Genomic DNA, 513,969 nt, shown 5'->3' with positions numbered 1-513,969 from the left:
CAAAAACACTTTACAATGGGTAGTGTTTGGTGTTGCAACTAAGTTCCGTTCATCTATACAGCTTAGGTGCAATACTGAAACAAACAATGGCACTGGTTTTTGTAAACAGCCGCCATGTTTTTCAATCTCCAGGTAACCACTTTAAGGCCATATTCACACGAATGTATGGGGTACGTATATATGGCTGCATGCTTGCGGCCGTACATACGCCCCCCTCCCCCCCCCCCCCCATAGACGGCGATGACCGCACAGAGTGATATGGTGCTGCACACGGTGTGGCCGTACACCGTGCATCTCTATGGAGAGGGCCCACCACTCCTGTATAGCGTGGCAGGTCGGCATACATTCATGTGAATTTGCCCTAAGTTAACAACTTCTACTAGACCAGCACTAATAATAATATATTTTTTTAAAATTACACTATGGATCTCAATCAGAAGGAGCATTTTTATAGCTTTATTATACAATAATGCATCTTTACAAAACGACTATGTACTGTAGGTAATAAAGTGTATATTAATAGAACTTATAGATTTATCCAATAGATATGCTAAAGACATGAACTATAAATAGGAGGATGTCTACACTGGGCTTCTGTATTGGAGGTCGGGCTGTACGGCCTTTGAAGGAAAATTGGATTTTCTACTCCAACCTGGAGGCCCCAATTTGTAGATGTATCAGTAAGATGAGTAATCATGAAAATAAACAGAACTGAAAGTGATACAGCAGGTGGCTGGCAAGAAGAATTAAGTGACTTAAGTGTTGTAGCAAAAAGGAGTGATGCCTTGTTTTGTTTTGTCCATAATCATAACTCTACATTGATATATTTCTGGCACTTACTTAGCTCTGCTAATGTTACATTACTATTCTTCACCCTCACATCACCAAACACAGCCCTATGTATAGCAGATCCCACTATTCATTACATGATTATACAATACAGAAAGTACTGAGAGCACATTCTCTTCTGCTGAACTTTTAAATAACATGGATTTAGATATGTTGCTTCACTTTTCTCTATGCACTTATATACTTTGCTGTGTGTGAATAGAAAACTTGTTTTATGAAATAATCAAGACGGTGCTGACATCATGTAATATAAGCCAATAAAATATTGTCAATAACATGTAATACGTCTTTCTGATTATTTCTGCGGAGTGGTACTGTTAACATTTATGGTGATTCATGTTTCCTAGTCTTTGCCATTTCAAGAAAAATGGTTGGCCATGTATACAAAACTTTACCAGGGTAATAACAAGACTCTAATAGGGTGACGTGTATTACACTTACCTTGATAATGTTTCTTGGTAGCCGCAGGCAATAGGACTCAGGACTTTTTGTGCTATCACGTGTACTGTTGGCTTCTCGCGGACGAAGGGGGCATGCAGTCATTTCTGTATGCACACCCCTTCGACCACTAATATGGGAGGGGTTTTGACAAAGGGGATGTGCATACAGTAATGAGTGCATGGTTCCCTCTATCTGCCGTAAACAAGCAGGACACAGGATGTTACAGGAAGTCCTGAGTCCTGCTGCTGTGGGGTCACATAACCCACAGCTACTGAGAAAATTTACCAGGTTCCTAATAGGGTCACCTATATCATACATATTGCAAGGCTTTGTATAAGTGGCCACCCCCTTTAAGGCACTTCTTTTTTTTGGGAGGCTTCTTTTTTGGCACTACAAAAACAATTTCTTTGTTACTAAGCTGCATAAACACACTGTGACAAGTCTCCCTGTCCCACCTGCTAAAAACCAACCCCCATAACATTATGCTTTTCAGCAAGGGACGAGTAATGCCCGTTTCCTGCAGACATGATCCCTAGAATTGAGGCCAGAAAATTCTGTAAATGCAGTATAAGCACTAGGTTAAGGCAAGGATGGCTTGTAGACCAGAACGCGGCGTGCAGCCTTCACTAGAGTCCTACTGTCCGCTAGAAGGCCCCAAGCGCCTCAGAATCCTCTACCGCATTCTAAGAATTACACAGAGGGTTTGGCCTGAAAGAAGATATTAATAAAATGTTTCCAATGGTCAACCAGCCCCCCACCATATTACCCAAATCAAACAAAACTGGTGCCAATCAATTGTGCTGCTCACATTTTTGTTTCTGCTGCATTTGTTTTGAAGATATAAACCAAATTGCAAAGGTCAAAAGGTCAGCCAGCCCCCCACATTAACCGAATCAAACAGAACTGTTGTCAAAAGTTTGTGCATCATTTTGAAGGTATATTTAGGTGTTCACATAAGTTAAAGGAAACCTACCATTTGATTTGATGCATTATGAAGCAATCAATACACTGATGCAGGATCATATCTTGGTTAATACCCATGCTGAGGGTGCAGTCACACGTTGCAGTTTAAACTGCATCGCAATCAGTTTTGAGGTGGTTTTAGGTGCAGCTTCTCCAAGCACATTAGTTATTCACTGCTTCACAGGATGATGAAATCCCTGGGTCGTGCCTGGAGGCAGCATAATCAATTGCTGCGCCAGCCCCCCAGCTGCTGTGTATGACTGATCCTGCTCAGGTTGATGGACTAAGCCCTGTGTGTAATACAAGCTCTGTAACTTGTGCAGTCATTCAATCCAGCTTTCCCAAGGTCCTGAACGTTATAATTGTTTTTTTTTTTCAGCAAAAACACTCAACTCCGGGATTAACCATGATATGATCCTGCACCAGTGTAGTTACACCATTCTCAAGGTGTGTTTGGTTCATAATGCATCAAATCAAATGGTAGGTTTATTTTAAGGTGTTTAGGATGAACTGGTTAAAAAACAAACCTAAGTGACACTTCTCTGGTCTGACCACCAGGGGGAGCTAGCAAACACAATTACTTTGGAAGGAAAAAAAAAACTCTGCTGACCGCTGTGAAAAATGATCAAAAACGATAGCGGTACAAAAAATTTTGCAATACAAACGTATCACAGTTGATTGGCACCAGATTTGTTTTATTTGGGTAATGCGGGGGGGGGGGGGGGGGGTTGACCTCTGGAAACTTTTAATATCTTAAAAATGATGGGTAAATCCCATTTGAGGAATACAGATGTCTATCACCTGTACTGGTTACAACATGTAAATATTCCCCCTCTTTTATTATGTGCTTTATAATCCTTTTATCCATCTATTGTACCCACAGTGGCAACTCCTGGTAAACCCATTGTTATCTCTGTATAAAGCCAAGGGCTTTAGAAACAAATTCCATCACTCTTGTGTAGGGACAATGGAAGACACGTATCATAAGTTTAGCTTTGTGCACCCGTTTTTTGTTTTGTTGGGCCTGTCTGCTGGTCAGATGCATCTTTCTGATTTTTCCTGTTTCATACAACTGCCATTTGAGGTGAATTTGCAATTTAAAAAAACAAAAAAAACAACACTTCTCCAAAAAGTTGCATACAGCTCTGATCTGTTTCCTATGGTAGCAGGTAAGGATTTGTGGCATAAAGTTTGACTTTTTAAAATATGAGAACTCGGAGAACACTGCAGAAACCTTGTCCGTGGCAAACTTTAAAGGACATCTACCACCAGGATGAAAGAGTGTAAACCAAGCACTCTTACATGCTAGTGTGTGCCTCCTCTGGCAGGATCCGCTCTTCAATTGACTACTTATGTCCTTGTTTTTTTTTTTTAAAAAAGGCTTTTAAAATTATGCAATTGACCCTGAAGGGCTCCTGGCTTCATTAACACCTATAGAGCCTGGAGCCCCTTGGGGTCAATGCATAATTTTAAAAGGCTTTTTTTTCCTTAAAAGCAATGACGTAAGTAGTAAATGGTAGAGTGAATTCTACCCGAGGGGGCACACACCAGTATGTCAGTGTGCTTGGTTTACAATCCTTCACCCTGGTAGTAGATTTCCATTAAAGCGAGAAATGTGTGCACCGCTGCAAATAAAGAAAATCCAAGCCGAAAAGATATGTTGCACGAGGTTATGGTCTTGTTCTTGTAACATTTTGCAAGAAGCACTTACCCTCGCTGTGAGATGAAACTTCCTGTGCTGCTGGGAGATTATATCAGATAAATGGAGGGGGAAATGCTTAAAAGGGGGAAAAAGCAAGAGCCTGTGAAGGTAGAGCACAGAGGAGCTCTGGTAACACCCCTAGGAGCCTTTCTGGATCATTAGCATAATCATAAATTGATTTTAAAAGTGATGCAGCCGTGGATAATACATATAATAAGATTACCGCAGTCATGGTGCCTGGATCTATGAGTAAGTGTCCCTGAGTGGCACGGGTCTTCCTAACCTACCTAGTAGTATTACATAGCTATTCTTATTGGAAGGTGGCTCCAATTGGCTCATCCTTCACGCAGCAAAGTACAAGGAGATTCAGAGTTACAGCTGTCATGGAAGACATCATTTTGTCACATATGACCCAAGCTCCTTCAGTTTGTGGAGGACTTAAATTGGGTTATTTCCCCCAATTTCCCTCACACGTCTGATAATTTACTCACAGTCCGTAGTCTTGATTTGTAACCAGTCACCATTTTTCACTCCATTGTATTTAATTCCTTCCAACTCACCTTCTTTTCCCAATAAGAATATATAAGTAACAAACTGGGTACCGCAATATTTTTCACATTTTTTACTGCTTTAAAAAATTCTTGTATTGTATTTGGATTGTTTTCAGCTTGTTTTTGCAGAAATAAGATATTGGACTTTGTACAACTCCCCCCACTCTTCCAACATATGGACTTGGATCATTACTCTGGGCCTCAAGCTTGCAGGATTCAGGGTCTATTTCAAGTCTGTGTCTCTGCCTGTTCTTACTGCTGTTTAGTTTGTTATAGTATCGTATTTATAATTCCTTATATAACATTTGCAAATTATAACAAACTGTGGAGGTCTGCTTGAAGGGAACCTGTCAGCACGTTTTTTTTTAAACTATTCACCTTGCAGGCAGCTTGTGTTTCCATTGTGTTTTTTTTTTTAACCAGATCACTTGCCGGATGCTTGGAAACAAAGAACTTGTATTTTGCCTGCAGAGCAGCATCATAAAGTCCACACCCTAAGCTCTGACCCTCCTCAGGGTGACACAATTGTTGCTATACAGATAAATATCTAGTACACGACAGTGAAGCAAGGAATTAATTCCCAGCGTCATCATTCACTGTGCGGGTGGTGTGTGGCATCTTGGGAGGCTTAACAAGGGAAACTGCCTTAGTAGCAGGCAGGGCACGAGCGCCGGTGTATGACAAATCTCCCCTGGTTATCCTGAGCCTTTCATGGAAAGGGAGAAAACCCCCTGCAGCGGAGCTGGGGCTGTCACTGGAGCATCTTACATACCAGCCTGGTGCCTATTGTTTGGCCCATTTGTCATCAGCATGCGAGGTCCACTCACATATCCATGATTGTAGAAAAGACAGCAGCAAATATGAAGAGCAACAGGGCCCGCTTTCTAATTTGGATCTCAGGATGTCTGCTCATACAAGGGGCCATGTGTATGAGACCATAGAAGTACATGGGGACGTGTGCTATCAGTTGGATCATCAGCACACGGCCAACATTTACACGGATGAGGCTTTAGATTGTTGGCTGCCATCGTCCAATGAGGGTGTCATCTGTTCTGCACATATCTGTTGATACAAATAACTCTTTGTAGATGGCAAGAACCACATTATGAAGTAACACAAAAAACTGACAGCATCTAAAACCAAAGAATGACGTCTCTGAGCACAAGCCCCTTGTGATGGGCAGCAGTCACTGGACCAGGGCAGCGCCGGGTAACAAGACATAGAATAATCCATAGCAGCACATATACCACAAGCAGATGGGACACATAGCTTTGCTACTGCTTTAATGATAAGACTGTTTCCCCTGTTGAAGGCAATAATTACACATTCTTTCCAGCTAAAATGCTTTTTTTTTCTTTAACTGGCTCCATAATTGACTTTTTATAAAAAAAAAAATTAAAATAAAAGAAGTTCAAATAAAAACAAAAAAATACCTCTGTGCCGAGGCAGGTACCAAGAGAACGCATGGAACATTTTGTAAACTGAATGGGCATTACAGCGCTATACTTTACTTTTATAAAGTTGGGTACCACAGATCATCACAAAGCTTCTTGTGATTTATAAAAGAAGGTTAAAGCAGAGGCACGAAGCAAAAGAGAATTTATATAGGATATAAACATCCCTGTTTAGATATATTTATATATAATATATATATATGCAGACACATATATATATATTAAAAAGTGCATAATATTTTAGTTTGTATCTCATTGACATGAAGTGGCCGCAATGCTCACAGTCCCACCCCCTTCCCGTTTACTCTTTAACGGTTTGCAAAAGGTTAACTCCTGAATGGCCACAGTCAATTCTTGTACCAATGCAATATGCATCTGAGAGGAATAGCGGTGAGACCGGAGCTCCCTTCTTTATTTCCACTGAAAGTCGTGGCATTGTCCGCCGATACTTTCTAGTCCTTGTATCAATGATTCATTTGAGGAGAAGCAAGTTTTTAGTGTTTAGAATACACTATAGGTATTACAAAGAATTGGCATTTTCCAACAACGGCGGCCCGTCTCTGTGAATAGAGGGATGTGGAGGCTCCCTTTTATAAGTTTTTGGTGGGAGCTTTGGGATAGGCTGAGAAGTGCTTTGTCTGGGTGGCACAGGCGGCCCAGTCATCGGAGGGTGTTCTAGGTCTTGCATTATTAAAGGGGGAGACGGCAGATGTCGTCTTGGTCCAAGGGGGGAAGGAGTCTGTGGTGGAGGTGGGGTGAAGGGGGAGGGGCTATAGGAAAAGAACGTGTGTTCACTTTTCCGTCCTAATGGTGGAGGCTGAAGATGAAGCGGAGAATTGGAGAAGACATCTGGGGTGCGCACTGGTTCCCGTGGGGGTAGAAGTGGGGGGCTCTCAGGTCCTTCAGAAACAGACGATCGTTCAGACATTGGATACCGTGGAGAATATACTTTTGATGTAGGTTGTCGAGGTGGAATTGCTGGAGGGCTGTCTGCATGTTTAGACATGATCTAAAAGGAAAGAAGTGCATTAGTGTATGGATTTATGGTCCGCAGATAGTAAAAAGGATGTAACGTGAAACTTAAACCAGAACTGTAAAGTTAGTTAACTAAAAATAGTTTTAGCACGGCTGGAGAGAGCCTTTGACAATATCATGCTTCTGGCTTCTTCATATCCCGAGATATCAGGCTAATAGCTATGAGACTATCTTTTTCTGAAGTGGGCGGGACTTCCTGGTTGTGACATCAGATACGGGCAATAATACCAATAACACTCTGTGCACGTTCATGTGCATTCCCCTAACAGCTAATCAGGATACAGTATCAGTGTTCCTGCTTGGTCAGAGCAAAGCAGGGAAGACAGAGCAGTGGATCCATGCATCATGCAGGAATCTACTACATCACAAAGAAAATGATATATTAAGGGTGCGTTCAAACGTGGCATTAACTCGTTTTCAAACAGCTGAGAAGAGGATAGTTGATTACATAGCTGTTAACACTGTGTTTACAAAATGCATGTGTTAGTAGCCATGTAATCAGGAAATTCTCCTCTTCTCGGCTGTTCTGATGCGTTTGAAATGCAAGATTATGTGAAGCCAACACAGTCATTTCCATGGTACTGCTGCAGATAGCCAAGTATACTCAATATATATCATGAATGCAGAGGCTGCACATCCACAACAAGCCCCTCCACGGATTTGGGGTACACTGGAGCAATGTTTGTGATTGATAAGGGGATCTAGAAAATCTATAATTTTTGGCAATAGAAATGTACATAAGTGTCCAAAATCTGTCTACCCGCATGTACCCACGCCCAATTTAATTAATAGGGGTGCCTTGTAATTTTTTTTTCTATTAACCCTGCATTGTGCTGATCCTCTGTTATCCTCCTTCAAATCAATGGATAATAAGAAAAAAAAAAAAACCGCACAAAATAAAAGGTGCCCCAACCTCTTCATTTGTAAAACGCTACGGAATATGATAACACTATATAAAGATTATTATTTCATGATGAATACAAACATTGAGGCACCTGACAGATCATCCTTAAGAAAGAGGGTAAAGAGACATGTAATATGTTACCTTTGAGGGTGATGACTCTGTTGGGGCAGATTCTGGACGTCTTCGAGGAGGAACAGGTGGTGGAACTTGCATTTCATCACAGTTCTTAAGGAAGTTAATTGAAGATACTGACGCAGAACCTGTAGAGGATTCCAATATAATGCATGAATGCATCTTCTTACCTGGGTCCTGTAAAGCTTTGATTTAGTAAGGTCCAATAATATCTTATCTGGCCACAAGGCGGCAGTATAATATATACAAATATAGCTCACCAGTTCTCGAAAATACAAGATACAATGGATGGTGCCATGTCAGTGGGTTATAACCACTTTGGGTCGCCTAAGGCCTTCGGAAAACACGTATTTCCAATGATCTTATTAACCAAGACACCAAATGAACCAGGAGGTGGGATTGGTTTCCTCCTACTGTCTCCCATGGTCTGCTTCCTACCTGGAGCACGGTGCAGTACCTTCTAGAGTCCGCACTTCCCCTAGTGTGCCCATACAGAAGAGGAGACGGTCATCACACTGGCACACTCAGAGTCTGACCGTTCCAAACAGAGCCACTTACAAAAGGTAGGTACACTTGGTAAAGTGAAGAATTTAGATTTGGCAGGTTATTCATTGCACAGTAATTCTGGGCATCGTTATTAAAGCATTAGTAGGTCAGTGAGCTGTAAGGGGTGTATGGAGAGGACCCAGGGTTGAGCCCTGTCCGTACAGCCAGGGTGCTGCTACATTAATGGCTAACACTTACAATCAGTGCCAGCAATATGCAGCAAACACCGTTCTGTATGGAAAAGGACTCAGCCAGTGAGCCAGTGAGACATATGCAAGTTTGAGGCTAGCGGGTAAGATTGGTCACCTTTGGGTCTTACCAAGAATCATAGAAATCCAACGCAATTCACAGACAGTGGGGAGGAGTTACTCTCGATGATATAAGAGTTCATGATTAAGAATCATTAAAGTAGCAAAATTACAGTTAATTCTATGGCTGGAGGTCACCACAACATGATGAACTGTATTAAAGGGTTGTGGCATTAGGAAGGTTGAGAACCTCTGTACTGTGTGCATAATACAGAGAGATTCAGCAGAAAATGTATCTATTTACATGGTATGAAACCTACGTGAATGAAAGGGGCTTGAAGGGTCTGAATCAAAGACACTGCAGACATCGGTTGTACTGGTTGCGACAGAAGGGGGAGGTGGTGTCAGCGGCGTTCTGGGAGAATTTGGGGCGGACGCTGTACTGTCTGCTTCGCTCTCAGGGATGCGACTGTAGCTGATTTTCCTGGGTTCCTGCTGTAAAGGAGTAGGATGCCTCATGGTACCCGGTCTCGGGTTTGATGGTCGTACACCAGGTGACTTGAGGGGGTAAGTGTACTTTTTTTGCTAAACAAAACAAAAAACATCAAAATATTTTTGAGGGTAATAAAGAATACCTGCAAGTTTAAAGCAAATGTGCATCTTTGTGACTGCAGTTCTTCTATTATGACAGAAAAAGGGAAAGAGAACATCTAGGGGCTTCTGACAATTTCAAGATCTCATAAGAATGTTTCGTATAATTTCTGTCATTGTTCCTATTAATCACTAATTAATCACTCTCTGCTGCTTTGCCTCATACAAATTAATACAATGTAATACAACAGGAAAATTTCATACAATGCAGTTAAGGCCTCAATAAAAATAAACTGCCTAAAATTTTTGACGAGATGGCACTTTTTTCAAGTGAAAAACAATAATTTAACACGCTTCACGTGTGAAGGCAAAAACCACATTGCACATAAATCACAAGCTTTTTTTTTTTTTTTTTAATGTGGTTTTAACCATAATCTGAATCTACCCTCCTCAATTCATATAGAAATTTCAATACATTTATTCACATAGGTCAATTAAAGGGTAATTACAAATCGTGGCAACGTCTTTGCATTTCTTGGCTCAATTTCCAATGACTTCTTAAAGAGATAGTCCTCAAACTCCTTCTCTGTGATGTTCCCCATTGGATTCAGATTTTCAAAAAATCTCTGAAATGAAAGACATAAAAATTTTGATGGAAATTTGGCAGTAGAAAAGTTTTACTGGACAACAGGTACTTACTAACAAAAACAGCCAAATAGATGGCCGGGTGATCCTAACTTACCCGGATGTCAGCCTCTACTTGTAAGCAGTACGGCTGGTTCTGGTACTGTTGGATCTCTCCAGTGATCTCAGCCACTTTCCTCCGTTTGCTAAAGTTCACCAGCTCTTTCCCATGTCTCTTCAGAAAATCGGGATTGCCTTCTTCCGTTTTTAAAATGTTGGTCAAATAAATTCCTGAAATAGAAATAATAATATATTTCAATATTTGGTGGATTCTTGTCCATTTGCAGGGTTTTAAAATTATTTTGTTTATTTTTAGGGACCGGCAGCACAAAAGGTGTCAGAAAGCTCCTTATCTAAAACATAGGGATCCAAATGCCAAACCGCATAACCTTTTCTGGTAAATATTGCTGTATTGCAGTTCTGCTCCTATCCACTACCCAGGCTCTGCTTCTGTATAGTGGACCCTGCCCACTGCCTCCAGCTCCCTCCCATAGCTTTCTGGAGATTAATATGGGGTCCTGTCGCAAGTCCCCTCAACTTTCCAATATTAGTGAGGCTTTTGAGAACAGATGACCGTATAAGGAACTTCCTAGGGACCTGAAAAAAATCCTTTAAAAATGTAGTTATGTTATTGTTAAAAGACATGAAATCCTTACCGCAGAAAGGCACGCATGGTGGATTAATAGACCTGAGTTTAGCCAAATATTTCTTTTGGTGGTCTTCACTCAATTCATGAGCTTCTTCTAGAATTTTTCTCTGTCGACTAGGTATTTGCTATACAGAAATTAAAAAAAAAAAAAATGTATTAATATTAAATTGGGAAAAGGGGAAATTTCCCCTACATTTTTCCACTATCCACCAAGGGGAAGTTCCCTACAGTCAGGCTCCCTAATATCAGACATTTATCCCCCACTGACAGGATAATTATCTTTTATGAGAAAAACATTAAAAGGGTTTTCCCATTAAACCCCCTGTGGCTAGGGCCTAACATGCTGATCGGTGTGGATCTCGGTGATGGGACCCCCACAGATCACAAGAACAAGCTCCCTGAGATGAACAGGCTGCCCCTTTCATCTCTTTGGAGCTGACAGAGATTGCCGTTCCCATGATCTGTGGTGGTACCATAATGAAGACCCCAACAACCAGCAGGTCGGCCATACCCTGTGGATAGGGTCTAACTTGTATTTTGGGAAAATCCCTTTAAGCAACTTTAGATATACCGTACTCAACAAATTTAAAGAGAACCCGTCATGCAAAGTAACCCCCTAATCTAAATAGATTTTCATAAACTGCCATTAGAGAGCATTGCCTCTATCCCTTCATTGTCCCTCTACATGCCTGTAAAACTAAGCAATGAGGTCCTAAAGCTGTATGCAAATGACCTGTGAAATGTCCAATGAGGCATATATAGAAACAATAATGTACAGAAGCTTGGGGCTTGGATTAGTCAGGAATCGCCTGGTCAATGGTGTCCTCTCTCGGTACTAGGTCAAAAATAATAAGCACTCACCTCAAAGGTGTTATCCAGTCTGTAAATTGGTGAGGAGTTCATGGCACTTACAACTTCAAGTACTCCATTAAAATTGTTTAGCTCTTGAAAAACCTGGAGGATTTCAATGATACGATTCACAACAACCACCCGCTCCTCAAGGTTTTCTGTTTCTACAATACATCTGGGGCAAAGGAGAGGAAAAGGCAGGAGAAGTCATAAAGAGCAACAAACAAATGAAGTCAATTTGTAATAGACGGATCATACACAAACTGATCATATCTGCACCAAGAGGTGCAATAGAAGCCATAAGCAGTAGATAGAAATGCACAATGTGTAATGCTTCACTTCTCTTGTCAGGGCGCTGGAATCCATTCCAAATACATAAGGACTAATAAGTAGAGCTCTTAAAGGTGCCAGAACGACACGGCATTGTTGACAACCCTTTACAAAAGTTGTTGATGAACTCTTAAGAAAAGCTCAATGGCACAAGAAAGCAGAAGAGGTGGCAAAAACAGCCTCAATATTCCAAAAACAATGAAATCTAAATGTGTTCATATACAAATAGTGCAACAATAACACAAGAGGATGTGATAAATGCAGGAAACCAGTCCAAGTGAAGAAGGTGCCAGATTTACTGAATTTCCAGGTATTAAGACGTAAACAGCTTTCGCCCCAAAGTAGGTAATTTAAAAGTTCCTCTTCAGCTTAGAATAGGGGTGATGAAAACAGGAGCATTATGCAGGCTACGTATTGGCTCTGCTCCATTAAGGTTCATTACACGACAATGGTGGAAGCACACAGCGGGATACACAATGGAAAGTAAAGCAGGGAGCTGCTAATTCCCAAAATAGCTACATTTTCCAAGATGGTAAAAATCTGTAAACATTTGGCTACAGAAAAAGACATGGAAAACTTGTTATAAAATGGCCAACAACTAGTAACATTATTAGAAGATTTATAAAGTGCAAAACTACACTGACCCCATAAAACTTTTACTTCTCATTTCTTTAGCCAAATATATCCTGTTACACACCTTAAACTACTGTTCTATCTTTTCACTGGGTTTCACGTAGCAGTAAACATTTGTTTATGACCTATAGCAGTGGTGGCAAACCCATGGCACGGGTGCCAGAAGCGGCACGCAGAGCTCTTTCTGTGGGCACCCAAGCCATCACCCCGGCACATCAGACAGGACTTCAAAGAATCTTCCTGCAGTTCCAAGCAACTTAAAAGATGCTGCTTTCAGTCATATTTTGATACTTCGATACTAGGGACTGTAGGAAGAGGGGAATGTGTAGACAGGACCTAATTATTTCTGAAGGACCTCCTGCTGGCCCCATCATTCTCTGTGTACAGAGGCACAATGGAAAGAAGCTACAATGCTGAAAATGTTCCATCTTTCTACTTTGTTTCTGTCCTCAGGAGGCCAATATGATTGAAAGTTGTTGAACAGGGAGCAATAAGTTACTGCTTTAATTTTTGGTTGGCACCTCGCAATAAATAAGGGGGGGTTTGGGCTGCAGTTTGGGCACTCGGCTGCTAAAAGGTTCGCCATCACTGACCTATAGGATGTGTAAATAAATAGAGGGTCTAAGTGTACTGCATGGAATAAGTTTTCCTGTGGGACCCCTCAGTGTTGAATACACAGCATATTCCTATAGGTATATACCAACCCATCAACATCCAAAGTCACTTTTTTTTTGTCCTTTGGCAGTGCAAGAGTCTCTCCAGTGGACATTGCAATACAATGTGAATACATCCTACAGACACTGCTGCTTTAGGGTCATATCGTTCATGTTAAAGGGGTTGGCCAGTAATACCTAAATTTACCAATCCCTAATTGATCCATACTGTACTTACCAAGGCAAAAATTGGCCCTCTGCAGGAATAAGCTGCAGATCCGAGGATCAAGTAATGATATCAGCACTCTGACCGACTGGATGTGCCGTAGGAAGTTGCAAAAGCGGCTGCCGACAGGACAAGTTTACCAAAGTAAGTGCAATATGGGCGACTCTCGTAGGGGATTGCTCTTACCCTGGAAAGCTTTGGTAATATAAGCCAACTCCTTTTAACCACAGAGTACACCAAAACAAAAAGACTTTCTAGAAAATTGAGGGTTTGCATAAAGAAAAAGCATTTAGACATCCCGGAGGGATGACAGCCTCTTGAAGACAGGTCTGTCAATGTTTTAGATGCATAGCCTTAGATCTAAGGGGCTGGCACGTAATTCCACATCCCACAGGGGTGGGCACATGCACTCACTGTAGTCTGCAAACTTCATGTGAAAGATTGCACGCTGCGCATATTGCTAGGACCTGCCGCAGATATATACTCTTTGCAGCCACCCCATTAAATACAACAGGAGGCCTAAGCCTATTGATGTATCCGGCAGTGCAGCAGGGACAGGGATCTTAATTCTGAGATATATTGCGCTGTAGCTACTCCATGCTGTGTAAAGATAAAAAAAGGAAAGAAAACTCACTTTTCAAACCATAAGGTGAGATTGGTTGTGTGTCTGATCATTTTTAAGAGGTTGGGGGAGTTGATTTCTTTATCTTCTTTAGTCCATACACTTCCAACAAGCTCAGAAGACTGAACAGCCCTGTAAGAGATACAAATATCAATTGTCAAAGATCAGGAGAAAAAGAAAGATTTCCGGTCTTACTGTATAAGCTACATGTGGTTGTTAAATTGATTTTAATCTTTTTTACAAACAAAACGGAGATAATTGGTGGTGCCTTGTGTCGGAAGGTTCTACTGCAGAGTTTCTTCCCTTCAAAGAAAGGTTACAGTAAGGAACAAGGACACTTGAAGAAAACCTTTGTCCCATTTGGCTTTATTACCGGCTTCTGATTAAAGAAAACTGTAGTCAAAACAATTCGCCTCGCAGACTCCTTTCACTTAAACAAAAGCTACTCCCATGCAGACATCTAACAAGATTATGGGACAGACGTACACTGCCCCTCAAAGTGACGTCACGAATCACACAAACCCCAGCACAAAAAAGGGAGGAGGATACTACTACAACTAGTACTAAGTGGAAGGGAATCTGTCAGTAAGCCACCATTCCCAAGGGGATAATTCCCGTAAATATATGCTAGGGGAAAAAAGCACAACCAAACCCACTGCCGAATTATAAGAAAATTAACTTTTAACTCTCCAGCAAAAGATAAATTGGGGCACATTTACTAAGAACAGTGCAGTATCTACTATGTGCAGTTTGCCTGTGTATAGTACAGAGGCTGCCAGATTCAGGATTTCAGGCGCCCATTCTTCATGTATATGGTGCCCCCTGCATTGCACAGAACTAAGTGCACCATTTTTTGGTGCACCTTTAACATGCGGCGAGCAACACATTTCTGACTTTGCATGTTAAATCTGGTGCACGGTCCCACTGAGCACCGGAATTCCCCTTCAGTGCAGAATTTAGTGTTGCAAGAAGAATAGTGCAGCCACTCCCCAAAAGGGTCGCATGCACCAGAAATGTGCCCCAATGCTTCCAAAAGTGTCCGCCTGGCTATCCTTTTTATGTAGAGTCTTGTGGTATTGTTAGTAACCCCTTCCATTCGCTCAATACTTACAAATCCTGAGTCTTTCGTTGTAAGAGCAGATAGGAAAGGACATGGGTTATCTCCAGGCTCCTAACAGAGTCTGTGTGCTGTTATTAGTGGCAACAAATAGATCTGTTGCCAAACAGATGCACACAAAAAAAAAAAAAAATCCTGCCAGAAACTAATCTGGAAATACAGACGACACAAAGATGCGTTATCCATACATAGACAGGAATGGGTCTACTGAAATTAAAGGGGTTGGACACTTTACCTAAGTTTTCTGTAGTGTGCGGGGGGGAAAAATATTCAACAACTTACCAAAATACATCTATTATAAGTTATGCACTGCTCTTTTGATAAGACCAGAAAATGCCCTTTACCTCACTCTACCTTCCAGGCAGTGGCGTAACAACCACCGTAGCAGCCGTAGCGAGTGCTACGGGGCCCGGGCGCAGGGGGGCCCGCGAAGGACGGGGAAAGTAAACTTTTTAGGAAGCCAGAGCGCTGGTATTGACAGCCGGCAGAATTATACTTTGCTAATGATATGTCTTCGGGTCCGTCCCACTACTTCCCCTGACTCCAGGCCTCATACCAGGTGGGCGGAGAGGTAGTGGGACGGGCCCAGGCGGGCACATCATTAGCAAGGTATAATTCCTGCTGGCCCGCGCGCTCGCCTCACGTGCTGCCGGCACCTTGCGTCCGTCCCCCGCCGGCGGCACTGAGCTTTGGCTCCCCTGCCGGCCTGCATCAAACTCCCGCATGCCGACCGGCCAGCACCACTTTCCAGCCGGGCACTGTGCTCCCGCCCGTCAATGTGCTCCTGCCCTCCACTCCCCACATATTTCCGCTCCCGGTTCCCCTTGCGCTCCCGTGTCAACCCAGCTCTGCTCCCATTTCAATCCTGCTCCGCTCCTGTCTCCCCTTTCCCCCTCGGCTCCCGGCCCCGACCGCCCCCGCTCAAGCTCCATATCCCCCCCCCTCACCGGCTACCGGTATCAAGTCTTTCCACTCCCGGCTCCCTCCCATGTCAACTCCGCTCTGCTCCCATTTCAATCCTGCTCGGCTCCTGTGTCCCCCTTCCCCCTCGGCTCCCGGCCCCGACCGCCCCCGCTCAAGCTCCAGGCTCCATATCCCCCCCTCACCGGCTATCAAGTCTTCCCGCTCCCGGCTCCCCCACCGCTGCAGGACAAGGCGCCGAGAGAGAGGTAAGGTTACTTTATCTTCATATATATATATATATATATATATATATATATATATATATGTGTGTGTATCTGGACCAATTTTTTACATGCTTTGCGCTATATAAATAAATAATAATAATTATTATATATGTGTGTATATATGTATATGTGTGTGTGTTTATGCTGTATGTATATGCAACATTTGTGATATTTATCAGGGCTTCTATTTTGTACCTCATGGCGGTATTCTGTATGCATTTTATACTACATGGTGCTATGCTGTATGCATGTTATACCACATGGCGGTATGCTATATGCATTTTAAATTACATGGCGGTAAACTGTATGCATGTTATACTACATGGCAATACACTGTATGCATTTTATATTACATGGAAGGACGCTGTATGCGAGGGGGCGTCTCTCTATGCATTTTATACCACATGGCGGTACACTGTATGCATTTTATACCACATGGCGGTACACTGTATGCATTTTATACCACATGGCGATACACTGTATGCATTTTATATTACATGGCAGGACGCTGTATGCATGGGCAAGGGGGGGCGTCTCTCTATGGCTCGCCTAAGTCAGCAGACAGTCTAGGTACACCCCTGAAACCCACCGAGTGACATCCGAGCTGAGCTGAAGGTGGGTAAGTAAAATTACTGCATGTGTGTGTGTATATGTGTATATCTGTCTGTATGTGTGTGTGTATGTTGAGTATAGACTGGATGTGTTAATGTATGTATGCTGTATATCTGTGTGTATGCTGTATATACTGGATGCATGTGTATATATGCTGTATATGTGTATGTATCCTGTGTACACTGGATGTGTGTATATATATATATGCTGTATATCTGTGTGTATGTTGTGTATATACTGGATGTGTGTGTATATATGCTGTATATCTGTGTGTTTACTTTATATACCGGATGTATGTGTATATATACTTTATATCTGTGTGTATGCTGTATATACTGGATGCGTGTGTATATGCTGTATATCTGTATGTATGTTGTATATACTGGATGTGTGTGTATGCTGTATATACTGGATGTGTGTGTATGCTGTATATCTGTGTGTATGTTGTGTATATACTGGATGCATGTGTATATATGCTGCATCTGTGTGTAACCTGTATATACTGGATGCGTGTGTATATATGCTGTATATCTGTGTGTATGCTGTATATACTGGATGCGTGTGTATATATGCTGTATATGTGTGTGTATATATGTGTGTGTGTGTATATATATATATTAGGGAATGGGGCCCCATTCAATTGTCTGCTATGGGGCCCAGCCTCTGCTAGTTACGCCCCTGCTTCCAGGACATTGATATTGTAGATATGAATACCAGGTCCTGGAAGGTAGATTAGACAGATATGGTATGGTATAAATAAAATATATAAATTTATACAACTATAATATATATAATATACTATATACAATGTGGACCCAATGCAACTGGTAAGAGAATGAGATATCTGCTAATGTCTAGGTCTCAAAAGGAAATGTGTAAGGAGTCTAAGACATAGGTACGTTGATACAGGTAACTCCAACAAGGGTGCGGGTCATCAGTGAGAAAGGAGGCCAATCCACCAAGTCAGCAGTCAAAAATAATTTCATAGGGCACTGGAGCAAATAAAATGTGAAGCTCAGAGCTATGTGATATCATGCTTTCACTTTTTCAAGCAGTGAAGACAAGAGTCAATTCCCCTCTATACTCTACATAAATAATAATTATACTATATAAATAATACATTATTATAGAGCGGAAAAAAAGAACCAAACTGTCAACTTTCTAATACTTAAATTTTCCAAAACCTTTGCCGGATGTTAGGTTTTCATCCTGAATAAGGCCTACCTGTATAAATCAGACTCCAGCAAGGTCAGCTGTCGAGCAATCTCTATGGGATGTAACGTGAGCAGGTCAAAGGTTTCCATCTGTCCTGGCCGACTTATGTGCCATTCTATAGAAGGCGGTAAGCTTTCAAATGTTATATTGTGGCTAGGGCCATTGGCTTGCGCTTGCTTTTTACGCAGAATGATCTTTGTGATTGATTCAACCCACTTTTTCATGGCTTTTCCTGCAAAAATAGTGAAAAGATATTACATTAAAATTATTATCCATAATCTGTCCATTCAGAATATAAGGGACAGAGGCAATTTATTTATTTTTAATTTGTGAAGTCACTATCCACATATGTATTGAGTATATACTCGAGTGCAACCCAGGTTTTTCAGCACAAAATTTGTGCAAAATTAACACTGTGCTCAATTTTCCGACATCCCTGTAGGTCCGCTTCTGCTTCAGACGCTCCGATGCCTCCTTGGGTCCTTCCGCTCCTATTTGGTCCCCTCGCAATCCCGGTGTGTGCCGGCCGAGCACGAAGACCCCAGGAGGCATCAGAAGAAGACCTATGGGGGATTTCGGAAAGTTGAGTACGGTGTTAATTTTTTCTTTGTACTACAGGCTGTACACTACAGGGGGGCCGGCAGGCTATATACTACAGGGGGCTGGCTATATACTGGGAGGCTGTGACCATTGCATTTCCAAGCCTCGGCTTATACTCAAGTCAATAGGTTTTCTAAGTTTTTTTGTGTTAAAATTAGGGGTCTCGGCTTATACTGGAGTATATACAGTATGTTTTTTATTTATTTTTTTAATACGAAACTCCTGCAGTGTTCATTCTGATTTAATAATAGAATATCAATACCTTTCTAAAATGCTATTGCTTAAGACTTGGAATTGTCAGTCATCTCATGATCTGCTTTAACCAACAGGTTATGATCACAGTCCATTTACACCCCACTCTCTGCACAATGACCAGAGAGGTCACAGGTCACGTCCACAACACTGTTCAACAGAAGTCAATTAACAACTTCAGACTATTGACTTTATGGTTCAGGCGGCTGCAGTAAGCAACATCTCAAAAAAGCACAATACCAGGCAGTCCCCGGGTTACGTACAAGATAGGTTCCATAGACTTGTTCTTAAGTTGAATTTGTATGCAAGTCAAAAACTGAATATTTTATAATTGTAAGCCCAGAAAAAATTTTTTTTGCCCCAGTGACAGCTGAAGTTTCAAAATTTTTTGCTGTAATGGGACCAAGGATTAATAAAACTTCATTACATACACTTTACAGCTGATCATTGCAGCCTGGGACTAAAGTAAAGCATTCAGAGAGGGTCACTGAGGTCACAGTGGGCAGAGTGCGTCTTTAGCTAGGGGTCGTCTGTAAGTCGAGTGTCCTTAAGTAGAGGATTGTCTGTAAAAGAATATACCTCACTATATGGTTATAAATGATTAAAATAAAACCGGTAATACATTCCCTAAAGATCATACCTCTGACTGTTCCAATAAACTCTTCAAGTCGCACTAGCAGATCTGCGTCTCGCTCAAAGTCATAGAAATGATGCTCCACCCAATGGCGACAAACATTCAGAACTCTGCAAGCGAAGGAACGGATTAATTCATCAGCCCATTTTATATTCTATAATTTAAAATGTTAATAAAAAGGATTATAGTCCTGCTCTCTTTACTACATTATCCTATCCGAAAACCATCCCAATGCCTGCTCAGTCACCTTCTGGCTGCCAGGTCTGGAGGAGCACTAGAACACCCTCTCCCTCTGATTTTGACCATATTCAAAGGATGGAGGAGTTGACCTTCATAACACAGTTTCCCAATACTACGACTGTGGGTCCCCGTAGTTGGACTTCCGTGGGTCTCCTGATCACGAGTCCTTCTGCTAGCACAGCTAGAATGTGACATCTCCTCCTCCTTCCCAATCTTTCCTCCTCCTTTACCCTCCCCCTCCTGACTCTGCCTCCATTTTCCCCAAAAACCCAAATGCCTCTTTTTCTTCCTTTCTACGCCAGCGCTCTTCTGGTATCTAGGCTCACCACCAATTCGTAATTTCATGCGCGAGAGAAATAAAACAAATTAAACGTGGCCATAGATATTAGACCTCTATAGATTAGATGGAAGAGGCGGTCTTGAATTAACCACTTGCCAAAATACTCACTCTTCTTGAGTGCAGCATTACAACACAGTATTAAAAGACAACAAGTAACACCCAAAACTTACCGTAACTGCACAGGTTGTACATATTCTTTTCTAAACCTTTTCAGCTCTGCACTGAGAGGCTGGTCTCCATTTTCCATGGCAATTCTGTCTGCTTCACTGGGCTCAGGCTCTGGAATCTCAAACCTAGTTGTGGACAAAGAATTATTATGTATTACTGCAACATCACATGACCATGGACGGTTTTAATAAGCAGGAAGTAAACAATAAGGCTGCGGAAAGCATGCAATCAGTAATGGGCACCAATAAACAATGCAAACCACCGGGTGAAAATTACCGATCGCATGGAAATGGAAAGAAAATCCAAAGGCTCCAACCGTTACCACATGTTGAGGTAACATTGCATTTACATTGTGTTTTCTAAATGCAATGGAAACTCAATGTTACCTCAACAAGTGAGCATGTTTGGAGACTTCGGATTGCGTTTAAAATGCATCAAAAAAGCAACGTGTGAACTTAGCCTCAGGCTGCTTTCACTCGTTCATACTTACAGGGCATCTACCAAGAGGATGAAGGACTGTATGCAAATGAGCCTGAGGGGCTCCAGAGCTTTTAATGGAGCCTAGAGCCCCTCAGACTCATTTGCATACAGTCCTTCATCCTGGTGGTAGTTGCCCTTTAAAGAGGACCTGACAGATTGACTTGGGACCCTAAATAACCTACATTTCCTTATGGACCTGTGGTTTGGGGCTCCAAATCAACCTGTTAAAATCATAAACTTTAGTACTCACCTAGATGTGAGTCTGAAGAGGCACATCAGACTCACGACTCTGCTCGTGTTGCGTCAAATGAAGCTGTGATAACAACACGGTTTCACTGTGCATGCGCTGTACCACGCTTGTGCACTGAGGCCGAGGTGTACTACGCCAACTTTACTTGTCAGACCGTGCAGGCGCCAAGCAGAAGAAGGGACAATGGAAGTACAACTTTTTTTTTTTTTTTTTTTAATGCGCTCACATAAAAATTATTTGGGACAATAAAAAAAGATTTGGGACACACCTGGGTACACACCTTTAAGAGGTTATTAAAGGGGTTATCCGGGTGTTAAAAAAATACTCAGGGCCGGGCTAGGGTGAGCTAGTTAAACATAATAAACGTGTACTTACCTTGTCCGGTATCGCCGATATCCCGCGCCGTGGTCCGTCTCCTGTGTGTGCCGGTTTGTATACAGCTCCCATCCGACACCATCTCCCAGCGCTTACAACGCTGAGAGATAGGGACGGATGGGAGGAGCCGGCCACATTGCGGACTGGAAGTTCCCTGTGCGCGGCTTCTGTGCCCCTGTAAACAAACAGGGGCACGGATCAAATGGACCGCGTCGAGGGACATTGGCGGCGCCAGAGGTGGTAAGTATTAGGAGGTATGTTTATTATGTTTAACTAGCCCAACCCAGCCCGGACCTCAGTATTTTTTAACAACCGGATAACCAGGTTAATTTCTTTTTATAAATAAATTTAAAAAAAAAAAAAAAAAACATTTTCCAAATGTTCATATCCAAGACAGCAAAAACAATCCCCAAGACAAACAATAACCCCCCAGCACCCTACATACACAGCACACCCCAGCAGAGTGACTATTTCCAATCCATCTGCAAGAATCTATATAATTTATGACAACAAAAGAATGAATACATAAAAATGTGCCGATTAAATGCAATATGGTACCTTTCTATAAGAAGGTTCAGAAGTTCCTGTGGTTTGCAAAAAGATCTATATGTTGTGAGAAATGTTCGCACAAAGTTGGGATCTGAAAACAAAATTTCAAGAGCAGGTGAGGAGGTGAAAGTTACATTAGTATGACACACTGTGCAGCCCAAATGTTATGCACAACATATCTACAGAATTATAAGTCAATGTTTAAAAAAAAAAAAAAAAAAAACATTTAAAAATCTTGATTAAGGAGTTAAGCTTATTATAAAAAACAAAACAATCCAGACAATCCTGATTCCAAATCCAGAAACAGAATGAAAATGAGCAACAAAATTTACTAAAAAACATGCAGCCCCTGTAGATTTTTTTTGGCCCTTAAAGTGCAGATGAGCGTTGTTTTTGTCCACACCAGTAATTTTTCACTGATGCTGATGGGCTTTTTCACACTTCAGTTTTTTTTCCACTGACCTAATGTTGTCAGTGAAATTATAAGGCCAGGGAGCAAAATATTTTTCAACTACAAGCAGTCCCCGGAGGTTTGTTCTTAAGTTGAATTTGTATGTAAGTCGAAACTGTATATTTTATAATTGAAGTTCTAGACAATTTTTTTTCTTTTGTCCCAGTGATAATTGGAGTTTCAAAATTTTTTCCGGATTTGGACCAAGAAATATCAATAAAGCTTCATGACACTTTACAGCTGATTATTGCAATCTTGCAATCTGGGACTATATAGTAAAGCATCCAGAGAGCTTCACCAGAGGTCACAGTGGGCAGAGGGGTCCGTCTGTAACTATGGGTTGTCTGTAAGTCGGGTGTCCTTAAGTAGGGGCACCGCCTGTATACACTAATCAGGGCTGTGGGGGGTGAGGTCCATTGAAAAGAATGATTGAGGAAGGTGTCAGTGAAAGAGAACCAATCTGTACAGTATGTGTCCATAAGCCCCAAAAATACATTATGTAAACAACCTAGTGTGAGAAAAAACCCACCAATGCAAGTTCACCTTTACTCGTAGATCCAGGCAATGAGACTGTGGCAATCTTCTTATATTTGTTTTCCATGTCCTCCTTTCTTCTAATATCAGCTTGTAAACGTATGCTAATGAGCAGGACTTTGTGGGGCGTTATCAAAGGCTGTAGCTTCACAAGTTGTTATACCTGTTACAACTCCCTTTCCCTCTGCCTGCTGTAATCTCACACAGTGGGAGGGGAAAGTGCGCCTGAGAAGATACAGAAGGGAGGGGCTGTGGTAACACCCCTAGGAGCCCTTCTGGCTCATTAGCATACATTTTAAAGTTTCTTTTAGAAGAAAGGAGACCAATTAGAAGAAGATTACCACAGGCACCTACGAGTAAGTAACAATGATTTATCATGCCCGATTTTAATGATAGATTTACTTTAAAGGGAACCTACCTATAAAAGGTAGATCGGGTGGTAGGTGGATCAATGGGACGTGAGGATAGCCCTTTTAAGGGCTAATCCTCACGTCCCCGCACTTTTTTAGTAACTTTTATCAAACTTTTATGCTAATTTTATTATGCGGCTACTGGGGCGTGGAGTAGCCGCATCTGAGGTTACACGAGGCGGCTACTCCACGCCCCAGTAGCCTCTTTTCTCCTCCTACTCACCATCTTCGGCGCGCAGCTGCTCGTAGCTGCGCGCCCTCGTCTGACAGAAACGGCGGCGGTCGGGTCCCGGTGCATGGAGAGGGCTCACGGGCTGAGCCCTCTCCATAGCCGGTAAGTCTTTGCTGCATATTGCAGCAAAGGCTTACCGGTAACACCCGCGATCGGTGCTAGCACCGATCGCGGGTGTTTTCACAGCGATGGCTGCCGGCAGCCTCAAAAAGCTGCCGGCAGACTCAAAAAGACATCGGGGCGCATACTCACCCTCCGTTGGCCCCGATGTCTGCGCGGCTCGTCTTCAGTCTTCCGCGCCGTCTTCTTTCTTCTGCTGGGCGCCGCCATGTTTTTCCCAGCAGCGGCGCGTCATACTAGGTGCCTGCCGGGGAAGATCAATGGCGGCGCCCACCAGAAGAAAGAAGACGGCGCGGAACACTGAAGACGAGCCGCGCGGACATCGGGGGAGCAGCGCTGCAGATCGGGGCCACCGGAGGGTGAGTATATAAGTTTTTTGTTTTTTTTAATGCTGGGCTGTATACTACTGGGGGCAGTGCTGTATACTACTGGGGGCTGTGCTGTATACTACTGGGGGCTGTGCTGTAATGGTAATGTTGTTGTTGTATGCCTTATGACAAACAGGTATATAGCAGGAAAACTGTCGCTCATAAACATAAGAATTTAAATTAAAAAAAGGACCTTGTTAAATTCAAATCTGTTTTTTTAAAAAATTTTACCGGTGTTTTGTATGCGTTGGAAAAGGGGTAGTCTTATACGGCGAATATATCTTAAACAGGAAAGTAGGGGGGTCGTCTTATACGCCGGAATATACGGTACCTTTATAGGTAGATTTGTGGTGGTAGGTTCCCTTTAAAGAGATGTATAGAACAGCGAGTGAATTTTATACCAAATAGCTCTTACTCCATTGACAAAAGAAAGTGTTTTCAATCCAATTATTATTTCGGGATACGGCAAAATATGTTATTATCTAATAAAGAACTTGAGAGAAAATAATGGCCACTCTTTATATTGTATACCCTTGTATTACAATATTTATAGATGGCAAAATAACAATAGTGTGACCTACAATTAGCTCTAAACAATCTCCCTCAAATTCCTTCAGAAAGGAAACAGACTTCTTGCTGACGCACAAATGCTATTTTTGAATACACAGAAAAAAAGAACCAGAAATAGATCTCCTCAGACCTGGAGAACAATACGTGGTAGGAGAGAGTCAGAACTGGATTAATTAAGGAGGACAAGATAACAGACAAGTCATTTCCTTGTAGTGGAGCTGCAGACGCTGCTCATTAAGACAAGAGTAGAGGTTTGGTTTCCAAAAATAAAGTCACCACGACAGATCTTTGTCTTCAGTTTGGAGAAAAGACCCCCCCCCCTTCTTCCGTTATCGTCACTTCTCGTCCAGTGGAAAAAAAAAAACAACTTTTACTGCAAATCTGGAGAGTGAAATGTTTGTCCTGGATCTGAGCCATGGAGTTATTTTTAACAGAAATGTCTAAAAACCAAACTAGAAATTTACAATTAAACCGTTCTGATGAAAATGCTAACAAGTAGGTGAAGTTTTATGACATATTTAGAACCAAGATCCAATACATTATGCAGTCTGGCCATTAAGTCCACTTTATATTATAAATTGTAGGTAGTTATCTCAGAGCGGTTCCATATGGGTTTCCATTAAATACATGCACCTATGCTTTGCTAGGTTACAAATACCACTATGAGTAGTGAGGGTGATGACACACATGGCGTTTTGAACCAGTTTTTGGTCCATTTTTAAGCACGCATTAAACACGCATGCATTTTTTTTGAAAACGCATCAGTTTTTTGACAGGTTTTACCAGTTCTATTAATTAAAACCGGTCAAAAAACTAATTAGTTTTCAAAAACCACATGTGCATAGTAAATACACTGCCAATTAGTTTTTGTATTTAAAAAAAAAAAAAAAAAAAAGGTTTCACAAAAAAAGATATGCTATATAGAAGCTTTCAATGCCATGTGCTCTGTGACTAGGCACTTGTCCCTTGAGAGTGGCTATAGAGGAGCAGGGGACGCCGCTTAGCCATGTTGGGTGTTTTCGTATGTCTGAAAAAGGACACATGGAGGAGCGGTTTCCCAAGACGGTTGGGGGAGGGGAGGACTGCTCCTCAATAGCCACTCCCAGGTGCCTAGTCACAGAGCACATGGCAATGAAAGGTAATATATAACATAACTCTTTTCTGTAAAACCTTTTTTTTTTTTATACAAAAACTCTTTGGCAGTGTATGTACTATGCTCTGTGGGGACTGGGGGTGCTACTCTCCTGGTGACAGGTTCCCTTCAATTCCTGCTCTCAATACACATGTACACAAGAGCCATTTTAGGACCTTTGAAAGTCCTCCAAATGTCCAGAAACCTCAGATTGAAAGCAAGCAGAAGGGACGCATCCTCCAGAAGCTTGATTCTAGTACCATACGTAGGAAGTAAATTATAGACTTGTAGGGGAAATAATATTCATACAGCTCAGGGCCCATGGCAATCTAAATCTGCTCCTGCACAGGATGAGCTGTTATCAAATCTTTTGAGACACTGGAAAGAAAGTTACAAGGACTCTAAGCCCCCAGGGTCTCCATGCCCCCTGTTTCCAGTATAAACAAAGAAATTCCTAATGATTCAGGTTCCGATTAAACACAACATACAACAATATTTACTAGAAAATTATTTCTGTAACAAAAGAATAGTGATAAGTAATAGTAGAAAATTGTGTTAAACAATGAAACACATATTCATATGTCATAGAGATTCTATGACCTCACATAACAGATCCAAAAAAAAAAAAAAGTTTAATAAAGGAGATGATGTGGATCCACCACAAGTGTCTAATCTGGGAATACCTCTAACAGTTTTCCACCTACCGTAAATACTCGAGTGTAAGCCAAGTATAAGCCGAGACCCCTAATTTTACAACCAAAACTGGGAAATGCTGCCTCCGGTAGTATACAGCCAGCCCAGCCTGCCCCCTGTGGTATACAGCCAGCCCACCCATCCTCCTGTGGTATACAGCCTGCCAGCACGTAAAAAAACTAAACTTATATACTCACCCTCCGGCGGTCCCGATGTTCAGCGCGGCTCCCCTTCTGCCTTCGGTTTTCTGTAAAAGCCTGCAGGGCGCGGCCATGTTATCTGACAGCAGGGGCATACTATGACGCGGCCACTGCTGACGTCATAGTATGCGCCAGCCGGGAGATAACATGGCCGCACCCTGCAGGATTTTACAGAAGACCGAAGACAGAAGAGGAGTTGCGCTGACATCGGGAAGCCACGCTGAACATCGGGACCGCCGGAGGGTGAGTATATAAGTTTCGTTTTTTTTACGTGCTGGCAGGCTGTATACCACAGGAGGATGGGTGGGCTGGCTGTTCACGTGTTCAGCAACGCTGAACATCGGGACCGCCAGAGGGTGTGAATATAATTTTATTTTTTTTTATTGACTCGTGTATATACGGTAATATTACACAGATATAAATTACTAGGACAAGTTCTAGCTTTGTTGAACCGATAATGCGAAACCCACATCATTAAAAATTCCTAAAATATTTATGGAGCTAATGGAGGATTTTTGATTACATTTGGTGAAAACAAAAGGACAACACAGTAAGATGTAGCCTTTCTAGCAACGGATTACGTCAGGCTTGCTGGGTAGGCGCACTGGTACCATACCTGCATACATGTGAAAGGTTAGTCTCTCAATGAGTTTCACCACAGTTCCAGCCTTGATGATGGGAATACCAGATTTGGGTTGTACATTTTCCTCAAATATAATATTCTCTTCAGAGTCCGGTTCTGCAAACCTATAGAGCTTGGCGCTGGGGAGCCGTAACTGCTCCTCTTTCTCCTCCTGCATTATAGTCCCATCCAACATTCGTTCTAATGTACTCCTGTACTGCAGCGATATTAAGGCGGCCATCCAGTTATTCTTCTCTTCTGCTGATTTAGCAGCAAAAATAACACTGTTCTCATCTTTTAAAATAATCTCAAACGCATGCCTGTACTCATTAGTGTCATCCTTGTCATTGATCTGTACCTTCCGCATAAAGAACTTCTCCTTTAACCGATACTCCGCGTTGCTCGCACCTGGAAGCCGTGGTTGTCCGTGGTTTGACTTACAGCAGATCATTAAGCCATCAAAGAGGAATATGTGTCTCTCGTGCTTGGCCCCTACCCGTGTAAGGGCGCCCTCCATGATGAATTCATTACAGCACTGTCCAATGTCCTTTCCCTCCCATCCGTCAATGTTTTTCTGAATTTCGTTCATTTTCTTGATGGCTAGCTGTTTTCCCTTCATTTGATGGTTATAAAAACGACATGCAGACTCGCTGTGGAATGAAAAAAAGAACTTGTCACATCTGCATTGACTTTTCCAAATAAACGAAAAAATATTTTTATAAAAGAAACAAAATAAATAAGAAAAATCAATCATAAGATAAATCACAATGGAGATTTATCATACGCTTGCACTAGGTGAACCCGCATACAATGTAATCTCCGTCCTCCAGTCCTGCCCCCCCACTTGGTGTGGAGGTGGTGTGAAGGCCTATTTCAGGGCTTGTACATCAGTCTTGGGGCGTACAAGCCCTCATAAATCTGCTCCTATGATGGAGAAAATTACTTAAGCCATCACATATTATTTGAATGTTGTGGGGAAGAAGATATTTTGGTGTCACATACCAGTACTTTAAATGCAGTGACACCTGTGCTCATTTAAGGGGGAGCACAAATTATTAGATACTTATGCCCTATTCACAAAAAAATTAAAAATGAAAAACAAATACCTATACTGTGATTGGTTGCTTTGAACATCAAAATGATATTTTTTTTTTTTTAGTTAAGGCAACAGTATCAGATAAGTAGTGTTCCAACCATACGGCTGTACAACAATCAGCAGCTTTGATGTTCTGTATGGAGTCAGAAGCAGAGAGCTCTAAATGGTGCATACTGGTGGCACCGAGGAACTGCAGGCAGCACTTGTATATCCAAGTTTTGCAGCAGTTCATCAGGACCTCCACTAACTAGTGGACAGAACCCAAATGTTAGACCCTCACCAATTATATACTGGTGTTCTATCCTTGGGTTGACCATTAATATAAAAGATAAAAACCCTGTAATACTCATTTCTACATCATCTGTATACTTTATGGTTTTATCACAAATTCAACACATGCAAGAAATGCCACTTGATCACAATAGAAAATATATTTATGAAATAACCACAAAGTAAAATATTTCCACAGGGCTGTACAACAAAGCATTGAGAAAACAATCACACATAATAAAAGTAGTAAAAAGTAAGTCTTCTACATATCCCAACCTGAGAAACGTCCACTTCTTTAGCATTCGGGGTTCCCTGTAAGAGACTGTCCTGGGCGGCACTCATCATTTATTATAATAGCTTTGTGGACAATAAGAATTTCTTGCCTTTAATGTCACTTCCTTTAAAAACAAAGGACAGGACTTGGGCTCTCCCACTTCTCTGCAGGATCTACATAATGTTTATACTAAACCCAGCAGGAAAAAGTATAACAAGAAAAAAAATAAACCACTTCAATTATTTTCAAGTGAATAAAAACCTGAATGTTTTTACAGCAGAAAAATAGAAAGTACTAGAAATGTTGATTGCAGTGATTCTGCACTTTTGGGATAGTGCCCTGTGCCACAACATTAATAACAAGTACACATGGCACAGAAAAGGAAACAAATGCAGTGAGTGTAAGAATAAGGAATCTCTTTCAGACTGTGGTAAAGCTGAGTCGGCTCTACCACATGGTGGGAAAGACTAAAAAGCAAATTATAGATCAGATAAAGAAAATAGATGTTTAAAGAGAACCTGCCAGGCAAATTAACCCCCAAAACTAAATATATTTCCATAAACTGCCATAAGAAGGCATTGCCCCTATCCCTACATTGTCCCTGTACATGGCTGTAAACTTAAACTATCAGGTCCTAAGGCTGTATGCAAATGACCTGTGAGAGGTCCAATAAGTCATTATCATATTCAATTTTCCAGCTTATTCAGGATTGATTGACTGACAGCCTGTATAATGATGTGACACTCCTGGTGCTGGCTCCTCTCTGTACTTCCGGGTTCTGGCGCCCCCTGTAGCCTGTGTGTGTATGAGATACTCCTATACACAAGACTGACAGCCTGTATAATGACGTGACACTCCTGGCTCTTCTATGTGCATAAGAGTTACAATAAAGGGTGCTCGAAAATGGTTATTGCATGGAAGATAAAAGTATTTATGGAAATAGGTGAAAGTGAGGACTGGTCTGCTTCAAAGGGCTTCTCTACTTTTAAGAAAGAATTCATATTGTTTGTGCAATGAAAGGTTCTACAATTTCTGTACTTTCTGTACGAATTCCTGACAGTTCCAGATCTCTGCCTGCTGTCATTCTATATAGGTAGCCTCATCACTCACTTCCTGTGTATAAATACCATTTAATGGTCATGTGATGTCACACAGGTGCACAGCTTGTTATATCATACAGCTTAGGTTACTCTCTGCGATACAACAAGCCGTGCACCTGTGTGACATCACATGGACTGGTTTTTATCCACAGGAAGTATACAATGCAGTTCCCTGTGAAATGACAACAAGCAGAGATCTGGAAAACCATGAGGAATTGAAACAAAGTAGATTGTAAAACTTTCCATTACATAAACAATATCAATTATTTAATTGCAGTTTTCTGTTGTTAGTATCATACCACAAGTTTAACCGTCCTCCCCCGCCCCTTTTAAATGTAACTTGATGGAAAAACATTTTATTAGGTTTAACTGTATTTTTGTTTCGTTTTTCAATTTTACAGCTTATGCATCAATGAAATCACTACATACAGGTGAAAGGTAGCATTTTTAGCAAGGTATCGAGGTTTTAACAAAGTATATCAACAGGGTCTTATCAACTGACAGAGACCAACTTGTATAAAACAATAAAAGCCCTTAAGGTTGTTTTCCTAGGGCCGCAGATCCAATAAACAGATATAATCAACAGAGAAAGTGAGGGAAGACAGACAATAGACTGGAAACATGAGGGAAGGGGTGTAGGGTGGTATCTAAGTTAGCAAAATAGTGGGTGCTCCCCATTGTGGAAGCGATCTCATTAGCAAACCGTCCGACCCGTCCAATAATCATCCCATGCGGCACATATGCGGTTAAATGTTTCTACTGTGTTATGTAAGAGTGCAGTAAGGTATTCTAGGGTGCGTATCTCTTGTATTCTTGTACAAAGCTCCACCCGGGAGGGTGCTGTGGTTTGTTTCCATTTTACAGAGATTAGGAACTTTGCTGCTGTAAGGAGATGTAGGAGTATTCTGGAGGTGTGTTTGCGCATTCTTTTTGGGTAAAACAGACAGGTACTCAGGTCTATAGGGATCTGACATTTAAGAACCAAGGATAGGAGGTCTGTAACCGTGGACCAGTATGGTTGTATAGTTGGGCAAAGCCAAAAAATGTGTGGTACATCCGCTCCCCCCGCTCCACACCGCCAGCAAACATCAGGTGAGTCCGGGTATATATGATGTAGTAATGCCAATGTATGGTACCATAGCATTAACAGCTTATATTGATTTTCTTTGTATTGGACGCATTGAGATACTTTGGCAGCCCTATCCCACACTATCTGCCAGGTCTCTAGCGGAAGTTCCCGTGTTTTGGTATTTTTGAGGGGTCGGGGTTAATAGGTAATCGTTTTATGATATGGAAACATCACCATTACCATTTTACACAAAGGAATAATAGAACAGGAAAGGGATATACAAAGAATTTTGAATAATGTGTACAAATTTATCCATGATATAAATTCATTCTAAAGAGATTAGTGGGTACCTGAGACGTCTTTTGGCCAGGCTCTTGGAACATATCCGCTCCATACTGCTCTGAAGGTTGAGTAAGGCAGTGATGGATTGCTTCAAACATTCTTTATCTTCCTCGTCCTCACTTTTTTCTTCTAATTGCTACAATGCAAGAACCAAAGCAGAAACATGTATCTGTATGCATAAGTGTAAGTGCATAAAGGATGCCCACATATTACAATGATAATTATAACAACAGTAAAAAAAACCCTGTTAATTACCAGTAACTGGCTAAAGATGGTGAACCCTCTTACCAGCAATGTTTCATATGTTGTCTAAGCAGTGGTAACACAATGACAAGGGAGCAGAGGGAGTAGCTGGTGTCATGTTAATATTTTAATGGCCTCATACAGACACCTAAAGCTAAGCTAAACTTTTGAAGCTCACTTTCAGCTTTTTGTTTGCTCCTTTCTTCTCCTGTAGTTAGTACTGTATCTGAAAGCTTTCTTAAACCCGTTGACAGCAGATAGAGAAGAGGAGGTTGAAGATTCTACTTGTTATATAACCAGAAAATATATCACTTGACGCTTCAGATCTGCATGGAGATTAGACTATGCAGGAGACTATCAAGCCAATAAACACTCTCGTTATCCATCAGCTGTTAATAGAGTACAGAAAGGAAGACAAAAGGAAAAATTTTCTTCCAAAAAAATCATACTACAGGTTAAATACTAATCATACAAAAGGTTATCATTATCATCTACACTACTTGTTAATTGAATTTTGACCTAAAGTCATAATATATATGAGAAAGGATCCTGAATAGGATCTGAAACGTTGCACTTAGATGAATAGTCTCATTTTTTTAATATAAATTAACACACAAATGTATATAAAATACTTTAAATATAAATGTTTTTATTGTACTTTTAAGGTTATGTCTTTACAATTTAAAATCCAATTCCAATATCACTAGATTATGGGACCACACCTTTAAGTTATAAATGTAATACATAAATTCTGATCACCCACAAAGAGAATTAACCTAGTCTATGCATCCTACACATTCTTCCCATACTTATGGGGTATATAGCAGTCCATGGTAGGGTTGCATGATGCATCGAAATAATGTTACTTGTACCATTCATTCAAAGCCAGAATGGTTCAATACCAGGTTTCTGTTACGTGCGGTACTGAATGATTCCACAGACCCTACAGACCTCTTGTAACTGCAGACATCGGGCAGTGAATCCTTTTGAGAGATGTGTTGGGAGAGCAGGGACGAGTCATCAGGGCAATATCATCATGTGTCCATATTTGGTGTCTATTAGAGATGAGCGAGCACTAAAATGCTCGAGTGCTCGTAACTCGATACGAACTTTTCCCGATGCTCGAGTGCTCGTATCGAATAACAAACCCCATTAAATTCAATGGGAGACCCGAGCATTTTTTCACTGAAAGAAAACATTAAAAGAACAGTGCAGAACAACAAATTACAGATGTTTACTAATGTTTTCCTTGTAAGAACACATTGAAATAACACTATTCTTCACATTGCAGGTGTTCGCGCGTGTCTTCCGCTAAGTTAGGAGATGTGCACAAACATCTGGAATGTGAAGAATAGTGTTCTTTCAATGTGTCCTGCACTTAAATGGTCCTGTTTTCACTGTTTTTATTCTATTCTTCACATTTCAGGTGTTCGCGCGTGTCTTCCGATAAGCTCGGAGATGTGCGCGCACATCTGCAAAGTGAAGAATAGAATAAAAACAGTGAAAACAGTGAACACAGGACCATTTAAGTGCAGAACATATTGAAAGAACACTATTCTTAACATTTCAGATGTTCGTGCAAATCTCCTAACTTAGCGGAAGACACGCGCGAACACCTGCAAAGTGAAGAATAGTGTTATACTCGCTCATCTCTAGTGTCTATATCTCCAAGAGCTTACCCAGACACAAGTTCTCTATTAAATTCAATTACCGGTAAATAAATTTTTGCCCAGCCCAGGATTTGAACCCACAACCTCCACACTCCACCTGCCATAGGGAGACAGAGCCACTATCCACTAGACTATTGGTTTAGTGGCTGTCAATGGGAGGATTTTATGTAACTAAGAGCTCCAATGTTCCATTGACACAGGCTAAATATAATGGGTATATGGAGAGGGATCTTCTAAGAGATTAATATTATTATTGAGATTATAATTATTGAGATGATTGATATAATAATTATTGAGATTATTGATATAATTATTAATACTATTGTGATTATTTATTATTATGGAGTTTTTAATATTTTAAGCATATAATAAAAGTTAAATTAAATGGCAAAAAGACAAAAAATAAGGGGTCATTCAGACAGGCATGTCCGCTGATCAACTGCAAAAAATCCGGACATGATGTCTGTGTTCAGACCATATTGTATCAGTTTTTTTCATGTCTGTACGCCATCTGTTTTTTTCACATATGCAAAAAAAGCTGATGGGTTTCTAATCCAGTTCTTGCCCTGTCCAGTTGGTGGCCTATCAACATTTGAAGATTGCACACAAACATCAACAACACCCGTCTACATGAGCCCTCAATTATACTCTTTAGTATAGTATTTTATATAAACATTCCCAGGACAACCTTTACAACACTAAACTGTCATAAAGCACTAAAGCTTCTCCTGGCAAATCACTGGTGACCATTACAAAGGAAATGCAAATCAAACTGAGCCCCGCCCCCAGACTTATGCATCGTATTTCTAAACGCATTGTAAACGCCCCATGTGACCGCACACTATACATTCAGATAATACTTTTGCCTTTCTTAAAAGTATTGTATCGGTATTGCGTATTGCAATACTTTTCTGGGTATCGTATCGCGCTCAAAATTCTGGTAACAGTGCAACCCTATTTCATGGCGAATAAACTAGTGTTCCACTCTGTGATTTAGATGCTTAGTAAAATAAGGATCCATCCCAATGTACAAACTCACTTACGCTGCTAGTGGTGCTCCGGACCGTTTTTCCTTGATCTGGGATGTGTAGGTGACTGCTCAGACTGCTTCTGGAGAGGAGGAGGGATAGCTCTGTGTGTGTGAGGTGTGAATGGGAGAGTGAATGAGTGTTCTCCGCCTTGGGGAGGGGGTGCCTCCTGTGAGGCAGTATACGGGTTGGTTATTTGTACTGATTTTTTGTACTGCTAACCCTAATTTTATGATTGTGCCTTATACTGCCCCGAGGCGGATGTTGTTGCCTTTTGTACATTGTTATAATTTTGAAAAATGAAAATAAAATCTTTAAAAAAATAAATAAATAAAAATAAGGATCCATCAGACCACTGGAAAATATATCTCTTCCCTTGGCCTTTTCAATGGCCAACACCCAAGACCAGGAAAGCCCAGCATGGTTGCCCAGCTCAGTTTCCAGTATATGAAATATAGTATGAAATAGTCCAAAAACATATAGAGGCCATTATTCAGGTAAAGTGTCTTTGTACAGAGATCTTTCACCTGACACGTACAAGGTTATATATACGATATTCAGAACAAAAGCCAGTATAAAAGCAAAGCTAAAATTCACTGCAATTCTGTATTTAATGTTAAAGGGGGAGTCCCTTCTGGGCAGTGATAATTAATTCATCTGCTAAAGACAAACATTTCTTAAACTGGATGTTATTAAATAAATGTAATAAAGATAATTTCCCATAAATGTAACCATGCTGTCACTTAGAAACAAGATTGTTGTCCATAGATATGATTACATGGGAATACCCCTTTAAGTTAAAAACAAGTGCCATAAAAAAAATAGTAAAATGACAGTAAAATCAACCACCAGCCTGCTGTTAGAATAAACATTAGACTTATCTTCAACAAACCTTTACAATAAATGATTGATTGATAGAGCAGACTAAAAAAAAAAAAAAAGAACCTTTTGGCTTATTCTCACATGTCAGTACAGCAGGTAACACTGCAACCGTCCATTGAAGTTATACACCAGGAGATCCTCTAAATAAACATGAATGAAGAGAAGCAATGAATGTTCTTACCTTAATAAATTCAAAGTAGTGCAGGCAGTAGTAAACAGGAGCTAGAAGGAGCCGCGGCAAAACGTATTGCACAGCTTCTTTAAAACCTTCATTAATAGACTGGAGGTAACACACACAAAGAACCAGGTATAAATATATAATCCAGAGGATGCACTGACATTTAATAATACATAAACCTTGACTACATATTAGACTAACACATATAGAGCCCCTATATAAATGGTTCCTTGTTTATTCCCCTCTTCCCATCCGGGCTATCATAAAATGGCACCTTCACCATGGTGGTCCAGGGAGGTGCAGGAAGCCAATTTTATGGGCCCGATAAAAAATAAGGGTCATTTTTGGACAGACCAGGCTGGGCGCTCGGCTCAGTTAAAGGGGTTATCCGGGTTTTAAAAACTAGTGAGGGCCAGGCTGGGGAGGGCTATTTAAAAATAATAAATATGTACTTACCTCCTCCGGCGCCGATGTCCCGCGTGGCGGTCCCTTCGATCCGTGCCCCTGTTTGTTTACAGGGGCACGAAAGCCGCGCACAGGGAGCTTCCGCTCCGCAATGTGGCCGGGTCCTCCCATCCATCCCTATCTCCCAGCATTGTAAGCACTGTGAGATGGTGTCGGCCGTCCGGAAGCTCCCTACGCGCCCTTGTAATGAAACCGGCGCACAGAGAAGACCGGCCGCGGCGCGGGACGTCGTGAGTATATGTTTATTATGTTTAAATTGCCCGCCCCAGCACTGCCCTCAGTAATTTTTTAAACCTGGATAACCCCTTTAAAATGCATCTATGAGCACGAAAACCTTGAAGGACATACCACCAGGATTGTAAACCTAGCACACTTACATGCATGTGTTTCACCCCTCTGGGAGGAGCTGTTCTTCTTTTAGGTTCTTATGCCCTTGCTAAAAAAAAAAAAAATATGCAAATGAGCCTGAGGGGCCCCAGGCTCCTTTAAGCCCCTCAGGCTCATTTGTATAATTTTAAACAGCTTTTTTTGTAAAAACCAAGGCAATAGAAGCTTTAAAAAAGCGCAGATCCTGCCAGACGGGGACATACCGTGTGCTTGGGGACATACCGTATGTCAGTGTGCTTGGTTTACAATTCTTGATCCTGGTGGTAGATGTCCTTTAAACAAACTAAACTCATAAATGTAATCCCATGCTCTGGTGCTTGACATAGAAGTGATGTCGACTTGTGGCAACCAGACTAACAGTACTGGAGCAGAAGGAGTTAACATAGGTAGGGAGGATGCAAGCACGTTTTTTTTAACAATGTGACCAGAAGGATGAGTTGCCAGTTCTGAGTACTAGAGCACTAGAACAAAAAATCTCACAGTTAGCAGTTACGGCTAGACGAAACGCAGGAGTGCACGAAACGGTCCGTCGCCAGAGCTTTTACCGTGCTACACCTCCCTGTCCTATGTATCGCTTTAAATAAAGATTTATTTTAAGAAGAACTTTTTGTCTTCCTTTACTTCCAGTTTGTGTGCTAATTGTTTACATTTTTGTCTTTTGAGAAGGCTTCTAGAACTGTAGTAGGTGGTTCAGACTTACCTGTAAATAAAGAGCAGCACCGGGTTTTGAAAGCTGACCAAGAAAATGATCATGGAAACCTGGTCGTAGAATATCCTGAGCATAGGATTCGTATGGATCAAAGGCTAATTCCTGGAAAAGAGGAAAAAAAAAAAAACAAAAAAAAAAAACACAACAACTTAAGAAATATGCCATAAAATCATTTATTAATAATGGTATTGCTTTGGCATGGACATAGTTACAATTGAAAATATAACTACATTGCTAGGCCCTTCTGATTTGAATCAAGACCCCAATTGTATATACTCATTCTCTCCTACTGCTACTTTGTATTCACAGGGCGGCACAGTCATCGCCGAGCCTCTATATTCACACACAGACCAGTGGAGAGAAGCGATGAGCACTGAATGGGAGCGCACCAGAGGGACGACATGTATACACTTATTTTTATACCTCTGCAGGACATATATGCACACACACATAGATATATATATATACCGCCATTCCATATATATATAAGCAGATAAGTGTGATTTGTAGAAAATGCCTTTAACAGGAGTATTCACAAGGCAGCCAGAATACGTTATGTTAGAAATTGCCAGCTTTGCGAAACACATCCAACTTGATGATGATATATATTATGCTACGAGGGTGGTTCAATAAGTACCCGTGTTTGACGGCAAAACAACTTGCAGACCGATTGATAGGTTAGTTTTGATTTGGCAGCCATTTGAGTAAGACGCATTTCGTGATTTTCGCTAAGATGGAAAAAAAAGCGGTATCATTTGGCCAATCGCTTCTTGTTTTTGGATGTGAAAAAATGTGAAGAGATAAAACCAAAGTTGGATTCTGTTTATGGGGACACTTCGCCATCTATGACCACAGATATTGGCTCAACGAATTTAAACATGGGCGAACATCTGTTTTTGATGAGGAGCGACCAGGATGCCCGGCAGACTTGGTTACCTAGGAAATTATTCAAAAAGAAGAACAAAAGTGCACGAAGTAGCAGAGGCAGTAGGTGTGTCGACCAGAACAGCAATGAATATTTTACATGATAAGTTGGCAATGAAAACATTTTCGGCCTGATGGCGTCTTCATTTCTAACACAAGTACTTATTGAACCGCCCTCGTATATATAAGTGTCTGAGCGGACGATGAATGAGAACTCACCTCTGCTAAATCCTCGAAGCAGCTTCCAACTAATGGATGCGGACTGCTCTCATCTGTCATTTCCACTGTGTCTTCTATAAGGCCCAAAAGCTTCACGCTAAGTTCATGGATGTCAATGATTCGACTAAAAATATTTTCTACATCCTGAAAGGAACATTCACCGTTGTTAATACACACATTTGAGTTTACTTTTTTTTTTTTAAATTAAGGTCAATGATACAATATGAATCAGCAGGGTAACGTTGCCTCCCTTAGGCAGTATAAGGTAGTGACAGTCACACCAATTTCAGCTTTGCATCTGGTCTAAGTGTCTGTAAATAGATTTTTTTGTAAAATGCACACTTTATTTCAGCACTTGTAAAATGCTGTTATGATTGACAGCTTTCTTCCTATTACCACACAGGGGGAGAAAGCCGTCCCTGAACTCATGAATAGACAAGACTCAGTTTCATATTAGAAACCTACATCCATCTGCAATTAGCTCCATCAAATACCGGTAGTAGCGTCAGGTAAACAGAATCTTTTCTCAAAAAAGACATTGCAACCAGAATGAAGGATTGTAAACCAAGCACACAGCCATGCTGGTGTGTGCCCCGTCTTACAGTATCTGCTATTCTTTAGCTTCTTACACCCTTGTTTTTACAAAAAAAATAAATAAATAATAATTATGCAAATGATTCTGAGGGAGCTCCAGGCTCGATTAACACCAATGGAGCACAAAGCCCCTCAGGACCATTTGCATCATTTTTAAAACCTTTGTTTGTAAAAACCAGAGAATAAGAACGTAAGAGAAGAGCAGATCCTGCCACAGGGGGCACACACTAGTATGTCCATGCACTTGGTTTACAATCCTTCATCCTGGTGGATATTTCCTTTAAGTGTGAAAAGGAAAACCGTGTATTTAAAGGTATGGAATGGAACTGTACTCTTCAAAAATGAATAAAGCAAAATACTTTTAAAGGAAACCTGTCATCAGGGAGGCAATTTTCACCTGAAGACAGGTTTCAATGGCCTGTGGCATGTTCATTTAAAAAACGCCAATGTGGGAAATATCTATAAAATATGCTTTTTAAATCGATTATTTTACATTACCCGGCTCCCTGCGAGCAGCATCTGGTGAGTCGTGGGGAGAGGGGGCAGTGAGGAAGAGAGGTGATGGGATAGAGAAGACAACTCATACAGTTTGAACTGCCCCCATTCATACAACATGTATGCAGCTGGCAAGCCATATAAAACATACAATTAAAAAATGTTGTAATTGACACTTACATGAGCTGAGAATAGTTTTGTGCTGGAGGCAAAAGGTTCTCTGAATACTTTGATAATGAGGTTCAATTCCCTTATATATTGTCTAACTTCTGCCATAAAGGACTTTACAAGGTCATAGTATGTTTGTTCCCCCAAAGTGGATGGCTCTTCGTCGGCTAAGGACAAAACACTTATGTCTTCTTCATCCTGATGGAACATATCCATCAATACCTTGGTAAAAGAAAAATAGAGATATGTTTAATGTCAGATTACTACATGGATAGATCTGTCATCTACAAAGCTACTCTTTCTCCGTGGCCAAATGTGGATCCTTATGAAAACAGTCATTCCCTCAGTAGGAAACAAGATTCAGTTCCTAATTATTGCACCAAATTCTCATTAGGATTTGTATGGGCAGTAAAGAACTGACTCAAGGATAATAATGTTGTGGAGAACCTTCTTTTACACTGTTCACTAATATCTACTAGCTTTAGTCAGGTCCGGTAGTAGCTCAAAGGTGTATATAACTGTTAAAGGACATGTGCCACCAGGATGAAGGATTGTAAACCAAGTACATCGACATACTGGTGTGTGCCCCCTCTGGCAGGATCTACGCTTCATTTAGCTTCCAATGTCCTAGCTATGGAGCCTAGAGCCCCTCAGGCTCATTGCACAATTTTAAAGCCTTTATTTTCTTAAAAACAAGGGCTTAAAGAAAATCAGATCCTTCCAGAGGGGGCACACACCAGTATGTCAGTGTGCTTAGTTTACAATCCTTCATCCTGGTGGTAGGCGTCCTTTAAGACAACCATTACAATGGTGTCATCTTAAAGGAAACCTACCACTTGAAGTGGCAGGTTTCCAATGGCAATACCGAGCACCAGCTCAGGGTGAGCTGGTGCCGGCACTTATTTTTGTTAGTGTTTTAAACCGCGTTATCGCGGTTTAAAACACTTTTTAAACTTTATAGCTGGCGCAGGGAGGTACGCGCTCGGCGCTTACCATGCGCGCGTCTCTCCTTCACTTCCTATGTAGCCGCGCGCACGGTAAGCGCCGAGCGCGTACCTGCCTGCGCCGGCTATAAAGTTTAAAAAGTGTTTTAAACCGCGATTTAAAACACTAACAAAAATAAGCGCTGGCACCAGCTCACCCTGAGCTGGTGTTCGGTATTGCCATTGGAAACCTGCCACTTCAAGTGGTAGGTTTCCTTTAAGGAGTACAATGGCAGAGGTAAGCCTCAGTGTGATCAGCGAGTGCGGTTTGTAGTGAAGGAGAGCTGGGTGGCCTAATAAAGGTCTCCTGCAGAACCTGCCAGAGGTTCTAATAGACTGCCTGTCAGTGCAATCAATCAAATGATTACTAATGCCCAATGTGGGACTAACAAAAAAAACTGACAGAAGAAAAAAACAAAAAAACATACTGGGTATTGCAGATTCCATGACAACCCAACTTATATGTGTTGCACATATTACAAGTCTTTTTTTTTTGGGGGGGGGGGGGGGACCCACAAGAAACCCCACAAAAAAATGATACATTTCATGATGAAGAAAAAATGACAAAAATGACTTCTAGAGCCAAAACAGGCAGGTCACTAAGGGGTTAAGATATAAGACACTGCACGCTCTTACCTTATCTACACACATGGCCACCTTTATGTCTTGCTTGGTAATTTCATAATGCCTGATATTCCGTACATAATTTCCAGCGAGTTTTAAAATATCAGCAGAAATGTATTCTAATACTGCGACTATGTAAACAGATACTTGATGATCAATTTTATAACCTAAAACCTCCTGTAAAATAATAAAAAATAACACTTGGATCAACACAATTAAAACAAACAAACAAAAAAGCTATTGGTTGAAACATTAGCCAAGATCTACTGCTATTACCAAGACTGCCTGCTATAAGGAGGTCATAGCCACCTGTGTAGTTGTCACTTTCCTATCGTTAAGTGTTGTAACGTGTAGTAAGAGTAAGGTGACTATTGCACCTTTTACTCAAATAACTATAGTAATACATTGCTTTACTTCCCGACTTGTTATAGTCGGTAATTACTTAAAGGGACTGTACAGCGTTTACAAAGGGGGTAACAAGGATCCCATTTCCCTGTCTAGATGGAAGAGACACTTTATTCTTTGTAGAATTGGGTGTACACGGCTCGGAAATCTCTCGCAGTCCCATAGAGACTGAATACAGTGACAGCATGCATGAAATACAGTGGAAAATACAATCCACTATGGATGCAGCATGTTATAGAGCACATGAGCTGAGCAGGTTGAAAAATAGGAAGACTATATATACCTTGTATATTTTAGTAAATTTAGATTTCAGTTCATTTAAATCTATATTCTACATCTAATAAGTCTATGTCTATAATGAGCCAAGTGGGGGAGACACAGACACATCCTGCATCAGAAACAGTAAGCGTTTCAGAAGTCTTCAAGTTTTATAGCAATATTCTACCAGATTTTAGTTGTATTGAGCAGCACGAATGTATATAAAACTCTGGTGTGGACACATCCAACTCCTAGAATCCAACTAAAAGCCATGTCCTACCTAGGTCATTTGATTTTTTTTCCCCGTGTCTTGTCTATTGTTTATTATGTCTGGACCACTTTTACAAAAAAGTTTCCCCAATCTAGGGGGTTAATAAAGTTATATCTAATTACATTCTATATACACACACACACACACACACACACGTACTAAACAAATATCAAATTAATTTATTAAGCACCGGGTAGTATAATCATGTTAAATTCACATGGATTAAAATGGTTTAAGCTAGTCCTCATCACTACATGGCTGATTTTTACATTACCTTTAACAAAGGATGGATTTTATCAACAGGGAGAGAGAGCGGATTCCGTCGTTTTTTCTTTTCTATCGCAGATTGTGCATCAGCAATCGCCCATTTGTCTATGGGGTGAGGAAAACTTTTCTGCACACGTTCCTGAAAGTCAAACAAACATGTATTAGTACAGTATGCGGTGTATAAGGCCACAAGTGGGCTCCCCCCTTGTCTTTCGCCTTTGCTTGCTTCCCTTTATTCCACTACTCCCTTATTATTTTTCTTTTATTCCTCTCTACATTGATTTTTTTCTGATATATAATATTTTTTGTTATCCAATAGATATAGATGGTTTGATTTCAATACATATTTACAAAGGCCTATAGGAAAATTCAGCAAGGACCAATGTAGAGCAAATGCAGAAGCATTTATCAGCCAGGACAGTTTTGTAGTTGTTCCTCACAATACATATTATCTGCAGGTAAACTCATGGACATCCCCAACTTATCTGTACCCTAATATAAACCTGTCCTGCATTATCTGCACGGATACACTTACACTATTGGCTTGTATGTGTAATGTGATCCAAAAACGCCACATTGCTAGAAACTATAGCAAAATCGTGTAATGAGAATGAAACTTCAGAACCAGCCAAAAGATGGCAGTATCACACAAGTGGAAAGGAAAAAATATCCCCTTAAATTTCAAGAAAATATAATGGAGGCAATTGTGAAGACCAGCTATTTTTAAGATTTTAATACACAACCCTTATAAATACCCCTTTAACATCTTTTGAGTGTTCAGGTTGCCTGTAGACATTTCAACACTTGTTAATGCATTCTATTTTTATCAACTAAAGGTGATTATTCAATAATATAAAAGGTTAACAATGTCTGCACTATGGATTCCTCAACACCTTGAGGTCACCTTATTGTTTACTACTCAGGGATAAAAATCTGTCGGTAGTCATGTGATAGACACAGTCCAGATGCATGCACTTTAAAGTGAACCTGTCACCAGGTACCAATAGCTTCTTGACATGCAGATTTTAAAAATGCGTCTGTCAGCTTTAGGAATCATTTCAATACTTAATAATAGTTTATTTTACATAACCTGGCTACCTACCAGCAGCATGTGGTGAGTACCAGGGGTAGGGGTCAGCTATAACCTGTAGAGATGGGCTGTTCATGAACAAGCAGGCACAAAGGCGTGAAAGTAGGAAGTCGGTTCCCTTCAGTAAGCGATCCCTCACTTAACCTGTTAAAATCAGGTTAAAAGTGGAGCGGACTGGTTGACTGGACTGAGGCTCCTTATTATATATTTAATCGGAAGCTGTTCAGGTGCCAGAAGAGCCGGCTCTTTTTAGTGAGTGGAGCCCAATGCTCGGAGTTCCCATCAATAATGGCCTGTGTGTGCCGGTGTCTCCTCATGTATTCTTTCTGTATTCCTCCAGCCCCCTCCCTTCCCTGCCTGCCCAATACACATGACAGGATGGGGGGGGGGGGGGGTTGAATGAGTGTGGAGGAGAGGAGACTGACAAAGGCACACACACCGAGAACTCACTACACGCTGCTGGCAGGGAGCCAGGTAATGTAAAATAAACTACTGAGATAATTCAGAATGCTGACATTCTTTTAAAATCAGCATAGCATAGGCTACTGGAGCCCATCACCACCAAAATATGTCATTCCTGGTGACGGGTTCACTTAAAGGCTAGGACCAACAGCAAGCAAACCAACCATAACTAATCCCCTATTCTGTGCACAGAAGTTTTCTTTAAGGGAAAATCCTTTATTACTTTTACAAGAAATACTGGTTTGTTAATTGAGAAATTTGTGGAAGTAAATGTAACGGTATATTGTGACACATGATGCAAAATTGTCCTAATAGCCATTTGTTATTGTAATTCTAAATAGTGCAAGAGAACCTATCCCTAGTGACATGGCATATAGCCAGAGCTCGCTACCACTCGACCATAGCCAAGCTTATGGCGGAACTTTATACAGAAAGATTTTTATGGCAATAGAAGAATGCAGTTGTTATGGTTCTAAAATCAAAAAAAAAAGTAAAATATGTGAATTTTAATAAACCTAATGACAGCTACAATATTTAATTTCTGCAGAAGCAGCTATGGTAGAGCTACAAATACTGTTGCTGCTTTGCAAGGACCTTGATGGATTTTTGGCTGTTGAACACCGCAGTCACTGCGCAGTCCTTTTAAGTGGCATCTTTATGAGCAGATCAATACATAAACTATTTCTGAGTACCTCAACATCCAGGACACTGCGGGGCTGCGCTTGGCAGAGCATGCTTAGTAGCTGCAGGATTAACTCTTCAACGTACTGGAGAGCATCTTCAGCTGAGGCCAGGTTGGGATGGACCTGTACTTGAACCTGCAAAAAAAACCATAGGGTTTGCTTTAGAATTGCAGGCTATCCTCCAGTGACCGCTTAGCCTTGCATAAACGATATTAAAATAATCCAGTATATCACAATATTGAGGCGGCCGTCCAAGCAAATGCAATGTTTAGAATATTATAAAATTATCAAGTAGATTGGTTGCGGTTACATGTCTTTTTGGACAGGTCATTACTAGAGAAGAGAGAACAGAGACCAGAGAGCAGCTTTTCAATAGACATCAATGTATAAAAACACAAAAAACCTAGATCTAGCATGTGTTGAGTAACATAGGGTTCATAGGTCCATTAAATGTCCTTCCCAGCACACGTTAAAAGGACACATAAAAACACAAAAACAGCAGCAATATAAAAGACCAATGGCAACCAATAAAACTACTAAGAATACACATCTTGATCTATATATACAGTTGCATTTGGAGACCCCAAGTTTATCACCAACATCTTATGATGGCCGCTAATAATTATAACAATATATTAGATTCTTTATCTTAATTTGGGATTAAGCTTTGGGCTTTGAAACCACTGACAATTTTTTTCCTAAGAATTCAACTGACTGAAGAGGTTTAGATAATTGACACTTTGGTGACTTCCCCACTCACATGCACAATTTCAATTAGACCCCAATGGTAACAAGTAAACGTCTCGAGAACCAATGATTCAGACTTTGAAATCCAACAATACATCTAAAGTGCGTGGTCAGCTGTATAGTCCCAAAATGAGTTACTACAGCTACAGGTGCCACTAAATCAATGTAAAGTACCTATTTGTAGACACCATTACAAGAAAGTATTTGTACTACAAGTATATATAGATTTTTTAACATTCAGGCCACCACCAAATCATAGTTTTCCTGTATTCTATGACAGCACAAGCTCGTGGAGTAGTATTGTTGCTTGGAGTATTGTTAACTTGAGTCGGACAATCACATCTCTAGTATGGATCCTGTATATTTTTCCCAGTGGTTACTTTGGCTGCAGTTTACTCCCATAACCTAGAGACATGCTCATAGGTTAATGGGTTTCCAATTAAACGGAGGTGTGTGCGTTATAGACTGTGATAACCTTCTCTGTAAAACAATGGGAAATAAAGTTCTTGTCCTTCAATAAATGCTCAGATAAACATTACACAACTTATATGACACCTTACACCAACATGGTGCTCCCCAGATCCCCATCTAAATCCCTAACCTTCCAGTCGTCCAATTCCCCTTAGATCCTAGTAAAGTTCAGAGGCCAATTTAAAGGATATTTATAGGATAGATGAATTTGAACGAGTGTCAGAGGCAAAAATTTCAGTCACGAGGGGGGGGATTTATGATTAGGACCTTTTCACAGGTCAAAATTATCATAGTTGCTTAGGTTGGGTTCACGCCTCATTTTTAGTATGCGCCCAGAGAATACGTTGGGATAGTTTCCGATGTATACGCTGAGTGTACCCATTGACATACACTGGCAGACGGAGGCATAGTCGTTACCTCGGTCTGATCAGTTTACAACGTATCCTGTAAAAACAACAAGACGGAACGACGTAGCAAGCTTCATCGTCCCATCCTGCTACCTCCTGCTTAGCGACATAATACAATTAGTGGAGGAAATAGAAGCGTATGCCACGTCCCCCAGCCTCTGCTAAGTGGATATGTCCCTCAGCAGGAGGGAGGACACTGCTGATGTCACTGTCCATATAAGGACAGTGACATTACTTGGACCCCCCCCCCACCTAACATCAGCAGCAGCCAATTACCGGCTGCTGTTCACTCCTCCCCCTGGAGTAGCCAATGGGCGACGTATGCCACTGTATAAGCATACAGTGGGTTAAGCGTATGCCATTTACTGTAAGAACATGTTAGCAATCCACCGACGTGTCCTCACAAGGTATGTAAAAACCAAGGTGTGAACCCAGCCCTAGACTGCTTGATAAATGTGACATACGAAGTGTTAATGTCTGCAGTAGATTTTACTTTTCAAAGTTTAAAAACCCTGTTCAGCGGCTCGGCACTGTGCTTTAGTTTGGTGCATATATTTCATAAAGAATCTGAAATCTTTAGCACCTGCGACATATATTCCAGCTTTATTTACACATCACTGAGGTTTTCTGGTAATAACCGTCTTCTTACAGGAGATCATATGACCCGCTGCAGTTCCAGGAATACCATTTTGCCCTCTCATAGGTTTGCCCAGTAAGCTACAAGGAAACCTGCATTGAAAGCAAATTTCTGCTACAATAGTCTTATCTGGAGTAGCGGTTTGTTTTGCTGACAGCTGTTCTGTGACTTATGTGGAAAGGTAAAAATCTTAGCCCTTGTTTGTTACCCTTTTATAATAGGGTTAGCTGATATACTTCAGCTCGCTCCCTACTTGTAATCCTTAATGCACAAGCCAAATCCATTTAGTTTATGCAGATTATGAGATCGGCTGAGGATGTCTCGTGTGTTTAGAAGCTATGACAGTGCTGGGTTCGCAGTAACACAGAATGTGATCCATCTATTCATCTTCACTTAGGTGCACTGTTATCTTTTCTAGGAAAAGTGGTTTCCAGGAAAATCCACTGACTATTATAATGAAGCAGACACATCACTTAAAGGGGTTTTCCAGTATGAAAACCATTTATTCTTTATTTATTCTTCCTTCCACCAATTCTCTACTGCTCCTGTTCTGACAGTGTCCATGGTCCTGCTGGAGTCCACTTTCTGCACATGTAGTGATAGACCATGTCACGGCAGGGAAGGACTGCTCATTCAATCAAATACCATAGGCTACATTCACACGGACGTATGATTTCTCCAGTCCCATATTTACGGGCCGTATGAGCCGTATATATGCGACATTTTTCATCCGTATGCAGCATGTATGTAACCCATATTTATACGTCCCCACAGACTTCTAGGGCATACGGAACTGAAATACGTGAGAAAATAGGGCGGAACGAAGTTAACAACAGCAATATAAATGGTCAGACGTATTGTCCATTGAAATTAATGTGGTCATATGTAACCCGTAAAAAAACAGTACGGATACGGCCGTTTTCATACGTCCGTGTGAATGTAGCCTTAGGCTACGTTCACAGCTACATTCTGCATGTTCAGTTACAAAATCCATCATTATTAGCAGAAAAAAAACAGAGCAGAACGGGACATATTTTTTGCACTATTAAAAATGGCAGCATAATGGAAGGTTCATTAACCCCTTTGTGACCGAGGGTCATTGGTGCCTGGATGTTAGGGTCAATTTTCTATTTTTGTTTTACTCTTCTTTAAATGAACCACATTACATATCATAACAAAAAATGTTTTCATAACATGTTAGACTAAAATTGATAGAATTTTTATTTAATGGAATTAGCAGACATAAAATCTGATAAAAAAATATGCATGTACTCTGCAAAGTGTCTTCCGCAGCTTGTTTCCAGGCAAAGCAAAACAAAGATCCCTGGTGGAGTTTCACCTACAAAACACAATCCAGAAATTCTCCCCTTTAATTTCACAGCTGAATAGTGATCCATGTTCAGGAGAGGGGACCATTTATAGTAGGACACTGTCATGACGTGTATATACGTGGCATCTGCACAGGGCATGTTCAAATAGGATGTATGTAGCCGAATGGCAGTTATGAAGGGGTTAAAGGCTATAGGGAATGAAAGGAGAACAGATGACCTGCCGTTCACATTCAATTTTTTCATCCGTTATACTCTCCATAAAATCTCTTTCACAGGTGTGAACTAGGCCTTAACAGTGTAAGTCGGAAAAGGTATATTTGGCAAGTGTGAAAATTTAAGTGGTGATGAGAACAAGGATTAACACTAAAGCTTTATTGCAGACCCTTTCATAACTCTTATAATTGATCATTGCAGCCTGGGGCTATGGTTCAGTAAGTTACCAGCAAATTCACCAGTGGTCCCAGTGGCTAGAGGTCTGTTACTAGGGGTGGTCTGCAAGTCGGGTGTTCTTAAGCGGGGGCCCTCTGTACTCAAGAAGAATATTAGCTGAACCAATTTCAATGGAACGTCCATCCAATGGTTCTTATCAAAATATTGAGGTGCACAAGAAAATCAACTGCCTTTCTTCTTTAGGAGATAGGTTTTTTTCTTTTCAATCCTGGTAAGTGTGAACGTGTATGCGGTAATCGTATGATATACTGGTGACAAACGTAACTTGGTTTATCAAGAATCGCAAGGACAAGTCATCAATCTGTAATTGGAGGAACAACTAGGGTTCAGCTCTTCTGGGCATCATAAAGACACAGCCCAATGCGGTTGGCTCTCTATAATGGTCAAGAGCTGTAACTGCAACCACAGCTCCCACTTAAATAGGAGGGACAGATGGAAGCAGTGCCTGCAGTTACAGCTTCTGTCCACTACAAAAGGAAGCGACCCATTTGCAAGAAAGGTCATCAACAAAATTCATGGAAAACCCAAGTAAATACCCATTTCACATTTTTTACTCTCCCCACTTGTTTTATGAATATAAAAATCATTCACCAAATGGAAAAGCTATTATTTCTCATGGATACACTGGACATATATCAATCCTTTAAGACAAAGTCTTTCCAACCATTTACTCAAATTGCACTGGTTACAGCATATCTGGACAGTATTCTAAAAATGTCGGATAGATGGATAGCCTTATCCCTGCAGGTCTTACGTATGCGACATCCAATGATCATGAGAACATGGGGTCCCCTTGTGAACCCAACCAAATGAAAATGAAAACGGCAGTGCACATTCATGGCAGCCGCACCTTTCAGAGGGCACAGGGGATGCCCATTCTTAAGCTTGCTCAGACCCAGTGACCACCAAGAAGAAAAACTGTGTGATCCATTAGAAGTTGAAGGCCTAGGGCAGACTTTCAGTTTCTCATGAATTACGCTTTGCTGTAAAATGACTAGTTGAGAGTTGCCAATAGCGTGTCATTTCCTTTGTAAAAAGCCACCGTCATCAGTCAGCAAGCGCTGATGTAAAAGAACATGCATAAAACCAAATACAACCTATTCTCTTGCCTAATGTTTAACAATAGATAACTTTATTTACCTTCGGTTTTACTGGAAACCACACGGAAAGGAAAAAGTCTTCTTAAAGAAAGCGTATAAATGGGATCACAAAGCAGTGTCATTTTTATAAAAGAAGAAAACAGGCGGTCCCATACTTAAGGACACCCGACTTACAGACAACCCATAGTTACAGACAGACCCCTCTGACCTCTGGTGAAGCTTTCTGAATGCTTTACTTTAGCCCCAGATTGCAATAATCAGCTGTAAGGTGTCTGTAATGAAACTTTATTGATAATCCTTGGTCCCATTACAGAAAAAAATGTTTAAACTCCAATTGTCACTGGGGACAAATTTTTTTTTTTTACTGGATCTACAATTATAAAATATACAGTTTCGACTTACATACAAATTCAACTTAAGAACAAACCTCCAGACCCTATCTTGTACGTAACCCGGGGACTGCCTGTAATAGGTTGTTGGTGTTAGCATTGCTTTATATTTGTATCAATTTTTTTGTATGAGACAATTACAGCAGACATGACAGATGCAAAGGATTCTTGGCTTTACTCACACTTCAATTACTTCCCTATTCTAGCATTAGATTGCCGTAAGTTTACTAGCATTAGGTTTCCCAACACATACAAGTGGCACACAATTCTCTGAAATTTATCTTGTGGATCTGAATTACTAAGAAACAGGAAACAAAAAAAAAATTCTGGTAGACAAACAATGAACAAGATAAATTTAATACACAGTGTATTTTGGACACACCATGGTCCAGAGTTACTCCATTAAGGTGATTTCATAAAGATTTTTCACAATTCTTTTAAAATTAGAATTGGGAATGGGGCTCCTTTATTGATTGAGGCTCCAGCATGTTGGGTAAGGGACCATTCATGAGGCCATATCCAGGCTGGAAAACATAGCTGTTGTGTTCACCTCATTTCCCAGTCTGACTGTGGTTTAACCGAACTGAATTGTGAGTTGCAGAACCAAGTGCCTCTACTGTGTGTAGTCAAAATGGTGCTGTATATTAGGGACACCTGACAAATGGTAGATCTGAAACCTGCGTTCTCTGAAGATGATGCAGAGAGCCCAGTTAAAGGGTTGTTCAGGAATGACTATCCCCGCATCAATCAGTTGTTTGGCATCATATAAAACGCAGGACATGGAGCTGGATGCCGATTCCCAGAATCTGCCTGTGAAATGTAGGTTTTCATGTCTGATGGACAATATAAAGACAATGGGGCAAAAGTGAGTCATAGTAAGACTGTGCAGTTTGCTGCTCCAGATTTATCCAGTGTCTGATTTTGGATGAAAAATATGGCGTAGTATAAGAACGTGCAAAGTCTGGTAAATGTGCCCCAATATTGTCCTAAATAGATTGATAAATCTGCCTAAAGGAAACATGTTTAACAGCTATTTGTTGGTATAATGTTTACTTTGGCAGATGCTCTTTCAGGGCAGTGGAAAAATAAAAAGTACTTTCACTTTAGGTCAGTAACTTCTTTGGAGATTGTCTACACTTCGTTGTTCATATTTATAGTACAGGTTATCAGATTCAATTAGTGTAATATGCTTTTTAAAGGCATGTGCACACAAATGTTTTTGTCCATGTGCCATCCGTTTTTTTTATACTGACACATTAGGAGAAGTTTTCAGAAGGGTCTAAGAGCAGAACTGTTCTAGCTGCTCATGGCAACCAATCAGAGCTCCAATTTAATTTAAGAAAACAACTGTGGTTGCCATGAGCTACTGGGACAGTTCTGCTCTCGCAGACTTCTGATAAATCTCCCCCATTGCCGTCAATGGACCCAGGAACAAGAACATGTTTTTCACAGATCCATGTGGAAACTGTAGAAGACGGTCTTTCCCACTGAGGTTCTATGGACACAAAAACATCACATGCCGCACGTAGATGAACAAAAAAACTGATTTTATATGAATGACACACAGCTTGGAGACAAGCAGTGTGAAACGGATTTCAAACTGATGACATATGGACCACAAGGATTGTGGATCTGATGTTTTGACCTAAGAACAGCAGCGGGTAGCCCAAATATGGATGCCATAGTGGGTGAAATCTTCCACCCTTATGAAAAATAATGAATCATGTTGTCCTTGTATTTTTACATGGATGACAATTCATCAGAATGACACCGTGTAATTCTACTCTTTGCCCATGTCCTATCCAGAGAATAGTCCCTTCCATCACTTATGGCTGGTAGGCAATATCTGCTGTGTGTTAGATGTACGATGATCACATAATTTTATTTAAAGGTTTTTCTTTGGGGAAGGAGTGCATTTCTACATGATGATAACCATTAATTACATACTTTAAAAGAAATCTACCAGCACACATGAACCAAGGGAGTATCTGCTGCACTAGGTGCCTGTGCGATGTATACTACTACATTGAGAAAAAGGTGAGATGTGGGGAAAGGTTTGGTAGGCTGCTGCCTCTCACCCCATAGCTGGGATAAGCCCAGTGAATATACAAGTTTGAAGAGAAGAAATACCGGGGTAATTAGAAGATGCACACAGAATAAATAGGCATCACAATTGTTTATTTAGGATAAAAGGGCAACACACCCTTCAACGCTGGATTGGGGTCTTCATCAGGTCAATAAAAACAGCAGCAACAAAGAACAAGCTGATTGTGCACAGCCAAATTGTTCCGTTGCCCGCCCCCTATCCCCCCCATTTTCAAACAGGAGAAAAAAAGTCATAAAAACTCTTAAACCAATAAATTATGGAGTTATGGTCCATCACAGCCCAAGGGCAACTACATTTTTGAATTTATCAGGAAATCACAGTGGCCCAGGTCCTGTGGCTCCAGCACCCTTGGGTCCAGAGATCCAAATCTCTGGGTAGGTCCATAGTAAATGGGTCAGGCTTGGTATGAATGTGATGCAGGGATTCACCCGGATCCAATGATACCAGAACCAATTCCCCTTGAGAAGCAATGATTTCTCCAGGGTTCTGGATGTTTACAAGGTAGGAGGGACCCATAACCTCTCCTGTTGGGTGGACACAGGTGTATTTGCACCTGAGATAATCAGACACCTCTATAGCCACATCGTCTTTCACCTGGGGGAAATCTTACCATCACCAAGCACAGGGAGGATCTTAAAGTGTGGACTATCCATCCCCATTAAGCCCACACACAAGGTAACCAACTCACTAAACTGCTGAGACTTGTAGGGCTACCTTTGTATTTTGTACTCTGTTTACTGTACATATCTAGTGTGTGTACTGTAATGTCTAGTGTGCCTTAAGGCAATTAAATATAAAATTTAACCTGTGTTGCTCTTTTATCTCTATTCACGAATCTCACTTCCGGGTTCCTCGCTTCTACACATATAACTGGGTTGGTTCCTCACCCTATATAATCAGGGTTGTGATTTATTGTTGTGCTATATCCGGAAGTTGTGTGGACAATTTTAAATCACTTCCTGCGCCTCTCAGAACCCAAACGTTCAGGGGTCCGAAACATCAGTTTCCTTCACAGCCATGATTAGAGCTTTTTCTGTTCTTGGCATGTATGCAGTAGTAAGGCCCCTGACACCAATATAATTATCACAGGTTGTTAAGGGGTTAACAAAAAGAGCCACTCATATAGATTTCACACAAAATAAAAATAACTCCCAACAAGTAGAACAGATCCCAATTATGTGACAGCAGGTACAGAAAGAATAACAATGTGAAAGTAATGAGGCCTGGTTTACCAACTGCACCCCCACAAGAAAGAGCCCGCTGACTATATGCAAATGTGTCATGGGAACAGCAATGGTGAGAGCGCTTTCCCACAGAAAAGCCCTGCACACATCAAATTCCAATCATGTTTCCATTGCCAAGTTCAGATCATCTTTCATTTGTTTTACTGCAAATGAAAAAACTGCAATATTCCTCTTCCAAAGTAAAGCTTAGCTCCCCGTGTGTCCTGCAGGCAGAGATTGTGGGAAAAGGGATTGTTCGACGCAAGAAAATAAGCCTTTGTTATTGAAAAAAACGTGAGTACAGTAAAAGTAAAGTTTTTCTTAGCATGAATCAACATTTTCATCAGGCCACAAGACCCACACGTATTTATAGAAGGAGAAATGCAACAAAAGACATCGTACTGTACAAGGTCATACTTTGATATTAAGCGGTAAGACTTTCCCCCCTGTCATTAATAGGGCAGTGTACAAGTCGGGGAAGCAATTGTGGCTCATTTAGTATAAGCCTGGAGACATATCTCAAGCTGCCTGCGCACACACAAGCTATGTTTACAGGTGGAAATGTAAATCAGCTGCTGATTGGTGCTTCACATGGTGCTGGGATTTCCTGCTGTGAGTGAGAAAGACCCCACAGGCCAATATGACCTCTGGTGAAGCTCTCTGGATGCTTTACTTTAGTCTCAGGCTGCAATGATCAGCTATTAAGAGTCGGTAATGAAGTTTTATTGATAATCCTAGTTCCAATGACAGAAAAAAAAAAAAAACTTTGAAAACCCAATTGTCACTGGGACAAGAAAATGTATCGACTGGAGCTACAATTAGAAAATATACCAGTTTCGAATTAATCTTTAGTACAAAGCTAAATAACCTAAGAACCTGTCTTGTACGTAACCCGGTATATTGCAGCTTCATAGGGGTTTCTTATAATTGATTTAAGGAACTGTAGTTGGGAGAGCGGGGGGGGGGGGGGGGGAGTTTGGGTTTGGGTAGTATTTAGTCAGCCACCAATTACGCAAGTTCTTCCACTTAAAAAGCTGAAATTTGAAAACAAATCCAGTAAAATTAGTCCGATTTTTGAAGAATTTATTTGCGAATGATGGCATTTGGTCACCTGCTCATTGCCTGTAGTAATGGCTCGTTTGAACTTGTTTTCATTATAAAAAGATACCAGTCCACAACCTCAAACAGTCACACTCCAAACTCCACTATGGTGAAGACTGAAGAGCTGTCAGAGGACAGCTGTCTTGTGAAGAAATTAAATATGGGTGTAATAATTAGAAAATGGAAGACACACAAGACCACTAATAATCTCCCTCAGAGGCTCAATGCAAAATCTCACCCCATGGGGTCAAAATAATCACAAGAATGGTGAGCAAAAATCCCAGCACCACAAGGTGGGACCTGCTGATTGAACTGCAGAAAGCTTGGCCCAAGGTAGCTAGATGCTGCAGTGCCAGTCGTGTCTCAACGCTTAAGGCTAAATTCACACTGCCGTGAGCCCGCCGCGCCGTAACACGGCGGGCACACGGCAGCGCGGGGAGAGGAGGAGGAAGTGAGCGCAGCTCACCCCCACCCCTCTCCATAGGAATTAATGGCGCACGGCGCCGTACTACGGGGAAAGATAGGACATGTCCCATCTTTCCCCGGGCAACGGAGCGGTACGGTGCCGCACCGTACCGCTCCTGTACAGGGCCGTGAGCCCATAGAAGTGTATGGGGGACGTATATCGGCCGTATATACGTCCCCCATACTGTAGTGTGAATGTAGCCTAAGCCAGTACATATCCGTGCCTGTCTATAGTTTGCTATAGATCAGTGATGGCGAACCTATGGCACTGGTGCCAGAGGTGGCACTCAGAGCCCTTTCTGTGGTATCAATGAAAACTGTGACAGAGAAGGGAGTATAAATCACAAATTAAATTTCTGTGTTGCACTTTGCGATAAATAAGCGGGTCTTTGTTGTAGTTTGCACTCAGTCTCTAAAAGGTTCGCCATCACTGCTATAGATGATTTGGATGTTCCAAAAGAGTATCTGGGGAGCATCATATGGTTAAATGAAACCAAAAAGAACTCGTCGTTTTTAGAGAAGAGTAAATGATCCAAAGAAAACCATACCTACATGAAGCATGGGGATAGCAACATTATGCTTTGGGGCTGTTTCTCTGCAAAGGGATCCGGACTTCTAATCTTTGTACATGTAAGGATGAATGGGGCCATAAGAAGCATGCCTAGTCAGTCTCCAGGGCTCAACCCCATAGAAAACCTTTTGAGCGAGTTGAAAGTTTGTGTTACCCAGCAAAATCCCCAAAGCATCACTGCTCTAGAGGAGATCTGCATGGAGGAATGGGCCAACATACCAGAAACAGTGTGTGCTAACCTTGTGAAGACTTCCAGAAACCGATTGACCGTTGTCATTGTCAACAAAGGATATAACAAAGTATTGAGATGAACTTTTGTTAATGAACAAATACTTATTTTCCCATCATAATTTGCAAATAAATTATTTAAAAATAAATGTGATTTTCTGGATTTTTTTTGACATTTTGTCTCTCATAGTTGAGGTCCGACCTATGAGGTCAATTAAAGGTCTTTATGTTGGAGAACTTGCACAATTGGTGGCTGACCAAATATGTCACTGTGGGACAAATATAACACAACTGTGTCAAAGAAGAAAGGATCACGTACAATTTTATCAATGAAATAAAAAAATGCGTTGGCGCCTTTAGTTACATTTAGTCTAGGTTTTCTGATGCAAAAAAAAAAAAATCAGGTGGTAAATTTAAAAAAACAAAAACAACCAAAAAAAAAAAAAACCCACACAGGTAAATACTGTCACCTTCCCTTTAACATGGACATTTGGTATTAGCTTTATAAACTGTATCAAACTAGCAGAAGTTGTACACTCATGTTTGCATTAAGAATCCCAAATGAAAGTGTCATCCAGGTGACTGTTCATTTCCCATAGTTTGCATTACTGTTCACACAACATGTCTGCATCAGGGTGTGTACTATTGACCAATGGTGATATTAAGGAGATGAAGAGACGTGATAAGAGTGGCCATGTACCTGGATCCCTGACTTGCCCCGTGGGAACAAAACCCACCAAGTGATGAAGTGCTGCAGTCAGCCATGGGGTAGGAAAGGGCTCCGGGGGTTGGATAGGGCTTCCATGACCTCCCGGTCACACAATGGAGCCTCAAACCTGTACTATTTCTCTTGCCATGTTCAGGGGCCCTGTGACTTGGAGAGAGAGAATGGGGCAAATCTGGGGCTTCAGTTGTGGAACCCTTATTCTGGAGCCTTTTCCAGGGCCTCCTCCCATGGCAGAGAATTTCTGCCAAGCCCAGGAGTCTCTCAAAAAGAAGCTTACCTCCTCCATCTGTTCTTCTACAACCAACTACCAGGATGCGCACAAACTGGTGGACACTCCCTGGAAACTGCAGCTTTTTTTTTTAGCGGGGGTCCAGCTGGATGGCAACTTTGAGAGACCCCAGTTCTCTGCAGAAATTATACAACAATCAAGCGACAGACAATTTTAGAAATGGCTGCAGGAGGTTGATCACAGCTGCTACGACCTCCCGATCTCTGAACCTGGTACCACAAGGTAATTCGGATTCGTGCAGGATCTAATTTTATTGTGCATTTTATTAATTCATCTCAAGTCATGATCAGTGACAGAGGGGCAAATTATCACTGATCATTGTACAAGGGACACTGTGAGCCATAGAAAATAAAATAGTAATTTCCCAGGCAGGCATGACACAAGTATGACCTAACCTGGAGTAATTAGAAAATATCTACCACTTTAATAATCTGTCAATTTCATATGCCCTCATATTTCATCTAGATTCATTAACTCGTCCATCACTGACCATTATAGAGACTTACTTGGCCACAGAGCAACAGTTATGTATTTACTACAGAATATAATATTCTTGCCAGCCAGTTACAGTTACAGCAGTGGGCATTTGCAGGAGGAATACATAGCGGTGGAGACATGAAGTACCCCTTTCATTTCATGGAAAGAACTTCACTATACATAGAAAACCAAAATAAAACTCAGTGCAGTCACATAAGGACAACGCCAAGAAGCAAGCAGAACGCATAATTATAGATAGCAAGCCGAGCGCCTAATTCACCTTAGCACTCAAATCTTATAAGGCCGACAGTTGAAGCATTGGAATGATATGGCCGACCAGCTGACTATTACACAAGGAATTACCTGCTGGATATTTTTTCCTTTCTAGTTATCAGTCAACATTTACACTATAGAAACACTATTTAGATATATCATAGGACACTAAAGTCCTACTTAATATTATTATAATATATAATACAGTATAGTAAATATAAAAGTGTGACAAAATCTTCGAACCAGAGCAAAGGATAGTAGTAAAGGCTATAATATATTTCTTTAGGTTAAACGCTTCATGTGCCCAAACTACAACCAAAATCCACTTATTTACCATGAAGTGCCAACATGGCATTTCAAGCAGTAACTTATTGCTAACTGTTCTTCAACATCATTCAATTGTATGGCTCTCCTAAGGCCACCAATACAGTTGAAAGAAGGTGGGCAAATTCAGACCATCATTGTAGCTTCTCTTCAGGAAGAATGGTGGGTACAGCAGGAGGACCTCCAAAGACAATGGAGTTCAGTCAACACCTTCTCACTTTTCCTGCAGTTTCAAACAGCCAGCAAAGTGTCGCTTTAAAATTGCGCTGAGAGCAGCATCCCTTAAGTTGCTTGGGACTGCAGGAAGATTTGGTGGATGTGGTCCTGTTTGGTGAAATTGGGGCGATGGCCTGAGTGCCCAAAGAAAGGGCTCCGATTGCTACCTCTGGCACTCGTGCCATAGGTTCACCACCACTGTCCTAAACCAACTATAGGTCCTAATAAACATGTGGTTTAGGGTCCTAAAAAGATCCTTTTGAAGTCATTTTATGTAATGATAAAAAAAATAATAATTATAACAAAAAAATAGAATAAATGTAAAAACTTACCTGCATGTGAGTCCGATGAGCCAATTCAGACTCAGGAGTTTCCGCACCGGCGTTTCTTGTGATGCAGGAAGTGAAGCTGGGTCAATATTCCCCTTCACTGCACATGCGCCATACCTATGGCACTTGCGCAGTAAAGTGCAATACCCCAGCTTCATTTGCCAGAGCGCACAGGCACCGAGGAAATGAGGGACAAGGTTACTATATAAGGTTTGTTTGTTTTTTTTTTCATTTTTTAAATCATTTCCTGAAATTCAAACAGGGAGATTGTCCTGACAGGTTTGCTTTAAATAAGGAAGAAAGACCATGGAAAAATAAGAAGGGCATAGGAAAGTGTCTTTAATAGAGTATATTACAAAGTTTACTTATCTCAACTGCACTATTAATTTATGCAATTTTATAAAAAGCTATGCTTCTTTGACCAAAAAAAAAAAAATATGCCAATAGAGTATTTAGGTCTCTGTTGGTCCAGGTTTGCCACCGATTGGATGTCCAAAGTTTGCTATCTCCTAGTGACAGGAATCGGATCCCCACGAATCAAAGATGGGGGTCCCATTCTCACTAAATGAATAAAGAGGCAGCTCGAGCATGTGACCTGGCACTCTATTCAATACTATCTGAGCACAATAAATGGCTATTTCTGGCATTCCCAACACATCTTCATGAACCCTTGGTCTGAAGATTACTCTTGGTTCCTTTATCCCTAAAAGAAAAAACAAGTTGATATGGTGAACCATCAGGGATCAATTTTAGAACTTCTTAATGCTTAGATTGTGTGCCCCATGGAGACAGGGACTGATTTGGCAAGCTCTGTGCAGCTCTGTGTAATCTGTGTGCACTACAGGCAGACCCGGGTTACGTACAAGATAGGTTCCATAGGTTTGTTCTTAAGTTGAATTTGTATGCAAGTCGAAACTGTATATTTTATAATTGTAGCTCCAGAGAAAAAAATTTTTTTGCCCCAGTGACAATTGGAGTTTCAACATTTTTTTGCGGAATGGGACCAAGGATTATCAATAAAGCTTCATTACAGACACCTTACAGCTCTGGGAGTAAAGAAAGGCATCCAGAGAGCTTCACCAGAGGTCATAATGGGCAGAGAGGTCCTTCTGTAACTAGGGGTCGTCTATAAGTCGGGTGTCCTTAAGTAGGGGACCGTCTGTATTTAAATAAAGAATTATTATTCTTAATGCTCTACTTGCCCAAACCATACCATCACTGTGTTCACTATAGGAGTTTCACTTTTCACAAGAGATCCTATGAGGACATAAATGCTCTTGTGAAAAAAAAAAAAAAGTTCAAAACATCCTATGCAAACTATTGAAAGACTTACATAATTGAATGCCCTTTCAAGCTGTCCCTACCATGTGGTTGAGCAATGCACAGTGCTAAACCGCAGGCACACTTACAACATCAGAAGAAGCAAGCTCTCAGGCACATTGTGGGCAGTCTACAGACTGCTCAATCCATGACTGAAGGTCAAGCTGCCTTCGGAGAGATCAGTTATACCAACAGGCACAGGGCTGCCTCTCCTCACTTTCTTTTTGCTGTGGCTGTTTCCCAATCCACACACCAGAATATAGCAGCTCACCAACCAGGTGCACGTACCAAAGTGACAGTCCTCTCTGTGTCGCACGGCAAAAGATGACCATCTCAGAAGAAAGGTCAGCATTTCCAAGTCTTCGCAAAATCAGCATCCAGTTTTATCACATAGACTGCATTAAAAGTAGTAAATAGCAAGCAATCTGACAAGTCCTTGACAGTCAAAAATTGGTCAGATTGCTTGCCATGTACTACTGTCTATGTGACAAATAAAGCTGGATGTCGATTTTGCAAAGATGTTGGAGTGCTGACCTTGTTCATATGTGGTTGTTTCAGCGAATATCAACCACTGATGTGCCTAAACACCATGAGGCCTTTCAGTGACACACAAAATATTTGTATGCAAATAAGCCCAATTGTGGTTGCATGCTGAACCACAGCTAAAGGAGAGGCTTAGTCGTGATAGTCTTTGGGGCCTTTGGACTCCAATTATATATTGGCTCTATCACTACCATCGAATAGTCTGTTCACTTTTATGAAAAATGGATACAAAGATGAAAAAGCCTAAAGAATTTTTTTTAAACAAAAAAGCAAACAAATACAAAAACACACACACACACACAAAATACCATCTGACCATTGCTAAAGGGCTTTGATCAGTATTTATGGCTATTTTTTGGCTTGAAGAGGTCCTGTCACCCTGAAAATGACCCCCACCAAATGTGCCCCCCATAAACCTCTCCCCAGCCCCCTTTCTCCCCAGCCAGTTTTTAAAAAAATGTATTTGTGGTAAATTTAAACCGATCCGACCTCTCACTAAATAAGAGGTTGGATTCTCGTATCTTGTGCGCTTGGAGTCTGCGTTATTCATAAGGGGGCCGGCAGACACACCTCCAGCACGCCCCTGTCAGCGGGGACCTGTAGGAGAAGCCGGCAGCATCGCATATATTGTGTAATCGCTGACGGCTATCCGCGATGCGGCTGCGCTGCACTAACACTAACTAACTTTCTTCTTCACGTTGCCAGCCGGCCGCTCTGCACCAGGCTTACCCACAGCACCGAAGATTAGGCTAAATATGCGAACCCCCTGAATAGGGGTTCTGTATATAATTTAATTAAGGACTACATACAAGTTCATCAGGGTTGTGTTTTAGAAATTAGTTTATTACGTTAGCACCATTTATTACATTTTTAGGTGGTTATTTTTTGCATAGACTCGAGTATAAGCAGAGTTAGGGGGGGGGGTTGTTGCTGAAAAATTCGGCTTATACTCGAGTATATACGGTACTACTTAGGAGTACAGGTGATATATTGTTTGTGATTGTTGTATTTTTACGGGTGCAGTGTTTAGATCTTACATGGAGCTGAAAACATCTGGCGATGAATTCAACAGGGATTGTCATGACCTGGAGAAATGGTAATGAAGTCCTCTTCCACTAGTCACCTGTAAGGTACTAGATGCCACTAATGTCTGTGTCACTGACAGCATCGGACTGTGTAGTGGCAGTCACAGGGTGTCAGCGATCTTTGGTGCTGTGTGAGGATGTTGTTAGTAATGCCAGCATATTTTACGCAAGCTTTAGACACACATACAAACACTGCTGTATCAAATCTGCAACTATTACTTCCAATACCCAGCACCTTAGTAGCTATGAAAAAAATCCATCTATTTATACTTCATTTATATGAACACAACATCTTACATAGCACTTAACAGAGAATATTTAATCATTTGCTTCAGTTGCGGCCCCAGTGTAGCAATATAATAATCTGGATTTTCCAGATTTTTGAGACACAGGAAGCACAAACTTAAGAAACGTCTATTTTTCACAGATATAACCCTTAGAATTAAAAAAAATTATTGCACCAGGGCATGGATAGTCTACAGGGCATGGACACCAAAATAAAAAAAGGGTTATATGGTTCTGCAGACTGAACCCTCTACCATAGATTACGACATCCAATATCTAGCTATACATTGGCAGATGTCTCACCAACGTCCAACGTCCATGTCCTAGATTGAAATCATAAAGACTCAGGATCAATAAGATTTTACTTTTAGAACAAATTCCTCCTTCAAGGTGTCTAGGGACCTTTCCCCAATATATTTTTTGGTTTTCTTTCCGATTCTTTTGTATTTCAGGTCAAAATTTGACATACAGCAAAGAATGTAAAGATAAGCATAGCTATGAGTCAATGTTAGGCATGTATACAAAACATAAAAAAAAAAACAAGGAATGCACCTAAAATATTCTAGAATTGCTTGGAGGTGTGGAAAGCAGCCCGATACATTACTCATCTCTTAAGGATTTGCCTGTGCGAAAAGCTTGACGTTGTACAGTAAACTACAGCAAAGTAACAAGTTTGCCAAAAAGAGATGAAACACTAACAATTTTACCATGATGTGTATTATACTAAAGGCGAACATTTTATGTTATTTGTTCTGTAGATTTGCTCCTGTCCACCAAAGTTATCTTAACACTCTCAGAAACCCATAGTGCATAATAAATGCTCCTATTCTGGAGGTAAGCATAAAATAGTAGGGCATTAAAGGGGCGCACGGGCTAGGGCTACAACCTAGAATCACACCTTTTATAAACTCAATTGCGCCAAATAAAAAGAGAAACCTGCACTACTGTAATAAACCTGTTCTGAAAACCTGGATAACTTACATTTTCAAAGAGTTTGTATGTTCTCTCTGTGTTTGCGTGGCTTTCCTCCGGTTTCCTCCCACACTCCAAAACATACTTTTAGGTTGATTAGATTGAGAGCTCCATTGGGGACAGGGACCAATTTGTCATGCTTTGTGCAGCGCTGTTAATCTGTGTGCTCTATATAAATAAAGAATTATTATTCTTTTATGGTTATGTAGCCATTGAAGCCAGATGTGTACATGCAGAGGAGGAATATGGTAACAAAACCAAATCCTTGCGTGTTTCTGCATTTATAATCTGTGAATGTAAAAAGACTTTGGGGGTGATTTAGCAGAAGTGTCTTAGAGCAAAACTGATGTAGCTGCTCATAGCAACCAATCAGATCTCAGATTTCATTTTCCCTCAGCAGTTTAGAAATGAAAGCTGAGCTCTGATTGAAAGAGTTTTGCTCTCAGAGTGGAATCTCCCCCTTTATTTCTATAAATCTGTGAGCCTTTTGGGACCGACATCCCTCCCGGGTACTTTCAGGTGCTCTCTGTGCTTTCAGGGGCCAACGATTAGGTCCCTATTTGTTACATATTTGTTCATTGGGATTCCAGGAGTTGGACCTTGACTAATCTAACATTTATCATCTGAATGTTCATTATATAGTCTAAAATAGTCTCTGGATAATTGCCAAAGTCTAGAAAGCTTTTCCCAACTCCTGAAAAGTTCGGCAAATTGATGGCAAAAACCAAAGCAAGTCCAAACAATGGCATCATTTAATAGTGATGTACTCTTAAAGATAAACTACAAAAACCCTATTTCCATGTATTAAGTATTACACAGTATAAAGATAAAATATAGATAAGGCCCTTACGAGTCCAAGTGATTCCTGGATTAGTACAGTAGAATCCTACAACGTGTACCAGAGTAATAAAGTCTTCTCCTCACATTGCCTGTAGTTCTGTGTAATTTTCACAAAACCTGGAAGCCCCCTCGGGAGCACCAGTTAGTGCAACAGTATAATGTTTTCCTTCTGTTGCTGTGGTTGTAATAACTGAATCATTGTTCTGCTCTCATTTCTTGGCTTTACTTTATCAATGGGCAGAGAGCCGAGCATACAGCACAGGCCCGAGCCCGGCCTGCCCTGCCAGTCGCTCTGTAACCATCTCACATCAACTCAGCTTTTCTCCACAGTGCCGAAACTACAAAGTACACGTTGCAATGGGCATAAGCCTAGTCCAAATCTGTCCGGACTCTTCAGACAGATAGCTAAAAGCTATTCCTATTAACCCACCCAGTTGACAGGCTGCTTTTCATCCCAAAATATGCGCTTTAAAATGACAATAAGGGAGTGACACAATGGTCAAACAAATTGGACTGACTGACTTCCTGTGACTGAAGACGGTCATGTAGCTATTATTGTCTGCACACCCCCTCCGTCATAACCACTCCCATATTACTGTTTGGAGGATGAATCTGGATGATTCCTCTGGTGGCAAAAGGTTAAACTTTAACAGGGTAAGTATAATATGGGTGACCATATTAGGGTCTTGTACTTACCCACTTAAAGGGGAAGCAACAAGGGGTCCGATGGAGGTACCTCATTCTCGTGATCTGTGGGGGTCTCATCACCGAGACCCCCACCGATCATCAAGTTAGGCCCTATCCACATGATAGGGCATAACTTGCTTGGTGGGAAAACTGCTTCAAAAGTCATATGGCACCAGGGTCAAGGATTGTAAGCACACTGACCTACTGGTGTGTGCCTCCTATGGCAGGTGCCATAGGTGTTAATGGAGCCTGAGCCCCTCAGGATCATTTGCATAATTTGTAAAGCCTTTTTTTTCTTTAAAAAAAAAACAAAAAAAAAAAAAAAACACAAGGACATAAGAAGGTGAAAGAAGCACAAATCCTGCCAGAGGGGGCACAATGTGCTTGGTTCACAATTATTCATTCTGGTGGCAGATTTCCTTTAATGTTTGCTATAAAAGGCCAACCCCTTTAAGCAGCACATGACTGACCTACAGCCAGTTGTACAATAATGATTGATAGAGGAAATACACGTCCTAACACTGAAAGAACACAATTTATTCAGAAAAGTTCAACAAACACCCCATGCAAGAAAAATTGACAATTCTGAATAAAATGACAACCTCCCTTAGAACAGAAGATGACCTTCTCAAGGAGCTAGCAATCTAGCAGAGACAGGCAGCAACTTAGATTTTGAATATGACTCATGTAGGAGTAATGCTGTAGGAGTTAAGTGAGAACAGAATGGAGGAATTAAAACTGGAAATATAGAACACAATAGTAGAGAAAATTTAAAACATACAGATGCTTCCACTTTATATAGTAACTTATAGACAGTGACAATTTCTCCAAGGAATCTCTAGGCCCAAGAATTGAGAAACCACAAAAAAACACAGCAACCAATCCAGCAATGCCAACAATATAAAAAATTTGTAATATACATGTCTGGAACAATTTTATGTATGCAAGACCTGCAACATTTTTGTCTTTTAAAAGCCACATTTTAAACGTCATAACCTTTTTCATTTATAGTATCTTATGAGGTCTTGTTTTCTGTGGGACAAACTGTACCTTCCTAGTGGAAGGTATGCATTGTATAGGGACGTTGGAAAATATTTTTTTGAAACTTTACTTTGCATGCCGTCCAGATACCAAGTAGAAAACAGTTATTGTTGTATAACTTTAAAAAAAAAAATTTGATTAAAAAAATGCATTTGCACAACATAATTCTGACGCCTGTACATTTTTTAAATAATTTATGGACAATTTTTGAAAGGAAAGTTGCAGGTTTTAACTTGCTGGCAAACTCCAGAGCCAGCATTGTTTTATTTAACAGAGTCGCTGGTGCAGTCCGGCAGACAAAGTGCTTGCATCAGGTTTCTGTAGAACGCAAGGATTCCCATTCGGTAGAAGGTGTGTAGTCTGTGGGAGTAGGCTGACACACAGACTGCACGCGTTTGTGTGAAGGCTGCCTTAAAGAGGACCAGTCATAGTGATTTGGGAATCTAAACCACCCAAAGGTTCTTATGGACCAGTGGTTTAGTGTCCCAAATTGCTTTTTAGCATGTCCTATGTGCCCGCTAAAAAAAATGTTTGTACTTGCCTAGTTCTGATGCTTTCTGCACACACGCAGTCACGTAGTAAAGCCTGGCATCAATGCGCATGCACTGTGGTTATGGCATTTGTGCAATGAAGCCAGGGTGTACAGCTCCGGATGCATTGAAGGACTGCACAGGTGTGGGAAGCACAAGAGACTGATAGGGCCCAAAAAGGGACTTGCTCAAGGGCGATTTTTGACACCAAACCACAGATCCAAAACGACCTGTGGATGGTTTAGTGCCCCAAATAGCCCCGACAGGTTCCCTTTAAAATGTACAACTCTCAATCACAGCCACACAGGACTTATCGTCTCTCCTAAGAGTCATTAACAGTTTATAAAGATTTTCTTTCAAAAATCCTGCTTCAAATAATATAAAACATTGAATTTCTCTCCATCTACAACAGTGATGGCGAACCTTTAAGAGCCTCAGTGCCCAAACTTCAACCAAAAGCCACTTATCTATTGGAAAGTGCCAGCGCAGCAATTTAAGCAGTAATTTATTTCTCTTTGTTCATTGACAACTTTCAATCGTTCAGCCTCCCAAGGACACCAACACAGTTAAAAGGAGGAGGGCAAATTCATCTATCATTGTAGGAAGATTCTGCAGGAAGATTCTTTGAGTTCTGTCTGGTGAACTTCATTCTGGGTTGATGGTCTGAGTGCCCACAAAAAAGGGCACAGAGTGCCGCCTCTGGCACCCGTGCCATAGGTTCGCAACCACTGCTCTACAAGATCCTGTTCTTATCTAGAGCAGCAGGAACCAGACAGGTTTGCATAAAATTTGGTTGACTGAAAGTCTGTGGTGAAATAAAGAAACAAGTGCCTAATAGGTCTAGCAAGTCAAATCTAAATTTTCTGTGTTGCGTTCATCATTTTGATCATTTTGGCACAGTGTCTGTGTCTGGTTTCCTACTGTCCTTAATTAAAGAATGAAGGAATGAAGAGCTGGTGACATATGAAGAGGACTACTGCTCAAGTTTGTAGGCAACCTGGTCACTAGTGCAGCCAAAGGCCTCAGTGGTGACCTTGGCACCAACAACAGTCGCCGACGTTGCGGAGGTCACTGCTCCGGCCTGGTTTTGGCTGTGCCTCTGACCAGGCATGAACTGGTGACAGTTGGGTTAAGTAAACAAAGGGGGAGCAGTGAGCACTGGAAAATGGTGTAACCATTGCTTCCTGGAAAGGCACTTGTAATAGGTTGCAATGGTCCCTTTATACATTCAGTACCACGCTTACAGTATTTCTGTATATCGGAATAATCCAACTTCAAGAAGGTGGCGCACAAGTGACACTGTACTAAGAACCAACGACAACCCTCTGACCCCATGTATTAATTCTACAACTGTCCCAAAGAAAATATGCAGGAAAAAAAATATATATATTGCTGTATATACAAGTCACTAACCCGGAATAATTTTATCTGCATGGACTTAGCCTAGTTTTTCAGCACAGAAAAAAACCCAAAACTTGGCTTATACTCTGGCTTCCCCCGCTGATGGCTATATACTGGTGCAGGGAGCTGGCTATATACTAGGGGGTATGGGCTGGCAGGCTATATACTGGGGGACTGGTGCTGGCTATATACTATGGGGCAGGGTACGGCAGGCTATAGAATGGGCAGGCTGGCACCAATGCATTTCCCACCCTCGGCTTATACTCGAGTCAATAGGTTTTCCTAGGTTTTTGTGGTAAAATTAGGGGCCTGGCTTATACTTGGGTCGGCTTATACTTAAGTATATACGGTAAATAAAGAGTCAGACTCCTCCTAGATGAGAAACGAATATGGCCTAGTGGGGCACTTGTTCATATTTTTTATTTATTTTTAGTGCTTGACTAATCACAATCAAGCTTCTCCTTAAAGGGGTATTCCCAAATTATTGTGTTTTTTTAATGATAAAAGTTATACAATTTTCCAATATACTTTCTGTATCAATTCCTCACAGATATATAGATCTTTGCTTGCTGTCATTTAATGGAAGGCGTCTAGGTTTACTACTAGTAGACAGAAATCTGACCATGGTCACACAGGTGCACAGCTCATTAGTATCACAGAGAGTAATCAGAGCTGTGTGATATAACGAGCCTTGCACCTGTGTGACCAAGGTCAGATTTCTGTCCACTAGTAATAACCCTAAAAGCTTTCCATAGAATAAAAGGCCTGCAGAGACCTAGAAAACAGTGAGGAATTGATACAGAAAGCATATAGGAAAATTGTATACATTTTTATCATAAAAAGAACGACATTCATTTCCTGTAATTGGAATACCCATTTAACTATCCTGTGAGAAATCATAGCACGCCGGGTAACAGTATTGGCTGACAAGTTTTCTTGGGAAAAATGTCATAAGCCTGACACTGTAGATACCTATAATATATTAATCTTTATAGGCTATCCTTTGGGGGGGGGGGGGGCAGAAGATCTCATTTGCACTTACAAAATTAAAGGGGGTTTCCAGTGTAAAGGGAAAACCTGGAAAGGGGGGGGGGGGAGTTGTGGCAGAGTCACATTGTTGACATTCCCACCTGGGACAAAATTGTCACTTGACACATCATGAGGTTGTCACTCAATGTGGAGTCCCACTAAAACTGGCAACACCATTAAGAACAGATAAATAAAGAGCAAGAAAAAAAAATAGTAGAAAAAGTGAACAATCACTTTCCAGTCCCAATTTCAAAAAAAGTTGAAAAACCAATTGTATTGTGCACCATACTGTGGCCCTTGTGGTTTAGTGTTAGTACAAAGTACTCTTGGTTATGTTTCGCATATACGGCTATGGAATAAATCAATTTTTGAAAGTGTTAGGTGTGTTTATAAATACATACGTGTATTTATGTTGGTTATAATATATAATATAAATAAATACAAATAATAACACATATTTGTGTATTTTGCAACAATAGTGGTGGTGGAGCAAAGTCCAAGAAAGGAAACACACTTCAATGACTAATTGCTCCATGAGGGGCATGAAATGTTATGCCCTTTTCACTTTTGGTAAATAAAACAATACTTCCTAAATAAATTAAAAAAAAACTTAGATGGATCGTTTGTTTTTATATATATAAAAAACCACATTTATGACATGGGAATGTAATACACAGTATTCAGAATGCTGTTAAAACTTGGAGTTGTCAATGTACAAAAAAATCAAGTACAGAGAGACTATAAAATATAACAAGGGGTTATAAACTCTAAAATTATACTACTTAGCAAAATACCATCCATGGTGAAAATGTTGTCTACCAGTAAGCACTGCTCTAAATTTATTCAATTTCTCATAGCACATGCGGCAATTCCTATCCATTAGAGGCTGGAATTGTCTCCACAGCCGTCCCATATACCTCCGTGTGCAACTAAATCATCACTTTTTACCAGGGTAAATGCTTCCGAGACACGTAGAGCTGCAATGCAAGCGCTTCCCTCCTTGGTGCATGAGCTCACCACTGCAGGAGCTGTCAGCTTTGTCTTATAGAAGATAACTCATAGTGGAAAATAAAGCAATAACTCACAAGGAGAGATGTACAGGCGCTCACAACCTGAATCAAGGGGCCACCTATAGGAGCTGGCTATATATTTTTATGGCAATGCTTTCCGCTTTCACAAGGACTTCTTATAGACTGGCTGTAATCTTATTAAACATACATAAAAAAGTATTTCCCTGACCTGAATATAGACGTACAGGAGTGTTCCCATCTTAAAAAAGGGCTAAACCTTTGAATGGAGCAGGTATTGATAGTAAACTTAATATGAAATTCTTCATAAAGGAAAGGAGCTTCTGTGGGACGAATTTATCACAACGGAGCCAACCGTTGGTCAGATGTGATAGCCCCCCTTCCCCGCCCCTCCTTCCTCTGTGCACAATACATCTGAAATGCTAAGAAGCTTCAGCTCTATAGTTAAAGGGATTTTCCCAACAAACAGGTTAGGACCTATCCATGGGAAAGGGCCTAACATGCTGATCGGTGGGGGTCTCTGTGATGAGCATATGTTCATTTGATTGAGGCCTAAATGTAGTTCCTATATCTGGGTGTAATTTACAATGTAACATAGTTGAGACTAAATCCACGTCGCAAATCTATCACTGTTCTGAGGGTTTGTTCCAATACATCCACGCAAGTAGTATATGGCGCTCTGAAGTGGAGGCTGCTGGGCACACAAAGGAGATACAGTTTGGACACTAAAGGAAATCAATCACACACAAAAAAAAATTTTTGCAAATAGCAGCGAGGTCACGCAAGAGGCACGAATCAGGCCTGCGACGTCACCACCCTCTTCCACGCTGGTGGCAAGGGGCATGTGCAATCAGCCGCCTGGAGCGCTGGACATCTTGTCCCCGTGCTCCCAATTATAAGTTTCTTTACTAGGTGATCCCAGCATGTTAAGATTAACGACGGACAGAGTCGGAATCAAGGTGAGGAGAAGGTGAGTATTTGTAGCCTTTTTTTTTTTTTTTTTTTTAAGTGGTTGATTTCCTTTAAGTTTTACATATTTAAGTAGTTATATAAAAGGTAAATGATTCTCTCAAAACATTGCAAAAGGAAGTTGAAATGAGAAGGAAGAAACAGACTGGTTTGAGTGCTAGGTGCATTGAAGGGTTTTTCCCAAAAAGCCATCGTCTTTCAAAAGGGGATATATTGCATATCATAACATAAGAAGCCATTTTCATTCATGTGTAACTAAACCTTCAATTTAATTTTTTATTATTATTATTACAGAAACTAATAGAGATGTTGATAATAGTAAACTTTACAACATGCTTCATTAAGTAAAGCAGCTTCTGTATGCTGCTCTTCTCCTGTAGTGAGCAGTGTATCTGAAAGCCTTCTGAGGTTACATTTTATTCTAGAACTCTGTTGCACATATCCTACAGGCTTCAAAATGAAAATGAAAGAAGCCAACTTTCTGTGTGGTAGCATAGCAGTATAGTGGAAGAGCCTCATCGCTGCCCAGTTTCAATCTGTAGTTTCTCCATTTGCAATGGAGGATCTGAGAGCAAAACCACCAATAGATATGCAATCACAAAAACCACTCAATTTCTTAACAAATTTCCTACAGTGCAGCACTGTGTTTGCTGCCATTATACTTGAAAGGACATCTATCACCAGATTACTGGTGGTAGAGTATCCAGCACATGCCCAAGGCTTGCAGGCAGCCGGCTGACATCATCAGATGTCTGCGAAGAGTGTGAAGGCACAAAGAAGTGAACACCAAGTGGCGGAGCGTGCATAACCAGTGGCCGGCAGAGCCATGAAACACGACTTCAGCACGAGTGCCTCAGGCTCATTTACATATTGTTATGGTTAGGTATTCCGGACCCCTATAAATTAGAAAAAAGCCGGCAATCAACTTTCCTAAAATAATAAGCATGATTGTGTGGATAGTCTAACACCAGTAATCTGGTGGTGGATGTCCTTTAAAGGGAACCTGTCAGGGCAATTTGGGACATTAAACTACCCACAGGTTCTTATGGACTGTAGGTTTTGTGGCCAGAATCTACCCCTACACGGTTGCACTAAAAAAAGCCAAAGCCAAACATTTATGTTTAAGCCGGAGCTCCCCCCACCTGCACAATGCGGTTAGTGAAGCCAGTGTAGTGTACCCCGGCTTCACTGTACAAGCGCCATAGGTCTGGTGCATGTGCAGCGACACTGGGATATTGTCCAGGTTTCACCACCCCGCAACATGGAGGGGGCGCTGGTGAGGGATCTGTTGATGCAAGTCCAACGAGGCCCTTCAAACTCACATCTAGGAAAGTACAAAGTTTGTTTTTTATTTAGGCCACAACATAGTGATATACAGGTTGATTTTAGAACCAAATTGCCTCACAGGTCCTCTTTAAGGCAAATCCAAAGACTATACCACAAACCTTGGGAACCTGCACCCATGAGCCAGCTTCCCATGAAATTTGCGCTGTCAGCCATGGTTGGATTTAATAGTAACAGTGTAGAATTGAGCCGTGCTGTTGCCATAGCTCTTACAACAGTTAAATCAGTTTCCTGGCTGTATTGTAAAAGGGATAAGTTGTGCCGCTGAGATCTGAGAAAACTAGGATCAGGTTCTAAGGAAGTGGTGGTTGGGAAACACTGATCCAGGATCACCGTTATAAATTCTAGATAAGGCTGTCATATAGCACAGGCTAGTCATGGTATTTTACAACTTTAAACATGTGGAAAGTTTGATTTGTGTAAAAAGTTTAGGGCCACTTTGACAATGTATACAGCAGAGCTGGTTTACCTCTATTGGGTAACGCTTTAAGGTCATACAAAACAAAAAAAAAAAAACCCACATCAAGTGATAAACTGCCTTAGTGAATACCTCTACACAGAAAAAGACCAATTGGTCGGACTCCAGCGATCAGACATATGGGTCATAAAACCTCTTTAACAGAAGACAACAAAAAAAAAGCAACCAAAGTCACCTAGTAAAAGACAATACAACATACTGAAGAACACTGAATCTTCGCACAAAAAAAAAAAAATATCAGGATCCAATTGAACATTGACACTAGAACAATTTTTTTCAATACAATATTCATTGTATCTATCATTCAAAAATGATAGAAATGCACCAGCCATAGACTACGGCTCGAGCAATGTCAATGTTTAGATTGTGAGCCCCATGGGGACAGGGAACAATTTAACATGCTTTGTGCAGCACTGCATAATCTGTAGGCGCTACATAAAGAATTATTATTTTATTATTGTTATTAATGTGAACAAAAGAGGAGGTTAGTGAAGGAAGGCGCCATGCTGGACCAGAGGCAAGGACTGGGGGAAGCCTACCTTCTTTATTTATTTTATTATTTTTTTTTACTTATCAGTAACCAAAGAATCAGTCATCATCAAAGACCTTAGCAGTCCTAATTAGACAACCACAGCATCCAAACCCTCTGACTGGGGCTGCTCAGTATTTCAGTGATTCTACTTATCTTTATAAAAATAAAAGTGGGCAAGTGACACATATGTGAGCTTACCCCACTTATAATAGACCTGTCATCACTATCAATCCGAACCAATTTTAGGCATATTTAGAGGGGTTGTCCAGTAGTTGGTAAACATGGCTGCTTTCTTCCAAAAACAGCGCCACACCTGAACATGGCTTTTGTCAATATTGCTGCCATTTTTAGAAGAAAGTACAGCAGTTAGGTTTTTCAGGTATTCTACTTGTTACATAAAAATTGGAAATCTGCTTAACCACTTCGGGTCCAGGAGTTGAGTTGCCCTACAATGATGAAGTATAGGGGGTGGCAGATGAGAAGTCTACATGACCCCCCTACCACTGATCAAGGTATCTTTTGGCTGGACCCCTACCAATCTCACAGTTCTATCCATTCCTGTGGATAGAAAAAAATCTTGTAGCAGCTAAAAGCAACCCTGAAAACATGAAGAGCCAAAGCACAGAAGAGATGGAATGCTTTCTCACCAATCAGATCACTGCTTTCACTTTCTAAGCCGCAGTAGAAAAATGAAAGCTGTGATGTGATTGGTGGATATAACCATATCTTGTAGGACACTGTTTCTCACCTTCTTGAGGGAGGAAACCAGCAGATTCCTCCACTTTGGGGCATTCTCTTCACTGAAGAAGTCGTACTGCAGCTGGGGCGCCTGCATGACTGCAGGAGGAGGGGAGGCCCGGTCCTCGGGAGCTGTCACACGTCGCCAGATAGAAGATCCCTTTAAGAGGAGGCAGCAGCGGCCAGTATTAAGGCATAAGATCGTCCATGCGGGGGGCGCCCCTTACTAGGGGCAGCATATGGAGGGAGCTGGGAGACGCAGCGCCCCTGTGCGGGGAGAAGGGGGGCGGCTGCCTGCACATATATGACAGCTGTGTGAGGACATGCAGCCAGGTCACCCCACAATCGCCCAGGCTGTCAGGGGAGACGAGAGGCCGCGGCCGCTGAGCTCTCCCTCTCGGGCCGCCCCGACAGCGCGGAGGACAACGGAATCACCCGCAGCTCATCTCCGCCGCGGGGCATGGACAGCGAGACCCCGGTGCCCCCCGGCCGTGTGATCGGCTCCCCTCCCTTGTGTCTGCCCACTCCGCCGCCCAGGCCGCCTTCCCTTGTCCGCCAGGCAGCAGCGTCAGGTGCCGGTGGTGTCGCCGGAAGTCAGCGGCCGTGTCACTCTCTGCTGCTGCTTGTTATTATTATTGTTGTTGTTTATTTTCCCCCTGCGTTCTCTCCCGTCAGTTGCGCTCAGCGGCCGTTGGAAGAGGCTCGCACCGCGCCTGCGCGCCCCTGGGAGGACAGAAGGGCTGCCTGCCACTATCACGTGACAAACGTGTCTGGCCACGCCTCCATTCCCTGCCTGAGAAACACTTGTGCTTTTTTTTTCATGTAACTTTATTAATCTCAGACACTATGATAGAAAGTTTCTCATACAAGGTTTCTGAGAAGTGTGCTTCTCACTGTTTAGCCAAATGGCTCAATTTAAGATCCAGGAATCGAAAAATATGTCTGCTATTACCCTGAAATAGTGCCACCTCTGCCCATAGGTTATTTGTGGTATTGCAGCTTAGAAATAATCTGCAATACAATACATAGCCTATGGGCAGGAGTGTAGAAGCAGTGCTGTCTAGCACTATATTATATTGTTCTCATTGTATCGCTCAGCAAAACTGAAATAACTTTATGGATACAAAACTGAAATAGGATTATAAAATAATTCTAAATTAAGGGCACATTAACACTATGCGCTGACACATTCCACAACAATGATTACAGGCAGGGCAGGGCAGTGCAGCACAGCACTCCTGTGTCACTACAGACAGCGTGGCTGCCGGCAGGAGAAGAGGATGAGGAGCTGCGGGGGAGCGCTAGGGCTGGAGGTAAGTACCAGGTTAAGGGTGATGCCACACATGGCGTTTTGAACCCGTTTTTAAGCAGTCCGTTAAAAAACGCATCTTGATTGAAAATGGTCAAAAACGGGTGTGTTTTCAAAGACGCATGCTTTTTTTAACGGACTGCTTAAAAACGGGCTCAAAACGCCATGTGTGGCATCACCCTTATTATTTTTGTGGGTGTCATGGCTGTATATACTATTAGGGAAAGGCTGTGTATACTGGGGGGAGGCTATATATCAGTGGTGGCGAACCTATGGCACGGGTGCCAGAGGTGGCATTCGGAGCCCTTTCTGCGGGGACACTCAGGCCATAACCAGAGATGACTCCAGGTATCTTCCTGCAGTCCCAGACAGCCCAGGACTTGCTGTGCACAGAGCTATTTTAAAGTGACAACACTACCTGGGACTACTGGAAGAGTGGGAAGGTGTGGACAGATCTGGATTATCATTGTAATTCCGGCTCCGGCCCTGACAATTCTTCCTGTTTATGGGACCCTGGAGGGAAGCTACAATGATCATCCAAATTCCTTCTATTTTCTGCTTTATTGGTGTCCTCAGGGTGCTGATATGAATGAAAGCTGTGCAGAGCACGGAGCATAAATCACAATTTAAATTTCTGTGTTGGCACTTTGCGATAAATAAGTGGGTCTTGGTTGTAGTTTGGGCACTCGGTCTCTAAAAGGTTCGCCATCACTGCTATATATGATACTACTGGTGCTTTGTATACTGGTGGTGTCATGGCTTTATATACTATTAGGGAAAGGCTGTGTATACTGGGGGAGGTTGTATATACTGGGGGGAGGCTCTGATTACTGGGGGAGGATATATATGATGTTACTAAGGCTAAATTCACACTGCCGTGAGCCCGCCGCCCCGTAGCATGGCAGGCACACGGCAGCGCGGGGAGAGGAGGAGGAGGTGAGCACAGCTCACCCCCGACCCTCTCCATAGGAAGTAATGGCGAACGGCGCCGTAATACGGGGAAAGATAGGACATGTCCTATCTTTCCCCGGGCTACAGAGCGGTACGGTGCCGCACGTGTGCTGCGCCGTACCGCTCCCGTACAGGGCCGTGAGCCCATAGTAAGTGTATGGGGGATGTATATCGGCCGTATATACGTCCCCCATACTGTAGTGTGAATGTAGCCTAAGGCTGTGTATACTGGGGGAAGGCTGTGTGCTGCTGATGGAGTACTGCATATAATTTAATTTGGGAGTATGTATATGGGGGCTGTTATAAATAGAGGCTGCTATAAATAGGGGAACTGTATATGAAAAAATCAGGTATGTATATAAATTAGCAGGGTGCTGTAGTGTGGTATACATAATAAATTATGGCTGCTGTAGACACTATAATTTATTTGGGGGGACTATATAAAGGATCTATTATGTAGTGAAGTCTTAGTTGTGTTGTGAGGATAATATATTTAGCAACACGCTCCATTATACTGTAAGTGACTGTTGTGTTTTAGGGGCGCTGTGTGGAGTGGTGCTGAATGGAGATGAAGACATTTGACTCGGAATTCAGCAGCGATAAACCATGGCCAGAAGAAATAGTAAATAAATCCTTTTCCTGATTGGGCAATTCATCACCTGTACGGTTCTAGATGTCACTAATGTCCATGTCATTAACTGACTTCTATTGTTGTAGGTTGTTTCATTGGGGGTGGGGGTTAGCATTTTCGCCTCGGCTGCATTGTTTCCGCAATCCAACAATGTGGCAGAGCTGTTCTCATCTCAGCAATGAACAGATAGATGATGATAATAGAGCAGGGTTTATTTTCCTCCTCGCTATTGTCTTCTTTTGGTTGTTGTTATTAAAATATCCAGCTATTATTTTTATGTTCCTGTTCTTCGATACATCTTTTCCGCAAGTGTTGACATGTGCAAGAGGCTCCAATAGGTTTTGGTCCAGTAACACAACACACACCCCAACAGATACCTAACCAGTGGGGTAACAAAAAAGACTGCCACCCTGAGGCTAAGGCTGGGCCCCCTCTCCACTTTAGCATTGCAGCTAGCTCAGGGCCCCTATACAGGTCTATTGTGCACAGTAACAGTGTGCTCACCTATTACTGTGATCAAGCCGTTCAGTGTAGCTCCTACAGAGCGGACTTTTTCATTCAGCTCCTTGCCTCTGTGACTTTATGCTGCTCATTTGCATAATAATTCAAAGTTGATTATTTCAATGCTGCGTGCGGTCACACTTTCCATTTTGAAACGCATTAAATAACATTACTGTTAACATTTGCGTTTACAAAGCGCAATGTAAATGTGATGTTAATGCAAGTGTAAACACATTTTACCATCGTGTTTACTTTGCATTTTGTAAACACAAATGTTAACACTAATGTAATTAGGCAAATTACTTCTCCTCAGCTGTTGTAATGCTTTTCAAAACTCAATGAAAACACAACCAAAATGCAGCATTTGACCATGGTCACCTGTACTGCTAGCGCTGTGTTTACAAGCGCAACACAAGCGCAGAGGGCTGTGCCTTAGACCGATCTTGTTGGTGTTTCCAGTTAAATGCGATTGTTTACCGATTACATGCGTTTCACTGCAAATGTGTTCTGGCTGAGGCACGCCTCCATTGTGCTAGAATACGCAGTGCTAACGGTACCTGTGACCGTACCCTAAATGCTGTATAAGGTTCTGGTCTGGGTTTCTTATAGCTACTCTCTGCTGACAAGGGTGCGTGTACATGTTCAGTTTTTCAGATTCAAAAAGTCAAAGGCTGCTGTGGATGATAATGGATTAAGAGACATATAATTCAAAAACTGCATCTGAAAAACTGAACGTGTGGTCGTACCGAGAGTTGAAACTACCGTCAGCCTTTCCATCTATTGAACTCTGTTAGAAAGGGTAAATGAATGATAAATAAACTGAACATAACTGAAGACATGTCATTTAGGCTCATTTCTCACAGCCGTTCCTTACTTATGTTAAATAATAGAGGTTTAATGGATTTATATTTATCATTTAAATCCCATTGACCTCAATGTAAATTTTATGTCCTACGTTATGTTTCGTATAAGCAGAGATCCATGCTTTTTTTGGACAGAAAAAATGGCAGAAGCTGCAGTACTTTTCCCCCATTTTAAAAAAAAACACATTGATAACGGATCCATGCCAAATTGACCATAACGGATGACATAAAATTTACATTGATGTCAATGGGTACGTAACTGGTACGTCAAACCTCCGCTAAAACTCCATTATTCAATTTTTTAAGAGGGAAGGAACGATAGTGTGAATTTAGCCTTACTGTCCATTTTGAAAATTTATTATGACAATAATATATATAATCATCAATCTATATGTCACATCCACGGACATATAGACAGACCTGATAATATGGGACTGTCAATCTGAATTAGAGATGGTTTGGAGGTATGATCACTAGTCGCCACTAGGGGGGGCTGCGTCTATAGATATTTGTACAGCTCCAGATGCTGTTAGTATAGGCCATAGCTCTCTCTGGTGGTCAGCTGAATAATACAATACTGTCTCTATGGATGTCTAGTGAATGCGCTGCTGGTTACAGCCGTGAGCCAGGACACTCATTCAGACAGTGCTTTTCTATGGTGATAAGGAAAACCTATTACAGATTTGACTCTCACGAGCACCCGTTAGTCCTAGCAGGAAGTCCTGGCAGTCACATTGTGCAGTGCAGTGACCTCTGCTGGTGCTGCTAGAGATGGTGGCCATCAATAAGTATGTGCTCGGAGCTTCCATGGTGGGGACGTTCTTTGGAGCTTCTGTCCTCCTGAAGTAAGTCATGTATAGAATGACACTGTGTCATGGCATCATTATGTGTCACTTCTGTAAAATGTATGGAGCTCCAGATACAAGCACAACTACCACACCCAGCATGCGCTTAGAGCCTGCTGCTTTGTGGACATGCTGGATGTTGTAGTCCCCCAGCAGCTAGAATTGTAGAACTCTGTGCTAAGCTGAACCTGTTTAACCTTCTCCATTAACATCAATGGAACTTGGGCATCACAGTTCAGCTATGAAGAACTTAGCCCCCCCCCCCCCCCCCCAATTCTGCGACTGCCTGGATAAGGGATACAGTCAGCTTAGTTTATGGTTTCCTCATGCCAGCCCCTGCAGCACATGTTTGGTTGATGCCATATCTGTCAATCACTGTCCTGCATTGAGCAGCAGATGATGGCAGCTCCTTGATCAGCCAGAAGGGGGGAAGTAAGATGTTTGATGTATGGTGTGTTTTGTTGTTTGTTTGTTTTTTTTAATGATTGAACTGACTATCGATTGGCATAAATGTATGAGTCTGAGGTGGCCCTGGCAGTCCAGGTTCCAGGAGGCTGCTTCAGCCCAGGGCATAGGTGGTCGCAATAGCCTGCAGTGATAACTAAATATCAGGAGCCATCATATCGGCGACATCTGGAAGGGGTTCAAGACATCTTTCATATTACTCTAGATTGCATTTTGTAACAGTCGTTGCTCTATGCTTTCCCCAGGGACTATGTAGGTGGCGGTGTATGTCCAAGCAAAGCAAAGATCGAAGGAAAAACTGTGATAGTAACTGGTGCTAATACAGGAATTGGTAAAGAAACTGCCTTGGAGCTTGCCAGAAGAGGTAAGATTTTGGTTGAACCATTAAATGGTCACTTAAAAGTGCAAGTGAGTACAAGAAACCTGTGTGAATACACCTGTATTGCATTGTATTGCTGTACCACTCTACTATTCACTTTTTGGTGACTGAAGAAGATGGTGAACTACAACAATGTGAGATGTCCCATAGAAGTAAAGGCAATGGTGGTCTTACCATTATTTCTCTTGTAAAGACGATCATTTCAATTAAAGATAGAAAAGCAATATACACCCATTACAATTTCTGGATGTTTAAATGTTGCTGCGCCAGTATCTATTTTTTTTTTTGCCTGCAATGAGTGTGCATTGACCACTGTAGTCTGAGATGGACGGTAGCTGTCATGTGCTAACAGATCATCACTGGAAAGCAGAAAATGAAAATCTCCTGAGAGGGGGGAAATGGGCTTGATAGTTAAGTATACGCACCTTTTTTTTTTTTTCATTATTTTGCATGATCATCTGCAATTACAAATTTAATTGTGATTTCAAAAGTTATCTGCAAAAATATGACACATGACTTCATTGATCTATAGGTGGTAGAATAATCATGGCATGTCGCGACATGGGAAAGTGCGAAAATGCGGCAAGAGAAGTCCGTGGCAAAACGCTTAATCACAATGTATTTGCCAAACACCTGGACTTGGCATCTACCAAATCTATCAAAGAATTTGCAAAGAACATCTTAAAAGGTAACAGAGAAGTCTAATGTATTTGCACCCAGCATTGGCAGTTTTCTAGACAAACGTGAAATAGCTCTGTTTTGTCTCTTTGTAGAGGAGCATCACATAGATGTCTTAATTAATAACGCAGCAGTAATGAGATGTCCTCACTGGAAGACAGAAGATGGATTTGAAATGCAGTTTGGAGTCAATCATTTGGGTAAGAATTTTAAGCCAATGGAATTACTTTCTAAAACTTCTAAATAAGATCTAAATAAGTAATTGGACTGTTGGCCTACAGAGTTTAGTTGTCTTTTTATACCAGTAACTTGTAAACCCACAAATACTTTGTCCTGGTGTAGGCTTTCTGTAAAACTGGATTTATAGCAGGTACATTCTTGTTAGATTATCGGTACCTTAAAGGAAACCTACCATTTGATTATTTGAATATCTGTTTTATCAGCAAAACCACTCAGCACAGGGATTTACCAAGATATGATCCTGCATCAGTGTAGCTACAGCATTCTCAAGGTATGTTTTCTTCATAATGCATCGAATCAAATAGTAGGTTTCCTTTTAACAGGTTTTCTGGTACCCCACTTTTCAACCTGCACTGATTGGCTGTTCTTTACTGTGGATGTGGTCAGGAGCCAAAGACCGTGCACTATGTAGCACTATGCTGCTGTCCAGCATTCATATAGATGAATAGGAGCAAAGCTGTAGTATTGTGACACAGGTTTAATATACTTCGTTTAATAAAGTTTCTGGAGGCCTAAAATGTCTGAGATTATAAAAAATTTAAGATTCTTAGATTTCTGTACTAATACTTAGCTTTTTTGAAATAATAATAATGAAATATAATAACCTTTGATCAGACCTCCATTTGTGATATTTCAGCAGTTCTACATCTGGAACAGTTGTCCTTTTTAAGAGGGTTGTGTCAAGCTGGTCGACATTTCACACGCCAACCACAGTGCAGATGGTGGGACTAAAAACATCATAGTGATAAATGATGTAAGGAGTCCCTTGTTCCCCAGAAAACAGAAGCGCTCTAGTATTATTTATGATTACAGTTCGGCATTGCTGATACGCAGGGAAGAAGGGACTTTTTGTATCATATATTACTATAGTGCAATCATCCGCACTCTGTTCAGTTTTATGGAATGCAGCCATGGCATGGTCCTTTTTTTATTGGATCCTATGACATCTTTAAAATGTAAATAATGACATTTGTTTTTCTTCCTTATTTCTTTACAGGTCACTTTCTCTTGACTAATCTGTTACTTGATAGGCTCAAGGAATCGGGTCAGTCTCGCATTATTAATGTATCTTCCTTAGCTCACATAGTTGGAGAGATTGACTTTCAGGATTTAAATTGGGAGAAGAAGAAATATGACACAAAGGCTGCTTACTGCCAGAGCAAACTAGCCAATGTACTGTTCACCAATGAACTAGCAAAAAGATTGCAAGGTAAGGATTTGACAAAATATAATAATTTTGTGTGATTGTTAATCTCAGTTTTATGGCTGGTTCATAGATACTCACAAAAGATAATCATATCTGATCACTTTATTGTACAATGCCTTTCCCCTACTATTTGGTTATAAACAAGATGTGTATCGGGTACAGCCTGTTAAGACATTACAGTGTCATCAACTTCTGCTTAAAGTAAATCTAATGTCAAAAGTTGATTTTACAAGGAAGGAGATCATGTATAACACATAAAAGAAAATAACAGTCATGGTGCCTGGATCTATGAGTAAGAATCCCTAATCTAACCATGCTTTTTGGTGGTAGATCAGATATGAAACTATGAAATTGTATGTAGACCTTAATGAAGTTTCCCCCTCAAGAAACCATATCATGTATACACAGGATCACTGGGGCCAACTGGTGTAGAAAATGAGGTCCCTGAGTGAATGGATCAGTATTGTGCATGAACCAACTCTGTTCCAATCATTTCTATGGGACTGGCAGAAAGAAGACACCCATCAGTAACAACTGGCCTGGTACAGTAACAGCTGTCAATGAAGAAGTGGCTGTACCTGTTTATTTACAAAACTAAAGTTTGCGTTTTGTTCTAAATGTTTAGAGCTTTCTATTTTTTTTTTTTTTTTTTTTTTTTGCTAATGAAATAACTAATTTGTTTCAGGAACTGGAGTTACAGTTAATTCTCTGCACCCTGGTGTTGCAGATACTGAACTGGGAAGACACACTGGAATGCACCAATCTGCCTTTTCCAGTACTGTACTAGGTGAGATTTATTCAATCTTAGAATAATGTAATGCAATGAGTGTTGTCAGCATTTCTAGCATCTGGGCCTAGTGTCCCCCCATTTACTATAGTTAAGTCGTTAGGGTTTATGTTGCTGTACTATTTTGTCTGGCAGACTAACTTATATGTCTTATGCTGCCAGACAAAATAGTACAGTGTTGAAAACCCTAAAGACCCCATAAAGGCAGCATAACGCATACAGATTTAATGGATCTAGTACATATTTAAAAGCTGAAGTGATTCAATGCATATATTATAACTTTATCCATTGTATGTGGTTTTTCAGCTCCAATATTTTGGTTTGTGATAAAGAGTGCAAAACAAGCGGCACAGTCCAGTGTATTCCTGGCTGTTGATGAAGATCTTCAAGGGACCTCTGGAAAATATTTTAATGCATTGAAAGAAAAAGAACCAGCCAAACAAGCTCTGGATGAGGTCTCGGCACAGAAACTCTGGGAAGCAAGTGCTAGACTTGTACATCTTGATGAAGCATTACAAGAATGTAGCCTATAACACTGCTATGATGTATCTTGGAGAAATTAATCACCTTCAGTGAAGGTTCTGAGCAATCTTAAGTGTGTTACTAACTGTTCCATACACTAATAAATTTTGGTGCTGGTCATTCCTTTAAATTCCACAACACTTTTTTGCAATTCTTGAATTTTAAAATTTCTGTATTTAGTTTTGTTCTTGGTGATGGAGCCACATTGCGGTAAGCTTACAGGTTTTATATAGTGGATCAATGGGGCAGATTTACTTACCCGGTCCTGTCGCGATCCCGCGGTGCATTGTCCGAATAGGATTCGGGTTTGCCGCGATTCACTAAGATTGTGCGGCGGAGTTCACCTGCTTCTTCCTGGTGCATATGAGTGCTTGATCTTGCGACACAACTCCGTTTTAAAAATCCACGGTTTGTCCGCATCCGTCGGGTTGTCCAATAGCCACGCCCCCCGATTTCTGTCGCATGCAAGCCGGCGCCGATGCGCCACACTCCGATCGCGTGCGCCAAAACCCGGCGCAAAATGGAAATAATCGTAAAACCTGACCAAAGTGTGGCTACACCCACAATTTTACCGTGGTCCCTGGAAAATAAAATTGTGTTCACCACAAATAGTCTATATCTAACCCTAACCCATATAATGTGCCATTTCCTGCAGCCCCTGGTCTTAAATGCCCCCTTTCCTGCAGCTGCCCTTTTTTTCTGTAGCCCCCATCTATAGTGTCCCTTTTTCTGTAGCCCCCTTTTAATGTCTTAATAATAAAACAGCTATCACCCTCGGAGGAGATTGACTCCGAATTATTATCTTCTCACACCAAAGTGTCCCCGTCCATAAATAACCGTATGACACAATTCTATATTTTCCATCAGGCATACCTCACTCCGGTCCGCATGCAGAAAATGGACCGGGTACATTCCACTGCCTGTCCTAGATGTGGCTCTTTGGAAGCCGACTTCATGCATACGATATGGGAATGTACCCCAATAGTAAGATTTTGGAAACATATTACAGATTTTCTCACTAGACTTATTACCCTGACGGTCCCATGTGTACCTGAGGTTTGCCTCCTGGGGGTCTTATCAGAAGAAGACTGGACACATTATCACCGCATTTTCCTACGGGAAACATTATAGCAAGAAAATGTATAGCGCTCTGGTGGTATGACCTCAACACGCCGACAACACAAATGTGGAAAGCACAAATCAATCAAATGCTTCCCTATGAGGCAGTCTAATACAAACACAGAAATTATTTAGATAAGTTAGGCCAAATCTGGGGCACTTGATGTGACTCGGGTGAGACACACTATTCTCCTCATACTTCTTGCGGAAGAACAATCTGCAGGTTGACAATGTCTATCCCGTCACTGATAAGTTACTTGGGCATGGAGCAAAAGGTGTGGGCCCACTACCACCCCGGACCCTGGGGAATAGATCAGGGGCACTCAGGCTAGAGCTCACTGCAGGGGCTCAAACCTTATTAACTAAACGGCCATAAAGATACTTTAACGGCACCTACAGATCCAGAGTTACCAGAATCACCTGCAAGTAATGTTCTGTTTGCACTGTAATGTTCATCTGGTTGCATTGTACTATGACATGGCGTATGCCTATGATACTACTGTAACACAATAAACCATAGCTATGGAGATACATATGCTGTAGGGCAGGCAGGTGGTAGAATGATTGAGCAACTACTGGAAGAAAGTGCGCACTCGCTGTTCAAATATGGTTTGGGTAACATTAAAAAAAGTGTTAAAAGGCTGTACCTTTCAGCAGATGATTGATATAGTTTTGTAATGAAAAGTAATACAGAAAGTATAGTGGAAAATTGTATCTTTTCCAATATACTTTTTAGATCTCTGCTTGCTGTGATTCCACAGAAAGCTTCATTGTTTGCTTGTGGTGGACAGAAATCAATGGTTGTGTCAGATTTACGGCTCTTTAGTATCACAGAAAGTTATCAGAACCGTTTTACCGAGCTGCGCAGGTGTGTGACCATGTATGGATTTCTGTGCATTGGAAGTAAACATAGAAGCTTTCTGTAGAAGGACAGCAAGCAGAGATCTAGAATTCCACATGGAATTGATACAGAAAGTACATTGGAAAATTGTATAAATTATCATTACACAAACAATGTCAATTATTTGCTGTAAGTGGCAAACCCCTTTAAGTAATCTGCTGCTACATGGTGCCATAGGACACCTACAGAGGCCTTTATGGAGTCAATGCTTTGACATGGCAAAACAGTTTAGTTGGTACAAAAAGGACCACTCATTATTGAATAGGTGGTGTCACTGTCTTTTATTTATGGTTTATATATAGAGTGTTATACAATGAACTTTTTAAAACACATTTTCTTCTCTTGATCAAACAATATAATCCTATAAAAATTTCTATTACCCACATAAATATTATTAATATGTCCTATGTAGTCATATCTGAAATAAACATGTAGTGATACAGTCTAGATGATAAATATATACATATAAACCATATTACAGAAAATTAAGCCTAATATTGTAACTTTGCTTCTCGTCAACAGTAGGGGATGATGATGATGATGGCCTTTCAATGAGACTTTGTGGAAGGAGCCCAGCTTCCCCAATCTCAGTCTCAGATTCAGTGTTACTGCAGCTTGGAGATAGAAACCTTATCTGTTCATTTACATTTGAAGATGATTGTGGTGGCTTTGGGGTAGAAGCTGTTGGATGATCTATTACCTCTCCATTTTCAAAATCAGAATCTGTGTAACTACTGGTTGCTAATATCACACCAGCTCCCCCTAACCTTCTCTGTTCCATTACTTTTTTTGATGATGATGGCAGCCTTGAGGTGTGAACCTCTGGATGGTTTACATATTCTCCATTCTCAAAATCAGATTCTGTCTTACTATTGGTTAAGGATACCACACCTGTCACTCTAAACCATCTCTGTTCATCTGCAGATGAAGATGATGACTGCACTGGAGTAGAAGCTGTTGGATGGCCCACAGTTCCGCCGTTCTCAGTATTGGATTTAGTGGATTCGTTGTCTAAGGATGCTTCCTCCGACACAATGGAAGAACTTTCATATCTGAAATCCAATTCACCTAAAATGTTGTCAACTAGTTGTGTAACTTGATAATCTTCATCTTCAGTCATATTTTGCATGTTCAATAGTTTCCTTTTAGACCTCGGTTTAATATTCTCAATAACTTTCATAACAATATTTTTTGCATATGATTCAAGATCTAAACTTGTGTTGTTAACATGTGTTAAAAATGTGCCTATATTTTCATCTTTTAGATCTCCAGGAAGGTAGGGCTTACATTTGAGAGCTACTGCCGCAGCAAATGCAGCGGTTTTATCACTTACAGCCGAAATTAACTGGTGACTAAGTAAGCAGTCTTCTACATAAGACTCATCCAAATAATTTGTTCTGTCATTTTGGTTATGAAAACAAGTATTTGTCTGAAAAAAAGTGGAATCCTCTGGTTCTAGTAACATGAAGGGGCAATGTTCCTCATACAAGAGGTTTGGATAGCACAGAATGTCCTGTAGATGTTTTGAAAGCTTTTCAATTATGATATCAACTATGTCCTTGGCCACAAATTCAATATCAGATCTGGTAAATCCTAAGCAGGTCTCACATAGATTTTCAGGTAAACGTTCATTAGGCTGATTGTCAATGATGGGTAGCTTCAGTTCCAGCACTATAATTGTCTGAACTTCATGGAGGACACATTCAACTAGGTGTATCAAAATTGATAATTCAGGTTCTTGACACGAACTACTGAGGGAATTTGAAGTTGTTTCATATGTCAATGTATGGGTGGACGTGCTGTCTACATCATTTCGTGCATTTGTTAAATTGTTTTCATATGAAATACCTTCGACATGAAATTTCTGTAATATAATATTCACTATTTCAGTTGCTACAGCATTTTTATCAATAAACCTGTTTTCTTCCAGCTCTTTTTGTATGAGTGTTAATACTGAACTTGCCAAGTTCTTTGCACAGATATCAAGAGTTATATCAGACAGGTTAATGGTTGTCAGATTATTAATTGTGTCCCTTATGATAATTTCCACCATTTTAGCAATCTCCGTTGCATTACATGAAACATTCTTTTCTTGGATTCCCTCATTGCCTGAAGATGGTAATGTATTTGTTTCTTCCTTATTCTGGAATGTGTTCTTTAAAGACTCAAGTAGGACACTGACTATATGATTAGCAATGTCACTGTTAGATGGTGGCAAGAAACTATCGTGAACATCCTTGATCTGTTCACGTAGGTGTTCTTCTGCTTGGTGGAGAATGCAGTCAGCTAACCCTTGAGCATAGCACTCAAGATTTCTATCCACCGATATGCTTTTTTTGGACTCAGACTGTTGTGGTTCTTGGATTGATAGGCGAAAAAGAGCAATAATTTTTGAAATGACAACATTAATCAATTTGGTAAGAACTGGGTTAATGAATTTGACACCATCCAGTATGTCTCCATTTGAGCTGCTAGTTTGGTCATGCAATTCACTCCCATTTGATGCATATATCACGTCAGATAGGATCTTCAGAATATCTGCAGACAGATCAATAATTTCAAAATCAGAAAAAGGGCAACTATCTGCATAGTGACCACAAGTCAATACGTTTTCTGATAGTAGTTGTTGATGGATATCACAGATCTGACTAAAATGGGTTAGATTAAGAGGTCCACTTAAATCAACCAAGAGCTGTTTAAAGACAATCATAATAACCTTCCTCACTGTACTGGCAATTTCTGGTGTTACTGATTCTTTTCCTTTAAGATGCACACAAAGGTTTTGTATACTATTTCTTTTTATGTTGTTTTCAATTTTCTGCATTATACTTGTATCCTGGGGAAATGTGATACTTTTATCTTTTGAGAGTAAGCTCATCTTTTCCACTTCAAACACAAGCAAGCTGTTGGATTCAGATGTTACATCTTCAAGGATAGACTGTCTTATGTTATTAGAAATGTTTTCTAGTTGGCTCTGTATAACACATAATATTTCATGAGAAAGGTGCTTTGCATATCTATACAGATTTGATTTTGGCCGAGTACTCCTGAGTTTTCTGTTTGGATCTTCAGCAGGACCATAGTTTAGATGGTGTTGGTCAAACATTCCTGGGAAATAGATTTCTTCTGGTATATTTTTGCTTGATGGGTGAATAGCTTTTAGTGCAAGGCTAGTAAATCTTCTGAGCTTCTGGAAAACATCTCTCAGGACTGAGTTACCTATTGTTTCAACAGCATTCTCACAGATTCCTGTAATAGATCCTTGGTAGGTAAAAGAAGACTTATTTCCCTTCAACTTTTGCTTTACATTACACAATATGTTTATAAGATCTTCCAAAATACACTTGGATATCACATTGATTTCCGTTTGTAAGAAATTGACACTGTCTTGACAGCATTTGGAAAGATCGGTTTCTATACTTATTGGTGTTGACTGGAGAGATGCACACTTTTGAGATTTCACCTGTATTTTGTCCATTATTTGCTTGAGCACCTCCTTTAATGCAGATGAAACAATGTTTTGTAGCCTGGAGTTGTCTATATATGCATCTATGGTCTTGTCGTATAATTTGTGCAGGGCACAACCTGAATCTAAGCACTCACGTGAAGTTGAAGTACTCCATTCTTCTGAACATACATTGAATTGTTCATTGCTCATACGGTGAAGCAAAGAACTTATCAATACAAGGGTTATACTTGTGTCATCATTAGAATATAATCCATAAAGTGGCTTGAGTTGGTCATGGGTTTGCTGCTGGGTTATTGACTCTGAAATTTTATCTAAAACTGTAGTTATGATACCTTTGGAGTAAACCTCTAAATCTGTGTAAATTTCTGGAACGGTTCTCAATAGGTCAGTGTCAACTATGTGTCCTGGAGTAAGATAGGTCTTAAACTTCAGCAGTAGGAAACTTTCCATTTTTGCTGAGAGCGTTTGAGCCATTTCCTCCCAAATGTTGTGTTCTGGAGTCGGGTCAAAGTGTGAAGGTGATAAAGGCTGATTGCAATCAGTAATTTCATGGGTATTTTGCTCAGCTCCCACTTGAGAAAAAATGGCTAAGAAAGTTTTCTTCCACTTTTCATAAGAAGAAGTTGCATACAACATTTTTAGAATGTACTCGATCAGGTGATGGGAGAAAGATCTGATATCTGATGGCAACAACAGTGCATTGAAATTATTTGGGTATTTGAGGGCACTATCATTATCATATCTATTGTTAGTGAATTCTGAGAAGCCAAATAGATGCTCAGGGATTGGGTATTTTATGTCTATTAGTATTTTAATTAATGTATCAGTGACAAGCTCATCTATAAATTTGATCGGATGCTTAAATTCATTTTGACTTAGCATCAGGTGGTTACTTTTGAACATATTAAGAAGAAAGCAGTTGTTCTCTAACATGTCCTGGTTCCCTAATGGTTGGGAGACAACACTGGCATTCTCATAATATCCCCTGCAGGGCCTTTTTTTGTTTTCATCCTCATCTTCCAGGCACCTGACCATCCCTGGTACGTTGACTTCTTCAATCACAGCCCTTAAAACCTGGTTCCCAGAGTGTGAAGCTGAATCTCTACCCATATTTGATTCATGTATATTGGGTAACAGCAGCATTCTGGAGTATCGTCTCGGTAGTCCTTTTTGGGATGGTTTATAGTTACTTTCAAGATACTTGTACACAAGGAACTTTTCCTGGGCTGAAATGGCTATTTTCTGCTCAGTTTCTTGCCTTTTGTCATATTCAATGGTTGCCTTTACAATGTTGAGTATTGTTTGAATAAATTCTTGAATGATCAAGAGCACTTTATGTTCTGGATGTTTAATACTTGTTGCCAAATTCTCTAGTTCCTTTTTCAGGAAGATCTGAGGTTGTTCATGTGGTCTGAATATATCACCTAATTTTGTTTCCAATGCATCAGATACATCCGTTGATACATTCATTGAAGATATATGTTTCAATGAAACTGCTACTGCAGAGTCGGATTGTTGTTTAAGTGGCATCACAGACCTTGAGTTGGCAAAATTTTCTAAATGGGCAAGCACAATCTTTACAATTTCTTCACTACTTTCCTTAATGGATTCTGTTGCTATAGGAAGTGTAGCCTTGTACATTTCTTCCTGGTTATTTGTACAAGTGAAAAATTTGTACAGCTGCTTAAATGAAGTTTGCTCCTCAAATATTTCCTGATATTGGGTGCTAAATTTTTGGACAGCAATGTCCTGCCATTTCCTCAAAACATTTTCCACAATTTCACTGGCAGTTGACATCACTTCAAGTCTAGAGATTAAGTATTTGCATGGTGATTTCCCTCTTATGTCTTGCCATGTTTCTTTAGCCACTGTTTTTATAGGTGTAAATCCAATATGGTGCCCAGGCGCTGTAGAAGTTATCTTATTAAATACTATTTCAACAAGGTTTTCAGAAACAGACGATAAGTATTCACTCTGTTCTTCAAATACTTTTTGGAACATCAAGGAATAGGTCTCCTTAAAATATTCTGGATCATAAGTGGAGAGGTCCGGTTTTATCACTGTCTTCATAGAACTGGATATAGTTGAAGAAATACTGATGTCTTTTGATGTTTCTGATTCAAAAACAGTTTCCTCTACCTGGACAAATTGACTATAATCATTATGTTGGATAGAACTGAGTAGATCTGCTAGGCTATGCTGGTCTTGCTCAGGAGAATCAGATTTTAATAATGACGTCTTGGATGTGATTAAAGGCAAGACATTGGTGTCTTTCTTTGATACAGAAGCAGTGCTTCCTGATACAGAAACTGTTTTTTCTTTCTGCACACTTGTTCTAGAATAAGAATATGAACTTGCATCTCCTGAATCAGCAATCATCCTTGACAATGGCTTTTTTATTTCCTGAAAAAAGGAAAAAAAAATGTACCATTAAAAGTATATTGGGTATTAAAACTATTTAGTTACACTTTTGTTACTATTTATTTTAGTCACAATGGGGGAAATGTATCATATATTTTATGCAAGGTTTCTTATGTAAAGTACAAATTTAACCTTGCATCTACACTTGCTACTTGAAACTTCATCAAAGTGGCTGAAACTATTACCATCTGTCATAGATTTCAATTAAATGTGCCTAATTCATTAACCTTTTCCTTGCTCCAATCTGAAGATCTGCACTCTAATTAGCTATTCACCATGCAGTCAGGGCATAAATCTACGGTCACTTTAACAGCTAATTGTATTACATAGGGATATGTCATCAAACGTGGCAATTATAGACCCAAGCCTCATACAATGTAGGGAATTAAATAAAAAAAACTAATCACAGTGCAGAAAATGCAGCTTTGCAATGTGTCATTACCATTTACTCCGTGGTGAAATATATATAAATTTTTATGTTCTATGGAGACCTATGTTTCTTGGAAAATACAAACAATTTCTTTTTTTTTGTGAAATTTTACCATCATACTCCATTCTATGTACTTATTATTCACATATATTTATACGATTAACAACATATACGGGACAGATGGGAAGAGTATTTCCTGTTTGATTTACCTCTATTGGTTGAAGTTTCTGTGACCTCTCCCTCCTCATTTGAGAAAGAAGTTGCAGGTCATTTTTTCGCCAGTTCTAGAAGACCATAAGAATCCATAAGAATTATTGTGTTACTTCTTTTTTATAAATAAATTTGATCTTTATACACATAACGCTTATATGCTATTACTATACACCATGCATGTATATTCATGTAATAAGATAATCATAACATTTTGCCTGCAGATCTACATCTTCTAGACTAGTCTTATTTGTGATGCTGTGCATACTGTAGAACTATTCACTCTGCATGATTACTTTCATAAGATAAGATGATTTGTGAATCAGACACTGATGTTGGATGAGATTGAGGTTAGAGTTGTGATGTGTTGTGTAAGTCCTTTATTGGTGTCCCACAAAGACAAGTTTCTTATATGTACTCAGGATAACAAAATAACAATTCTTTAACAAAAATGCAGCATTTCACAGATATAAGTCCAACATGTCTCTTTCAGTCCTGTTGTACACAATTTCAGTTGCCTTTAGACACGACCCAGTAACTTCTGACTTGGGGCCGGCAACCATCTTGGATGAGATTTCTGTCTGTCTCTGCTATGAGCCTCTAGCCCTGCCCCCTGCACTGCGCTCAGAGACACTCACTGATTCACATCCTGTCATCACATGGTGAGCAGAAAGAGCCTCTGTGTAATCATCTCCTGCATCTCTGATCTGTCTCATCTCTTTTTCTATGTGACAGTATGTTAACCAGAAGAAAGTGTATTTACACCTGTACCCTGATAATAACCCTGATAAACCCAAGAAAAGGACTTACATTGGGGTAGTTTCATCAAATATGTTGCAAAATAAGACAGAATTAGACAGCCTTATGCTGTCCCATATTTTTCATGCTGGATGATATATTTGGTGCAGCATTAGACTATCTAGTTGTACTTTGCACCTCCTATTAGTTGTTTTATAGTATGGCTATGAGGCGAAGGGTAGGAAGTTAATAAGCAATAAAGACTTCAGATTTCAGCCATTTCTTCAACAGTACAGGCAGTTTGTTCTTATGTTGTTCTTAAGTGTGTAAGTCGGAACTATATATTTTATCATTGTAACCTCATTTTTTTGGCCTCTGTGACAATTGGATTTTAAAAATGGTGGATAAGTTAAAGCTTAATTGCAGACATCTTTGATAACTGTTACAGCTGATTACAGTAGCCTAGGGCTAAAGTACAGTAAATTACCAACATCCAGAGGTCCGTTTGTAACTAGGAGTCATCTGTAAGTTGGGTGTTCTTAAGTAAGGGACCGCCTGTAATTTACTTTTATCAGAATTTCACTTTAAGTTTCATGATCATATTAATGTATTGTAGGCTCACCTTCTCCATTTTTCTCAAAAGCTGCGTTTTATATTGTTCCCTTTTTTGGATCTTGTCCATAAGTTTAGCGCTGTCCAATAAATACAAGGAATCACATTAGTGGTGAATGCATTGTTTGGACTGGTGACAAAAATATAAACCCATATGCTTGAAGGGCTTGGTCACTTATAGAAACCAGGGTAAGTGTCACAGGGGTGCCTCAATGTGGAGGTATCTCAGCATGTGGTCTGCGGACAGACTTACCCGTCCTCGCTCCAGCAATGGCTTCTGTAGTTTGGTGTGCACGTCCTTGCCCCCTAGTGCGCCTGCACTGGCTCTGTGAACTTTAAAGGGCCAGCGTGCTGCTAATTGGGCTGGCCGCCTGCTGCCTTGCTATATATCTCTGCTCTTCCTTTGACCCCTGCCTGATCTATGTGCTGTGATGCCTAAGAGAAAGCTTGTTTTGAGATGCTTGCTATTCCTGACTTCGATTCCCTGCCGTCTGTCTTGACCTTCTGCTATGCCCCCGAATCTGATCCTGAGCTGTCTGTCCTGACCTCCTGCCTGACTACAACTCTGATTCAGCCTGGGTTTGGTGGGGCATACGCCCGAAGTAGAGACTGCTGAGTTTGCTTGTACCAAGTCTTCCATGGCAGGAACATCAGAAGGCACAGAGAGAAGAAGAGGTGGGCATGGATGTCGACCATAGACAATCAAGAAGGCAGCGGCATTGGGAGATTCAGGGTCCAGGAAATTCTAGGAGAATTCCGCCCATGGTAATAGGGTGGAGCGGTCGTCCTGTCGAGCATAAACAAAGTGACATAGATAACAGCCTAGAGTCTGATTGACTCTCTGCACTTGCCCGTTTGACTGCGGATGATAGGCAGAAGAGAAGTCCAGCTCCAGTTTAAGTTGACTGCACAAGAAACGCCAAAACCTGGAAACAAACTGAACCTAGATCTCTGCACCCCAGGGTGCCCAGCCACAGGAGCGGCAACAATAAGTCTTTCAGGAGGAACACTATGTCGCGGAGCTTGTTTGTTCCCAATAACATCAGAGACATGAGAGAGGGTATTGGCTTTGACATTCTTCTCTGCTGGACGGAAATGGATCTGGAAGTTGAAGCGAGAGAAGAAGAGGGATAAACAAGCCTGTCATGGATTGGGGCGTTGAGCAGTCCAAAGATACTGAAGATTTTTGTGATCAGTATAAAAACAGACAAGATGACAAGCTCCTTCCAGAAGATAACACCTTTCTTCTAAGGCAAGCTTTATGGCCAGAAGCTCCCGGTCACCTTTGGAGTGATTCTTCTCTTCAGCCAAGAAGGTTTTCGTGAAGAAACTGCAATTGAGAGTTCGGCCCTCGGGCCCTTTCTGGGTGCGAATGGTTCCAGCTCCCACCAAGGAGGCGTCAACCTCTAGGAGGAACGATTTCTCTGTATCAGGCTGAGTAGAGCAGCAAAGGCAGACTTCAGCTTGGAAAAAGCTTATTCAGCTGCCGAAGGCCATAGGTAAGGGTTGGCATTTTTCTTGGTCAGTGCCACAATAGGAGACACAGAGGAGGTACAATGTCGAATGAACTGCCGGTAGTAATTTGGAAAACCAGAAATCTCTGAATGGCACAAAGTCCCACTGGGCGAGGCCACTGAAGAACGGCAAACAATTTTGTGAGATCCATCTGTAGTCCCTTGTCAGAGATGATATACCCGAGGAAAGGAAGACTCTTTTGATGGAATATGCACTTCTCGAGCTTTGTGTATAGGCGATTGGCCCTTAGGCGCTGGAGCACTAGACATGCTTGAGCCTGATGGGACTTGAGGTCCACAGAGAACACCAGGATATTGTCCAGGTAGATCAATTTGGGGAACACCTTGGCTCTACATAAGTGGTCAAAGATTTACGTGATCAGAGGTAGTGGGTAGCGGTTCTTCACCGTAATTTTGTTGAGACCCAGCACCGACAGGGGAAGAGGACTTGTGTATGAACCCGTTCTGCAGATTCTCTTCACATAGGCTGACATAGCTGCGGTTTCAGGCACGGAAAGTGGGTAAACCTGACCCCGTGGAGGAGATGTACCTGGCAACAGGTCTATAGGGCAATCATAGGGACAGTACGGTCGCAGAATCTGATGTTGAAGACAACCGCAAAGTACATGTATGATGCAGGAAGACCAACCAGCGGCATGGAGGACACTGGAGAAGCTGTGGTGGATTCGGGATGAGGTACCACCAAACAGCGTGACTGGCATTCCGGCCCCCAGCGAAGAACCTCCCCAGACTCCCAGTTGTGCACAGGAGCATGACGTTGCAACCATGGGAGACTTAACAGAACAGAAGACATTGACCGAGGTAGCACCACGAAGTTTCCTGCAGAGACGGAATCCAGAAAGGCAGAAGCTTGAAACTAGCTACTCGTTCCAGTGCTAAGTAGGACAGGTCCACAGGCGCAACTTTGTGTGTGGTGGTGGTCAAGGTGAGGTACAGAACCGGCAGGCAGGAGGTCAGGACAGGCAGCACAGGATCGATCGATACTAACAGAATTCTAATGGGTCTGTTAAAATTTCCATTGATTTAATGTTATTCAAAGTCTCCATTTGCACTTAATCCATTGTAATGTTCAAATAATGGAAGCACTGAAAGAAGTGGTCCAAAAGAATACTAATGGAAGCCATAAAAGGACATAGAAATCAGTGGACATTTTAACGGAACAGTCAGACTTTTGTTAGTATTTGTCCAGTGTTCACTTGCAGAAGTCACGGAATCCTTAGCACGCACAATCTACCAGGACCATAAACAAAAAAAGAGGGCCCACACCACTGGAATAAGTAGCTGGTGGGGTGTGAATATTTGCTATTTCATACTTTCGCTTCTCCCCACTTTCTCACGATTTTTTTCTGAAAATCCCCTGTCAGAATTCTGGAGTATTTAGCTTAGCATATTTTCCTAATTTTGAATGTGTTGAATGTGAGAGGAAAGCAGTTCCGAGAGGCAAAATTTGTGGATACACACTCACTTGCTTCTATTGATGCTATCAATTTGCTTCTTAATAATCCCCTGAAAGAAAGAAGAAAAACATAAAGTAACTAGTTTAATAGGTAGAAAAAAGGTAAAAGTAAGAGAAAAAGATGAATACATATGTTGAACATTATCAAACTATTAAAGCCAACCCCTTTCCAGGTACATCCATGTATGTTGAATTGAGTGGACATCTGGGACAATAGCAGGCCCTTAGGACAAATAGGACAAATAGTTGTTCATTGCAATGGGCAGCTTCATTTCTTACATGGTAACTATGTAGTAATCTATCCATGCATTTATATTCTGGGATTGTATATGGACTAGGTGCACTCCTGTGTAAGTTCTGACAGGACAGCCCCTCCCCTCTGCTCTAAATAAAAGCAGCAGCAAGTTTCTGCTTATAAATAACAACAAAGGTGTAGGAGGAGGCTGGGTTGTAGTTTGTAGGAAACAAAGTCCTCAGCAGTTTTAAGACACTCCCACAGTGCCCACATGTTTAAAACCTCATAAAAGATCCCAAGAGCAACAAAAGTAAAGATATAAAGGTAAATGAATCAATGTTTAAATTACAATTGCTCAAAGAGAGAAGTTACCTGTACCCTGTACCTGTTATGAATATGTTTTATAAAATGATTGGAATTTCTCAAATAAGACAAAACTTTTTAAATAACTGGAGAGTTTTGGTGGTGGATCAATCTAACATTTTGCTTCACTGCTCACTCTGGTACGAGGAGGGATGTACAGTACAAACTGCGACAGTAACTGCCCCCAAAATACAGTACAGTATTTGCTACCTGTGATCCTGCATGTTTATATTTTAATCATTATATAATAAATTATACCCACTTGTTCTTTTAAATATTGCTTGTTCAACGCTATCATCCTATGTTGAATATAGTTATGGTATTGATTAAATTCTGCCAAGGAACATTTTACCTAAAAAAAATACCACATATCATGTATAAGAAAATCAACAGAAATAGCTGAATGACGAACAAGCTTGTGAACATCAGCTGTATACAGTACATGAGCACGTAGGTCCCTTTAACAGGATAGTATTCTATTTAGTATTTTGTTTTAGTACAATATTTGTAAGAAAAGACCGAGAGTGGCTCTCTGAGACACAAAAAATGTAAACATTTTTCCAATACATTCACTTTTTTTCCTAATGTTTCCCTACAGAATTTTTATCTTATTTATTATATTATTATACAAAACCATTGTAAGATACTTAATTAACTAGTTCACGGCCACCCACTGTATATTTATAGTAGACTGCCTTAGTCTCTAAAAGTCGCACCAGAGCATTTTTGCAGCAGAGGCTTGAGGAGGCTGCCAGGCGATCAGGCAGCAAAACGTTGGGTCCCCCCTTGGTGAGGCTGCATGGGAACCCTTGAGAGGAGACAGAAGTATTATTTACTTGTGTAATCTAAAATTATTCATATTCAGTGCCCCATGAGTGACAGAAAATAAAAGTAATAGTAAAAAACATAAATAAATTAAATTAAAAAAATTATCACTCAGCCAAATCCAAAAAGTAGTGGAAATAAAAACAACTTTTATTCCATATGATTAAAAACATAAATGGGATGCCATGACACGTTTCAGGTTAGAATGACCCTTAATCGTAGTTTGTGCAAGACGTAAGGCAATTTCATGCTATTTGAGAATTCATTTGTCCAACCAACCCGGAAGTGCGTCATTTCACGTCATTACAGGTAAGTATACATAATACAATAAAAAATGCTGTAAATGACCATATAAATAGAAATATGAATAAGGAATCAGTATATATACATAAGATCTCTGCGATAATTCAGGCCCGCAAGCATTCGGGTATTTAAAGTTAGGATCCAGTAGGCTTTTCTGGATCAAAGTCACTTGTCCTATCACCGCCCCTTTTAGGTTTGTCCACTTGTTCTATGAGCAATATTTTCAAAGGTTTAGTACGGCCTGAGTGCATTTCCTTAAAATGTCTCGATGCCCTAGACATGGTTGAAGAAATGACCAGTGAGGAACTGTGTATGTCAGTAAAGTGTTCCGAGATGCAGGTTTTTAGCTTACGCTTAGTGCATCCCACGTAAGTTAGATTGCAGCTTGTGTATTTGATGAGATAAACAACATGGAGTGATTCACAGTTCAAATATTTTTTTATATTATAAGTTTGATTGTCTGAGGTTGCAAATTAGGATGAGGTTTCAATATACTTGCATAGATTGCATCTGAGACCACCACATTTGTAGCTCCCTATAATATGTAACCAAGTATTTTTGTTGTTTGTATTACAAAAATTATTGGGTGATAGAGTTGCTCCTATGGAGCGTGCATTGCGGGAGATGAAATTGCACCCATTTTGTAAGATCACTACTAGGTCATTGTCTTGATACAGTAATGGCAGATATTTCTGAATTATTTTTATGACTTCAACATTCTGTAAGAAGAGATAAAGTGAAAGTTAAAGAAAGAACGAGGACAAGCAGAATATAAAAATGACATGGATCTTATGTATACTTAACTGTATATTATGTATACTTAACTTTATTGACGCGATATGACGCACTTCCAGGGTGGTCGGACATGTGAGATCTCATATAACATGAAATTGCCTTGCGTCTTGCACAAACTACGATTAAGCGTCGTTCTGACCTGAAACGTGTCAGTTTTTCTACTTTGTGTTGTCATGGCATCCCATTTATATTTTTAATCATATGTAATAAAAGATGTTTTTAATTCCGCTACTTTTTGGATTTGGCTGGAAAAATCTACATCCTCTTCTCCTCGTTTACTGACTCCGACTCAGATACTCCGTGCACCGGCGGGATAAGGACATTCAGAGTTGAGCTGAAAAGAAAACTTTTTTCCTGTATTTTTCTGTAATGAAAATTTGAGGTTTATCCTATTCACTGGCAATGTTTCGTTTTAGCAACACCTTTGTCAAGCCTCATATACTTGTGCCTGTTCTTCAATGTTAAATTGGCTTGCACAGGTACTTAAGTAGTGATGTGATTGTGTCGCATGTGACCCTTCTTGTGGCACAACTGCGCTGGCTTCCATGCGACAGAAATTAGGGGGCATGCCTTCGGATGATCTGACTGATTGGGACTAAACGCGGGATTTAACTTTCGAATTGTGTCGGAAGCCCAAGCATTTAGATGCTCCAATAAAAAGATCGTGAACTCTGTCAGACCTAAGCAGGGAAGTGACACATTCATGATATCGAGCGCACAATCTTAGTTAATCGCGGCACTGTACATTATCGTCGGACAAAAGCACTTTCTGTGAAGTCCGGTGACCGGGCAAGTAAATGTGCCCCACTATGTTAAATAGGGGGCAGACGGATATATTATTATTTATAGAGCAGCATTCACATACATACTGTAATAGTAAGACAAGAACAAAGATAAGTATAAAAGATAGAAAACCACATTGAACTAGAAGAAGTGGAAGGAGCACTTTGGCCATGAGGGCTTACAATCTATGGATAATATTGGACGGAATCAGTGAACTTACTCTATTGTCCTTGCTTATATATCCTCGAGACAAAAGGTGACTGTGTCTGGTTTTGTTATAGAAGTAGGATCTCAGGTGTGGATCATGTAAATTGTTGTATTCTGTTTTCAGCAAATAACAGTTTGGATCTGTCAGATCAAACTCATATGCTGGTTTGTGAAGCTAAAATGAGAAAAAATTGGTAAGGTAAATTTAGGTAATAAAAGACACTGTAGAACATTTTACTTTTTCCCTTTTTTTATGAATTGAGGGAATATACCATCAAAATGAAACATAGTAAACCAGGGAAACATAATCATAGACCTCGGCACCTTGACTGTGTTTAATCTTCATTTGTTATCAATGGCCTCCTTCCTTCTAACATAATTTTAAAATCATGCTAATAAGCCTGAAGGGCTCTGAAGGGTGTTTCCAGAGCCTCTCAGCCTTTCCATTCCCCCTGCACTTTTTGCTGCTGTTAAATCACAGTCAGAGGAAGGAGAGAGAGAGCGAGAGCACAGGGTTGGCTGAGCCATGTTTTGCCCATTGTAACAGCCTGTAAGGCTACAGTATTTAGGGGCTCATTAGCATAATTCTAAAAGTAGATATTAGAAGAAGTAAGGTGATGGTTAACAAATATAAGAATATTACCACAGTAATGGTGCCTGGATCTATGAGTAACTGTCTCTGGGTTATCATGCTTGATTTTGATGATAGATTTCTTTAAACATTGATTCTCTTTTAATTAGGTCTGCCATAATGGGGGGAATTTAATGTGCCCCAAAACTGACATTTCTGCCCTGCACACCTTTATGGGCAAGACAGGGGGCGGAACAGGGCAACGGCAGTATAGACTAGGTGGCATGAACACCCAAAACTGCTGAAGTCAATATAATCTCAGCTGGAAAACCTAGCAGAGATTTTGTTGTGCCGGAGGAGCTTACCTTAAATCCTTTAAGCCGGACTAGGGTTCAACTGGTGTTCAGTCTTAATAAATTCTACCCAAATGTCTTTTTATTTTCTGTCTATATAGCAGTTTCCAGAAATACTGGACTGGACTTTGACAAGCAGAAGGTCCACTTGTTTAGAATAGTCCCATGACCAAATAGAACTCCAACAATAACTCAATATAGTACCATTTCCGTAGTTGTTCCTAGGAATTGTAATTCCTTATTAACGAGTTGGACCCTGACTTGTATTTTAATTCCTCCTTGTGACTTTACCTGCTTATATGCTGTCAATAATAGGATGTAGTCTAAGAAATTTCAACAGACCAAAAAAAGATATTTACTAGCCAAATTTACAGACTATAATGTTGTAAAGTTTGTGGACATTTCCTTGTCTGCTCTGAAACAAATTCTTCTTTTCAGTTTCCAATCACTATTGCAAGTGAGCATAATAAGTTTCCTCTGCGGTATTGCACAAGGGACATGTGGGATATAGATAGATAAAAAAAAATTACCGGTTCACCAAGTCTAGTCCTGTAGAAGGAATATTTGAAGCCTGGCTTGACAGGATATTTAGATGTCATGTCTCCGAGTCTCCCTGCACAAATAGAGTTGCAAAACATGTTACATTTTTCCTGGATCTTAGATTCACAACAATATGTATACTATATGCGCACATTTCTTTAATACTCTAGGAATGTTTGATATACTACTTTTCTAATGATGATATCCTATAGTTATGCTACATGCATACCTTTACGCATTGCCACCAATAAGCAGATTAGTCATGCATTTAAAAGCCTGCTAATGTACTTGATAGCTTACGATGGATTGGTAGGGAGCCATAAGTGTTGGATTTGGTATTGGAATATCGGCAGTTCATATTCTGTGCTTGCACAGGAGCCCTCAGCTGTCTTAGTCTGTCCCAGGCTCATTGGATTTATATACAGGACATAGCCTAAAGTTCACATATTGGTGTCCTGACTTTTCATCACTTTCTTATAGGATAAGCTGCAACAATAAGGGTCTAGTGGTGGCTTTCTAGAATCTTACGGGCCAAAGCCATAGGCATTCTGCCTAATGCATTGCTCTGCCTGACCATCTGTATTGTGCTCCTGTCCTTGCCTTCAGGGTCCTTTCACACTGGGTGTGTGGGGACGTTTATCGGGACGCAAGTTATATGTCCCCATAGACGGCTATGGCTATGGCACATGTGTGCCACCATACCGTAATGCGCATCGTGAGAGGATAGAACATTCTCTATCTTTCCCCGTACGTATGGCTGGGTGCCATGTATCACTATGGCGGTTCACCTCTCTATTGCGCCGCTGTGTGCTCGCATTGGCTATGGCTGGGCAACACACAGCAGTGGGAGAGTAGCCTAAGGGTGCACTAGGGTGCACTCTAAGGGTGGTGCCACACATTCCCGTTTTGATTCTGTTTTGTAACAGAATCTAAGCACACTAGGGCCGCCAGCGACGATCACATATGCGGTTGTATGTCTTGTATTTCCAAACATCTGGCGCTGATTGCCGATTGTGCGCATCTGCATGCAAACACATATGTGCTCGTCCGCAGGCAGTCCAAGTGTGTTTTATTTACAATACAAAAAGGAAGCAAAATGGGAACGTGTGGCACCACCCTAAGGCCACGTATTTCACGCACATCAGGAGTTACTACTCCCTGAACTCAAATCAGTTTACACCTAAATGCTTAGATTTGATAAGTGGCAGAACAGATGTTGCTATTAGCAAACTCTCTTCTTATAATCTTCTTATATTTATTATCCATGGCCTCCTTCCTTCTAAAATCAACTTTTCAAATTATGCTAATGAGCCAGAAAAGTTGCTACAGGCTGTTAGACTGCCTCAGCCCCCCCCTTCCTTCTCATGCTTGACACTCCCCCTCTCTCTGCCTGATGTCATCTCACTGCAGCAAAAGTGAGAGGGGGGAAGTGCTCCTTGATCAGTGTAACAGCCTGTGACTCTGCAGCACAGAGGGGCTCTGTGAACCGCCTGGGTAATCTTGCAGGCTCATTAGCGTAATTTTAAAAGTTCATTTTAGAAGTAAGGAGGTTGTGGACAACAAATATAAGAAGATTATACATTATTTACCAGAAAAACGCTTGTTGCTTATTAGCGATTACAGGTGTTTGGGTTTAGTTTTTAAAAGTGTGAGGGTGTTCACACATTCATTTTTTGAGATGTAGTTTTTGATGTCCAAACAAGGGGTAGAGTGAAAACATAGGAGGAACAGCTTCTATCAATGATACATTCTTAATCATTTTGATCCACACCTGCTTTTGGCGATTCACTAAGATTGTGCGCCCGATATCATGAATGTGTCACTTCCCCGCACGGGTCCCACAGAGCTTCTTTTTAGTGGTGCCTGTAAGTGCATTGGATTGCGACACAATTTGAAAGTTAAATCCCGCACTCAGTCCGAATCAGTCGGATCGTTAGACCCTAAGGGTGAAGACACACATGGCGTTTTTGGGCCGTTTTTACTAAGTGCGTTTTCAGATCGTAAAAAACGCATGCGTTAAAAAACGCATCCGTTTTTGTCAGTTTTTTCATTGCGCAATTTCGGAAAAACGGACAAAAAAACCCCATGCGTTTTCAAAAACGCATGCGTTTTTAAAAAACGGATGTGTTTTTTAACGCATGCGTTTTTTACAATCTGAAAACGCACTTAGTAAAAACGGCCCAAAAACGCCTTGTGTGTCTTCACCCTAAATTGAGTTGCATGGAAGCCAGCGCAGCTGTGTCAAAAGTTGATCACGTGTGCCAAAATCCCGGCACAGACATTTGCTAAATACCTGTGCAAGCCGTGTAATTCCTGAAAAAGGTGCACAGTCAGACAGAAATGAGCAGTGTGACCCTTAGTTAATGAGCCCCAATGTGTGAACTCACCTTTTGGGACTTGCCTTTGCTTCCACCCTAGTCCTGTCTTGCTACTGCAGTTTGGATACAGAAAGTGGATTGGAGCAGCAGATGCCATGAATCATTACTTTTCTCCCAACCTTTAAGGCCTGCGCCACACAGGGCGCTTTGTCTGCGCTTGCAAACGCAAACGCAGACAAAGTCGCGCCCACCGGGGCGGGCCTCGGCCCGATCGCATCGGCGTTTCTATGGAAACGCCTGCGATCGGGAACGAGCCGCCGGTGTTTCGCGTTAAATTAACACCGGCGGCTCGTTCCCGATCGCAGGCGTTTCCATAGAAACGCCGATGCGATCGGGCCGAGGCCCGCCCCGGTGGGCGCGACTTTGTCTGAGTTTGCGTTTGCAAGCGCAGACAAAGCGCCCTGTGTGGCGCCGGCCTAAGGGTGTTGTCACACGTGGCGTTTTTGAACCCATTTTTAGTACGTTTTTAGACATGTGTTTTCAGTCCGCTGAAACGCATGCATTTTTGAAAACGTATGTATTTTTTAACAACTGCTTTTTTAAATTAAGATAATTGGGAAAACCGCACAAAAACCGATGTGTTTTTTAATGGACTGAAAATGCATGACCAAAAACAGACTAAAAACGCCATGTGGGACACCACCCTAAGGCTGCGTTCACACATGACACCATTGCATTTTGAAAAACAACAGCTGATGAGGGGAGATTCGCCTAATTACATTGCTGTTAACATTTATGTTTATAAAATACAATACTAACACAATGTAAACGTGTGCATTAACGTTTGCTTTTTGTAAATGCATCTTAACATAATGTTAACACATAGTTAACATTGCATTTTGTTAAACTCTAATGTTAACAGAAATGTAATTAGGCAAATCTCCCCTCCTCTGCTGTTTTATTGTGTTTTAACATGCGATGTAAACACCACATGTAAATGCAGCCTAAGGGCTCCGATTGCATGCGTTTCCATGGAAACACATATAAGATTGGTCCGCGGCCCTGTCTGTGACTGCACCCTAACACCTTAGCAGAGACACTCTGGGTGAAGTGCATGTGGACATTTCACTTCTGTGTGGGGGAACCACTATGGGGACATATTACTGTGCGTGAATGGGAACATGGGGGTTTAAACTGTAGGGGAACACACTGAAGATGTGGGGGTAATACATATATGTATTACACTATAATATATGTATACACTATAATGTGTGGGGTACAATGGGGACAGTATACTGTGTGAGTAGCACTAAGGGGCAATATTCTCTGTTGGGGGGCACTAAGGAGACTTGTTTACTGTGTATTAGTCAGTATTTGGGGAAACTGTTGGGGCTCTAAAAAATTAGGAGGTTAAGAATTTTCTGGGGAGCCTTGTCTCTCATAGTTGCCCCAGTGGGGCCCCAGTGGGGCTCAGATAATCTTATTTCCTCATCTCATCCACACATAGGTTTAAACTACAGGATTGTAATTAACTTATCATGATGTCTCTGGAGTATGGAGGAACCGGAAAACCAGGAGGAAGCTATAACAAAAATAATAGGCTAAATTTCTTGGCTACAAACCATGACTATCAAATATCTGGAGCTCAGACATGAGCACAGGCTGATTTCTTAAACCACTGCGAAGGCCAGCCATAGCAACCAATCAGATTCCTGCTTTTATTTTATTAACTGCACTAGGAAAATAGCTGTGATATGATTGGTCACTCCTCATTGACATTGTTATCATAATTGTTATCATAATTCATGGCGTTACTATAATGACAGATTTTGTAATCTAATACATGAAATGATTTCAGTCTTTCAATTATTTTAGATTTTATACCTAAAAGTGTGCAGGTTGAGTGGTCCTTGGGACAGGACAGAAAGGGGTTGTCCGGAATCACAATTTTTTTTTTAAATCAGCCCACGAGTTTTAAGTAAGAAAGAAATGATACTTACCTCTGCCCTTATCTCTGGATGTGGCCTGTATTAGGCTGTAGCAGTTATATGCTGTTGACCATCATCGAGACATCTTCGCTGTTACTGATCTGTCAGTGAACGGAGGTGTAGTGCTCGACCATTATTCTGCATATAACCCCTTTAAATGCCCCAATGAACAAAACCACACATTTTGGTAACTATGACATTGATGTGTATATCACATGAGTTTAGTAAAACCATGACAACAGGTTATAGTAAGTAAACATACTGTGGAAGAAATATGATACATTGCTGTCATATCTCAGAGAGGCATACAGACATGCATTCTGGGGCAAATTTACTTACCCGGTCCTGTCGCAATCCCCTGTCCGGATGGTCCGACGAAGATGAAGTCCGATGCGATTCACGTAGTTCATGCGCTCGAGTTCCTGCATCCGTCGCTTCCCTGCCGAGGTCCTCCGGAGTTTCTCTTCTTCTTCCCGGTGCATGTGAGTGCGTGTCTTGCGACACAATTTGAAATGTTAAATCCTGCGCGTAGACCGAATCCATTGGGTTGTCTGACGGCCCGCCTCCGATTCGGGTCGCGTGCAAGCCGGCGCCGATGCGCCAAAATCCGATAGCGTGCGACACAATCCCCGGCGCGGATTGGAAATCATAGGAATATCTGACCAAAGTGCGGCCACAGGACCCTTAGTAAATGAGCCCCACTGTATTTTAAGGCATACAGTTTACATTATAAATTCCACAAAATTTTATCCTACTATTGCTAATTTCCAAAAAGTTGTGAGGCATGTGGATAGTGATATAAATAACAACTCAAATCTGTACCAGTCCATAGCTTCATGGCCAGACTGTAGATGTGCAAAACTTATAGAGATGCATATGCCAGTTCCTAGCTCCAGCAGAGAGCGGGGCTGGACTTCTGTTCTCTGGGTGAAAAGATGAAAGCTGCAAGAGCATGCAGAGAAACCAGGTGGTGAGCTACAGCAAAAACCATCTAAATTTTAATTTCAGGCAACACATTAAGAGAATTCAGCTGCATGTCTTTCCCTTGTGATCCCCTCATTTGTTTCTCTTTAGATCTGCTCTAGGCTGTGGTTGAAAAAAATGCATCACAATTTTCTGATTAGGAAATAACCCACAGTTATTCCCTAACCAGTAGATAGGCATGACAACAAACTTTTGTAATGGCCAAATACGGACAGAAGACGCCGTGCAAGGAGCTGAAACTTTTGGTTCACAAGCGCCAGCCTTGAACTCATCTACTAGTGTGTACACACTGTTTAATACCATTCCCTCCACGTTATATAATGGTTCCTGCATTGCAAAATTTCCCCTTCTTCTACACTCTCCTTCTAATACCTCCTCTTCTATTCGCCTAGTTGAAAATGCTCCACTTTATTGATGGCTCCCATGTGTAATTCCCCCCTTTTGTGCCCCTGATTTATGTTACGTTTACTGTAAAGTCCATGTATATGATGTCCACTTACCTTGCTAATAATAAATGTTCCCTTATCTCTGTTGAATGCAGATAGGGTTGAAGCCCAGGACATACTGATCACCGCCTGGAAAACTAGTGCTATCATTCAACCAAATTGTTGCACACCTTTATAAAATTATTTTATAAGGGTAGTTACCCAAGGGTGAAAATTTAAGGGTTGTTTCACACGTTTTTTTTCTTCAGTATGCTATCCGTGATATTACAGACAGCGTACTGACTCTTTACTCTCTATGTGTCCATTTGCATGTCCGTTCTTTTCCACACACCTGCAGTCCACTGTAAACACAAATTGAGCATGCATTTTTTTCATCATGTCTGCGGACTTCCATAAAAATCAACCCTATGCGGCAGGAGGGCACCACCCATGAGGCAATCTGAGAAAATTGACTCGAATTTCTCCCCCTACTAGATGAAAAGGTTGTACATTCCCCAGAATGATAGCAAGAAAAATGTCAGCTTGTCCCATAAAATATAACACCTTACAGAGGTCTGTATGAGAAAGAAAAAATACGAATTGGATGTCAGAATATGCTGATACAGTAAACTTTATTTTTCAAAAGATTTAAATTTTGTTTTAAAGGTATTTAAATATAACAAACCTATGAATTTATGTGACAGAACTAACCCAAAGAATAAAGTAGAGATGTTGGGCTGCACAGCAATAGCTATTGAAAATTAAAGGGGTATTCCCACAAATTCAAAATTCTTAAATATATTTTGGATAACAAAATAACATAATCTCTTATTTAATCATTTAATCTCAAAAATTCTGCATCTCACAGACACAATTCCAACATGTCTCTATCAGTCCTGGTGTTTACATTTTGGTTGTCCCTGGATCCCCCCACATACTCCTGACTATGGTTGACAGATTCTTCTCATGAATAGCTTCTCTTGTACTGCAGGGGGAGAAGCAGGAGGCACAGAGCACTGCAGCATGCAAATGAAACCAGTAATGATGGGAAGTCCAGATCTTCTTAGTGAACTGGATCATTAGGCTCCGCTCACTAAAAATAATAGGGAACCTCAGTCAGACACCACTTTTAACCTGATAGTTATCGAGTACAGGGGGCGTGGTTAGCTATTTAGGGGCGGAGTTAAGTGAGCCATCAGCTCACTGCATCGAGCCAATTCCCGTCGTTCACACAAAAGAGCTCACAAGAGACTACAGAGGACAAGCAGTGTGTAAATACCTGCTCTACAAACTACAGACAAGATAAGGACTTAATCTGAGGGGAGGGGGAGGCATAGCAGAGATGACTGTGTTTTATAGGTGAGATAGCTACGCTGAGTATGTTATTGTGCCTTATATCCATCTCATGACGCTGATCTGTCTCATCTCTTTTTTTTCTGTGTCAAATATTAGTAGAATCTCCAGAAAATAAATGAAAGTGTTGCTAAACCCTGAAAAGCTAAGCACATTGTCAGCACAGAGCATCTCAGAGAACAGAGGAATCATGAAGTGTTTGCTTAGCTAGTGCGCGCACACACTCCAGAATCTTATGCTAACCATCACTGAGTGATAGGGCCAAAAACAGCAATATAACTGAGTAAAATTGTAAAGTATGGAGAACTTTAATTCATGAGCAAACCCCTTAAATTGGTGTCAGTAGAGAGAATAAAGTGTCCAGCAGATAACAAGCCTCTTACAGCTCCAGAAATTGAGAAAGTTTGGGCTATTGGAAGGCGATGAGTAAAAACAGCAAGGGCTTAAGTGTTCAAGGGCTTGTAAAGTCATAACAGGTTCTCCCCTATCCAGATAATAGGAAATAACTTGCTAATCAGTGGGGGGTCCATTTTACCCCAATGAATGGAGTGGCAGGTTGGACATGAGTGAATTCGCTCCCTTCATTGTCTATGGTGCTGATGGAGATCACTGCCCTAGCCATAAGAAGAGCAGCAGGAAGCATGTGCTACTTGCTTCTCTGTCAATTTGCAATACAACAGACCCATATATGTAAATTGTGGGTACCCCAATTGATTATTACCACAAAACATAACTATTTGACCAACTGCCAGGTTCACCCCTGCCATACGGTCTGTTTTATTTCTCAAATGATGCTGGTGTTTTGCCATCTGCCAGCAAAAGTGTTTTTTTTTTTTTTTTTTGCAGATGTGAAAAATAAGGTGCAGACACAAATCACTGTCTGAAAACTGATGCGTTTTCTTTGCAGACATGTAACAAGGTAAATGCTGTAACAATCATGCAACAATCAAATGTATAAAAACAATTATTATTAAGATGCGACTTTATAGATGCATTTTATGCCACTTTTTCGCCAAGCAATGCAGCCCCTGAAGACACTATTTTCCAGCACCTTCATTTCTAACTAAATCATATTGTCCTGGACTAGTAATTGCACATAGACTCAAATGTCATCGCTAATAAATCGCGTCCTTTTCTATCCTGATCGATCACTGCCCCCTACAGGCGACTTTTAGTTCTGCACATTTTATCAAGACCAGAACGTTCCCAAAGTAAAGATGGCTTCCGGCCACGTAGATAAAACGAGCACGTGACCTGACGCTCAAGAGACGCTCGCCTTCCGACCAACCAATGAATGAGGAGCTGGTCTCCATGCCAACTTGGTCCGGCCCCCGGTCAGAGGCTCTTCCGGCCCCGGGCTCCTGATCATGGTGAGTGCGGTGTATTCGGGGATAGAGGCGGAGAGACGCGATGTGGCGACATGAAGTGGAGGACATGATAACCTGTGACCTCCCCGCTGCCATATTGGCGTCATACGTGGACTAGAAGCTGGAGTAAATGTGTCACATATGGGCAGTCCTGGCCCTGGACATAGTGAATGAAGGGGGTAGTGGTTGTGTACAAACATGTTACCTGACCACCCTCACATAGTTATCAGCCATGTGCAGGGGTTGTCCCATTCCAGCTAATAATTGATATTTTTAAGTAAATAAAGTTCTACAATTTTCCCAAAAATAGTTTTATCAATTCCTGACAGTTTTCTACAGCTCTGCTTGCTGTCATTCTATAGAAAGCTCAATTGTTTATTTCCTGTGGATAGGAATCTCGCCCTGGTCATGTGACGTCACACCAGTGCACGGCTCGTTATAACGCACGGCTTTGATTACTCTGTGTTATAACGAGCCGTGCACCTGTGTGACCATGGACTTGTTTATATCCACAGGAAATAAATGATGAAGCTTCCTACTAGAAGATCTAGTAAACTGTCAGATATTGATTAAAACTAATTTATTGAAAAATTGTAAAACTATTCATTACTTTCACAATCAACTATTTGCTCAACATAGACAACCCCTTTTAAGGCGTTCTCCAGTAAACAGAGTAATCTTTCCATTCCATGAGGAATACCTTCTGGAACACTTGGGTCTCCATTGGTTACAAAAGTGAAGTCTCCTCACGTGGTGAATAATAGTGAGAGTAGAGAACCCCTTTAAGGACAAGTTCAGTCCATTGATTTTTTTTGGTCACAGTAGGCTGTGTGCACATATGTCATATATGTAATAGATGTGATATCTCTTTGTGTTACGGCAAAAATAGCCCTCTATCCCCAGCTCCAGGGGTTATATATGCACCAGTTTTAAAGTTTTGATGGCAATTGTTTGCAGCCAGTCGCATTTAGAATTTTTATGTTGCAAGATGTCTTCTGAAAATGTGTTTGTGATCAACCAGTAGGTCATCGCTGTGTACTAGCCCTGACCTGCCAGTTCATGATGATGGGCATTAGCTGTGTTCTGATTCCACTCCATTGCAGTATTTGTGGTTGAGATTGTATTTTTGGAAATCTCTGCTGAATTCCTCCTTGCTAGTATGGTGGACAGCCACTCACGGTCATCAGGTGATATAGACTTCTGGATGGAGTAGAAGTGATTCACAGGGTTTAGATTGCCAGCACACAGAAGCTCTGAAATAATCTCAATTTCTTGTGCATTATAGTAAATTGCGTTTAGCCTTGCAACTACGTCACCTTCGTGCCTTGTGCGCATAAAGGGGGCGCGGGTGTTAGTGGTCTGTGCCGATGCACTTGGTAAATCCTGGGAACAATAAAAGCTGAATGTTGCAGATATTTACGCAAAACTACTCTAGGTTGTGTCTTTGCGAAGTTTTGCCCAGCGGCGCAGCCACACGACAGATACATCAAGAGTGCTAAGCTTATTGATGTATCTGCCGCTACTTGAAGGGAACGTTGCTCGCATCATATGCCGGCGTACGATAAATTCCCCCCCATAGTCTGCTGCAGTTTAGAGATGCAGACCAGAGAGCAGAAGGCTATTGCTGGTAAATGAATATAACAAACCAAATAATGACTACAGGTTAAATTCATGTGACTTCATTTTTTTTTTTTTTTTTTTGCTTAAGACAATTGAACAAGTTGGTACTTGGCGATAAATGCTTTCAGCTTGTAGAGTATAGAACGTATAGCTTAGACGTGTTGTAGCCTAGAGATGTGCAGGAGATCATAGGATGTTTCCAAGTGTATGGCCTGTGAAATGTCTGTAAGGAGTTAAGTACACATTGGCCCAGGCTTATCATTAGTAAAGCAAACTGCACATCCGTCTGACATAGGCCCGCACAGCGGCTGTGTGAATGCAGCCTTAAACTGACTGCCTCAGTTTTTTTTTATTGTGCACTCTGTTTAATGGGTGTGCGCCACACTTTTGTCAGGCTTTCGAAAATTAATGTGGTGCCAAGTGCGAATCAGCACCGTAACGCACCTGAAGGTGCAGAGGTTTGTGTCCCGGCGGACATAGTGCAGTCGAAACACAAAACAGGCACAAACACTTAATAAATACATGTGCAAGCAGTTTTATGTGTAAACTACGCCTGAAAACGGGTGCAGCCAGTTTATAAAACTGGGCAATTGTCTGCTGCTACTTCTAGTGTATGTATCCCAGTGAATTTACCATACCAGAAATAGTGGGTATAGCTGGCAGGGAGGAGCTGTTATGGCTACATGTTTTATGTATTTTTTAAGGTATTGAACCTCTGTATTGCTTTTTCTTTTTATAGGGGACCATACATCTTTTCCGGAAGACACAGCGTTCGCTTTTGGGCAAATTAGCCCAAGAGTTTCGATTAGTGACATCTGATAGGAGGGTAAGTAGTTGCTTTATAATTATTTATGATCTGTGTTTTTTTTTTTTGTTTTTTTTTTAATCGATTCCTTTCCTTAGTGAGGTAAAATATGCAACTATCTGCAACAACTGCGCCACCAAAGTTTCCTTGGTTTACAATCCTTCATCCATGTGGTAGATGTCCTGGCTATTTTTTATATTGTATTTCAGCCCATGGATGCGGTCGATTTGCAAAAAGGTCATGTGATATATGGAACTGACATCCTGTAAGGTTTAGGTAGCCCTTTCCCCACTTCACAAAGCTTGTTTGCCAATTTGATATACATCACTTACATAGAACTGTGTACTGTACTACTGTGGAAGTGATGGGTGTGCTGACATGCATCTTATGTACATGACCATACACATGTTTGTTTTTCCATTGGTTGTCTCTAGGAATTGTGGAAATTTTAGTTTTCAAACTTCCCACAAGGTGGCACCACAGGCTTCAAGAAAGACTCATAACTATAGAAAGACTCATGTCCTAAGAAAGACTATAGAAAGACTCATGTCCTAAGAAAGACTCATAACTATACAGTCTGAAGTATCACCCTAGTAATCACACGGGGGAATTGTGTGTTTTTTTTTTTTGTTTTTTTTTCTTTATTTTTATCAATGATTTTGCTTTTGCAGTCATGGAAGATCTTGCTTTTCGGTGCCATAAATGTGGTTTGCACAGGATTTTTGCTGACATGGTGCAGCTCTACAAACAGTATGGGTATGTATCTAACATTTTTCGGGGTTTGCATTAGGGCTACAAATTCTCAATTTCCAGGCTGTGCACTAGGAAATGTTTGCATGTGGTTTCAGCTTTTTATCACAGTGAGACTGTATGTATAATGGCCCGGCTGGCAGGATAATGGGATTGATCCTCACTTCATGGATGCCCTGCATATATAGTTGTCTGGAGCATTTTTAATTTTGATTGTGGATAATATTTTTATTATATTTATTTATAATGCAGTGTTTCAACTCTAAACTTTCCAGCACCTTGTAATACTGTGTTTTTTTTTTTTCAGCTTTAACTGCTTATACCTACCTAACAATTTTTGACCTCTTCAGGTAAGGCTCTGTTAAAATGTGGACAATTATTGGGTAATTTTGCATATGACAAAGATTGTATTAACCTCTGTACTGATGGTCTTTCCTTTCCTTTTACTTCTTGTGATCTATAAAGCACCAGACATTCCTGTATCACTATGTGAACCTCGTAACCATTCCAGTCACTCTTAATCTTGTAGGAGTCTCTGTCCATTTTCTATTAACATAAACTCTTAATGGAGTTGGTTCCCTGTAATGTTTATTAAACTTTGAGAAATATTTTTAGAATGAGAAACCTCGGCAACTATAGATAGCCTTACATAAGGGTTTGCTATCTGCACACCAGATTTTTGTCTTTCAAAGGTATTTCGTACAGATTTGTCCATTAAGAGTGTTGCATCTTTTTATGCAGAATTTCTGCATGCCTTTCTTTCCTTTTTTTTTTTTCCCCTTCCCATTAGGCTAAAGGTTCTCTGAAACCCGCACATTAATGCAGATTTTGCACTATTCAATTTTTAAAAAAAACACATGCAAAAATCTGTAGTGTTGCACAAGAAAAGTAACCTGATGATAATTTTATGTTCTACGCTGATAGAAAACTTGCATCATTTACATTACTTTTTCCATATAAAATTCACTTTAATGCCTCTATTACGCTGCAGACTTTACACACAAAATTTGTGCGTAAAATTTGCATGAAAAACGCACCATGTGCAGACAGCCTAAGGCATTCAGATTGAAGTCAGAAAAATCTTTTGGCGTACATCACTGATATAGGCTTGCATACAACTCAATAGCTTGCCAATAGGGATCTGTTGTAGAATATATCCGTTTCTAATGACTTATACACAGGATAGTTAATCCAAATCAGGTTGGTGGGGATACCCTTACTTGAATAGCAGTTTAGTTACCAGCAACCCGAGAACATACATATGGACTTCCTGATATGTTCTGTGATACTATTCCAGCTTTAGGAGGCTACTAATCGTAACTGATCTGCAGAGCTCTAGTTTTCTGAGCACGGCCGATACAGAATAGGCCTCAGTATTAATATTTTTGAACATCCCTTTCAACATAACCCATGGACATGGTTGGCTTTTCCTGACATACATGAAAAACAATGTTCAGAAAAAATTATTTGAGCACCGGTTTTGTTTTACCAACTTCTGCTCCATGTGAGTGCTAAACTATAAATTTGTACATAGATTTTTCTATATTGGCTTATTTGGGTTATAACGACATTCATCAATGTAATCAGGTGTCTGGTATTTCTTATGTATTAAGATTACTGTCTATTAACAGAAGAACAATGTTTTGTCTTCTTTTTTGCAGTTTGATAACGTCTCTGATAAGCTATTGGGTAATGATTAAAAAACCGGGTCCAACATATTCTTTTGGGTGCGTACTCATTGCTTGTTGATGCCTTCCATATGTTTGCAGCAGTGTAGAATTTACTAAAGAAATACTAGTCCTCTTCTTTGGTACCTTACTTAGTGATCATGTTGCCATGGTTTATGGCAGGAGGATATGTCATTACTTTTGCATATGTAAGAGGTCCTACCGCCAACACCCCAACTTATCCCTAAAACAAAGGTACAGATCTGGCAGTCCTCCTGAAGATTTATCTTCCAAAATTTTGTAGACTGTACCAGGACCTGACCCATCCTAAAAAATACTTAACATTTAGTATTTTAGTAATTCTAGAATAATGATGAACAAACCAGTCTTGCAGATCCTTTTTTAAATATACTGTATATTTGTGTTCTGTTCAGATTTGAAAGGTTTGAAGTGTTGGCGGTTTTCGCATCCACAGTCCTGGCCCAGTTGGGAGCACTATTCATACTCAAAGAAAGGTATGTCTCATCTCCTAAGACCATGTTCAAACATTGCTGTTGAATTACGTGTCATGGTTTGCCATGGTTTTGCAGTGTGGTAATTGGCCAATATGGTTATTTTAATATTTTTTATGCTTCATCTGTAAAAAATGGCACAACCACATTGCCAAGTTTTGTCAATTTGCAGTAAATCTACATGCAGCTCAGGCGCAATATCTGTATAGATCCTATTGTGGTTGATGATGAATTCTGTCCTAGTTGGAATGACATTTGCCAGCATTTGATTGCTGATTGATTTGGATTTTCATGTTGTTTTCCTAATTTACTAACTACTTTAGTACATGAGGTAATTTCCCCTAGCAGTCAGCCAAAGCCTTGCAGTAACAACACATACGTTCTGCACTGTCTCAAGCTGGGTTCACACTTTGTTTTTAATTTACAGTGAGTGTACCCATTAAGGCTACATTCGCGCGATGTATATCCGCGGTACCGTAGTGTGGCAGGCATACCTAGGCGCAAGGGATGAGCGCTGTTCACCCCCGCCCCTCTCCATAGGAATACACACCGCACGGCGCCGTATTCTGTCAAAAGATAGGACATGTCCTATCTTTCTATGGGCTACAGAACGGTATGGTTCTGCATCGTACCGCTCCTGTACTGCTCTGTGAGGCCATAGAAGTGTATCGGGGATGTATATACATCGGCCGTATATACGTCCCCCATACGTTCATGTGAAGGTACTCACTGCATATACTCACTGTCTGCACTTCACTGCTATTAACCAAAGAAGGATCCTACTAAAGTCCAAGCACAATTGATTCAGAAAGTATATTGGAAAATTGTAAAACTCAACTTTATGCAAAAAATAAATTCTTTATTAGCTAGAACTGGTTCGATCATTAATCTTCTTAAATTCTAAGTGTTTGGATCATCTGTCCTTTAGAAATGGTTTGATGGACAGAGCATGGTTTCTGCTGCAGCATTGGGCTGTGACTATGCTGTGTGCAGAGCTCAACTGCAGCAGTAAATCGCCTGGCTGTAACTTTTCCTTCATACATATGGGATGGGAGAAAAGTTGTGGGCTGACTGCTGTATCGTGTATAGGGAATTCTTCCTGTAATATATTCGCTGTGAAGAACTTTTCCAGAGGGAACATTTGGAGGAGACTGGACATAATCCAGTGCTTCCACCATTCTGATGCTGCCTGGTCCATGCTGTTCCTATATTGTCCCATCAGGACACAGGTTATGCCTGTTCAGGCCATTACTGACTGACGCGGGTCACTACTACCGTAGCTAAGTGGGCAAACGCAGGTGTTTGTTTATTGAGGACAAGTAAATGGAGACCAGTGAGGACCCCGTAGGGATAGTAGGTGAGTATCTGCTTGTCAGGGTTGTCATGTAGATTAGTTCATTTTAGAAAAAGAACTACAAATTGTTTGCAATTGTTTAATCTGTAAATATAAATATTTTTCAGTGCTGAAAGATTTTTGGAGCAACCAGAAATTCACACGTAAGTGGGATTTTTTATTTTTTGGAAATATTAATTTCAGATATCCTTATACAGAATAATTTATACTGGCCTTTCTATTTTGCAGCGGCCGTCTACTTGTGGGAACCTTTGTGGCCCTGTTTTTCAATTTATTCACCATGCTATCAGTTAGGAATAAACCGTTTGCTTATGTTTCGGAGGGTAAGCTACATCTTTACAAAAAGTTTCTTTGAGCAGCTGTAAATATTAGGGGATACTAGAGGAGGTAATGTTACAGTTGTGTACCCTCCACATATCGAAAAACTGACCACATTTTTTTACTTTCAGATGGTGATTTTTTTTTTTTTTTTTTTTGGGAGGGGGGCTGTAACATTTTTTAGTTACAGTTTTACTTACAAGATGAGTTTAAGATAAATTTGTAAAATATGAGTTGGGACAGGTATGTTTTTTGTCCCTGTGATAATTGGATTTTGAAAACTATTGATAATTATGGGAACAAGGATTAACCGTTAATCCAAAGTGATTGCAGTTTTGCTTCCACTTACATTGATCATTGCTGCCTGGGGCTAAAGTTAAGAAAATTACCAGCATCCTGAAAGGTCTATCAGGAAGGGGACCTTTAAGAAACTTACAGATACAGTCCTTTAAGGACACCTGTCATCAGGTAACTGTCACTAGTCCCGTCACCACTAGCTGTTGGAGCAGCTCACAAGGATCCCATCCCACCCTTTATCTTGTTAATTCAGAAATTAATCATTGTAAAATCATCTTTTCTTTACTGTGTAAATGAGGCTGGTCACATCGAGAGAGGCAGTGATTTCACCCTATAACCATCCCCTCCCCCTGCTCATGTCTGTGTGTAATGTATAGTAAAGCATTGCTAGTGTCTGTGCTTTATCTGCTGACATGCTGTGTCCTCCTATACACGTGTGAGAGACGCAGACGTCAGCTAACAAATGCCTGACATGTTCTGCCATACACAAGTGATAGACACAGATATCAGCTGTACAAGTATCTGACATGTTCTGCTATACACATGTGTAGCTAATGTCTGTGTCTCGCACAAATACCTCACATGTTCTCATACACACGTGTAGCTGATGTCTGTGTCTCTCATGTTCTTCTTTACACATGTGAGAGACAGACATCAGCTACACAAGTACCTGACATGTTCTGCTATGACATGAGCTACATCCTGGAACAGCTGACTACACACACAGGCTACAGGGGGCACCAGCACCAGGAAGCACATACAGGAGCCATTACACCTTTTTACCTCACACCATTATACAGGCTGTCAGTCAAGCACTGGGGGTGTGGCTGTGCCTCCCACTCATGAATAAGCTGGACAGCTGAATATGATGACTCATTGGACGTCTCTCAGGTCATTTGCATACAGCTTTAGTATTTGATTGCTTAAGTTTACAGCATGTAGAGGGACAATGAAGGGATAAGGGTGATGCCACATGTGGTGTTTTTTGTCAGTTTTTAAGCATGCGTTTTCAGTCTGTTTAAAAACGGATGCGTTTTTCCCAATTATCTATATAAATAGATTGTAAGCAGCCAAATGTGTGGTAAGCGCTCAAAAACGCATGCATTTTTAAACGGACCAAAAACGCCATGTGTGGCATCACCCTAAGGGTGATGCCACACCACGTTTTTTGGACAGTTTTAAAGCATGTGTTTTCAGTCCGTTTTAAAATGCATGAGTTTTTGAATGTTTATCATTGGTTGCTTTGAACCTGTTTATCTTCATCTCTAGAAGTGTAGGCAGCTGTTAAACTGATTAAAACCAGCCAAACGCATGATAAACATTCAAAAACGCATGCTTTAACCCCTTCCCGACATTTGACGTACTATTACTGCATGGCGGGAGGTGCGTTCCCGCAAAATGCAGTAATAGTACGTCAAGCTTCTGGCGCAGGCTCCTGAACGGAGCCGGCGCCAGAAGCTGCGGGTGTCGGCTATATATTATAGCCGACACCTGCCTTTAACACCCGCGATCGGAGATTTCTCCGATCGCGGGTGTTAACCCCTAACACGCCGCGGTCGCGCTGACCGCGGCGTGTCAGGGGCATTTAGCTGGAATCGGACCCCCCCGCGGCGCTTACCGGGGGGGTCCGCTGCTTTGATCGCAGCCCCGGGACTGCCGGTGCCCGGGGCTGCGCGATCCTCCTTCCGGGAGCCGGGTCCGTGCCTTCTGGCAGGACCCGGCTGTGACACACTGAGCATGTGCAGCATGCTCAGTGTGTCACATAATACAGTGTAATACATTTGTATTACACTGTATTAGGTGAAGAATAGCTTGAACAAGTGATCAGTGGATCCCTTGTTCAAGCTAACCTGTAAAAGTAAAGAAAAAAGTAAAAAATACTAATTCAACACACTTTTGAATAAAAAGAATTAATTAAATAAAGTTAAAGTCCCCTAAACAGAAACGTTCCCCATACACATCTAATAAAGTGAAAAAAACTGAAAATCACCAAAATACCCCACATATTTGGTATCGTCGCGTCCGTAACAATCTGTACAATAAGTCAGAAACATTATTGGACCCGTACGGTGAACGCCGTAAAAACTAAACGCAAAAAACTCGCCAAAAATGTAAATTTTCATAAAATCCCTTCACAAAAATGTTCCAAAAAGTGATAAAAAAAAAGTTATGTGCACCAAAATGGTACCACTGAAAAGAACAACTCAACACGTAAAAAATAAGCTCTAAACTAGCACTGTCAACCAAAAAATATTAAAGTTATATCTCCGAAAAGATGGCGATGCAAAAACAAATGAGATTTTCTTTATATTCGTTTTTTTCCTGTAAAATATATAAAACACTATACAAATGAGGTATCACCCAAATCGGAGTGATCTAGAGAATAAAAATATTATAGTATTTATAGTGTACGGTGTACGACTCGCAAAATATACAAAAAAAAGAACCCAAAATTGTCAATTTTCTTTTCCTCCAACATTAAAGAGTTAATAAAATCTCATCAAAAAGCTACAGGCCCACTAAAATGAAGTATTTGTAAAGTGCATCTCATGTCGCAAAAAATAAGCCCTTATATGTCCAAATTGCCAAAAAAATAAAGATTGTATAGCCATTATAAAGTGACAATGCATAATCTGCTCTGAATGGCGCAGCTTCACTTCGATGCCCTGGCGTGTGCCCATACAGCAGGTTACCACCACATATGGGGTATTGTTATACACGGGAGAGATTGGGTATCAAATTTTGTGGAGCATTTTGGTATTTTATCCACTGAGAATTTGTACATTTTATGAAAAACTCATTAATTTAGTAAAAAAAAAAAAAATTTCAAAATTGCATCCGATTTTGTTTTAACCCCTGTAAATTAATTAAAGGGTTAACAAACTTCATAAAAGTTGTTTTACGTACGTTGAGGGGTGTAGTTTCTATAATGGGGTAATTTATGGGGTTTTACTTTTATTTAGGCCTCTCAAAGTGACTTCAAACCTGAGCAGGTCCCTCAATAGCAGGATTTTGCGTTTATGAAAATGTGAAAAGTCGCACCTAACGTTCAAAGCCCCATAACAGCTTACAAAAATGAAAGTATGTATAAAAAAATCACAGAGGTATAAAGTAGACATTTGGTGAATGTTAGTTATTACATTTTCTGGTGTTATGACTCATGTGTGGAAAAAGTAGAACATTTTGAATTTCAAAAATTGAGAATTTTTCCAAATTTTCACCAAATATCTGATTTTCTCATAAATAAATGCAAAACATACCACCAAAATTTTGTAACTAACATGAAGTACAATGTGTCATGAGAAAACAATTTCAAAATCACTTGGATATGTTAAAGCGTTCCGAAGTTATAACCACTTATAGTGACACAGGGCAGATTTGAAAAAATGGGCCGTGTCAGGAAGGTGAAAAGTGGATTCAGCGTTAAGGGGTTAAAACTGTCCTAGAATGCAACTTGTGGCATCACCCTAAGGGTGAAGACACACGTGGCGTTTTTGGGCCGTTTTTAGTTAGTGCGTTTTCAGATCGTTAAAAACGCATGCGTTTTTGAAAAACGGCCTAAAAACGCCACGTGTGTATTCACCCTAAGGAGCTGCAGGAAAGACTTATACTTTGCAGAATTTCCGAAGTACTTGCAACCTCTACGTTCAGCGTTTGTAGCTGAACTTAGGGAAAAGGTGATGGAATGATGCCGTATGTTTTTATAACATCTTTTGGTAAAAGTTTTTATTTAGTTTTATTACTTTAATCAGAAAAATGACAAAAAAGCTTTTTTTTTTTCTTTTTTTTTTTTTACATTAGTAGCCATTTATGGGTAATTTATGTAATTATATATGTAAAAATATATGTAATTAATAAAACTAAATAAATATTGTTTGATATGTAAAGCTTTTCCAAAGATATCTTCATTTAAAGAAGCACAGAACAGAATAGAAAAAAAGTGACCTAAACATTCAGGCACCAATGACCTTTGTTCACGAAAGGGTTAAACTCTTAAGAAAAATCTCTTATTTTTAAACCCGATTTTTGGATGTTGTAGTTTTGTGTGTGTGTGTGTGTGTTTTTTGTTTTTCCTTTTTGGATGAAATGTAGCATCTCATTACCGATTTGCTTCGTTCTTGTACTTTTAGACTTTTTTTTTTTTTTTATCTTTTGAATTTGCACTATTATAGTAGCCTACACGCATTCATGCGATTTATTTACAACTTTTTTTTATGCACCACAAATTCATATATTCACATATGTTATGCCATCAGACACTGATTGGTATTATTCTTAATGCAGTTTAGAATTATTTTAAATTGGCTTTTCTTGCGTAATACTTACCTTGCTTTGTATATCTTGCAGCTGCAAGTACGAGCTGGCTTCAAGAACATGTAGCAGACCTGAGCCGAAGGTACAGTGCATTAGGCATTTCTGGCATGGACAGCAGTGATACACTAGTCAGTCACAATACCTGCACATATGTCTTGTGGTCTTTAACCCCTACAGGACTCAGCCCTTTTTTTACGATTTTGAGGGTTTTTTTACGCCCCTCATTCCAAGAGTGATAACTTTTTCAGTTAACAGAGGTGTGTATGGGCTTTTTATCAGCGGAAAAATTGGAATTTTTTTTTTTAATTTTTTTTTTCCAGCTTGGAATATTAAATGGCTCCACTAAAAAGTACAAAATGGTGAAAACAGGAACCACATTCACCAGATTGCTCAGTTCTTGTGATAGGTGGGGGTCCCAGCAGTCGGAAAATCGGCTTCTTATTGCCTATTCTGTGCTTGGGATTAACTAAAAAAGTCTTCACAACCCCTTTAATCTCAATGGCCAATAGAGCTGCTCATTTAAGGTACCATAGATATTGGACATGTACAGTGGACTGTTGAACTCCAGCTTTTTATGTTTTATTGGGGGTTTTGTGTTACTACAACTTGAGCTGGGTTCACATCACGTTTTTTTGTAAATGCTAAGCATATACAGTATTTTTCAGAGTATAAGGCGCACCATTAATAAATGCCTGCTAAAACGTCTAGGTTCATATATAAGGCGCACCTGATTATAAGGATGAATGACCAGCAGGTGGCAGACCTGTGCACAGTTCAAGGCAGCTGTTGTCCGTCAGGATGGTTCATATATAAGGTGCACTGGAAAATACGGTACTTCGGGAAATCACCCAATGTATACGCTTGGCGTATACATTGACAATTAGTTGTTGCCTCCGTCTGACTACTAAACGTTCTGTCCGCCAAAAAAAAAAAAAAAAAGGGTTGATCTTTTCATCCTGCAGCCTTCGCCTGAGCAACTTATGCGCTTAACGGAGGCAAAAGGCTACAGGTATTGGATGCAGCGTATTGTATTCCTCCCCACAGCCCTGCTGAGCACAAATGTCACTCAGGAAGGAGGAGTACCTGGTGATGTCACTGTCCATTTTAGGACTGTGACATGACTGGGGGAAAGCCCTGTTCAGCAGCAGCAGCCAATTGCAGTCTGCTGCTGTACACTGCCCCGCATTCAGCTGGATGTATATATACGCTTGCAGTGGAATACATCTGTGCCATACGTTGTAAGGACCAGTCAGAATCCTCCTGACGTGTGCCTACAACGTATGACACAAAACCAGATGTGTACCCAGCCTTACTGCTTACCAATCTTTAATATTGAGAAGAGATGGGATGGGCAATCTCTACCCATACATACTGGAGCCATAAACTGTGAGGGACAATTTTCATGTATAGAAGCACTGAAAGACTGCATTGCAAGAAATTACGCCACCTCCATGTCATGTGAGTGCGGAGGGGGTGCGACAGCTGGCCGCTGCCACCATGCCTGCAAACATTTGTTCACAGGTTTATAAGCAAAACTACACAAGGATGGGCCTGCCGTGATGTTGTGCGAATCGGCCGTCCGACTGATACATCAAGACGTCTAAGCTTCTTGATGTATCTGCCGGAAAGGGAGGGGGTGCGTAGCCTTTATCATTCCCTGGTGTGTGAAAAATTTCCCCTTATGTGTCTTGTCTATTCTTTTCATCTCCTCTTTGCATTTAGTATTATGGACGTATGTTACTGTATTTCTTGTTCTCTACACAGAGCAAACACCAAGGATAATTAACTGTCTTCTTAATATCTTGTAAATCTATGATCTGTTTTATCCAAGACCTCTGTATTGACCTGATTTTCTAATCTGTGTAAACGGAATAGATCCGCCATTTGAATTCTATATCTTTGTGTCCTTGCAGTTTATGCGGTATTATTCCTGGGCTGAGCAGTGTCTTCTTACCTCGGATGAACCCTTTTGTGCTGATTGACATTGCTGGAGCTTTAGCACTTTGCATTACTTACATGTTGATTGAAATTAAGTAAGTATCCTACTAATTAAATACATTGTCACATATACATTTTTTTGCAATTGCCTAACAGAGCTGGGAATTTTTCTTTTTTCACCTTCTATGAGCCCATTGGCATCACCCAAATGGGATTCTCCCCTTCCTCTGAATTATGGGTTAAAATTTTGGATTAAACTTGATGGTCTTGAATCTTCATGTAACCTAATCTATTGAGCAGGTTTCTGCATGGAAACTGACAAGAAGCCACATAAGCACTGTTTAGCTAAATTGATGGGCCCCATAAATATTTACTTACTGTAACACATCTAGCAGAAATCTGGGGAAAAAAATGTGCAGGTAACCAGACTGCTGGCATCTTGGTCAGCTGCAATGTGGAGCCCCCTTCCTCCATCCTGCTGTAATATTGTCCCAGTACAGTCATGATTTTAGTAGGACAGTAGATGAAGGGACACCCAGCATATCATAAGTTTCTAGGATGCTGAAAGTCTATGTTGAACACTATATTTCATTATATTATCTTGTGTTTGCAGCAACTATTTTGCGGTGGACACTGCATCAGCTGTCGCCATTGCTCTTATGACATTTGGCACCATGTATCCAATGAGTGTTTACAGTGGCAAAGTTCTGCTCCAAGTAAGATATTTTGATATACAATGTATTACCATATTTTTCTTTGTATATTTTATGATCTAGAGTTGTTTATTTTCAGGTAACTCTAAAAAAGGAACCCATATGTTGGTCTGATCTCACTGACTGCAAACATTGCACAGGACGGGAGTCTTTGAATCATACAGAACTATGATCCCAGAACTCGTTATTTGCTGGCAGACGGGGAGTCTGTGCATTGTATAATGCAAGGACTTCCACCCAGCGCAACGTGTGCAGTCTGTGGAGACGGGAAACTATATACAGGCAGTCCCCGGGTTACGTACAAGATAGGGTCTGGAGGTTTGTCCTTAAGTTGAATTTGTATGTAAGTCGAAACTGTATATTTTATCATTGTAGATCCAGACAAAAAAATTTTGGTCCCAGTGACAATTGGAGTTTAAACAATTTTTGCTGCAATGGGACCAAGAATTATCAATAAAGCTTCATTACAGACACCTTACAGCTGATTATTTCAATCTGGGACTATAGTAAAGCATTCAGAGAGCTTCACCAGTAGTCAGAGGGGTCTGTCTGTAACTATGGGTTGTCTGTAAGTCGGGTGTCCTTAAGTAGGGGACCGCCTGTAGTCTCATGTCATTACACTATACTTATGTGAAAATTAGGTGAGAAAAGTCATACTTGGCTGACTTTGGTGGAGATATTTTAATAGAAAAACTTCTAGAGATTTCACATATAGGGGAAATTCTAGAAAACCATTTCATACCCTACCTGAGGGGGCCAGTAGTTTAGTGGGCTAAAACCTGGTGACAGGTTCCCTTTAAGTAAATATAAATGACACCTGAGTAATTATAGCCTGCACCAGGAACACAGCGATGAATGATGGGTGCTCCATCGAAGGTTTTCAGCAAAATGAATGTTGGGAAATTATGGCTCTTGTTTGCTTGAATTTCAGTTTTGTCCTGTACTCTCCAGAAACTACTGCAAGGGATTTTGCCTTCATTGGTACTTGGCTCCAGTATGTTTTGTGTGTGTACACATCTTGGATGTCGGTGACTACCAGTGCCACGGAATGTGGCCTTGCTTCATTTTCACCATTAATTTGACCAAATTGTTTCTGTATAAATGTAAATATATACACCTACACATAGTACCAGACATACTTTGGATGCACCATCCTTGAAGGGGTATTCCCACGAAGACAAGATTCTTACATGAACTCAGATCTTTATAGCAGGGGAAGGAGGCATGTAGCAGAGCTGAATCTGTGTGTTTTACAGCTGAATTAGCAGAGTCATTGGGACAGATTTATCAAGTGTCTGAAAGTCAGAATATTTCCAGTTTCCCATGGCAACCAATCACAGCTCAGCTTTCATTTTACCAGTGGCCATGAATATTTTAAAGGGGAGCTGTGATTGGTTGCCATGGGCAACTGGAAATATTCTGACTTTCAGAAATGCCACTTTTTCACTATTTTGTAATACATAAAAAAATATTTAAAAATTGCACCATTTTGGGGACTGTATGATCTTTTGGTCAATGAAAAAAGTCCTCATCCATTCTGTAATGTAGGCATGTGAAAACCCTTGCATGGTACTGTATATTCCACCTGAATGTTCTGAATGGCATATTCCATGCCTCTTGAGTACAGTTTTGCAGTGGACTATAATCTTGTAAGATCAAGGTGTAAACACTGGCACATCACATGCATCTGTGTTTACCACGAGAGTATCTTCTATCCTATTACTTGTGGGTGTTGTAGCAATAGCAGTGAATTATAGGTCTGACAAACACTTATCACATGAAACGGAGCCAAATGCAATGCATGTACAAACAGATCCCTGTATTTTCTATAAACAACTGTGCTTCCGCTATGTATCGCATTCACACTCTGTTGTGCCTAAAATGGTTATTGGGGATTACATAATATTATAAGTGTATAAATAACACTTTTTTTTTTTTTTTTTTTTTTTTTCCCCCCCATCCTAAAGACTACTCCAGCCCATGTCATTGGTCAGCTGGATAAACTGCTTCGAGAGGTAAGCCAAGCAAAGGGGAAAAAAAAATTAATTCCTTGCCTTGTTTATTTTACCGTAAATCCTTTTTGGGTACTTACGGAGTGACAACTATTCTAAAAGTTTGACCGACCAAAACCTTTGTTATTCTGGCTGCTGCCAGATCGGAAGGGGTCCGCGGCCCTGTGATGACATCATCACATGGCTGTACATCCAGGTTCATAGAGCGATGTTGTCTTCCAGCCACATCACTCCACCTGCAATAACAGTGCTCGAGCGGCCGCATCAAGCACCATACACTGACAGGCAGGAGCTTCCTGTCAGGTTGGCCGGAGGCCCCTGCCTGACTTCTGAAGGCTGCGGCCTAAGGCTTAATCATTGACGCTATTGGAGCGCCAACCCGGGGGCCCCCAAGCAATAAATCCGGGGACAAATAGAAACGGTCCACGGGCCGCATGTGGCCCGAGGGCCGTAGTTTTGGGACCCCTGCTCTAAAGGATGATGGCTTTTACTGTACTTACTGGTTTTCCTAAATGGTCGGTGCATAAGACAGAGATAAATATCATTTGCATAATTTGGAACGTAGTGTAATGTGCAGAGTGCGCCAGATTATTGAATATTGGCGCACCCTGCACTGCTCAGAAACTGTGCACCAATTTTTTTTTTTTTTTTTGTGCACCTTTTACTTACAGCATGTGACACAATTCTGTCAAGGCACAGTAATACATGCGCATGGTCCGAATCGTCACCAGAATGACCCTTTAGGTGCAGAATTTGGTGGCGTGGCGGAGGACATTTATCACCAGATTACTGGTAATAGTATCTTAATTAGGCTGCTCGTTCAGTCTGTGGGGACTGTTTTTTTTTTTTGTTTTTTTTTTTAGACTTTTTTTTTTGCATTATTATTAATGAAATATTAACTTTGTAAAAGTGCTGTAGGCGCTCAGCCTGACGGCTTACCTGGCTTTTTAGTTTATGCATGCCCCCGCTGCAAGCCACCACCTGGTCCCGAATAGATTGTAATTACAATCTAATTAGGTAATTAGTGATGGATGTCCTTTTTATAAATGTGGACCATTGGGTATTTACACGTCTCAAAATGCCTCATCTATCCTGATGGAAACTCCATAACGCAGAAAATAGCGCCCAAATATCCAAATTGACACTTTTTTTTTGCCATTCTAAAAATCTTAAAAATTGAAATAAAAAGTGATCAAAAGGTAATACAATCTCCAAATTGGCTGCATTCACACGACCGTACAAAAACAGCCTTATACGGGCAAAATACATTGCCATTCATTCCTATGGGCAATACGGTAATACATTGAATGGCCGTATTTGTCACCGTATTTATGCGAGCTGTTTAAAAATATAGAGCATGTCCTATTTTCTCACGTTCTTGTGGCTCTATGTCCCATTGAAATCTATGGGAACATGTAAAATACGGGTGTCATCCATTGTAGCCACCGTATGCTGCCGTATGTACATTTTGTATCTAGGAAGACCAGGAGCTATACGGATACGGTGCAATACATGCGCATACGGCTGAAAAATGTCACTTATCTATGGGCTCATACAGCAGTGAAATGCAGAACTGGAGAAATTGCACGTTCGTGTGAATGCAACTTAACACGGGTCTGTACACCAAAAAGTTATTGGCATCAGAATTTGCAGAAAAAAAGAATTTTATATTGTACAAAAGATTTTAATTTTTACAAATGTTATAAAACACTTTTGCTGTTGATACCATTATGATCATACCAACCCAAAGAGTAAAGGGGTGATATCATTTGGAGCACACAACGACAGCTGTAAAATCGGAGGCCACAACAAAAATGGCCCAAATGAGGTGAAATTGACCATACCAAATACAGACAGAAATGTTGCTGTTTTTTGGACCCCTCTGTTTTTATTGGTATTTTCTGCAATATGGTAGAAATGAAAGGATCCAATTCCAACAAGGACCTGTCCTTGTTCAGAATGTGCTAATGTTTTATAGTTGAGGAGTTTTTTTTATGTGTGTTACTCATAGTATTGTCACGATGCAGGTATCTACATTAGATGGAGTTCTTGAAGTCCGCAATGAGCATTTTTGGACTCTTGGATTTGGAACCATGGTAAGTATATGGGTACGAAAATATGCTTCTTGTGTAGCTGTTATTTTGCAATTATAAACACATCAGTTTTTTTTTTTTGTTTGTTATCCCTTTGGTATACTAACTGTAATTTTCATGGACAGCATACTGACCCATTATTTTTCTCTGGAAAGAAAATTTTAGCCTTTTTTTTTTTTTTTTTTTTTTTCCCTACATTTGTGGATCACAGATGACAAGTCCCATGGGCTGTGCAAAAAAAATAAATAAATACTGACATTTGTCATTAGAAAAACTTATGAATGAATACAATACAATACTGGTAAATAACAGACTGACTCAAGACTGTCTGTACGCTGCTCATCCCTCCCCTCGCCATTGAAAGCTGAGCAGCCACCGACTTGGTCACAGTGGGGTGAGACAATGTGTGCCCAACATGCTGTGACCGGGTCCCATAGACACCTGTGGAGTCACGATCCACCCACAAGTTGTGTGGCTGTATAATGTTCCCCCATTGTTTCGTGTATTTGGGGCCTAAGAGGAGAGGTAACATTTGTTATTGCTTGTTCATAAAAATTTACAAACTAGTATACAATTTTTTTTTTTTTTTTGCTAAACTTCAATGTAGTTTTTCATTTGTCTTTTAGGCAGGATCAGTTCACGTCCGGATTAGAAGAGATGCTAATGAGCAGTTGGTTCTCGCTCATGTAACAAACCGACTCAACACGTTAGTCTCCACTCTGACTGTTCAGATCTTCAAAGATGAATGGGCGAGGCCTGTCTTGTCTTCTGGTCCCATGCCACCCAACATGCTGAGCATTTCAGACCATCACATCATCCAGATGCCCTCTCTGAAATCTCATACTGATGAATTGAGCCCTATGACGTCTACACCCTCAAAACCCAGCAGCCCACCTCCTGAATTTGCCTTTAATACTCCAGGCAAAAATGTAAATCCTGTAATTCTTCCAAATGCACAAGCACGGCCGTATGGCCTAGGACTTCAGTATGGCTCTGCACCATATGGTGCTCCGTTCAGCCAAGCACTTGGAGTGCCAGGCATTGGCAGCACACAGGGTTTGAGGACTGGCTTTACAAATGTTGCCAACAGATACGGAACATACACTCCCGGACAGTTCACACAGTTCAAGCAGTGACTTTTTTTTTTCTCTCCTCCTCCTCTGTGGTGGTTTTGCTGCCATTTTGAAAAGTTTGCTAAAGGTGAAACTTTGCGATATTTGGACACTTGGACCTATCACAGTTTTAAACTTTATTATGCTTTTGAATGTCAGTGATACATTCCACATTTTTTAAAAAGATATTTTACATTATTTTCTTTTCCCTATAAAACCTCTGCAAGTGTTTGCAGTATAAAGCGACAGACCTATTTTAATAAATTTAAATGAGCGCCATCTTGTTTTCCCACATGCACATAGTATTCACTTTGGGCTTTGGCGAACATTGTAGTATTGGACTATGGTAATTTACACGTGTGCCTACACTCCCTGGGGATCAATGAAGAAATTATGCAAGGGTGGAGAGAACAAATGATCCTATCAATAGTTAAAAGCTCTAGAACAAATTGTAACTAGGATGGAAAATTGTACACACCTTAACAGTAGCAACTTTTTACTATGAAAGGGCAGCCTATAGATGATATGAGCACTATCCACACACTTTACTTTATTTCTATTTGTTTACATGTGTCTGATTATATTATGTGACATTGCAATACATAAATATTTTCTAAATATGCCGAAGATGGCTCCCATACTTCTAAAGACTTTTCCCAAATGCTCATAATATCCACACTAGAAATGCAAAAAAATGTTTTGTTTTTTTTTTGTTTTTGTAAACTATAGAAAAATTCAATGGTCCGTTTTTAAGTCCATGTAGCTTCCATAGCTGTATAAAGCAGAGAGTTTTCATAGTCCATACTCTTGCTCCCTACTGTATTCTCCGTGCTGAAAGAGCAGGGAGGAGGGTAAGTGAGTGTAACCGGCCTGTAATGCCGGAGGGGCTAGCTTAGCCCCTCAAGATCATTAGCATAATTGACAATTTTAAATCAATTCTATTGCAGGGTGGCTGTAATTTTTATTTATCCTCTGGTTTTCTCTGTCTTTCAGCCAAATTGGCTCCAGTTTGTTTATTTTGGTTACACAGAAACTGAAGACAGGGGTTGATAAGGGACTAAAATTTCTTTATTTTCAGGAGAAAAAAAAAAAAAAAAAAAAATCTTTATTGCAGACAAACAAACCCTAAAAAAATCGCTCAGTGAAACTCCTTCTGGAGTTTCTGCCTTTGCAGGACACCTTTTATACAGACATTCTTCCCTGATCTACGTTGATGGGCACCTAGCAAAACCAGTTTCCAATACTTATGAGATGTGAAATATTTATCATCACATGTAGGTATGTAACCATGAAAAAGTTGCTGTTCCTGGCTAGGACTTGCAACTTTTTCCCCGACACCTCCATGTCAAGTGAGTGGGGACGACCTGGGCGAGTTAATAATGCAATAACTAAAGCCTGCATCAGGACCAGGTGTATGATCAGTCAGTGCCGTGACATGTTCCAGTGAGGGGAGGTTTCATGACAGACACCCCCCATTGTTTTCATTATCCCTCCCTGGAAAACTTATTTGCATTTCTCTTTCCATGATTCTATGAATATAGAAAAAGTTATTCATTTGTGAAGGCAGAGCGTAATGCAACAAAAAAAGTGCTTACAGCAGTATGGCGCTAACATGGACTCCAAAAACTATGCAGCCCACAAAGCTTCCCTAAATACAGACCCCAGGAAAAATACAGATCCCTAATTAAAAAAATAATAATGGGGGAGCAGAGGGAATTGGAACTAAATATGATCAAGGACAAGTACCTGAGCCCCATTATACCTGTCTGTAATATTTGTATGCCTGGGCGATAACCCAGATTTGAAGTCTTTATATTGGTTGTATATAACTAGAGCGTAAAATCCATTTTGCAGCCCAACATGGCGGGGCCAAGCACTGCCAGCTTTTTATTGCCGCCGACAGAGAATGCAGGGTTAACACCCACGATCGGTGCTCTGTGGCTATAGAGAGGGCTCAGTCCGTGAGTTCTCAGAAATCACCCACAGCAGACGTGCGATGCAGTAATTCATCATGCGTCGTTAAGCTAGTGCACAGGGGGTGGGCCTCTGCCCGATCGCATATGTGTTTCCAGGGAAACGTTTGTGATCGTTAACCAGTGCGCTATCTTCGCATAATGAACGCAACGCTACTGGAACGTGTGAACCCAAGTATTGTACTTTTCTCAGGCTAGCCACACAGTAGCCAAGTATTATTTATCTTTCCTAAGGGAAACACTTGTGCAGCGAGTGATGTCATATCACAGCAAATGATGTAGCAATTCCTCTAGACTTGCCAACTCATAGTTATCATAGTGAAATGCTTAGGCAGCAGAATAAACACCATTACACATAAAATAAACAAAACTCTTCGTATTTATTATATAATGAATTGCTTAGTGTTTATTTCCACAATAATGGCAAGATGGATTAGGATGTAGATGTGTAGCGTTTTGACATAGTTTCTATGAAACTAGGAAGTATGTAGGAACGCCCACAATGAGTGTCCGTAATCTGGTTAGACTCGTCTATAAATATGTTTAGAGAGAACATTTCAACTCCCTTTATCATTGAAATGCAGAATGTTTCACATTGCACATGGAATGGTTCAGTGTTTCAGAATATCGAATATATAACTAGCAGAACATGTAAAGTATGCAACTCTCCTCAGAAGTAGGGGTCCTATATGGGAAGTGATGGTTTTTATATGTATTGGTTTCTGAGCCATTAAAAAAAAAAAGTTAAGTGACCAGAAATTCTTAAAATGGAGCAACCCTGGTTCACACCTAGTTCTATTCAACATATAACTCAAACTTTGGGGGACATTTATCACATGACGGATCATTGTGCAACGGATACATCATCAGGCTCCGACCACCTGATGTGTCTGGCGGCTGCTGACGTACAATTCTATCAGTGACCTTCAGGCTGGAGCTGTCGTGGGTTATGATGAGTGCGCAGGTGCAGTGCAAGTATGCTCTGTCCTGGGCCATTCTCCCGCTGACCAGGCACCCTCTGCCCACTTGGAGTGGAGGTAGCATAAAGGGGAAAGGTTCCCAAATAATCATGATTACTTTATGTTTGTACACCAGAAAACTGACATACAAGCCTTTAAAGATTGGATGTAGTAGAAGCATACAGTGGCACATTCAGACGGGAGTTTTTTGGAGCTATAGAACGGCACCCACTGCAGATGTAATATATTGGGTTGACTCTTTTTTTTCTGGGGGGGGGGGGGGGTAAGTGGGTTCCTCCTGCCCTGTCTCACTATTTTTAGGTGTCAAGTCCTTCTTTGTAGCAAGTGACTGACCCTGATGCTGCCCCCCCCCCTTCTGCAAGTGGCTCAACTTGCCTCATGAATAGTGCACCCCTATTAAATGGAGAGTTCCTTTAAACAAATGACCCACAAGACTCTTTCTGATATATTTTAGGAGAGGGTCTTTGAAGTGTCACTCATGTCATTTTTGTAGCCGCACATCTTAATGAAATGTGCACATTGGTTGTCCCACACGTCATGTCTTACAGTTTGGCCAGGTGATGTAATTATTAAAATTGTGAACTGCAAAAATGGTTCATTACTGTGACAGGTTGTGAGAGAAACTGTATAACTACTTCTGTTGGATTTCAATGGTCAGAGTGCAGATAACTTGGCACAGCAAGTCAATAGAAAGATCAAAGGTATCGCTACATCATGACCAGAAAACTTGAACCTCAACACTTGTTGTACATGGGTGATGCAAATTTCTTCTGTAATTACCAGTTTGGTTACTCCGAACCTATAGTATTTCTAGTGCAATAATACAGAACATGTTATTTGAGATCAATTTCCCTTTTATCATTAGGGAAGCAGCACCACAGTCTTCAGAAGAATTCTTGACCACGGCAAATCAAAGGCATGGACTTAGACAACTCATTCTAAAGGTAAGGCATCTTACAGTATGACAAAGTTCTTCATGTGCTCTATGACACCACGTGACTATGGGCACTTCTTCCTGGCCATCACCGTGACACTATTTTCACTTTATTTGAGTTTGCAAAATCAATACAGTAAAGCAGAGTCTTGCGAACAAGGAGCCCTACAGAACTTGTATGTGTAACATCTGTGCCCGTTCAGGTTTCATCTTCTTCCTCAGACTGTAAAGCATGGCAGAAGTGACCTACCTCTTCACACACACTCTCTACACCTGTTCTTGCTATTATTGTGTACTCTGCCTAATGATCCCTATGGCCACTTCACCAAGACACTGCTTGTCCTCATCTAGGGTGAGGCTTAGACAATGCTCAGGGTACACTGCAGGTGTCCATGCGCCGCATACCTAGTGCTCCCCTGCCCTCTGGCTTAAATAAACCACGTGAACATATCTCTCTCTTGGCACCATGAGCTGCATAATCTGATCTGATAATCAGTGGGAATAGCTTCAATGCAGAATGATAAAACTAGAAATTCAGTTAGGTTGTGCTAACACTAGCCTGGCCTTTACTTTATTAAGGTCAAGTGTGGAGAATACCATGATAAAGCGAATGTGATATCACAGCAAAAACCTCACCTCACAACCATTCATTCCACAATTTCCCTAATTTAAAGAGACCCAGGGGTCTGGGTGTGTACATGTTGGTGGGATTGAAATCCAAATTTCAATATTAATAAAGAAAAATTAATAAAAGATATAGAACATGTGGGCACTATAGAGAGTGGATGTCAGACTATTTTATACATAAGTTCCAATTTTTAAACAAATGTTGTTAAAGCACAAGTTATAATGCATCTCTTATTGTTAAAACTCACATATACCTCTAAATTTCATGTGATTTTCCATAGCATGCCTTATCTGCTCATGTATGTGGCTTATGATAGTGTGGATGTTTCATGCAGTTGACACATTTCTTTTCTTGACATTTGCTTTTGTATATAAACCCAGCATTCAGCATTGTATTCCTGTTCTACAGTTCATGAGTATAATCCCAACATCTCAGTTGTCTGGTTACTCAGCAGTCATGTTTTTATAACACACGTAATAGTCTGATTCACTAAGACGTTTCCACCATCCTGTTATGACAACCTTTTTCTTTACAAAAATTGTGTACAGGCAGTCCCCGGGTTACATACAAGATAGGGTCTGTAGGTTTGTTCTTAAGTTGAGTTTGTATGTAAGTCGGAACTGTATATTTTATCATTGTAATCCCAGCCAGAACTTTTTTGGTCTCTGTAACAATTGGATTTTAAAAATGTTGGGTTGTCATAAGAATCAATATTAACACTAAAGCTTCATTACAGACTCATTTGATAACTGTTACAGCTGATCATTGTAGCCTAGGACTAAAGTACAATAAATCACCAATACCCAGAGGTCCGTTTGTAACTAGGGGTCGTATGTAAGTCGAGTGTTCTTAAGTAGGGGACCGCCTGTACTTGATATTTAAAGGAAACCTACCATCTGGTATCTACCTATTCAGGTATATCTGATGGTAGGTTTCCATTAATATCCTAAACCCTAAACTATGCTTTCCTATCTCTATAACAGTTCCTAACCCAATCTACAGTTTATCTTATATGCTAATTTTCCAGAGAGGCTACTAGGGTGTAGAGTAGCCTCTCTGCGGAGAATGAGCAAAGGCTACTCCATGTCCCAATAGCCTCTGCGATTCCTCTCAACATGCATGTAGCCAGGTTGAATCTGGCGGACCGACATGCTCTGCGCATGCACAGCAGCTCCAGCTTCCGTGCCGGCGCGAGCATCAGTGCACAAGAACAATTTGGCCATGTACAGGTAGGGAGGGATTGCAGAGGCTACTGGGGCCTGGAGTAACCTTTCTTCCTGGAAAGGCTGTTCCATGCCCCACTATCTAATTGTCGATTTTCCAGAGAGGCTAAACTGTAGATCGGGTTAGAGATTGGGGGAATTACTGAAGGATGGTTTAGGGTTAAGCTAAACATGTTCCCTACGCTGTACTTAAGAGATACAATCACATCGAAACAGTGCTTTCTACAACTGGGAATCTGTTGCTTATGGAATTGATATGCTGGTTTGACTTTAATCCCACATCATGTCATTAGGTTTCCTAAAAGTCATGCATGATGTTAATGGGGCTGCCATGTTTATCTTATACCATCCAGGAAAACGTCTTTACATATTTCCCAGAATCCCCTAGTGAAGCATAAATGGCTACACAGCAACAGAGGAAAAGAGAAAAGTACCTGGTGTTTATTATTTTCTTTGATTATTTGGCAGCAAAAAGGAGAGCGGCTTAAGAGGGGGTAGCTAATTATCGGGGGAGTTTCTGGGGGTAATATAAGGGAGAGCTGCCTGGGGGGGGGGGGTTAATATGGGAGGCACTAAGGGGGATATTATACTGTGTGGGATAGAGTAAGAGGTGGGGAAAAGGCGGGAGTTTAGTGTAGAGACACTATTTGTGCTACATCTTTTGTGCTTTCTGTACTGTAGAAGTTGGGAGGTAGGACAGATGACTACCTCATGAAAGTGATTAGGAAAATGCCAACTACCACTACATAACAATATCCACAGACTGAAAACCATCCCTTTTTAATGTAATTTAAAAAGCAACTCACTAGTCACCCACATTCATCAACGCAGGAGCCCCCCACCCTGATCACAGTGTAAAAAATTAGAATTGTTAGATGGCTCACTTAAGGCATATATATGTTTGGGCCTGCCATAGGGCTGTGTAAGCCCCTCCTGGACAACACTGCCTCTGAGCAGCGTGCCAAACAAAGGAAGAGGGGACTGCTGCTTTTATGAACTTAAATTATAAAACGTATAAAACATATTCTGCTTTCACAAACCCACAGAACCTAAAGGTGTGCACAACATTTTCACTGGTAATGATACATGTATAACATGGATGTAATAACATATGAATACATTGTGTGCTCCTTACCCACCCTGTTTTGTTTAAAGAGACTGTCATGTATTATATATACTGAATACAAGTGGTTTACAAGCAGTAGACCTCAATGAGTAATTAATAAATGTATATTCATGCTGTATAATCATTGTTTATTTTACCATAGACAATTTGTTATTTTCAGAGTATTTTATTTTACTGGGTTATACATCGGCATTCATTGAATTTTTAATATATAACTCATAGTTCTCGCATACTTATTCTAGCGCTTTTATTGTTGGTGAGTAATCTATTAACAATGTATTCTCAGTCTTTATTACATAATTTTATGTGTTTCTGGGTAACGGCAGTATATGTAACAAAATGTCTTGACATGTCTCCCATAGTGATTTATTTCAGGTACTACACAATAAATCTGAGAAAATATCACTATATTTATATGTAGGAATGCAAGACTATGGATTCTGTATTCTCTATTTTCTGTGAGTCAACAGGGCAGAACTGCAATGCCAGGTAGAGAACATGGCCAGGGTAAAATTTTAATTGGGACTACCATTTATTCTATATTACAAGAACTGGTTATCAGCTGCCTGCCAAGGTTTTTTTTTATAGATAAATAATAATAATCTTTATTTATATAGCGCCATCAAATTCCGTAGCACTTTATAAATCATAGGGGACATATACAAATATAATATTACATTACAGTACAAACATTCATATGGAACAATAGGAGTGAGGGCCCCGAGGAGTGAGGGCCCTGCTCGCAAGAGCTTACATTCAATGAGGGAGCTTACATTTTTATCAGATGCAAATAGATAACAGTATTTCTAGCACCAGACACAGGTGACTACTCTTTAACACAATGTTCAACCCTGTAACAATGTTCAAGAGCCTTGAAACATGACTAGCCATAATAACTGATATTCCTAGTTATGTTTAAAGGCTCTTGAAAAGGTCGGACATTTATTGACAGGGTACCTGTCTATAGGTGACACTAGTTTTTACAAGTAAGGTAGTACCTGTAATTTCTTTTCTTATGCAACAATGGGTCTCCCAGCCCAGCCACTCTTATATAAGACACAAAATATTATTGGTTTAAGGGACTGATGTACACCGTATATATAAGCAGGTACCATTTCATCTTGTGTCAGTTTCATTCCAAAAATGTTTACTTCGACAAAAATTTGTCCTCTCTGATGCTAGTCGGTACAGTTAATACCCATAAAATGACAGCATTTTAACCTCTGACAGAATATTTTTATATAACCCAGTAATGCCAAAAATAGGTTAATAATGTTTGACTCCATGAACAACGCAAATAAATAATGCACCTCTTAACCTTTATAGTGCAATCTCGGCAACCTAAAAAAAAAACTCCTAAGAGGCCAGCATACAGGCGGGAGGAAAAGCAGGGGTAGAGGGCTCCCCATGTGTATCGTCGTCCTCCTCGTTACCGAGATTGCACTATGAAGGAAAGCTCTGGGATACTCTTTCTTTCTACCTTGTAGTAACTATGACTTGCTCTAATCACTGGCACTTTAGGAATACACCAAAAAACTTTCCAGCACAATTTAATATTTCTTTGTTTACTCTTTGGCCCCCTTCTTGGACTTTGTATAAATAGAGACTTAACTTGATACCTTTTTGATATTGTTGGCTATATAGGATTTGACTACTTTGTAATCTATAACTAACCCTTTTGGGGGAGGAATTTCACCAATGAGTGATTTTGCATTACTGTGTTGACCTACACCCTGGTCGCCAGTTGTATTATATGTATATTACATATTTTAGATGTTTTTAATTGTATGTCATACATTCTCTCAGTTTAGAAATGAATAAAGCTTTGATTTTTTTATATACATCGTTTTTTTGCGATTTTTGATTGCTTTTTATTTTAATGCTTTGGAATATACAAAGCACAAAAATTTATCTTTTTGTCACAGTTTTTTATTTTGCATTTTTAGTTTACTATACAAGCAAATTAATTGCATATTATTTAAACTTGGATTGTTACAAATTCCATGACACCCATTTTGTGTTTATTTGAAGAGGTAAAATGGTGATTTATGTTCTTTTTTTATTATTTTATTTAACTTTTTTAAATGTCCCAGTAGGAGACTTACATATGCGATAAAATGATCACTTCTATAATTGCACTGCAAATAACTTCTGTACTGCAGTGTATTATATCTGTCAGTTTTACACTACCGTCAAGCCTATTAGACCTAGCCTGTATCTGGGCCTAATAGGCTTCGATTTTGCCGAGGCAACCCCACAGCACCCCGAGGTCTACAGTATTTGTTTCTTAAGTTTCTAATAAACATTGGGGCACATTTACTTAAAAGTCACCGGAGTGCACTAAAAGTGCATTATCCGTCTATTATTGCTGCGTCTATTAATGTGTCGCTTCCCCACACTGATCCAACAGAGTTCACCATCTTTTTTGTGGTGCACCTTTAACATGCAGCACAATTTGAAATTTAAATACGGCGCTCGGTCCAAATCAATCGGTGTCCGTGTCGCATGGAAGCCAGTACAACTGCGCTGCAAAAGGGTCGCGTGCGCCACACTTCTTAAATACCTGTGCAAGCCGTTTTAGACATGAAAAACATGAAAAGTCCAACTAAAGTGTGGCGCAAAGCCCTTAGTAAATGTGCCCCATTGTGTTACAAATCCTAGCAAGATTTAGTTGTATGCATCACTGGAAGATGAAATCAGTCAATGCATTCCATAGAAGAGATATCAGAAGATTTAAAAGTTACATCCAAACTCCATATATGGAAACCTAATACATATGAATGTATACACCCCAAATTTAGAATATATTCAGGAAGACCAATTATTGTCTTTAGAACTATACCATGAGTCAACTGATCTTTTAACAATGCTGCATCTATTAATAGGCCGGTCCCATTACACCCATCTCAGAAATGAATTAGGCGTGCATATCTACTGTATTGTAACCAGACTGAACAGACACATTTCCTTCATCACTGTGGGAATGTTACAGTCATTTATTTCTCCTCCCTCCTTGGTTTTTGACGTAGATTGTCATAAAATATGATGTCTTTATACTGATGTACTGCATGGATGTACCTTACAAACTAGTTATTTACAGTTATGACATGATACCTGAAACAAATGATTAGGTCAGCAACATTTTGTATATTTTACCAAGGTCATACCAAGAAACAGTTAAATTGACCCTGTCTCCAGATTTTACTCCAATAAACAACTATCTCCCCAGGTAGGGTATGAAAAGTCCTTTCTAGAATTCACTCTTTTATTCTTACCTTAAAAACCAAGAAAGTCATGTTACATAGAAACATCATATTTGCCTGAGATGCGTCAAGTTTAGAGGCTGCACAGGAAACTTTCAGATAATATTGTGGTGAGATATCTGAAGGAGCTAGAAGGATAATGGGATAAAATCTGTTGACAGGTTCCCTTTAATACGTATAACTAAGGTTCAATCTAATTTAATATGATGTGATCCTAATCCCTATATTCATTGAGAAAAACCTGAAGAATACCCTTCATTTACCCCCACAGAAGAGCCAGGGATGCTTTAAAGGCAAAATTTGGACAAGACAGACATACGGTACTTTTTGTTTTTCTCCCCTTTAAAGGCCTTTTGATGAACCTCTAGCTAATTTTTTAAGTGTCAATAGCAAAGGAGATATGAACAACCAGTGTTGGGTCCCCTCTCTTCAAAGACCCCATAGCAGCAGACTTTGAAACCAGTATAGCATACATTACTGCTACACTGTCAGGACAGTGATTGATTTAGGATGGAACCTGTGCATACCTGGAATATCCGTTCCCCAAGACCTGAACGTATAATGAAGTGGTGCCATGTATTTGTGTGGAAGTGACGTGTTGAAATAAAGGGAGCCTGGAGGAAAGGTGTGTAAAGTACTAAAACTAGAAATATTCATGATGAAGAAGAAAAGGATAATAAATACCTAAGCCCAAACAGTTGAGGTATTTTACTCTGCCTAAGGCTTAAAAGTGTTAACTTTGACACTGTAGCAGTATTTTATGCCACATTATAGTTAGTGTAATTATCTAAGCATTGCACTATATTCTATATACTGGCCCTGTGTAGAATATTTTGGAGCAAGTAAATAGCATGACTGCTATTTCTATTGCAAATCACAAATTGAGTGATTCTAATGTTTTAGAGCTTTTTGATGAACTATTAAAGAGCACATTTTTTAAACTAGTGATTTTGCAAGGGTGCCATTGGTGACATGGAATCTATATGCTACTGCACCATTACGGTTGTATTTCTAAATGTCATCACCAGTATCATCAAAGTGGCTTATAGTCACATGAGCTTTAATAACATCACAAGCAATGAGGTAACTAGTTGGGCCTTTATAAATGTGTTTCTATCTGTGTTCACTGTTGTGATATCACTTGTAATTTTCACTTTAGTCAAAAAATATAATATCACCCTTTTCTGTTTTTGCATTTCCATTTCTTATTCCCCTCCTCCCAAATGCCAGAACATTTATTTTTCCATTTATATAAATGTATTAGGTCATCTTTTTTGGGGGGAAGCCGGGACATAAATTCCACACACGTTTGTACGATTTTCTTATGCACAGCCCCTCCCTGAGTAATAGGTGTAATATTCAAAAAGAAGCCTGCTACAGCATCAGGGAGGAGGTGTACAGCAGTACATTGAATATATATCACACACTAGTGCACATCTAAATCCAATCCAATACATGCATTTTTCACAGTCCCGCTGCTACTAACAACACACACAGAGGTATGGTTACACAGATTTCCAGGGCCAATACTTAACACTGTTTACAAATTTGTATGGTGAGAACTGCTGAAAGATTCCCTTTAAGGTGTTAACAGGGTTGTTTGGGAATGATATATACATGATGTAACAAAAAGGTTGAGGCAGTGAAATATTTTGGGAAATACACATTGGATCCAAAAATGTAAAATATATTTGTCAAATATTTTTCACAATCTACCCAATCATATCAAACTCTGCCTCCTACCTCTACTCCCTGGGGTTGGGGCAGGAAACGTTAAAATCTTTTTAATAGGAACCACTTTTTTTTTTTATTATTATTATTGTGGATTAGGATTCTCAAGGAAAAATGACATTGATTCAATATCAGCGAAAATATAAATGGTAAAAATTATTCAAACATAGGGATACCTCAATAAATACACATTGGATAGATAAAACAAAAATGTGACAGATGTTTATTAAAAATCTATGAAACGATACTAAAAGTGACCTTGTGGGGGGGGATCAAATTTTTTTTGTAGAAACTACCGTAAGTGTAACCGAGGAAGAATGAGGTGGACTGTACTAGTTTTCTGTTGTCTTTGTGCTTCTGGTTTGATGTGAGTCCCCTTGCCTCTCACACATTGGAAAGCTTGAGTAACTTAAAGAGGATGTGTCACCCAAATTTTCGGCAGTAAGCAGCTCCTAGTGCTTGAACAAACGCCACAGTGTTAGATGGCGTTACCGGAGGTTTCCGGTAACGCAATCACTCTAACACTGTGGCGGGATACAGTGTAATTGTCGGACAGCTCGCAAAGCTGTCCAACGTATTCATGAGGGGGCGGGGCGTGGCTAGGGGCGGTGACTGCCGCCTGGCGCTGCAGTCAATACCGGCCTATGGAGAGCGGGGTGGTCCAGGGTTTACCTTAGTAAGCAGCTCCTAGTGCTGAAAATTTGGGTGACAGGTCCTCTTTATGTCTCATCCTCTAAAGATGGGGATTTTTCTTGTTGCCTTCAAAATTCTCAAATTTTTTAACATTGGATAGCTTTAAGGAAAATATTGCATATGAATATTTTCAGATTTTGGATCTGATGTTTATCGAAATATCCCCTTTTTAACATTTTTGCCCAAATTTTCATTTTGGGCGATTACAATACCATTTTTCACCTCAATTAAAAAAAAGATCTAGGTCAAATGAATAGATATGGAGTACCTGGAGAGTGGGGACAGACTGAGTGATCCGTTTGTCCAGCCAGAAGGAAACAAGCACAAAAGAGAGACGCTACCCTGGTATAATAACGAATGGCAGGAGATGATAATAAAAAAAATGATAATTACTCTCACCTTAGGGCAGGTGAAAAATAGTCAAGTAGAAAGCCATATTTGACCCAGGCCAGGATCCTGGATAATCGCAGTGGAAATGCACAATACCCGTTGGAGGGAGAAGGACCGGGCTTGGTGTGTCCAAGGAGTGGAAGGAGCCTCGTTAATAAAAATTTTATTGGAAATTTGCAAAGCATTTCAACCCCGTACCGGGCTTTCATCAGGCAAATTAGGTCAAATGAATGTAACCTTTCCTGGGGAATCTGAATCTGCAATAAAAATTTGGGTTTCTATTTAAGATTTTTAAGTAACCCCCTGCCCCACCCCCAGGGTATCAATAGATGTATTTTTAAATCTATCTGACAAGAATAGTTAGTTTTGTTATTTTTAAAGCCCCACCAGCCAGATGTGTAAAAACAATATATCCCTGGATAAGCCCTTTAAAAAGTCACTCTTAGATCACAATGCTGCCTGGAGCATCACAATCTGATGGAAGTCACAGGCTACTTTGGTATTTCCCATTCACTATAATTTGGGTTGACTATTCGCAAGTGTATCAGCTGCAATTAGGAACTTGGCAGTCCTGTTCTCTAGGACTGTGATCAGACTCATACTGATCTCCTAGCAGGCACACCAGCTACTATATGTTACGTCTTTGATAGGAAAACTATGAGAAGAAACCTGAGTCAGAAGTTCTTCACGTAATCCATAGGTCCACAAGCCTTCAGTAATATTTGATGTTTAGTTGCTCTATTTTCTACAGCACGTTGTAACAAGTTATGATGGATGCATAAATCTTCAAGAAGTGTTTTTATAAATGCATACATCCAGGGTGAATAATTTACAAGGTGAATAAGTAGTGCAGAATTGTAAGAATTGTGTAAGTCGTGGGTTAGTTCGGAGTTACAGCTACAGTACTTGAAAAGTAAAAGGTAGAAGTGTGGTTGGAAAATATACAGTAACTTGCATATTTTAAAGGGTTTTGTCCATGAATACAACTTATCCCTTATTCAGAGGGGAATAGGGGTAGGAATACATAATTAGTAGGAATATAACTGGGACCACACCCTTACAACAGGGGTCACTTGTAGGCACAAGGACATTCCATTCAGATATACAGTAGCCCAGTGCTTGGCTGTCTCCAGTAGTCCTATAGAAATTGTGTGACCTGTGTACTCTGTTTACTGAAGATAATAAGAGCAGGAATGTTAATGTCTAATGATTATTTCACTCAGGCTCTGTGGTGTTATTGTAGTTATTAGAAGTGCAGAGGTTGCAGTATCAACCGAGTCCTTGTGCCTACAGATGCCCAAAGGCCCCTCTGCCACATCCGAGGGCACCAGCATTAAAAAAGACACAATAAAAGTTTACCAATTTTCCTTGGTCCTTAAAACCCACATTACCCATATATATAATATATATAGGCTACACATATATTAGGGTGTAAGCTTAGCATCCACATGAAAAGAGTGAAGTTCAGAACTGCCGGTGTCGAATCTACGTTTGCCTTTTGTACTGTATTTTACTTGATTTGTTACATTTAATGGAACTATTTATTCAAATGTTCTGCCTTTTTTCACAATTATTTCCGTCTTGTGTGGCAGTAACTTATATGTAAGGATTCTCTTTCCAGTAATGATGCAGCTATCCTATATGCAGGTATCTTGTGATGCTTTCACAGACCCTGAATACTACTATCTTTTGTTATATGTAAAAAATCAAGTACATTCTACTGGGATTTGAAGCAGATTTATATGTGTTCCTTGCATAAAAGATTGGGTAAAAACTTAGAAAAGTGCATTGCTCCTTACACCTATTGTTATTGTAAAAAACATGAAAACCACCCAACCAAATAGCTTTTCTCTACACCATGTAAAATCTTGGGTCATCCTGGATCACAGAGAGACCTGTTTTGATTTTCGCATGGGAGCTGGATCTCTTCTGTGTACCACCCTAGCTAAATGGATTGACATTAATTCAATAGGAAAGTCATATTAGTGGTTGCCAAGCCCAGTCCTAAATTAAGAAACGTTCACCAGGTAATTTCACAGGCTGATCTGTACGGAATAAGGGAGAGGTGCATCTCATTGGTGACTCCTTTGTAACTTGTGTAGTTTCGCCGTGTACATCTCTGCGTTTGCATGTGTTACTGATATAATTTACTGGGGACCTGCTTCATATTTTTCAGCCCATCCCTTTGTGTCACAAAGTTGTCACCGCCCCAGCATATTTCAGCTTGCAATACTTGTTTGTCTTCTTTAAAGTATAGTCCCAATTGTAAAAGGTGACAACAGCTCATTCCCTTGTGTCAGGATCACCAGAGACTTCACCTTGGGCATCTTTTAAAGGTAAATATGTAAACACCTATATTCACGCAGAGTAAATTATTCATTTTTAATTCATTTACTCCTAATATGATTTAGCTGAGTAGATGATTGTATCTGTATTTGGATATATATTATAGTATATGTAGATAAAATATTGAATGTGATGTACAAATGTTCTCTGAGGATGTTTTAGATAATATCTTACAAACTGGCATTTTGTTAGTTGGGGCAGCTAAAATATTGCATGTATACAGGCATTCCCCGCAATAGGTTCTGGAAGTGTGAATTTCAATGTCAGTCGGAAGTGGCATTTCTTGTAAGTGTAACTCCAGACAAATTATTTTGTGTTCCCTGTGACAACTGTATTTTATCAATTTTGGGTTGACAAGGGAAAAAGGATGAACAATAGAGCTTCACTGCAAACACCTTACAGTTGTTCATTACCAGTATATATGTGTGTGTGTATGTGTGTGTATATATATATATATATATATATATATATATATATATATATATATATATATATATATATATATATAATTATTATTATTTTATTATTATTATTTGTACACATACGACAGATAAATGTAAACACAGAGCCCTGGACCATTCATTCAACGGGGTTCTTGATAATTACAGGTCCTGTAGGTTCTCCACTCCAGTTTATAAAATAATTGAGACTTTATTTTAAGGATTGAATTCTATCAACACAGAAACATGATAATATATTCCGTGTCAGCCTTTAAGTCTGAAACAGTTACATGAAGTACCAAATTCTTCTATATTTTCACCGATGAGGGTAGGGTGGTTATTATTTTACCTGGTGGGGTTATTGCGAGGGTTGTTCAAGCATCTTATCTGAATGGGGGTTACCAACTTCTTCTAAGGCCATATTCATTTGCAAGCAGCCCCCTTAACACCAAGTATAGTAGATTTCCTTTAAGGCTTTTGAGTGATTAGATCCATCGTAGGAATCACCTTAACATTTTTCTAAATGCCCTATATGCCAGAGGTGGCACTCAGAACCCTTTCTGTGGGCACCCAGGCCTTCACCCCCTTAACACCAAGTATGACCTACAAGAAATCTAAAAACATGATGTGCGATTAAACATGATGTGATCTGTGTTTGACTAGGGTCAGACAGTAGTTGTTCTCCTTAAGGAGAGATTGCCAATTAAGGCAACCTTAAAGGCGTGTGGAGACTTAAGGCCATAGATGGTCCACTAGGGAATTCTGGGAAGAATGCAAATAAGTTTTCCAAGGTGTTAAATGGAAAACAATGAATCCTTTTGCTACCCTGAAAGGCAGCCCCCTTAACACCAAGTATGACCTACAAGAAGTCTAAAAACATGGTGTGGGATTAAGCCAAACCAGTATATCTATTCCAGAAGGAGCAGACTCTTTACATCTGCAAAGAGTTTGTATGTTCTCTCTGTGTTTGCGTGGGTTCCTTCCCATAGGGACAGGGACAGATTTGGCAAGCTCTGTGTAATCTGTGTGTGATATATAAATGAAGGAATTGTTAACCAGAAATACAGACAGCCAAAGAAATAGCTTGAAATGGAATCTCGGATAAAGTCCGATTCCTGCCTTTTGAAAACCGCATGAGCCTTATAAATTTGGAGTGGCATATACATATTATCTCCATTGAAAGCTAAACTCCCATGTCGTTCTATGGCAAAATATAGGACGTGTTCACCACACTGTGGCCGGGTGATGTCTATGGGGGCCATAATGTGATTGCTTATTGTGCGTGTACGTATGGGCCCCCATAGGTGCATGTATGTGGGGAGTAAGGCTGGCTGCAGATGAATGTGGAAAAGGACCTGTATGTTGGTATAATACCACTGACTGCGCACACTGCACAGTACAGGAGTCATTGGATCATACAGAAATATGATGCAAGGACTTTCTGTCTGCTGGCCGAACAGCAGCTCCGGTATTGTAAGAACTGACACAGTACTGTGGCTGCAGTTTGGTCGTCAGGCAGGGAGTCCTTGCATCATATATCAGTATGATACAAGGACTCCGCTCCTGTGTAATGTGTGTAGTCCATAGGATTGGACCAGCATAAATGTCCGTCTTCAGGAACAGTCAGCGTTACTATCAAATATAGACTCTTCCCAACTAGTTGCTTCAGCTTTGTTCCCTGCACCCCTCCTACTCTTCAGAGTTTGGGTGACTCACTGACCGGCCTGGCTGAGACAATGAAGTGGAAGTTGCAGATCCAACCACTAAAGTTTATCTCCACAGCATCACCTGATGTATATGAACATTTTACCCATAGTTTACAAGTACCATAAAAGCCCCATTGGCCTCTTGGCTTCATGACGTTTCCGGCCCAATGGGATTACTTCTTGTACATCAATGGTCGTTCCGCCTCTAAATATAAGAGAAGTGTTATTGAGCAGTGCACAATTAACAGGACTAGAGAAATGCTAATGTGCAGTGCCCACATATACAGTATAATAATAAAACCACTCTCATAAGCATATAGAAAACATAGACAAACACACCCCTGGCTTAATGGAAATCTGCTACAGAGATGTATCATTTTACACCATCTGCACCGCTGCTGTGTATCCCCTGAAACAGAATCCATCTTCTAATGGCCCTTTCTGGCTCCCTCTTCTGCTAATTCTGTGCGCCTCTCTGCGGCGTTACTACTCACTTCCTTACACCCTTCCCCAGCCAGAGAGAAGAGACGTCAGATGGAGTTTCTATGACTTAGTCAGGAGCTCCTGAGGCTCATTTGCATAATTTTAAAAGAAGATTTGATCCAAAACTATGCCATTAAAAGCTAAAGGAAGAATGCATGCTGTTTCAGGAGACACACCTCATGTAAGTGTGTTTGGTGTACAATATTATATCCATGTAGTAGATTTCCTTTGAAAGAATTTGAAAGAATTTTTAAACTTAGATGTGTCCTACTAGCCAGTTCCTGAGGTACTATTTTTCTCAGGATTTCTTTTATTATAACTCTATAAGCCAAGATTTTGGCAATATGGAGTTATAAAAATTATGCTAATCAGTCTGGGGCACCTTTGGGCACCTCGTCTTATTTATTAATTTTCCATTACGATAGAAGCACTGTGGACGGACGGGGCTTGTATTGTAACAGGGGACTGAATAAATTATAAGACAAGTCACTCTGAGGAGCTCTGGTGATGTAACCGGAGCACCCCAGACTAATTAGCATAATTTGTAGAACTCTATATTGCTCAAATCTCTGCATATACAGTTAGAATAAAAGAATTCCTGAGGAAAATAGTTCCTCCGGAAGTGGTTAAAAGGACACGTCTACCATCAATTAAATGTCCTCTAACATGCTTTCAGGTTGCCATCACTTTTGCACAGTTTTGCTGAGGCTTGAGTACCTTTGAAGGTCCTTAAATGGCTCCTGTATAAATATATCAGACTGGTTTCCTTCTCATTATATAGTGCAGCCAACATACTTAGTCTGTGACTAAGGTGACCATGCTATCCACGCTACTCATATATAATCCACCATTGCAATATGTGAGCTAAATAAGAATTTTTGATGTGCAGGAATTTAGTGCTGAAGCCAATTATAAATGTATTCTTATACACAGATCTGATAAGTATAGGAAATAGTGTAACTTACTGGTTGCTTATAGGATACCGCCCATGCACTGCTTATTATCAAAAACCCCAAATGAGGTAAATATGGACGACCAGCAATAAAGTAGTAGTATTCAGAGTCTCTAATATGACAAAACATAAGACATAATGGGACACATTTACTAATAACAGTGCAAACTCCACTGGCGCACATTCTTCATAAACCTGGCGCTCCCTGCATTGCTCCAAAAGAGTGCAACACTGTTTTTTTGGGCGCAACTTTAACATGGGGTGTGCAACCCGGACTTGCATGTTAAATCCATCTGAGCACCAGAACTTTCATTTCAGTTCAGAAATTTGTGTCACATGAAGACTAGTGCCACAAAACAATTGCGTGCAACACACATGTGGTGCAGGCACTTCTAAAATGCCTATGCAAGCAGTTTGCACCTAAAAGAATGTACAACATAGTGTATGTTTGGTTGGAAAATAAGTTGATAGTTCTGTTCTTATTTACCCCAGTGTACATGCAAAATAAAGGCTAGGTTTTAGCCATGTGAAATATTCCATGTTAGGTGTGACATACACAAGAATGCCTGATATGTCCAAAATGGACATGAAATATGTGTCACAATCTAGGTAATGATGAGTAACTAGTGATAGTTAGGCCTCAAATATGTGATCAATGCAGAGACAAGGAAGGGGGGTGGAAAGTGAGAATGCATGTATGTCACTGGAGAGTCATTGCTTGGATTGATAAGTGAAGTAGAGAGGTCAGGAATGTTGTCAGGCAAGTCCATACCAACATTACCAAACAGATATCGTCTCTTTGTACAATAAAGAGTTAATTAAACTCAGTGAGTGCTAATACTACTACATTGCTTTACATACAGCCTAACATGATAAGTTGGATACAACGGGTCGTGGTTTTAATCGGTGATGGATGGACATGTATGACATGTAGGTGGATTCATTGCATGGTGGATGCCACTGCTGCTTGAGACGCCACACTGGTTTATAATGGAGTCTAGTTACGCTGAGTTGTCAAACAAGAAGGAATCTGAAATTGTGGTTTGTTTTCATATCTCATATTTTTATAGTTCAACCCTCCAGGCCACAATCTGGTATGCACTTCATGGTATGTTTCACACTGCTCTCACTTATATATAATAGGGCATGTGAAATGGGTTGTTTTTGATTCAAAAGGCCAAAAAGCTACTATGACAGCTACTATGTGTAAAAATAGGGTCTGCTGGATGGTGTTGGTGTCCATCATGAAAAGGATCTAAAACTGCCTTTAATTGCATTTCTCTGTTCCAATAATGTTATTGAAAAACAGACATTCAATGTCTTAAAAATGCAAACCCTACAAAATAAATTGGTGTGCAATCTTAAAAAATTGTTGGAAAATAGCATCTGTTATATCCAATTGTTGAGGCATATGAGATCTATATCCATTATATGCAGTTTGCGAGGTGCAGACTTTTCATACTTTTCTACTTTTTATATAATACACATGTAGTAATAGTTTGTAAAAGTGTGAATTCATTTGTATGTTGCCTCATACATTGTTTACCCATTGCCCTGTACTTTCCGACCAAGGTATCTTGGCATGTGAAGTATTTGGCTTCATTTTTAAGAAAAGAAGTCAGTCTTGTTGGACTACATGTTAGGTGGGGTGTGTCTGTGATTTCACGAACTGATAACTTTTACTAGAACTATTATTTTCTATAAATTGTACAAGGTCACTTGCGTTAACTCTCTATATTGACCAATATTTGACCCCAACCATCATTGCTTGATGGAAATATTTTATGACTACTGCCAAAAATGCTGCATTTGGGTAAGTCTGGGTTGGGTATGATTTGATTCATCCTAAATCCATTTCAGCTTTTTATTAGGAAACTAAACCTTCAGAACCTTCCCAGCATATTTCTCTTACCTTTATCATCAGCTAGAAGAGAAGGTACCTTTAATGTAATATTAATGCAAATCAATTGGGGAATCAAGTTAAGTACAATGTTCACTGTCTTCATAGGTTTTCACTCATAGATCAGGTCTGTAGTTTTTCAATAGATGACAAAAGTAAATGAAAATAAAATAATAAAATCAATATAATTTATTATAAAAAAAAGAAAACAAATATACTTTATCCATATAGCACCATCAAATGTGGCCAGAATAGGTTTGAGGTTTGTAATAATACTGTATCTTATAAATAAAAATTAATGGGAACCTTTTAACTTGAAACCTATGCAGAGGTACAATTATGTAAGTATATTATTTAAGCATACATGTGGTGTAATAGTTACGTAGCGGTAAAGCACATTTTTCTATAATTACATAGGGCTCCATTTTATTCGGTGCCAGCAGTTTTGGATATATTTAGTCATTGGCTTTAAATAGAAGGATATAGGTCATGACATGAAGCATAATTTTTCTCTATATGATATAGGAATTCAAGGGTTTCTTCATATTTGGAGACAAAATCGACAAAGCAGCTGACTAATAGTTGGGAGGTCAAAACCCAACTGATAAAATGTTAAATACTCAGAGAACAGCTTTATTTTGGATATATACAATACTTCCATACAGAGCTCCATATAAAATTAGTTCTATGTCATGATTAAACTCTAGAGCATACAAGAGGAGCAAAATGAAATATTTGCAGTTATTGCATTGTTACAGTATATGGTGTTGGCTTAGGACTAGTTTTTATCTGTTATTCTATAACTCAAAGGAAACTATAAAACCAGTAATGTACACAACGTAGTAAACCCCCAACCTGCACATAGTCAAGTAAAGCAAATAACATTGAAGTTACTTATGTTGAGTTGTCTCATCAATGTCTGCCTACAGGCAATGGTCCCGTATCACGACTACATACATACAAGTCTGAGTATGTTATTGCTGTACATCTCACAACATTGAAGTGGTACAAAAGTACAAATCAACTTAGTTATAAATTAGTTATAAATTCAAAGAACTGAAATCTAAAATGTTTGTAATTTAGGTCCCTGATGACATACAGCAATAAAACCCATTTATTGTGTCAACGTATTAAACTAGGCTCTTCAAGGGGTTATCCAAGGAATTCAAGAAGGACAACAATTCATTGGCTTCAGAAAGGATCAACAGCCTAATTTCCTATGCCATGTCTGTCCATTCAGGGAGCCCAGTTCTGATGTTTTAATGCTACTGCCAAACTTTTGGGAGCATGTAGTGATTTCAAGATCCCATGTGAAGTATGAAACCTGACTTGTATTACAGTGTTCATATATATACTCTATTCACAAAAACCCCCAAAAAATCAGATGAAAGAAGACCCATCAACTCACCAATGGTAATGTCTGTTTTAGAAAAATATATTTTCTTCATAAAATACAGATTCTAGAGAACTTTCTTCAAAGTAATTTTACCTGTTGGACCAAAGGAACCCAGTACCACACCACCCTTTTCAGTAGGGTGTGTTTCCTACCTGCACAACTTGTCATATTAAATATTGATGCGTTAAAATGTGTAGGTCACACCCCAGTGACAAGGGGAATTGGATTATCTCAGTGTAATTCATCACAGAATTTAAGGAGGAACAAATAAGGAATGGTGCAATGCAGATTTCTCAAAATTATTCTATAGGATTGTTAATAAGTCTTTTTTGAGCTACTTCCAAACTCTAAACAATTGAGCTCTAAAACATAAAGTGGTTGCCTGACCCCATCCTTATGTTTCAGTAGTTCAGCTCTGGACATAGTTTTTTTTGGAAAGTGCCATTTGAGAGTATGTTACCGATGCAGCCAATCACAGGCCTCAGAGAGGACCTCTGTCCAAATGCTGAGGCTTGTGATCAACTGCAGCAGTGTCCTCAACACAGCACGTCCGGAGCTGAACTGCAGCAATTGTTTAACTACAGAAATTAAACTGCTTGTGGAGATTTTGGCTTTTTCAGGCCACCCTTACAGGCATACAGAGACTTAATGGCCATGCATGACTCACTGGGGATTCTCACAAGGAATCATGCAATACTTTGCCTTAGTGTTACCTTGAAAGGCAGCTCCCTATGCATCAATGCATGACTTACAAGAAGCCTAGTTAAATGATCTGGGATAAAAGAAAGCTGTTCCTATGTTTTTGTATCTCATTATACAGTGTTGCAGGTTACGAGGTTTTAAAAAGCAATGATGGACGGGAAAGAATTAGAAAGGGAAATATATGCTATATATATACATATGTTCCAGGCACACCCCTTAAGAAATTAAAGAAATAAAAAGTATCCTACAAATCAGCGGTGTAGCTCATCAGGGAGGTCTAAAAGGGTATGTGTCAATAGTGCCGGGTGTAAGGGGGTGGACAACAAGCAACCTGGTAAAGGTACTTAAATGAAGCAATCTTAGTCTTGTTGTACTGAGTTAAAGAAAGCTTAGTTGTTCTGCAAAATAGTGTACAAAAATTTAAAGACAGTACTTGAGCTCTAATGCTAAATCTAATGTTAAACAGGGCCCAAACTATTCTGTATAATAAATAGTCAATTGGCTTACTCACACTGTATGTAATAGTGATTTTAAGGCTAGGATCATGTTTATTTATCTCCATTATTAGGATAGTAAAATACGTTGTTCGGTTTGGCTCCATCCCCATGAAAACAATAACAGGAAGCTGCCAATGTCCTTATATAGACAGTTACATCACTGGGGAAACCCCCGGAGTGTATGCTCAGCGGAGGACAGGAATGTATGCAATACAGTTGCATCCATCCCCAAAAGGCTATTATGACCTCCGCTGAGCATATACTGCTCCTTCCAGCAGGAAGCAGGATGGATATACATTTGAATTAATGTTTGTTCATGTTTTTTTTCAACCCATTTTTTTTTTTTCTGTTGGATACAGCTTATACTTAGAAGACAAAGTCTTAAAGTATGCCTCTTCTGCCAGTATATGTCTCCCTGGTTACGCACAAGATAGTTTACGTAGGTATGTACTTAAGTTGAATTTGTATGTAAGTCAGAACAGGTACATTTTATAGTCATAACTCCAGAAAAAAAAAATTGGCCCAAAAAATATTGTCCCTGTGACAATTGGATTTTCAAAATTTTATTGCTGTCATGGGAACATGGAATATCAATAAAGCTTCATTACCAACACCTTACAGTTGATCATTGCAGCCTGGGACTATTGTACAGCATCCAGAGGTCACAGTGTGCAGAGAGGTCCTTCTGTAACAAGAGGTCGTCTGTAAGTCAGGTGTAAGTTGGAGAGTGTGCTCAAAATATTGGGGCACATTTACTAAGGGCCGTGTGCTACTTGGACTTTGCACCTTAATTTCTGTGCAAACTATTTGCACAGGTATTTGAGAAGTGCCGCACATTTGTGTTGCACGCAACTCTTTTGTGGCGCGGCTACACTAGCCATCATGCAACACAAATTTCTGCACTGAAGGGGGAGCTCCGGTGCTCAGTATGACCGTGCACCACAATTAACATGCAAAGTCTTGACAGAATTGTGCCACACTCCCCATGTTAAAGGTGCACCAAAAAAGTGGTGCACTCTGTCGGAGCAGTGCAGGGAGCTCCAGATTAATGAAGAATGTGTCCCAGAAATCCTGAATCTGGCGCCTTCTGCACTATACACAGGCAAACTGCATGTTGTACACACTGCAATGTTCTTAGTAAATGTACCCCATTGTGTTTCATGCTCTCATACAGGCCTTGGTGAATTACATAGTGTTTGGTGAATCTTTTATTTTTAGACCTTGTATTTTAACATGCTGTGGATGGTATTAAAATTTGATGACATTTCCAAAGTTTACCCTGTTCACTTTTTAGAGAAACAAAGCATGTATTGTCTGTCACACATCTTGTGAAAGTATGCCAAGCCTATGCCAGAAAAGAATCACTACACCATTGTTTTCTGGGTGGAAAGTATACAAACTTTATGGGCCAACGGTAACATCCAGATATATAGAAAAGGTTTTGAAGAATATACTGTAATGTTCTCCTATCTGTCTACCCTGATGTCTGTGTATGATTCTCTAGTCAGTGTATGAGGGCAACCATAGAGTGTGGTGTTAACGCTTAGCAGTTTGAAGCTCTTTTTCACCGGAGTAATTGATAGTGGGGAAGGCAATAATTCATTGCGTTGTAGCAGCTTAGATAATCTAGTCCTTCTATTTGCTACAGTAAGGTGTGTTGTGTATTTGTAATCACAGGGTGCCATTTTGTGAAGCTTCAGGAATGTAGAATGGTTACATTTCTGGCCAGGATTTACTTAAAGTGTATAAGCAGGGGGTGAAATGTCCTCAAGCTGAGGTGGATCTCGCTAAGAAATTCACACTGTAAGTAGTAAAGAATGTCGTGTGTCAAAGTGACAAGAACGTACAAAACTATCTAATAGAACCATGGTATATCCTTTACAAATGTGCCATGCACTGCAAACATTGAACAATACAATGCAGGGGCACGACTGAAAGAGGGTCCTTAATGCAGCATCTGTAACAGGGTCTCATGAGCCTGCACTAATACTTGTGTCATTCAGGCTGGGGTTCCAGGATACAATTGCTGTCTATACATTCCCTATAGCTATACTCTTGTTGCTATCCACTGAGAATAAGAGTGACAATATAGTCAATATGACAAAACTGTCTTTTTTCACGATAGAAACCAAACAATCCCAATATTTCACCCATAGGATAGTTTCTAGGTGTCTGATTGTTGGGGGTCAGATGAAATTGATCATGATAACTGCGCTCTTGTGCCTATCTTTTTAATTGAGCCAGAGTTGTGACCATAATAAATCTCTTTGGAATCACTTATTCACTATTACGGTTTCACAGACAGAATAGCAACACAAATATGTGACTGTCCATCCATTCCCTTGATCGGTGGCTCTCCTGATGGTGGAATTAAACATTTCTGGTGGTAAATTGTGATTGTGGGGAAAGACCTATTAATAATGAGGCCATCTTCTATTGATGAGGACTATAAATAATTATAGAACTTTACGTTAAAGGACATCTATCACCAGGATGAAGGATTGTAGACCAAGCACACAAACATACTGGTGTGCCCCTCTGGCAGGATCCACTCTTCTTTTAGCTCCTTATGTTCTGTTTTTTACAAAAAAGGCTTGTAAAATTCATTTACATAATTTGTAAAGCTTTTTTTCTTAAAACCAAGGGCATACACCAGCATGTTTGTGTGCTTGGTTTACAATCCTTGATCCTGGTGGTAGATGTCCTTTAGGCATTCAATTCTGTTACCAGCAGTGAGGGTTTAATGGATCCAGGATAATCTCTATCTATTATAGGAGGTCTACACTGAAGACTGTAACTGATAAATGAAGAAGACATTACAAATATATCACCTTGGTGCTTAGTGTTCCCCATGATGGAAGCTACCTCCCCCCATCACAGCAGATACATCAGGAGGTTTAGACCCTGATGCCCTGCTTGGCGTAGTTTTGTGTAAAAATCTGCAAACATTCAACAGCGAATGTTTGCAGGCTTTAGAAAGTATTCAGCCACATGGCATTCACTTTCCATCCATGCCCACTTGGCATCGAGGTGGCGTAAAGGCGAAAATAATGGAGTAATTACAATTATTTCAGGACTTTGCAAAAAAATGGGGTACAAGTCCTGATATATCTCTACCATAGGTTTATAGGTAAAAATTTTGTGTTACCTTTTATTTAAACGCATGATATAGTGCAATATGGCTTATAAGAGCAATCAGGGACTACAGAAAACCGGTAGTTTATACTCCTATAATATTCAGTGCCCCTTTACTTCTCACACTTGTGTTGTGTGTAGTTGTACAGCAGCCCACTGTTAGTATCTGTGGTAACGCAGGAGAAATCTATATGTATTAATATTCCAAGCAGACTATTTCTAAGGAATATTAGCCAATAGGAACAATCGTAGGAGAGCCCACCTCTTCCCAAAATCTGCTGTCCTTATAAGACCACATAGTCTGCTAAATGATCCCTGTCAACATATAATTAAGAAAAATATTTGTTAAATAACTTTAAAATCAAGGTAGTGTAGAAAGTAAGTGTACTATTTCATCTTGGATGAATAATTTACAAATATTCCAACACCCACATATTCAGAGATTAAAAGACGTCTTTTGTCAGAAGGCCCATTAGTACATTACATTTGCTATGAGATTATTAAAGATCACAGTGGTTGAAAGGTGACAAAGGATTGTGGTCATTATAGATTGCAGCTTTCAAGTAGTCACCAATAAAGAGTAATGTCTGAAAGTTGTGTATCCATAAATCATCTTTATGTTATAAGCATCATATAGAGCTAATAAAAAGGAGTAACAGTATGGAAGGAGAAGTCAGGAGGACTTTTCAGGGCAAATCTGGAATGTACATTTCTCTGTTATGTGAGAGTACACTGTTGGGTATAACCAACATCTATAGAGAAGATGTACGTATCCACTGTTAAAGCGGCTTTCAAGTCGAAATAATCGTATTAGTGTTCACCCAGTGCTCCAGTTTTATTTCCTTCCATCCTCTGCAGGAGACCAGAATACAGGGGCAAGCAAAGTAATTACTGCAGCAAATTATTGCCCAAAGCGTTGACCTGACAACACCACTGAGCTTAACGCTGTAGTCAGTGAGTGGCTGTAAAAATAAAATTATATATTTCCTCTACTTCATCTGTTTTTCGGTTTGCCATGTCGTAGGAAGACGTTGAGGAAAAACAGTACCTTTCAGACTCCCATTCAGGATTTCTAAGAAGAGATCTATTGCGTACCCATCACATCAGAGTAGTATACCACTAATTTACCGCCTCTTCCAGAGCTTCCTGGAAGAAGCCGTCTTCCCACCTTCCCTGGAAGAAGCCATCAGGGCAAAACTCTGAGTCGGGCAGCAGCCGAATTTGCCTTTTGTAATTGTTTTTATTAAAGGCCTTTTTACCACTACAGTGGTAGCAGCCATAGCAGCTGTTATAGGGCCGTAGTGTTAGGGGGCCCAGGCATCTGTCAGAGTATATATGTGCACATAAGTGTATAAATCTGTGTATGTATGGAAGAGTATATTACTGTGTGAGTATACAAATATGTAGAATTTTCTAAGGGGTAAGGGGGCCAAATTCAGAAGTCTGCTTTGGCGCCTGCCTCTCTTAGTTACGCCCCTGAGCTGATCAAAGCAGTGTCTATCATTGGAAACTATAAAGTTGTTAGGAGCTGAAAGCAGATGGATATTTTCATTGTATGTGTATTGTATGTGTAACGATTCAAATGGCTCTAGTGTCAAACAGCTGATAGGAAGAAGGAAAACTTGTGAGACCCCCCAACATTCTGAAATGTCTGATCTTGTAAAAATGTACATCATTGAAGCTTTACCCAAATGAAAGTGTTATTATAACGCTATGACAAGGACAATATCTAATATGCAGATCTAAGGTCTTCTTCTTTGTTTTGACAGATATGTGAGAAGATCCAGCATAGTATGAAAGTGTGACATTGTATACAAAATGGTGAGTATGCAAACATGAGACTAGGAGACTAGTATGTTATGCTGGAAGCCTTATTTATACAGATTACACGCATATCTCTTACATGCTTGTAGATTTGTAGATGGTCGAGGTGACAACTCTGTGAAACCTGAATGACAAGTCACGTGAAAGAATAGAGAATGCATGAAGGAAACTTTCAGCAGTGTTTTGATCCCATAGCAATACATGAAAAGTTAATCACTATTAAATAAAAGTTTTCTGACAGTTTTGCTGACTGTTATTAGACACTAGTGGTTCAGTTGCAGTACTAGTTATATAGCCTATATCAGATAGGGGCACTGTTTTTAGTAGACTTTACTTCACCTAACCAATTTGAAGGGAATCTGTCACCAAAGTTTACCAAACTTAACTAACTGCTATGTTATGTGGGGCTATGTACACACATACATTTTTTTAATTTTTGCAGGTTCTATGTCCGTGTCAAAATGTCACTTGAGAAATATGTAAATGAGGCTAAAGTGCTTCGGGGGGCATTAGCTGAGCATCTCAGGGTTCCGCCTAAACAGCAATAACAACACCCTGCTACTGATCTACCATCCACTGCTCTCTGTCATCCTTCCTTCATTTGCCTCACTCCCGGGTTCAGACAGAGATGGAGCCAGAGCCCTGAAGGGCTCTATGAAAACTCTTTAGCCTCATTTACATATTAATAAAGTAAAGTTTAGCTTGAAAGGAGCAGCTGGACAATAAACTCAAAGGTAAGTGTGACATATGTGACATAACATAACAGTTAGCTCGGGTAGATAAATTGTGGTGATAGATCCCCTTTAAGGAAGGAAACAATCTGGTAGTATTCTTTAGTATGTCTTAAATCCTAGTAACTGCTTTTACATTTTCTTAAATCCTATTAATTATATTTACATACTTTGATATTGGTCAAATGACATTGGATGATGTCATGGTTATGTCTACTGCTGCGCCTGTTTACTTTTTATTCACATTATTATTCACATTCCTGGTGTACTAACAAGCACAATTAGCCCCTGGTGCACCTAGAAGCTCATTTGCATAGAGATAAAATAGAATTTTCTCTAAAATTAGAGATTACTGTAAAACAGGAGTACTTTATTTGGACAGCTTATGCAGTGCACTACACAATGCCATTTTTACTTTTGGGATCATTTGGGTTCTGGGAAACTCCCTTTAAACCGACTTCAATGAACTTTGATTAAGTTTTATATAAAACATGCTATTCCATCTTAAAAACAAATTACTGCTCCATAAATGTATTTATTTAGGATTTATTCCCTCTAATTCTTTCAGAGTTACTTGTTGGAAAACAACACTAAGTTGGTCCGCACAGGACGCCCAGGAAGCATTTCTGATCTGCTGACCTTGGAAGAAGACAATGGCAGTGTTGTAGTCTCTGGGATCAAACACAACGACCCTGCTGCTAGTAATCTGGGGCTCAAAGAAGGTATGTCAATATTATTTCCCTGCAAGTAGTTTTGTCATACTGGTTAACCATATACTATTCACAATCACACAATAATGTACATATGAAGTACAAAGTCCGGACAACAACCCAAATACTTTACCCAGTTCACGTGTTAATAAAGCTTTTTCACTTTCTTTCAGGAGATGAGCTTCTTGGGGCCACCATATATTTTGACAACCTACACAAAACAGACGTGCTTAATATTTTGAAAGCTGCTGAGCCTTATAGAACTAATGTCCAGCTGCTCACTAAAAATGACCCAATGGTGCCTCAAGTTGGTCCATATTCTCTAAGAACTGATAATTTGGTAAGTAACCCCTCACCGATCAGTTACACTAAAATATTTCTCCAAGAATTAAATTCACAACAGTTTTTTTATTTTTGTAGGCTATGAACAGTTCAGCATATGATGAAATCTTTAACACAAAGATCCGAAGATACCTAAAAGGTTCAGTCTCGATGCAAGATTTGTCAAGACAAGGCATCAAAGAAGGACAATATAAATCATCAGCTACAGACAACAAAATGAGTGTATATGGTTCATCTGATATTTCATATCCTGAGTTCAATGCTCCAAATGTACATGGGCACATTAATGATGTACAGATCAAAGCACCAAAAGTCAACCTTAAAGGTTCACCAGTTAAAGGGAGTCTACAAGATTATCAAATGCCCCCTGTTAATGTTTCAGGCCCAAAAATAAATACTTCTAATATAGATGTAGGTTTAAAAGCACCATCATATAATATGTCACAGAGACTGAATGGTGTAGCAGATGTTGATATGAATCTGAAAACTCCAAATGTGCAATTTCCTAACCTTGAGGTAGATGGTAAAACAAATTTACCTGAAATTGATATCAAGACACCAAGTGCTTCAGGCAGGCTTAATAGTCCTGAAGTCAACTATGGTTTCACAAACATAAAAGGACCAAAATTTAAAGCACCCTCGCTAAACCTTGATGCTGATCTCCCAAGTGTCCGAGGTCCTGACCTAAATGTGACTCTTCCTAAAGCGGACACACAAGGCCCAAATTTCAAAAGTCCACAGGTAAATGTTGACCTTCCACACCTGAAAAGTTCAGACATAAACATGCCCAGAAGTGACTTAGGTGCTCCACAAATAAAGGCACCAGAGTTTAATGTAGACCTCCCTAAAATGGATATGAAGGTAGGAAAGTTACCAGATGTCAGCATTGATGTCCCTAAAGCAGAGCTGGGCATTCCAAAGCTGAGAGGTCCAGATGTAAGTGTTGACCTTCCTACTGCTGATTTTCAGGTTCCAAAGCTAAAAGGCACAGACATGAATATTAACCTGCCCAAAACAGATGTCAAAGTTCCCAAATTAAATGGCCCAGATCTCAATGTAAATCTACCAGATGTCAACTTAAATAGCCCTCAACTCAAAGGACCTGAAATTAATGTAGACCTTCCAAAGGGTAATATTAAGGGTCCTAAATTTCCTGATATGAAGGTTGATATACCAAAACCTAATATAAACCTACCAAAAATGAAAGGCCCAGAGTTCACTGTTGATCTTCCAAAAGCAGATGTGCGATTGCCAGAGCTGAAAGGTCCAGATGTTAACATTGATCTCCCTAAAGCTGATGTCAAAGCACCAAAAATTGACGTTAATCTGCCGAATGCTTCTATGAAAATTCCTGATGCTGACCTTGAAATGCCTAAATTCAAGGGACCAGAGATGAATATTGATATTCCTAAAGCTGATATCAAAATTCCAAAAGTTAAAGGACCAGATCTAAGCATAGATATGCCAAAAGCAGATTTAAACATGCCTAAGCTTCAGGGTCCTGATGTGAATGTTGACCTACCTACTGCTGATATAAAACCTCCAAAGATGAAAATTCCTGATGTAAATCTTGATTTCCCAAAATTGGACATGAAAACTCCCAAACTTAAATCCCCAGGATTAAATGCTGATGTTCCCAAAGTAGATGTAAATCTTCCAGAATTAAAAGGTCCAGAATTTAGTGTAGACCTTCCCAAAGCAGATTTAAAAGCACCGAAAATGAAGATTCCCGATGTTGATCTTCCTAAATTAGATTTAAAGACCCCAGAACTAAAAAGCCCCGAAATAAAATTGCCATCAATAAAAACTCCAGATGTCAACCTCGAGGTTCCAAAACCAGAAACAAAAACAAAGTTTAAGATGCCATCTTTTAACTTATTTAGCAGCAAAAAAATACCTGATGCAGACTTAAGTTTGAAAACTCCACAAATCAAAACTGGAACCATAAACGCAGATCTGAAAAGCCCCAGCCTTGATGTAAATACCCCTAATGTTAATGTGTCAGTCCCAAATGTAAAGGCAGATCTCACAGGACCAGATGCAAATATTGACCTTCCAGAAGCAGATATAAAGGGTCCTAAATTTAAGTTGCCTACTTTCAATATTAAGGGTCCAGAGACTAAGTTGCCTTCACTAGAAATGTCTGGACCAAACATTAAGACTCCAGACATGGGCATCGATGCTTCCTTGTCTGCTCCAAAAGTTGATTTAAATGCGCCACAAGTAAACTTAAAAGGCCCTGATGCAGATATAAGTGGTCCAAAGTTTAAAAAACCCACTTTTAATTTTCCTTCTTTTCAAATGAAGAGCCCAAATATAAAAACTCCTGATTTAAAAATGGATGGGTCTTTAAAGGGTCCAGAGGTAGATGTTAATGCTCCCGATATTGATGTTAAAGTACCAGATGCAAATATAAGTGCCCCTAAATTTAAACTGCCTTCTTTTAATTTGTCTGGGCCTCAAGTAGACACCCCTGATTTAGGAGTTGATGCCTCTCTAAAAACTCCAAAAGTTGATCTAAATGCACCTAACATCAATGTTAAAGGTCCAGATGCTCAGCTAAAAACACCCACATTTAAAATGCCAAATATTAAAATGTCAGGCCCGAATGTGCAAGCACCTGATGTAGATGTTGATGGGCCTAAACTAGATATTAAAGGTCCTGACGCAAAGATGAATACTTCAAAATTTAAAATGCCTTCATTTCAATTACCTTCATTCCAAACATCTGGTCCTAAGATCGAAACGCACGACTTAGAAGTTGATGGATCCATAAAGCCTCCAAATGTGGACATGAAAACACCAACCATTGATGCAAAGGGTCCAGAATTACAAGTAAAAGCACCAAAATTTAAAATGCCTTCATTCCAAATGACAGGTCCAAATTTGCAAACACCTGATGTAGATGCTAGTGGCTCTGTAAATGTACCTAAAGTGGATATAAATGCCCCAAATATTGATGTTAAAGGACCCGATGCACAAATGAAAGAGCCAAAATTTAAATTGCCTTCCTTCCAAATGAGAGGGCCAAATTTGAAAGGTTCAGATGCCCAAGTGGATGGGTCCTTTCAGGCTCCTCAAGTAGAAATAAATGCTCCTCAAGTAAATTTGAAGGGAAAAGAACCAAAAATGAACACACCTAAATTTAAAACGCCCACATTTAATATGTCAAGTGGCAATGTTGAACCCCGCATTGAAACCAAAGAATCAAAATTTAAGTTTCCAACTTTGCGAATATTTCAGACTAAACCTACTATTCCAGATGTGGACTTAGGCCTTGATTCTGGCAAGTATGATGGTCCTTCCTATCCCAAAGGAAGTGCAACCTTGCCAAACATAGGTGCTAATGCACCAAATGTCACTCTTAAATCATATGAAAAAAAATCGACTATGCCAAAATTTAAGATGCCAACATTTGGAAAACCTAAAGCGGAAGATTTTGATTTCAAAATGAAAAAGCCTGATGCATCATTGCCAGATGCTAGTGTTCAAGTTAAAACTCCAGAAGTAAGTGCAAGTTTACCAAGTGCCAATATCAAACCTCCAAAATTTAAAGGACAAGAAGCTGATTTAAAAGTTAGAGTGCCAGAATTAGAAAGCGCAGTGACTGTACCAAGTGTCCAAGCAAAAGCACCAAAAATTAGCCTAGAAAACTCAGAGGGTAATATTTCACTTCCTACTGCTAAAATATCAGGCCCTAAACTTGACATACCTGATAGCCAAGTAAAAGTACCTGGTGTCGAAATTTCTCCAGTTCAAATAAAGGGACCTAAGTTCAGCACAGGTTCACCATCTGCCAACATCAAAACACCCAGGTTGGAAAGTGACGGGTTAGATGATATAGATATAGATGCTGATCTTCCTTCTGCGCGAATGAATGCCCCAAAGTGGAAACAACCATTCTCAGGTCAAACAGAAGCACCAGGAATTGATATTGATATTCCACAAGTAAGAGGCAATGTTAAAGCTTCACCACCCAAGCTACAAATGTACCAGAGTGATGATGCCTCCTTGGATGTGAATCTGCCTTCGGTACAAATGAATGCTCCCAAGTGGAAGAAACCTTTTCCAGGTCAAACAGAGGAACCAGGAGATGACATAAATGTTAGAGGGCCTCCAGCTGATGTGGACGTAGACCTTAGCTCACCAAGGACAAGGGACAAATCTCCGTCAAAGTTCTCTTCTTTTTTCTCTGAAACAAATTTCTCATTACCCGATATTGGCTTTGATCTGTCACCTCCCCGTCTACACTCTTCATAACTCTGTTCAGAGAATTCACAACTCTGTAAGGCCTCCTGCTCACGAATCTGTGCATAAATTCATGTGCATGAGGCCTAAGGTTGGAACTAATCAGACACATCAGTTTATGATATGCTGGGTAGACTCCTAGAGGTACACATGAAAATTATGTATATATTTTAATAATAAAATAAAAAGCAATACATTTAGAACTGATATACAAAAATACAGTATATTGTAATCTTAGGCTTCACTACAAGGGATATTTCGGAACATTGGGGAACTATATTTAACAATGTATTGTAGTTAATGCAGCCTGAAGCATTACCATTTTTTACCATGTGGGTTTCATTTTGTAAGAATTATTGTACAGTCATTTTATTTACCACATTTAACATATGTATAAATAGTATAGTATATAAATAGTAATATAAATATATGTAAGTAACTTTAATCCCTATTATTGAATGGGCTTGTAGTAGATAGCAGTAGAAATAGCTACATTATTGTTCATTTGTTTGTCTGGTATTGCAGCTCATTAATGTACAAGTGTATTGTAAGAGTAGTGCCGTTTTGGGGAAATATGAGCCACTGAACGACCTTTTTTACAAGGCTCTTAAATATCCTGAAAAAATAAGGGTTTTTAAAGAGAATGTGACAATATGACTTATTATCCAGTGAGAATATAGGGATTTCTACACTCACCCCCTCACTATAGGTCATATAAGTTCTGAAACTTATATTAATAGTCAACCTATCTTATCTTATGGTTAAATGACACATAGATGTCTCTCATAGCCGTCTTTTTACCACAAAGTAATGAATTGGAGAATATTTAGCAATAATTGACAGTAATTTTGTGTACTATGTATCTTTATTTATTACTAGTTACATAAAGGTATATGGGAAAAACAAATTCCTTATAGATGGATTGCTTAATACAAAAATATCTTTCACCTGGCATATTTAAAGGGAACCTTATTCAGAGGAAGTATTATGATGTTTTCCAAATCTGTTTGACTATATAGTAGAATTGTAAAATTTCTAATAAATTTGTCACATGTCCGGTGGGGCCCATTGCTGTCAAATCCACCATTACTATACTAGAATTTAATCTAAACCAGTAAAATGTGTAAAACTGCTTTATACTATGTAAAAAAACACATTGCTAATGTGCAATATGATTAAGCATGAACATAACCATCATGTACTATATTTTTATGTTGTACTGTGTTATGTGATATACAAATTTTACATTTTGCCCACATTTATGTGTAAGCATATCAATAATTAGCTATGCTATAAACGTTATAATCTGACTCATAACTGTAATGGGGTTGAGCAAATAAATAAAGAATAAATAATAAATTATTTTGGCTATGAAATTTCTACATTGAAGCAGATGTTGAGTTGTGAGCTTGAAAATGGTATCTAATCCACAGCTGATAGGGTACTATTACTCCAATTTATTTTTCCTTTAACTGATTGGGTACTTTTAAGCTCAGCTCCATTAGTGCCATATTCTGTTGGCTCAGCTTTATTGCAGTGCCTATGTGGGTTCTGGGATAGTCTGAGACACGCCAACACTAAAGGTCAGTGTGTACAAATACAAACCTATCAAAAGATCACTAGAAATTCAGTGCATGAAGCATTGATTACTTAACAGTGAGAATACAATAGTTAGAGTGTACAGTTACTAAATGGCAAGTGATTGAAGGGGTTGGCCCCTTTTTAATATGAGTTTCCCATGTTCCTTTACTACCTTAAAGGAGTTTTCCAAAAAAGCAAGTTAGGCCCTATCCTGTCGCGCCCCTCTAAGCACCAACAAGATGGCCGGAGCAGCTGCTTGCTCATGGCTAGGCTGCTTCGTTCAGCTTAGCAATCTCCGTCAGCTCCACAGAGATAGAGGCCTCCTGTGTCAGTTCCTGTGGATAGGGCCTAACTTGCTTCATGGTCAAACCCCTTTAATAATAATCCATGAATGTTCATCAGGTGATTCAGCAATCCTGCTACTTACTTTAGTGCTGTCTGCAAATTCTCTGTGGATCTATTTTTATATGTTTGAGGAAGGTTTTTGGAAATTCATGCTTAAAATACACTGTGCCACATAGCATTAAAGGTATTTTTAGTAAAATCAAAGAGCACAACGATGGCAATTATTATCTGACAGCACCCAAGGTCATTAGTACAAATACACTCACCGGCCACTTTATTAGGTACACCATGCTAGTAACGGGTTGGACCCCCTTTTGCCTTCAGAACTGCCTCAATTCTTCGTGGCATAGATTCAACAAGGTGCTGGAAGCATTCCTCAGAGATTTTGGTCCATATTGACATGATGGCATCACACAGTTGCCGCAGATTTGTCGGCTGCACATCCATGATGCGAATTTCCCGTTCCACCACATCCCAAAGATGCTCTATTGGATTGAGATCTGGTGACTGTGGAGGCCATTTGAGTACAGTGACCTCATTGTCATGTTCAAGAAACCAGTCTGAGATGATTCCAGCTTTACGACATGGCGCATTATCCTGCTGAAAGTAGCCATCAGATGTTGGGTACATTATGGTCATAAAGGGATGGATATGGTCAGCAACAATACTCAGGTAGGCTGTGGCGTTGCAACGATGCTCAATTGGTACCAAGGGGCCCAAAGAGTGCCAAGAAAATATTCCCCACACCATGACACCACCACCACCAGCCTGAACCGTTGATACAAGGCAGGATGGATCCATGCTTTCATGTTGTTGACGCCAAATTCTGACCCTACCATCCGAATTTCGCAGCAGAAATCGAGACTCATCAGTTTCCTGTTCTTAGCTGAAAGGAGTGGCACCCGGTGTGGTCTTCTGCTGCTGTAGCCCATCTGCCTCAAAGTTCGCCGTACTGTGCGTTCAGAGATGCTCTTCTGCCTACCTTGGTTGTAACGGGTGGTGATTTGAGTCACTGTTGCCTTTCTATCAGCTCAAACCAGTCTGCCCATTCTCCTCTGACCTCTGGCATCAACAAGGCATTTCCGCCCACAGAACTGCCGCTCACTGGATGTTTTTTCTTTTTCGGACCATTCTCTGTAAACCCTAGAGATGGTTGTGCGTGAAAATCCCAGTAAATCAGCAGTTTCTGAAATATTCAGACCAGCCCTTCTGGCACCAACAACCATGCCACGTTCAAAGGCACTCAAATCACCTTTCTTCCCCATACTGATGCTCGGTTTGAAATGCAGGAGATTGTCTTGACCATGTCTACATGCCTAAATGCACTGAGTTGCTGCCATGTGATTGGCTGATTAGAAATTAAGTGTTAACAAGCAGTTGGACAGGTGTACCTAATAAAGTGGCCGGTGAGTGTATATTACATATAAAAATTCGTTGGGACTAAATTATTCATGTTACATGGTCTAGAGGCAAATCAATTTTTAAAGAAACATATATACATTATATGTTGAACTAAAAAAAATCCAAGTTATTAGCAGCAACGCTTTTTTGTAGTGGTAGTTTGATTCATCTACAGGGTCAAAAGAATGAACATGGTAGACAATTTTACATTAATCCAGGGCAGTTTCTAGGTCATTTGGTGGACAGGGTAAAACTCAAGATTTGAGCCACACCCCTTGGCTTAATAATGTTGACAGATGTAGCAGAACTTCATAATGAAAACCTCTGCTGCCGCAGAACCTCACAATACACAGATACGCTGCTGCAGAACACCATGGTACACACCTCATCTGTGGATTTCACCCTATACTTCTGCTGTGAAAATCAGCCACACATGATTGATCTGTAGTTGTAAAATCTCCACTGGTTGGTGTTGTGCAGAAGTGTTTTCTCCAGTATGTGGATTAAATTTGTTAAACTTTTTATTACTTCTATGTAAAATCCTTCCATTATGGAAGTGAATAACAGAAATTAAATACAGAAAGTGAGCAGAAGCTTTTCCATTCACTCTACCTTCCCCAAAGTGGTACACACCTAGAAGGTCTTCATTCACTCTACATTCCCCATAGTGCTACACGTATAGAAGTTCTTCATTCACTCTACATTCCCTATAGTGTTACATGTACAAAAGGTGTTCATTCACTCTACATTCCCCATAGTGTTACACGTATGGAAGGTCTTCATTGACTTTACATTCCCCATAGTGTTACAAGTATTGAAGGTCTTCATTCACTCTACATTCCCCATAGTGTTACATGTACAGAAGGTCTTCATTCACTCTACATTCCCCATAGTGTTATACGTATGGAAGGTCTTCATTCACTCTACATTCCCTATAGTGTTACATGTACAGAAGGACTTCATTGACTTTACATTCCCCATAGTGTTACAAGTATTAAAGGTTTTCATTCACTCTACATTCTCCATAGTGTTACAAGTATGAAAGATTTTCATTCACTCCACATTCACCATAGTGTTATAAGTATGGAAGGTCCTCATTCACTCTACATTCCCTATAGTGTTACACATATAGAAGGTCTTCATTCACTCTACATTCCCCATAATGTTTCACATATAGAAGGTCTTCATTCACTCTATATTCCCCATAGTGTTACACATCTAGTAGGTCTTTATTCACTCTACATTCACCATAGTGTTACAGATATATAAGGTCTACATTCACTCTATATTACCCTTTAGTGTTTCACATAAAGAAGGTCTTCATTGACTCTACATTCTCCATCGTGTTACAAGTATGGAGGGTTTTCATTCACTCTACATTCCCCATAGTGTTACAAGTATGGAAGGTCTTCATTCACTCAACATTCTCCATAGTGTTACAAGTATGGAAGGTCTTCATTCACTCTACATTCCCCATAGTGTTACACGCATAGAAGGTCTTCATTCACTCATGTTTATCATTTATAGCAGAAAAAAATTTTTTATACTGCTATAATGTGAGCTGCAACACTATTTTTTCACTTTACATAACGGAAAGACAGGTAAGAAAAGTAGAATCCAAAAGATCGGTAATCCTGTTCTGCCAGGTGTCCACCACCAAATAGTAAATTATTCACAATGGGGCCAAGGAATTTGTTAGAAAGAAATGAGTGGCAGATAAAATATAACTTTTATTCTTGTAAATTTAAAATGTCTTTTTTTCTTATTATTATATATACACACAAATGAAAATGTACACTTATTGGACAAGAACAAGATAATCTCTTCTCCTATATGCATGTAATGACCCCTGTCTTTTTTGTAGCATGTCATCCCTTTTGGGTTGAGGGAGTATAGGAGGGTATGGTATAAAGGTCACAAATAAATTCATGTAGGAAATATAATGGAGAAAGGGGCGCTCCTATAGTGCAGAACCCTTTGTTAACGTATATACATATACATCAAAACAAATAAATTCAATCTGTGACCACCATTGTGGTTAGTTATATGGCTGTAATTTATGTTCTTCTCCTTGCTTTCTCTTTTTAAGATGTGTAATAGGCCAAATGTAATGTTCATTACTGAAGTAGGACAACATTAAAGTTATATCTTTTTTTTATTATTGTTCCAACTTGGAGCCTTAAATCACCACTTATATTTTCACAACTAGAAAGTAGCATATAATATTGTATTATACTGTGTGTTTATATACCCCACATACACAGATGAGCACCCCGCTGCCAGCAATGATAAGCCGGCACCAGCAGCGTGTCTATTCAACACTGCAATCCTGTAGTACAGCTTTTCAGTTGCATGACAAGGTTACCGTAATCTAAAGCATATATCTCTGTTGCCAGACTTCGCTACCAGCCGCATCAAGCTGACAGTTGCGGCATGCCTGTTTCACAATCTGCCTTTATATTATGGTTGCTCATTTGCTATGATAGAACCCCTATAATCAATTGTAACCAAGGTAGGACTGGCCCAGCGGAGGACCAGAGGATCCTCCAGTGGGCCCCAACACTTGTGGGGGCCCCTTTAGTCACCATTTACCACCATAATTTGTAACTGTGCCGATTAGTCCTATTTGAGCCTAGATTATAACTGGAAAACTCATCTTGTCCCTCCATACATATGTCTTGCCCTAATGAACCCTTTTTCATAATGTACTAATGCAAAAAAAAGCATTGTAATGAAAAATGGGACAGCGTGTATCCACATGTTCAAGAGAGGCCTGGATGCCTTTCTGGAGAGAAAAAATATCACGGGTTATGGGGATAAAACATTTATTTAATTCTTGAAGGTTGGACTTGATGGACTTGCGTCTCCTTCCAGCCTTATAAAAAAAAAAAAAAAAGAAAACAAAAAAAAAAAAGAAAAAAAAGAAAACATTACCCTGGATCGGAAGAAGGAGGCGGTGTCGCTCCAAAATGCGTAATCCATAGTAAACGTAACATAATAAATATATTTAAATAAATAACTATTTTTACAACAACTATCACAATCCAGATAAGCGCTTTTCCAGATCTCTCTGGTTAAAACTCCTCTGTGTGTTTGAGACATGCTCATATGGGCACAAATTGGCACAGCCATCAAATGTACAAAAGCTCTCAGGAAAGGGTCTTTTAACATTTTTTTTTCCTCAAAAGGTGTTCCTTGTATATCTATTTACATGGCACAGTTTGTTGATGGATGACTTTTTTTTTTTTTTTTTTTTTTTTTTTTACTATGAACCATTTTAGAAAAACAAAATGCTGACACTTAGTGGCAAGTTGTGGAATTGTCTATATTCCAATGCAATGTAAAGTGTATTATTATACTGTATAAGTACCTTGTGTGCCTTGTTAGTAAAAGAGGGAGAGGAGCATGGGTGGATGCCTGCTCACCTTGTTGAGTTATGCCGAGTGCATAGTGACTTTCATTGCCAAATCATATCGTGGTCACAAAAGCTGCTGGCCCACTCTGTTGCCCGTAAAGCCCATCTAGGTCTGTCAAATTGAATCTTCACATCAAGAAAAAAAAGGTGCCATATTGAAGATACCAGAGCTGCTATACGTACCATCAATGTCCGCCGGATAAATACACTTTGTATCGTCTTTTGTAAAAAAGAGCTTTATATTTAATTAAAAATGTTATAAAGGACACACCAAATGTTATAAAAAAAACACACCTTGTTATTCAAAAAGTTTTCTGTATTTTCATGACAATAAAAATTGTAGCTTCACACTAAAGGCATCAAAACTATGAATTATGTTCTTGAAAGTGACCACCTTTTGCTTTGATTACTGCTTAGCACACTTTTGGCATTCTCTTGATGAGCTTCAAGAGGTAGTAACCAAAAAAGGTTTTCACATCACAGGTGTTCCCTGTCAGGTTTAATAAGTGGGATTTCTTGCCTTATAAATGGCATTGGGACCATCAGTTGTGTTATGCAGAAGTCAGGTCGATACACAGCTGATTGCCCTACTGAATAGACTGTTAGAATTTGTATTATGGCTAGAAAATAACAGAGTAAAGAAAAACTAGTGGCCATCATTACCTTAAGAAATGAAGGTCAATCAGTCCGAAAAAGGGAGAGCACTTTAAAAGTGTCCCCAAGTGCAGTCGCAAAAACCATCAAGCTCTACAAAGAAACTGGCTGACATGAGGAAGACCAAGTGCAACATCACCCACCGGGACCTAGCCCTTTCTTGCGAACAGCTGGGGCCCAGGATACCAGAGTGGCTGGCTAGTGTTGCCTTGGGTAAGCTGTGGTCACGGTGCTTGGTATAGGGACCGGAGGGCTGTCCTTCAGCCTGGCAGGTCTCCAGCAGGTTGCGTGTGCAAGAAATAAGGAGGGAGAGGCTGATGCAGAGGTTTCTCCTTGGGGAAACCCCTGAGTATCTGTAGCATGAGTCCCTGGGTAATGGATGGGGATGCCGTGGTAGTAAGCAGCCGTATCCAGGGATCAGACGGAGGCAACGTTGTGCAAATCAGTTCTTTATTCAACAGCAGACAGAAGGCAACAGGCCAAAAATTATCACAAACAGCAGATTTTGCATTACTGGAGTGGTCAAGGAGAGGGGTCCACAGGAATGGTGTAGCCTGATAGTAGATGCAGGAGGGGATAGTTGAGGTGGAGTTGTGTCCAAACTGTGGAAGCTGCAGCTCTGGGTTGAGAGTCTCCTGACTCAGTTCCTGGGATTAGTATCTGTGGCAGCACTAAAGCACTGGGGCACATTTACTTACCAGTCCCTGGCGTGTTCCCCAATCTGGAATGTAATCCCTGGAAGCTCTTGACATCCCAGATGGTGGACGGGGTAGGCCAGTCATGGACAGCTGCGACCTTCTTTGGGTCTGGGTCAATTCCATGAGTGCTCATCAAATGTCCTAGGTTTTTTACACTCGACTGTAACAGATGGCATATGGACAGCTTAACCTTCAGCCCATCCCAGGTCAGGATTTGGAAGACTTCACCCAGATCTTGGAGGTGATCCTCATAGGTCTTGGAGTAGATGAAGATATTGTCCAGGTACAGTAGGACGGTCTCAAAGTTTTGATGTCCCAAACATCTCTCTATTAACCGGTGGAATGTGCCTGGGGCATTACATAGGCCAAAGGGCATGTTGTTAAACTCGAACAGGCCCATTGGGGTGGTGAAGGCCGTCTTCTCCCTATCTTCAGACGTCATGGCCACTTGCCAGCAGCCACTGGTCAGGTCAAGGGTGGAGAAGTCATCCCTAAGGCTGCAAGGTATTCCTCTATTCGAGGCAGCAGATAGGCATCCTTGTGGGTAATATTGTTGAACTTTCTATAGTCAATACAGAAGCGAAGAATACCATTGTTTTTCTTCACAAGGACCAGCAGATGGCTCTCCCGGGTAACATTTCTTTACGCTTGTACAAGCCTCTTCACCTCTTGGTAATGGGCTGGAGGAATTGGCCAATACCTCTCCTTGATAGGAGGATGAGAGCCAGTAGGGATGGTATGCTGGATCAGGGTAGTCTGCTTAAAGTCCAGCGGGTGTTTGCTTAAGGCCTGTTGGTGCTGCATGACGACTTCCAGGACACCTTGTACTTGGCCTGCTGGAGTGATATTGTCGTCTCAAATATTGAGCTCAAACCACCGGGATTGCTCAGCAGGCTCACCTTCAGTACTTTGGTTAACCACCAACTGTTGGGAGGCAGACAGGGAAGTTTCCAAAAGGTCTTAAGGGTGGATGGTGAAGAGAGTGGCCATGGCTTGGTATCTTCTCAGATCTACTGGGGAGTTCCCCACATTCAGCAGTCTGTTGGGTACATGTCCTCAAGATACTGTGACTAAGTTTCCAGCTGCCAAACTGGGTAGGTCTTCATCAGCTGGTAGAGGTTCTACCATGGCCTGGTAGTCTTGACCTTGAACACCCATGCAAGTTCAGTACCATATTAACGTCTCAGTCCCAGGTTGAAGGTGGACAGGTTGAGGATCTTTGATCCGGACTCTGCAAATTTCTCGACCGGGGACGGCAAACTTATGTTGCACTGCCAGGACTTGCAAGGTCACTTGAATCACCTGGGCTTCGTTGGTAGGGAGTTCTGGAGAGTCTTCAGAACTTCAGGATAGCAGTGGCTATAGCATAGAGGACATTGGTACCCAACATCAGGGAGAAGTTACCACCTTCAGGCACTTGTGTTACCACTATGCCCCAACTGGTTAACTCAGTATCACCAATTATTAGTGTGGGTTCCCAGTAGCCGCGGATGGGTACAGTTTTCCCATTAGTAGCAATAATGTTGGAGGCTGCAACAGGGATATTCCTCTTCGGCATTTTTCAAAGGTTGCACTGGGGATGGTGATCACTTGAGAGCCGGTATCGATTAAGGCCAGTAGGGTACCTAAATTTATGGTCACAGGAACCATTGGGCGAGTCCCCACAAATCCAACAGAATCTCTGGGATTTGGTGGCTCTCTCTTTGAGGAGCGTTCTTCATTTCTCAATTCCTGGTATCTCAGTTGCCGACAAGTGTCTTCTTGATGTCCAAAACAGTGACAGTATCCACATCTGGACCTTCTAGGACTACTATAGCCAGAGTCTGGAGATCTTGGTGGCGTATAACACTCTTGATCTCGGTCCGCAGGTAGTGTTGGAGACTTCTCATTTCTGTTGCCAGGATAACACCTCTAACTGTTCCAGACATTCTGGGAGTTGTTGTAATGTTTTAGTCAAGTAGGACACTTGGTCCGCTAGGATGGCAACTTCCTTAGGCATCAGAGATTGGGAGGCCTGTTGTACCGAACAGACAGCTGAGACAGATTATTTGCCAGTCAGGGGTGCTCATTCCTCTTGTACATCAATGGCCATCACTTTAAATTCTAGGAAGGAAGCGTTAGGATGATGAAGGGCTAATATTTTCAGCTAACATTTGTGGTGGTTAGAAACACCATGAAGGAATTGCTCTCTCAGGGTTGGTCCTTATTCTCTGCCTCTCTGGGCTCTACATGTGTAATAGCCTCCCAGGCTTCTTGCAAAGAGAGGTCAAAGTCTCTGAGGGACTTGGGGCTGTTGTCCCTTCCTAAAGAACCACTGTTTTAGTTCACATACAGTGCGGTTCTCAAAGGTAGTTGACTGAAAATTGTCAATCAAGATGGTTATCTGCTGCTTTTCAGTCACAGGGTTTAAGGTGCAGGTAGCTAGCATCTTTGCCCTAAATTCAAGGAGGGTGCTAGGTTTTCCATCATACTGGGGTAGCCAAGGAGGCCATTGTAAAGGCATGCCTGCCTTTGCAGCGGTAGATAGAGCAGATTAGTTGGGACTGGCAGGGGTACTTGTCAGACGCCTGCGCATGGGTGAGGATAGTGGAGATAGGTGGCACTCCAACGTGGCATTCTCTTCCTGACCCGAAGGTGTAGGTTCTTTTTCCTCTCTATGGTCTAGGGGGATATGCCGATCCCCCTAGACCAGTGATGGCGAACCTTTTAGAGCCTGAGTGCCCAAACGTCAACCAAAAGCCACTTATTTATTGCAAAGTGCCAGCACAGCAATTTAAACAGTAATGTATTTCTCCTTGTTTATTGACAACTTTCAATCCTTCAGCCTCCCAAGGACACCAACGCAGTTGAAAAGAAGGGCAAATTCATCTATCATTGTAGGAAGGTTCTGCAGGCAGATTCGTTGAGTCCTGTCTGGTGAACTTCATGCTGGGGTGATGGCCTCTGTGCCCACAGAAAGGACTCCAAGTGCCCCCTCTGGCACCAGTACCATAGGTTCGCCACCACTGCCCTAGACCATAGAGAGGAAAAAGAACCTACGTGTTTCAGGTGCACGCAGCACCCTTAACCATGATTAAGGGTGCTGTAGGTTTGTTCTTAAGTTGAATTTGTATGTAAATCGGAACTGTATATTTTATCATTGTAATCCCAGCCAGAACTTTTTTGGTCTCTGTGACAATTGGATTTTAAAAATGTTGGGTTGTCATAAGAACCAGGATAACAATAAAGCTTCATTACAGACACCTGTGATAACTGTTACAGCTGATTATTGTAGCCTAAGGCTAAAGTACAATAAATTACCAATATCCAGAGGTCCGTTTGTAACTAGGGGTCGTATGTAAGTCGAGTGTTCTTAAGTAGGGGACCGCCTGTATATGGCATTTTTGCAGCTCATTCATTACAATGAGCCACTGGCTCATTGTAACGAATCTGCAGAAGCCAGATAGCCTTGGGTCAAATGAAGACCTGAGGCTACCATGGCAACCGATCGCCGCCCCCCGATGACTTTGCCGGCGGCAATGAAAGGGTTGATAGCCGCGATCGGTGCAAGCACCGACCGCGGTTATTAGCGGTGGGGGTTTGCTGCAATGTGCAACAACCCCCACCCTTGTATGAAGAGGACTCAGCCCGTGAGCCCTCTTCATTCATTCCCTGTACCTCGTTAAGCGTTAAGGGGTTAAATAAAGTCTGGACGGACACTTATTCTTTACCTTATCACTGGTGCAGACCCTTTTCCTTTTCTTTATGCTGAACAAGCATATTTACCACAGCATTTTGCAGAGGCATGCTATTCCATCCGGTTTGCGTTTAGTTGGCCAAATATTGCATTAATGATTGTAAGCTCTTGCAAGCAGGGCCCTCCTTTCCATTGTTTCATCTGGCAATGTAATTTTTTTGTAATGTCTTATTTTATGTAAAAATCACATTATAAAGGAACCTTTTAAGGTCAACACTTGTTTAAACTTGTGGTGTTGCTAAAAGAGATAACCCTCTGCTATCACGAGGGAGGAAAAGTAGACAAGAAAAGAATACAACCTCCAGCACAACTCTATAAGTGAAAACAAATAATAATATTTATTCATTGCAATATAAAAGTAGTAAAGAATTAGTTGTCTCTATGGCTATAATGTAGAATATAAAGCATACCATACACACGCACAAAGGTGTGACATAGCAAATATTTCCTGGAGGGCAGAAGTATGTATAGGGGTATCAGGGGTGTCAAACTCATTTTTTCACGAGGGCCACATCTGTCTAATTTTTGCCTTTGCCAAATATCATTTTACTACAACTCAGGCTGTTTAGTAATTATGTTTAATCAGCAATACCATTAAAATCAGCCATTTCAGGGCACACAAAGCGGAACATATTGGTAAATAACTTGAGACACCGGCATGGCAAGTATGTGCTACCAAAGCTGCCAGTAGTCAGGGGGGACCCAACAACAGCTAGAGTGCCCCTCATAGTAGCCATTGGGTGCCCTTCCATATCAGCTATCCAGAGTGCCTCCCATAGCAGCCAGCCATAATGCCCCCAGGTGCCTGACCTTTCTCTGCTCCCCTGAAGCAGTGGCAGTCTTTTTCTCTTCTCCTGTGTGTGGCATCACATCTGATATCGCAGTGCCCCAGTCAGAAATTACCCCCCAACGCTTTGCTGATTTTGCCTGTGCCTGTACATGTGATAAGTCGCCGGCTGTTTTTATTTCTTGGTGTAGAAATAAACGTTGTGCAGGACCCTGCCCGCACGAGCGCTGGCGCATGATAAATATCCCCCATAGTCTCTGTTTTATCTATTAACTCAGCATTTTGGACTCTTTAAGACCCTTTTATAATTTAAATACACTTTTCCATAAATAAAGGAATGAATGAAACCAAAAACAAAACATTTATTAAAAAAATAACTCAAGCAAAACATAGTTCCATTAAAGTCATTTAACGTTACTTACATGAAGCTATGGAGTATTAAAAAAAATCTCAATATGCTGTACACAGATTTATAATCCACCCAGAGCAGACCAAGACTGATCTAAGCAAACACATTTTATATAATGTACGGTATTTTATATCTTTAGGAAGACCATCATTACTTTCAAGGTTGCATTTCACAAACCAAAACATCACTTATAAAATATAACTGCTATGTGCAAAGCATCTCACCAGCACAAGGCAATTTTTATTTTAGCATTTTCTTCCTGTGTGTTTTATAAACTATATCTCAGTTTATTTCTAACTTTAAGATTAATCTTGCCAAAAATAGTTTAATAGTATTTTAATGGGTTGTCCACTTTTAGCAAATAATTGATATTATTTGTGATATAATAAATTACACAATTTTCCAATATACTTTCTGTATCAATTCCTCACGGTTTTCTAGATCTCTGCTTGCTGTCCTTCTATAGAAGCTTTCATTGTTTACTTCCTCTTGATAATAATCTGTCCATGGTCATGTGATATCACACAGGTGCAGGGTCTGTTATTTCACAGAGAGTAACCAGAGCTGTGTGATATAACGAGCCCGGTACCTGTGTGACATCACATGACCATTGACTTATTTATATCCAAAGTACACAATGATAATTCCTATAGAAAGATACCAAGAAGAGGTCTAGAAAACATGATGAATTGATACAGAATAGAAGTGCATACCAAAATTATAAGTGCCTTAAATTGATGCATGTAACTCTATCAAGTTTAAGGGTAGGTTCATTCATAAGCTGTAGTACCATTTTAAAGTTATTATATGGATATAATCAGCAAAAAGAAAGTTAATGCATGTACAGTTGTATCAAAATGCTCCTTTATCTGCCCCCTATGTTTACCCTCTTGCCTCTACACAAATGGTACTCAATATGATAACAGCGGAATGAGAACTATAGAAGCCAACATTGGGTGACAGGCACAGGAATGGAGGCGACAGTAAGTTTGATTTAATTATTTTGACAAAAACCTGCAATAAAGCAGCTTTGTGCTAGAAATGGAGAACCCTTCTAAGTACATGTATATGCATTGTATTCATTGTTTAGATATTCTTTCATGTTATAACAGTGGATTTACCTTGATAACCATATTATATATACTTACTGAATTTCCCCAATGTCTTTTTGTTACTAGCAATGTTCCCAAATGTCTGGGTCTTCTTCTTAAAAGGGGAACTGTCAGAAGAAATTGACTTAATAAACCACTACCAGGATGTTGTCAAGCAGCTGAATACCTTCTAGATCAGGTTTGTTTCATGGTCAAGTGTGGTGGCATCATCCACATAATCTACTTTGAAGTGAGTCAAGGAAGCGGAAATTTTAACACTAAAGTCAAGCTCTCTCTTCCTCAGAAAATCCTCTTCAATGTAATTGATGGTCCTTCATCCTTGATTTTGATTACAGAGGAGGAGTCTTTCATAGCTCCCCACCTCGACTTCAATGTTGAATTCTCCTCCTCCTTCACAATTTACAGATCACTTCAACGTTTATTTTCTGGATGATGCCACCACCATGGACCATAAAAGAAACAAAAAAATAAATGGTGTTACGCTGCTTGACAATATTCTGGTAGTGGTTTATAAAGCCAATTGCAGATGACAGGTTCCCTTTAAGAAAACATCAAGGAATTCAATTATATATATATATATAATATTCTATTGTAAACACTGGGCTTTCATGACATGACATACATTTCTTTTTGTTCAATTTTTTGTCATGCACTATATGTTCACTATCGACGTATATATATGACGTTGTAGAGCACATTTTCCTTGGTGTAATTGGTCAGGGTTAGTTCCTTAGCCTTTTACAATCCTACGCCCCTATCTGGGGGAGCCAAACCTAGAATTTAAAGGGGTTATCCAGAGGGTAAAAAACATGGTTGCTTTTTTCATAATATAGCCTCTTTCCTGACCATGGGTAGTGTAAGGTATTACAACTAAGCTCCATTCATCTCTATTTAGCTGAAATGCAATACCGGCACAAACCATGGTCAGGTGTGGCACTGCTTTTCAAAGAAATCAGCCATGTTTTACAATCCCATTAAGCTACAGGAATATAACAGCAGTTACACAGATGCAAAAGCAAAAACAAATATGGGTCTACCGTAGCACCCAAATGGAGGTCACTAGTACCCATTATTTCAACGCTCTCTGGGGAAAAAGTTGGGAGGTCCTTTTTTGTAGAAGATCCCTGGGATATAATCATTTTATTGACCTTTTTAAGAAATATAAACTCCTCATACAGCTCATCTATTTTTATCAGAGAAACAACTATCCATCCATAAGGCTGTTTTTGCATTACGAATATTAGAGATGGAGTTGGAATGTTCCCCTCTATACTCTCATCTACAAGTCATCGATTCCTCTTTTAAAATTGCCAGTGTTCCCTGGTTAACAAAAACTACAATCAAGTGAGACATTCTGCAATGCTAAAGATATCCCCAGTCCACGAGACTCTGTGTGATCAAACGTTGTTCCTGTATGGTTTATGGACCCTCATTGGCCAATCCACATTGATCCATTTTAGCAAAACCTTCTGAACATCAACTCTTTTATAGAGTTTACACAAGTCGATCAGTTGCTCCACAGTCCTCTCACTGTTCCGCAGTAAGAACCCAATGGTTGGACTTTGCTGCTTCTGCTCCAGGAAACACAATTCATCATAACTCATTCCCCACTTGCTGGCAAAATTTCTCCAGTTTTTGACTGTTGGATGGCATGGATCCAATTTTATCTTGAGAATATACAGCAGGTCCTCATCATTCAGTAAGTCACTAATTGTAGGTGATGAATTGCTTTCACTATTTTCTTTGTAGGAATTGGTTAAATCTATGGAGAACAAGAAATAAGAATTCATGAACCATTCCACTCCCTAAACCGAACCGTGGTGATGATCATATTTCAGAAAAAAAATTGTTGAGCTCACAGCTAGTTCTGGTGACAGTTTCCCATCATGTCTCTCTGGACCAGACTTATTGGCATAATGGTGTCTAATTCACTAGTGACATGGGTGACATGGCAGGGGCAGTGACATCCACTCCTTGCTGTATCTTTTGTCTGTTTAGACCCATAATTAACAAAACTATCTATGCCAAAAAGTGTGGTTACAATCAGTAAAATTATTAACTTTCTGCCCCATCTTCTCTAAACAGCTAAGATCTACATTTGAGTTCCTTGGTATCTTCAAAAATGGAGAACCTATTTATCTTACCTGATAGAGCATTTATGGTTGTAACAGGGTAGTCATTTTCTTCCGGCTGGAAATAAAAAATAATAAATTATTATTATTCAGTCAAGAACCTTATTTAATGCTTTAGACTTGTAAATAAATATGGCCTAACCTGTTTTATTCTATCAGAGTTGGTTATTGTGGCAGGCATGGGATGGCCTGGATTCTCTATTATGATTTTATCTGTCACACATGTGTCCTCCACAGGAGAATTGTTTGTAGCAGTCTCTGCAACAAACATAACAAAGTATTATAACAATAATTGTTAAATCACAGATCCAGATTTTGATACAATATTGCTTAATAGAAGATACTGCCAATTAATAAGAAAACACCACTTTTAAGTATATCGACCACTTAAAAAAAAATAAAAATATCTAAGGATACTCACCTCGGTTCCTCTTCATTTTGATCCTGGTGTTTGTCTTTGCTAGTCTTGACACACTGGGATCACCTAGAAAAGAAACTTATAATTAGCAGCATTGAGCGCGGGGACACGATGTCCGATGCTACGGGCTGCTAATTATGCACGCCCTCACCACCTCCCTCTCATACAGGAAGAGGGAGGTGGTAGTGCATAATTAGCAGCCCAGAGCACCGGACATCTTGTCCCCGTGCTCTGTGCTGCTAATTATACATTTCTGTTCCGGTATGTCAAGCTTAGTGGAGACAAGCAATGGGATCAAGATGAAGAGGAGAACGTGAGTATCCATTTTTTTTGTTTTTTTAAATAGTTGAATTCTTTAAATGGAGAGTGTAAAGAAAACCCAGACTTGCCCTGAATTTAGCTTTATTCATCTCCCCATCAGTTGTAACCAAGTTCCTAGTCCCAACTGAAGCAAAACATCCCCAGAGCATGATGCTGCCACCACCAGGTCTGAAGAAATGGATGGTGACTTCATGGTGATGTTTAGTGTTGGCTTTCCTTCCCACATAGTGTTTGGAATTTAGTCCAAAGATTTTGATCTTCTATGACCAAATGTTTGCCGTAATCAGGATCCTATCATCAGGAGCCCATTTTCTGGCTCACCTATGTCCCCATAGAGAATAGTGTACACATTGCCAAAGAAAACATTTGTTATAGTAAAGCTGGCTATTTCCCCCCAAAAAAAGATGTTAGATCAAAGTTTACCTTTCTGTATGCAGAGCTGTGTCCCTAGTCCCATGGGATGGCCAGTGAGGAGTGGGGTATGACCAGGGCCGGATTATAGGCGGGGCTCCCGGGGCTCGAGCCCAGGGGCCCCCACCATCTTGCCCCCCCAGGGGGCCCCCACCAGATCACGCCCCCTGGGCCATGGCTCCTCAGCCGCCACCTCCCAGAGCTGTCCACCCGACCACGGCACACGTGACCGCCTCCCCGCATATCCCCCTGCATGGCCGAGGCGTCCGCCCCCCGCACAGGTACCCACCTCCCTGCCTGCCCAACTCGCTGCATGGCTAGGCCTCCCCGCCCGCTCGTAATCCCGCTCGCGCTCGTCCTCCCCAGCCCGAACAAGCGGCCGCCCTCCGCAACCCCCCCTCCCCCGCCTGAACAAGCGGTCGCCCTCCGCTCCCCAACCCCCCCAGAAATGTGGCCGTCCTCCGCTCCCCAACCCCCCCAGAAATGCGGCTGTCCTCCGCACCCCCCCCCCACCGGCAGAACAAGCGGGCATCCTCCGCTCCTCGCACCCCCCCCCCCTCCACCGGCGGGCCTTCCTCCGCTCACATCCCCCCCCCCACTGTAAGAAGCGTTCATCCTCCGCTCCTCCCCCCCCCCCCCCGGCGGAACAAGAAGCAGCGGTCGCCCTCCGCTCTCCCTACCCCCCCCCTCCCCGGCGGAACAAGCGGCTGCCCTCCGCTCCTTAACCCCATCCCCCCCCCCCTCCGGCGGAACAGGCGGACGTCCTCCGCTCGGACCGACAAACCCCCTCCCCCCCCCCGCTGGTAGAAGCGTCCATCCTCCCCCCGGCGGAACAAGCAGCAGCCGTCCTCCGCCCCCCCCCCCCGGAACAAGCGGACGTCCTCGGCTTCAGCCCCCTCACCCCCCGCTCTACCCGCCCGAACATGCGACCCCTCTCCCGTCCAAACCAGCAACCGACTGACCCCCCTATGCCGAAGACCCGCCTGACCCGACAGCCAGTCATCCTAAAAGGGTAAGTATACACTACACATGTATTTATCTGTGTTTATATATGATGTATATACTGTGTATATGTGTATATATGCATCTACTGTGTGTATATATGCATCTACTGTCTATATATTAATATACTGTGTTTATATGCATCTACTGTCTATAAATGTATATACTGTGTATATATGCATCTACTGTGTATATGTGTATATGCATCTACTGTCTATATATGTATATACTGTGTATATGTGTATATATGCATCTACTGTGTATATGTGTATATACTGTGTATATGTGTATATATGCATCTACTGTCTATATATGTATATACTGTGTATATGTGTATATATGCATCTACTGTGTATATGTGTATATACTGTGTATATGTGTATATATGCATCTACTGTCTATATATGTATATAATGGGGGTCATTTACTAAGGGCCCGAATCGCGTTTTCCCGACGTGTTACCCGAATATTTCCGATTTGCGCCGATTGTACCTGAATTGCCCCGGGATTGTGTCGCACGCGATCGGATTGTGGCGCATCGGCGCCGGCATGCGCGCGACGGAAATCGGGGGGCGTGGCCGAACGAAAACCCGACGTATTCGGAAAAACCGCCGCATTTAAAAACCGAAAAAGTGTCGCTTGGTGACCGCTTACCTTCACCTGGTCCGAGGTGGTGCATTCCGGCGCGTGGAGATGATTTTCAGCGCAGCAGCGCCACCTGGTGGACGGCGGAAGAACTGCCTTCATGAATCCCGGCCGGACCCGAATCCAGAGCAGAGAACGCGCCGCTGGATCGCGAATGGGCCGGGTAAGTAAATTTGCCCCACTGTGTATATGTGTATATACTGTGTATATGTGTATATATGCATCTACTGTGTATATGTGTATATACTGTGTATATGTGTATATGCATCTACTGTCTATATTTGTATATACCGTGTATATGTGTATATATGCATCTACTGTGTATATATGCATCTACTGTGTATATGTGTATATATGCATCTACTGTGTATATATGTATATACTGTGTATATGTGTATATGCATCTACTGCCTATATTTGTATATACTGTGTATATGTGTATATATGCATCTACTGTGTATATGTGTATATACTGTGTATATGTGTATACATGCATCTACTGTCTATATATGTATATACTGTGTATATATGTATATACTGTGTATATATGCATTTACTGTTTTTATACACGCATATATTTGTATAAGCATATATATGTGCACATTTAAATATATGATGTATGTTTATGTTTATATGCTGTGTATATGGTATGTATGTATATGCTCCGTATACTGAATGTGTGTGTATTTCCCGTATGTCTGTGAAAATGCTGTATATACTGAATGTGTGTGTATTTGCTGTATGTGTGTATATTGGGGGCGAGGCGGCTGTATGTAGGTGTGTTACTGGAGAGGCATGTGTATGTAGCGGTGTTACTGGGGATGAGGTGGCTGTATGTAGCTGTGTTACTGGAGAGGCATGTGTATGTAGCGGTGTTACTGGGGGGTGAGGCGGCTGTATGTAGCTGTGTTACTGGAGAGGCATGTGTATGTAGCGGTGTTACTGGGGATGAGGCGGCTGTATGTAGCTGTGTTACTGGTGATGAGGCGGCTGTATGTAGCTGTGTTACTGGAGAGGCATGTGTATGTAGCGGTGTTACTGGGGATGAGGCGGCTGTATGTAGCTGTATTACTGGGGGGTGAGGCGGCTGTATGTAGCTGTGTTACTGGAGAGGCGGCTGTATGTAGCAGTGTTACTGGGGATGAGGCGGCTGTATGTAGCTGTATTACTGGGGGGTGAGGCGGCTGTATGTAGCTGTGTTACTGGGGGGTTAGCCGGCTGTATGTAGCGGTGTTACTGAGGATGAGGCGGCTGTATGCAGGTGTGTTACTGGGGGCGAGGCGGCTGTATGTAGCTGTGTTACTGGGGGTGAGGGGGCCGTATGTAGCTGTAATACTGGGGGTGAGGCGGCTGTATGTAGCTGTGTTACTGGGGATGAGGGGGCCGTATGTAGCTGTGTTACTGCGGGCGAGGCGGCTGTATGTAGCTGTGTTACTGCGAGCGAGGCGGCTGTATGTAGCTGTGTTACTGGTGAGGCGGCTGTATGTAGCTGTGTTACTGGGGGTGAGGCGGCTGTATGTAGCTGTGTTACTGGGGGCGAGGCGGCTGTATGAAGCTGTGTTACTGGGGGTGAGGCGGCTGTATGTAGGTGTGTTACTGGGGGCGAGGTGGCTGTATGTGCTGTGCTACTGGGGGCGAGGCGGCTGTATGAAGCTGTGTTACTGGGGGTGAGGCGGCTGTATGTAGGTGTGTTACTGGGGGTGAGGCCGCTGTATGTAGCTGTGTTACTGGGGGTGATGCGGCTGTATGTAGCTGTGTTACTGGGGGTGATGCGGCTGTATGTAGCTGTGTTACTGGGGGTGATGCGGCTGTATGTAGCTGTGTTACTGGGGGTGATGCGGCTGTATGTAGCTGTGTTACTGGGGGTGATGCAGCTGTATGTAGCTGTGTTACTCGGAGTGAGGCGGCTGTATGTAGCTGTGTTACTGGGGGCGTTGCGTCTGTATTTAGCTGTGTTACTGGGGATGAGGCGGCTGTATGTAGCAGTGTTACTGGGGATGAGGCGGCTGTATGTAGCTGTATTACTGGGGGGTGAGGCGGCTGTATGTAGCGGTGTTACTGGGGACGAGGCGGCTGTATGTATCGGTGTTATTGGGGATGAGACGGCTGTATGTAGCTGTGTTACTGGGGGTGAGGCGGCTGTATGTAGCTGTGTTACTGGGGGTGAGGCGGCTGTATGTAGATGTGTTACTACGGATGAAGCGGCTGTATGTAGCTGTGTTACTATGGATGAGGCGGCTGTATGTAGCTGTGTTAATATGGATGAGACGGCTGTATGTAGCTGTGTTACTGGCGGTGAGGCAGCTGTATGTAGCTGTGTTACTGGCAAGGCGGCTGTATGTAGCTGTGTTACTGGGGGTGAGGCAGCTGTATGTAGCTGTGTTACTGGGGGTGAGGCGGCTGTATGTAGCTGTGTCACTGGGGGTGAGGCGGCTGTATGTAGCTGTTACTAGGAATAAGGTGGCTGTATGTAGCTGTGTTACTGGGGGCGAGGCGGCTGTATGTAGCTGTGTTACTGGGGGCGAGGCGGCTGTATATAGATGTATTACTGGGGATCAGGCGGCTGTATGTAGCTGTGTTACTGGGGGCCAGGCGGCTGTATGTAGCTGTGTTACTGGCGGTGAGGCAGCTGTATGTAGCTGTGTTACTGGCGAGGCGGCTGTATGTAGCTGTGTTACTGGGGGTGAGGCAGCTGTATGTAGCTGTGTTACTGGTGAGGCGGCTGTATGTAGCTGTGTCACTGGGGGTGAGGCGGCTGTATGTAGCTGTTACTAGGAATAAGGTGGCTGTATGTAGCTGTGTTACTGGGGGCGAGGCGGCTGTATGTAGCTGTGTTACTGGGGGCGAGGCGGCTGTATATAGATGTATTACTGGGGATCAGGCGGCTGTATGTAGCTGTGTTACTGGGGGCCAGGCGGCTGTATGTAGCGGTGTTACTGCGTGGATAGTGAGCAGGAAGACGTGTATGCACGCTGCACACAGTGGGGGCCTCCACCAGATTTTGCGCCCAGGGGCCCCCACCAACCTTAATCCGGCCCTGGGTATGACGTCCTGAGGGGGAAAACACTGGGCAGGAGATATGGGGGACATGGGAGGTTATTTTAATTTTAAATTGATGCGTGTTGGAGTGGGTTCCAAGGGGTGGGGGGAAAGCACTAGTCATTAGTCACTCCCATGGGACTAGTAGGGACACGTAAAATTAATATTTTATCTTTACGCTTTACTCTCTGTATCCCGATTACAGTGATACCTCACTTATATAGCTTATCTTTGCTCAATTTTACTGAGCAGAACCAATATTGGAGAAAATCTATTTTTTAGTATCAACAACTTTTCAAAGCCATAACTGCTGTATTTTTCTGTTGACAGATCTGGTTGAGGGCTTATTTTTTTGAAAAAAAGAGTTTGTTGCAGTTGCATCATTTTAGGGCATATAACTTGTTTGATAGCTTATTAGAACATTTTTCGTGAATGTATTTAATGAATAATTATATATTGCGGGAAGGTTTTCATGTTATTTTATGCCATTCACTATGCTGGTTCATTATTGCCTAACAAATTAATACAGTGATGGCAAATATGTATTTTTTTTTCTTTTCTTGTGTTATATACTTTTGAAACATACTTTATTTGTTTTTTTATAAGTAACTGTGGTGATTAGGAGACTTTTATTTTGTTTATTTATTTTTTATTATGAAATGATTTTGACTTTTTTGTTTGCAATTTTTTATTTTTTTCCAAACTTGAGCTTGAACAAGGGTTGGGCGATCACTTGTTCAAGCCATTACACACTGCAATACAAGTACATGATCCGGCTGTAACTATGTACATATGTAAGAAAATAAGTCCAGTGCAGCAGTGTACTCCACCCCATGCTCGCCAACAAGTTAAAAACTGAAAGAATATGATCCCACAGGGTACATATATGGATTCGAAAACAAAATGACTTTTGCAACTCAAGCAATGCAAAAATGTATCACAAACCCTTGATGCATTATAATAGTGACACATGGGGGCAGTGTTGAAACATCTCATAAAGTAGTGATTTACAATTATTTTTCTTATGGAGAAGCCAGAGAACTGTAGAAATTGTGAATACCCCTTTTGACAAGATCACTATTGAATTGGAGAGAAAAATCAGTGTTTATGTGTATGACAGCGACCAGAATGTGCTTGGAATGTTTTCCATGTTTTTGTCTCTTGGAAGACCTGGTACAGGACTCTAATTGCTGGAGTGGAGACAGAAGTGTGATCACTGCTCCAGAACAAAGCTTCCAGTTTCTAATGGGTCTAACAATGCACCAGGTGTGCAATCCCTTAAAGAAGGGTGTGGAGCAGTCAGAAGTCGCTCTCTACCTGGAGACACAGAGGCTGGACTGTGTGAAAGCCACACGTGAGTGACACAGGGCTACTTAACGTATATTTCATGCTAGCAGGGAGAAGCCCTCCAGTGGCTCGTGAGAGCCGCCAAGTATATAGTTAGAGCCGGACAGGCAAGGATTTTGTTTGATGTTTTGTTCGATACTGGTGTTTTTCTGGAATAAATGCACAATTTCAACTTGAATCCTGCTGTCCATGAGTGCTTTGTCATTGCCGACCCCCACGTTTGAGCTGAATCCCTAATCCCTAGGGTTTCTAATTGTTCTGCTTTAAAGGGAAACTGTCATCAGAAATCGGCCTTATGAATCACTACCAGTATGTTGTCAAGCATCGGCGCCGTCTTCGGGGACTGCCGATCATTTCCCTGGGCTGTGCCTGTGAGATAGCGTCTATGACATCATCTTAAAGGCACAGTGTCAGCCTATGCATGTGCATAGGCTGACACAGCTAACACCCTGCTACTTCCCTCCTGCGCCTCGCTGTGCGCCCTTAAAACAAGTAACAGCTACATGTGGGGGGTCTCTGTACTCAGGAGAAATTGCATAACAAATTTTAAGGTGGGTTTTCTCTTTTTTCTTTTGGAAATGTGTAAATTTTAAGGCTAAGTCAACGTATAACTGACAAAATTTCACCTCCGTTTTGATTTAATTACTATGAAGATCTCAAGGGGTTAACAATCTTCCTAAAAGTTGTTTCTGATAGTTTGAGGGGGGCAGATTTTAAAATAGGTTTATTATTTTTTGATGTGAAATAAAAATACGGAATTCGATTTTTTTAGCCAAATAAATAAATTATCCAGACATTTCAAAAATTATGAAAATGTAAAGTAGACATATGGGAAATGTAATTCAGCAACTTATTTAGGGGGTAAATCTATCTGTCTGAAAACACGGCGATTTTGAATTTCGCACGTTCGCTCATCCCCAGGTTACTTCCTGGAGTAGATAAATGTGAATCAAGGTCAGCAACATCATGTTACTTTATTTCAACGTTAGTTTTTGTATAAGGTCACATAAGTCTAAGTAACAGATGAAAGAACTTGACTGCGTCTATACATGTCCTGAGCAGCTCCTCCCATCAATCCCCTGGGCGTAAAGCATAAAAACATGGCTTACATCCAAACAGATGAAGGGGTTACAAGCGATTATCACTAATCAAATGAGGTGCTTCCAATTTACAAAGAAAACATCCCAGTAAAATCTATGTGCAGGTAGAAATCCTTTAATCTTCCATGATATTGCACTATTTGTACGACGCTATGGTAGATGGGTTTAACTCAAATCTGACAATTTTAATGAGGCGAAATATTAGAACTAAACTTTCTGCCAACATTGATAATTTATAACTAATTAATTCCTTTTCAAAATGATTTAGAAATTTTTCATGGTAACACTTCCCAATTCTGACTATATGACAATTGTATGGCTGCTGGTGTTTTCTAGGACTCTCTCTCTCTCTCTGGGGCATTTAGCACGACTTGTCAGCCAGTTTGTATGAAATAATCGCAATTACGTGTGTAAGGCTAGGAATTGCAATTATTAGCTCATTTACGCCACTTTCACACCAAGTTGGCGTGGAGGGGTGCAAAAGGGACATGCCGGCAGCAGAGCTATAGGTCAGGTCTGAACAAGCGCAGGATATAGAGCGATCCCTGGTGGTCGCCTAAGCCAGTGTACAATTCTACCCCTGGCTCAGAGATGTTCGCCAGCGCAGTCAGACGCCTCTGGCTCTGGCCTCCTGATTTATCTGGCGCTGTGGAAGGGCACGGATTTCATCATGCATAAACTCATATGATAAATTCCCTCCACTGTCTGCAATATCATTTAGTAACAGTTAGTAAAAACTGCAAATCCCTTTATCATGTAACACTGCTCCCTATAAAATACAAATCGCTTTACTGTTTAATTCATGATGAAAGCAACAGCACTGTGACAGGTTGTATGGTTGATCCCAACAGTGCAAGGCAATCCTACTTTTCAATTCACATGAACATAAGAGTTAAAACACAAGGCCCTGGTGAGATTGTGACGTGTCCTGTTTCACAAACTGACCACAGTTTCCAGAACGGGACTCCATGCATCATAGCGAATTATGATCAAAGGACTCGTTTCTACTTCCCTGCTAAACAGCAGCGCTGAATTGTGTGAGGCAGAAGCTGTTATTACTGATAATTTCTACTCCTCTGCTGTAGTGACTAGAGTCAGCGGCACACAATATGGAATAAATGTATGTAAATTTTGGGTTAATTTGAAAATCAAAAAAGAACTATACCATTGCAAAAAAGGCATTGTTTGACTTTTTGAAACCTTAAACCCAAATAAAACACTGGAAAAATGCAGCATAAAATTCACAACAAAAATTCACTAAAATTGTCCAGTAATTAATCCCGTTTCAGTCCTCGTTATTAAGGGGTTATTGTGCTTTAAACAAAAGCATTCTGCAGTCCATTATGGTGTCCATGACAGGCCTTTTACACAGAATTTTAGAAATAGATAATCTGGCTAGAATATGATGTCAACACTAAAACACCTCTGGGCAAATCTAATATTTCAGGGAAAGTCCTTTTTTTACATTATTTAACTACGATGCTATGAAAGAATGTCACCTTAGGGGTCAGATATTTGTAATGATTTCACATTCTGTATATGCATGTTTCATATGACCTTATGTGACTGCAATTCTGCAATTGTGACACACATATATATATATATGTGTGTATGTATGTATATATATATATATATATATATATATATATATATATATATATATATATATATATATATATATATATATATACAGTAAGAAAAGATCCAAGCAGCACTATCAAAATAGACAATGGGTAAACAAAAATAAAAAGAGGGTGCATGCCTAAGAGGGCCGGGCATCAGGTCCTTCAGTTATAGAGACAAAGGAAAAAAAAGGCAGCACACCAGATGGTAGTGAAAAAATACCTTAGTGGATTTATTTCATGTGAAAGAGCTCTTTCACATGGAATAAATCCACTAAGGTATTTTTTTCACTACAAACTGGTGTGCTCCCTTTTTTTCCTTTGTGTATATATATATATATATATATATATATATATATATATATATATATATATATATATATATATACACACACACAGTGTTTGAATGTGTATATATATATATATATATATAGACAGGTCATATAAATTGCATATAATCTTTTATAGCATGTGAGCTTGGATCTCCAATTCACAATTCACATGATAACTCCTAAAACACGGTCTGGGGATGTCTTTACTTATATTTGACCTCAGGTCCTACTCTAATTTATGTATCCATACACTCCTAAATAGAGAAGGAATACACTTAAATGCATTCAATTTATTAAACTAAACTAAGGAAGAAGTATGAAGCGTGCACCATTAATTCATGTGCAAATCCCATCAGAAAACTGCCCCTCCCCCAATTCATCTGGACTTCTTACCTTTTGGAAGTTCTGTGTCTTGAACTGGATACTTGTCTGTCTGTTAAAAGGTACAACACAAAAATATTATAGTCTTAATCCATAGTAAGTTGTACCCGATGGATATAACTGTATACAAACTGTACATTTGTTTGTAACAGATCTATCAAATGTATTCAGAAAAAAATACTATAAAGTTGTTATATAGTTGGTATTTGCTGAGTGCCTTCTGAATTTTTACAATTCAGATTGATCCCAATGAATACTGTATTATGTGTGCATTTTGGTCTGTCTGCTATTGCTCTCCATAATAATAAAAAAAAAAAATAGAATAAAAAAAACATTTTAAATATAAAAAAAAATATTTTTATGGTCATCACACTGCAAATCTGCAACAAAATTACTACATATAAAGCCCTATTTAGGCCCAATTCACACTATCGTTTAAAACTCTGTTCCTTACGGAGTAAAGTAAATGACAGAGATTTAAGGTTTCAGCTAAAAGTCCCATTGACATCAGTGTAATTTGAATGTCATCCATTATGTTCAGTGTGAACTAAGCCTTACACGGATTTTACAAAACTATGCTGTGGATTCCAAGGCAGCACCTAACCTGTCCCCTCCAAACATTTCTGATCTCTCCTATTTGTTGTTTCCTGTGATTTGCCTCTTCCTCAAAAAAAATGTGTCTTCTGTGCATCCCCCATTCTCTAGAAATCACTACTCTATCCTCTTTCACCCCACATTCAAAATCTGAAGAAACCGGAAAATACAACAAAAAATTAGATTGGGGACTCTCACTGACATGCTGTCAAAAATTATTTCCCCTTTATTTCCCTTGTATTGTGTTTCTTTATTTTCATACATACATTACTTTATAATTGTTATTTTAAAAAGCATAATTAATTCCAATGTATAGGCATGACTGTGGAGTTCCTGCAGTTTGTACCTCGTGGCATGTTTACCTGGAACTACATTATATTTGAAAGATTCCTGTTTGAACCACTCAGGATATTTTTTGAAATCATAACTTAATAAATCATCTATCTTTCAGGTAGACAGGTAGTTTTCTGGGAAAGAACATCCAACATAAAAAAAAAATCAATGCAAAGTCTGCTTACTGTTTCAAAGAGTAGTGTGCTGGGCTCTGTGTCTTCAACTGGTTCTTTGGCCTCATGGTCTGCTGAGAAAGCAATCAAGCAAAAACAATATAAATACAACAGAAACTTATTGAATATTTTGTTATGTAGTTTTCAATATGCATCACTCTTATACAATTAATCATATAGCAAGTAGTATTATTTTCAAAAAACAAAAGTAAATCCAGCAGCAATGGATGAGAATAAACTCCATATGGAATTCTGGGAACATTATTATTAATCAATAATACTATACATTGGTCTTTTAATCACAGTGATGATAAAACATTTTGTTCTTCAGTTGAGTGACTTCCCTGCAGTCTAAGACCTAATGGACTCATCTGGGAGAATTAGCCGCAAATACAGCAGCTAGCTTATGTCCACCATAGACTGTCGAATGTGAATGGTGCACCAGATTATTGAATACATGTGCATAGTCTTCAATTATCAGATGCACCCTGCACTGCTCGTGAAGTGTGCACCATCATTTTGGTTCTTTTCTTGACCTTCACCGCTGTTGTACATCTATGACCTCTTTTATCAACATCTCCAGTTCTTAACAACACTTTACATCCCTTATGATTGTGCGACCGTTGGAATTTTTCCTTTGGGCCCCATCATTCCTGATCAATCATTTCTGTTAGGCTCTTGATATGCAAATTAGTCCCTCTATTGCCAAGTGGGCGGTGCAAGGCTGTAACCTTACAAACATGAACTGTAAGACATTCTAGTGGTGATGACTGATCCAGAGGCAAATTATTTGGATTTATAAAAGTAGAGTAAGCAGCAAATGAAGCAACATATTCATAATTCACAATTCAATCTAATGGGTGAATATATTAGATTAAATATAATATATGGATTGTGACAAAACATTGCTTCATCTATACACATGATTCACATGAAAAGTTGCATAACTGTTTTAGAACCTATTTGTAACACAATTCATCAGAATGCTCTGATCCCTGTTCCTGATTCACAGGCATAAATGCTACAAACTTGCTTCCGTATGGAACTAGTACTTAAGGAACATCTGACAATATTCAACTACAAACATATACAGCTTCCTTTACTTCCCCTGCATGGGCTGTAGGAAAGGTAGGAGATTCTACACAATCCCTTTATGAAACATTGTGAGAGAGAAAGAGGCAGACAGACAGGGGTTGTGTGTGACTCAACATTGCTACATCATTAACTACTCCCTTGGAAAGGTGGGGGCTGAGATACACCAGGCTATATGTTGTCCTCAGGAATTGTCTTCAGAGAGTCATATGTCTTATTCATAAGGGGGGCTGGGTTAGCTGTGTCAGCATCAGTGAGGAGGTGGAGCATACAGACTGTATACAGCAGCTCTCCCACCTTTATGAATGAAACATAGGACATCAATAAAAGTCATTTTAGAAGAATGGTGGCTCTAACCCCATGGATAGGGGCATCAGTGAAACATGAACTATGTAAAAACATCTAAAAGGCACTGGGTGTGGTTTGCGGAAAGGTTCCTTGTGATAAGTTCTCTTTAAGATACTTTGAGTGTTATACTTTATATGAAATCTTTTATGAAGGTGTTTCTAATGCAACACTGGGGATTTGGGGATAAATCCAGTTGTAGGACAGCTCTTTTAATACATACTATTACTGAACTTCAAGAAAATTATACTATATTGTAAACTTCTTCCACAGCCAATAAATAATGATAGTTACAATGTATCACATCACACATGACCTCACCAAATCCTACACCACACATTTCTACCACACCTTGCTCTATGATGACAGTTTTATTTTAGTTTCCCGTTTATGTGCATCAAACTAAGTTTTATTGCTTTCATTTTGACTTTTATTGGTACCTAAAGTGAAACATACAAATGTTACGCCGGAAGATTGTAATTTTCTAGTATATAAAATATATATTTAGTCATCGAAAAAAAAATTGTATATTATGGTTGGAAAAACATCCTGTCCTAAAGAGTACAAGATTTTTGGGTAATCATCTCATATACAATATATGATACAGCATATCCATACCATTCAAGACCATTCTTTGTCACAAAAGATTACAACTGCTACTACAAATTTAGGCAGGAAGCATTTTAATGGCATAAATCAAATTTTGGGAAATTAAGTAATCTACCATTCCTGAATACCCACGTAAAAGTGCTTTAAAGGGTTTATTATCTATTTTTATAACTAGGCTTCATGTTCCTGCAGAAAGAATTTCCACAAATACTCTCCCATAGACATCCACGAATTGACCTCAACTAAATGCTGTTACTAGGACTCAGCCAAGATGGCAGAAACCATAATTGTGAACAAAACGTAGAAGGAAAATCAAAAATTAGGAAATAAAAAAATATTAATCTCAGAAATGTAGTATTTGTCAAAAGCCTTAGGACTACAACAGATATCCATTAAAGCTGCAGAAAATGTGCAATTTTAGGGATCTAGACATTACACATCCACTCTCATAAAATAGAGAGATGTCTTACTGCCAGGTTGCAACAACATAAGTGCCTCACAGAGTGATCATGATATTGATAAGTATCCTATGATGATATGTGAGCAGTGACTGAGCTGATTTTTTTTCCTGTGGATTTGCTCTAAAATGCAACCTATTTTATCATTGATTTATCTAGTTCAGGAGCTTTAATCGCAAGGAACTTGGGATAATATATGAACATGGGTAAAGAATTTGGGGAGGGGCATTTATGAATATGCTCCATCGCTTCGGCCTCTTAGTATAACCAGTGTGTGCCCAGCGTACAGTTACAATACAGGCAGTCCCTGGGTTGCGGACAGCATATATTCTGTAGGTTTGTTCTTAAGTTGAATTTGTAAGTCGGAATTGTATATTTTCTATATATTTTCTATATTTTCACCTGAATGTAAACTGAAGTCTCATTGATGTTTAAAATTAGTCTATAGCTGGTTTCTGTTCTGGACCAAAAAAATCAGGATATCATCCATGTAGCAAGGTGAAAGTCTAGGATATCTTCCTACAAGGCAATGCTCATTCATGGCAGCACAGGGGCTCCGTGTATTAGTGTTTCTTAGCTGGTTGTAGAAACTTTAGTCAAAGGTAAAATAGTTATAGGGGTTAATGCAAACACTATGTTAAGCTGTTCCTCTAGTAACTGAGTGTTACCATTTTTGTTAAAGGGGTACGTAGCTACACAGTCTGTCATTGTTAATACTCACCAAACAGGGAAATACCCCTAACTGGTAACATTCAGTCATCATTTTATTCATAAATTTCTATTAGGAAAAACCGAGGATGAGTTAAAGTAGAACACTACAGCTATACATGTCCTGACATTTGGGGATCTAAAGTTTTTTTTTTTCTTTCATTTTAATAGCATTTTTAGGATAGCTACGGCTCTTGTGGATAACATTCTATACTATTTGGTGGTGCGTTAATTTAAAAGCATATTATGATTTTCACTCCAAACATTGCACATATAAGGATTGCTGATGGATCACACACAACCAAATAAATTACTATATATAAAAAGCTTTTATATTTATAAATAATTTAATTTTTAATTTTATCGTATTATCAGTGGAATGTATAAATATGTATTTACCGTAGCATACATGCTTTTTAGAAGAGATGCTGTACAGCTGATTGGGAATGCAAGTATTTCCTCAGACAGACATGTCAGGAGAGATGACAGGTCCTCCTTAAGCACTTATGGACAGGGTCAAGTGCAGGTGTGTAGAGTGTAGGTGAACTATTTTAATTACTAGGAAAAACCTTTCACCAACAGATGATTGAAGACAATAATTGTCAATCAAGTACTTCCTTTAGAAGGAATGAAGTGAACGTTACACTGTGCCAAGAGGATGATCATTTAACCATAACAGGACAATTTATAGCTTTATTTCAAATGATTAACATTTTTAATATCATATATATATATATATAATCACACATAATAGTATGGGTGTAGCTGCAAGCTGAGGGCCCTGTAGCTACATTTTGAAAGAACAGAACTACTCAAAAAATATCTAGAATCTATGAAGAACACAGCATTCAGCAATGGCCAATACCATAAAGACATGGATTGACACATTGTCATTCTCTGCTCCTCAGTTAAAATACAGTTTACCGTATGGCTAATTATTTTGGGGTGTTCATAAAGTCTTTTTGAATAAGACTGCTGGTCAAGGAAATAAGTAACAATCTGAAAGTGACCTTGAGATAGAACCATGTCATGTATCATGTCAAATAAATTATTTAAGTGTATCAAACCCCTCAACATACTTCGCAGCAATATGTAGTTCAGTGAGTGTGCATGAGGAGTAACACTGTTTTCATATGTTTCTTAGGAAATAATGAGTGCAAAATACTCAAAGCCACATTTAATTTTTTGCAGATTTTTGCTCACACCAAACTGTGTAAGTGATGAATAAAAACTATAGTGAGAAAAAGGGAAGATAAAAACCACGGTGGCATCGTGGTTAGCATTACAGCCTTGCAGCGCTGGAGACCTGGGTTCAAGTCCCAGTGTCAACATCTGCAAAGAGTATGTTCTCTCCGTTTTTGCGGGGGGTTTGCTCTGGGTCCTGCGGTTTCCTCCCACACTCCAAAAAACATACTGGAAGGTTGATTAGATTGTGACCCCATTGGAAAGGGACCAATTTGGCAAGCTCAATACAGCGCTGCTTAATCTGTGTGCCCTATATAAATAAAGGAATTATGGTGTTAGTGCCACCCATAGCGCCTGGAAGGTTTATATAAATCGCTCACCGGTTTTGGTTGTGCAGAATTCTTTTTTATTTTTACGACAACTGTATTATACAGCTGAGAGCCGTGTTGTATGGAGAGACCCTCAGCCTCTCCTTACACCCCTTGCATCACCAGAATGTTATAGTATATCTTGGTGCGCAAAGGGGTTAAAGGGAACCTGTCATCAGAAACTGGTCTATAAAACTACTTCCAGTATGTTGTCAAGTAGGTTTACATCTTACAGATCATGAAGTGAACTTTGAAGTGAAATGTAAACTGGTAGTATAAAGTCAAGGAGGCGGAGAGTTTAACAGTGAAGTCAAGCTCTCCCTGCCTCCTCCTGTGACTTTAAATCATGTACCAGACTTCAGGAGATCTGGTTATTGATGTCTCTGGGTGCAGGACCATCAATTACAGTGAAGGGGGCTTTCTGAGAGCTTGAATTCAGTGTTAAACTCTCCACCTCCTTGACTTTATACAACAAATTTACATCTCACAAAGTTGATTTTCTGGATGATGTCACCACCTGCCATGTTTTAACTTCATCTTTGATGTCTTGAGAGGTTGCTTCAGTATTGCCACATAATGTTCTTAATGTTGGGCCCTCATACCCCCCTCATGGAGTCTATTTCAGACAGTTGGAGCAGGCACATGGATGTCAGTGGCTGATGGAAGTCCTTGCACAAAAAAAGGAGATAGCGGTCCTGCTGCTGGGTTCTTGCCCTCCTATGGCTCCTCTACACCTCCTGGTGTACTGCCTGTCTCCTGGTAACTACTCCATGCTCTTGACACTGTGCTGACAGACATAGTTAGCTTTCTTTCCACAGCTCGCATTGATGTGCTATTCTGGATGAGCTGCACTACCTGAGCCACTTCTGTTGGTTGTAGACACCGACTTATGGTACCTCTATGGGTGAGATCAATAACAAAAGTAATCAACACAACGGTTAAAAGGAAGAGAACAGAGAAAAAACATCCTTTATAGGGGTTGTCTTGTTAATTAATCATTTCTACCTGTTGTCTGTTACCATTGCACAACAACAGGAGAAATTGATTCACAATCAATGTCGAGTCATAACTGGTTAGGCTTATTTCACAGACATGTGACTGACTTGGAGTTAAATTGGAGGAGATTCATCAACTAATAGCTGGTCTAAAGTACAACACTACAGTTCTAAACAACTCCAAATACATCATCCAGCATGATTTATCTAGTGCAGAATAAAACGTTGGAGTCTAACTGTGCACAAGTCCATTCACCAAAACTTTTTATACATTTCTCTCATTGTGTTGTTTAAGTTTTAATAAATTTTTTGACAGTTTATGTATACCATTAAAGTGTCTGGTTGGCAGTCATTGTTATACCAGTAGTGGTGACATCATATTCATTATTACATAATCTTTTGAATAAATAAACAAAGAAGGGAGCAGCTGGTAGCCAATTCTATTTGTGTACAATACATGGAAATAAATTGCATTAATCCTATAATAGTCCCAGATTAAACAGTTCACCATGAAAAGCCTAAAGGTAAGACACTATAACATATAGATCAGAAGCTGTGCCTGTGCAAAGACTGCAAATGATGTGGTTGATAATATCTGTTGTGATCATTTAATCCCATGGTTGGCAATTGTAATTTAAAAAAAAAGCTAAAATATTATTTAGAAATTATTTTTATTTGTCCTTTAAACATTTCAAAATTGACATGCATTTTATAGATCTAGAAGACTATTTAGTAAAATAATGTAAATAAATCCATGTGTTTTAAAGTTCATTACTAGTGTAAAATACATGTATAGTTTTAAATTATTTTATATTATTTTTTTAAATGTTCTATAGCCAAAGTAAAAAACTGGAAGTGTCTGCTGACATGAAACTTCCACATCAAATAAATATTACATGTAGAGACTTGAGCTGCATGGCAGACACGCATGTTAATCCTGTATTTGTTGAAACATGAATTGAATTATGGTTTGTACTTGCTCTTCACATTTGGCAAGTAATGCAGAGTATAATGGGCCTGGGTGTTGCAAACCATAACCAGTAGTAGAAGCTTGTCTTAAACTTTTTTGTAGTTATCTAAACAGCAGTGACGCAGCAGACAGCATATAGCACGGATAGCTGACATATCACTGCTGACAGTGTGAAACTTTATATCAGGACTCATCTAACCTCCGCAGATAGATTATATATATATTCTATACCTGTTTTAAAATTTTACTCATAGAGCTGTACTAAACAATTAACCCTAATGTTATAGGCAGCAAATCCTTTCACTGCAACAATTTATTTTAAGGAAAGTTACAAATAGTTTTAAAATAATTATCTTTGTTTGTATAATGTATGTTTTGTTGCAAACAGCTTAATGGGGCTTTAAAGTTAAAATATTCTAAAAAAGAAACTGAACATTGGGGTCATAACAAATCGCATCACACCTCTCTTCCAGATCACTGCTCTTGTACCTGCTTTTCTCCATTTCCTGTTGTCTTCCTGTTGTCTCCTGACACAGTCGGTGCAGAAAGTATTCAGAACCCTTTAAAATTTTCATTCTGTGTTTCATTGCAGCCAATTGGTAAGTAAGATCAAAAAGTTCTTATTTTGCTCATCAATATACACACCATCTTGACAGAAAATAAACAGGAATGTAGATATTTTTGCTAATTTGTTAAACATGAAAAACTGAAAAATCACATGATCATGGTATTTAGACTCTTTGCTGTGACACTCATATCCTTGTCCATTTTCTTCTGATCCTCCTTGTGATGAATCCTCCTTCACTGGAGTACAGCTGTGTTTAATTAAACTGATTGGACTTGATTAGCAGAGCCACACACCTGTCTGTAGATCTTTTATTTTATATAAAAGTAAAAAACATAACAATACAAACAAAACATAATATACACTATATACAATCTCTTACCTGCTGGTCCAGCCACATTCACACCTAGTAAAAACAATAACTTAAAATACACCGAAATGAACACCAATTACCACAACCCCCACCCAACCGATTATCACAACCTAAGACCTCACAGCTTACAGTGCATGTCAGAGCAAATAAGAATCCTGAGGTCTAAGGAACTGCCCAAGGAGCTCAAAGACATAATTGTGGCAAAGCACAAATCTGGGAAAGGTCACAAAAGAATTTCTGCAGCACTTAAGAGAGCAGTGGACTTTATAATCCTTAAATGGAAGAAGCTTGAAACAAGCACAACTCTTCCTCGACTTGGCTGTCCAGCCAAACTAAGAAAATTGTGTGAGAAGAACCTTGGTGTGAGATGTAAAGAAGAACCCCAAGATCACTGTGGCTGAGCTCCAGAGATGCAGTATGGATATGGGAGAACCTTCCATAAAGTCAACTATCAATGCAGCCTCCACCAGTCATGACTTTATGGCAGGGTGTGCTGACAGAAGCCTCTCCTCATGGCAAGATGTATGAAAGCCGCTTACAGCTTGCAAAAAAAATACATGATGGACTCCCAGACTATGATAAATAAGGTCCTGTCTGTTAAGACTTTTTCATCCTTACAAGCCCTTACCCCCAACAACCAGTTCTCATCATGTCTGGAATTGTGAGCAGGGCTTTTTTACTTATATTTTTAGGATTTTTAAAAATATGATTTAAAACACCAGTAAAATCAAAGATTTAAAATTTTACTGCATCACAATGTATTGAGAATATTCTGTATTGCATTCCTTAAATATGTTTTTGTTATTACTTATGTTATAAATTATGTCTGTGATACTTATTGATGGTATGATTTAGTATTGTTTGGTATTGTATTCTATTGGATTCAATGGGGGTCATTTACTAAGGGCCTGATTCGCGTTTTCCCGACGTGTTACCCGAATATTTCCGATTTGCGCCGATTCTACCTGAATTGCCCCGGGATTTTGGCGCACGCGATCGGATTGTGGCGCATCGGCGCTGGCATGCACGCGATGGAAATCGGGGGGCGTGGCCTAACGAAAACCCGACGGATTCGGAAAAACCGCAGCATTTAAAACAAAAAATCTGTCGCGGAGCTTGCACTTACCTTCACTCAGCCCGAGCCGGTGAACTCCAGCGTGTTCCGATGCTTTTCAGCGCAGCAGCGCCACCTGGTGGACGTCGGAGGAACTACCTTAATAAGTCCCGGCAGGACCCGAATCCAGCGCAGAGAACGCGCCGCTGGATCGCGAATGGACCGGGTAAGTAAATCTGCCCCATTGTTTGTGGCTCCCTTATGGTTAGATTTGACGGAATTTTTCTTTGTGTCAGAGAGATAATCTGTCTACACCAGATTACTAAAGTAATTTGCACTTGAAATGCCATGTGTCAAATTTATTGAGGGATTTAGATTATTTTAGGCAGTTTTCCAACCTGCCTACAAAATGAACATGGACCTGGTAAAAAAAGGGGGCGTGGCCATGCATGCAGAAATAGTCTACTACATTTGATTATCCTATATTTTATGGGTTTTACACACAGTACATTGCAGCTCAATATACCCTGTTTCCAAGAAAAAAACCTGTTGTATATTAACTTTTTCTCCTAAAGATGCACTAGGTCTTATTTCAGAGGATAATTTTTCCATTAATTCAAATTTATTGTTGAACAAAAAAATTATATTTATTAACCCCTTAAGGACGCAGCCATTTTGTAGCTTAAGGCTCAGCCCGATTTTTTGGATTCTGACTTGCGTCTCTTTATACGGTTATAACTTTTGAACACTGTTACTTATCAAAGCGATTCTGAGATTGTTTTTTCCCCACATGTTGTACTTCATTTTAGTGGTAAATTTTGGCAGATAAGTTTTGCGTTTTACAAAAAAAAAGAAAATATGATAAATTTTTGGAAAAATTTGCCATTTTCGAAATTCAAAATCATTGCGTTTTCAGGCAGATCGATTTACCACCTAAATAACTTGCTGAATAACATTTCCCATTTGTCTACTTTACATTTTCATAATTTCTGAAATGTTTGGATAATTTATTTTGATGTCACGCGGCTTGCAAATAGAATCTCGCTTTTCCGGATTTTCAGAATTGACTATTTTGGGGATAAATACAGTTTTGAATGAAATTTTACATATTTAGCATTAAAACCCCTATATAACCAACCCATTTTCAAATCTGCACCCCTCAAGTTATCAGAAACAGCATTTACAAAGATTGTTAACCCCTTGAGATCTTCATAGTAATTGAATCAAAATGGAGGTGAAATTTAGAATGGTCATATTGTTCCCTTATACGTTCATTTAGCCCTAAAATTTACACATTTCCAAAAGATAAAAAGAGAAAACCAGCATACAATTTGTTCTGCAATTTCTCCTGAGTACAAAGACCCCCCACATGTGGCTGTGACTTGTGTTATGGGCGCACAGCTAGGCGCAGAAGGGAAGGAGGGCCCTGCAGCTGCCAGGATTTTAGTTTCCTCATTGGCCCCTTTTGAAGGCTATAACATTTTCGCTTTTTCGTTATTTGGGCCATGTGATGCCATTTTTTTTGCGGGATGAGATGCTTTTTCCAGTGTTACCATTTTGGGGTTTGTATCACCTATTGTTGAAAATTTAGGAACTTTTTTTGAGGACATGAGTAGAAAAGCATCAATTCTGTACTGGATTTTTTACTTTTTTTTTTTTTGTTGTGCACCGTATAGCCTAATAATCCTGTTATCTTTATTCTATGGGTAGATACGATTACGGGGATACCAGACATGAATATATTTTCTTACGTTTTACTAAATTTGTCAAACAAAACCCTAATGTGGGGAAAAGTCTATCATTTATGTATTGCCGTCTTCCAAGTGGCATAACATTGTTACTTTTTTGGCTATGGAGCTGGTTGATGGCTTGTTTTTTGCGGGACATGTTGTACTTTGCACCAGTATCATGTCGGAGTACACATGGTTTTTTGATCACATTTTATAGCATTTTTTGTGGGATTGAAAAGGTAAAAATCATAATTTTTGGAGGTTTTATAACAGTTTTTTTTTACGGCGTTTATCGTGGGGGTTCAATAATGATTTACTTTTATTCTACCGGTTGTTACGGACGCGGTGATACTATATATGTGGGGTTTGTGTTATGATTTAGACTTTTTTTTGAGTTATATGTCTCTTTATATGTTTTGGGGCTTTTGGGCATTTTTAGTGATTTATTACTTTATTTTTTTATTGAATAACTTTTTTTTTTTTACTTTTTCACTTTTATACCATGGGACATGAACAAGCAATCATCTGATTGCTTGTTCATGATAATATTCTGCAATACTCATGTATTGCAGAGTATTATCAGTGTCAGCCTATAAACTTGCATAGGCTGGCACTGTGCCAGTAAGATGACGTCACAGACGCCATCTTACTGGCAGTTCTTGCAGGTAACTCTGGGGTCCAGATCGGATCCCAGAGTTACTATAGCAACGATTGGCGCCCCCCGAAAACGGTTCGGGGGGGTGGCGATCGTGGGGGAAAGACCCCCCAGCTGTATGTTAGATGCCGCGGTCGCGCTGACCGCGGCATTTAACGGGTTAAGCACCCGCGATCGGAGACAACTCCGCTCACGGGTGTTACACTGGGGTGCCGGCTATCAGTCACAGCCGGCACCCCGTGTTTCCCGATGCCGGTTCAGCTCAGATCTTGAGCCGAACCGGCATCAGCTCAGCGTCCGATATATCGGACGCTGAGCGCTAAGTCACTGCGCTCAGCGTCCGATATATCGGACGCTGAGTGTTAACAGGTTAATATACTGTAGTCATGTCATCACATATATTAGCATAACCAGCCAAACTCTTAATTCCATCAAGAATTTCGTGTGACTCTATTTCCATAACAATCTATGGTCCATTTACCAAACCCGGTATTTTGCCAACATTTTTTTAATTTAAAGTCATGTCAATAACTTCTTTAACAATCTTACAAATGTGCAAACTCTGAATTCCATCATGAATTTATGGACACATAGCAAAATTTTGTCAAAGACAATTATATCATCATTGTATGAAATGTCATCATAACTTTCCAAACCCTCAGTCTCTCGTGTTTAGGAGTGGCATTTTCTTTTAAAAAAATCAAGCATGGATAAACCATGGGCACTTACTCATAGATCCAGGCACCGTGACTGCGGTAATATTCTTAGATTTGTTATCTATGGCTGTCTTCATTCTAATATAAACTTTTAAAATTATGCTTTTTTATAATGATACAGAAGAGCTCTGGGGTTGTTACAGAACTCTGTTTGCTGTAAGTTAACTGACTGCTACACTGTCTCAGCCCCCTTCCCCACCTGCTCCCTCTGCACTTCCTCCCTCCCTCTGGCTGATGTAATCTTATACAGTAGGGGGGGAAGAGGTGTCCCTTGCAGGGTGTAACAGCCTGTGAATCTGCAGGGTGCAACAGCCTGTGAATCTGCAGGGTGCATTGGATCGGGATTTAGAAGGAAGGAGGCAATGGATAAATACAAGAAGATCACCAGTCACAGTGCCTGGATTAGCATGCTTGATTTTTATGGTACTGCCGCTATGTTTATTTTCAGGGGAGGCCTTATATTTCTAACACTGAAAAAATGCACTGCTTCTTATTTTCCAGGGGTGTCTAATTTTAGAAAAACAGGCTAAACATTTATAACATGGAGTTTACAGAAAATAGAAGCGTGCAGAAAACTGGCAGCTTGCCTCTTATCAAGAATGACACATGTTCCACTTTGGAAGGAGAAACACTCTCTGTGTGTATACAAACACACAGACTTGTCAGACAGAAATTTAAAAGGGGGACAGGTTGTCTGATGAGTACCTCAAAACTTTTTCAAACTGGATACTTTAATGGAGTTTCAATAAACAATGGAACCGAAGAATAGGTACATGCAAAAGTATCATAGGTAATCAAAGATCATTGATACATTTTGGCAGCCCATGTGGTATTATCCCAGAGATGAGGTATTGCAGCACAAGCGGCTGAAAAGTTATTTCTATCGCTGCTTGCTGTGCTTTGTATGCGGCTGTGTAGTAGTGATATCCATTACTTGATGGATCATACACAATAGAAGTCATTTATCATAATTCTGTTTTTCATTATGTGCATCTATTTTTGCCCATGTTGTTGCAAAGAGACAACTGTGCCTGTATATTGAGGCTTTTTAAACAGGGTTGTGGAGGCAGTAAGCCAGACCTCCGACTCCAACTCTGACTTCTCAATTTCCAGAACATCGACTCCAGTTCTACCAAAATGGTCATTGATTCAGACTCCACAGTCCTGTTTTCCTGGTCATCCCTTCCCAATGCCTTATTCCTCTAATCTAAAGCAGAGGAGCTTCACTCCTGAGCATGTACATAAAGTGCAGCCACATTCATCTCAACTAAAAGAGAAATCAGGGGTGCTCAAGCCAGGCCTCATGCAGCCATAAGCCATCTGCACCCTGCTGACATTTACGGCTGTGAAGCTGCAGTGCATAGAGAAGAAGAAGAAAGGAGATGATTTATTAAGACAGTTTTATTAATTTTATGCTCTAGGGGTCTCCAGTATTTTCTTCTGAGGGATCTCCAATATATATCTGCACTGGGGTTCTCCAGTATTATTCGTTTTATGCTCTGGGGGTCTCCAGTTTTATTGTCGGCTCTGGGGATCTTCAGTATTGTTAGTCTCCTATAGGGTCTCCAGTGTTATTGTCTGCTCTTGGGGTCTCCAGTATAATTAATAACTTAGAAATCCCAACCTTTCCATAAATAATGCAGTAATTTCAATAAATACCATAATCATAATTCATCATAAATTTTATAAAGTACAGACACCAAATGGCATAAAAAAAATATCCAGTCTTGGGGTCTCTAGTATTATTGTCTGCTCTTGGGGTCTTCAGTATTAGTAGTGTTATGCTCTGGGGGACTCCAGTATTTTAAGCCTGCTATGTGGTCTCTATACTATTATTATTTGCTCTGAATGCAGTATTTGGTTTCTGGGGTGGTATTTATTGCTGTGATGTGGCATTTTAAAATTTCTGTGGTGGAATGTTGTGCTGTAATTTGGTTTATGGTGCATCTAGGGTGCTGGTTACTGAAGTGTTTAAAATTGAGTAGTGTAAAAATGTGGCACTTGGACCAATAAATGTTGCTCACTCCTGGCCTATATCCTTCGATCAGGAATAAAACAGACATTTAAAAGGAAATAACATTTTTTATAATTTGTTATAAGTTTGTGGAATTGCAGTCAGTCCATTTTATCACGACTCTGACTCCACAGTCCTGTTTTTAACCCGTTAACGCTCAGCGCTCAATGACTTAGCGCTCAGCGTCCGATATATCGGACGCTGAGCCCATGCCGGTTCAGCTCAAGATCTGAGCCGAACCGGCATCGGGAAACACGGGGTGCCGGCTGTGACTGATAGCCGGCACCCCAGTGTAACACCCGCGATCGGAGTTGACTCCGATCGCGGGTGCTTAACCCGTTAAATGCCGCGGTCAGCGCGACCGCGGCATCTAACATGCCTCTGGGGGGTCTTTCCCCCACGATCGGCCCCCCCGAACCGTTTTCGGGGGGCGCCGATCGTTGCTATAGCAACTCTGGGGTCCGATCTGGACCCCAGAGTTACCTGCAAGAATTGCCGGTAAGATGGCGTCTGTGACGTCATCTTACTGGCACAGTGCCAGCCTATGCAAGTGTATAGGCTGACACTGATAATACTCTGCAATACATGAGTATTGCAGAATATTATCATGAAGAAGCAATCAGATGATTGCTTCTTCATGTCCCATGGTATAAAAGTGAAAAAGTAAAAAAAAAAAATGTTATTCAATAAAAAAATAAAGTAATAAATCACTAAAAATGCCCAAAACCCCCAAAACATATAGAGACATATAACTAAAAAAAAAGTCTAAATCATAACACAAACCCCACATATATAGTATCACCGCGTCCGTAACAACCCGTAGAATAAAAGTAAATCATTATTGAACCCCCACGATAAACGCCGTAAAAAAAAACTGCTATAAACCTTCCAAAAATTATGATTTTTAGCTATTCAATCCCACAAAAAATGCTATAAAATGCGATCAAAAAACCATGTGTACTCCGACATGATACTGGTGCAAAGCACAACATGTCCCGCAAAAAATAAGCCATCAACCAGCTCTGTAGCCAAAAAAGTAACAATGTTATGCCACTTGGAAGACGGCAATACATAAATGATAGATTTTTCCCCACATTAGGGTTTTGTTTGACAAATTTAGTAAAACGTAAGAAAATATATTCAAGTCTGGTATCCCCGTAATTGTATCGACCCATAGAATAAAGATAACAGGATTATTAGGATATACGGTGAACACCAAAAAAAAAAGAGTAAAAAATCCAGTACAGAATTGATGCTTTTCTACTCCTGCCCTCAAAAAAAGTTCCTAAATTTTCAACAATAGGTGATACCAACCCCAAAATGGTAACAATGGTAAAAGCATCTCATCGCGCAAAAAAAATGGCATCACATGGCCCCAATAACGCAAAAGCGAAAATTTTATAGCCTTCAAAAGGGGCCAATGAGGAAACTAAAATCCTGGCAGCTGCAGGGCGCTCCTTCCCTTCTGCGTCTCGCTGTGCCCCCATAAAACAAGTAACGGCCACATGTGGGGGGTCTCTGTACTCAGGAGAAATTGCAGAACAAATTGTATGGTGGGTTTTCTCTTTTTATATTTTGGAAATGTGTAAATTTTAGTGCTAAATGAACGTATAAGGGAACAATTTGACCATTCTAAATTTCACCTCCATTTTGATTCAATTACTATGAAGATCTCAAGGGGTTAACAATCTTCGTAAAAGCGGTTTCTGATAGCTTGAGGGGTGCAGATTTGAAAATGGGTAGATTATATAGGGGGTTTTGATGCTAAATATGTAAAATTTCATTCAAAACTGTATTTATCCCCAAAATAGTCAATTCTGAAAATCCGGAAAAGCGATATTCTTTTTGTAAGCCGCGTGACGTCAAAATAAATTATCCAGACATATCAAAAATTATGAAAATGTAAAGTAGACAAATGGGAAATGTTATTCAGCAACTTATTTAGGTGGTAAATCGTTCTGCCTGGAAACGCAATGATTTTGAATTTCGAAAATGGCAAATTTTTCTAAAAATTTATCATATTTTCTTTTTTTTTGTAAATAAACGCAAAACTTATCAGCCAAAATTTACCACTAAAATGAAGTACAATATGTGGGGAAAAAACAATCTCAGAATCGTTTTGATAAGTAACAGTGTTCAAAAGTTATAACCATATAAAGCGACGCAGGTCAGAATCCAAAAAATCGGGCTGAGCCTTAACCTGCAAAATGGCTGCGTCCTTAAGGGGTTAAAGAAGCATGGTGGACAGCTGGATTATCAAAAGCCACATACATAGACAGCAAAAGTAGTCACTATATGTAGATTCTTACCAATACTGCCATGAAGTTATTTCACCTAATGTACAGTTATTGTGACTATTAAGAAATACATTTTATATTTTTTCAAAGCTTTGATGCATGTGTCCTCCCCTCAGGTGGAACCATCTAATTCTCAAACTAGATGACAACATTAGGTCATCACTGTAAAAAGACTCCTCATGCTATGAGAAGAAAGTACTACATCACAAGCAGTGTCAGCTCCGGTTTCCTTGGGCTCACAAAATTATTTCAAGCGCCAACTTCTGTCAACCTAAAGAAAATAAACCCTAATATCCTCCTTCTACTGGGCCACAAAGATGGAGTATTGGGTAAACCTTGGACCAACCAGAGCTTGAGATTTTAAGATGAACAATATTCAACCTTATCTTTGAACCAGCTATGTACCAGTATTGACAAATCCAGCCATAGACATTTAAGAAAACTTTGAAGTAAAATAAGGTTTTATATTAAAAAACATAATAATACCCACTGTCAGTTGCAAAGTTCAGAATTTAGTCTATACATTCTACTAGAATATAAAAGAAACATAAAACTACAATATAATAGTAGGTGTCAGATATGAAAAATGATCAGATCATTTCTGACAAGTTTGAAAGGCTTGTATTATTATGTGCAGGATAAATATGCAGCTCCAGGGTGTTAAAAAGAAATAGATGTATAAAAAGACACAATTCTTTGAAAAGTGGTAAAAGAAAATTAGTTCTGCTTGTCACTGGCAGGAAATGTATGGACTGCTACAAGGCATTGAGCTGTGTCCTCTAATAAGGAATATTTGCTATATTATTCATAGTATGATTGGTTAATTATCTGGGTTGTTCCTAGATGATAAGTGGAGCCAATAGTCAAAACTTGTAATTTATGTGTCAAAATGGGTCTATAGTGAGCTCTTGTGTATATCTATTTGTAGATTTCATACATGATTTTTATACAGTGATCAGCCATAACATTAAAAAATTGAGCATGTCCACTGTAAAAACTAAGTGCATCCAACAATCAGGAATTAATTCCAATGACTTTATTTAGGAAGACACGCAGAAAATGTTAAATCCAAGCTGTATCTATGTTTCAAGTGTATAGCACACTCTTAGTCATGGCATAAAATCGCGTAAAGCCCACAGATCTATGTGTCTGTCATCTCTGGAGAGACTTGAAAATGGCTTCCATCAAGGTTCACCATCTGACCGAAGGAACTGGAGAGGATCTGCAAATCCAGGTGTGTAAAACTTGTTGCATCATTCCCAAGAAGACTCATGGCTGTATTAGCTCAAAAGCGGATATCACAGTTTTTCTTGATTACTAAGTTAGCAAAAATATCTACATTTCTGTTTTCTCCTGTCAAGATGGGTTGCAGAGTATACATTAATGAGCGGGAATTTTTTTTTTTAGCTTATCAATTTGCTGCAATGAAACATGTAAATGGGTCTGAATACTTTCCTTACCCACTGTATTTCATGTTATCTCATACAGTATGTATATGTGGTTTCCATGGGGAATTCCATTATCTTTCTTCTTCAGCCAAAATAGAGTGGTTATCAGAAAACACACAAGTTTTTCATCTAGTCCCTAATTATTTGCTAAGCTGACAAAGAAGCTGTTCAGGAAGCTGTGAATTTCAAGATGCGGCACTGATTATACTTACAAAAGAATGTGTGTTAGTAAAGTTTACAATCATACAAGTGTTATAAGTTTATAAATATATCTAAAATATTATTGCTATTCACTGCACAAATGTTTCAGGGTAGCTGCTATAGAAGCAGATTTTGTACAAATGGATCGGAATTTCTCACAGAAAAACTGTGAAACTGGAAGTCTGAGAAACCTAAATTCCCGATTTACTAATTGATGAGTAATAGTTTTCATTTGTGTAACATATTGCAGTTGGGGTAGCATCTATGCCAAATTTATTAAAATGCCGCACAATTCTTGAAGAATGAGGAAAACCAACAAAAAAAAATGATACTACTTAAAGGCAATCAACAACTCCAAAAACCTAGAAATAATCACTTCCGTTCCTCTTCATCTTGATCCCGGCGCTGTCGGTCGCTTGTCTTGACATGAAGGGATCATCTAGATGAGAGACATATAATTTGCAACAAGAAGCACAGGGACAAGATGTCCGGCACTCCAGACTGCTAATTATGAACAACCCCGCAACTCCCTCTCCCATGCTGGGAGCATGCAAGAGCGAGGTGAAGTCACATGAGAGGTATGAACTCACGCCTCTCGCGGGACATCATCTCGCTTTTGCATGCTCCCAGCATGGGGGCGTACATTAGAAGAATCTTGCCCCCGCAGTCTGTGCTGCTAATTAAAATAAATGATCCCGGCGTGTCAAGACAGGTGACGGACATTGACAGGATCAGAATGGAGGGGAGTATTTCTAGGTTTTCTTTGTTTTCGGAGCACTTGATTTCCTTTAAGGCTTTTTCTGCCCTTGTGTGACCAAAATCCAAATGTTGCACAAGATGACGTTGAGACCTGGTAATTTTTTGAAAGCAGGATGGAAATATCTCACTTAACAAATACCATTTACCACAGAAACATTGAACACTGTAAAAAAACCCATTTACAGTACCTCACATCATTGAATACACTCTTCACATTTGTGGAAACATTTTATTGCATCTTTTCATGGGACATCACAGAATATATGACACTGATATAATGCAAAGTAGTTATCGTACAGATAGTTACACTGATACACTGACTACTTTCTACTGTATCAAAGTGTCATATCTTTAGTGTTGTCTATGAAAATATACAGTATACTATAATATAGTACAGAATTACAGAAGAAATACTTAATGATTTTTCTAAACACTAAGGTGTCGTGCATACGTGCTCACCCACAGCTGAACTCGGGCGACGAACAAGGCAGGGTAGAGAAAGGGGGGGCTGAACGCTCCAAGCCTAACCGCGTCCTATCTTGTGTGGTGCGGCTGCCCAGTCAGGTTATGGTGCAGTGAGACACAGTGTGCTATAGACCTAAATGGCCAGATCATGGCCACAATTACGTTTGGGTCCATGGGGTTTAACTGGTGAATCCTTTCCCTAAGGCTCCACCTTAGGAGAGAAACAGGCCAGTCGAGCCACAGTCACCAGAAGAGTCTGATGTGCTTTGTGTAGCTATGGGTGCTAAAGAACTTGCTAGGTACTATAAGAATCAAAGTATAATTAAATAAATAATGCACTAACTTGCTTAATGGTCCCTATAATAACTGAAGACCCTCATTATAAAAAGAAAAAAAAATGAAAGCATAAAGACTATATGGGGCATAACCTGGTACAAGGATGACACATCTATAATTGCTGTCTTGCCCTTGAGTCCTTCAGTGTTCCAAGAGGCCAGATGCAATGATGCATATGCAACACCCCTACCAACGCATAGGCAAGGTGTTAGTTGCGAATAGCACCCTCTCCATGTCAGGAGCTGTTCGTGAGACTGATCACCTCTCTAGGAGGTCTCTAGATATTGGAGAACTTTGTAGTTGCAGCTGTATCCAATGCAAGAAGTAACAATACCTAATGCTATTGCCCAATGATGTTCTTGTAAAACAAGCTGGAAGCCGATTGGATGCTACGACCTGACAAAGGGAGTATATAAACACTTGGTGTGCGGAAGCAGATGGCCTTATGTCTGATGTCATGGTCTTCTGAGAGAATCAGAGCTCGTGGTCTGTCAGATCAGTGAGCAAAGGAGTGAGCAGCACATGGCAGTGCTGCACCAGCCGGTGTCCTGAGAACCAGAAACCAGAGCCCAGAGCCGAGATCCACCCGGACTCAGCTCCATTTCTACCAGCCCAGCCTGATGCTAATACCAGGCTGCGTGTAACCTTCCTGTGGACCAGGTCTCATCAGCTTGCTAAACCTGCTGTTATAGTTTGGCCGTTGCCTGCTGTTGACTACAGAGCATTGCCTCCAGGCTGCTTACCACCACGAGCTTCCCCATCCATCAACAAGGGGTTCATCCTACAGACACCTCAGTGGTTGCCCCATGGAGAAACCATTGCATTATCCTCTCCCTCCATATTTCTTGCACACACCGTCTGCTGGAGACCTGCCAGGCTGTGGGACAGCCCTCCGGTCCCCATACCAAGAACCGTGACATCAGTGTGCCCAAGGTCGCACTAGCCAGCCACTCCAGTATTCTGGGAAGGGTTTTAAGGAAGCACCTATATAGATATATACATATATACCATAATGTATAATCCATATAGATTATGGGTGATAATATGATATAACCATTATACTTCTTTAAATAAAAAAAATACAGTTTAAGAGTTACTGAACCTCTACAACAAAGAACAGTTTCTAGATGGCTAGCATGCATGTGGTTATATAGTCTTTTCAGGTAGTCTTATATACAGCTCCGAAGTCAATCCAAACAAAGAGGGTTTGTGAACCTTAAGTGAGCAGACGGAATGTAGAACAAATGATCAAGGAAAACAACTGCATTCCTGTTCCACACATTTCTCCTCAAGTCACAATCCGCTCATCATTTCCATAATAAATAACAGCAAACCAAAGACAATGTGGATCACGGTTTCCAACATTCCTGAAGCAGGTATTACGTACCTGTGTATGCTTACTATAGATGGAAATCACCAGTGACTGCCTCTTACTTCGCTTTTTATTGGCACTCGGTGTGCAAGACAGGAGAAGGTAAGACTTGAAGGAAGGTAAACAATAGAAAATGTTATTGAGAATCAGTCATGTCTGCTGAGGCGAGAAGGATAGACATAAGAAATACATGTGATGCTACACATTTATGTACAAACGTAGGGAAATCATTTTCAGTATCTTACCAAAGAGAACCCATCGCTGTGTGAGTGGACTTTATACTCCAATTATACACAAGATACAAACAATGGACACTGGATCAGTTGTTTCCGGCCCAATAACAGAACACATTAGTGTACATGTAGTCTGATACACATCTGAACTAAGCCTAAGGTGCGAGCAGAGATGTTTGTCAAGGTTGCCCCCGGGATGCATGTCACGGATCGCGGGCACACCCGTGCCCCTCTCTGTGGAGCTGCCCAGGACCCCTCTCCAAACTTACCTCTCCACGCTCCTGCTCCCATTCGGCCTAGGCCCCGCGCACATGCCCACTCCCTGGGGCACGCAGAGATTTAAAGGGCCAGCGCACAGGTGATTGGTGCTGGCCACTTCCGGTTCTACTATGTAATCCAGCGGCTCCCATCATTCCCCTCCGGATCTTCAAGCTACTCTTGTAAAGTGAAAGCCCCTCTGTGTTCCTGCGTTTCAGTTCCTATTCCTCTGTTCCCGCTCCTGTCTTCCGGTCCGTTCCTGTTGCGGTGTTACAGTCTGTTCCAGCGTTCCTGTTCTGTGTTCCTGCTCCTGTGTTCCTGCTGCGAGTTCCAGTTTTCCTTCCAGCACTGTTCTCCCGCTGTCACCCCGGGCTTGGACTGTGTTCTGCATTTCTACCTTGGCTGCCACCACTGGCTAATCGCACGTGTGGAACGACCTAGTGACACCCCGCCGCAGCAAGATCATCCCACTTTGTGGCGGGCTCTGGTGAAGACCAAGTGCCACTTAGACTCTGGTCCCAGGTGTTGGCTAGTACCATCTCTCAAGGTGGTCCAGAGGGTCCACAGACCCAGAACCCTGACAGTAAGATCCGGCCGTAGACCCCGCCAAGGAGCCACGTCGGTTACTGGCTGATCTTTCCAGAAAATAGAAAAAAAGGGCAGCAATCCACAGCAATTCCTCCTAGGGGTTGGTGCTCGCAGCTGAAAGTTGTGGCGTTCAAAATTTCTTATATGGCATAATGGAAGGAGAGAGCCACAGCACCAAAGAATAAAATGCGAAGAAGTCTTTATTGGTACATCATCCAGGCATAAAAAGCGCAACGTTTCGATTCCAATGCGAATCTTTTTCAAGCATTGGAATTGAAACGTTTGTCTTTTTATGCCTGGATGATGTACCAATAAAGACTTCTTCGGATTTTATTCTTCGGTGCTGTGGCTCTCTCCTTTCATTATGGCTGATCTTTCCAGCATTGTCACCCGGCAGTCTCAACAGATTGCTTCCCAAGGAGAACTACTAGGCCAAGTTGCCTCCACACTTAAACAGCTGCTTGACTCCCAGCACCAGCATCAGGCTCCTGTGACTACTCCTGCGGCAGTTCCAGCGACTGCTCCTGCTACTTCTCCAGCCACTCCAGCCTCTGGCAGCAGAACCAAGACTCAGACTTTCTATGTCTGATAATTATGATGGCGATCCCAAACTGTGCAGGGGCTTCATTACACAATGCTCGCTGCATATAGAGCTGTTGCCATCTCAGTTTGTTACCGAACGCTCCAAGGTGGCATTCATCCTCAGCCTCCTTTCCGCAAAAGCCTTGGTGTGGGCTACCCCTCTATGGGACAGACACGATCCAGTCACGGTCACCCATACTACCTTTCTGGCTGAATTCTGCTCTGTGTTTGAGGAACCCGCAGAAGCCTCAACAGCTTAAATGGCACTGCTGAACCTGCGCTAAGGAGACTCGTCCGTCGATATGCTGTCAAGTTCCCCACCCTGGCTTCTGAGTTCTCCTGGAACAACGCGCCCAGTCTTCACAGGTCAAAGACACACTGGTCGCCCGTCACCTGACAACTACTCTGAGTGGTTTCATCACCCAGGCCACTTGGATAGACGTGCGGTTCATGGAGCGTGTTGAAGAGTTGCATCACGAGCAACCACAAGTCCGGCTTCCACGTCTACCTCGCTTGGCTCCAGTGTTACAAAACCAGCTCCAGCCTCCGGCCACACAGTCTGCAGTGGAGCCAATGCAGGTTGACAGAGCCCGACTCACGGCTAGGAAACGTGCCAGACATTGTCAAGAAAACCTCTGCCTGTACTGTGCCAGTCCCAAGCACCTCAACGGGGCTTGTCCAATCCGTCCCCAACATCCGAGAAACGCCAGCACATAGGGCTTCTGGGAGAAGCGTCCCTAGGTGTGAATTCAGCTTCTCCATGCCTGACTGTTACAGTGCTTCTCAGTGTCGGTACCAGTGCTCCAGTGCAAGTCTCAGCATTCTTGGATTCTGGTTCTGCGGGGAACTTTGTGGATGCTCTTGTCTCCTGGCATCACATTCCGGTGGTTCTCCTCAAGCAACCACTTATTATTTCCTTTGTCAGCAGACAGCTTCACTCCGATCCGGTCCAGTACCGCACTGAGCCTATCTATCTTCAAATTGGAGCCCTGCACAAAGAAAGACTGTTCTTCTATGTCCTGCCACTCTCCACATCATCTCTTCTCCTGGGTCTTCCATGGTTGTAACTCCATGCTCTGGTCCTCAACTGGAAAACTGGTGAGATCCTGTGTTTGGGTCCTGAATGCCACTCACGTTGCATGGTGGCACCACTTCCGGTTCTGACTTCTTCTGTGTCTCCCAAGTCTCTGGAGGGTCGGCCAGCTTGCTACGGGGACTTTGTGGATGTTTTTTCCAAAAAACAAGCGGAGATTTTACCACAGCATCGTCCCTGTGATTGCCCAGTGGATCCCCTACCAGCTGCCTCTCTTCCCATTTCTGTTCCTGAGATGGATGCCATGTCCGAATACATCAAGGAGAGCCTGCAAAGAGATTTCATACGCAAGTCCTCCTCTCCAGCTGGCACAGGGTTCTTCTTTGTCACCAAGAAGGATGGCTCCCTATGTCCCTGCATAGACTATTGCGGACTGAACAAGGTCACAGTTAAAAACCGCTAGCCCCTGCCGATGATTGCAGAACTCTTTGATCACCTGTGCTGTTCCTGGGTGTTCTCCAAGCTGGATCTCCGTGGTGCTTATAATCTCATCCAGATCCACAAAGGTGACGTGTGGAAGACGGCGTTTAATACCCAAGATGGCCACTTTGAAAATTTGGTGATACCCTTTGGACTGTGTAATGCCCCTGCTGTTTTTCAGGAGTTTATGAATGACATTTCCCCGAGACCTTCTGTATACATGTGGTCTACCTCGATGACATCTTGGTGTATTCTCCAGACCTTGAGTCCCATCAGGCACACGTACGTCAAGTTCTTGACCGGCTCTATGCAAACCGTCTCTACGCCAAGCTGGAAAAATGTCAATTTCACCAACGCAGCCTTCCATTCCTCAGCTACATAATTTCCGACAGAGGTCTCCAGATGGATCCTGCAAAACTGTCTGCGGTTCTACAGTGGCCACAACCAGAAGGTCTATGAGCCATACAGAGGTTCCTGGGTTTCGGGAACTATTATCTGCAATTTATTCCACGTTTTTCCACCCATAATGGGACTCACCAAGAATGGTGCCAATCCATGTGCCTGGCCTCCTGTATCTGAAGGCTGAAGTCCGCTTTTTCCTCGGCATCTGTGCTCACTAGGCCTGATACACATAAACCCTTTTATCTCGAGGTGGAGATGGAGCGGTGCTCACCCAGAAAAGGACTAAGGTCCAAACTCTCACATGCGGCTTCTTCGCTAAGACTTTTTCTCCCGCAGAGAGAAATTATTCGATTGGTGACAGAGAACTGTTAGCCATTAAACTTGCTCTGGAGGAATGGCGATATCTACTGGAGGGAGCTCTCCATCCCGTTTGTATGTACACTTATAGAAGCAAATGCCCTAATGAATTATATAAAACTTAGCATTTAATAAATCAGGATAAAAAAAAATGGTCTCAGCATTTACATATACAAACAAACAGATGCAATTGTATTGTATGTCAAACCTAGTCCGGGACAATCAACACAAACCAGGACAGTTATTCCTGGACAAATACATAGTGGCAGATTTATCAAGCTGTCTGAATATCAGAATATTTCTAGTTGCCCATGGCAACCAATCACAGCTCCCCTTTAAAATATTCATGAGCACTGGTAAAATGAAAGCTGAGCTGTGATTGGTTGCCATGGGCAACTAGAAATATTCTGACTTTCAGACAGCTTGACAAATCTGCCCCACAGTATTTGAGGGCATAGAAGTCCTTCAGGCATAAATTACGGAAGAAAAATGGGGGAAAGAATACAGTTGAAAAATAGGTTTGGTCTCACCAGTCTTCATCCCAGGGAGAGAGATACAGCAATCAATTTGGTTTTGATCTCACCTGTCTTCATCCAGGGGTAGGGAGTAAGGGAATGTGCTGTGGCGTTTTACATGCATCCTCTATTTTGAGGGCATAATAGCCGTTCTTAGGGGCAGACTGGGGACCGCCCTTGTAAGGACCGGGAGCTATTCCATGGGGCTAGGGTTTAGATATAGTAGTGTGAATTAGGAAAACGCCACAGCAGACAGCACAGAGACCAAACCTATCTTTCAACTGTATTCTTTCCCCCATTTTTCTGCCGTAATTTATGCCTGAAGGACTTCTATGCCCTCAAATACTATGTATTTGTCCAGGAATAACTGTCCTGGTTTGTGTTGATTGTCCCGGACTAGGATTGACATACAATACAATTGCATCTGTTTGTTTGTATATGTAAATGCTGAGACCATTTTTTATCCTGATTTATTAAATGCTAAGTTTTATATAATTCATTAGGGCATTTGCTTCTATAATTTGACTACCATTGATGCCTGGTCAATGACTGGTTCCCTATGATTGACTAATCATTTAGCTAGAACTGGTTACTGCTGTGTAAACGTTTGTATGTACACCGACCGCAAGAACTTACCGTACCTTCAGACTGCCGAGCGCCTGAATCCGAGGCAAGCCTGTTGGTCATTGTTTTTCTCTTGCTTCAACCTGCTGATTCATGTCAAGTCTGATGCACTGTCCCATGCTTCGGATGTTGCTGGAGAAGAACCAGTTCCTCGGCACATCATCTCTCCTGACCAGATTGTTGCAGCTCCACTGGATCTTTGGCAGCTACCTCCCGGCAAGAAGTATGTTAGACCAGCTCTCCGGAAGAGGATTCTGTCTTCGGGACATTCTTCACGTGTGGCTGGGCACCCATGGGTGCCACGTTACTTGGCCCTCATCTCCAGTTACTATTGGTGGCCAGATCTGGTCAAAGATCTTCCGGCTGCATGGACTTCCGCTACACATCATGTCCGACCAAGCTGTCCAGTTTGTGTCCAAGTTCTGCCGTTCCTTGTGTAACCAGCTACAAGTCAACCTTGACTTTTCTTCTGCCGACCACCCTCGAATGGCCACGTAGAAAGGGTCAACCAGACTTTAGGCTGTTACCTCCGCCACTTCGTCTCTTCTTCTACAATTCCCTGGACTCTGGGTCTGCTGGCACGGCTCCGTTCTTTGTGGTCTACAGACAAATCCCTCGTCCTCCTCTTCCGCTGTCTACTCCCTCTGATGTCCCTGCGGTAGAGGATCTGGTGCAGGACCTCAAATCTATTTAGGACCAGACCCGCTAGTCTCTTCTTTGACCCACAGACCGCACCAAAACTCAGGCTCATAAGAAGCGGCAAGCTCCTCCTGTCTTTTTTATGGGTGACAAAGTGTGGTTATCTTCCAGATACATCAGGCTTAAGATACCAAGTTACAAGCTTGGTCCCCAGTACCTTGGTCCCTTTGAGGTAATCAAGCGCATTAACCCAGTGGCCTACAAGCTCCGCCTTCCTCCTTCGATCCGCAAACTCCTTCCATGTCTATCTCCTGAAGCCAGTCGTTCTGAACCGCTTCTCTCAGCAATCTCCTCCTCCTGAGGCTGACTCCCCAGATGTCTATGAGTTTAAGGAGGTTCTGGACAGGAAGACCGTGAGGGGTAAGCAGTTATTCCTTGTAAACTGGAAAGGGTTGGTGCCTGAGGAGAGATCCTGGGAGCCTGAAAAGAACATTTTTGGATCGGACTCTTCTCCAAAGGTTTCTTGGGACCAAAAAGAATAGGGAGAGGCCAAAGGGGGTACTGTCAGCCGTGCCCCTCTCCATGGCGCTGCCCCGGGCCCCTCTCTGAACGTATCTCTCCATGCTCCCGTCCGGCCTAGGCCCCCGCGCATACCTGCTCCTTAGGGCACACGCGCACCTGCACACGGAGATTTAAAGGGCCAGCACACAGATGATTGCCGCTGGTCACATCCGGTTCTGCTATTTAGACCGGCGGCTCCCATCGATCCCCGGCGGATCTTCAAGCCATTCTTGTGAAGTGAAAGCCCCTCTGTGTTCATGTGTTCCAGTTCCTGCTCCTGTGTTCCTGTTCCTGTGTTCCGGTCCGTTCCTGTGTTCCTGTTCCCGTGTTCCAGTCTGTTCCTGTGTTCCTGTTCCCATGTTCCAGTTTGTTCCTGCGTTCCTGTTCCGGGTTGCTGCTCCCATGTTCCTGCTGCAAGTTCCAGTTTTCCTTCCAGCGCTGTTCTCCCGCTGTCACCCCGGGCTCGGACTGCGTTCTGCATTTCAACCTTGGCACCCTGCCGCAACAAGACCATCCCGCTTTGTGGCGGGCTCTGGTGAAGTCCAGGTGCCACTTAGACTCCGGTCCCAGGTGTCGGCTAGTACCATCTCCAACGGTGGTCCAGAGGTCCACAGACCCAGTATCCTGACAGTGTTGAGAACACATGCATACTCATCCAAGCCAAACAGGCATGTGTCTGGTCAGGGCATAAGTTGGTGCCTTGTAGCAAACCAATTCTGACTACAACATGCTTCACTTTTCCATGAAACACTACCTGAATGGAATGAATAAATTGAGAAGTATTGCATGAAGAGCTTCAAATACAATTTGTCTTCAACCTAAAGGCCTTTTCATGCGAACTGTTTATAGCGGGTAGAGATGAGTAGACCCAATGGACCAAGTGGTCCAGGGTTCAGGTTTGGCCATGTGACCCGGACACCCGAAGAGCAACAACCACAGCGATAGGCGGACACCACTGGCCAGTCATAGCCATGGCTACTTGCTAGGGGCCTCAATTCTCTGGATTGGCTCTTCAGTCACGTGGCCAAACCCCACGGAAATATCAGGTTCACTCATCTCTAATCATGTGAGTTCTGTGGCCTTTTTCAGATTGACACATGTTAAAACAATGCATAACTGACAACATGCTTTACTTTTGCAGTAGACGCATACAAGTCTATGGGGATGTATCAGAAACATATGGCAACGATCTGCTTTACCCGATTATTATATACAAATCTGTGAGCACGCACTCAATGCCTGACAAGGGGGCCCTGAAGTTTAGGGAAGGGGATACACGGTGGCACAATCCCTCAGCAATGTGGTTTTTAATGGTTAATCATCTTATACTTGGTTTGGCAATGAAAGGATGGAACTTATCTCTGAGGTAAAAACTGTGTTACAAGCTTTCCCTAATTTTTACTGTTATGAAAATATTGCAGCGAGCTGATTCGCACTCACTTACAAATAAAAGGGGCCGCCAGCTGGGTCACGGTGCTAGTTTTCAAGAAGAAGAGATGTTCAGTGCTTCATCGGGATGGACGAGCTGATTCGGGACCTGATGCAGACAAAGGCATCTGAAGCTGGCGGCGAGGAATGGCTGCGGTGCTACCTACAAGTGGCAGTACCTGCGGTAAGAAGAGAGCTGGAACCAGGGGAGCTGTCAGACCCTGAGGAAGAAGAAGTAGTCCTGGATGTTCGGTGCCTAGGAGCGGCGCACAGTGAGGAGCCAGCCGGGACATCGCGTGGTGCTCACATGGCGGAGGAGCTTCTAACCGTGCCGGAACTTCCGGCGAAGAGGAGCAGGAAGAGCCGGAGCATATATACCCCGCCTCCGGATAGCATCAGGAAGAAGTTCGCTGGCGTAAAGGAGCATGGGTGGACCCAGAAGAAGACAGGCAGGTCACAAACCGGGAATCGCTCAGCAGTGGCTAAGGGGGCGGAGCTTGGCAGGAGGAGGAGGCTTTCAGCAGCAGCGGTGAGAGGTTCTCAGCGGACAGTCTCTCACTCAGGGATTGAGGAGGTATCTCTGTACCACAGCAGTCAGCCGGCCCGCACCATGAACAGACCCTGGAAGAAGCAAGGAGTGACGGTGGCCCGCTGATACATCAGCCAACAGAAAGAAGGCAATCCATTTCCTCTGGTCCCAGCCAGGGGGCGTCAGCCTGAAATGTTTAACTCTTTCTTAAAATCAATGCGAAATCATAATCCCTCTGTAGCCAGTGTATGGCCGCAAACTCCGTCTGTTACTTCTGTTCGGGTGTGGTGGAGGCAGCGCTAAGAGAACCTATTTTATGTGAAATTAGTGGCGTAACTAGGAGACACAGGGCCCCCTAGCAGGCCCCCCTTCCCACTTAAAAAATATACACATTAGTATACTCACACATGCAAGTTACAATCACATATAAATACATGTGCATATACACACACATACAGTGCCTTATACAACATACTCACATACAGTGTGTACAGACACCATATACACATCACAGATAATGCATATATACATCACAGTATATGTTATATGCCTATTATACTGGACAATGTGCAGTACAATATAGATATAATGGTGCACATCCTCCATTCTTTATTGTGTCAGGTCGGATGACGGGGCCCCCTGACACTGTGGGCCCCATAGCGGCTGCTATGGCTGCTACCGCTGTAGTTACGCCCCTGTGTGAAATGTCTCCTTAAGGTTTCCATTTGCTGTCCTCTGTTAAGGAGCGAATTTGGAAGAGGGAATTTATTGACATTATGTCGCTGCTGCCGTCTACCAAGGATCATATCAAACATGAGAAAAAAAGATGAAAAATCAGATGAGGACAGGAGGTGTATAGTGTCAAAATCAATTTTCAATTGGTTACAGGCATTTTGTATATACTCTGCTGTTCTTACTGAAAAATTTCCTGAGGTTGCAATGGGAGTATTCCAGCATCAGGAAATCATTTTAGATGCATATCGCAATTTTGGCGGTATGGCGTGGTTTCATTACGATGAGACTTTCCGCCAAAAGCTGGCGGTATACCCATCCAGGGCCGCATCTGCCATGAGGCCAGATGAAAATTCTCGGCAGAATGCGGGTCCCTGTAAAGGGCGGCGAAATTTGCCGCTCTAAAGTGGGCGATTCGGGCGTCCATTAACGCCCGAATCGCCCACCAGCTAAATAAATCGCGCCTGTCTCTTTAAGACACAGGCGCGATTTATATGCGGAGCGACGCAGCGCCTTTCCGGCAGCTGCGCGCTCCGTCCTAAGCAGTGACACAGGCGTCATGACGTCATGCGCCTGTGTCACTGTGCGGAACCGCGGCACACAGGAAGACCGGAGTGAAGGCCGCGTGAAGACCGGAGCCGCGCCGAGGGAGCAGCTGCCTGCAGGTGAGTATGATTTTATTATTTTTCATGTACTTTAATTAAATGTGGGGAGGTTTCATGTTATACTGGGAGGGGGGGTACTATATAGGGCTAGAAAACGTTTAATACTGGGGGAGGGGGGGACGCTATAGATATCATATGGGGCCATAATTATTTTATACTAAGGGGGGGTGCTATATGTATTATTTGGGGCCATACTTATCTTATACTAGGGGGGGGGGATGCTATATGTATTATTTGGGGCCATACTTATCTTATACTGGGGGGGGGGATGCTATATGTATTATTTGGGGCCATACTTATCTTATACTAGGGGGGGGGGATGCTATATGTATTATTTGGGGCCATACTTATCTTATACTGGGGGGGGGGTGCTATATGTATTATTTGGGGCCATAATTATCTTATACTAGGGGGGGGGATGCTATATATATTATTTGGGGCCATAATTATTTTATACTAGGGGGGGGATGCTATATGTATTATTTGGGGCCATAATTATTTTATACTAGGGGGGCGATGCTATATTTTATTTGGGGATTTGGGGCTATAATTATTTTATACTGGGGGGATGCTATATATATTATATGGGGCCATAATTATTTTATACTGGGGGGGATGCTATATATTATATATCACTAAGCTGAGGGCTGTATATGGGATACAGTATATTACTAAGCTGGGGCTGTATATGGAGTACAGTATATCACTAAGCTGGGGGGCTGTATATGGGATACAGTATATTACTAAGCTGGGGCTGTTTATGGGGTACAGTATATTACTAAGCTGGGGCTGTATATGGGGTACAGTATATTACTAAGCTGGGGGGATGTATATGGGGTACAGTATATTACTAAGCTGGGGGGATGTATATGGGGTACAGTATATTACTAAGCTAGGGGGATGTATATGGGGTACAGTATATTACTAAGCTGGGGGGCTGTATATGGGATACAGTATATTACTAAGCTGGGGGGATGTATATGGGGTACAGTATATTACTAAGCTGGGGGGATGTATATGGGGTACAGTATATTACTAAGCTGGGGGGATGTATATGGGATACAGTATATTACTAAGCTGGGGGGATGTATATGGGGTACAGTATATTACTAAGCTAGGGGGATGTATATGGGGTACAGTATATTACTAAGCTGGGGGGCTGTATATGGGATACAGTATATTACTAAGCTGGGGGGATGTATATGGGGTACAGTATATTACTAAGCTGGGGGATGTATATGGGGTACAGTATATTACTAAGCTGGGGGGGACTGTATATGGGAAACAGTATATTACTAAGCTGGGGGATGTATATGGGGTACAGTATATTACTAAGCTGGGGGGCTGTATATGGGATACAGTATATTACTAAGCTGGGGGGATGTATATGGGATACAGTATATTACTAAGCTGGGGGGATGTATATGGGATACAGTATATTACTAAGCTGGGGGATGTATATGGGATACAGTATATTACTAAGCTGGGGGGATGTATATGGGGTACAGTATATTACTAAGCTAGGGGGATGTATATGGGATACAGTATATTACTAAGCTGGGGGGATGTATATGGGATACAGTATATTACTAAGCTGGGGGGATGTATATGGGATACAGTATATTACTAAGCTGGGGGGATGTATATGGGATACAGTATATTACTAAGCTGGGGGCTGTATATGGGATACAGTATATTACTAAGCTGGGGGGCTGTATATAGGATACAGTATATTACTAAGCTGGGGCTGTATATGGGATACAGTATATTACTAAGCTGGGGGGCTGTATATGGGATACAGTATATTACTAAGCTGGGGGGATGTATATGGGATACAGTATATTACTAAGCTGGGGGCTGTATATGGGATACAGTATATTACTAAGCTGGGGGGCTGTATATAGGATACAGTATATTACTAAGCTGGGGCTGTATATGGGATACAGTATATTACTAAGCTGGGGGGCTGTATATGGGATACAGTATATTACTAAGCTGGGGGGATGTATATGGGGTACAGTATATTACTAAGCTGGGGGGATGTATATGGGATACAGTATATTACTAAGCTGGGGGGATGTATATGGGAATCAGTATATTACTAAGCTGGAGGGCTGTATATGGGATACAGTATATTACTAAGCTGGGGGCTGTATATGGGATACAGTATATTACTAAGCTGGGGGTATGTATATGGGATACAGTATATTACTAAGCTGGGGGGCTGTATATGGGGTACAGTATATTACTTAGCTGGGGGGATGTATATGGGATACAGTATATTACTAAGCTGGGGGGGGCTGTATATGGGATACAGTATATTACTAAGCTGGGGGGGTTGTATATGGGATACAGTATATTACTAAGCTGGGGGCTGTATATGGGATATAGTATATTACTAAGCTGGGGGATGTATATGGGATACAGTATATTACTAAGCTGGGGGCTGTATATGGGATACAGTATATTACTAAGCTGGGGGGATGTATATGGGATACAGTATATTACTAAGCTGGGGCTGTATATGGGATACAGTATATTACTAAGCTGGGGGATGTATATGGGATACAGTATATTACTAAGCTGGGGGGATGTATATGGGATACAGTATATTACTAAGCTGGGGGGATGTATATGGGGTACAGTATATTACTAAGCTGGGGGGATGTATATGTGGGGCAAGATTTTATTTAAGCTGTAGGGGATCTGTATATGGGAGCTGTATATAATTTAATTGGGTGGTGAATAATGAGGCCTTTAAATATATGAGAGCAGGGATATTGAAGGGATGTGTTATATGTGGGGAGAGTGCGGTCAGTTGTGTTGTGAGGGGTATATATTATTTAGGAGCACAGTGTTGTTATCCAGGAGACTTCATACTGTAAGTGACTGTGGTATTTTTAGGGACGCCGGGTGGAGATGCTGCACGGAGCTGAAGATATCCGGCCGTGAATTCACCTTTGATACGTCATGGATTGGAGAACCTGGAATAAAGTCCTCCTGATGGAAGAGATTGTCATCTATAAGGTACTAGATGCCACTAATGCCTCTCAGATCCTGTAGTCAGTCACACAGTGTCAGGGAGCTGTCTGTAGGGTTGTTAGTAAAGTTTAAGGATTTACTTAACAAGGAGCGGGGGGGGGGGGGGGGGCAGCATTTTAATATTCGCCTCAGGCAGCAAATATGCTAGAATCGGCCCTGTACCCATCAGTACGCTGGGGTGTAAAGGTTCATTGGAATATGGGTAAATTAAATGTTGCCACAAAGGGTGGTTCCTTTAAGGCAGGCATCATCCAGCCAAACTTCTATGAGAAAAGGTGCTGTAGGTACTCTGAAATAATCCCACGCCTATCATGGCAGGGGAATGGGATTTTCTGGGAAAAATAAGGAAGATAATTAACAGGGTAATGCTGAAATACTTACCTTGTATATATATTTTCTCTTACAGGCATGTAGATTTGAACGGTTTCATAGAAGGTTTGAATAATGCAGATTTGGTTCATTTATCAGATGTGGGTATAGATATAAATACATAAGCATGTTTATTTATGTATGATTAATTATTATGTTGTTGTTATTCATTACTATAATTAAATAAAGGTTTATATCATTGGTTACCCCTTAATAAAGCATCCTGGCCTTTTTATCCCACAAATGGTTGTCTTCTGTCTTTGTTAATTAATTGTGGGTTTTAGAGTTTAAATATGTTTATTGCGTGAATGGGATTTGATAGTATGTATGATCGGCACTCAATTTTTATGGATCTTTTTGGGGGAATTTATCAAGAGCAGGCACATAATTCCCACAGGTCTCATTGTATATCTGGTGCTCAACTTTGTGTACAGATTAATTCTACGCAAGATCCTGTCATAGGCTACAACACAGCAGTTCACAGGCGACAGCACTTTGCTTTGAGGTGGCATGAAGGGGAAGAGGATGCCGCAGGGATCACCGATGCACGGGAGTGTAAGTACTGAGGTATATATATGATGAGGGGCTCTGCTGCTGGACTTATAATTAGTAAGGGGAGGCTGTTGCATATTTCATGAATGAGGGGCAGCTACTGGACATTTTATTACTGTGGGTAGGTTGTTGCTTATTTTATCAATGATGTGAGGCTGCTAGATATTTCGTTAGTGAGGTGAGGCTGCTGAATATGCAACACCCCTGCCAATGCATAGGCAGGCTGGTAGTTGGGAATAGCGCCCTCCTCAGGTCAGGAGCTGTTAGGGAGATTGATCACCTCTCTAGGAAGCTCCTAGAATCTGAGAATTGTATAATTGCAGCTGTAGATACTGCCAGGCAACAGTTAACTGGTGTATGCGTGAATGGGATTTGTGTTACTACCATGTTATTATGTTTGATAGTATGTATGATCGGCACTCAATCCAATGATGTGTCTGTTATGAAAGATGGCAGGTGATTGGAGAGGTGTTACCACCTGACCAGGGGGAGTATAAAAACCCCTGCTGGGTGAGAGCACATGGTCTGCTCAGGTCACAGTGTGCAGCACACCTTCAGTGTTGCCACAGCCATTAATCCCAGGAACTACTAGTGCCTCAGGCCTACTGCCTGGTACACAGGGCAAGTCTGCAGCTTTCACCAACCACCAACAAATCTGCAGGGAATATGTGCATATAAACAGATCAAATTTAGTGCAGATTTACATGCAGTTTTTTTTCATAACATTTGCAATTAGCCTAAGGGAGCCTGCACACAATACAAATTATTTGAATGTAGTTTGATGATGCTTAGAAGACATATGCATACAAATAGAGTTTGAAAAACAGTATTAATGTATTAGAAATGCAACATTTGACCTCCGCCTCAGGGTAGTTTATTGTATCGTATATAACAATGATGCAACAAATGGCATCTCCTGTGGTCAATGGATTGACTGGGGCATTGTGTGGGAGCTCCCTTAGTAGGTAAAGTTGACCTCACACAGTGCTTTTTTGTTGTGTATCTATGTTTTCAACATAGATTTCAACATCTGGATTGGTAAAATAATTCAGGTGCAACACAAGAAGTTCGGTGGCGAATAAAATTGTAAAATCCACAAATGTGCTACAAAAAAGTTGCAGAAATAAGAGCAAAAAAAGAAAAAAAGAATATGAAGGGGCACTTACTCATAGATACAGGTTCTAGGACCTGTTATCCATGGCCTCATTTCTTCTAATATAAACTTTCAGGATTATGTAGGATGTACTACCAGAGCCCCTCGGAGCTGTAACTTCATAGGCTGTTACAAGGTCTCCACTCCCTTGCACTTCCTCCTATTGCTAGATTACACAGAGAGGAAGGAGAGAGTAGGCGGGTGGTTGATGCTCATTGTAACAGCCTGAGAATCCGCAGCAATGAGGGGCTCTGGTACCACTCCTAGAGCCCTTTATGCTCCTTGGCATAATTTTGAAATCAGATTTTAGAAGGAAGGAGGCCATGCATAACACATATAAGAAGATTATCACAGTCATGGTTCCTGGATTCATAATTAAGTGTCCCTGGTTTATCATGCTTGACGATAGATTTTCTTCAATCTAATCAGGTTCTTTGGAGAACTATGAAGTCCGTATTTACATGGGTCCAAAACACTGAAGATGTACAAAACTTTAGATTACTATTTTACTCTATATGATCCACTTCTAGTTTTTACTTCCACATTCTAATGTAAAACACTGAGCAGAACAAGAGTGAAGCAAGCAAAGATGTATGTAAATAACAATTAAGAAAACAATTAAATACAACTTTCAAACAATAACTACAATACATGTACAAACAGGTAATGCACATTATTTTTTAATCCCTAAACAAGGGATTTTATGCATTTTAGTATCAAACAATACCTATGTTCTAAGACAAAACTTTGTTTTAAGTAACACCATTACTTTGCATAAGACAATAAATTAAACTGAGCTTGTCAGTGTTGCCAATTCCCTCTATTTGTCAGCCATTCAGCGCACTACTAACAGGTTGTATCAGTAATATTAACATACACATAGAAATAAAACACCATTACCTTCCGAGAGAGGCTCCTCAGAAGCCATGTGTCTGTATTGTCACAGGATTCCTTGTCTGGATCTCACAACAAGTAGCGAAGGCTCTGAACTCCTTACTTCCTGCTTCTACTATTAGCAACTTTATGTTTTTTTTTTTCCTTAAAAGAAAAAGTGACGTTTCAGAAGCATATTCACACCACCTACTGGATATGGTGATTATCTGGATGTAACACCTCTCCCCCCTCCTCGCTGCCTCCCCACCCTGCTCATAAAGAGGCCCATTCAGACATACCTTTATTGTATGACTGCAGCAGATCTCCAAGTGAGAATAGACGCCTCAGGCCATTATCCACAATCATCAACGTCTCTATAATTTGCTACATTTTTCGGGATTCTTCCAATCTTTTATGTATTTTCTGCAAACACCTGTGGTATTGATATTCTTGAAGAAGAAGGACAATATACATTTTTGTATTGAATCATACTACCTACTTATTTTTGTTTAGAATTTGCTTTATTAGTAGCAGGAATACAGATCAACGCCAGGAACGCAGTCGTCATCAAATCAGACAATATGTAAGGGCGCGGTCAGTGCGTTTTGGTTGCGTTTTCATTGCATTTTGAAACGCATAACAACAGCTGAAATGAGGTGATTTGCCTAATTACTGTTAACATTTGCGTAACAAAACGCAGTGTAAACGTGATGATAACGCTTTAACACATATGTAAACCCCGCTTTTACATTGTGTTTTGTAAATGCAAATGTTAACATTAATGTAATTAAGCAAATCACCTCATCTCAGCTGTTGTAATGCGTTTCAAAACGCAATGAAAACGCAACCAAAACGCAGCGTGTGACCGCACCCTGAGGGCGCGTTCACACGTTGCGTTTTGGTTGCGTTTTCATTGCGTTTGGAACGCATATGCAACAGCTGATGTGAGGTAATTTGCCTAATTACATTACCGTTTACGTTTGTAAACGCAATGTTAACGCATGCGTTTACAAAACGCATGCGTTAACGCTTTGTTAACGCATGCGTTAACATCGCGTTTACGATGCGTTTTGTTAACGCATGCGTTAACAGTGATGAAATTAGGCAAATCACCTCTCCTCAGCTGTTGTATATGCGTTTCAAACGCAATGAAAACGCAGGTCAAAACGCAACGTGTGAACGCGCCCTGAGGCTGTTCATAACACGACGCTAGCACACAGGGAGCAGTCCTCGGCCCGAACGTACGTCTAGCACAACGTGTGACCGTGGCCTAAAAGTAAAATTGTACACAAAAGTTTGCAAATAACTTGCTAATTGCTGAGGGCGCGTTCATGCGTTAACAAAACACATGCGTTAACGCTTTGTTAACGCGTGTGTGAACATTGCGTTTACGGTGCGTTTTCTAAACGGAAATGTTAACAGTGATGTAATTAGGCAAATCACCTCTCCTCAGCTGTTGTATATGCGTTTCAAACGCAATGAAAACGCAGGTCAAAACGCAACGTGTGAACGCGCCCTGAAAAGGAGCCATAGGCCCCTTCCACACTTGCGTTGCAGATCACATCAGAGTGTGATCAGGGTGCGATCAGGATTGGGTCAGTGAAAAACTGACCAAATCCTGAGAACTGAGTTCAATCAGTTTTCAGTCAGTTTGTTCAGTGTCTGTTTTTCACTCACATTTTCAATGTAATTTCAATGCGTATTTCACGCACAGGTAGCGCAGGACTGAGCTCTATCTTTTCTATGGCAAATGATGCATGAAAAACGCATTGCACTTGCATTGGACTTGGCAGTGTCTCAGAGTGCAATGCGTTTTTGATGCATCTCCATAGACTTGTAAGGTGCATTTTTCACGCGCGTGACTTGCAAAAGTAGAGCATGCTGAGATATAAACGTGCGTTAAAAAAAACGCGCACGTGTGTGAAAAAAAATGCAAGTCTGGAAAAGCCCATTGATTACAATGTGTCAGAGTGTAGTGCAAGTTCGGCGCGTCAAAAGCATGCGCAGAAAATGCGCATGAAAAACGCAAGTGTGGAAGGGGCCTTAGGGTGATGACACACGTTGCGTTTGAAAACGCAAACGCAGACAAAGCCGCGTCCACCGGGGCAAAACACCGGCGGCTCGTTCCCCCGCAGGCGTTTCCATAGAAGCACCAATGCGATCGGGCCGAGGCCCGGCGTTTTCAAGCGCAGACAAAGCGCTACGTGTGGCACCAGCCATAGTCTTATGAAACTTGGCATATGTGCCATGGAGTGACGAGGTAAAGTCATGCATGTGCATTATGTCATTATATTAAATTTAAAGGGGTTGCACTTTAGTTTGTGGAACGAGTCAAAAAATATGATATATATGTAATTAAGCCTTGAAGGAATTCCTCTTTATCTAACCATTATTAATGTTGCATATATCAGCAGACTCTGCAGCACATAATGGACTGTAGCTGTTCACAAAAATGTACAGTATGTCTCAGTGGGGCTCACAAGCTATTTGAGTTCTCACAGAAGTGCTGGAGTTGCGGTGGCAGTTGTCAGAGGACCCGTGTGGAAACAGTAGGAAAGTAAATGTGATATAAATGGGGAGAGGAGCATATCAGAACTCTTTGGTTTTTCATTTCACCATGGAATATACTTCAATCTTCTTACTTACAACATCATTTGTAGTACTGCCTGCTGTTCTATAAGAAGCTTCATTATTTACTTACTGTAGATAAACACCGGTCCCTGGTCATGTGATGTCACACAGGTGCATGGCTCATTATATCCCTGGTCATGTGATGTCACATAGGCGCACAGTGTAATCAAAGCTGTGTGACACTGATGAGTTGTGCTCCTGTGTGACATCATTTCCCCATGGACTGGTGTTTATCTACAGGAAGTAAATAATGAAGCTTCAGGTTGCATGACAGCAAGAATGCAGCAAGCAGAGATCTAGAAAATCGCAAAGAATTGATAAATTGAGTATATTAGAAAATGGAATAACTGTCTGTTACATAAACAATATTAATTATTTGCTGGAATGTGATTAAAGTGGACAATCACTGAAATAAATTAGATATACTAAATATATTTTAAATGCTAAATTATTTATACAAACCGTGCCCCTCTTATTTTATTATGTATATATTCTCCACAATTTAAACACGTTTGGCACTCCCAAATTTAAATTCAGCACCCCCTCATTAATTCATATGCAGAACCATTGCCCCCCTCATTCATATTTCACACCAGCAGCCCCCCTTCATTAATTTATATTCAGCACCTGCTCATTAATTTATATTGAGCACAACCCCATTAATTCATATCCAGCACCACCTCATTAATTCATAAGCAGAACCATTAACCCCTTATTCATATTTCACAACAGCAGAACCCCTTCATTAATTCATATGCAGCACTTACTCATTAATTTATACTGAGCACACACGCATTATTTCATTAGCAGTAGCAGCACCCCCTCATTAATTGATATGCAGCATCAGCACCCCCTCATTAACTTATATTGAGTACATCCTCCACCTGTGGTACCATCAGTGTACACTGATACCACCTGCTGCCAACCCACACCTACAACTTGCCCTCAATCTTCTGCTTACCATGCACATGGCCTATAGCCACCCTACCCCAAATACCTTCCACACTGCTTATGGCTTTTCGCCCATACCCTCCACACTGACTGAATTGGGATGTAGACCCACGTTTTCCTCTTTAAACCATATCTGTGTCCTCAATATACCCTGCTCTGCCATTCATATTGGAGCTGGACATGACAGGGGCCTCCAGACATAACTGTGTGTATATATTTTGTACAGGTCCTTGTGGAGAGGGTCGTTCTCTGTATGCACTGCACATGTAATCAGCCTGCAGTGTGCACGAGCTGCCACTAGATGGTGCCCTTCCCACTCATTTTCCTCCTGTAGGTAAAGAAGTTCAGTGACGTCAGGACGGAAAACTGGCAAGTGAGGCCGCTGCGCACATGACTTTTTCCCTTACTAGCAGCTGTCTGTAGATGGTGGCTATGGCCCCTCCACGTGTGTCCGCGTTTTCGGTTTTTCAGCAGGAAAAGAAGAAGATGAAACCTCAGGTGAGTGATCTGCCGCTGCGCCGGGCTCCCGGTAATGTCATAGAGTTGCAGGGGGATGTGGACTGCAATGGCCAGGCTGTCCTGTCACTGCTTGTACTGAGCAGAAATAAAGGGGTTAACATGGGAAGTTCCGAGATTTGATAATTTTATTATTTAATAAAGTTCCAAAAGTGAACGTTATTTAGAATGTCAAAGAGCAAAAAGTTATGGAGGGAGGATATTTGCACATTTCAATATTATAGGTATTGTCCAGGCTGAACAGAACATGGATGATATTACATGTGTTAGGGATTTTTATGCAGGGCCCCAACAGCCCTCTTGACTTTTGTAAGGTGAGTCCTAATTAACCCTTTGAGGGAGGATGAGATAGCTGCCGGCAGCGAGCTGACAGAGTAAATGAAAAACACAGTCGGTCTTCCAATGCACTCAAATCAAACTGTTTATTTCCAACAAATACCGCTATATTTTAACACATGAAGATCAGCATTTGGGGTGTTGTATGAATAGAGATAAGACACTTAGATTCTATTGGCCATTATGTTTTTGTACCAGCACATTCTGGGAAAAATGACTAGGCCTTGTTTACAGCCATGCTTATCTACACAATGGCTCCTAGAAGCTTCTTCATAACCAAAATAAATAACAAGAATACAGAGGCCTGAAGGACGGTAAGAAATGCCAAGGATATAGTGAAAAGGCAAACAACAGTTTAAATGAGAAAAATAGCTGAATTAAAACATTTAACTCTATAGCTTCTTAGAGGGAAGCATACCCCCCCCAAGGTGGCCGCTGTATCTAAGATGGCGGACAGTAGTCAAGATGGCGTCCGAAACCAGTGCGACCTCCTTAACAATTCCCCCCTTTGAGCTTTGCTGGCCTGTAACTCCATCCCGAGCGACCTCCTCAAGCTCCAGGTACCCACAGGTAGGCTAAGCCCGTACCTGCTGGACTTGTTAACTCTTCACCAGATCCCCTGGAGGCTGGTCACTCAGGGGTTACAGGCCCGCACACTCAAATCACATCACTGAGTTCCCATAGTCCATAGGTTTGTAAACAGGCAGCATCATCCTCCGCTCCGGGCACTTCTCCTGTCGTGGTTCTTACCACCTGGACGGACATCTGGGACATGGTGGACTTGATGAGGGGGACCACACAGCACGCCATAAGTGACAAGAGCAAAATCACAATCCCCTATATCACCCCCACTTAAAGGAAACCCTTCCAATCCCCCAACCACAAAGTGAAGGGCAAAGTGTCCACCCCAGAGTTTCTCTTGAGGTCCCTGGACAGTCCTTCAATCTTTTCACGAGCATGGGTAATGGATCCATAGGGGGCGATGTCATCTGGGATGTATATGCGACAAGCCACTCCCACCATCTTACAGACTCCTCCCTTCTCAGCAAGGATCATGTCCAAAGCCATGCGGTTCTGGGAAGCATCTCGGATATAATTCACAAATCTCTGTTGATTACAATAAAAATAGTTAACCCAATCCAATCAACATCTTTACTCATAGCTCTCTGGGGAATAATGGACTCTAGACCTGCCCATATCTGATTGTGGGCCTTGTACTCATCTGGGACCCCCCTTGGTGCTCCCACTGTATCCATATAAACGTTGTCATCTAGGTGCTTCTCTCTCAGACCTCCAGAATCCTTTGGGATTCTCTACCTTTTCTTATGTGTCTGATCAACCTTATCCCTGGGGATCACGAGGAAGGAATGCACAAACCTTATCACCGTGCACTCACCTTCCCAGCCTCCAGGCCTGACCTGACTCTCCTATCCCCACAAATCCAGTACACATCAGACACTGCTAATACTGGGTTACCTGTGCTGTCAATGTTAAAGAAAGTCATTGTCTTGTTGCACCGCCCATTGGTAAAGTCTCCTACCCTGGGGGCATCCTGGTCACCCCTATAGATACAGTGATAGTCATGGTTGGGGTGTCCCTGAGCATACAGTCAGCCCTATAGATACAGTGATAGTCATGGTTGGGGTGTCACTGAGCTTACAGTCAGTCAGAAGAGACCAGCTAGCAGGAAGAATAAGTAAGTTTGCAATAGAAAGCGTGGAAGCATGCTGACTTCCCTCTAGCTTTACAAACGTGGCACTTGTCAGCAAGACTTGGAAAGGACCATCGTAGCGAGGCTCCAGACTCTCTCCCTGGTGTCTCTTTACCACCACGTAGTCTCCAGGCTTCAGGTTATGCGTCCTGAGGTCTCTGTCTGGATCTGAAAAAGGAATCAGAAACACTTTTGCGGACCTTTTCCAAGGCCTGGCTCAACTGTGGCATGTTCCACCTGGTTTCCTGCCATCAGCTATAGGGTCTGTGGGAAGTAGGGGCCTTAGTCTGGGTGCACAGCCAAAAAGTACTTCAAAGGGGGACAATCCCATCTTTCTGGTGGGTGTGGTCCTAACTGAATGATGGTCAGCAGGAAAGCACTCGCGCCATGGTTTCCCTTTTACTTCCATGGCCTTCTGGATCTCTAACTTAAGAGTGCTGTTTGGTCTTTCAATCCCACCACTAACTTGGGGATGCTAAGGGGTGTTCAGGGCCTGTTCTACACCCAGGAGGGACAAGGTTTCAGTATTTACCTGTCTAGTGAAGTGGGTTCTGCGACCGGACTCTTTGGTCTCTGGAAGTCCAAACCTGGAGAAAAATCTCACTCACCAACTTCTTTTCTGCAGCTCTGGCAGTAGCCTTGGTCATGGGAGAAGCTTCTGGCCACCCTGGAAAGAGATCAATGCACACAAGCACGTACTCCTACGTACCACTTTTTGGTAGCTGGATATAATCCATCTGCAGTCTCTGGAAGGGATACAGCAGCTTGGGTGTCACCTTCTATGGGGACTTTACCACCTTACCCGGGTTGTGGCGGGCACAGACTATACAGGCTTTCACTACTCTAGTGACAGGGGTAGTAATGCCCGGGGCAAACCACTGGTGGTTTATGTGCACTAGCATGGCCATTTGGAATATGTGTGTGTGTCCGTGGCCTACTTGACTTACTGTCGGGTGCAGGGCTCCGGGCAGGCACACCCTCTCTCCCAGCATCCAGGTCCCATCGGCATCTGGGCTCCAGCTTTCCTCCACACTTCCTTCACTTCTGATGACACTCGGGCCACCAGGGACTGGAACACCTGTGTATCAAACTTTTAGCTCAGAACTCACCGCTGAGACTTCAGGACAGTCTCTGGGCTCCATCTGCGCAGCTGCCTTCGCCATCCCGTCATCCACATACTTGCCCTTGGCTTGTGGAGTTACCAAATTGTGTGTGCTTTTACTTTTATTATCCCCACCTCTTGTGGAAGTAAGAGAGCATCCATGAGCTCTATAACCAGCGTGCCATGCTTAAAGGGGGTCCCTGCAGAGGTGAGGAAATCTCTAGCCTTCCATAAGGGTTCATAGTCGTGTTTAGACCCCAGAACTATACCTGGAGTATAGATGTTTGCCCTTTTACCTTCCACCAGCTGTAGTGCTTCCCTGAGTGCCGTCACTTCACCTCCTGCGCTGACCTGTGTGGAGTGGTTCTGCTTGTACTACCTCATGTGCGCCACTGACCACTGTATATCCAGTGTAGAACCGTCTGTCTTCTCCTGCAGACCTGGAGCCATCTATGAGAAAAAAACTCAACATCTGGGTTAATCACCCTTCTCTCCCCCTCTCTGAATCCTGGAAGACTGGCGATAGAACGAAGGATTCAGAGCTGTGCACCTTATCAGTGTATCCTGGGGCATCTGGAGTGCACACTGGAGTCTGAGCTGTCTGGCCTTTGCTCAGATGCTTGGGCTGTACTTGGGTGAGGACACTGTGCAAGGTATGTGGGGTTTGCACTGTAACTGAGTGATCTAGGATCAACTCACTGGCCTTGCTGAGCAGATTGCTGGCTGCAGCTACTGACACATGAGGGGTTCCCCTCACAGTCTAACCGGGCCTAATAGTTGGGCCACTGGGGAGGCCACCACGTTCCTGGACTAAGACACCTGTGGCCTACATACTCCGTGCAAAATAAAATAAAAGGTCTGGTTCCGTGGCATGTGCCTAGGGCCGGGGCAGACAGGATTTGCCAGCTTAAGGCTATGGAATGCATCAACTGCCTCCTGACTAAGGGCAAATGGGGAAGAGGCAATTCAGTCAGAAAGGGGCAGCATTGGGCTGGAGGCAGCAGACCTTATCCCAGGCCTGCAGGAGCTGGCCAGTCCTAGAAACATGTGAAGAGGCTTAGGGCCTCAGGGCAGGGGCACATTCTGGATTGCCAGCTTTCTTGCCTCTGTCAGGTGTCTGCCTGTGGCTGAGAAGCAGTGGCCTAGGAAGACCACCTTCTCCTGGCAGTACCGGAGTTTGTCTCTGGGAACTTTGCAACCCTTCTGGAACAGAAAACACATAAGGTCAATAGCTGCATCCTGGCAAACAAAAACAGTAGATCTTCTGCATACTGAAAAGGAGAACATCCAGTAAGGGGCTAGTCTGCCAGTCTACTCCCTGTAGGGCCGTGGGGTATTGGCTGGGTGAGTTTCACCCCCTTGTGGGAATCTACATCAGGTATACTGGAATACTGAACTGGTAAAGGCAAATAGGTCCTGGCAATTTTCATGTAGGGGCACAGAGAGGAAAACATTTGCCAAATCAATAACAGTGAATAATATGTCACTCTCAGGGACTGCTGCCAGTTTGGGCTAGGGACCACTGGGCTTCAGTGCACTCATTGGCAGCTTGGAGGTCATGGACCATGCTACATGTATCCGGCTGTTCTTTCTGAGTCTTTTCTTGACCGGAAATGGGCTAAAATCATCATCGGACTAGCAGGGGAGAGTTCTACAATGAAAGGCGATAACTCTGTGTGGGGGGGCTGTTCTCGCTGACATCCTTGTCCGTAACCACCCCCCTTGTCTTGCCCTGTGGGGGCCGTCTCCGCCACTCACTACAGTAATGTCTCCTCCCCGCAACGCCCACTTGGGTTGGTCGGTTGAGACTTCCGGAGATGTTGTCAATCTCACTTCGGCGTGGTCTGTGAAACATCCTCTATTCCCTCTGTATGTCAATGTCAGAGTCCCTCCACCACATCTCCAGTCCAGTGTTCTGTGCTACCTATAAAGTTCTGGCCAGACTCCAACGTCTCAATAAAATCCAGGTACACTTGTGTTGATTGTTAATCAAAAAGGAACAAAAGTCAGTCATCGGCTCTGTAATACAGTTGGGGGGCTCGTTCTTGCTTAGTCTGTTCATGGGGTACACAGGAGGACATCACATCATACTGTATCCCTGTTCCACAATCAAATTAATTCCTTCAAGTCTTTTTTAGATTGTCAAGGAGAAGTCTAAACGCAGCGATCTACCCCTCCCAAATGTAAATGTTCTCACTAGCCTGTAAACCACGAGATAACAGAACACAGATTCCAAGCAACTCAATATGGAGAAATTCAGTTTTCCGAGAACATCAAGGTCACTATCGTCTCTCTCGTAGATAAGAAAGACACAGCACATGTCAGTTCTTCACAAAACAAAACGCAGCTCCAACAGCCCCCACCCTTTTGTTAACCCCGTAAATGCCAGAAAGCAGGTACCGGAGACATTGTAACACTTTTTCATAGTAATTTTTCTCTAATTGTCGGGATCAATAAATTTTAATAATACTCAAACAACCTCTCACACTCCAAGACCCCTAGCAGACGCCCCAAGCATGGTCAGCTGTTATCCTACAGAGCCCCACAACAGCTTTTATGGCTGCCAACAGCAATCAACTTTCAGGGACTTGAAGGGAATATAACTTAAAATGGCCGCCACTGAAAAATAAACTGACTTAAGATGGCCGCCACTGAAGAATGGTAGGGCGTGTCATCTTCTCTAACCACCAGATACAGGGGTGGAGTCTGGATTACAGGGGCCATTTTTCACTCCAAGGAAAATATAATTAAATCTTTTTCTCAAATTCTTTCCACATCAAAAACTTTGAAATGTCCCTTATCGCCTGTCTCTTTCTTCATTGGGCACTCAGAAGAATCCCAGTCACTCTGTCCTGGTCCGTCCGTCAGTCAGAGGCTCTAAGTGTCTGTTTTGCAAATCTGATCAAGTTTTCTCACTTGTACAATCATCAGATCATCTGACACATCCCAAAACCTTCAAACCTTCAATATTACTTTTCATTTCAACACAAAACTACCAGCCCTTATGTCCGATCATGTCAACTTGCACTTTTCCATCAGTCCTACTTAACTCAACAACCTTCTGTCTCTGTGCATGTTTCCCCTTCATGTGGGACACAATCTTCCTTCTTGCCTGCAATGCACTTGGCTCTATTCCAATTCACTACTCATCATAAGCGTCCATAACCACAATACTGTCAAAGGAACCTGTCCCCACAGACTCAAGAGGGTCTCACAACGGATGTCGACACCTCGATTTACTGACCCCAAAGAAACTAGACACCTGAGTCTTCCACAAAGGACCCAAGACTAAGTCACTGCCTGACTGGACTGACGCTAAACTAAGTCACTGCCCTCAGACTGACTCTGCAGGTCCACAAGGGACTCTACACTAGATCACTGCCTGACTGGACTGACGCTAAACTAAGTCACTGCCCTCAGACTGACCCTGCAGGTCCACAAGGGACTCTACACTGGATCACTGCCTGACTGGACTGACGCTAGAATAAGTCACTGCCCTCAGACTGACCCTGCAGGTCCACAAGGGACTCTACACTAGATCACTGCCTGACTGGACTGACTCTCAGGTCACTGTCCTCAGACTGACTCTCCAAGTCGCTCTCCTTCAGACTCGACTAGTTCTTAGTCATACGAGACCGCTCAGACTCCCAAAGAAAGTCTGTGGGCAACCCTTAATGACAAAACTGTATCATTGACACTATGACAATCACAACAGAATATCTCCCACTCTAGCATTGCAGACATCTAAGGGTTACTCTTCCCTGTCCCACAGCTCCAACCAGATAACACCACAGACTGTCTGTCCATCCGTCACTGTCCAGTCTCTGTCCATCACCTTACAAAGTGGTTCTTTGCCAAAAACTATGAGCTTAGGTTACAGTGAACAACAGTGGCAAATACATAACACAGAGACAGTCTTACCCGGTCCGTCCAACCAGTGACACAGAAGTGACATATCAAGGTAGACAAGAAAAATTAATATCTTACCCTGAGAGCGCTCTGGTCAGTTCTGTTCACCGAGCCGGCTGGGACACTTCACGGAGGCTGTCTCGGTGTTGTTGTTGCTTACTCCTAAACCCACCCAGATGGACGCCAAATATTGTTAGGGATTTTTATGCAGGGCCCCAACAGCCCTCTTGACTTTTGTAAGGTGAGTCCTAATTAACCCTTTGAGGGAGGATGAGATAGCTGCCGGCAGCGAGCTGACAGAGTAAATGAAAAACACAGTCGGTCTTCCAATGCACTCAAATCAAACTGTTTATTTCCAACAAATACCGCTATATTTTAACACATGAAGATCAGCATTTGGGGTGTTGTATGAATAGAGATAAGACACTTAGATTCTATTGGCCATTATGTTTTTGTACCAGCACATTCTGGGAAAAATGACTAGGCCTTGTTTACAGCCATGCTTATCTACACAATGGCTCCTAGAAGCTTCTTCATAACCAAAATAAATAACAAGAATACAGAGGCCTGAAGGACGGTAAGAAATGCCAAGGATATAGTGAAAAGGCAAACAACAGTTTAAATGAGAAAAATAGCTGAATTAAAACATTTAACTCTATAGCTTCTTAGAGGGAAGCATACCCCCCCCAAGGTGGCCGCTGTATCTAAGATGGCGGACAGTAGTCAAGATGGCGTCCGAAACCAGTGCGACCTCCTTAACACATGTCCACGTGATAGGGGAGAATGAGGTGGTTGCAGAGGGTTTGACTGTTGGGATCTGCAACTTTCACAAAAATGGGACCTCCAGCAATTCGGATAACGGTTCTGATCTCCCTGATGTGTGGAGCGGCAGGTTCAGACTCCATTAATTAGTATGAGTGTAGGACATTGGATAGCACAGAACTCACATAGAGAGTAATGTCAGAGGTAACTAAGCGCTGTGTTCTGCAATTTCTGACATTCCCATGTTATTTAAATAGTCGCAGGACACATGCTTGAACTACTGCTCCATCCATTAGTGAGAACAGGTCCAACATTCTCTGGTCCTTACTGATCACTTCGTTATCCGCTATCCTGTTTATAGTGGATAACATATAAACTTGTTACATCCCTTTTAATTTGAACTGAGTTGCAGTAACACACACAACCTGTAAACAACCACTGTTTCCCTGTGTAAAAAAGAAGTATGTAAAATTGTGAAAGTAACCTTTGGCTTGGTTTGTTTTTGGGTAAGATTTTGCATGGAGATTTCTCAGGAGATTTATCACTGCCAGTCTTAGAAGCAGTGAAATAATCACAAATTCTTGCAATATGCGAATATGCCACATCCACTCCATGTGGGGGCATTGAGGAGAGGGCGGGCACAGGTCGGACCTGGCGTTTTTTGCCTGACGACCACACTGCCCGCTGGATACATCAAAAGGCCTAAACTGGAGCTCCTGTATATGACAAATCTCCCCCCCCCTCCACTTTATTCTGCTAGAAAAAAAAATTGACCCTTTTTTTTTTTAAATTCATGTTGCTGAAAAAAAGGTGAAGTAAAGATGACGCTTCATTTTGTTCCATGTGACAAGCAACTGTTACTATGGGTTCAAAAGCATATCTATGCCTTTCACAGCCACATGGGTGAGTTGACTACCTGAGCTGCAAAATTTGGAACCGGTCCTGTTCCTTCCTGTGTTTTTGTGTCAGTGTGTTGATTTCACACAGGCTGCAGACAATGCACCACGTGCCTGCTGTTTGCAGCCTTATGTTGCACAGTTACAGAGAGTTAAGTGGGTTTCGGTTTAAAGGACATCTACCGCCAGTATGAAGGACTGTAAACCAAGCACCCTGACATACCGGTGTGTGCCCCTTCTGGCGGGATCTACTCTTCTTTTAGCTTCTTATGCCCTTGTTTTTAACAAAGAAAAAGCTTCTAAAATTGTGCAAATTAGTCTGAGGGGGCTCTAGGCTAGGCTCTAGCTGGCACACACCAGTATGTCATTGTGCTTGGTTTGCTATCCATGATCCTAGCGTAGATCTCCTTTAAATCATGACCCTCATTTCCAAAAATCTGTGTTATCAGTGTATTTGCTGTAGTTGTTCAATAGCAAAACCTACTCTGAACCTCTTTTGTAAATATATGTTCACAACTCGGTTTGTTATGTTGGGCATTTTTGTAAATGTAAAATAATCTTGAATTCTACTAGTTACACAGATGTTTTTTTTTTGTCTTAGTTGGGTTTGAAGAAGGGTACAGTCTCAAAGTCTTCACAAAAGCTGCATAAAAAGAATAAGAAGTCAAAGAGTAAATCACCGTTAAGAAATTCTGAAGCACAAGAAGATGCGTCCGGTAAATTACACCCAATTACTTCCTCAAACAAGAAAAAGAGCTCAAAAAATTTAGGAAAAACGCCTTGCAACGTTTCCAATGGGAAGGGCCTCCAAAATCAGCAACTGAAGGTAAGCAGCCTCGCCATTCATCATATCATGTAACCTGAGGTAGAAGCCTTTTTATGTAATCCTCTCAAAATTGTGGAGATTTATGAAAATGCTCTAAAAGTAAAGTTGTTTTTGTTGTCCATAACAACAGTCACAGCACAGTTTTTATTTATAATTCCATAAAAAAATTAAAGCTCTGCTACCGTATTAATGGTTGATAGTGGGAACAAAGACTGTTGCTAATATTACTTATTGCTAAATATTGCTAAAGTTTCTGTTCTGGTGGAAGAAACTTTATAGGTACCACAGGCACGATTCAGTCCTGATTTGTTATACTATACGCCTTTCATCTGTATAGCCCATTCCCATCTCCCTCATGGTCCCTTCGCATGGCTTGTTCGCATGGCTCCTACGCTCTTATCTTTCTCCATATGTTACTCCTGGTAGCATTTCGGGCTTTGGAGATGGGAGGAGCACTCGCCCCTCCACCAGCTGAACGTAGTAGGCTACTCACGGGTCCCGGCAATTCCTGTGAAAGAAGCCTACGGTGGAATATGTTGGCACAGTTACAGAATAAGATGATGTGTGGTTGGAACGGCCATATACATATACAAATCTTTAAAATTCTCTTTATCTTATTCCAGGGTTCAGAAAACGGCAACAAACAGCATATGGGCCCTCCGCTAGCCTCTGTGCTCCAGAATTTAGGACAGATACAGAACAGTAGGGAAAGAGCTAATACCCTATTTGAATGGCTTATTTCTCCTCTCAAACCAGAGGAATTTTTCAGGTAAGTCATAAATATTTTTATGTATATTCATCTTCTTTTGTTTGGGACACAATAGGGCACATGTCATAAGTCCGGCTTTGTCTGTCTTTTAATTGGGACTTTTCTTTGCTTTTCTGCTGGTCAGGTGTATCTTGACGGATTTTCCTTATTGATGCATGTAACGTTTGGTCTTTAGCAAATGTGCAACTTTTAAAGACAAAAGTCGCAAAAAGCCCCTAAAAGTCTCAATCGGTTCCAAGCTAATTACTACGCCTGGTCAGGGTCAGCCGCAGATTTGCGCTGTGATAACTCGGGGGATATTGCAGAAAACTAGACAATGGTGAACATTGGCAAGCCCTGATACATGTGCCCCAATGAGATGAGAATTGGTTTTTGAATATTTTTCTTGGATGCCCCTGTTATGTGGTCTCTTTTTTTTATTTTTTGAGTTTGAAACACCTACCCATTTTTTTTTTTTTTTACAGATGTATTTGGGAGACTAGGCCCGCTTTGCTTAAGCGGCACAATAGCAAATACTATGATGGATTCTTTTCGACTGCAGAGTTTGATCGTATTCTCAGAGAGGTGAGTTGTCGGCTTAGTACTTGGCTAAGCTCAGTGAAATTTACCCTCTTACCGACGTGTGACATAGACCTGTAATGGAAAATAGCACCAAAAGTCGAAAATGTTGAAAATCTTTCAACATTTTACAAAATATAAAACATTCAACAGGCTGTATAGTCCTAAAAATGGTAGCATTGAAAACTTCATCCAAAGTCGAAAAAAATGATACCCCACACAGCTCCGTACACTGATGTATGAAAAAGTTATTAGCGTCAGAACATGGCAAAATTAGGATTTTTTTTTTGTACAGGATGTTTTCATTTTTTAAAATGTATGAAAACATTATAAAACCTATTTAAACTTGGTATCCCTGTGATCGCACCGACCCAAAGAATAAAATATTAAATGTCATTTGGGACACTCTGTGAAAGCAGGAAAATCCAAGCCTGCAAGAAAATAGTGGAGATGAATTTTTTCACCAATTTCACTACATTTGGAATTTATTTTCCGGTGTCCCAGTACATGGCATGGAATATTAAATACCATCACTTTGAAGTGCAATTTGTTACTAAGAAAACAAGCTGTCACACAGCTCTGTATAGGAAAAATAAAAAGTTTCATGGATTTTTGAAGGTGGGGAGTGTAAAATAAAAATGTGAAAACCAAAAAGGGCCTCAGAGTTAAGGGGTTGAATCATAATTTTTTATTTATTTATTTATTTTTTTTGTGAAGTTGACATAGTGAATATGTAACTAATATGAACTCTAAGGTTTTAACATAATTCAAACCCAGTGGTGACACTAGGTTGTATGACAAGTGATCGCTACGCCTGGTGCTTCCCTTATCACATGAATGATGTCCCTGATGCCATCACTGCAGGACCAATATAGACCAATCCAAGGGTGTTTTTAATGGAAAAAAGTACTGCAAATTTTTTTTATTGGATACAATTTCATGAGCTTATAAAAGTTTCTGCTTGATAGAAGGTTTGGAATTTTTCATATGAATATAGAGCTGTTTTATTTTGCTTCCTGATACATACTCCATACCAAGGAAACAATAGGAAAATAACTTTTGGTTGTCCTTTAAAATATAGTAAGTCTGTTTAATACATTTGTATGTGGCTTGCAAATTGACGAGACAGCAGGAGAGGGCATTGTGGGACGTGCCCGGCCTCTGATAACTAGCACACTTGTGGCAGAAAGCCTCAGGCGGGTAAAGCAGATTGTTAGCTGGAGAGAAGTTATCAGTCACAATCTGTTCCGTCTCCTTCATTCCGGGTCAAAAGACCACGGTACACTACTTGTTAGGATGTAAGGTTTTTACTTTGTCCAGCTCTCTGCTTTTTAACCGGTTAACGACCTGGCCCTATTTTCACTCCCCACCTTCGAAAATCTATAACTTTTTTTAATTTTTAGATGTAAACAGCTGTGTGAGGGCCAAATGAGATATCTACTTTATTCTTTGGGTCGGTGTGATTACATGGATACCAAATTTGTATAGGTATTATGTTTTCATACATTTACAAAAATGACACTAATAACGTTTGCATACTTTGTTGTATGGAGAGGTCAGTGGTGTCATTTTTTGCGACTTTTGATGCCAGCAGCGATCGCCGGGATAACACCCACGATCAGTGCTAGCACCAATCGCGGGTGTTACTGGTAAATCTTTGCTGCATATTGCAGCCCGTGATCCCTCTCTGCGGGCGGGCGCGAACCGGTTGAAAGGAACCTGTCACCATATTTTCACAAATAGAGCTAGTGTCTGGTTCCAATAGAGCCTTAGTAACTAACCAACACCCTTATTTTAGCTAAAAAGAGTTTCCCTTAGATCACCCAGCAGTTGGACCCCTATCAATCAAATTGCTATCCCTTTTCCTATGGCGAAACCAATAAAACTTGGTTCCACTCCTTTAATCTTGACAGTTTTTTGTTACTTTGCTCATATAATTTATAATGCTCATGTTCTTTATTTTACCTTTTCACATATAGGATAATGTGCAGTTTGGGGTCAACTTGGATGTTACCAGTTATACTGATGGGGTACGAGAGACTCACAATCCTTCTGGCAGAGCCTTACCGATGGTTGTTTGGGACTACTACAAGGTGAAAATATTTTCTGGGATGTCTAGCTGGTCAAGTGACCTCTACCAATGATGTTAAAGGAAATCTACCATCAAAATCAAGCCTGATAAACAAGGAACACCTACTCATAGATCCAGTCATGGATAAAAAAAAAAAGTGCCTGCAACTATGAGTAAGTGTCCCTGGTTTATCCTGCTTCATTTTGATGGTAGATTTTCTTCAATTCCATAACCTGAGCCCTGAAAAATTTATGGCCTGTACATCCTTTGCTTGTTTTTTTAACTGTAATCTGTGGGTTTTTTTGTCCTGTATTTGCAGAATGGATGTTCACTGAGGTTATTGAATCCTCAAAGCTTCTCCTCCCCGGTGTGGAATGTTTTGTCTGTGCTACAGGAACTTTTTGGAAGCATGGTTGGCGCAAACACGTATGTATACAGCTTTTCCTAACGCAATCCACGCTATATTTTACTTCATTTAGTACAGTTTGTCTTCTGTGTGATTGGCTCATTTGTGGCTATAAAATGGTCTATGTCTACAGAGAAAATGCCTTTTATCTAGATGCTGCTTTCTCCATGTAAGTCAGCTGTTTTCTGTGGGTATGACTCCAAGCGCACCTTTTGGATTTTACTTTGTCTTGTTTGTTTTTAAAGGTACCTCACCCCACCTGGTACTCAGGGGTTTGCTCCACATTACGATGACATTGAGGCCTTTGTGGTTCAGCTGGAAGGGAAGAAACACTGGAGGGTCTACAGCCCAAGGTAAGTGCTGAAGATCTGTTAGCCTAGATTCACACTGCCGTTGCCCACCGTACCGTAGCATGGCGGCCACACGGCAGCGCGCGGGGGCTGCTCACCCCCGCCCATCTCCATGGCGATGTATGGCGCCATAATACGGGAAAAGATAGGACATGTCCTATCTTTTTTTCCAGGTATGGAGCGGTACAATGCTGCACGTGTGCTGCACCGTACCACTCCCGTAGGGCGCCGTGCGCCCATTGCCGGCTATGGGGGGGGCGTATATTGGCCGTATATACGTCCCCCATGCGGCAGTGTGAATGTAGCCTTAGTCTGATTATTTTATCATTGTTTGGAAACATTGGGGAAATGTATTAACCCTTTAAAGACCTGGCACTTTTTTTTTCATTTAAATTTTTCACTCCCCACAATCAAAGATCGAACTTTTTTTTTTTTTTTACATGTAAATAGCTCTGTGACTGCTTATTTTTTGCATAACAAATTGAACTTCGTAGTGACTGTATTTAATATTCCATGAGCCGTTTTTTTGTGGGCTTAGATTTTACGTCTTTCACTGTGCGCTCCAAATGACATGTCTACTTTATTCTTTGGGTCGGTACAATCACGGAGATAACATATTTATATAGGTTTTATGTTTTTATACATTTACAAAAATTAATTTTATTTTGCCATCTTCTAGCACTAATAACGTTTTCATACTTTGGGTTATGGAGCTGTGGGTGGTGTAATTTTTTGCAACTTTTTCAATGCTTCTATTTTTAGGACTGTTTGACCTCCTGATCACTCTTTGCTGAATTTTTTATATTTTTCAAAATGGCATTTTTAACTTCGGGTGCTATTTTCCGTTATGGGGTTAAACACAGTGAAAAACGGTCATTATATTTTGATCGGGCATTTTCGGATGCGGCGATACCTAATTTGTTTGATTTTTACTGTTTATATTTATATCCGTTCCAAGGAAAGGGCGGGCGATTTGGATTTTTAGGGGGTTTTTTTAAATATAATTTTCTAACTTAATTTTTATTTTTACTATTTTTCAGACCCCATGATACTTCTGTACGACAGCATATGGGGATTTTCCTCCTCGTTCATTACAATGTGCGAATCACACATTGTAATCAATGGGCAAAAATGAGACAGCCTCAAGTCTTCGGAAGCCCTTGAGCTGTCATGGCAACCGATCACCGCTCCCCGATGTCACGGGAGCGATGAACGTCACTGAGATGACTGCGCCTTCTTTTTGAAGGCGCCCGCAGCTTTGCCGGCAGCGGTGTACGGGATAACACCCGTGATCGGTGCTAGCAATATGCAGAAAAGGCCCTCTCCTTGCATCCGCAGGCGACCTGTGACATGCTATTACGTCACGGGTCGTTAAAGGGTTAAGATGTATGTCTTTACTGATTTACTCTGCATTGGTCTAGACAGTTCTCTGCTGAGCCAGATTTATTATTATGTCTGATGCTGGATGATTAATTTGCTGCAGGATAAGACTGATGACTTGTACTTTGTATCCTGTGTGCACCAAAGTACGAGATGTAGTGTATATGATGGGGCTGACGTGTTATGTAGAATGCCTTCTGAGACAGGATTTGCTCACTCTAAGATCTGCATTAATCCTGCACAATAGTTAGGGAAGGACCTTCTATTTTTCAAGCTTTTTATTTCTATTTTTTTTAAAATAGATTTTCCTTTTTGTGTGTCCAATACTTGTCTAAGGCTTTGTAGGAATCTTGGCCATCCTAGACATAGAATAGTGGATGACTTACAAGGACTATCACCTAACCTACCCTTTTCCTGATCGTTTGTCCAAATCTTTTGTACATCAGCTGTCCCCCAATAGGAGTAAGAAAAGCCTGCTCATAGTGACTTTAGGTAAGAAAAGGTTTCCTTGGAGGTTCATAAACTTACTTTAACCGTATTGCATTTCTGTTACAGGAACTCATCGGAAACCCTTCCTCAGTTCTCAAGTGGTAAGGACCCATCTCTTATGGCGTAGATGACATTTTTCTTACTATATGCCATTAAAAGAATCGTATTTATGTAATCCATTTTCTACCCCCATCAGATTTCTTTTTATTGTGCTTTGCATTCTGTGTTTTATATACACAGCTTTTGCAATGTAGCCTCTACTTTACTTTAAAAATGACTTTCTTTCCCCGGCTGCAATCCTCTCCTACCATAAGTATACAGTCAGAGAGTCTAAACTGAGAGCTGTTTTTTCCTCTAAATTATAATTGTGTGATTATATCTGTCTATAACATATTGGGGCAGATTTACTTACCCGGCCCATTCGCGTTCTCTGCGGTGGATTCGGGTCTTCCGGCGATTCACTAAGGCAGTTCCTCTGACGTCCACCAGGTGTCGCTGCTGCGCTGATGTCCGCCGAGGCCCGTCGGCGTTCACGATCCTATACTTGAAGTTAAGTGCTTGTCCCGCGGCACTTTTTTTTTTTTTTTTAATGCGGCAGTTTCTCCAGAAAAATTCGGGTAACACGTCGGGAAAACGCAAATCGGCCCCTTAGTAAATTACCCCCATTGACTTCAGACTACCCTGCATTTTAAAGGGGTTGTCCAGTTAATATTGTTTGCAATTAAGTTACAAAGTTTTAGATTGTCTAGAACTCAAAATTTAAAAACATTGTTTTTGAAATGCATTTATATTCAACAGTTAATTTTAATGATGGTGACATTGGGGAGCCCATTCTTGAAACCATTTTGGAAGCTGGAGACCTTCTGTACTTTCCTAGAGGATTTATTCACCAAGGTGACTGCCTTCCTGATGCTCACTCCTTACACATAACTGTGTCTTCATTCCAGAGGAATAGTTGGGCGGACCTGCTGGACAAGGTGAGGATGGCGCAGCTTCTTTAATAACTAAACAATAACTTAAATGAAAAGGATGAGTGTTTGCTGTCAGCTAGATAGAAAGATTATCATACTTGTCCCCTAGCAGGCAGAGATTGGGCTGTCTGTATTTGCCCATGTGGTGCTTTGCTGAGGGGTCGTAGGATTGATAGTAGATCACATCAGAAGATAAATTTAAAATTCATGAATGTGCCTGATGAGAGCAGCTAGGATTCTGCACTTTAGGTATATTTCTATAAGAACTGCAAAATGTGAAAGATTTTGGAGTGAGGGGTGAAGTGATGTAATATTGGGGCATGTTTACTAAGAACAGTGCAGTCTGTCCTATGTGCAGTTTGCCTGTGTAGTTTGCAGAGGGAGCCATATTCATGACTTCTGGCGTTGGCTCTTCATGCATCCGGCACTCCCTACACTGCTTCGGAAGAGTGCAGTTCTTTTTTTTGGTTTACCTTTAACATATGGTGTGCAACACACTTCTGTCAAACTTTGCATAATAAACATGGCGCACGGTCTGACTGAGCACCGGAAAGCCCCTTTCAATGCAGAAATTATGCCTAGTGCAGCTGCTCGACAAAAGGGTCGCGTGCGACACAAATGTGGTGCAGACACTTCTTAAACGGGACGTTTTGTGCAGTCCTGCGCTTTGTCTAGCCGCGCAGGACTGCGTGAAATGGCCCGTTGCCGTGAGCTATGCTCTGCCATACCTCCCTGTCCTATGATCTGTAAATAAATGAAGATGTTTTTCGGGTGAGTGCCGCTTCTTCTTTCTATTTTTTTCACTATTTGATAATACTTGTCATTACTAGTTGAGTACCTGTGATTCTTCAGATACACCCGGTAGATGTTATATGTGTCCTTGCCATATTATCATCATACATTGGCCTGGTAGTGCCGGTGGTTTCCTTGGATGGTGGGTAGACTCTATTGAAGATCAGTTTTTAAATACCTGTGCAAGCAGATTTCACCGAAAAGAACAGGAAAAGTATGTCAAAAACCTGGCGCAAGCACCTTGGTAAATGTGCCCCAATGTGTTGAAGTTGGATTATCAATTTAGATGAGCTGATACCTGTGTCTTCCATTGCATTCTTTATTTCCTGACTCTTTTTTTTTAATGACATTTTACCCCAGCTCCTTCCTGCAGCCTTGCAAATTGCTGCTGAAGATGATGTTGAGTTTCGGAAAGGTCTTCCTTTGGATTACCTCGATTACATGGGCGTACAGAATGCTGAGTCAGTAAGTAGTTTTTATTTCTGTTTTCACCTTGACAACTTACCAACCTCTATCATTTGTAGACTTTCATCAAAGTTTAAGAATTCATATATTAATGGCTCTGACAGTCAGTTTTTTTTTCTTTTGTTTATAAAAATAAAAACCTAAAGTGGTGTCATGCTGAGCCTGTAAGTGCCTGCCATTATGGTGAAATTGAAAGCCACAGGCAGCCAGTGCACATAATGCCATTTGTCATACTGTGAGGCGTTAGGTGATTCAATGTTCCTCAAGTGTCTTGAAAACTTATGGAAGCATTTGTGTCTAGGAAATTGCATGTTCGCCTGAAATAGGATGTTTATAGGGATATGAAGTGAAAACCTCCAATTTGGCTGCAATCTAAAAGGTTTTCTGTAAAGTGAAACCTGTTAAATATTTTTGTAAGTTTCAGACTTAAAGGGGATGTTCACTTTAAGCACATTACAGAAAGTAATTTGATATTGTTTGTGTAATGAAAAGTTATACAAATTACCAATATACATTCTCTGTCCTTAGGTTTTTCTAGATCTCTGCCCGCTGTTATGCAATAGGAAACTTCATTCTTTACTTTGAGTAGATAAACACTGATCCATGGTCATGTGACGTCACACAGGTGCACCGCACATGATATCAGAGACACTAATCCGAGCTCTGTGATGCTTATGAGCTGGCCACCTGTATGGCATCACAAGATCACAGACCGATGTTTATCTACAGGAAGTAAAGAATGAAGTTTCCTGTTTTCCTTGCATGACTGCAAGCAAAGATCTAGAAAAACCGTGAAAAACGGATACATATTGGGCATTTCTATAACTTTTCATTACACAAACAATATCAATTATTTCCTGCAATGTGCTTAAATTGGACAACCTCTTTAAATATATTCATATACTTTACCCCTTAAAGGAAATCAACCATTTAAAAAAAAAAACAAAAAACCATCTAAGGATACTCTCATCCGCTCCTCTTCATTCTGATCCCGGCGCTGTCCTCCGCCAGTCTTGACACGCCGGTATCACTTAGAAAAGAAACTTCTAATGAGCAGCATGGAGCATGGGGACAGGATGTCCGACACTCTCGGCTGCTAATTATGCATGCCCTCGGCACCTCCCTTTCCCATGCTGGGAGCTTGGGAGAGGGGGGTGACATTATGAGAGAGGCGTCAATTACTCCAATTGCTCAACATAAAGACCTGCAGCATAAATACCATTCATTTTGCTGCAACTGTAAATCGCTGCAAGCTATAACCCCCTGTAAAGTCACCGCTTGTGCCCTGAAACTTTACAAGTGCTTTCAGTGGCATAAAATATAAAGATTGATATATCGCATTGTTATTTTATTTGATTTTTCATTTCTTTTTTTTAAAGTTGGACCCACGGAAACAAAATTTCATTCAGAAGGCGAAGGAACTGATAAGGAAGTTAGCGGAGTATGCACCAGTTGACGCTGCGGTGGATCAGAAGGCTAAGGCCTTCCTACATGACTGCCTACCTCCTCTTCTGACACCTGGTATGGTCTTATCATTTTTGCCTTTGCATACACTGCATTTTGTTCCCATATTTTTTAAAATGTATATATATTATTTCTTTGGAGATGTGATTTATTGCTTTGTCACATTGTTTCTGTTGCTCGTAGCCATTTTCGTTCCATTATTATCTATTTTGTGCTGGAAAACTTGCCTCTTACTGAGGCAAGAGCAGCAACCAACACTTCCCATAAGGCTAAGCTCTCCTCACATGTGCGAGCAGCCCAGCCGATCAGAACACATTAATCTCAGACTGAAGCCTCTCCTCAGCGTTCTGCTGTACAACACAGATGTGACCATAAGATAAGTTTAAAGGGAACCTGTCACCACATTTGCAGATATACAGCCATTAACAGGTTCCTATAGAGCACTATTAACTGACTGACGCCCTTCTTTTAGCTAAAAAGTTTTGCTTACATCCCCATAAATCCCCTTTTATCTTACATTACCTGGAATCAGAGGGGGGCATGTCCTGCTTGGCCAGCCCCACCAATCTAATCCACCTTATGCCTCCTTACTGGTTACACTTCATGTCATGTGACTGACATGACATCTGACATGACATCTTTGGTACTTTAACCTCTTCATAATTGCAAACTGTACCCCATGCATGTATCTGATCACATGAAGTCTCCACCCCCCCCCCCTCCTGTGCCTGATGTAATCTTACAGCGGCAGCACACAGTGGGGTGGGGAGGAGAGCTCTGTCCCATATAACAGCCTGTGAATCCATGGAGGAGCTCTGGTAACACCCCATGCTCATTAACATAATTTTGATTTTAAAGGACATATACCACAGGATCAAGGATCGTAAACCAAGCCCCCAGACATACTGGTGTTTGCCCCCTCTGGCAGGATCTGTTCTTTTTTAAGCTTCTTATGCCCTTTAAGAGTAAAAGAAAAATAATTAACCTTCTGATTGGGTGCAGTTTTTTTTTTCTTGACTCCAACCATGTTTTAGCAATTGGTAATGGTAATTGGTTTTCTGCACCCAATATGTCAGTTGGACTCTCAGGCTGTGTTCACATGTGCTGTTTTTGCTGCGTTTTTTAAATGCAGGAAAAACACAACTGGGATGGCCTTGGCCAAAATGCTTATGTGTATCTATCAAAACATATGTAAGTAATGCAAAACTTGTGGTCCTCATTCCAAAATGCAAGCGTGGAAACAGATGTGTGTTTTGACCAAGCCCCTCCCAGTTGTGTTTTCAAACGCAGCCTCAGAATCTCTTCTCCAGCAAATTTTCAACACTGATGTCTCAAACATTGAAGGCTGGAGAGAAAATTGCAGCTGCAGCGGAATGGGTGGAGCAATGCATACTAAAGTTTGAGGCGGTCCTCTTTAAACCTCCAATAAAAGTGCAGCTGATTGTGACCGTCATACCTAGTAGCCATATTTCTTTTCCTCTTCTTTGTTGCAGCTGAAAAAGACCACAGTGTATATGGAACTCCAGCCCGGTGGGAGAATGGAGCTGTGAGAGACTGCTTGATACAACTAGAGAAAGACTCACACATACGATTCCTGAGAGGCGGCATAGCCAGGTCGGTCTGCGTCACTGAGTGATGTATGGAGTGCTAATGCATTGTAAGACGTGTAGGAGGCAGCCTATGATCATTGACTGCAGCATCTAAGGGGTGAATACTATTTTTGATGCCATCACTTTACTATAACTTTATGCTCACAAGGGGTAAAGCACTGTTAAAATCGATGTACAGTTATATCCTAATATTGGGCAGGGTCAATTCAAGGGACAGCACAAGGAGCAGGTCCCCTAATAAAATATATTACGGTTTCCATATGTACTACTGATTTCTACAAGACAGTATATAGAATGTGTTACATAAATGGTGTTCGCAGATATCTGTGCAGTGTTTTTTCTGTGTGCATTGATCTCCCCGTAATGATTCAATAATTGATGTGCGCAGCAGGAAATATTGCTATTAGACAATCTAATTTAGGAGATGTCTGATTCTATATTGGCACATAAATGGACTGTGAACTGAAATAAAAGGAAGAGAACAGGAGCAATGTATTTCTCTAAATGGCTCCTTTGAGAATACCAATTTAATCTTTAACCACCCTGCTTTTCCCCTGGGACATTATACAGCATATTACATGTGGCAAACTGCAAATACATTTTCCTGGATGAGACAAAACTTTGCCTCTTTTTCTGTCTTGTAATGCAGCCCTCTTATCATCAAGCATGACTTTCAAGAAGCCTAATTATATGATGCAGGATTACTGCTAAACCAGTATATCTATTCCAAAAGAATGAGATGCATAATATCGGAACAGGGCTGTCTACTCTTTATGTCTTTTTCTTATGATGCAGGATTAAAACCAAACCAGTATATCTATTCCATGTCCTGAAAGTCATGCCCGATGATAAGGGGGCTGTCTTACAAGGTAGTCAAGTTCTCTTTGTCCCATCCTGGAAAATGTATTTGCATATTTCCCATAAACTCCCAGTGGAGCCTCAATGTCTGTAAGTCTCCACACCGTTGCATCTTTTACTACACTTGTGCTTTTACACACTTCTTCTTGTGCTTTTTATTGATCCTTAAGAACATTTGAACTTTATCAACGCTTTACATGAAGTTTGCAATATTATATCTAAACTATCATTCTCTGGCGGGTTGTTGACCACCCTAACTTTTACCTTTTCGTATAATCTATTTCCTACAGACACCTAGTTAATGGGAACCTTACCTTGAAGGGGTTTTCTGTTTTTAGGAAAATCTACCAAGGAGCAGTACAAGTAGAAAAATATTCGAATACTTACTTGCCCTCCAGAGAGCTGGTTTTAGCAGCCAGTACTTTGTTCTCCATTGACCTCTAAAGCCAGGGATAGGCTCAAACCCCATGAGCACAAAGAACCTCAACTGGTATTGAGGGGGTCCTTCACAATTTTTTTTTTTTTTCTTTATTCTATTTCTATATTTAAAAAAATCCAGTATCAGAAAACAGGGAAATTTACTCATAAATTCAGACACTGTTACTATGGTAATCTTCTTAGATTTGTTATCCACGACCTACTATTTTTGTAAAATCAACTTTTAACTTTATGCTCATTAGACATAAGTGCTACCCCAGCCCCTCCAAGTTGTAGTGTGAGTGTGAAGGAGCACTCCCCACCCCTACTGCGTGCTCATGGCTGCTGAGATTACAGGAACTGCAAGGTGAAGGGTGAAATGGCACACTGTAACAGTTTGTAAAGCCAGAGCACAGAGAGGCTAGGATAGCCCTTCAGGCTCTTTAGCAAAATTTTAAAGGTTGATTTTAAAAGGAAGGAGGCCGTACATAACATATATAAGTTTACCACAGTCCCGATGCCTGGATCTTTGAGTAAGTACTCCAGGTTTATCATGATGGATTTTGATGGTAGATTTCCTTTAATTTGCTGCCCTTTGGGGATTGAAAAATGTTAAAAGAAACCTGTCACCAGAGACCTGCTGCAATCCCCACACAGTACGGTTTTACAGATCTTTTTACATGTTTCACTGATTGCTTTATCCTTGGAATTAGAGCCACCTTTCTTCTAAAGAAAAAAAACTTTTAGAATGATGCCCTCTGTTACAAAAGATCCAGTAATGGAGGTGGTGGAGCTCCAGTAATACAGTCAAGCTATCTCTTCCTGACTGACACTGATAACCCAGCCCCCCTCAGGAATGAGAGAGTTGAAAGATTTTAATGACTTTTCAAGCTTTGATGTGTTTTTTCCAACAAATTGAACCCCAACTGTTCTCAAGTTGCATCTAACAGTAATAGTCAATATACATAGAAAATTATATACAAGGTTAGAGGTGGTTAAGATTATTGCTGCTTAACTGGTTGCCGCCATGTGACGCTATAGATTGTCCTAATTGGTACTAATAAGGACAATCTATATAGTCTTCAGGGTAGCGCTGGTGCACTGACTGCAGCAGGAGACAGGCTGTTACATACAGCCTGGTCCCTGCGCCGCAGCCTTTTTGTCTGGGTAGTTTAACCCCTTAACTGCCGCTATCCAGTATGTTTGCAGCAGCTAAGGAGAGAGACAGAGGGAACAGGGCTCCCTCTGTCACTCCCCTGGCCCACGCAGCGCGATTGCGGAGTGCCTGGTGGTTGCCATGGCAGACGGAGGTCTGACTTGTACGGTGGCCTCTGAAGCTCATTCAAAGACTGTGCCTTATAGGGATCAAGATAACCCCAGTAAATAGAAGTAAAAACTGTATTAAAAATTTTAATGCTTCCTACCACCCAAAAATATGTAGTAGAAATAGATCAAAAAGTCAGATGTACCCTATAATATTATTAATCTATCCGTTACCTTTTCCTGCAGTAAACAAGCCCTAATAACCCTTTTTTGGGAATAAAAAAGTTACAGCTCTGAGAATATGGCGACACATAGGCAAATGTGGTTTGCTTAAAAAGGAGTTTTTATTTGCTAAAGTAGTAAAATATAAGAACCTGTACATGTATGGTATCGCCTTAATCGTATTAACCTATAAAATAATTTATTATGCTTTTTATACTGTACGGTGAACTGAATTAAAGTTTTAATTTTAAAAGGTGGCAAAAAAAACGAGCTGATTTATTCTGTTCTGTTGCAGGAAAGTGTTAATTTCAATCATCATGCTATTTGTACCATACAAATTAACCCATTGTAAAATACAAATCCTGCCATAAAAAACAAGCCCTCATATGCCCATGTCAGATATATATAATTTTTTAATACCTTTTGGAATTTGAGCAGAAAAATTTTTTTTTAAATAAAAGTCTGTGTCCGGAAGGCCATTTAGGTTGTCCTTAAGGAATTAACCCCTCATATTTTGCTTTCAAATGCAACCATGGCATATGGTCAAACCCTGTTTTGACTTATAAATAAAAATAAATGTTATTACAAAAATAATATAGTGGGGGAAATAAAATACAGTTCCTTGCATTGCCAAATAAATGTAAAGTACATCTCTGCTGTGGATGTTGTCGGGACACAGATTAACTCTTTATTACATTACTGCTGATGTAGGAAGATGGTGTCCTGGTTATCAGGCTGTATTTCTGACCATTCTATGTGTTGTTCTATGCAGGTTGTGTAGTGAAGGAGACGCTTGCCTGTTGTATTATTCCACAGATAACTCCAGAGTCTACCACAGGGAGGAGCCGAAGTCCATTGAAGTAGATGCTGAGGTAAGATGGTCTCCTCATGCTTTAGGGGCTGCTCGTGTCTTACAGATGATGGAAATGTGGATGTGCTTTGTCCTTATAGATTGTAGAGTCTGGCGTTATTAACAACACAAAATCAGATTCACATATGCAAGATGCACATATGTACAATAAATACATGGCTCATAAAGCAACACAAAAGTTATTTTTTCTGGATCAGTCAGCACATTGTGAAAGTGGTCTATCCTCTAAAAAGCTCCTACAAAAAGTTAAGAAACAACAGGAGCTGAATAGAATTCAGGCAATTAAAAATAATTTTGGGGAAATTGTACATAGCCAGAATGAGATTAAAGAGGTATTTTTACAGCTTTTTCAAGGCATTTATTCCTCAGATCTTGATGCCACCGAAGAGAATATTAAACAATACTTAGACGGCATCAGCATTCCTAAACTCTCTGAAGAGTGGGAAAGCTGTATTCTCTTTTCTATCACGGTCAGGGAGTTAGAAGAGACATTGTCCTCCTCCAGACGCAATGTGTCCCCGGGATTGGACGGGCTGCCCTTGGAGATCTATGATAGATTCGGCTCCCTTCTCCTCCCTCTTATGATTGAGGTATGGGAAGAATCGCAGGTAGTGGGTAGACTTCCTGACTCATGGTATGAGGCGGGTATAGCTTTAATTAAGAAAAAAAACAAAGATCCAGCGGAGGGGGAATCCTATCGGCCTATTTCTCTTTTGAATGCTGATGCCAAGCTGATGGCCAAATTGCTGACTAATAGATTGAAGCTAATGGTCCCTGCCTTGGTTCATAAAGATCAATGTGGTTTTGTGGGAGGGCGTCACATTGGCACGAATATCCGACGGCTGTATTCAAGTATACAGTTGGGTGGAGGGGGGTCTCGCTCCATTCTGTCGTTGGATACCTCTAAGGCGTTCGACAGGGTGGAGTGGGACTTCCTATGGGAGGTACTGGACAGATTTGGACTGGGTAAGAGGTTTGTGCAATGGGTGCGTTTGTTTTACATCGATCCTAAAGCTCGGATCAAGGTAAATGGTGATTTTTCTTCCTTTTTTTCCCTGACACGAGGCACGAGACAGGGCTGTCCTTTATCTCCCCTGCTCTTTGCTTTGTTCATCGAGCCTTTGGCAATTAAGGTTAGGGCATGTGAAGAGATCAGAATCCCAGGTGTTGGGGGTCCGGCCGACAAGATCATACTGTATGCCGATGATATCCTCCTCTGCTTTAAAGATTCAGGAACCTCAGTTCCGACGGTGCTCAGTAAGATCAATGAATTCGGAAGGTATTCAGGATTTGAGATTAATGTAAAGAAATCTGTTATGGTTCCCTTAGAGGAGGATTCACTGGTTAATTTAGAACTTTTAGATCTAAGGGTTTCTCAATCTCTGGAGTATTTGGGCCTAGTGGTCAGCTCCAGGGTTAGCGATTACATCATTTTGAATTTGGTTCCCCTTCTAGCAAAACTAAAACATAAGGTGAACACTTGGAGCTCTCTTCCGTTAAATCGAGCGGAGAGGGTTGTCTTGGTTAAGACCATATTACTGCCCTAAATTCTCTATGTATTGTGCAATTGCCCGTGCTGGATTGATAACAAATGGTTTGGACTTATTCGTTCCATTATTAATAAACTTCTATGGGGGAGGAAAAAGGTACGTATTAAGCAGGAAATTTTAATGAGAGACAAGAAGAAGGGAGGTCTTTCTCTCCCTTCCTTTTTTCATTACTTTTTGGCGGCCCAAATCCAACTTCTTATAGAAAATAAGGAAAGTTCCCTTTTCCTGGCATTATCTAGCATGGTTGGAAGACGATTTGATTCTATGTTCACTCTATTAGAGTCGGGACATCTGAGGTCATGGGATATTAAAAACATTCCTTTGGTCAGCCTTTTGTCAAATACTTGGAGGGAAGTGAAGAAGTTGTTAAGGATCGAGGGTGGATTTATATTTACACCCCTGTGGGATAACTATAACATGCCAGAATTTCTTAAAATGGAGGATGTCGAATTTTGGAAAAAAAGGGGAATTATTTCACTAGAGCAACTGGGGGTAAATGGGGAATTACCATCATTTCAACACTGGGTTAATATGGGTTTTCTTAAAATTGTAGATTTATTTAGGTACAGGCAATTATCACATGCCTACAGACACGAAAAAATAAGGTTGGTTTTAAGACTGAAAAGAGTGGGGAATTCACAAAATTATTAGAAGCAGGATTGACATTTACTAAATTATCTAAGTTGTATCGTTTTTTACGTAAAGACTTAGACCTGGATTTAAGTCACCCCAGTCAAGTTAAGTGGAGGAATCAAGTCGGTGTTATTACTGAAGCACAATGGGGGGAGATATATAAAAACGTGGTTAGAAGTTCAATAAATTTAAATCACAGATGCACAAAATTAAATATTTTGTATAGGATTTATTTTTCTCCACAGTTACTGTATAGGGCTGGATTAAAGGATAACTCTAATTGCACGAGGTGTAATAGATCCAACGCTGATATCCTCCATATTCTATGGGACTGTCCTACGATTGAGAAGTACTGGTTTGAGATATTTAAGACCATTGAAGGACGGGTAGGTTGCTCCCTGGCGCAAACACCTACACTCGGCCTCTTAGGCTTAATTCCTCCTACCATAGGCTCAAGATCCAAGTGTGATCTGATCTTGAAGGTTTTGTGCTTAGCAAGATTGGTGTTGATTAAACACTGGACAGCATCGCATTTTCCAGGGGAGTATCCGTTCTTATTCATAATAGGGTGGATATTAAAATTTTAGCGGTTAAGACAGATAAAAGGGGGAGGTTTATCTTCCTATTTTGTGCATTGTATAAAATCCTCTGTGTCTTGGCCTTCGTATACATTCCGCCTCCCTTCTCAATGGAAGTTTTAAATGAATTAACCCAGTTTACTAGAGACAGAGAGGACATTCCGGTTCTGGTCCTAGGGGATTTTAACGCAGTTTTCGATGGAGATTTGGACAGACGTAGCCTGAGTAGCTTTACCGGGCATAGGGATAGGGGGTCCTCGGGCTTAAGAACTTTTTGCGAGAGTTGGTTACTTAGGGATGTCTGGCGTACTAAATATTTGGATAAACCTGCGTTCTCTTGTTTTAGTCGGACCCACTCATCTCTCTCTAGGATTGACTTATGTTTGGCTAACGACCCCTTCCTCGGCTTTATATCAAGAATGAAGTATGAGCCTATACTTAATTCAGAGATTAACTGGAAGAAAAAGGAATTTAGGCAGATGGAGCTTAAACTTAAAAAAGAATTAGACCTTAACCAGAAAACCTGGGCTGCCACCTCTACAGAATCAGATAGAGATAAGTTTCTGGAGTCCCAACTGGCTTTTACCACCTTCATGACAGAGAAATCCCAACATAGAGCATTTTTTAGGGGATATAGAAACTATGCGGAGGGGGGTAAACCGGGTAAACTTTTGGCTAATTTTCTCAAAAAAAAAGAGAGCAACCAAGGGGTTCATGCTATTTTGGACCACACTGGGAAACTGGTCCAAGATCAAGGAGCAATACTGGAGAGCTTTAGGCTCTTTTATGAGGCGCTTTATGCATCCGAAGTAAGGTACATGGATGGTCAGTTAAATGGCTTTCTGGAATCGATTCCTACCCCTAGTCTGTCAGAAGAAGAGAGGCTCCCTTTGAATGACCCTATAGGGGTGGAAGAGATTCTGGAGGCCATTAGGACTTCTACATCAGACTCAGCACCCGGACTAGATGGTTTACCCTCCGCCTTCTATAGAAAGTATCAAAAGGTTTTGTCTCCAATATTAGAATCGGTGTTTACAGCAGCATTTGCAGAGGGGGCGATACGGGGATCAATGACGGAGGCCGCCATAGTATTGATCCTTAAGAAGGATAAAGATGGAACTGAGATGGGTTCTTATAGACCAATTTCTTTATTGAATTCCGACATAAAAATCTTAGCAAAAATCCTCTCCTCCAGATTAAAAAAGGTAATCTCCGTCATTGTTCACCCGGATCAAAACGGGTTTATCCCGTCAAGGAGCACGGGACACAATCTCCATAGGCTGTTCTCAGATATGCAGTTGGGAAGCAAGGGGGACCGCTCCATCCTGTCATTAGACGCTGTTAAAGCGTTTGACAGGGTGGAGTGGCCTTACTTATGGAAGGTGATGGATAGATTCGGGCTAGGTGGGGACTTCGCTAGGTGGGTTAAGATCATGTATCATTCCCCCATGGCGAGGATGTGTGTTAATGGTTTGCTTTCCGAACCTTTCCAATTGTATAGGGGGACAAGGCAGGGATGCCCCCTCTCCCCCCTCCTCTTTGCCCTATTTATTGAGCCGTTGGCTATTCTGATCCGGGATTCCAACCATATCAAGGGCTGGGGGTGTGGGGGAGAGAGGGACAAGATTTCGCTCTACGCGGATGATATTCTGTTGACTATCCAGACCTCAGATGATTCGGTTCAGGAGGCCATAAAATTGGTGGATGGATTCGGTTTCTTCTCAGGATTAAAGATCAATTGGGGCAAATCAGTCCTTTTACCGTTGGACGGGGGGGGGGGGGGGGGGAGAGAGGAAGACCTCCCTATTTCCCGGTTAGAAAGGGGTGCTTCCTTTAAATACTTAGGTATATGGGTTTCCGGGGATTTTGGGAGGTTTGTGGAATTAAATATAACCCCGCTCATTAATAAGTTAAGAAGGAATATTTCGGGGTGGATAAAAATGCCCTTTTCTAGAGCTGATAGGGTAGCTATTGTCAAAATGATCCTTCTCCCACAGCTCCTTTACCCTCTAGCGGTGTCCCCAATTTGGCTCTCCGGGAAGTTGTTCAGAACTCTTGAAGGTTTGGTCAGAGATTTGATTTGGGGGAAGAGGCGGGCCCGGATTGGGTTACCCTCTCTCTATTGTCCTCTGGAGGATGGGGGGTTGGGGGTTCCCTATTTTTTTGGCTACTTTCTGGCCTCCCAACTTGCTTTTCTGGTTATAAGAAAGAACTGCAGCGCATATGGTAGGTTAATAGAGTTTAGTGTGGGAAGTAGGGATTCCATTTTTTCTCTGCTAGAAAGTGGGGAATTTAGATTTAATAATTATAAGAATATTCACATGGCGAAGTTATTAGATAGATGTTGGGGAACATATAAAAAGCTAAAGGGTATAAGGGGTATTTTTTGGTTTACCCCAATATGGGAGAACTTTCACTTTGATGAATTTAAATCTATTCCAGATAGTGAGCACTGGTTTAAGAAGGGGGTTCGATTTTTCTCACAGATTTTAGATGGGTCTCAATTATGCGATTATAGGGTGTTTGGGAATCGCTTCACAGGGTTGGATTCGAGTTTTTTTCGATTCATGCAGTTGCAGCACGCATTTAATGCAGTGAGGGGTAAAGATAGATTTACCTTATGCACAGATGTAGGAATAGAATTTTTGATCAGCACTAGTCTTAGGAAGAAGGTGACTTCACAGATGTATAAATATATTATGCACGGGTTTGCGAAAGGGGTGGTTCATCCCTCGAGAAATAAATGGCATATGCAAGTTGGGGAGATATCGGAAGAGCACTGGAAATGGTGTTATAAAGGTATCGGATTGTCCTCTCGGTCTTGGAACCATAAGATGGTCCAATTTAATTTTATTCACCAGTTATATTATACCCCCAGGGGCTTATTTAAAATGAAACTTAGGGCCGATTCTAGATGTCGGAGGTGTCCCCTGGAGAATGCGGACTTTTTTCATGTAGCTTTCGGTTGCCAGAAGTTGAGGGACTATTGGAGTGAGATACTGGACTTTATAAATAGTACCTACAATTTGAGACTTACTTTCTCAGCCCAAGTTCTGCTCCTGGGCCTTATAGACTTAGGGAGAGAGAGTTCATAAACTTCTGTTCCTGGCTAGACTGATCATTGCCAGGAAGTGGGGTAGTGCAGAATCCCCGTCCTGCGGAGAATTTATGGCAGAGGTACAAAAATGTAAGAGCTATGAGAAACTTACTGCAGAGAGAGGTGGATCTATGGATAAGTGGAGGAAGATCTGGGGCGTGGGTATGTAAGACAGTATTTCTATTACTGGCAACATTTTATCTTGTTTTTTCTTTTTTTTTTTTTCTTCTTTTTCTTTCTCTCTTTTTCTCTCTTTTTCATGCTTAGTTTTGGTTTGGATGGTCAGCTTCGAGTCTCTCCATCATCCTCCTGGTAGGGTGGGAGGGGGTGGGGATGGGAGGGTAGGGGGGGGTGGTACGGGTTTCATAGTTCAGATCGCACTTTAGTATTATGTGCAATATTGTATATTATATATGGTATTTATTTATTGGTACATACGTATTATTTGAGGAATGGTATTGTACATGTTTATGAGAATTGAATAAAGAAAAGTTTTTTTTTTTTTTGAAAAAAACACTGGACAGCATCGCTCCGGGGTTGGGAGAATGGCAAAGTACAGTGGAGCGTACTAAGTCATATGAATGTGCATATGAAAAAAGATATAGAGGTACTAGAAAACTTAAGCAGCTGTGGGATCAATGGGAGTCTGACAAAAGCCAATAAACTTTTCTGAGGGTTTTTTTTTTTTTCCCCAGCTCCAGTGGGTTCTTAGGGGGAGGGTCTTGTGATTTTTATAATAATAATGTATAATGGGGGGGGGGGGGGTCAGGGATGTAAATTGTATATAACTGGATTTAATGTGGTGTGATGGAAAATATGAACAATGTAACACTATCAAGTTTGTTATTTGTATATTTTGCAAAAATCAATAAAAAGAAGAAGAAAAAAAAAAAAAAAAAAGATTCACATATGCAATCTTTCCATTACAGCACGTGGATGCGATTGAATACCTCCTCCATTGTTATCCTCAATATGTGACTGTAGAAAGCCTTCCCTGTGAAGACCTGGATGACAAGGTAGACTTGACTATTTTACGCATGCATGATTCAGTATTCTACATGATTCAGTATTCTACATGATTCAGTATTCTACATGATTCAGTATTCTACATGATTCAATATTCCATCTGACTATAGGAATGCCATGCTTTAAAAGTTATAGTCACAATTAAATAAAAAAAAAAAACATTTGACTTTGGCCATATATGCATTGAAAACATTCTCTGTGATAAAACAATAGCATCAGCTTTCCACTACACAATGTAGTGTTTTAGGTTGTAGAGACACTGGACGGTTCAACTGTCACCATACAGGTGGTCCCCTACTTAAGAACGCCCAACTTACAGACCTCCCCAGTTACAAATGGACCTCTGGATATTGTAAGTTACTGTACTTTAGTCTCAGGCTACCATAAACAGCTATAACAGTTATCAGAGGTGTCTGCAATAAAGCTTTATTGTTAATCCTGGTTCCGATGACGACCCAACATTTTTAAAATCCAAATTTTACAGAGACCAAAAAAAGTTTGGCCGGGGTTACAATTATAAAATATACGGTTCCAACTTACATACAAATTCAACTTAAGAACAAACCTACGGAACCTATCTTGTACATAACCTGGGGACTGTCTGTACCAGCCACATACTGGGGAAAAACCTGTAGCTTTGGGTATAGAACAAGTGAATTGTTATGGATTTGGGGGAGTAATTCAACCACTGTAATACAGAAGTTGAGTTTCAACCCTCATCTCCATTCTCTAAAGTGTAACAGTAATTTCCGCTATTTTTTGATAGTGTAGGGGGAGTGTTGTGAACATTTTTGGAATATACTTCATTAAGAAATTCTCCATAGTTTGTTAAAAAACAGACTGTACTTCTTAGTTGCTTCTTAGTTACAATGCTACTTTTCCAGGGCCATAACAAATCTGTCTACAGGATTGAAGAGGAGCCTCTCCTCTCCTGTTGTTTACACAGCTGTGAGCGTTAACCCTTCCTACTCTCTCCCTGGCTGCAGTATGCTATGAACAGTATATTCAAGCATCAAGCTGAAAGTAAAAGGGTTAATCCTCCCAGACTACAGATCTCTATCAAAAGGAAGACCTTGTTTTTTTTTGTTTACAAATTAAAGGGAACCTGTCGGCAGAAATTGACCTTATAAACCACTACCCAGAAAATCTACTTTGAAGTGATATGTAAATTGATTGTGTGAAGTCAAGGAGGCGGAGATTTTAACACTGCAATCAAACTCTCTCTTCCTCAGAAAGCCCACTTCACTGTAGTGATGTTTCTATATGCAGGACAATAAAATAAATCTGCTGAAGTCCAATGCATGATGTCACAGAGGAGAAGGCGTTCAGAGCTCCCCACCTTGACTTCAGTGTTAAAATCTCCACTTCCTTGACTTTATACAACCAATGTACAGATCACTTCAAAGTTGATTTTCTGGATGATGCCACCACACTGGGACATGAAAATCTAGGAGTGCTTGACAATATACTGGTAGTAGTTTAATAGGGCAATTGCTGATGACAGGTTCCCTTTAAGCTGAATTTGTTAATGACGTGCTTTAGAAAAATGTTCACCTCAACCCCCCCCCCTCCCCCCCCCCCCACACACACAAAATATTAAAAATGATCTCAAATGACTGTTACGCTTCAAGTGAATTTAGGTCTTCTACACCTGGATGCATGTGAGAAGCAAGTGTAGAGCAAGACCGCACAAGCCTGTTGACTATAATATGCACTACCACACAAGGCAAAGTTCACATCTGTGTTCTCATTCAGTGTCAAAATTATGCTAATAATAAGTGATGCCTAGAAGAAGGTCTGATGAGGAATGGATGACCTCCACACCTGAAATGGGGTTTCCAACACACTTTCCACACTAGAAAGCGTACTGGGCCCAACAAGGGACACCTGTATGAATAAGCCATAAGTGTCCACGTTGATAGGGTCATCGAATATGGTCCTGTTTTAAGTTATCTACTCTTGACTAACAGCGTCATGGTACCAGATGTCGGAGCCACATATAACCTCTATTTCGGACATATAATGTGGATATGTCATAAATAGACTAGATGGGAAAACTCTTTTAATTGTATGGGGCAATAGAGCCACTGTTGTTCTTGAACTCAAACTATTATGAGGTTACTTTAGTTCAGGTAAGTTGTTGGACTCGTTCCTGTCCCATTGTGAATGGGTCGTGATAGTGTAAATCAGCTGTGAATATGACAAGACCTAACAATACATTTAAATGTAATTCTCTCCTCTTTGTGTTTTCTCTAGCTTGCTGTGGCCAACATGTTGTTTGAGAAGGGTCTGCTGATCAGCAGAGAGAGACTGGCCCCAATTCCATGTTCTGGGGAGAATGAGTGATTGTGATTTTGGACTGAATTCTTTAGAGACTGAGCAGAGAGACTCCTGCGCCCTATGAGGCTGTGTTCATAGGACCCCTGTAACCCCAGGAGTGTGTCAGAAGATGGATCACCCACAAGCTAACATGGTTCTGGAACACGGCAATCCTTTTGAACTAGTGGATGTCCTAGTTTCCACCTTGTTAATACAAACATAAGGAGTAATGATAATAAATACTTTCTTACATCTCGCTCTGATTCGAGATGTTCATCTACAGTAATTTAATATTTCTTTGAAATGGAAATTTAGGGAACTATTCTCTGTAATAGTGAAGTTTTATTTTTATAGGCTTAGAAACGGTATAGAAATACTGTAAATGCTTTAAAGATATCGTGCATTTCATTTTCACTGCTTCTTTCTTATAGGAGGCGAATTAAAGGGAATGTCTTACCAGAATGTTAGCTATTTTTTAAACAAAGTTTTTGTTGCATATTTTCACAATAAAAAGTACATGTCCCCCATATACATTTAATATAAAGTAGTATATCCTGCACTTTTCATGCAAAGCATATCCCCAAATGCTGCTACCAGAGTTCAGGCAAGATGGCAGCCCCTATAATCATGTGCAGAATAAAAATTATATATTTTTTTCTATTTTCCCATAGTAGATTTTTCTTTTTTGCTTTTTACAATGTGATTTTAAGGGGTCAAAACGGTTATTAGTAAAACATATCCTCTCCATTATAAAGGTAGTAAGATTCTAGCCATGATGCTTAAGTGCCTTTTCTTAGAAAAAAATAAAAATTTACTTGGGATTTTTGTGTTGGTCTACAATACAACTAATCCTGCCTTCACATTCTGATCTTGCCCACCCCTTATGTAGGAGCTAATATTCTGTGGGTTTTTAAACTGGGGTTTGTTTCATGATTATGTGAGTAATAATTCCATAAACCATGTTTCCATTGATCCATCTGCTGCCTATACCCCAAGTGATCTTCGGCTTCTGTGCCGCCTAGATTGTGGAAACTCATTATATCATTATATCGCACTTCCAATCAGATTGGAGGACTATAATAAGTGATAGGTGGCTTTTATACAATCATCAATAGTCCCTTATTATCAGATTGGTTGGGCTTCAACTAGCCAGCACCCCAGGCCCAAATGAATGGGGAGCTGACCAGCATTCATTTGGTCTTCGCACTTCTACAAGAACGGTCTGCTTTCTGGTAATGACCTGCTGAAAACTGCTAAGCTGTGGAAATGTTGGACCCCAACCACCTGATCATTGTTGAGTTGTTCTATCGATTTGTTATCAATATTTATAGCTTGGGAAACAATTTTGAGTTGTACATTTCGTACCATTCATCACACAGAAATATTTTAGCACACCATACAATAAAGGTAGTTCAGCAGGTTAATGACCTGCTGAAAACTGCTAAGCTGTGGAGGTGTTGGACCCCAACCACCTGGTATTATTGAGTTATTCTATGGATTCATATCAATATTTTGTGCTTGGGGAAACAATCGTCAGCTATAAATTTATGCCATTCACCACACAGAAATATTTTACCATACCATAGAAGAAAGGTAGTACCTTCATTTGCTTATGTTTTATTGATCGTTTAATGGAGCTTCTGAGGGCTTATTTTTAGCAGGATAACTTGATATTTTCATGATCATATTCAAGGAGATGTAGCAGTCTGTCTATGCCAGAATTCTGGAGTAATTTCCACCTGAAATTCTGTGTGCTACAGTTGAGGGTTTTAGAACATCTTCAGGGAGTTTATCTATTTGTCTGAAAAAGCGGCCTGGGCTCAGTAAGAAGGGGCATAGACTTGTAGGAAGTGGCACTTGAGCAGCAAAATAGACCAACTAAAAGGAGGTGCAGAGTATGACTCACCCAACTTGTATTACACCAGATTAATCAATGTGTCTAATTCTACTCTGCACTGGTCGAGGCATTCACCCAGCATTAAAGACCACCAGATTAATACATCTCTTGGTGTGTTTTTTTTTATTTTTTTTATTTTGGGCTAATAGGAGTGATCAAAGACAACGGCTATGTATGTGCTGTAGTTTTTGTGATCCCTTCTCATCTCTGTTAGTGGCTGTGATCAATATAATTGACAAATTTTAAATAAACAACTTTTATTTTCAAACAAATTGTCTAATTTTTTTTATTTTTAATTCTCTACTGAGATTTTTGTAATGCATGTGCTGACCAACCCCCATATTTTCTTTTATACTTTTAGCTGGTTTTCTTAGATTCTGTTTTGTCCTTTGCTGTTTTATCCAGAATTGTGGTTGGACTTGCAGTGCGTTTTTGAGAGTGCATATATTCCACAAATGATAAAAATCCATCCTTATCCAGATCGTCGACCTCAAGAACCTCATCGGTCATTTCTGTGTAGAAATTGGTAAAAGGTTCATAAAGGTGAATGTAGTAACACTAAAAATTACTGATAGCTAAACATATTTTCTTTAACCTCAATATATCAGTATCAACAGGGCAGATGCACATGACGGTGAAAAATTGTTTGCGGGTTGCTCATTTTTAAAATGGGTGATGCACTGCGGCATTAAATACAATGTTTCGTGTGCTCCACCTCAGTCTTCGGGTCCCCGCGCGTGGTCGGCACACACAATGACGTCCGCCACTTGCCGACGCCATCGTGCAAGAGGGGGGCGTCTGAAAGGTGAATACAGAGTTCATTTTTTTTAATACACTCAAGTATAAGCCGAGTTAGGGTTTTTTCAGCATAATTTTTGTGCTCAAAAACTCTGCTTATACTCAAGTATATACGTTAATTTAACAATATATAAATACATTCTACTGAAAGCAAAACTGCCCTGCTATTTTATACGTTTTTCCTACCTGGTCTCCTTTTACTGATTGCAGTAAAAATATGGCCATGGGCGCCTCCACAGGACTTCAAATCCCATAATACTTTTCACCACTCCTATTAGTTAAAGGGAGGCCCCGCTGGCAAAACGAGGCGATTATATATATGTGAAATTAATTATTTTGATAGCTCTAAAACGGCTAAATATAGCAAATTAGTAAATATAACAAATTGTCAATTTACACTAAGAAAGTTTATCAACCCCTTAGTGACCAAGCTCATTTGCACCTCGATGACCAAGGCCTATTTTTCAAAACCAGCATGTGTCACTTTATCCGGTTATAACTTTAGAACGCTTTAACTCAAATGTGTGTGTTTGTTTGTTGGCATCTCTGATATATTCTTTGGTTCGGTACGATCACAGGGATACTAAATTTATATAGGTTTGGGGGGCGGAGAGTGTATAAATTAAAATATGAGACTCCCTGTGTGCCCAGGGTAATTGGCATAACTATTATAACTCTATTTTAATGGTACATGTTTCAGAAATATAAAAGAAGTCCTGAGCAATTTCTTATTAATACGCATCTACCATAAGTAAAGTGATAGTAAACTTGATTGATAATTCATAAATGTTTTTAATTGATGCTCTTTATTCCTGATATGAATGTAGGTGGCAAATTTTGCTTTCCTAATTATAGATCTTACAGAATTTTGGGGTCCAGTAGCCTATGGGGCAATGTTTTCACATTGAAAGCCTGATAAATACATAAATAAAAGGTAGAATTTCAGGTACAGAGTTTTTATTTTCACTAGGAATGACATGAAGTATGAACACCAGAGCTGACATTCTTCTCCAGAGCGGTGATCTGGTGAGATGAGCAGTGACATGCGCGCCTCCCTGCTACAGACAACTCTGCTTTCATCTTCCCTTTCAGAGATGTAACCTAGTTTTCAGATCACTTTGAACTCTACGCAGACAACTTTTTGTTTTGCATCTTGAAAAAGGAAAATTTAACTATGTGGTAACTGGTAAATAAAAAAACAGACCTAGAACTGAACACATATTCAAGGAACACAATTCCTATATGACTGTTTGTAATCCTGATCCTGTTGGCTAGAGAAGCTAAGGCGAAATCATTAAATCTATATTTTAAGGCAGTCTTATTGGTAAGGGAACCTGTCATGGAGATTTAGGCTCACAAAGCCAACCGTTTACCCAGGACAGTGACAAGGTCAGAAATATATTCTTCTATATTCAGCATTTTGCAGAAAAATAAAATTCTGTATTCAAATAGTGTGTAAGGAGTCATGTGGATGAAGAATAGTTACGCTGACCTGTCTTCCCCTGAATTAGCCACTTAGCAGTTGGCTTGTAATGAAGTACCTGTGCTATGAGACATCGACTGAGCCAAGGGGAGACCTATCAGCAAGACTCTTCTCTGTCTCATGAATCCTCATAGATCATGTAGTGCAGTCACGTGGGTGTGTCCCATCCTGGTCCAATGTATATCTACAGCTCCATAATAAAAGTATAGTTTTTCTGTAATAAGATTTGCAAATCAAAACATAAAAATAATTTTCTCTATCTCAGTGATGGCAAACCTTTTACAGGCCGAGTGCCCAAACTACAACCAAAATCCACTTATTTACCATGAAGTGCCAGCATGGCATTTTAAGCAGTAACTTATTGTTCCCTGTTCTTCCAAATCTTTCAATTGTATCGCCCCCTAGGGCCACCAATACAGTTGACAGAAGGAAGGCAAATTCGGACCATCATTGTAGCTGCTCTGTACAGGAAGAATGGTGGGTCCAGCAGGATGACCTCCAAAGATAATTCAGTTCTGTCAATGCTGTCAGGATCAGGGGTAGTGGATCCTCTGTACCACCGCAGACAATGATGAAGTCTAAGTGGCACCCGGTTTTCACCATAGCCGGCCGCAAAGCAGGTACGACTTGTTGCAGCATGGTACCACCAGGACATTCCACAGGCGCGACTTTGTCCGTGGTGGCGGCCAAGACGAAGTGCAGAATCGTAAGGCGTGGTCGGGGACAGGCAAGAGTTCGAGGGAGGCAGCACAATATCAGAGTCGGGGACGTAGCGGAAGGTCAGGACGGGCAGAACAGGAGTTAGGTCGGGAACGGAATCAAGGTCACAACGGGAAATCAGGATAATCTTTCTCTGAGACTATGAGGCACAAAGATCTGGTAGGGTGTACAAGGAGAGGCAGGTTTATATACTGTAGAATGCTTGGAAATGGCCAATGCCAATTAACGATGCGACGGCCGGAGGAGCGGGGACAGGTAAGAAGCGCAGGTGCCACGCCAGCAAGCATGGAGGTGCACGGGTGAGCCTGTGACCTGAAATATGGAGATATGGGTTGCGGGAGCAACCGGTACAAACACCTTCTTACTTTCCCCACAGTTCCAAACAGCCAACAAAGTGTCGGTTTAAAATAGCGCTTAGAGCAGCATCTCTTAAGTTGCCTGGGACTGCAGAAAGGGCAACCGTGCCATAGGTTCGCCATCACTGCTCTATCTATTCTAGTCGCAATATAGTTCATCAATATAGTTCATCAACCTACCTATATAATGCTTCATCTTTTCCTCCCTTGTGAATACGTTTCCGATATGATCGTCCAGAGACTCCTGTAACGCTGCCAGTATTTCCAATCCATCAAGGAGTTTATTGTGATCATAGTCATGTGTTCTGCAATGTACACAAGGGAAAGTGATATCTTGCCAACAAAACCATGACATTATGTTGTCTCCTACGTTAGAAGAAAACCTTCTATGAGGAGGGTAACAGGATGAGGAAGAGGGGACATGGGTGGGTAATGAATGAGGAAGAGGGGACATGGGGGGTAACTGAATAAGGAAGAGGGCTAGCTGAATGAGGGATAGCACTGAATGAGCAGAGGGACATGGGGGTAGTTGAGGAGAACACAGTATAAGTGAATATATATATATAATTTTTTTTTCTTTTTCTAAGCACTTAGGGAGGCAAATTGAGAGGGCAGTGGAGGACATTTGTTAGGACATGTTCACAAGTGGCACTAGCGGTGCGTTTACAAATTCAATGCCAGCTACCAGGGACGGGCCTCAGCTTGGTCGCATATGTGTTTCCCGTTAAACGCACCTACTTGGTAACAGTATTACGGTAGACTGTTAGGGGTAACAGGAGAAGACTGTCGGGGAACAATGAAGAACCTAAGATGTCTGTATGGTAAACTTCAGATGGAGGACACGTGGCTGAAGAAGAGACCTGGTGATGCCGGACCTAATGGGGAAGATGGTGAACAGCAAGTGGGAGTGGAGGGGTGTGAAGCGGTGCCAAGTGCCTGTGCACTAGCTATAGCCTGCACCCAAAAACACTGCAATTCTTCGCCAGGCCGGACCTGAAACATTGTTCATTTCATGTTGCAGTGAATGCTGCCATACACACTAAATTAATTTTCTTGCAGGGCTTTACAACTTACGTAAAGTAATAAAACTCAAGCTCATCTTCTGAAGCTTTCTCAAGGTCAATTTCTCCCAGTTCATGCTTGAGATCCTCTTCAAGATGACTAAACAGTTACACAGAAAGAAATGATGAAAAGAATGACTGCTGGACTAGTAGGGAAATATATCAAAAATAGAATTTATACTGCAGTCCAATGCCAGCCAAAAACATACTATAACAAATAGGGTAAAAAACACCTATGCTGCTACATAAAGGTGGCCACATTTAAGGATGCAGGCTTTTACTCCACTAATCTACTAGCCATGTAGGGTATCATTTCTCAAATTCCCTCTTATTGGGTAAAGTGAGTTTTCACATTAAAAAAAACAGCTCTAAAGTTGTATGTAAATTAGCAGAGAAGTCTCATCTTCGAAGTATCACTTCTGATGCCTCAATTTCCCCCGATGCGTTCCATAGTACCTATATACTTGCTTTTTTGTATCCTATTAAAAATACTTTTCATGTTTTAGATCTTTAGATAGGGGTGTATGAAGTCACACTCTCAGCAGCCTCCAAAGTTGACTCTTCTTAGCTCATTTGCATCTGACTTTGGATCCGTTTTTGTTAATGGGTAAACAAATGAGTGAGTGTTAACATAAGAGGGAATTTTAGAAAGTATTTTTCATCATGTACTTGAGGGTGCTGCTAGTTTGGTGGGTTAAAAGCTGGTGACAGGTTCCCTTTAACAATTTTTTGCCAACCTTAATCGCAATATTAATTTACCCACAATTTAGGCAAGAGCTGGACATCTCTGGTGTTTTTCAGATTTGAATCTTAATGTCTTGTCATGAGATGGTAATATTCAATACTGGATCTACCCTCACTGTGTGAACACTATGCTTAAGCCATGTGTCTGTATTACCATAGGCTAAATGGCTGTTTGTGGGTAAATAAAGCCCATGAATAACAGAGGCATAAATTACATTTTTGTTGTCCCAGTTATATTTGTAGTAATTTTTCTGATCTATATGTGCAAATGAAGCCACGTGCAGAGTGTACAGAGCCCTACTTTGCAGACTACATACAGTACATCTCTATGTAATGACAGACAGACAGAAGTGGAATAACTTACTGATGGTCGGTGATGATTGTCTTGTTGTGAAAAACATCTTTAGGAAACTCGACTTTTACGGTGCTCGGGGTCCCATTTACAAGACCCCAAAGTAGAAGGAAGAAGAGACCAAAATACAGCATGTTCCTTGTCGCTCCCTCCATGATGAATGAGTGGTAGTAGCTCAGTGCTTAGGTGTCCTTATCAACACCTGCCTGGTTCCCCAGAGAACCTGACATTACATGGCAGCATGGATTGACCATTCACTCAAAGCAAAATGACAAAGAATCAGGATAGAATATTGGTTCAACTTCTTGTGTGAGCTGCATAATAAACCATTGTGAGAAACCATTGTGTAAAATATCATTGTGATACCTTGCCTGTAAAATTAATTAATGTTGGCTTTAACTCTGAAAAATGTGAGCTGGGCTGCAATTGGATGCCATATGTAAGCAAGGTTTGTAGTCACGGGGGGTGGGGGGATTGACTGATGACAATCACAGGGTACCATGAAGGATCCCATGGTAGACTGAGGTCTGGTGAAGAACTCTGCCTGCCAACAATGGAAGTCTCTTAGCAAAAAAAAAAAAAAAAAAATATATATATATTTAGAATTTACCACTTAAGTGTGTCCCCAAAAATGCTATGAAAGAGATTAAAAAGCAGGATATACTCCAAAATAGTACTAATCATAGCAGACTATAAAACTTTCACTGCTGGTTACTACTACTTACATTCTCCATGCTCCTCCATGTAATGAAAGCTGCCAGGCTAGTCACTATATACAGTGCCTACAAGTAGTATTCAACCCCCTGCAGATTTAGCAGGTTTGATAAGAAGCAAATAAGTTAGAGCCTTCAAACAAGAGCAGGATTTATTAACAGATGCATAAATCTTACAAACCAAAAAGTTATGTTGCTTAGTTATATTTTAATACATTTAAACATAAAAGTATGGGTTAATTATTATTCAACCCCTAGGTTTCATATTTTGTGGAATAACCCTTGTGTCTGGAGTTATCTTGGCCCACTCCTCCATGCAGATGTTCTCCAAGTTATCTAGGTTCTTTGGGCATCTCATGTGGACTTTAATCTTGAGCTCCTTCCACAAGTTTTCAATTGGGTTAATGTCAGGAGACTGACTAGGCCACTGCAACACCTTGATTTTTTCCCTCTTGAACCAGGCCTTGGTTTTCCTGGCTGTGTGCTTTGGGTCGTTGTCTTGTTGGAAGATGAAATGACGACGCATCTTAAGATCCTTGATGGAGGAGCGGAGGTTCTTGGCCAAAATCTCCAAGTAGGCCGTGCTATCCATCTTCCCATGGATGCGGACCAGATGGCCAGGCCCCTTGGCTGAGAGGCAGCCCCACAGCAGGATGCTGCCACCACCAGGCTTGACTGTAGGGATGGTATTCTTGAGGTCGTATGCAGTGCCATCCAGTCTTCAAACGTCACGTGTGTGGTTGGCACCAAAGATCTCGATCTTGGTCTCATCAGACCAGAGAACCTTGAACCAGTCTGTCTCAGAGTCCTCCAAGTGATCATGAGCAAACTGTAAACGAGCCTTGACATGACGCTTTGAAAGTAAAGGTACCTTACGTGCTCGTCTGGAACGGAGACCATTGCGGTGGAGTACGTTACTTATGGTATTGACTGAAACCAATGTCCCCACTGCCCTGAGATCTTCCAAGAGCTCCTTCCGTGTTGTCCTTGGGTTAGCCTTGACTCTTCGGACAAGCCTGGCTTCGGCACGGGAGGAAACTTTCAAAGGCTGTCCAGGCCGTGGAAGGATAACAGTAGTTCCATAAGCCTTCCACTTCTGTATGATGCTCCCAACAGTGGAGACAGGTAGACCATACTTCTTGGAAAGGGTTTTGTACCCCTTGCCAGCCTTGTGACCCTCCACGATCTTGGAATGCTCCTTTGTCTTTCCCATGTTGACCATGTATGAGTGCTGTTCACAAGTTTGGGGAGGGTCTTAAATAGTCAGAAAAGGCTGGAAAAACAGATGATTAATCCAAACATGTGAAGCTCATTGTTCTTTGTGCCTGAACTACTTGTTAATACTTTAGGTCAGTGATGGCAAACCTTTTAGCAGCCGAGTGCCCAAAAAGCAACCCAAAACCCCCTTATTTATTGCGAGGTGCCAACCAAAAATTAAAGCAGTAACTTATTGCTCGCTGTTCTTCAACAACTTTCAATCATATTGGCCTCCTGAGGACAGCAACACAGTAGAAAAATGGAAAATGTTAGCTTCTTTCTGAAAGCAGCATCTTTTAAGTTGCTTGGAACTGCAGGAAGATTCTTTGTGTCCTGTCTGGTGTGCTGGGGTGATTGCCCGGGTGCCCACAGAAAAGGCTCTGAGTGCCGCCTCTGGCACCAGTGCCATAGGTTCGCCACCACTGCTTTAGGGGAACCAAACAGAATTCTGGTGGTTTGAGGGGTTGATTAACCCATACTTTTATGTTTAAAATGTATTAAAATGTAACTGAGCAACATAACTTTTTGGTTTGTAAGATTTATGCATCTATTAATAAATCCTGCTCCTGTTTGAAGGCTCTAACTTATTTGCTTCTTATCAAACCTGCTAAATCTGCAGGGGGTTGAATACTACTTGTAGGCACTGTACTGTACATCCTCTATGTACACTATGTAGTATTCAGTGGATTTACTTGTGTTATCTCATTTAGTAATTTGGCATCAGATCGATCCAGTGAGATTCACACAAGGCATCATTTGAAATGTGGACAACCTTAATTTGGAAGAGGTTATTCTCCACCCACTTCTCTGGTGCTAGGGAAGATCAATATAGGCATAATTTTGTTTGTTTTGAAAGAGGGAAATCACATAAGACTATTTGGTAAAACTTATTATGATATGGGAGTTAGGGTCTAAGGTGGTAAAGAAGTTTTTGGGGCTGTGGGCCATTTTTGATACAGATTACCTTTCCTTTGGATGGATCCATTGTATTAGGTCAGTAGGGTAAGACTCCTGGGGGTGGGGGAATTATTAGGAATTCTGACTTTTTCATGCCCAGTACAAGACATTTAATCCCTTTCACAATCCTCAAGTCAGTGCCAAATTGAATTTACTATAATCTTTATCTGAAAATGGGGGCAGGTTATAGCCAAAATCTACATCTGCATTAGTCTTAATAATGCACCCCCTGTGGACTGTGTACTGATCAGATATTCCAGGTAGCTTTGTTGCTGAAAGCTTTTGAGGGGACTGAGTGGAATCAAAACACTGACAGTTGTATAATGTCCGCACCACAATAATGTAGTTTTCATCATGTGGAGTCCAGTACCCTGGAAAGTCAGCCAGACAATGGGCAGGGACTACTTCTTCCAGCACTTGAGGCTACCCTGAAAAATGTGGCATACAAGTGTCAGCCTACCCACTAATCTGAATGAATATCTATTCCTGAGGTCAGGTCTTCAGCATCAAATAACCCATTGTTTTATATACACATTAATATTCTGATCTTTGGTCGGTTAAAGAAATAGAATTTCTCTCCATTATTTATTTTCATTATTAAACAGTTGAAAATAAATAAATAAATAAACTTTTATAGCCGCATATTGAAGTCAATGGGGAATGGAAGGTGAATGAAGACCTAGGTTTCTGTGACCTTTCTCAGAACAGAAAGTTTAATGGAAAGCCCAGACACAAGTGTGAACTAGGCTGGGTGAAAACATTTTTTTTCAAGAAAACACAGAACACTATGACACATTTATTTTATTTTGGTTTTGCTTTATGTTCCATAAAGGAAAAGATAAAACGCACAAAAAATACACATAATGGAGAAAGTAGTAGCAATTTATGCAGGTTACAAAATGGAAACAAATGATAAATTAAAAATCAGGCAGCAGCATACAAAATACTTGTTATGTACAACTTTTTGTATATGGGTAGAAGACGCTGAAGAGTTGAAGGCTAGTCTCACTAGGACTAGAATTTGAGCTGGCTAGTTTTGGTGGACAAAGTCATATCAGCTGGGGTACTTCCATAAAGTGTAATGTGTCCAGCATGCTGCCTTAATTGTCCACACGGTGACCAGACACATACAGGGAACCTATGGAGCACTTTAAATAGGAGGCGTTCACATCAGGGTAAGAACTCCGTGTTTAAAATAGGTGTTTAATGTTAAAGGGGTATTCCCACAAAAACAAGATTCTTAAAATTTACTCAGACAGGTTGGACTTGTATCTGTGAAATGCTGTATTTTTTTATTAAGAACAGTAAATTAGAGAATGTGTTATTTCATTACCCTATCAGTCCTGGTGTTTACAATTTTGGTTGTCCCTGGGTCAGACTGTAAATCTTCTGATTTTATTTCATGGGAAAACCCCTTTAAAGGCTATTAGTATTCTGATTGCAGAAAGTCCCTTTAAGCGCACAACATTGTGCTACAACCAGAAATATCAATGTTACAGGATGCGTACACTAAATATAATGTATGTTGCACCATAAATGTAGCATGGGTGACATAAACATCAGCCTAACTAGTCAAACCATTTCCAAACCCGTGTATAGGAGGTCCTCCTAAGCCATGCACGGCATCATTAGCATTAATTATTGCACGCTAGCCTATATTGTTGGCTTTCCAACACAGTGACCCCTTGCTGAAGTGGGTTTTATTATCACTGCAGAATTCTTCCTTATGTAAACATGCATTGACTAACATTAGTATTCCCTTTACAACAATATATTGATGGATTGGATATTAAGTGCTACTGGCAGTCATAGTATGTGTAATAGACAAAAAGTATAATTCTTGAGGGTTCATTTTAGTAGATGCCCTTTTATAGGCTTTAACAAACAAAAATAACCCCCAGATGGGAAGGGGGTGTCACAATTGGCCGGTAAGTATAGTATCCCAAATGGCTTCAATCACAAATATTAGGAATTTTCAGTATTATGCTGGGTATAATGTCCATGACATAACAAGAGGTGTTATTGTACAATGTTCCCCTACTATCTTTTGAAAGATAAAACCAGATGAAGACCAGCTCACAATAGAATCCAGGATTTTCATAAAAACATGAAGATTTTCTTTATTTCATACTTTTAAAATCCATAGTGAACAAGATCTAGGAAATGCACGACTACAGCTCACGTTTCCAAAAGATTCCTTAATCAAGACCTGGTCAATTGATAAATTAAAAATCAGGTCATGATTAAAGAATCTTTCCGAAACGCGTAGAATCTTTCCTATGTCTTTTTGTCTTATGAAAATCTTCATGTTTTTATGAAAATCCTGGATTGTATTGTGAGCTGGTCTTCATCTGGTTTTTGCTTACTTGTGGACTTGGAAAAAAGTTTCTCCGTGCTCCAATCTACCAGGACCTATAACATAGCCCTCAGGTGAGCGGACGCTCCTTTCCGTATTTACGTCTACTATCTTTATCCTCCACTGTGGTAAACAAGTTCCTATAACAGAGCTGCAGAATCTGATGTTCCCTAGTTTACTCTTATTACAGGAATTGCTCCTGAAGGGCATTTAAAAGAAAATCAAATCCTCCCCCCCCCCCCCCCAAGCCCCCATCAACCAATCACGGACTGTAATTGGCGGCTGCAGCTTTGGTGATTGAGTTATAGAATTACATTATCTGCAAATCCCTTACATACTCTCTAATACACAAGCTTTTGCTCTCACACCAGAGGAACACTGTAGGTTATTAATATGACTATACCATATATTCTTTATCCTAGGCAAATATAGCAATAGGGCAGTAAAAATGTATTTTAAAAGTTCATTAAACTAAGAAAATATGAAGCATAGCCTTCTGATCGTAAGCCTCGGGAACAGCAGCTTTACTGCTACTAGACAAAGAGATTGACGCTCATGGCCCTTCTCCAAACGTAATCCGAATATCCAATTAAGGTAATAGGTTTTCCCGCTTTTAGGTTTATCACTTGATTGGGAATCCGATAAAGGAATTGCTCCGATGTTGATGAACTTGCAGATACTATAAGTTGGGTTCAGAGGTGGCCAATACTATATATAGAGGATGACGTTCTACCATGTGCACACAAGCCACCTGGTTATCTCCTCTCCAGGGAGGCTCAGACGCCATCATGTTTACATGGTGCAGAATTCCATCCCAGCTTTTATGACGAATTGCAGAGTGGCTGTGTCTGGCATAGTTTTGCCTAAAACCTGCAAACAGCAGTGAATGTACGCATGCGTTAGCGCGTGTGCAGGCACGTGGCTGCCCCTACATGCCCATGACGTAGAAAACTGTATGTAAACTGGGGTAGAAGCACCAAAAATTATCATCCCCATAGTTTTTCACTGCGTGTAATCCACTGATTAAATGGAGGGAGCACGGACAAATTAATTTCTATGGGTTCATATACATAATTCTATGGGTTCATTTCCTGTATTCCTCTGTGTGTGAACCGACCGCCACCCCTTCTCCTCTCCATGGTGCCAGACATATGCCCGCCCGGCCGTAGCATTGCCGGCGTACTCAGGACACTTTCCATAAATCTGCCCCATTGTCTTCTCCATGATTATACATATAATACTGTAAATTGGAGGCCTTATTCACAGATCTATAGATTTATCTATAATAATGCAATGATCAACCCTACAAACACACAGCTCTGCTAAGAAAACACCCCTTGTAGTAGGGTTTTAGATGCAATACCACACAAAAACCATGCATATGAGGGGCGCTGTTTGTGCCGTTTGATTTCAGTTAAGTTATTATGGGATCTGGGCAATATAAGAAGTGCTCCTCTCGCTGATTCCTTCCATTTATCAGTCTATGCAGAGAAGTGTGAATGGAGGGAAGATTATTGCAAACATCTAATAATCATAATACTTATACAAAAAGGTAAAGATGAATGGGTTAATAGGGTAAAAAGGAAGTGCTACGACAGGGTGTCATACCTGTTAGTCTGTTGGCCATTTGGGGCGTCCTTATACTTTTAGTCTTAGGGTTAATGTCACCAACAGTCAAAAATGGAGGATAGCACAAGGATGCACCAGATGCAATACTTTCTAAAGGATCGATGCACGTTAAAAAGGAGAGCATGTCCCGGATGAACCGTTTTTCACATATTACTCAGATTACATTTCATGAGGTTCCCTGAAAATTGGGTACAACTCGGCCGTGGAAAAATAAAGAAAACCTGGGCATTTTTTTGGTTAATTTACATAATTAAAAAATATAATGCAAGGTAATACGGGAATTCTGAGAATATGTCACAGGCTATGCCCCAACGTGCACCATTTCTGAAGAGGGCACCAGACTGTTGATAAGAAGCCATAGCATCAGCCTCAGGTACCCAATGCTGGGCCAAGGTAAGGGGCACTGAAGGCAATAATTATGGTGAACACCCGCCCCTAACCAAGTCTATTGGCCCAATTATTATTGGGGGAGTGCAAAGGCAGATGTCAACAGCTTCTTGCAGATAATTTCCATTTATAGCAAATGCATTGCAAAAATTATTTAAAACAATAACACGAGCTTGACTTTACACCTGCTGACTATATAGTAAATGGCGTAGCTTTAATTTAAAGACAAAGGCCATCACACTGCAAGGAAAGAAACATGCATCTACACTTCTATCCTATACTGATATAATATTGAGAATCTTGGATGTCTGTAGTGTTTACAAACTGTATTTTATTATTTGGAAAAGATTGAGAAAAAAATATATATATATTTGTGCAATTAGCATATGATCCCTTTTGTACATTACGATTAGATACATCATATTGCTGTATGGAGCTAGAGGACCAGCAGAACGATTTGCTAAAAACAAAGACCTCTGTCCTTCCATCTTAAAACCATTAAAAGTGACTTTTTTGTCTTTGCATGTATTTACTGTAAAAATAGAATTCAAAACACATAAAAACAGGCTAAAACTGTACATTTGTTCTAATCTCAGGTCGCACATTGGACTATTTTTGGGAAGAGCATGCCCGGACTGGGGATGGACAGATTCCCTGTATTTCGCACTATTACAATTGGGATCTTAGAATACTCCCGAACACAGACAACATGAACAGCTGGTTACTTATATCAACATGCTCAAAATACCGAATGACGGATAGAAATGGGACGCTGATGAATGCAGATTCAGCTACAAGGTCTGCCGACGAAGAGGAACGTCTGTGATCCGGGGATAATGCATCTTGTACGGAAGTGATTACCTCCTCGGGAGACCTTTAGGTAGGACACAGAACTGTAAAAGGAACAAAGCAGAATTACACAAAGGTGCCACAGCGTAACAACCGGAAAGTTATAAAGGCACAAGACACAGAACACTTGCCTACTGCACCACTCTGCTACTACACACCACCAGACTCACCAAGGACATACACTCTTTGGGCATTGGTTCATAACGCCAATAGAAAAATTCTATTTGTTGCAAATACATGTCATTACCTGTATCAGCTGCTACAAATGTTCACAGTGACTGAAGATCAATCACAGTGCATTTTACAGTGCAGGTTTTTAACCCTTGAAAAGTAGCCACATTATGGTCTCAATAGTTGTACATTAAGGTATGGGTTACATGAACTGGTCACTTTGAAATGTAGTTAAAGAGGATGGTCCAGAATAAGTAAATAGGACCACAGCTGTCCAAATGTATGTAAAAGATATTGCAGCTCTGTCCTGTTCACTTTAATAGAGCTGATTGTTTGTAAGATAGAATCCAATGACAGGGGTAGCAGCCATGATCTAATCCTGTACAGGGAGTATATATCAGTAGGGTTGGCACTAGGTTGCACCCTGGAGATCTGTGTACTCCTACCTTTGTGTGTGTTATTAGTAGCAGGACTATGAAAAGTGCATTTATATTCCGGGATTGTAGCTAGAATTGATCTCACACTGCTTTGCTCAGAGATCTCTGCATTATTACTGTTTCTCAGATCCGCCCTAGAACACCATTAAGGTCGATGCAAAGGGAACTTCTCACCACCATTAACCACCAGTCCTGTTAACGGACACGCTTATTTTAGCTACAACTTTCCCTCACACCGCCACAAATCTACTTTATCTTACGGCTTTACTAAATTAAGCAGCTCCTAGCGCTACCCAATTTTTAGCAGTAAACTGCTAAATTAATCGGAACCCTCCAATAAAGCTGGCAGACACCGCCGCGTAGTAGTACCACGCTCAAAGCGGTCGGGCGTATTCCGAGATGCTGCTTCTACCTCGTACCGCCCCTCCCACTCCATAGGCCGGCAGTGACTGACAAGCTTCATGTGGCAGTCACCGCCTCTTAGTGTCGCCCCCTCAAGAATACTCCGGACCGCTTTGAGCACGGTCCGGCGTTCCTACTAGCTTTATCGGAGGGTTCTGATAACGCTAGCAGTTTATCACTGCTAAAAATGGTGTAGCGCTAAGAGCTAAGCTAAGTAAGCAGCTCATTATGCCTTTTTTTTTATGGGTGACAAGTCCCCTTTAAGTATGATTATACACTTCTCTAGGACTGCTACTAAATGCTGTCTGCGGTTTTCCATAGTCAAAAATCCTGATGCATTTCCTTTAAATCTCTGGAATGTGAAAATAAAGGACCTGTCATAATAAATATTTTTCCCTCCAAGACTAGATATCAAACTTGTAATTTATTATTATTATTATTTTTTTTAAGTTTTACTGGAACCTCCCTAACTAAACCATCACCGTGTTAATCTCCTCCCGCTCTGTGAAATCAATAGGACTGGTTAGCTTTAATATTTCCCAAGAAATAGTGACATAAATGGCCAGATTTGAATTTCACAGACAATAACTGGAAATCCAAAATAAACCAAGAGCCAAAGACAGTCACATTCTCAGTAACACACCTTAACAAACCTCAGCGCCATCCAGTATTACACCAGGGCTGGCACAACACAAAGACAAGAGAAGTCAGGTGAAACAGAAACAAGAACATACAGAAAGGTGAAGGACATACATACATGGGCGATTCTTCCAATGTTTCAGGTGTTAAAGCCTGCAGTGGATTTAAGACTTTTTGGTGTAAAAGACACCAGAGTTTTTCTAAGTAACCAGAAAACTGCCATAACTACAATGATAGTTTCCTTTAAGTGGGTGCACAATACTTTGAAGGAGAAATTTAGTTTTAATAGGTAAAAGGGTGAGATTTCAGATAAAAAAAAAGTTCGAGAAGGGACATTTTCATACCCTAACCCAGTGGTGGTGAACCTATGGCACGGCTGCCAGAGGTGGCACTCGGAGCCCTTTCTGTGGGCACCCAGGCCTTCACCCCCAACACAGAGTTTGCCAGATAGGACTCAAGGCTTTCTCCTGTGGTCTAATAGAGCCTAGGATGCGCCATGCTCACCGCCATTTTAAAGCAACATCCTTGGCTGCCAGGACTACAGGAGGAGCGGGAAGGGGTGGATAGAGATGGATTGTCATTGGAGCTCCTGCTCTTGGGTCTCCTGATTCTTCCTTTTCAGGGGATCCTGGAGAGAAGCTACAATCTAATTTTCCCCATCATCATCTTTCTATTGCATTGTTGAACTCGATTAAAACCTGTGATACAGCAGAGATCAATAAGTTACTGCTTAAATTGTCATGTTGGCACTTTGCGACATATAAACGGGTTTTGGTTGCAGCTTGGGCACTCGGTCTCCAAAAGGTTCGCCATCACTGCCCTAACCTGTGGGGGCCAGTAGTTTAACCTCTTCCCGCCGATGCCCTTTTTCATGTTTGCGTTTATAAGGAATGGTGGGGGGGGGCAGCTGTACTTGCTCAGAAAATGTGTGCCGTTTTTACGGCACAGCCGCTTTATTCTTTGGGTGGGTGCAAAATCACATTTATGTAGGTTTCATTAAGTTTAAAAAACCTTTATTGCTAAAAATTTTCCTTAATTTTGCAACAACTTTTTCATATGGAGTGGTGTATGATGGCATTTTTTGCAGGACATGGTGACATTTTCAAAGATACCATTTATGGAACTGTACGATCAGTTCTTATTTGAATTTTTTTCTAAATATATTGATAGATCAGGACTTTAGGGACACAGTGATAGCTAACAAGTTTATGACTTTTATTGTTTATTTTTATACCAGTTGTAGGGAAAGGGTGGCAATTTAAACTTTTTAAAATATTTTTAACTTTTTTTAGACCCCCAATGGTACTTTAACCCTAGGTTGTGTGTTTGATCCTACCATATACTGTAGTATATGGTGGATTTTTAAATGATCTGTTACAAGGTGCCACCGGCACACTCATGGGGCCCAACAATCACAGACAATATTGCAGTGACCACGTGCAGGTGGCTTTCACGTGCTACCAGCATTAACTGCAGTAATCAGCGCTAGCACCGTTTGCAGGTGTTGATGCTGGGTGTCTATTGCAATGTGCAACAAAAAACCAATTTGCATGGAGAGGGCCCTGTTGGAGCCCTCTCCATACACACCTTGACTTACGCCTGTGTACTCGTATGTCAGTTTTCTGCAGGGGGTTCATGGGGTCAAATGAGATGACACGGTCCCTTTAACCACCAATGACGTAATAGGCCATTAAGGGATGGAGAGGGCTCACGGGCAAAGTCCTCTCCATACAGCCCGCGTGTTTGCTGCATGTTTTGTTTGCCCAACCCCCTCCCTGGTAGGTAGCCTGGTGTGAGAAGGGTGAAATCTAACTGGAGTTCTCTGGATAGCCATTCATTGTGTAACAGTGCATTATTTTACCAGGCAAATTCAAGAAAACCTATCATCCTGCTCAAACATGACTCGGTGGGAGCAGGCAGCGCAAACAATTATATAGTAAACACTTGGATTAGAAGCTCAAATTGGGATTTCTGTGTCGCCATGACCTCGGAGGCTGGGGCTGTATACTGCAGGACGGACTGGTGACTGACAAACACGACTGTGGGGGAAGTAAAGTCCCTGCTCTAGGTCTAGGCACAGACTGAATTTGTATCGGATTTATTTTAGTAAATGGAAGTGATATAGAGGGTTAACGTCTTTGGGTGTAGATTTTCTTTTGTTTAATTATGCATCCACCTCCTATAATGAGCGCAGAACTATCAGATGGCTTATCAAGAGGAGATGACAAGAGCGGATGTGATCGCTACATCCCATTTCAGGACATTTTCCACATCAGGTCTTGGAATTGTTCTAAGAAAAATGTGAAAAATTTATCTCTGCAATAACACGGATATAGAGAAAAATGAAAAGCCAAACATGAAAACTGTGCTGTGATTGGTCTTAAGGCGACAAAATAGAATTTCTTTTACATCGTTTAATATCCAGCTAGAAGTGTCCACTGTTGCTTGTGCTGTCCTGTTGTTAAGGGGGTGTATTTCGACAATCACTGATTGGACAGTGTCATCATGTAAATGGCCACCCACCCAACTGTAATCACCCAGTTGACAATTTAGACTATTCAAGCGGTAACAGCACAATGAAGCGTTAGAAATTATTATTTTTTTTAACAGTAAGAAAGAATGCAGATATTCACTATACTAGATATCCAGAGAGCTGACAGGTCCTTTTAAACCGAAATGCCAAGAGCCTTTCCAGGATATACGAGGAGAGAATATAAAACAGGCCTAGTTTGTCATTTACCATTTTGGTTTTTATAATGGTTTTCACTAATATAAGTAAATGTGCCCTTATAGGTTATTGTACAGCAATAATGATCAGGGGATTTACCTTTTAAAATGTAGTCTGTTAGCAATGTTGGGACTTTTTCGCTGTCATCCTTCATTGCATGAAGAACTGGAAAGGAGGAAGCACATAAATCAAATTTATATCTCCCACACAAAGCACTCATGTATAAATAGCACCTAAATAGGCGGCTGTAAATATATTTATATCAGTCCATGAAGGTTGCAATCATCAATCACAGACCAGACAAAATAGCCTTGTTAATGTCGGGAATACATTCGGATGGGACATCCAGACTGCAGCAGAAACATGAACAGCTGGGATTCCACCACCATTTACTTCCATCGGGAGAAATGCAGAACTCAACCCATTCAGTAACTACATGCAGTGGAAATCATTCTGCAATTTATATTTAGGAATTGTGTACATGAAATCTACAATGCTGTGAGTTAGCTGCAGGCTACTGTGGCCTTTGTGTCCCTCCTTAAAGCGCTATTCTAATATTTGTTTATACATCTTGTAAATGTTACAAGTCAGGGACATTTGGACGAGTAGAGAGGGGCAGCTCACAGCAATGTTCTGAGCTGTTCTGAGTCCTATCCACAGGGTAGGGCCTAACTTGCTGATCAGTGGGGGTCTCAGTGCAGAGACCCCCGCAGATCGTGAAAACGAGCGGTCCGACCAACCCCTTTAAGTACAAACCTTAAGAACCTATTTTGTACATAACTCAGGAAATGCCTGTGTATATCATGTATATTTCACCAAAAGACATGACTTATACTGTGCAAGAACGGGGTTCTACCCATTATTGGACATTATTTACCCTTTGCGTCTGAATTTGTGGGTTGAGACAACTTCTCTGACTCACTTGGCCCCCTGCTCTTTTGCATCAATCTTCTATGAAATCCGACAACCGTTGCTGAATTCTGTATTGCACGTAAGATGGACAGAAGCAGCGATACTCCAGAAGAGGAGCCATGCAAGTCTACTTTCTACTTTAAAAACTTTGTAAGAAAGTTAGCTACTATATATCACCGAACCCCAGTATCGCAACTAATGGAACCTGAATGTTTGCGAACCCTAAGCTACGCTGATCTTCACTCTGCACAACCACAGTAAGGCTGCATTCACTTGGACGTGAGCTTGCAGACACCAGGACGCTAGAGAAAGAGGGCTCTTCCCGCCCTCTCTGTAGAAAATAGCGCTGCTCACCCCCCCCCGTAGGAAATAGCGCTGCTCACCGCCCCCCACCCCCGTAGGAAATAGCGCTGCTCACACCCCCCTAGGAAATAGCGCTGCTCACCCCCCCCTCACCGTAGGAAATAGCGCTGCTCCACACCCCCCCCCACACACACGTCCCCACTACGGCTGTGTAAATGTAAAAGTTGAAGATGAAGTTTTTGTCTAGGATGTGGAGAGTTGATAGGAAGAGTACACCTTCTGGAACACTGCTTAGACATGAGGGAAGATGGTATTGTTGAAGGTTCATGAACTAAACAATATTTTGTACTCACTTTTAGTTAGTATTTGGAGGTCTTCAACAGAAGGAGGAACACTTTTCTTTTCGTACGGAATAACAGTTGTTAAATACTGTGAATAAAAATTAAACAAAAAAGGTTTACAAAATTATTGCAAATGTTCACTTATGGAAAACTATTGAGTGTTAAAATAACATAGAAACAAAAAAAAATGTAAAAATAGTTCAACACCTCCTTGCTGATTAAACAAATAAATAATTCTATGTGCTCCAAGTTCATAGCCATATTTGCCCGATTGGTTCTTTATCTGGTACACCACACCAAGACATCCAAAACAATAGGAAAATGTTAAAAAAAAAAAAAAAAAAGAAATACAAGCAGCAATACAGTCACAGCAAATCACAGCTTGTCCTGCAGCTGTAGCAAGGACATGGATGGATGGCAGATGGCTAGTCAACCTGGAAATGGCACTAGATTTAGATATGCCTATACAACACATCTATCTCATCAGCCTACAATATGCCCCTTCCAAGCAGTGTCAAAATAATTTTGAAAAACATCCATACTACAGAAGGTTATACATTTTAACTGTATGTGGAGACAGAAGAAAAAAAAAAAGGAAATAGGAGTCAATTCCCAGTAATAATTAGTCTTACATTTCAGTTGGAATAATAATAAAGTTAAAGGAGTATTCTAGGAATAAGCATAAATTCATATTTAAATGGGCCATTAAGATATGAGCTAATGTGTAATTAATTATTATTTAAAATTTAGCTCCCATTAGCAAAAAAATGTTGTGGATATAGACTATAATATAGACCAGTGATGGTGAACCTTTTAGAGACCGAGTGCCCAAACTACAACCAGAATTCACTTATTTACCATGAAGTGCCAACTTATTGCTAACTGTTCTTCAACATCATTCAATTGTATTGGTTCCCCTGAGGCCACCAATACAGTTGAAAGAAGGTGGACAAATTCAGACTACTATTGTAGCTTCTCTCCAGGAAGAATGGTGGGTACAGCAGGAGGACCTCCAAAGACAATGGAGTTCGGTCAACACCTTCTCACTTTTCCTGCTGTTCCAAATAGCCAATGAAGTGTCAATTTAGAATAGTGCTGAGAGCAGCATCTTTTAAGTTGCTTGGGACTGCAGGAAGATTTGGTGGATTTGGTCCTGTTTGGTAAAATTGGGGCAATAGTCTGAGTGCCCACAGAGAGGGCCCTGAGTGCCACCTGATATAGACTATAATGGAGAATTAAAATGCTACTGGCCCTTTAATCAGTCCATTGATTTGATCGCTTTGGAAAAGAACACAGGTCATGTGATCATCACTTTGTTTGGCTGTAGCAGGTTGGTTTCAGTGCATCCAGTTTGGGTAGTGTTGTGGCGATGTTATCCAAGTGAGGCAATGTGAGGTGATGGCAGTTAAACACGTTACTATGGTAACAGAGCAGGACAGTCCGTCACTGGGAGCAAAGCATAAGAGGAAGAATTGTGACTGAGAACTGAGGGACCATGGGAATCGTAGCATCTTGCGGCGGCCATCTTGGAGATAACTCCGACTGCTTTTATGATGCACAAAACTTTATTGGCTCTCTAAAGTAAACAATTTAAGCTCCATTTTGTGATTAATGACATTGAGTTTTGTTGTATTCATTAGTTTATAGCATTAAGGGTTGAGGTGTCAGACGTTCATATTCCCTGAATACCCCTTTAAACTTTCCCTTTTATCACACTTATGTAGCAGGGCCATCTCGGGGGAGTTGAAGATTATATTTTCAATGTGCTAAAGTTAACCAGACGTCTGCCCACACAAAAAAGGCCACTATTTTCTTGTGTTAAATGGAGACCTTCTCATTTATCAAAAAATATTTAGAACGATTCTTCAGTAGTGTAGCTACACAGACAATCTAGTATTCCATGAAAGACAGACTCTTAACTCTCTGAATCAAAAAGAAATCTTGCCTAGTAACATGGCAGGGTTGTAAACAGTACCAGTATTTTTTTTTCTGCGTCAGACTTAGAACCTTTATTATTGCAAGGAAACCTTCCAGAACAAAACAAAAATGTATACTTACCCGGCTCCGGGGTCTTTCTGGTACTTAGCGGTTTAGAGAACCGCTTTGGCCAATTTCTGGTCCTAAGGGATGTCACAAATGATGTGCCGAATTCAATTGAATTCTAAAGATGATTGCAAATGAAACTTGACCAAATCTGGTAAACCAAATACATTCCCATTTAAAGTGACCATACAGAGGACTTCTTGCTCAGGTTACCTGGTAGTATGGTTGCAAAATTTGGATGGACATTTTTTGGGGAAGGGGAGGGGAGAATTAATTATGCTTCTATGCCATCTTTCTGCCACACAAGGCATTTAAAAGTCACAAATCTGGGTGCACGCCACAGATTTTGCAACTTCGAGGTTTTTACGGGACACCACAAAGAAAGTGGGTGTGGTGGGGCACAGGAGGACTGGGTATGCCATGGTCTCCTAAATTTACCATGAACCAGAACCTTTTAGTAAGGCTACATGAACACGGCAGTGTGCACTGTGCACTGTAGTAAGCTACAGCCAGGGGAATGTGAGCGCTCCTCACCCCTCTCTATTGAAAGCAGAGTGGCCATGCCATAAAAACTTTTCTCTGATTGGGTGCCATAGACCTCTGTCGGGGCTATGATACACAAATTAGACAGCAGCATCCCTGGCCCCCATACACTTGTGTGCATGTGGCCTAAATCCGGTGTAGAAGTTATTGAGAATGGCCCAAAACACAACAATCTTGATTTTAGCTGAAATTCTAGTTTTGATTAAGCATAAACACACAGAATTCAGCAATTGTACTATGCACAGTCAAAGGATATTAAATAATCATGAGAGTAGATATTTCTATAGTGACACTTAAAAGAAGGGAAGACAGGAGGAGATGAAAAAGAAAATCCCAGCACCTGTTTCTCTCCACCCGAATTTCCAAAAGTCTGACGAAAGCTATTCTGTATGACGTTTGACAAGCCTTCCATGCTGAAACGCTAAAGAGGCACAGAAGCAGTAAAGGAAGGAAGAGAAAGAAGGAGGTTAGTAAGATGTTAGACAGTATTGAAAGTTAGATGTAGTGAAAGAAAAGCCCACAATAACAAACACAATACTGTTACTGAGAAAAATGAATTTTATTCTGGGATTGTAGCTGGACTCGGGAGGTTCTGTGCTGTGTTCACTGCTCCATCTGAATAACCACTGCAGCATTCAAACAGAAGCTGCAGCAGCATTGACAGAGCATATGATAAGGGCTGTGCAGCAGTACCTTGAAGAGCTCTTACACATCAATGTACCAGTGCTCCAAATCCAGCTACAATCCTGGAATATAAATGTATTTTATAGAGTCCTGCTGCTACTATACTACCACATTTAAAGTTAATGTGACATATCTCCAAGACATTCATTTTGCAATATCAAGTTCTGAAGCTAAAAAGAAAACAACATTTGAGCACCTAGTTATAAATACAGCTCACGTAAAAGTGAATGTTATGTGTATGCTCAGCTTTGACTTTGTACAGTAATATTCTCATGTCTGTTCCAGATTCTGGTACTACTTTTATCCCTGCCTCAGGTCATTTCAGTGCAAAGCAGGACAGCGTTCAGCCAGAAGTGATGTGTCCCCTTCTCAAAGACAAACGTACATGCGAGGTGAACCAATGTCTCAGCCAATACGAATAACCAGTTATAATCCAACCATGGACACATATAAGTGGAAGTTGTTAAGCAAATCTGTTTAGTAGTATAAGACCAAGTATTCACCATATATAAAAAAATACATTAAAAACAAATAAAAAAACAGTATATGATGCTTTTATAGTCATTTGAAAGAAGACTATCAATATTATTAACCTAAAAGCTACAAAATCAATACACACAGAATTAACTCCTTAAGGACGCAGCCATTTTACAGCTTAAGGCTGGATTCACACGACCGATGCCCGCGGTACCGTAGCACGGCGGGCACACGGCAGCGCGCGGGGAGAGGAGGAGGGGGAGAGCGCTGCTAGGGATATATGGCGCACGGCGCACCCATTGCCGTCTATGGGGGATGTATATCGGCCGTATATACGTCGGCCGTATATACTTCCCCCTTGCGGTAGTGTGAATGCAGCCTAAGGCTCAGCCCCATTTTTTGGATTCTGACATGTGTAGATTTATATGGTTATAACTTTTGAACACTGTTATCAAAGCTATTCTGAGATAGTTTTTTCCCACATGTTGTACTTCATTTTAGTGGTAAATGTCGGCTGATAAGAAAAAAAAATTGGATTTTTTTGAAAAATTTGCCATTGTCGAAATTTGAAATCATTGTGATTTCAGGCAGATATATTTAGCACCTAAATAAAATTGCCAAATAACAATTTCCCATATGTCTACTTTACATTTTCATCATTTTTGAAATGTCTGGATAATTTATTTTGATGTCACGCGGCTTACAAATCGAACACCGATTTTCTGTACTTTCAGAATTGACTACTTTGGGGATAAATCCCGTTTTGAATTAAATTTTACATATTTACCATCAAAAACCCCCAATATAATCAACCCATTTTCAAATCTGCACCCCTCAAACTATCAGAAACAGCTTTTAGGAAGATTGTTAACCCCTTGAGATCTTCATAGTAATGAAATCAAAATGGAGGTGAAATTTAGAACGGTCAAATTGTGCCGGTTATACGTTCATTTAGCTCTAAAATTTACACATTTCCAACAGATAAAAAGATAAAATCCACCATACAATTTGTTCTGCAATTTCTCCTGAGTACAGAGACCCCCCATATGTGGCCGTGACTTGTTTTATGGGGGCACAGTGAGGCGCAGAAGGGAAGGAGCACCCTGCAGCTGCCAGGATTTTAGTTTTCTCGTTGCCCCCTTTTGAAGGCTATAAAATTTTTGCTTTTCCGTTATTGGGGCCATGTGATGGCATTTTTTTTTGAGGGACGAGATGCTTTTTCCAGTGTTACCATTTTGGGGTTGGTATGCCCTATTGTTGAAAATTTAGAATTTTTTTTTTTGAGGGCAGGAGTAAAAAAATAACCAATTCTGCACTGGATTTTTTCCTTTTGTTTTTTTTTTGTGTTCACTGTATAGCCTAGTAATCATGTTATCTTTATTCTATGGGTCGATACGATTACGGGGATACCAGACATGAATATTTATTCTTACGTTTTACTAAATTTGCCAAATAAAACCCTAATGTGAGAAAAATCTATCATTTTTTAGTTTTATTCTACGGATTGTTATGGACACGGTGATACTATATATGTGGGGTTTGTGTTATGATTTAGACTTTTTTTTTAGCGTTATATGTCTCTTTATAGGTTATGGGGCTTATTGGCATTTTAAGTGATTTATTACTTTATTTTTTTTATCGAAAAACTTTTTTTTACTTTTTTACTACTTCCTCCATGGGACATGAACAAGCAATCATCTGATTGCTTGTTCATGATAATATCCTGCAATAATCATGTATTGCAGGGTATTAGCAGTGTCAGCCTAAGCACATGCATAGGCGGTCACGCCGACTGCGGCAGATCGGAGTGGGCTCTGATCACGGGTGTATAACCTGTTAACTGCTGCAGCAGTGTTACAAGAACAAACCAAGGGACACATGCGTATAGATAGATCCAGGCACTGTGACTGTGGTGATCTTATTATATTTGTTAGCCATCATCTCCTCCCTTCTTAAATCAACTTTTAAAATAATGCTAATGAAACCAAAGAACTCTGGGGTGTGTGACCAAAGCCCCTTAGTGCTGCAGATACACAAGATGTTACACTGTGCAAGGAGAACCCCCCCCCCCCACTGTGAGCAAGATTACTATCAGGTACAGGAAAGGGGGGAGCTGAGGGAGCAGGGGGGGGGGCAGTGTAACAGCTGGAGAAGCATTAGGGTGTAGCATGCATTCGGCTGGAGAGGTGAGCACTTCTTAACCCTCTCCTCTCCATAGGGAAAGGTGCTGATGGGCCATTATTACAGCAAAAGATAAGCTCTCTCTTTTTTTCTGGCAATGGCATGCTACCGTGACACACGTGTGTGCTAACCGTTCCATGCAGAATGAACTCAAATGGCAGCCATATGTTAGCTGCCGTTCGTGTGGCTAGCATTCAGCCATGCAAGAGGGCTACCTTTACAAATACTGCAGGTGTACACAGCTTATACCCGGCCATACAAACCAACCAGGTCTCAACACCAACTCAGGTCACATTTTGACACAAGTTTGCACAGTTGCCTTGCAAACACCTTGACGCTGCCCACTTTAAAAACGGGCTCCCAAAATAAAAAAAATTGGGATCTCTTTATAGAAGTGCAATGTTTGTTTTCTAAAACTGCAAATGCCCTATGTAGATAAAAAAAAATATATCCATTTTTTTTAATATATGTAACTGAACTTTAAAAGGGTTTTCCCACAAACTAAACTTAGGCCCTCTCCACAGGATAAGGCCTAACTTGCTGATCAGTGGTAGTCTCAGTGCAGAGACCCCCAGAGATTGCAAAAACAAGGGGTCCGATGGGGTCTCGGTACCTCCGTCTGACCCACCGCTTCGTCAGACTAATGGAGCAGAGGGGCACATTAATCTCTATGGAGCTGACAGAAATTGCTGAGCGCTGCGCTCACTGATCTCCGTCAGCTCCATAGAGATTAATGGAGAAGAACGGTCTTATGTGCCCCTCTGCTCCTTTAGTCTGATCGATTTTGCAATCTGTGGAGGTCTCAGCACTGGGACCCCCACCGAACAGCAAGTTAGGCCCTATCCCGTTGAGAGAGCCCAACTTTAGTATGTGGGAAAACCCCTTTAAGACGCCATGAAGATATATTGACTTAGCTACTGTTTCCATTTAGCTCTGTAACATTAGACCAACTCTCTGATCCATGGCAGCAGATGAACTGCAGGCGGCTTTACAACTTTAGCTCTGCAATACTGCACAAGGCCAGCTGGAAGCGAATGCATGAAGAGCTTGTCAGCAAATCAGCCTCAATCATGGCAAACTACAGATCTCGGCAGTGGTGTGCGCACAACTGCAGTTCAGCCTGCTCAGCGTTGTAGAGGATTGCTTTCCATTCTGAAGCTTCATTTGGTGCAGTTATCAAGTTTGTAGGAAAAAAAAAAAAATGGTTAAAGAAACGCGATACTGTTAAATAAAGAAAATTAACAGTGAACAACTGGACGGCGGACAGCGACATCATTTATAAAAAAAAAAAAAAAAAAAGGCAATGACAAGAGTGCAATTCCTATGAAATTTTAAATTTGCTCCAGATCTGTAATAAAATGCTTGCCAGCATTTCTTTCCTGTACTTTGCAGGAGAGAAGTAAGATCATTTTTAACCCCTTACTTTACAATTTTACTCAGTGATGGTCAGTGTAAGATTCCAGAGTGTGGACAGGGACTCTAAGCAGACACTTCATGATTACTCTGTGCTATGAGATGCTGTGTGCTGACAATGTGCTTAGACTATCAGGATACAGGGTTTATCTACACTTACTTACCTTCTGAACATTCTACAGATAGAAAAAGAGAGATGACAGAGAAAGACATAGGAGATGAGAGTTGAGGAGATCCATGAGATGGATGTAAAACACAATAACAGCCTCAGCTCTGCACACTCACCTAATCAATAAAACTCAGTCAGCTCTGCTATATAAACCTGTACCTCTAGAGCAATTGTCTGCACACGGCTGATTGCCGACAGAAAGTGCCTGTGCCTGAGCTGGTCTTGTAATGCAGGGGAGGGGCAGGAGACAGAGTGCACTGCATCATGCAGGCAAGAGAAACTATTCATGACCATAGTCAGAAGATTTACAGTCATATCAAGGGACAACCTAAATGGTAAACACCAAGACTGATAGAGACAGGTTGGAATTATATCTGCAAAATGCTGTATTTTGTTAACAGTAATTTGGAGAATGGGTTATTTTGTTGTCCTGAGTATATTTAAGAATGTTGTATTCATGGGAATACCTCTTTCAAGAGAGCAGAGTTAAATTGGAGAATCATTAAGCTGCTTTCGAACTGTATTTTATTTTCTAGACATGAGGGAGAAAACATCATGCTGCTCCTGAGCTGAGCAGCTGGACCAATTCCCAGGGACAAAAAAAAAAAAAAAAAACACTAACCATTGGAATACAGCCACCTAGGATCCTAAAGACTATAATGGTATTTACAGAAGAGTTCACAATCCAGTCTGTTGAGCCCCAGCTTCACAGCCCAGCAGACCTTTGCCCTTACCGTTCCTGGCACATGACTTTTCTCCTGTTTTCCATTCTGTGTGCTGTTAGTTTTCAGCTTTCGTTTCTTTTTGACATTCTCCTTGTGTTCTTTCTGTTTGTTCTGCACTTCGATGAGAACAGAGATGAAGCTATTTTTCACTTCTTTCTCAAACTCTAGCTCATCCCGTAAAGCCAGCTGTTGCACCAGCTCCTCGGAGTAATCCTTAATAGCCATCTCAATTTCCTCTAAAAGATCATTTAACTCCGCCACAGACATCTGCTTCACCCCTATGGAAACAGAGGAGATGAAACTGAGAACACAAGTAAGAGAAAATAAGAGAAATAAAATTTAGAACTTATTATAAAATAATGGCAATAATATTAGTAACTACATATTCCATGTGCAGAGATCTTCTCCCCTTCTTTCTACCTGTTATTTTTCAACCGGGCGTTACTGGTTGGGACCTGACAAAAATTAGATGCAGATCTCCAGGCTCTTCAATGGTATCATCTAACTCTATGTTGTTTGTATGATGTAGAAGGATGACGTGAAGGACATGACTTCGGTCACTAGAAGAGGCAGAATAGGCTACATAGCTCAAATGCACTCCGACTCCTTCATGGTGTGTTCACAAAAAGGGTTTGCATTATGCTTACAAATGCAATGCAAATGCCCGAGGCGGCCCCGTCACTTCTATGTTCCCAGTTAAATGCAAGCGATTGACAATAAGCACACGGGAAGATTTATCACCACTTCTACAGCAGTTTTCTGGCATAGAGGCAGTGGAATAATGGAAAATTCTTGTGCAGTTCAAGAATTTGTGATTAAAAGTGAGCACGCCACCTCCACCCTATGGGTGTGGAGACGGCAGGAATGTGGCGTTTCAGTCTCTGGGTTCTTTTAAAAAACAAGTGAACTTTCGATTGGTGGTTTTTGTGCAAGACAAGGTTGGACCTGGTATGGTTTTGCTTGCCGGCTGTTAAATACATCAAGAGGCCTTAGCCCCTTGATGTGGCGCAACACGGGAGGAGGGGGGGTGGGAGGATGGCCGTCCTGCACCTGTATATGATAAATCTCAAACAGCATTTTGCATTGTCTACCGAGCTACAAACACCATGTGTGAACACACCTGTAGGAGTGTCACTGATCTTATACCAATGAGGTATCCGGGCTTTCCCTCTCTACTGGTCATATTTGCACATTTATAGAAGCTTAGTGTTGTACCACTCAAAGAACTGAAGAACTTCGAAGTCACATTTGTTCTTGTCCCCAATGGCCAAGTTTCTCTTTCAATGACAGAAGTGCAGGAGGATCGTATCTCCGGGCACGTAACACTCAAGGACGGAGAAGCTGCCTGGTGAATAATCTCAAAGCAATTAAAGATGCCTTTCATGTAGGATGTTCAGCTGAAATGCATATTAATGAGCTGGATTCAAGTTTTATAATCCTCGTTGTATTACTACAAACCGGATAGAAAGGCCAATGTGGTGTAATGTGGAGCTCAGACGCCACATACCATGAGGTCTGAGGTGCTACATCTTCTCTTATGACCTCAGCTGCTCTGCCTCTTCGGAGGGAGTTGGGGGGGGGGGGGGGATACAGGAAAAACAAATGTGCAATCTGTTACAGTGAACATTAAGCTGGGCGATTATCAAGTTCTGCACACTATGGGGATAGCTAGCTAATCAGAGGATCACAGTGATGGATCCCCATGAATTAAGCAAACAGGGGATATTGAAACCCCAATCTAATGGATCGGCAGGTCAAGGAGGTACGCGGACACTTCATACCCTTTTTATGGCACTGAAAGAAGTAGTGCTGTGCTCTTCCATCTCTCTCAGCATCATAGACAATTAAAAAAAAAAAAAACTGCAGCACAGCAAGTCATGGTTTGGGTGCTAGAAGCAGGCCAATGGATGTGGTGAGACATAGTAAACAATACAGCCTTTATCATGCACCATAGAGATGCATAGAGCAGCAGGGTGCATGGGTGACTAGCTATACAATTAATTTGGGGCACAACCAACCCCATTCCCGTGATCTGTGGAGGTCGCACCACGGCACCCCCAAATAGAAAGCCAACCCCTATCCTCCGACTCCAGCGATTACAAGCCTCTGCGCCATCAGGAAAGGAAAAGCAAAATGAGATTTTTACAGGATGACTTACTATCTTCATGGCTACTATTGGTGGAAGACTTTTTGAGCGTCTGGATCTCTTGTGAAAGCATAGACAGACGATCTGACTGAGATGGTGTATCATCCTCTTCTGGATCAGGGGACTCCTGCATCATTTCCTCAATTTCTTCAATAACCTACCAGGAAGAAATCACAGTTAGGGAGTTTCTTATAACATCATAAAACCTGTGCATCAAGGTAAGGAAGACATATCACACATAAATCCTTCACACAGAAGCAACTAGCCATTGCTCTCAACTTGTGCAGTATTGGTAAAATACAGTATGTAGAAGATAACATGTGTACAGGGTTCTGAGACTACCCCCGGGAATCATACATTTATATTCATTTCTAACATTTTTCAGCCATTGTATTCTAAATGTACTGACACCAAGGGCGTACTGTAAGTTTATTTTCTCAGCAGGAAGAATATGGTATTCAGCAAGCAGTTATTTACAACAGGACCCACCAAGATTCAGCAAAGAACCTGGTTGCAGACAAATTTTGTGCATTTCAGTTTCTGTGAGGACTAAAAGTGCTTTAAAGAGTGACTGTAAAGGTTTTTTTATCCACAAATCAATAGCTCATCAAATCAATTGGGATGTAAAACAACTTTGCCTATTATCTTGTTACCTATATTCAGTAGTTTCTTGCTATAGCCCTCAGATTACCTCAGAGCTGCAATGGCTGCCTCCTCCCCATGTTCTGATAAGTCCTATGAGACTGTGCTTTGTTTACACTTGGTTGGTTTCATGGTAGGGGAGGAGCTGCTGCTCCCTGTTACAGAGGAGGAGGTCATGTGACAGTGCCTGTAGAAGAGCTTGATTGTGAACAAATCAGTGAATGTAGAAGCCTCCTGCACAAAATAGTGAGGTACAAGAGCTCTCTGTTCCCCATCAGCCCCTCCATCCCAGTCTGTGATTCTACAGAACTTTCTCTGTCTCTCTCTGCACCTCATGCTGCTCCCCTCCCCCACCTTGTCATCAGCAGCATCAGCTCCGTTCAGAAAAGCCATTAACCCTTAGTGCTCACACAGCAAAGGCATGTAATAATGATTTCAATCACTTATTACATGTTCCCTGCTCCTCCATGTGGTGGAAGCTGCCAGGCTGTCACCATAAACATCTTGTATTTGCAGTGTTCACTGGATTTACTTGAGGAAAACTAAATGGATTTAATGCCAAATGACTTTGAGAGAGAACACAAGGCATCATGGGATCTGTAGGCAAGCTAACTGGCCTCAGCCTGAGGGCATAGACTGACAGACATTAGTCTCCGCCCACTTCACCTCAGGTGAGAAAGATTTTTATCAAACACTTTCAGAACAGAAAATGACATAACTTTGGAAAGAAAAGGGCGAGCAGCACAAAGTAGGCAGCTTTCTGTTTTTTTACCAAATTATTATATGTGATTCCTCCTTTGAAAACAAACACTATAGCTTTACAGTTACGCTTAAAGTTGAGAGAAAGCATCCGGCAACAGCTCGGCCTCATGCATACTTAAGGGGGTATTCCAATTTTGTTAAATTAATGTTCTGGTTTCTATAAAATTTTCCTATTTAATTTCTATATTAAATCCTCACAATTTTCTAGATCTCTGCTTGCTGTCATTCTATGTTTATTTCCAGTGGACAGAAATCTGACCATTGTCACACAGCTCGTTATATCACAGACAGTATTTAGGGATATAACAAGCCTTGCACCATGGTCATGGTCTATAGAATGACAGCAATCAGATCTAGAAAGCTAGAAAATAGAAAGTATATTGGGAAATTCATTACACAACCAATAACATTTATTTGCTAAAATAGGAATTATTCCGCTCCTCCTGCCTGCTCAATGCAAATGACAGATAGTAGGGAGGGGGGAGGGAGCATAAGTTTGGAGGAGAGAAGATACAGGCACACACAGGCTGCAGCTGCCCCCTTTCCCTGAGATTCACCACATGCTGCTGACAGGGAGCCAGATAATGTGAGTTATACTTACGGTATATAAAACTACTGAAATTATTCAGAATGCTGACAAAGACATTTTTAATCAGCTATTGGAACCTTTCACCAGCTATAGATTCCATTTCACCTCTTGACACCGCTGTTTCCTGTTTCAGTTTCCATTTTTTCTATGTACAGAGCTGTATAAGAGGTGCTTTCTACGCAACAAATTGTCCTACCTAGTGACGGTATTTGATATTCCATGCCGTGCACTAGATAGCTGGGGAAAAAAAATTCCTAACTGTGCAATCCAAATGTATTATTTGGTTTGGTACGATCACAGCAATGCCAAATGTACATAGATTAAAAAAAAAAAAATTCAAACCTTTTATACAAAAAAAACATGATTTCGCCCAATTCTGACACCAATAACTTTTTTATAGTTGCACAGCACACAGCCCTGCATCATCCAAACACCGGGTGCTAGATACTGCTCGCAGCTGCGATTTGGCCGAGCTACAAACACCATGTGTGAACACACCTGTAGGAGTGTCACTGCATCATCCATAGTTGCACAGCACGCAGCCCTGCATCATCCATAGTTGCACAGCACGCAGCCCTGCATCATCCATAGTTGCACAGCACGCAGCCCTGCATCATCCATAGTTGCACAGCACGCAGCCCTGCATCATCCATAGTTGCACAGCACGCAGCCCTGCATCATCCATAGTTGCACAGCACGCAGCCCTGCATCATCCATAGTTGCACAGCACGCAGCCCTGCATCATCCATAGTTGCACAGCACGCAGCCCTGCATCATCCATAGTTGCACAGCACGCAGCCCTGCATCATCCATAGTTGCACAGCACGCAGCCCTGCATCATCCATAGTTGCACAGCACGCAGCCCTGCATCATCCATAGTTGCACAGCACGCAGCCCTGCATCATCCATAGTTGCACAGCACGCAGCCCTGCATCATCCATAGTTGCACAGCACGCAGCCCTGCATCATCCATAGTTGCACAGCACGCAGCCCTGCATCATCCATAGTTGCACAGCACGCAGCCCTGCATCATCCATAGTTGCACAGCACGCAGCCCTGCATCATCCATAGTTGCACAGCACGCAGCCCTGCATCATCCATAGTTGCACAGCACGCAGCCCTGCATCATCCATAGTTGCACAGCACGCAGCCCTGCATCATCCATAGTTGCACAGCACGCAGCCCTGCATCATCCATAGTTGCACAGCACGCAGCCCTGCATCATCCATAGTTGCACAGCACGCAGCCCTGCATCATCCATAGTTGCACAGCACGCAGCCCTGCATCATCCATAGTTGCACAGCACGCAGCCCTGCATCATCCATAGTTGCACAGCACGCAGCCCTGCATCATCCATAGTTGCACAGCACGCAGCCCTGCATCATCCATAGTTGCACAGCACGCAGCCCTGCATCATCCATAGTTGCACAGCACGCAGCCCTGCATCATCCATAGTTGCACAGCACGCAGCCCTGCATCATCCATAGTTGCACAGCACGCAGCCCTGCATCATCCATAGTTGCACAGCACGCAGCCCTGCATCATCCATAGTTGCACAGCACGCAGCCCTGCATCATCCATAGTTGCACAGCACGCAGCCCTGCATCATCCATAGTTGCACAGCACGCAGCCCTGCATCATCCATAGTTGCACAGCACGCAGCCCTGCATCATCCATAGTTGCACAGCACGCAGCCCTGCATCATCCATAGTTGCACAGCACGCAGCCCTGCATCATCCATAGTTGCACAGCACGCAGCCCTGCATCATCCATAGTTGCACAGCACGCAGCCCTGCATCATCCATAGTTGCACAGCACGCAGCCCTGCATCATCCATAGTTGCACAGCACGCAGCCCTGCATCATCCATAGTTGCACAGCACGCAGCCCTGCATCATCCATAGTTGCACAGCACGCAGCCCTGCATCATCCATAGTTGCACAGCACGCAGCCCTGCATCATCCATAGTTGCACAGCACGCAGCCCTGCATCATCCATAGTTGCACAGCACGCAGCCCTGCATCATCCATAGTTGCACAGCACGCAGCCCTGCATCATCCATAGTTGCACAGCACGCAGCCCTGCATCATCCATAGTTGCACAGCACGCAGCCCTGCATCATCCATAGTTGCACAGCACGCAGCCCTGCATCATCCATAGTTGCACAGCACGCAGCCCTGCATCATCCATCCACATATATACACACACAGCTCTGCATCATCCATCCACATATATACACACACACAGCTCTGCATCATCCATCCAGATACACACAGAATAACCCCCCGCCCCCCATACACACACATACAAATACTTCCCCCATTCCCCTTCTTCTTACCCTGTCCCAGCAGCATGGCTGTATCAGACCTGTGTTGATGTAAGAAGCATGTGATTCAGACATAACTGCAGGTCCTGTACCTGGAGGCAGAGGGAGAGAGCAGTATGGAGGCTCCTCTCTGGGAGATCGGGGGAAGCTCTACATCAGGGAATCACCCGATCTCCATTACAGCGATCAGCAGGGTCTGGCAGTGCTGGATCCTCCTGACCTTCGCTCTATAAGACACAGGCACTTTTTAGCAAGATTTTGTTTAACTTTTATTTAGGCCCCTTAGGTACTCGAACCCTAGGGTGTGTGATGACTCCAAGGATTTTGCAGTGTAACTGTAATTTGACAAACTCTAGGCTGTCTTGGCAACCAATTGTTGTGCCCCGATGAGGAAGATATTCCCCCTCCCACAACAGGATGTTCAGGAACATCCAAATGCGGTAAGGGGTTAAACAGAACGTAGCAAAGTAACCCCGTGTTGAAGCATTGGGATACAGATTCTTCCACAGACTGCAATCAACAGGAGTGGGAGCGATCATCAACAGTGTTTAGTTGCTGTCAATGTTGAGGGCGTCACTCTTAACTTACAGATCATATATGTTGTTATATCACCAAGGTGTCCATGTAAATACGACGCTCTGCTAACACACACACACCTCTGCTGTACCTCCTTCCCCGATATAAAGATCTAATTTTTCCTGTAGCTTGTAGATTTCGTCTCCTCACCCTATTGTTTGCCAGCCAGCAGGAGGTGCCTGTGAGTGTCTGTGTGTTTGAGCTTGTCTTGAAATGCAGGGGAAGGGGAAGATGCAGAGATATTGTAGTGTGAGACAGGAGAATCTATTCATGAGAAAAATCTGTCCTGCCCGACCCTAAAGTCAGAAGATTAATGGTCGGATCACAGGAGAACCAAAATTTCGTACACCTGGACTGATAGAGACAGATTGGAATTATATCTGAGAAATTCTGTATTTTTGTTAATAACAGTGAATTAGAGAATGTGTTATTTTGTTATCCATTTCACAGAATACATTTATGGGCACACACAAAGAATGTTATGTAATGAAAAAAAAAAAACAAAAAAAAACAAAGTGTGTTGTAAAGATTCAAGAAAATAAAAAAAGGAAATCTTTTTGCTACCCTGGTTTGGATATCAGTAAACAAAAGAAACCTTTTGAACAGTTTTATGGAATAAAGTCATCTTCATGAGGTAAAAAGGCATTATTTACCTGCTCGGCTGTGAAAAGAGGCTCGTCATTTATACAAGACACGATTATTGAATGCATATCTAGCTGTTCCCTCAGCTCCTCATCGTCAGATAAATCCAGGTTTAAATTATTGTCCACCTGAAAGACAGAATATTCCATCAGTCAGCTTAATATTTATAAACATTATTAACCACCCAGAACAAAATATATTATGTATAAGCTAGACTGCTGAATATGATGGGTGGGAGGCACAGCCACCCCCCCCCCCCCCCCCAGTGCTTGACTGACAGCCTGTATAATGATGCGACACTCCTGGTGCTGGCTCCTCTATATGCTTCTCGGTATTGCGGTCCCGTCCCCACACTTGTGATTGTGGCTGCAGCACAGGCAGTGAGCGATGACACATCTGTCTGCGCCGGGTCAAAGGCCTATGGCTGGAACTGACCCGGCACAAGTCATCATTCATCGACTGCACTGGAGATGTGAAGACGACGTTTGGAGGATCTTTTCAAACAAGACAGTGGGCAGAGAGGTCCGTCTGTAAGTCGGATGTCCTTAAAGGGGTTTTCCCACGAAGGTAAATTAGGCCCTTTCCACGGTACAGGGCCTAACTTGCTGAACAGTGGGGGTCTCAGTGCCAAGACCCCCGCAGATCACGAGAACAAGGGGTCTGACCGACTGCTTGTCGCTCTATAAGAGTAGTGGAGAAGACAGCTGCGCTTGGCGATCACCGTCAGCTCCATAGAGATTAATGGAGCAAAATGGTCATGCACGGCCGTCTGCTCCAATAGTCTGAGGACCAGCATGAGGTCGGTGAGACCCCTCGTTCTTGCGATCTGCAGTGGGTCTCAGCAGTGATGGGGCCTAACTTGCCTTTGTGGGAAAACCCCTTTAAAAGGGCATCTGTCACCAGATTAAGGATTGTAAACCAAACATACAGACATAATGGTATGTGCCCCCTATGGCACGATCTACTGTTCTTTTAGTTTCTTATGCCCTTGTTTTTAAGGAAAAAAAAATAAAAAATTAACTCCTATGGAGCCTGGAGCCCCGAGCCCCTCAGGCTCATTTGCATAATTGTAAAAGCCTTTTTTTTTTTTTTTAAAGGGCATAAGAAGCTAAAACAAGAGCAGATCCTACCCCACACACCAGTATGTCAGGGAGCTTGCTTTATTATCCTTGATCTATTGATAGATGTCCTTTAAGTTGGGGGCCCGTGTACTGCTAATTTTGATAGATCACATGTCGGTTTAACACCCCTCTCACATACACGTATGCTACGTGCAGGTCCCGGTTGGAGAGGGGGGGGGGGGGGGGAGAGAACATGGCATTTTCTACTTTTCATGGCGACTGTACGGTACACTGCAGGAGGAAAAGCAAAAATCTGCTTTACTTAATGAACTATTAAAAAAAATAAATAAATAAATATCTCATTAAACAGTTTACAGGTTTAGTTCTACTTTAAATTCATTTCCATCTCATTAATGCCGGCTGTTCAAGTACGTTCTTGGTCCATGGAAATGGACCCATGTGCTGGTCCAATCCCATGGACTGGACAGGAGTCCTGGCATCATGCAGAAATATGAAGTAAGCACTCTTCATCTTTCCTGGATGAACTGCAGCATCTTCACTGTTACAGTTTGTGATCCAGCCTCAGTGATAATGATATTGCTAAGAATTTTTAGATTATCAACAATTTGAAGAAGGAACAAGAGGTGCAGCTTTCTACATACCTGGGTGGGAAGGGACACCACACAGCAGGAGAAACTTTATTAAGGAGCTCAAACTGCAGCCCCTTCATTCTCAGCATAAATTGAGATTTTCTCAGAAAGAATTATTATTATTATTTTATCTTAAAGGGCACCTACCACCACAAATCTACCTATAAAGGTAGATTGGGTGGTAGGTGGATCAATGGGACGTGAGGATAGCCCTTTTAAGGGCTAATCCTCACGTCCCTGCACTTTTTTAATAACTTTAATTTGGTATTTATTCAAATTTACTTATGCGGCTACCGGGGCGTGGAGTAGCCGCATATGAGATTACACGAGGCGGCTACTCCACGCCCCGGTAGCCATTTTACCCCTCCTACTCACCCATCTTCGGCGCGCAGCTCCGCGTAGCTGCGCGCCCTCGTCCGGCGATCCTGCCGTCTGCGCATGCGCAGAAGAGCAGGCCCGCGCCTGCGCGGTCACAACTCCGAAACAGGCGCGGGCCTGCTCTTCTGCGCATGCGCAGACGGCAGGATCGCCGGACGAGGGCGCGCAGCTACGCGGAGCTGCGCGCCGAAGATGGGTGAGTAGGAGGGGTAAAATGGCTACCGGGGCGTGGAGTAGCCGCCTCGTGTAATCTCATATGCGGCTACTCCACGCCCCGGTAGCCGCATAAGTAAATTTGAATAAATACCAAATTAAAGTTATTAAAAAAGTGCAGGGACGTAAGGATTAGCCCTTAAAAGGGCTATCCTCACGTCCCATTGATCCACCTACCACCCAATCTACCTTTATAGGTAGATTTGTGGTGGTAGGTTCCCTTTAAGGAGTTAAAAGTGCAGGGAAATCTGGATTCTGCATTTGCATTGTCCCCTTTTTCCATAAAGTAATTTTCCTAGACTGAAGCTTTTCCCCGGGCTTCACCAGTCCTCCCGCAGTAACGAGGGGAGAACACGTATTAAAGAGACATAAGACAGAAATACTAACCACCAAGACTATAGCCTATTTATTCTTACAGTCTGCTACTCATGCATCAGCTTTATCTCACTGATCCGAGCAGACATTTATTTTCCCTGGAAGTTTCTCTCTGAAATGCTTAATAATAATCCTCCCGGTCTAATAGGCGGTAACACAGGCTACATACAGGTCACCTCCACTAGGAGTAATTGCTTTCTCCATGTGTGTCTAAATAGGAATATTTGTGACTGCTTCTGGTGACATCTGTATTCAGAGGGAACGGATGACCTATTTACGGTTAGATAACAATTTTTACACTAATTCAATTTAGCGTCAATAAGAAAGGCCCCAAGTGTCTACTGTGATTCCCACTCATTTTATGTTTGAAAATGTACAATTTCTGAAACACAGGACCAAATGCTATCGCCATCTACCATCCATTATACTACATACACTTGTTTGTTTTCATTATATTTTTTATAGCACCATAGACTCGCATATGAGAAAATAGGATGTAAACTAAAGCTCTCCTCATGTTTTGTATTGTATAATGTTTGAAACTAACTGTACACTACACAAAGTGTTTATGATCTCTGTATGCTAAGACTGTAAAGTTTATATGCTTAAATAAAAGTTACCTGATTTAAAAAAAAAAAAAAAGCTCTCCTCATCAGGAGAACCCATGACAATCTTATAGCCTAATCCTATAGACTGTAGGACTGGGGAGGACGTGAGGGGGATACGAGCAACACTATACTGTGCAGTGCCATCTCACAGCCCACGGATAGGAGAGGAAACGTGTTACTTCATTTTCACGGATGACTTCTTCTTAAAGGTCAGACCGTTCTAGACACTGACACATCATTAGCTCTACATTGTATAATATGTATATTAAGGGCGGTATTCACATATCAGATTTATATGCAATGAACCTATTGAATTAAATACTAACAAAGAAGAAACATTTTTTTTTTTTAAATCACATGTCTTTTAGATACTTTTGGCAGTAAAGTAATGATACAGTTATAATATTATAGTGATAGTGATAATAATACAGTACAATTTAGGAATCTAGTCCCAACAATTAAAAAAAAAAAATCCATTGTAAATCTTAATATCCCGTGTTTGAATAGTAAATTAACAAAATAATTTGGTTATAGCCATGTTCACAATGCGAAAAAAAGACCAGCCAGCATCCTGCTTATGTAGATGATAAGTAAACCTAGGACTTAAGGCTTCATTAAGAAGAGGTTAATTTTCATGAGCAAGTATGCCCCAAACAAGGACTGCACAAAACTTGTATGGAGGGAACTGTATGGGTAAACAAATGGGGTTCTCAGCTGTTGTATGCCATGGTCAGTACTGAAAGTGGCATAGAGGGGGTTAAAAAGTGATAGTCAGATCTATTTTAGAATGTAGGTGGGTGAAGTGCATAAAAACCATAGGGGAGATTATTGTGCACCACTGTATGATAGTGGCCACGTCCACCAGGACCGGGAGGGCATACATCAGCTACGATGGAGAGTAGGAGGGGTGACGCCTCTCCATTGCAATGCACAGCATATGGTCTGTAACACAGGGAAAGCTAGGACATGTCCTATCATTTTCCCCATACACGGAGCGCCACCGTATTTCTCCTCGTGGCCATTGCCGGTCTATGGGGGACACATGTATGCGGCCTTATAATCACAAATTTGTGAAATGCGCAAGAATTTGCGATTACTTCATTAGTTCTATGACAGAAAACTGGTGTAGAAGCAGTGATAAATCTCCACCCATGTGTTTCAACTGTACTCACTGAGCAGCTGCAAACTGCATTACTGCAAATGGTTGTTAAATTTTCTGATGGTGCATTCTCTAAGATGACAAGGATATACTGATCAGGTTTTTTCTCCCCAAAAATGTTTTACACTACAATTTTCCATCTCTCTCCAGTCCCGTCCAGTTCCTACTAAGGCAGAAAATGAACAATGTTACTGTAGGGTTTCATGTGTTAGTCAGATAGTGACTACATGCTGAGTAATCCTATGATATCACCATTATGAAATGTACCAGAGAGCAGCCAGAAGCTCATCCATCTAGTCACAGGGAGCAGATCTACCACACTGCGGTCAGAATAGCAGTCACTTCCCTTTCTGCTACAGGGAACAAGGACCATAAACCCCGCCAAGCTTTTCTCCAGGACTAACAGATAACAATGTCCTGCTATACTCAGAAATTTAGAGTCATGCTGAAAAAGAACTTTGTTCCATTTATGTGTCTTGTAAAGAGTCACAGGGGTGGGAAGAGTCATGTGAGATGTGCCCTATTGACTTAATTGATGTTGTATGGGTCAGATACATAATCACAAGTAGCTCCCTAAATGACCTCTAGAATCACCATTAAGAGTGTGGAGGAAGATCTGCTGTGGAGCAACCTGCTCATAGTACTAAGAGCATAGAACATGGATGGACTGCCCCCTGGGCACGTAATATGGGGATCATAATGTGGATTGAACCAGAATTGACATCTACAGTAATATACAGCAGAGATGATTAGTTATATCCTGCACAGTTTTCTTTGGCTGCATATAATTTTTGATGAACTATGTACTTCTGCACTCCAAACATGACCTGGCACTCCACACCGGTATCCCCTTGCCCGTTATTACCACTGCCGGACAAGCAATTCTAGAAATTATTCAGTATATGAAAAGGAAAAAAACTACTTGTATGAAAACACTGAACATTCAATTACCTATAAATTTACCAAAATGTACACTGCAAGATCAACCCAGCGATCTAGAGGTTATCTACCGTCCCTAGCGCACAACTGGATGAAGGTACAGCGAGACACAACACAGGAATGATGCATGAAGGGCTCACCGCTTTTTCCAAAAGGTTAAGCGTTGGTAGGTGCAAGGCTCTGGTGTGAGACGTCTTCCAGTCCACAGGCATCACATTGCCATAGTTGTCAGTTAAAGCGTTCCAAATCCTAAAATGAAAATAAAAGGTCACTACAATCCCAAATAATAGAGGAAACCCCACACATCTGACTCTGCACGGCATTGCCCACTCACTGCAATCCCAGGGATGACAATGTGGAGCTTTTGTTCTTGTACAGATGACAACAGCAAATTTCAGCCAAAAGTTTAAATTCCATATTAAAGAGGACTCCCTCACACCACCAATACATGCTGATAAAGGGTTAAAAGTTCTTTCCAAATCACCTAAAATTATCTGCCGCCGAGGGACTGTACCTTATTTACAGGCATTTTTTCTGATTTGCAAATGAGTAGAGAGGAGTCAACTTCTGAAAAGAAGAGTCAAGTTTTCTCGTGCCAGTGAACCACGCCCCCTTCTTTTGACTGAAACCTCAGTGTCTCAGTGACTGCATAGTGTATTTTGGAGTGAGAATTGAGTGAGAAATTCCAGTCTTCTCACCCAACTGAATTTGAAAAAGCCAAGCCACAGGGCTAACTTAGACAGGGGCATTTAATACAGTACGCCGGTACTGCGCTTTTCAACAAAGGCACAGTGCAGGGAGGTGTAAGTAAGTATTGTGCCTGTTCTTGATGACAGGTTCTCAAGCCTGTAAAAGCAATAAACACGCAAGATACCAAATCCATAATGATCAACCTACATGTACCCCACATGTGAAGGTATACATTGTCAAAGCCTTATATAAAGGCCAAGTCCCACTACAATAACTACAAGTATCCACTTGTCGCATAAGTGGACATGATGGAGCAAGTGCTCTACAACCAAAGGGTCATGTTGGCAGTGCAGGATCCACTACAGCCCAAATCAGAAAGGGTGTAGCTTCTTATTCTTACACCCACTGCAGCCAATGGGAAAATAAACATGCTGTATAATAAGTAAACTTTCACTTTCCCCTTATTCCATATGCCTGCCGTTCCAGGTTGTAGCTGTAGCCATTGAGCGGAAAGTGCTACAGGTGGATGACCACCTCCGGAAAGGAGGGAAGTTTATTTTACTTAATCACAAAACTGAATTAGTACACCTTTGTGTTAAATAAGTTGTACAATCCCTTTAACGGCTTTAAAAGATCATAGGCCAGAATACATTTTGATGAGCTTGTGTGCTCAGGCTCGGTTCACATCTCGCCTGTCTTTTGTCTGGGAAATGTGCATGGCTATGCACCATCGTGAGAATCTGATAAAAGTACAATAAATTACAGCAATACAGATTCCCTCATTAAACATACCCCCCTGTCCATGTGAGATTTCAGGATCCACTGCAAAGTGAATAGAAATATATAAGCATAACCGGTATCTATAGGTCTATGCAGAAGCGGAACAAGGGGCAGCGGTGGGGTTGATCGTAGCAAACAACTTGCCGAGTTCTGCAATGCAGGGAAAGATCTCTATTGCAGCCAACAGATGGCACTCAGCAACACTGACAAATGTGGTGCTGCAGCTTGGAGCTCCTGATACAGGCTGGGGAACAAGGGGTTAACCCACTCTCAGTGTCCAATTCATAACATGAAATATATCGTCACCTTACAAGGGGTCTGCCTGGGTTTGACGCTTGGAGTCGGCAGAATCTTAATTAGGCCTCTTTCTCTGCTAATTTCTTCCATCCCACTGCAGGATGGAGTGGCCTTTGTGCCGTCCCCATGTCATCACTTCTCCACCTCACAGGCACAAAGCTCCATTATGACCAAACAAAAAAAGGGTTTCTAATCTCCAAGTAGTCGTCTGGGAAGTCCCATACATGCGGAAACCAGAGTAAACTTATAGATGCTGGAAGACTATAGTGACACTAGTTAGAAATAACTACCCCACAACCTCAAAGGGGAACCTGTCATCCGAAAGATCATTTTTAAATGACAAAAGCCTCTGGCATATTGATTTTCAAAAATTCCTAGTTCCAGTGCTTTTTAATAGTTTCTTCAACATTACCTGGCTCCCTGCCAGCAGTGTGTAGTGAGTCCCAGGTGGGGTGCCAGTTGAAATGAGAATTGGTTTGCAGCGGAGAGTGGATGTAAGCATGAGAGGAGCAGGGGAGAGGCTGAGGAAGGGGAGAGCATTGAGTGAAGAAGAGGGAGGCATTAAAAGGGGTATTCCCATCTGGGCATTTACATTTAATTGAATTCATTTGCCACATGTAAACATTTCTTCAATTGGATGTTATTAAAAGAATGTTCCTGTGTGAAGATAATTTCTCATAAATGTAGTCATGTTGTCCCTTAGAAACCAGATAGCTTCCTCAGATACGGCCACCTCCGCTGGAAATGTCCGGGAGTTACTGCAGGTCCCACAGCCGTCCTGTGGTAATGATTGCTGAATCCAGGAAGTCAGGCAGTACTCAATAGCGCATGTCTGCCAGAGTGTGGGGTGGTCGTATCCGAGGAAGCCATCTCATTTCTAAGGGACAACATGACATTTATAGAAAATTATCTTCACACAGGAAAGAATTTTTAATAACATCCAATTGAAGAAATGTTTACATTTGGCAAATTAATTCAATTAAATGTAAATGCCCAGATGGGAATACCCCTTTAAGGTGATGATGACTTGTACCATTTGAACTGCCCCCCTGGACTCACCACCCACTGCTGGCAGGGGGTTGGGCAGTACTAATGAAACTTATAAAAAGCAATGAAATATTAAGATACACAACACAGGCATTTTTGAAATCACCATGCCTCCAGGTCCTCCAGTTTCCTCCCATACTCCAAAACATATTGGTAGGTTGATTAGATTGTGAGCCCCATTGGGGACAGGGACCAATTTGGCAAGCTCTGTGCGGCACTGCCTAATCTGTGTGTGTGCGCTATCCAAATAAAGGAATTATTATTATGCGGCAAGTGCTATGCATTAAGTGAATATTTATACGGTTTATTTTCAGATTTGCTGTGATTAGTAATCTGCTGCTGGAAAAACCTCAACACGTGCAGTTTTTCAGTGTAGTTTTAAGAACCTAATCATAATCCACCCCTCACCGAGGAGCAAATAGAAACTTATCTCTATGAACCAAAGTTCACATCTGCTCTGGTAACTCCTATAAATAAAGACATAAACCTTTACACACATCAGCCATAAACTGCTGTACTTTGATTCATTAAGGCCTTGTTCACACCTGCGGTTTTTATCTTCCGTAACCATAACAATAACGGAAGTGATGCAGGCAGACACCAACTGAAGCCATTAAAAAGTTTAATGAAATCAATTGATCATTTTAACGGATCTGCTATCATGTTCCTAGTGAAAGAAGATAATAACTGAGGGTCTGTGAGATGATGCACCAACTGTTTATTCCATAGTTACACAACTTGCAGCATATTGACACTTGTTTATGACCCTGTAAGGGTATATTCACACTGTGCAGAGTATACAGATAACTATGCATTTGGTGCACTGTGGTGATGTCGTCCGCACTTCATTCTATGTAATCAGTTCTGTTCCTGACTGACAATGAAGTTGCATAAAGGACCTACAACGGGCATTTAGACACCAATCCACTATTAGCAGGGAAAACAAAGCCACATAGTTTATTAGAATCTCAAAATGCAGAGATTTATATGCAAAACAACAGTTTTCCAAAATACGGTATTTACTGAACAAAATGATAAAATAGTAAAATAATTACTGAGGGTCTAAGCCAGCGATGGCGAACCTATGGCACGCGTGCCACAGACGGCACGCAAAGCCGTTTCTGTTGGCACGCGTACCGTCGCCAGTAAGCCTCTGCCCGCAAAAATTTGGTCTATGCGAGCGGCGGAACTACGCGCCGCTCCATAGACAGAACCGCAAAGTTTTTGCGCATGCGCGGTAACTTGGGAAGCGCTGAAAGTTTCAGTCGCTCCCATAGAAACCGCGCATGCGCATTAATTATCCCGGGCCGCTCCGCTCTCTCCCTGTCCGCTCTACTTTGCTCCCTCTGTCCCGTTCCGTGGCCCCCCCTCTCCTCCGCTCCGTGGCCCCCCCTCTCCTCCGCTCCGTGGCCCCCCCTCTCCTCCGCTCCGTGGCCCCCCCTCTCCTCCGCTCCGTGGCCCCCCCTCTCCTCCGCTCCGTGGCCCCCCCTCTCCTCCGCTCCGTGGCCCCCCCTCTCCTCCGCTCCGTGGCCCCCCCCTCTCCTCCGCTCCGTGGCCCCCCCCTCTCCTCCGCTCCGTGGCCCCCCCCTCTCCTCCGCTCCGTGGCCCCCCCCTCTCCTCCGCTCCGTGGCCCCCCCTCTCCTCCGCTCCGTGGCCCCCCCTCTCCTCCGCTCCGTGGCCCCCCCTCTCCTCCGCTCCGTGGCCCCCCCTCTCCTCCGCTCCGTGGCCCCCCCTCTCCTCCGCTCCGTGGCCCCCCCTCTCCTCCGCTCCGTGGCCCCCCCTCTCCTCCGCTCCGTGGCCCCCCCTCTCCTCCGCTCCGTGGCCCCCCCTCTCCTCCGCTCCGTGGCCCCCCCTCTCCTCCGCTCCAGGTGGGAGTGGAGAATGCATACAGCGTAACCTGCATGCATTCCTGGAGAACCTTCCTGTAGAATAAAAGAAAATAAAGTAAGTTTATATGTGTACATGAATGTGTACATGAATGGAATGTGTACATGAATGTGTACATGAATGGAATGTGTACATGAATGTGTACATGAATGGAATGTGTACATGAATGTGTACATGAATGGAATGTGTACATGAATGTGTACATGAATGGAATGTGTACATGAATGTGTACATGAATGGAATGTGTACATGAATGTGTACATGAATGGAATGTGTACATGAATGTGTACATGAATGGAATGTGTACATGAATGGAATGTGTACATGAATGGAATGTGTACATGAATGGAATGTGTACATGAATGGAATGTGTACATGAATGGAATGTGTACATGAATGGAATGTGTACATGAATGGAATGTGTACATGAATGGAATGTGTACATGAATGGAATGTGTACATGAATGGAATGTGTACATGAATGGAATGTGTACATGAATGGAATGTGTACATGAATGGAATGTGTACATGAATGGAATGTGTACATGAATGGAATGTGTACATGAATGGAATGTGTACATGAATGGAATGTGTACATGAATGGAATGTGTACATGAATGGAATGTGTACATGAATGGAATGTGTACATGAATGGAATGTGTACATGAATGGAATGTGTACATGAATGGAATGTGTACATGAATGTGTACATGAATGGAATGTGTATATGAATGTGTACATGAATGGAATGTGTATATATTCTGTATGCATTTTATACCACATGGCGGCATTCTGTATGCATTTTATACCACATGGCGGCATTCTGTATGCATTTTATACCACATGGCGGCATTCTGTATGCATTTTATACCACATGGCGGCATTCTGTATGCATTTTATACCACATGGCGGCATTCTGTATGCATTTTATACCACATGGCGGCATTCTGTATGCATTTTATACCACATGGCGGCATTCTGTATGCATTTTATACCACATGGCGGCATTCTGTATGCATTTTATACCACATGGCGGCATTCTGTATGCATTTTATACCACATGGCGGCATTCTGTATGCATTTTATACCACATGGCGGCATTCTGTATGCATTTTATACCACATGGCGGCATTCTGTATGCATTTTATACCACATGGCGGCATTCTGTATGCATTTTATACCACATGGCGGCATTCTGTATGCATTTTATACCACATGGCGGCATTCTGTATGCATTTTATACCACATGGCGGCATTCTGTATGCATTTTATACCACATGGCGGCATTCTGTATGCATTTTATACCACATGGCGGCATTCTGTATGCATTTTATACCACATGGCGGCATTCTGTATGCATTTTATACCACATGGCGGCATTCTGTATGCATTTTATACCACATGGCGGCATTCTGTATGCATTTTATACCACATGGCGGCATTCTGTATGCATTTTATACCACATGGCGGCATTCTGTATGCATTTTATACCACATGGCGGCATTCTGTATGCATTTTATACCACATGGCGGCATTCTGTATGCATTTTATACCACATGGCGGCATTCTGTATGCATTTTATACCACATGGCGACATTCTGTATGCATTTTATACTACATGGCGACAAGCTTTATGCATTTTATACTATATTACGTATATGGGGGGGGCGTCTCTCTATGGCTCGTTTTCTCAATTAAAACCTTGTTATTCTAGTTAAATTTTTGTGTTGGCACTTCACTTCAAGTCAGAAGGGTTTGGGTTGCATTTTGGGCACTCGGCCTCTAAAAGGTTCGCCATCACTGGTCTAAGCTGTGAGGTGATGTGCTAAACGTTTATTCCATTGTTACACTACTTTCTACATAGTGACCTTCTGCCTTTTCCACTCGTCCATTGTGGGGGCTTAGTGATATTCACACAGTGCAGCAGGAGCTTGCTGATAACTGTGCATTGGGTGCATACTTTGTACATATGATGTGCTTTATAGTACACCCCACATTACTAGCACACTGTATGATATGAAAAGGTCATGCATCTCCCCAAGGCAAAATCAATGTGACCGCAATTCCCAGCATCACCACAACTAGAATCACAGAAGAGGAATAATCAATGGGAGCAGCACACAGCATCTGCAGCAGCGATGCACCAACCACGAGAGACGCCTGCATGGTATACACACCAACTACTACTACACACAACACGTTTATTAGTAATGACAAGCAGCACTGCACTAACCAGGAAAGAATATAAGCATCTGATATAGACCGCACAACTACGGCAGAACATTTATATGACAGAGATTGTCCCATCCTGGAAAATATATTTGCATATTTACCAGAATACCCCAGTGGAGCATCAATGGCTCTAAGTCTTCACACACCAGGAAGGCGGCATTCATTGGCAAAGTCTTCATAAGGAGAAATCTTACTTCCCTGGCCTAGATGGACAAATACATGTCCTTCAGAAGCCACAATTCTAACTGTTATAGACTATAAGCAATATTTAGCATTATGCAAGAATTTAACTTTTAAAGAATAACTGTAATGTTTTTTTTCTTTAAATCATAGCTCTTGGGATGTAAAACAACTTTGCCTATTATCTTTGTTACTTCTATGCTTCCTCTCCATGTGCTGAAAAGCACAGGAGTCCGTAGTTTGGTTACACTTTGTTTCTCAATGGCTTCTCCCTGCTCACAGAGTAGGAGGTCATGTGACAGTGAATGAACCAGAGCTGGATGTGTGCAATTCAGTGGATACAGATGTCTCCTGCTCAGAGTAGTGAGGTACAAAATCTCCCCATTTCCTATTAGTTCCTCCATCCCAGTCTGTGATTCTACAGAACTCTGTCAATAAGCCTTATGGTGCTCCCCTCCAACACGTTTTTTTTCACTGAAGAAAAATTGTGTTGTATTATTTAAGTAATCGCTCCTTGATTGTCTCAATTTCACTGTAGATGGAGGTATTTTCAATGGGTAACCCATCTACAAGCCCTCCTACACCTTGTTACCGGCAGCTCTGTGCAGATAAGCTATTAACTCTTAGTGTGTACACAGCACGGGCATAGACTTCATTTATTGATAATTTCTACCACTCATTACATGTTCCCTGATCCTCCATGTGATGGAAGCTGCCAGGCTGTCACCATATACATCCTTTTGTTATACTTTGTGAGAGAACAGAAGGCATTGTGGGATCTGTGGGCAAGCTAACTGGCCTCAGCTTCAGAGCGTAGGCAGACACACATTAGTCTCCACCCACTTCACCTCCAGTGAGAAAATTTTTTATTAAACACTTACAGAAAATGCCATAACTTTGGAAAGAAAGGGACGAGCAGCACAAAGTTGACATTGTTCAGTTTGTTTTAAAGAGGGAATCACATATAATAATTTGGTAAAAATCACTATAGTTTTACAGTTATGCTTTAATCAAAAAGTAAAATTGAATAACCATATTTGTTAAGAATATGTATGGCTTCAATCTGTCCCCCTTCCCTAGACCCACAGAAGGTGCATGTACATCTCCAAACTGTCAGCTCTGTATCCCTGCAGCTGCTTCTCCATTCTGCATTCAGCTGATGAAGCGCCCAAACAACCATATCATGTGTACACCACGGGTTATAAGGGCAAGCCAATCTTTCCCTTTTTGACCCACTTGGCATAGAGGCATGTGAAGGGGGTGTGCCTGCTGGTGCAGTGGGGTCTTTGTCATACACTATATATTTTGGGCCTAAATAGTGAAGTCCTAACCATTTTACCTCCAAATAATCTGAGCAGAAGAGATCTGTAGTGTTTCTTGCTGTGAGGGATAATTTTGGCACTGATTTGCCAAAAACAAGGCTGTCACTACATATTAGCCTAGACTGATCAGGGAAATGACTGCATACTCCTATACTAACTCCTATAAACTCTGAACTCCTATGAACCAGTATACAGTAATATTTATTCACTACATATAAGACTGATTCCTAGAAGCAAGTCATTTGCTGTATATTAAACTGTAAGCTCTTGGGTACCAGTCATTATTTATATATTGGCACGCAGTTAAGGTACAGGCAGTCCCCGGGTTACATACAAGATAGGGTCTGAAGGTTTGTTCTTAAGTTGAATTTGTATGTAAGTCGGAACTTTTATTATATGTAAGACTGTAAAGTCCTGTTCACACCTGCATAGGGGCTTTCCCTTACACATGTCATTATCTAGACTACATGACTACTGGCACAGGTGTCTACCATTGCAAATGATTTACGTGCCACCACCTTGGGTCGGATTGATTGCTGTGACGGGGAGTCTATGCGGGATTCCAGGGATGTCATTCTGCATCATATTTAAATAGTGTGCTGATGCAACACTTATGGATCAATAGGAAAATCTCCATATCTCTATAATTACAGATTACACATTTTTTACTGTATTTTTAGACCCTCTAGTGAACTTAAACACTAGGTCTAAAAATACAGCAAGAAAAGATATAAACCTAAAAGCTCAATATCACCCTCATACCCTTAGAACGGATATAAAAAAATAAACATAAATATGTTAGGCCCACAATGCCTGATCCCATCAAACTATAAAAACGATTATTCCCAGTGGTGACCCCTGTATTGAGAGAATATCCCCCAAATGTCTGAAACTGCACTTTTTTTGCTATTTTGATTCAAATAAAAAGTGATCAAAACGGTAGCAATGACACAGTTATCTTGTTCTGCAAAGAAAAAAAAAAAAAAATGACACCTTACACCGCTCTGTGTACTGAGGTATGAAGAAGTTATTGGCCTAGTAATCTGGCAAAATGAAGATTTTGGGGTTTTGTCGTCAGTCGCTGAGTCTGATAGAGATGTAATATATAACATGGGAGATGCATTATTGTAAATACTGAAGCATCAAAGAAGGAATCGTATGTAGATACAACTCAATGGGAATGGATGGTAAATGGAGGGAGTTCTGTACGATCAATATTAGATGCTTACGGTTCTCTTCCATTACATCACTTTCTTGCTCTATATTATCCCTGGTAAGTCCAGCTCTATGACTGGTTTATGGACAAGGATTCCAGTGGCTGAGACGCAGGTTCTGGTCCTGGTCCTGCTGGTTAGCGTTAGAACCAGTAACATGGATTACCGGCAAACCATAGTATCAGTAAGATAAGATGGTGGGCGGTTTAGCTCAAGTAAACCCGAAACGGGCGGATTTTCTTGTATATTTGATGCCCTGCACAGCCCCCTCCCTCCCTTGGCATATGTACGGTAAGTTACAGTGGTGACCGTTCTGCTACAATCTTTCATCGTCTCAGGGAGCTGAGCACTGCATTTTGGGGAACTTATGCAAATAAGAAACCACTGTCCAAGTTACCACAAGAAGGTTGGCAAAGTTGTTCATCTATGAGAAACAGTGAGCACACAAATTCTTTTTTTTTTGGGGTTTTGTTACCTATTGCCGACTTGTATTTCTATCCGGGCAGTAATTTTCAATTCTCCTTGGCGCGGGAGCATACCCTCATCTACGCATCACACACAAGATGCAAACAATATTATATACCCCCCCTAGCCATGGGCACACTACTACCCCCCCCCCCCTAGCCATGGGCACACTACTACTACCCCCCCCCCTAGCCATGGGCACACTACTACCCCCCCCCTAGCCATGGGCACACTACTACCCCCCCCCCTAGCCATGGGCACACTACTACCCCCCCCCCTAGCCATGGGCACACTACTACCACCCCCCCCTAGCCATGGGCACACTACTACCCCCCCCCCCCCTAGCCATGGGCACACTACTACCCCCCCCCCTAGCCATGGGCACACTACTACCCCCCCCCTAGCCATGGGCACACTACTACCCCCCCCCTAGCCATGGGCACACTACTACCCCCCCCCTAGCCATGGGCACACTACTACCCCCCCCCTAGCCATGGGCACACTACTACCCCCCCCCCTAGCCATGGGCACACTACTACCCCCCCCCTAGCCATGGGCACACTACTACCCCCCCCCTAGCCATGGGCACACTACTACCCCCCCCTAGCCATGGGCACACTACTACCCCCCCCCTAGCCATGGGCACACTACTACCCCCCCCCCTAGCCACACTACTACCCCCCCCCCCCTAGCCACACTACTACCCCCCCCCCCTAGCCATAGGCACACTACTACCCCCCCCCCCTAGCCATAGGCACACACTACTCCTCCCCGACATGGGCACACACTACTCCTCCCCGACATGGGCACACACTACTCCTCCCCGACATGGGCACACTACTACCCCCCCCCCTAGCCATGGGCACACTACTACCCTTCCCCCCCCCCTAGCCATGGGCACACACTACTCCTCCCCAACATGGGCACACTACTACCACCCCCCCTAGCCATGGGCACACTACTACCCCCCCCCCTAGCCATGGGCACACTACTACCCCCCCCCTAGCCATGGGCACACTACTACCCCCCCCCTAGCCATGGGCACACTACTACCCCCCCCCTAGCCATGGGCACACTACTACCCCCCCCCCCCTAGCCATGGGCACACTACTACCCCCCCCCCTAGCCATGGGCACACTACTACCCCCCCCTAGCCATGGGCACACTACTACCCCCCCCCCTAGCCATGGGCACACTACTACCCCCCCCCCTAGCCATGGGCACACTACTACCCCCCCCCCCCTAGCCATGGGCACACTACTACCCCCCCCTAGCCATGGGCACACTACTACCCCCCCCTAGCCATGGGCACACTACTACCCCCCCCTAGCCATGGGCACACTACTACCCCCCCCTAGCCATGGGCACACTACTACCCCCCCCTAGCCATGGGCACACTACTACCCCCCCCCCCTAGGCACACTACTACCCCCCCCCCCCTAGCCATGGGCACACTACTACCCCCCCCTAGCCATGGGCACACTACTACCCCCCCCCCCTAGCCACACTACTACCCCCCCCCCCCTAGCCACACTACTACCCCCCCCCCCTAGCCATAGGCACACTACTACCCCCCCCCCCTAGCCATGGGCACACACTACTCCTCCCCGACATGGGCACACACTACTCCTCCCCGACATGGGCACACACTACTCCTCCCCGACATGGGCACACTACTACCCCCCCCCTAGCCATGGGCACACTACTACCCTTCCCCCCCCCCTAGCCATGGGCACACACTACTCCTCCCCGACATGGGCACACTACTACTCCCTGCGGGCACACTCACTCGTCCTCCTTCATGACGCCCTCCTCGGTGATGGGCCGGACCGGAGCTATGTGTCCGGTGTCGGTGCTGTAGTTGTGGAAACACGCCGTGAGCTTCTCGTCAAAGTCGTTGACCAGATCCTCCATGGACTTGAAGCCTCCCATGATGTCCCCAGAGAAGTTGTTGTCCAGCTCGGAGAGGTCCTCCAGGGAGTTCAGGCCGCTGTCAGGGGGAGTAGCTCGGGGGGAGTTGGAGTTCACGTTATCCAGTCGGTTCTTCGTCCCGGGAGAAGAGGAGGGAGGACGGAACTCATAGAAGTCCTGCCAGTCCTCATCGAACTGTGCGAGCGGCGCCGCCATGTCCGTGCCGGGGGTCCCGGGCTGTCGCGCTATAGGGGGCCCCCTGGCTGCAGAGGCTTGGTCTCTTCTCCGCTGGACTCCCTCTGCGCATACACGTCCCAGCAGCCAGTGATTACACTGGGAGCCTCATACTTGACGTCCTTGCGGGATCTAAGCCTTGAATGAAGAGGAACGGGGGAGGGGCCACTGTCACGTGACACGGTAGGAGGACGCGCCGCCGGCCATTTTAGTTTTTGGCAATACGTAACCAGTGTTTACAATTCTACAACTGCGAGAAGTCATGTGACGTGCGGAGGGGGGAGGGGTTAGGGGTAGTGTCCTCATTTACTACAGTAGTGAGAAACTCACTGATATGGAGCGTGTGGTGCTCACTCATTCTGCGCCAGGATTCTCGGGGTGCATTCACACATATTGCATTTTGAAACGCAGTACAACAAGCGATGAGATTTACCTCATTATATTGTGTTAACATTTTCCTTTACAAAACACGGGGACATTTATTAGTACGGCGGTTTTCTGGCAACGAGGCACTGAAATAATTGCAGTTTCTTGTGCAATGTGAGAAAATATGATTATTATTGTGACTACGCCACCTCCACGCTATGCGGGTCTATCGGAGCCGCCAGACTGGGATTGCAGAAAGGGTTACAAATGTTGCAATTTAGAACAATAACATACATCTATTAACCCTATAGTCATGGGCATATCATGCTGCACCCAGGCTTAGGCTCATGTTTAGTAACGACCGTCCTGCGGGCCATTACACATGTTTGTAGGTACTGTGGAACAGATGGGGGCTTTTGAAGTGACACTACCGCTGCAACTACTATTTCACCCATCTCATGTGAGAGGTTTGACTGCCTGGCTTTGGGATAATTCTTATTTTTTATAGGTAAACGGGTGAGATTTCACATAAAAGAGGGAATTCCAGATAGGATATTTCATTATCCGAGGGTGCTAGCAGTTTCATGGGATAAAACATGTAGGTTCTTTATAAAATTTGCAGATAATTGACTACAAATGTGTGTTTTTTGTAATTTTTCCCAATTAAAGTTTTTTTTTTTTTTTTTTTTTAATTGTTTCTACATGCTAGGGTTCAGGGGATATGGCCACTATCATGACTTTTATGAACGTCCTTTCTGTACGGGACATGGTCAAATAGGAAGTGTAGTCGTGAAGGGGTTAAAATTACAAAGTTGTATCTGAACAAACCACAAAACTTCTGGAACAGTGTCCTTTGGACAGATGAGACCAGAGAGGAGATTGTTGGCTCTAATGCACATTAGCACATATGATGAAAACTCAGCGTATCAGTACTAGTATGAATGCTGAAGATGGGCAGATGATCGGGTCTTGTTTTGTAGGCACTAGTGCTCGGCCCCTTGCAGTTATTCAGTTGATATGAACTCCTCTGTTTACCAAAGTATTCTAAAGAATGACAGGATTGCCAAGGCTCAGTTACCATTTAGACCTCAACCCTATTGAAAGGTAATGGAAATGAAAGTGGCACCAGAAAAGAACTTATTTTTTTCAGGAAGATGACAGTCCCCAAAATACGGGGGGGAGGGTTGTTGACCAGAAGCAGTACACCACAGGGAAAGGTGATTTACTATGAAGGAGGGGAGTTACCAGGTATTTAGGAGGGCCACAATGTATGGAGGAGGAGTGTGGCACAATGTATTAAAGAGGAGGGGCACTATGTATAGAGGAGGAGGAGTGGGGACACACTGTATGAAGGATGAAGCCACAATGTATGGAGGAGGAGGAGGAGTGGGGGCACAATGTATGGAGGAGGGAGCCACAATGTATGGAGGAGAGCCACAATGTATGGAGGAGGGGGCCACAATGTATGGAGGAGGGAGCCAGAATGTATGGAGGAAAGGGCCACAATTTATGGAGGTGGAGTAATGGGGAGCACAATGTATGGAGGAAGGGGGGCACAATGTATGGAGGAGGAGAGGGAGCACAATGTATGGAGGAGGGAGCCACAATGTATGGAGGAGTGCAGGGGCGCGGCTAGGTCAAAAGATCCGGGGCTCGTGCCCCGGATCTTTTGGCCAGTGCCCCCGAATCTCCTCGGGTCAGCAGATCATCTGCCCCGCTGCCCGGGAGATTCCTTCCGTCTCGTTCTCATCACGATCTGTGTCCTCAGATTGTGATGAGAACGAGTGCAGGCGCTGCTTTCCCCTGCAAGGACCTAGCCTCCGGGAGTTCCAGAGGCCGAAGGACCTGTGATGATGTCATGATCACATGACCTGCAGGTGAAAGCAGCGCACAGAAAGAGAGAGAGAGAGCTGCATCTGTGAGGTGAGAAACATGATAGGGACTAGGGAAGGGGGAGAACATTGTGGGGCACATTATTTACTGGGGGGATTGTGTGAGGCACATTATTTCCTGGGGGGCTGTGTGTGAGGCACATTACTTACTGGGGGACTGTGTGAGGCACATTATTTCCTGGGGGGCTGTGTGTGATGCACATTATTTACTGGGGGGCTGTGTGTGAGGCACATTATTTTCTGGGGGGCTGTGTGTGAGGCACATTATTTCCTGGGGGGCTGTGTGGGGCACATTATTTCCTGGGGGGGACTGTGTGAGGCACATTACTTACTGGGGGGCTGTGTGTGAGGCACATTATTTACTGGGGGGCTGTGTGTGAGGCACATTACTTACTGGGGGGCTGTGTGGGCACATTACTGGGGGGACTGTGTGAGGCACATTATTTCCTGGGGGGCTGTGTGGGGCACATTATTTCCTGGGGGGGGACTGTGTGAGGCACATTACTTACTGGGGGGCTGTGTGTGAGGCACATTATTTACTGGGGGGCTGTGTGTGAGGCACATTACTTACTGGGGGGCTGTGTGGGCACATTACTGGGGGGACTGTGTGAGGCACATTATTTCCTGGGGGGCTGTGTGGGCACATTACTGGGGGGACTGTGTGGGCACATTACTGGGGGGACTGTGTGAGGCACATTATTTACTGGGGGGACTGTGTGATGCAAAGTGATGGGTAACGAGCACCTGGTTTTGTTTAAATGCAAGACAAAGGTGTGAGCGCAGCCTTACAGTATTTGGGGAGATTGTTAGGGGCGGCAGCAGGATAACACTGCCAGGGAACAAAGATGTAGGGACAATGAGGAACATAAGGCGTGGTGATGGGGATTTCTCCTTTGTTCTCTGTAGCTGTATATACCAGAAGTAACCTTGTTATTGGCACAACCACGTGTGAGGGGTTATGTACAGGAGGGGGCATTACTGAAATTGCAATACACATGCATTGAGGCCCGTGCCCCGGATCTTTTACCACCCTAGCAACGCCCCTGGAGGAGTGAGACACAATGGGGGACATTTACTATGGTGTTTCCGCCAGTTTTGTGGCGCTTTCACCGCATCTTCTGCTCTCCTACCTATTTATTAGCTGTCCGGGACAGAAAAAATGACTTTTTCCGCCTGCTCCGACTCTTCTCCGAAAAGGGGCGTGGCTTTGGCGGAGTGGAAACTCAGACACAATTAATATGTGTCGCAGCCCTTTTTGGGCGCTGTAAACTGGCGGAAAGTAGACCAAAAGAAAACTGGTCTAGCAGGGACTGTTGGACACATTTCTGGTGCTCGGGACAGATTTTGGTCCAAGGGACAGAAAATGGTCTCGGCGCCAGAAATGTCTCTGCACAGCTCCACAATATTAAATGTGTGTCTTCTTTCCCAGAGCAGGTCGGTAACAAAGCCAATGCAGACACCGACACTTTAAGTAAATGTCCCCCAATGTATGGAGGAATGAGACACAGTATATGGAGGAGTGAGACACAATGTATGGAGGAGTGAGACACAGTATATGGAGGAATGAGACACAATGGGGGACATTTACTATGGTGTTTCCGCCAGTTTTGTGGCGCTCTCACCACATGTTCTGCTCTCAGACCTATTTATTAGCTGTCGGGGACAGAAAAAATGACTTTTTCCGTCTGCTCCGACTCTTCTCCGAAAAGGGGCGTGGCTTTGGTGGAGTGGGCGCTGTAAACTGGCGGAAAGTAGACCAAAAGAAAACTGGTCTAGCAGGGACTGTTGGACACATTTCTGGTGCTCGGGAAAGATTTTGGTCCCAGGGACAGAAAATGGTCTCGGGGACAGAAAATGTTCTCGGCGCCAGAAATGTCTCTGCACAGCTCTACAATATTAAATGTGTGTCTTCTTTCCGAGAGCAGGTCGGTAACAAAGCCAATGCAGACACCGACACTCTAAGTAAATGTCCCCCAATGTATGGAGGAGGAGGAGTGAGGGCACAATGCATGGAGGAGGGGGCCACAATGTATGGAGGAGGGGGCCACAATGTATGGAGGAGGAGGAGTGATGGCACAATGTTTGGAGGAGGGAGCCACAATGTATGGAGGAGAAGGAGTGGGGCCACAATGTTTGGAGGAGTGATCCACAATATATGGAGGAAAGGGCCACAATGTATGGAGGAGGAGGAGGGGGGCACTATGTATGGAGGAGAGGGCCACAATGTATGGAGGAGGGAGCCACAATGTATGGAGGAGGAGGAGTGGGGGCACAATGTTTGGAGGAGGGAGCCACAATGTATGGAGGAGAAGGAGTGGGGGCACAATGTATGGGGGAGGGAGCCACAATGTTTAGAGTAGTGATCCACCATATATGGTGGAAAGGGCCACAATGTATGGAGGAGGAGGAGTGGGGGCACAATGTTTGGAGGAGAGGGCCACAATGTATGGAGGAGGGAGTCACAATGTATGGAGGATTGGGCCACAATGTATGGAGGATTGGGCCACAATGTATGGAGGATTGGGCCACAATGTATGGAGGAGGGCCACAATGTATGGAGGAGTGAGCCACAATGTATGGAGGAGGGAGTCACAATGTATGGAGGAGGGCCACAATGTATGGAGGAGGGAGTCACAATGTATGGAGGAGGGCCACAATGTATGGAGGAGTGAGCCACAATGTATGGAGGATTGGGCCACAATGTATGGAGGAGGGAGTCACAATGTATGGAGGAGGGCCACAATGTATGGAGGAGTGAGCCACAATGTATGGAGGAGGGGGCCACAATGTATGGAGGAGGGGGCCACAATGTATGGAGGAGGGGGCCACAATGTATGGAGGAGGGAGTCACAATGTATGGAGGAGGGCCACAATGTATGGAGGAGTGAGCCACAATGTATGGAGGATTGGGCCACAATGTATGGAGGAGGGAGTCACAATGTATGGAGGAGGGCCACAATGTATGGAGGAGTGAGCCACAATGTATGGAGGAGTGAGCCACAATGTATGGAGGAGGGGGCCACAATGTATAGAGGAGTGAGCCACAATGTATGGAGGAGTGAGCCACAAGGTATGAAGGAGGAGGAGGAGTGGGGCCATAATGTATGGAGGAGGAGTGGGGCCATAATATATGGAGGGGGGGCACAATGTATGGAGGAGGGAGCCACAAGGTATGGAGGAGGAATGGGGCCACAATGTAAGGCAGAGGGGATACAGAAACGTAGGTGTGGACATAATTTAAATGATCAAAGGGCCTTATACATCGTGGGTGCACCTTAAGCAAGGGGGCATTATATTATGTGGGGGCCACATTCCTATGACTGTAAATAAGACTAGATAAAGTTATCTTGCTGGGATTGGTGGGATGTTATTCTTTTTTATCATTTTATAGCACAGCTGTAAATGGTAAAAAGAAAAAAATCAAATGATGCATTCCTACTTTTGGAAAGTCTCTAACTCTCTCAGGCTCCATTCACACAACCGTCAGGGGAACATATAGACGTCTATGGCACCCAGGCTTGGTATGGTGAGCACAACAATTTCTCACCATTCCGAGCCATGGCAGAAAAGACAGAGCCTTCTCTATCTTCAGCCATATAAACCGAGTGCTGCATTATTTCCTATGGAGAGAGGAAGGAGGGGTGAGCAGCGCTCCTCCCATATACCCGTCTGGCTGTAGCATACGTTTGTGTGAGTGCTCCCTTAACCCCTTCCTGAGGCGCATCGTAATAGTACAGCGTGCGTCAGGTGCAGGAGCATGGAGAGGGCTCACGGGCTGAGCCCCCTCCGTAGCCGGTAAGTCTTTGCTGCACATTGCTAGCACCGATCGCGGGTGTTATCCCGTCCATCGCCGCCAGCAAAGCTTCCGGCGGCTTCATGGATGGCAGCGCATGGATGCCGACATCTTGGTGAAGATCGTTGCTCCCATGACGACATCGGGGTCTTCGGAAAACCCGAGGATGTCTCGTTTGTAATGAATGGGGAGGAAAATACTGTAGAATGGCAGTATATGATAGGATCAGACAACCTAGCGTTAAAGTACCCTAGGGGGTCTGAAAAATAGTAAAAATAAAAAAAAGTTAAACCCTGTAACGGAAAATAGTGCCCAAAACGAAAATGGCACCTTTTTGTCATTTGATAAATATAAACAATTCAATAAAAAGTGACACCACCCACAGCTCCTACACCAAAGTATGAAAAAGTTATTAGCGCCAGAAAATGGCAAAATTAAAAAAAAAATTCAGTAAATGTATGAAAGCATTATAAAATCTATACAAATTTGTTATCCATGTGATCGAAAAGACCCAAAGAATAAAGTAAAATCCAAGCCCACAAGAAAATGGCGCAAATGCATTTTTTCCACCATTTTCACTGCATTTGGATTTTTTTTCCTGCTTCCCAGTACAGGGCATGGAATATTAAATACCGTCACTGTGAAGTGCCATTTGTTAAGCCCTCACAGAGCTCTTTACGTGTAAAAATAAAAAAGGTATAGATTTATTTTAATGGGAAGTGAAAAATGGAAATAAAAAAACAAAAAAGGGCCAGGTCGTTAAGGGGTTAATGTGGACAGGCACTAAATGAATATTATTCAATGCACTGGAGATTCCAACACAGGTTTTGTATACATAGTGCTCCCCCCCCCCCCTGAATCTAGGTGCAGATAGAGCTATACTGCTACCACCAGGTTTCAATGAAAATTGGAGCTATATTAGGAAATATTTACCGCTATTATACTTTGAGCACCTAATATACTGCAGATGTAATGCAGAATACACTTTGACATTTAGTTTACATTAGATGGCCATCAGATAGTTTGGTTACATACTGCCACCTAGTGGATCTTTACTCTTGTTGTACAGAAATTGGTGATCATTCTATTCTGCAGTCACATTGCTCAGTCATGTGCCCCATGGTATCATTTTAAATGAGCTCATAAATTAACCTGTAAACTGCTTCAAACCACATGTGGTGCTAGGAATAATCCATTGTGTAGTGATTAGAGCTTTTGCATAGACTGAAGTGCTGTTGCGCAGAAAAAAAGATACAACATAGTGCACTAAGGCCCCTACCACATTTGCGTTGCAGATGACGTCAGAGTCTGATCAGGGTGCGATCAGGGTTTGGTCAGTGAAAAATTGACATTTTGCATTAGAGTTCAATCAGTTTTCAGTCAGAGTTTGTTAAGTGTCTCAGTTTTTCATGCGCATTTTCAATGCAATTTCAATGCGTTTTTCATGCGCAGATTATGTTTGTGAAAAAGTTTGGTTGATGTGTTTCACATGTATTTCAATTCAGTTACGAAGATGTGAATAAAAGGGGCACTGTCTGTACTCTCCTGGTGTAACCGCTGATTCAGAAGTGACTTGATGGGAAAACGAACCTGGGTGGTGCTCAGCATTCATAGACATAGGCAAAGCAGTGCAGTAGAAAAGAGTAAAAAAAACTGCGGCACTCACCCAGAAAAATTTTATCTTCTTTATTTCATGCGAAGTGAAGGTACATTCAGCATTTATGCCAACATGGGGTAGAGAGGGGAGCAGGGGTACATACAAAGGCGACAGCCATTTCGCGCCGTCTGGCACTTTTTCTAACTTCAGGCTGTGCGCCGTTTGTGCAACTCCATAATTTTATTTTATTGTTCTGACTGTCACCATGCGTCAGACCATAGTCCACAGAGGGGCTTCATTCAAGGCTTCATTTTGGCAGGTGTTGATGCACGCATTATAATCTGCAGGGAAGTGGTGGAAATCAGAGTGCATTACTCTACAACATACCTTTTTTTGTCTGTTATATGGTCTCCAATAAACTCCAATTTGAATCCAAATGCTAATTAGGGAATTTCCATGTGCCCGTTTCTTTTTTTTTTCTCCGCCTTATGGAAAATAAGCCATAACCAGAGGCAACTATATCACTCTAATGCACAGAGTCTGTCCCCTTCTCTGTGGTCGGCCACTGTTGTTATCTTAAAGGGGATGTGAATACATTTTTACATAAATGGCGTAAATAAACTTCCAACCACAGTTTGTTAAAAAAATTCTTGTTTATTTTACAGTATATACAATCATCAATTTATCCAAAAGCATTGCCTTATCCAGAATGTACACCATAAGCGACTTACTGTTCTCTTCTTTAGTGTTTTTGCGCATGAAAAACAGCAGGGAAGAAGTAAATGCTAAACTGTGCATCGTGGTCGAATGTTACAGTCACCGCTCCCGAATGGTGTAATGTGCAGAAAGTCCAGGAGGGTCCCGGATCCATCATACTAAGTCTCTGGATGAGCTGCTATGTTACAGGCCTGTATCATTAAGGTGCACTCATATAATGGTGGAATGAAGGGCTGGGGCCGTCCATTAAATAAAGATTTTCTACATAATCAGTCGCCAAAGTAAAACCAAATGCGCAGTCTCCTTTAGTCTATTTGCGTGAGGTAGTAACTAAATTATTTTGGCCACAAGTTCACAAGCATCCTAAAGGATGAAAATAAGGCAAAAGACAAAGTAAAATCTTAGAAAGTGGAATGTTAGAGGAGCTCGGTCTGGCTGAAATGTTAAGAATTTGCCAATTTCATAGCAGACACATCAGATTCTAGCTATATGTCAGACAAAGGAAGCATTTCTGCATATATTAACCTATAGCAGATTCTATAGATGCAAACAGCATGTACACCCGAATACATACGCATGACGAGTGATGCCAGATTAAAGGGTATAAATCACAACATTGTTGGCCACTTGTGGGATGACAAATGAGAAACAATATTAGACAGAACCCACCAGATGCCTGGCTGATAACATTGTAGGCCGTCTCTACAGTGTAAAACCGCCATACACCGCCACTGCTGTACAAGCCACTGTACGTTCCCTTTCAGATATTAAATAACTATACAAAGTGTAAATTATTTGTCATAAATATATTATTACTGGATCTATTGATCTTTCCCCCTAAATCATCAACAATGCATTTGTTCATTTGCTGTTGCACAGGCCAAAGCGCATAAAAAGAAAAAAATCTTCTGTATCTCTAGGTAAACAAAATTTGTTGATTTTTATAAAAAAAAAAAAGCAAAGGTATTAATGGCTGAAGCCGAGGCATTTCCCAGCAGTCGCAGGGTAACGCTGTGGTGCAATGCGTCACATGACAATACTTTGTGCAAATCGAAACACCAGTGTACTTGCATTAAAGTTAAGGATATCGTAAAATGCTTACATCCTCTCTATAGATTACAGTATCTTTTTTTTTTTTTGCTTAAACTTACAAAATTTATATTGGCATTACTAAATTACATGGAATAAAAAATACAATAGTGTTAATAAACTCTTGGTGTCCACTCTAACTAGCTAGAACGAGACGGGGACACGGGGCTTGGACCAACTTTACATCTGTACAATTAAGACACTTGTACGTCAAAGGTTTCACTATCTACAGTGGGGTTTCCAGGAAGGGATGATGGAGATTGAATACTACCTGTGTGTGCAGCACTTGTGTGGGAAGAATGTGTCCCTACCACATAGAAGCAACATTTTCCTCATCACTGACTCATGCCACAATAAATTATTTGTATGTATATATAATATGTATATAAAATGATCATGTGAGGCTGCGGCTTTGTTCTTTGCAGGAACATATAACCCTGCCATGTAACGCTTTTCCCCATTCCTGTATCTGCAAGCACATCATTTACTGCCTCCCGAGTAATGTGGTACAGACAGATTCTTTGCCTTCACCGCAGCACAGACGCGTTTGCGGTTAAGAAAACCGCGCATGATTCTCCGCCACTGTCTTCCAGTCTTCTTCCTGCCGTGCCGGTAGACCCTCAAGTAAAAGTGTTATCTTGGCGACATGAACTATTTTGGCCGTTGCTTTTCAGTAGCTGTTTTCATGTCCTGCAAGAATGTATAGGTTGCTGTTGGCTGTAGGGTTATCTGTAGGTCTGCTTTCCAAAACCACGACCCTGTAACAGACGCAGCAAAAACACAATCTGTGAGAACAGGTAGGTGAGCTGATAGCAGTGACTACATATGTCTGCCTAGTTTACTGTATACTGTAACACTGGGGTTGATCCAATCTCTTCTTATAGGAATATCAAGTGATTTAAAGGAAACCTACCACTTTAAAATTAGCCTTCTAACCCACAAATACCCTGCAACAGCTCAGGATCAGCTGATACCGGACCATATCTTGACTAGAAACTGAAATCGCTGTATTCCTGGAAAAAGTGTTTGTAGCTGTATATTCAAATCCCCCTTTGGCACACCACGATATTGCTGTTCGCTCCATGCGCGAAGCCGCCCGAAGCCGCGGTCGTTCGCGCAGCCGCACTGGAAGCCAGCTGCGACAAAAGGCGGTGGTGCGCATGCGCGCATGTGGCCGAGAGCTCGGTGACGTCACCGGATCTCCGGCCTGACATAATAATGCGCACCAACGGTTGCGCGCATGGAGCGAACAGCAATATAGTGGTGCGCCGAAGGGGGATTTGAATACCGCTACAAACACTTTTTCCAGGAATACAGCGGTTACTGCTTCTAGTCAAGATATGTTCCGGCATCAGCTCATCCTGAGCTGTTGCAAGGTATTTGTGAGTTAGATGCCTAATTTTAAAGTGGTAGGTTTCCTTTAATTGATGTTTTTTTGAGCATATGCAGAGCTTTTTGGAGATCAGGTTGAGTGATCAAGACAAATATTCATGCATCCCAGTGTTAATCAGTTTTCCTGCTGGGGTGAAAGTCAGCATAATTATTCAACGAAATCTGGCATCTGCAAAGCAGAATTGAAATCTATGCAAGTCCTCAATTTAAAGGGGTTGGTCACAAATAAGAATGTTTAGCAGGGTAAGTAAAATCCTCTAATAGGGTCACTTGTAGCTACCCAGGTCAACTTTCTCTCTCTCTCTGCTGGAAAGAGCCGCATGACATGTGAACGACCAGCAACTACTCTGCTACATCCTGTGCCATGTGGACTTCCGGTGGGTCAGGGGGCAGTGTGATAATTACTCAATGCACACCCACCGTTACACCACTCGCAGGTCACTGCTACAGGAGGGTGTCCCAAGGACATCCTTCAGTATTCAGTAATGAGAACATGGTCCAATGTCCCACTGCTAGTCCAAAGGACGTCTCCAAAGCAGCTGCCAGTGGGTCATAACCTAAGGCTCATACAGGCAGAAGGTGAAAGTTTATCAGGGCAACAACAATATGAATGACCATATTTAGGGATTGTTCTTACCCTGGTAAACTTTATTATATGTGCCCAATCCCTGTGGTGAATAGATGATATGATAGACACCTACCCATTCACATCGGGTCAGTCAGGATTCTGTACTTTTGAAGGGAAAATCACAGTACACACCAAAATATAACTACTCCAACATTGAGCCACCAAAAAGTATTGGGATCACACGTTTTGACAAGACCTGGCCACAATGGGATTCATGAGGTTCAGTAGCATGCAGCATTATATTAAAACTTCAATGAATTCTAACCACATTTAGCCATAACTACCAAGTAATGCTTTATTACAAATACTGTGCATTTAGCTAATCTGAGATTCTAAAAATGACTCACTGCCATAAATGAATCAGCTCTCCTTTTATACACTATAATCAATAAGTTGTTGTACAGTCCTTATAGATGCTTTGCTGTGTGTGTGCGGATAACAGCTCAATAGTATTATAGTACATTTGCTCTGTATAACTAGCACAATGAATCATTTCCTCCGGTGGGCGCTAGTTTCTCCAGTCTGACAGCTACACAATTACCTGTCAGATCCCAGCAGCCGGAATATCCGAGTGTTGTCTGAGATTTCCTGTGTTATCTAAAAGAAGAAAGACATGATGTATTTCACTGACATAAAAGTATACAATTTACTGATGTCAGTTATTACAACTAATAGGATTTATTATATGCTTACAGATCATGTCCGTGCTAGGGAATTATGAAATATATAAACAGGTATACAAGACGTGTCCTAGAAGTATTGAAGTTGTATACATGTTATAGAAATATTCCATCCTATGTCTACAGTAAGAGTCGATTAAAGGGGTTGACTAAAGAACATAAACCCTGTCCATATGCCAAACGAGGAGCATATGAAAGTCATCTAGCAGGGTTCTCCACTCAGGGCACCATTCTGTTTGCCAGAACAAAGATGGAAGACGCATGTTCACCTATACTGCTGTTACTGGTCCCAGAATGAAACATTGGGGAACATTTACGAAGAACAGTGCAGTGTGCAGTTCTTCTGTTTAGGCTGCAGAGGGTGCCAGATTCAGGATTTCTGGTGCCCGTTCTTCATGAATCTGATGCCCTCTCCACTCTGCTCTGCACTTTTTTTTGGTTCACCTTTGACAGAATTGTGTCGCACGCCCAATGTTAGACTTTGCATGATAAATCGCTCTCTTCAGTACAGAAATTTGTGTTGCATGAAGGATAGTTCAGCTGCACCACAAAAGGATCATGTGAGACACAAATGTGGTGCAGACACTTCTTGAATACCTGTGCCAGCAGTTCGTACCTAAAAGAATGTCCGACAGAAAACTGGTGCACGGCCCTTCGTAAATGTGCCCCAAAGTATCTTATGTTTTCCTCTAATAGGAATTGTTAGAGTACCATGAGGCAGCCAACTCTACTACACAGGGGCCCAATCTCTCGGCAGGAGGCTTTAAAGGGGTTGTACAGAATCACATTTTTTTTTTATTAGTGGCCTGAACAAAAGAACTGATACTTACCTCCTCCCATTGCCACAAGCCTAAGTTGTTATAGAGAGGCTCAGCAGTGATATCACATGGATGCTGACCTATACCAGCAACAGACTGTAGTGGAAGCACGGTGTAAATATGACCCACCACTAATCCTCTGTATAAAGAAGCCAGCCGTGACTGGAGGTAGGGACAGAGGTAAGTATACGACTGCAAGGAATACTATGGTAAAGATTACATGAGTAAGTAGATTAGAGGAAGGGGACTCCATGAGTGTCGATGACTGCCCCTATACTAGAACGTTGTGTATTTTCTCCCATTTCCTCTACTTTTGTACACATTTGCATTGACAGACTTACCTCATTTGATCGGAAGCTTCTTCCTTGCATACCGTGCTTCCAAAAGGCAAGGACGCTGTCTTGGAGGCAAACTAGAACATAAGACATAACCGCAGTAAGTGGACAATTCAAGCAAGAACAATACACACATTATATGTCTTCCTGTAAAAAAAAAAAAAAAAAAAAAAACGTAGAAAACTTTGTCTCAGGCCTCATTCACACGGTTTTGTGCTTGCCTGGAGCGGAGGCCATGTGGAGAAGAAAGGGGGTATGGCTGCTCCTCACCCCTCCCTTCGCCATTGAAAGCCAAGCAGCCAAAGTGTTCCCGGTGCGGAGACGTGTGTGCTAATCATACCGTGACCGGGTGCCACAGACTTCTATTGGGGTCTGCACAAATTGCAGCCACAATTAAACCGTGTGAATGGGGCCTTATACTGAGAGCACATGACAGAGTGTACAGAAGAGCATGGGTGCGGAGGAAAACGCCTGACTGCGAGGCATATTCAAGTTCTCTTCTACTAATAAATATCGCAGCCGTTAGATGTACACAGCGTGTAACAGTACTGTAATAGACAAATCACAGCAATGCTACAACATTGTCACTTTAGTCTCCTAGCTGTACCTATTATTAAGCAGAATATATTAACCACCTCTATGCTGCAGCCAATTACAGGCCTCAGTGGTGAAGCTCAAATGTACAGCACATACAATCGCTGAGGCCAGTGATTGACTGTGGTGGTCACTCACTGCAGGAAGAAAGCAGAGATAGTACCATATAGGATTCTTTTAATGTCATCTCATTCTTAGGCTATATTCACACACACACACACACACACTTATGAGGGACGTATATAAGGCATATACATGCCCCCCCATGCATGGCAATGGCTGCACGGCCCCATTCCGGAGCGGTACAGTGCCGCACACGTACGCCGCCGCCATATATCGACATGGAGATGGGCAGCGCTCCCCAGCGCTACGTGTGCTTGCCATACTACGGTATGGCGGGCAACGTCTGTGTGAATATAGCCTTATTCTGAGCACTGGCCAGACACTAGCTCTTTAGAGTATGAAACTTATAAAAGTAGAGAAAAGAATGCATCTTTCTTACCTATAGACTCGATCTGAAAATCAAATGTCAGCTCTGAAGACAACTTGCGGCTGGATTTTAACCTTCCTTGAAGATTTACTATTTTAATACAACCTTTAAATGGAAAAGAAGTTTGTTTTTATGACCTCATAGGGGACATATTAAGTAAAAAAACACACACATTAAATAGTACTAAAAATTTAGAAACATTCATTTTCAAACAATTTAAATAAGAAATCTCCATCTACACTATAAAAAAAAAACACATTGCAACAGTCGCCCAGTTTGCCTGAAACTATATGTATTATATATCAAAACGACCAACACAAAACAGGAAATTCGTGTATAATCTTCAATTGACAAAAAAAAAATATATATATATTTTAAAAAAATAATATAGGTTTAGGCCCTTAAACTTATATGTATGAAAATTTGTCAAAAGAACTCCTTGGTCTTGGTCGTTAAAGACTTTTTGGCCTCATCATTCAGGGGTTAATCTACTGTAATGTTTTGCAATCCACTCTGTGTTGGTGAGTGGAGACCTATCCGCTGTGACTCACCCCTCCCCTCTCCATACAGCTTCTATGTCATCTGTCTGTCTTCTAGAGAGACAGGCTCCAGGAGACTTCACAGTGAAATGCAGATTAGGAAGGAGAGAGGATGATAACAGCTAAAGTAAGAGGCCAAAGTAGCACTTTGCTCTGATATTATATATTAATCAGAATATATTTTATGCAATATTAAAGGAAATATACCACCAGGTTGATTACATGCTGGTGTGTGTCCCCGCTGGAAGGATTCACTCTTCTTTTAGCTTTTTGTGTCCTTGAAAAAATGGTTTAAAAATTATGCAATTGAGCCTCAGGGGCTCCAGACTCAATTAAGAGCTATTGAGCCCAGAGCCGCTTGGGCTAATTTGAATAATTTGTAAACCCTTGTTTTGTAAAAACAAGGGCATTGTAAGGTAAAATAAGAGTGGGTCCTGCCAGAAGGGGCACACATCTGCATGTAAGTCCTTTTGTTTTACAACCCTTATCCTGGTGGTAGATTTCCTTTAAGATATTGGGGCAGATTTATCAAGTTGTCTAAAAGTAAGAATGTTCTTAGTTGCCCAGGGCAACCAGTTACAGTTCCCCATTAAAATATTCATGAGCACTGGTAAAATGAAAGCTGAGCTGTAATTGGTTGCCATGGGCAACTAAGAACATTCTTACTCTTAGACAGCTTGATAAATCTGCCCCATTACGTTTCTAGTATTCACTTGTACTATAGATTTATTTGGTTCATTGAAATTCAACATTTAAACAGTAGCTGCAAATACGGTTTATTGACTTACGATCCAGGCACACTAGAATGGTATCCCTCTCCAGCTGTGTCACATGGACAACATCCGACTGCGGGGTGTCTGAGGATGATAAAAAAGGAAAAGCATTCAATTTAGAGCACCACAGCATAGTCTTAAAGGGGAAATAATAATCTTTATTTATATAGCGCCATCATATTCGTAGCGCTTTACAAATCATAGGGGACATATACAAATAAAATAAGACATTACAGAGTAACAACATAGTCATATGAAGTAATAGGAATGAGGGCTCTGCCGGCAAGAGCTTACAGTCTTTGAAGGGGGTGACTCAAGAGGTATACAATGCCATTCTTTATAAGAGAATGGAATAAAACTACCGTATATACTCAAGCCCCTGCCCCAGTGTATATAGCCTGCCAGCCCCTGTGTATATAGCCCCCCCCTCCCCGTCGTGCAGCACAACAATACCAGATGGATCGCACAGAAGATCTACGGGTGCCGCCAGAAAGGTGAGTTTTGATTTATTTATTTTTTTGACTCGAGTATAAGCCGAGTTTGGGTTTTTCAGCACATTTTTTGTGCTGAAAAACTAGGCTTATACTCGAGTATATAAGGTAATTTAATAAATAAAAATGCTGATGCTTTGAACCAATCATCAGCCGCCATCTTATATACAGAGCCCAAGGTCAAGGGGACTGCACAGAAGCCTGTAGTTTGGTATCTGGTGTTGGCCAGACGGGAAGACACAGGATGGGTTAGTAAAGAGAGAGCTAAAGTTTCATGCAGGAAGCGAATGTGATAGGCTGCCTAAAGAGATAGGTTTTTAAGAGCATGTTTGAAGCTTTGGAGGGTGGGTATTAGTCTGATAGATCGGGGAAGATCATTCCTGAGAATTGGTGCAGCTTGGAAGAATTTCTAGAGACGCGAGTGGGAGGTTCAAATAAGGAAGAGAATAATATAAGATCACTGAGTGATAGACTGAGATAAGAGAGGAGAGGTAAGGAGGGGCAGCATCATGCAGAGCTGTGTGGATGAGGGTGATTATTTCAGCTGTATTCAGAAGGAGACAGGCAACCAGTGCAGTGACTGGAAAAGACTTGAGGTATTCGAGTAGCGTTTGGTCTGAAAGCCAAGTCTGGTGGCCACATTAAGAGTGGATTGTAGTTTAGTAAGAGGAAGACCTATTAGTTAGGGAGTTACGGTAGTCTAGTTGAGAGTGAATCAAAATAACAATTAGCCTTTTAGACATTTACATTGTAAGAAATGGGTGGATTCTAAGGTGTATGCAGCAAGAGATTGAATACACGGTACAAAAGAGAGGTCCTAGTCCAGCACAACCTCAAGACAGCGGGCCTGCTTCCTTAGGATTATGGTGACATCACAGACGGAAATGGAGAGGTCACGGTTTGGTCAGTTAGTCGATGGTGGATAAACAAGAAGTTCCATTTTGGAAAGATTACGTTTCAGGAAGAGAGAGAACATGATATTAGGGACGGCTGAGAGACCATCACTAGTGCTCTGAAGCAAGGCAGGGGTGATGTTATGTGCAGAAGTATATAGCTGGGTATCATCAGCATAAAGATGATACTAGAAACCAAATCTGCTGATGGTTTGTCTGATGAGGGCAGTATAGAGGGAAAAGAGAAGAGGACCCATTACTGAGGAACCCCCACAGTGAGAGTAAGAAGAGAAGAAAGAAATCCAGGGAAGGAGCCGGTCAGAGAGATAGGAAGAAAACCAAGAGAGGACAGTGTCCTTCAGGCCAATATCGTGAAGCATCCTGTGGAGGAGCTGGTGGTCCACAGTAATAAACGCTACCAAGAAATTCAGAAGAAGAAGAGAATAGTTACTTTTGGACTTAGTGGTGAGGAGATCAATGAAGACTTTAGAGCAGTTTCAGTAGAGTGCACAGAGTGGAAGCCACATTGTAGGGGATAGCTGAGAGATAGCGGGTTAGTTGAGAATAGACCAGGCGTTCCAGGAGTTTGGAGATGAAAAGGAGATTACAGATTGGTCAGTAGTTACTAGCACTGGACAGGTCCAGGAAAGGTTTCTTTAGAAATGGGGTAGCAACGACATGCTTCAAAGAAGAAGGAAAGACACCAGAAGAGAGACTGAAGATTTTAGGGAGGTATAAATGAATGCGGGGGAGAGGGGCTGTACAAGATGTGAGGGGATGGGGTCACTGAGCAGGTAGTGGGGGGACCAGGGTGAGGGAAAGGATTAATTCTATGTAATAACAATGTACTCACCTGTTTCTGTAAACCATGAGGAAGTGGAATTAGGATTCACCGTCTCAAACCGTACAACCTGGTTGAAATCCGTGCCCTTACTGACACTCACACAAACTAAAGGATATTCCTGTTCAGGCACAACCAGCATCTCCAACATCATGAGTGGGCATGGTAATGGGAAATCTATGTGCTGGGGAAAAAGGAAAAATACACAGTTATATATACAACAATATCATCTAGTAGCTTGAAAAAAAGGTAGAAATCTACTGTTTATTTCACCTTCATGTCCTTATACTGTATTATTGCTCTAATATTATACATCATAATGTCTATGGCCACCTTTAGTAGTCATAAAAATATTAAATCAAGCATGATAAACCAGGAAAAAGCACAGTGACTGTGAATCTGCAGCATGGAGGGATTTCTGACTAATTAGCATAATGTTGAAAGTTGATTTAAGGAAGGAGGCCATGGACTATCAATATAAGAAGATTACCACATTCGCTGTGACTGCATCTATGAGTAAGTGTCCTTGGTTTATCATGATGGATTTTGATGGTAGATCTATTTTCTTTAAATGAAGGGTGCACATACATGTGTGTACTGACAATAGCATATACAGAATCTGCAAATCCGTACATGCAAATGAGGTTTTATAGCCGCTGTGAGAAAAAAATTAGCCTCTGGAGGGCATGCCGTATGCCAATCTGTTGTACAAATATATGCAATTATAGATTTTAGAGTTAGGTTCCTGTTTTTTCAATTGGACCATATAGAATGGTAAATATATATGTATACACCCAAACAACCTAAATATAGTGTAGAATAAAATGAGTGATTTTTTTAAAATATAAATTTAAGCAGAAAATATTTGTATTTTACTATCGCTATTCAACTCTTCTTCAATGTTTTCGCTCAATCTTCTCAAACAACACAGGTTGTCAACATCTATCACCCATGGACATGTAAAATTCCTCAGTCCACTGACCTGTCACAAATATCCAGTTATTTATAGACCAACAGTGGCAGAATCGCTGAATATCTGCTATTTACCGTGCAAAAACTACCTCACACCATAATAACATGAGAAAGATAGCAGCTATAGAAGTAGAAAAGCATAAACCCCAATGTGTATAATATTACATACAACCAAGTAACAACCCCATCAAAGACTATTAGGAGTAACCATGCAGATTTACCCCAATAGAATACCAGGCACGTACCTTTATTAGCATGAATTTCTGCATTTGTTCCACCCACTCAAGGAGTATAATGCTGGACTGGAGGGCCCCACACAGATATTTATGGCTTGTATATGGATTCCTCACTAGACAAGTCAAACAACATATATCATTAATAGATGTCAAAATATCATTTTGATTTCAATTCTTTTATACAGTATATTTATAAAGATCATTCAACAATTCAGGTTCCTTTACCTCTTCAGTGGATACAGGACAGAAACAACTTAAAGGGATTGGCCACTTTGCAATCGGTTTAATTAGACTTGTCTCTGCATGTATATGTACCTATGTCTTTGCCCTCCTTTAAGATCTTTAGCCTTTCCCTCTTGCTCTATGCTTTCATCTGCATATATACAGAAAATACAGTTTCTTGTTCCTTCATTCCATCCTAATTGTGCCTCTTTCTATTACAGTCTGTCCTCACTGGAAGAGGGGAAGGGGAAGAGCAGAATAAATCGTAACTCTTCTGCCTCAGCAACTCCTATTCATCAGAGCTCAGACATGTAAACAAAGAGACAGACTGTAATACAGAACCAGTATTGCAGGATATCATATGTGTGATCAGACACTCTAGGGTTAAATTACCTTAAGAGGTCTGAAATAATAGTAAAAAAAAAAATTAAAAAAAGTTTAAAAGAACATAAAAATTCAAATCACCCCCCTTACCCTAGAGCACATATAAAATTATATAGATAATTATTATATAGATAATAGATAGGTATTGCTGCGTCTCAAATTGTCCAATGTATCATAATATAAAAATGATTATTCCCGACTGTGAACCCCTTAGCGGAAAATGACGGCCAAATTCCAAAATTGCCATTTTTTTGCCTTTTGCAACACATAAAAATGTGAATAAAAAATTATCACAAAGCCGTACAGTCCCCAAAATGGTATCAATGAAAACGTGTGACCGCACCCTCATCGAAGTGTTTTTTTTTTTTTTTTTCCCAAATCAAGTATCGTTTGGTATAGAGTATTGTTATCAAATTCTCAATTCTGGTATCACTGAAACTGTATGAACAGTAGGTGTTGGCCAGGATTAGTTCATTAGAAACCCTGAAGCTGTGTTTATATGTGGCGTTTCCGCACGTAGTGCACTGGCTCCTGCTGTGATCACCTATTGAAGTAAGATTTAGTGAACGCAATGCAAACACAATCTTACTTCAATAAGTGATCACATTTGGAAATGCTATGGGGCTTATGTACTAAGGGTCCGCGGCTGCACTTTCATCGGATTTTCCGGCGTTTTCGGGATCTGCGCAGCTGTAACTGGGGATTGTTTTGCACGCGATTGGTTTGTGGCGTGGCTGCGCTGGCTTTCATGCGACAGAAATCAATTCAACTTAATTCAAATTGTGTCGCAAGTTCAAGCACTTACATTCACCGGAAAGAAGAAGGTGAACTCTGGCGGACCTGAACGGAGAAGCGACACATGCAGGGTGCACGATCATAGTGAATAGCAGCAGAGTGCATTCCGGTCGGAAATTGCAGTTTCGGGGAACTCGACAGGACGGGTAAGTAAATGTGCCCCTCTGTGTGAATGTGGCCTCAGGGTGCAGCCATATTTGGTGTTTGCATTGTGTTGCCAAATGAAATGCAAATGCCTAGGGGCTGGGCTCGGCCCAATTGCTTATTGGTAAATTGTTTAAATGCAAAACACCGGCTGCTGGTTCCCTTCACTTGCGTTTTCATGTTAATGCAGATGTGATGGGGCCCTTCCCCAGGTGTTGGCATGGCATTTGTATTGTGTTTATAAACCCAATGCAATGTTTTTACATGTTACAATGCGTTTGTCTGGCTTAAAATTTTTTCATTATCGCAATGTTATCACAGCAGCTTACACTTCCAGCAATAATTCAATTATTATTATTCAATAATTGAATTCATTGAAAACGCATGTGTTTTTACATATTTTACATATGTTGGCGGGTTTGAATAATTTTTTTTCGTCAATTCTGGAGGTGTAAGCAGCTGTGTTAACATTTTCACAGATGCTTACACTTGCAGCAAAAAGGCAACAGGTGACTGCACCCACTCAAACCATCCAAGCGCACGGTAGCATCTAAGGGTGAAGACACACATGGCGTTTTTGGGCCGTTTTTGGGCCGTTTTTACTAAGTGCGTTTTCAGATCGTTAAAAACGCATGCGTTAAAAAACGCATCCGTTTTTTAAAAACGCATGCGTTTTTTGAAAATGCATGCGTTTTTGTCCGTTTTTCATTGCGCAATTTCGGGAAAACGGACAAAAACGCGTGCGTTTTCAAAAAACGCATGCGTTTTTAAAAAACGGATGCGTTTTTTAACGCATGCGTTTTTCACGATCTGAAAACGCACTTAGTAAAAACGGCCCAAAAACGGCCCAAAAACGCCATGTGTGTCTTCACCCTAAGGGTGATGCCACACATAGCGTTTTGAACACGTTTTTGGGCCGTTTTTGAGCAGTCCGTTAAAAAACGCATCCGTTTTTCAAAAATGCTTCCGATTTTGGCCGTTTTTAATTGCGCGAAATCGGAAAGACCGGACAAAAACACATGCGTTTTTAAAAAACGGATGCGTTTTTTTAACGGACTGCTCAAAAACAGCCCAAAAACGTGTTCAAAACGCCATGTGTGGCATCACCCTAAAAAGCCAATGTGTGAATGCAGCCCTTATCTGTTATCTCATAGGTGTTGTGTTGTGTGGGTTAGAAGTAAGAAGTTTGAAGTGTCGGACTATGTTCATCTAGCATATACTATAAACTTAACAGCAACCTCAATATACATTAGACTCGTGTTGGATGAACCCCAGTTTCAGTGGGATCTAATGTGCATTACATAATTATCAGATGGTCATTGTTTTGTTCCCATGGAAGATGAGCTGCTACCAGAGCATGCATGTGTGTAGAGAGGACTAGCTGTTGGTCCAACAAGCGTTTGACAGACATTTATTCCACCTTAAAAAGAAGCTAAAGGTGATCTCTCAGGAGCAGAAACCATTGTGTTTCATGTAGATGTCTCTGTCACCCAAGCTTCTTTATCCCCAATATTTATTCCCGTCTAAAGGTCAAGATTGGCAAGAATTTGATGCCTGGATCAAATGTTCCTTTTTTGGGCAATAAGATAGGTTTATTATTTTTGTAGGAAGCCAGCGTGTTCAGCAGCCTCATCCTTGTGCTGCAGATTATTTTCTTCACTGTTAACAGGAACTAATGAAAATCATAATCAAAGGATTTGTGTCATTTGTAACCTCTGGAGTTCCAGAGGTCGTTGTGTCTTACAAATAAGGCTCTTCAGATTGGAAAAAATTACCTCCCACTTTTCCTACAGCATAGGGTCTGAGGACAACTAATGAGAACGGCTTTAGAGCGGAGACACCTTTCTCTAGACAGCATATAATTGAAGGTCAAGACATTCTACTGACACGGCTACAGATACACAGCCCAAAAATTCTTCTAGACGCATCCGTCCATGTTACATGTTAACTTTTAGGGTGCTGTCTCAGAGGGTGTTCTTGGGCGGTTTTTAAACGGATTAATAGCTGGCGCCACACGTAGCGCTTTTGTCTGCGCTGCCCCGGTGGGCGCGACTTTGTCTGCGTTTGCAAGCGCAGACAAAAGCGCCACGTGTGGCGCCGGCCTAAAAATGAAATGTTTATCATGCGTTTGGCTTGTTTGAACCTGTAGGCAGCTGTGAAACGGATTAAAATTAAAAACACAAGCTTTTTTAGTTCATTTAAAAACAGACCAAGAACGCGCCATGTGACAGCACCCTTAATATAAAAGGCAGAGGCAAGCGTTGGGAAGACAATATCCTTTAAGGTTAAAGGAAACCTACCACTTGTAGTGGCAGGTTTCTGATGGAAATACCGGGCACCAGCTCAGGGTGAGCTGGTGCCGGAGCTTATTTTCGTTAGTGTTTTAAACCGCGGTATCGCGGTTTAAAACACTTTTTAAACTTTATAGCCGGCGCAGGCAGGTACGCGCTCGGCGCTTACCATGCGCGCGGCTACATAGGAAGTGAATGAGAGCCGCGCGCATGGTAAGCGCCGAGCGCGTACCTGCCTGCGCCGTCTATAAAGTTTAAAAAGTGTTTTAAACCGCGATACCGCGGTTTAAAACACTAACGAAAATAAGCTCCGGCACCAGCTCACCCTGAGCTGGTGCCCGGTATTTCCATCAGAAACCTGCCACTACAAGTGGTAGGTTTCCTTTAAGGCCCCTGCATGATGCTTAGTCATAAGTTAAGTAGTTGGTTGAACCGTGCCCAATAATGGGGCACTGAAACATCAAGCTTACATTACTCAACATAGCAGAATATATATTCATCATGTATCTAAGTGGAGCAATGGCAAATAACTCTTTGGTTGGAAATGCATCTTCAGGGTGCGTTCACATGTGGCATTCTGACGCATGCGTTTTCATGTTACTGCTTTGTAGCAACCAATTGCATAGTTTGCTACATGATTACGAAAATACCTCACTTATATAGATTTTATTTTTTCCCCAATTTTACTGAATAAAAAGTAATTAGGCGAAAATGTTGTCAATTTTAGCATCACTGTCTTTCATATGCATAACTTTTTTTTTTCCGGCTGACAAATCTGGTTAAGGGCTCATTTTTTGCGAGAAGGTTTGTTCTTTTTAGTGGTCTTATTTTAGAGTGCAGAACATTTTTTATCACTTTTTAGAGCATTTTTTAAAGGGTATTAATACATTTTTTTTTCTATTCTGTTTTATTGTCACAGACGCAGCGATACCAAATATGTGGGTTTTGTGTATTTTATTAAATTTTACTGAATAAAAGCCAGTTTGTAGAAAATCTTGTACATTTTAACATCACCATCTTTTCATATGCATAACTTTTTTATTTTTCAGATGACAAATCTGGTTAGGGGCTTATTTTTTGCGCGAAGAGTTATTTATTTTTTTAGTGGTCTTATTTTTGAGTGTGTTAGATTTTTTTGTCACTTTTTAGAGCAATTTTTAAAAAAAGCATTAATTAACCGTGCCGGTTCAGTAATGATTCTCTTTTATTATACAGATTGTTACGGATATGTGGGGTTTATTAGTGTGTATGGGTTTTTTTATACTTTATTAAGTGTTTTTATGGGAAAGTGACATTTAAAGAGAACCCGTCATGCAAAATAACCCCCCTAAACTAAATATATTTTCATAAACTGCCATTAGAGATCATTGCATCTATCCCTTCATTGTCCCTCTACATGCCTGTAAACCTGAGCAATGAGGTCCTAAAACTGTATGCAAATGACCTATGAAGCATTAGCATATTCAAGCTGTCCACTCTATTCATGAGTGGGAGGCACAGCCACACCCCCAGTGCTTGATTGACAGCCTGTATAATGATGTGAGGCTGTATAATGATGTGCTTCCTGGTGCTGGTGGCCACGCCCCCTGCAGCCTGTGTGTGCATGTGTGTGTGTATATAGGACAGATACAGCAGCTCCAGGCAGCCATGTTACAGCAGAACATGTCAGATTCATGTGTAGCTGATGTCTGTGTCTCTCACCTGTATATTAGGAGGATGCAGCATGTCAGCAGATGCAGCACACACACTAGCCATGCTTTACTATACATTACACACAGACATGAGCAGGGGGAGGAGAGGGGAGGGGTAACAGGCGTGACATCACTGCCTCTGACCATGTGACCAGCCTCATTTATATGATAAAAAATAGATGATTTTACACTGAATAATGTATGAAATAACTAGATAAAGGCTGTGATGGGATCCTTGTGAGCTGCTCCAACAGGTAGTAGTGACAGGACGAGTGACACAGACCTGATTGATGATAGGTGTCCTTTAAGGGGCTTATGTTTTTATGCATTTATTTTTTATTTATTCTACTGTTTAAACTTTAGTGTTTTTAACTTTTTTTTTTTTTTTATGTATACATACTTGAACTTGAAACAGCGATGCTCTGATCGCTGGATCAAGTCCAATACACTGCTCTACAATACTCATTCACGGCGGCGTGTAAGGGGGTGTTATAGAGTGCGGTGCCAGCTGTAATACACAGCTGACAGCCACTGCATTTAGTGCCAGCTCCGTTCGTGAGCCGGTGCCAGAAGCGGGACATTATAGAACGTCCCCGTAGGGGGGTTGTGCTGTACATGTATTTGGCCCTTTACTACTCCACTGCAGGATGTTCTACTGGTTCTGGACATTACCAGAACATAAGAACATCTTATGGTGAAACAAGTGGCTGTAATATATAATAAGGGCTGTGTACTCTGGTCGTGCCGTGTAACTGAAGACGACTGAAAATGGAGACGACTGAACGTGGGTTCTTTTACTTTTTGGCTTAGACACCTGCTCGCACACATGAGCTAATAACTGGAATTCGGTGACTTGTTTGAACACGTTAACAACCTCCGAGAGCAGCACAAACGTTTCCCCGCACCCTCACAGTACTCGAATAGCAACCTGTTTCCTGAAATACTGAGCAAAAACACATAGTTTTTTTTAAAATTTAACGTTAGATTAGAGGGGTCCCCAGTCACACTCTCTAACACTGGAAGGAATTAACTTCTTATTACAATCACACATTATAACTATTAGAGTGGTCAAGGATAAATCTGCATATGCTTATCTTTAGTTTAACCCTTTAAAGGAAATCTACCACATGATTTAACCTCTACAAAGCAGAACCAGTACTTTGTAGAGGTATACACACCAGCATACTATCTTTAATCTTTATTTAAATAAGCCTGAAGGGCTCCAGGGAAGGCATTAGAAGAGCCCCTCTGGGCTCCAGCTACACAACTGCTCCCCTCCCCCCACAGCCCTTCTAGCTCACTCGCTGCTCCCAGACAGCAGAAGGAGAGGGCCAGCGGAGATGGCAGGCGAGTTAGAAGGGCTGATGAGGGTCTGTAGCCAGAGCTCAGGGGGGCTCTGCTGACGCCCAAAGAGCCCTTCAGGCTAGTTTCATTAATAATGAATAAACTATTTTTTAGCAGCAATCAGACGGCGTTTATCTTTGATAATAGTATGGCAGCGTGCAGCTATTTAACCTCTATAAAGCATTGTTGGTGCTTTGTAGGGGTTAAACCATGTGGTAGACCAGTTCTTGTTCATTTTTGTGGTTGCTTTCACACATAGTGTTTACATGTGTAGAGGAGATTTGCCTAATTGTGTTAACATTATCGTTCTGTAAAAGCAATGTTAGTGGAATGTAAATGAATTGCACTATTATTGTGTTTTGTAAACGTACTGTTAAAAGGGAACCTGTGACCACTGTTTGAAACAAATGAGCATTAGACAGGCATATAAGGCTCTATGGGAACCTAAGGGCAGAATTCTCGGGCTTGCGCATAAGCTGCATGCGGCTGTGATGCGCAGTAAGCTTTTGAGCGATCCGTGGCCGCGAGCGCTCACTGCGCATGACAGCAGCATGCGGTTTATGTGCCAGCATGAGAATTCAGCGAGATGGCCAATTGACATTTCGGAAAGAGGAGTGGAATGAGGAGGAGCTGATGACGTGCTGAGTCTTCATAGAGCTGTAACTCATTATCTTTAACAAACTAAAAATGTAATTATTTATTCATTCAAATAATAATGGCTTCTTTTTTTCACATTTATGTTTATTTATTTTTAAATGTCTCCCAAGGGCAATTCGCTGCTACAGGGTTCAATCCTATTTCACACAAAACTTAGATGTAAAAAAACTGGATGATAACAGGTTAAGATCCACTAACACACAATCCGTCCTTTTCCGCCAACGCCATGCTACAGCTGAATGGGTCACACTGCTCAGAAGATTGGTGCTGACAAGTTCATCTTCATGATTTGGTTACATTAGCAATTTTACTTTAGAAGTGTAGAAACCGAGTCATTGTATTTGCCAGTGGAAACACAAGAATATGCACTGATCTATAACCTAACACTTACCAACGCAGCACTTTTGACACCATTTTGTATCCGGTATTTTTGCAGAAACAGCGAACTTTCTGTGGAAGGCAATAAAAACAGGAATCAATAGACTATAACCATATAGCAGAGAGTGATTTGCGCTGCACAGTATATAAATTCTGATAAATACATTGTATTTTAACTGGAAATCAATGCTTCTAGAGACAGCACAATAATTCCCTTGGCGCTGCAGATCGCCATAATCTGTCGAGTCCCTTTCTGCACGCTGAGCCATAAAACACAATTTGTATGAATAGGTCTTAGTAAAGTGTAGCAGATGAGGAGACTATTTATTACTTAATACTTTGCAATGTTTTTGCACAGAAAGGAACACATAAAAAGCCAGCAAATTTGAGAACTATACAATACTGTAAAGGAAGGGAGGAAACATTATTAATATTATTTTTCTCAACTTTTTTTAAGAAAATTTGGTTAGAGGCAATTGTCAGTTTTGTGTTTTTTATATTGTCAGACTGTTCATGCTACTGAAGCTGAGTTACTGAGCATGTGCAACCACTGTCCTAGTACCGTATATACTCGAGTATAAGCCGATCCAAGTATAAGCCGAGGTACCCAATTTTAACACAAAAAACTGGAAAACTTATTGACTCAAGTATAAGCCGAGGGTGGGAAATGCATTGGTCACAGCCTCCCAGTATATAGCCATCCAGCCCCCTGTAGTATATAGCCTGCCGGCCCCTGTAGTTTATAGCCTGCCAGCCTCCGGTAGTATATAGCCATCCAGCCTCCGGTAGTATATAGCCATCCAGCCTCCGGTAGTATATAGCCAGCCAGCCTCCGGTAGTATATAGCCAGCCAGCCTCCGGTAGTATATAGCCAGCCAGCCTCCGGTAGTATATAGCCAGCCAGCCTCCGGTAGTATATAGCCAGCCAGCCTCCGGTAGTATATAGCCAGCCAGCCTCCTGTAGTATATAGCCAGCCAGCCTCCTGTAGTATATAGCCAGCCAGCCTCCTGTAGTATATAGCCAGCCAGCCTCCTGTAGTATATAGCCAGCCAGCCTCCTGTAGTATATAGCCAGCCAGCCTCCTGTAGTATATAGCCTGCCAGCCCCTGTAGTATACAGCTTGCCAGCCCCTGTAGTATACAGCTTGCCAGCCCCTGTATTATGTAGCCTGCCAGCCCCTGTATTATGTAGCCTGCCAGCCCCTGTAGTATACAGCCTGCCAGCCCCTGTAGTATACAGCCTGCCAGCCCCTGTAGTATACAGCCTGCCAGCCCCTGTAGTATACAGCCTGCCAGCCCCTGTAGTATACAGCCTGCCAGCCCCTGTAGTATACAGCCTGCCAGCCCCTGTAGTATACAGCCTGCCAGCCTCTGTAGTATACAGCCTGCCAGCCCCTGTAGTATACAGCCTGCCAGCCCCTGTAGTATATAGCCTGCCAGCCCCTGTAGTATATAGCCTGCCAGCTCCTGTAGTATACAGCTTGCCAGCCCCTGTAGTATACAGCTTGCCAGCCCCTGTAGTATACAGCTTGCCAGCCCCTGTAGTATACAGACTGCCAGCCCCTGTAGTATATAGCCTGCCAGCCCCCGTAGTATACAGCCTGCCAGCCCCTGTAGTATACAGCTTGCCAGCCCCCGTAGTATACAGCCTGCCAGCCCCTGTAGTATACAGCTTGCCAGCCCCTGTAGTATACAGCTTGCCAGCCCCTGTAGTATATAGCCTGCCAGCCCCTGTAGTATATAGCCTGCCAGCCCCCTGTAGTATATAGCCAGCCAGCCCCTGTAGTATATAGCCAGCCAGCCCCTGTAGTATATAGCCAGCCAGCCCCTGTAGTATATAGCCAGCCAGCCCCTGTAGTATATAGCCAGCCAGCCCCTGTAGTATATAGCCAGCCAGCCCCTGTAGTATATAGCCAGCCAGCCCCTGTAGTATATAGCCAGCCAGCCCCTGTAGTATGTAGCCAGCCAGCCCCTGTAGTATGTAGCCAGCCAGCCCCTGTAGTATGTAGCCAGCCAGCCCCTGTAGTATGTAGCCAGCCAGCCCCTGTAGTATGTAGCCAGCCAGCCCCTGTAGTATATAGCCAGCCAGCCCCTGTAGTATGTAGCCAGCCAGCCCCTGTAGTATGTAGCCAGCCAGCCCCTGTAGTATGTAGCCAGCCAGCCCCTGTAGTATATAGCCAGCCAGCCCCTGTAGTATATAGCCTGCCAGCCCCTGTAGTGAAAAAAGAAATTAACACTGTACTCACCTTTCCGACGTCCCCCCATAGGTTTCCAATGCCACCTCGGGTCCGTCAAGTTCTTCTGCTCTTTTCCTCGGGATGCTCCGCTCCTCTTGGGTCTTCGCGCTCAGCCGCCACACAAAATGACGTCAGCCGCTTGCCGACGTTATTGTTTGTGAGCCGCCGGCTTGAAGAGGAGCGAAACATCCCAAAGAGGAGCCGAAGAGGAGCAGTAGAACCCGAAGGACCCAAGGCAGAACCAAAGCATCGGAAGCAAAAGAGGATCTATGGGGGAAGTCGGAAAGGTGAGTACAGTGTTAATTTTTTTTATAGACTCGGGTATAAGCAGAGTTAGGGTTTTTCAGCACAAATTTTCGAGTATATACGGTGCATATTAGGTGAATATTCTGAGAGGGAATCAAATACACCGAAGGGCACCATAAAAAATAGTAACAGTTATAGATTTTTACCAGGTACCGCCAACATGTTATGGACCAAATGATACTAATAATTCCATAATGATTATTAAAGTGACTTGTAACCTATTCGTGACATTGTGACAGTTTATTATTATTTTTTTAATTTCAATTGAAAATTATTTCTGTGTGACCCAAGAGTCTAAATTAATATTTATTCATGGGAAAACCCCTTTAAGCCTTACATAAACAGAATTATTCCCCTAGAGCAGGGGTCAGGAACCTTTTTGGCTGAGAGAGCCATGAACTCCACATATTTTAAAATGTTATTCCATAAGAGCCCTACAACATGCCTCCCAGTAGCTTGGTAGCCCCAGCACATGCCTCCCAGTAGATAGGTAGCCCCAGCACATGCCTCTCAGTAGATAGGTAGCCCCAGCACATCCCTCCCAGTAGATAGGTAGTCACAGTACATGCCTCCCAGAAGATAAGTAGCCCCAGCACATACCCCCAGTAGATAGGTAACCACAGCACATGCCTCCCAGAAGATAATTAGCCCCAGCACATACCCCCAGTAGATAGGTAACTACAGCACATGCCTCGCAGTAGATAGGTAGCCCCAGCACATCCCTCCCAGTAGATAGGTAGCCACAGTACATGCCTCCCAGAAGATAAGTAGCCACAGCACATACCCCCAGTAGATAGGTAACCACAGCACATGCCTCCCAGAAGATAAGTAGCCCCAGCACATCCCTCCCAGTAGATAGGTAGCCACAGTACATGCCTCCCAGAAGATAAGTAGCCCCAGCACATACCCCCAGTAGATAGGTAACCACAGCACATGCCTCCCAGAAGATAAGTAGCCCCAGCACATACCCCCAGTAGATATTTAGCCAAAACACATGCCCCCAAGTAGATAGCTAGCCGCAGCACATACACCTCAGTATAAAGGTAGCCACAGCACCCCCCCCCCCCCAGTATATTGGTAGCCACAGCACATGCTTCCCAGAAGATAGGTAGTCACAGAAAAAATAAATGAATATTCACCTGCGCTCCCTGCAGCCAGCTCCTCATCGCTCCCACATTCTTCTCTTTGAGCCAGGCTAAACAATGGCGGCTGGGTCACACAAAGATAACATAGCTGCCTGTGTCCAGTGATCAGTCTAAGACACACACAGCAGCCATCATTGCAGCCACCTGTCTGAGAGCCAGAAGCAGCCAACAAAAGAGCCACATCTGGCTCCCGAGCCATAGGTTCCCTACCCCTGCCCTAGAGAATGTAGAGGAGCAGGCTACAATATTTTCTGTTGGAATTGGAATAAATCCAATTGAAAAAAAATCAGTTCAATAAATAAGACACACAGTGAAATATCAAGGGGCTCCTGCACCCTTATGGCATATGACGCAGAAATGATACAAATCTTACTTACCTGGGTAGAATTCTGTCTGGGAGCTTGTGAGCTGGAATAGCAACAGGCAACTTTTGCATTTGTCTTGCATAATCAAACAGGCCAGGTAGATTATGAGAATACAGCTGGGAGGCTTTACCTGCAGAGAAGTAGTATCCTAGTATCACTTTACATGAGGCAAAAGCTACACAAACAACATAAAAAGCGATTCAATAAAACACAAGCCATTTACCATAATACATAATAATCTGGTGATGCAGAAGAACCAACAAAACATGTAAGGGCGAAGGTTACAATTCATTTTATTTTACTTTTCCATGTATACGGCCCTGTTATTTTACAACAGTACATTGACCTGCATATAGCAGGTTTCTTGTGGCAATTGCAATAATGTTTAAACTAAAAAAGGTATTACCTTTTGATCAATTTTTAATGGAACTGAAGCACCTCTAATAGATAGGGTCTTGCTTTAGCATTTATTGATTGATCAGCAGAAATAGACATATAGAAGACAATCATTGCATACCAGATATTGAGAGGAGGCAGTTGTTCATTACATACATCCATGTACATCTTCTTGGGAAAAGCTGAAGGAGACAAGATGGGAACATAAAAAGTTGCAATTATATGTATATAAAGCAAATCTATGTTAAAATAAGTACACGCCAGAGAATATTAGGGTGTATCAGACATTGGGTAATACCTGTTCCATTGAGGTTTCATGTAACTCATTCAAATTCAAGGTGTAGATGCCTTCCTCCGCTCCAAATATCAGATACTGATCTGGAAGGTAAAGACATGGATAGTTATAAAACTTATGATCTTTATATCTGAACTGAAAAAAAATATTCTTTAAAAAGATCCAAGAGTGGTTATTTATTCTAGAAATATATTACGCACATTCTAGAAACGTTGTACTAGATAAAGCTGTATTGGTCAGTTACCTCCTTTCACACCTCCTCCCCTATATATATATCATCTGTAAGGGTAAGCCCATGGTTTTTTCAAAGAAGAAATATAAGAATGATTTTTGGGCACACTGGAACTTACTCTAAGAAGGCAAAACTTACAGTAATGTATAGCTATATGCACTACCATCCTTCCTTTTCTAGAATGACAATATGGCTATTAGTCACAAAGAAACCACATGCACCCAATCGGAGGATTCCCCCATCTCGGAAATTTCTATAGTGAATATCATATCTGCAGGATATTGGTTGCCGAGTTTTAAAGACATACCTCTCGTTTCTGGATTTATCCATGATGTTGCACAATAGATCTTCAAGGGACAGCCATTAAATACTTTTGAAAAGCATGCACCCATCTGATAAAAAGAAAAGAAGGGTTAATACTAAACAGCAGCATAAACCCAATACACATAATGGCTATATGCAACATGGTTTATACAGATGACAACTCATGACATGACATTGCCCATACTAACACGAACGTAATTTTTCTGAATGTTCCTTAAAGTGGTTGGCCACACTACTTCATGTTTTGTTGTAATGTGTGTGGAAGTGTGTGTGTGTGTGTGTGTGTGTGTGTGTGTGTGTGTGTGTGTGTGGGGGGGGGGGGGGGGGGGGGGGGGGGGGGCGCGCTTATTAGGTAAGTTTTAAAAGTTCTGCTCTGCTTTCTTGATATGTAAAGTGAACCTCATCAGCCACAGATTCTTAACCATAAAATGGCCGCAGATGGAGGATCATGTGATCTCTAACTGTCCATGAACAATCTTATGATACTATTCATGAATATAAGATTAAGGTCCTGACAGGGCAGTTGCTCATGGACAGATAGAGATCACATGACCCTCCTTCTGTGGCCATTTTATGGTCAGGAATGTCTGGCTTATGAGGTAAAAGACAGGAGGATTCACTTTACATATCAAGAAAGTGGAGCAGAACTATTAATAGGTGAATATTGTAAAATTACTGAATATCTCCCCCCCCCCCCCCAATCTTACACACACATTACAAAAAACATGAGGTAAAGTGGCCTACCCGTTTAACTTTACATTACCACTACATACATCCTTGGCACAGTATGTGTAGTAGAAGGAGAACACCATTTCTGGTTATTATGTGAAACAATATTTCCCCTCACATACACTCAGCACCACTACTGTCCATGGACTGGGTCTGGTACTGCTCAAGTAGACATCGATAACCAACCAAAGGGACACACAGACTTATTTCCTCCATGATTTTGACTGAAAGGTTTGTCTGTGACATCAGTACAGTCTATATATAATTATAATTAGACAACTGGGGGTCAGAGAAGGAACAGGAAATGACGTGTTCCTGCAGCAATGTCCCCGGGCAGCGGCTCTGCTCTCCGCGCTGCTGCTTTTCTTAGCCGTTGTTTTGCTGTAAGTAAGTGGCAGCAGTGAACGTGTTGCTGACAGCCTGCAATTAATGAGTCATTCAGGCTGCAGCCCTCCAGAATATACGCCATCGCTCATTTCTGCGCTGTCTTGCTTAGCTGACTCGCTGAAACTCAAGCACAGATGCTGCTTTTATGCAAAATATTCTTAATGGTGTATTTCAGTGAAATGAGCTTTGCAATGAATGTTTCAAAACACACATCACATAAATTTGCCACATCTAATTCCAGATCTTTCTGTCTATATTTGTCGCCTGCATTTCCTCGTGCTCCTGTAATTGAGCAGAGGCTGGCGGTAATTCTTCTCCCATTCTGCCTCCAGCGTGTAATCAACAGCAAAACAACAACTTTCCTCTTGACGTGTCGGATGAAGAGGCGGTGAATCAGAGGCGACGATCATTGCGAAATATTGTTTTATATTGTAAATATTTTTAATAAGACTCCTCACTTTGTACAAATGGCCCACTTCAGAAGGTACTTTACCCACCTGTCCGTAATCAGAGATTGGCGCAAACGCATCTTATACAATTCACTAAATTTTATTCCTTGTTTAAGTCATATGGTATGAGGAATAAATCTGTCACTGATGATGGATTTATAGCTAGCTAAATAGCATGGGAACCATCACAAGCTTTTTACAAGTCTCTTAACGCTCATGGATATAATTAGGGTCCTATCTCAGACTTTAAACAAATCATTTTGTTGAATTTTTTATTCATTTTATCATTCTTTTCTAGTCAAAAATATGTTTAAAGGAAATCTACCATTTGTTTTTACGCATTATGAACCAAACATACCTTGTGAATGTTGTACACTGATGCAGAAACATATCTTGTTTAATTCCTGAACTAATTATAAAATTCAGGACCTTGGGAAAGCTGGGTGCATACTGGATGCCGTAAATAAAAGAGCTGCCTGAACTGTCCAGACAGCACTAATCAACCTGAGCTGGGGGATAGTGCAGCGATTGATTACTTCTGCCTGTCAGGGACATAACAGTGATTAGTATTCTCGGTTTATACTGGGCAGGACAAGTTTGGAGAAGTGCATAATTACGGTGAGGAGAACACTGGGGTAGCCAGAGAAGCGACATAGCTTCATTATCATAATTTTATAATTGCTTTTTCAGCAAAGCCACTCAGTTCTGGGATTAGACGAGATATGTTTCTGCATCAGTGTAGCTACATCAATTCTCAATGTATGTTTGGTTCATAATGCATAAAAGCAAATGGTACATTTACAAATTGTACTTATTCAAAATCTATGTTTGGTGCACAAAACCCGTATGCAAACCTAAGTGTCTCCATGGTCACCTATACACTTCCTTGAATCGTATAACTCTACCAAATGAAGAACTAGACTACAAAGGCTTTTTCTGTAGTCTGTTGCTATGGAAACTCACAGGTTCATGATGTTGTTAAAGACACAAAACCGTAGAATAATCTAATATATAAAGCTGAATGTGTGTGTGTATGTCCTCTAAAGGAATCTGTACCGTCGCCTTTACAATCACCAAATTTAGCACAGATGCTGCCTGTGACTTAGGGAACATCATAGGTTTTGAGCCGAAAATTTTCACCCCACGCTTTCCAAAATTCACTTATTACCCACCATAAACAGGAGCAATTTTCTGTTGCGGCAGTTGGAGGCTGAGCTGTGATTGGTTGTTGTTCTGCCACAGGTCATTAATATGAGCTCTGAGATTTGATTGGTTACTATAGGCAATGAGCATAAGACAACTTATGTGTGAGGTAAGAGGGATAGAGGGAGATTTATCAGAAATGTCCGAGGTAAAACTGTTCCAGTTGCCCATGGAAACCAATCAGAGAACTGTAATTTTATAAACATCTGTGGGAAAATGAAACTTGAGCTTTGACTGATTGCCATGGGCAACTAGAGCAGTTCTGCTCTCAAACACTTCTGATAAATCTCAGACAAAGCAACAGTCGGAGACAGAGCCAGTCGTTGGAATGAGAGTGTCAGAGACAGAGCCAGTCGTTGGAATGAGGGTGTCAGAGACAGAGCCAGTCGTTGGAATGAGAGTGTCAGAGACAGAGCCAGTCGCTGGAATGAGAGTGTCAGAGACAGAGCCAGTCGCTGGAATGAGAGTGTCAGAGACAGAGCCAGTCGCTGGAATGAGAGTGTCAGAGACAGAGCCAGTCGCTGGAATGAGAGTGTCAGAGACAGAGCCAGTCGCTGGAATGAGAGTGTCAGAGACAGAGCCAGTCGCTGGAATGAGAGTGTCAGAGACAGAGCCAGTCGTTGGAATGAGAGTGTCAGAGACAGAGCCAGTCGTTGGAATGAGAGTGTCAGAGACAGAGCCAGTCGTTGGAATGAGAGTGTCAGAGACAGAGCCAGTCGTTGGAATGAGAGTGTCAGAGACAGAGCCAGTCGTTGGAATGAGAGTGTCAGAGACAGAGCCAGTCGCTGGAATGAGAGTGTCAGAGACAGAGCCAGTCGCTGGAATGAGAGTGTCAGAGACAGAGCCAGTCGCTGGAATGAGAGTGTCAGAGACAGAGCCAGTCGCTGGAATGAGAGTGTCAGAGACAGAGCCAGTCGCTGGAATGAGAGTGTCAGAGACAGAGCCAGTCGCTGGAATGAGAGTGTCAGAGACAGAGCCAGTCGCTGGAATGAGAGTGTCAGAGACAGAGCCAGTCGCTGGAATGAGAGTGTCAGAGCCAGTCGCTGGAATGAGAGTGTCAGAGCCAGTCGCTGGAATGAGAGTGTCAGAGCCAGTCGCTGGAATGAGAGTGTCAGAGCCAGTCGCTGTAATGAGAGTGTCAGAGACAGTCGCTGTAATGAGAGTGTCAGAGACAGTCGCTGTAATGAGAGTGTCAGAGACAGTCGCTGTAATGAGAGTGTCAGAGACAGTCGCTGGAATGAGAGTGTCAGAGACAGTCGCTGGAATGAGAGTGTCAGAGACAGTCGCTGGAATGAGAGTGTCAGAGACAGTCGCTGGAATGAGAGTGTCAGAGACAGTCGCTGGAATGAGAGTGTCAGAGACAGTCGCTGGAATGAGAGTGTCAGAGACAGAGAAAGTCACTGCAATGAGAGTGTCAGAGACAGTCGCTGGAATGAGAGTGTCAGAGACAGAACCAGTCGCTGGAATGAGAATGTCAGAGACACTCGCTGAAATTATAGTGTCAGAGGCAGTCACTGGAATTAGAATGTCAGAGACAGTCACTGGAATAAGAGTGTCAGAGACAGAAACAGTCGCTGGGATGAGTGTGACAAAGACAGACACAGTCACTGGAATGGGAGTGTCAGAGCCAGTCGCTGTAATGAGAGTGTCAGAGACAGTCGCTGTAATGAGAGTGTCAGAGCCAGTCGCTGTAATGAGAGTGTCAGAGACAGTCGCTGTAATGAGAGTGTCAGAGACAGTCGCTGTAATGAGAGTGTCAGAGACAGTCGCTGTAATGAGAGTGTCAGAGACAGTCGCTGTAATGAGAGTGTCAGAGACAGTCGCTGGAATGAGAGTGTCAGAGACAGTCGCTGGAATGAGAGTGTCAGAGACAGTCGCTGGAATGAGAGTGTCAGAGACAGTCGCTGGAATGAGAGTGTCAGAGACAGAGAAAGTCACTGCAATGAGAGTGTCAGAGACAGTCGCTGGAATGAGAGTGTCAGAGACAGAACCAGTCGCTGGAATGAGAATGTCAGAGACACTCGCTGAAATTATAGTGTCAGAGGCAGTCACTGGAATTAGAATGTCAGAGACAGTCACTGGAATAAGAGTGTCAGAGACAGAAACAGTCGCTGGGATGAGTGTGACAGAGACAGACACAGTCACTGGAATGGGAGTGTCAGAGACAGACACAGTCACTGGAATGGGAGTGTCAGAGACAGATAGTCACTGGAATGAGAGTGTCAGAGACAGAGCCAGTCGTTGGAATGAGAGTGTCAGAGACAGAGCCAGTCGTTGGAATGAGAGTGTCAGAAACAGAGCCAGTCGTTGGAATGAGAGTGTCAGAGACAGAGCCAGTCGTTGGAATGAGAGTGTCAGAGACAGAGCCAGTCGCTGGAATGAGAGTGTCAGAGACAGAGCCAGTCGCTGGAATGAGAGTGTCAGAGACAGAGCCAGTCGCTGGAATGAGAGTGTCAGAGCCAGTCGCTGGAATGAGAGTGTCAGAGCCAGTCGCTGGAATGAGAGTGTCAGAGCCAGTCGCTGGAATGAGAGTGTCAGAGCCAGTCGCTGTAATGAGAGTGTCAGAGACAGTCGCTGTAATGAGAGTGTCAGAGACAGTCGCTGTAATGAGAGTGTCAGAGACAGTCGCTGTAATGAGAGTGTCAGAGACAGTCGCTGTAATGAGAGTGTCAGAGACAGTCGCTGGAATGAGAGTGTCAGAGACAGTCGCTGGAATGAGAGTGTCAGAGACAGTCGCTGGAATGAGAGTGTCAGAGACAGTCGCTGGAATGAGAGTGTCAGAGACAGAGAAAGTCACTGCAATGAGAGTGTCAGAGACAGTCGCTGGAATGAGAGTGTCAGAGACAGAACCAGTCGCTGGAATGAGAATGTCAGAGACACTCGCTGAAATTATAGTGTCAGAGGCAGTCACTGGAATTAGAATGTCAGAGACAGTCACTGGAATAAGAGTGTCAGAGACAGAAACAGTCGCTGGGATGAGTGTGACAGAGACAGACACAGTCACTGGAATGGGAGTGTCAGAGCCAGTCGCTGTAATGAGAGTGTCAGAGACAGTCGCTGTAATGAGAGTGTCAGAGACAGTCGCTGTAATGAGAGTGTCAGAGACAGTCGCTGTAATGAGAGTGTCAGAGACAGTCGCTGTAATGAGAGTGTCAGAGACAGTCGCTGGAATGAGAGTGTCAGAGACAGTCGCTGGAATGATAGTGTCAGAGACAGTCGCTGGAATGAGAGTGTCAGAGACAGTCGCTGGAATGAGAGTGTCAGAGACAGAGAAAGTCACTGCAATGAGAGTGTCAGAGACAGTCGCTGGAATGAGAGTGTCAGAGACAGAACCAGTCGCTGGAATGAGAATGTCAGAGACACTCGCTGAAATTATAGTGTCAGAGGCAGTCACTGGAATTAGAATGTCAGAGACAGTCACTGGAATAAGAGTGTCAGAGACAGAAACAGTCGCTGGGATGAGTGTGACAGAGACAGACACAGTCACTGGAATGGGAGTGTCAGAGACAGACACAGTCACTGGAATGGGAGTGTCAGAGACAGATAGTCACTGGAATGAGAGTGTCAGAGACAGAGACAGTCGTTGGAATGAGAGTGTCAGAGACAGAGCCAGTCGTTGGAATGAGAGTGTCAGAAACAGAGCCAGTCGTTGGAATGAGAGTGTCAGAGACAGAGCCAGTCGTTGGAATGAGAGTGTCAGAGACAGAGCCAGTCGCTGGAATGAGAGTGTCAGAGACAGAGCCAGTCGCTGGAATGAGAGTGTCAGAGACAGAGCCAGTCGCTGGATTGAGAGTGTCAGAGCCAGTCGCTGGAATGAGAGTGTCAGAGCCAGTCGCTGTAATGAGAGTGTCAGAGACAGTCAAAGTCACTGCAATGAGAGTGTCAGAGACAGTCGCTGGAATGAGAGTGTCAGAGACAGAACCAGTCGCTGGAATGAGAATGTCAGAGACACTCGCTGAAATTATAGTGTCAGAGGCAGTCACTGGAATTAGAATGTCAGAGACAGTCACTGGAATTTGTAAAACCTATATATTTTTTACTCGAGTATAAGCCGAGTTTGGGTTTTTCAGCACATTTTTTTGTGCTAAAAAACTAGGCTTATACTCGAGTATATAAGGTATTTACTATCCTGGACAACGCTGGGAGCTACAGCTAGTGTGATTATAAAAGACTTTATTCTTCTTTTAGATTAACACGAGCAAATAAACCCTTAAAAGGAAATCTACCATCAAAACTAATCATGAAAAACCAGGGACATTACTCATAGATCCAGGCACCATGACTGTGGTAATCTTCTTATATGTGTTATGTATGGCCTCCTTCCTTCTAAAATTAACTTATACTAATGAGCCTGACGAGCTCTAGGAGTGTTTCCAGCCACAGATTTGTAGGCTGTTACAGTGTTCTGAAACTTCATCTGCTGCAGTGAAATGGCATCAGGCAGAGTTAGGTTAGGTTAGTACTGAGGGAGCAGAGGGGATAGTGAAACAGTGTAACAGTCTGTGAAGGAGGATGGGCTCTTGTAAAACCCCCACAAAGAGCCATTCTGACTCATTAGCATAATTTTAAAAGTTGATTTTAAAAAGAAGGAGGCCATGCATAACAAATATAAGAAGATTACAGCAGACCAGGTGTAGGTGTCCCTGGTTTATCATGCTTCATATTGATGGTAGATTTTCTTTATGGGTCATTTAACTACTTATGACTCTGCACCATCCTCCATCAGCTGCATTCAGCAGGGTCACACAGTCTAGATTGGTTAGACCACTGCAGTGCAGACACAGCTCTTCCAGAAGCTTTTTGTTCCAATCTAGGTTTAACAGCTGCTAAGATAAGCTCATCTGTGGGACTGCTGAGTGTCAGACCTGCACCACTGTGATACTGATGACTTATGATAGCTTATCAATATTTTTAGGCCAGAAAACCCTGTAAACACCCAGTTGTCAATTTTTTATATATATTTTCCAAAAGAGTGATGGCCTAAGGCTACATGCACATGAATGTATGCCCGCCTCGCTATGGGACTCGCGCTAGAGAGGAGGAGGGGTGAGCGCTGTGTACCCCTCCCCTCTCCATTAGGATGCAGAGTGCACAGCCCTGAACATGGAGGCAGATAGAACATGGTCTATCCTTTCCCCCTATGCGGTGCAGCACTGTACTGCCGCTGGGAGCTTATTGCCATCTATCGAGACTTATATATTCGGCCACAAGCTTGAATGTAGCCTAATACAGAGTTCTTCTAATACAGTCACTAAATAGTTTATGGAAATACAAGAACTTCCTAAAACAAGACCTGTCAGAAGTAGTGCAAGACCCTCTTTATGTAATGGCCTTAAATATTTTTAAACTTTTCGATAGTAAACCTGTAAACTTGAATCTAGAGAATGGGGCATTTACTGAGGGTCCGCGGACCGCGATTCTGTTGGGTTTTCAGAATATTTCCTTTTTGTGCCGAATTGCCCCGGGTTTTGGCGCACGCTATCGGATTGTGGCGCATCGGCGCTGGCTTGCATGCGACAGAAATCGAGGGGCGTGCCGTTGGACAACCCGACTGATTTGGACAAATCGTAAAATTTACAAATGAAATTGTGTTGCACTCACATGCACCAGGAAGAAGAAGGTGAACTCTGGCGGACCTCAGTGGGGAAGCGACACATGAAGGAAATTGAATGCACGACCTTAGTGAATCGCGGCAGACCCGAATCCTCGTCGGACAACGCACAGTGGGGATCGCAACAGGACCGGGTAAGTAAATCTGCCCCAATGTTTATACCAAATATGTCTTCTAGTGTAGCTAAAAAACATATTACAATTACCATGTAATGTATGGAACTGAATAATGAGGTAATACAGTACATACCACAAACTGCTGTGCCGTAGTAGGGTTTTTACAGCATGTAATGAAACTGCCAGTTTATGACAGTACAGGAATCGATATCAACTGTACTTACAGATGCTACAACATTATTAGCCAATAAGGCTACAATCACATCCCGTTTCGGACTCCTGATTTATCCTCATCAAGGAGGGCCAAGACATATCCCACTGTAATGGCCTCTCCTGAGTGTATACATTGCTCAGCAGGTGGGAGCAGGGTAGAAATACGCAGATTGCTCCGTCTTTCCATCCTGCGTTTCACTCAGGATACAAAGTAAGTTGGTCAGGCAGGAGCTAAAAGGATGCCTCCCCTGCGAGTATATGTAACACGCTTTCCTGAAGTATACAAAAATAGGAGATGTGAATGTAGCCTGATATATGTTGAACTGATGGGAGTAAAACTGCTAATCCTGGTCTTGCTGTGTAAAGGGGTTGTTGGGGAGGTCCAACCAGTCATGTTATTTTTAAGATATTCTACATGTAATTTGAGCACAATATATGATAATTCTGCTGGGGCTCCTATAAGAGACAATAATAGTCCTGCTTACCCCCTGCCAGGCTCTGTCCTTACAAATCCTCCACCACCTGTCCCCCACCTTATGTCTGACCTAACTACCCCATACTATCCCACACATAATCTCTGACCCTCACAAGACCGCCTGTGTAACTCTCTTAATAACCACTCTTATCACAACCTTCTCAAGACTTCTCCCATGTGTTCCCTTTATTTCAGATCTACCTTCCATCTCACTCCAAGGTAGATTGCGAGCCCTCATGGGCAGGGACTTCCTTCCACTTGTACCAGAACAGATTTGTGTCTTCTAAACTCATTTATGCTTGTTTTCATGGGGGATAAAACACATGATTTAAGTCGCAAGCTTAGGTGTAGGGTCTCTTTTGCCTCTAAACTTGCAACGTATGCACCATTTGCAACCTTCTAGAGGGGAAGGGGGTAGGAGTACAGAAAGCAAGAGAAAAATAAGTGTGAGGGGCCAAAATGAAGAGGGAATATTATATGTGGCCATAGGGGCGTTGGCCACAAGAAGTGGGCATTATACCATGTGGAGAGCCACTATGCTTCCGGGTGGAGCAATAGTCGGGCCAATGGGTGTGCTCTATGGCATAAAATGGCGCTGACCCCTTTCTCTCCTCCAAAAGTTGAGTGGTATGCAATACTGATAATAAATACACAGAAAAGGGTCTAAGTCTGGGCTAGTTGTGCTGATAATTGTGAACTAGTAGATAAACTGGATGCTCTTATGGATTGAAGAATGGTCCATCTTGAAAAAAAAAAAAAAAATCGCAGCACAAGTTACAACAAATTTTCTGAAGAGGACAGAAGCTGTTGGAAACGTGACAGCGCTGTTCAGGGGTTCATCTCAGTTCATGCAGGGAAAACACTTCAACAGGAGTGACAAGCAGACCGAGCAGGGAGCTGTGCCGACTCATCACATTTTAGAAGCAGAAAATACATGAAATAGAGAATAGAGATTACGGTATATGATGAGCAGAGCGCTAGGGATGTGGTGGCACACTCCAAACGTCTGCTACATCAAAATCCAAGGCATCATATGCACATTATGTAACAGAAGCCACCACTAGATGGCAGTACTTCCTATGTTACATGAATATTTGCAACCATAACAATTTGCAAGATGTTTCAAGCCTTAAAGAAAAAAATCTGCTATCATGCCATCCTATCATTTCTAACAGTCTTCTTCAATCCCCATAGTCGCAAGAATTAGACAGAAAAGTCAGGAAAAACACTTCAATCCCCTGCCACGTACCAGAAAAGATGAAATCATATATACAATACAAAAAGCTTATGGGAAGATTGTTCCATTTACTGTCATTTTCTAATACATCATAATGAATCATTTCTTTCAGTTGTTTCTCAGATGCATCCGCTTCTGGTAAAGCTGGGTCATAGCCATTGTGCTCAGACAGCTCCCACACCTGAATGACACAGATATGAAACCTGCTGCAACCCATCTGCTCTATACTTAGACAACTGTGCCATTGCTATAACCTTCTGATATGGGTTACATGCGTTATGTACCACTGTCTCTGTGCCATATGGCCAATCACAAGTAACTTGTGTGACCTACAGAGCTTGGCATGGCTAAGAGACATACAATTCAGACCATTTGGCAAATGTGGAAGAATCTTCATGATGAATGATTTGCAGAACGACTTGTACTTTTAAATGGCACCAGTAACTGTACAATGTAATTTACTAAAAAGCTGAAAACAATTATTTGTTAAGCAGAATGAAAAATAAGAATAACTATCAGTAATTTCATCGTAGTTTTTCTGTTTAGTTTTCAACAGCGTTATTGTTAAAAGGGATTTTCATGAATTTGAAAAACAAAACCCACGGGGTCGAGGGATGGAACTCTTGGAGGACTGGAAATCGGAGAGAGAGGAGGGATATGTTTTTTTTCTGCCCCCAGGGTATTTTCCATATTCATGGAAAACCCTTTTTATTTTAGTCTGTGGGCAAATATGAATATGGAAATCTTTCTAAGAGGAGAAGCAATGTCTGTCCACTATAGCTCGCGACCAGGAGTCTATTCAGAAAATGAGAAGTATCATCTGTTCTATACAGGTTATTCATCTCTTTCCCTCTTACTGATTTTACTTTCAAAACTGCATCAAAACCTGTTGGTGAATGAGAACCTGAACTTAGCAGCTACTACTGCCTCTCTCAGAGCAGGAAGTCCCAGTACAAGCTCAATAACACATAATCCAACAGCAACCAGAGTACACAGTTTTGCATCATTGTAATTGTAATATAAGTTACTTACATGCACTTTTGGTGTAGGTGGAAGTCCATTACTTATTGGCTTCTAAAACAGAGCAGAAATAGTCACATACATGTTTTTATTGCTTGTATAAGTAATAAAGCAAAAATGGGATGAACTGCATTAATGGCCTACATTCATTGTAAAAATAAATAGCAAATAACTGCTGGAGTAAATTTGGTCGGTGTGCTATGAGACATAGAGCCCCATGCCATAAGGCTTACCGGCACATCTTTCTTGTCTTTTCGTGTAGGCACACTAAGTGACTTGGAAATCCGGCTCTCTACCTGTTGAGGAAGTGAAGAAGTGTCCCGGTCTCCATTCAGTTGGAATGAACCCACTCCATTACCTATAAAAATACTCAATTATATAAAACTGAGATTTTATATAAAATGAAATGACAGACACACATGATTTTTAAAGCTTCCATAGAGATGTATATCAGTTTACATTTGGAAATACCTAATGCATTGGGTTTATTGGGTGGTAATCGTGGAGGGGGTGGTCTTGGAGGTACATAGGAAGCAGGCCGTGCTGGGCTTTCTGAGATCGGACATCTCTTAATTGTTCCTTGGTTATCGTCTTCAGAAGCACTTGACTCCTGGGGTATGAATATTGATTTTGGCTGCAAAATACATTTTTGGAATAATAAGCAAAATGTAATTTTCCAATTCAGAAAATTCAGAATGTAGAAGTTGCCATTACACTGTGTGGTGTCAGAGAACGTGTCAGAGCAATTTAGGCCACTAAACCAGCCACAGGTCTTTCTGAACCGGTGGTACTTACCTTGGTCTGCACTGTGCCATTGAACTGTTGCATGTCCTACAGAGGTGCTAAAGATTGTGAATCTCTATATTCATTACGTTACTATTTGGAGCCTATGTGTGTGGGAATTCTTCCTTACAAGCACTACAGTGATGTGAGCATATCAGGAGAGGGGGGCAGATTTATCACAAGTGTCTGAGAACTGTTCAAGTTTCCCATGGCAACCAGTCAGAGCTCAGCTTTCATTTTCCCACAGCTGTTTATAAAATTAAAGCTAAGCTCTGATTGATTTCCATGGACAATTAGAACTGGGTTCCAGTCCCATTCAGGTCAACACCTGCAAAGTGTTTGTATGTTCTCTTCGTGTTTACATGGGTTTCATCCAGGTCCTCCGGTTTCCCCCCACATTCCAAAACATACGGTTAGGTTGACTAGATTGTGAGTCCCATGGGGACAGGGACCAATTTGTCAAACTATGTAGCGCTGCATAATCTGTAAGCACTTTATAAAGAATTATTATTAATTAATTGGAACAGTTTCACCTCTGGAAGTTCTGATAAATCTCCCCAATAGGTGAGACTTGAATTATACTTCATTAGAATTATGAAGGTTTCCAAAGCTGCATGAATAATCTGTGACGTTATTAGACTGTCTGTCTTACTGTATAACTCATTTTATGGGGCTTAATATAGGCCATAAAATGCGGGTGCTTTTTTTTTTTTTTAGGAGGATTGTATCACAACTTTTTCATGTCAAGCCACACTTCCTCCCTATAGAGCCACACTCTTTTTTTGTGCAGGTCAAAAGAGGGTCTAAAAAGTCCTTAAAAACTTGGTGAAAAATGTGAAGCAACATGGTGTAATAGCTGGGAGCTAACATGCAGCAACATACATGTTCTATTTGTTTTCTATTAACCCTTTATGGCAAAAGTAGATATTACATGCATGAAAAGTACTTTCAGATCATCAGCTAAAAAGTAAAAAAAACAAGTAAAAGTGAGAATCGCTGGTAGTCCATCACTGTCAGCTGCTCCCAGAAGCTGTGAGGCATTATCACAAAGCATCAGCTCAGTTCTGGTAACACAAGTAATGAGAAATGACCGACATTTATCACTGCAAAGGATAATACTGGGCAAAGCTGAGCTTACAGCACCGTCCAAATCTCTTATTCACTGCACAAAGGAAGAGATGGATTATTATAACAAACTGAGGCTGTGTTCACACGTTGCATTTGCTAATCACTGTAAACACAATTCAATTGTGTTTAAAAATCTCAAAACATATTTGTTACCATTCCGTTAAAATAGGTTTACATCCCATTGCTGTAACCACCATGTTAATGCAATGTAACACATTGTTAATGCAATATAATTACAATGTGTGTACACAGTCTCAAAGAGGTGAGACAATAAAACAGTCACACAAAAAATGTTATTGTTGGGGTTTCTATAGCATTTTGATTATCTATTCTATTAATATCACTACCAGATTGGTGTGGATCAGAAATATACGAGAACACAATCCCTGTGCCACGGATAATCGGGAAAATTATCAACCTGTCTATGCGAGAACTGTGGAGTAACCTGAAATGGCTTTTATTCCATTTTTAGGCAGTTTTCCGACTTGTCCGTTAAAGGGGCATGGGAAAAAGGGGAGTGGTTTAGCGGTGCACCAAAAAATTCAGTGGTTGGAAACTAGACTAATAGCTAAAAAAGACCACTAAAGCTATTTAAAGTAAAACTAAAATCCAGATAAATAATCCAACATGATATAACTGGTGTAGAATACGATTGCATTGGTCTATTCACTGTCACTTTCAAAAATCCCCCCAGTGTACGCAGCTGGAAGCAGATTGTGCCATACGCTGTGTAGTGAGTGGAAAGGCAGTGTTACTGCAACTGAACTCTAATTTCCTGACAGTACACAGTGAGGGGAATTTATTTCTGCCGCAGAGACCAACAGAAGAAAATCAACTATTTGTGCCAGAAAACACTTTTAATATACAATTTTCTGCCGACACACCAGACAGCACGATGAAGACAGAAGGAAGCATCTTACACAAGAAATGTATGACAGCGAAACACCAACAAGTTCAAATTTTGCTACAGATAGCAGAGATGAGGCCCTTTCCACACAAAAAAAATGTGACACAAGATTCAGTCACAGTGGAACATGAAGATACTGATAGTGATGCCAGAAGAAGAGAAAAAGATCATTTTGTAATTACAACTTTTTAAATTAAAGGACATCTGCCTCCAGGATGAAACACTGTATGCAAATTAACCTGAGGGGCTCCTACCTCCATTGTCACCTTCATCCTGGTGGTAGATGCCCTATAAAACTTCAACGTTGTGTTCATATCGCCTTATAATCACAGAGCCTGCAACCACTAGTCACAGTGCCTTGCCCTCTGAAGCCAGTGGTCACGGTGCCTTGCCCTCCGAAGCCAGTGGTCACGGTGCCTTGCCCTCCGAAGCCAGTGGTCACGGTGCCCTGCCCTCCGAAGCCAGTGGTCACGGTGCCCTGCCCTCCGAAGCCAGTGGTCACGGTGCCCTGCCCTCCGAAGCCAGTGGTCACGGTGCCCTGCCCTCCGAAGCCAGTGGCCACGGTGCCCTGCCCACTGAAGCCAGTGGCCACGGTGCCCTGCCCACTGAAGCCAGTGGTCACAGTGCCCTGCCCACTGAAGCCAGTGGTCACAGTGCCCTGCCCACTGAAGCCAGTGGCCACAGTGCCCTGGCCACTGAAGCCAGTGGCCACAGTGCCCTGGCCACTGAAGCCAGTGGCCACAGTGCCCTGGCCACTGAAGCCAGTGGCCACAGTGCCCTGGCCACTGAAGCCAGTAGTCACAGTGCCTGGCCACTGAAGCCAGTAGTCACAGTGCCTGGCCACTGAAGCCAGTAGTCACAGTGCCTGGCCACTGAAGCCAGTAGTCACAGTGCCTGGCCACTGAAGCCAGTAGTCACAGTGCCTGGCCACTGAAGCCAGTAGTCACAGTGCCTGGCAACTGAAGCCAGTAGTCACAGTGTCTGCCCCCAGTAGCGACAGTAATGCCACGTGGTAGCTAGGAGTCACAGTGATGCCCCCGTTATTATATTGAATGATTAAATTGCTGAGCATAAAGTTTCTACAGAATCAGGATTTAATCTAGACCATTCCCAATGTTGTCTAGCATAAAAGCAGTTCTCACGAAAAATAGTGGTTGGAAATGCTGGAAAAACTGGCTCAGCTTGTATATTTTAGCTCTTCACTTTAAAACTGTGACAGTAAATAAATCAATTAATAAATTAAAATCATGCGGAGTCCAGTGAAACCGTCGCTGAGACAATAATAAATTCCGCTCAGTTAATGCAACTATATTACTCTGGCTTCAGTATGAGCTGATTATTTTGGGGCAGTAGTTACCGTATATACTCGTGTATAAGCCGAGTTTTTCAGCACAAAAAATGTGCTGAAAAACGTCCCCTCGGCTTATACACGAGTCAATGCACACATATATATATACTTAAAAAATAATAAACTTATATACTCGCCCTCCGGTGGCCCTGATGTGCAGCGCTGCTCCCCGATGTCCGCACGGGTCCTCTTCCGGCTTCCGCGTCGTCTTCTGTCTTCTCTAACTTTGTGCTGGGCGCCACCATTGTTTTTCTCTCAGGCGGCGCCTAGTATGACGTCAGCAGCAGCGCGTCATACTAGGCGCCGTCCGGGGGAGAACAATGGCGGCACCCAGCACGAAGTTAGAGAAGACAGAAGATGGGCACGGAAGCCAAAAGACAACTCGCGCGGACATGGGGGGAGCAGCGCTGCACGTCGGGGCCACCAGAGGGTGAGTATATAAGTTTATTATTTTCTTTTAATGCTGGGCTGGCTGTATATTACTGTAGGCAAGCTGTAAACTACTGGGGGCAGGGCTGTATCCTACTGGGGGCAGGGCTGTATCCTACTGGGGGCAGGGCTGTATCCTACTGGGGGCAGGGCTGTATCCTACTGGGGGCAGGGCTGTATCCTACTGGGGGCAGGGCTGTATCCTACTGGGGGCAGGGCTGTATCCTACTGGGGGCAGGGCTGTATCCTACTGGGGGCAGGGCTGTATCCTACTGGGGGCAGGGCTGTATCCTACTGGGGGCAGGGCTGTATCCTACTGGGGGCAGGGCTGTATCCTACTGGGGGCAGGGCTGTATCCTACTGGGGGCAGGGCTGTATCCTACTGGGGGCAGGGCTGTATCCTACTGGGGGCAGGGCTGTATCCTACTGGGGGCAGGGCTGTATCCTACTGGGGGCAAGGCTGTATACTACTGGGGGGCAGGGCTGTATACTACTGGGGGGCAGGGCTGTATACTACTGGGGGGCAAGCTGTATACTACTGGGGGGCAAGCTGTATACTACTGGGGGGCAAGCTGTATACTACTGGGGACTGGCTGTATACTACTGGGGACTGGCTGTATACTACTGGGGACTGGCTGTATACTACTGGGGGCAAGCTGTATACTACTGGGGGCAAGCTGTATACTACTGGGGGCAAGCTGTATACTACTGGGGGCAAGCTGTATACTACTGGGGGCAAGCTGTATACTACTGGGGGCAAGCTGTATACTACTGGGGGCAGGCTGTATCCTACTGGGGGCAGGGCTGTATCCTACTGGGGACTGGCTGTATCCTACTGGGGACTGGCTGTATCCTACTGGGGACTGGCTGTATCCTACTGGGGACTGGCTGTATCCTACTGGGGACTGGCTGTATCCTACTGGGGACTGGCTGTATCCTACTGGGGACTGGCTGTATCCTACTGGGGACTGGCTGTATCCTACTGGGGACTGGCTGTATCCTACTGGGGACTGGCTGTATCCTACTGGGGACTGGCTGTATCCTACTGGGGACTGGCTGTATCCTACTGGGGACTGGCTGTATCCTACTGGGGACTGGCTGTATCCTACTGGGGACTGGCTGTATCCTACTGGGGACTGGCTGTATCCTACTGGGGACTGGCTGTATCCTACTGGGGACTGGCTGTATCCTACTGGGGACTGGCTGTATCCTACTGGGGACTGGCTGTATCCTACTGGGGACTGGCTGTATCCTACTGGGGACTGGCTGTATCCTACTGGGGACTGGCTGTATCCTACTGGGGACTGGCTGTATCCTACTGGGGACTGGCTGTATCCTACTGGGGACTGGCTGTATCCTACTGGGGACTGGCTGTATCCTACTGGGGACTGGCTGTATCCTACTGGGGACTGGCTGTATCCTACTGGGGACTGGCTGTATCCTACTGGGGACTGGCTGTATCCTACTGGGGACTGGCTGTATCCTACTGGGGACTGGCTGTATCCTACTGGGGACTGGCTGTATCCTACTGGGGACTGGCTGTATCCTACTGGGGACTGGCTGTATCCTACTGGGGACTGGCTGTATCCTACTGGGGACTGGCTGTATCCTACTGGGGACTGGCTGTATCCTACTGGGGACTGGCTGTATCCTACTGGGGACTGGCTGTATCCTACTGGGGACTGGCTGTATCCTACTGGGGACTGGCTGTATCCTACTGGGGACTGGCTGTATCCTACTGGGGACTGGCTGTATCCTACTGGGGACTGGCTGTATCCTACTGGGGACTGGCTGTATCCTACTGGGGACTGGCTGTATCCTACTGGGGACTGGCTGTATCCTACTGGGGACTGGCTGTATCCTACTGGGGACTGGCTGTATCCTACTGGGGACTGGCTGTATCCTACTGGGGACTGGCTGTATCCTACTGGGGACTGGCTGTATCCTACTGGGGACTGGCTGTATCCTACTGGGGACTGGCTGTATCCTACTGGGGACTGGCTGTATCCTACTGGGGACTGGCTGTATCCTACTGGGGACTGGCTGTATCCTACTGGGGACTGGCTGTATCCTACTGGGGACTGGCTGTATCCTACTGGGGACTGGCTGTATCCTACTGGGGACTGGCTGTATCCTACTGGGGACTGGCTGTATCCTACTGGGGGACTGGCTGTATACTACTGGGGACTGGCTGTATACTACTGGGGACTGGCTGTATACTACTGGGGGCAAGCTGTATACTACTGGGGGCAAGCTGTATACTACTGGGGGCAAGCTGTATACTACTGGGGGCAGGCTGTATACTACTGGGGGCAGGCTGTATACTACTGGGGGCAGGCTGTATACTACTGGGGGCAGGCTGTATACTACTGGGGGCAGGCTGTATACTACTGGGGGCAGGCTGTATACTACTGGGGGCAGACTGGCTACATACTGGGGGGGGGGGTCTGTGACCAATGCATTTCCCACCGTCGGCTTATACTCGTGTCAATAGGTTTCCCCATTTTTTGATGGTAAAATTAGGGGTCTCAGCTTATACTCGGGTCAGCTTATACTCGAGTATATACGGTAGTACTCCTACTAATCAGATAACAATCATCAATATAAGTGTATAAATTGTATAACAAATGCATTTGAAACTTAAGACATCCTAGAGCATTGATGGCGAACCTTTTAGAGACCAAACTACCACCGAAAGCCACATATTTTTCACAAAGTGCCAAATGCCAATTTAAAGTAACTTATTGCCCCCTGCTGTGTCACAGATTCGAACGTATAGGAGCCTTGAAGACACCAATACAGTAGAATGATGGAGAAATTCGGATTATTATTGTAGCTTCTCTCTAAGGTCCCCTTAACAGGATGAATCACAGGCCCTGAGAAGTGGCTTTAATGATAATCCAGCTCTGCCCACTCCTCCTTGCTCCTCCCTTACTCTTCAAGTCACTTTAAAATAGTACTGAACAGGGCACGTTCTGGGCTATGGCGACTGGAGGAGGAGTCCTGAATGGTGACCTTTGTGCTGGGTGATGTCCTGTGTGCCCAAAGAGAGGGCTCCGAGTGCCACCTCTGGCACCCGTGCCATAGGTTTGCCACCACTGTCCTAGAGTGACAGCCGGGAGAGGAAACGGACACACAGAGATCCACTACAAGGTCCTTATTGGCTTTGACATGAAGGAAGCAATACTTTAAGAAGAATTTCTCTACAATACATCCTATGAAGTAGCAGACAAAGTCTTTGTAAGCCTCAAAGGTAAAGCAAGGCCTGGAACAAGTCTATTACAGGCAGTCCCCGGGTTACATACAAGATAGGGTCTGGAGGTTTGTTCTTAAGTTGAATTTGTATGTAAGTCGAAACTGTATATTTTATAATGGTAGATCCAGACAAAAAAATTTTTTGCCCCAGTGACAATTGGAGTTTCAAAATTTTTTTCTGTAATTGGACCTAGGATTATCAATAAAGCTTCCTTTACAGACACCTTACAGCTGATCATTGCAGTCTGGGACTAAAGAAAAGCATTCAGAAAGCTTCACCAGAGGTCACAGTGGGCAGAGGGGTCCGTCTTTAACTATGGGTCGTCTGTAAGTCGGGTGTCCTTAAGTAGGGGACCGCCTGTACTGCCCTACAATGATGCCTATTCCATTGTCATCTCCTAACAAGGCATCTAGGTCACTGTGTAATTGGGTTTACTTTCACTGGAAACAGCACATATACTGTGATGCATCCTGATAGCATTGCTTTAGAAAGGGGGAGCATTAAGAAATCAGGGGCTTTCAGCAATTGCCTTGGAGCCAGCGCTAGTTCCAGCTCCTTTCCTTTTTCTCAGTGTTATTTACAGGCAGTGGGAATATTCCTAAGCCCATGCACATAGAGCTCCAGGCGCTCCATTCTATTTTCTCTCGGACAGGCGGCTAATGCACATTTTTGTGCTTGATTTGTTCTTAATTCATTAATCTCATCTTTAAATGTTTAGAGGTAAATAAAAGACGTAGGAACAGAGGGCAAGCTCGCACGAAACAGCTAGAAATGTCAATTTAGCAATGGGAAAAGCAAGAAAAATGTTCAGTCTTCAGGCAGTTTCCATTGCAAAGGAGTGGAGCAGAATTGATGTAATAATCAGTAGACACTGCTGGGCACCACGGTCAGCTGTCACATCCAGGTATGAGATCTACATCTGCTCTCTTATCAGGTTGATAAACAGAGTATTGTAGATGTAACTTAAAGAAATATGATGTGAAGATGTGCCAGTGCCTTCTCATTATATCATATTGAAGACAGCATAAAGATTCACTTCTTTTGATATGTTTTACTATTATTTATATACATATTACAGGGATTACAGCACTCACCTTTGGTGGTAGAGGAGGTGGCACTTTGGGTTTTATGGTGGAGCTGCAACATGAGGGAGAAGCACAAAAACAATAATTTAGACAATGGCATGGTAACTTATAACTACCCTTAAAGGAAATAGGTAACATACTTAAAGAGGACCTGTCACCCTAAAAAACGGCACTAAGAGTTGCTTACTAAAGTATGCAGCTCCTAGTGCTAAAACAAACGCAGCATTGTTACAATGATAGCGTTATCGCAAACCTCCGATAACGCTAACAAACACTGCTGCCCTGTACACTAGAAACGCTGGACCGCTCTTAAAGCGGTCTGGCAAATTCATGAGGGGGCAGTCCGATGCGCTGCCTCTTCTACCGCCGTGATCAGTCCTTAGGCGGCAGCGACTGCCGCGCGTCATGTGGCAGTCACTGCCCCCATTCCTGCCCCCTCATGAATACACCAGACCGCTTTGAGAGCGGTCCGGCGTTTGTAGTGTGTAGCGCAGCAGTGTTAGCGTTATCGGAGGTTTCTGATAACACTATCATTGTAACACTACTAAGTTTGTTTTAGCACTAGGAGCTGCTTACTTTAGTAAGCATCTCCTAGTGCCGTTTTTAGGGTGACAGGTCCTCTTTAAAATCTACAATTTCCTATCTCTTTTACAAGGTAAAACTAACACTGTAACAAATGTAGTTGTAAACCCCCAAACACTTGGAATACAATTATTTTAGGAATCAGTATTTAGGTCATTCAATATTTGCTTATAGTTGAACATGTTGACATCATATTTTGTGCTGTACTTGCAGTAATACTTTTTGGTAAAAACTCACTTTTCGTCACAGAGTTTTGTAAATCCCTGTTCTATATTGTATTATTTAGACAGAACCAGTAACATTTAATGTGTAGCATTTGGGGACAGACTGTTATACAGCAAGAGGAGCTTTGTAGAATGATATTTGATTTGGTGGTAAAGTGCCCATATACGGGCCAGTTTACAACTCAATTGTATAAGGTATAATGGAAATGAGCTGGAGTAATCAAAATAATCTATATAATCTAAAGGTCTTAATAATCTATGTGATGTGGAATGGTCTTGCAGTTTTAGGTTTGTCTTTATATGTTTTGGTCACTGTTTATTCTGGGCTTAGGAGACTAGTGGGTGGTCTAATTCACAGGTTGTCAGCTACATGTGTGCGTATATTTATAGGAAAACATGCAAATAAGTTTTTAGCTAAGTTGCCTTATGACATGATGCGGACAAAAAATCAAAACCAGAATATCTATTCCAGAAGGTACAAATTCCCATCTGTAGACAGCACTGTTTCGTCCTGGTTGGGTCTCTTCAGTACAGTGTAGGGAAATGGTTTGGCTGAGAGAGAGGCTTGTGATTAGGCAGTGTATATTTATAAAAAGAAGGCTGTCAATCACTATGTAGGACCACCCACTGCACGCTATAGCTCAGAATGCATGTAGGAATGACAAGTTATAATGAATTTTTTCCCATAAAACTACTTAAAGTGATCCATTGACTGCTTCCCCGGACAAGACAGCATGTTCAAATGGACAGGCTCCCTTTAATAAAAGTATGCAGAAATCTGGGAAGCAGGAGAAACAAACTTTTTTGTCACTGTTTAACCCTTTAACTGTTGTACATAGGATGCCTTTACTTTATTTACATGACAGGTCTGACCACATCCAATCTGGAAGGAGGTTTCTTTGTAGATAGATGTGTCTTATGAGCAAAACCTATAAATTCCTGCCTTGGCAGAGAAAGGACACCGAGTAATGCTTTAGCAAGAATGTGACATTAAAAGGAACCTGTCACCAGGAGACCCATTTTTAGCACTCTCCCAGTCCCCACAGAGCATAGTACATATACTGCCAAAGTGTTTTTGTATAAAAAAAAATAGGTTTTACAGAAAAAAAGATATGTTATATTGTACCTTTCATTAGCATCTGCTGTGTGACTAGGCAGTTGCCCCCTGGGAGGGGCTGGAAAGGAACAGTTCCGCCCCACCCTTGGGAAACATGTGACCTTTTCAAAAATATGAATAACTCCCCTCACTAGGGATTGGCTGTAGAGGAGCAGGGGGCGTCGCTAAGCCAAGTGATGGCTGTTTTCATATATTTGAAAAGGTCACATGGAGAAGCTGTTCCCCAAGGGTGGGGGGGAACTGCTCCTTTCCAGACCCTCCCATTTGGCAACTGCCTAGTCACACAGCAGATGCTAATGAAAGGTACAATATAACATATCTTTTTTTCTGTGAAACCTATTTTTAATACAAAAACACTTTGGCAGCATATGTACTATGCTCTGAGAGGACTGGGGGAGTGCTAAAAATGGGTCTCCTGGTGACAGGTTCCCTTTAAGAAATGACTCCAGGGCAAAGTGTGCACCCAATTTGTTCCTTCCTCTTCTCTAAGAAAAGACCATCTCTTTTCAAACTGACACGTTTCTCTCTATCCTCGCGTGTGCAACCAGAAACTAAGATTATTTAAGAATTTCTGTGCATATTTATCCGTCATATAATCTATATTACTGTTACCAGATCCTGAGTGTTTCTTTACCAGGTCAGGTGACACTGTGCTATCTCCGCAACTCTCACAGCTATGGCCCTGGATCCATACTTTATGGTAATCCATGATCCATGAATGGACACCAGACTGGAGACCATCACAATTACATGCGTCTGCAGAATTTTTTGGTCAATATAAGCTGGTTTTCTTCACAAAAATGTCCCTATGTAGTCTGCTGGAGATGTTGTGGTAAAGAACCATGTTGGTCCAGTCCTCCACCTATAAAGTCTTTTAATTTAATTTACAGCTGACAAGTGAACACCATGTTCACATGATGCGCTTTTATTGCATTTTGAGACACATTTGAAGCACATCAGGATTTACTCCTCCTTAAAGGCAAATGGGCTTAGATAAATGTAAACGCTAATGTGTGGTAAGTAGCAGGTAACATGGCCAAACACGTGTTGCTAGTTCCTGAACTCAAGAATTTAGGTCTAAACCCATATGCGTTCGAGGAGAAGTAAATCCTGATGTGATTCAAATGCGTTTCAAAATGCAATTCAGGTGCGTAGTATGATCACGGCCTAAAATGTATTGTTTCTTATTTAGAAAATGAAGGGTTATGAAAGGTTTTATCCATCCCATGCAGTACATGAGCAAAGCTGAGACAGCAGAGAAGTTTTCTGACTTGTAATAACTAATACCACTACTATTATAAAGTACAAAAAAAAAGTTAGATCAGTTAAATGCTGTTGGAAAACATTTGGAGCAGAGCACATAAAAAGCCGGATAGCACAGACCAAGCTGGAACAAGATTGCCAGAAGACAGAGTAGAACGTATAGCATGAAGGAATGTGACATAACTACAGAAGTCACAAAACACACCACCCACGTTCAGGACAGAATTCAGAAGAACCGGGGACATGATATCCACAGCAAAGTGTTCCCATAACCCCTAGCACACAGATCAGCTGCCTAGTTCTGAAGATACAAATATGTAACAATAGGGCTGTGAGCCTAGATGTTTTCCCTCTGTTAGTAGCATAGTCTAAGAAAATTTATGATCTATAAAGGAAAAAATAAAGCTAATACACAGATTTGTGTTGTGCCAAATGCTGTGTTGTGAAAGCCAGACTGAGTCCCATTCTTAAGATGCATCTGAAGCAGAGACCCAATAAGCTGAGATACGAAAAGAACTTACTGTTTAGATTCATCATCATCCCCATCATCATCATCTTCTAAATGTGCCACATGTCCCCTAGGGAGATGAACAAGGTACCATGGCTGAGTGGTCTTCACTGTTAGAGCTATACTAAAGCTACTACAAAAGGACTATGGCATGCAGAACCTACGGGCTACATCTTTTGTTTTGCTACAGAGTATAGAGTTTGTTGGTGCTATTGTTTGTACTGTGAAGCACAGATGCAGGTCACACCAAGTAAAGCTCTGATACATCTGCACAACACACACTGAGGCAGGGAAAGGTTACAACTGGACAGAAAAACGCACAGTTATAGCAGACGGGGGACACGGGGGACTGGGAAAGGATATTAATTACCGTTGGTGCAGCTCCTCTTCCACCGATTTTAGAAGACTCCTAAAAAAGCAAAATCGTAACATTTAATACTCTTTCGTTTGGTTTTAATTATTATTATTATTATTAATCCTCTACTTTAATAATGACATAAACCCTATTAACATATGGTGATGGGAAACCGACAAGAAGAAATTCATGCGTATTTATGGCATATATTTGTATTGTTATGAATTTTGTAATTATTGCATTCTTTGTGCTGCTTGACACGCAGATGCAAGTAAAGGTACCCTATATTAAGTCTTTCGAATAGCTAGGTGTGCAGTTTATACTACAGACCTATTATTGCACAATGAGAGGGAGTTATAAAACAAAGTTTGAAAAAGACATCTCCAAGTTTCAGCACAACTGTTAGCCCTGTTAATATGATTCTTGAACACACAGATTGGTTTACCAAGTCTACAATTCCAGTGAAGCATTGCACAGCAGGTTGTGTGTTGTGAGACCCTCTGCCCTGTAAAAGAAACACTTTTCCCTACAACCTTCTCCTTTACCAGCGATTCTACTTCCAGCACTGGTGTCCTGTGCAAACAACCGTGCTCCTACCCATTGCTCAACTTACATGAGCTATACATTACAATGAAATGTGCTGCTGGATTTGTTTTAATATCATTTGTACCTCAATAAAAATTAAAAACCATCACTGCATATCTACAGCCATGGCCAAAAGTTTTGAGAATGATACAAATGTTAATTTTTACAAAGTCTACTGCATCAGGTTTTATAATGGCAATTTGCATATACTCCAGAATGTTATAAAGAGTGATCAGCTTAACAGCAATTAATTGCAAAGTCAATATTTTTATTTTTTCCCCCAAAAAGCTAACATTGTTTCAGTGATTGCTCCATTAACACAGGTGTGGGTGTTGATGAGGACAGAGGTGGAGATTATAGATGAGCAAGCATACTCGTCCGAGATTGATGCTCGTGCATACTCAAAACGGCTCGTTGCTCGGACTAGTATTTCGCCTGTTCAAGATCGAGCTTTTACTTGATCATTCAAGTGAGGAACACAGTGAAGACAGTGAACACAGGATCATTTAAGTGAAGAAAAAAGTGAAGAACACAGTGAAGACAGCAAACACTATGAAGAACACATTGCAGATGTTTCCATACATCTGCTAACTTATCAGAAGACATTGGTGCAGAAAGGTGTTCTGCACAATAGTATGTGAAGAACAATATGTGTGAAGAATCTTCACACATATTGTTCTTCACATACTATTGTGAAGAACACCTTTCTGCACTTGTGTCTTCTGATAAGTTAACAGATGTATGGAAACATCTGCAATGTGTTCTTCAGTGAGCAACTTCTCCCAACCGTCCAAGAGCAGTTTGGTGATCACCAATACCTTTTCCAGCATGATGGAGCACCTTGCCATAAAGCCAAGGTGATAACTAAATGGCTCCGGGAACAAAACATAGAGATTTGGGGTCCAAGGCCTGGAAACTCCCCAGATCTTAATCCCATTGAGAACTTGTGGTCAATCATCAAGAGACGGGTGGACAAACAAAAAACAACAAATTGTGACAAAATGCAGCATTGATTGTCCAAGAATGGACTGCTATCAGTCAGGATTTGGTCCAGAAGTTGAATGAGAGCTGCCAGGGGGAATTGCAGAGGTCCTGAAGAAGAAGGGTCAACACTGCAAATATTGACTTGCTGCATTAACTCATTCTAACTGTCAATAAAAGCTTTTGTTACTTATAATATGATTGCACTTGTATTTCTGTATGTGATAAAAACATCCGACAAACACATAAAAACCAGAGGGCAACAGATCATGTGAAAATATAATATTTGTGTCATTCTCAAAACGTATGGCCATGACTGTACTATTTACCAGAAACCATGTCACTCCATGTGCAGTCTAGATCTTATTACCGCTAAGGCTACATTCACATGGCGTCTTTGTGATACCAGGAAAGCTCCTGGCATATACGCTGAGCACATTCAAAGACTATACTGGCAGACAGAAGAATCCTTTTTGTGTCCGTTAGCACTGTATACATCTCTTCCTTTAGGAAACAGAGGATAAAAAGATGTGGCGAGCTACATCTTTTCATCCTGCTTACAACTGAGCAATGTATACACTGAGCAGAGGTCACTGGAGCTTATGGGGGATGGATGCAACATATTACATCCATCCCCAGCCTCCTCTGAGGTTATGCTCAGGGACGTCCCTAGTGATGTAACGGTCCGTATAAGAACAGTTACGTCACTAGGAGGAAACACCCAAAACATTGGAGGCAGCCAATTACCGTCTGCTGCCGATGTGTCACTCGCACTTACGTCCCAGTCCTCTGTTGTAAGGACACGTCAAGTATCTACAAAGTATCCCTACAACATAGGATAAAAACGTGATCTGAACTTGGCCCAATTCCTATTCAATTGAATGCAACTGAGCTATAATAAACCACAACAGTGCATGGGACAACCTTATAAATTACAATATAATATTTATATAAAATAATTGCTAGTGCTTTTTTCATAGATTTAATATATGACAATTTAGTAAAATTTTGCGCTTAAAAGTTATATGAAAGCGAAAAGAAACACAAAAATAAGGCTCAAATTGCCTTAAGGTATAATGTTAGAAGCAAACTAAATAATGCTATAAAGTTGCCTGTTGAGCATAGAAATAATTGGCCTCTGTAAAATCTCAATTTCCTTTTGGATTCAATGTCCCAATTTGGGCAGTAAGAAGCACATGCGACTCTTTCATCTACAGCATTTCCACCTTATTTTCAGCAGTGCCTCAGCGTGATCATCAAATGAGCCAAAATAAACTAAAGCAAGGTAGGCGCAGGCGAAAAAGAAAATACACTATATCCTCTGCTTAGCTTTACTTGGGGATAATTTGTCTTGTGCGCCTGCAATACAAAAGCTCGGCATGACTCCCTCCTACCTCCCATGGAATAAGAGTGCTGGATTTCTCACACTGCATTTTCTTATGATGAAAGGAAATTGCTGCTGTCCCCAATATTTTACGAATTCTATTCGGCACATTATCCTAACATCTGAAATAAATCCTCTGGATTTTCCATTAATTTATTATTTTATATAGGAAACATTGTGGTAGCATTCACCTACTTGCTATTGTGGCTTGTCAGGACAGATAATGATGGGCTTTGTATCTAAACACGAGCGGACAAACATGCAGCAATGTAGTCATTTTACGGCTGAACAGATATGCTGGATACACTGGCAGGAACAATCTCCCCAAACACACTGAACCCTGATCTTAATTTCTGCTCTTTTAGTGTAAAAGATGATGCCAGTGCAAATCTTTTTACACCATCTCAGACCGAACATTTGTTTTCAGGCAAATTAAAGGGCATCAGCTGCATGTAGAGCACTGAAATAGCTGCAAGGTGATGTATGTACATGACAACTATTAATCGGGTTTATAATTTACAGTTTGTGTTATGAAAAACTAATAGTAAATGCCTTCTGACTTTTCTATCTAGATAGTTGTCAGCACGATCCAAAAAAGGGATAATAAAAAGTTAAATAGATCTATATGTATAGGAATGTCATAACTACAGTGATACCTGTAGATCACTGTACTGAGGACAATCTACCTAAAGAGGACGGAATGTACAGGATGGGACTGAAAATCTGACACTGGACCTCTGAGCTAGATAAGGTAATGTACTTCGCCAGAGGTTTCAATGTAGAGGTTTCCCATGGATCTAGCACATTACACTGTATGCGAATCCCTGCATCATATAGAATATGAAGCAGGGACTCTCTACCTGTCAGCTGAACAGGAGCTTGGACAATCTAACAACTTTTACCGCCTACAAGGGGTGATGTGCTGCCCACAAACAAGTACTTTTTATGCTGCATAATAATTGTGATCAAGCAGCAAATTAGCACAAGTACTTGTCAGGTGATCATCTGCAGCTTGAAATGAGCCAATGATTTGGAGTGATGGTGGATAGGATATACAATAAACTTCGGCCCATTACACACAAGCGAGTGTGATGCATCCAACTCACAGCGTGTGCTGTCTGGAACGTCCGGCCCGAACGCTGACCACCAGAACTGTACTGACATGCCGGGTTCAGAGCAGTTGCTCAGCGTTCCGGGGAGCACACACTACACATTGAATGCATCACACTCGCTTGTGTCTAAGGGGCCTTATACATAAAGAATTTACATCTTCCAGTGGCATGGCAATGGGAGTTAAAAAAAAATACATTAATACCATGTCTGCAAAGGAAGGCAGAAAATATAATACTGGCTGCACTGTATTTAGGAAAGCAATGGATTATCTGACCTCTAGTACCATAATTATAATCATGGTGTTTGTATTGCAAGTGACATGGTTGGTTTTTGGTGGTGGGTTCAGATGTGCGAGCAATATGCCTACCATGTGTAACATTCAAAACTGTAACTTAACCCACAATAAACTTTATACACATAACAATAGCATTAAGGTTTCATTTTCTAGAAAAAGAACAAAATAAAATATAATAAAAAAACCCCATTACATTGCTAAGGCACATTACATTCATATGTTCCAAAATTGTGCCACTGTTTCAGCCATCTGAAACATCCCTACAGCATAACACGCACAAGTAAAAGATGAAGTGTCTCAACATCTGTATTAACTCACTTGTTTCCCCCAAGGAAGTAGCCACTTTGAGGTCCTTGTCCATAGTCTAATTGTAGATCCTAATAAAAGGAAAAGATAAAACATTGTTTCACATAAGATAACTTTAAAGGTCCTCCCATTGCAATGTCAGCGTTAATACCATTGTCGTACAAGGTATATAGTATATTATTTATGCTTCATTCAGGGGCAAATGAGCTGGGACCTCCCAGATATGTATTTACAAACAGCAAATAAATATAATACTAAGAAGATATACAACAAACAGGATTACAGCCCCAAATGAATATACTTAGAGGGGAACAGGCTTCAGCAATTTAAAGAATGATCATAAATCTGGGTGAAGCCGTGGATACACAAATTTTTGCTCCATGTACTATGGAATATTGAAATGGAATAAGCTACATACTCGAGTTCTCGAGAACGTTAACAATTTATTAGCACACTAAATTTGGTTATTTGTCACCAGACATTTTGTTTAATTAACAAAACACAAAGATACGTAAACCACAGAACGTCACGTGTATATATTAACTTTACAGTAACATTATATTCATTATGTACAGGACACGCTGACCAAGATCAGTAAAACTGATATTAATGTATACAAAGACAATAGAGATGTTTATGGCTATTTGACTACAGAAGAAAAAAGGATAGTGAATCCTGGAGTTTATCACATTGGGGCTATGAAAACTTAGCTTCCAACATAATTTTAAAACCCAAAATCTAAGAAGTTTCAGAAGATACTTCATTGTATCCTAACTTTTTACCATGTTATATCAGAATATGTTACTATGCAGTAGTGTACCTCCAAAGCCAACTTTCAAATTAAAGGGGTTGGCCACTATTACACTTAATTTACTTAACTTGGTGCCGAGAGAAGGATTTGGGACCTCTTGTATCCAATATCCTGCTGCCTTCTGGCGGATGGAGGGTGTATGTGTAGACATTACTAGAACGCCCCCTCTGTCATAACCACTCCCACACCAGTGGTTGGAGGAGAGTATCAGAGACATTCACACTAATGTCTGTACACCCCCCTCTTTCCCCAGAAGGCAGCAGGACACAGGAACCTGACCTGCAGCAGCTTTACACAAACTTTATCAGGGGAAGGATCCTATGGATGACCGTACTGAGGTCTTGTACTTTCTTCCTTTCAAGTTTTTTTCATAGCGGCCAACCCCTTTAATCTCTATCCATAACATGTACGACAACTATCCCTTTTCTCCATTTCTTCCACCACCATATATTGAATATTCAAAACAAAAAAAAAAATCATACTTTACAGGAACTTTTAGAATTATTCAGCAAATATGTTAAAATTTTTTAGTAAAGTGTGGCAAAAGATAATGAAAAAAAAACAACAACAGAAAGCGCCCCATGTAAACCAAAGAATCTAGATTACTGAATACAAATGTTAAGTGATATAGGGGTGAAGAGAAACTGTGGATCAGGACCTGCACATTGTATCATGCACTTAGTGCTAAATACAATACAAAAACAATTAGGGATATACCGGTATGTGTTGGGCAAAACATAACATCCCCCTAAAAAAACAATACAGAGTAATGCAAGAATAGAATGAACTTTTTTGCATATAACCTTTATTATTTAAATAGAATTAAAATATAGCATTAAAATGTTGCAGGCAATAAAGAACAGAACAGAACGAAAAGGGTACATTATACACCGAATATTAGTGCACTGTAAACAAAACTCCATCCATAGGGTTTCAGCTCATAGTAACATTAGGGGTGGAATTTTTTTTGAAATGCACTAATACCAGTTGTATAAAGTAATATTTTCCTTCTGTTTGCTGCTCCTTCATTTCAATACTATATTTTAATTCTATTTAAATAATAAAGGTTATATGCAAAACATTTTCTATTTTTTAATTACTGTGTATTGTTATTGTCACTTTAAAAGTAAAGCAAAATATCCATCAGTTTTTAATATATGGCATAAAGCAACATGGATGTATAAGCTTTCACCCAGGGATCTAGTTAGAATCGCCAGAAAGGAAAACATGCAAAACAACTCTGGTTATGATAGTTATAAGATGCAAGTGATCAGCAAATGCAACAAAAGGAGATGCCCCCAGTAGCTGATAAGTGAGTACATGTAATATAGACCTGGAAATCCTGTACATGTACACTATTGGCAGGGGGAAGAAAAGCCCCTAGGTAGAAGCAAAGGTGAAGGGCTTTATTTGTCACTTGCATCTCCATGTCACACTGATAGTAAGCAATTAAATCACCCCAGTCAATACAACTAACGTTACAGTCTACTAACAGCATCTACTCTGTAGTACAGGTGTGTGGAAGAGATACAAATTATCAGCAGAGCGCTGGGCATCACACCCCACTGACCCAGTCTAAGGCCCAGTATACACCTTGGTTACCTTCCATCACTAAAATGATAATAGCACAAGTCTAACGGATCCGTTAAAATGTCAAAAGATTTCAATGGACCTTTAATGGCTTCTATTAATGTCCATAAGCATAACTTCCATTACTGCTTCAGTTATCCGAGCGGAAAATTGTTGCATCGTCTCAATTTTTTCCGTATCAAATGAGGAAAGGCTAATGAAGGTGGTGCATATGGATACTAACGGAAACCATTAAAGGTCCAGTGAAATCAATGGACACTTTAACACATGGGTTAGACTTCTGTTATCTGTTCAGTGAGACGTTCCACGGCGGAGCATGGCCAGATTGCTTATGCATTTCCATTGACACGCTGTGATCGATAGTTGTTTTGTTTACTTGGAAGACATAGGGGTGCTGGTTACCGCTTGTTACCGTGCGCTAGTGTGGCAATAGGAAATGCAACGCTAGTAGAACGTATGACCACAACCTGGAGAATAGTAATAACGAAATGGCCCTAATGACTCAACCTATGAATATGCCATTAACCTGTTTTAGCTGAAAAAATCCTTAACATCTGGAAAGAATTGGGAAATTTATTTCTGAGCATTAGGCCCAGCTCTACGCTTAATGATCACCCAAAAACTTGGGGGGCTGTCAGTGTGAGCATGCATAAAGTTATGGCTATGACTAATTATCACAGATAAACACCTCCTCCTGGACTCCTACGAATTTAAAGGAAACCAGTCACCAGAAACCACTTCTCATTGGCCACTCCCATGGGACACTGCTCTCCAGAGAGAAAGGTAGACTTTTATCTAACTTTTCGTTTTATTGGAAAAAGACAGTTTTATTATAAAAAAAAAAGAAAAAAACACTTTGGCAATGTGAACACTATTCTCTATGGCAGTGGTGGCGAACCTATAGCACGGGTGCAAGTACCTATAGCACCAGGGTAGAGTTCTCCAGACAGGACTCAAGGCCTCTTGCAGTTCCAGACAGCCCAGGACTCTTCTCCTTCATTCTACTGTATTGGTTTCCTCAGGTGCCTATACAGTTTAAACCTGTGATGAGCAGGGAGTAATAAGTTACTGCTTAAATTGTCGCATTGGCACTTTGCGAAAAATACGTGGGGTTTGGCTGTAGTTTGGGCGCTGGGTGTCTAAAAGGTTTGCCATCACTGCTCAATGGGAACATGGGGATCCAGAAATCAGGCTCCTGATGACAGGTTCCCTTCAATCAATCAAGCCACAAGTTATGCTGTATGTTTAATAACAATCTTCGTATCTTCAATGTTACAGTATCCTTTTAAGAATTTAGTAACGTAATAGATGGGTAAAGCTGGCAACCTAGGGGCAGGTAGAGGAAGCCTAAAACAATTACGCTGCTTAGGGCCCCATGCTGCTAGAATTCCTGTCACATCTAGGATCTTTATCAGTAAGAAACAGATTTTTCCTGACAAGCAAATTTGTAGTCTATACAGGTTTTTTTTTTTAATTTAATGTGATTTACAGATTTCATTAATTCACCTGCTCTGTACTTTTTCTAAACATTGTCCAAATAGTAAGGCTCAGACTAGCCTACAAGGTTTCAAGATGACTAGTACACATTCCTTGGAGGCCTAATATATTGGTATAAATGGCCAGTGGGCATCGGTGTATCTGGATCTGTACCTGACCTCTGGCATAATTCGTGCCAAGTCCTCCTCGCTATAAACTGCGTAACTAATGTTTAAACCATTATGTCCCGGCTAAGAAGGTCACCTGTGTATTTGGGAATGAACCCAAATCTGTCTCTTTGAGGCTTTTACTATTTGTCACAATTTAACTGCAGAAAGTAAAAATCTTGCAAACGTGAGAGATTGTTCGGCTGCCACCCAGGGAATCCAATCTTATGTGACATTCTCATGAACATGACTTCTGTCAGTGCTGCTTAAAGTGGTATCAAGGGCTTACAAGGAAAACTGCATCAACTAGAAATGAGAGTTTTGGGGAAGGCAGGGAGACTGGAATTAATTTCAGCATACTATATACTCTATAATGATAAATATGCTATTTGCCAGCATTAGCATAATTTTAAAAGTTGATTTTATTAGAAAGGAAGTAATGGATATTATAAGAAGATTAACACAATCACAGTGTCTGGATCTAAGAAGAAAGGAAGCAATGGATAATATAAGATTAACACAATCACAGTGCCTGGATCTAAGAATAAGTGTCCCTGGTTTATTATGCTCGATTTTGATGGAAGATTTAATTAAAATGAGATTGCAGAGAATATGAGCTGCAAAACCACACATGATTTTAAGGAGGAAAATAAAATAACCATGGGCTGCTTATCTTCATATCCCAGGTGATATTGGTAGCCTAATTCTGATCTCAGTGATCCTGGCAACCAACTATGACAGACTTGTGACTGCTGCAGCAATAAATGTTAATTAAAGGGTTTAGCCACTAATAATAAACTTCATCTGGGTAAGTCCAAGCCCCTATTAGGGTCACCCATATTGTACTTACCCTGGTAAAGTGTCTGAATAGTGAGCGGGAGCTGCAGACATGTGACATCCCGTGTCCTGTCGGCTTCCAGTGGATGGAAGAAGCCATGCACCTTTTACTGGAACCATTTCAATGTTAGTGGTTAGAGTGCCAAGGACTTCCACAAACCCCTCTAACCATATATATTAGAGTTATCATGGACAGGGTGTGCATACAGTAATGTATTCATTCTCCTTTCCATCCACAAGAAGGACACAGGAACTCACAGGAAGTTCAGAGTCCTGCTGCCTTGGGGTCATGTGACCCACAGCTACCATCAGCAACAGACAAACTGTAATGTGGCCCTAGTAGGGTCATGTACTTACCCCAGTTAAGTTTATTATTATTAGTGGCCAATCCCTTTAAGGTAACTGGCAACAACAGTCACATGTTAAGGTTTGCTGTCTTGAGTATGCATATGTTGTGCATGGGTAGAGATAAATAAGCCATTAAGACATTATGGGTGGTAAGGTATCTTCCTTGAAACCAAAAAGGTTGCAATGCAACAGCCTGACCCTTCACCCTCCCAAATTTACCATTAGGAGATACTTGGGACACTTCCATACGAGTTAAGATTGTAATAAAGGAAACCTGTCACCTACTTTTACCCCACTAAACTAGCAGCCCCCTCAGGAAGAGTATGATATATCCTCTCTAGCATTGCCTTTTTTACCTATGGCATATCTACAGAACCGAATATATGGGTTGGGAATTCTAGAAAGGATAGTTCATAAAAAGCTGATGTGGCCAACTTTATTCTTTTGCTAAAACACATCTTGGTAGTAGACTCACTGAACTTGTACCCGGTATGAATAACTAAGCTTCAATCGGTTACGACCTCAATGACTTTTCTGACTCGCTACTCAATACCGGAGGTTGTATGACAAGCCGCAATAGATAAAGCTGATCCAATCATACCTGTACCTATACCACACTGTACATGCCACTCATCTTCATTCATCACAATATAACTGGAGCTAGAGAGCTTTATCGTGCCCACTACTGTACATGCAACCCAGAGTATTCATCTGCAGCTCGACAATAGATAATATCTTATGGTCTTCTGAAACCAACTACTTGACTATATAGCCAGATTATTCTGGAAAATGTTACTAGTTTACAAGGGAGACAGAAAGTGCAGGACAGAGGCTAACTAGTAGAAACGGTGATAGAGCACAGTACAAGTACTAAATAGCATTTTGTTTTATATTTAAAAAGTAAACTTTTTTGTTGTTGGATTAGGAAGGAGAAGAGAGAACGTACTACAGATTTTAGGCTGTGTATGGTAAACAACACAGGACTAAAGCACATCCCATACTGTGCAGAACAACAAGAGAACAACATATAAACTAGTTAGAAGGCCAATAAAGTAGACACAAAGGTAAAATTGACAAAGAAAAAGAATATACCAGATTAGATCTTGCAGTGTAGTATATTTCTTCTGCACTGTCCAAAAAATCGTCCCTGTCGAGCTGTTTAGCAGACAGATACCCAAGTTATTTACAGTGATTGAAAGCGGCACATATACAAGAGGGAATATCACTTGCAGGCTCTGGAAAATAAATCTCATAAGCAAGCGTCTGGCCAGGTGACAGCACAACACTTTCACTCTATATAGCGTGCATCATGTAACACACCAGCCCAGCACTGGCTGATACAACACATTAGTGGCTAGTAGCAGGAACTGCAGATTTCCATCACTGAATTTTAGTTGGAGAAATATTATATAAATGGAAGAGAAAGAAACCAAATCACTGAAGCATTCTCCAAATTGACCACAAAGAGTTAGTTAAACACAAAGTAAAAGAAAAAGAAAAAAGCATTAGTACAATGGATGCAGTCTGTCTGACCTTCCTCTTAAATCAATTGCCACATGCAGGATCTTTTGAGAGAACAAAAAAGGGAAAAAGCAAGAAGCTAAATAAGAGCAGAAGAATAGATCACTGACATTGTGTGCTGCCAATAGTAATCTGCATGAGGCGTATAAGCGCTTCCATACAGCGACACAGTGTCCCGTCTATCTAGTACAGCAGCAGCAGCAACAAAAACCTGGAAGGTGCTGGTGGGGTCCATATCATAGTTAATGGTGATTCACTGTGATGTGACAGTAAGGGAGGGAGAATAGTCAGCGAGATCAACATAGGACTGCAAATTACTCACCAAATCATGATGTGGCTCCGTTTCCTTCCTCATTGGTGGATCAAACTTTACTTGGCCAACTACAATAAGGAAGAGATTATATACCGTAATCTGTCCATAGATGTGTTATATTCTATCTACTACCACGAGTATTTTCATGCGGCAAACATTTTTAAAACACTAAACAATATTCTGCACTAGACAATCAAATATTTGCATAGAGAGTGAAACCTCTTTGAGCAGAAAATTAATATTTTAAAGGAGTGGACTGCTCATAGGGGACAGCTTCCATAGAATATAATGGAGGAAAAAAAATCTGTATTTTAGATGGAGGGTGTTTTGGAGAGTTTTCACAGCATTTAAGGTTTCTTTTTAGTGAAAATGATGGTAGATGTCCTTTAAGACTGTGTGCTATCCATTGTTTTAACTGCTAGTACATGGTGCTGTGTCTTTCTATGGGCTCTTACGCTGGGCCTTACTTTCCAATGCCCCATGTGTGAGCTCAAAAATGTTAGAGCAGGTCCTATTCCTGCCTTTGTTTGCGGCCTGTGCAGTACTTGTGCTGTAAGAGTGGACCTCACATCCCAATGGCACACAGGCCGAGGAATGGACTTACAATCTTACACACTTATATTCTTTTAATATAGAAAATCATACCTGTCGGTCAGGCCTATCTTACAACTATCACCATTTACGTTTCAGAGACAAACCTTCTGATGTGGAAGAGCCAACAGCCAGATCACTACACTGTAGACTGACCACGGTACATACTGTACTTCTGCATATCTATACATTTTACGTGTAATCCATCAGTATAAATTCTATTTATGGCAATGTAAATGTGCAGTCAACAATATTGTGTCTGTACAGATATGATGAATTCCAAAAGATTTCATATACATGGGATAGTTTGGAGGATCAGAACACCTGAGGAAGTCACGTATTTATTCAGGCAAAGTTAATATTTAATGACAGACAGCGCAAGAAGGAGACATATTGTGGCCCTTGGGCTTCAGAGTAAACAGAAATGTAGGAGCTTGTAATCTTTTATCAATCCAGAATTCAGTACTTATTATTTTTTTTAATATTTTGCTGCTACAGAGAATAACAAAGTGGTGCATCCGTATAGTAATGCATGTGGGAAGGAAACCAATAAAAGATGGTGATAACAGATTACTTGAGAATATAGCAATAGATTCTTACAGTTAATTTCTGAACGCGTCTTCTCCTCTCTGACGCTCCGACTTGTCGAGTGAATTCTGTGCGGAACGACAACTGGAGGCTGAAAGAGACAAGTAAAATGACTATAATAAAAAATTCTCTCAATAAGGCCTGATACTGCAAAATGAAATAATAGGCAAGGCCCGGCAAGGGTCTGACCTCAACTTTCTAATTCAGGTCCCTTTATTTCAAGTGAAATAAACACCACTTTACAAAACCATTATTATAGCTTAAAAACTACTTTTATGACATTCTGTTCCCAAAACAAATTATTTATTGTGCAGAATACAAAACCAATTTTTGACAGTGATTTCCTAAGGATCAAAGAGTTAATTTCATGTTGAACAAAATAACTTATCCTTGACACTAAATTATTCTACTATTATAATGTTTCATGCATTAGCATGTAATGTTGAACATCATTAAAAAAGTGAATTCCAGAACACGTATCCCCCTCCCATTGCCTGTGTAATCTAGCAACAACCTGTGAAGCCAAAGCACTGAGGGGCTCTGGAAACACCCACCAGAGCTCTTCAGATTCTTTAGCATAATTTAAACTTGATTTGAGAAGGAAGGAGCCCATGGATAAAACAAATAGAAGAAGATTATGATACAGTGTCCCTAGTTTACTATGTAGATTTTCTTTAAATGGTTAACAGCCAGGGGTGTTTTCTCAATAATAAGGCAAACTTCCACCCTGTATGCAGCCTGTGCCCTCTCCATGAACACCTTGTTCAGTCATGGGTCATTAAGGGGCTAAGAAGTTTGTGTAGATCAGCTTTCTGTTCAGTTATCCACTGACAGCTGAGAAATAAAAGTTACCTGATAAAGTGTCTGATGACTTAACTTTACTGACAGTCCCTAAATAGTCTCATGTCCTCAGAAGCTGAATTATAAAGGAAAATATTCTATAGACATATGAAGAGTTAAAGGAAACCTACCACTTTCCAATAGTACTTCTAAGCATCACATACCGTGCAGGGTGAGCTGGTGCTGGAGCATATCTTCGTTATTTCCATAAACTGCTGTATTGCTTTTAAACACTTTTTCAATCTTTATATTCGAAGCAGCTTTGGCGCATGGTGGTACGCGCTTGCCGCATCATGCGGACGGCGAGCTTGATGCGCCGAGCGCGTACCACCGTGCGCCAAAGCTGCTTCGAATATAAAGATTGAAAAAGTGTTTAAAAGCATTACAGCACATAATAAAAATAACGAAGATATGCTCCAGCACGGTGTGTGATGCTTAGAAGTACAATTTGAAGGTGGTAGGTTTCCTTTAATCATTATCCTCCTTATCCGTCTGAAGTGGAGGGGCTTTAGAATGCTTTCAGATACACTGCTTTCTAGAAAAAGGTCACAGAGAAGCTTCTTTACTACTGTTTTGTATTTTGTAGATGGTATATGCATATGCATTGTCTGATTTAATCTCCTGCTCAATTGACAACGGAATTAAAAAATTTGCTTTAAAACTTTAGTTTGCTGGCCTTGCAAATATGGCAGCTTTCAACCAAAGAGAAGCTGGAAAAATCCATGAATTGTGGATGATTTTAAGTGTGAAGCTTGTACATCAGAACTGTGCAAAAAAAACGGAAATGACTCTTCTCATCCATAAAGAATATAGTAAATTCACAGAGGAAGATGAGGACACGGCAGGAGATTGATTACTATTGGGAAACGTTCATAGCTCACCAGTATGTGATTATATCCGGCTTCTATAATCCAAAGTCGACGTTTCCTACTGCGAAGAAATAATAACTTAAAAGGGAAACTGCTACCGCTTAATCCTCTTACTGATAGACAAACCAATGCCCCATTAGGTAATAGTGCCTAGGTGAAAGGTTAGAAAGGGCACCTAAACAGTTTCCTTTTATCACATCCCTACAATTCTGCTACTTACACAACTTCCAGTGATATGTTAACCTTTACCATTGGTTGTGGTAAAAGGTTATTTGGGAAACACTGAAAAATGAATAGGGCTGTGTTTATACCCTTGGCGGGGCTCTACAACATACATTATAACCAATGGAACTCAACCATCGGTTCTTAACCAAAAATGCATTCCTCTTCTCTCCTCTAAACATTTAAAACTAAATCCAACGTACACAATTCATTCACCTGCCAATAGGAAAGAGATGTGCCATTCACTGGAATTGGGTGTCCTTTCCTGTAAGGGCACATTAGGGTTACGAGGATCCTGTTATCTGTGCACATCTCACCATTACTTATATCACCTGATTCCCAAGGTTTTACAATGGACAAGGCAGTGGGAGAGGTTGCTGCTCCAGCCATTTGTCTTCCACCCTGTACAATGACTGGGCCGCGCTCTAGGTGATTTACATAGAGAAATATATACAAGTGTATAGATAAGAGAGAGATAGAGTTGATGGAAACCTGTCAGCACATTTTCACAAATACAGCGGGTGACAAATTCCCATAAAGCCCTAATAACTAAATGCCACCCTTCTTGTATCTACATATAGTTTCCATCACATCCACAAGAAAAATGTACTTTATTGTTTTTTGAAAACATATATTAGTTTTCTTAGTTTACCATATACAGCAAATAGGAATAACAGTTATAACTGATGTATCTTCATCAAAACAGAGTGAGTATATCACAAAAGGCAGTGCAGATACATAATATAAATTCCACCCTCCTCTTCCCACCCCATTACAATGTACCTTATTTTATATTACCTGGCATCAGACAGAGCATGTCCTGCTCAGCTGGCCCCTCCCATATATGCCCTCTCAGCATTCAGCACTTCATGTGACCAGGGGGATGTCATCTAAGGTCCTTTACCCAGTAGAATTTGTAAAGTCTACCCCATGTATGTATCTGTTCACATGAAATCACAACTTGTCTGCCTGGTCTTCAACTACTCCCCGTACCTCCATCAAGGCATGCTGTGATTTCATGAGGTAGATTTTGCAAATGTTGGGTAAAGGACCTTAGATGACATCACCCTGGTCATGCCAGCGCTAAATGAAGTAACAGAACCATCTCTCAACATTCCAGAAAGGTACTGGTACAACATTTGACACAGCTTATACTACCCTTAATAATAAACAGTGCTGTACATGTTTGTATTTAAATATTGGCAGACGGTCATGAAGTATTTCGTTTGGGTAAGTTAATTACACGTAACGCATGTGAAGGGAAACACCACTAATACCCGAAATCGGTATTAACTCCATGATTGCGGCCGGCGACATTTAAGAAACGGCAGAGCATGGGCACCGCCATGTTTGTTGAGATTGTCGCTCCCCGTGACATAAGATCCAAGGCTGCATGGTTTCAGTCGATTTGTTACAATGAACCAGTGGCACATTGTAATGAATCCTATATAAAAACGCCATATACTGCAATACAGTAGTATTGCAGTACTGTATATGGAAGGAACAATTTGATTATCTAGTGTAAAAGTACCCTAAAGCGGTGGTCCCCAACCTTTTTGTATCTGGGGGCGGGCTGCAACCAATTTTTTTTTTTTACCAGGGGGAGGGCCAGTTAACCCTGTTACCATGGTCCCTGGAAAATAAAATTGTGTGCCCCAAAAACATTTCATACCTAACCCCAAAGCATATAATGCCACCTATAGGACCATAGGACTAAGGTGGGAAATTCCGCTATTATTTTTTAATATAATGTCCCAACAGTGGCCTCCCCTCCCTAATAACATGTCCAGTAGTGACCTCCCCTCACTAATAACATGTCCAGCAGCGGCCTCCCCTCACTAATAACATGTCCAGCAGAGGCCTCCCCTCACTAATAATAACATGTCCCAGCAGCGGCCTCACCTCACTAATAATAACATGTCCCAGCAGCGGCCTCCACTCACTGATAATAACATGTCCCAGCAGCGGCCTCCCCTCACTAATAACATGTCCCGGTAGTGTTCCTCCCCCCCCCCATATGAAATGTCCACATTGGAGGCCCCATTAAAATAGAGAAATCACATACCTTCCGCGCTCCTCTTCACCCCATGGTTCTGGCTTCTTCTATCCTTAGATTCCCTGCAATGCCGAAGAGGCACGTCTATGCTCTCTGCCGTGTGCACCCGGTATGAAGCAGTTGCGTCGCTACCTGATAACATCATCAAAGTGGGTGCGTGTGGCTTGGCTCTGCCGGCAGTGCAAGGAATCTGAGGACAGAGGAAGACGGAGCTGTGCTGTGTAGAGGAGCGCTGGAGGTAAGTTCCGACTTTTTTTGTTTTTTTCCCCCAATGTTACATATACTAGCGCTCTTCAACCGCCGAACCAAAAAAGTTAGGTATCGCCGAATCCCAAAATCCCAATCTATCAAAATAAAAGAAGGCGGCGATCCCCATAGTGGAAAATAGCACCCAAATGACCGAAATGCTATATTTCTAGCATTGTACATCACATGAAAAAATTTATAAAATGAACATGGGGACCAAAAAAATTTACAAAAAAAACACTGTTTGATGCTCGGGGTTAAATCCCTGGATTTCCCTACATTGGATAAGGACTGCTGTCATAGCTGTAAGCACATGATGGCAAGTTGGAAATAACACCCACAAAGCATCTGAAACTTATTCATAACACTTCTTCCTGCATCAATATTTCACTGCAGGTGAAATATTACGGAGGTAATAATAATTGCTTGGTTGTATATTGCTGAATTTAGGAAAGAGTGGACCAGTCTGCTTCATCAGCATCTGATTTATTTCTATCCCAAAAGTGTACATAATCCTGCTGCACAGAAGTTTGCTCTAAGACGTCTCGATAAATTGTTATTACCGAAATACAGACCGCATCGTTCCATTTTCATAAACAAATAGTTGGATTTCCAAACCTTATCTCCCGTCCCACACATCGAACCTCACTGACGAGCCCAGAGCAACCATTCCGATTTTTTTTGTTTCCTGCTATTTGTTGACTGAATAACATTTTATTTTTCTTCTCCCTGCTTCAAGCTCGAAGCTAAAATAAACATAGTTTTATGTATCCTCAAACAACCTACGGTAGTTTTTCCAAATTTCGTTTCATGATACTTGAAAACATAGATTAGCTTTGCTCTGTGTTTTGAGAGAAATGGAGAAAACAGAAATAAGACTTTGGAAGAGTAACCTTATTTCATGCACATAAAATAACAAAAATAATAGACTCTCAATGATTCGATAACAAAAATGATTGAGTTTTCCGCAACAGGATTTTCAAGGTCTGCGGCTTGTAATAATATACAGGGACACAATGCAGCCTGACAGCTGGGTATGGGTGTATTATTTGTTACAGCACTTCAGGAAAATGGGCTTTCAAATCAAATAATAATACATGTCCTACCAAAGCAGGCAAGAAATGACAAGGAGAAGACACTGCAAAATGACAGATTAATATCTAAGTACTTGGATGGAAAGAGGTTTAAGGGAGAAATGATACCTTTGCGGAGCAATTTCCAAGCAAAATAATGGCACAGGTTTCAGAAAACATCCGCAGTGGCAAGGAAGACGTCCGATTGTCTGGTATCCGTCTGCCAGTCACTACAGGGTGCTTTATTCAACAGATGTAAAAGCACCTTATTTGCCCAGGTTAAAGAGATATTAAGCGTAGGCTATAAACTTTCATCAGCCGAGAACCAAAATCTGTGTAACTTCCCTATAACAGAATATGAATTAGACATTTCAGATCACTATTGCCAGTGATGTTTCAATGGGGAAGCTGCACATGTGCAGGAAAGGTTCTTGGATGGGTACTATGGCTAGAATACAAGAATTCCTCTAATACATGGCAGCCATGTACTTTTTTTTTTAATAAAACTTTTAGTGGCCCAGAAATTAATAAAAATCTTGTTGTATCTATTCAAATTGTGGAGTAGCCGTGCGGTGGAGAGGGAGCTGCGGCTACGCCATGCCACAGTAGCCTCTCTCGATCCCTCCTATGGCTTCTCTTCAGCACACAGCTCGTCTGTGGAGCCGGAGTTCTGTCCATGCACAGTTCGCATTATTTTTAGTAAACGTGCGCCATGTTGACACAATAGCACAAGTATATAGTTTTCTGCCATATAAATCTCCCTATCCAAGCCACTTTTGGGGTTCTACGACCTGCATGCCACTTTGGGCATATATCGGGCAGGTTAAAGGTCGGAACTGGCAGAGTTTGTGTCCATATTTATGCTGTAGCGTTCTAATTAGTATATTAGTTTAAATCACATGGCCTGACTCCCTGCCAGCAGTGTGTAGGGAGTCCTAGTGGAGGGGCAGCTGCAGCCCATGTGTGCCTGTATCTCACTCCTCCTCACCATCCCATTCTCCCGCCTGCTTAATGCACATGATAGGAAGTGGGGTGGAGGAGAGGAGACTGACACAGACTCGCCACATGCTGCTGGTAGGGAGCCAGGCGATGTCAAATAAACTAGCATAAACTACTGAAATGATTCAGAACTGTAAAGTTAAATTTATTTTACCAAATTATTATATGTGATTCCACCTTTAAAAATAGAAAGATGCCTACTTTGTGAAACTCGTCCTTTTCTTTCTAAAGTTATGGAATATTCTGTTTTTAAAGTGTTTGACAAAAATCTTTCTCACTAGAGGTGAAGTGGGTGAAGACTAATTTTTGTCTGTCTATGCCCTCAAGCTGAAGCCAGTTAGCCATCCCACAGATCCCAATATTTCCCTGTGTCCTCTTTCAATTTAGCATTAAATTAATTTAGTTTTCCACAAGTAAATCCACTAAACACTACACAGTGCACATACAAGATGTATATGGTGACAGCCAGGCAGCTTCCATCACATGGAGGAGCAGGGGACATGTAATAAGTGGCAGAAGGTAACCAGTTACATGAAGTCTATAGCCTGTGCTGTGTGAGCAATAAGTGTTAATAGCTTATCGGCACAGAACACAAAGTGCTGATGACAAGGTGGGGGAAGGGCTACAGCATGATGTGCAGAGAGAGACAGAGAGAGATCTGTAGATTATGTCCATTTGATATGTCCATTTTTAGTCAGAAGAAGGGATTTCTTTCCCGAAACGCGTCACTTTTCTGGACCAATTCTCATATATATTCATATATTTTAAGCTTCCATTGCTTCATTTTCATTTTATTTCATTTTTATAAGCACTTGTAGTTTTAACTCAATAAAACTGTCCACTGCCTAATTTTTTTGGTGTGGGTTGAATCAGTCATATACATCTGCTGGTGTAGACACTCCACCAACTCAGGCCGTCCAGCGCCCAATACTTGAGCCCCGATTTTTTCCTCCTTTCGTACATTTCCACTACTGGTCCATCGGCCGATGGTACCTGTCATCTGGGGTTTTGTGGAGCTGCAGGAACGTGTTGGACCCTGAGGACCTTATCTCTTGGATTATACACTGCATACCACCAAGTGGTAACCAGGTGAGCAATATTGCTTACTCCTTACACCGCATCTGTGACGGTATCACACGAGGCGCCGTCCTCCCGCTGTTCTTGTTTTCTTCTCATTGCACTCTTGTGATCAGTGGGTGCCCCAGCAGTTGGACCCTCACCGGCATGTATTTGTTATCAACAAGGGATGACAAATACTTGGGATAACCCCTTTAAAGCTCATACACTTGAGATTGAGCAAATTTGGATGGAAGCAAATACAAAAGTTGAGTGCAACCCCTTTAAACTACATCTATGGCTTTGATGCACGCTCTCTGTGCAGAGCAGTTTCAGCCAAGCTTTAGCGATTGGACAGAATTTTAAGACCTTCTAAGGACAAAAAGTTTTTTTTATTAAGTCCCAATATGTAAAAACCACATTCAAATACAATGTACTTTATATCATGACTGTACATGATCCTTCTAGATTACAAAACAATGCCGACCCCAGGTAAAACGTATTCATTGTCATAACTCTTGCATAAGTCTGAAATTCCTGATCTTGTTTCCTGGGGGCATCACAACTTTCCAACATATCCATACAGGCCAAATTCCACATCAAAGTAATTTGCTGAAGAAAGAAATCAATGTTTGTTTGTTATTAAATTAATTATTTACAAAAATACTTCTTTTTATTGATACAGACTGAGCCCTCTCCATACAGGGCAGGTATCTTCTATAATATGCAGCAGACACCTGCTGCTAACTGCCGCAAACGGTGCTGGTAACAATCATGGCAGATTATCAAACCATTTCTCCTAAACAGTGGCTTCATATGGCGCCGATATTTTGTGGCCATGCAGCACCTCCACTTACATTATCAGGGGGTCTCTGATTAGTTGCCATGACAGCTGGGAGTCTCTGAGCCTCCATCAAAGCATACAGTAGTACTTTAGTGCATTGCATGAGCGATCGCTCCCCTAGGGTTCATATACTGGGCTCTCCTAGATACTACTAGCATATAATAAAATCAAAACAAAAGAGAGAGGTGATACGGGGTAACATGTGTGAAAAATGTTTAAAATTGGAATAGGTGATGTTCTGAGAATTATTCTCACCTATCCTGGTTGTACAGTCAGTGGAACCACTTTTGGTGTTGAGTTGTTTAGGCGGCCGTCAACTCCTAACAATGGTGGTTTCCAGGAATGTTTCCGGTGCCAATGACTCGAATGTCGAATATTCATTGTTCAATTCCGTTATTGACAAGCTGTGTAATACGTGTTTGAAGCCTCAGCTAGGCTCTTCCTCAGTTACGTGAAGCTTAGAATCTTGAAGCTTCCCGTAACTGAGGAAGAGCCTAGCTCAGGCTTGAAACACGTATTACACAGCTTATCAATAAAGGAATTGAACAATGAATATTCGACATTCGAGTCATTGGCACCGGAAACATTCCTGGAAACCACCATTGTTAAAACTATACCACTAGCAGTTCTAGCACACAGATTGTTACACACATATATACACAGATATACCTATAATCTAGTACAGCTTTATGGCTACTATATACACTACTGGCTAATATGGATGTGTCAGCCAGGCTGTTAAGCAGCTGCTATCACTCTCCCCTCATCAATGGACAGTGAGGGATGGGGAGTAAAAAGAACGGAGAAGACATAGCACACAAAAGTAAATGGCCTCTATCCTACGTATCAGACTGCTGAACTGATCCTACACTCTTGATACATAGAAGATCGGCAAGAAGATCTTTTATATGGAATGTGACACATGCATCAATCAAGCCGATTCTTCAAAACTCCCTTGTAAATCATCCACAATAAATCAAATGCTTTACCAATTTATGAGGACTTATCTTATGTCTTATATCTCACAAGTCTAATGGACTTGTGACTGTACTGCCAATCTAGTGGTATGTTCACCAGCACAATATCGTCGATCCTGCTCCCTTTCTCTTCACTGATCTGACTATAGCATTGTCAAAACCTAGAGAAAAGTTGTTGGTGTGCAGGGATAACTTATGGATCATAATAGAGATTACACAGAGCAGACACAACATTGCTGCTACCGCTTCCTCTAATAACTGAGCAGAGGTGAGAACAAGCTCAGTGCACAGCCCACCCCCTAACCCTTCTGTGACCGCTTAGTCCGTACACTGCATATCCTTTCACTCTATGGATCCTTCTTAGAAACCAGAATGCCAAGCTGACGAGAGAGGGCTAAAACAGGAGCATGAGATGAGCAGAGCATGAAATGAGAAACGGCAGCAATACGGTAATGAATGTATATTGGAACAATTTTAGTTTTCAGCTGTTGCAACTATAGAAAAAAAAACTTTATAAACTTTACAAAGATGCTGTTTCATGAACCATCATATGGTGAATGAATGGTTGGCAGAAGTGTTTATTCACATCATAAATGACCTGGGTATGCTTTAGTAGAAGATGTATGGACATCTTTACAGTCATCAATCCATCTAATAGTCTGCTTCCAGTATCTTCATACACCTCCAACAGAAATGGATACAATTTCTATGTGCATTTTAACATTTTTGTGCTATGTGAAAATTTATCCAAGCACCGTTGCAAAACTTTATGCAAAGTATTTTGCCAAATATCTGTTTTCTTGCAATCTCATTCACCGTAGGTGAAATTCATTATATTAGAACAAAATCTCTCCAAGACGAGCACCAAAGTTGCACTAAAAAGTCTTCCGGGGGTGGATTTTGCAAGGTCTATTTGCATAAAATGAAATAAAAAACAATTTGATCTGATCATGGAAATTAAAATCTGGTCTGAATAAGGGGGTGGTCACAGGAGCTTCTGTTTGCTCCATCTCCAAGCCAGTGCTAAAAATAGGTTGAAATAGTCTGTTTTCAAAAAGTCCACTTTATCCCTTCATCCTTGCCACATAAAAATGTGCTTGAAATACCAGCATTTCTTTTAAGATAATAAGAATTTATGCAAAAAAAAAAAGTCGGTTGTCACATGGACAAGCAAAGCCAAGTACTGTATGTACCATATTTTTCGGACTATAAGACGCTTCTTACTATTGGACGCACCCCAGATTTGGGCTTCCAAAAAAAGGAAAAATATATTTTCACCAATTAAAATATCCCTGTTTTTCGCACTAAAGCACAGCACACACAGACATACATTTACACACTCAACTCTGCATCATCCATCCACATACACATTCAACTCTGCATCATCCATACCTATACACCCACACTCAGCTCACCTATACACACTCAGCTCAACTATACACACTCAACTTTGCATCACCTATACACACTCAACTCACCTATACACACTCACACAGAACCACACACACATATACATACACACACATATTTCCCCTATTTCCCTTCTTCTTACCCTGTCCCAGTGCAGCATGGCAGTATGAGACCTGTGGTGATGTAAGAGGCATGTGATCAGTCACATGATTCTGACATCACTGCAGGTCCTGGACTTGTAGGACATCGGGGAGAGGAGAGAGTAGTACGGAGCCTCTCCTCTCTGGGAGATCTGGTGCAGCTCTATATCAGGGCATCATCTGATCTCCCTTACAGCAGTCAAGAGGGTCTGGCAGTGCTGGATCTGGGCCAGCGCCAATTGAAGTCATACCTTATTTGTAAAATATTGTATAAAAACTAAGCGTTTCGGTTCTGGGCCAGAGCCTTCATCAGTTTAAAAAGATGTAACTTGTTGCAAGCTGGTTATAAAAATGGGTTTTTATACCAAAAAGAGTCCTATTTAGCATGAGATTAATCTCTCCATCTCTCTTCAGTTACATATTACCAGAAAATATGCTTCTGACATTATACTAGATATAAGAATCTCATCTTTCTGATCACATCCAGCTTGTGTTTCTGTGATCTACAGAATCGGAGATACTTGTAAAACAAATAAGCAGGAACTAAATCTATTTTTGTGCAAAATTTAACATAGAAGAGCGAAATCTAGAAAGGACATTTCCTGAGTTACTTGAGAGGGCATATAGTTTATTGGGGTAAAATCTAGTGATAGATGGGGGAATTTATGCGCACTGTCAGAATGTGCGATTAATATGTGACCATGTTACCACCATGCCATGTGGGATTGGAGGGGCATAGATGGCCGCAGCTGCTGGAATAGTGTTCCTGCCATGTGTCTGCATACTTTTTAAACACCTGTTTGCTCAAAACTACGTCTGGTCTGACTGGGCAGTGCAGCCAGCCACCAGATACATCCAGGGGCCTAAGCCTTGATGCAGTGTGGAGGGGACGTGGCTTCGTGCACCGGCGTTTGACAAATTTCCCCTCATGCCAATACATCTAGCCACCATGCTAGTATAACTTGTATTAGACGGGCCACTGCTTGTTTTTTGATTCATTTTAACCCCCTGATGTGGAGCTTTTGCAGCCATACTTATTATTATAAGTATACTTCGGGTATACTTGTATAGTCCACTACATTACTTTATTCCCCTGATGAGTGCGTCACACGACGTATGAAACGCGTAGGGATTACATATTAGGGACTAAAAGGGTCTGTAAGGGACAGTACTGGGACCGTCCTTGTCAGTGCGGGAGCAATATTGAGGATACAAGCTGATTGTAGGGCTTAATAGGTCCTGTACCTCCGGACCAGTACCGATCGACCAGGAGACGGCACATTGAAGACTGGTAAGATCCACCCTATTATTACTTACTGTCCGGATTAATGTTGGTCCGTGGTTTTGAGATGATGATGACCGTGTCATATGCTATACAGGAATGCACTAAGGCACAGTAAGGTATTAATGGGGACAGTGTCAGACGAGACATATTGGAGGTCTGAACGAGCTCCCTTTCTGATGTGTTTTTGCTGACTAGATGGTTGATGTGCATACTATTGTGGTTCACTGTGAACTTATTTTATCAGTAATTATTAAAAGTTACGTTTTACTTATGGTACTAGTACATTCTGCTGGATTTCTGACAAATTTCCCTCAAAGCCTCTGTAGTGTTATAAAGTTTCTGGTGCATAAAATAACCAAGTATGACTGGATTCACATGCAATACAAAATTGCTAAATTTCCATACAGAACCAAAAAAATCATCAGAAATAATTGTCATGCTGCACTAGAAGCCGGCAAATCAAACACAGAGAATGGGGCTTATCCACATGCAGATCCACTGCTCATCCAGATCAACCTGTGAAACCTGTAGAAATTATTTGCAGGAAGTAAATTTGACATATGAGAGTAGACTCTTATGTTGTCTCTTTATAGGATTTTTGGAGCATCTCTGTTTGTAACCATAAAACCGTCAGATTTGCGGTCTGTAGTAAAATGTACATGTATATGTGTTCAGACATCAGATACAAGTAAACGCTTATAAATTGGTCAAATAAATTCATTAAATGACAAAATCAGCTCCAACACAAAAACTCAGTTATGCTTAAATGAAGGGAAAATTACATGAACTGAAGCAAAATAATTGGATTTTCATGGAGGGATGAACAGATATATGGTAAATTCTGATCTGAGCCTACTGATGTATTTGTCCTAGGAGTTAGAAGGCAATAACGGGTTAGTACTATTCCACATCACTGTATAGGATGGGAGTTCATCTACAGACCTGATGACATGAGCGCAGAGGGCAGAGCTGGACAAGCTGGGTAAGAGCAGGGTTATTATATACTGCCTCAGCTACTGCGGGTTTAGGAAGCCAGCATATGGGTCATAGTTAGGTGATACACTCAGCTTGCCGGGACAAGCAATTGTACCTTGGGACGGGCAGCAAAACGAGGGGCCCGACGCACAGGAGGAGATGCTGGAGAAAAGATACCCCAAAACTTAAACTACATGGAAAAACAAAAAGGGACCAACGCACACAAAAAAAACAGAGGAAAAAGATGATAAATATAATGACAAAATAAACACAACAGACCAAATTTCCTTATCAAATCTATGCTATCAGTATATAGACAGGCCGGGCACTTGGCATAACACTGTGTATATGCTTTGCCCAGTTTCTTAAATGCTGTGTATTAGTGGATATCATGTTACTTTGGGGTGTTTTGTGTTTCTGCCTTAACACGTATTGGAAAAACATCTTTATCGTCCATCCGCTGCCTTGCTTTTTTCTATTTAGTCTTGTCCTTTTACACAATCTTACTTTTTATTCTCATTCTTCAAAGTCCATTCCTGTACTAGCGTTAAAATGACAGCTATATATATTTTCCTTTGTTCACAGATATGAGTAGATATTGAAGGCCTATCCTTAGTAAAGGTCAATAGCATCAAAATGCTATGCGCATGCGTACAGGCAGTAAGTTCTGAATGTGGAGTAGTTGCGGGGCCAATACTTTACGTCGAAGCACATATGTGTTCAGAAAGGAATCACTCTTTATGTGCTTGATATGCATTTCTAAATGCAATTCAAGTGCATTGTGTGAACACATCTTGAAGAATTTAGCTTTGGATTGTCCCTTAGACTGCTTACAGTCTCGTTACAAACAAGCCATTTTCTTATTTTTTTGCTGTGTTTTGAAGCCAAAGAAAGATGTTTACATTAAATGGAGAAAAATCATACAGTTATAGATTAAATTTAGGCCTCATGCACATGAACGTGTACTTGCCCGGGCCGTAACCCTGATGAGACCACAGCCTGGTGCAGGAAAGCAGAGGGGGGCCGCTTACCCCACTGCATAGAGAGCAGAGTGATAGACCTCTATGGGAGGGGCCCGTAACCTGGCTGCCAATTTCATGGACAGATCATTTAGACATTAAGAAAAAATATGTAGACTTTAAGATAAAAAGTTTTAGATGACCCTTATATGACTTTCTATGTTCATCTTAGTGAAGACACTCATGTCAATTTTGCTGACCAGTTATTTATATACATATATAAAAAAACACTATAAGACTGTATAACCTTACCTCTGGATCATCATCATCAAAATCATGGTAACTAGAGTGGTCAGGATTATTCACTTTATCCAACAGTTCAATAGCAAGTGTGCGATTCAATGGTTGTGTAACAAAAGGATGCTACAAAGCAAGGAAAAGTAATGTTAGAAAAGAGGCTACAATTCTTATTAATTTACAATGTATGTAAATGTATGTATGACATTATCTTGTTCCAACCTGGTGCTTGATTTGTGCAAATATTTTGGCTTTGTAGCAGTGTGGTGCGTTTGCCACAACAAGTATAGCATCCAAGAACAAATCCAGCACTTTCACGGGAGATGCAGATAAAATCAATGATTCTTTATTTCCAAGCTTTAAAATCCATAATACAGCAAAGTGAAAACGGCACACATCAGACCACTTAGCTTAGCGACGCCCCCTGCTCCTCTACAGCCAATCCCGAGTGTGGGGAGTTATTCATATATTTGAAAAGATCACATGTTTCCCAAGGGTGGGGGGGGGGGGACTGCTCCTTTCCAGCCCCTCCTATTGGGCAACTGCCTAGTCACACAGCAGATGCTTATGAAAGGTACAATATAACATATCTTTTTTTTCTGTAAAACCAATTTTTTATACAAAAACACTTTGGCAGTGTATGTACTATGCTCTATGGGGACTGGGGGAGTGCTAAAAATGGGTCTCCTGGTGACAGGTTCCCTTTAATAAAACAAGTTGTGATTTCATCTGTACATCACTCCAGCAAAATGCTCAGTGGTTATAAGTAAAAGGCAGCGCTGTCTGTGTCCGTGGCCATTCAAGCAGGACTGTCAGTAATCTGTAATAAGTGCATATTAAAAAATAAAGGAGAAAGACATTATCATCCTATTATTTTAATAAATGTTACAAGAATTTGGGTACTTTGCCTAGGATATCGAATTTTTCAAAGTATGTAAAAGTTACCCAAAATATTCAACAATACAAAGCAGTTCCTTGTTTCCAAATCCTGAACGGCAGGAATACATGAGAGCATAAATGAGAATGAGCTTGATCCTGCTATTCTACCAAATGCAGAGTCATATGTAAAAGGGATTCTTCTGTTAAAGAAACTTCTAAAATGAACAGTATCACATTAGACCATTACCTGTAACAGTTTTTCAGCTGTAGGCCTTTTCTTAGGATTTTTTGTGAGCGCCATTTTGACAAAATGATGAAAACTATTTGACCTTTAATGGAAAAGGAAAGAAAATATAAGGGCTGACTGAAAATATTTGTGCAAGGAATAAAAAGAGGATATCTGTGCCTTACCATTTCATCTTATCTTTTAACTTTGGAGGCTGAAAGTTGCTTTTTGTCATTAAAAATAAGGCCCTGAAAAACAAATAACCATAAATGTCTAAAGAGGAGTAAAAGCAACAGTGACAAAAGCATCTAATGTGATGATAAAGGCATAAAATTATTATGTTCTTTCTGGACTGAAATTCATTCACAGAAAGAGCACAACAAATAGAAACGCTGCAGGCAAATGGTGAAATCCGCAATGAAAAATATGAATGGAAATTGTTATGTTCCAGATTTAAGATCCACACCACAAGGCTCTAGAGAGTGGAGAACATTGAGTGGATTCTCACCGACTCTGCTAGAACTGCAATAAAACAGAAAATATACAGCGTTCCCATGATAACAAACTACAGCCAGACACGGTGTGATCGTGCACAATAGACGTCTATGGGGGCTGAGAATTAGGCAGCATTTTTGCAGCTACCAAATGTCCCGAAAATGTCTAGAGAGCTGTATAACCATATCTTTATGTCGCAGCAAGATAAAGTGCATTATATTTCAGGATTGTAGCAGGACTTTGTATACTGGCAAGCACTGCTGTGCAATATCTCAACGCATAGCTCCTTTGCTCCAAGTCAGTGCAGTACAGGCGGTCCCCTACTTAAGGACACCCGGCTTGCAGATAACCCATAGTTAAAGACAGATGCCTCTGAACTCTGGAGAAGCTTTCTGAATGCTTTACTATAGTCCCAGGCTGCAATGATCAGCTGTAAGGCGTCTGTAATAATTATTGGGTGCAGTGGGTCGGAGATAAATAGAACAATGGAAATGAAGAAATATCATTGTCAAGAAGTGTAAAAGAGGAAAAAGATGTAATGGAGATTAAAAAAACAAATTATACAAATTCTGGGTTTGGCTCATAAAATGGAATGTGAAATTTTAGCCGAGAAGTTACAAAACTCAGCAGAGTATAGGTATCTACGGTAAGAGGAAGTGATGTAATGTAGTTATTTGGTTATAGTAATTGAAAATCATCTCAGACCAGTGGTTCTAACTGGGGTCTATGGAACTCTAGGGGTTCAGTGAGTCGGTCTCAGGGGTTCAGCGCAGCCTCCGCCACGGAGGTTGAGATACACTGATATTTAATTTATCACTAAAAAACGGTTTGGTGAATGTACATATGAAACTGGTGGGTTTGGTACTCAAATAAGGTTAAGAGACACTGTCTTAGACCTCAAGGGTAGCATGTAGTAAAGTTTGCTTTTAAAAAAAAATAACTTTTGTAACATAAAAAGTTGTATAAGCTTTACCTCATTGGATGCAAGTCAAACATAGGAGGCTGAAGCTCGGCCAGCTCTATGGAAGTGATGCCTACTGCCCAGATATCACATAGCTGGTTATAACCCCCTTTTCTCTCCACAGCAGCCACTTCAGGAGCCATCCTAAGAAGAGAACATAGCTTCATAAATTATAAATGGGGTTTCCAGCATTTAAAAAATATGACTGCTTACATCATAAAATAGCACCTAACCTGTATACAGATTATGTGTGGTACTGAAGCCCATTCACTTCAATGGAACGGAGCTGCACTACCACAAAAACCATGCGCGCCGCTGTTTATAAGAAATCAGCATCTAATTGTGGAAACCCTTCAACCATTTTATACAAAAATTAATTTTATTCCTAATGCCATTAATACACAGAACTGATTTGAATCTGTCCAGCCCTGGGCAATGTATTCCTTCAGGTTCATAACATTTGGCTCTAAGAACATTAAAACATACCCAGTGATTAAAATTCAATAATGACAGAGAAATAATAACCCAGTGACAATACAATGACAAGATAATATATGGCTAAAAGAATGCAGTCATTATCATGATCACAAAAAGCCACACTGTGTGTACAGCGCTGCAGTATATTTTGGTGCATTATAAGGAAAGTAGAAAAATAAATCAAACAAAAAAAAAATCTTACCAGTACGGCGTTCCAATGAAAGACTTCCTTTTGGCTATGGTGGCTGTTATTTGAGCAGACACTCCAAAATCAGCTTTATAACAAAAAAAGAAAAAGAATGTTAAACTGAAAAGCTTTTATTCAGTCAAAGAAGAATTCAAGCAAAAAAAGAAAATTCAATCCTATACCTCGCACTGTCCATGATACTAGGAGATGGTGCAAGACACCTCTCTGCTCTGGTCAGACACCATCTGGACTGTAGATTGCTATATCTTCGTGCTCTGTGTTACTTTTTTTTTTGTTTTTTTCATATTTGTTTTGAAACACAAATCTATGGGAATGGGGAGGGGCTTGTCCTGATCACATAAGTGATGACCAGATGTCTTGCAATTTTGATCACATGCGTTTCAGTGGAAACACATATGCGAACGGCCAAGCCACATCCCGATGTGTTTGAGCAAGTGGGAAAATTTGTCACTATGCCCACAGTCACGGTATTACTCACAGGCTCACACTATGCTTAGGTAAAGAATATCTGATTGAAAGAAATGTTCTTCTAATATATACTTGCATATACAGTGGGTACGGAAAGTATTCAGACCCTGTAAATGATCTACTCTTTGTTTCATGGCAGCCAACTGGTAGTAGAGCCATGCATGAGTCTTCTTGGGAATGATGCAACACGTTTTTGTCCTCTGCCATTCTTCCTTGCAGATCCTCTCCAATTCCCTCAGGTTAGATAGTGAACACTATTATCAGAGAAACTTGGCACTCCTTGATGAATAAAATTTACCAATATGAACATTTTCTTAAGTGAATGTAGATGGCAATCCAGATAATACATGCAACGTTTCGGTCTATATATATTGGACCTTCATCAGACATAGATTGCAAGGTATATAGGCATGAAAGATGCGGTGCTGTGACCACTGAGGCGCTCAATGAGAGTGGAAACGCTGGTACGTCCGATCACATAAAGTAGCGCTTCTTCATCCTGGCTGGATGGGTTGTGGGTGGTGTCATTTTTTGTCACTTTTGATGACCTTTTCAATGCCAGCATTCTTAGGACTGTACGACCTTTTGGCACTTTTTATTGAATATTTAATATTTTCCAAAATGGCAAAAAAGTGTAATTTTCAACGTTGGGCGCTATTTTCAATTACGCGGGAAAACGCAGTGAAAAACTATTTTTATATTATTATATTATGATACGTCAGGCATTTCCAAATGCAGCGATACCTAAATTTTACTGTTTATTAATATCAGTTCTAGGGAAACGGGGTTGATTATAATTTTTTTTCTAATATATATTTTTCTAACTTTTTATTTTTACCATTTTTCAGACACCCCCCCCCCCGCCCCCCCAAGGCCCACATTGCAATGTGCTAATCGGACATTGTAATCAATGTGTTAAAACGAGACAGCCTCGGGGAGCATGGAGTATGAGCCAAACAATGCTGTCCATGAGCCCTCTCCATGTCCCCGCTGAAAACCTGAAGAAATTTGAACCTTGTAACCTTTGCCAGATCTGTGCATTACCACAATTCTGCCATTGAGATCTTTGGGCAGTTCCTTAGACCTTGTGATTCTCATGTGCTCGGACATGCACTGTGAGTTGTGAGGTTAGAGAGGTGTGCGTCTTTCCTAATCAAGTCTAGTCAGTTTACTTAAATACAGCTGGACTCCAATTAAGGAGTAGGACCCTTTCAAGGCGCATAAGTAGAAAATGGACATGGCATGTGAGTGTCACAGCAAATGATCTGAATACTTTTGACCATGTTAGATTTTTTCATTTTCCTTATTTAATAAATTAGGAAAAATTTCTACATTTCTGTTTTTTCCAGTCAAGATGGGGTGCAGAGTATACATTAATGAACAAAACAAAAATTACTTTTTTTGCAGCGAACTTACCAATTGGTTGCAATGAAACAAAGAGTAAAAAATCCAAATGGTCCGAATGCTTTTTGTACCCACTGTATGTGTATTGTGCATTTCTACAATCTGCTTGACACAGACGCTGCATTGCAATTGCATTTGAAATGCAGCACAAGAGGCTGTTTACTAAAAGACTGGTTAGCTCTAAGCCAGGTCCTGCTAATTGTGGAATTGCACAGGGAACCTGGCACAGGCTATAGTTATTCCGCGCCCACTTGGCCAAGCGGCAGGAATTGCATGGATATTCACAGGGGTTCAACATGAGATCACATTACCCAACTGAAGAGAAAATAGAAATAATCTTTGGATACAAACTTGATACGGTAATACAGGGTAAATTTTTCCCACACACATAAATACCATATATACTCGCGTATAAGCCGAGTTTTTCAGCACAAAAAATGTGCTAAAAAACATCCCCTCGGCTTATACACGAGTCAATGCACACATATATATACTTATGTATAAATAATTAAAAAATTAATAAATATTTAAAAAAATAATAAACTTATATACTCACCCTCCGGTGGCCCTGATGTGCAGCGCTGCTTCCCCGATGTCCGCGCGGGTCCCCTTCTGGCTTCTGCGCCCGTCTTCTTTCTTCTCTAACTTCGTGCTGGGTGGCGCCATGTTTTTCTCCCAGGCGGCGCCTAGTATGACGTCAGCAGCGGCGCGTCATACTAGGCGCCGTCCTCGGGAGAACAATGGCGGCGCCCAGCACGAAGTTAGAGAAGAAAGAAGACGGGCGCAGAAGCCAGAAGAGGACCAGCGCGGACATCAGGGGAGCAGCGCTGCATGTCGGGGCCACCGGAGGAGTATATATGTTTATTCTTTTTTTTTTTTTTTATGCTCGGCTGGGCTGTATACAACTGGGGGCAGGCTGTATACAACTGGGGGCAGGCTGTATACAACTGGGGGCAGGCTGTATACAACTGGGGGCAGGCTGTATACTACTGGGGGCAGGCTGTATACTACTGGGGGCAAGCTGTATACTACTGGGGGCAAGCTGTATACTACTGGGGGCAGGCTGTATACTACTGGGGGCAGGCTGGGGTGGCTGTATACTACTGGGGGAAAGCTGTATACTACTTAGGGCTGGCTGTATACTACTGGGGGCAAGCTGTATACTATAGGGGGCTGGCTGGCTACATACTGGGGGGGTCTGTGACCAATGCATTTCCCACCCTCGGCTTATACTCGAGTCAATAGGTTTTCCCCGTTTTTGATGGTAAAATTAGTGGTCTTGGCTTATACTCAAGTATATAAGGTAGTTCACTTGTTCAGAGATTGGATTCTAAGTTATACAAGGGCTACCAAACCCCATCTGTGCAAAGAATACAAATTAAACTTGCTTAGATTTTGTATGATTTCTTGATTCACAGCTGTTTTCTTGCTGGGATGAATGGCAGGTCTTGATGCCCTACATGGCAGCCTGGTAGCGGTCATAAACCACCGTGCTATGTTCTTTCTTCATCTGCTCTAGAATACCGCTTGGCTAATAATCAGCTACAAACATCTGTGCTTCCAAGAACGTGATCATTAAAATCTCAAGACGCGCTGCACTGTGCAAACTAGCCACCAGCTCCTCAATAGGATGTGCTATAAATATCCAAAATAAAGCAATGGGGCGCTGCTGCTATGTGGGAATCAGCAATGGGCAGGACCACAAAAACATCCGCCATGGAGCTGAAATCTCTTTGGACATGGCTTCTCTTTGTCTGAATTATTCAAATCAAAATATTTGTTGCAGTGCATTTAATTGGTGATTAAACCTTGTTTTCTTCAGACATAGACAATGCCCCTTGTCTTTTGATTTGATTTAATCTGGAACAACTTTCCACAATATTTTGTTGTAGGGACCATTCATATATTTATATACATTAATCATGTCCCGTCTTAGTAAATAAATCTAGTTGTTTTAATCTCTCCATAACTGAGACCCTCCATACCCTTTATCATTTGTGTGGCTCTTTGTTGTTCTCTCTTCAGCTCCAGGGCATCCTTTTTATGGACTGGTGCCCAGAACTGGAAGAAATATTCAAGGTGAGGCTGAACCAATACCTTGTACAGTGGTAATATTACATCCCTATCCCGAGAGTCCAGACCACTTTTGATACATGCACACTTTAGAGACAGCTGTTTGACATTGCACGCTGTTATATAATCTACTAGTACACCCAGGTCCTTCTCAAAGAGAGACACTTTACCCCAACAATGACACAAGTTTCCTGTGGATTATTAGCAGTCGGGTTCATAACCTTACATTTATCCACATTGAACCTCATTTGCCAAGTGGTTGACCAAACGCTCAGTTTGTCCAAGTCACCCAGATAGAAGCAGGACTCACAGGCTTTCACATACTTATACATAAAGCCTGTAAGTCCCGGTACCTACACACATATAACAATAAACTTCAAGAGTCCTGCTCATCTCACACTTATAGATAAAGCTTTTGAGTCCGTATAGCTACACACATATAACAAAGTTTCAGAGTCCTGCTTCTCACACATTTATATATATATATATACAGTCTGTCAGTCCTGAAATATACATGCACTCATATAGTAGATACAGTGGGAGGGTTTAAGTTTCCCACAAACACTTCAAGTATTCAGAACCTTGTTGATTTGGACCCCTCTGATACTCTGTAGCTCTGTGGTGTCACAAGGGGTAGGAATCCTTTGTGAGACTTGACAGAGTTAGAGCTGCTGCCCGAAGCTCCTCTGTTTACCTCCATTCACTTTGCTAATAGACAAAATATCCTTCTCATCCGCAGCCACCACTGGACAAGCAAGTAAGACATTTATTGTGTATTTTACTGCAAGGTGTCTGATCACAAGTGTCAGGCCATTCCACTGCCACCGCCTGTACTTTGGTACAATACTTTATCTTACTCAGACCAGCATGTTTCATGTACAAGTAGGTTTTTTCAGGGTATGTTATATCCATGCTATATGCCCACATATTGGCTACTTATCAGTTTCCTGTTTCATTTCACTAATAAGGACGAGCGCAGTAAGGACGAGCGCAGGTGGATTACCAATGGTTTTGTTCACTTCTAGATAAGGCCTGCGAGTCCTGCACAACTACAGTAATGCTATATGTAAAGCCTCTGAGTACAGCTTCCTGCACACTCTTAATGCATAGACTCATTCTGTATGTACAGCATACACTCCCTGTATTGGTCTGTACACCAGTACAGCCATCTTTAGGTGGACAGAGAGTAGCAAGACTGCAACGCGGTATCAGAAACATTTTATTATACAGCTTCATTTACGAGACAAATAAAACCCTTTTAGGAACCCAGTGGATCCAATGCTCATTGTATCTCATCTTTGTAGAATATGCAGCTGTCTCGATGGTTCAGCCAATGAGAATATCTAAGTTTGATGAGAGACCCCGCTAAACACTGTGAAGACCACTATTTCTTCCCTGAAACGTACAGTGTAATTCAGACAGAACAGAATGGTTCCTTTGTGGACCCCAAGGATTATTTTCCCATAATCTTTTTTTGGAGTAAACTGTAAGGAACAGTAAAATCTGTAAGGTGGGAGATAAAGGGGATAATCGTTTTAAGAGTCATGGACGATTTGCATCCATTGAACTCTACAGTCAGTTCCAGCATTAGACTGTAGACACTAGACCTGTTTTTTTCGCTTGGGCATTGGCGATTGAGATTAAAGGATTTGTTAAACTGTTAGCACCCATCCAACAACAAGAAGAGCCTTCTGCAGCCCTGTATCCCCTGCTACACAAAGTGCTGCAGACCTTCATTTAGTGTTTGATTCCAACAATAAGTGCATTTTCCTAATGCTATACACCATATGTAGTTACATGTGGGGCTTCCCCTGCACAGTAATGTTGTTCTGTGGATACAAAAATAGGAAGTCACCAGAAGAGAAATTTAGCGCCATGTGATTATAAAAGAAAATATATTTATTTTATATGTCCTATTTTTTCCTCCCGGTTTTCTGCATTTAGGAGTGTGTCTAAATCTGCTTTTCCTGTTGCGTTCACACAGAGATGCTATATAAGGAGACGCTGATAAAGTTTCTAATGGCTCAACTCTGTACAGACAGTCCCTAAATAGAATTACAGAGCTACAGTATCAAGTGAAATACTATCCAGGTGTGTAAGGAGTTAATGTTTAGTCTCTCTATATGCTTTGTACAGAAAAATGGAGCCTTTTTGTACACTCTTGGGGAAATTTAACAAGTTGTCTGTTGCAGAATTCTGAAGTAATTTGAGTCAAAAATACTGACCTGAAATACCTTTCACCAGATTTATTAAGTATTATGGACCGTTTTAGTCACTTCTCTGACTAGTGTGAAATGGGGTGTGGCCTGTGAAAAGGGGGCATAAAATCTGTGCACCAAAAATAATGCACTTGCGTCAAAATTTGGTACAATTTTCAAGACTAAACCAAACCAACTGAGATCCTATCCATTAAGAATGACTTCACAAAGTCTTATAATATGTCAAATTTATGATCCAGTATAATAAATCGACCACAGAGTAAGACTGTCTAGTCTAATTCTGCACTGGTCTACACTGCAATACTTTGATAAATCTCCCCTTTTGCCTTTGGTAGGCGGTTCTGTATGGTGAGCCAGTGATCATTAGACCTGCACTGCCCCCTATAGGCGAAACAAAGCATAACACATTGTCTAGGAAAATAATTGTACGAACTTTATGTCCGCTCTAAATAATGAATGAGGGCTTCTTTTGTGTAATGCACAGTTAAATAAACAGTATCAGATTTTACACTTTCTCTAGTCTCTTCCATGGCTAAATCAAGTGGTTAAACCCACAAACCACATGCAAAGGAAAATTAATTTATTCACTTTATTATCATTTCATGAACACATATGTCTGGAATTCAACCTTAACAGAAGATACTATACTAGGACATATACATATTATATACTTAGTTTATAGTGATGGCCACCATTATCATTACTCTGAACTCACAATAAATCTGTACAATAGACGTGGCTGAGAGTGTATGTGATTTCAACACGGGTAACAGTGAAATTTACTGATAAGAATTATGATGCATTTTTCATGTTGAGATCCCAAAAATAAAACAGACATACTGGAGTCCAGGATGAAGAGGCTGCATTTTTTTGCCACCTTGTAAAATGAAGTGTTCATGCACCACAAACAACACTAAAACCACAGTGATGGCCACACATCGATCAGGATCACGAAATAGAACTGATCTGCTGCAAAACAGCCTGCAAACATCCAACACAATGATCCATGTACAATGATCTATTCAAAGGCATTGCTGTGTCTATGGAGTTCTAGGCTTTTCAATTTTCAAAACTCCCTTACCATTGAATGGAGCTCCACCCATTAGTGAGAATGGGACCCCCACTGCCTGCATTGGGGGTCCTGTTCTCGCTAACTGTGGACGTCCCCACAGTCGGAACCTCTGGTGGATTAGGTATAACTTAAAGAAGTTGTCAAGTTAGGCCTTATCCACAGGATCGTGATGGGACTCCCATGGATTGCAAGAACAGGGGTCTGTTGTGCATCAGTTGCACAAGATGACTAGGGCAGCTGACTTCTTGGTTCAGCTCTATGGCGTTGATGGAGAACTGAGCATCTTGGGTGCAACAGGGGTACAATGGACCCCACTCTCATGGTCCGTTGGGGACTCATCAAAGAGAGGCCCACCGATCAGCTAGTTAGGTCCTATCTTGTGGACAACCATTTAAAATAATTGGTACAACCCCATTAAAAAGTCAACCATACACATGAGATAGTTCAGCGTTCCCAAAAGAATCAAAAAGTTTGGCTCACGATCAGGGAGGATAACATGGCGAAGGTATGGTTGCAAGATGGGTCTAAGAGACTTAGGGGGTCCTATAAGTGGTCTTTACACATAAAACATTATAATAAAGGGCCTGGTATTGAATCAAGGGCAAGCAGCTTCTGGTTACCCCTCTAATGTGTTTAGCCATCCTAACATAAGATATGACGATATACATCACAACTTACCTAGCTTTACATGACCATTATCTGTCAGAAGGATATTTGCTCCCTAAAATAAAAGAATAAACAGTCAATGATACTTTAAAGGTTTCACAAGACTGAAAAGAGCACAGATCCATCCAACTTCAGGGAAGAGAAGTCTGGTTACACTGACATTATAACGCGTCTATTCACACCTATTAATCATATAGCTACATGCAAAACCTTACAAGATTCTTGCCCTTATTCTTTCACTTCTAATCCTGTCCAAAAACCAATATCCATCTTTTTCACTCATTCTGCTTGGATGCACTGTCATCATCCCCTGTACAAGTAAAAATGTGGTGGAGAAAACATTACGTATGAATATGTCACAATGACTGGCAGCGCGGCCCTGCGAGTATCTGCAGTAATTACACTTTGTCCAGGAACACAACATTTACTCTGCTGATGAACAGAAAATAATTATTTGGAAAAATAACAAAGATTAAAAATCTGTCAAATAAAAAAAAAAAAAAGATGAGAAATGCCGCAGTAGCTCCACAGATCCTTCACTTTATATTATACACAGTCCTGCTTGACAAAGTGTAATTGAATGTATGTATCCGGATTCATTAAAGCGAGATTGTAGGAGAGAAAAGTGATTTTAATAACGCTCAATAGATATCCCCAGGATACAGACCAAAAACTAAAAGTCATTTTAAGAATCTTTACAACTCATTTCTTAAAGGGAACAGGTCAACAGGTTTTGACCTGGAAACCTAATGACAGGTTCGTCCCAAAAAAGCCTTCAGTGCAATTTAGTATAAAGCTCATTGGCAAAGAAGCAGCAGGGAATGGGAGATCATGCAAATTCTTACGTCTCCCTGTTCTTGCATCTCCCTGTTCTTCCTTCACATCACCGAGTTTCCTTCCACATAACATAGGCTACCCGGGGAGCAGTGAGGTCTACACCTCGGCTTCACGGTCTCTATGTGCATATCAAAAACCAAGAGGTAGCCTATGATATCTGTGAACGATCAAGTTTTGAAAAGCACAAGAAAACTACATGAGAAGGGATGAAGGACTCCAAAGTAGATAAGGATGGGAAAAGACGCAGGTCCAGGTGATGGTAGGGCCGCCTCTCCTCTTGGTGTAGAAGATGCCCCCTGTCTATGGTGATGGTAGAACAGCCTCTCCTCTGGGTGTAGAGGATGCCCCCTGTCTGTGGTGATGGTAGAATCGCATCTCCTCTAGGTGTAGAGGATGACCCATGTCTATGGTAATGGTAGAACCGCCTCTCCTCTAGGTGTAGAGGATGCCCCCTGTCTATGGTGATGGTAGAGCCGCCTCTCCTCTAGGTGTATAGGATGCCCCCTGTCTATGGTGATGGTAGAGCCGCCTCTCCTCTAGGTGTATAGGATGCCCCCTGTCTATGGTGATGGTAGAGCCGCCTCTCCTCTAGGTGTATAGGATGCCCCCTGTCTATGGTGATGGTAGAGCCGCCTCTCCTCTAGGTGTAGAGGATGCCCCCTGTCTGTGGTGATGGTAGAGCCGCCTCTCCTCTAGGTGTAGAGGATGCCCCCTGTCTGTGGTGATGGTAGAGCCGCCTCTCCTCTAGGTGCTCTAGGTGTAGAAGATGCCCCGTCTATAGCGACAGTAGAACCGCCTCTCCTCTAGATGTAGAGGATGCCCTCTGTCTATAGCGACAGTAGAACCGCCTCTCCTCTAGGTGTAGAGGATGCCCCCTGTCTGTGGTGATGGTAGAACCACCTCTCCTCTAGGTGTAGAGGATGCCCCCTGTCTATGGCGACAGTAGAACCGCCTCTCCTCTAGGTGTAGAGGATGCCCCCTGTCTATGGTGATGGTAGAACCGCCTCCCCTCTAGGTGTAAAGGATGCCCGCTGTCTATGGTGATGGTAGAACCGCCTCCCCTCTAGGTGTAAAGGATGCCAGCTGTCTGTGGTGATGGTAGAACCGCCTCCCCTCTAGGTGTAAAGGATGCCCCCTGTCTATGGCGATGGTAGAGCCGCCTCTCCTCTAGGTGTATAGGATGCCCCCTGTCTATGGTGATGGTAGAGCCGCCTCTCCTCTAGGTGTAGAGGATGCCCCCTGTCTATGGTGATGGTAGAGCCGCCTCTCCTCTAGGTGTAGAGGATGCCCCCTGTCTGTGGTGATGGTAGAGCCGCCTCTCCTCTAGGTGTAGAGGATGCCCCCTGTCTGTGGTAATGGTAGAGCCGCCTCTCCTCTAGGTGCTCTAGGTGTAGAAGATGCCCCGTCTATAGCAACAGTAGAACCGCCTCTCCTCTAGATGTAGAGGATGCCCCCTGTCTATAGCGACAGTAGAACCGCCTCTCCTCTAGGTGTAGAGGATGCCCTCTGTCTATGGTGATGGTAGAGCCGCCTCTCCTCTAGGTGTAGAGGATGCCCCCTGTCTATGGCGATGGTAGAGCCGCCTCTCCTCTAGGTGTAGAAGATGCCCCGTCTATAGCGACAGTAGAACCGCCTCTCCTCTAGGTGTAGAGGATGCCCCCTGTCTATAGCGACAGTAGAACCGCCTCTCCTCTAGGTGTAGAGGATGCCCACTGTCTATGGTGATGCTAGAACCGCCTCTCCTCTAGGTGTAGAGGATGCCCCCTGTCTATTGCGACAGTAGAACCGCCTCTCCTCTAGGTGTAGAGGATGCCCCCTGTCTATGGTGATGGTAGAACCGCCTCCCCTCTAGGTGTAAAGGATGCCCGCTGTCTATGGTGATGGTAGAACCGCCTCCCCTCTAGGTGTAAAGGATGCCAGCTGTCTGTGATGATGGTAGAACCGCCTCCCCTCTAGGTGTAAAGGATGCCCCCTGTCTATGGCGATGGTAGAACCGCCTCTCCTCTAGGTGTAGAGGATGCCCCGTCTATAGCGACAATAGAACCGCCTCTCCTCTAGGTGTAGAGGATGCCCCCTGTCTATGGTGATGGTAGAATTGCCTCTCCTCTAGGTGTAGAGGATGCCCCCTTAATTCTATTTGCTTAATCAGCTGATAGCTGTGGTCACTAACATTAAAGGGCACCTACCACCACGAATCTACCTATAAAGGTAGATCGGGTGGTAGGTGGATGTATGGGACGTGAGGATAGCCCTTTTTAGAGCTAATCCTCACGTCCCCGCTAGCGTAGTATAAACTTTATTGCCCTAATATGTTAATTTAATTAAGCGGCTACCGGGGCGTGGAGTAGCCGGACACGAGGCTACACGGCGCGGCTACTCCACGCCCCAGTAGCTGCTTTCCCCCGCCTACCCTGTGATCTTCGGCGCGCAGTTCCTGGCAGCTGCGCGCCCTCGTCCGAGAAGCCGGAGTTCTGCGCATGCGCAGTAACTCCGGTCGAGATGCGCGATCTCGGGAACGAGGCCGGAGTTACTGCGCATGCTTCTCGGACGAGGGCGCGCAGCTGCCAGGAGCTGCGCGCCGAAGATCACAGGGTAGGCGGGGGACAGCAGCTACTGGGGCGTGGAGTAGCCGCGCCGTGTAGCCTCGTGTCCGGCTACTCCACGCCCCGGTAGCCGCTTAATTAAATTAACATATTAGGGCAATAAAGTTTATACTACGCTAGCGGGGACGTGAGGATTAGCTCTAAAAAGGGCTATCCTCACGTCCCATACATCCACCTACCACCCGATCTACCTTTATAGGTAGATTCGTGGTGGTAGGTTCCCTTTAAGTTCACATCCCCCAATACCACTAAGTCAATTTCTGATGCATTTTTACAAAATAATTGACCATTTAGAATTAAAGGAGTTGGCCACTATTTAATAAATCTCTTCCATTACACACGTCTCTGCATGCATATGTACCTGTACCTTTCCCTTCTGTGAGAGCTTCAGCCTTCCCTGTTCTCTTCATGCTGCACTTTGAAGGAGTGAGAAACAGGAAGTTGTGTAGAGATGCAGTCTGTCATGGCAGCCTCCATCGTGTCTTTTTTCTCTCAGTCCGTCTCACTGACAGACACAGGGAGAGGGGAGGGGGAGCAGCAGGATGAGTCATAATCGTCTTCTGCAGGTCCCTCCTAATTATCAGTGTTCAGACATGTAAACAAACATCCTACAGCGTGCACAGAGAGTCTGCACACAGCAATAAAGGAAGCATCAGGGATGACGAATCAACTGGTGAGCATTCAAGGATTATTATTAAGGCAGTAATAGCACATGGGCAATTTATGTAAAAGAGTAGCCAACTCCTTTAAATGTAAGGGTGTGCACTTTGGCCATTGAAACACTTGATATACATTAAAGCTCAGCCATTTCTCAAACTTCCACAAATCCCTCTGCAGTGTTATACTATCTGCCCCTGTATTAATCACTTTACAGAGCTACACCCTTACAGCAGTACAGATGGACTTTCCCTTGGTGCATATATATACGGTATTACTTATCTCTCCTCACAATTGTGATCTGTGTGTTTTGGCTATAAGTAAACTGAAAGGTTATACAATAATTTATTTTGACCATTAGGAAAGGCGTCTCTATATTCACCATAATAAAAAGGAGGGCTCATTACTTCTTGTGAATATTTTAATAAAAACTCTGTAGGAAAATACTTTTTTAAATAATAACTTTAAGACACTTTTAAATGGATTGATCCAAACAAAGGTAAAGAGCATTTGTCTGACAGATGCCCTTTAGATGTAGTTATGCAGCGCTTGTATTATAGCTTTATCAAGATTTCATGATGCACTGGTACAAAATCTGTTCAAGAGAACAGATGACCTATAATAAGTGAAATCTTCATTTGTTATGTTTGCAGCTGGGGAGAAGATGAGCTGAAGTTCTTGAATTTCTCATCAGAATGGGAACACCAATAACTAACTGTCATTTGGGGTTCGCTCCAAAACTTACTGACAACTGACATTCCAAAATTATAAATGATTTAAAACACAGCAAATTACCACCACAAAAGTGTTGATGGAGTCAATCTGGAAATCCTCCCAAATATTTGGAATGAAACTAAAATTCCAACAATTTTTTAAGAAAATTATATACATTCAGTGGATCAAAACAACCAGCTGCATCCAACTGTGAAAGCAGTTATTGTCCATATGGTCCTTCCTATAGATGCAGGGTCAGCTCCACAACATTATGCAGGATAAAGAAGGTCACCCCTTCTGACTGTTTTAGAGAATACATTTATTGCTCATGAAATAAGAAAAATCGGTGCACTGTGGTGTTCTTCTGTTATTACTCCTGGAAAATGAATTGTCAAAGAGGTTTGCCCCTGCCCTGCCAACACAGAATGCCAATGACAGACAAAGGGCACTTTCAAACAACCTTGGTCGGTCCTTGAACCATCACAGTGCTGGGAATCAGACTGCATCATACTGTCCCTTCTTCCCCATGGAACAGGAGCGCCATACTGTACTCATGATAATAGTTTGGAGCTGCTGGGAAGAAGCGACTCCTTGTACCATAAATCACTCCCATCCCCTGCACTGTGTTCTTCCGTGATTCTCAGCAAGCGCACGGTTCGAGATTCATTTCATTTCCAGGCCCCTATACAGAATCTCCCAGTTGTAAACTTGTTGTGTTGCATTCAGTGTTAGTGACGGTCAGGACAGATGAAGGATTCTGTCTAGATACTAATGTTTCTTACCTTTATGTCCCTGTGCATTTTTCCTTTATTATGTAGATAAAATAAGCCCTAGGAAAGAAAAGAAACACAAGAGCATAATTGTAACTAGATGAACAGAAAATTTATCGCTGCTCAAGTACAAAATCATCTTTTACTGCATACATCCAATACCAATATTTTACAGAAGTGGAAGGAGCAGAGATTGCACTTGGCTGCTCGCGCCGCGCTCACCATGGCCAGTTGTAAAGATGTTAGTACAAGGAGTTGTGTACGAAATTATAACACTATGGATACTATCTGCTACCAGCACAGGATAATACAGGGGCAAATAGTCCTTTTCAAAGGGAACCTGACACATGGTTTATCCTTCTTCCTTCTAAAATTAACTTTTATGGTAATGAATCTGATAAGCTACCAGAACCTCTGTGTTCTGGTTGAACAGGTTGTTACATTGGGGGTCATTTACTAAGGGCCCGATTCGCGTTTTCCCGACGTGTAACCCGAATATTTCCGATTTGCGCCGATTTCCCCTGAATTGCCCCGGGAATTTGGCGCACGCGAACGGATTGTGGCGCATCGGCGCTGGTATGCACGCGACGGAAATCAGGGGGCGTGGCCGAACGAAAAACCGACGGATTCGGAAAAAACGGCGCATTTTTTTAAAAAAATGTGTCGCGGAGCTTGCACTTACCTTCACTCAGCCCGGCTCGGTGTATTCCAGTGCGTTCCGGGGAACTTCAGCACAGCAGCGCCACCTGGTGGACGTCGGAGGAACTGCCTTAATGAATACCGGCCGGACCCGAATCCACCGCAGAGAACGCGCCGCTGGATCGCGAATGGACCGGTTAAGTAAATCTGCCCCAGTGTCTCCCCCTTTTCCTGCTCTCCCAGTACTTCACCCCTCTCCTCTGGCTGTAATCCCACACAATGGAAAGGAGAAGTGCTCCTGCAAAGCTTAAAAGCCTGTGAAGATACACCATGAAGGGACTCAGGTAACGCCCCCCAGCATTATTATATATTATCCTGGCCGTCTCCTCCCTCTAAATGGAAACGCAGAATGGAGGCATGAATAATTAGCAAACTATAGTATTATAATTTCATTAGTTAAATATGTACTACGTACCTTGCTGACATTTTATCGAGATCCGATTTTGATGATCTTGTGACCCTTATCATCAGTTCTCTCTCATCCGCAAACAATAGAGAAGCAGACTAAAGGCTGCATATTAAGGATTTACTCAGTACTTATTTGTCACTTGGTCTTGCAGGACCTTTGCCTGTATTAAAGTGCACTCAACAACTTTTAGCTTTTCTTTGCTGGATGTATGTTCTATATCTCGTTATACCAAAACACCTTTAATAAAGATATTCTGAATATGATTAGCAGGCAAAAGAGCCAGAATAGGCACCTGTGACGCATAAAAGGAGCCCCTGAGGCGCATTTGCATAATTTTAAAAGGATTTTTCTCTAAAAAAATTAAGCTAGTAGAAGAAGATAGAAGAATGGATTGTGTTTCGAGAGGCACACAACAGCATGAAAGTATGCTTGGGTCAGAAGCACTACATCCATGTGGTAGATTACCTTTAAATGGCCACAGGAATACCATTTATACGTGTATAGAACTAGGCCTCCGTGTAGTGGTTTCTATTGAGGGTTTTAGGTTTTGTTAGTTTTTTTTAAATAGCATGGAATAGTGCCGCACAGAGTACCAGTAAATAAATGTGTATTTTTGTTTTTGTAGGTTTTCTTTTTACATTTCGATCCTTATGGGTGATGGACGGCATCCGTCACAGCCATCCATTTCCCCTATGTGCCCTGGTGATGAAATGTTACAAGAGAATACGCCCCAGTATCATGCACATGTTGATGGGAATCATCAGGCTAAAATGAGTGTAAGAAAGTAGTCCAGTAATGAAAATGCTTGTGCACATAGTCTGCATAGCAGAAAGAACAGGGCACGTCAACCTTTCCTGGAGCTCTAGAACAATCTGTTTCCTTTCTATTAACACAGGAATGAGGAAGCTGAAGCTCGATGTGGGATTTTGTGATTACCGCTGCTTCACAATGCACATGGGTGGAAGTGTAAAAACTACCCTAGGAGCGTCAAGGAACCTGCTGAGACTTATTAAGTCATAAGGTGCAGCCAAACATAGATCCGGCTCTGCCAGATACAAGTCAGGCTTATACAGTGCTGGGAGCTTGAACTGCCTGTGTATTTTACAGAAACAGAGAAAAGAGAGTGCGGGTTAATAGAAGAAAACTGATATTCTGTATCCTACAGATCTTCTTATCAAAATAGTGAAAATGAAGCAGGTGATCCATAGGAGCAAAGCGCCATCTGTTTTAGGCTATAGTGGGTATGCACACTGTTGGTGTCGCATCACCGCTGAGACTCTGTCCGGTGCCAGGCTGACGTGGGGTGTCATAGACAGAGGTAAGTATACCCGTTTGGGCATTTTCTTTTTTAATAATATTAATGACATGGATACAGGCAAGAAGCAGGAACTCAGTCCTCAATACATCTAGTGAAATATAATATGTACTGAATATTTCTTTATTCCGTAGCGGGGATATTGGAAGAGACTAGTGACCCCACAGGGGCTGCAACAGGGCCTCCAAGGAAGTAACAGTGAAGAGTGGGGTAGAGAAAAGAAGAAGTAGACATGGATACAACGAAGGGTGAGGGGGCGCACCCAGTCCTTATATTCACTGGCCAAATTCTCATAAGGAGCGTCTTTCCAGATTGCTGTCAGGTCTTGTAGAACATGGCTCTTGTATTATGGACAGATGAGGCAAGGTCCTCCATATGCATGTCGTCATTCACTTTTTCTACCCACCAGGCTATTGTGGGAGGGGGTGGTCTGTTTCCATAGAATCGGGATGCAGGAGAGCGGGAAAATGATCAAAATGCGTAAGAGGGAGCGCTTAAAAGTCCGAGCCGAAATGTCACAGTGATGGAGGAGGAGTGGAGGGTCCAGCTTACCTCCACAGATCAATGCGATGAGACAATGTAACTGCTGCCAAAATGGCTTGAGAACACCACAAGACCAGAATACATCGAGGAAGGTTCCCTTCTCCTCTCAACATCTCCAACACAAGGCAGGGACCTGCTGAAATATCATGTGTGACCTAGCCAAAATTTTGTATCCCTATTCCTGAAACCTGGAGCTAGTGGAGGGACTGTGACTCAAAAATCCTAGTTATTTGTTCCGTTTGTGTGATATTTAAATCAGATTCCCATTGCATTAGGTATTTGGGCCCGGGATCCTCTGGAATAGACATTATTCATGAGTATGCTGATGAGGGCATGTGGTGCAGAGTCCTAGTAGTAGAGTCTGTTTGAGCATTTTCATACCTCCTGGGCCAATAGTAACAAAAATTATCCCTGTATTTCAACCTCGTTTTTCCATGGGTTAGGTCAGTGGTAGTGAACTCGGAGCCATTTCTGTGGGCACTCAGACCATTGGCCCCAGGACAGAGTTCACCAAATATGACCGTCAAACCACCAAACCTTTCTGCAGTTCCCAGGCAACTTAAGAGATGCTACGCTCAATGCCATTTTACAGTGACACTTCATTGGCTGTTTAAGACTGCGGTAAAAGTGAGAAGGTTTTGATAGAACTGCAATATCTTTGGAGGTCATCCTGCTGGACCCACCATTCTTCCTGTACAGAGAAGCCCTGGAGAGGAGATATAATAAGAGTCTGAATTTGCCCTCCTTCTTTCAACTGTATTGGTGGCTTCAGGGGGCCGATACAATTGAAGATGTGGAAGAAGAGGTAGCAATAAGCTCTTAATATGCCATATTGGCACTTCACGATAAATAAGTGGATTTAGCTTGTACAGTCATGGCCAAAAGTTTTGAGAATGATACAAATGTTAATTTTTACAAAGTCTACTGCATCAGGTTTTATAATGGCAATTTGCATATCCTCCAGAATGTTAGTGATATTAACCTGTGAAGCGAACTGGGGCTAGGGGGTTGTTTCAACTCTGCGGCTCCAGTGGCAGTTAGAGAAGAGGAGACAAAAAGACAGGAGCGCTCTCCTAGTGTAATATTGTCTAATATAAGACTATGTGGTAGATTATACAATCATGTGCTCACCTTGTCGCACATTGAATGTGCATGTAGAAGTAGTCGGGACTCACTTCCTTTTCTACCTTGAACAGTCCAGGGATAGACAGGTCGATGCTCTGAATGCTCTGAACTCCCGGCAGCAGCGAGTGGAAGTCACGCTCAAAATGATTTCAATTTGTGATATAGTATTGAAGTAAATATGGATTTATTGTAGTCTACACGTTTCGGTCCGGGAAACTGACTTTCGTCAACATGCCTGAAATCGTTTTGAACACGACTTCCAATCGCTCCTGCCGGGAGTTCAGAGCATCTGCTGATCACTCCAGAATGTTATAAAGAGTGATCAGCTTAACAGCAATTAATTGCCAAGTCAATATTTGCCTAGAAAATTAACCTTTTTCCCTCAAAACATATTTCAACTTCATTGCAGGCCTGCCTTAAAAGGAGCAGCTAACAGTGATTGCTCCAGTAACACAAGTGTGGGTATTGATGAGGACAGGGCTGGAGATCAATCTGTCATCTGTTAGTAAGAATGACACCACTGGACACTTTAAAAAGGAGGCTGGTGCTTAGCATCATTGTTTCTCTTCTCTTAACCATGGTTATCTCTTAAGAAACACGTCCAGTCATTATTGCACTGCACAAAAATGACCTAACAGGGAAGAGTATCGCAGCTAGTAAGATTGCACCTCAGTCACCAATCTATCGCATCTTCAAGGAATTCAAGGAAAGAAGTTTCATTGTTGCCAAAAAGGCTCCAGGGCGCCCAAGGAGGACCAGCAAGCGCAAGGACGTCGCTAAAAAGTGTTTAAGATTCGGGATCGGGCTACCAGCAGAGCAGAGCTTGCTCAGGAATGGCAGCAGGCAGGTGTGAGTGCATCTGCACGAGCTATGAAGCGGAGACTCTTGTAGGAAGGCCTGGTGTCAAGGAGGGCAGCAAAGAAGCCACTTCTCTCCAGAAAAAAACATCTGGGACAGACTGATATTCTGCAAAAGGTACATGGAGTGGACTGCTGAGGATTGGGGTAAAGTCATTTTCTCTGATGAATCCCCTTTCCGATTGTTTGGAGCATCTGGTAAACAGCTTGTTCACAGAAGACAAAGTGATCGATACCACCAGTCTTGTCTCATGCCAACTGTACAGCATCCTGCAACCATTCATGTGTGGGGCGGCTTCTCAGCCAAGGGAACCGGCTCTCTCACAGTCTTGCCTAAAAACACATCCGTGAATAAAGAATGGTACCAGAATGTCCTCCAAGAGCAACTTCTCCCAACCGTCCAAGAGCAGTTTGGTGATCAACAATACCTTTTCCAGCATGATGGAGCACCTTGCCATAAAGCCAAGGTGATAACTAAATGGCTCAGGGAACAAAACATAGAGATTTTGGGTCCATGGCCTGGAATCTCCCCAGATCTTAATCCCATTGAGAACTCGTGGTCAATCATCAAGAGACTGGTGGACAAACAAAAACCAACAACTTTTGACAAAATGCAAGCATTGATTGTGCAAGAATGGACGGCTATCAGTCAGGATTTGGTCCAGAAGTTGATTGAGAGCAACCAGGGAGAATTTCAGAGGTCCTGAAGAAGAAGGGTCAACACTGCAAATATTGACTTCCTGCACTAAGCCATTCCAACTGTGAATAAAAGCTTTTGTTACTCTATATAATATGATTGCACTTATATTTCTGTATGTGATAAAAACATCTGACAACCACACATAAAAACCAGAGGGCAACAGATCATGTGAAAATATAATATTTGTGTCATTCTCAAAACTTTTGGTCATGACTGTAGTTTGGGCACTCTGTCTCCAAAAGGTTCGCCATCACTGGGCTAGGTCATCATTATCAGTTTGTTGATGCCCCATTCTCGATGTAGTGCAGGGGTCTCAAACTCAATTTACCTGGGGGCCGTTGGAGGTAGATTCTGGGTAAGGCTGGGCCGCATCAAGTTTTCCACACAAAATGCGCTTACAAAATATCATTATTCAGATTCAAATGTCACGGCGTCTCCCAGCGCAAGGAAAGCCCCAAGCTGGGAGACGTGTTTTCTCTATGAACGGTCCTGTGCACCGAGGGGTCCCAAGCTCCTACCGCACTGAGCCCAGTCAGGGACACTCCATCCGACCCCCCCCCCCCCACCCGGTACTTGCCTCCCCGTGTCCCTCCCATCGAAGAAGATGAAGTCGCCGCTCTGACCTGCACCAAGCGCGTTCAGAGCGGCGACTTCATCTTCTTCAAGTACCGGAGGGAAGGGGATTAACCGGTTACGGGCCCTTTCTTGTTTTTTCATGTCCATTTTTCACTCCCCACCTTCAAAAAACTATAACTTTTTTATTTTTACACGTAAAGAGCTGTGTGATGGATTGTTTTCTGCGTAACAAATTGCACTTCATAGTGATGGTATTAAATATTCCATGCCATGTACTCGGAAGCGGGAAAAAAATTCCAAATGCAATGAAAATGCATTTGCGCCATTTTCTTGTGGGCTTGGATATTACGTCTTTCACTGAGCGCCCCAAATGACATGTCTACTTTATTTTTTGGGTCGGTACGATTAAGGGGATACCAAATTTGTATAGGTTTTATAATGTTTTCATACATTTACAAAAATTAAAACCTACTGTACAAAAATATTTTTTTTTATTTTGCCAAATTCTGGCGCTAATAACTTTTTCATACTTTGGTGTACGGAGCTGTGGGTGCTGTCATTTTTTGCGAAATTTGATAATATGTTCAATGATATCATTTTTAGGACTGTACAACCTTTTGATCACTTTTTATAGATTTTTTTATATTTTTCAAAATGGCAAAAAAGTGCCATTTTCGAATTTGGGCGCTATTTTCCGTAACGGGGTTAAACGCACTGAAAAACCGTCATCATATTTTGATAGATCGGGCATTTTCGGACGCGTCGATACCTGATATGTTTATGATTTTTACTGTTTATTTATATTTATGTCAGTTCTAGGGAAAGGGGGGTGATTTGAAATTTTAGGTTTTTTTATTATTATTATTTTTTTAACTTTTTTTTATTTTTATTTATACTATTTTTCAGACTCCCTAGGGTACTTTAACCCTAGGTTGTCTGATCGATCCTATCATATACTGCCATACTACAGTATGGCAGTATATGGAGATTTTCCTCCTCATTCATTACAATGTGCTATCAGCACATTGTAATGAAGGGGTTAAAACGAAATAGCCTCGGGTCTTCGGAAGACCTGAGGCTACCATGGAGACGGATCTCCGCCCCCCGATGACGTCACGGGGAGCGGCGATCCCAGGTAAGATGGCGGCGCCCATGCGCCGCTATCTTTTTGAGGCTGCCGGCAGCTTTGTCGGCAGCCATCGCTGTGAAAGCACCCGCGATCGGTGCTAGCACCGATCGCGGGTGTTACCGGTAAGCCTTTGCTGCAATATGCAGAAAAGACTTACCGGCTATGGAGAGGGCTCAGCCCGTGAGCCCTCTCCATGCAGCGCGACCAGGTGGGGGCCGCAAAATATTGTCCCGCGGGCCGCAGTTGGCCCGCGGGCCGCGAGTTTGAGACCCCTGATGTAGTGGCTGGACAGAGTTACTGCCGCAGCTTAATGGGGGCTAAGCTGCAGTAACACAGCTAGCCCACTACACGGAGAATGGAGCTGTTCTTCAGACTCTATTATCTGTGTTGATTTCTGCACAGCCAGTATACACTGATCAATATCAGTTATCCTCCCATCCTACCCTATGGATAAGACCTACCAAGGGCAATCAGATTGCAAATGTCTTTTCAGACTTTGGATCTCCACATTCCTCTCAGTCCTCCCCCATCCCCTTGGCTGATCTTGAATGACAATCCTACAAAGTACGACACCATGCAAATATGTGAATCCCACAATGGACAGCGACTAATGTGAATATAACCTTTGTACTACGTTATCGACCAAGTTGGCCCCGTAGAAAGAAGGTTAATATATTTGTTTTTTGCTTTAGGGCCCATTCAACTTTCCATGTCCTTTGAAGGGATCATTTTAATGGATTTATTCTTTATTTTCAGGGGGATTTACTTAATGCTGTGATACACTGACTGCGGTGTAGGATGCAGTTTTCCGCTTTTTCTGGTTGTACTGGTTATCTGTGGTTTGTATGTAACACTTTCTCTCAGGATGAGGTTTCCAAGCCAAGTACTTATAGTAGTGTTTACATAAGCCGCTCTCATCTCATCACAATGACAAAGCAAACCATTTTTAAGTCTGAATGTAGATGGATTTAGCTACAGTTTCGGATTGTTAAAGCAGCATGGCAGTGAAGTGTTAATGTGGATATAGGGCTGTGTTGGGTGTGGAGGGGTCCGCAGCGCACAGGTTTCAGGATGCTGCATTGTCATTGCTGTGAATGCTATGACAGGTGACACGGATGTGAATATCAGGATGCAGCTGCATGAACAAAACATAGAAGTAACAAGTGCAGCCTGGGCAATAAACACATTTATCTCCAAGAACTACACACTATATAATAGAAGGGTCACTAGAGGGGGTTGTATTATTATGACATAGTAGCATATTGTAGAACTGTAAAAAGGCTGAGAATTTCCAGCACTAGTAAAGTAGGGCAAATAGGTAAAATTGCATAAATCAATAACAAAGCTCATAATAGAAAACTTTATGATGTACTTTATAAAATAAAACCCCATGTCCTATTTCCTCTGCCTATATCCCTGGTTATAGCAGTTTCTGTAAGGGTACATGCACACTAATGTGTGGTTGCCCCGCCGTAGTTCGGGCGAGCACATGTCGGGGAGCTGGAGAGAAGGAAGGATGAGTGCTGTTCTTCATAGGAAATAGTGCCGCACGGCTGTTCTTACGGCCTAAGATAGAGCACCATATGGCAAGCTCACTCTGTTCTCACCTTACCGCGCCCAGCGCCATAGGTATCTTTTGGGACGTATATCTGGCTATACGTATAGCCAGATATATGTCTCCACACGGCCCGTGAGAATGGTGCCTAAATCAGCTTTCTGCCCTGTATCCACATATAAGATCTCCAAAACAATATGTAAATGAACTGAAAAGAGCTGAGATGGGTCAGGTTGAGAGGCTCTATTGTTAGTAGTTTGGTATTTAGACCCGCACTTATTTAAGATAAGAATGTCATTTTTAAAATGTCATTGTTTTTGTGGCTTGTGGTTCTGTGACCTACATAACTGGAGGAAAAAAAGATTGAAATGAGATTTTTAGTTGCGGCTCATACTCCGAACTGTGGGGGACATTTATCAGGGCTTGTATGCCAGTTTTCTGGCTGGCAGCGAAGTGGACTGGTGGGGGTGTTCCTGCCCTGATCTTGCCCTGTTTAAGCCTGGCTATAATAGTGAGATTCAATTGTACGCCAGCACATCCGGTTACAAAGCAAAAAGTGACCCTTGTCAGCTCATTTGCATATGATTTTGCAGGTTTTTTTTAGTTCCCTTGCCCATGAACTATTTTATTTTATGAGTCTATAGAATTTTGACTCATCGATAACCTACTGCGCTATAAACATGCCAGATCTTCTTCATGGTCCATTGATCAGAGGCAATGAAATTGCAGCATGCAATGCTGTCCTTCCAGTTGTGGGTGAAACTGACCCATTGAAGTCAATAGTTGTGTGAAAAAAATACAGATGGGACTCGGTTTTCGTGTGGTCAGTTTTTTGTGCACATATTTCAAGGAAGTAGCTTAAGGTGTGAAAATCTGACAACTTGGATGACACTAGGAATACAAAAATGAAGTTTGGATAGCAACAGGACAACACTAGGACCAAACCCCAATCACCACTCCACACTTGATTTGTGGGGAACTGGCTTTATTGGTAAAGGGGAAGGTTTAAAAAAAAAAGGGAAAAAAAAAAAAAACTTATTGAGTATGCTGGTTTACGTAAGTTTAACCCTTTAAATCCCTATACATTGCCTTCCTGTCCAGAAGAGCGATATGTTCAATTTATTAAACCAAAGTGTATATATTATATATAAATTACTTAAAGCTTATTCAGTAACCGTCATTCCTACAAATTTTAAGTACTAGAAAAATCCAGCAGCTCTCAGTGCGTGTCCTTGGTAACCATTATACAAGTAAATCAGCAGAGTGCACAGTACGAGAGGTTAGCAGTGGGATGTTATGGAAGGTTACGCTGCCTCCTCGCACAGTGACAGGATGCAATTTGCCTTTAGAACATTGATGTTAAACACGGTGTACTTGCAGGATTGAATTCTTAGGACAGAAAAACCTCCAAGGTTACTTGTGACTCACAAAACCCATCACACATCTGACAGCTCAAGTACCTGCAGCGTTTCCCGGGAAACATATGCGATCTGTTGTTCTGAGAGCGGCCCGGTAACTGTGCGGGGAGAGAAGAAACCGTTACCTTGTATTATCCAGTAATGTATGGTAAGTATACACAGACGGGCGATACATAGCACATGTACAATCCTGCACACTCACGGAGAGGGACAAGACACTGCTTTTTACTTGCTTGCTGCATTTTTATATGATACATACAGTGCAACAAACCATATAAAATTTGTGATATGCAAGAATTTTTTTTTTTTTCTCGAGACGCTGGTACAGGCATCAAATAAAAAGAACCTAAAGGAAACCCATGTCCTTCTGGGGATGAATGACATGTATTGTAAGAGGTCTATTATTATATAAAGTAGTAATAGTGTAAATTGTACGTGTTGTGAACGAGTTTGTTGACTAATCAGTATTCTGATTTAAAAAAAAGGAAGCGAAAGTGGAGGATTATCCTCAGCTAGGATATCTTTCCCAGAGGTTATATGCAGATAAAGGTATGACACTCCCAGGCCACAAACAGTGTATGTTATCAGCGTGTAATCCATAGTCCAGCCATATGTCTGCAGAAGTCTTTGGGGCACATATACGGTAATTTTTTATTTCACTTGGCTTTTTTTTTTAGACCTTTTAGTTGAATGTGCCTGATCCCTGATGTAGACGCTGCAACTTTTTCCAAAAGTCGCTCTTGCCAGCCTTAGGAAATAGCTTAGCACTGTATGCAGCTTTTTGGTTTTTTTTTTTTTTTACTTTTGTTCAAAAAGGTAAAAAATTAATTAACCCCCTAAGGACGCAGGGTATTTTCGCTAATTTCTCGCTCTCCATCTTCAAAAATCCATAACTTTTTCATTTTTCCGTGTACAGACCTGTGTGAGGGCTTATTTTGTGCATAACAAATTTTACTTTCCCATGATGTTATTTATTATTCCATGCCGTGTACTGGGAAGCCGCAAAAAATTCCAAATGTGGAAAAATTGAAAAAAACTGCATGTGCGTCATGTTCTTGTGGGCTCCGTTTTTACGACTTTCACTCTGCGCTCCAAATAACACCTCTACTTTATTCTTTGGTTCGGTACGATCGCGGTGATACCAAATTTATACAGGTTTTATTGCGTTTTAATACATTTTCAAAAATTAAACGAATGTGTACAAAAAAGAAAAAAAATGTTTTGCCATCTTCTGACGCGAATAACTTTTTCATACTTTGGCGCATGGAGCTGTGTGAGGTGTCATTTTTTGCAAAATGAGCCGACGTTCTCATTGCTACCGTTTTGAGGACTGTGCGACATTTTGATCATTTTTTAGGTCATCTAAAAAGGTGTAAAAGTCGCGTTTTGGACATTTGGGCGCCATTTGCCGTTCCGGAGGTCACTGCCGTCAATAACAGTTTTTATATTTTGATAGATCGGGCATTTTGGGACGCGGCGATACCTAATGTGTCTGTGATTTTTACTATTTATTATATTTTATATCAGTTCTAGGGAAAGGGGGGTGATTTGAACTTTTAATATTTTATTATTTTTTTACATTTTTTAAACTTTTTTTTTTCTTTTTTTTCCCACTATTTCTTAGACCCTCTAGGGTACATTAACCCTAGATGGTCTGATCGCTCCTGCCATATACTGCAATACTACTGTATCGCAGTATATGGCATTTCTGCTCACTATACATTACAATCATTGTAGTTTTTATTCAGGAGTCAGAACAATGCAATAACGGCAGTCTGTATTTTCTGTACAGAGAGCCGGCATGCAGGGAGAAATCCAATGTCACAATAGATGCATTCGATGCCAAAAATACTCTTAGAAAAAAAGATAGGATCCGTCCTGGTGTTAGTTTCCAACTGGCATTTATGTCAGATCAATATGGAAAAGATTCCTTACCATGGTAGATATCTTGTAAGGAGCCTCCACCACAAAATTCCATGCAAATCCAAAGCTTATCACGCCTAAAGGAAAATAAAAAACAAATATGAAGAACTGAATAAAATTAATAAACTCAGAGGTTTGCACAGGATTAAATAACAAAAATTCTGCTTAGTTCTGGAATTTGTATTTACCGTAAGTGAATGAGACAGAGCTACAATACTGCACCCATTCTGCGGACTGGTGTGGGGCTGGTTTTCCTTTAATTCAGTAACTATGCTCTCCAGCTTCTGCTGTTCCCACTCAGAAATTGTTAGAAATAAATCTCTTTAAACCAGATCATATTGTGAGTGTTTTAGATTATTTTATTTTTGAAAAACAGTGAAATATTTCAGGACACATATGTACTTTATCATGTGAAAAGTCACAGCGACAGTAGATAGTCACCCCCCACCATAGAAAGACTTCAAGTGATATCAAACATTAGCTGTATGATCACTAGAACTCATCAATCAATATTTAGCAATTTTTTCAAGAGGCAACAAAATATATAATATAGGGTTGGGTAAAAAGGGGTGTTACATTGTATTTAGAAACACAATGCAAACACCTGGGGTTCAGCTCGACCACACATGCGTCTCTATTGTATACGCATGTGGGATATGTGATCGGGCCAAGCCCTGCTCCCGGGTGTTTGCATTTCTAAACACAATATAAACGCCCCGTGTGACTGCACCCCAACACTGCTAGATGGTAGCAGTCATGATGAGAAAACTTTAGCCGTAAGTTAAATTAAATGATGTACAGGGAACCTGTAGACATCATGATACACAGCTAGAGGAAAAGATTTTGTACAACTTATTAATTATTTTATATTTTTATATTAATTATTAATAATTATTTTATTAATTAAAATTTCAGCTCCTTCTTATTTTAGAAGTCCAGTGAGCAGTGTGGGACAGTGTGACTAGCAGCACTCTCCGTGCGCAGGATGGACATTGCGCTTCTAAACACAATGTAAACACAAGGAAATTGGTCAAATTTACAATCAATGATGAGACTGCCTATTGGGCTCCTAGACGTGGAATGATCAGAGATATAAATGAATAATGTACAATCTGCTCAGCTCCTCCTGCTCTATAACACACTGCCTGCAGATAAGTTGCTACACTATTTCTAATTTTCTAAAACCATCCTGCTCTAGTCACATTTAAAGGGACCGGCAGAGAGTCGAGTAGAAGCTCTCATCATCGGTCTTATAGACTTGTGATACAAAAGAACAAAAGAAGTCCCCCCCCACCAGTCATATGGACCTATTCCCTAAGTGGGAAACCGCATTTACTAAAGTAGTATACAGTATGCTCCTAAGCTCCACCTAGTGGTGACTTTTCAAAATTAGGTAAAACATACCTTTCCTGTTTAAATATTATATATATATATATTATATATATATATTATATATTTTTCCTTTCCCACAGAAAACTATGACCATGGCAATCTACACCCTTTAGGACAGTTCGTCTGACAGAAACTGCAGCTTTTTCAAAAATTGAGGAAATTGGTTGAATGCCTAATAATGCTTCAAACTTTTTGCTGACCTTTCAACTATGATTTTTCACTTATTGGAAGCAACCTGAACATCAATAAATGTTTTTGTGAATGCTGATAAAGCTGAAAATGCTCATAAATGTCATATTTAAAAGACGTAAACCCTTTCAGGCTTGAAAGAAGAAAACAAGACTGAAATGGATGAGATCACTGATGCAGATGTGTCAGTGCTCAGAGCTTTTGATGCAGTCTTTACAATGGCAGCTATTTCCAGATTGTTTACCCAGCATGCACCAGGAGCACAGATCATTTTACTGCTGATATTACAGCCGGGCTGGTTTGCCTTAAGCGCTAACTTTGCAGGTCGTTACAAATGGAGAAAAAGGCAATTGGTGTTTTGCATATTTGTTTGGTTTCTGTTCCACCATCTGGAAAGACATTTGTTGTGATTTATGGAATGTGAAATATTTCATGTTGTCTCCAGCCACGAACAGACACTCACAGGAGATACAGTGCTGAAAATGTTTACTAGATTCAAACTTATGAAATATATGATGCATAACCTATGCATTGTAATGGATGCTAAATTTATACAGGTTTTATAATGTTTTCATACATTTACAAAAATTTAAATCTCCTGTACAAAAATATTCTAGCCCTAAAAACTTTTAATTAAACTTCAGTGTACGGAGCTGTGTGTGTTATCATTTTTTGTGAGATGAGATGCCTTTTTAATGTTACCATTTTTTATTTTTACATTTACTTTTATTAAAATTTTTTTTATGTTGCAAAATGGCAAAAAAGGGGTTTTCGCCTTTGGGCACTATTTTCTGTTACAGGATTAAATAACAGTTGTTATATTTTGGTAGGTCAGACATTTTGGGATGGTGATGCATAACATGTTTATGATTTTTACTGTTTATTTTTATATCAAGTGTAGGGAATTGGACTTGTTTTTTTTTTTTATTATTTTTACTCATTTATTTATTTAAAAAAATATTTATTTATTATTTTGTTCTATTTTTCAGACCCCCTAGATCTGTGGTGGCGAACCTATGAAGCTCTGAACCCTCTTAGTGGGATATCTGATTATTACCCCAGCACAGAATTGGCCAGACAGGACTTAAGGGATCTTCCTGCAGGCCCAGGAAGCTCAGGACGCACTCAACGTTATTTTAAAGTGAATCATCCAGGTCTACCTCAGACTGCAGGAAGATATGGTGTGGATAGAGTCAGATTATCATTGGAGCTATTGAAGCTCCTGTTTTTGGCCCCACAATTCTTCCTGTTCAGGGGATTGTCAAGGGAAGCTTCAATGGTAATCCGAATTTTTCCTCCTTCTGTCCACAATATTGGTGTTCTCAGGAATGTTGAAAGCTGTGCTCTAGCACAGAGCAAGAAGATTGCAATAAGTTACTGCTAGAATTGCTGTGTCGGCACTTTGCAATAAATACAGGCGGTCCCCTACTTAAGAACACTCGACTTACATACGACCCATAGTTACAAACGGACCTCTGGATATTGGTAATTTCTTGTACTTTAGTCCTAGGCTACAATAAACAGCTGAAACAGTTATCAAATGTGTCTGTAATGAAGCTTTAGTGTTAATATTGATTCTTATGACAACCCAACATTTTTAAAATCCAATTGTCACAGAGACCAAAAAAGTTCTGGCTGGGATTACAATGATAAAATATACAGTTCCGACTTACATACAAACTCAACTTAAGAACAAACCTACAGACCCTATCTTGTATGTAACCCGGGGACTGCCTGTAATTGGGTCTGGGTTGCAGTTTGGGCACTCGGTCTCTAAAAATGTTCGCCTTCACTGCCCTAGGGTACTTAACCCCTAGGTTGTCTGATCGCTCCTACCATATACTGCCATACTACAATATGGCAGTATATGGGGATTTTACAGACCATTTATGTCCACAAATGGCCAGAAAAAATACAGCCTTGGGTCTTACAAAGACCTGAAATTGTCATGGAGAAAGATCATTGCTTCTGGTGACGATGCAGGGTGCGATGATCGAAGCCAATATGGTAAGTAATGCGAAAATGGCTTTTAATCGCCACTGGTAGCTTTGCAATGTGCAGTATACACCCACAGGCTGAGCCCTCTTTATACCTTTTAGTTTGTCGCTCTGTCGTGTCAAAAAGCTGAGTTTGTTTTTTGCAATGTATTGTAAAAGTCCAAAATAGCTATTAAGGGGCAGTCTATAGACAATTTGTGTATTGATAAAATAGTCAGTGGTGCAGAGGGCTAGTAAGGCATAAGCTACCTATGCTATTTGCCCATGGAGCCCAAAAGCTACTAAGCCCCAGTCACAATATTTAGCTATATGGACAGGAAAAACTTTTTGTTATATTTTATCATTCTGAAAGATAACGGAAGATTGGAAGCTCGTGATTGGTTCAGATAAAACTTTGTCCAGGGATGATGTGCAAAACCAGTTTTATAGTTGTCAAATATCAAGTAAAGGTCTCTAAAACAGCATGTACACCTAGCCGAGCCGAACGTGAAAGAGAACTGGGTAATAAGGGCTTATAGCCCTCAGCGGTGCTCTAACTTAACAGTCTGGGGTCATAGTAAATGTAACTCAAAAAGTGCAGTGCAGAGGTCCCAGCTTAAATCTGCCTCCTCCCACTAGAAAAATCGTTCCCCAAACGTTTTCTGCCTTTGTCTATGTCGGCTCCACTGACTGTGTGTGGTCTTGCCCAATGCGGGGTGCGTGACATGGTGATAAGATCTTCAGTTTCCCCTCACAGTGTTCATCTCCTAACATATGTAAAACTGAGATACACCACTATTAAGCCACAAAGTTGTCCCAATCACCATTAGGCATTCTTGTATAGTGTTTGGTATACTATTTAATGTATGATTCTGTACAAATCCTTTTAAAGAATTGACATAGCAAATACTCAACCTCAGATAGCTGCCAAAGTAAGCCACAATGTTCGTATGTTTGCAGTCCTTCATCATAATGATCTCCTGCTGGACCACCGCAAAGTCTTCACCTACAAAAAAGGTTGAGCACAAGTTAATCAATCAGTCGATATACGAACAATCTGATTTCATTAATAAAAATCCCTATATAAATCATACACATACACAAACAAAGGGGCTCAATAGGTAAAGCCAAGTAGATGCAATAAATTACATTCCTCTTCTTCCAAATCTCAAGGGGAGAGGTAAATAATAACTTTTCTATATTAATAAAAAGGTTATTTGTTCGTGGATTTATACTTCACAGTACATAATATAATTAACGTGTTATCCATTAAAAGGAGCAATTCATAAAAAAAGACACAAAAATGATTAAATATTTTGTACAAAGAAGAAAAAATGTAAAAATGAAAGATAGTGTAAAACAATGAGCTGCAGAGTGAACCAACATTGTCTGTGCTGCCAATCAGGACCAGAAGCTCATTGCTGCGGCGGGATCTTTACTTCATACATCAACCATAAACTTTTCAATGTCAGCTGCAAAAACTTGTTCAACTTTTAGAACAAGAAAGTGGTGGAAATATATAAGTTCCATACAGTATAACGGGCTACGCTACATAGAAAATCCAATACAGGCAGTCCCCAGGTTATGTACAAGATGGGTTCTGTAGGTTTGTTCATAAAGGGTTTTTCCCATCTCAATCCCCTAGTGTTGTTAACACAATAAAGATAATTTTAACGCTTTACTTTACAATTTTTCTGTTTTATTGCTGTTTTATCTCCTATCACCCCCAAGGCTGCTCAGTGCAAAATTCCCGGGTGTGGGCGGGGGCTCTCTGAGCAGACACATTATGATCCATCTAGTTCTATGAGCTGACAATGTGGTTAGATTATCGGGGTACAGGTGTATATACACTTTCATCTGGCTTCTGACATTGTACTTACACACTGACACATAGAAGGAGAGATGAGACAGATCAGAGAAGGATGAGATGCATGAGATGCCTATTACACAGAGGCTGACAGACTTTTACACTGTCATCTCTGCTACATCTCTGTTCTCACAGATATGTGCCTGTCTCCCCCTTCCCCAGGATCACTTATCTGCCTGGAGTTTATAGCTTGCAGCTTCTCTCTGTTCTCTGTGTTTGCTGGCACAGGGCAGGGCTACAGGCACAGAGCAGAGAGAGACAAAAATCTCAGCAGCATGGAGTCACACAGGAATCCAAGATTGTGGCCACCCGACCCAAAGTCAGAAGCTACAGGGTCACGTCTAGGGGCAACTTAAATTGTGTACACCAGGATTGATAGGAGAGCAAAAAAAACTATTCAACCGGTCCCTGAGTACATATAAGAAACTTGTCTTCATGGGAATACCCCTTTAAGTTGAATTTGTATGTAACTCGGAACTGTATATTTTATAATTGGACCCCCGTCCAAATTTTTTTTGGTCTCTGTGACAATTGGATTTTAAAAATGTAGGATTTTCATAAGAACCAGGATTAACAAGATGGCTTAATTGCAGACACCTTTTATAACTGTTAGAGCTGTTTACTGTAGCCTTAGGCTAAAGTACAGTAAATTACCAACATCCAGAGTTCCCTTTGTCTGTAAGTCGGGTGTAAGTAAGGGACCGCCTGTACATAGGTTACACTTTTCTTAGAATAGAATATGTACTAGGAGGTTAGAGGGTTGGTGATGTTCCAAACCCTTTAAGGAATGCAAGGTTAATTTGCTATTCCCTCAACGCACGGCCTGTCAAGCACAGTATTTTCTGACACCAACCCTCATTAGATATGTTCGATCTGTAACGGCTATATATCAGGCCAGAAGCCAGGACAGGCAGCGTATATATATATAACTGATACACGGACATGGGGTTTCATTATCGCGATAAAGGAACATTGCAGGTTAAATTTATATATTAAATTGCCTTAAAGGGGTATTTCAGGAATAAGCATAATTCATATACAAATGGGTACTCAAAATATAAGCTAATGTGTAATTAGTTGTTATTTAAAATTTTGCTCCCATTAGCAAAAAATGCTGATGACATACACTGCAATGAAGAATTAAAATGCTACCGGCCCTTTAACCAGTCCGTTAATTTCCTCCGCGCAGTCCGGACAGGACAGAAGATGGCCGCTGGTCACATGTCCACATCACATGGCCCGCACCTGCCTGGGCAGGTCATGTGATCACCACTACGTTTGGCTGTAGTCAGTTGGTTGCAGTGCATCCAGTATGGCCAGTGTTGTGGTGATGTGCAGGGATGGCAGTTACACATCATTACTATGGTAACAGAGCAAGAAAACCTGTTATATTATCACTGGGAGAAGAGCATAAGAGGGAGGAGGAGTTACTGAGAACTAAAGGATCATGGGACATGTTGTTTCCAGTGGCGGCCATCTTAGTGATAACTCCACCTACTTTAGAGAGGCCATAAATTTTGTAAATCATAAAATCTAACTATTTAAAGGGGTATTCCAGGAATCAGCATAATTCATATACAAGTGGGCACTCAAAATATAAGCTAATGTGTAATTAGTTGTTATTTAAAATTTTGCTCCCCTTAGCAGAAAATGCTGATGACATAGACTGTAATGAAGAATTAAAATGCTACTGGCCCTTTAATCAGTCCGTTAATTTCCTCCGCGCGGTCCGTTGCAGAAAAGAAGATGGCCGCTGGTCACATGTCCACATCACATGTCCTGTACCTGGGCAGGTCATGTGATCACCACTACGTTTGGCTGTAGTCGGTTGGTTGCAGTGCATCCAGTATGGCCAGTGCTGTGGTGATGGCAGTTACACATCATTACTATGGTAACAGAGCAAGAAAACCTGTTACATCATCACTGTTAGCAGAGCATAAGTGGTAGGAGGAGTTACTGAGAACTAAAGGATCTTGGGGCTTGTAGTTTCCAGTGGCGGCCATCTTAGTGATAACTCCACCTACTTTAGAGAGGCCATACATTTTGTAAATCATAAAATCATATTATTTTAGCCCCGTTTTGTGACTAATGACATTGAGTATTGTTGTATTCATTTATTTATATCATCATGGGTTTTTGTGTCAGACATTCATATTCCCGGAATACCCCTTTAAGGGCAAATTAGATACACACAAGTGAATATATGTACAGCTTACAGAGTGTAGATTATAAGCGGAGTACAACAAGTCTAAGCAATTTAATGAAAGTTAATTGTTTTTGCTAAAAGCCTAATGACATGCTACAGGACTGGCTTCTTGGAAGTCATGCTTCATGTTAAGAGGGCTGCCTCGAAAGGTAGCCAAATGATACAATGTTTTCTACACAACACCCAACAAAAGGAAAGGATGGCATCTAACTTAAGGCGCGTGTCTATTCCGCATACAAAAAAAACACATCCATTTTCAGTCCATTTTGTGTAAGCATCCACATTTGTTTTATTTTCATATCCGTATAGAATCTGTTGACCTGTTTTTTATTTCAAGACGGCATATTAAAAAAATGTATGGTTTGCAAAAATTAGATCAGAAAACACCTAATTCTACAGCATCATCTGAGAAAAAACGTACCACACACGGAAGTCAAGTGTTTACCTAGGTTTTGATATTTTGCAGACCCATTGGGGGGGGGGGGGAGAGAATCTACTGTGGCTTGAACGTCCGTTACCTTTTTATTTATCTACAATATCTCCACAGCGAGTGGGCACAGAGAAAAGAGGTGGGGAGTTAGCCGAACCTGCCGTTCAATATACCAGTACCACAACTGGCACACAATCGTGAAAAATCTACCTCTTCCCCTGACTGCTTTTAAAGTCCATGATCCAGAAATGTGAAAAAAATAGAGCATACTCTAAACATCAGACATGTGAATGGGAGTAGATCACAGAACCACAAGCACAATATGGTGTAATATTAAAGATGAGATTCTTGTAGCTTTATCAGAGCTGTCAGAGCAAACCTGTTCTAGTTACTAATGGCAACAAATCAGAATTCAGCTTTTATTTTATAAACTGCTGTGGGCAAATGGAAGCCGAGCTCTGATTGGTTTCCAACATAAACTAGAAAAGTTTAGCTTTTTACACTTCTGATAAAATCACTCCCTTATATGACACCAAAATGTTTCTAGTTACTATAGAAACAGAGATAAAGGCATCTGAAGCGACACAGCCTCTACATTTGACTTCTATAGCTGAGAGGAGGACACTGTGTAAATTGAAGTCTGTTCTGGAGAATAGCTCCCATCCCTTGCATGAGACTGTGGTGGCATTGGGGAGCACATTCAGTGACCGACTGCTTCACCCCAAATGTGAAAGGGAGCGTTATTGTAAGTCATTCCTCCCCGCTGCCATCAGGCTGTTCAACAAACAAGGCCCAAACAGAAGTAACCTGCACCCCCCACCTAACCAGTCCCTGCAAGTCCCATCCACAGACTAAACATCAAACTGACGATCATTCCTTGTCTCTTTTTATCCCTCTTTTCTTTTTGTTCATTTATCCCTAATATTATTGTTGTCATAGTTTGTACTTCACTCTCTGTACCCTCTCTGCTGCTGTAACGCTGTGAATTTCCCCACTGTGGGACTAATAAAGGAATATCTTATCTTATCTTAATAAGAACCTTTCATAGCCTACCAGAGGTGGCTATTAGTTTAATAGGGTAAAATCTGGTGACAAGAGTCCCTTTAAACCAACTTGGTAACATTTTCATACTTGAAACCTATTCTCTGTACTTTAAAGAAAATCTACCATCAAAATCAAGTATGATAAACCAGGAACCTACTCATAGATCCAGGTACCGTGAAATTGGTAATCTTCCTATAATTATTATCCATGGCCTCCTCCCTTCTAAAAGAAAGTTCTACAATTATGCAAATGAGGGATAGGGGCTCTAGGGGGCATTACTAATGGCCCTCCATCCTGAAGCTTCACAAGCTATTAAACTATGCACTTCACCTCCCATTGAAGAATATGGGAAAGGTAGATGTGCCCCTGCACAATGTAACAGCCTGTGAAACTACAGCACAGAAGGGCTCTGGAAACACCCCTACTAGAGGCCTTCTGCCTGGTTATCATGATTTTAAAAGTTTTTTTTAGAAGAAAGGAGGACATGGATAACAAATCTAAGAAGACCATTACAGTCACAGTACCTGGATCTATGAGTATGTGATCCAGGCTTATCCATGCTTGATTTTAATTGTAGATTTTATTTAAAATTAATGCCACTGGATGAACATAACATGGCATCCCTGCCTGCACTACAATTGTTAATTTCAAGGATCCAGACTCATTCCTGAAAAGGACCCGAGCATATGCTTAGGAATATGATTACCCCAGCTCAGAAATGACTTCAAAGCTCTAATCTGTATGAAAGTGACAAGCACATGCTTTTATTGTACCTTATTGTCACAACACATTGAGAACATGCTTGATGGGATGGCACACTTTACATGTCTGGTAAGCCATGGCTTTTGTAGTTTCCGACATCTGTAGGAGGCATGTTGTGTCTGAGAGGCTGCATCACACATACAGAAATCCCTCAATATAGCAACAAATGTCAACGATATTTTTACTAGACTATTTTTATTTATCAAATTTTTGCTGCACTACTGGATCAATGATAGATCATTAGAGAGATGGAATAAAGATTAATCCATTAGAATTCAGGCATTTATACTCTATTCTAAAGTTGATAAAGATATACCAAGTGTACAGACCAGATTAAACTTGGGGACAGAGATTTGTAACATATAACCATTACAATGATTGAATTTAATTAAAAAGAATTACTGGAAGGCCCCATGTAAATGCCCACATATAGTGATGGAGAGCTTTCTGTTATTTTTGTGGCTAGCCAATACTGCCATAGAGGTGTATTATGCACAGCATGGTGAGCATGCCATGTCAGAGCCATGCGGGCGCACTGCAAAAGATCGGGCAGGTCCTACTCCTCAGCAATTTGCGCTGCAGCCGCTCAGCTCCCTATGTAGAGGGGTGAAGAGCACTCATCCCCTCCTTCTCCACCTGGGTCATGGCCCAGTGAGCCCGACACTAATAAATAGCACCATTCTAAGTAGAAACCTCCTTTAAAGTTAATAAAAGTTACATACGGTCCCTAACTAAAAGACAAACGACAGATGGACCTCTAGTTACAGACGGTCCTGTCTGCCAAAGTGAAGCTTTCTGGATGCTTTACTTTAGTCCCAGGCTGCAATGATCAGATGTACAGTGTCTGTAATTAAGTTTTTTTTGATTGTTTCCCAAGGCAGCACAAAATTTTTAAAATCCAAAATTGTCACTGGGACAAAAGAAAAAAAGTTTTGTCTGGAGCAACATTTATAAAATATACAGTTCCGACTTACATACAAATTCAACTTAAAAGGGGATTTCCCACGAACAAAAGCTAGGCCCCATAGGGCCTAACTTTCTGATCAGTGGGGGCCTCGTTTTTCCGTCAGGCCAATGTAGCAGACGGCCGTGACTCCATTAATCTATTTGGAGCCGACAGAGATCGCGGAGTGTGGCCTTCAGCAATTTCCGTAAGCTCCATAGAGATTAATGGATCTGAATGGTCATGTGCCGCCGTCTGCTCCATTATACTGACGGAGCGGCGAGGGGTACTGAGACCCCCACTGATCAGCAAGTTAGGCCCTATCCTGTGGAAAACCCTTTAAGTACAAACCTAAAGAACCTATCTTGTACTTATACTGCCTGTATTGGAATGTGAGCTACTAAAAACTCTGTAATATAGTCCTTATACACATGACATTGAAGTAACAAGTTAACATAACATTCAGGAAATATTTTTATATAACTAACTATTGATTCAGATTGTGAACCTTCACCTGCTTCCATTACATTGCGAGAGAGAGACTCAGAGTAAACAAGGCAACACTATCCAAGCAGCGAGCGTCCTGCGACTGATCTCTCTCGTGTGCATCAGTCTGACCTGACATTACCGCTGATGCCAGAGACATGTGCGCACAGCAAGTCCCCCTGGGCCCCAGCCATCTACTCCTGGAAATGCCATCCTTATATCACAGCACGCAACCCGGGAACAGAAATGACGAGGATACACAAGGGTCACACAGGAACATAATGCTCTGTGATCTATAGTTTGGGGGGAGGGGGTGATTGCTAACCAAATGTTCTGGACAACTGTATGAAATGCTACAATAACCACATCTATTTCACTACTTAATTAGCTTTTTTTGCCTATTTCAGCATACAGGATATATTGGCTATTATATACCGTAATTAGTTTTTACAATTTGCATTTTTCTCCTCCGCAGGTTTTCTCTCCAAATTCTGATTTGGTAAGGACTAGTTGCTATGACGTCTCCCATACACTGTACACAGCAAGAGTAGGTGCTGCTCTTAGCACCCACTAACATGAAACATGCTTCTTGCGCTAGCTTCATATCTAGTTTTTGTCATCCATTATAAGAACAAGGAAGAAGGATTTATCCTTACAATGGAGGACTGCAGCATACCACATCATAAGCTTATGTAATGGATATACCATCTACAATTTAGCTCCTCCCCCTGAAAGAGGAGGAGCAAACATTGGCAGCAGCCAGTGATTAGCTGCTGTCAATGTTCCAGGGGTCCGTTCATATTTGTTCACAGTATAAGCTCAGCAGAGGCTAGGGATGGATGCCATACATGTCACATCTCTCCTCCAGAGCCTCTTATGGCATCTGCTGAGCATATATGGCTTCTTCAGCAGGAAACTGAATGACATATTATAGGAATACTGAGCAGGCTGATGCAAAAGAGATGCCCCTGCCTGCCAACATAAGTCTATGGACATTTTTAGGATAATATATGTGTGAAAAAGACACCATGTGAACCAAGTCTAAGCACCCACAGTCAGTGTCTGTCTCTATAGGTCATTCTACTCAAACACAATGCAATCTCCCCATGCAAATGCACCCAGAATAAACCACTTTTTATTAAGTTTTTAATTTATCAGAAATGTTTTGAGATCTTCTTTTTCCGTTGAAGTTGCCTTTTATGTGTATTTTCCTTTAAGACAATTACAGGTTAGATTGCTTTTAACTGTCTCTGGGAGATCCTGGGTTCTCATAAAGAGTTTCCAATTAGTTTATGTGAAATTGAAGATTTGCTGCAAAGCAAGTGGCGAAAACATAATGAACAACAGCGCAGCAGGGAGCAAGCGACAATCTGTGCCACAAGAAGCGTCGGCTAGAATCAGCCCCCTGCTACGAGGGAGGACGGAGATGTGATCCTTTCATTGCTTTACATCTCCCTCTAACTAGGAGCACTGATCCGGGCTGTTATGCAGAATGTTATCAGGAGATGGCACAGAAGAATCTAGCCCAGAAGATACAGCCTGGCACTGGTGGCTGGATTTATCAGAAACTATTCCTACACAAATTTAAAGGTTTTTTTCAATGCCCGAATAAGGAAAACCTGATAAAATGAGTAGCAAGTTGAGGCGGAAAATAGATGCATATTTGGAAGATAATGAACGAAAAATAAGTTGCCATGAGAACACTGGAGTTGTAGATACATAGAGGACACAGAAAGATGGGCATCTAATTCTCCAGCTAAAATGTCAACATGCATAGCATAGCAAGTAATGCAGGGAAATGTAAGGGAAATTATAATGACACCGATTCAGAAGATTTTTTACAATTAGGTTAGAGATCACAGCAAAAGTAGGTGGAGGTCAGCAAAGTGAACATGGCCCCATAGACCACATATTCTATAAATTCATCAAAATTATTGCACAAACCTGAGACCTGAGTTCTTGGTTGTACAAAAGACTTGTGATGCTCGAAATTTATTAAGACCATTCAAGTGATTTCTTACTTTTATCACTTTACAAAAAGCAGGAGGTGCCAGGGTCACTGCATTCTGACAAATTGTTATACTATATGCTAGGTCTTCTTACTAAATCTATATCAGCTTCAAATTGTGATGAGCATCTGGCCCAGAGATGCTGTAAATTAATAAAGAGCCATGTAGATGTTACTGTGTAGATCTCAGTACTAACACTGCCATATAAAACTCGAGTCTTGGTTAACTGATTCCAATATGCTACAGGATTACATTTATAAGCCAAAGAGGTGATGAATGTATGATTTCTAGGGCTCTGTACACTGGACCCCAGTGATCATGAAACCACATTATGTAGACAGCCTAGTCCCTTTCCACAGAGTTGAATGACTTGGTGTTTCGGTACACATAGGTGATACATAGCAATGACCAAGGGTACCTACCAGAAATGTGCAGGACAATGGGGCAGATTTACTTACCCGGTCCGTTCGCGATCCAGCGGCGTGTTCTCTGCGCTGGATTCAGGTCTGGCCGGGATTCATCAAGGTAGTTCCTCTGCCGTCCACCAGGTGGCGCTGCTGCGCTGAAAAGCATCCAAAGGCCCTGAAATTCACCGAGCCAGACCAAGTGAAGGTAAGCGCGTCCCAAGCGACACTTTTTTTGTTTTAAATGCGGCGGTTTTTCTGAATCCGTCGGGTTTCCGCTCGGCCACGCCCCCCGATTTCCGTCGCGTGCATGCCGGCGCCGATGCGCCACAATCCGATTGTGTGCGCCAAAATCCAGGGGCAATACAGGGAAAAAAAATCGGCGCAAATCGGAAATATTCGGGTAACACATCGAGAAAACGCGAATCGGGCCCTTAGTAAATGACCCTCAATGTATTGGGTCATGTTTTTAAAACTTTTTTGATTAAAGAAGTATGTTTTATTGGATGGTTCTGTATGACATTTTCCTTTGATGATTACCTGCCTTCCACAGCCATCAAATTATGTCCTGTGTACCTGTATCCAATCCGGAAAACTAAGCTTGAGGCTGCGCTAACACGTTTTTTTGCGTTAACTGCTGCATTTTCAAACATCACAAAGGCTACGAAGAGGAGATTTTCCTAATTACATTGCTGTCAACAATGCGTTTACAGAACGTATGCGTGTATGCATGTGTTATCAAAGGGTTAACAAATGCATGCGTGATGCGTTCATGGAATGTGTGAATGCAGCCTAAAAGTGGAGTATTAGAGAAGGATGGTGAGCGGTTTCCTTACTATGAGAGGATTTCACAATCTTTAAAGGGGTTGGCCATGTTTTTGTGATATGTGTGTAAATGTTGAGGGAGCAGGATATTAGGTAAATTACCAATATACATCTATTTAGAGTGCAGTCACACGTTCACAATTAGTTTTGAGGTGGTTTTAGGTGCAGTTTTGTCAATTTCACATTTGAAAGACATGAACTGAATGAGTGAATTTGATTTTGAAGGAGAAAGCTGTTCCACAAATGTCATTCACCTGTTGATTTGATGTCTTTCACTTATTTTAACAAGTAATAACACCTAAAACCACCACAAAACTAATTGCGATGCAATTTTAACTGCAACGTGTGACCGTACCGTAAGGGTGATGGCACACATGGAGTTTTGAACGCTTTTTTGGGCCGTTTTTAAGCTGTCCGTCAAAAACCGCATGCGGTTTTTGAAAAAGCATCTGTTTTTGACCAGTTTGAATTAAGATAATTGGTCAAACCTGTCAAAAATGCATGCAATTTTTGACGGACAGCTTAAAAACGGCCCAAAAACGTGTTCAAAACGTCACGTGTGCCATCACCATAAGGTGATGGTGTTTTTGACAAGTTTTACCAATTATCAACGCATGCGTTTTTGGACGGACTGCTTAAAAACAGACCAAAAATAGGTTCAAAACGCAATGTGTGGCATCACCCTTAAAGTTCTGCAATACTTTGTAAAGTGAAAGCTCCTGGTTTTACCTTATCAGCCAGACATTCCTGACCATAAAATAGCCACAGATGGAGGATCAAGTGATCACCATCTGTCCATGAACAATAGCCCTGTCCGGACCTTAATCTTATATTCATGAATACTATCATGAGGTTGCTCATGAACGGATAAGATCACATGACCCTCCATCAGCGCCCATTTTATGGTCCGGCATCACTGTCTGATGGGGGAAAAGTACAAGAGACTTCACTTTACATATCAAGAAAGTGGTGCAGGACTATTCATATATATTTAGATTGGTAAATATTCTGCACCCCCCCCCCCCCCCGCACTTACACACATTACAAAAAAGGTAAAAGTGGCCAACCCCTTTAATATGGAATTCAGCTGCAAAACTGACCAACATATCTCAAAAACCTGCAACGCCTTTACTCCTGTGACTACATACAAGATTGGTAGTGCATTGGTTGGGCACACGTTGCACCTTGCAATGCATTCCAACATGTCCAAAACTCCAGGTGACTTATCCATAGCAATCTATCCCTGCTCCAACAAAGCAGAGTATACACACAAGGGCATATACTGTATATAGCTTCAGAGCCGGATTAAAGGGGGGGCACGCGCTCCGGGGCCCCCACCAAGTGTGGCGATTCGGGCTGTCCCATTGCCTGCCATTGCTCGCCCACTCTGTGCTCCGATACCCAACCCGCTTGGCGCGCGGTAGCAGCGGCTGCCATAAAACACAGCGCATGGGATGTCGGCTTCGCTGTACAGGCGGCGCGGAGTGTGACGTCACACTCCGCGCCGCCTGCAGGAGGATGCAGATGTCCCGTGCGCGGTGTTTCATGGCGGCTGCCATAGACACAAATGTACTGGCGGCATCCCGAAAGAAGAACAGGAACAGGTCGCCGCGCATCGTGGGAACGGGAGGTGAGCACAGATTTATTATTTTACTGGGGACTTGTTATGAATTAAGGGGGTCTGTTTACACTCCTGGGGGCGCTGTATGTATAACTGGTGGGCTGTATATTCATGAGAGGCTACTGTATATTCATGGGGGGCTATATGTATAACTGGGGGGCTGTATATTCATGGGGGGGTTGCTCTTTATTATTGGGCGGCTGCTGTATAGTCATGAGTGGCTACTGTGTATTCATAGGGGGCTGCTGTATATTATTGGGGGGCTTTATGTATAACTGGGGGCTGTTTATTCATGGGGGGGATGCTGTATATTATTGGGGGTTTATGTATAACTGGGGGGCTCTATATTCACGGGGGGTGCTGTATATTACTGGGGGGCTGTAGGTATAACTGGGGGCTGTGTATTCATGGGGGGATGCAGTATATTCATGGGAGGCTGCTGTATATTATTGGGGGATGCATATTCATGGGGGCTGCTGTATATTACTGGGGAGCTGTATATACATCTGGGGGATGTGTATGTATAACTTGGGGGCTGTATATAACTGGGTGGCTGTAATTATAACTGTGGGGGCTTTATATATCACCAGAGGGCTGTATAAATAACAGCAGGCTATATATATATATATATATATATGTATATGGGACTGTATATATTAATTACTGAGGGATGTACGTTTATGAATTACTCTGGGTTGTATCTATTAATTACTGGAGGTTTTATATTTAATACTGGGGGATGTATATATTATTACAAGGGACTGTATATCTATTAATTACTGGGGGAATGTATATAATAATTACTATGGAATGTACATTTATGAATTATGAATGGGGGCTGTAAATGTATGAATTACTGGGGGCTGTAGACATCTATGTCAAATTCTGCGATCATGTACCCATTTACATTTTTGTGCATGATGCCTAATGGGGAAACTTGTCTTACATGGATTACTGACTAAGGGGGGATATTATATGGATGCTAAATGTGTACCCTGTCTGCGCTACATTCTGTAGAGGGGCCCCCACCAGGTTTTGCGCCCAGGGGCCCCCACCAATCTTAATCCGGCCCTGTATAGCTTAGATGTAGATCCAATAATGGCCATATTTATAAGGTGTTATTTGACCCTCACATTCTGCTCAGGATATAGGGCATGTCACTTTATTTTAACTCAATAGGATAGATACAATTTCTGCCATGTCCCCCAACACGTATAGATCTTGGTTCTGGACAAACATCATACTCCAATGGTGTTGTATTTGTGACTAATTGTAATGTGATGTTTCCCATGTTTTGTCTGACGTCCATGGAAATAATAAATGCTTAAGTCATTGCTTGTCAGCATATGCTGGTACAGAACAACCCCTACTGGAAATCAGTTATGTGACTTTACCTAAATGTACAAACCTACTCATAAACCTTCTAATTTATTAACATATATTACGTTGAGTGCTCTACAGACACAAAAATGCTACTATACCTTTAGGTAGAGTCCTGATACATTACCCAGAGCTTATGTAGAGCTATCGTTGATAAAAGGGGTATTCCGGGAATATGAAAGTCTGATACAAAAACCCATAATGCTATAAATAAATGAATGTAACAAAACTCCATGTCATTAGTCACAAAATGGAGCTTAAATAGTTTGATTCTATGATTCACTAAATTTTATGGCCTCTCTAAAGTTATCACCAATATGACCGCCACTGGAAACTACAAGTCCCATGATCCTTTAGTTCTCAGTAGCTCCTCCTTCCTCTTATGCTCTGCTCCCAGTGATCATCTAACAGGTTTTCTTTCTCTGTTACCATAGTAATGATGTGTAACTGCCATCACCACAACTACGGCCATACTGGATGCACTGCACCCAACCGACTACAGACAAATGTAGTGGTAATCACATGACCTGCCCAGGCAGATGCATGACATGTGATGTGGACATGTGACCAGCGTCCATCTTCTGTCCTGTGTATGCTCTGCAACGGACCGGAGGAAATTGACGGACTGATTAGAGGGACAGTAGCATTTTAATTCTTCATTAAAGTCTATGTAATCAGCATTTTTCTGCTAATGGGAGCAAAATTTTAAATAACAACTAATTACATATTAGCTTAGATTTTATTATTAAGAACCCATGGTGGTGGAATGGGAGTTCAGGTATCTTCCAATTCAGCATGCCCAATCATTTTGATCTGGATAATCAGACAGAGGAGTCATCCAACGTCACCCTCTACATGGAGAACATATGCACACCCGGCTATTGTGTACAACCAGAACTACCAATCTGGATGGATGTGCCATTCAATATTTTAAGAAAGTTCAAGGATTTGTATCCGTCAACACAAGATTCTTTAAAACTTCCAAAGACTACATATGGAATCCATGTTTTCCATCAATCAATACGTATATCAAAGGCTTCCTTTAGTCCTTCTGGATGCATCTCTTCTGTTCATTCAAAGTTGAATTGATCTGTGTGTATTAGATTGCTTGAGGTCTGTGAAACGCGTCTGCATGAAAGATGCTTTATGCCGGGTCCCTCTATGTACATACCTTTATCCTAGTGGGTAACTATGGGATTCGGAGCCAAGCATCTAATCTTGAAATAACCTTCCTTCTTGCCTGACGACCATCAAGTCTCCGGCTCAGCTGAATGCTTTCTAGAACATAACCCTGCGCTTTTTAAGATGCAAGAATACTCCCGGCACAACAACATTTTCAAGGGCACCATCAATAAAAGATAAAGATCAACACATTCATATCACAGGCTCCATTTCCCTTCTGTATTCATTAGGAAGAAGGGTTTCTAAATGCTTTATCAAAAGACTGCAGCAGGATATAAGTCATGGAGTATCTCCATTAGACCCAGTGTGAGAAATTCACTCTAATTCCTTGCTTGTACCCATTATATATTAAATTACAGGATGACTGGACCTGTAGAGATACCATATTCTAGCTAAGTGTCAAGTAACAGAGCCAAATCCATATTATATTTTACTGGGCTGTAGAGGTTCAAGAGAGGAGTCTGAGGCTATCTGCAATGCCCTTAACAAGTCTAACTAAAATCTACTGCTGTCGATTCCATTTTTACAGCCAAGACTTATAAGGGAGTGTATCAGCAGTTTGAACCATACAAATCTGCAGAATGTGTGTGTGTTGTTATGAGCAGCCAGAGTGTAAACATACGGATTCATATTCCAGGGTTGTAGCTGGGGTGTCCTCACCCTGCTGTGCTGATCGATCTCTGCATGGAGCTGGACCACAGGAGCTTCCCCTGAGTGACTTTTTTTTACGTCTGCTATGGCATATACAAAGGGGATAAGCTCAGTAGCAGTGAAATGTGAAGTCTTACATTACAACCCCCAGTGCAAGTCCAACCACAATCCTGTTATATAAATCAATATTTAACAGTCTTGTTGCTGCTATTAACATACACTAAGGAATGATTATTTTGCATGGATAACTGCTGACATATTCCATGTAAAGGAACAATTACCTCTGCTTACTTCCATGATCTCCTACTGTCACTTGGTTCAAAAATGCGGAAATTGAAACTGGAAAATATATGAACTCTGTGAGTCACACGAGCACAGGCATGTTCACCCTTCTCATATCTGGGACCAACAAGCTGGAACAGGAGCTTTGCCCAATTTGGCTCTATGATGGAAGACAAAAGATGGCCCTTTGTTCAGTTTTACTAGATCTCACCCCAATAAAATACTAAAACCTTCAGGTAGGATATGAAATGTCCTTTGTAGAATTTAAATAAAATCTCACCCTTTTACCTAAAAAAAAAAAAGTCCAAAGTCATGTGAAAACAAGCAGAGAAGAATCATATTGTGCCTGATGAGATGAGTCATGTTTAGAGGCTGCCAGGGGAGTGCACTAGGACCAAGAAACATCCTTTATAATATTTGAATGTCATAATAAAAGATAAAACATCCAATTCCCTTTTTTTTTTTTTTTTTTTTTTGCTTGGCCAAAAAAAAAAGCCCCAAGAAAGGAACTAACTACAGGACACCCTTGCCCTAACTACCTAAATGCCTTTAAGTGTAAATGCACTTCGCTCTGAATCATGATTCTTCCCTGCTGAATTCTGTCTTGCTAATAGGACGCACAGTATCTTACTAGCTTGGTCGTGGTGGAGCGAGCACACAGCAGCTCGTCTGTGAATGAAGCCTTAGATTACAAAAAGATCTATGCAGGAAGAAGAGAGGATCAGTGAGTCACAGCTGCTATGTCTCTACACATGACACAGAGAAATGTAATAAAATGAGAAAAATGTAACAAGGTTTAGTTGTGTTCTTAACAGTCCGAGTGTTTCTTTGTTCCCCGTCAGAGGGTCGATCCTCCAGCCATCCAGATCACATCATGGGTCTACCATTCACTCCAGAAAATATCCCGCACGTTATAAATGATTCCCACATTTCACATTATTTTCACATAGTTTTACAAAACAGACAGGCAAGGGTTAAACATACAGGGATATATTAAAAGAGATTGGCACACTGGACACATCCTGCCCTTTGTCAATGTGTTCCCTTACGTACGTATGGCCAGAGCCCTAAATTCTTGCTGTTTCACAATTCCCCGTTTCCATCATATTCCTTTTATCATTAAAGGGGTCTTTGAGAAGCCCCAGAAAGAATGATGTTAAATCTTCAAACCTCCCTTTAAAGGTTGTGTGTTTGGACAGGGCTGGATTTCACCACATTCTCCTTTGAATAACTTATCCCATTAATCTTTCAGGCGTCTGCAATGTAGCAAAAGACCTAGTTGCACAAGATAATGGTGGCTACAGAAAAGTGACTTGGGAAGGGGATAACAAATGGGCATGTAAGTAAGAATCGGCCAGCGACAGGTTAACCTGGGAGTGATTAATGCTGCGAGATGTGGCCGGACAGATAACATGATGGAGCCCGAGAACTTGGTGTTCCAGACTCTGTAATAAGGCGTCACTGTACAATATTCTAATTCTACACAACACAAGCACAGATATGTTCTGTTGGTATATTTATTGTGTGTCCTATTATATTGAAGACACAAAGCTGAATTGCAAAGAATAAAAAAAAAGGGCAAAACAAGTTACATTTTTTTCTAGAATAACTGGAAGCCATTTATAATGTGTAGTGGGTCGTCTCAAAAATAACAAAAAAAAAATCCCTATTCACATAAAGCGCTTATACCTGGAACCCACGATGAGGTTACCGAAAGTCCTTCTAAATCCTCCAAGTGATTGTATATTGGAATTATAAGAAAATGTGTAATGTATCCCATCATAGGAGAGTGCTTTCCCTCCCTGCTGAATTCCGTCTTGGTAGTAGGATGGACAGGAGCTTTCTAGGAGCCGCTGCTCATGTCCACATTCTGGACTATTGATTTGTTGACTTGTACCACTTTGAGTCCGTTTAGAAGCCGAATCCAATCGCATGGGTTCATCCAATGGCCCAGATCGCTTATGTGTTTCTGTGGAAATCTAAACTTTTAATTCAGCAGAAGTAGTAGTGTATTTCAGTGTGTGTAAGGGTGCGGTCACATGTTGCGTTTTCATCGCGTTTTGAAAAGCATTACTACAGCTGAGGAGAGGTAATCTGCCTAATTACATTGCTGTTGACATTTACGATTACAAAACGCGATGTAAATTTGATTTAAACGCATGTGTTAACTTCATGTTAACGCACGTGTTAACACTGTGGTTACGCATGTGTTAACACGTTTACATTGTGTTTTGAAACCGCAAATGTCAACCGTAATGTAATTATGCAAATCACCTCTCCTTAGCTGTAGTAATTCGTTTCAAAACCCAATAAAAATGCAACCAAAACACATGTGACGCCCTAAGGCAGTGATGGCGAACCTTTTAGAGACCGAGTGCCCAAACTACAACCAAGTCCCACTTATTTATCGCAAAGTGCCAACACAGAAATTTTTGCGATTTATACTCCCTCCTCTGTCACAGCTTACATTGATACCAGCACCCTGGGGACACCAATAAAGCAGAAAATAGAAGAAATTTGGATGATCATTGTAGCTTCCCTCCAGGGTCCCATAAACAGGAAGAATTGTCAGGGCCGGAGCCGGAGTTACAATGATAATCCAGATCTGTCCACACCTTCCCACTCCTCCAGTAGTCCCAGGTAGCACTGTCACTTTAAAATATCTCTGTGCACAGCAAGTCCTGGGCTGTCTGGCACTGCAGGAAGATACCTGGAGTCATCTCTGGTGATGGCCTGAGTGCCCACAGAAAGAGCTTCGAGTGCCACCTCTGGCACCAGTGCCATAGGTTAGCCACCACTGCCCTAAGGGGTAAAACAGTATCTGGTCACTATGTGACTTGTAATCCTCTTTCCTCTTTAAACTGGATTTTTTTTTTTAATTACAAAAGATGAATGATTATATATGATCCGTTCCTGGCTGCCAGCCCCCAGAAAGATTGTGGGTCCTTTATAAAAGAGGGGATCATCGTCTCTACAAAATGACTGTACATTACATTAATTGATCACTCAATCAATAATTCTTCAACTATTGACCAGTTTTCCATATTCCTCTGTCTACATCTACACACACAGTTACAATCTGCATGTAGTAGGTAGTTCTTGATCCCAAGTCTCCATGAGGTGGCCTCTTCCATGCAGTGTCCCCTGCTCTAAAATAATCGGCAGTTCTGGGAAGTCGTGGAGTCGGTGACCATCCATGCTATCCATACACAGAGATCTGGATACTGCCCATGAAGGTTTCACCTGCTGGGCACCTGTGATTATGTAGTAAAACATTAAAACATTAATTTTTTTAAAAGCAACTTGCATGGCCTCAACCCCTTGTATGCTTACACCGTTGTTCCCATCTTCTACATAGAGCTGTCAGGGGTTTGGAGGCATCATAAAGCCTCATAGACTTCCTTCAACATACCAGCGCTACCAAATTAACAATTTAGCATTCCATAAAAAGGAATGTGATTTGCTATTAGTCTACACAGGAACCTAAGACAACTAGAGAAATAAATCTATATAGTTCCAAGTATGACCAGTTCAACAAGACCATGATGTTATACACTCCGCAACATGAACACCGTCATTACTGATGACCCTTTTAGCATAGATGTCACATCTTCTCTTATGTGAAATCAATTCCTTTTATGTGAAGAAGAGTTTTTCTACAAAATAATGGGCTTAAAAGCCTCAAAGAAAAAAAATGCTGCTGACTGGCTGGCACGTGAGTACCTAAGGTGGTGCACATGAAGCCAGCCCCTGGGTGACCCAGTAGAGATGGAGAGCAGCAAACACCTATAAATCAAGTCAGCAAAGACAGATGAGCTCATGTTGTCACCGTCAGCCCCAGAAGTGACCAGAACAATTAGTCACCACACAATACGCGTTTCCTATGGATCTGCATAATGACAACTGGAAGAGAAATAGAGGATTTCCAGCTTGGGGAAGTGGTTGCTCATGATGTGAAGTCATTGTAGTATAATAATAGCACCTGATGATATATGGCTACAGAGTGCAAGAAAGAAAGAAAGATCGCATCGAGGCATACGTATTGTCATAGTCAGAATGGGTCACACACCAATGTCCACCACCCCACAAATAAGCCTACCGCACAAGCTGCAAATTTCAAAGCTTGTCTAACTGGAACCCCTGTTTTTAGCATGGGCAGTCACCTCAGGGTTGTGGAAACCACTGCAATGTATATTAGCCCACACAAATACATGGAGACGTGTGATATCTGCTGTTTCAACAGCCCACAATCATCTAGTGCAGTGATGGCGAACCTTTTAGAGACTGAGTGCCAACTTGGCATTTTAAGCAGTAACTTATTGCTACGTGTTCTTCCACATCTTTCAATTGTATCGGCCCCCTGAGGCCACCAATACAGTTCAAAGAAAGAGGGCGAATAGCTTCTCTCCAGGGTCTCTCTGTACAGGACAAACGGTGGTTCTAGCAGGATGACCTCCAAAGATAGTGTAGTTCTGTCAACACCTTCTCACTTTTCCCGCAGTTCCAAACAGCCAATGAAGTGTCGCTTTAAAATAGCACTGAGAGCAGCATCTCTTAAGTTGCCTGGGACTGCAGGAAGATTTGGTGGATTTGGTCTTGTTTGGTGAACTCTGTTCTGCAGTCATGGCCTGAGTACCCATAGAAAGGGCTCTGAGTGCCACCACTGGCACCCGTGCCATAGGTTCGCCACCACTGATCTAGTGCATGAGCTGGAGTTGTGGAGGTGATGGCTACAATGTACTTGGATGCTTTATTTCCCCTACAGTATTAGGGCTCATTCACACGCCCGTCTGTGGGGATATATATAGGGGAGGGATAACAGGGGTGACATCACTGCCTCTGACCATGTGACCAGCCTCATTTCCATAATAATAGAAAAGATGATTTTACAATGAATAATGTATGAATTGACTAGATAAAGGCTGGGAATGAATCATTGTGAGCTTCTACAACATGATGACAGGTGCCCTTTAATTTTCGTGTATATTAGTGGTAGATTTCCTTTAATATCTCTGGTTCCCTGGCTCCCAGAAACACAATCTTAAATTTATAAGAAAGAGTAGATTCTTACTGATGTTGAGCATTGTTGTATATATAAATCGGCTAACTTTGACTTATTATTTTTACATTCCTATTTTTGTGTAAACCTGCACTTTGATGTGAGTTTCTGCTTTTAAAGGGATGCCTTTACATTTTAATCTGTTTAATCGCTATATTTTGCAGGTCTTAAACTTTCTAGCTGAAAAGCAGTTTTTTTGTTATAAGATAAGATAAGATAATCCTTTATTAGTCCCACAGTGGGGAAATTCACAGCGTTACAGCAGCAGAGAGGGTACAGAGAGTGAAGTACAAACTATGACAACAATAATATTAGGGATAAATGAACAAAAATAAAAGGGGGATAAAAAGACATAAAAGAGACAAGCAATGATCGGCAGTTTGATGTTTAGTCTGTGGATGGGACCTGCAGGGACTGGTTAGATGGGGGGCGTTTTTCAGTTTTATTGATTTTATAATGATTTCTTCATGTGAATATATAACTATGAGGCATCTATGGATTCTGCACACGTTCATCTATTACATTTAGGAGTTGTGAAGCTAATTATTTACTTTTTAGGACACATTCCTCCCCATTCAAGGCTTACATTTCCCTAAAGTAACAGTCTGTCCAGATTTCTGAAAATGGCTCACAAGGTTAATAGGAATGGAAACCAGTGACAATTCCCATTGTCGGAGCGGTACTATTTCACAGGGACATGCCCAGGAGCATTACAGGAAGCACCTGACATATTCTAGAGCTGGCTATCTGACGACACAGCAGATGATGAAGACTTTCTTAAGGAAAAGAGTGGAGGAAAAGGAAGTACAGAGTTGTTCTTGGTTGCTCCAGGATATTGACACATATGTGGTGAAAAGCAGGACACGTATAGAGAAGTGTATTTTAACAAGCCTAAACCAGATGCTGAACTTATTAATAAGAGGCAATACACAAGTCATCTGTAGTAGGAGAAAGAAGCTCCAGAAATTACCCAAGCTTTACACTAGCATAAAAAATAAGTTGCCTGAATCTAAACTATGAACCTTAAACTATGGCAAGTGACTGAATGCAAAGAAGCCAATTGGAAAAGGCTTAAAGAATCCGGAGTGAGAAAAAAAAACATACTTCCCTGTTATGGCTCTTCCGGTTTTGGGCCTGCACCCAAAAAGAAATTTTAGGGGAACCACAAGACCAGCTTGATCGAATGACTGGCCTTCCCAGACATGAGACAACATCACTTAAAAGTAGATTTTAGAAGGAAGGAGGCCATGGATAACAGATATAATAAGATTACACAATAGTAAGATTGTGTATCTATTCTCCATTGACAATCCAACCTCATATTTCCCTCTTTGGCCAAGTTCACACTACACTTTTCCCCTTCTGTCCACGTCATCCTATGTGGAATAGTAAGTAAGGAAGATCTTCCATGTTTAGTTTTTGTCATGCCCTTCTAGTACCATGGATCTGGTAAACTCTTGTTACTAAGATTCAGCACAGACAAGAGGACAGATCTGCCCTGAAGTGGGAATATATTTGCTATGTGTGATTTGGGAGCAGTGTAATGAGAGAAGAAGTGAGAGTCTATTGCTATTCCTATATCAGGCAGGGTGAGCGGCCATAAGCACACAACGCATGCATGTATGGTAATGAGACGACCACTTGTCTCCATGGAAACCAAGAATTCCATGCTTCTTGGATGTGACTGCAGGAAACCTGTGATCCGCAGTTTCTTCTTTTCGATGTGATGAGCCAGAGGCATTGCACGCATCACTTTATATCTATTCTGAAGATTTGTTGTGTACCATGGTAGAAATTTCAGAAATATGACAAAAGAGGAGTCTGACAGCTGCTGTACTATGAACTTACTGGGAACAAGGAGCAACACGGAAATGACAATGTAGTGCAAGTCTATATGAATCACATATCAAGACCAACATTGTAGTAGTAGTGAATGTTACAGAAGATAATAAAACAAGAATAACATACATAACATTCATGATATTCCGCCTAATTAATAAACCAGGTCAAAACCAGGTAGACTTATATACTGTGTGATCCTTTTAAACTACTAGACCCCTGAGGTAGGGTATGTAGGTAGGAGGTAGGGTCCTTTCTCAAAATTCCCTGAAATTTTGGCCATTTACCAATAAAAAAAAAATCTCATCAAGTCATGTGAAAATGAGCAGTGAAGAGTCATATATGTCCATGGTGAAAAAACTTTAGAGGCTACAGGGGAAGCGTCACTTCAGATGCTTCCAATTTTGGTTCTATAGTACCTAAAACATTTGGTGATCTGAAATCTTGTGGTTCTGTGATTAGCAGATACAAATCCAATTCCTGCCTTTTTTCCCCAAACGTATTTACCTCTGGTTCTGAAGATCACAGAACCAAAAAGTCAATGTGATTTGAAGGATGACTCTTCTTAGAAAAACTCCTCTTAGAGACTCCTCTCTGCTCATTTTCACATAACTATGGAGATGGAATCCTAGAAAGGATATCCCGCGGGGGCTATTTACCCTATTTAATATTATTTAACCTAATATATATTACCCTAATTAAGAAGATTTAAAATTTGGTGACAGGTTCCCTTTAAAAGGTTGGACACCGACAGGAACACTTGGATAATGTCCTTTGGATAAACTTATATATAGTGGTAGTCACCACTGTACAAGGAAAATTTAAAAGGGGTACAGTGTTTCCCCTCTATTTTCTGAATCAATACAGAAACACCCCCAATGTTAAAGGGAGGGCATATACTGTATAAACTCGAGTATAAGCCGACCCGAGTATAAGCCAAGACCACTCATTTTAACACAAAAACTGGAAAAACCTATTGAGGAGTATAAGCCAAGGGTGGGAATGCATTGGTCACAACCTCCCCAGTAGAGTGCCAGCCAGCCCCCTGTCGTGTATATCCTGCCATCCCCCTGTAGTGTATAGCCTGTATAAGCCGAGGTGAGGTTTTTCACCACATTTTTTGTGCTGAAAAACTCTGCATACACGGTAATTGCAACAAGGTATTGCGTATTCATTTAAATCAGTATTTCAAATCCATAAAGTGACTGCATGTATTCTAACGGTGTAAGTACAAAGTGAAGTAATATTTTTATACCAGTAGTTTGCAAGGCCCGGGTAAGTACTACAGATACAAAGAGCTAAGCTACAATGGAAAAATTGCACTTGTGTTTGATCACTATAAGAATAGTGAAGTGTGAACAAGGCCTAGCATTGACTCTTATCTACCACTCTCCATTTACCAAGCTATGGTCCTGCCAATATGGCCTACTACGATGGAAATTAGTCAATGCAAATTTAGGAGTATTGCAACATAAGAATTCTGTGATTTTACGTCAGGAACTAAATCCAGCCTGGGAATTCTATCCAAGGAATTTGCCTCACAGAAGTAAATACCAAAGACCACCAGTGATGACATAGATCCACCAAGAGATCTTCAAATTGTGACTTACACATTGTCTTAGCCACATCTGGACATGATGTACTAAGACAGATAATAACAAGCCACCACACAGCCTGCATTCAACAGCCTGCATGTACCCACCCCATACAGTCAGTCAGACAGATAACACGCACCATTCTCAGAACGCTGAAATTTCCGGGCAGAGATTTAGAGAAGGAAATTTACTACTCCGGGGTCATATCCTGTAACAACATTCCATTTAAAGGATGGAGCTGCAAGACACTGCAAGAATCTGCTTTACAATCCATAAATATCCGACTCCTCCACCTTCCATCTGGAGATCCCGCTCCTTCCTCATATTTGTTTACTTGAAATGGGTCATCTGATAATTTTTTCCTTTATGAATAAGTATGGCTTTCTTCTCTTTACACTGCCCAAAACCACCTGGCATTGAACCTCTTCCCCCATACGAGGCACGCCGGCGGGCACCCCAGTACTTGGTGCATAGAGGAGCTTCCTTGTATAAAGATCAGTAGGAAATATGAATGGTGGGGGACATTTATCAGTTCTAGTACACCAATTTTTTTTTGCCTACAACCCCTAAAATAATCGCAACTACTGACAAACCGCCAATAATTCTGATTATTTTCTCCTTCACGCCACCTACACATCAAGAGGGCCTTCCTGCCTGTGACTGCGTACTCGCTATAGCCTGTAAACGCTCACCGCTGCACTGTTGCAGCTATTTGCACAAATCTACACCACCCACCAGATACATCATGAGGTTTAAGCCCCCTCATGTGGCAGGGAGCATGCATGATAACTTGGATAAATTCCCCCTCCCCATAATGCTTGTGATTTGGGAACTGGTAGACCCCGGTTAACCATTAAAAATTATGTAACTGTACTATGAGAAGATATCAGTAATAAAACACAAGTAAGGGGCAATATTAGTAAAACACTTCTGTTTAGCAGCAGTAGACAGCAATGTACTGTGCTATTCTTAGCATCCTCCACTTACTGTACCAGAACATGTTACTTAAAGCAAACCTGTCACGTCGGGCCTGATTTCCTATCTGTCAGAAGCTGCAGAACAGGAGATGAATAAAATGATATTTAGTCTTGTGGGAAAATAATCAGCTTAATTTGTGTCTTATTCATGTAAATCTCTGCTTTTTCTAGGCTTAGTCTAGTAGGTGGTCGTGCTCAATGGCTGACAGCATGAGAAACCGCTGTCACTAACAGGACCGCCCACAGACTCCTAGGGACAGAAATTTAATTATAAAATGATGCTTTTGTTATAAAACTGTATAATAATCTGTACAGTTCCTGTGCTTAGTAACATGCTGAATATTTATTCATTGTATGATCAATGCAATTTCCACACCCCAGACTATAATCTGTCTACAGAACAACGGGGTCCTCCAGACCCTGCCCTGCCTGCTGCTAAGTCCTCCACATCCTGGAAGAGAATGAATGAAGTGGTTGCTGCCCCTCTTTTGCACCGACTTGTAGTGAAGTAAGTGTGATCCTACAGTAGGCATCAGCTACCTGGAGGAGAATTGGGTGTTTTCTATTGTGGAGGCCAATGTAGGTCCCTCAGGTAGGACCTCCACATAGTTGAGAATTGTGGCAAATATTCAATAAATGCCTAAGATGGGAAAATACTTTTAGGTTAAGTTGACAGTGGGAAAAACTGTGCCTAAGGCTGTGGAAATGGACCTGTATGCTGGTCTGATACCACGAACTGCACACATTGCACAGGATGGAGGTCCCTTTATAATACAGAGATATAATGCAGATCAGCAGCCATGGAGTTTCCGCATCATATTTCTTTATAATACTCTTACAAAATATGGACCAATCTTAAACATTAATCATATCTTTATTGTGTCAATATCATAAAATTGAATACACAAAATAAAATGAAGGTACATAGGAATCTGATATTGGAATAAGCGGGCAGCAAGTGGTGACGTTTCGGTGTTCGACACCTTTTTCAAGCCTTACACTGAAACGTCGCCACTTGCTTCAATTAAGATCACCAACTTCTAATCTGAATCTCGGAGTGTTGCACGCTTTTTCCAGTATCTATCCATGTAAGGACCCAGCAAGGACCTTTGTGGGCGCTGCACCCCTCCTTCTAAGGGGCTTCACAAAGTGCGCAGACTTGAACTCTACTACCTTTACAAAGGAATCTGGTTATATGTGGCTAGGATACTTTGCAAGGTACCCTTTACCAACCAAGACTTTAGTACAGTCTCTATATGTGTTTGAATTGTTTGCATGATGTTATTGATGTACTAACATATGCATGAGCTGTGTTATTGATATACTTTGACTTATTTACTCCTATATTGAAGTCCTATACTTTTCATTTTTGGTATTTTATATTTCTGTATGAGGCAAGGACTCCTGTCCTGTGCAAATGACTAAATGTTGAAGTTTGACCTCCTGGTCACAGTCATTAGTATCCTAGGAAGATGTAGTAAACATTTGCATGACTGCTTTTTACCCTGCGGGCAGCCTTATCGTACAATCTAAACTCACCTATCCACATGTGCCCAAAACAAAGGCAGTGGAGGCAGTGGTATAAGATATGAATAAAGGTATGGATATTTGTGATGAACCCCCACTTTCAAGGCCAGTAACGGGGTACACTTACACTAGGGAGCCTCCGAATTTACAACATAAAACCTGCCCAGCTATCCAAGATGGCGTATCCAAGATGGATGGCTAAAACTACTCCCCTGCTCTCTCAGCATCCACACAAGCTGCCACCACCTACAATTCACGCATACTAAGAAAGCCATAGGCGTCTCATTTGCACAGAGAACTCACACTAGTAAATCACACAGAATATACAATAACTAAATGTGCTATTCCATAAGAAACCTGGTAACGTAAATCTTTTCAGAAACTTAAGATTATCTAAGGCTGCAAACAGAGACTTGTTAAGTTTTAAAATGTTATATACAAAAAGTACAGTGCAAATATACACTTGTCAGATAAAAAGGTTACCAAACAATATACCTACAACACATACAAACAGCTATGAAAATAAAATGGGATGAAAACCCTTACTATGAAATAGTCAGAATTAATTGGCAAAGGCGATTCAGGCTGCCTTCCAGTGGAGATGGATATCCCAAGACTGACAAAGAGTAGATGTTGGCATAGTCTTCAAAAACCTCTACCTAATCCTGCCGCCTTTGGGATGGGAGAGGGGTGTGGGTACACCTGTACCAAGGCCCAGCACATTTCCCAAGATCAATTTACAAATCTAGCCATAGCAAACGCCACTATGAAGTATTTAGCCAATTTCCTAATGTGTATTTCCATTTACTTCTCAACTCTGACACCATAAAGGTATCTAAGGACCCTGATAATAGTTTCATTGACAAGGAATTTAAATCTATGAATTATGACCATGCTAGTTATAGTTATGCATAATCTAAGCCAACAGTTTACAGACATGGAAAACATACACATGGGAACTGGAATCGCAGCATCTACATCAATTGAACTTTTCTATTCATGGGACAGAGTACAGAGAGGAGCAGAGTAAGCATTTGGCCGTGTGGGTAGGTGTTAATTCAATTATATTATATTAAAAGTGGTTTTAGCTGTGGGGGGGGGGGGGGGGACATAACCCATAAGTATCATTTTTTACACAGAAGACACAGAAATAGTAGGAAACTATTTGTGAGCTGCTTCACTTCTTAATGCAGAACGAAAGTTGTTTAAACTTTTGGAAGATAAAAACATTATACTGTCATTATAAGGTATTCATGCTTATTCTTTCCACCCCATGCTCAAACACACCAGGCACTAAAAATCCCAGCGCCATAAGCTTCTTACCCGGTTCCAGTTTGATAACTTTAATTGCTGCCAGTTCTCCTGTGTTGACATTGCGAGCCTGCAAAACAAAAAGCAAACAAATCCTTTAAGATAAGTTCTAAAACCCAAATACAGAATGACTCCAGGTGCTCTGCAATGAGGAAGTAGTATAAAAGGAGGATTCACAATTCAATTATATAATAATTCTGAAAGCCAAGTTGTTTCCCACAGTGAATACCAGACATATACCTAAAATACAAAGCGGAAAGTATGAATGTAGTGTGTCTATTACTTATTTGGCTTTATTTGTGCGGTTTCACACATAGGCAGTAAATCGCCATGTGGCCATATACAGCTACGTTAAGCCGTGAGCATGTGCAGCACGTATGTATGATGCAAGGACTCCCGTCCTGTGCAATGTGTTGAGTCTATGGGATTTAACCAACATACGGCCGGGCCTTAGGCTGGATTAGCTGACCAGCTCATGTGCATGTAGGAATTCCACTCTGGCAGTAGATGTCAACGAAAAGAAGGGTCAAGTATTCTTAAATCCCAAAGGAAGTAACTTCTATCTACTTCCTGAAAAAAACTGATTGTAGACAGCAATTTATAATAAAATGTTTGAGTAAGTTTTACAGAGATTTGGCTGTACACTATCATTGACCCATCCATCAGATAGATTATTGATAGGTAATGGGCGAGTCCAAGACCCAGCACCTCTGCAAATCGGTTGATTTACCCTATGAACAGAGGCTAAGGAAGAAATCTCTATCAGGTGATTATCCTATCAAGTGAATGTTGTTGCAGGGTGAGAGAGAGAGAGAGAGACACATCTTTTTCTGTCTCAATCCATACGGTCATACAACTGATCAGCACCCCACCCATCACCTATTATAGTTAGCTTCCTTTAAAGAAGCTGTCCCAACTTCGGAAGACAGGGGACAACTTCCCAGTCAGCGAGGGGTTAGCAGCTTGGATCCCCAGCAATTAAAACAGGGACCCAGTTCTCAGTAATAAGTGGAACAGCAGGCCAAAAAAGCGCCCTGCCACTCCATTCAGTTCTATGAGAGCGGTTGAAGATTGCCAAGCAGAACCACACATTAGTAGGAATGGGATCCCCATTGCCTGGATTGCCGAGCATCCCATTTTCTTGATTGTTAGGGGTCCCAGCTGTCAGATCCTGCAGAGTGAGTATGACTTCTGCAGTTGGAACAGCCCCTTTAATGCCCCCTACAAGTGCCCAGGGGGCAGTTTCTTCATGTGCACAGTTTTTTATACAGAACACAACTGTGTGTCTTCCCTCTGATATAGAAAAGGAGAAAAAAAGGCAAACAAGGAGAGACCGGGTCGCGCTCATAGAGTAGTAGTTTTAAGTTAGTTAAACATAGCTGGTGATATTACGTATAATCAAAAGGACTGAGGCTCACCAGATGTAGTTGTGCTAAGTTAGGCACAACACTAGTTATCGCTCAGTTGTGATAGTAGGGGTGCTGCCCTCAGACAGTGGACATCGAGACGCGGTTGCCAGGACGGTCAGGATGGAGGTAAAACGTGGTGGGTTGGATGCTGTCTAATGTGGCGCACACTCAGGTTCAGATGGATACGTCAAGTAAGGTAAAGTATTTATTGGTAATCTCGGGACACCGAGTGTCCCGAGATTACCAATAAATACTTTACCTTACTTGACGTATCCATCTGAACCTGAGTGTGCGCCACATTAGACAGCATCCAACCCACCACGTTTTCCCTCTGATATGGTCTTGTGATATGGTGCTTGAGTCATAACAAACAGTAAAGGAGAGGCAGAACCCAATGCAGAGAGCTGTGGGCCTCCTCCTGGGCTCTTGTAATCGTGGCACAAGGGGCATTGATACATTTAAGTCCCAAACATAAGGTCACAACCACCTTGGAGGTGGCGCCATTCAGAGGAGGTGTACCCTCCACTTTTTGTCCCCCACCCTTGCCGGCAGGCTCACCTATTGAGGTCTTTAAGGATCGTGTCCTGGAGGAGGTGCATGCGCTGATGTATCCCGTAGCACCCAAAAACCTCACAGAAGAAGAGCTCCGGGCACTCCATGATCTCAGTGCACGTACCGACCTTGTGGTGAAGCCTGCCGACAAGGGGGGAAATGTGGTAATAATGACCAGGACAGCCTACGAAAAAGAGGCCCTGCGCCAGCTGTTGGATACGGAGACGTATGTAAGATTAGATGGTAACCCCACCTGCAAGTATCAGGATAAACTCCGGTCCTATCTGCGCTGGAGCGTGGAGCAGAAAATTATTTCCGAAAAAACAGCTTCTAGGCTGTTCCCTCCCAATCCACGGCACTCCAACTGGTATTTCCTCCCCAAAGTGCATAAGACCCTTGTCGATCCCCCGGGCCGCCCAATTGTGGCAGGGATCGGCTCTTTGTTCGAACCCCTGTCACAATACTTGGATTGGCTCCTCCGCCCCCTCTTGAGGGACATCCCTTCGTACCTCAAGGATACGAATGCCTTTTTGGGGATATTGGAAGATTTACACTGGCAGGAAAACTACAGCCTTGCATCGATAGATGTAGAGAGTCTGTATACACGGATCCCCCAGGACTTGGGAGTAGATTGCATCAAGGAGGTATTGATCAACGCCGGCCGGGAGGAGAAGTACATCGACTTTGTATGTGAGGGTCTGAGATTATTGTTGTCCCATAATGCCTTCACATTCGGTGGCAAGTGGTTCGCCCAGAGGACAGGTACGGCCATGGGCACCCCTGTAGCGTGCACCTTTGCCAATATTTTTCTGGCATGTTTTGAGAGCCGCTATGTCCTTTCCCTGGGCAACCACTATGCACAGAATATGAAGGCATACCACCGATATGTGGATGATGTGTTTATAGTGTGGGAGGGATCTGAGCTGGAGTTCCACTCATTCGTACAGTACCTCAATACAGTTAATACGATGAACATGCGATTCACATCGGTGTTTGGAAACAAAAGCATAGATTTCGTGGATGTACGGGTTACAGTGTCTGAGGGTAGGCTCTCCGTAAGCATTCCGTAAGCCTACAGCCACCAACTCCCTGCTGCATTTTGGTAGTTTCCACCCGGAGCATACTAAGACCAGCCTACCTTACAGTCAGTTCCTCCGACTTAGACGAATTAACAGCGACGAAAGCAGATTTCAAATCCAAGCAGAGGAGTTGAAGGCCAGGTTTAGGGACCGGGGATATCCAGCAGGACTACTAGAGGAGGCACAGGGGAAGGCAATGAATGTCCCTCGGAGGGACTTGTTGAAGGGCAGGAGGAGGACCCCTGGGGGGATAGAGGGAACAGAGAACAGGTTTTCCTTCTCCTTTAGATACTCCCCCTGTGAGAGGGCCATACGATCGGCCATTCAAAGGAATTGGCATATCCTCACTCAGGATCCAGATTTAGCCAGTATTTCAGGTGCTAGACCGCTAGTCGCTTTCAGGAGAAGCACCACTATTAGAGACAGATTGGTCCATAGTAAACTTCCATCAATGGGAGGGACATGGTTATCTAGGGATTCACCCACTGGCAATCACAGATGCGGTCACTGCAACTACTGCAACCTAAATGGCCAACTAAAGGTTGCAGAGTTTGGAGGGGTGAGACAGGTAGTGAAGTCGCTGATAACTTGTCGGTCGGACTTCGTGGTGTATGTGGTCTACTGCCCCTGTGGTCATTTCTACATTGGGAAAACCATTAGGAAATTATTTACCCGATTTAGGGAGCATCGAAGATCCATTACTAAAGGTAATGGAAGCCCCCGTCTGATTGAACACGTACAACGAGTACACGGGGGCAACCCAGATGTTCTCAAGTTCTCTGGCATTGAGAGGATTGAGCATAAGGGCGTGGGAGGGGACCGTGCAAAACTCCTCCTTCAGCGTGAGAGCAGGCTCATTAGTAAATTTGGGGCCCTGGGCCCTTTGGGACTCAATGACCGCAACGAGCTCAATGTATTCTTGTGATATTTACTATCTCTTCCTTTTTCTTCTTTCATACTGGTCAGGTTACCTTGGCCACCTAATCCCAAGCCACCATTTTTACTATAACTTGGAGCATATGCTCATACAGTATTCCGCGACCTGCGCCCCTTACCATATAGCACCCTGCGCCCTTTATAGCACCCTGCGCCCCTTACCCTCTTCAAATTGTAGGGTAGTATTAATAGTTCGCTGTACGTAAGTGCCATTTAGCATGGATCGACGATCAGATCGTCGCAGCTTTAGTGTCTTCTTGTTTTTAGCTTCAGCAGTGGGATTGAACCTCCAGTCCGGGTTTTGGAAGGACCTCCATGCCGGGCCTGACGATCTATCATCCTCCCACTTACCTGAATAGTTTTAATTATCACCTGGTTGTCACATATACTTTGTCTCCTTGTGTGTTTATATAAGGATATTCATGTGCATCACTGAACTATTGTTGCGGTCTCATTGTCACAGGTGTTGTAATGCATTGCTTGTTACTAGGTATGGCCACGCCCACTAGGCATGGCCACGCCCACTAGGTTTAGTCACGCCCACCCGCTGTCATATGTATTTTAGCGATGATGCGGAGGGGCGTGGCCATCGGCTTGAGAAAGCGCCACAGTGCGTGAAACGGCCCCGTTGCTGGAACCTGTCTGTTTACCCCCCTGCATGCTTCCCCACCAATAAAGGACGCTTTTCCTGCTTTTTGAACCGGTGAGTGCCGTCATCTTTCTCTATGTTTATGTATGGATATCCTCTTTTATACATTGATTGAGCACCGCTGGAAAGTCCTGCCGTGATCACCCCTGCCCCTGGAGAGTCGGGCACGCGTTGGGCTGTCGGCGGTATCGTTGGGGCTGTGCCCGCCAGAGACTTTTTTCCATTTAATATTCCCAAACATAAAATCTGCATTTGATTTTCACACACACACATATATATATCTCAGACTCCCTAAACGTCAATGATATTGTGGTAACCATGACCAAAAGGTGATTCTTTCCTAAATAAATGTGAATAACTGCTTTTATAATAATCTTTATTTATATAGCTTTGGGATTGACACGTTTTACCCAAAAGCTACAACAAGATCACAGTGTGTTCTCTAAGCATTTCTGATGACCCGGGGCTGGATCTTGTGGACTCCATGCTTACCATTTTTTAAGCCCAAGGTTAGTGTATTACAAGGAAAAATGGTAAGAAACAACTTCCATCTTTAATTTCCCCATGTCCCGAACCCATGCCCCCTTTTGTGAGAAGCCTTTTGCCTGCAAGTAAACAGTGTGCAGTGAAATGAATGTAATACGTTAAGCATCTTAGCTGACCTCACTTGATGCGCTATGACAAAACTGTCTGTTCTGTTAATGTCATACTGAGGTGTTCAGACTCCAACACGAAGAAGGTACAGAAACCATTGTGGTGACAAGTTCCCAGGCGTCAGTCAGAGACTGGCATAGATTATACGCATAAGTTGCTCCCGTCCAATTACTGCCTTGATTATCACCCACTTTTCTTTTGCAAAAGTTGTTAAATCTTGTGTTAACTAGAGAAAAAGTTGGTGTGAAAACTTTTGTTTGAGTGTAACACGCTCAGTTCTAAGGTTTACTTACTGGTCCCTTACTTGTACAGTTTGTGCACCCCAGGTCCTCATACTCTTACTAGCAAAAATATAACTTGGGTTTCCATTCCATATAGTATTATTCATGAGGTAGAGAGAAGGTCGCATTGACCAGTCTCGGTATATACACTACAAGCAATCTGATGGGCACCGCCGGTCCAGAAGGTCTCCTTTCATCTTCTCAGGTCCTTTTATTGTGAAGCGGGTGCCTGTGCAGTTGTTCTCAATTGTTTCGCGACTTAGAGAAGTCACATGAACATCAGCCTTATTCGATTACAATGCTTTAGATGTCACAGTCACCTTGTTCTTAAAGGGTGACACAATCGTTACATGAAATCTACCAGCAAAATAAAGCAGGGACACTTACTCATAGATCAACAAGGTCCCTTAACTCTCATGTGTCTGGGTCCGAAGAAGAGGGAGGTCCTCCCTTGAAACGTGTTACCCTTGGATTTTACACTACCCCTGGTTTTTACCAATACAAATCCTTAATCTACCTATTGGATTGGCGCCTCTTCTCACTGATGGTTTATTATGATGGATTTCCTTTAACCACAGGAAATGCATTGTGACCATCACCCAATAATTCCCTACATGCAGTCTGGACAATGCGTTTGTTAGAAACGCAGTGTCTGCGTCAAAGTCTATAGCACAAATATACTGTGTTATACTTTGTTTTTCAAAGTTCCTGTGCGAGAAAGTAAAGTAAAGAAAAATTGGCAAACAACAGGCAAATCACAGGAAGAAGTGGTTATTACAAGTATTCATGAAATCCTCACAATGACTAAGGCTTTTCATTTTGTCTACACGCAAGCTTCAGTTTTTGTAAAAAAGAACAAAACCTCATTACATTAACAAAAAAGTTATCTTTAAATAAAAGTTGAATATCATTGAATTTTGAATAGATTTAAATGGGTTTTCTTATAGATGTCACTTATCCCTTATGGACAGTTATAGGTGACTTTATTTAGGTGTCTGGCCTTTGAGTGTCCAGTGGGACACCTGGAGATCACAAGAATGGGGAATCAGACATGAACTTGAGCTTTCCAGGTGTATGAAGCATTGGTCTGTATGCAGACATGTGCTCCACATGCTCATATGCTGTCCTTAGGCAGTTAATGGAGTCTTGGCCACGTGTGCTCCAAGAAGGGCAGGGGAAAAGGGAAGCATTGGTGCTGTAGTACAAATAGTATTACTCCTTCTGATTTTACAATATTGTCTGCTATATGTGGGGTGGTGTAGGCTTTCCTTATAACTAGACTTACAACATATGCTGATAAATATTGTAAGAGGTTTCATGACGTAGAAATGAGATGCCGCCCATCCCCCATGATTGTATAATGCTCCATGCACTTTGGACTTTTTACATCATTTATATTTATGTGAACCAACGTACCCATAGGAATATCTCAACATACACAGGCTTTTCACACTACTAAATAGGAGCCTGAGGAGCTCAGATACATGAGTGGATAGACTTCAAAGATCTTAGGTTTCCCTACGTCCACAGAAGCTGGCTCAGTTCTGCCTCTTGTCAGAAGACATTGTAGGCTTCAACGATATCTTCTCACCATCAACCCGAAAGGCCATAACCTGGGTTGCAGGAACCTAAGGCGATAGATCAAACCTAACGTTCTCAGGTTCATGTTTACCGTAATGTGACTTCTACCTGAATCACCTGCATCTGTTGGTGGCATTACCATAATGTTCAGGCTATATTCAAATCACTTTTTTACGGCACATTCTGTGTATACACCAGGAAAGCTCCAGGCTTTAATGCTAAACCTGTCCATAGACATATACTGGCAAAGGGAGGTGTCATTTTTGTCTCCATCTGCACCACAGATGTTGGATCCTGAAGGAAAAAAACACTTTCCATTCTGCTTCCTGCTGCAAAGCTTCAGCAGAGGCCATTGGAAACTACTTACTGCATCCATCCACAGCCTCTGCTGAGCATATGTTATGGGAGGTCCTCAGTGTTGAAACGGTCAACATAATGACAATGACGGCACTGAGGAAAAACCCTGATCATAGGCAGTAGTCGTTGTTCATTCCTCCTCCTGCTTTAAGGGGAAAGGGGACGATACAGGATGATATATCCCCTGCAGGAGAATACAGTAGCCCTCCATTGAAAGTCAGTATTGCACCCAAAGTATCATGCAATGGAGGCCTATGTAGCGTAACTTATCTAGAGGAAACAGATACATAATTTAAATGAAGTGTCAAAATGGGTTAATATTTTGAGACATTTTGTTTCAGTTCAAGGTAAGAATATGTAAATGTTCGCTATCCATACACAAGTTCTAGCCTATTTATTTGTTGAGGGTAAAAAGGGGTTTTTATAATTCTTAATCCCTTGGATCACATCATTCGGCCCAACCTTGGCCTCAGTGTAACGACCTACGCTTCCGGTCTACATGGAAGGCTGCACCGCAGGCGCATGGGGGGTAGTATTTGGTTTCTTTCCTCTTCTCCAGCCATCTAAGGGTTTTCTGGTATAACTGATATTTACACTGAAGAAAATGACCACTAAGATGTCCAAATCAGCCAACAACAGCATGGGATGCCCGCAGGTATACAGGAACTGACTACTGTGCAGCGCTAATGGCGAATGTTGCTTACTGCACCTGTAATCATTTTCTGCTGAATGTTTTTTCAGAGACAATGAATTGCATTTGTAAGAGAATAGAGTTATAAATGAGTCATTTCCACTCTCAATATTAAGGTGTTATTACTGAATATACTAAGAATGCGAAATAATGCAAAATGTCAAAAAATGTCTTATTCAGGAAACCAAAAGTGGAAGTGTAGGAATAACAAAGAAGAGTAGCCGCAGACTTTTGTGAAATCCTGTCTCTCATATTCTTAAGACTGGGATTCAGGCACTGATGGCAGATTCAATTCTGCGGCAATTCTCTGGAATTCATGAAGTTTTAGCAAAGATAAATTTACATGTTAAATTATGTAGAATGCTTATCGGAAAATATCAATAGCAACTGAACCTCCACTCCTGTATGAATGGAATGGGCGCAGAATGCTTTGGCACTCCTTTTTGTTAGCTGTATAGGGACAGGCAAAATAAGTAGTGACCTGAATAGAAGATAGGTCCAATGCCTTCAATAGTCACTTCTTCACACGGCCTCCGTAACCTCCAAGCAGAGGAGTCATTTTCTTACTTTCACTTTTAATTAATAGTGTGAGAAACCTCTCAGATGCTGTGGTCACATCCAAAGTAACTGAGGGGTAAAAAGTTTGGGACTGGAGTTCTGATAAGGCTTCCTAACGACAAATCTCTTCTGTGTAACACAGCACAGAACCAGCAGCTATTGTTCTTCTTTATTCATTATTTTCTACATATCCCTCAGTGACGGCCATGCACAAATCACAGGATTTTCAGGGATAGAAGAAGGGTTTACATATGATGACTAAACGTACAATTTTGCCAGTGTAATGTATGAAAAATGTAGAATCTTTCAGAGAGAATTGTACACTCATAGGGTAGGAACTGTATGATCTTATCGTGTTATGAGACAGCCATGGAGCTACACCCAAGATCTAATAGGTTTATTGTGCTTCTCAGTCCTGTAATACATCTTCTCCACTGCATGTTCTCCATCCTTTACTATTAGAAAAAAGCTCCTTGTATCTATGGGGGGAAAGGGAGGTAATTACTACCTGCTTTTAAATTTTCGAGTAGCACAACTCAGGCTGGGCATACATTTTACATGTGAAAGCTCACCTGGACCATCTAGTGCCCCTGTACACAGCAGACGTTAGTCCAGGAATTGGCATCAGCAAATGCACATCTAAAACTGATACCAAAGTCAACTGATGGAAACACCAACTACACGCGGTCCCCTACATAAGGACACCCGACTTGTGTCCGTTATGCCAGATGTATGGCTGGCCTGTTGGTCTATGTTACTTTGTACCTATGGTGTAAGTGGATAAATGTATGTGTTGTCACACATAACCTTATTGTTTCAAAAAACCACAAAATTATCAATAAAAATATTTTGATCAAAAAGAAAAAGAAAAAAGAAAAAGGACACCCGACTTACAGACGACCCCTAGTTACAGTCAGTCCCCTCTGCCCACTGTGACCTCTGGTGAAGCTCTCTGGATGTTACTATAGTCCCAGGCTGCACTGATCAGCTGTAAGGTGTCTGTAATGAAACTTTATTGATAATCCATGGTCCCATTACAGAAAAAAATTTTGAAACTCCAATTGTCACTGGGGCAAAACAATTTTTTTTGTCTGGATCTACAATTATAGACTATACAGTTCCAACTTACATACAAATGCAACTTAAGAACAAACCTATGGAACCTATCTTGTGCATAACCCGGGGACTGCCTGTACCAAGATTCTGTTCATTATTCCTGTCCAGCAATTATGCTAAAGCTAGTGATGGGGACTTTTGCAGTTTAGCGATGGAAATAAAGTGAGAATTTTATAATCTCATTCACAGTCATGTAACATCGGGATGACAAGTTCTTTCCACAGCACAGAAACACAGCGGAAAAACCAAAGCATGAACATGGTCCAACAACAAAGCAGAAATCACCCAATCCCTCAGCCCAGAGATGGATTACCTCTGTGCTAGCGCTGGCAGCCGACAAGGAGGAAAGGTCAGGCTGTGCCAGTGCCCATCTCAGATTGCATGGCGTAACCTGGCTCTGTACAGCAGCCTTATATCATATAATAAGAATACAAAATGTGGAACGGGTTCCCAAAGCTTTTGTTATGGGAAGGCTTTCCTGACATGTCAGTTTTAATAAACATGAAAATAACTATCCCGGAGCATCTTTTCTTACAAATCTCTTGATTGGTTCCCTGGTTTCTCATATTAGTATGGTGGCTGTCACTACATGTGGGTGTAACTTGTTGGACTCTTTCTCGTCAGCACTGAGTGGTCAAAGACATACCCTAAATCCACTTGGGTAACTACTCAGAAATAACTAGTAGGAGAGACACAAATTGTATAGGAAATATACTCCAGAATTGTTAGATCATAGAGAATGCAATTTTAAGACCCTTATTGTTATTAACCGATTACGGTAGATGAAAAATGTAGATGAAAAAACAAATGGAAACATTTAAAGTATGGATGTGTTTCAAGTACAACCACTTTAAATAACCCAGATCACATCATTTTATATGAGACTTTCCTCTCTTTCTAAAAAAGTTGACTCGGCTAAGATTTACCAAGCGAAAAAACTGGGTGCCACTCTTCATTGCTGCGTACAATAACATCTGTACTGAATGTATTTAAAGATGAGCACCTAGCAAAGCGGCTTGTTTGTCTGTGGGCCTGTCTTGAATTCCTGGGGATTATTTCGGCTTTAACTACATTACATCTCCCTGCATTTTAAATGGCTTTGTGATCAGTGGATTAGGAGGTCTGTATACAGCCTTGTTAAGCTATACAACACCAGAATGAAGACTGTGTAAGAAAAAGAAACCTCAGAATTATAATAAATCTAGATGAAGGCACTGGCACTGACACATCCTGTTTAATATCTGCTAACATGTATATGTGAAGGAGGGGAAGGGAAAATTAAAATTCCAATAACAACATGGTCTGCAACTGTAATGAAAAGCCGAGCCGTATCCTTATTATACAAAAGGATAATAACTTCTAGAGCATTTATGGCAGATCCACAAGCAATATATGTATATATTCTACCATATAGCTCTAGAAGTTAATACCCTTTTATATAATAAGGATATAGCACACACACATACACACAAACAGTTGTAGACTGTAGACTAAATATTTTACATTTATGCAAATGATCCAGAGGAGCTCACCACTCGGCTAGCTGAGTACATTCTGGCTCTTTCAGAATCTAATTTATTCACGCCCCTTCTCTTAACCTCCCCCCATGTAGGCTGGCCGCAAGCGCTGTAGACAGACGGTGACGTCACCCAGCTGTCTGCTAATCTTGCGCATGCGCGGTAACTACCTTCCTTGCGCAGCCGGGTGACATCCTCGGCTGTCTGCAGAGCTTGCGCCAGCCTACATAGGGGGAGGAAAACATAAATTTTATAAGTCGATATTTCATTATAGAAAACATGCCAGCAGGAGTCCCCCATCACCCCTAAGGTAATGAGCATCCGTTTGGGGAAAGTCTACCACCCCTAAATGTGGTGGTAGATGTCCTTTAAGCATGATGAACCAGGGACACTTAATCATAGATCCAGGCACTGTGACTCTTTATATATTTGTTATCCCTGCCCCTTTAAAATCTGGCTTTACAAACTGTTATACTGTCTGCCCCCTGCCTCCCCCCTCAGAAGCAGGAAGTGCCTAAAACAGGGGAAATTCCAATGAATTAGTTACAGGTAAAACTGAATCTCTTCCCAACAAAACTATACATCTTCTCAGCTTCACTTTTCTATAAAATGCTTAAGGCAAATTGAATGCACATGCTTTATGTGATATTTTTCCCCTTTAACGGGAGACCTTTTTTTTTTTTTACTTAAAAAAAAAAATCTTATAACAAATGATATGTTATTTTATGATCACACATTCCCTTTCATATCTGGACAGAGGGCACTGTGATAGGCACATGTTATGAAAAATTCAATAGCAGAATAGTGTATATAGGCAGCAAGCAGAAATCTGCATACCAAAGCACAGTACATAGCCCAGAAAAAGACCATATAATGACCGCAGTTACCATGGCAATTCCTGTCATATCAAGGAATAATCCTAAAATGTAACTATTTTTGAGCTAAATTTTACTTAATACATCATTTCTTAGCTTTTAACCTATTCGGTCTTCTTAAGACCATAAACTGAGAAATCTACTAAAAATTCTTCATCAATTTCTACTATGATTCACCAAGATGTATGGCCCAACTTAAACGGTTGGAAACTTTTCAACAAACTTCCTATCAATCAAAAGCCTGAGAACTGACATATTCAGCAAAAAAAAAAAAAAGTGATGGAATTAGAAACCAGGCGCACCAGCAGACATGGCCGCCTCCCCGGTGCACACAGAATTTACACTAAAATAACAACTTACGGTATACAATGCTTCTCTAGCCTGTACTGATACCTTCTTTTACTCTACTTTCTATTCTATTTCAGTAATGTAAGTGCAGGCGATAATAGTAAACTTTGTAATTTTTCTTTCTTAAAACACCTGTCATCAGGTCTGTTGGAGCAGCCCACAAGGATTCCATCCCAGCCTTTATCTAGTCAATTCATACATTAAAGGGGTATTCTCGGAATATGAACGTCTGATACAAAAACCCATGATGATATAAATAAATGAATATAACAAAACTCAATGTCATTAGCTACAAAATGGAGCTTAAATAGTTTGATTTTATGATTCACGAAATTTTATGGCCTTTCTAAAGTAGGTGAAGTTATCACCAAGATGGCCGCCACTGGAAACTACAAGTCCCATGATCCTTTAGTTCTCAGTAACTCCTCCCTCTTATGCTCTTCTCCCAGTGATGATGTAACAGACTTTCTTGCTCTGTTACTATAGTAATGATGAGTAACTGCAATCACTGCACATCCCCGACCATACTGGATGCACTGCAACCAACCGACTACAGCCACACATAGTGAAGATCACATGACCAGCCCAAGCATGGGCAGGACATGTGATGTGGACATGTGACCAGTGGCCATCTTCTGTCCTGTGTCTTCTCCAGGCAGAGGAAATTGACGGACTGATTAAAGGCCCAGTAGAATTTTAATTCTTCATTACAGTGTATGTCAACAGCATTTTTCTGCTAAGGGGAGCAGCATTTTAAATAACAACTAATTACGTATTAGCTTATATTTTACTGACTTATTTGTATATGAATTATGTTTAGTCCTGGAATACCCCTTTAATCATTCTAAAATCATCTTCTCTTTATTATGTAAATGAGGCTGGGCACATGGAGAGAGACGGTGATGTCACCCCTGTTACCCTCTCCCTGCTCATGTCTGTGTGTAATGTATAGTAAAGCAATGCTAGTGTCTGTGCTTTATCTGCTGCCTGTGAGAGACACAGACATCAGCTACACAAGTACCTGACATGCTCTTTCCCCATACACATGGCTACATCCTGTAGCAGTTGCATCTCATACACACACAGGCTATAGGGGACCCCAGCAACAGGGAGCACATAGAGGAGCCAGCACCAGGAGTGTCGCATCATTATACAGACTGTCAGTCATGCACTGGGGGTGTGGCTGTGCCTCCCACTCATGAATATGCTGGACTGCTGAATATGATAATGACTCATTGGACCCCTCTCTGTTTATTTGAATAAAGCTTTAGGACCTGATTGTCGAGTTTACAGGCATATAGGAGGGACAATGTAGGGATAGGGGCAATGCTTTCTAATGGCAGTTTATGAAAATATACTTTGTTTCGGGGGTTAATTTGTAGCTTCTCTTTAATCTTTTCGCAATGCAGGACAAGTATGCTAACAGTACAAATGAGCAGCAGGTATTGGCTGTAAGAAGGCTCCCAGCGTACACGCTGAACATATCCATCGACTTACGCTACATTTACAGGAATGTAGCAAAACATGTGCTCACCGTGCCGCAGCCCAGTCAAGCACGCATTGGTGGTGGAGAAGAGGAGGGATGAGTGCTGTAAACTTGTGCCATATATACGCCCCCACAATGGCCGTCTGAATGAGGCCTTATACTGACATGTGGCAGCATCCTTTTTGCCTCAGTCTTCTCGCTTCCACCAGGAAACACAGCAAGCTTCATTTCCAACAAGCTTCAGAGCAATACCCATGCTCAGTGGAGGCCATAGGAGCCTATAGAAGACGGATGCAACTGTATTGCTTTCATCCTGCTTTAATCCTGCCTCTGCTGACTGTACACTATGGGTGATTTTCCAGTGATGTAACTCTCCATATAAGGACAGTAACATCATTAGGGGGGAACACGGTGAACATCAGCAGGAGCAAACCACTTTCAGGGCTGTTGCGGTGGAACAGAAGGATGTCGAGCATACACTGGGATCCGTTCTATCCCTGCATTGTAGGGATACATCGGGAATCTGACCAAAGTATCTCTACAACAGAGTGCCAAAACGTGATATTAATGTAGCCTTATGCTGAAAGCCAATGTTACCTCAAGTCATTCTCAAGGTGAGGAGGTTAAAGTATGGACAATTACAAATTACAAAGTTTACCATTTTTATCTACCCTATCGTTTTTATCGTTGAAAAAAAAATTTTGCTTAAAATTGTAATTCCAAAATCTTTTCTGTATGAGAGGGATTTATCAGGGCACCAACAGAGCAAAAGTTAAGGCCAAATGAATTCGCTAAGTAAAGATGTTTGAGCTGAAATGAAACTAGAAAGAAATTCAATTACCTTCCATTACATTACCGATGCAGTCTGCTGCACACTCTTATTAGAGGCTGGAATAAATCACATGATTAACTGGACCATTACTGCCACCGTACAAATACACAATACGCCACATGCCGAAATCTTTTCTACCCCCACTATAATGTTCTCATGAAATTGAATCAATCTTACTAAAAGATCTGCAATGTAAAATTAAAGTAATAAAAACACAGAAACGGGGGCAGCCAACATTCACAGCTTGATATCTAACACAAGCTGCATACAGGGCTTCTGGACAGTAAGCCAAGAATATCATTGGGAAACACTCACATTGCACATACAGTCTCATCTGCCGGCAGCATGTTATAGAGCAGGAGGGGCTGAGCCCATTAATATTTTTTTGAGAAAACAATCCCACAAACTATATTGAAATCTGTGCTCTCTGTACTTAGAAGTCCTATTCTGGTCCTATTGGTGGTCCTATTACGCAAGTTACTGTATATACCTGATCATAGAGTTAAAGGTTCCCAGTCATTAGACCGCGCAGTGGACCACCTAAAAGTGCAGTGAAAAAGGGCTTCCTTTTCTAATAACTTTGCTAATGCTCCCTACCGTCCTATGAACATTGACTGCCACTCAAAATTCCCTCTTACTAGCAAGACAGACAGAAGCTCACAAAGAAATTCTTTGCAGGCGGAGGAGTAAGGTCCCTATATACAGATGGCGATTTTGCCCATGTGTTAGCCATTGAATCAATGGATTGAACACAGACCAATTAATGTCTATGGGCTCATACACACAGCTGTGGTTTCCAAGGTCCTGTTTGTGAGCGGTCTACCAGTCTTTTCTACAGTTATTTCTAGGTCGGCTCACACAATGATGAAACCCGGGAGGCAAAAACGGCACAGGGATCTTTTGACAACCCACCTACCCCACACCTAGAAAAGATGGTTCACAGAAGTTAATTCCACCCAGCAGCTCACTGAGAACGGTAAAGCATGGAGACTGTAGAGGGGAAAACTGGACAAAGCAATCAAGAAAAAAACACTACCTGCCAGAAATTGTGTTCCTAACATACATACATTGTATAACTGGTGGAGGAAAAACATTTCAGAAAGCTTTGGTATAATAACCTTATAGCATATATAAGGTGATAGTTTATGTGAGATTTTGGTCAGGAATTGTGCCCCACCCAACTGCTGCAGCCCCTCTTTAATACGCAAGGCTCTGGCTAGAAGATTCATCCAAAGTGGTATTCCCGATAAAGTTATGTGATCCACCCATAAGAAACAACCACCATGCTTCCTCTTAAAGTTATCACACACAGTGTAAGGTTGTACCTTCATACTCTTAAATGAAGAGGAGATGAGAAGGAAATATTTTTCCTCTCATTTACATGAAGCATGAAAAATAAACCATCAGTGTTAAGTATACAAGACCGGACATACTCCATGGAAGAAGTATTCTCAGTTAAGCCATTAACCCCATTGCAACAAGTTAAGAACTATGGGGAAGATTCATCACTACTAATACGGCTGTTTTTTTTTAGCAAAGAAGCAGCTAAATAATTGCAATTACAATTGCGACAACACCACCTCCACACCATGTGGGCATGGCATCCTGTGGAGTGGGCGGGCACTGGTCAGACTTGGTGTAGTTTTGGCCCAAGCCTTTTGTATCCAGCGCGATAAGGGGGGCATGGCCGCAATCATACGCCAGCGCAGGAGTACCGGCATATGATAAATCTCCCCACAATGTCTGATCATCAAAGGTCTGAGAGTGGGGAACCTTACCAGAATGAGCGACTGCAGCGTGACATTCAATGAGAAAACCTTGTAAATGTCCACCAATACCATAAACATGCTGAAAATGTCATCAAAACCTGGTGCATTTAAGGGATATGAAAAATGATTAGATCTTACATCTGAGCAGCAATGGAGTATTAATAAAAAGGACAGAAGGTGATTGCGGGGGCCACAAAACCACATGACATCCCTTTTCTTCTATATTACAGCATTTACTGTTCTCTGTATTTATTATTTTATGTGTCATTTCTGATCATATCACAGGACAGGGTCATTTTGCATTGGTAGTCGGTGGAATTGCAACCATTCATTCTGAAATTAAAAGTAAACTATTTTCTGCATGGAAAGGGTTCTTGAATAGGACTGTGAAAAGAGACCCCTTGCACACAACCGTATTAGGTGACCATATGTTAGCTGTTTGAATGGCAGCTAGCATACGGTTGCCATAGGAGTACATTGTGCACAGCACAGTGAGCACACACTTTAGTCACCACACCATTCCTTTGCCGTAAAAAAGGATAAAAGGTGCTCCATCTTTAGCCATCCAGACGGCCGGGCAGCACGCCTATGCATGTACACGTGCTGGAAGCTGAACCTTGAGTAATCTATACACTGACACTTCGTTATACAGAAGTAAAGGAGAAACCAAATGAACCTAGTCCCTGAAAAAAATAGGCATCTATTTTTGCTGATTCGTTAAAAAAAAAAAAAAAAAAAATGCCAAATGATGCTACTAGCTTGTCTTGAAGGGTCACATGATTGTGTTACCTAGCAAGTGATTTGAAAATAAGGACCACATGCGGATGACACCTGAGTAGCTTATGTTTTGCTCCATCCGCAAACATGGGCAGGAATAGGACTAAGAGTTTTCTAAAGCCTTCGTACAGATCTGTGAATAGTCATGTGCCTATTGGAATTAATTTAGGTATGCCATCCACATCTATTAACGGTCATCGGGGACACATGGAAACGGGGAAACCTGGAGATTACTCAAACCGCAAAACACAGTCGTCATTTCTTTATCAAACACTAATCAAATACTATTCCAATACTAAACAAAGCAGAGATAGGCCGAAATAACTTTGTATTCTCCGATCAGTGGTATGTAATAATGTGTCAGGAAAGCAATCAATCTGCTAGGAATGGCGATGTCAGCATTTCCCCGCAGAATGACTGTAATAACTGGTGACAGGTTTCTGGTCTGTTCTTTTATGTTGTACTTCTGAAAAAAAAAACTTTGGCCATATAGCAGACTGCTGGCTCTCCAGGACAACTGAAGTGTAACAGATGATGTTCTTTCCTTAGAGTTAGATACTCGCTCCTACCTTACGATTACCTTGTTCTCAAGGTTGGTCAATGCACAAGATTGCACTTTATGTGGGTAAATCAGCAAAAAAATCCCCTGGGCTCTTTAAGCCATCTGCAGCTTTGGGAAAAATATCTTTCTTTTCCAGCTCAGTTAACGGAGCCAGATGATGGTCAGAATGTATTACGTATTCTCAACTCAACAAGGTAAGAGTCAAACAATGAGCATCTTATAATAATTTCAAAACCCAAAAATGTTTGTCTTGAAAGGGATATTCCTACAAAGACAATGTATTTAAATATACTAAGGATAACAAAATGACACATTCTCTAATTCACTGTTATTAACAAAAATACAGCATTTCACAGATATAATTCCAACCTGTCTCAATCAGTCCTAGTGTTTACAATTTTGATTGTCCCTGGATCTGACGGTAAATCTTCTGACTCGGTCGCATTCGTGAATAGCTTCTCTTGTCTGCAGTGCAGTGCTCTCTGCCTCCTGCCCCCCCCCCCCCCCCTTGCATTGCAAGACACTTCCTGCCAGCAAGCAGCAGTGTGCACAGACTTACTCTACAAGCTACAGGCAGATCAGGTCTTTATAGGAGAGCTGACTGTGTGTTTTATTGATAAGGGGAGAGAGCAGAGCAGAGTGTGTCATTGTGTTTTATATTCATCTTATGGATCTCATCATCTCTCATCTGTCTCATTTCTCATATCTCATAGCACAGAGGAATCATGAAATATCTGCTTAGAGAGCCCTTGCCCACACTAAAATTTGAGAACTTTCTTACATGGGGAAACCCCTTTAACTAACCATGAGACACCTTTAAATTCAATGGGATCGTTTGTGCTCTATATACTGCAGGGATACAGAACATGTGGCCTCTAGTATTTACTGTCCATAGGTTCTTTCCTGCTACAATTGCCACTGTGTTCTGGTTCCTGAGGGTAGTGCCTTGAGTGTGAAACGGGGAGAAAAAGAGGACCAATGAGAGATAATTATTTATTATCCATAATTATAGACCGCTCTGGAGTCTTAGTTATTACTTATTGTCTAAACACAGTTTCTGGTTTGGGATTTTGCGCTGTATTGTGTAAGTTGCTACTTTTAGGGTGCTAGTTACTAATGTGGCCCCTTGAAGTTGAGAGTTATGACAATAGGATCTTTGGACCGATAAAGGCAGTGCACCCCTTGTCTAAAGTATCCAGTGATTCCATTTTTTTTGCTCCCATAACAGAAGTAAGACAACGAAAAATATATAGAGAAAATGGCAAAGCAAACCATAAGGATCCAAAACATCTCCCGCTGCCGGCCGCTCAGTCTCTTCCTAATGCCGTTACACTGCTCATTGCTGTATACGAGTACAAGCTCGCCATGAATTCTGCACATGCAGAGATTACTTCTTTTACAGCAAAAATTATTATAGAACAGCAACTATGGTAAATCAATAGTAAATGTACGTTATTCGTTAATTATCCTACATATTCTGAACCTCAGTAAGAGGTAACCCTGAAGTTGTGAGTACCTTTTATAATATGGAAAGCAATCACACTATTACTAACACAGCTATAAATGTAAATTATATGTACTGCTGGCAGAAATGTTATGGCTAACCTGTGGTTTTTTTGCGTCATACTATTCATTTTACTGCTACAATTTCTTTCCTTGTTTTTCTCAGAGTAAAGAGCTTTTCTGTAAGCGCTTAGTCTACCAGATGCCCCCCACTTTTGTACTCCCCATCTATTCACAGCATGCAGTCTCACATGCACACTAAAGGAGGAGCACTGCACCCATACCATGGCATTAGAAGAGCATTGGCTAGGTCCCCTTTTTCATTTGTATGAGAAGTTATATGCCATTGTACACAAACTCCCATCTGTGTACATCTGTATAATGTGACAGCAAAAAGCTATAAAAGTCATAAAACAATAAAAATACATTCTCAAGACTGCTTTATGTAATTTTGTTTAGAAAAAAGCAAGTACCACAAAAATATAGTAAAAAAATGTTAAAGCCTACATGTTGGTAGGATAAATATACCCAGATGCATGGTATAGAGAGGAGCCACTGAGCAATTTATAAAAGGTACAAAACCACTAAAGAAATCAAACTCGCCTCTACAGATACCGCACCTCTACAACACTCTTAGGGTTTCTGCAAGTCTTTGCTTTCGGATCCCTCTCAACATACAGGAAATGGCAGCTAAGTGACAGGAAGTAGCTGTGACAAGACAATGTCAGTGATTGGCTGAGCCGTACTTCCCTTGTGCTCAGAGGGACTAGGAATCGGGGACCAGGGCACATTATAGTGGGAGTGCAGGCAGTGAGACATTAAGAAAAAAAATCCACTATATAATGACCTTAGATGAAAACCTCCTCATTTATCATTAATGAAATTTTAATGAGCACAAGAAAGTTCAGCTGTATATTGTTAAATTTTATTAAAAACCGGTAAAACAGCAGTAGCAGACTTTAAACATATGCTTGGAATGGAATTTCACTTTAGACCATATGTTAATATATCCTACCACTATGTATGAGAAGAAACAACTATGACAGGTGGAAAGTGGAAGACCTACACGTCTGCCGTGTCCTTGTTACAGTGACCTGGTGTCTAACAGGGGTGGGGAAAGTCTTATTCTTAAACCTTTTTTTGCCCAGTAAAATTAAATTATGTGTAAAAAGGGTATAAAAGGGTGAAAAAAATAACAAATCGCTACTCCTTACCAATGCTCCTAGGCCCTGTTGCAGTCCTCTTCCTGGACACAACAGGAAAGAGTAGGAGGGGCTGCCGAACCAATCCCTAGTTGGAGGAGATGGCCTTTGGCTAGGCTCCTCTCCTAGTGCTTCCTCCCAGGAAGGAGATTGCAGAGTTGACCGGATGCATCACTAATGGGGCGTCAAGTAATAATATAATTATTTTAGTAGTTACCTCTAGACCCCCAATACAGATGTATAAAATGTTTATTAAACTAGACAACCCCTTTTAGCTTCTGTGGTTCTCTTAACCGGTTAACTTTAATGATTTACAATGAGGAGTGAACATGTAAAGGTAAAAGGATGTTGTTGGGTTTCATCCTTTGCCTTCAGAAAGCATGCATGACAACACGGGTTACAAGAAGTGAAGTCACGTAATGTGTCTGAAAAATTGTAAATGTCTGATTGTTGGGGCTCTATACGCAGTGATCCACAGCCATTACTAGAATAGGGGTCCCAAGTCTTCAGTTCCTCCTCAATGCACCACCACAGTGAAGAGCAATTTTAAACTAATGGTGGTCACAAGAGCATCTTGCCACTGCCTTTATTGTCTATTGGACTAATGGGAACAGCCACAAATAGCATTGTTCTAGTGATCACTGAGAGTACTAGAGCGCAAAGTCCTTTGGATGGATTGCCAGTCCCTAGGATACAGGCAGTCCCTAGGATATGTACAAGATAGATTATTTAGGTTTGTTCTTAAGTTGAATTTGTATGCAAGTCAGAATAAACACATTTTATAATTGAAGCTCCAGTCAAAATTTCTTTTCCTGTGACAATTTTGAAAACTTTTTTGCTGTGAAGGGACTATGAATGAACAATAAAACTTCATTACAGACATGTTACAGCTTATAATTGCAGCCTGGGACTAAAGTAAACCATCCAGAGAGCTTCACCAGAGGCCACAGTGGGAAGAGAGGTCCGTCTGTTACTAGGGGTCATCTGTAAGTCAGGTGTCCTTAAGTTGGGGACCAACTGTACATAGATTTCAGGACAAAGCTGTAGATTGCAAAAATTCAGTTGAGGTTTTTTTTTAGTGCCCTTAAACCTGTTTTTTTTTATTTAAACTAATGCAGAGGCCATATAATACCTATAAGGATGCATTCACACAACTCTATAGTGAGGTTATTCCTGTTTATAACAGGACTGGATCCCAAAAAAGAGAAGCAGCAACATTCAGTGAGACTTATGAGGAATGCACTGAAAACGGCATCTCTTCACATCTCGAGTCTATTTTATTTTTATATCTTCTTGGCTCTCATGCTGTGAACATGTCTTTGATGATAATACGCACCATTTGCTTTCATTATCGGTACAGTATAATTGCCTATACCCTGCTGCTCCCTGGCATTAGTGCCCACTATAAATAGCCATGATGACGATCACCCCCCAAGTTATTACTATACTTGACTGCTTTATACATGATTGTTTACACCAGTACAGCTCACATTTTAGAAAATCAATTAGCACCTTTGAAGATAGCACCAAGTGACTTATGAAATATATATTAAACACACTATAAAGATATGTATTATGTCATATACATATAATTTACAAAACAATGATTAACATGTGATAAGAAATAAAACACATTCCAGTAGATACAATTTGTTTCTTAAGACCCCGGTACAAGAAGCGAACAGGGTCCATGTGTTGGCTGAGATTAGTTCCATTAGAGTAGCTGCACACGGTCAGGATTTGATCAGTATTTGTCATCAGTATTTGTAAGCCAAAACCAGAGGTGGAACAAATATTTTTCCTATGTGTAAGTGATCTGTAATTCTTTAATGTTTTGGAGCATCCCTAGTTTTGGCTTACAAATACTGATGCAAAATACTGATCAAATCCTGACTGTGTGAATGTCCTTACACCTTTTGAACATGTCTGGCACTTGACAACCCCTGCTAGTTACTAATAACCTAAGCTGTGACAGAACACAAGAAGGAGTTGCTGGGGCACTTCACTTCTTTGAACTCTTGCACTGCAGAGCTGTAGAGGTGAAAAGACTGCTAGGTGGCCCATTAGTTTCCCATTTACATCCTACTTGGCAGAGCCGGTGCTGACTTCACACCCTAAGGCAGTGATGGCGAACCTATGGCACTGGTGCCAGAGGTGGCACTCAGAGCCCTTTCTGTGGGCACTCAGACTATCAACCTAGGACAGAGTTCACCAAACAGGACCAAATCCATTAAATCTTCCTGTAGTCCTAGGCAACTTATGAGATGCTGCGCTCGGCACCATTTTACAACGACACTTCATTGACTGTTTGGAACTGCTTGAAAAGTGAGAAGGTGTTAAAAGAAGTGCATTACCCTTGTGGTCCTCCTGCTGGATCCACCATTCTTCCTAAACAGAGAGACCCTGGAGAGAAGCTACAACGAGAGTCTGAATTTGCCCACCTTCTTTCAACTGTATTGGTGGCCTCAGGAGGCCGATACAATTAAAAGATGTGGAAGAACAGGTAGCAATAAGTTACTGCTTAATATGGCACATTGGCACATCAGGGTAAATAAGTGGGTTTTGGTTGTAGTTTGGGCACTAGGTCTCCAAAAGGTTCGCCGTCACTGCCCTAAGGGATCCAAGAAGAATGGGCATGTCAGCAGTCAGAACACAGTGAAACCTTACCACTCCAGGGTATGGGGAATGAGAGAATCTGGAAGAGTTTGGGAGAATGCTCTGCTCCTGAATACACTAGACTCAAATTATGTGTCTTGTTTATTCAACATTTGAGCACTACAACTAAGACAATTATACTTATTTTCTCATTTCTCTTGTCCCTTCACACTATGTTTATTTAGGGATGCATTGTCTAATGACATATACTTTACACTCACCGGCCACTTTATTAGATACACCATGCTAGTAACGGGTGGGACCCCCTTTTGCCTTCAGAACTGCCTCAATTCTTCGTGGCATAGATTCAACAAGGTGCTGGAAGCATTCCTCAGAGATTTTAGTCCAAATTGACATGATGGCATCACACAGTTGCCGCAGATTTGTCGGCTGCGCATCCATGATGCGAATCTCCCGTTCCACCACATCCCAAAGATGCTCTATTGGATTGAGATCTGGTGACTGTGGAGGCCATTTGAGTACAGTGAACTCATTGTCATGTTCAAGAAACCAGTCTGAGATGATTCCAGCTTTATGACATGGCGTATTATCCTGCTGAAAGTAGCCATCAGATGTTGGGTACATTGTGGTCATAAAGGGATGGACATGGTCAGCAACAATACTCAGGTAGGCTGTGGCGTTGCAACGATGCTCAATTGTTACCAAGGGGCCCAAAGAGTGCCAAGAAAACATTCCCTACACCATGACACCACCACCACCAGCCTGAACCGTGATACAAGGCAGGATGGATCCATGCTTTCATGTTGTTGATGCCAAATTCTGACCCTACCATCCGAATGTCGCAGCAGAAATCGAGACTTATCAGACCAGGCAACGTTTTTCCAATCTTCTACTGTCCAATTTCGATGAGCTTGTGCAAATTGTAGCCTCAGTTTCCTGTTCTTAGCTGAAAGGAGTGGCACCCGGTGTGGTCTTCTGCTGCTGTAGCCCATCTGCCTCAAAGTTCGACGTACTGTGCGTTCAGAGATGCTCTTCTGCCTACCTTGGTTGTAACGGGTGTTGATTTGAGTCACTGTTGCCTTTCTATCAGCTCGAACCAGTCTGCCCATTCTCCTCTGACCTCTGGCATCAACAAGGCATTTCCGCCTGCAGAACTTCCGCTCACTGGATGTTTTTTCTTTTTCGGACCATTCTCTGTAAACCCTAGAGATGGTTGTGCGTGAAAATCCCAGTAGATCAGCAGTTTCTGAAATACTCAGACCAGCCCTTCTGGCACCAACAACCATGCCACGTTCAAAGGCACTCAAATCACCTTTCTTCCCCATACTGATGCTCGGTTTGAACGGCAGGAGATTGTCTTGACCATGTCTACATGCCTAAATGCACTGAGTTGCCGCCATGTGATTGGCTGATTAGAAATTAAGTGTTAACGAATAGTTGGACAGGTGTACCTAATAAAGTGGCCGGTGAGTGTATAATCATTGTTATTTATAATAGTGCAAAATAAATTGGGTTCCAGAACTTTTACAGAGATTCTATCAGCAGTTTTGACCTTACATAGCTACAAACAGTGTAATGTAGCAGTCCTCAAGATCTGTGTAACCTCTGTGTATTCCAGGACTGTAACCAGATTCTGAGAACTCTGGTGCACTGGTGTGAATGCTCTCTTCCCTGTACTGCTGCAAAGTGCTGTTATTCACAGCTGTAGCAACAGCTTAACCAGTTACTTAGGTGGGAGGAGGGAACATGCAGTGTAGAAATCTCACACACCAGTGCACCAAGTCCAGCTAAGGCTGTAAATTAACAAGGGATCCAGACAAGGTGCAACTTTTTTTAATTAATATTAAATGAAAGGCAGAGCCCAATGATGCTATTTTTACAGCACTTGAAACCTGCTTTAAAAGGTGGATAAATCCAAAAGTAGCCAGAATGCCAGTTTTATCAATGGTTTCATACTATAGTTCAAACAAAAGAAAAGTTGAGATATCAAGGACCACAAAGTGGTGTATGAATGTAAAAGAGATGTGCAGTCAGTGTGTTATCTAGTCCCCACAGTCCTTCTGCCTTCACAAGTTTAATATCATTTTCACATATCCTTGTGAGGATCTTCCTAGAGCAGTGGTGGCGAACCCATGGCACGAGTGCCAGAGGTGGCACTCAGAGCCATTTCTGTTGGCACTCAGACCATCGCTCCAGGACAGAGTTCACTAAATAGGACCAAATCCACCTGCAGTCCCAGGCAACTTAAGAGATGCTGTTTTAAAGCGACATTTCATTTGCTGTTTGGAACTGCGGGAAAAATGAGAAGGCGTTGACAGAAGTGCAATGTGTTTGTAGGTCATCCTGCTGGACCCACTATTCTTTCTCTACAGAGGTACCCTGGAGAGACGCTACAACAATGGTCTTTCAACTGTATTGGTGGCCTCAGGGGGTCGATACGATTGAAAGACGAGGAAGAACAGGTAGCAATAAGTTACTGCTTAAAATGTTGTGCACTTCATGCTAAATAAGTGGATTTTGGATGTAGTTTGGGCACTCGGTCTCTAGAAGGTTCGCCATCACTGTCCAAGATTATAGAGGCCATAACTTTGGATCCCTGGCACCAAAAATCTCTTTGCTGCTTGGGACTGAAGAAAAAGCGTGAAGGTGTGGAGAGGACCAGTTTATTTTTAAAGGTCCTCTTGTTCCCATGAATATTCCTGTACAGCGGGACCCTGGGGAGAAGCGACAGTGATAGCCCAAATTTTCCCTCCTAATTTCAGCTGTATCAGTGTCCTCAGGAGGCTGGTATGATTAAAAGTTGTTAGAGAACAGTTCAACAACAAATAAATTACAGCATATATTGGCACTTTGTGATAAATAAGTGGATTTTGGTTGTAGTCTGGGCACTCAATCTGTAAAAGGTTCACCATCACTGTCCTAGAGGGTCTTAAACAATAGGCTGATTTTACAGTCCATTATCGCAGCAATCCAGCCTCACAAGTACTCAAGAGTATATGTAAAAATGATATACCACTATACACTGTATATAACAAAGCAGCACAATCTGCAAGTTCTTATCCATATGTCTGAGCCTCCAAAAAACAGTACCTGTGGGCCTATAAGATGTAATTTCCAATGAAAGCAGAGGTATTTGTTTCCCTCAAATTACATAATTCAAGTGACTAGTCAAAAATTCCATAAAACTTGGTCCTCCTCTAATTTACAATAGCTAAAAATCACAAAAACAACAGCAACACCTCATGCATTCATGTACAAAGGCTCAGTGACAGCCCCTACCAAAGATACACTTGTTTCCCTGCCAAGTATGAACCATGCTGAACGAAGCCTATGTTTAATGACTCTATGACTAATGCCAGGCAATTGCTTTGTGTTGCACTCGTGAGTGATTAGGGACAATAGGTCCACTGTGAAATAATGGGTTTGTCTGACAGAAAACCAATGCTCCTTAGCTTGAAGAAACAGTGTCATGCTGTAAGTCACAGGCTATGGTGTTCAGTCATTTAATAAGATGCAGGTTAGCCTTATATGCCTTGAGAATCACAAGTCTCTGTCATAAAGTTAAAATATAGTGTCCAAATGAAGGCTTCATCCACGCGTAGTGTGTTCTGACCCTCACAAAAGAGACCTGGCACCTATACTAATGCATATACACAGATGTCACACATGGCTGGGCTAAAGTCTACCACAGTGGTTTTATATATTTGCTAGTACATCAATGGAGGCTAAAATCTTAAAATTGCTCAGAAATAAAAGGATTTTTACTGGGACTGTCCAACTATACACCTTCAGAAGAAAATTAAAGGATTTACCATCTTGAAGACTCCCCTTCTCCCAAATCTGCTATCCACAGAATAAGGGATAACAATCTGATTGGTTTGGGTTTGACTACTGGGACCCCCACTGATCACAAGGTCATGGGTAGAGTTCTAACTAACTGAATGAATCGACAGGAAGACCATGCTTCCAGCCACTCCAGTGAATGGTCACCCATTTTCAGCACACCCATTCAGTGCCGGAGATAGCCAACTGCTATGCTTGTCGATTTCCAATGCTCCCATAGTATTGAATGGAGCACTATGATGAATGGTCGACTTGCCGCTACATAAGTTAGTGAGAAGAGGACCCCCTTTCTTGTGACCGGTGGAGATCCCTGCTTTTGGAGCGACACCTCTCAGATATTCCCCTACTCTTTGGATAGTGGATAACATCCATACGTGGTCAGAAAGCCAATGAAATGCATCATCCAGACCTCCTTCGTCTGTTGTTGACTGCTAGACTTTCTTCTCGGTTATGTTTTTTAACTTCTTACTCAATATTTCAAGCTGTCCTCGTGCACATTAAGACAACTGTGCTCTAGTACAGAAGAGGAGCTGCTAGGAAAGACCCTCGTACCGTCCAGGATGCAGACAGAGCCCGTGCTAGGCCTTTCTGAGGGCATCTATATTAAAGTAATACAGTGGCCTAGTGGAAAGAGGCAGCGTATATTCATCCGGGCAAGCCTAGAGGCTATCTACTAGAACCCGATAAAGGGCTAAATGGCATTTGTTTATGACGACAGACTGAACATTTAGATATTTCACCACATGTCTAGATCTTTATTCATCACCACAAGGCTGTGGTACCACAACACGTTCACATGCAGACAAGCAAAACAATGAAAAGCGCATTTCTCTTTTAAAACTGTCCATAGGAGAAACAATTAAAATCACAAAGCGAACGAGTGGGATGCGGCCCACGAGAAATGACAGACTTGGATGCTGAACACCATTTTTAACTTTCTTAAATACCTGTGTAGCTTTGTCCAAACAACTTCATTCAGCAGAATGACTATAATTATCTTAGCACGCCTGGAAATGTCGCCTTTTCTTCTGGACCAGCAAGCCTGAATTAAAGCCACAACTGCAGCATTACAAAGATGTGCAGTCATAAAATTACAAGCAGAATCACAGCCTTTTATATTCCAATAGGAGCGGAGAAACAGGAGGAAACAAAAAAAACAATATAGATAATATACTAAACAAAAGGTTCATTTCAAGAATATACAAAACCATAATCTGTCCATAAATCAGGAAAAATGGTGCACCCACAAGAACATATGTTTAGTTTATAAGTGATCCGATTTCCTTTAAAGTGAGTCTGATGACATGAAATCACAGCAACCTCAATTGCCTTCTACTTCCCCAATCCTCCATGGAGGCTGCCGTGATTTCATGTGATCAGATTCAAACATGGGGATTTTGCAAATGGAAGTGCTGAATCATAAAGGAGGCGGCATGGGGAGTAGTAAAAGTGAGAAAGAACGGGAAGAGCCACTGGACTTCGTCCAAGCAGGACACGTCCCCTATGACTTGCTGGCTGTATGCCAGGTAAGATAACAAAGTTAATTTTATGGGGATGTGAGGGAAATAATTTTTTGTTAAAGGAAACCTACCACTTCTGATGGTAGGTATTAGATGTAAACACCGGGCACCAGCTCAGGGTGAGCTGGTGCCGGAGCTTACCTTAGCTAGTGTTTTAAACCGCTATATCGCGGTTTAAACACATTTTGATTTACAGCCCCGAGGTAGCTTCGGCGCTGCGCCGTTCCCGCGTGACGCCTCCGGCACTTCCTATGGTGGCGCGCGCAGCGCCGAAGCTACCTCGGGGCTGTAAATCAAAATGTGTTTAATCCGCGATATTGCGGTTTAACACACTAGCTAAGGTAAGCTGGTGCCGGTGTTTACATCTAATACCTACCATCAGAATAAAGGTGTTTAGTTAAAAGGGATCTATGGCAGGTTCCCTTTAAACTGATCATTTATTTCTGAGGACAGTTAGATGGAAAAATCCTGCCTGCATTTTTAATCTGTCATGTTTGTCCACAAAGGGTAGACAGAAATCTGGATCTTCAGCTATCAAAAAAGGTAGCAGCAAGTGATGATAGTTTGCAAAGCTGAATCTACACCTACTGCTATGTAGTCTTGTTACACTACATCAATGAAAGACCTTCATAGGCACTCGGCACTGTGTACATATGCAAACCGGCAGTCTGGCCTGTCTCTTACCCCTGACACACAGAAAGGTATGAAAGGCATGAAGCAGGGAGGATACATAAACACATGTCAGCAGTTTCACAGTAGCTTGGGAGTAGCTTCCCAAGCCAGAGGTGAGTCACGTGTGCCCTTTAACAATTCATTTTCCATGGCGTGAGGTGTGCCAGGTCTAACATCCCACAAATAGGAACTCTTCTAAAAATAATGACTTGCGGATATTAATTTCCTAAATAAGGAGTAGCTGGAAATTAATTAAGTAATCTCAGACAATGGGAGGATCGTGAAACCGAGCAGTCAGAATATGGATTATGTCCAAACTACATATTTCTTTGTTGGATTTAGAAAACCGGATAAAGCATATGCAAATAATTACTATGGGTTTTGTTAGGATTGTCACCATGACCCAACAGTGTCACTACTCATTGAAGTACCATGCAGTGGTAAAGAGATTGAATAAACTATACACAATGTGGTCATTTTGTAAATATTGTACCTAATCTTAAATTATAGCCAAACTATAATCACAATTCTGCAGTATCCAGAGCTGAAATCTCCATGTTTTCCCCACAGGCTCCACCCAGCCCATGCTCTATATAGGGTATATATATAATCTGTATATTAATGTAATTTAATATGTTAGGGACTTGCCTTGACAACCAGCTCATTACAGCTTTCCATCTGAACCTAGCAGTATTATAGGCTGACAATTCATAATTGTATATGATGCATGGAGTCACAGGAGCAGCAGTCTGGCATTTTTGACCCCGGGGAAAGCATAGACTCTGTTTATTATATATCACCATGGATGAGTCCCATCCTCTGCACTGTGCTCACTCTGTGACTCAAGGAACAACTACAGCAATGGGCTATAGATTTATTAATGTATCGACAAATGGGTGCTGCAAAACAGTCTCATATTTTTTTTTTTTTTTTTTAAAGTGTTGTCAAAGACAGGCGCCGAAAGGGAATGAGGAAGTAGATATAATGGGATTTTTTTATATGGCCGTTAAAAAACATACAGGATAATTTGCGACTCTAAACCCCCGGTCCATAAAGGTGGCTTCTTGTCCCAAATCATCATAACCGGTTCCCTTTAGGGTCTACATATACAAGTTTAGGAATTATTCTATTGGAAATGCAAAAATATTCTAAAAAATCTATCATGCCGGGTCTTGTCAAGTCTAAGATGAGTCTAGAGAAGTCTGAGAATGGAAGACTTATCTTCTAATAAAATTCCTTTATAACATATCAAACCATAACACAGAATCCATTCTGAACATATCAGGTAATACACAGAATACTTTTTTAGTATCACCTTGCAAGGATTTGTTTGAAACATTAAACAGATGTAAACAACTCAAATAGGATTACTTATCTGTACAGGGATAGGGAGGGAGGGGTAGTATAAACCTGATCAGTCTGACAAATGATTTACATTCACTGTTGGACGGCTGTTACTGTAAAACACTGAACGGGCATTAGCTACACTGATGGGAAAAAACTCATCTGTGGGGTCTCCTAAGGCTCCATATAACCTATGCTGAAGAGTTTGCATAGCTTCTGAGCCTTTAAAGGAAACCTACCATCATACCTGCACATAGGTGTAGCTGAGATGATGCAGGAACATATCTTAGTTAAGCACATCATCCAGCTGTTTAAGTTTATAAAATTGATTCTTATATTATGCTAATCACCCACTCGGCGCGTCCCACGGGCCGATCTGTGCTTGGGCATTAGTATAAAAGGGCAGCCATGCAGGTGCACTCCCCCCACCCTCTTCCTCACTCCCGAGAACCGGTGACGTCACCGAGCCATCAGGAGCTGTACGGTATGCGCATTGCTGGCTTGCATAGCGCACCTGCCGGCTTGCAGGGCGGCTGCGCATACTATCGCCCTAGTCCCTAGTACTCTCTGACCTCTCTCTTTTTTTTTTTTTTTTTTTAAATTAAAAATGGTTTCCCTGGCAACCCAATAAAATCAGAGTTATAAGCTTGGCTGGTATCTAGGGGTCTATAGAGCAAGTCAAGGGTGACATCATCACAGGTCCTTTAGCCTCTTAACATTAGCAAACTGTACCCTATGCACATATCTTAAAACATAAAAAAATCACAGCAGCCTATATGGACTTCTACTCCTCTTTTCTGCTGTGATTTCATGAGATATATGCTTGGTGTACAGTTTACTAATGTTAGCAGGCTAAAGAACTTGCAATATTGTCACCCTGGTCACATGACTTGCTGCATGCAGAGAAAGCATGGGGAGGAGTTGAATATATGTGAATTTGTGGGGAACAATTTTTAGCTAAAATAATGGTGTCAGTTACTAGGGCTCTATGGAACCTGCCACTTGCGGGTGTTGTGTCAGTGTCCCCTTAAAACCAAACGAGTATATCTATTCCAGAAGGAACAGATTCCCAACTGTACACAGTACTGTTCCTGGGTGGTTGCATCTCTTCAGCACAGTGTAAAACTGGTTTGGCTGCCTTACAAGACAGCTAAGAGGCAATATTTTCTCTTTCTCCCATCCTGAAAAAAACATATTTGCATATCTCCCCGAATCCCCCAGTGGGGCATCAATGGCTGTAAGTCTACTAAAGCCCGATTTGTACAATTTTTGGCGTACCATCACTGGAATAGTGTTTGGCCCAAGAAATGAAGCCACAACCCGGTCCACATTTCACGGACCAAATTGGTTTGTGTGCTTTAACCCTAAAACTCAACACACACAATAAAAAAAAAAAAATAAATAAAAAAAAAAAAAACAGTAAGAAGACAGCTCCATTCTATTTATAGTGGTTGAACCAAGCCGTTGCAGCTTAGCGCCTATTCAAAGAAACACAGAATGGAGCTATCCGCTTCCTCTTTTTTTATTCTTTGTTTATTAGCTGCTGATAACAGATATTCAACCCCCAACAATCTAATTTAACAATCTGTTTTTTCTTAGTATTTTTACATAATTTACACAGGGGTCAGTACGCTATTTGTTTTTTCACATAGAAAGTATCTGTATTCCTTTTTTTGCCCTTGCACTGCCTTGTTCTTATTAGGCTTCTTTGCCTTCTTTTACATGTTCACTTTGACCAAAGTTTGTATCTCCATGTTCCTAGAGAGCAGATTCTCACCACGTTATGATAGAGGTGTCTGTGTAAGTTGATATAAGTTGGTTTGTGGTTGTTTGGAACTATGTCAGATTTATTATTTCATTCAACAGTAAAATTCATTGAAGGATCACAGACAGATTATGCTACAGAAAAGCATATACGGGTTGGTCATACAAGAACTGGTAGAGCAAATGGTGAAGACCAACACAAAGCCAACATCTCTCTCTCATTCCTGATGGGGTGATGGAGCTGTGTGTTTAGAGAGTTTACAGAAGACACACCATTTGTGACTCTCCTGGCAAGGTGCCAGCAACTCTTTTAAAAGTGATTTTAGCTAGATATAAGTTGTGGATTTTTATCCAAAAAAGCATGGGGCACAGCATGAAGACCTCTTTGGGAACCTGTTATTGGCTTTAAAGATGAAAAGCTGATAACCGGTTCCCTTTAAAGTCCCTGAAACATGTGAACCTTTTAATACCAATAGGTTATGCAATGGGTTACAACAGAACACAATACACAGTTCCAGCTTTATAAGTAAACATGGCTGTCCTTCAACACCCTGCAGCAAATCTATAATACACAGACAGCACAATATAGAAGAATGTCTTGCCTGCGGAGAGTTACTTAACCTCGGCTTACAAGCTGCAGGAACAAAAACCACATCTCTACCTACACTACATTTTTAAACCCACTCATTGCTTTTATGTAAGTACCTGTGGTATGGCGGTTGTGAAGAAAATCGGAGCTGAAGCGTGAATTCAATAGCAGTTTCATTATGAAAGGGGATCAAAGACTGATAGGTTTGCCCTTAAGATGGTGTTTCCAATAAATATATGTAAATATACAGCTATTTTTGCAATACTTTCTAAAAAGTTGCCTGTAGTAGTGTTTTTTTCTCTAGGCTCCATCCATGTATGTGCAGTTATTTAGACTTAAAAATGACAAATCGGGAACATCAATGTGCCTTCCGTTATAAGCAGGGACCACAATACATATGTGAACATAAACTTTGCCACATCTGGTAGAGGTAGACACACCGCACCTTAAACAGTCATGGTATATTCATAGAATATGGGGAAAAAAAATCACCTATTTGGAGAAGAGTGTGTGGCAACCACCACATGCTTGGGGGGTTACAAAAAGGAATGAGCAATGAGGTGGAATTCACAGAGCAGAATAGAATTCAAACATATAATCTTCAATGTACAGACTAACACACACCACCGCCCTTGTGAACGGTATGGAGAGTAGGATTGTACATGTCGAAACCTTGGTACTTGTTCCATATTTTCATACTCAGAACGGATCAATACTAGGTTTCTGTCATGTTCGGTGCTAAATGACTTGTGTCGTTTTACAGACTCCTAGTATTTGTCTGCAGGAGAATCCTCAGAAGAGACATGGAACAGGGGATCCTTTGATGCATCTGTTCAGGGAATCCAGTGGCAGAGCAGGATGTTTCTACATCTCCCAGGGCTTTCCCTGACACAAGGGGGCTTATTTACTAAGGGTCAGCGGACCGCAATAATGTTGTATATTCCGATGATTACCATTTTGGTATCGGATTTTGGCACCGGCCTTCATGCAACCCAAATCGGGGGGCGGGCTGTCGGACTATCCGACGGATTTGGACTGAACGCAGGATTTAACATTTGAATTTGTGTCTCAAGCCATGCAATTACATCAAACAAAATGAAAGAAGAAAAGTAATACGGCTCACCCAGATCTTTAGCAAGTCCTCACACATGGGTGACAATCCATAAGGAAATCCTCAATCCTGCAGAGTGCTGTGCGCGTGGCCTGCTAGGACTAGAGGTGAAAGTAATCCAAAGAAACTGAGGGTCGCGCCACTTCTTAAAAAACAATGTTTTTTAAAATTTATTCATTTTAATGTTGCAGGGGACATGGCAGAGGTTTTGCCTATTACATGCACCGGTAAGAAGATGGTGAACTCTGGCGGACCTGAGTGGGGAAGAGACACAAGCAGGAAATCGGGCGCACGATCTTAGTGAATCGCGCTGGAGTCCATTATCGTCGGACAGCGCACAGCAGAGATCGCGCAAGGGATGGGTAAGTAAATGTGCACCAAGGTCTCTAAATTTGAACTCACAATCTCCACTCTCCACCATGCCATAGAGATATAGAGCCTCTATCCACTAGAATGTGGACTTGCCAGTTGTTAACGGGATGACTTTATACAACTAAGAGCTTCACTAGAGCTTCCTCAGAGTTACACTGTTACACAGGATTAATGCGCTGGTATATAGAGATGTGTCTTCTTTTTTTTTTTAGTGGATCCAGTGACTTCCATGGAGGTGTGTGGTCTGCATGTGAGTAAAACTAATAGTGCAGGCTGCAATCTTTTTCTCACTGTCCTTGGACCAATGAAAATACAGACATGTGAACAGTTAATAACTTGACGTTATAAATATGTACAGCATTATTCCATCCCCCTTTCCCCAAGTTCAGCTACAGATGCAAAGGGTGCAGGCACTTCTGAAAATGTACAAACTGTAAGCCAAGTCTTTCCCGCAGCTCCTTCTACATTCTGCCTTTAGCTGACAGGCTGGTCAAGGACTCATTTCAAACGGCTATATCTCCTGAACCCTGGCACCTAAAAACAATTTTGGTGTCAAATTAAACAGGAGAATTTCCCCTTATATAAGTGTATATTTGTGTATGGATAGAACCGGAAATATCCACTCTTAAAGTTACAATCGGAACTCAGAAATAGAAAGATGTATATAAAAATCAAAATGTTTTACTATAAAACTTTAAAAATGGATAACCCCAGTTCTGTGAAGCTTCCATACACTATCCACCAGAATAGTGTTTCTAGGGTTCAGGAGATCCAGCCATTTGAAGGCCACCGTCATGACATTTATGAACGTCATTTTTACACAGGGCTTGTGCAGATAGGATGCATATAGCCGGCAGTCGTGCAGGAGTTAAAGGCTGTAAAAAAGCTAAAGCAAATAGACGCAGCCTATTGTGTCTTTTCATAAACTTGTAACAACGTTCGGTCAGAAGAACACTATGTAAATATTGTTTTGCATGTGGATTGTATGACTTGCTATAACCTAATAAATCCCAATGAAAACTATTCTTTGTAATGCTCTTAGTTTGGGAATTAAGAGGAGCTTGGAGGGTTTGGAGACATCAACTTTGAGAAGTTTTACCAAGTTTGTATGTTATCTCATGTTATGCAGAAGATAAGGCTTAATTAGCTGATCATGAGAGTCCGACTACTGCAATTTCTACTAATCACGAGAACAGACGTTAAGCAATCTGGGGAATGGAGGTCCTGTACTCACCAACGAAGTGATGGAAATTGCTGAGCATGGCCCTCAGTTATCTCACCCAGACAGGGCTTTGATTGGAAATTTCCTATATTACCCTACTAATGAATGGAGTGGCATTGGGTTGCAGTCACTTCTGGTTTCAGTTGGGTTGCAGTCGCCATCATCAATCAGATAATTATCCACTATACCATGAATAAAATGTAAGATTGGTACAATGCCTTAAACTAATCTTTCCACAGAAGTTCAGTTATCTTTTAAATGGAAATGTAAATGCCCCATTAAAACATTCACAAAATTATTTTCACTTAGCAAAAGTGCTAAAATAACCAAGCACTGTACTCAGCAATCTTCCACAGTCCCGGATAGATGAGTGGAGAGTCAGAAGACTTGAGCAAACAACACTTTATTTATTCAAACAAGGGGACTTTGAGCCCCTAATGCCTGAGATTACGAATGAATTGGTATTTGAACACAGGGGCATATGAACTATTTGTACCGTTCATTTACACTAAGGTATGCTTGCCTGGCCGGGAGACCATATGGCGGCACATTGTAGAGGAAATAGCGTGGCCCCCGTCGTATGTAAGAGGAGAGATGGAAGATGCTTCATTCATTCAAAAGTATTGAGTGTAAATACATCACACACAACCAGATGATAATGACCTATAATAATAATCTTTATTTACATAGCGGCTTTAAATTACACAGCGCTTTACAAATCATAGGGGACATATACAAATATAATATTACATTACAGAGTACAAACAGTCATATGGAACGATAGGAGTGAGGGCCCTGCTCACAAGAGCTTACAGTCTATGAGCTATGAATACACACCTTTTGATTTTCTATATAATCTACAAGTTGAAGTGAAACGAGTGCTGAGAAGAATATAAAGCTTATTAAGGAAATGGGGGGACTAGAATACAATCACAGATTGCAAAGATTTGTGATATTCACCTTAGAAAAAAGATGACTCGGGGGAGACCTCTTTACAATGTACATATAACTGAATGAGCAGTAAAGATCCCAAAGATCTTTTTATACCCAGTCCTGTGGCCCGGACCAGAGGGCATCCTTTACTCCAAGAGGAGAGGCGGTTCTACCATCACAATAGATGGGAGCATCCTCTACACCTAGAGGAGAGGCAATTCTACCATCACCATAGACAGGGGGCATCCTCTACACCTAGAGGAGAGGCAATTCTACCATCACCAAGGACAGGGAGCGTCCTCTACACCTAGAGGAAAGGAGATTCTACCATCGCCATAGACAGGGGGCATCCTCTACACCTAGAGGAGAGGCAATTCTACCATCACCATAGACAGGGGGCATCCTCTACACCTAGAGGAGAGGAGGTTCTACCATCACCATAGACAGGGGGCATCCTCTACACCTAGAGGAGAGGCAATTCTACCATCACCATAGACAGGGGGCATCCTCTACATCTAGAGGAAAGGAGATTCTACCATCGCCATAGACAGGGGGCATCCTCTACACCTAGAGGAAAGGAGATTCTACCATCGCCATAGACAGGGGGCATCCTCTACACCTAGAGGAGAGGCAATTCTACCATCACCAAGGACAGGGGACATCCTCTACACCTAGAGGAGAGGTAGTTCTACCATCACCATAGATGGGGGGCATCCTCTACACTTAGAGGAGAGGCAATTCTACCATCACCAAGGACAGGGGGCTTCCTCTACACCTAGAGGAGAGGCGGTTCTACCATCACCATAGACAGGGCAAAATTTCTAATTGATAGGTTGGACTTGATGGACAAACGCCTCTTTCTAACCTTATTTACTATGATGCTATGAATAATCCAACTTTCATTAAATCATGGCATCTCCAACCATGAGGATCCCTCCCACAACCACATGCATTAAAAAACACTGCTCTGCCTTAGCTACAAATTAAAAACTATATTTCCTATAAGAAAGTGAGCCAAGTCACACAAGATATGAAATCATATTAGTCTCCAAACATGGCAAGAAAAACAGAGCTGAATGTCAAGTCAACTTTCAAACTTGTATGATAAAATTCCTTTCCAACAAATGCGGCCAAGAAATGCGGCTCTATCAATCAGGCAAATGCCTCTGATCAAGTCTGAACACACAGCTCCTCGCTGTCTGAGGATCCAATGCACAAATACAAAACTTACACCATTATATACATGTTTGATCTGTGGCGAGACGCTGGTGGCTGCAAATATCAAGTATATGCTTGAAATGAAAGATAGAGAAAAACATTCAGAGTATTTATAAAGGAATCCAGACAGATAAGAGAAGATTAGCTTAAAGCGCATTTCAGTGAGGTGGACTACAAGCATTAGGCCTTGTGTACTGCTCCATACTGTATTGTGTACTGAATGAATGTTGGTTATGATCAATGTGCATTATTTGTTCATCTGTTGCACTTGTGGGTCAATTTGCGACACTAAATTGGATCAAAAATTCTGTAATATTAAAAAGTTCATTGTTTGGTCGGGGATGGGGTGGTGGGTTCAGGGATTGCGGGTTTATAAAGGGGGGGGGGGGGAACCAAGCATTTTGACTTGTGCAGTATACAGGAGCTATTTATTCTGTACGCTATAATGTGTGGCAACATAGAGCTTTAAAATAATGCTGTACTTTAGGGGATTGTATTTTAAGGATTGATTTGTACTGTTGAAATGGAAATGTTTAATAAAAATTTATTATAAATAAAAAAAAAAGTTCAATTAGGATGCAATTATGAGATCATCTTCTTTTATTAAATATCCTGCTTTACAATAGCTATCACTTTCAATTTCAGCTGTCTGAAGCAACCACTAGGGGGAGCTACTTGAAGACAGATTTTTATAAAACTCCATTCAGCAAGTTATCCTCTAACCCAGTGGTTCTCAACCTTTCTAATGCTGTGACCCCGCAATAGAGTTCCTCAAGTTGTGGTGACCCCAAACCATGCAATTCGCAGTAAAAACACAATAAAATTGCGGCTCCGATGGCTTTAGGCGACCCCCAGTTTTGGTTGTTCGACCCCCGCTTGGGTCCCGACCCACAGGTTGGAACCGCTGCTCTAACCTGCGGATATCCAGCTGCTCCAGTGCATACACAGGGGGTTATCACAACCGTGGTTTATCAGCTGAGATTGGCTTCCGGCCAGCTGCGGTGGCTGGCCACCCCAACACGTCACCATATCTCAGTGCATGGTATATTTTCAAATGTTTTTTAGATGTCTGTTAGCTGTCATCCTATGGGGGATCTGTCTTTACTTCCAGTGGATGGAAATATGTCCATGGTCACACAGGCATTATAATGCGTTATAACACACTGCAGTGTGTGGTCCTGGGTTCAAGTCCCACACAGGTCAACATCTGCAAAGAGTTTGTATGTTCTCTCCATGTTTGCATGGGTTTCCTCCGGGTCCTCTGGTTTCCTCCCACACTTCAAAACATACTGGTAGGTTGATTAGACTGAGAGCCCTATGGGGACAGGGATTGATTTGGCAAGCTCTGCGTAGCACTGTGCAATCTGTAGGCACTATATAAATAAATAATTATTATTATTATTTAAACACTGTGTGTAAAGCTTCTCGACCCAGCACCTGGTGACCTGCACTCACACTGGATTTTCCAGGAATTCTACGTACACTTCAATTAACACACAAACCTAAGTTTTCTGCGCCCATTCCACCAGGTATCTGTCTGGAAGAGTTATCTAGAATTTAGTTCCCAGGGAGATTTGTCAGTGTAAGGTGGTGGAGATGTTGGAAGATATCATGGAAAGACATGCTTGTAGGATGTGTGCTTGGCCCACTGACAGAGATAGCAGCTACATGGGAGCTCTTGGGTCTGACAGCAGAAAGAAAGCCAGAAGAAGCCTAGTGTTCAATCTGTACACATTACTAAGCAAAGACTGCACATAGCAGGAAACATGACAATTGTGGAACAATGTCAATGCTGGTAGGAGATACACCTAAACCAGGACCAAATTAACACAAATGTAGCAAGTGCACCCACTGAGATCTGATAAGTAACTAAGCAAACACTACCACTTACCACTTTATTAAATATTCACTCCGTATTACAAACATGACTAAAGACGTTTGTGCATTTTGAGCAGTGGCTGACCCATAAGAGGTAGCACCTGCCAATATGGTTTGGGCCACTTAATATCTCTTACTGCTTTAAGGGGTTGGCCACTTTACCTCATATATTTTATGTGTGTTTAAGTGTGGGGGGGCAGGATATTAGGTAATTTACCAATATACATCTATTAAACGCCCTGCTCTGCGTTCTTCATATGTAAAGTGAAGCCTCTTGTCTTTTACCTCATCAGCCAGAGATTCCTGGCCATAAAATGGCCGCAGATGGAGGGTCATGTGCTTTCTGTCTGTCCATGAACAACTGCCCTGCCAGGACCTTATGATAGTATTCATATAAAAATTCAATATAAGATCAAAAGCAGGGCAGGGAGATTGTTCATGGGCAGATATAGATCACATGACCCTCCATCTGTGGTTCAATTTATGGACAGGAATCTCTGTCTGATGGAGGAAAAGACAGGAGGCTTCACCTTACATATCAAGAAAGTGGTTCAGAACTTTTAATAAATGCATATTGGTAAACAACCATCCCCAAAAAACATGAGGTAAAGTGACCAATTTCAAATATTTATGTGAATACCTTTTATAATGAAAAGGTAGGTGCTTGTGAGACTGCTTCCAGGATAAACAGCTGTCAGCTCCAGTAATGGTTACTATAGAGATGTATGAATCACTACTGGGACCGTGCAGCTCACTCCACATTACATAATAATCAAACATAAAGAAAAGAACCTGTGACCAACCTGTATAATAGAAGTCACACTCATAGAAAGGGGTGGCTAGTATAGATACTGTCCGCTCAATAGTCTGGCTTGTGCAGGAATGTTAGCTATGTATACCAAAAATGTAATGGAACAAATTATGAATATATTAAAAATGATAGCAGCACAAATAAAATTTTTGCTGCACAAACCAGCACAAACGTCTGAAACCAGTTTTGTTTGATTCGGTGAATGTGTGTGTGTGGGGGGGGGGGGGGCTTGCTGACCTTTTGACCTTTACAATTTCATTAATATCCTTAAAACAAAAGCAGCACAAACAAAAATTGGAGCAGCACAAACGCAGAATAATTGATTGACACCAGTTTTGTTTGATTCAGACAATATGGGGGTTGGGCTGGTTGACCTCTGGAAACTTTTATTAATATCTTAAAAATTACAGCGCCACAAATGAAAATTTCTGCTGCAGAAACCAGCACAAGTGTAGCAAAAACATTCGACACCAATTTTGATAGATTTGAACAAGGTGGGGGCCAAAAATAAAGTACACACAGTACCCTACTTAAGAACACCAGACTTACAGACGACTTAATCCTGGTTTTTATGAGAACCCAACATTTTTAAAATGTAATTGTCACAGAGACCAATGATGAAGAAATCCCTCCAAATGTGGAGCTACCTCACAAGTAGAGGCCCTTTAAGCGATCATTCCAGACTATTCCAATATGGGACCAGGAAAAAAAGTAATTGTCATTTCTTGGCAGTACTTTTATTAATATAAAAAGTGCACGTGCTGCTAACATATTAACAGAATGGAGACAATTTTCATATGGATCGTCCTCTTCACATGCAATATGATGATTGTTGCATGTATATGGTAGTTACAATCAATTTGCTACATAATCAATTGGACCTCATGACAGGCAGAAGATCATATTCATACGGCCTGATAGAACTGCGTCACACACTCCCAAATTTCTCCGAATAGTCAATTTATTTATACATTTCCATTAGAATTAAGCAAGGAATGGCACAATATACAACTGCATCAGACCCCATTGACTTCTATTATGCCGTTTGGTGCACTGCAAACCACTACATCGGTAAACGCTCACTGTCAAACTACCCACATCGCAAATAATAGGGCTGGACGTATTCCTGGACGTTTTTGTAAGACATGTCCTCATGAAGCTACATTTTTATGCAGTATTAGACCACCGAAGCATTAAAACTCTGTAATGAAAGGTCCACATCGTACACATATGTGCAGCATCAGAAACAATGACATATGTAGCTTTGCTGTCCCATGCCTGCCAGATTTCATCAGGTCTATAACATTTTGATACATGAACTAATTAATTATGTAATGAGTATAATTTTAGAAGCAGCAGCAGAGCATCAGAAAACGCCTAACATTGTAATACATTTATACAGGCGGCAAATCATTTGTCTGTGGACAGAAGGTTCCTTTTTCACAAGAGAAATAAAACTATTAACATTTGGACTAGGGTTTCACCAACACCAGAATTTTGATTGCAATATGATATCTGAAGTAATATCCTGATACTCAATTCCCATACAATATATTCAAGAAAAGAAAAAAGTATTATCTGAATGTAAAAATGTTTAGAAATGCTATAACGCCTGGGGCGGGAATCGCATATGTGTCTCCATACCAGGGCCTCTGGATTCTGTTATTATAGTTGGTATCCTAAAAGTAAGGTTTCTAATGATCTCACATTTATCAACTTTAGGCCTCATGCACACGACTACATGCTTGCCCGGAATAGATACAGGGCCTGGCACACTGGCTGGTGAACGTTCCTCACCCCTCCCCTCTCCATATAAAGCCAAGCTGAACTGGCCAGCACATGGGCCCACATACAGTCATGTGCATGGGCTTTACTGTGAAAGGAGACAACAATCTCTTTAAAGCAAGCCTGTCACCAGGAATATCATTTTTAGTTGGTGACAGCCTATGCCATGCTGATTTTAAAAATGCCTTTTTCACAATTCTGAATAATTTCGGTTATTAATATAAGTTTAATTCGAATTACCTGGCTCCCTGCCAGTAGTGTGTGATGAGTCCCAAGGGAGGGGCAGCTGCAGCCTGTGTGTGACTGTATCTCCTCTTGCATTATTCCTCTCCACCACACCGTCCTTCTACCGAGGCTTACCGCATGCTGCTGGCAGGGATCCAGGTAATGTGAATTAAACTTATATAGAGTACTGTCATGATTTAGAACAGTGATGGCCAACCTTTTAGACACCGAGTGCCCAAACTACCACCAAAACGTGTGTGTTTTTCGCAAAGTGTCAATGCGACAATTTAAGCAGTAACTTATTACTCCTGCTCTGTATAGGCAGGCACGTGAGGACACCAATACAGTAGAAAGAAGGAGAAGAAGTTTGGATTATCATGATAGCTTCCTTCTAGGGTCCTGGGCTGCCTGGGACTGCAAGAGGCCTTGAGTCCTGTCTGGCGAACCCTGCCCTGGGGTGATGCCATAGGTTCGCCATCACTGATTTAGAATGATGACAAAGGCATTTTAAAATCAACATAGAAAAGGATATTGGAACGTGTCACCAGCTAAAAATTACCTTCCTGGTGACATGTTTGCTTTAAGTCTGCTTTTTGATGCGCTATTCAAGCAGAGAGGAGTTTTTCCCAATTGTAGATGCATCTACACTGAATCGACGGCTGATTGCAAGCTTTTAAGTGCATATATATCACACACACACACGATTGGGCTACGCTCCTCCCTATGAATATGCAGCATTGCATATAGTTTAGTGCAGATCTCTGCTATGGTGATCATTCAATTGAAGGGGCGTATACACTATTTTATACACAGACGTGCAGGGGTTTATTTTAAATTGGGCACTGTTAAATTAATGCCTGGCATAATCCAATTCTATAAATATGGCATCTTAACAGACATCAAAAAGCAATACAAGGAATGTAATATAGTACATAAGACGTAACAACCTTTTTTTGTACATCATAACAAGCTACACATTCCACAGAATATAACAAATATGCATAGCGTCGCAAATGATACATTTGGTGTAAGATAGATATTACCATTCAAAAAAAAATATTTTTAGCAAGTGCAAAAGTAAGCAAAGCCATAACATTAACATACTGTCCAGTGCTGCTATAGCAGTATCGCACAAGTACAAGGTAAAAAAAGATGCACAGCAGAGATTCCCAAGAAGCAAGAGGACTACGTCACAGGAGATACAAGGATAGGCCTGCGGAGAAGGACGAGTCCTTGCTGCTCCTGTCTCTGGGAACTGCCCATCCTCCCATTATCAAAATGAAGTAGGGAGCAATGACACATGGGATCCTGGCTTCTCCCAGTGACTATCCCCATCCCTTTCTAATTGCTTATGGAATTCAGACTCTGACAATGGAAAGTGGCTGATTGGACATACAGATACAAGTAAATCAGACCTGATCAGCAGCCACTGTCATCCCCTATCAATAGCAGGGACACATTGTTACAGAGCTCCCAGATCTGCTTTGCTTACCATTAGGGCGAGTGGATAAAGCCCAACTAAAACTACACAGACATACTGTATAATACCAGCAAAACCATATGGCCATCAACAAACAATGAAAAAATGGTGTTCTATAAAGCTGCATGTCACATACTCTCTGCTAGGCCAAGAATGAAGAGGACAATATATGGTCTTGTAGATATAATAAGAAGTAACAAAGCTGCAAAGATTTCTTCTGACCACATCTGTGGTCTGTGGTCTCACGCTCAGCATCCATGTCACTGCTCACCACAATGTATGGCCAGGTTTCCTAAAACATTTTGTTATGTTACAGCCCATGATGTGTGGATTAGGAGTAGCAGCTTCTCTTATCATCTGGCATAGGCCAGGTCCGTGATCCGTTACAGTCCTACACTTTGTATGACCAGGTTCCTAAAAGCAGCATTTGCATATAGATTTTATGCATACTGGTAGTATAATAGCATGATACATATACATGGATCCACATTAGACAAATTTCTGTGATGAATCTGGACGTAATACAAATATAATACAATATGTCCGGATTGGACTGTGATTCCACAGAGGATGTAAACATTGGGATAGGAGGGAAAATCCTTTCTGCAACATGTACCCATCTCTGTAGTCACATTAAAATGTTCTGTATTCTGCTGCGGATATAGATCATCTCCCTTTACCCCAGATGTTTCCAGCTGACAAGAACTGTACACAAGTCTTACCATAGAAACTGGAGATGGACTGGCTGCAGTTTCTGCCAGTATTAAAGTGGTTGTCTGCTTTGTATGTTAGTTACAATGTGACCCCCAACAATCGCGTGCAAGGGAACCTAGCAACATCACCGCTGCAATGACTATCCATGCATACTGGTTCTCAACAGAAAGGCTATATCAAACACTTTTATGCTCTAAAAGTCATGAACATGCATAAAATGCAGTCCCATGTTTAATAATAATAATATTTAAAATAAAATCTAAAAGGACCCCTCTTGTTTTTTACCTCATCAGCTAAACATTCCTACCCATAAAATGGCCACAGACTGAGGGTCATGTGATCTCTATTTGTCCATGAACAATCGCCCTGCCAGGACCTTATGATAGTATGCATAGATATAAGATCACAGGGATTGTAGGGCATTTGCTCGTGGACAGAGATCGCATGACCCTCCATCTGTGGCCATTTTATGGACAGGAATCTCTGGCTGATGAGGTAAAAGGCAGGAGGCTTCACTTTACATATGAAGAAAGTGGAGCAGGACTATTCATATATGTACAGTATATTGGTGAATTACCTAATATCCTGCCTCCACACTAACACACACATTACAGAATACATGAGGTTAAATGACCAACCCCTTTAAGACCACAGTAAATAAACACATGCCCTTTTTGATGAAGTAGAGCTATTTTCAAATAAAGGCATGGCATATCAATTATACCCCCCAGTATAAGATCAGTGAGGGTCCTAGAGGTCAGACCCTGCTAATTCTAAAAGTAATGGTCCGGAATGATGACTTGGCAGTGTAGCCCTTTTAGGGTGCACCAAAATAAAAATATATGGATTTTATGAATGAAGAATTTTCATGTGAATTTTACAGACAATTCCTCCTTTCCCTTTAAAGAGAAGAAATATGGTTCCGGTCCGCAGCAGAACATTGACATGATATGTCACCACTTGGTCGATGGGTTACAGGGACACTCAATGCCTCAGTCAGGACTCCCAGTGATGATAAAGTGGTGGCAAATCATCTTAAAAATGTACAATAAAAAAGTTGATATATAATTGGAAGTTCAATTTTTTTATCCTCCACATAATATTATTATCCTTTAGGAGAAGCCATAACAAATGAACCATGAAGGAATCCTTCTCGTGAAGATGAACACCAGTAAATAAGACTAGTATGAGTGTACAACTTGGCAGCTATGGTCGTATGTGCCAGCATCTATTTCAACAACAGCGCTCATGTTTCCATCCCCATGTCAGAGCACTGTGTGTACTCGGCTCACATTTCCCCTGCATTAACATTTATTACTACAAACTCCATGTAACACCTTGTGGACCTACACTTTCACACCAGGCCCCTAAGCACAGCAGGTACGCACTGTCCTTCCAACTCAAGATCTGAAACACACAGTTCTAAACGCAGTTACCGCAATAGGAATGCATCGGATACTACATATGGACATGAAATCCTTCAAAACCTTTTTCCCATCCCAAAATACAGATAAACAACGTACATTGCATTTACAGCCTTTTACATGCTGGGCTCTGTCACAGAGCAGAAGTACAGGTAATATTACTGCTATAATTGTGACTCTATTATACGAGGAAACAAGCCTCCTTTAGGCACTGCCTATGCTCACATGTCTACAGCATGAGTACATGTCTTATCATAGCTGTGACCGAAATAATGACTTATCTGCAATCATTAAAGGGAGCCAATCTGACGATGTGTCCCCATATATTCTACTGGCCATACAAAACTTCTGCACTGCCAGTAAATTATGCCGATTAAGGAACAAGTTCCATGAGGGTGGTCATAAAACTGTGCTAGCCCTGGCCAACGCTTCCCCTGACCAGCCTTTTCCTCTGGTGATCTGTGCTCCAGGCCTCTCTGACACCTCTTCCTGTTGGACCAATGACACAATAAGTCTGTGAAACTGGAATAAAGACACATTAAGAGGCAAAAAAGCATAGTCATTTAATTGGCCAAAGGAGATTGCAGTGGTCAGAGCTTGCAAATGAGACTCAACTTGCCAGGATTTTTATCTTTAAAGGGGTTTTCCCACAAAGGCAAGTTAGGCCCTACCCACGGGATAGGGCCTAATTTGCTGATCAATGGGGTCTCAATGCTGAGACCTCTGGAGATCACAAGTAGAGGTATCAACCAACCCCTTGCCGCTTCTCAGACTAATTGAGCAGACCGCCGCCGACGACCGTTCGGCTCCATTAATCTTTATGGAGCTGATGGAGATCGCCGAGATCACAAAATGAAGCCGACGTACTACATCCCAGGGTGTACTTCTCCAGCTTCATTGAATAACTGTGCAGTCGAAGTAAGTATATGTAAGTAGGTTCACCTGTTGGTGGTTTAGTGTGCCAAATCGCCCTGAGAGGTCTTCTTTAAGCTTCCAACATCCCCCATGATAAGATGTGGTCAGATGTGGGAGCCATTTCAAACCCGTTTAGAAGACAAAACCCTTATGCTAGATGACAAGTCCTGATGTTGACATTGCAGCGGGCACTGGCTGCCGCAGTCGCAGGATGGAAATATGAACCAACAAGGTAGAAAAGGGACAGCATCAGGTAGATGCCCAGTTAGGACTAGCTCTTCTTTTATTCTAGGGAAGGCCATCTTGTAGCTTGACCAGATCTCTATGGTAAGTAATAGGTCCACTTTTCAGGGTGTCATCATAATCATGTATGTGGCGGACAACCCCTTTAAGGCCTAAGTAGCAGTGACTTCTGAAGTAAACTTTAGACATTCCCTTTTCCATGTAGTACCTGAGCCTAGCTGGCACACAGCATTGGGAACACACGGGACAGAGTTTCATCATCAACATCTAAACTATTTCTGGAATTGGAGCACATGATGTATCGTACAGACAGAAGAAGATTACATAAGTTAGGAGCAGGTATCACTGTAATTACACCGCCGGCGAGAGCAGAATACAACCCTCATCATGTCTGTACAATAATATCCAGACTATAGCAAAGAGGGAGTACTAGGCCTCAAACCTGGCGCAGCCAATCAGATCACTCCTCTCATTTACATAAAAGTGATAAACAAACGAAAGCCGCAATCTGATAGGTTGCTTATGGTAACACATCTATATGGCCAGACGCCATGATCTGTTGTCAACAACGTGTCATGTGATCTGATGACATCACCTCCTCATTCACATCATTAGTAATAAGTTCTGACCCCCTACGTGTCACATGATGGGGTCACTACCGCTTACAGTGGAAAGTTACTACCACAGCGCACGTGACCCATGTTACTTGTGCCAGCTGGACATCTACATACATTCCTGGTGCGTGCCAGTACACAACTATAGTCACCACATTTGTATCAGGATGAGGAAAGTTGCACAACTCACAACATATATAGAAAAGTCTGACGTCACAATGTATAGGGCTGTATCCTGTACACATACACTGGCACTGCCATGGAGCTATGTTATATGCCTGTAGGCACACTATACCCTGGCACTGCACAGCTGGGAGCCCCTGGCTGCATTTACCTTGTATACATCTCCATACGTGCCGCTGCCAATCCTCTGGATGAGCTCGAAATCCTCCTGCGGATTCCTCCGGGACAGGTCGCAGCCTATGCTCATGGTGCCCGCCCGGGGGGTCCCGGAGCCCGCTGCCTCTCACGCACGGGCACAGGGCAGCAGCTCTCCGTTTACAGCGCTGACAATAACCGGGTTTGGCCTCTCACTCCACAAGACGTAGAGACGGACGTACAGAAGCCAGGAGAATTCAAGCCCCGTAGATCCCACAACATGGCTCCCGAGCCGGGCCTGTGCGCAGGCGCAGTGCGGGGGCAGAGGCCTGTGCCAGGGGTGGGGAGAGAGGAAGACGGACAGGAGCTAGAGGAGGGCACCGGCCAGTGTGCACGGAGCGGGAGCTGCTGCCTCAGCCACCGGAGCACCGGCGTCTAGTCATAAGGGGCAGAGCTGAGAGACTACGTACTACGCTATATGCAGCTGTAGCCATGTGCAGATGTAGCTAATACAAATGTAGCGTTCTGCTAAGCAATATATACAACCACTTACACCCATGGCATTACTTTCATACATTTTCCCAGTTCTGTGGCAACAACATATTCTGCAGCGTTGTACAAATTGCATTGTCTTGAGCACAAAGTTAAAGGGATTTTTTTTTATTTTAAAACACTCTGTCCGAGGTGATCCACTATAAATTGGGGGGTTAAACACCCAGCACCTCAGTTTATAGCCCACTTCAGCAGGCACAGTGCCATCCATCTTCCTTAATGGGGTTTTCCAGATTTCTGGAAAAATCTAGTGCGGGC

General features: G+C 41.6%; 11 protein-coding genes and 1 long non-coding RNA gene across 34 annotated transcripts; 5 read left to right on the top strand and 7 right to left on the bottom strand.

The window, feature by feature from the left end:
- Nucleotides 1-5,772: 5,772 nt before the first annotated feature.
- SOS1 (SOS Ras/Rac guanine nucleotide exchange factor 1) lies at nt 5,773-73,701 on the bottom strand. Its single transcript, XM_072140780.1, has 22 exons — nt 73,264-73,701; nt 44,579-44,704; nt 42,342-42,473; nt 41,146-41,310; nt 39,539-39,748; nt 38,270-38,413; nt 37,118-37,228; nt 35,569-35,667; nt 31,573-31,700; nt 27,408-28,063; nt 22,091-22,172; nt 20,430-20,552; nt 19,686-19,789; nt 18,203-18,425; nt 14,075-14,194; nt 11,611-11,773; nt 10,757-10,874; nt 10,159-10,331; nt 9,926-10,042; nt 9,146-9,410; nt 8,041-8,159; nt 5,773-6,969 (listed from the first exon to the last, which is right to left on the bottom strand). Exons 1-22 carry the CDS (start codon nt 73,348-73,350, stop codon nt 6,481-6,483), a joined length of 3,954 nt encoding a protein of 1,317 aa, XP_071996881.1. The 5' UTR covers nt 73,351-73,701; the 3' UTR covers nt 5,773-6,480.
- LOC140121342 (uncharacterized) lies at nt 7,285-12,318 on the top strand. The gene is made up of 3 exons (XR_011854066.1): nt 7,285-7,383; nt 10,417-10,497; nt 11,950-12,318. It is a non-coding gene; the product is annotated as an uncharacterized lncRNA (long non-coding RNA).
- A 35-nt stretch (nt 73,702-73,736) lies between the features above and the next one.
- RDH13 (retinol dehydrogenase 13) lies at nt 73,737-82,761 on the top strand. 3 transcript variants are annotated; one of them, XM_072140782.1, is made up of 8 exons: nt 73,810-73,825; nt 76,052-76,135; nt 79,064-79,182; nt 79,730-79,885; nt 79,971-80,075; nt 81,113-81,325; nt 82,008-82,109; nt 82,416-82,761. In XM_072140782.1, exons 4-8 carry the CDS (start codon nt 79,744-79,746, stop codon nt 82,640-82,642), a joined length of 789 nt encoding a protein of 262 aa, XP_071996883.1. In that variant the 5' UTR covers nt 73,810-73,825; nt 76,052-76,135; nt 79,064-79,182; nt 79,730-79,743; the 3' UTR covers nt 82,643-82,761. The 3 variants fall into 3 exon arrangements, with proteins under 3 accessions (XP_071996884.1, XP_071996883.1, XP_071996882.1); XM_072140783.1 differs by lacking the exon at nt 76,052-76,135 and having other exon boundaries at nt 73,737-73,825; XM_072140781.1 differs by lacking the exons at nt 73,810-73,825; nt 76,052-76,135 and adding an exon at nt 78,066-78,353.
- A 2,160-nt stretch (nt 82,762-84,921) lies between these two features.
- Nucleotides 84,922-92,609, bottom strand: LOC140121339 (uncharacterized). The gene is made up of 3 exons (XM_072140779.1): nt 92,542-92,609; nt 91,181-91,255; nt 84,922-90,523 (listed from the first exon to the last, which is right to left on the bottom strand). Exons 1-3 carry the CDS (start codon nt 92,599-92,601, stop codon nt 85,127-85,129), a joined length of 5,532 nt encoding a protein of 1,843 aa, XP_071996880.1. The 5' UTR covers nt 92,602-92,609; the 3' UTR covers nt 84,922-85,126.
- A 2,903-nt stretch (nt 92,610-95,512) lies between these two features.
- Nucleotides 95,513-104,909, bottom strand: LOC140120467 (fibrous sheath-interacting protein 2-like). Of its 4 annotated transcripts, XR_011853812.1 has the most exons (6): nt 104,438-104,517; nt 100,488-100,570; nt 99,047-99,208; nt 96,837-96,928; nt 96,383-96,472; nt 95,513-95,572 (listed from the first exon to the last, which is right to left on the bottom strand). XR_011853812.1 is itself a non-coding variant. In XM_072139498.1 (5 exons), exons 2-5 carry the CDS (start codon nt 100,554-100,556, stop codon nt 95,528-95,530), a joined length of 366 nt encoding a protein of 121 aa, XP_071995599.1. In that variant the 5' UTR covers nt 100,557-100,570; nt 104,816-104,909; the 3' UTR covers nt 95,513-95,527. The 4 variants fall into 4 exon arrangements, 3 of the variants coding, with proteins under 3 accessions (XP_071995599.1, XP_071995597.1, XP_071995600.1); XM_072139498.1 differs by lacking the exons at nt 96,837-96,928; nt 104,438-104,517 and adding an exon at nt 104,816-104,909; XM_072139496.1 differs by lacking the exon at nt 96,837-96,928.
- Nucleotides 104,910-108,867: 3,958 nt separating this feature from the next.
- On the top strand, nt 108,868-129,490 carry SLC30A6 (solute carrier family 30 member 6). Its single transcript, XM_072140778.1, has 14 exons — nt 108,868-108,935; nt 111,292-111,378; nt 112,029-112,113; nt 112,415-112,457; nt 113,769-113,834; nt 114,209-114,289; nt 115,748-115,783; nt 115,869-115,963; nt 120,603-120,651; nt 122,483-122,602; nt 123,121-123,223; nt 125,188-125,235; nt 127,260-127,328; nt 127,952-129,490. Exons 1-14 carry the CDS (start codon nt 108,933-108,935, stop codon nt 128,459-128,461), a joined length of 1,395 nt encoding a protein of 464 aa, XP_071996879.1. The 5' UTR covers nt 108,868-108,932; the 3' UTR covers nt 128,462-129,490.
- Nucleotides 129,491-132,268: 2,778 nt separating this feature from the next.
- Nucleotides 132,269-164,152, top strand: LOC140121337 (uncharacterized). Of its 5 annotated transcripts, XM_072140774.1 has the most exons (7): nt 143,539-143,714; nt 150,289-150,618; nt 152,160-152,243; nt 156,705-156,756; nt 158,059-158,212; nt 158,374-158,540; nt 158,621-164,152. In XM_072140774.1, the coding sequence occupies exons 4-7, from the start codon at nt 156,754-156,756 to the stop codon at nt 162,800-162,802; spliced, it is 4,506 nt and encodes a 1,501-aa protein (XP_071996875.1). In that variant the 5' UTR covers nt 143,539-143,714; nt 150,289-150,618; nt 152,160-152,243; nt 156,705-156,753; the 3' UTR covers nt 162,803-164,152. The 5 variants fall into 5 exon arrangements, with proteins under 5 accessions (XP_071996877.1, XP_071996875.1, XP_071996874.1 ...); XM_072140773.1 differs by lacking the exon at nt 150,289-150,618; XM_072140775.1 differs by lacking the exon at nt 152,160-152,243.
- An 11,597-nt stretch (nt 164,153-175,749) lies between these two features.
- EDARADD (EDAR associated via death domain) lies at nt 175,750-230,637 on the bottom strand. Of its 5 annotated transcripts, none has more exons than XM_072140765.1 (9): nt 230,507-230,637; nt 227,408-227,557; nt 227,136-227,273; nt 190,791-190,852; nt 189,691-189,730; nt 179,482-179,544; nt 179,203-179,318; nt 179,073-179,118; nt 175,750-178,690 (listed from the first exon to the last, which is right to left on the bottom strand). In XM_072140765.1, the coding sequence occupies exons 3-9, from the start codon at nt 227,161-227,163 to the stop codon at nt 178,326-178,328; spliced, it is 720 nt and encodes a 239-aa protein (XP_071996866.1). In that variant the 5' UTR covers nt 227,164-227,273; nt 227,408-227,557; nt 230,507-230,637; the 3' UTR covers nt 175,750-178,325. The 5 variants fall into 5 exon arrangements, with proteins under 5 accessions (XP_071996866.1, XP_071996865.1, XP_071996867.1 ...); XM_072140764.1 differs by lacking the exon at nt 230,507-230,637 and adding an exon at nt 229,755-229,808; XM_072140766.1 differs by lacking the exons at nt 227,408-227,557; nt 230,507-230,637 and having other exon boundaries at nt 190,791-190,849; nt 227,136-227,365.
- Nucleotides 230,638-230,955: 318 nt separating this feature from the next.
- On the top strand, nt 230,956-265,189 carry RIOX1 (ribosomal oxygenase 1). The gene is made up of 15 exons (XM_072140763.1): nt 230,956-231,188; nt 240,524-240,748; nt 241,372-241,517; nt 241,982-242,081; nt 244,055-244,168; nt 244,466-244,572; nt 244,798-244,905; nt 246,838-246,872; nt 247,570-247,748; nt 248,895-248,999; nt 250,379-250,520; nt 251,957-252,077; nt 255,606-255,705; nt 262,492-262,578; nt 264,845-265,189. The coding sequence occupies exons 1-15, from the start codon at nt 231,114-231,116 to the stop codon at nt 264,932-264,934; spliced, it is 1,734 nt and encodes a 577-aa protein (XP_071996864.1). The 5' UTR covers nt 230,956-231,113; the 3' UTR covers nt 264,935-265,189.
- Nucleotides 265,190-265,585: 396 nt separating this feature from the next.
- LOC140121336 (multiple coagulation factor deficiency protein 2 homolog) lies at nt 265,586-272,783 on the bottom strand. Of its 2 annotated transcripts, none has more exons than XM_072140770.1 (4): nt 272,331-272,778; nt 271,236-271,322; nt 270,342-270,466; nt 265,586-267,316 (listed from the first exon to the last, which is right to left on the bottom strand). In XM_072140770.1, the coding sequence occupies exons 1-4, from the start codon at nt 272,471-272,473 to the stop codon at nt 267,162-267,164; spliced, it is 510 nt and encodes a 169-aa protein (XP_071996871.1). In that variant the 5' UTR covers nt 272,474-272,778; the 3' UTR covers nt 265,586-267,161. The 2 variants fall into 2 exon arrangements, with proteins under 2 accessions (XP_071996871.1, XP_071996872.1); XM_072140771.1 differs by lacking the exon at nt 265,586-267,316 and adding an exon at nt 267,408-267,873 and having other exon boundaries at nt 272,331-272,783.
- A 3,247-nt stretch (nt 272,784-276,030) lies between these two features.
- Nucleotides 276,031-320,127, bottom strand: FEZ2 (fasciculation and elongation protein zeta 2). Of its 4 annotated transcripts, none has more exons than XM_072140760.1 (10): nt 319,603-320,127; nt 307,840-307,948; nt 302,328-302,444; nt 296,793-296,937; nt 294,644-294,912; nt 289,326-289,406; nt 286,412-286,487; nt 284,943-285,008; nt 282,120-282,157; nt 276,031-280,510 (listed from the first exon to the last, which is right to left on the bottom strand). In XM_072140760.1, the coding sequence occupies exons 1-9, from the start codon at nt 319,938-319,940 to the stop codon at nt 282,147-282,149; spliced, it is 1,212 nt and encodes a 403-aa protein (XP_071996861.1). In that variant the 5' UTR covers nt 319,941-320,127; the 3' UTR covers nt 276,031-280,510; nt 282,120-282,146. The 4 variants fall into 4 exon arrangements, with proteins under 4 accessions (XP_071996861.1, XP_071996862.1, XP_071996860.1 ...); XM_072140761.1 differs by having other exon boundaries at nt 282,130-282,157; XM_072140759.1 differs by lacking the exon at nt 282,120-282,157 and having other exon boundaries at nt 319,603-320,126.
- An 8,113-nt stretch (nt 320,128-328,240) lies between these two features.
- Nucleotides 328,241-513,595, bottom strand: MAP4K3 (mitogen-activated protein kinase kinase kinase kinase 3). 6 transcript variants are annotated; one of them, XM_072140746.1, is made up of 35 exons: nt 513,176-513,595; nt 464,827-464,884; nt 437,330-437,420; nt 432,870-432,934; nt 430,977-431,032; nt 420,621-420,668; nt 415,040-415,082; nt 407,120-407,192; nt 406,453-406,584; nt 405,170-405,232; nt 405,006-405,087; nt 403,895-404,005; nt 402,739-402,813; nt 389,644-389,722; nt 388,462-388,520; nt 387,711-387,773; nt 381,402-381,460; nt 376,741-376,779; nt 376,384-376,440; nt 372,686-372,728; nt 364,212-364,374; nt 363,974-364,098; nt 363,753-363,794; nt 352,284-352,368; nt 351,748-351,827; nt 351,571-351,631; nt 351,066-351,183; nt 347,014-347,072; nt 339,104-339,207; nt 337,899-338,070; nt 335,677-335,745; nt 334,362-334,454; nt 333,272-333,342; nt 331,974-332,029; nt 328,241-330,170 (listed from the first exon to the last, which is right to left on the bottom strand). In XM_072140746.1, exons 1-35 carry the CDS (start codon nt 513,269-513,271, stop codon nt 330,083-330,085), a joined length of 2,778 nt encoding a protein of 925 aa, XP_071996847.1. In that variant the 5' UTR covers nt 513,272-513,595; the 3' UTR covers nt 328,241-330,082. The 6 variants fall into 6 exon arrangements, with proteins under 6 accessions (XP_071996847.1, XP_071996848.1, XP_071996849.1 ...); XM_072140747.1 differs by lacking the exon at nt 376,384-376,440; XM_072140748.1 differs by lacking the exon at nt 387,711-387,773 and having other exon boundaries at nt 513,176-513,593.
- Between the last annotated feature and the right edge of the window lie 374 nt (nt 513,596-513,969).

This window comes from Engystomops pustulosus, chromosome 3, assembly GCF_040894005.1.
Source record: "Engystomops pustulosus chromosome 3, aEngPut4.maternal, whole genome shotgun sequence".
In the NCBI taxonomy this organism is placed as follows: domain Eukaryota; kingdom Metazoa; phylum Chordata; class Amphibia; order Anura; family Leptodactylidae; genus Engystomops; species Engystomops pustulosus.
The sequence above is the reverse complement of the archived record's forward strand: the minus strand, read 5'-3'. Positions and strand labels throughout refer to the sequence as shown.

Excerpts from the sequence above, each read along its gene's own strand:
- SOS1 (XM_072140780.1), bottom strand. The coding sequence starts at position 73,350 with ATGCAGGCGCCCCAGCTGCAGTACGACTTCTTCAGTGAAGAGAATGCC. Across the intron at positions 42,474-44,578 it reads GCAGTGTCCTGGATGTTGAG|GAACGTGTGCAGAAAAGTTT; the intron begins GTACTCAGAAAT and ends TTTGACTTTCAG. Across the intron at positions 10,043-10,158 it reads AAGTAGAGGCTGACATCCGG|AGATTTTTTGAAAATCTGAA; the intron begins GTAAGTTAGGAT and ends CTTTCATTTCAG.
- RDH13 (XM_072140781.1), top strand. The coding sequence starts at position 78,280 with ATGGTGGCCATCAATAAGTATGTGCTCGGAGCTTCCATGGTGGGGACG. Across the intron at positions 79,183-79,729 it reads CTTGGAGCTTGCCAGAAGAG|GTGGTAGAATAATCATGGCA; the intron begins GTAAGATTTTGG and ends ATTGATCTATAG. Across the intron at positions 82,110-82,415 it reads CTTTTCCAGTACTGTACTAG|CTCCAATATTTTGGTTTGTG; the intron begins GTGAGATTTATT and ends GTGGTTTTTCAG.
- LOC140121339 (XM_072140779.1), bottom strand. The coding sequence starts at position 92,601 with ATGGACAAGATCCAAAAAAGGGAACAATATAAAACGCAGCTTTTGAGA. Across the intron at positions 91,256-92,541 it reads TTTTGAGAAAAATGGAGAAG|AACTGGCGAAAAAATGACCT; the intron begins GTGAGCCTACAA and ends ATGGTCTTCTAG. Across the intron at positions 90,524-91,180 it reads AGAAACTTCAACCAATAGAG|GAAATAAAAAAGCCATTGTC; the intron begins GTAAATCAAACA and ends TCCTTTTTTCAG.
- LOC140120467 (XM_072139496.1), bottom strand. The coding sequence starts at position 104,510 with ATGGCTGGCCTTCGCAGTGGTTTAAGAAATCAGCCTGTGCTCATGTCT. Across the intron at positions 96,473-99,046 it reads ATATAAGCAAGGACAATAGA|GTAAAATGTTCCTTGGCAGA; the intron begins GTAAGTTCACTG and ends TATTTTTTTTAG. Across the intron at positions 95,573-96,382 it reads AGCAATATTTAAAAGAACAA|GGGATTATTAAGAAGCAAAT; the intron begins GTGGGTATAATT and ends TCTTTCTTTCAG.
- SLC30A6 (XM_072140778.1), top strand. Across the intron at positions 115,964-120,602 it reads GTTTGCTTATGTTTCGGAGG|CTGCAAGTACGAGCTGGCTT; the intron begins GTAAGCTACATC and ends TATATCTTGCAG. Across the intron at positions 122,603-123,120 it reads TACATGTTGATTGAAATTAA|CAACTATTTTGCGGTGGACA; the intron begins GTAAGTATCCTA and ends TTGTGTTTGCAG.
- LOC140121337 (XM_072140776.1), top strand. Across the intron at positions 158,213-158,373 it reads TAATCTGGGGCTCAAAGAAG|GAGATGAGCTTCTTGGGGCC; the intron begins GTATGTCAATAT and ends ACTTTCTTTCAG. Across the intron at positions 158,541-158,620 it reads CTCTAAGAACTGATAATTTG|GCTATGAACAGTTCAGCATA; the intron begins GTAAGTAACCCC and ends TTATTTTTGTAG.
- EDARADD (XM_072140765.1), bottom strand. The coding sequence starts at position 227,163 with ATGGCTTCTGAGGAGCCTCTCTCGGAAG. Across the intron at positions 179,545-189,690 it reads AGACACAGAACTTCCAAAAG|GTGATCCCAGTGTGTCAAGA; the intron begins GTAAGAAGTCCA and ends TTTCTTTTCTAG. Across the intron at positions 179,319-179,481 it reads CAAAATGAAGAGGAACCGAG|AGACTGCTACAAACAATTCT; the intron begins GTGAGTATCCTT and ends TGTTTGTTGCAG.
- RIOX1 (XM_072140763.1), top strand. The coding sequence starts at position 231,114 with ATGGTGGCTATGGCCCCTCCACGTGTGTCCGCGTTTTCGGTTTTTCAG. Across the intron at positions 244,573-244,797 it reads AGCATGGTTGGCGCAAACAC|GTACCTCACCCCACCTGGTA; the intron begins GTATGTATACAG and ends TTGTTTTTAAAG. Across the intron at positions 252,078-255,605 it reads CTGAGAGGCGGCATAGCCAG|GTTGTGTAGTGAAGGAGACG; the intron begins GTCGGTCTGCGT and ends TGTTCTATGCAG.
- LOC140121336 (XM_072140770.1), bottom strand. The coding sequence starts at position 272,473 with ATGGAGGGAGCGACAAGGAACATGCTGTATTTTGGTCTCTTCTTCCTT. Across the intron at positions 271,323-272,330 it reads ACAATCATCACCGACCATCA|TCATCTTGAAGAGGATCTCA; the intron begins GTAAGTTATTCC and ends GTAACTGTTTAG. Across the intron at positions 270,467-271,235 it reads CTTGAGTTTTATTACTTTAC|AACACATGACTATGATCACA; the intron begins GTAAGTTGTAAA and ends TGTACATTGCAG.
- FEZ2 (XM_072140759.1), bottom strand. The coding sequence starts at position 319,940 with ATGGCGGCGCCGCTCGCACAGTTCGATGAGGACTGGCAGGACTTCTAT. Across the intron at positions 307,949-319,602 it reads GGCGTCATGAAGGAGGACGA|GATTTGGAACGCTTTAACTG; the intron begins GTGAGTGTGCCC and ends TTTTCATTTTAG. Across the intron at positions 286,488-289,325 it reads ATTCGGGTGGAGAGAAACAG|TATTTAACAACTGTTATTCC; the intron begins GTGCTGGGATTT and ends TTTTATTCACAG.
- MAP4K3 (XM_072140746.1), bottom strand. The coding sequence starts at position 513,271 with ATGAGCATAGGCTGCGACCTGTCCCGGAGGAATCCGCAGGAGGATTTC. Across the intron at positions 437,421-464,826 it reads AGTTATCAAACTGGAACCGG|GTGAAGACTTTGCGGTGGTC; the intron begins GTAAGAAGCTTA and ends CCTTTTTTGTAG. Across the intron at positions 402,814-403,894 it reads TTGATGATGATGATCCAGAG|TTTAAGTTTTGGGGTATCTT; the intron begins GTAAGGTTATAC and ends TTTTCCATGTAG.